General features: G+C 42.0%; 7 protein-coding genes and 1 long non-coding RNA gene across 16 annotated transcripts; 5 read left to right on the top strand and 3 right to left on the bottom strand.

Annotated features, from left to right (window-relative positions):
• Positions 1-59,909: 59,909 nt before the first annotated feature.
• Positions 59,910-90,536, top strand: LOC132568279 (arylsulfatase H-like). Its single transcript, XM_060233918.1, has 11 exons — positions 59,910-60,030; positions 68,920-68,981; positions 70,408-70,554; positions 71,087-71,208; positions 72,414-72,536; positions 73,946-74,369; positions 78,307-78,443; positions 79,310-79,444; positions 83,487-83,649; positions 84,753-84,874; positions 90,169-90,536. The coding sequence occupies exons 1-11, from the start codon at positions 60,019-60,021 to the stop codon at positions 90,528-90,530; spliced, it is 1,809 nt and encodes a 602-aa protein (XP_060089901.1). The 5' UTR covers positions 59,910-60,018; the 3' UTR covers positions 90,531-90,536.
• A 2,510-nt stretch (positions 90,537-93,046) lies between these two features.
• On the top strand, positions 93,047-117,398 carry LOC132568277 (arylsulfatase H-like). Its single transcript, XM_060233916.1, has 10 exons — positions 93,047-93,197; positions 100,468-100,617; positions 102,152-102,273; positions 105,511-105,633; positions 107,000-107,423; positions 107,507-107,643; positions 108,855-108,989; positions 111,750-111,912; positions 113,146-113,267; positions 115,965-117,398. Exons 1-10 carry the CDS (start codon positions 93,118-93,120, stop codon positions 116,339-116,341), a joined length of 1,833 nt encoding a protein of 610 aa, XP_060089899.1. The 5' UTR covers positions 93,047-93,117; the 3' UTR covers positions 116,342-117,398.
• A 2,567-nt stretch (positions 117,399-119,965) lies between these two features.
• On the top strand, positions 119,966-134,091 carry LOC132568278 (arylsulfatase H-like). The gene is made up of 10 exons (XM_060233917.1): positions 119,966-120,107; positions 121,885-122,025; positions 123,598-123,719; positions 124,595-124,717; positions 125,310-125,733; positions 126,705-126,841; positions 127,278-127,412; positions 128,955-129,117; positions 131,229-131,350; positions 133,665-134,091. The coding sequence occupies exons 1-10, from the start codon at positions 120,052-120,054 to the stop codon at positions 134,063-134,065; spliced, it is 1,824 nt and encodes a 607-aa protein (XP_060089900.1). The 5' UTR covers positions 119,966-120,051; the 3' UTR covers positions 134,066-134,091.
• Positions 134,092-138,728: 4,637 nt separating this feature from the next.
• Positions 138,729-154,276, bottom strand: GYG2 (glycogenin 2). Of its 2 annotated transcripts, none has more exons than XM_060233914.1 (11): positions 154,128-154,276; positions 153,303-153,547; positions 151,261-151,402; positions 149,151-149,325; positions 148,013-148,175; positions 143,595-143,721; positions 142,880-143,102; positions 141,873-142,007; positions 140,870-140,977; positions 140,269-140,316; positions 138,729-138,924 (listed from the first exon to the last, which is right to left on the bottom strand). In XM_060233914.1, the coding sequence occupies exons 2-11, from the start codon at positions 153,307-153,309 to the stop codon at positions 138,763-138,765; spliced, it is 1,290 nt and encodes a 429-aa protein (XP_060089897.1). In that variant the 5' UTR covers positions 153,310-153,547; positions 154,128-154,276; the 3' UTR covers positions 138,729-138,762. The 2 variants fall into 2 exon arrangements, with proteins under 2 accessions (XP_060089897.1, XP_060089898.1); XM_060233915.1 differs by having other exon boundaries at positions 140,870-140,974.
• A 5,393-nt stretch (positions 154,277-159,669) lies between these two features.
• Positions 159,670-177,549, bottom strand: LOC132568926 (uncharacterized). The gene is made up of 7 exons (XR_009555228.1): positions 177,447-177,549; positions 174,536-174,574; positions 169,839-169,904; positions 167,463-167,519; positions 165,523-165,561; positions 163,650-163,772; positions 159,670-159,941 (listed from the first exon to the last, which is right to left on the bottom strand). It is a non-coding gene; the product is annotated as an uncharacterized LOC132568926 (long non-coding RNA).
• A 23,693-nt stretch (positions 177,550-201,242) lies between these two features.
• Positions 201,243-215,445, bottom strand: CD99 (CD99 molecule (Xg blood group)). 3 transcript variants are annotated; one of them, XR_009555180.1, is made up of 7 exons: positions 215,396-215,445; positions 213,673-213,729; positions 211,397-211,420; positions 208,588-208,629; positions 207,010-207,117; positions 206,489-206,542; positions 201,243-204,177 (listed from the first exon to the last, which is right to left on the bottom strand). XR_009555180.1 is itself a non-coding variant. In XM_060233912.1 (5 exons), the coding sequence occupies exons 1-5, from the start codon at positions 211,446-211,448 to the stop codon at positions 204,149-204,151; spliced, it is 285 nt and encodes a 94-aa protein (XP_060089895.1). In that variant the 5' UTR covers positions 211,449-211,529; the 3' UTR covers positions 201,243-204,148. The 3 variants fall into 3 exon arrangements, 1 of the variants encoding a protein (XP_060089895.1); XR_009555181.1 differs by lacking the exon at positions 211,397-211,420; XM_060233912.1 differs by lacking the exons at positions 213,673-213,729; positions 215,396-215,445 and having other exon boundaries at positions 211,397-211,529.
• Positions 215,446-321,859: 106,414 nt separating this feature from the next.
• On the top strand, positions 321,860-562,793 carry DHRSX (dehydrogenase/reductase X-linked). Of its 5 annotated transcripts, none has more exons than XM_060233910.1 (7): positions 321,860-321,984; positions 422,347-422,454; positions 431,968-432,036; positions 483,873-483,974; positions 505,427-505,634; positions 525,070-525,277; positions 562,339-562,793. In XM_060233910.1, exons 2-7 carry the CDS (start codon positions 422,439-422,441, stop codon positions 562,525-562,527), a joined length of 792 nt encoding a protein of 263 aa, XP_060089893.1. In that variant the 5' UTR covers positions 321,860-321,984; positions 422,347-422,438; the 3' UTR covers positions 562,528-562,793. The 5 variants fall into 5 exon arrangements, with proteins under 5 accessions (XP_060089893.1, XP_060089894.1, XP_060089890.1 ...); XM_060233911.1 differs by lacking the exon at positions 321,860-321,984 and adding an exon at positions 372,945-373,093 and having other exon boundaries at positions 422,347-422,426; XM_060233907.1 differs by lacking the exon at positions 321,860-321,984 and adding an exon at positions 372,945-373,093.
• On the top strand, positions 321,885-387,036 carry ZBED1 (zinc finger BED-type containing 1). Of its 2 annotated transcripts, none has more exons than XM_060233905.1 (2): positions 321,885-321,984; positions 383,760-385,965. In XM_060233905.1, exon 2 carries the CDS (start codon positions 383,770-383,772, stop codon positions 385,894-385,896), a length of 2,127 nt encoding a protein of 708 aa, XP_060089888.1. In that variant the 5' UTR covers positions 321,885-321,984; positions 383,760-383,769; the 3' UTR covers positions 385,897-385,965. The 2 variants fall into 2 exon arrangements, with proteins under 2 accessions (XP_060089888.1, XP_060089889.1); XM_060233906.1 differs by lacking the exon at positions 321,885-321,984 and adding an exon at positions 372,945-373,093 and having other exon boundaries at positions 383,760-387,036.
• Positions 562,794-576,716: the final 13,923 nt, after the last annotated feature.

The raw sequence follows: 576,716 nt of genomic DNA, 5'->3' as shown, positions 1-576,716 counted from the left end.
ATCAATCAATCAATAAATAATAAATATGAAAACCATACCACATTAGAGACTAAACTAATTTGCAGAATCTCACATTTCTTTCAGTGGGTTTCCCCCCAAATGCCATATTTTTACTTCATTTATATAAAAACAGACCAGGCAGCTATCCATCTTATCAAACAGATTGCCATCCATAGATTAATATAGCACTTGAAATGTTTTAATTTTTATAATTTTATGTTTTAATGTACTTTTATATTTCATGCATATACATAAACATGTAAGCTGCCCTGAGCCTGCTCTGGCAGGGAGGGCAGGATATAACTTGAACAAAATAAATAAATAAATACTCCACTTTCCTCCCCCATAGGGATCCAAAATGTCTTGCAACATTCTCCCCTCCAGAGACTGGCTCAAGGTCAGCCAGCAAGCTAGTCCAACACTCTTAATCACTACACCATTCAAAAACAGTATCAAATGTTAGTAAATGAATGGACAAATATGAATAAATGCATGTGCAATAGCCTGAAACTCAGTCAAGCTCTCTCACAAAGTCAGCTGTTTTGTATCCTTCACATCTTTCGCATTAACCACAGGGAAGGAGGACTGGTATGACAATATATGATTCCTTCAGAAACTGGAGGTGATTCTGAATGTATGACATAAAGCTGAACTCCAATTTAGGCATGAATGTGAGAGCCTAAAATCACTGGCCATGACTACATTAACTGGATATAGGCACTTATACAGTAGAACGGGGCAGTTTCTCTTTCAATCAAAAATCCTCATGCTGCATTACAAGGATTTCCAAAAGCATTGTACATTATAGCACAATGCAGGAGGTAGCTAATAAAATGAAAGGGGGAAAAAAAATAACTACATAAGTGCAAACTATTGGCAAGAAGGGGAGAAATGATCAAATTGATTTATATCTATCCTGCAAGTATTAATAGCCTGGGCCAGACCAGAGGCATGAGCCCTGCAATTGTGTGTAAGAATCATTTACAGAACCTGCATGGAGAAAGGCAGCATACAAATCCCATGAAAAATGTCATAAATAAATCCCTCTAGGAGGATGTGGAGTGACCACCTGATAACATATTTAAATCCATGTGTATATAACTGAGGAATGTTAATGACCTGGATAGCCTGGGCTAGCCCTATCTTGGCAAATCTCAGATGCTAAGCAGGGTCAGTGCTGGCCAGTATTTGGATCAGAGACTTCTAGGAACACATGGAGGAGGCAATGGCAAACCACTTCCGGACATCTCTTGCCCTGAAAACCCAATGAGGGTTTTCATAAGTCAGCTGTGATACATAAAGCAGCAGCAGCAGCAGCTTAACAGCAGACAACAGCAAATGAACTCATGGGGGACTGATAACTTTTCCTAGGAGATGCTTATTCAGTAGTCTATATATACTCAGGCTATGCTCCTACATACACTTATCTGTTTCATTTGTGATCAATTTTCAATAATAGCTTTCAGTATCCATACGCCGAAATAACAATGACCATCATTAATACATGAATGCATTCTTCAGTCACGAGGAGTTATATCTTCTCCTTTTACCATCAATTGTTAGCTATAGTTAGCTGACATAAAAAAATATGCCAGATCCCAGACCACCTTTTGAGCAGCATCAAGATTTACTTGGCCCCTAAGATTGTGCTTTGCTTGTCAACAGCCAAATTTTCATAGCAGATGTGAAATGTTATTTAAAACTACAGGTATTTGCCAAAATGTACATTTGGCAGATATCTGCCCTTAGGGTTGCTGCAATGGAAATTTTCCTGAAGCAGCAGTTTGCTTTCCTACAATATGGATTTTCTCTTTTATACTTCTGATTTCCCATATGTTTTTATCTGGATAACATTCCAGTAAAAAATACAGTGCAGTGTTGGAGTCAGAAGGGAGCAAAATGTGTCATTTTTGTTACTGAGAAAAGTGAGACCATATTAGTTCAAAGCATAACATTATTTTGTTTATATGAAAATCATATCAAATGTCAGTTGACTTTCTTTATTCTTTAGCCAAAAACTCTCATTATTCAACTCAGGACATAATACCATAAGATCATAGTGCATGGAACAACTATTACCTCAGACTTTTGTAAGTCTAGCACTCTGAATCTGAAAACATTTGTTTCAAAGTCATTCATAGTCAATTCAATAAGATGGAAGAGGAGAAGGAGAGATCAGATTTATACCTCACCCTTCACTCAGAGTCTCAGAATGGTTTACAATCTCCTTTCCCTTCCTCTCCCCACAACAGACATTCTTCTGAGCTAGGTGAAACTAAGAGAGCTCTTTCCAGAACTGCTCTTGAGAGAACTGTAGCTTGCTCAAGGTCACCCAGCTGGCTGCATGTGGAGGAGTGGGAAATGAAACCCAGCTCTCCCACTAAATATAAAAACATGTAAAACTGAGAGCCATGTTGTACTGCATGATTATATGTCCTAAATCACTTTGTGTGGACTGGAAAGGACAGTCTTTCCCCTCCCATGCCCAGATAATAATCAGGTTGGACAAGTTTACCTGATGAGACTTCAGTGCATGATAGCTCATTGGATGGACTCTATGTCTATAGCATTCATAATATATTAGGTGTCTGCAAATGAATAAGGGTCAATTAATAGATCCCAATTTATAGGTTGTGTAAGGGGACTAGTACCAGACCACCTCACATGTCTCCTGAGAAACCTGTATAAGAAGCAACTGTTGGAACGGTATATGGAACAACTGATTGGTTTTGAATAGGAAAAGGAGTTTGACAAGGATGTATATTGTCACCCTACTTATTTAATTTATATGCAGAGTACATCATGCGAAATGCTGGCCTGGATGAAGCACAAGCTGGAATTAAGATTGCCGGGAAGAATATCAACAACCTCAGATATGCAGATGACCCCACTCTAATGGCAGAAAGTGAGGAGGACCTAAAGAACCTCTTGTTGAGGGTGAAAGAGGAGAGCACAAAAGTAGGCTTGAAACTCAACATAAAAAAAAATAAGATCATGGCATCCGGCCCCATCACACCTTGGCAAATAGAAAGGGAAGATATGGAAGTAGTGGCAGACTTCATTTGTCAGGGATCCAAGATCACTGCAGATGGTGACTGTAGCCATGAAATTAAAAGACACTTGCTCCTTGGGAGGACAGCTATGGCTAACCTGGGCAGTATAATAAAAAGTAGAGACATCACCCTGCCAACAAAAGTCCATATAGTCAAAGCGATGGTATTCCTAGTAATATATGGCTGTGAGAGCTGGACCATAAGGAAGAAGCGCAGAAGAATAGAAGCTTTTGAGATGTGGTGCTGGAGAAGACTCTTGAGAGTCCCTTGGACTGCAAGATCAAATCAATCAATCCTAAGGGAAATCAACCCAGACTGTTCCTTGGAAGGTCAGATGCTGAAGCTGAAGCTCAAATACTTTGGCCACCTAATGAGAAGGGAGCACTCCCTGGAGAAGATCCTGATGCTAGGAAAGACAGAAGGCAAAAGAAGAAGGGGACGACAAAAGATGAGATGGCTGGATAGCATTACTGATTTAACAAACATGAATTTGAGCAGACCGGAAGATGGTGGAAGACAAGAGGGCCTGGTGTGACTTTGTCCATGGGGTTGCAAAGAGTCAGACTCGACTGTGCGACTGAACAACAACAAGGGAACTAGAACAAACCTTGAGCATGAAGGTCCTTTATCAGTGAATATATAATGTCAATAACATGCTATAATGGGCCCATTCCCTGCCTCAGAGGCAATATTTTCCCTCTGTTTTTCTTTCCCTGAGCCACCCTAGTAATGTGTTGTCTTCTTTGCTGGAGAACTCTGGCAGTCCAACCCCTGTCACAGTACAATATCTTGGCTGTTGGCTCAGCCCAAGAACCTGAGAAAAGGATCAGGAGCCCATTTTAATCTAAACAACAAATGACACTCAAGGCATTTTGAAATTCAAAAATATCAAAATATTTTATTTAACTTAGAGGGAAAGGTCAGGAGAAATCAGGGGTTGAAATTTCTGAGGTAAAACCAGTACATACATAGATTTTAGTTCTTATGTTTTAGGCTAATGAGGGTTTCTTAAGCTATTCACAGTTACTTAAATCTTTATGTTGAGGGGCTTTTGTTCCAGTGTTTACTCTAATCAATTTATTTGTCTATTCTATGACTCTTTTGGTTTCCAGAAGACTTGTACATTCTTTCCTTCTCTTGAAACACCTGTTCTCATGTTGAGTTTTCAACTAACCATTAAGGCCTGCAAAGGTAGTTTCTAACTACACAAGACAAGGGATCTCTGCACTCTTCGGAGATAACTCCCTATTTGGCTGGGTAAGGAATTTTCTTCTTTCTCTAGAAGATCTATCCCCTTTCCTTGGCCTAACTGGGAGTCTCTGTCTAACTACCTATCCTTGCCAACTTTCCCCCAGTTCACCTGCTTGTGTTAAACTGTCCTGGGCTGAATTCTAAAACTGTCAGTACTCGACTCTTCTCAGCTAGGGTTGAATTCAGATTCAACTCAGTCAAGGCAGAAATCTGACTGACTCTCTCCTCAGTGTGCGGCTCTTAAGTCTCTCTCTGCTCAGCTGGTACTAACCAATCAGATCTCTTGGAACAACCTGTCACTCAAGGCTCTCTTGAATTAACCCTTCAACACAGGTTGTTGGCCCCTAAGATTGTACTTTGTTTGTCAACAGCCAAATTTTCATAGCAGATGTGAAATGTTATTCAAAACTACAGGTTTTAAACTTTCCCCCAGTTGCTTTCTCTTTCTCTCTCTCTCTCTGGACAAGACACCTGAGTTAGGGCAGAAAGCATTGCCCTCACTCTGATTTAGTCTCAGATATATCACATAACAAAAAAAATAATAATAACCCTTCAGTCTTTTACCTGCTTACATAGCACTTCTAAAATTTTAAAAGTGCTGTCCATTGCATATGCATACTCATTCCTTAACTATGACTACATACCATTTCCTTTTTGTGGTGGACAGATCATATGAGTGGGGCCTTGTCACATGGGAATTTTATGTCAAAGCTCTAGTAATATTTAAGGTTCTAAACATGGGCAGGAAAGATATATCATTTAATTCTCTGGAAGAACCTTTCCTTTGGAAAAGGGCTCCTTAGGCTGGAGGAAGGCTTCAAACTTCGCCGACTAGCATAGTGGATACAAGCCACTATATCTGCACCTAGCCTAAGGTTGCCAACTTCCAAGTAGGGGTTAGAATTCTCAGAGAATTATAACTGATCTCCAGACTACAGAAACTAGTTTATTTGGAGAAAATGGCCGCTTTGGAGAATGAGGTATTTGGTATAATATCCCTGCTGAGCTCCTTCCCCTTCCCAAACCCACCTCTCCAGACTCTACCCCAAAAATCTCCAGGAATTCTCCAACCCAGGATTGGCAGCCCTAACCCAATTTCTCTCACAAAATGTTAAAGGTCTAAAAGAAAATTGGGGTAGAAATAGAACAATTATTTCAGGATGAAAAGCTGCAAAGGAAGGTGAATCCTGTCACAAATTAAGCTGATAAAAATGGTAATAAGGAGTTTAAAAACCTATTTTGCAAACACACTGAAAATTCACCCTTGAAACTGGAACTGGAACTGGGGAGGAAAAATATACCTCATTACTTACTGTTTTTGCCCCAATCCCCTGTGATCCTAGCAGAAAGGGCAGGAATTGCGCTCCCGTTTTTCAGCTGTAATTTTTAACCCATAGAAGGTCATTCAGAAACATCCTGTTTTAGCTTTAGACATCATTATGAAGCCAAACAAAAGTGAAGGCAATGTTTCCTGGCCTCACCGGTTTGGCTGAGGACACCATGTACCCAGTGGGATCTGGTTATGTGATATATCTGAGACCAATTCAGAGTGAGGGCAATGCTTTCTGCCCTAACTCAGTCTTGTCCAGAGAGAGAGAGAGAGCAATGGCAATCAAAAGCAGTAAGAAGCCCCATCACTATCTTCTCTAAGTGGGACAAGCAATTCACTTCCATTTCCATAGTCTTCTGAACAACACAGAAAAGAAGAACCTTATTTTGCAACTTACAGACCTTTCAGCTCATCCTTAAAATCTAAATGAACTCTTGGACATGCGGTATGTAATGTGGTATGTAATTGCAAAATTGCGTGCAGATCAAACATCAGGTGCAATCCAGTTAATGGGCCAGTTAAGCATGAGTTCTTCTCCATTGAAATAATGAGGTTTAACTTTGGCTAGATTGTGCACATTATTTTCAATAACACTCCCTGCATAAGTAATAAAGCACTAGCACACCTGAAAGTACTTTATACAACATTCAGTTAACAATATTCCTAGTTGCTTAATTTTCTGCAGTATTACTTAGACTGAAGCCAAAGAGGTGGCTAAACCTCATTATGCATCTGGCCAGCCTCACTGGGTCAGTCCAAAAGCTGCTTTGTTTGGATCAGTTTCTGCAGTCCTGTTTTGCATTAGGCAAAGAAGTTTCTTCATTTGCATCTATTTACTGCTTTATTTAGTAATTCACTCCAATTGTTCTTGCTTTGTCTGTGGCTGCTCTCACAATAAAAATGGAAACTTACTACTTGCCATTCTAATATTAAGCAAAACTAACATTGTACATATTGTAGCAATTTAATGCTAATCCCAGGGCTAGTTATGTGAACTGATGTGTGACTAGTCAGCAGCTTATTCGGAGCCACGTTAATTTTTGTAAACACAGGTCAAGATAGCGATCAACTGGCTAACTTGTGTGGGTAATCAAACGTTATCATGCAATCTCAGTGCAATCCAAATCAGAGTTATATCCTTCTAAACTAACTGACTTCAACAGACGAAGACACATATAACTATGTCTAGGATTTTTCTGTCACTCTCCATTACGCTCTTTGTGTTCAGCTAGTTCAAAGTAGAATGAATAGGGAAGTTAGGTTTTCTACTCAAGGAACAGAATGGAGAATTCCCTTGGATATACTGGGGTCATTGAACTGTCCATAAAGTCCATGCTTGGGACAACAGCATTATGTAATGAGTAGTCATTTATACAGATGCAGGTGTCCTGGCAAGAAAGTGAGCTGGAAAGGACACACAGATAGGTGACAGAAGTGGTCAGGAGGAGGGGTTTACAACACTGAGCCCTGGCAACTGTACCACCTCAGGGTATGCTGATACCAGCCCTGAACTTACCCATCTTGGTTCACAAATTGGTTACAATGTGATAAACTGCTGTTTAAGAAATATAAGTCTAAACGTCTTTGGGGCACATGGTTCTTCCAAGCCATAATACTTCCAAGTGTTCAAAGTATTCCACATGCATCATCTTGGTAACCCTGAGCAATATTACTTTCCCCATATTGAAAGGATTACTGAAGCTATGGGTTGGGTCCAATCAACTTTTCCACAGATGAAAAAGGGGAGGAGAGCATCCCCTGTGATTATCCTGGGAATCATGGGAGCTGTATGGACAGAATGTTATGTGCAACAAGAACTTGAATCAGCAGAGGAATCAAGCAAGATGGAATTTTAAAAACTAACTGGGTCCAACCCATAAATCCTGATGCATCTTGAGCATTGTGAAGAACTGCATAAAAGTTAAGGATTATTATTTGTGCACATACAGTTAAAGGTGAACAATGGGTTCCAATGTGCACTCATGGTGACCTCCTTCTAGTGAACTAGATCAGCTAGCAGAGCAATATCTGTCGGGGGGGGGGGTCATAAAGTGTACTGTGAAAGCAAATTCTGATCTAAATCCAACAAGATCTTTGAATAATATTTCTGCAATTTAGAGCTATAGGAAAAAATGAAAAAGTTCCAAAAGGAAAGAAAGAGTATACATTACCTCAGCTATGGCTCACAGCCCTGGAGCAAACGAGTCATTCCTTGAGAGAATGGAGAGCTGAGAAAGGTAGAGCAAAGGTCTTCAAGCCACCTGCTTGCAGCATATTCATCAACTCAGGCACTGGGGTGTTGACCAGATGAAGCACAAGTCAATAGTCTCAGTTGGATAGAAGAAAAAGCATATGCTTAGCCTCTTGGCAGGACACAATATTTTTTTTAAAACAACATCCATTTCTAAATATTGCCCAGCCATGCATAGGCTTAAAGTTAACAGGATCCTCCAAAATAGTTTACATATTTTTCTTGGCGTTGGCTGTGATGTTCTATATATACACATATAATCAAATGCATCAGCGGTTCACATTTTGAAAAGACACATTTACTCCCTGTCCATATCCTATATACAAGTAAGGTCTGGTGTATTGTTTGAAAACTAAATCCAGGATTCTTGTTAATATTAATGCAAAGAATGGAACAGAAATCCACTAAAAATCTTCACAGTACAGGACTGAGAAGCGTTGGCTGTGGAAAACATTATGATTGGCTGGGTTAAATACACCTTGGCCCTTCCCAAGCAATCACTATCCTTTTTCAATGTGGTTTGCATACATTTACATATTGAGATCAGGGTGGGACGTAACAAGTAGGGTTGCAGAGGAGGGAGAAAAAGATAATTTGCCTTTCTAAATATATTTCCACTAATTGAACAAAGTTGAAAACAGGATCATCAAGATATCAGTAAGCAAGTATGACAGTGTGTTAGAGCCATGTGACAATATTGCAAATGTTACTGTGCAACTGCTGAATCTAACAACCAATTTGTGAATGCACAGACCCTGCTGCAGGCTTTCCAGGTCACTTATTGGAATCCACTTGGGCTTCATGTTGTCCTCAGAACTTCCCATTTCAGTGACTTATTTGTTGACACATTTATAAATTGACAAAAATAAAGTGAGACACAACATTTTTAGAGGCACCAGGCTGGATCACAGAATGAACCTTTTCTACCTCCCCTTTCGTACTACACCCTGCTGTGCTTTCTATTATGCAGATTTTTGGGAGGAGACTGACTCTAAGGAATAGACTACAGTACATCATTGGGTTCATGGGTTGTTTTAGAAAGGACAATTCAGAAAATTACGGAGCGTCTTCAGAGTTAGATGTTTATCCTAAAGGCTCTAGCTTCTCAAAAAATTGGTTGCCTCTGCTGAACTACATCTCCTTCAACAACATCTCTCCTAATTATTCCACTTACTCCAGCATGCTTTACCTTTAATTCTCATCACATATTTTCACACCTTTCTCTCTTAACTCTCTGACAAATACCCAGAGTTGTTTTGATTGCAACATGGGATGAGATATGTATTGTACTGTACTTTATTTTATGCTCTTTCATATCATCTTCATTTCTTTAATGTGTGTTTGTTTAATCATATGCATTCATTGTTATCCTTTTGTAGAACACTGAAAGTTAAAAACGTTTTGATTTCTTTGAACTCTGTATTCATCATCATCATCAGTGTTTAATATGGTCAAAGACCCATCAAGTAACAACAACAAACAACACATTCAGGAGTATACCACATACCCTGTAGTTGTGGACAGGTTTACATTGGGACCACACAACGTAGAATCCAGACAAGAATAAAAGAACATGAAAAACACTGCAGACTAGGCCAACCTGAAAAATCAGCAGTAATTGAATACAATCTAATTCAAACAGGATACATTGCCAATTTTGCACTCACCTTACACCGCCCTCACGTTTATCTTCTCAGTGGGGCTTCCTTCCCATTGCACACTTTCTGCCCCGGGGCTGCAGCAAGCATCAGCATTTTTTCACAGCAAACAAAACCAGTTTCTGTTTGCTGTGTGAAAATACCAACATTTGCTGCAGCCCCGGGGCAGATAGTGTGAAATCGGAAGGAAGCCGTGCTGAGATGACGAATGTGAAAGTGGCGTAAAGTTAGTGGAAAATCAGTCAGTATCTTATTCCAAGACACTGTAATGCTAACAACACATCCAATTACCATGTCAGATTACACAGGGAAGCCATTGAAATCCACAGACATAAACACAATTTCAACAGGAAATAGGAGAGTTTAAAAATGAATAGGGCATGGTTTCCAGTCCTGAAAAACACAAAATTGCTCTACAGCTTCCAACAGCACTACAGATGAGATTAGAATTCCAGCAGCCATTCCATATGTAAAGAACCCCCTCAGGAAAGCTCCATATACAAAAGAACCTCCTCAGGAAAGCTCCTCCATTAACGTCACAGCCTGGGAAATTCCTACAAGATAATGACTCAGCCCAACCCCAGCTTCCTAAGTAGATATAAATTCCCACCATTTCGTTTCTTTCCTCTCACTTTGACACAGAGAGAACTCTATCTTTCTGTGTTATACCTCTGAGGATGCTGGTCACAGCTGCTGGCAAAATGTCTGGTACTACTATGCCAAGACCACGGCCATACAGCCCAGAAAATCTACAATAACTAATTTCTGGCAGATCTTCAGATTATACTTTTGTTTATACTTATTACTTATAGAGGATGCTATAATTACTGTTTGACAGAGCAATCACTGAAGCAGTGGGAGCAAATATAAATGCAGTATCTGGACCACTTTCCGGAGAATAAAATGTCTTCCAAGGACACAGAAACTGGCAGGCACCAGTGTACACTTCTCAAAAAACAATCTTTTTAACTTCCATAGGGCTGTTTCCATAAATCACTCTTGTGATACAAAGCATGATGCCCAAAGGAAAGATGTGTCGAATCAGAAAGAGTGACTTGGCATACTTTTGCTTGATTTGGGAAAAATTAGGCATATACATTCTTCCTACATGACTACTGTACTTAAGGGAGTGACTTGCAAGTGTTGAATGAATGAATATAATGTGTGATTTTAAATCATGGAGGGGGCAAAATCCAAAACCCAGAGAAGTCAGCCCTAAAACTATAATTTTTCTAGACTTTGGTTTAAGTCCAATATTGTAAATTTCAATTGTATTTTGCATATGAAGGCTTTATACACTCACTATAGTCATGCTATGAAAAGAAAGTCCACAAAGGCCAGTAGGAGAGATTTGTGGGATTTGTGGCTTCCACATCTGAAGCTTGATACTGAAATTGTTGTAACAGATGAACTAAATCCTTCAAAGTAGAGCCAAAATGGAAATTTCAATAAACTGCTCTTGGAGAAAATAAGTTAATGGAATCCTTGTAAAACTGAATCAATGGCAGAATTTGTGTAGTATGTATTCCATTGGGACCATAGTATTAATTTAATGTTACGCCTTGACTCTCTATTTCTGTTTTATGAATAGATTTCTGCCACAGATCATAAAGGAGGCATCACAATAATTTTGCTACTGAAATTTGCAAACAGTAACCTTTGGATCAAGTATGGGGACTCTGAATTAAAAATATGCACTTAGGCATACTCAGCAACAATGCTCCCATGACAGAAACATCTGAAATGCCATACTGCAGTGCAAACTTCACCAAGTGTGTACCCAACAAATGCAAATGAACAGCAATTATTCAGTACTTCAGTAACTTCAGTACTTCAGTAACTTTCAGTTTCATGCTGCTGTCTGACTTACTTGCATTCTTTGACAAATTTAACTTGCTGACTATTGTCCAAGTCATAAAATTGGTGAAGCTGTTTTGTTTTTTCAAGTTTGCTGGGAAATTTCCTTCCAAAGCTGGAAGGAACTGATTTATCTTTTATTTTACTTGAAATCTGCATGAGCATAAATTCTAAAAAAGCATTTCACAAGGTGGCTCATCACGCTCTTCTGAGTACTATTTAATATATTTTTATGTCTTTTCTTCAGAGTTCTGCATGATGTTTCTTACAATTAAAATCACCACAATATTAAGAACAGGCCACTGGACATAAGTAGCATAAGAACTATCCAAGAAACAGTAATAACTGATTAAAAGTTAATAATATTAAAACCCTTATTAAAGACTTTGGGGACATGTGGCAATGTCAGTGCCATACAAGCCTCAAGGAGAAGGGCATTCCAAAGTCAAGGTGCCACCACAGAAAATGTCCTGTCTGTAGTTTCCACCAGTGTTCCCTCTAAACTGAGTTAGTGTGAGCTAGCTCAGAGTTTTTTTAGCCTCTGGCTCACAAATTTTTGTTTTAGCTCAGGAAGGATGGCCCCAGAGCAAACTAATTTATGAAGTAGTAGCTCACAACTTTAATGCCAGTAGCTCACAAAGCAGAATTTTTGCTCACAAGGTGCCACAGCTTAGAGAGACCATTGGTTGCCACCCACTCCATCTCTGAAGCCAGGGGCACAGAAAGCAGGGCTTGAAAGGCAGATCTTAACTGTTGGGCTAGAGAATATGGGAGGAGGTACCCTGGGCCCAAGCCATTTAGAGTTTCAAAGGTAAGAACCAGCAATTTGAATTGTGCATAGAAACAGTGCAGATCTTTCAGAACAGAGCTGATACAATCCCCGTAACCTGTCCCTGACAGTAGCTTGGTTGCTGCATTTTGGACCAAATGAGTTTTCTGAATTCTTTTCGAAGACAGCCAATCCAATCCATTTATTGGCATTTAAAAAGATACAGAATAGAACATATTTTCAGAAGAAAAATACAAGTATAAGATCTGTCAATAGACATCAAAGGGGAGAACTTGTCATTTGCTTCCTGATTATCATAACATTCAAAAGGTAATGTCACATTCTCAGGGTGCAGGCAGGCAAGAGTCCAAAGCCAGTCCAAGGCCAAAGTCCAGGAAGTCAAGCAGGAGCCAAGCACCAAGGCAGGATCACAAATCGGAATCAGAATGTCCAGAATGTCCAAAAGCCAAAAGGTCAGAGTGCCAAGGAAATCAAGCAGGTCAGGATCAGAAATCAGGAAGGAGTGTAGATGCAAGCCAGAAAATAGACGTTGCTTCCACAAGGTTACCAGGTCCTGGGTGGGAGCTATATGAGAGCCTCAATCAGCCTGCTCCCTGATTGGCAGTGACTCTGCTAGAACTCAGGGCTGAGAGATCTGAAGCATCGACATGCCTCATGTCTTCGCTTGGAAAGTTCTTTCTGGAGCCTGCTTCAAACTCTTGAGATGGGAGGAGGAGAGCTTGGAGGAGATTGATCATCAATAGCTGACACTGGTGCCTGGAGAACTGGCTGGCAACTCTTCCAGGTCTGTTAACCCTTCCAGATCCTCCTCATCAGGGCTCATGACACTATCCCCCCCCCCCCCGCAGGACCTCCCCACACAAATGGGCCAGGCTGGTCAGGGTAGGCTGTGTGGAACTACTGCACGAGGTCAGGGGCATGTAGGTTGTCCACAGGTTCCCATGAACAGTCCTTGGGGCCATAGCCTTCCCAGTCTACGAGGTAGTGGAGGTCCACCACAGTGGATTCGGGAGTCAAGGAGCTGGTGCACCTCGTATTGCTCCTTGCCATTGACCAGGACAGGAGGAGACGGCACTGGAGGTGGCAGTCGGATGGGATCCAGTGGTGTAGCAGGAGCAAGGAGGGACCAGTGGAAGACTGGGTGGATGCGGAGGGTGGCTGGCAGCTGTAGCCAGAAAGCAACGAGGTTGATTTGGTCCGTGATCAGTTAAGGCCCCACAAGCAAGGGTCCAGCTTGCAAGACCAGCCCGGCCGACGCAGGTAATGGGTGGAGAGCCAGATGTGGTCCCCAGACTTCAGTGAGGGCCCCACCTGTCGCTTTCAGTTGGTGGCTGCCTTGTAGACCTCTTTAGCCTGTTGGAGCTGCTCTCTGAGCAAGTCCTGGAGAGACCGGATTTCCTGCAAGTGCGCATCAGCAGCAGGGACTGCTGTAGGGGGCAGGACTGCAGGGAAGAAGCGAGGACGGTACCCATAGGTGGCAGCAAATGGGGTCTGTTGCGTGGACATGTGTACGGCATTGTTGTAGGCAAACTCTGCCAGGGGTAGCAAGGAGGCCCAGTCATCCTGCTGGTAGCTGGTGTAACAACACAAGTATTGTTCCAGCGTGGCATTGGTGCATTCGGTCTGCCCATCCGTTTGGGGATGGTACGCTGAGGACAAATGCACCTGGGTGCCAAAGCTGGAGTGCAGAATCAGGAGGTGAACTGGGGGCCTCAGTCTGACATCAAGTGTGCCAGGAGCCCGTGCAGGCGAAAGACGTGCTGGAGGTAGAGCTGAGCTGTTCCAGGAGCCGTGGGCAGCTTGGGACATGGAACAAAGTGAGCCATCTTGGTGAAGAGGTCCACCATCACCAGGATGCAAGTGTGCTCCTTGGACCTGGGGAGCTCAGTGATAAAGTCCAGGAAGATGGTGTTCCAGGGCCCTGCAGGCGTGGGTAGGGGATGCAAAAGCTCTGGGGGCTTGGCTGGTACATCCTTGGCCTGCCGGCAGACATCACAGGAACTGACATAGTGGGCCATGTCAGCACAGACACGAGGCCACCAGAACTCCCATGTGAGCAGGTACAAGGTCTTGGAAGCTTGCTGGATGACTTTGAGCCAGTCACTCTTTCTCAGGCTAACACATTGTGAGGATAAAGTGCAGGATGGGAGAATGTTGGAAGACACTTTGGGCCCCTATTGGGGAGGAAAGTGGGGTAAAAATGAAGTAATTTTTTTAAAAAAATGATTATGGCATTTTTGGAAAAGCCCACCCAAATAATTATTGAGGTTCTCTAATACAAATTAGTTTAAACTCTAATATGGTATACTTTTCCTGTCACATTAGAATCTCTCATGATTGTGAATCTTTATTAAAACCATATAATTAGATAATGCAATATAGTTTTATTATCATCATAAACTCACAACTACAGGACTTTCTGATATGATTAGAGAATCAACAGGTCTTCATCAGGGATTCTGATGAATCCTTGGTGTGCTTTTCCAGAATGGTCTTTTGTGTAAAAATATATGTCAGGGGGGAGGGGATTCCCAATCTTCCAGGTCTCCAGAGACTCGGGGAAATGGGTTTTAAAAATTTAGAGGAGGGGAGAGGAGAACTGTTCTCTATTTATTCCTTGGATTCTATTTCTCAGACTAGCACCAGTTAAACATTGTCACAGTGAATTCCCAGGAATAGACAGGGATCAAATTTTAAATGGGGTGGAACTAAAGGCACCCATTCATTCCCAGTGGTAACCCTAGTAATACATGTTACATGTAAAAGTTGTTTGTGTTAGAATGCTAGAGTCAGACGGTCTGCATATGTTGAGAATTTTATAAGGGCTGGGTCCATGCAGTGTTGCTAGTTCTAGACACATTTCAATTTCAATAAAATGTAAATTGAGACTGAGTTGCTTTAAATAAACAAAGGATTGCGGTAAAGATAAATCTTTTGTGACCAAGAATCTTTGTAAACTGTTTCCCTCTACTGCCTCTCCTTCAACATCGAAACAGAAATAGATTTAATAGTGAACGAGACTATTGTGTATTTTAAACTCTCTGTAGTTTTTATAAATAATATGTGTATTAACACTGGCTACAAAATGAAGTGTGAATCCAAAAGTAACCTCATGTGCATATATTTTTCCATGAGACAATGGTTCACTGTGGTTTTTAGCTGCCTGTACTGTAATTCCACAATTGTGTGTGTGTGTGTGTGTGTGTGCATGAACTTCTGTAGCAAATGAGCATATACAGAGATAGTTTTTGGATTAAATTACATACAGGGCAATCATTTTGTCACCTTCAAAAAAGAACTGTGCATTACAATCCTAAAATAATTCTTTTACTTTTTTGGTATATTTAATTCTCAACATGGCCAAATCTATGGATACTTAAATTCAGGGGAGGTTTTTTTGTAGAAAAAGCCCAGCAGGAACTTATTTGCATATTAGAACACCATCTCCGATGCAAAGCCAGCCAGAACTGTGTTCCTGTGCATTCCTGCTAAAAAAAACCCCTGCCCAGAATACTAATCCCCTAGGGAGGGCTGTAGCTCAATGATAAATCATCTGCTTAACATGTGTTTAAGCAGTGTCTCATGGTGCTATCCCATGGTAGTACTAGACAATGGAAACAACAGGGCATTTTCTTGTTGCAGGAGCTCCTTTGCATATTATGCCACACACCCCTGATGTAACCAATCCTCCTAGCACTTACAGTAGACACTGTACTAATTGTCCTGTAAACTCTTGAAGGATTAGCTACATCAGAGGAGTGTTGCCTAATATGCAAGGGAGTTCCTGCTACAATAAAAGTCCTGGCCAGCCTTCAATCCTTGGTTTTGGCCCATAAAAGCTAGGAGGGAGACCCCTTTCCAGGGCATTCTGCCCTTGCTCCCCTGCCTTCTGCCTAGAGGAAAGATTCACTCAGGGCTTGGCCCTGATCAGCAACCACCAGCAAATTACTACCATGCAATTTGTATGATTTACCTTACTGAATGACTTGATGCAGCACAACTAGCCTGGATCCTAGCCAGTAGCAGCCTCCACAAACCTGTGAGCCTTGCCTGGGTCTGGAAGCAGCCACCACACAACTTGAATGATTCACTACCCCATGACTTCTGCAACTTGGGTAGACTTTTCTCAGGGAATGGCTGACATGGGGGGAGGGAAAGCTGAAAGTTAGTGCAGTATAGTGGCTAGAGTGTAAGACTAGCATCTGTGAGACTGATTCAAATCCCTACTCTGCCATGAAAGCTTGCTGGGTGATCTTGGGCCACTCCCTCCCTCCGAGCCTAATCAGGATTATTGTAAGGATAAAGCAGAGAAGAAAATTATATGAGTAGAACTGTAGGATAAATCCCTGAGTTTCTAATAAAAGCCTGCCAGGTGCCTCCCGGAAGCACACAAGCCAAGCATGAAGATGATGACCTTTCCTTGTTGTTAGTTTAAGTTCTGATATTCAGAGCTACTGTCTTTGTGTATATATATATATATATATATCTCACAGGCACTGGAAGCCTGATCTATGGTGATATAAAGACCAATCCTGAACAGGTCTACTCAGAAGTAAATTCCATTTTATTTAATAGGGCTTACTTCCAGGACCATGATTTTTTATGATTGTATCCGAAGACTTATTCTACTCAAAGTTCTGTTATTTCCAGCAAGGGTTTTTTTGTCTTATTTCCTTTGCTCTGGCCTTATCATCATGTCTGTTCTGCTTACTTTTTCTGCTTATGACTAATCTTTTTCCTGCACAGCTGGATAATTTATTTTCTTGGAGTGACCTTTTGTTTGGGGATGTCCTTTCCATTGCCGATTCAGACTCACCCAACTCTCTCTCTCTGAGAGCATGAACATGCAACAAGTTATCTACCTGTACTTTTTCCTAACATATACTGTAAATGTCAAAAGACCTTTACAGGGGAGAACTTGATTTAAATCCCCACTCAGACATTAAGCCGATGATCTTTGTCCATTCCTTTTCATCCAGCTTAATTTACTTCAGAAAATAGTTATTATGAAAAAGTCTGGATGGTAAGAACAATGAATGCTGCCTTGAGAATGCTGGAGGAAAGACAAAAGAATGATCAGATAGATACTTCCATTTTATCTGAAAAATAAATATCCCTCATTCCAAATCTGTCATTCCAAAGCTGAAATCTATCATTGACATTAATTTGTGTAAACAGCAGGTCACCCAAGGCAAACATATATAGTTATTTTCTTGAAGAGTAGTTCAATATTATTGAATTACAGTACCAAAGACAAAAAATAACTGGGAAGGAAAGCTTGGGTGGCACTGTAACCATTTGCCACCTCCTTTGGTAGGATTGGCTCCAAGAAGCAACCCAATATTTCAGAGTATTTAAACTAACAAGGAAGTTGTGAGCATCTGGCATTAACTTATTTTCCAGGATAGAAGAAAACACAGGTTCTGCAGGCCAATATGTTTGACTGAAAACTCCCTGTCAAACATCTTTGGGGTTTTTTCTTCACCTCTTTCATTGTATACTTTGCATCAGCGTTCTTTCAAATGAAGGTCTCTGGAGGGAGGTTTGCTCCAGACTATCTTGAACTTTCTAATGCTATAGTAATACCTCTTCCAGAAAGGTGAGGAAGTGAAATGCAGAAGGAAAAAAACCCTGTAGATTATGTCTCCTAGCTGGAATGACCAATGAGAGGATGGCAAATTTTCTGTTTTGGTTTCACTTTCTGGCAGTTGATTTTGTTCTGTTGAAAAGTTGGAATGAAATGTGGATTGGGAAGAAATACTGACGTGGGACAGAGTTCTTTCTCTCCCTTTCTTACAGGGGAAGATCAGTAGACATCACAGAAGAATGCTGAGCCTCTCCTCTACCTAGGCTTCCCAACCCCCCCCCGCCCTGGCAGGGGACCCCCGAATTTGCAGCCTCCTCCCCCGCTCTCCAAAAATCCAGAAGCGGGGGGGGAGGGGGAGAGGACATGCGTGTAGGCATCATGTAGTTGTAGAGCTCCTGATCCATTTGTAAAATGTGTGCCTTTAAGGCTGTGCAGGAAACAGGAAGGGCTTCATTGGAAAGGGTCAGTAATAGTTTCCATGGAGAACGGCCCCTCCCTTTCTTTTGCTTTCGTTTTCACAGCAAGTAGAGTTCTGCAGGAAGAAGATCTAGTAAGTATTTGTGTGTGTGAGAGAGGGAGGGGGCAGGGGATTCCCTGGTTTGGAGGCCCTCCCCCCCTTTAGAAAGTGGGGGGGGGAGAGAAATGTCTACTGGGCACTCTATTATTCCCTATGGAGAACGATTCCCATAGGGAATAATAGGGAATTGATCCTTGGGTATTGGGGGCTCTGGGGGCTATTTTTTAGGTAGAGGCACCAAATTTTTAGTATAGCATCTGGTGCCTCTCCCCAAAATACCCCCCAAGTTTCAAAACGATTGGAACAGAGGGTCCAATTCTATGAGCCCCAAAAGATGGTGCCTTTATCTTTAATTATTTCCTATGGAAGAAAGGCATTTAAAAAGGTGTGCTGTCCCTTTAAATGTGACGGCCAGAACTCCCTTGGAGTTCAATTATGCTTGTCACACCCTTGTTCCTGGCTCCACCCCCAATGTCTCCTGGCTCCACTCCCAAAGTCTCCTGGCTCCGCCCCCAAAGTCCCCAGATTTTTCTTCAATTGGACTTGGCAACCCTACCTCTACCTACTTCACTTCCAGGGAATTAAGGACCTTCTACCACCTGCTGCTTCTCCACTGCTAGGGTCACAAAGGTCTAAGAGTGCTGAGGAACATCTAACCAGGCATACAATATGGCTTACAATATTACTCAAATGAGCATCCATATGAGGGAACTTATTCAAATGAGCACCCATATGAGGGTCCTTAATGCTAACAGCATAACTGCTTTACATCGATATTTATGATAGATAGTTTTAAACTATGGCAAACTACCTGTTTCAGCCATTGGCATTAGACAGTGGCAAGCCTCAAACACAGCAATTATGGACTGGGAGCAAAAAAGGTTTTATTAAAAGTTGAGCAGGATTGAGATTTGAATAGAAGGGAAGGATGCCTCCTTATTGCTCTCTTTCACACACAGATTCATTATACATGACATAGCATATGAACCTTGTTTATCTTAGCCTCCTCTTCAACCCCATCCTCCAGACGTTTGTTGTTGTTTTTTGCTAGAGATCCTAAGTGCACTCCTTGGAATTTGACATTACATGTGGTGGGATTTATTGCCAAGTAAATGGGTCCTGAATTATGATATAAGGCTGCAAAGGAAGATTTCCCTTTCCCACACACACATCCACTAAATTATAAAACTGTGGTTCTTTATTTAGACTTCTGTGACATCTACCTTGTTAATTCTGAAGTAAAAGACTCTGCTATTGTCTTCTCTCCAACAATTCCCATCCACATGAACTTGATTAACTTGAGGCCTCCCATCCAGTGCCTTGTGTTCATTCTACTTTTGCTGAATTTCATAACTGGGTGTTTTTATACAAGTATTCCCTGTACACATATCTGTGGGAATTCTTTATCTGCTATGCTAAAGCAAAGTTAACTTTTGTCTGAACCGTGGAAAGTAAGAAAGCTTGGATGTTGTTGAGACAGTTATAAATGTGCTGGAGCTTATTTTTCCAAGACTTCTCAGTGTTTAAAATTCCCTTCCTGGGTGGCTGGGATAACAATTAAAATGGTCAAGAAGGGAAGCTAAATCATGTTCCTCTCTATAATCTGCCAGCCGGCATCCGCTTTCTGACACAAAGGATTCTATTTTTCATTGTACTTCATAAAACATGAATAGTAATAAGGAAGATTGATTTAACTTTAGCAAAAAAAAAAAAAAAGCAAACATTCCTAACTTTTCTTTCTCAGGCATAGTGGGTTATTTTAGTAAAAATCAAGCTGAAGGGCTAAACACATTAATTAGGATGCAAATCTCATAAAACTCAAAAGGAAATGAATAACATAGAGCCACCAAACTAATATCTTATGGTCGTTTTACGGATCAACATTATAACTTGGAGGGTCTTTTCTACTTTTCCTCTTTGTCCTGGTGTGCTTCTCCAGTGTGGCCAATTTCCCTCTCCAGATCTACCCTGCAATCTTCAAGAAGGTAGATTTTCTATCCCCCCCCCCCCCATTTATTCCATACCATGGTAACAGGTAGTTTGCTAGAGAAAAGGTTTAAACTGTGTTTTTATTTACTTTCTGTAGCGCCTCTGTTTTTATTTACCTGATTTAACCTGGCACTCTTTCTGTTAATTCAATAACTGTATTCTCTTGTTTAAGAAGCATATTCCCTTTTATTTCTTTTGGGTGTTGGTCTGAATCTCGCTGGCATGATGACGTCACTGCGAGTGACATCGGAAGAGGAAACCTCCTGGGCAGGGGAACTCCCACCTGGCCCAGGAACTTGGCAGCCCTATCTGGAGATAAGTTGTAATTCTGGGAGATCTCCAGATCCTAACCGGAGGTTGGCAAGCCTATACCTGGAAGAATTAGTGTCCTGCCTCTCCCCAGATGGATGTAGAATAAGAGCCTGTTAGAAGCACTGGGGTTCATAGCTTCTTAATTTGAACTATTTTACACAATACAAAAGAGTAAGCAAACAGTCATCATTTAACTGAAAATAGCATGAAGATAATTGAACTTGAGAAGGCACTTCCTGCATTTTTCATTCTAGTACATGTTAGTGTTTATTTTCTACTAATTAGCACAACTGTGAGAGGGGGGAAGGAAAAGTTATAGTAACAAACAAGTTTGCAGTTTATGTTACACACTTGCTGGATGTTGATACTGGATCAGGGGTCGGGCTGTGTGTCTCCTAATTACATATATATATGTTCAGCTTGAATAAGCATCCTGGATATTAAATTGTTAGTAGTGAATCTGTTGAGTGCAATCAAGGGAACGATGAAAAGATTCAGAAGTCTAATGGCCATGAGAGAGAACACTGCAGATCATTTGTTAGAGATGTGGACAAAGAGAATGGAAATATGACTGTTGTCACCTATGTATAAATACAATAAGTGCTTATGATTTATAATCAGCTACGTCATTCACTTCTCCATTTCTGTTTTCAATTATTAGTTCTAAAGAATGGTAATTGCCATCTAATATTGTTCTGGCAGTGCTCAGCTAGGATTTTTTTCACATTTTCCATTGTAAAGATCTATTTTCAGAAGTTTACATCATCATTTAGTGGAAATAAAATCTTGAGGAGGAATAACATTTGCAACTCATTTTCTTAATCACAAACTATCACAATATCAATGGTTGGATGCATATTAACAATGCATTCTAAGCAAAGTTGCTGCCTTCTCAGTCCACAGAAGACAATGGGTTTTGAAGGGCCCATTCTCCAGATAAAACTATCAAGTAGTAGATGATATGAAAAAACCCTACCAGAGACCCTGGAAAGCTATTTCAGTATGAAAAGACAATACTGACCTTGATGGACCAGGGGTCTCATTCTATATAAGGCAGCTTCAAATGTCCATGTATGTTTAAACCATGGTCCCTACCCATAGCTATAGGCTGCTGGGATTAAAGTTGCTTTAAATCTATGCCAAATTAACTCTTCACAAAAGAAAACCTCTTGAAGTTTTATTCACCTTTTTATCCTTTTCACTGTCACTGAATCATCAATCTATGTGCCTTCTGTACCAGTCGTTATATCTAATTACTACTACTTCCTCTCATGGTTAAGCTAAACCCTGGGCAAATCAAGTCAATCTTTCCTGACTATGTGGACACTTTTTCTGTTACTATTTTTATCCAGACATATGTCTCATTGACTTCAGTTAAAAGATGGAAGAGGTGAAGCTGGATCTAGGTACAATGGAGAGGTGCCTGGGTGTTTTTGCCCTTTCTGTGGTAGCCCCACCAATGGCAGATGGAAGTTAACAGGAGAGGGATGTTCAGTAGAAGCTGGATACATGCAAGATGGAAGGTGTCTCACTTTTGAAGTAATCTCTGAAACCACCTCAAAGGATGGCAAAAGTGTTAATGAGAAACTATAAGTGTTTTCAAGTCATCCCAGTTTTATCCTTTGTTTTATAATGCTCTTGCTTATTCTTGTTATTGTTTTTAAATGTACTGTTGTATTTTATGAATGCTTTGTGGACTTGGAGGACTTGGATTGAAAAGTAAGATATAAATGTAAAAATAAAATCTGAAATCATGCCTATAATTATTAACAGTAGGTTTGATCAGTTATAGGAAATGTAGTGTAATTCAGGATCAATATAATCTGCAAGATCACTTAACATAATCATATTGTGTTGACAGAATTACACAGTAATTCCTATGCTTAAATCTAAAATATTTTTAAACCAAAAAAATGGTTAATGGTCCCAGTACAATGAAAAATGAACATTGCCAAGATTGATTTGGGGCTTTATATCTTCTTGAGTACAGTAGAGAATTGTGATAAACTGGGTAAAACTGAAAGCAGTCTTTCTCTGATGAATCCTAAATTGCTATAAAGTTGCAATGAAAGCACAGCTGAAATGCAAGATTGGACACTTTCAATTTTTACTCTTGTGACCTTCACAGAAACAAACACAAAGTGCAAGCCACAGAGACATTTCTACAAATCACTAATGAAAAATAATAACTCTCCTAGATTAAAGTGATATTAAACTATAGAAGTATTTCCTTTGCTGAACTGCCAGGAAAAAAATTACTGCTTAATGATGTCTGGGGAATTTATTACAAGAAACTATATAGGAAGACTAAAATCATTTAAAGACAGGCTAAGCAGCATGATGCAATGACTTTCTTGCCTAAGTAAGCTTCTAACTCTGGTCATAGGGGCAATGCATATTTCAAAATATTAGTGACAATGGTTTTTATGAATGATTAGTTTTTTTAAAAAAAATGAATGAGACAAAAGAGCACAACCATTACACCTTTTCCCCAATAAAGGAGGGAGGGAGTAAAGAAGCATGCTTTTGTTTAACAACCACAGAATGTAATGTTTGATACAAATATTCGGTGTGCTTGATGTCTGGAGGAGAAATTTGCATTTACTCCATCTTTTTGCCCTTTATTAGGGCCAACACATCTAACGGGGTAAAACATGCATGATAAAAAACATGCCTTAAAATAATTAAAACCAAACAAAAACATACCATCAAAACAATTTAAATCAAGGTGATACACACATAAAAAACATAAAAACAAAATTTAAAACAGGGCAGGAAGGAGGGAATCACAAAGGGAACACCAGATGAAACAAAAGAACGTCTTCTGGCTGAAGATGGCAACAGAAGTGGCTAGAAGGGGAGAGAGTTCCAGACTCTCACTGTCAAGACCAAGAAAGCCTTCCTGCCTAATCTCAAGAGGTTTCTACCCCTAATTTCAGAAGGTGCAGGCAACTCAAAGCAGGATCTCAGAAGATGATGGGAGTGGTTGGGTAGTTTTGTAAGGAAACAGGCAGTCCTTCAGGTACACTGGTCCAAGGACATATAGGGCTTTAAATATTGACACCAGCACCTTAAATTGTGCCCAGAAACAGATTGGAAGCTGGTATAGATGGCCCAAGATTACAGTTATATGGTTTACATTTTGTTTTTCTCTTCAGACTGCGGAATTGTTTTTACTTGCATCTCAGCCCACTCTTTGCCTCATCCACTTAGGTAACATATCTCCCTCTAAATGCCACTTTACTAAGTTGGCTCTAGCAATTATATTTTTCAGAGGTAATTTCTCTGAGCTATCACACTAGGCTGTGATCTCAAATGCTGTTGTTCCTGTTTCTTTTATCACACTCAGGAAATGGATCCCTTTCCTCCTCTTCCCATCTTGAAGGCAAAATATGTTGAAAATCTGATGAGGTGTTTTTAATTGAGTCCTCCGTATTTAAAAAGTTCTGCATTAGAATTGACTAGCATAGTGTCTCAGCAAAGCAGCAAAAACTCTTTCCCACTTTTAGCCATGCAATGAAGTTCTTGTTCCTTGTCCTACAGAGATAGTGGATAGTGGAACTCTGTTTTGCTAAATAGGAAACAGGAAAGTCACTTCTGAAGAGTCATGCAGAATCTCATTCATTTATTTACTTTATATATAGTCTACCTTGCTCACAGAGACTTGGGGTGTATTACATGGTATAAAATAAAGTAATCAAACAGCATGAGAGATTAGGGTTGCCAAGTCCAATTCAAGAAATATCTGGGAACTTTGGAGGTGAAGCCAAGAGACTTTGGGGGTGGAGCCAGGAGACACTGAGGGAGGAGCCAGAAACAAGGGTGTGACAAGCATAATTGAACTCCAAGCGAATTCTGGCCATCACATTTAAAGGGACAGCACACCTTTTTAAATGTCTTCCTTCCATAGGAAATAATGAAGGATAGGGGCACCTTCTTTTGGAGCTCATAGAATTGGACCCCCTGGTCCAATAATTTTGAAACTTGGGGGGTACTTTGGGAAGGTGCACTAGATACTATACTGAAAATTTGGTGCCTCTACCTCAAAAAACAGCTCACCCAGAGCCCCCGAAACCTCCAGATCAATTCCCCATTATACCCTATGAGAATCGATCTCCACATAGGAGATAATGAAGTTTCCCTCCCCCCCCCCCCCCGTTTCTGGCAACTCTGAAGCGGATTGGCCTCTCTACTCACCAGTTGCTGCCAACTTCTTCAAAGTCACACAGAGCAAACATCCCAAGAGGAAGCATTTCAATCGGAGACTGAAGCCTCCAGAGGTGGAAAGGGACATGGTCCTCTGGGGGTGGGGCTTCCCCCTGCCGGCCAGCTGACTGGGGGCGGGAAGGAGCCTGAGAAAGCGGAAGAACCCCGCTGGGACCTGGGGATTGGCAAACCTATGAGAGATCTAATAAGCAATGCAACAGGATTAGGCTTACAAAAATTTGAAACCGTGCATAAAATTATCAGAAATGGGAGATCTCCTAGGTTATGGCTGAAGTCTTGCTTTGTTATGAAGAATCAAAGTATCAAAGGTTTAAAAGTGTCTTCTCAAGTCCACCTAACTCCCCCCCCCCCAAAAAAAAAACCCTTTAAAGAAAAATTACCAGGCTGGGCGGATGACTGGCTCTTTCCAGGCCTTCCCCTGCATCCCTGCCTCACCCGGCTTTGCACCCAGCTTATATATATATACACACACACACACACACACACACATATATATATATCAGAAGTTGCCATAGGCCCCTTTCCCATACTGTGTCACATTCAGCCAGAATCATAAGAAATGTAGTTCCTCCAAGACTACCATGATGGGTAGACAATCATTCTTTTATTGAGGGCATTGGCTTGAAGGATTTTTGTTCTTTTGAGATATTAAAAACTCATTAGTCCATTTTTTCTGACTACCTTCAAGCATTACTCTTTAGAATCATGGACCATATGCATAGGGCACTGGTTTTCACTTCATCTGCATGTTAAACTTTACTTTTCTATTATAGAACCATTAGATGCATCATGTGCTTGCATTAAAAAGTAGTTCTAATCATTTCTTTAAACTATTCAGATTTTGTTGGAACATTTGTCTTTTCACAGTCCAGAACTATGGCATGGCTATTGGATTTGGCCTTACTGATCTTCATTGCTCAAATATCTGAGAAGAAGGATGCCATGAAGAGGCTGCATTTTGTTTATTACAGAGATCACAATGGGAAACCACCATAGTACTTGTCTGAGAAACAGAATAAGTTCATTTTGCAGTGGTGAGTTTTTGGCATGCTCACTAATTATAATTCTTCTAAACTTTTACTGTATTTGAAGTAATGGAATTTGGATTCCCTGAAGTTTTACTGGGACATGATCCAATACATGCAGATTCATTAACAGCAACTACACACCAGGGTAACTCAGGAGAATATGAATACATCTGGATTTCACATAGGGTTCAGCAAAAGGAAATACATAGTTAACTTCCTCACTGCCACCTTCTTTATGTCTGTCAAAGCACTAAAGAACACAATACAATTTGGAGAATGTAAAGTAGCACTGCACTATACTGTAGGCACATAGTATTAATAAATCCCATCTGGCTATGATCTAATGAGAACCACATTGAAAGCTCATTTTTTTTGTATGTGTCACATAATCATACTTGGGAAATCAACACTTTCAAGATAATTTATGCTGTTCTGTCAGTAACAATCTATATATATAATGGTCCCATCAACCAGTCTGACTTCAGTATGACAAAGTAAAAGTAGGTATAGAGTAGCCATCATAAACTGGAAACATTTTAGTATACATGAAAATACATCCTATTGAAGGCAATCAGCATATAGTATCTGGATTACATTTTAAGCATGGACACCCAGTCTTGTAGAGCTTTTGGAGAAGAATTTAATTAGTACGTAAATGGATGGCTTTGAAATAAAAATGGTGGAGATGAAATAATTTCTAAATTTACATTATCAAACCCATTATTACCAAATTCCACTGAAGTTTGGGTTTAGATTTTGAGTTGATTTGTCATCAGACTTTTTCCCTGGTGGCTGTCCAGTGACAGACCTCCCCTTTCCTTTGTGGAGGCAGAGGGTGTTGGGGAGACAAGTTTCCTTCAAGAAAGATTTGAAACATAAAGAAACTTAAAGATCATACTGGTGATGTCACTCAAAGCAATGAGTCTCCTATTACTTCTAGAGCCGTGTATGATAGAAGGAAATGCACACACAACCTGTACAAAGAATCACACTGTGTGCAGACAAGGAAGAATGTACATCTTGTAGTAGAGGAGATCTGTGTCTAACAATGAGATGTGAAATTGATCTTAATGATGGAAATATTGCCAGGAGTCACAGGAGGGACATGTGAGTTGGGAGAAGGCTGCCTGATCTTAGTTTGCTGCTTCTGCCACAGTAATGTCTTGAGGAGTGAAAAGGATGTTGCTTGTTTGTTGTGGCTTGTTTCCTCACAGTGGGAGTGGAAAAATTAACAAGAAACGATCTGTCTGCACATGGAGGGGGGGTGGGGTCCTCTTTTATATTCTTAGTGTATTTTAAATTCCATGAATGACTGTAAGATTCACCCCTTCCATAATACCTCACAAATTAATATTTTGCTTCCTGAAAAATTCCTTTCCAAATAGTGTCTGTGATACCTTTTGCTGTAAGTATGAATTATAATTATTTGTTTGTTTTATTTAAAACCTTTATTAGCTGCCTTTCTACCTTTTGGCACTCAAGGCAGCTTATAAAATAAATAAAACAGTTGTAACACACATAAAATCTCAGCTTATAAATATGCCAATAAATAAAAACTAAAATAGCCAAATGTAGTCCTCAATGTCTTTGATTGCTTACAGATGGGATCCAGGCACACCTCCCTATTATTGTGGGACAAGCCCTCTCTCTTGTACTCACCAAATGAGTGTCTTTGATTGATGGGACAGTCAGGTGGGCCTCTCCCTGTGATCTTAATTCCCAGGCAGGAACATATGGGAGGAGACGGTCCAATTCCAATGCATAAGTAGTGCTTTAAAGGACAAACCAACACCTTGAACTAGGCTTGGGAGCAGATAGCCAGTGTAACTGCTGTAGTATTGGGAATATATGCTCCTGATAGTTGGCTCCAGTCAGCAGTTCAGCTGCAGCATTCTGCACTAGATAGACAGTACCTTTATTGGCATAATAAAAAACAAAACAAAAAACCCTTAGAATAATATTTGAGATTGATATATAGCATTCTGCACTAACTGTAGCTTCTGAACATTCTTCCAAGGTAGCTGCAAGTAGAGCATATTGCAATAACCCAGTCTGGATGTAACTAAGGTGTGGTTCACTGTGGTTAGATCTGTCTGACCCAGGAATTAATGCAGTTAACACACCAGCAGAAACTGAGCAAAAGCTCTCTGAAACACCATAGCCACCTAGTTTTCCAAGGTGACTGCTATGTCAAGCAGCACTGCCAACCTGGCTTATCAAGGAAAGTATCACCAAGAATGGGAGCGATCTCGCATTCCTGGTCTGCCTTTTTACTAAACCAGAGAACTTCATTGAGATTAATTTTCAGTTTATTCACCCCCATCCAAACTATTACAGACTCCAAGAACTGGTTCAGAACATCAACAGCATCCTTGGAATCAGATGGAAAAGAAAGGTAGAGTTGGGTATCATCTGCATAATGAAGACACCTCAGACAATACCTTCTAAGGACCTCCCCCAGTGGCTTCATATAAACTTCTCCATATTTATTTTAGCGTAGGGCCAAACTAGACATGGTGACGGCATATCCACATGCAGAACTGAGTATGACACCAAATCCCTATAAAGTACTTCTGTGGAGATTTAAAGTACAGCAAAGATGAGCTAGAAGAGGGGATAACAGTGCTGCAGATGGATTTGTATGATTGCCCTTTTTTAAGCTGATGATAGAACATCAAGCTACATTTCCTGAGTGGTAAATGGCATTTTACACTGACCAATATAGGAGGATGAGCAGAATCAACATTCACATACCACATTTTGGTCTTCCTGTCTATGCTTGGTGGGGAAGGGCTTAACAGTAATTCCAGGTCTAATACTTTGCTCCTGCCCAGTGCTCGCAGCATGCTAGTTCATTTGGGGGCACAAGCTTTTCATCTTTGTTTTAAAACTGATCAGTCCAAGTCCACAATGGGTGTTTTTTTAATCTGCGTTCAAAGTTCTGGTTAACCAAGGAAGTGAATGTCCAGAAGTCTGGCACTCTTTCATGGAGAGAGACAGACTACATATACACTGTAAGCAGATCTAGTATGCAATTGTATTTGTTTCATTTTCTAATAATATGTGGTATTTCACCTGTCCATAGTCCTCTACCTAGGATATGTGCTTTTAATAAATTTTTAAACTAGTAAACTTATAAAACCTGATGTCTGGTCTACCAGGGAATTTTACTCACTCCCTATCCAGCTGCTTATGTCATATTCAAACCTCAAAAGAAAGAAGGTAAGGGGGAAGAAGAAAGTAAGCCTTGTTTCTTTCATGCATGCATGCACACTCAGCACAGGGGTACTCTTAGCCATGGGGCAACTGAAGGTGCTGCCTTGGGCCTCGGCCCTGCACATGGGGAGGGGCAAACCTCCCTGCAGCCAGCTGGCCCAGCCACTAACCTTGCTGAAGCTGTGGCCACGCCAATACTGGGATCCCCACCACCTTACAGGCAATCATGTTGCCTGAGACTCACCACTCTACATATTGTGTACAGTGGTACCACCCATGCTATGGCTGATTGCCAGCTGTTACTCTGAAGCTGCTGATGTTACTCCAGAGGCTTTGTGGTCATGGCAGCTACAGCTTCACTCAGGCAGTGGCTGAAGACAATCAGGGATGCAGCAGAAGGGGGGCACATAACCATGCCCTCATACTAGGGATTCTGGGATCCCATCTTCAAGATATGCCCAGGGCCCCAGAATCACTGAGACCACCCCAGCTCAACATATCTCTAACAGAGATTCTACATAATGACTTGGAGCAATCTGTCCAATATTATGACTTGTCTAAGAATATAGTCTGTCCAAATGTAAAACTACTCCAATATTGATATGCATAGCATCTCCCCGTGATTGAAACAACATCTATCCAAGTTCATAGCAGGTCTTTAGGTTGTGAATTCTTCACAATGGCCCACAGTGTTGGAACCCAAGACAGACACGGGGGGGGGGGGGGAGCTGGAATAAGTAGAAATTACACGGAGTTGTCATCTCTAGTATGAACCACTAACATCCGCCTGGACTTTTCTTGTCACTTGTTCATTCCTTCCCTTTCTTCCCCACTTACTTGTTAGTCTATGACATCTCCAATCCATCTGTCCCATGATGTCTGTTAGATGTAGACTTAAATCATATGCACGAAAACAATTGCTTTTATGCTCTGTACAGAGCCAAGCATACTGTTGATACTAAATAATATGCAAAGGTTACATATCAGTCTTACATACATTAGGCTACACCTTGAAGTGATCACTTGTCTTGTACAAAGAATGTTCTAATTCTGACTGAATATCATTGATGTTAACAGAGTGTTTTGAAGAATGGAGTATGAAAACTGATATCTCTCAATGGGCCAGCTTCTAATGATGAAGCAAGTAAGTAATGCTAGTTCTTCAGGCAGAAAAAATAAGACATTTTTTTTAAAAAGAAAAAAAAACATGCCGGTTATGAATATTTGAAATATATGAAGGTTCAACACCACTCCTATTTTAAATTCATTTAGACCAATTAGGCTGATCTGCACATTTGGAAATTAGTTTTCTTTTTGTTTAGTTCCAATCTCTTTCAGGAAAAATATTTTAGGGGGTTTGTGTACTTTGATTGTGGATTTCTTCTAATCCTAAAGCAATCCTGCATGTCATTAGCTTCACAATAGAATTGCTTATTAGAAAACATTAAGAATAGCTGACACCTTGATCCCAATGCTAATAGTTCGAAGTGCTTCTAGCAAAAAGGAAAAAGAAAAAAAGCACCTATTCCAAGGAAGGTATCATTTCCCCCTTACTTATTTCCATGTAGATAGATCCAAGTGGGCAGCCATGTTGGTCTGAAGCAGTTGAACAAAGCAGGAGTCAAGGTGCACCTTTAAGACCAACCAATTTTTATTTAGAACGCAAGCTTTCGTGTGCTCTTAAACTCGTTATTTCCATGTGTTGAGGGTCTCAGGTTACAACCAACTAATTGAAAACTGCTTACCCAATTATTTCACAGGGTAGTCCTTTTCTCTCCCTCTCAGCGTATCAGTCATCTGAATTAGTTCAGGTTTGTAATAAGGGTATAATTAAATCTTCCTTTTAGCAGCACACAAGCAAATTGCAGCTCAGTTGTGGTACCCTTCTATCAATTTTCTCCTTAAGGTCCTCAAAAGCTATTTATATTCTGAACCTGCTCAAGAGGCTTCACCATATTTACTTTTGGGGGAATAGAAAGGGAGACGTGGATAATGCAGAACAGCTTGCAAAATGACTTGGATAAAAACCGCTGTTTGTGTGAATTAAGATTGCAGTTCAGTTATGGAATTGTCATAGTTGTTATTAAGTACCATTCCATTCAGTCTTTGAAATGCAAAGCGGAAGGCATAGCTAGAAGCACAGCACAATTCAGATATAGCTTGGAAAAACCGTATAGAACCACCCAATGCCTTGCAAAGAAAAAAAAAGCCATCAGCCCAAGGCACATGTCCACATTGTGTACCTAGAAAGACTAGGCTCTACATTCACATCTCCATACTATGTCCTCTTTTAAGCACATTAACCATCTTGCTCAAAATGTGTCTCTTTTACATTTCCCTCATTTCAGATGTATAGGTGTAAGAGTAGGTATTTCCACCACTGTGTATTGCACATCACTGGTATAAATGGATCTTGAAGAGAATATTTAATCCTAGTTTCATCTATTCTATTAAAGGTATGACACAAAAACAGAAAAACCAAGTCTTAAATACATTTAAAGAAAATACATTTTATTGAATTCATTTAAGCCATCTGAATTAATATATATTCAGCAGCTTTGTGATTGTGGCCTCCCCGTCAACAGAATGCTTTTGAGTATGAAGAATGCATGCCACAGGTTCTCACAAATTAGCATACTATGCTACATGTGTTTATTATTTATAGCCTAGTTAAGATGTTACCACACATGGCATTACTTTTTCTATTTGAGCATATATAATGAATTCAGATTAGGTGGCTTGCTAGTATTAAATTGTCTTGCTGCCATGATTATTAAATTATGATTATTAAATTCCATTTCCATTGTGCAAGTGCTGTAGCTTGTTATTTAGTAAATTAACTGGTTTCAGTTTTCTAGTCTGTGTGTGTATGTGTAACACAAAAAGATATGCTGTATCATTTTGGAGCTTCCTCCCCAACGTGGTCACCTAGTGTTGCCAGGTCTGACTCAAGAAATATCTGGGGACTTTGAGGGTGGAGCCAGGAGCAAGGTTGTGACAAGCATGATTGAACTCCAAAGGGAGTTCTGGCCATCACATTTAAAGAGACCACATGCCTTTTAAATGCCTTCCCTCCATTTGGAAATAATTAAGGATAGGAGCACCTTCTTTGGGGGTTCATAGAATTGGGCCCCATGTTCCAATCTTTTTAAAACTGAGGGGTGGGGGTGTTTTGAGGGAAAGCACCAGATGCTATGCTGAAAATTTGGTGTTTCTACCTCAAAAAACAAACCCCTCCCAGAGCTGCTGATACCCACAGATCAATTCTCCATTATACCCTATGGAAACTGGTCTCCATAGGGTATAATGGAATGCTCAGCAGACATTTCCCTCCCCCCACCTGCTTTCTGATTACCCTGAAGTGGGGGAAGGCGCTCCAAACCAGGGGATCCCCTGCCCCCAACTGGGGATTGGCAACCCTAGCACTCTTTTCTAGAACTACAAAGTCATCTACCTTTACCTGGAGAGATTAAACTGCACTTATTTAATAATACATATATTTTCTTTTTTTCAACATGGAAATGCAAAACATCACTCAACAATCACAAGTGCAAAAAGGTCAGTGTGCATCAAGGGCATGAGCTTCATTTTCTCTCCCTTCCTCTCTTGCTGCCCAGCTGCAGATCAACTGGCCACTGAAAAGCCCTAGAGAGGGGGGAAGAAGCCAGAGGGACCATTCAACCATGCAGGTCAAAGGGAAGGATCTTGAATGCTCTTCTTGTTCAAGTATAGAGTATCTAGTTAGCAATGGACTCTTGGGATCGAGAAACATAGCTGTAGGTTACAGGATATCTAGGAAAACAGCCCCAGCTGATATCCCAGCAACTCTCCGTTATCCTAGATTACATACTACATGACATCATAGCGATGTACTATGATAACAGTGTTGTGTCACACATGAACAGTCAGTCTGGGCTGATGAATCCTTTAAAAACTTGTAAATAGTGCATCTCATTTGTTGCATGGGTTTCAGATTCTTGATTTTCCCCGTGAGGAGTAGATCATGGCACTGAGACAATGATACCCTTTCTTGAAGAGGTTTGGTGTTGTGTGTGTGTGTGTGTTAATGTATTTGTAGAATGCATCTTGCACAGGTTCAGCATATATTTACAAAAAGCTCGTTAACAAAGCATCCTCTGGGTATTACATTGTGGCATGGGAGCTTATGAAAAGTGTGTCCTTTCGCTTCTGAAACATGAGAAACAAGAGCATTGTGAGGAGTGTGCCAGTGTTTTAGCTTCTTCCCAAACCAACACAACCCCTTCCTCAGATGGAAGCAACTATGGTGTGGCAAGCAACTAAATTATAAGATTCTCATATGTGACCTGGACCTTCTGACATCTTTAGAGGAGCACAGAGAGGATGCCAGGAATATTTGCCCCCAAGTAAAGTCTAAAGCAGAGGTGTCAAATTCCTTTGTTATAAGGGCTGGGTCTGACATAAATGACACCTTGTCAGGCCAGGCTGGGCCATGTCAGGCTGGACCATGTGTGTACCTATTTAAGATTAGGTAGCAGAGATATAAACTTTATAAAGGACACAAACACAATTAAAGTTTTCTAAAAAAACCAAAATAAAACGTGCTTAAACATTAGTACTCATTGGTCTTAGAAGTGCTTTCTTGTATTTTTAACCATGGGATCCAGGAAACTGGGGAAAGGAAGCTCTGACTCTTTCTTTCCTTCCCCAGGGGAGAAGCCTCAGACAATAGAAAGAAGAGAAGCTTAGTTCAGTAGGTCTGCTGTGTGATGGAGAGAGCCCGGCAAAGCAAGCTCTGCTTCCCCCTTCCCTTCCTCTGTAGCTCCTGTGCAACTGAGCAACTGTGCAACTGAGCAAGCCTGGCAAAGCAAGCTGTGATGGAGAAGGAAGCAAGAGAAAGGGAGAGGGAAACAGATGACAGCCAGTTGCTTAGGGGCCTGATACGAGCCCTCCAGGGGACTGATTCGGCCCCCTTGCCACATGTTTAACATCCCTAGTCTAAAGGACTTTTCAGCCATGCTGAAACAGATTGTCTGTACTAATGTGCTAATAGTACAATATCTGTGCTTTGCAAATTACTCAAATTCAATTTTCAGCAAAGATTTTATAATAGGAGACTGATGTCATACTGTTTCCTGTTTCTATTTAATGAAGGTAACGTCATTCACTTGAGACTGAGAATTTATGCATTTCGCATTGTGAAGTTGGTATTTAGTATATTTTGATTTAATTTTAAATACACAATATAGTATTAGGGTTGCTTTAAAAATCTTATTTCTACTACCATAAATGTGTATTATATGTTGGAGCCTTTATTAAATTCCATTCTTTAGTTCATAGAGTTGGTATTTGAGACATGTTGTTTATGTCATGTCTGGTGGCCTTGTCTTGCTCCCCAACAACAGCAACACTACCTCCAGGAAAGAATCTGAAACCCACGCAACAAATGAGTTACACAACTAGCCATTTATTGTATATAAAAAATGAGCATCTGGAAATATCTCTAAATCCTTTTGTCAGTTTCAACACTAGCATTCCTTCCAGAATTAACAGAGAATGAATTATCAAGTGGCTAGTATATTTTTGTCCCACAGCCTATCATATGGGGTGATTTAGCAAAGGACAGCTCAATTTCATCCCACCTTCTGCAGGAAGTGAATAGAGCCATTTGGCACATAAATTAGCTGAGCTGGGAATTTAGTATTCCTTAATGAACTTTTTCCATGTTACACTACCAGAAAAATACACCAAGGAATCTAATAGCTTCATCATCGTTAGTGGGGTTGCAAAATATGGTATGTGCATTAGCTAAGGTCACTGATTAATTCCATCTCTACCTAAGGAGTCACAGCAGTCTGAGCCAAGTACAGTTGCAACATCAGTTGTTGCGTGCTAAGACCATATAATTTTGAGTGCTTTAGCCTTTTCCTTAAAGCACACATTTCAGACCAGATCTGCATAACTAGTTAACTATAAATTATTACTAAATTTTCATATAACTTCTATTGCTGATTTTAAACTTTGGGGAGAGACCACTGTTCAGTGTCAGAGCATCTGCTTTGCATGTACAAGGTTCCAGGTTCAGTCTCCAGCAACACCAGTTAAAAGGATCAGGTGGTAGGTGATCTGAAGGACATCAACCTGAGACCCTGGATAGTCATTGCCAGACAGAGCAAACAGTACTGACTTTCATGAGACACAATGGTCACTGAAAGCAAAATAGTCATAGCACTGATGTGGACAGAAAGGTATTGCTTGATTCAGAAGACAGATAGTTGGTGGTTTACAGTATAAGTGGGTTTCTGAATGTGGCAAAGGTGAGATTTGAAAAACATATAATCAACAGAGGCATTAATAAACGAAGTAGTTGATGTTCAAGAAGACAGTAACTTTCTATGCATTCAAGAGTCTGATCTTGTCAGAGAAGCAATTCTAGTCTCCAACCACATGTAACGCTATGGTGAGGTGTTGTTTAAAGCACAAAAAGGGTGCTAGAATCTTCACTCCTACCTGAAGCTCTTCCTGTTCACAATTATCTATCCCTCCAAGTGAGTCTGGCTAAGAGAACAGTGGAAGAGGGAGTGAGAAAGGGGCTAGAGAGTTCTCTACCTGATGTCCCTTTCCGCTTTAGATCACACATCACCCTGCACTTTGCTTATGGTTGCCTGTGTAGTCCTAAACAGTATTACACTCTTCTGAGCACTTATGGATTTAGAAGGGTGTAACTTTGCTTAGGCCTGTGCTTGTGCTATGATACAGGCCCTCATTTAAAGATACAGGCCAGCTGTCCTCATATGTAGCTGGCCCTTAGAAATACATTTCCACTTTCTGCTATGGGAATATGTGTCCCATAGAGGATATAGAATTGTATAACTTGTTTTTATTAAAAGTTGGGAAGTCACTTTCAGACCTCTGGAAAATCTTTTGCTTATAAGTGCCTCTAATGGATTTCATGTGTTCTCAGGTTCTGTTTTGCTATATTTTCCTGACTGCACCATAAAGAATTGTTTTGGGGCCAAATATATTGATTTAGAATTTTACTTTGGAAAAATTGCCTTCAAAGCTTGAGAACTACAATTAAGGTAATGGTAAAAAAAGCCACTTTTGCCAAATGCTTCCTTGGTTCAATCTGGGAATGAAAATATTTAATTCTCTTCCCTCCCCCATTTCTTCCAGAGTTTTTGAGTATTGCATTTAGGTTAGCCATCTTTCTTTCCAGTTTGTATATACCAGCCATTCTTTGCAGTTACAAGTTTTTCACTAGCAAAATGCTGTTAAAAAGTCACTACTATCTAAACAGTATATGAGGATAATTGTGGCACTGGAGGTTAATATTTATTAAATAAGTATCCGCAATTGAAAGCTTCTCCCATTAAAGTAACAGCATCTGCTCAGCTCAGGCTGCTTCTTAACTGCTTTTAGAAAGGGTATAATTTAAGCATTAAAGTCTTCTGATGTTGTGATGCATGAATAGGGAATTAATGGCAGATATATATTACTAACGATTTAGTAATTGCAAGTGGGAACCTACAAGGACTTGTGAGAGGCATCTTATTCCCCCCCCCCTCCACTATTGCCTCTTTCCCTCTCCTGAAAGCCCCCAAAGCCTCTCCCCTTTTTCTTCCTTTTCCCCTTCCTACCTAATAGCCAACCTACTTTTAGCTGCCCTTTTGTCTCCCGGTTTTTCTTTTCCCTCAGCCAATAGCCTCTACCTAGGGAAACAATGGCCCAGTTGTGTGGTGCTGACCACTGGACCAGGCCTATTTAGATGGTAGGTAACAAGAATTTGTGAGGGAGCACCACACTTTTCCTGGTATCCCCCTCTCCACAGTATTTCTTTTTGCCCTTCGCCTGTCAACTCTCATATCCCCTCCACTGACCCTGCCTTATTCTCACCTTCTTAGCCAGTCACCAACCTATCTTTTATCTGCCTCCCATCTTCAGCGATATTTATTTATTATTTATTTACACCTTATTTCTCCACAGTGGGAACAAAAGCAGCATATGTTATTCTGCTCCTTTCCTTTTTTCTCCTCACAACAACCCTGTGAGGTAAGGTTGTGACTGGCCCCAACAGTGAGCTTCCACAGCAAGATGGAGGCTTGAACCCTAGACTCTCAAGCCAGCCAGGTCTAGTTGAGTCATGCAAGTCCAGTGGTATCAAGCCACCCAGAGGTAGCTGCCAGGCCTACTGAGTAAATGTTGTTAACCTTTAAGGTGCCACCAGACTTCCATTTTGCTTAGCTATAATAGACTAGCATAGCTGCCCCACTGGAATTATTATGTCAAGGGGACTGAGTAACAAAACAAGCTGTGAGCACAAAATCCTTGGTTCATATATCGCCAGCTGTGAATTCATTCAGCAGCATTAGACACGCTACTGTCTCTGGTCACAACCCTCCATGGTGATAATGATACAATCCTACTTTACATGGCTGTTGTAAAAAAAAAAAATTACTGAGTTCCTGTATGTGAATTTTGGGGTAGAGGGAGATCCCTGAGGTAAAAGTGCCCTCTGGACTGCAAAACATCCAGTCCTTCACTCTGGCCTCTCATATAGATTCTTTAAACCCTAACCACTCACAAATACATTTTTCACTTGCTAATTGCTGTAGATCATACCGCTGTTAAAAGCATTGGTACAGAGGCAAGATGACAGTTGAAACGGAGCTCTCCCGTTGGTTGAGTGTGCACCAAATCAACCTTTGGCCTGTCAAACCAACAATCAAGAGTACTTGCATACCATTGGTTAAGTCCACTCCTATCTCCCACCCAAGTGGCTGTTGTTAGCCAGCCAAGCTGATTCTGTCAGTAAAAGGTACCAACTTTGGTTCTGGCAGTTTCTGGCTCTCCCTTATCTCCCATTGGCTGAGATGCTTGTCATACTCCTTTGCAGAGGAGAAAAAGAAAGCCTTCCCTCAACTGAGGCTTTCTGAGGGAGGGAGGGAGGAGGAGGGAAAGAGCCAGAGAAAGACTTCTCTTGATAGGCTGAGGGCTCCTCCTCTGGAAGGGAAACAGACAAAGAGACTCATTGATATCTCAGTAAGCCCAATCCTGACTAGAGCTGCCAGTTCCAGGTTGGTGGGAAATCCATGAAGCATTTCATCAGAAGCCATGGTAGCTAGCTGCCTCTTTCCTGTCACTCCCACCCTTCTACCCTTAGCCTCGGCTCTAGCCAGAGGCTGTTGCTAGCCAACCAAGGCTGCTTCTTTCAGTAAAGGGAGACACCTCAGGTGAATAGAGTGGTATACAGTCCATTCTCCAAAGCAGTTATTTTCTCCAGGATGGGGAGAGAGATCTGTTGTCTGTAGTTCAATTGTGAACCCAGGAGAACTTCAGGCTCCATTTGGAGGTTGGCTACCCTAACCCTGGCAGAATCCTCTGGGTGACTTGATGCCACATGACTGGCATGACTTAACTAGGCATGGCTGCTTGCTCCTGTTTAGCAAAAGCCCCCCTATGACATCCAGTGTGACTTAGCACTTGCCAACTCCAGGGTGGAAAATTCCTGAAGATTTGAGGAGTGGAGCCTGGAGAGGTTAGGGTTCGAGGAGGGGTAGGACCTCAGACAGGTAGACTCCACCCTCCAAATCAGCTATTTACCATTGATGAACCACTGTTGCCAATCTCCACGTGAGGCCTGGAGATCACTCAAAATTACAATTGCTCTCCACATGGCAGAGGTTATCTCTCCTCTGGGGGTGGGGAGTGAATGCCTTCACTTGGGTGGGTGGAAAGACAGCAAGCAACTCACTCAGTGCCTCTTTCTAGAGCCTGTTGTATTTTTCTTCACAATTGGCCTTATCCCTAGTATACTATAATTGTGTTGCTGTTTCTTCAATTGTCTATTTCTTTTTAAGTTCTGTTAAGTCAATGATATTTAATTTGATGGTTATTTAATATTGCTTATATTGCTCTGAGTTGCCAGCTGTGAAGGGATTCCTGTCCCTTTAATACTTTCCAGGTGGTGGTTGTTTACCTCCATGCTATGAAAAGCTTCAGTTGTCCATTTGCACACATTAAGCCTCTATTAAAAGGAAACACATTTTTCTCCATGCCCACTGATGACCTTAGATATGTGGTACATAAAAAAGAATTTATGAAATAACTAAAACGTTTAGCTGTTGTGTAGGTGGTTAAATTTGTTTGGAATGTCTGCAGGTTTTCAAATTTTGGAACCTTCACCATTATTACAGCTGCTAAAAGAGTTTGTAATGACAGATACTCCTCAGCTGTTTTTACATCTTCCTAAGCTCTCCCTAAAATGCAGAAAAGCAAAAAGCTTCAGTTAAACATAGTTCAACAACTGAGCTTTTTCATTCTCAGTTGATAAGGAGACCTTGGCTGTTTCTTTGTATGCTCCTTTGTAGTACTCATTCACAGAAACAAACCATTCTGTCAGAAATAAGTGAAGTCTTCTAGTTAACTTACAAGCTTTTCTACATGGTTCCCCCCCCTGTTGGTTCTGGCCTCATAGTGCTTCAGTTTATCCCCTGGTTTTCACATAAATTTTTCTGCCTTTAATTTTTGCTCTCCCCCCCCTCACCCCCGGTCATCAGTTCTTTGGAGGTCACTTTTACCCCAATCTTTTTTCTGGAAGCCAATCAGGTTATTGGCCTTTTTCCTAGTGCATAATTTTTATTTCCTTTTTTTTTCTTGCTCCCAGGAGAACTTCAGGCTGCATCTGGAGGTTGGCTACTCTAGGTGTGACAGAATCCTCTGGGTGATTTGATGCCATCTGACTGGCATGACTTAACTAGGCATGGCTGCTTGGTCCTGTTCAGGAGCAGCCCCCCTATGATAGCCACTGTGACCTCTCCCACCCACTTCTAACCCACTTTTCATTGTCAAACCACTCCCTCTCTTCCCCCCACACTGTAGATGACTGGTTTGGTTTATTTTAAGGCACTAAAATGTTGATATATTGATATAGTTTTGTGATGATAATTTAAGCAGGTTGTCTGAATTCTCAGCTTTTAAAAAATGTAAGCCCCTAATGCCTTTCCTTGTGGAGATATAAGGAAAAGGCATACCACCAATGATGGCAGCACCCTCTCTTAGAAATCTTCATTATAAGGCTGGCACAGAAGAAAATAAACTGACTCTATAACTGTGAAAATGCACAGGCAAAACAAGCATGTAGAAAAACCATGCTCACAGCGATTCTGCCAAGAAAATCAGGAGTGATTCAAGTGTGCAGAAAAGCCCTTTGTTTCACCATAGGCATTAACGCAACTGTCCATCTCAGTAGTCTCTCTATTTCTATGTCAAATAGAATTCACAAAGGCCAGCTAGCATTTGCATCTTCATTGGACTTTGTTACATATGTCTGGCTATCATATGTCAATCCTGACCTCTTACTCCTTCCAAAGACCTCAGGAGAGCACACATGTTTTCCCTCTCTCCTGTCTTACTCTCACAACAACAATGTGGTAGGTTAGGCTGAGAAAAAATGACTAGTCCAAAATCACCCAGTGAGTTTCCTAGCCAAGTGAAGATTTAAATGCAAGTCTCCCCAGATGGCTGGTGCTGGATAATGGTTAAAGCTTCAGACTAGCACTTGAGACAACTGGGTTCGAATTCCTCACTCCACAATAGAAGCCTGCCAGGATACCTTGGGCTTCTCACAATCTCTCAGCCTAACCTACTCTCATAAGGTTGTGGTTGTGTGGACTAACCGAAGGATAGGGGAATTATGTGAGAAGCCAGATATAAATAAAAATAAGCAGGTCTTTTTTGTAGCAGAAACTCCTTTGCATCTTAGGCCACACACCCCTGATGTAGCCAATCGTCCAAGAGCCTACAGGGCTCTTAGTACAGGGCCTACTGTAAGTTCCAGGAGGATTTACTACATCTGGGGGTGTGGCCTAATATGCAAAGAAGTTCCTGCTACAAAAAAGTCCTGAAAATAAGCATCATTAAGCACACTAACCACTATATTACCCTGCTTTCCTTGGGAGATCAAGCTTCTGATCCTACTTTCTACTGACTAGTGTTACCCAAATAAATTTTCTTGTTGCTTCCATAATTTCCCATTTGCAGCAGTTAATTACAGAATAATTTTAAGTATTTCTATGTATGAAGACATAATGGAACCAAAAGTGAGTGGGGAAACCTGGTCATACACCAGTATTTTAGTTGAATTTTCACCCTTTCCATTGGGGTTACCAGCTCCTGTACTGATCCCTCTAGCTATCCCTTTAAGAGCAACTTACTTTGCAGCCATTAAAAGGTGATACTGTATCTCTGGACCATAAGTATTACCTGCTGGTTTCTGCATATCAGGCCTCTGTAATGTCAAAGGTAAGTTTTTCTGGTTTTGTCCAGACCCTTTGGAAACCTCAGTTCCATCAGTCTGGTGTACGGCTCACTGAGCTGCATTTTCTTTTTTAATAAAATGTGGAATTTTAAGAAAAATGTTAACAAATTTTAATTTAAAAAAATTTGGGGGGGGATGGTGTTGTTACTGGGTCTTGGCAAGAATACTTTGGTACAACAATATGAAAAATCTGCAAATAAAAATAATAGTAGGACAGATATGTATACCATGAGGAACAACACCTCAGTAGTACACCTTCAGATAGCTGATAGAAATATTGTCTGTTTTCTAGCTTGCGTCACAAAATAATGAAAGTATACTTTCCTTTTCTCTGTCATTGGCTATGGTTGAGGTTGGTCTAGAGTAGGGTTGCAACCCTTCAAACAATTTCCTGGAAGTAGGCTCCATTGAATAAAACTGGATTTACTTCTGAGAAAGCCAGGTATCCTGAGTTTAGGACAGCTTTCTACATGTTGCCAGGATAATCAGACAGAAGTTTCTGCATGGTAATGTAGGCTGTTGATGTGCTATTCCTGAAGGAATTGTCTGGGTAGAGCACTGTGATTGGAAGAGAAGCTACTCTCAGTGCTGTGGTGCTGAGTTTGACAAATGCTGAAGTATATTTTTCCATTGCTTTAATGTGTTATAGCTGACTGCATACACAATATTCAGCAGTAGCTTCTTCCACTTGAACTAAAGGGATTGTAACAGCCATCTTAGCTGGGCCAGGGAATCTGGCTGTAAATGTTTACAGGATGTGGTCTTTTGAGGATCTGCCATCTTGCTTCTAAATCTACAGCTAGCCTATCTCAGCTCAGTACAACAATGGTAAAAATGCTAACTAGCCAAAGTGATGATAGAGCTTTAATAGGTGGGCTTGAATTAGTGGTTTCCTAGGTAAGGAAATTTCTGGAGATTTAGGGTGGAACCTGGAGATGATGGCATTTAGGGAAGGGAGGGCACTTAGTAGGGATGTTATGCCTTAGATTCCATCCTACAAAGTTGCCATTTTCTCTAAGGAAATTGATCTTTATAATCAGGAGATTTGTCATAATTCTGAGAGAACTCCAAGCCTGACCTGGTGAATGGCAACTCAACTTGGTTGTCACACCAAATTGAAAAAGATAGGTGAGATAAAGGGCTTTTGATGAGATGGAAGCTAGAAGGAGTGAGGTTGTTGGGTTCATGGTTGGCAAATGAAGTAGAAAAAATACACAACTTTAAACATGGATGTGTGGAACCATTGTGCTTATTTTGGCTTTACCTATATGAATAAACACACAGCAGTTCAAAGCAGAAGAAGAAAAGAAAGATAATTACTTATATGTATTCTCCATTATTCCACTTGAAACTCAGATACTATTAAACAATTATGTAAGCAAACTCAATCAAGATAATGGAATGCTATATGGCTTGCATGTAAAAAAAATGAACTAAAGCAGGCACTCTGTCTTCCTCTTTAGTTTGGTTCAAGTTACAGTATGGTGTCTCTTCACCATCTAGTGGTGACAATATTATAATGTAAAGTTTGTCTTTTCTGTGCAATAAAGCACCACAGCACAGTGCGCTTTCTTTTCATTGTATTACAGCTGAACCATTTTTTCTTTAAAACCTTCTTTCTTTTCTTTTTAAAAAGAATTTGGAAGATTCTCCATGATCTTTTTGCACTGTTTTAAGTAATCATTTTCTCTCTTTTAGTAATGTGTGTGTCTTTGTTTAATAGAAGTAGAGGCATTTTCTTCATGTCACCTGTGTGATCTAGTCAAACAGAGACCATGTAGCTAGTCCAGTTGTATCATGGTGCCACATAGCTAATCAACACTGCATGTGATGATACCATAGACAAAGCCAAAACTGAGTGAGGGCATGTTGCTTCCTTCTGTCTAACTGGAAGTGCAGGTTCATCCCATTTGGGCAGCAAATTATTGCTGAAATGAAAGTTGCACATGTTTTAGATGGTGAATGTTTTGTGAAAACATCCAGCCACCCACCCATTTTATCTCAGGCCTGATAAATATTTTAGAAGCTATGTTTCTCAAGATCCATTCTCTTTTATGAATGAATCAATAATATCCAACCTGGGTATTGTACTGGCTGATTTCTGTGCAGTCAAAAGGACATTTCTGGAAAAGAAAATTGGGCAGATGCTGTTTCTCTTATTGTTCAGCACTCCAATTAATTCAATAATTCAATATATGCAAAGTTCTTCATCCCATACCCTAAAAATATGCCAATGTCAAGCAGTTTCATATCTAATTAGCAGTCAGGAATAGCGACTGGCTCAATGGAGAGTAGAAGGAGAAGGAAATGGTAAAGAAACTGGATTTGTAATTGGGCAGCTATATGGTAGATCATCTACACTTCCCCCCCCCCCCACAAGCTGGGTACTCATTTTACCAACCTTGGAAGGATGGAAGGCTAAGGCAACCTTGAGCTGGCTACCTGAACCAGCTTCCGCTGGGTTCAAACTCAGGTTGTGAGCAGAGGGCTCTGGCTGCAGTACTGCAGCTTTACCACTCTGCGCTACTGGGGAAGGTAATGCCACTGGGGAAGGCAATGGCAAACCACCCCGTAAAAAGTCTGGTGTGAAAACCTTGTGAAAGCAACGTAACCCCAGAGTTGTTAATGACTGGTGCTTGCACAGGGGACTACCTTTACCTTTATGGTAGATCATGTATGTTACCCATACATTTGAACACAAATGAACCCATGAAACTCCCATATACAGAATGAGACCCATGGTCCATCAAAGTCAGTATTGTCTACTCAGACTGGCAGGAGCTCTCTAGGGTCTCAGTTTGAGGTTTTCACATCACCTCCTACATAAATAAATATAGCATGCCAGGGATAGAACCTGGAGATGCCAGGGATAGAACCTGGGAATTTCTGCATGCCAAGGAGATGCTCTGCCACTGAGCCACCGCCCCCTCCCATGTTGTATTCATGTACTCTGTATGTGAAAAGGAAACACCTGTTTTGCAACATGTATTTGTAATGCTATACAGACGGTGCAGATTTTTTTTTCCTTTCTAGAGCAGGCAACACCTGAACATTAACTTGGACAGGTCCAGTTCTGCCTCTCTCCGAGTGCAGCCAATGAGAGTTGACAGAATGTTAGAGGAAATCTGACAGTTGACAGAGCTGGAGGTGGGTGTGTAGGAGATGGGTTTGATTCTGTGAGTGAAAGAGCATGAGGCAGAAACTGGCTGAAAAGAAACTAATTTATAACTGAGGGTTGGAAGAATGAAGAGAGTTAGGGATCAAAAGTTCAAGTGTTGAGAAATATATCTGTGTGCCTATTGCACTCTAATTTATTTGAAGTTTTGAATGTCAGTTAACTCCTTTTTGTTCATCTCTTCTGACTGAATTTTCTACACATACAAACCAGTTAGGCCTTGATCTCTGTGTGTGTGTAGAACTGCTGAGATCCACCATAGCCCCCCAGACAAAGATTCCACTTGGACCCCTCTGTATGACCCTGATTCAAACCATAATATAATGACAAAACAAATTGTCTGTCTCCCTGTTACCATGAATCTACGAATCAGCCTGTCTATCCATCTTCTTAAATTTATATCTCACCTTTCTCCCCCGTCAGGACCCAAAGTAGCTTTTTCATTCTCCTCCCCTCCATTTTATCCTCACAACAGCCCTGTGAGGCAGGTTAGGCTGACAGCATGTGACTGGTCCAAGGTCACCTAGCAAGCTTCCACAGCAGAGTGAGGTTTTGAAACTGGGTTTCCCAGATCCTAGACCAACACTTGAACCATTATACCACACTGGCAGGCATAATTCATCAGAGAATAAAGCTAGGAGACTCAAAATTGGCCTCTAGCTTCATGATGGTTGTGGAAGTTGCAGGACCAAAAGCAGGCCTGTAGCCAGGGGGCTTGTGCAGGTCCTGCCCTGACTTCTGGCTGGGGCCCCCTGACTTGGGGACCCCAACCAGCCTTTGCTCCCATTACAGCCTCTGCTGCAATTTTCTCCCTCCCACAATCCAAATCATGAGGGAGAGGTTGCAAGAGCAGCTGCTGGCCTCCCCATGTGATTTAAAGGCCCTGCTGACCAGCTTCTGCCTGCATGATTTAAGAACCCCACTGACCAGCTTCTGCTGGCCCTCCTGGGCAATTTGGATTGCCAGTGAGGGTGGGGGCAGCCCTCATTCCCCTGGCTGGTGGCTGCTGTGGCCACCCTTCTCTTTGGAAGCGTTCCTTTCCCCGAGGTGCTTGGTGGGCAGGAGGTGTGGTGTGCAGGAGCCCAAGAAGCTGAAGCTAGTGTGCCTCCGCCCTCCAAGAAAGGAAGGCATTTTCCTGGCTGGTGGCTGCTGTGGTTGCCCTTCCCTTTGCTCCCTGCCTGAGTCACCCCCCACCCCATTCCCCCGGGTTTCACAGCCTCTCCTGTCTCCGCCTTTGATGAAAGGCAAAGGGGTCAGGAGTGGAAAAGGGATTTGATTGGCTGCTTAGCTGCCCAGTTTGAGGGAGGGGATCAGCTCCCTCAAAAGTTTGCAGCAGTGTTCTGAAGTCTGCCAGGTTGAAAGGGACAAAGAGGGTGAGAGAGGACAGGAAGAGGGGGGATCCTTTGGGATGGGCAAAAGGAGAAAGAGGCTAGGGAGGAAGGTGGAAGCTGGCTGTATTCTGGCAAAAACTACAATATATGTTATCTTCCCCTTTGCCAAACTTCTTCTAGCTTCAGTGGTACCTTTCTCCATCCTTCACCTCCCTCCTTCACCTCCTTCCCTCTTGTTTTTTTTCTATTCTCTGTGCCTTCCAAGTTGACTAGCTCTCTGCTGTTTGCTGCCGATATCCTAGACCCCTCCTTGGCTACCAGATCTTTTGCATCCCTCCTAGCTTCCTTTTCGCCAGCTCTCTTTTGTAAACAGGGATCCTTTTGCCTTTCCACCTTACTGGTGCCTAAGATTTTTTGTTTCTCTGTTGATGTGGCATTCAAATTTTTATTTGCCAAAGACTTTTGTTATTGTTGTTGTTGCAATCATGCAATAATCTGTCTCTGTGATGCGGCTAATTGTCAAGTCTTACCTTTCCCATATACTGCTGAGATGGACTGCCCCCTAAAAAAATTAAATGCCCCCTGAATAAAGAAATCTTGGCTTCAGGCCTGGCCAAAAGTAAAAGAGATTTCAAACAAACCACCAGACAAACCATCAACAACTTGTGCTATTGGCAAAGGAAGCTAAAGGTCTCTGTTTGTGGCAGGCATAATTCAGAAAATAATGCTACATGTTTGAAAACTGGCCACCAAACCCAGAATGATGATTGAAGTTGCAGTGCCAAAAAGGAAGGGAACTGGAATACCCTGGGCCAGGTTTTCTTCTGCTGCATAGAGAACCAGTTTGGTATAGTGCAGGGGTGTCAAACTCATTTGTTATGAGGGTTGGATCTGACATAAAAGAAACCTTGTTGGGCCGGGCCTTGTTTGGTTGGGCCGCGCCATATTGAGCCGGGACATGTGTGTGCCTATTTAAGATTAGGTAGCAGAGATATAAAAAACTGTAAACATGCTTAAAATGTTAGCACTCATTGGTCTTAAATGTGCTTTGTTTGTATATCTCCCATGAGATCCAGGAAACTGGGCAAAGGAAGCTCTGGCTCTTTCCTTCCTTTCCTAGGGACTTTGGCAAAGGGGGGGGGGGAGCCTCAGTCAATAGAAGGAAGAGAGGCTTGGCTGAGTAGCTCTGCTGTGATTGAGAGAGCAAGCCATTCCTCCCCAAGGGAGGAGTCTCAGTCAATGAAGAAAATAAAGGTTTTGTTCTGTAGCTCCTGTGCAATTGAGCAAGCCTTGCAAAGCAAGCTGTTATGCAGAAGGAAGCACAATATAGAGAAAAGGAAGTAGGTGACAGCCACTTGCTCAGGGGCCTTCCAGGGGCCTGATTCGGCCCCCAAACTGCATGTTTGACACCTGTGGTGTGCGGACTCTTATCTGGGAGAACCGGGTTTGATTCCCCACTCCTCCAATTGCACCTGCTGGCATGGCCTTGGGTCAGCCATAGTCTGGCAAAGATTGTCCTTGAAAGGGCAGCTGCTGTGAGAGTCCTCTCAGCCCCACCCACTTCACAGGGTATCTGTTGTGGGGGAGGGAGATAAAGGAGATTGTGAGCCCCTCTGAGTGGAGGTCGGAATATAAATCCAATGTCTTCTTCTTCATGATAGGCAACATATAATAAGAGACCTTTTAAGCAACCTGTCATGTGCCTGGAATGTTTGGATCCCCCAACCCACCATGGAAGGTTGCTGGGTGACTCAGCCAGACCTACCTCATATGGTTATTGTGAGGATAAAATAGATGACAGCAGAACAATGAAGTTTTGGGTTCTTACTGGGGAGAAAAACTGGATATAGTTTGTTATAAATCTGTAAGTCAGGAGGAAAGAGTGGGGACCTGTTGTGAAAAGGGTTAGGGCCATCAAAGAAATTTAGTGGTAATGGTAGTACACCTGTGACTGTTTAACCAACTTGCACCTCTGAGTCTCAGAGACCGGGTGGTACATTTGGGGGGGGGGGTCACACTTCTCCAAAATATCATTTCACACAAAATGATAATTAACCAGCGTAGACAATACTGTGGACAGATTATTTTTGCTGGTAGAAAGGAAATACAGCCATTGACACTTCCTGATATCAGATCTTAGACTGAGTCCTCCTTGTAATGGAATATCATTTGTCTGCAAGTGCTGCATGTGAGTAGAAGAGCATTTTCCATCCCTATGAAGAATATCCTTACCTGGCTTCTAAGCTGAACAATCAAAACATACCTGGATTTGGAGAGTGTACAACTTCTGACTGAGTATAATGTTTGCTTATACATTAAATGAAGCAGTTCTCAAAACGGCATTAACCATTGACTTCATGCATTAAAGGGTGGGATTTTTTTTGGGGGGGGGGATGTTGTTGTTACTGGGTCTTGGCAGGAATACTTTGGTCTAGCCCCAGTTCCACTGCATTGCCCAGATGGAAATAGATGGTTGCTGCCAGTCCTTCAGTTCTCTTAACTTTCATTGCTTCTATGCTCTTTGTTGTACCACAGGCAACTGATTTGAAACAGTGATTCTGGCAACACATAAAGGGCCAGGAGAAATAAGGAAGCTGCATCAATACTGTAAACAAAACTGAATTTGAAACCTGTGGCCATATTTTGGCCCTTCTTGCATTCCATCTCCTGACTTATTTAGTAAACAATAAAGGCAGTGCTTAGGCTATATATTATCTAGCAAAAGCTGAAACTGGAAAACATTGGCTGTGACCCATAAAAAGTTACTCACACAAATCCTATCACTCAAGTTAGCATAGACTACTAGCTAATGTCTTTTTAAAGCTGAGAATGGTTTATGGAAGGTCAAAGGTAGAAGCTTTTACTTCTTGGAATGTACCCTTGAGCAATAAGCACTACCTGAGTTGAAATAAGTAGTGGGTTTCAAAATACTTCATATTCTTTCTAAGAAAGCAGATCTATTTAATCCTCATTAGCAGAAGCCAAGAGAAGAAAAGGAACATGTCTACAGGGATGAGCCACTAAATCAATCCTAAAGAACTGACAGATAATTGGCCATGATATTTTAGTTGAGAGCTGAAAGAAATATTCTTCTTTTTTATGTGGTTAGAGAGTTAAGAGGCTCCTATAGTTTGCCCCCCAAGGTTGGAATGCAGAGACTGACAACATAAAGTTGGTAAAAATGGGCCTTTTATTGAACATAACCAAACTGTAACTAGCACGGCAAGGGTTACCAGAAACCGGACAAGCCCCAGGGTCATCCCATGACCCTTCCTTGTCCATGTATGAGCGAGCCACCCTGCCCCTGACATAAGCCACAGATTTGGATCATGGCAGGCCGGCCAGATCATCCTACCCCACACTGGCATAATCACCCAGGAAGAGCCAGTCTTGTGGGGAGGGATCACACAATCGGCATTCTGCGACATTGAGCTGTAGAGCCCATCTGCCGCTCCTGCCGATCACTTGCACCCAACTGGTGCAGTGCCCTGGGTCCTCCCCTGGGCTTCCGTAACCCCTTGCTCATTCTGCCAATGCAAATGCCAAGCCTCCGCTTAGGCATTAGCACCCCACCGGGCAGCCCAGAGCCACCCAAAGGCCCTGTCTAACCTCGCCCAAAAAGGCCCTGTTACCCACATCTGATAGATGCACTCCATCGGGTCTATAAAGCTCACCATAACCAACCTGAGTTGCTGGGTGCGGCAAGAAAATCCCCAGGCCACCCTCCATTGCTTTTTGAAGGGCTTGGTTAGCCTTCCTCCTGGCCCTTTCGATGCCAGCTGAGTCCCACGCCCCCCGCCAAACCTGCCTCGGCAAAATGGTGGACCACACTATGTGGACCCCGGGCCACCTCCTTGTGATGACCCACAGGTCGGCAACGGTCTGCAAAGAAAGGGCCTTTCCTTTCATCCACCCAAGGTCATTCCCACCCAAGTGTATGACCAAAATGTCAGGCGGAGCTCCCCTCCTCTCCTGAAACAAGAGAGGCAGTAGGCCGGGCCAACGGAGCCCACGGCAACCCTGCCACTCAATCGTGGCCCACTCACTGAGGCCCAATTGAGAACCAACTGACGACCTCCGAGCAAAGTGGGCTGCCCAGAACATAAAACTGTGCCCGCAGCCTCTCCTGACGAGCCGCCGAACCTGGAAGAAAAAACAGTCAACCAAGAACACACAGGCCTATCACGGCCAACCTTGTTAAGAAAAGGTTAACCAAGCCTACACTGGAGGAAGCAAAGAGCACATGTAGGAGCGGTAGGCCATAGAACACCATCTACCGACCTTCTGTATTTCAGGGCCTGGGTACCCCATAGCCACTGCAGTGGAGGCAGCCCCAATTCTGAATGCATGGGTACCAAATTTGACCCCCTTGAGCCCCAGCTTATCCAAAGCCCGAGCAGTTACCGTCCAAAATTGGAATTTGGTAAGTGGGGACCCATCACGATGACTGAATAACAGACCATCTGCTTCCCCCCTTATCAAAACATACCGCCGCAGCGCACTAACCGGGAACAACTCGGCCTCACTACATGGTCCGAGGATTACAGCTGCACCCTTGCCCGCTTGATCCATCTTGGACCATCTAACCCTGAGCACCACCTGCTCCCCTTTGAAAGTGATATCACTGGTCCTCAAGGTGCAATTAGACTGATCCTTACAGGACCGAGCCACCAGCTCACTAACTCTCAAGGCCCCAAGAAAGGCTGTTAGCACTGCTGCGTGGAACAAGGCAACTTCAAAGGGGGACAAACAGACCTTAGACCAGATCTGACCCAACCCCCTAAGCATGGCAGGAGAAATAGGCTGGCGGGAGTCGGCCCTAGACCCTCTTTCCTTGGACCAACCCTCCAGCATCTTCTTGACCCTAAAGTCGCCGGTGTTTTTAACCATTCTGCGGGCTTTACTCACAAAGGCGATTGCTGTCAGCTGCCCCCTTATGGACTTAACTGCCAAACCCCTCTCTTTTGGGTCGGCTTCTGGCGCCAGCTGGCAAAAATGTTCCATCTGTTGGCGAGACAGAGCGTCTGCCACACCATTACTAACCCCCGGAATTTGCCTAGCCATAAACAGCAAGTTCAATTGCAGGCAGCACAGTGTAAAGGCTCAAACCAGGTTCATTACTGGGGCAGATCTGGAGGACAATGAGTTAATCACCTGAACCACTGCCAAATTGTCACACCAAAAATGCATCCCATGGTTGACTAACTGCTCACCCCAGAGCCACAATGCTACCACAATAGGAAAAAATTCTAAGAACATTAAATCTCTGCGGAGCCGACCAGCCAACCATTCCCTGGGCCACCTTTCGGCGCACTAATGCCCCCTGAAAAACACGCCGAATCCGATGGAGCCAGCTGCATCAGAATTTATCTGGAGGTCAGCTTCAATATGCATGTCCTCCCTCCAAAAAGAGATCCCATTGAACGATTCCAAAAACCGTTCCCAGACTTTGAGGTCCCTGCGCAAACCCTTGGTTATCCTCATTCTGTAATGAGGTAAGCGGAGGGAGCCCATTGCATCGCATAGTCGCCTAAGGAATGCCCTCCCCGGGGTGACTACCCTACATGCAAAATTCAAATGCCCAACAAGCTTCTGTAGTTTGAGCAAAGACACCTTCCTCTGACCCTTAACTGCTGCAATTCGTGCCCTCAGGCTCAGGACCTTGTCCTCTGGAAGCCGTGATGCTTGCCTACAGGTGTCCAATTCGATGCCCAAAAATGTTAGAACTGAGGACGGGCTCTCAGTCTTTTCGTGCGCCATCGGGACCCCCAGTTCCCCCGCCAGCTGAACAAAGGCCTCCATTAATCTGGAGCATCGACCAGAGCCCACTGGGCCCATGAAAAGAAAGTTGTCCAGGTAATGAACCGTTTCAGTCAGCCCCAATTTAACCTGGAGCGCCCATTCCAAAAAGGAACTGAAACGCTCAAAGGCAGCGCAAGAAATTAAACAACCCATAGGCAGGGCCCGGTCCATAAAATATTTCCCATCAAACATAAACCCCAACAACTCAAAATCCATGGGGTGAACAGGTAATAGGCGAAATGCCGACTTAATGTTGCATTTTGCCATTTCAGCACCCAGACCGCACCCCCGCACCGCTTTGACCGCCTGGTCAAAGGAGGTGTAACGCACTGAACAGAGTTGGTCAGGGATGGCATCATTCACCGACCCCCCTTTAGGGTATGACAGGTGGTGAATAAGGCGAAACTCCCCGGGTGCCTTTTTTGGCACCACCCCTAGGGGGGACACTTTCAAGTTAGGCACCAGAGGTGCGTCGAAGGGGCTAATCACGCGCCCCTCCTAGCACTCCTTGCCAATTTTTTCCCGGACAACCTGTTCCATTCCTTTAACCGAACTCAGATTGGACGCCATACTAGGCACCCTGGTACCCTGAAACAGGATCCGGAACCCATGGGTAAAACCCTCCAGTAAATAGGTGCCATCCGCCACTAGAGGATACCCTTTCAATAACTCCCTAAGTGCTTTCACCCGAATGGAACTGGGACCCTTTATCAGGTTGTGAAAGGTTAGCCCCACCCCTGACTCACTTCGCACCACTTCAGTTCAGTTCAGTTCAGTTTGCTTTATTACGGTCCATGACCAAATACACAGCACAATGCAGGCCAACAACAACCACATAAAAATTGTAAAAATCAAGATGGACCTAAATAGGTAAAACGTAAGATATTTAAAAAATAAATGTGAAAATAAAATATAGGACATTAATATGAATAATGAGATATGACAAATAATACAGTAGTGGTCAAACATCTTCTAGCTTAATAAATATAGTACATATAACAAAAGGTTTTAAAATTATACATCTCCAGAAAAAATATTAGCTAGAATATACTGGTTAAAATTACAATCTGTTACCTCGACATTAACTTGTAAGAACCATAAAATGCAATTTGATTGCATGGGAACAAAATTTGGCAACTTTATGCATGGTCTCTGTATTTATATCAGTTTCAGTAGCATTTGTGATGGTATACAGAGTACTCAGGCATTTAAGAAAAGGTAAAATACAAGCTTGGAAATATTAAAAAAACAGTCAGTTTAGGACCCCTTCTTTACATAATCCTCACAAATTCTCCTAGCTGCCACCTAGCTACTGCTTCTGGTTTTGGCTTTTGTACAAGATGAAAATGCATGCGACCCCCCGCACAACAGGCACTCGTGCTTGAACTTACACGCTTTCCTTGAACAAACTCCTTGGGACGTAAACTCCCAACACAACAGTCAGGGTTGAAGCAACTGGCCTGCCATGGCATGGGCTCCAGGTGTGCTCAGCTATTTATGTACAATGTGACCGCTGTCGGCCTGATCACTCGCATTGGGTTTTGCCAGGGACATCAGCTGAAGCCAAAGCTGTTGGTTTATCTGGTTCCATGGAAGAGCTGGGTTAATAGCCGCCCTCATATGAAAGGCTTCGTCGTACTGCAACCACGCGGCACCCACAAAGTCAGTGTACGCCCAATAAATAATATCACAGTACTGAAATAGGGGTGCCGCCCCAAACGGCTGTGCCCGCGCTATAACCCCAGCATAAATCAGAAAACCAGGCAACCAGTTGGTCCAGGTCCTGTCCACCTTCCTGCGCTTCAATTTTACTTTCTCCTTCTCATCAAGATCATCCTTTTCCTTCTTCTCCAGCTCCCTATATAACAAACTGAATACATCCACGTATTCACCACGTAAAATTTTCTCATGAGTAGCAGGGTTCAAATGGTCCCCCAAAGGCATAGCAGTATCACCGAAGGGAATGGCCTGAAATGGAACTGACCCGTAAGGATTGGGCAAATAACCCCAGGTGGTCCACTGTCCACTGGGCCATCCCCCTAACTGATATGGCATCATCTGCCCTCCCATGGAAGGACCCCCGTAGCTGACTGCCCGGGCACACCCTGTGACGCCGCAGGTGCCATAATTCCCCCCTGGGGCAGGGGACAACCGGATAGGTCCCCTTGACCCATGCTCTGGTGCAACGGCCCGGGCACTGCCCAAGAAGGACCAGGTTGTGCAGGATGCGACCACTGCGTTCCCTGCCCCACCGAGGGGGAAACCCCGCCCACCAAGCCAACACCCTGAGGTGTTGTAGGGGGACCCCAGGGCCATGTTTGCACTTGTTGTGGCTGCCAATACTTACCCTCAATTCCAGGTGGCGCCACCACCACCACTACTGGTGCCAACTGTGCAGGCCGCTCATGCTCTACCAAATGCTCCGGCACTTCCACACCACCTTCCTCCTCCTCTTCAACATCAGGTTCCAACTCCGAGGGTTGCGCTCCAGACTGCTCGCCACCGCCTCCACTGTCCTGCAAAGCAGATAGCCGTGCAGGCACCTCCCATTCAAACGTAGTAGCACCAGACCGTCCAGTGACCCTAGACCTCCCAGTCCATCCTGAAGGCTGCCCTGCAGCACCCCTTTGTCATTCTAAGGCACCAAGCTTATCTATGATTGCCAGCCGCAATCGCTTTGCCTCCTCAGCACCGGCATCAGTGGGCGTTTTCCTTCCCCTCTTCCCAGGTGCCATGGCAAGCTGCTTCCCCTTGGAGTTACCCTGCCCTTTCTTAGGCCCCATAACTGATGAGGGTGTAGGGGGAGGGGGGAGTGGGAGGGAACACAAACACTCAGAGGAGGCTTCCCTCTCAACTGAGTGACCCTTCACTGGCACAATGGGAAGGGGGGGGGGTGAGAGAGCAAAGTAACCCCTCACTAATGTGCTGCTAGCCCTCTGCGCACCCCAACCAGCAAAATATGCCCAGCGTCCAACTGCTATCCGTCGCCCCCATAACGCCCCCGACCCCCAGACAAGCCTGAAGTCAACAGGGACCAGCTCCATTATCCGCCAACACAAGCCGCCGTCCGCCAAGCGCTCCAGACAGGCCCCGTCGATTCCCCGCATGCCGCTAATGAGGCACATGGCAGCCCACTGCTCCCAAGCGCTGCTTGAATCCATGCCACAAAAACCCGAGGCTCTCGGCCCTAGACGCTCTCAGCGCCGCAGAAGGAACCGGGCAGCCGAGAGCCACGAAAACAACTGCGTGGCTCAGGGTGGGGCCGGGACTCTGATAGTCCCAGCGCTCTGCCCTCTACTAAGTCCCGGATGCCCAGGAAAGAGCCAGCAGTCTCCTCCTCCTTCAAGGAGGCAACCGCAGCCTCCCTGCCTATGGCCACTGTTGCGGCACGGCGAGGTATGGGCCGAATTAGCATGATATATGTCTGGTGTAGTGGGTTTGATTTCTCACCCCTCAACATGTACCTGCTGATATGACCCTGAGTCAGTCACAAGTTCTCTCAGAGCTATTCTCTCAAGAGCAGCTATCGAAAGAGCTCTCTCAGCTCCACCTGCCTCACAGGGTGTCTGCTGTGAGGAGGGGAATGGAAAGGAGATTGTAAGCCACTCTGGGACGCTGAGTGAGGGGCTGGGTATAAATTCAATCTCTTCTTCTAAAGTTCTAGAGGCAGGCCCTGTTACTCTGCACTTTCAAATATAGCAAAAATGGCTGTCTGCGTAAATTGCGTAAATTGCCAGAGGCAGCAGACACATAACTTGTGTTTTTTGGCTGTGAAATTGCATATTCTATCCCCCAAAGTCTCTTCATAAATTAGGAACAAGCTGTGAAAGAGAGACATGGTCACATGCAGATTTGTGATGTAACTTTCACAGAAACATTCAGCAATGAAGTCCCAGACAAATGAACATAATCTTGACATATTCACTCTACAGGATTAGCTGAGTCAGTTGTATGTCTTTAGAGTTGCTTAGACACATTTTACAACCTCTTAAAACTTCCAAGAAGAACTCATAAATCCGTTGCAATATTCACACCTAGAGAAAGGACTTTGTTGTCACAAAAGCATAGCTACATACTACTAACAGGAAAATCCAACCAAGAATCTTTGATTATTATGGCTTGCAGGGAAAATGGTGGCATAAGTATCTCACAAGTATCTCAGAACGTTAAACACCATGGTACCTTCTAAGAAAGTAACTGGGATCTCTATATGTTCTTTTTATTATGATACCAAACAAAAACATCAACAAGGTTTTCCACTCTTTTGCACAGGCAGTAAAGAGGCTAAATGAAATAAGATTCCTTTTATAACATTTAAAAATTAAAATCACCACTAGAGGGTACAAGTCTCCTTTAAAAGATGAAATAGTGTACAAATAGCTGCGGAATTTATGTATCTTTGAGGCATATGTAAAGGTCAGAAAGTGACCTATTAATTTGATATAAATTATGGGTGGCTTTTGATAGTAATCTTATTTATATTATTTCAGTTTTGTCTTCAAATGAACATGTTACCAAAATTTGGGATGAAATATATATTAAGGCTGACTATCATGACTATTGTAGTATGTGGCAGATGTAAAGCATCTTGATTGCAATGCAGTGTCTGTGGGTTCTACTGTGCATTCTGTATACCCAGTACATTCCCTCATATTATGAGATCATGTGACTCTTTCTCATTTTTCACAGTGGCCAATAATACAGCAGAGAATCCCCTAGCGCTTGGCAATGTAGAAAATGGTGCTTGGCAGCTGCTTGTCAATTTCAGAAAATGGCTGGTCAGTTTCAGCAGTAGGTTTTCCCCTTCCTTTGCCTACATTCCTTTCTGTTCCCTTTCATTCAATTAACTAATGCTAAAATGCATGCACAAAATCTGAACCACAAGGATGTAAATGGAATGTCATTGCTGGTGCTACTGTGCAGCTATGATAGAGCAACTGTATAATTAAAAATATTTTGGACACTGTCACAAGTGTTGTTCCATATCAATTTAGAAAAGTATGAGTTTTTATTGTAGCAGAATAAATACACCAGAGGAAAAAGAATGGTGCGTAAGGCAGGCACAGAATCTGAAGTCAAGATTAAAGGCTTACTGCATTGAAAATCTGCAGTAAGATGTGCATGTGTAATAAGCCTTAGACTCTACATTGGATTTCCTGCTTGTAGCAGCTTACTAAGGGGAAGAGAACTAGCACAGAAGCCCACAGGGTGGATGCTGTGGGGCCAGGAAATAAAAGGGTGAGATGTGGGGAATTTAAGAAAGGAAGAGGACTGGGCTGGAGTATATACAGGAGAAGACAGGACTCTGGCAGAGTGTGACGGGACAGCTGATCAAGGTCCAAGACATGATAGGAATCAGGAATGAAGCAGCAATAGTTGGGAGCCTGGTAGAGACAGCTGGAGAGTCTCAGACTTTGGTGGTAGCAGAGAAGATGGAGTAAAATACACATCCTGGAAAGAAGCGAACAGGAAAACAGCCATCCTCCCAGAGAAAGCACCGGTCTCAAAGGAGGGGCTGCCAGAGGACTGATGGGGACTGGCAGTTGCAAACAGAGAGGCAACCTGGGTGAGAGACTTGGAGAAAATGGAACAGGAGCTGGCGAACAGACAAGCCAAGTAATTTGCACTGAAGTATCAGCAGCGGTTTACTTGACACTGGGGAGACACCTTGTGGTGAAAATAGAGTGTATAGAGTGACTGGAAATAACCTTCACCTCTGTCAACTTTCCTGTTTTTTTTAAACGGGTTTCATTGCAAAATCTCTGGGTGTTGACAGCTACTATTATTGCGAAAAGATTTTTACTTCAGCTTGAAAATCAGTTGCAGAACCATAATTAGCTGATTTTAAACCTGTAGAAAGAATATAAAATTCTGCCCCCTATACTTTCAGAGTAGTTATTTTGATTAAAAGGTAAATACATAAATAACAAAAATAATAGGACAATATTTATTCTAGTCGTCATATACTTTCTCTGCACCCCTCAGCATCACGTGCCTACAGCAAGTGCCACACTTGCCTTGCCCTTGTTACAGCTCTGATCAGTTACTTCAGGCACTACAGAAAAGTGGATGGATCTTTTCTTTTCTCAATCTTGCTGCAAAAGCAAAGGCAACATTTGCCCATCAATCAATGGAAGATAAATCCCAGCGTATTTGGAGACTTTCCCTAGATATTTATGAATAATAAAGAAACAGAAAACTACTACCATTGCTACTCTCTTTTCCCCCTAAGATTTCATAATCTAATGGGGGGGGGAATCTGAAAAGAAAGATCTTAGTTTTTTAAAATGTGCAACAACTATTTAAAAGTGTCTCAAAAGCCTTCTTCTAAAGGCCTGAAATTGAAGAGAATACAAACTAGTTTGTTTGGGTTTTTTAATAGTGTGAATTTTTTTCCAGTAATTTGCTAGGAGTGGAATTCTGGACAACCATGTCACTTTATTGCTAACACATTTTCTGAGCAAATGTGCTGACTACAACACCTCCTGGCCACAGCCACAGGGGCTCAAGGGTGCCTGGTGTACACAGCCCCCATGCAGCAACCCTGCCAAGCCCTCTGGATGCCAGAGGTCACCATGGCTCCAACAGCTGGGCCATGGGCAGGCATCCACAATAGTGGGCCATGGGAAGGCATCCATAGTACTTGTACCTGGCTAGGTGTGCCCAGAGGAAGCACTGTGTTCAATCTCTACTGGCAAGCAGACCACCCAGTAACACCCAAATGGGGGCATGTTGTGAAAGTGGTCCAGCAGTTATTGGAGGTTGACACCCATAAGGGGCTGGTGGTGTCCCCACACACCATGATGAGTTTCAAACATAGTGGGCAGGCCACCAGCAGGTCCATAATTCCCTGCCTGGGATGAGGGGGGAGAGGCCCCCCTACTGCCAGTGCAGCCACTGTGATACCTCTACCATCAGATGTGTGCCCATACATGCTGTTGCTCAAAATAGCTCCTAAGGTCCTGCCTAGCAGACATGTCTGGTAATAGCATAGCATCTTGTACACATTGGCCCCACGAAGGAGAAGTGAGAAACACTCCTGTGTGGTAATGTTGTGGAGCATGGAGCAAACTGCAAACAGCTTTGCCATTGCAAGAGGCTGCACAGATCTGCAGCCTCCTGTGTGGTGGAGGCATCAGAATCACATCTTCAACTAGTTGAATGGCCACTTGATAACCACGCATGTTCGTCAGTGGGCTTGGTTGTAGGCTGCATGGTCCAGCAGGTCATCTTCAGGATATGATATCAGCAAATAAGAAAGCAGGGTATATCCTCAGTCACCTGGAGAGAATTGCACATGAGGCACCAGGATGGTGTCTTCCGTTTATGCCTGCCAAGCCATGCCCACCATACTAACCCAGGAACTATCTATTGCCCTCTGGCCAGGCTGTCAACAGGTGATTGAAGCCAAACGCTGTAAACATCTGGGCATCATGGACAGTGCCTGGAAACTTGGCCACGAGGTCTGTAAAGATGCCATGGTGGTCACAATGAAGCCTAACACTCAGGCTTAAGAAGTGGTGGTGATTTCAGTATACCTACAACTCCTCCCAATGAGGGCTATGTGGGTGCAGTCAATTATTTATTATTTTGGGTTTCTATCCTACCCTCTTTGCAAGTGGACTCAGGATAGGTAATAACTGGTTGATTTCCTAAAAACAATTCTACAATTTAAAAAAAGCTAAAAGATGGTGGAATATAAATACAATCAAAATGTCACCCATGAGTTGAACAGATGAGTGGAGTCAGATGGAATTATATAATATCAGTGCTCCATATGGGCAATGGATGGATGCAGGCCTCATTTTGGGTAGGCGCTCACAGGGGCGGAGCTCCAGAACTTCTAAATTTTGTGCTCTTTCTTTCTTAACTCCCCCTCCCCCCAAAAAATACTTGCTTCTGGGTTACATTGTTTAAATTCCCATGAGAATTTTGCTGGACTCTATGAAAAATTTTAAAAAATGGGAAAATAACCAAAAGATATAAAGCAGACAGATGGAAATCTTCATCATGCCACTGTGGCCACATAGGCGAAAGTAATTTTAAAAGTATGATAGGAGTAAGGTTTTATTATGATTACTGTAATTCAAGAAGCATTTTAAGGAAGATGCTGAGTTAATATCATTTAATACACCTGGAGATGTCAGGGGTGTGTGGCACATGCAAATGAGTTATGCAAATTAAATGTGGTAATAAGTTCTGGCACCTCTTTTTCTTCAAAATGTCCACAGATGGATGGACTACGTTGGCAGGGAGGCCAGAAGACTGAGTCTCCACCACCTCAACCAAAGGCCTGGCAGAACAGCCCAATGGCCCAAAATCACAATCCTCTGTGGGGAAGCTTACATGCTCCTGAAGGTGAGCCAGTGAGAAAGAGGAGGAGATTGGCTTTATATCCCACCCTTCACTCAGAGTCTCAGAGCAGCCTACAATCTCTTTTCCGTTCCTCTCCCTACAGCAGACACCCTATGACAAAGTTGGGGCTGAGAGAGCTCTCGGAGAACTGCTCTTTCAAGAACTGTGACTATCCCAAGTTCACTTAGCAGGTGCATCTGAAGGAGTGGAGTATCAAACCTGGTTATCCAAGATTAGAGTCTGTACACTTAACCACTACACCAAACTGGCTCTCTGTGTAGGCAATGGCTAACCAAAGACTGTGGCACCTCGAGCACCTCTGTGATGATCCCCTGGAAGGATCTAATGGCCAGGAGCCTCAGGAAGAATAGGATTTTCTGCAAGATAGGGATGATACAGGAAGCAGGAGCTTGGCCTGGAGATCTGACCTGAGCTCCTTGCACAGGGCCTGGATGGAGGCTTTCTCTAGGTGAAACTAATTGAGGCAAGTGCTGTCTGACAGAGCATGCTGATGTGAGCCCTGTACTGGTGGGCACAGTGCCTCCTCCGCAGTTGCTGTGCCACCCAGATGTAGACCACTGGTAGCAAGTGAATATGGTGCACCCTGAGCATGGGAGCAAAAGGGGGCACCAACCCACCTGTGGCTGCCCAGGCCCTGCAGAAAAAGGGGACAGGGTTCACAAATGTAGCAGTCAGCCAGAGTCACAGTCCAGATGGAAATGTCCATTCTTAAACACTAGAATGATTTCTTTGGTCCTGCACTGGAGCATGTCCAAGCCAAAAGTGATCCTTACAAGCCATCAGTGAAGACGAATCTGCTGGGAGCAGAGGCCATCATGTGGGCAGTGATACCCCCTGTGATGGTGGAAGAACTATTTCCAGGAGCAGTCAGTCACTGACCATGGAAGAAGCTCTGTTTCCATTGCTCCGGACAGCAGTGAATATTGGGCTGAGTATAATGTCCAGTGAGCCATTCTTCTGGTTCCATATTTAATAAATTTATCGTTATTGGGGGCTCTATGTCACTTTGGGAAGCCTGAATTGGGTGGGAAATTCTACCCCCCCCCCAATCCCACCATATCTTTCCTACTCAAACTAAACATTATATAAGAAGTGTTTATTTTTTTGTAAATAAAGGAAATAGGACATTTTCAATGGCAACAACAAGTAATATGAGTTGATACACCAGGGGGAGAAAGATATTGAAATGGATAGTCACCAAAGAGGTCTAGGAAGTTCTGCCAAATATCATGGAGCTGTTCAGTATTTGTTATCTTGCTGGAATCTATTTCACCAAATGTTAAATAGTTCAGTAGGTTCCTTAAATGTAGCCTAGAAATATGTGCTAATATCTTTCCAGCAGGGTGAATACTAAGTATTGGCACAATAGTATGAAAAATCAGTCCACTACACACAAATTCAGCAGAAATAGTAATCAAGGAATATACAGTGTTGTTTCATGTTCCCTTAATTAGATTTTCTGCTGAAAAACATGCAGGTAACAGACATAAGAAGAAATGACATTTTTTAAAAAATTAACATCTGTGAGGAAAACAGGAAATTAGCCAGATAATCTGATCAACCCTTTTCAATGTGCCAAACTTCAAGAACAAATAAATGTTTCAGTACCTTGCGCTTTTTACTAATTACAGCCTTTTGATTTAAAAGTACTAGTTCTTTAGTGTTGCGTGACCACTCCATTATTGAATGGATTATCATGTGAGGCTACACAGTGTAACATTCACTGCTGAGTGGGTCAGAGGGACTATATCACTCTGTCTAACCTAACTCCCATCTGGGCCGTCTAACCTGACTCCCAATTAGTTTTCAGGCACTTGAAGGTGCTAGAATTTCCCTTTAAAGCTGCATATGGTTTGGGACCACCATTCTTGAAGGACTACCTAGTCCCTTATGAATGCATCTGACTATTATGATCATCTTCAGAGGCCCTGCTTTAGGTGCTCCTTCCTTTTCAGATTAGGCAGGTGGCAACCTTGGTCATGGCACCAAAACTCTGAAACTCTCTCCCCAGGGAGACTAACCTGTCTGCTTCTGTTGCCATTTTCTGCAGAGGGGTGAAGGCTTTTTTGTTTTGCTTGGCATTCCCCTCACCATATGTTTTGTTATTTTTATGTCATTGAAAATATTTTAGCTGTTTTAATAGTTGGGATTGTATTATGTATATTTTAATGTGTTAGCTACTTTGTTCGCCCTTGTCCTCGTGAAAATATGGGATATAACTTTGGTAACTAATTGTACAATAATCTTTCTTAGGAACATTACACATGGGCCATGGGCTTCTATGCTTCCTCTTTTCTTGATTCAGTGATCTGCTTTATGACTGATGCTGGGCAGCACTGTTTGAAGATGCACTTTGAAGGACTCTCATGAAGGAATCTGGTCAGGGTTAGATACTAAATGCATGGACCATGAATATCACCCAAAAAAATTAAAAATCTGTATATACAAGAAGCTCTTCTTTATCTAACTAACTTTTGCAGAAATTCTGCAAATGTTTCTTGATATATCCTTAATGGTAGGCATCAAGATAAAGAGGCAGCGTAGTTTCAAACACAAACACAGTTTAATAAGCCCAGTTCTTTCTCTGACTGGAGCTGTAGTGACAACTTCCTTTCTCCCTGTTCCTGCCCACACAAAGTCCCGGAGTGGACTTCAGCAGTCTAAAACACTGGCCCAGGTTAGAGGAAGAGAGTGATCAAAACACCACACTTCTGTTTTACGGAGATTGCTTTCTGTAGGAAAAAAGAGTGGCTTATAGGAAAGCTTCTGTAAATGGACTATTTTAGTAAGACTTGAGCCAGAGTGTTCTGTGTGCTCTTTCCAGGTGCCTGTTCCGCAGCCCTTAAATTATCTGAGCCAGGACTCTAATGAAAGACCTACTGTTCTCTAATTAGCCCCACATGTGCAGCTGAAGGCTAACACTGCGCTGATATAAAAGGGAGGTACACTGTGGGGAAAACTGTGTAGCAAAGCCAGCAGTGACAGCAGCAGAGAACAGCCAGAAAGGGTTTTTGATCAATTGTTTAGCTCTAAAGCTAAACTTTCTTCCTGAGGAAATTGCTCAGGAGTGCGCATGGGCAGAACAGTGAGATAACTTCCCCTCCAGCCTCCGGCAGAAATTGATGAGAGATGTTGAGTTACAGTAGAGGTTATGCTTTAACGGCAAGTTAGGAATGATCCTACTCAGAACACCAGTTCTTCTTTACATGCTGTTCAGACTCCACAAGGTCTCCACAAGGACTCCACAAGGTACAAATCATTTGCTGTTTCCAAATTTAGCAGCCGTCTTTGCAAAAAATCCAGAAACTTGTTGCAGACATTGAAAAGGAAATTGGTACACTGTGTTCAAAAGAACTGAACTCACTTCATGATAAAATCTCTTTGAGGAAAAACTTCCTATGTATAAAAAAAATCATACCTATATAGTATGTGTGCATAAGTAACACCAAGGCTGTAGCTAGGGTGGGGCCAGGGGATGTTCCACTCCAATTTGCACCACATAATCATTTTAATGAAGACATCTTTATGTGATCACTATTTTTTCTCTTTATGCTGCAAAGTGAAAGCAGCTGAGTCAGGTTGTCTGCTCCCTTACAGCAGATTGGGAGCTCCATGATTGGCTTCCAGAGCTGCCAATCAAGCTATGGACAACTGCTATGGGTGTTACTAGGGCTCTCAGAAGTCCACTCCAAGTGTCACCTAGGAATTGATTGGATCAGCGTCAGGCAGTCTTGCAAGCAAACTGCAAAAAGAAAACAAATTATATACTGCAAAAGAAATGCCTTTAATTTTTGGATCAGAGATGACACAATTCTATATCTCATTCTATAAAGAAAGCATGAATTGTAATTCATTTATTGGTTCTTGCCCATCCTTAATAACTGATAACAGGATTCAATTAAATGACAAAGGCTGAAGAATTTGTTTAGCTATTTCTACAGGCTGAAGATCATGCTTTTTTGTGTTCACCACTGCTGTGCTTTGTGCTTTTATCTGCCTTGAGAATTTATTCTTAGAAAAAGGGTGAGTTAATAATCTAATCTGTTGGCAAGCTGAACCACACCAATTGGCTTTCTAACACAATATCTTCTATTTTACTCTAGACAGTGACTAAAAACGGGAGGGATGGTGGATCAGTGGTAGAGCATCTGCTTGGTAAACAGAAGGTCCCAGGTTCACTCCCCGGCATCTCCAACTAAAAAGGGTCCAAACAAATAGCTGTGAAAAACCTCTGCTTGAGACCTTGGAGAGCCACTGTCAGTCTGAGTAGACAATACTGACTTTGATGGACCAAGAGTCTGATTCAGTAGAAGGCAGCTTCATATATTCTTATATGTTCATTTTGCTCAGGCAGCCCAATCCAGACATAAGTGGCAGTCGGCTGTGGATAGACTTTCTGAGGACTTCGGCACACTGCAGCGTGGGGAGGGGAGAGGCATAGCTTGCCATGAGGGAGACAGTTGCCATGGCAACACTGCTGGCATAGGCACAAAGGAGGCGGAGGCAGCCGGAGGAGAGGGCCAGCCCACCCCCCCCCATTGGCCAGTCCTGGCGCATGCGCTGCGGCTCATGACAGTCAAGGATGGGGAGAGGAGGCCCCAGAGAGGCTGATAGCCATCTCCAACCCACCCCCAAACAGAGAACGGAGCCAATGATGGGCAGACCATCACAGGCAAAGGAGAGACATCCCACCTACACAGGGAGGGAACAGGAGTGAGGCTGGGCATGCGTGCACAAGAAGCTTGGCTTGGTGGCAAGGCAGGGGTGGGGATGAGACAGGCCCACATGGGACCATGAAGAAGCCGTCAATCCCCTCACACCCTCCCGCTGTCAGAGACTCTGCCAATGGCAGGTAGACAAGCAGGAAGTAGCAAATGCAGGAGTTCGCTGTCATAGACAGCGGCTGGAATGTGTGTCTGGGAGTGAGCAGCCCAGCAGCAGACACCACCCCACCCAGAGACCCCCTGTGTTGCCTGATGCCCCCTGCCATGTGCACAAAACACCTCCCCCAGGGGCCACAGAATTCAGAATGCGAGTGCGAAGTCCACTTCATCAGCCCCCCCTTAGTGCCCTGTGCACAACATCCCTGTGGGGTCGGGTAGGCTGTCAGCCCAGGCAGGCTGAGGGGCGGCACTCCCCTCCCCTGTCCAGCCACATGTGGGGCAGCGTGGCGGCTCATAGACCATCCCCCCCAAACCAAATCTGCCCACCCTCCCAGGCATTCCATCAGAGAGGCCACTGATGGGGGGGGGGGGGTTGCCCAGGGAACCTGCAGCAGATGCCAAGCAGGAAAGACAACAGAGGGCACAACTCAGACTTTATTTTTCCGGAACAGAGTGCCACAATCTTCCTGGTGTGCACTGGGCAGTCTTGCCATGGGCGGGGCTCCATTCCGAGCAGCAGGCAGAAACAGCTGAGGAAGTGGGGGGGGCAGTGGAGTGACACATGCAGAAGCCTTTGTGTTGGAGTCCCACCTGCAAAATGGAGATAGAGATCAAGAGCACCTGCAGGGGCAGCGGCTGGAAGAGCAGGCTGCGTTTCAGCCGGGCGCTCTCTTAAAGGGACAGTCTCTGACCCAGCTCCCCACAATGGGGCAGCTGCCACACACACACACCCTGTGCCCTGCCAAGAGTTGGGAATGTGGCAGAGGGCAAACCAAGGGAAGGGAGCAGGTGGCAGCACAGGGGAGCGGGGTCAGCAAATGCCCCCTGCCGGAGCCCACTGCCTGGTTCAAGTGCCAGAGACGCTCGCACACCAAGTGGTCAAGAGCGAGGGGAAGGGGAGGCTGCGGGGGGACAGTGGAACTTACCCAGCCATGGGCAACAGTCCTGGCTCGCATGCAGAGCCTCCGCGAGTCCGGAACCTGTGGAGACCTGGAAACAAGAGCGGTTAGCTCCAGGGGAGAGACCTCACTTTCCCCCGCACAAGTCAAAGATACTGTCAAAGCAACCACGTGGTGTAAAACCTGTCACCACCATGCCTGCCTGTCCCTCACTCTAAGTCTGTATGGCCAGGAGCTTCCCGCCTCACGCTCCTCTCCCTAACAACTGAGTTGTGTGAGGCCAATGTGGAAGTATTTCTAAGAGGGGGGAGACTGCGATTGGGTGCTGGGGAAGGGGCTCATCAGCCTGAGGGGATTGGCGAGGCAATCATGCTGCTCCCTAAGGGGTTTGCGAGCTTCCACAGCGGCGGAGGTTACCTTTGTTTTTGGTTTCAATGAGTGCCTATGGAACACGCCGCTATTTTTGCCAGTGTAAAGTTGCACCTCTTGGGGGGGGGCGTGTCATGGGCCAAACTGCTCAGAAAGCTGTCTAAGCCTGGCCACGCCCCCAACTCCACCCCCTCCGCTGCCTGAACGCCATGCTCCGCCTCACTTCCACCCATGCTCAGGTGCAGCCGTCAGGTGCCACTGTCCTCGCCCACGTAACTCCCCCCGCTGTGGCGGCGCCGGTCGTACGTCAGTGCAAACCCTTCCTGCACCCATGTAGTGGCTTGTCTGCTCCCAAAAGACTTTCTACCCCCCCCCCCCTCTCTGGATTGTGCTGTTAATCATCCTATGCATGTTGTCAGTCACAGATAAGGAGCAACTTTTCATCATAAGGTTATATTTTGCTGGTGTCAAATTATCCTTTGGTTTCATCTGCATGGACTGAAATCAACATTTATGCATGTGGCTGTTCCATGTATAGCTTCTCTTGTTACATTTTTATTCTGCAATCCCTTATATTTCAACACTAATTTAAGTGAGGGTTTCACTTGAGCTAGTTTCAAAATCATTTCGCTTAGGTCTAAGATTACAGCTGGATAACAGCCAACAGGCTGAATCCTAGTGGAGTATCCCCCAGATGTCTATTCTGGAGCCTACAGAACACTTGAAAAGATCTGAAGTAGCAGAGAAGACCTTTAGGAAAGTACCGTTAGTTACATTAGGTGTCAGATTAGCAGATCAGTGGCATAAAACATCTTTATGTGGTCACTACTGTCATGAAAATGGGAAGCTGGGGATGTTTGCTAACTCCTTTACTGGATGACAGACTAATGTGTACCTCCTCACCCATTGGGAACACCTTCATCCCCTTTACTCCCTTCCCTTCTGTCCACCCTGTTCCTGTGACAGGATATGGTAATCCAATACCACTCCTTCAAGTGGATCCTTCACTTGATTCTTCCAGCAGTGCTTTCTTTATCATCAGGGGAGCATTGCCTGGAGTACTGACCAAGTTTGAGATGTTAAAAGCAAAAGGCACACAAAGTGATGAATAACTTGCATAAAAAAAACACTAGAGGGCTTGGATTGAAAAGTGAGTGCAAGGTGGTGGTAGTGCTCTGCATAGATATGCAGGGCACAGAACAGCTGGTTAGCTAAGATTGGAAGAGGAGCACAGCAGCAGCAGAAGCTGGTTTGGAATTCAAGCTGTGCATGGTTTCTGCAAAAGAACAGCAGCCAGTTTGACCAAATGTAATAAAACACACATGGGGCAAATGATTTAAAAGGAGCCTGGCAACAAAACAGCTTCAGAAATTCCCTAACACAGTTAAATTGAACTTGTCCCTAGTTCACTTACAATTTTTCCAATCCATCCATTGGACAGAACTGGCAGGGTTACAGATAACAGAGTCCAATAAATGTACACCTAAACTCCTTCCAAGGGGAAAAAAGGGTCTGCACCCTTTCAAGAGACTGGACTATGCTTTGCTGCTTGGATTAAGCCCATTCTAAAGCTTAAATTTTACTTGGAAATTTGGTGGTAGAGAGGGATTAAGATTTTCTCTTAAGGGTAGGAATCTCTGCTAAGCACATGCCTCCATGACAATGAGTTCAATGCAAAAGAGAATGCTCTGAGTGGTAAGAAGGTCATTCCATGAAGGAAAGGAGGCAGGGGCCCAGAAAAGCCAGAACATATCAGAGAAGAAAAAATCATAATGAATTGTTGGAACCTTGAGCTTCATTACAACTGGTCACATATGATTTGCAGAATTTCCTTTTTATTACTGTAAGTGAAAGGCAAGAGAATTACCTTGTTACATTAATAATTAAACCTGGAAATTCAGGAAAAGGTGTGTGAAATATCCCTAGTGGGAGCCACCCATAGATGATAATCTCTTCATGGACCTAGTCCTTGCATCTCCAGCTAGAGAGACCATCATGGACCTAGTCCTTGCATCTCCAGCTAGAGGGACCATCATGGACCTAGTCCTTGCATCTCCAGCTAGTAGACATTTCTGTAGAGTGACGGAGTCTAGAATTTTGAAACAGAATGAATGTACATTTTCCGAGAAATGTTATCGATATGCCCTTGTAATATTTTTTAAGCTTGGTTGTAAAACCATAGAGATCAGGAGCATTACTAGAATGTTGTATGGCATGGCAACTTTGGTTCTCTGTTCCTAGCTGGAACACTGACTCCACCCCTCCAGTTTTCCCCCTGCTATTCCATTGAGCGCCAGCAGGGGATAACAAATGTCAGCAGGGGGTTGCTGCTTCTATGGCAACCCTCCTTCATAAGTATAGAAGGATACGGTGGTGAAAGCAGCCATTTATAACATTCCATTAATTTACACCCCACCTTTTCCAAGCCATAATGTTATGCTGTCTGTGAAGAACTATTATCATCTGGATGCCAACTAGGACACTTTGTCCACCTTGCTGCAGCCATACCAGTTGTTTAGAAAAGAGCTACATTAAGGTAATATTAAAAGAAGCATAAACCTGCTTCCAGACAGATTCCATAATGTAGATTTGCATATCCAGCTTGCCATATACTTCCTTCCAATTAATATGGAAATATTTAACAGTGTAGCATGTTATTACTGGCTGCAGTTGTCTAGATCTTTACTAGTATTCTCTCTGCTTTCATTTTCCCCCTTCAGATTTCTTCCACAGCCACCTGGCCGTCCATGAAAGAAGGGATGTTGTACTTGCCTCATTATGGGTAAACAAGTTTTGCTAGAACCAGTCATTGTTTGTACTAACTTTATAACTATATTTCAGTGGTGAATGCAATGTAACAGAATAATTCAGTCTCAAGATCTGCAAGGTATGCAGGGGAGGGTTCCCCACCTTACTGTTTTCTACTCTCTCTCTTCCCAGCCATCTCTTTTACTTTCCCCTCCGTTTTCTACTCTGCCTGTTCCCAGCCCTTTCTCTAGCTTCCCACCCCCATTTCCCACTTTCTCTTCATCAGTTGGCTACCACTGTTTTCTTCCAACCTGCAGTCATGCTGGGGTTGCCTACACCCCAGCCCCAGTGCCTCAAGTGCTAAGCAATGCCACAGTGATGACTGCAATCATGGAAAATTTTGCAAGACTTCAGTTGACATTCTCCATTTGTGGGTGGCTAATCATCTATTTAAAAAAAAAATCTGGGATTTTACAGCAAACCTGGTAGTTACCCAAGATTAGTAAGAAAATTCCTCTATCTCTACATGGCCTCATTGTGTGGAATCTTTTAATGCTACCCTGGGAAAATTGTTTAAAATTAGCTATATTGATAAATAATGTACTTCTGCCCTAATTGAGTTTGTATGCCTGATTTTAACAATACTAAATATTAGTAGCTAATAATTCAGGTATCAACAAATATGTATAGAAACCAGTGAACCATTAGTGGACAGTGTTTAACAGATTTGTAAAAAAATAATAATGCAATGTCAACTAAACAGTTTATTATTTGTTCACTGAAGATATTTAGTGTATTATTAAAAGCAGGATGGAAGTTTTTTGTGAAAGGTGTTTCAAGGCAAACTGTTGTTAATGCACATACCCTTATTAACCTTCCAGTTTCCCTTTAGCATTCTTCACAACTCAAGTCTCTACTGGTTTGTAAACCTGAAGCCGAAAAAGCAGGTGGAGACTTCTGTAGGGAGAGGCACTGAGAAAAGTCTCCTAAAAAAGCCATGTTTATACACTCCAGGGTTCAGTTAATTTTGATGAAACATCATTTATAAATGCTATCGTGTTTTTTTTAACAGAAAGGTAGGATAGAATCTAAATATAAAATGAACATGCTTCTGTGTAATTGATGCTGGATTATAGACTAATTCAAATGTCATACAGCTGACATTTTGAGCCTGCTTGTTCCATTTTTTAGCCTATTCATTCCATTTTCATAAAATATGACATTTCTTACAGAACTGCATGATGAACTGAACAAATGTTCAAAAGCACTAAAATTGCTAATTAATGGTAGTGGTACAGAGCAGTAGTTAGAGTCTTCTCTCACCTTGGACAAAGACACTATCAGCTTCAGCACTGCCTAGGTGCTGGGGGACATGGTTACTCGTGTATTTAATGCTCATCCTTTTACTTTATGTTCACAATGAATATATAATAACAATGTACATTTCTTCTTCCTTGGAGCTCTCTGAGCTTATTTCTAGGTTTGTACCTGTTGCTAAAGTCATCTGGATTGCAAGCTTTGGTCAGCCAGAAACCCAATGTTGTCATCTTTATGGCTGATGATCTTGGCATTGGGGATATAGGCTGCTATGGAAATAATACTATCAGGTAAAAGTTAGCACCAAAATATGAAATATCAAGCAGGGAACTCAAATCCATCTTCTAAGTTGAATGTTGGCAAGAGAGAGGATATTGCTGGGGCTTTATATTTCCATTGACAGAATAGTTTGGAAACTTGCTAGGGATGTTGCCATTGGAAGACACATGAACCAGCAACTTTTCTGAAGCTAACCAGTTAGAGTCTGGTCTGTGTCTCATAGGGACGCCTATGGAGACCCTGCCATCACAAAAAAGGCCCTATTATCACCCATCTGAGAATCTGAATGAACACACAGTGGAGTGGACCTCCTAAGGAGAAATGACTGTGTTCTGTAGAATGTGTTGCAACTTTGAGTTCCTTGGTTGAAGCACCTAGGTAGAATACCTAATAATTAATATATAATAAAGGAAAATACATTTGCTGTACCTTTGCATTGTCACAAAAGGTTCTACAGGAACGAATATGGCACACCAAGAAATTCCTGAAGGAATTGCTTTCAAAGAATTCCATTGAGATTTGTTACATTTATGTTTTTCTTAGGACTCCTAATATTGATCAGCTGGCAAAAGAGGGAGTAAAACTTACCCACCACATTGCTGCAGCTCCACTTTGCACTCCAAGTCGAACAGCATTCCTGACCGGCAGATATCCCATTCGATCAGGTTTGCCATATTCTCATAGCCTGTTGTATGGCACAATATAATATTTATTTGTGATATTTTTTAAAAGTTAAAGTTACAATTAATACCAATACGGTCAAAATTTTAAAAAAATAATAATAAAAAGCAGTTTGGCCATAATGCAGCAGAACAAAAAGAAGCAAAATAAGAGTTCCAATAAAAACAGCAAAAGTCAGTAAAAACTTTAGAACTATAACAAGGTTTGAACAATTACTAAACGAATCCATGGGCAAATTAAAAAGTTTCTCATGTGGTACCTAAAACTGAACATTAGTTTGGTACTTCTGGGCCGCATTCCAATGGTGAGATACCACCACAAAAAAGGCCCTATCTCCTATTATCACCCACCTTAACTGAAAAACTGGATGAACACAGAGTAGGTCTCCTAAGGAGAAATGACTGGGTTTTGTTGAAGTTTGTAAATATTCCTTAAAGTGGATCGGATCCTGTATCAGTCATCCTGGAGAGCCAGTTTGGTGTAGTGGTTAAGTGTGCGGACTCTTATCTGGGAGAACCAGGTTTGATTCCCCACTCCTCCACTTGCACCTGCTAGCATGGCCTTGGCTCAGCCAGAGCTCTGGCAGAGGTTGTTCTTGAAAGGGCAGCTGCTGTGAGAGCCCTCTCCAGCCCCACCCACCTCACAGGGTGTCTGTTGTGGGGGAGGAAGGTAAAGGAGATTGTGAGCCGCTCTGAGACTCTTCGGAGTGGAGAGTGGGATATAAATCTAATATCTTCTTCTTCTATATCAGTTCCACTACTGGTGACACTTTCCCACAGTGCCAGGACACTTCCCCTCCCACCAAAGGCTCTTCCATCAGTGAGGGGAAGTCTCTTTCCTGGGAGAAAAATTTCACCTCTACTGAATGGATCCATGGGATCCAATCCATTATTATTCTACTACTAGATATTTTTATGTACAGAGTGGGTTAGGCTAGCTGATGACCAGAGTACTTTTTTCAATTTACTCTGATGACTGAGAATATTACAGTCTCATAAAAGTTACTAGTTTTTAAGAAGCACTTCTTCAGAAGACTTGTAAAAGATTGTCATGATATATGTCACAATCAGTTTAGGCTTTATATTTGTTGCCAGGTCTATCAATTAGGTGAGGTGATTTTAACCTGCTATTAAAATCTTAGTCAGTTGAACAGATTACGTTTAATGTACATGTACATTTTATATCCCAGGAATGGCTGACTTTGGTGGTATCCGTGTCCTTCAGTGGCTTGGTGGTTCAGGTGGCCTCCCTCTGAATGAAACTATCTTTACCAGGATATTGCAGAAGCAAGGCTATACCACTGGATTAATAGGTAGGCTGGATTATAGGTCACCTTCAGGAAAAATAAGGGTCCATAGCACTGGAAGCATCTCACTTGGCTGCACTGTATATTTCTTGTCAGTAATATTCCTTTGATCAAGTACGTTTCAGTGAATGTTTCTGAATATAAACTAGATGCTGATTTTCACCCTGGGAAAATACTGCTTTCAACTGCAGTTTTTTAAAGCTTTCAACTGCAGTTTTTAAAGCCCCCAAACTCATTAGGATTGATTGTTGAAAAAGCAGTCTTTTTTAAAATTTATTTCTCCCTATATAAAACAACCAGAATATGTATGATAAGATCACAGAACTTCAGAGCTATATATTTATGCTAGAGTATCAGGTTTCATTTTTTCTTTTTAAAAATTAATTTTATTTTACAAATAAACCAAGATATGTTTATGTTTAATTCGATTTATACCCCGCCCTCCCCATCGAGGCGGGCTCAGATACACAAAAATACATAAGATACACAAGAATACATAAGAAAGAATGCAATATACAAGAATAGACAATACCATCATCTTATTCCATTAAATAGTACAGATAAGAATTTACAATTAGTTAATAGTCATCATGCCTACAAACTATTTTAAACATAAAGTAGAACTACATGCTGAACATTATGAAAACTGTATGTCTGATTACAATAATAAACCAATGGCTACAATTATTTACTGTAGATATAGCAGGAGTTTGTAGATTGATTGATGTTACTATTTCCTATTCACTGTTTAAATGTCACCCTGTTTGGGCAGAAAGTCACAGGATCTTTTAGTTGCATGGAACCTAAGAGTTACAAAATTTGGCAGCCTTTTAATATATGGCCTCTGGTTGAGATTTGGAAGCAAGTATAGCTATTACCTAAGGGTTTTCTGCATGACGAATGTGAAAATAGGAACTATCCTTAGTAACTGTAGGTTTTAGTTTTAGAATAAAAGGAAACAATTCTGTGCAAAACAGGTACAGTTGGCTGCAGCTAGACTGGCTGCTGTATAATATAAACAGAAACAAAACAAAAGACAAAAAAAAAACCAAGGACAAAATGCAGCATTATTAACAACCTAGTCCCAACTAGTCCCAATGTATTTTGAAGAGAATGTTCTTCCTTGGAAGAAAGTAGTCTACATGGTTTGGGAGGGGGAGCTCTATTCAGACTGTATTCTGTCTCTATTCAATTTACTCCAGAATAAAAAATGGTAATAAATGGTGAAATGATTATATCATTCATACTGGTTCAAAGTTTTCATAGGTCCCTATAGTGATATAGATTGTTTATATTAATATTAATTTGTGTTCCTGTAGCAATGGGACTTTTTTAAAACCAGCAAGCCAATAAACTTGTTTTGCATCTATTAATTGGCAATGTTTTTACTTATTTTTTAAAAATATTGTCTTTAGGGAAGTGGCATCAAGGTGTGAACTGTGAACATCGTAATGATCACTGCCATCACCCCTTAAAGCATGGTTTTGATTATTTTTATGGGATGCCCTTTTCAATGATGGCTGACTGTCAAATAACTCAGCCCCCTGAGATGGCTGTGCCTTTGCGGATCAGACTCTGGTCATACACTCAGTGGACTGTCCTTGCTGTGCTGACTCTTATAGCAGCCAAAATGGCCAAGTTGGTACCTCTCAGCTGGAAAACAATCTTCCTTTTTGCTTTCTTTGGCCTCTTATTCTTCGTTTCCTGGTTCTCAAGCTATGGATTCATAAGATACTGGAACTGTGTTATGATGAGAAACTATGAAGTTACAGAGCAGCCAATGAAAGTGGAAAGAGCAACTTCTCTTATGCTGAGGGAGGCCATTTCCTTTATTGAAAGGTAAGAGGCATTTCCTTTACAATTCCATCAAATTATGTGACTGAGAGATGAAAGCACATACAGTGAATAAATGTTAAGTAGTCAATGAACTCAAAATAGCTATTTACAATAGAGGTAGGAGGAAAGGAAGCTGAGGAGACAGGTTTCTATGAGCTGTCTCTACTTCTTTTAAGTTTAAATGGTGGCTTAGACCTCCCCCACGATCCCTTTGGAGTGCTTCTGTTTCAGTAAAAAAATTAAGAATTGTATCATTTCAGAAACGAAGGTTGCCTGATCAACTGAATTCTGACTAAATTATTAATTAAATGTCTTCCTAACTGAAAAATTTGATTAAAATCACTTATCTGAGATTACCTTTTGAAACAACAAAGAGATTGACATATTATGATGATAATGGAAGAAATTTATTGGGTTTCTATAGTGTGGCATACAAACTTGGAGGCAGTTTACACTGCAGTTTTATTCAAAGTTACTCCAGTCTAACTCCAATAAAATTAATGACTTTGTACTAGAATACATCTGCATAGGCTTCCCAATCTCCCGCCAGAGACGAGGGACCACCTGGTTTGCGACCCCTTCCCCCACTCATCAAAAATCTAGAGGCGAGGGACAAAATAGTGGCCATTTTGTGATACTCTAGGATTAGTCTTTATAGAGACAAAGGCTAGAGCAGCATAGGCAGAGTCCTCCAGAGAGCCATGTGCGCTGTTGACTTGGTTCCCCCTAGGGTGTGCTGCTGCGTGGCTTTGATTTCCCCCATAGATTTCCCCTTGATTTCTGTGAGAGGCTGGCTGAGAGGTGGAGGGGGGGAAGAATGTGTGTGCCTGTTTGCGTGTGTGAGAGAGAGGCTGCCTGAAATTTGGGGTGGTGGGAGAAAAGAACATGTGCATCTGTTTGCCTGCCCATGTGTGAGAGAGGCTGCCTGAAAAGGGGGGGGGGATGAGAGAGAAAAGAATGTGTGTGTCTGTTTGCCTGCCTATGAGAGACAGAGGCTGAGAATGAGGTGAGGAGATGGAATGAAAAAGAAGGTGTGTATGTGTTTTATGTTCTGGGGCTGTCCAAGCTATTGCTGGTTCCTGGGGTTGTCCAGGAAGAGAAAGAAAAGAGGGGAAAGTAGAGCTGGAAGCAATCAGCAAGCAGCAGTAAATTCTGCCATGTTTGCCCAGCAGCTGAGCCTTGAGGTAGGTTGCCTGGCTGGCCTATTCTTCAGGAAAGGAAGAGGATTCCCCTGGCAATAAGAAAAGCCAAAGCTGAGTGTGCGTGAACTTAACCTGTTCTTGAGTAATTTTGCTGTGCTCATCAAAGGCTTAATTCCCCCACCCCATAAATTGAAAACAAAACATTGTGCTCCCTCCATTTCCTTTGCAGACTTGGGTTGAAAAAAAATAATAAGGACATGGGAAGGGCTGCTTAACAGTCCTTGACATCTCTAGTTAAAGGTGTTTGATAGAGACATCTTGATTGTTATTATTATTATCAATCAAAATACAGTTAGTATTACTTAGTGCACAGTTCTACTACAAGGAGAACAGTGTTGTTCCAGTTGTGCCCAGTTGCTCTGCTAAGACCCTAGAAGAAACCCAACTGGTCCACCAATTACATTGTTTTGCACAATGTTCTGTGGATGATAGGAGGACTGGACTGCTGGCTCCCATCATGTAGGGCTGCCAGCCTCCAGGTGGGTCCTGGAGATCTCCTGGAATTACAGTTGATCCCCAGATTACAGAGATCAGATTCTCTGGAGAAAATAGTGGCTTTGAACGGTGGACTCTGGCATTATACCTCACTGAGATCCCTGAAGAATTTCTCCAGGAATTTCCCAGCTGAAAGCTGACAACCTTGCCCCCATGTCTCTCTAGAGCAGGGGTCCTCAAACTTTTTAAATAGGGGGCCAGTTCACTGTCCCTCAGACTGTTGGAGGGCCGGACTGCCGTTACTGTACAAGGCCACGGGCCGTCAGTTCTCCGCCTTCTGGATCTCTCTCCCTTCCCCACACCACACACCCCGGCCTGGGAACTCACCTCACCTCGGTATCACTTCACACTATGTCTCCGCCGCCTCAGCCCAGTGCTGGAAGTGTGCGTTGCTAACGCGAGTTTAGGTCAAATGTCACTTCCGGTCTGATTTTGCCATAACCCAGCAGGCCACATAAATGTCCTCAGCGGGCCGCATCTGGCCCGCGGGCCGTAGTTTGAGGACCCCTGCTCTAGAGGCTTCTGATGTTTGCTTTCTTCTGTGCATAACAAAGGGTGGGTGGGTTCGCAGTTAATCTGTCAGGTAGGCTGTCTTCATCTTTTAGCTGGGGTGGTGATATAGAAAGATAATTAACCTTAAAATGTAAAAGGGTGCCTTGTGGTACCTTAAATTTTTATAGACGTTTTATGTAAGAGGTATACAAAGACAGAAAAGAAAAAGCAGGGCCAAGGAGCCATGAAGTGTGGGAAGTACAGGATGGACTATTGTTTTATAATGTTATAGTTCAATCTATAATGTCAACATTCAATCAAATGTTGTAATTGAAATGCTGCATTGTATCTTATATTCTAATACCAATGCCTAATAGCAGGGTGGGTGGGTGGAAGTGTATGAGTGCAAGGTGGTGTGGGGAGAAACATAAGAAGATGAAAAGGCTGCAGTGCATGAGTGGGAGGAAGGCAAATCATTGCTGGCTTGCTGTATCTCCTGGCACAGAAGTGGCCAAACTTCTTAATGTAAGAGCCACATAGAATAAATGTCAGATGTTTGAGAGCTGCAAGACAGGAAAGGAATGAAGAAGGAAAGACAAATAGATGGGGGGGCGGGACTCAGGAGATGGAAAGAAAGCAATTTTAAATACATTCTCCAAGCTGCTGGCTGGCTTGGCTTGAGAAGTGATTTAAAGAGACAAATGGGGCTAACGGGGCAGTGGAGGCTTCAAGAGGTGCACAATATGTGTGAAAGAGCCTCATGTGGCTTCTGAGCTGCAGTTTGGCCACTCCTGTCCTGGCAGATAAGTGTTAACACAAGGAAGCTATTGGCATGAGGAAGGGATTATTCCTTGGTTTATATGTCAACCTGTATTTCTGCTATAGTTCTCTCTTTAAAGAATACAAATGAATGACACATGTGAATGAAGTATAATTGCATTAACAATCTCAGGTATTTATTTTGGAAAATGTTAACAAATATAATGAAGTGATAGGTTTATAACTGTTAGCTATGGTTCATAGCTATTAGTCTCAGGTACAGGTTGCCAAACCACAAGACATAAGAAATTTTTTCTTTGTGTTCAGATAGGTGCATGGCTGTAACTTATCTGCCTGGGTTCGCCTTTGGAGGTGGCTTCTGAGGTAGCAGCTAGTATGATGCATTAGGGGTGCAAGCCTCCTAGTGGGACCTGGGGATCTCCTGGAATTACAGCTCATCTCCAGAATACAGAAGTCAGTTCCACTCGAGAAATTGATACCTTGGAGGGTGAACACTATGGTGTTGTAGCCCACTGAGGTCCTATCCTCCCAGGCTCCATCTCCATGTCTTCAAGAATATTCCAACCTTGAGCTGGCAACTCTACAACCCCCATCCATGACTTCAGAGAAAATTCAAGTTTGGGGGAGTGCCCTGAAAGTGACATCACAGGAGGGGGTGGGTTTGTGGTGCAGTGTGCTGGAAGTGACATCATTGGAAGGGGTGGACTTTGGGAAGTGATATCAATTGACTGTTGACCTGGAAGTAACATCACAGGATGTGACATCACTTTTGTTGTTAAATCCTTGCTCCTGGCTTCACCCCCAAAGTCCCAGATATTTTCTGAGTCAAACTTGGCAACCCTACCTCTGCATAGGATTTTATCATTCATTATCTAGTGTTATTAATAAAGATTCTGCACCATACATTGACAAGCATATCAAAGAATTATATCTAAATAATTTCATTTTACATGGGACTTTTTATTTTATAGAAACAAGCATGGGCCATTTTTCCTCTTCATTTCTTTCTTGCATGTTCACACACCACTGGTTACCACAGAAAATTTCACTGGAAAAAGCAACCATGGATTGTATGGTGATAATGTAGAAGAAATGGACTGGATGATAGGTAAATAACATTTTAACAAGATACACTTTTTACTGAAAGGCTGATGGATATTACTTGAAAGGTCAGTTTAAGGCTAGATTACATGTAAAATTATTCATGGCCTATCTGCTTCCATGTGGTGTTTTCCAGTACAGCCTTCCTCATAATGTCTAGTCCTTCTTTCTGATATCACAAACATAGTTTCTGCTCCACTGTTGATCCCAGTAGAATGTTTTGATTCTACTGAGAAACTGGGTTTTTTACAAGAACAAAACCTCCCTACAAATGCAAAACTAGCATGTTGGAGGAGCTGAAAAGGAGCAGGCTGAACTAGAATATATGGGTGCTTTCACATGGCAACTGTTTGCTAATGGATTTCACTATTCTTACACACTAAAAATCCAATTGCAAAGCACATTATTTAGTGTGTGTAAACACACTTTATTTCTCTGTTGAGCTAGTCTTTTTACTTTACATAATGGAGCATTTAAACTAACTTGCTCTGCTTGCAGCCAGAAATTGTATGATCTATTCTATATATACTACCTCATTCCGCTATATGCATTTGCAGAATGGTTGCTGTATGTTTGGAGAAACTTGGTTTCATTAAGGTTGTCACTAATCTGCTCTCTGAGTCTTCCTTAAATATGAAATAAGTAGCATTAACAGTGAGACAAAGTTGTTCTTCACAAGTGTCTTTGACTAGCTTTACAGAATAGCTATATTTGGAAGGACAGTTTTTAAAAACTTCAGCTGAGAAAAGTGGCTAGATGCACTAGCTCAACAATGCTATTCTGGTGCATTTAATTGTCCAGAATAATTCAAAATGTTACTTTTTTAACTTTCACATGATTAATTAGCATAACTACATTTCTATTAATCTACAGGAAGAATTCTGAATACTCTTGACAATCAAGGTTTGAAAAACAGCACTCTGACTTACTTCACCTCTGACCATGGTGGCCACTTAGAGGCTCAACAAGGAAATGCTCAGCTAGGTGGTTGGAATGGCATATACAAAGGTGAGGATTCTAATTTTCCACTCAAGTATATTTCCTAAAAATGTTTTCAGTGATCTGTTGTTTTCAGTAGCCTGTCTAATGTCATCTTATGCTGGATGTAATTTAAATATCTGGAACATCAAAAGTCAGGTTGATAAAAAGGAAGTGTTTGCAGTCCACAAAATTCTGACACATGCATAGTTTGTATGAAAGAATCCAAAGTAGGGTCTCCAAGTGAAAACAATCAAGTTGACCAGAGCAGGACAGATGAAAAGTTTCAGAGCAAATCAGCAGAATCTGTAGGAACAGCCAACATATTTCAGTCCACAGGCAGGGGTCATTGGCCCTGAAAATGGCTCCTGTCAAGCTCAAAGGGGGCCTCACTAGAGTTTCCAGCTCAAGGTTGGGAAATACCTGGAGATTTGGGAGGTGGAGTCTGGAGAGCGCAGGGTTTAGGGAGGGGAAGGAACTCAGCATGAAACAATGACATAGAGTCCACATCCCAGATCAGTTGCACAAACAGAAGATATCCGAGCCCCACCTGGAGGCTGGCAACCCTAGTTTTAGACACTTACCAGCAGAAACTCACAAGGAGTTGTGAGAGGCAATTCATTTTCCCCTTCCCATGATTTCCTATTTCCTGAAAGCTCTCATAGTCTCTCCCCATTTTTTTGCTTCCTTCTCTCTTTCTAAAGTTGCCAACTAGGCCTAAGCCTGGCCCCAATGAATCCTCCCTCAGAGGCCAAAATAAACCTGGAAAGAACCCTGCCATCCCCATAGGATTGCCAAATCCCTCTGGTGCTGTAGCAGGGGACTTTTCTCACGCACACTTCATTTATTTATTATTTATTTATTACTTCATATTTATATCCCGCCCTCTCCGCAAGCGGACTCAGGGCGGCTTACAATATCATAAAAACAATCAATTCCATAAAAACATATAAAACCATAATACATTTATAGGTTAAAAACTATTACGCTATCTCAGTCTAGTCTGGCGGTATTAGGTTCTGACTATGACCACCAGCTTCTGTAGGATGTCCGGTGGCAGCCCATTTTCAGTCAACCAGAAAAGCCTGCCTAAACAGTTCGGTCTTACAGGCCCTGCGGAACGCCGACAAATCCCGCAGGGCCCTTATAGCTTCTGGGAGGGTGTTCCAGAGTTCTGGTGCTGCCACCGAGAAGGCCCTAGATCTTGTTGCGGATAGCCTGGCTTCTTTTGGGCCAGGGGCGGACAGCAGATTTTTTGTCCCTGATCGCAGTGCTCTCTGGGGGATATATGGGGAAAGGCGGTCCCGTAGATAGGCAGGTCCCTGACCATAAAGGGCTTTAAAGGTTAATACCAACACCTTGAAGCGAACTCGGAACACAACAGGCAACTTACAGTACAGTGACATCACACAACTTCACACTTACAGTACAGTGACATCAACCAGAAGTGATGTCATCTTGCTGGAGACATTATAGGATTCGCGGTAAAAACTCTATGTAGTTTTACCATGAATCCTAAAGCATCCCTGGTGCAACATGCCCAGTGTGATGTCTCTTCTGAGTGACATCATCTTGCAGGGCACGTCACGTGATGATGGGGCCCTTTGGGGGCAGGGATTCCCCCCCAGTGGCCTGCTCCATCCTGGTGGGTTGGGGTTCCCCAAACCAGGGGCTCCCCTGCCCCGGCCGGAGCTTGGCAGCCCTACATCCCCTCTGCATTACATAAGAACACAAGAGAAGCCATGTTGGATCAGGCCAATGGCCCATCCAGTCCAACACTCTGTGCCACACAGTGGCCAAAAAACCCAGGTGCCATAAGGTGCATTTTTTTCTCACAGAAACCCATCCTGGAATACTGTGGTTGCTTAGCAGCAGTCACCAAGAAAATCAGTTGCTTGAAGCTACAGGTGCTCCTTTTCAGGTTTTTAAAACCCTCAGTATTTTTTTTTTAAAAAAAAATTAGATTTCATTTTTCTGCAAACCTGGGGCCTTTTCACAGCTCCAGTCATGAATGTAAGTGTTGTCAGACATAGCCAACTTTGCTATTAGTCTATAGATCAATATTTTGACTTTTTCACATCTTGTTTTTAGGGATCTCATGTGTCATATTTTAATTTTTATTTTATCTAGGGGCTTGGGCCTCTGTAGACTGCTGAAAGGTCCTGGCTATTTTGCTGTCTATGGCTGCAATCAGACACACTAAACATTGCACTTTCAATGCACTTTCCAAATGAATTTTGCCAGTTCACACAGTAAAATACAGTTAGAAAGTGCATTTAAGTTGAATTGAAAGTGCATTATTTAGTGTGTGTGACTGCAGCCTTGGACTGCTTTCCTACAGAGGTTTTGCTTTTGCTTGGCATTCATACTGGAGCATGAGTTTTGAGAGCATCTGGAAAATGTCTAATCCACCAGTGTTCAGATTTTCCTCTACTTTATTTCATTGTTTCTCAATCCTGGCTCAATACAGTCTTTTGAGAAAGAGCATGGTCAAAACAAGCAAATGTACTTTGTGGATGGACAGGTGTTTATTTTTCAGGTGCTTATTTTTCCCACTCACATTAGTGCTATTTTCCTTTCCTTGGACTTCTGTGTCCACAGTCCACCCTCCCCAACATCACTAGAAGGCATTTTCAGGCTTCTTTTTTTTTTAAAAAAGTATTTTCTAATAATGATGTAGCACTGCAGTTACTTTTTTTTATTTCACTGCAAAGGTGATTTCATGGGACTGAGGCAAAGAAGTGTGGAGAGAACTACTTTATGAATGTTCCATTGAGATTGCAAATGCCTCTGTATTAACAATGGCAATGAGCAGGCCCAGCGCTAGGGGTTATTGTGCCCCAGACTGAACCCCATGCCTCGCCCCCCCCCTCAGTGATATATTGAAGCGTGCAAAGTCTGGAAGGCAGCAGGTGTGGGGCGTGAGGAGAGGGGGTGCCTTGTGATGCCCCTATGCCAGGTGGCATCCTAGGTGGCTGCCTACTTGGCCTACTCCCAGGCGCTGGCCCTGGCAATGAGAGCTTCAAAGAGTCATCCCCTTGTGGAAGTATTCTAGTAGCACTAGAAATGTTAACTAAGGATGGGTAATATATCTATATCTGCATAGCCAATATACCCATGTTGTGAGAAAGTTACTATCTTTCCATATTTAACACATTTAACTGAAAAAGGTTCTAAATTCTTTCTTACAGAGTATTAATATAAGATCACACAAAATTCCACCTACTAGATAGGCCCAGTAAACCTCCTTATAAAAACACAAAACTGCAGAAGATATAAAAACAAAACCTTTATAGGTTATAAAGTTGGTCAGTTTATTCAAAGTGCTTCATCTCAGAGAAAAGACTCAAATCTTAATCATTAGTTAAAGACATATATACCTCTGTCACAGTATTCAATATGTCATACAGGTTATGTATTAAAATTTCATCTAGAAGCTTGCAGGAAACAAATTATCAACTTAGGTATAGAGCATGGTCTGTCACTCAGAATTTAGATGGCTAGAGGGTAAAGTATTCTTTAACTTTGCTCAGACATCCTTTAGCAGAATGTGTCTTGCAGTGCTCAGGAAATATCCACATACGCTTGAGCAAAAAAGTCTCAGTAATGTTTTCTGTGACCGGCACTTTTACAGATCAGTTAAGGGATATAATAGTAAATCTGTCAAAACTTTAACTAGCTGAAACATTAGTTTTAGAGGAATAGTCCTGTTTCATGTTATCTTTCCATAAATACCATGAATTAAGGAAAGCTTCCAGTTTTAGTTTCTTCATAATAACAATGTCTGCAAGTATGTATCTTTAGCATGCCATCCCCAGCTAGAGTAAACATGGATTACACAGACATTATTGTGTGCTTGACAGAAACTCCAAATTCAGTATATTATCATCACTTTCTGACAGATACTAGAAAATTCCGAATTTAGATCAAACTCAGGACAGCAGGTCAAGAAATCTCAGGCTTTAATATAAAATATGATATGAATTTATGTTAAAAGGATCTAGATCCTTCAACCATAACATTTTTGAGTTAAGAATATTTCTTGTTTCTGAACTGTATGATTTGGCTGCAGGAGGAAAAGCTATGGGAGGCTGGGAAGGAGGAATCCGTGTCCCTGGATTATTCAGATGGCCAGGAATGCTACCTGAAGGCACGGTTATTGATGAACCTACAAGCTTAATGGACATTTATCCCACACTAGTTCACCTGGCTGGTGGGACAGTACCACAGGACAGGTATAATATTTTTCTGCTTAGAACTTCATCAAAATTCAGGCAAAGGCTGAAGGTAAACACAGACATCAAAACCTGATTGGATCCGCATTTCCAACCACATATGTTGCATACAGTATTCTGGATGTGGTACTCTCAAGCTGTAATTCCATGTACTCTTTTTTTCAGTACAAGTCCCATTGAACTCATTGGGATTTACTTCTGAGGAGATGTATGCATAGGACTGGGCTAAATGAGACACTAAAATAGGCTTGGCTGCTCAGTCCCCCCTTGATTTTTGCTGAGATCCAAAATCCTATATGTACTCTTTGGTGTGTGTTTTCAGAGAACAGTAGATCTGAAACAAAATTGTTCTGCACAAGAATAATGAAACTTGTGTGGCTGGGTTGTTGGATTTCACAGAGAAAAAGAGGAGGACTTTTTTTGCAGATTTGCCTCCTCTTGCTGCAGACTTCTGACCTCCCCCTTCTCCCATGTAGCTGGAGTCCTTTTTCCCCAGCATTTCCTTAGGCATTTTGTGCTCCAGAAGGAAGGGAGAAGGGAGGAAATCCCTTCCAGTTGTGGATACCCAGAGCTACCACATCTACTGGGATTTATTGAACTGGGATAACTTATATGATAAGAGAATAACACTGCTGACAATCTACTGCCCCATAAATTCCCCAGGAGTCCCGTGGTGCAGAGTGGTGAGCTGCAGTACTGCAGTCCAAGCTCTGCTCATGACCTGAGTTCGATCCTGGCAGAAGCCGGCTCAAGGTTGACTCAGTCTTCCATCTTTTCAAGGTCAGTAAATGAGTGTCCAACTTGCTAAGGGTAAAGTGTAGATGACTAGGGAAGGCAACCGCAAACCACCCCATAACAAAAAGTCTGCCAAGAAAACATGGGTCAGTAATGACTCAGTGCTTAAACAAGGGATTCTACCTACCTACCAATTCCCCAAGGACCCCTATAGTGCTTTATTCTTAAAAATCTAAAATAATAAAGCCCTGTACACTTCAATTTGCTCTCAGCATATTACAAATGACAGTTTGTATATTAATTCAGAGTTCTGAATGCAGAACTAATCTGAAGATGTGATCTGACTGTCTTTCTCTTGGTTGCTTCAGGGTAATCGATGGTCGAAATCTGATCCCTTTGCTGCAGGGATCTGTGCAACGCTCAGAGCATGAATTCATGTTTCACTATTGTGGGGCGTATTTACATGCAGCACGGTGGCACCACAAGGAAAGTAAGTGTAAAGACTTTTCTCAAACAATCAATATCACTAAAATTTGGGGTAAAAACCACCACAACAAATTGATGGCTTCCCTGTCAAAATCCCAGTCTTCTCTGGATGTTGTAATGGTAGGGTTGCTAGCTTTGAGTTGAGAAATACCTGGAGGTTTGGAGGGTGGATCCTGAGGCCATTTTCTCTAGAGGAACCGATCTCTGTTGCCTGGAGTTTAATAGCAGGAGATCTCCAGCCACCACCTGGCTGGCAACCTATTATTATTATTATATTATTATTTATTACAACCTATTATAACTATTAAACTTGGACTAGGGAAATTTGAGTTACAAAAATCCTGGTTTCAGCCATGAAGAGCAACCTTGTATCTCTAATTTTCTCGTAAAGCTGTTGTCCACCCTGACTTTTTTCTTAAAAAAAAATGTGGATGGGATACCAATATCTGAAAGAATAAATAGACCTATAAAACAATTAATAGCGTTATACTGGAAAGGGAATAATCACTTCTAGATAGCATATTTCCATATCTGAAGACTGTTGATGTAGTGACTGATCTTGAGAAATCTTCAGTATTTGAAGTTCTGACTTACTTTCTGCTAATTCAGTTTACGTGTAGGTTTACAGTGGTGTCTGAGGGTTGGTATCATTCTGGTTGGGGGAGGCCAAGACACAGGCATATCTCCAAGGTATGCCAGTGTACCAGATAGTCAGCTTCCTGCATGCTTTTGCACCCCCCCTTTGCTGTAAATCACATGTTCAGCTGTATATGCATTGAGTATATGCATCGAGCCTTTGGTGCGAGCCAAAGGGCGAGAGCTAAAGGGCTCTTGGCCTGTGGCTCTTTGCCTGGGGGCTTCCTAAGGACCAGGAACCCAGATCCCTGATTTCCTTGTTCTCCCAATAAGGTAAGTTGACCTTCCAGAAGGGGAGCCACGTAAACAACAGCATTTAAAGAGGACTGTATATTTAATATATATATCATGAAGGCAGAATGCCAGCAGGGGGGTGGGGGCTTTCCAGTGTTTTGCACTGAGTGTCACATGTATGACTATCTGCCCACAGGACAGAAGTCTTGGGTGTGTGCTCGATGCAAGGAGCTCCTGGTCCTCAGGGAATGAGTTCGTACCCTTGAGGCCGAGGTGACTGCCCTGGAGAAGCAGAGACGGTCAGTTAGGCAATTGGGGAAGACTCTCGGGGGCGTATTAGATGAGCCCCACTCTGAATGTGGCAGCCCCCTTGCTGCCAGAGAGCGTGAGGGTCGAGAGGGAACAGGGCACCTTGCTGAGGATAAGGGGAATGCGCCCTCAGAAGGGACCTCTTCTTCGGTTGGTGAGCAGGTATCCTTTCGCGCCAAGGAACCATCCCTGGGCAGGGGGAGAGGGGGGGTCTTGGTAGTTGGTGATTCGATCCTTAGGCAAGTAGACAGCTGGGTGGCAAAACCGCGTATTGACCGTATGGTGACTTGCCTGCCTGGTGCGAAGGTAGCGGACATTACGCATGTAGTAGATAGGCTGATAGACAGTGCTGGGGAGGAGCCTGTGGTCATGGTGCATGTTGGCACCAACGATGTGGGGAAATGCAGTCATGAGGTCCTGGAGGAGAAATTTAGGCTGCTAGGTGGGAGACTTAAGGCCAGGACCTCCAAGGTGGCCTTCTCGGAAGTGCTACCTGTTCCACGTGCAGGGCAGGAGAGACAGGCGCAAATTAGAAGTCTCAATGTGTGGATGAGACGATGGTGTAAGGAGGAAGGGTTTAAGTTTGTTAGGCACTGGGATGCTTTCTGGAACAAGCCGGAGCTGTACAAAAGAGACGGTCTCCACTTGTCTCCGGATGGAACCAGGCTGCTGGCGCTTAAAATCAAAAAGGTGGCAGAGCAGTTTTTAAACTAAATCTTGGGGGAAAGCCGACAGGAGATGGAATGTCTCTGGTTCGGGAGGACTCGTCTCAAAGAGATAAAGGGTTGGCTTCTATTTTTCTACCGAGTAACGGATCAGAGTTGTCCACTGTGATGGTGACAAACAGTATGGACTGTCTGCTAGAGTCTCGAGGCGGCAGGAGAGAGGTGGCGGGCCTAGCTTGCTTGGGAAATTATAAATGTTTGTATGCAAATGCTAGAAGTGTCCGAAGTAAAATTGGTGAATTGGAATGTTTAGTGTTGGGAGAAAACATAGACATTGTGGGAATTTCAGAAACTTGGTGGAATGAGGAGAATCAGTGGGACACGGTGATTCCTGGATATAAGTTATATCGGAAGGATAGGGAGGGAAGGGTTGGAGGTGGGGTGGCTCTGTATGTCAGAGAGGATATACGGTCCAGTAAGACTGAGGTCAGAGAATTAGATTCCCTTTTAGAAATGCTTTGGGTTGAAATAGAGGGCCCAAAAGGAAATTTAACTATGGGAGTTTGTTATCGCCCACCAAATCAAAAGAGAGAGGACGATTATAATATGATGGAGGGATTAAAGATAGCGGCTAAACGTAAAAACTGTGTTGTAATAGGTGATTTTAACTACCCGCAGATTGATTGGGTCAATATGTGTTCTGGTCGAGAGAAAGAGATTGAGTTTCTTGATGCTCTCAATGACTGTGCTATGGAGCAGATGGTCTCAGAACCTACCAGGGGTGGGGCGATCCTGGATCTGGTCCTAAGTAATGCCCAAGACTTGGTGAGAGACGTAAAAGTGATTGCGCCGCTTGGGAACAGTGACCATAATGTTATTGATTTCACCATTTGTATAAATAGGGAGTTGCCCAAAAAGACCGCCACAACCACATTTAACTTTAAAAGGGGTAAATTCTCTGAGATGAGGAGGCATGTGAGGAGGAAACTGAAAGGAAAGGTAAATACGGTGAAAACCCTTGGGGAAGCTTGGAGACTATTTAAAACTATAATCCTAGAAGCTCAGATAAAATACATACCACAAGTTAGGAAAGGCACAAACAGGTATAAGAAGAGGCCAGCATGGTTAACAAACAAAGTAATGGAAGCTGTAAAAGGTAAGAAGGACTCCTTTAAGCGGTGGAAAACCAGTCCAAGTGAGATTAATAAAAGGGAACACAGGCAGTGGCAAATCAAATGCAAGACTGTGATCAGGCAGGCAAAAAGGGACTATGAGGAGCATATTGCAAAAAACATAAAGACCAACAATAAAACTTTCTTCAAATATATTAGAAGTAGGAAACCAGCCAGGGAAGCAGTGGGGCCCTTGGATGACCATGGGGTAAAAGGATTACTGAAGGAGGATGGGGAAATGGCTGAGAAGCTGAATGCATTTTTTGCCTCCGTCTTCACCGTGGAAGATGAGAAGTGTTTGCCCGCCCCAGAACCACTAATATTGGAAGGGGTGTTGAAAGACCTGAGTCAGATTGAGGTGACAAAAGAGGAGGTCCTACAACTAATAGACAAATTAAAAACTAATAAGTCACCGGGTCCGGATGGCATACATCCGAGAGTTCTGAAAGAACTCAAAGTTGAACTTGTGGATCTTCTAACAAAAATCTGTAATCTTTCATTGAAATCTGCCTCCGTTCCTGAGGACTGGAAGGTAGCAAATGTCACCCCCATCTTTAAAAAGGGTTCCAGAGGAGATCCGGGAAATTACAGGCCAGCCAGTCTGACTTCAATACTGGGAAAGTTGGTAGAAACCATTATCAAGGACAGAATGAGTAGGCACATTGATGAACACGGGTTATTGAGGAAGACTCAGCATGGGTTCTGCAAGGGAAGATCTTGCCTCACTAACCTGTTACATTTCTTTGAGGGGGTGAACAAACATGTGGACAAAGGAGACCCGATAGATGTTGTTTACCTTGACTTCCAGAAAGCTTTTGATAAAGTTCCTCATTAAAGGCTCCTTAGAAAGCTTGAGAGTCATGGAGTAAAAGGACAGGTCCTCTTGTGGATCAAAAACTGGCTGAGTAATAGGAAGCAGAGAGTGAGTATAAATGGGCAGTCTTCGCAGTGGAGGACGGTAAGCAGTGGGGTGCCGCAGGGCTCGGTACTGGGTCCCATCCTCTTTAACTTGTTCATAAATGATTTAGAGTTGGGAGTGAGCAGTGAAGTGGCCAAATTTGCGGATGACACTAAATTGTTCAGGGTGGTGAGAACCAGAGAGGATTGTGAGGAACTCCAAAGGGATCTGTTGAGGCTGGGTGAGTGGGCGTCAATGTGGCAGATGCGGTTCAATGTGGCCAAGTGCAAAGTAATGCACATTGGGGCCAAGAATCCCAGCTACAAATACAAGTTGATGGGGTGTAAACTGGCAGAGACAGACCAAGAGAGAGATCTTGGGGTCATGGTAGATAATTCACTGAAAATGTCAAGACAGTGTGCGTTTGCAATAAAAAAGGCCAACGCCATGCTGGGAATTATTAGGAAGGGAATTGAAAACAAATCAGCCAGTATCATAATGCCTCTGTATAAATCGATGGTGCGGTCTCATTTGGAGTACTGTGTGCAGTTCTGGTCGCCGCACCTCAAAAAGGATATTATAGCATTGGAGAAAGTTCAAAAAAGGGCAACTAAAATGATTAAAGGGCTGGAACACCTTCCCTATGAAGAAAGGTTGAAACGCTTAGGGCTCTTTAGCTTGGAGAAACGTCGACTGAGGGGTGACATGATAGAAGTTTACAAGATAATGCATGGGATGGAGAAAGTAGAGAAAGAAGTACTTTTCTCCCTTTCTCACAATACAAGAACTCGTGGGCATTCGATGAAATTGCTGAGCAGACAGGTTAAAACGGATAAAAGGAAGTACTTCTTCACCTAAAGGGTGATTAACATGTGGAATTCACTGCCACAGGTGGACTGGATGGGCCATTGGCCTGATCTAACATGGCTTCTCTTATGTTCTTATGAATATAAAGTTAGGATATAAAGTAAGAACTATTCAACTATGTATCTCAAAGATACCTGCCATCCCCAGTAAAAAAAACACAACAGAATTGAATCATGAATATGTAGAAAACCACAGAATAGATGTGCATAATGTTGGTTACTTCAGTGTTGTTCTGCAGCCTGTCTTAGGGAAAACTGTTGGCATAGCTGCATTCATAGAAGATAGAACTGTAGCTTTAAACATCTACTAGAATGTTGATAGGATCACTCACTAAATGGACTAAGCTGTTTTGTTCCTTCTCTTTAGTCAATTCCAGCAGGAGTGGGTCTACATGTTAAAAGTTTTGTGTTGCACATATAATGAAAAATGACAGCCCCAAAAACAAGATCTGCTTTCTTGCTATGCATAGCATCAAGCTTCAATTTGCATTTTAATCATATGAATTTTTTCTTGCCAGGTGGAAATGTTTGGAAAGCCCATTATGTGACACCAGTTTTTCAACCAGAAGGGGCTGGAGGTTGTTATGAACTCAGATTTTGCCCATGTTCTGGAGAAGGCGTAACTCACCATGATCCGCCTTTGCTGTTTGACCTCTCTCGAGACCCTTCAGAGACTATGCCTCTGTCACCAGACACTGAGCTACTGTTCTATGCTGTTCTCAGAAGAATAGACAAAGCTATAGATGACCATCGCAGGACACTCTCTCCTGTCCCACAGCAGCTCTCTGTATACAACCTTCTGTGGAAACCATGGCTGCAGCCATGCTGTGGGATGTTTCCATTCTGCTGGTGTGACAAAGAAAATGATGCTAACTTATAAAATGAACAGTTGTTTTTCGTGGTTAATTTATTACTTCAGGTAGTTTATGGAAGGAAAACTCCGCACCTCTAAAACATTAAAAAATATATATTTAGTTAGAATATATTACTGAACTAGTTGGTGTTCTCTATTCGATAGGGTAGGAGGCTTCAATGTGATTTGGGAATCCTGTCAGGCAGTGTCTTCCCCACTTAATTCTCTCATCATACCTGCCAAGACATCAGAACCAAGTAATATTATATGACATCAGGGTGCCAAATAAATTGTTGAAATATAAATAATAAATATGTTCCTCATGCTCCTCTACATTCTCTGCTGGAGGAGGTAAAAAGAACCAGTTCAGCCTATAGGAAGAATTTCACCCTTCTCAGCTATAGAATAGTTCTGTGGCAGTCCTGTGACCAAACGTATGCATTGTGTATTTGGGGGTATATCCGTTACCCAAACTAAATTCCAATGTTACAAAATGGCCTTCCTTTTTTATTTTTGTGGTGACAGAAGCCATTGTGGTTCACAGTAACCAAACATTGACAGCCTGAAAACATACTTTCACAAGAAGTCAAAAAGAATTGCTTTTTTTAAAAAATTGGGGGTATTTTTGTACTCCAAGAACATATCTCTTTATGCACCTTTAAGACCAACGAAGTTTTATTTAGAATGTAAACTTTCGTGTGCATGCACACTTCATCAGACGATGAAATGGGGTACAGTGAGCAGAGTTACTTATAGCTGGTAGGCAGTGGTTAAGCATGCAAAATAATACCAAGTTATTATGGCAAAATAGTACCAAGTTAGAATCTATTTTGCATGCTTAACCGCTGCCCACCAGCTATATGTAACTCTGTTCACTGTACCCCATTTCATTATCTAATGAAGTGTGCATGCACATGAAAGCTTACATTCTGAATAAAACTAAAGACCAGCAAGATTTCTAGTGTATAAGCGTTTGAGACTTATAATTTAGTGTAATACTAAAACATTTTTACAGGGTAAACCCTATTGAATAGATCTGATTAAGATTCTGAGTTTCAAATTCTGTTTGGATTGCTCTTGAGCTCCAACAACATGGTAGTTTGAAAGTTTTGCAACAGTTTATTCTTCCAACCTGCTTCCAGTCTTAGGATGCTGTGAACAGCTGAAATTACTAGCTGTCTAGCATAGGGTTGTTGCCCAAATCTGCGTTGGGAAATACCTGGAGATTTGGGGGTAGAACTGTGGAAAGTAGAGTTTAGGGAACTCAGCATTGTGTCCTTAATGCAAGGCATCAAAATAACAAGACATCACAATTTCAAACAGGAACACAGTTTAACAAGTCCAGTTTTTTCTCCATCTGGAGCTGCAGTGACAAGAACTTCTTTCTCCATCTTCCTACCCATATGAAGTCCTAGAGTGGCTCCCAGCAGTTTAAAACACCGGCCCAGTTTAAAGGAACAGGGTTATCAAAACACCACTCAGCTAGGATGAGATGCCATAGAACAGGGGTGGCCAAACTTGCTTAATGTAAGAGCCACATAAACAGATGTTTGAGAGCTGTAAGACATGAAAGCAGGAAGGAAAGAAACAAGCAAAACAAATAGATGGGGGAGGAGAGCTGGAAAGAAAGCAACTTTAAATGCATTCTTCAAGCTGCTGGTTTACTTGGCTTAGAGAAGTGATTTAAAGAGAGCAATACCTTCTCCAAGTCTGCTGATAGGGCAGTGGGGGCTTCAAGAGCCACTGTTTGACCACCCCTGCCATAGAATCTGCCCTCAAAAGCTGCCATTTCCTCCAGGGGAATTTATCTATTTACTCTAGAAATCAGTTGTAATTCTGGGAAAACTCTGCACCTCACTTGGAGGTTGGCATCCCTTTTCTACCATTCAGATTTTTGAAATATAAACTAAACAAAGATCATTGCTACTAGATCACTCATTTTTCATCAAGATTTCTATCCAGCCATTCATATTTACTCAGATTTTGGATCTGTCCAATATGGCCAATATTTTGTCCAATATGGCCAGTGTGTTTAACCAACACCCGTTAATAACATTAATTCATACTCAGCATGGGAGACAGATGAATTACTACTACATTTTTCTCCAAAGGGGAACTGTCATTGCTTCTATTCCAGTAGCCTTTGGTACAACCAGAGATCTTTTCTGTACTCTGCATGGTCTAACCTGTAGTGATTGTTCTAATTTAGTGACACATCCTTATCGGAACTTGAAGGATGGGAGTTTCTAGAGAATACCTGCTGGATAGGATGGAGGAGCTTCAGGAAATAGGACAGAGCAGTCATGGAAGCTAAGAGAACAGTACTCCCAGTCCCACCCCCTCCCCACCCCCGCAAACACCAACAGGCGACAATTACTATGTTCACTAGATACGGTTTCATAAAGCTTCCAATAGACCCTTGTTCCTTAGGGTAAATGACAGACTGTATCGTACACTTTTTCAAAAGATCCGACTTTTCCCTTACTCCCTTAGTGAAGGCTCGCGATTTTCGGGGAGGATTTGTTTGCAGGTTTTATATCGGCTTTGTTGTTGCCACTTTTAACTCTCAGCGCTTTGCGTCCCTTTCGGAGGGAGGACTGGGCCTGACTTTCCCATGGGGATCTTTCATCCCGGCAGCGCTTTCAACGTGGAGGAAGGAGCTTGCCTAGAGGGGGTCTTCCCTCAGTTTAAAAGGTGTGTAGTTCCATTGGATAGTGGACCTGTCGCTTTACGAAGTGCAGTTCCTTCTTGTCTGTCAGCAAAAGCGCTCGGCCCCTACTCTACCAGTCTTCCTACATAATATAAATTTGCAGTTGTTTTACTAAAGGGCTTTTTTTCTGGGGGCGGGGAGGGGGGGGGGAGGCGAGGTATTGTGTGCGCCAATCGATCTGCACACTTTCGTTCCTCTCGATTTATCCCCACCCCCTCAGAAATGCCGCCTTCTGAGTGGCTGAGCCTTTGCATCATAGTGCAGGAAGGGGAAACAAACGTGGTGAGAAAAGAAACCAGGAGTGTATCTCATGATAGGCATTAGGGATTCCTTTCTTTAATTTTTTTTAAAAATATAAAACCTTGAATTTACACAAACGGCTGCACTTGTCAGCTAAGGAAAATAGAGGAGAAATGTTAATTATTTCCAGCCCTGACCTAAAGAATGTAAAGTACAGTGAAAAACTTAACTGGCTTGTCTCTATAATGCATAAGGCTTCATTTGCTTAATTTTTGCATGACAAAAAAAAAAGTTGGGAGTGTTGGGAAAAGACTGATTTTTTAAAGCCAAGCAATAATATTATTTTCCACAGCTAGCAGGGCATATCTGCGAGGCAGACTTAAATTGTTCTCACAATTCTTCCTCCTCTCTAATGTAGTGTAATTCTGTGAGGTAGGCTGAGGACCTTTAACAGATAATTTTCAGGTCATGGTGTCTCAACAAAATAAAATTCTAGAGGTGTTAAATTGGCATAAAAACTGCTTTTGTTTCTTCATAGCCAGTGTGTTGTCAGATTACAACTGAGGAGACCTATGCCCTATTCAGCCATAAAGCTCATGCATGACATTTCACAGGACTCTAATGGGAATAAAAGTGAAGGGGAAATATATACGCCACTCTGAGCAACCTGGAAAAACAGCACAATCAAACTCTGATAAATTAAGAAAGGCCAGATGATTTTTTTTTTCCTTCAGGGAAAATATTTACAGTGACACTCAAATAAATAAATAAACTACACAGTTGTAAGAGCTATCCACAGTAATTATGAGTTTGGTAGTTTCTGTTTCTCTGTCTGCAGAATTAAAATTAATGAAAATATGTGAGATAGTTGGGGCTTTTGTGCCAGGATTACTGACGAAGGGATGCCAACCTCCAGCTGGGACTTGGGGATCCCCTGGAATTACAACTCATCTCTAGGCTACAGAGATTAGTTACCCTGGAGAAAATGGATGCTTTGAAGGGTGAACTCCATGGCATTGCACCCCATTGAGGTCCCTGTCCTCCCCAAACTCCACCCCCAAACCTCCCCTGGATCTATGTCCTACATCTGTTAAAAATGTTTCTTGAAGTTAATATATAGATGCTTGCATGAAAGAATGAATGTTACTTTCTACAGCTCATATACTTCAGCTGCTTCATACCCTTCCCTAAAGAGATTATTACCACACATTTGTTTCTAAATATGTAATCTTTATTGTTCCTGAGGTGACATGACAATGTTCTTCTCTTGGATGCATTTGTGTGTCAAGAGCTGCTTTTGAACTGCTATTAAAAAGAACTGCAAAGGGATTTGATATTAAGGATAGGGCTGCCAAATTTGATTCTTTAAAATGCTTCCCACCTTTTGGAGTCAGGGTAGAATCCTGTAGGTCAGGGCCAGTTACTCAGAGAATGAGGGAAGCCAAAAGGCCAGGTCACAGTGCAGCCAGTTCAGAAGCAGGCGAGTTAAAGGTGTGGAGCTTGGTAGAACCTGGAATTTCCTGACACGTCAGACTCTTGTACCAACCAGAAGTAGTTAACTATGCAACAGTAATGTGCAAGTTTCCATCAAAATATCTCATTGAATTGTACTAGTTTAGGCCCAGTTTCAAATCCCTAGTATGCTATGTAAACTCAACTGGATGACTTAATCCAGCCAGTCTCTCTTGGCTTAGTCTGCTTTGCAGACGTTGTTGGAAAGATAAAATGAAGGAGGGGATGATGATGATGTTGGGTTCCCAGTAGGAAAGAAAGTAAGATATAAATACCTAAATAAATAATACTACTGCTTCTTACACATACACAAACCATTTTTTTTCTGTGTAAGAGATTATTGCAAGCATATACTTACAAGAAATGAAAGGGCCACAGGGGTGCTGGGTTGGGAAAGCTAAGTCTGTTTACCATCCTTGTGGCCACTAAGAATCAATTTTGGGGGACAAAACAAGCATGTACAAAAGAGTCAAGCCCCATTTGAACCAAAATGGAACTAAACTGGTGGCGTGTAATATCAAAAAGGTCACAGAGTAGTTCTTAAACACCACTTAGGGAAAATCTGACAGGAGTTGAAGACATTTGAGGTGGCTCTTCCAAAGGTGATGATAAGGTAACTGTCCAAGGTAGATATGTGGGGGGGGGGCAAGTTTATTAATACTGTTTTAGTGAAAGGGCAGACTGAGATGGCTTCTGAGAAACAGGTAAACTGCGCTTTCACCGCCAACCTAAGGCAATGTTGCCCTTCAGGCTGAAAAATGCCCCTATCACATTTCAACATCTGATGAACTGTTTATTAAGGGGTTGAGGTTTGCTGTGGCTTTTTTTCTTTCTTTTATTTTGGCATTAAGTCACAACCGTCATATGGTGACCCCATAGGGTTTTCAAGGCAAGAGATGATCACAGGTCGTTTGCTACTGTGTGCCTCTGTGTCACAACCCGGGACTTCTTTGGTTGTCTCCCTTCCAAATACTAACCAGTGCTGACTCTACTTAGCTTCTGAGATCTTATGAGATCATCAATTAACTGGTAATGTAGGAGGATGGATTCCTAACTTGAGGTGATGGCATGAAGAAGAGGAACATGCTCTGTGGGGAGGGCGGGATATAAATCGAATAAATCGAATAAATAAATATATAAATATATACACACAGCCACACAATGTATATGTTAGTACAAATGAACCCAGGGCAGGTTTAAGAAAGCCAGTACAACTTTTTAAAACTTCTGAGTGATGCACTTTGTACTTCATCATTCAAAGATTCAGGTCAATTATTAACAGGTATTCTGCCACTAAAGCCAGCATGGTGCTTGGCAAACTATTAAACAGGGGGGGGGGGAGATTCAGAGAACTGTCAAAAAGGAGGGAATGCTGAAGGCTGCACTAGCTGTGTTTGTTCTTAACACCTAAGGGACTGGTAATGCTTAATGCTTTGGAGAGAGGAATCTCCAGAGAGATGAAGAATATGAGGCAAAGATTTGTTTCTGATTTTTTATGTAGGCTTCCTTTAAAATAGGTTAGCTGGACTTGTGGTTACTAGCTATGTGATTACTTGGCTTTTGTAAGGTTTAGGAGTATTTATCTCAAGAATGTATATGCTGTATAGGTGAACCATATCATGTTAATCCATTAAAATTAGAATTATCACTTGAATATGAATATTACTGAAGTTCAAAATAACAGCAAGTTATAATACTCTTCACTGGTTTGTGTTTCTGTTTATCATGGGATACGGTCACATGTCACATTAAAGCGGATGTGCAGTGCTCAGATTTGAACCGTTGCATATTGATTCGATGAGTCGAAATTGGACTACTGTAATGCCCTCTACATGGGGCTGCCCCTGTACCGAACCCGAAAACTGCAGCTAGTGCAGAACGCAGCAGCCAGGCTGCTAGTGGGACTACCTCGGTGGGAACATGTGCGGCCTAGGCTGCGGGAACTGCACTGGCTGCCAATTGTATACCGGGTTTGTTACAAGGTGCTGGTTATTACCTTTAAAGCCCTATATGGCCGAGGACCTGCCTACCTTAGGGACCGCCTCTCTCCATATGTTCCCCAGAGGGCACTGCGCTCCAGCTCACAAAATCTTTTGGAAATCCCTGGGCCTAAGGAGGCCAAATTAAAACAACCAGGGAGCAGGCCTTCTCCATAAAAGCACCCCAATGGTGGAATCAGCTGCCGGAAGAGGTGCGGGCCCTACGTGATCTCAATCAGTTCCGTAGGGCCTGCAAAACTGCCCTCTTCCAATTAGCCTTTTAAGATGGAACCAGAACTAATATTACGCTATCTTGGATAAACAGAGATTGTAGCACCATTGTATTGATTTTAGCTTAATTTTAATATTAATTTATATATTGTATTTATGCCGTTGTTTATTGATTTTATTATCTGTTTATTGTTATACCATGATATTCATGCTTTGTAAGCTGCCCTGAGCCTGCCTTGGCGGGGACGGCGGGGTATAAATAAAAACTTATTATTATTATTATTATTAATCAGACGAGCATCCAAGAATGAGACTTGTCCCGATCTCATCCTGTTGTTGAACGATCAGACATTGAATGCTATCACGCTCTTTTCTTGGAACATGTGCACAACCAACCAAGCAGTTCCAAAGTTGTCTCATTCAGTTGCTGAGCAATCAGACAGTGATTCCTGCCACAGGATTTTCATTGAACATGCACCCAACCATTGGAAGGTGGAAAACCAAACATTGCTTCAGGGGCCGGGGAGGGGGGGAAGTTCTGGAAATTAATGTTGCCTATTCAAACTAGGGGACTGCCAGGAACTACTTTCCTGGAACTGGGCAGTAACAAACAAGGATATCTGGAAATCCTCCACATTGAAAAAAGTTTTTTTTTTCCTGTTCTCCCGTGGATCCTGTGTTGATTGGAGAAGCAGAAGCCTCACCTCAGATTCCTGATGATCTGGTCATGTGCATGTCTGCTGGGCTTTTTAAAAAAAAAAAAAAGTGGGAGGGGCAGATGGCAGGTGCCAAACATCCCAAGGGGCAGTATCGCTCATGAGCTGTCCAAACAGGAATAACCCAAATGTGTGCCACTTCTGGCAAAAGGGGCCGGATTTTCTCCGGGGTCAAATAACGCTGACATCAAACCGGGGCAAGTCGGGATGCTAATGAGTTGCATTCAAAGGACAGATGTGGTTGTCTGGACATGCTCATAAAATCCGAACCATGGGTAAGACAGAACTAAAGGAGCATGTGACCGCACCCGTGGTCCTCCTAATGCCACTCCAAACATAACTTTCAAAAATCTTGGAGTGAGAGCAGGTACAGAGAAATGTGAGAGAAGGTATGAATCTTGTTTTCATTCCTTATTGCAGTATTCAAAGCCATTTTGTTGAGTTCTAGAAATATATTAGCATTTCTACTGGAGATCAAGCATATCTACATCTGAAGGATGTTTAGATGACTGAAATCTTGTAGAAAATATTCTACAAAGCCTGGCATCATAGTTCCTTGGAGTTAATTGCTATGTGTTCTCAGATACAGAAATGTTCTTCAAATGTCACTAAAGAGATGTGTGGTCAAACCTGATGACAGTAAATGTAAGGACCCAACTTCTTGGTAACATATGAAGTAGCCCTGAAAGTGTAGCTGCAAGTAGGCTATCTGGGTGTATTCCCTCGCAAAAAGGAGTCATACAAAGCTGCCTTTTGGCTCCTTTCCTTTTCAATGTTTATGTAAATATATATTGTTGAGGCTGCTTGAGTTCTAGGAATATATTAGCATTTCCACTGGAGATCAAGCTAAAGGATGTTTAAATGACTGAAATCTTGTAGAATATTAGTTCCTTGAAGTTTCTTGGAGTTAATTACTATGTGTAATTACTATGTGTTCTCAGATACAGAAATGTTCTTCAAATGTCACTAAAGAGATGTGTGGTTAAACCTGATGATGGTAAATGTAAGGACCCAAATTCTCTGTAACATAGGAAGCAGCTCTGAAAATTTAGCTGCAAGTAGGCTATCCGGGTGTATTCCCTCGCAAAAAGGAGTCAGACAAGGCTGCCTTTTGGCTCCTTTCATTTTCAATATATATGGAAACTCAATAATACAATGTCTACATGGACTGACGTATATGTCCCCAAATTTACGGGAGGGGAAAGTGTACAAATTATTATAAATGCAGATGATGCCATTCTTGTTTCACAAGCTAGAACTGGGTTACATCATGCTCTGATGGAGTTTATAAAACTATGTGATCAAGAATTGTTAACGATTAATTATCAAAGACAAAGATAATACACTTCAATATATAAGTAATATAATTGGAAAATTATCAGAATATCGAACAAGTAAAATCTTTTAAATATTTGGGAGTAACCTTTACATACAATGGTAGTCTAGCAGCACATATAACATCTATAATTAATACAGCAGAGAGAAGCACCAACAGTATTCTTAGATTCTTCAGAAACGAGGGTCTAGGTTTGGTACCGGCAGCTCTTAAGCTTTTTTCTCATAAAGTGCTGACCCAACTTACTTACGGGTTGCAAGTAATCTTAAATAATAACAATAATTACAGAGAATTAGAGAGAGTACAATCTAAATTTCTCAGAGCACTATTTAATGCACCAAAATGTACATTCAATGTAGTGTTAAGACAAAAGGCTGGGAAACTAAGATTGGAAGTGAAAATCTGGATGGTTTCAATTTATTATTAGCTAAGAATGCACCTGAAGCCTACAGGATTAATCACTTTGTTTTTAGCATCTACCCCTTACCTTGATTGGTCTATTAGAATAATGGACAGAGATCTATTGGATTATGCCCAGTTAATCTTCTGAAAATAAGCTAAATATTTGGTACACCAATGCTTGATTGACACTGAGGTTCAAACTGATGGAGCACTCTTACCCAACACGTTTAGCAATTTAAAATCTTAGTCTGGATTCACAGCAGTCCCATATTTATCTAATATCATGTAAGAAAAGTATAGATGGGCCTTTACTAGGATGTGTTTTGATACCTTCCCTTCTAATGTACTGCAAGGAAGGTTTCTTTGCTGGCCTATCCACCAAAGATGCTGCATATGCTCAGAAAAGGAAGTTGAAAAGAAGAGACAACAGTTAATATTTCCAGTACTCTTTAACATTTGGATAATTAGTTGAAATTTGTAGATGTGCTACTGAAATATTTATTGGAAGATTCTAAGAAGTCTGTAACTCAGGCAGTAGCAAAATATTGTTTTTTAGTCATTAATAAGTGGAAGTTTTTAACAAAGAAGAGATCTTAAATAGTGTTATTCTTAAAGTTTAGCATTGGTAGGTTTTGAATATGAGAATTTTTTTTATATAGTCAGAAACTGTGGTCTGTGACTACGAGATTTTGTATATTGTTATTGCTGGTCAATTGACCATAATAAAATTGAAATCGAAATTGATGATTGTGAACTAGCTGTAATCTTACATTCTAGACATGTTTTCTATAATCATCTTCAGAAAAATAAAACATTGTTTTGTTATCTTTCATTTCAGGCTCAGTCTAGCAACTTGGTTGTTTTTATGCATACTGCTTAATGCCTGTGGAATAAATGCAGTTCTGGGCTTGAAACCTAATATAGTTCTGATGTTGGCTGATGATCTTGGGATTGGAGATTTAGGCTGCTATGGTAACAATACTATCAGGTAAGGTGTTCTTCAGTTATCACATAGCATTTAAAGCAGCTAGTTGTTTTAGCAATACCAGACAAGTAATTTCCCAAACAGTTTTGGTCCACTATGAAACAGGGTTGCAACAAGATGAAGCCATGATGTATCATATCTCTCCTAGACTGATTCCAAAATTTATTGAGGAGGCAGCCATAGTTTAATGACAGAGCATGCACTTTACATTGAGAACGCCCCAGATACAGCCCCTGGCATCTCAGGGTGCTCAGGTAGTATGTTCTAGGAAAGACCCGTCTGCATGAGACCCTGGAGAGCAGCTGTCACTCACAATATATGGTAGTAGGATAGATGGACCAGTAGTATGGCCCAGTATTGGACTTTATGTGTATGTATTAATTCTTTGTCCAAATTTCATCCATCCCCACATCAGTGTCTGTTGTTTTAAGAAATGTTTCCCAAATCCTGGTTTTTCAAGACCAGTATTTACTAACTGAAATGTTGGGAATTTTTATATTACCAATACTAAAAACAGCTGAGGCATTCTTTAGAAGTTAGGCTATTTTAGGAGATCTCCTTGGAACTGGAGTCCTTATCACATATTCTGTTCTTTCTTCCAACTATGATCAGGTTCCCTTCCTTCTGGTTTAATAGAATCATTACCTGCTAGGGTTTCCATTTGCCTGCTTATGGTGGGACTCCACAAGCCAATTGTAGCCTTTGCCTGCCAAAGCTCAACTGGAAACTGGATCCAAAGCAATCATCCTGGGGAGATTTTTTTTAAAAAAGACTTCTTGTAGTTACAGAAAGTTCTGACTATAGAGTTCCTGATGATTCCTAGAGCTACCCAGAAGCAACAAGGATAGCTCTAACAATGTCCAGAAACTCTATGGTGATCTTATTCTATTATTAGAAGTATAGAGTCCTTATTTTTTTTAAAAAAAAAATTCTCCCAGGACTCTGTTCCCAACATATAATTCCAAATTTTCTTCTTCTCCCTCTGGTTGCCAGGCACTGGCAACCCTATTGCCTGCCTATTACCTTCTTCAGTCACTTCGTAGGACTGTCAGGATGTTGCATGTTGTTTCAACATCATTCATTATGAGACTTAAGAGAAAAACTCTAGGAAGCCTCACGTTCTTGAATCCTCATTTCCATGTCAAAAAGTCAAGCAAAGCAAGAAGCCATCTATTTAGATCCAATAAATGGGTCAATACTACTTGGTTTTCTGTTACTTTTTGTCAAGAAAACAATGTTCATTTGTAGGTAATTCTTAGGGTACTGTGATAAGACCCCTGCCTTAGACCTGAGATGTCAGTTTTGTGTTTCAAATGTGCACACATCGTTTCTGTCCATTAGAATGAACATGAGAGCCTATTTCTGTGTATTGACTTGCAGCTAATCTCTGGATTGAAGAATAAATCAGCAAATCTTGTTCTGGTGAAATCAAATGATTTACAACACTGTTTTCTTGTTATTTAAATGAAGTTTTCTGTTGCTGAGGTTGAACTGCTAATGTAATCATATTAAGGTATCATTTTTAAAAATATATTAGCACTCCTAATATTGACCGGCTGGCAAAGGAAGGAGTGAAACTTACTCAACACATTGCTGCAGCATCTCTCTGTACCCCAAGCAGAGCAGCTTTTCTGACTGGCAGGTACCCCATCAGATCAGGTCAGATATATTTTTTGAATGTACATTTTAATTAATATTTGAGTTTGAATGAGCAGCCAAACAAAAGAATAAATAGTCCCATAATGTTGGTCTTTGAAAAACTTTATATTAGTCTTCACTATGCTGAGCAGACTAGGACTTGATATCACAAAACAGTGCAAAATTCACCTTGAATATCAAAGTTTCTCTGGCTATGGAGTCAAATCACACTTCATCAGATACAAATAGGAATTAGTCTATCATCCATGATACTGAGGACAGAAGGTGGGAGGGCTGTTGCACAGGAGGCTGAGTTGGAACCAGGATGCAGAAGTACAATACAAAACATATCAGCTTGATAGAGCTGGTAGTGTTATGGGGAGGGGGATTTCTTTTTCTGAAATTCCCTTTCTTACCTGAAGTGAGGGGGAGTGAAGCCTCCTCCAGCTCTCTCTTCAAAGAACACGCAGATGCTGTCCGCCTTGAAGCTGGTATGGCCGATCCTCATTGCGGTGCACTCCTCTGATCGCGCAGGGAGGGCAGGCAGCAGAAGGGAAGGGAGGGGGCTGGCAGTGGCAGGAGGGAGAGGCAAATTTAGGGGTTTGTCTTGGGCACCGGGAGCAGGGGAGCCCAATTCAGCGCTTCACCTCCCGGCATCCTAGGCAAATGCTTCAGGGCAGGGCTTCTATTTCTCACAGAATATGTGTAGCCATAAAGAGGTATTGTAGGTAAGATGGTGGTTGTATGAGTGTCATGCTTATGTCCTTTTATAGCTGGCTTTGCCCCTCACTGCTTTCCCTTCTTTCTTGGTTTCTTTGTCTTTCCATTTCTTTGGTCTTAACCACTGTTTCATCTACACCCTTGTCCTGGCTTCCTTCCTATTTCAGTCTTACTCAGTTGTGGCCAGTTCAGTAAGTTGTCTACCAAAAGTGTCACTCTCAGCTTCTGTCTTTGCTATCTCTGCACTACCTTTCCTTCTCTTGCCTCCTGCTTCCTGCCTCTCTCTTTCCACTGGGAGCTAACCTTGCCCTATTATCCATCAGCAGTATTACTGGAACCCTCATTCTCTCTTCCCTCCTCTATCCTCTCCTATTCTGCTGTTGTGGGTCTCTGTGGCTATAACCAAATGTAGGGGTAAAGGGGAAGGGACTCTGCATCAGCAGCTACTCTTTCCAATCCCTGCCATGGTCTCAGATTTCTTTGCCAGTTTCCTTAGGCATGCTGAAAAGAATCGAAAGTTAGAATCTGCAATGGCTCTGATGTCACAAAAGTGTTGCTTTCCCTCCTCCCCCCCTCCATACACACACAATATTTCTTTGTATCAGGTTGGTGGGTCCCAAGTTGTGCAGTCTATTTTATATAAACAAATAATAATCAATGTGAAAGAATGGATTCACAAGCCATGTTCCCTTATTGTTCCAGGAGGTCAGAAAATCCTGTGGCTTTCCCAAATCTGTGTCCGGTGATACTGCCCCTTTCCCTTACTCTGAGGTAGTACCAAAGACAAACTGGGTTATAACTGCTGCCACCAGCAGCTATGAGAGTATCTCCTGTTAAATGGAGTTATACATCTAGCACTTGGTATCTGTGTAGCTGTTTAAAGGCGCCACCTAGTTGCTGTGCTTCCCACTTTGATCCTACAAACTAGCATGGGAATGATCTATCACAACTAAGGTTATTGTGCTCAAGGGATGGCAAGTTTATCCCTTTGCCACAGTTAGATAGCAAGACCAAATAGGTGTGGTGTGGTTTAGAGCATTCAAATTATAAGAAATTTAATAAACAAAAATAAAGAGTACACATTGTCTGTTCCAGCATTAGGCTGTACAAGAATACAGAGAAAAAGTTAAAAGGTGCAATCCCTGCAAATAGTACTTATCCTAAAAGATGCAAACCCTGCAAATGGTACTTATCCTAAATAATGTTTAACTAGGATAGGCTAGCACTTCTTGAAGTTAAAGCATTTGAAAGCTCAGCATTACCTCTTTTCTCAGAGTTGGGACTTCTCCCCTTGTTCCTGGCCACATGAACAAGATGGAATAAAAGCATAGATCTCTCATGGCTTGTGCCTCCCTGGTCAAAGAAGAGATAGATGGAAGATACCTTTTTCCCCTTGTTCTGAGAACTCTTTGGTAGTCCATTCATCTTGGGCTGTCATGAGCTTCCTGCCCTGAGGAAGAGAATACAATCTGGCCATTTGATTGTCCCAAGCCTCTGTCCCCCATGGGACACTCTAGCAAAGTGTGAAACAGTAGCCCTTTTGTTCTATTTCAGGCAGAGGCATTAACATCTGTAGCACTCAAATATTATGTGTGTGGGGCCTGATGACTCATTCCCTTGCTCACTCCCACTCCCTTTGCCAGCTTATGTGTTGGTACCCCAGGTTTCAGCTCGTAAACAGAGTACAGTCCCAATGGTTGACTTATTAAGGTGAATTCCAAGAGGGAAGCCATTATTCCACATCCAGTTTTATATATTTCGCTGTCTTGAAATACTGAACTGGTTTTCAGGGCAAGTTTAAAATGATACTAAAGCAATCATCCTGCAGTGTGAAAAAACCCTATTTTTCATGAACACTTGTTCATTGTGAAGATCAGAAAATATGCAGCAACTCACATGCTTTCTAACCAAGTCAGCTCTATAAAGCTATAGTTCATCTCATCCAGAGCTCAATGAATCAGTTCAATGAGGTGTGTTCACCAGTTCCAAACGTTGCAGAATAGAAGAGAATATATTACAAGCAAGGATTTCTGGACTTCCATTCCTTATCTTACATAGAGAATTCTTTCAAACTGACATTCATGAGGAAGCCCAGGATGGCCCCCTGGAAAGGTCAGAAAATCCAAACTCATGCAAGAAACCAGTGGCATATAGTACTCTTTACAGTCCACACCCTTGCTACATTCTTAGTGCCCCTGCCCAGGAATTCAGCAGGGAATGTTCCTTCGCCCCTTCATAGTTGTCCCATTGGGTATGCATAGCTTGCGACACTGTGTTTAAAGGAGTATCTAGCTTCTTGGTGAGTGAAATGAGCAATGGAGATGACAGTGGCAAGGGATGGCAGAGCCTGATGGATTCCCCCACTCAACCTACTGAGGCCATTGCCTCACATTATTTCATCATCACACCAACCAAGCAAGAATCTGTTGGATATGGGACTGAATTGGTGAGGCTGAGTAGTATGATAAGCTGTTGGCCCAAGAAGATGAACATGGACGCATGAAAAATGGTGTTGGGGTTTTACCCTTGTTGATGCAGGCATGGCTTCCAGCAATGCATATCGGGCTCTGCAGTGGAACGCTGGCTCAGGAGGACTCCCTGTCAATGAAACCACTTTCGCTCAGTTGTTGAAGCAGCAAGGTTACATTACAGGACTTGTAGGTATGTGGAAACATTTTGTCTTCCTCATGAGAGTCCATCTCGGTTAATTTCCAGAACTGTAGGTCTTTCACTTTTTATTCAGATGCTTGTTAAGTTTTACTAATATCTCATTTTATTAGTATCAGGATTCATGAAATGGGATGTCAGCGGGGCATCTTTGAAACAGAACGAAAATGCTATGGATGTTTGGCATGCTCTCTCATGTTAGAATTAAAAACTTACTCCCCTAGGGTGTGCCCCCTGACATTCCATTTCATAAACTTGAACCTCTCACATCCCATTTCATGAACTTGAATCTTGATAAAATGAGATATTTTGTCATTTCTAAAGTTGTACCACATTTGTACCAAAACTGTACATTTCTAAACTTGTACATGCAGCCCTACCACCCACTTAAAAGCAAAGGAAGGCCTTGGAAAATGACCTTAGTATGGGAGTAGATTGTCTTTCAGGTATGAGTTGCTTCTCTTACTACTATTACAGACAAAAGAAACTCATTCATGCATCCACACATAACTATCCTGTATAAATGATTAAATAGGCCCTGCCCTGTACTAATGGTTGGTTAATTTGTGAAATATTTGCACCAACAGACAAGTTCATATGTATTATAGGCATACCATTGGATCCTGTGATCTGTCTGTGGAAGGTGCTGCCAGTCACTGATTTTCCCTGCTTTCCCTTCCTTCCCAGCAATCATATCTGTTTCCCTGAAAGATTAAATTATTGGAAGTTGCAGGACATACATATGGGTTGAGAGCTTAAAGAAGGTGGAATTGCCTCCTCCTGCCTTTTCTGTGAATGGAGCTCCACTGATGAAAAAGGGAAAATGGAGTGACTTTGTCCCTTTTGCTTCCCCATTGCAACCTCCTGACCATGTGGCTGTTACTCAACATGGCTTCTGTGATGTTTTAGGAGCCTGGAAAAATTTCCCTAGTGTTGGAAATGGCTGATGATGGTGGGGAGGGACAGCCAGGAAGATCAATAATCCTTGCTTGGACCTTCTTAATCCTTGTGCTGGATCCAACTCACATTTTGCACCTGTGATCCTGTGTCTACCAAAAGCAAATGAAATGTTAAGACTTAATTTTTTGTAACAGACAAACTTAATAATTCAGCTTTCAAATTGCTATTTAAAAATTTATGAATAAGGTAATTAGGATTTATCTCCCACACAAGGAGCCCCATTGAAATAAGTCAAACCTGGCAAAGGAATCAGTTGCACAAATCCCATTTGTTTCTGTGGAATTTGTGTGGAAGGTATTCTTGGAAGGCTGTTGCCCAAATTTCTTAAAATGTCCCCCATGGAGGGAGGCGGGAAGAGGCTCAATAGTAGTAACGTTCTGTTTTCTGTTCTTATTTCCAGGGAAGTGGCATCAAGGTGTAAGCTGTGACTCTGTCAGCGATTACTGTCACCATCCCTTAAAACACAGTTTTGATTATTTTTATGGAATGCCTTTCACTCTCTTGAACGACTGTCAGGACAATAAGCCTCCTGAGCTGGATGCAGCCTTTCATGCTAAGCTGTGGTTCTATACTCAGCTCATTGCTCTTGCAGTGTTCACTGTTCTCACAGGAAAAATCACTGGGTTGATCTTTGTTCCTTGGAAAGTAACCCTCTGCTTTGCCTTGTTTGGATTCTTGTTCTTTGCTTCCTGGTACTCCAGTTATGGTTTTGTGAAGCTCTGGAATTGTATCATGATGCGAAACTACAACATTACTGAGCAACCAATGAAACTGGAAAGAACCACTTCTCTCATACTACAGGAAGCTGTGTCATTTATTCAGCAGTAAGTTACATGTTTCCTGAAATGGCAGCTGTAAAGGCCCTGGTATCTTCCTGATGCATTCATTCTGCTTTGTTTCTTTTCAGCAACAAGCAGGGACCATTTCTCCTCTTTATTTCTTTTTTGCACGTCCACACACCTCTGTTTACAATGAAAAGATTTCTCAGAAGGAGCAAGCATGGTTTATATGGAGACAATGTAGAAGAAATGGACTGGTTGGTGGGTAAGTGATTCTTCTTGGCACATTTTCCATTTTGGTGACGGGAAAAAAATCAAGGCTGCTTCAATATAGCTCTTTTTCTTACTTCGTCTTCCCTTGCAGGAAAAGGCAGTGGCTAGAGGACAGTTAATATACTAGAGACATAGTCCAGTGTGTGTACATTGACTTGTTTTTGTACCATGAGAGTTAATTAAATTTCTGAAAATAAGATCACCTAAGATGACGATTGTGATTCCTCTTCAGAGCTGTGGTCTGTTAGTTTTGTCTTGGGAGAACCAGAAACATATTTTTGAGGAGATGTGGGGATTACAAAAGTTACATTTGTGTTCAGCCATGCAGAATTATTCATTCTGCAGTCTAGATCTTGATACATTTATTCAGCTAGGATTGGCTGCATATCCAGAGGACAGTCATTAACTCCCTTTCAATACCAATTGTGGGCTCAGCTGAAATCCAACCTAATGCACATTGACAAAGGAAAGGAAACCAAGATTCCTAGTGACTATTTTCAGGAAACAGTATGGCGTAGTCCATAGTGCTGAACTTGAATCAGAAAGATTTGAGTTCATATCCAGGTCAGCAGTGAAGTTCACTTAGTAGCCTTAGGGACATCACTGTTTCTTGATCTAACCTACCCCACAGGATTGTCATGAGGGGTAAAAGAGCCAACACCAATATCTGTATTCCCTGAGCTCTTTGGAGAAAGTATGACCTGTCAGAGCCAAACTGTACCTTACTTTTTTCCCATGTGTTTTCATGTGTTCCAAAGAGAGTCCGAACAGGATTTAAATGGTGCTGCAAGGAGACTAAAGGCTCTTGCCTCCCTCCTCCCCTGCAGTTTTCTCATGTGAAAAATGCACAGGGGGAGTTATTTCTCTGCTCCATGTGCAGTACCTTTGCACACAGAGCAACAAAACTGGTGAAATAGTTCTCCCCAATACAGTTTTCATGTGAGAAAACTGCTTGGAGAAATCAGAATCCCTTTCTCCCCCCATGGTGCCATTCCAAGCCCTTTTAGGCTTTTCCTCCCTTTAATGAAAAGCAGTTCTTCACAGCTGCTGAGGAAACACATGAAAACACATGGGGAAATCAACATATAGTTTGGCTGTCAGCAAAATAGACATAAGCACTAAATTTCATTGCATTTATTCATCAGATTGCAATTTGTGTTGCCTTCCTAACTGATCTTTGGTTTTTCTTTTTTTAATGTGTAGGTCAGATTCTAAATGCAATTGATAAGGAAGGCCTGAGGAACAATACCTTTACTTACTTTGCCTCAGACCATGGAGGGCACCTGGAAGCTCAAGAAGGAACAATCCAGATAGGTGGCTGGAATGGCATATATAAAGGTAAGTAATGCATTAATAAAATCCATTTGTCTGCCTCCAGTGGGCAAGTTGCTCTCCAGGAAAGAATGAGAACAACTTCAAATGAACAGATAACATTCATGTCCCAGAACCTGTAAAAACCCTCCATATCCATGGCCATACCATACCATAGACCTTTATTGGCATTAATACAAGAATACAGTATACTTTAAAACCAACAGTGACACTATAGAATATAATAAAACCTTTAAAAACCAGCAAAAGTTAAATGACATAAAATAGCAGTAGGCTATGCATGAGTAAAAGCCTCTCTGATTTGGATCGCAACCTGTAAAAAGCAAGCAACGTGAGTAGTGACAAAGTTGTGTTTCCCGTGGAGTAAAAAACGAACCTTGGCATTGTCAGAAAGGCCTTGATGGTCAGAAAGCAGTGCATCTAGGTATCTTGCACGTGGACTGCTATAAAAAGGGCAGACCAAAAGAACATGAGGGACCGTTTCGATGACTCCTTGACTACAAGTGTATCATCTAAGATTGCGGGGGATTCTGTGGCATCTTCCGAAAAGGATGGCCGATGGTAATGCATTAAATCTAGCCAGCATGAATGCTCTTCTTTGGTGAGGATCAGTTAAAAAGAGGAAATAGGGAGCTAAAAGCCCAGGAATCTGGGATAAACCCAGATAGCTTGGGGAGCAAGTTTTCCGAGCTGCCTCAGTTAGACGTTGCAACTGGATATCTAGTAGTCTACGTTTGATGGATTGAAATATCGCAGAAGCAGAGGATAGATAAAATGCATCCAAGGAAACTCCTATGGATGTGATTTTCTTTTGGATCAGGGTCAACCATTTGGATGGCACTCAATGTATGCATATCACAGGACGCTCTAAAAGATATGGAGCACACCACAAGTATTATGCAGTACGCCACAGATGCACGTGCTGTACTTGTTAATGTTTTAACTCTTGAAGAGCACTTTGAAACTTTCCTTTGCTTTTAGAATGGAATGGAATTAAAACATAATCCAAAAACCAAGTGCAAACAGATGGTTTAGAATTAAACCAAGTGAATTCCATTAACAACACATTTTGGTGTGTGATGCAAATTAGCTGTAATATTAATATTATGCAAGAAACGTGTATAACCTGAACATATGCCTTGTTTCCTTTTCAAGAAACCTGGGGTTTTGGTTGCTTCCCTTTGGCTCAGAAAAAGAATTGGTTTTAGCCATATGTGGTTGCATAAAGCCAATAGTGACTTAAAAAATACATTTGACTGTCATGTACAGATACGTAAGCACACTTTTGATTACAGTCTTCTTGCCCAAATAGCATTGCATTCTATACTTTAAAAAAAAATAGTTTTAAAATAGTGAGCTCAGCTACCCCCTGAGACCTGATCATGTCGAACATGTACAGCCAATACAAATATTTTGCTTGTAAGTATAGTAGATATAGTCCTCACTTAATTTTAAAAAGAATATAAGAAGATAGAGGTCTCCATTTGAAAAGGTGCTGTCCAGCATATTTCTGGCATCAGTGAGAGAGGACAGAGTGGATTGGGGACTCATGGAACATTTTTATCAAAATGTGGATTCAGCTTGCTAAAAGTTTGAGAAATGCTATCTTATATAATTTCATTCTGCCCCTTCAAACTGGTTTGGCCAAGTGCCTTGATTTCAGATAAACAATTATTTCCATGATCAGAGATTTCTAAATGTTTTTTAGATCTGTTAGCATGAATTGTCTGTTAGCTACATATATCTGGGGAGAATTTTCCAGCACTAAACATGTTTATTATTTTCATATTCAACTTTTTCATTATTTAATCCACCAAATGTACTTGTGCAATTTATGCTGTAGAAGAAAAAAATATTTCTCAGCAGTTCACAATTGTAGGAGAAGCCACAAGTCAGTTTAATGATCTTATATTCTAATAGCCACCCATGGTCCTCATCTGTGAATAGCTAAATCCATGGATCAGATCCACGTGGAAGCTCAAGAGATTTTTCTGCACACTTGGGGAACACCCCCAAATGTGCAGAAATGATTTTTAAACATTAAAAATACACAAGGGGGGTTTAAATCCCCTGAAAAGTAAAAGTTTGTTCTCTGCATTTGTGCAGAGAATGCACCTACCTCCAGTGGTCTTTAGAGATGAGGAGTGGCTTTATCCCCAGCTGCGGCAATGGCTGTGCCAGGAAGCCACACTGGACCCAATGGCAGCAGCACAGCCCAGGAGCCCACCTCGACTGGTGATACAGCCTGGGAGTCTCTCTGGACCTGGTGGTGCAGCCTGGGAGCCCTGCTGGGCCTGGCAGTGGCAGCTGCACAGCCTGGGAGCCACCTGGGGCATATCTCCAACAGTGACACATCCTGGGGCATGCCTTTAACAGTGACACATCCTAGGAGTCATGCTGGATCTGTTGCCAGCAGCTTCATAGCTCATGCATCTGGGCAGCCACCAAGCCTGTCAAGAAAGTGGGGTGGAATCCCCCACAAGCATTGCTTGCTCACATACAGAGTGAGGGGGAGTCTTTGCTGGCCTAGTTGGAGCAGCTCTGGGTAAGCCAGAAGAGATTTCCCCCAAGCCACTGCTTTCTGCACAGGCAAGTTTCAGTGAGCTGGTGGGAGGGGGAGACTGTCAAACTGCAGAGAGTTGTGGCAGGGCAGAGGAGTCTTGGTGAATCTTTCAGTGAGAGAGTGGGTCTGCACACACACATCTCATGGGCCCATGCATGCCTATTTCTGCCAATGATCACAGGTGTATTATGTTTTCAATCTAGGGGGCAAAGGCATGGGAGGCTGGGAAGGTGGAATCCGTGTGCCGGGCATAGTGAGATGGCCTGGAATGCTCCCTGCCAATTCTGTTGTTGATGAACCAACCAGTCTGATGGATATTTACCCAACAGTGGCTCATTTGGCTGGAGGAGCTCTGCCACAGGACAGGTATAGAACCTAGATTCTTGCTTGTACCACCAGTTGGTAGTGGAAATGCATGAAGAGCTAATTATCATCACCCAAAATATACTTAGATAGTAATGCAGTGCTTCTATATTGAAGAATCCACTTCTGTTACTCTAGATTTTTAAAATCTCAAAATGTTTTGCTGTTACTCAATTCTTGTCAGGATTTGTAGTTTTCTTGTAATTTTGTGTTTGTTTTTTAGTAGATGTTGGTTGAAGGTCTCTGATTATGGAGGTGGGGCAGATGCTAGGGGGAGCTGATCCTTTCCAATATGCCACTTTTTATTGTACTGTCCAACTCAAGCTGCTATTTACTGAGAGATGGATGTATCAATCCAGTTATACTTTCCCCACCACCAGCACCGTGGGAGCAAATAGAAAGAGTTTAGGGTTTATATCTGGAAAACATAATACGGGGAAAGGGCTAAGTGTATCTACCATCCACATCTATTCCCTGAACAAATTAGTAGTGCACATGTGTGTATTGGGCTTCATACATTTTTTAAAACTAGATCAAAATTGAATCTCATGGTGTGGTTTGATCATCTGAGATTGTTGTTCATAAGTTAAACTTTTGCATCAACATTAAGTATTTATCTGTTGAATATGTATCCCACATGTCTTCCTTCATGGAACTCAAGAAGGTATAGAGAAGGGTTCCTGGGAAATCTCCCAGCCATAACATGTAAAAGGCATTCATGTTAGTTTCAGAGACCTCAGAGGACTATAAGAAAGTAGTTGTGATGCTGGGAGATTCATGAATAGCATTTTCTAGTCTGACACACAGAAATAAGGATTTGTTCAGGCCCAGACCCTGATTAGATTTGGGGCCTCAGAGTAGGTGGCGCATTAGGTGGAAGAAGGAATTTGACCTTTCCCTCAACATGGTTTTCCCATTAAAAATCAAATCTTTCTCCACTGCTGTTATTTCCCTTGGAAAGGAAAAGGGGAAAGAAAAGGTGCCATTTGGGTTGGTGATTATTCAATTGATGAAGCTGCATGGGAGGGATATGATTAAAAAAAAAAGGCTGCTTCCCGTTCTGCAGCCAATCAATATCCTCATCAACTGCAGCTCCCATTCAAAAGATGCTGGGAGGGACTATTCACAGATTTCCTAATCTCTCATTGGGGGGGGGGGGGGGGGGACAGTTTGCAAACTGCAATCTTTTTGAGTTAAAGCCCTTTCCTTGTTTAATTTCTTTCTCTTGCACTTCAGAATAATTGATGGAAGGAATCTCTTGCCTTTATTACAACACAAAGTCAGGCACTCAGAGCATGAGTTCATGTTTCATTACTGTGGATCGTACCTGCATGCAGTAAGGTGGCATCAGAAAGACAGTAAGTATGAAGAATCGCCCTAAGAATGGAAATTGTTCTGTATTTAAAAAGCTATCAGCCAGATCTCAATTACTCAGTTATCTTGATTTGTCAGTCTGTGTCAAGGTATCCAAGCCTGAACCCATTGGGTTTCCAGAGCTAGTGCACACAAGAAAACAATCCTTGTAAGGATATATGAAGTTTATTTAAATAATTTTCAGAAATAGTTCTATCTCTAGTCAACACACCACTCTAAAATCATACAACAAAAGAAAACAAGAAAAGCTAGTTTAACTATCTAACATTTGAAACCTGCATTAGGTGGCACAATCTTAAAGACTGTATCTTTTTGCTGTCCATTGCAATATAAGCATATCCAGGTCTTTAATTCATCAATACAAGCTACTTCCCTTCTCCAGGCTGTTAGCCCAATTATAGTTTTTGGCCACCTGGCATCAGGTGATGACAACAATCCAAACAGGGCATGTTCTTGCTGAAACCCTCTGGAAAGTTACCTCATCACTCCTGATTCCCCCCTCCCATCCAGTGGGCCGCAGGTTCTCATGAAGAACTAATTATCCCATTCCTAACTCTGGCCTTGAACTCTGGCCATCCAATTAGTAACACCTGCAAGATAGAATAAACCCATTACTATTCACATTAACCCTTGGGAGGAATCAGGGGTGCTTTGCCTCACAGTCTTACAAATGCAATTGTTGGACACTTCTCTTGTTTTCCCTTTTATTTTTTCTCTGCCTATAAATGGGATATATTCCAAAGGTCTTTCTGCCCTTCAAAGGCTTCCAGTTAGGGACCGCTTATTGCAATCCTGTTGTAGTGAACTTTATGGAATGCAACTCTGCATGTGTGGAACTGGTTTTACTTCCCCAGCTCTGCCAACGGGAGCGGGTGGGAGGAATTAATATAAGGATGACTTGCAAAAACAAAGATAAAGAATTCAGCATCTGAAGTTGGAGTGTGCAAATATAAATCCTCAGTTACACAATCTTGCTCTCAGAGTGGAAAGGGGGGTAGATTTCCAACAGGCCTTGATAAAATAGATTCAGTAATAAATGTAGAGTCTGCAGACTGTATGAGGATCAACCTCTGGCTTTTCAGTGGTGATTAGCCATGGATTTGCCAGAAGTAAAACCTCCTTTACATAAACTGTTTTTATGCAGAGAAGAATCCTCACCACCTTGTCAAGAGATAAAGTTAGGGTTGCTGGCTTGAGGTTGGGAAATATCTGAAGACTTTGAGGGTGAAGTCTTAGGAGGATGGGGACTTCAATGGAATATAATGTCAGAGTCTGCTTTCCAAAGCAACCATTTTTGCCAGCTGAACTGATCTTTGTCTCCTGGAGATCAGTTGTAATAGCGGGACAATTTCAGCCACCACTTGGAGGCTAGATGAAGACAAGAGAGTAGAGTACAGATCCTGCTAGAGCTCAAGGCTGCTGGTGCTGCTTTTGATCAAAGTTCATTAAAAAGTCTTCAGAGAATAAAAAGTCCTCCACTGCTTACTTGCTCTTGTTACTTATCTCATTTTATTGGTAAAGATGAGCTGTATGTTTAAAAACAGCTTTGAAGGAGCTCTGGAACAAGTGAGGCTCTGTACGTCTGTTAGCTAGGTAACCATCTTTTTCTCCATAACCCATTTTAATGCACTACCAATTTTAGACATATATTGTAGGTTCTCTAATACCTCACATGGCCACAGGTTCTGTCCATGAAACCGTAACACACTTTTTTCTTCTCATGCAAACTCAATAGCAGTTTAAGAACTTCCCTAATAGCCCCCTTTCTTGTAACATTTCAATGAACATTCAGATAATCGCATTCTTAATTTCTTGTCTGGGAATGAAATTCACACCACTTTGGCTGTTGCCAAATATCTTTTAGCTGCTCTTCAAAAAACAACAACAACCATTAATTCAGCATTAGGATAATCAAAAATTAAGCCTGTTGACATTTCAGTTTAATTTGTTAATTAAAATGAGTACACCTTCCTTTAAATCCAGGAATAATATTTTTTCTTGTACATTTTAACTTCTTGTCTAAAAGCCAATGGGGTATATAGACTTTTCAGAAATAAAGTTATAGAAATATCTGCAAATGTCAACGACTTTAAAAATGATGTAGTAACCATACGTATAACCATAACTTACTCTATGGGCGTTTTCGCACTGACCTTCTAGTGGTGCGACCACCCTCTTCACACCGGAGGATCTGCCCGGATTTCGCCCAAGAAGCGCCGGCGCACCCAAAAGAGCCGGCGACTTCCGTCGCGAAACCCGCTCAAACGGAAACCGCCAAGAAGCAGGAAAACGTTTGAGCGGGTTTCGCGACGGAAGTCGCCGGCTCTTTTGGGTGCGCCGGCGCTTCTTGTGTAAAATCCGGGCAGATCCTCCGGTGTGAAGAGGGTGGTCGCACCACTAGAAGGTCAGTGCGAAAACGCCCTATTTGTTTGGATGGGGGGACTATTAATCGCTTACTGTAGAAAGCAGAGGTATATGACAAAATTAGATCAAAGGGCAAGGAGGGACAGGCAGTGTGAGAACAATACATGATTGCCAAGACATTTAAAAAGCTGGAGTGGAGTGTTTTGGTTTTTGCAAAGAGTATAATTCAAATTCTTAGAAGTTAACAGTTCTTCAGCAAATGTGGCTGCATCCCACCATCTTCAGTATTTACTGAATCAGTCTTTTCTTTCCACCAGATGGCACTTTATGGAAAGCCCATTATGTAACACCCATATTCTCCTCAGAAACTTCAGGGGGCTGTTATGGAAGAGGAATTTGTCCATGTTTTGGAGAAGGTGTAACCTATCATGATCCGCCTTTGCTGTTTGATCTCTCTCGGGACCCTTCAGAGACTATGCCTCTGTCACCACACACTGAGCCGCTGTTCCATGCTGTTCTCAAGAGAATAGACAAAGCTGTGGATGAGCATCGGAAGACACTCACTCCTGTCCCACAGCAGCTCTCTATTTACAACATAATGTGGAAACCCTGGCTGCAGCCATGCTGTGGAACATTCCCATTCTGTTGGTGTGACAAAGAAAACAGTCCTCTAGATACATATACAGTGGATTAGCCAGCAAATTAGCAGAAATAAAAAAACAATTTCTGGCTACCATACATTTCCCACCTATGAATGTGAACAATTTTAATGTGCCATTCTGTGTCAAGGTTTTTTAAAAAAATTAATTCAAATATATGAAAAAGAGCATGTGCTGCTTTAATTTTGAAAAGGTTTTAGAAGCAGGAATGCTAGAAACATACAAACTTTAAAGAAGCACTTAAAATGGAACAAGTTAACTATAGTCTCATATTAGGGGCAAATGGGGAGTGGAGAAAAAGAGTTTAACCCTCTCCCCCCCACCCACCCTTAGCATCATGATTGAGGTTTGAATCTCTCATCCCTTTGGCTGCTTTAAACCATTTTAAAAATTGTGGGAACTCCTGTTCACAGCTTTACCACATCTGTTTAGCCTAGGTTGCCATCTTTAGGTTGGGAAATATCTGGAGATTTGAGGACAGTGCCTTGAGATGGTGGTGGGGAGGAGCTCAGTAAGCCCATGGCACTGTAGATTCTCTCTCCAATAATTGAATTTTGTTGTCTGAAGATCAATCATAACTCTTTGAGATCTCCAGACCCCAGCTGGAGGTTGGCAACTCTATTTCAGCATATGTACTCAGTTACAAAATTACAAGAGTCTTAGAAGGGTGTAATTTTGCTTAGGATGGTGCTATTAATTACATGTGCTAGGATTTAATTGGTATGATATACGAATGAACTAAACTTTCACTGGATTGTGGTAAAAATTCAAAATTAGCATGGCTTTTGGAGATCTGTATTTGTATCTATAGTCCTCATAACATTTGGCTATGGGGCTGTCAAGTGTTGATAATTATTGGTAGCAATGAAATTGCATAAAAATTAACTAACTTCTGCTTCTTACCGATTTTGCTAAATACAGTTGTCTGTAGCAGGAATTCAGCTGTGATTATATTACATTTCTATTGGAAAACATGAAGGGGATATCATGATGCTTTTCAGGTGTTTGGAAAAACAAATTATGCCATACAGCTGTTACATTTTGATTTATACTGAATGATACATAAATTAAATATATTACTTTTGTCAGAAATGTGACATCACTAACAATTCTTGTGTATTGCCCTTGGTCTTGTTGAGCTTGCAAACACTTGCTTCTGCCTTTTAGCATATAACTTGGAAATTGTCTGTATGAAACCTTTGTCCTTGTGTTGCTTTACTTGAAATCAGGCCTACAACAAATAACTTCCAGTTTAGAATGGTAATGTGAAAAGGGCCATGGCATTGAAAATGTTAAAGCTCAAACTCCAGAAGAGAGAGAGGCAGCATGCCCGCTGAAACATTAAACATATAAGATTGAGGCAAGTGCAGCAGGAAGAGGCAAGGCAGTGCAACCAAATTCCCACCCCCCCTCCTCAAAGTGGACTTCAAGAGATTGCCACGGTATGTTGATGGGGTTCACTAAGAACTGTTTCTGTGAACGTTGAAAAAGTTTCTGAAGAGCAGAACACACACACCCAACAGAATTTTTGCAAGTTTTATGACCTCAGGTTTATTGGCATTATTGGGCAAAGTGGAACCAAGTCAAATGAATGACTTTGACTAGTTCAAAACCAGAGCTTATATACCTTTTGACTTGTCACCAGCAATATGCAGACAAACTGCATGACAGATGGGAATGGAAGTGGATGAAACTTCAGGCTATTTCATTACTTCTGCATAGAGATTGCTGAAAAGGTGGCTAGTAGGAGCCAACCTCAAACTCTGAAAGCCATAATGAATTTGCTAGTGCTACAGAGACCTTGTCTAATGCCCTGCTGAGAACACTGAGGGAGAGGGTGAACTGAAAAAAACTCATAGGTGGTCAGTCTGGCGACAACTGCAGAAGTGAAAAGGAGAAGCAAAAGGGCCAGGAGACCTCGAAGAGCGCACATGGAGGAGATGCACAGCCAAGTGAAAGTTTGCAGTGTGAAACTTCCTGCCACTCAGTGCCTGCCAGCCACAAGCCTATCATCCCACCAAGAGAGTAAGAGACAGGACCTGTGTTAGCTGTGGAAAGGAGGGGCATCTTTGCAAGAACAGTCACACAAGAGCACCATGAGGAAGCAGGGCAGCTCAGCCAGGTTCCATTAAGAGAATTCTTCCCTGTTCCCGGGGTAGAAAAGAGGAGGAGAAAAGATGTGCTTTGTGAGTCTGCTGGAGGTAAGAAACTCTGGGGTTGAAGGGATACAGGTTTGACATTTCATCCATTTGTGGAAGTCTGGTGGGCCCTTCTGAATGAATATGTTCTTGTGGAACTCTTTGAAAGTCCAGTATATAAGACAAAGGATCCCAATTTCATATCACAGTGAGGAGGGCTTTGGGAGGTGTCCATCAAAAGCTTTCTTCCTTGTTTCTGTTGAGGAATGTCCTAGCAGCTGAGTGGATGTATCCAATTACTGCCACCCTTGTTCTGTCCTTGAAGGATCAGCCAGAATGCCTAAGATGTCCTGCTGAAAGCAGGGGAAAGAGTTGTGTCACTTTAAGGGAAGCAAAGCGGCAGCTGCAGGAGGGCCCTCAGGAAATGCTGGGTTGCTTCCTGACAAAGAGGTTTTGGCACCTCTTTGTCAGGAAGGGGGGGTACAAGATTTACTTTCTTCCTGATAACTGCTCAAAGGGCTCAGAAGCAAGAAGTAGTTGCCAAGTTTGCCACAATTTTTTCTGACAAGCCCAGAAAGACTGTACTTGTACAGCACATTATTTTGACAGGGTATCACCCACCCGTTGCTTCTGCACCATCCAAAGCCACTGGGAAGCAGACTGAGAGAAGAGAGAAATCAAGGAGATGCTGCAATTGGGGGTAAGTAAGCTGTCCTAAAACACCTGGACTATCCCAATAATACTGTATGATTTTGTTGCAATTACAGAAACCTGCACATTATTACTCAGGCAGATGGATGTCCTGTGCCTTGTGTGGATGAACTCTTAGATATGTGGGGAGGGCAAGTTTATTAATACTGTTTTAGTGAAAGGGCAGACTGAGATGGCTTCTGAGAAACAGGTAAACTGAGCTTTCACCGCCAACCTAAGACAATGTTGCCCTTCAGGCTGAAAAATGCCCCTATCACATTTCAACATCTGATGAACTGTTTGTTAAGGGGTTGAGGTTTGCTGTGGCTTTTTTCTTTCTTTTATTTTGGCATTAAGTCACAACCGTCATATGGTGACCCCATAGGGTTTTCAAGGCAAGAGATGATCACAGGTCGTTTGATACTGTGTGCCTCTGTGTCACAACCCGGGACTTCTTTGGTTGTCTCCCTTCCAAATACTAACTAGTGCTGACTCTAATTAGCTTCTGAGATCTTATGAGATCATCAATTAACTGATAATGTAGGAGGATGGATTCCTAACTTGAGGTGATGGCATGAAGAAGAGGAACATGCTTGGTGGGGAGGGCGGGATATAAATCAAATAAATAAATAAATCTATACACACAGCAACACAATGTATATGTTAGTACAAATGAACCCAGGGCAGGTTTAAGACAGCCAGTACAACTTTTTAAAACTTCTGAGTGATGCACTTTGTACTTCATCATTCAAAGATTCAGGTCAATTATTAACAGGTATTCTGCCACTAAAGCCAGCATGGTGCTTGGCAAACTATTAAACGGGGGGGGGGGGGGGAGATTCAGAGAACTGTCAAAAAGGAGGGAATGCTGAAGGCTGCACTTGCTGTGTTTGTTCTTAACACCTAAGGGACTGGTGATGCTTAATGCTTTGGAGAGAGGAATCTCCAGAGAGATGAAGAATATGTGGCAAAGGTTTGTTTCTGATTTTTTTATGTAGGCTTCCTTTAAAATAGGTTAGCTGGACTTGTGGTTACTAGCTATGTGATTACTTGGCTTTTGTAAGGTTTAGGAGTATTTATCTCAAGAATGTATATGCTGTATAGGTGAACCATATCATGTTAATCCATTAAAACTAGAATTATCAGTCAAAATTGTTTTATTTGATGGTGAATGTAAAAGAGTACATATGGTATTTTTTTTCTCATAAAAGTGTGTGGTGATGGCAGCACAGTGGGGATGTAGAAAGTAATGAGTTTTCAGGTTCCCCAGAACTCTTTGTCAGATTGGATGCTCACTGAAATATAATGTGCAAAAAATTATGGGGACCAACAGTAAGGAACACACAATACTAATATTACATCAAGTTTTTTGCCATTTCCTTCCTGGGCCCAGTTCAAAGTGCTAGCAGGGCTGCTAACAGCCTGAAGGTGGTGGGGCGGGGGGGGGGGAGGGAGTTCCTGCCTCTTTAACAGAGGCTTGGTGGGATGGTATTTACCAAGTGATGTTATTTACCTCTGTGTCATGAAAAATTTCAAAGTTAAGCCTCTGATAAAGAGGCAAGGCATTTTTTTCTTCCAGGTTTTTGGCAACTCCTAGTTCTGGCAGTGATCTCAAAAGCCCTATATGGCTTGGGACCAGGATCTTTGAAAGACCAGCTATGCCCCTAATGGCAGGTGTTCCTACTGAGCATACCTACATCAGTTGGCATCAGACTGCAGGAGTTCTTCAGCTTTGACACTCATGTTTTGGAACTCAGACTATCAGTGGCTCTCTAGGGTCTGAGTTCTTTCACATTGAGCTTTTTCACACAGCCTAAGTATTCCGGTATAGCAGCTGGCCAGTTACTGAACAGTAACGGGTTTCTGCTAGCATTTCAGACAGACCCGATTCAGTAACTGGCTGCTACCGGAATACTCTCACCTTTTCACACACTCCCGCGGCTGTCCCGGTAGTGAGGCGTGCCTGAGTCGTCACAAACAAAGAGCAGCTTCTTCCACTTTTCAACCCCTCCTCCCAGGTTGAAATCGCTATGGGGTGCTGTGTGAAATGTCCAGTATCTAACCCGGGAGCAGTTTTCGCGCCGTTTTTCGCCCACCGGCGCGCGCGATCTCCGGCTTTTTTTTGGGGGGAACGTCAGTTTAGATCGATATAGCGATATATCGCTATATCGACCTGTCAAAACAGCACCACCATAGGGATGGCTAGGCTCCGTTGAGATCCCTATGGTGGTGCTGTTTTGATAGGTCGATATAGCGATATATCGCTATATCGATCTAAACTGACATTCCCCCCCCCAAAAAAGCCGGAGATCGCGCGCGCCGGCGGGCGAAAAACGGCATGAAACCGGCTGGTGGAAGCGAGATAAGAGCGGAACAGTGTGAAATGGCTCGCTTCAATCACGCTTCAATCACGGAACCCTACCAGGGAAAAAAACATGTGTATGAAAACTCCCATCGCTGTCTCGGATTACTGCAAGCGGCACAATACCGACTCCCTTCCAGTTTCCACCGGTAAGTGTGAAAAGGCCCATTATCTGTTACCTGATCTTTTTAACTGGAGAAGTCAGGGATTGAACATGGGATCTTCTGTGTACCAAAACAGATGCTCTGCCACTAAGTCAGATCCTCTCTCCCCCTGACTAACTGGCCTTTGAAGAATCTGTGCATGTTTAATTATTTTCTGTCACAAATGCAGTTTAAAATCCATCCTGAGAAAATTCTATTTGGTAGTGTTGCTGTTCTTCATATAGATACACTCTGGCTGTTATGCTAGCATCCTTCTTATTTTTCCAAACCTGGGGACTGGACACATCAAAACCCAATATTTTGCTAATAATGGCAGATGACCTTGGCTATGGTGATTTGGGCTGCTTTGGTAATACCACAATTAGGTAAGTGTAACTTTGAAAGTAATTCAGTTCTGTCCCGTGTCCCCCAATCCACAAAGGAGAGAGCCAAAGAAATATATATAGGATATGTGCACACATTTTAATAGTACCACAGAACCACAGTAGAAAGTAAAGGTATTTATGAAGGAAGAAATGCAACCTAGAATTTATTTTTTTAAAATATATCTATCATCTATCTATCTATCTCTGCTTATATGGCTATTGCCTTAAGCAGACGTTAGAATCAAATATTATTTTAAAAGACTTTACTCAGTATCTCATTGACTGTTGAAAATCAAAGAAAACATTGAAATAAAATGTGCAGTGCAATTACTTAGTCTGAGAGCCAGTTTGGTGTAGCGAGAACCAGTTTGGTACAGTGGTTAAGAGCGGAGGACTCTAATCTGGAGAACCTAGTTTGATTCCTCACTTCTCCACATGCAGCTGCTGGGTGACCTTGGGTCAATCACAAGTCTCTCAGCTGTTCTCTCAAGAGCAATTCTTGAAGAGCTCTCTCAGCCCCATCTACCTCACAGGAAGAGGGAAGGAAGGAGATTGTAAGCTATTTTGAGACTCCAAGTGAAGGGTGAGGTATAAATCCAATCTCTTCTTTTTCTTCCTTTCTAAATAACTGTGGTAGTCCAAAGAATATGTTCTTGGTAGTAGAAAGTGCCTTTAAGTCACAACCAATTTATGGCAATCTGTAGAGTTTTCAAGGAAAGAGACATTCAGAGGTGGTCTGCCATTGCCTGCCTCTGTGCAGCAATCCTGGGCTTTTTAGATAGTCTCCCATCCAAGAATTAACCAGGGCTGAACCTGCTTAGCACTGAGATCTGATGAGAGCAAGCTAGCCCAGGCCAAATGTTTTCTTATATAAGGTTTAGAGAATCTCTTGCTTCATTCAGGTTTGTTTCATGTACAAATTAATTCTAGCCAATGGAAGTTTTAGAAACAATTAGCCATTAGTGTAAATTGTGCATGAGCAACTAAAAACAGTTAAACCTCTCATATAAAAAATCTTTTTGAATTTTACAACCTATTGGTAAAGGTAGTCCCTTGTGCAAGCATCAGTCGTTTTCGACTCTGGGTTGACGTTGCATCATGATGTTTTCTTGGCAGACTTTTTATGGAGTGGTTTGCCACTGCCTTCCTCCGTTAGTACCTATTGGTGCCAACTGGTAATCTTGCACCTGCTATAAGCTGATTCCTCAGACTGGGAAAGCGAGCCAATATTCTATTTATCTTTTTTAGCAAGTCACTCTTACATAATAATGCCCCAATGTTTCTATAAGAGGTGCAATTGTTAAATCAATTATTCATAATGAATTTTTAAAATTAAAATATAATATCTGTTTTGGTACCTACATGTTACAATGTTTTGCAGGACATTCATTCGTAGGTCTTCATAAGTCAGAAGCAACTTCATGGCACGTAACACGCATTCAGCCCTTTATATTGCCCCACAAATGAAGGAAGCTTTTTTATTGCTTTATCTTTTCTTAGTCAATGAGTAATCTGTAGACAGGATTCAATTGATGATGTTATCATAGTAAAATATCACTTTTTCATATCTAGGACTCCTAATATTGATCAACTAGCAAAGGAAGGAGTGAAACTTACTCAACATATTGCTGCAGCATCCCTCTGTACCCCAAGCAGAGCAGCTTTCTTGACTGGCAGATACCCCATCAGATCAGGTTGGCAATCTCTTTAGTGGATGACTGGTGCTCAGGAACCTGGAGGAAAATTTTGCCTTATAGTGGTGCGCTGAAGACAGTCATGAGCTCCTGCCTTCTGTGTGACAATGTACCTTTGGACCAGGGTATGGCTAGAGAGCATGCAATTCAACAGACTTGCTGCAGCTAAGCTGGTCTGAGTTTGATTAGTACCTGAGTAAGAGATCTCCTGAGAACATACGGGCTCCACTTGATGTTCTATAATCAAGGAAAGATGAAGTAATATAAATGTAATAAAATAAATGAAGAATGTATAACAGGCCCCGGCATGACAAAATAAGGCAAGTTCCTATGCCTCTTATGAAGGAACATAGGTCTCTATTGCCATCTAGCCTACTTATGCCACAAGTGTGTGAAGAATTTGCACAGACCACCATTCCAGTAGTCAGGCTGCAACTACACTGCCAGGGGATCATTGCCAGGGCCATTTACTGAGCAGCAACTGAAGAAGGCACATGGTAGACTTACGTAGGCCAAGCCAGAGATCTCAAGCAGTCAGTGAGATTTGAGATGTTATAATTCTTGCTTGCTTTGCTTGCTGGGATCATCAGTTCAGGCCACACCCACTAGACAATCTTCACAAATATCAAGTTACTGCTGACTTACGGCGAGTCAATAGGGTTTTCACGGCAAGAGACATTTAAAGGTGGTTTGCCATTGCCTGCCTCTGCATCCTGACCCTGGTATTCTTTGGAGGTCTTCCGTCCAAATACTAGCAAGAGCAGACGCTGCTTAGCTTCCAAGATCTGATGAGATGAGGCTATCTTCCCACATTCCTCTATCATAATGAACCTGGACAAGGATGGCAATGGGGCTTATTTTCCCCTCTCTTTCAGGTATGGCATCTAGCAATAAACAGCGTGTCCTTTATTGGACTGGTGGCTCAGGAGGGCTCCCCACCAATGAAACAACTTTCGCAAAGCTATTACAGCAGCAAGGCTATGTCACTGGCCTGATAGGTACAGTATATAGATCTGTTTAATTACTTTGCATTGACTGGTACATTTTCCAGATCTTGGGCTGTGACTTGAAGATTTGCAGTTTCAGACTCCAACTGAAGAATTACATCTGAGTGAGCACAAGGAAGCAAACTGTTTCCCAAGGGTCTAATTTGAACCTTCTCTCCCCATTCAAAGGTTTAAACCCCATTCAAAAGAAGCCTCTGGATGGCCATTGTGAGATAGGATAGTGGACTAAACGAATATTTGATCTGACCCAAATGGCTCTACTGAGATTATTTGTTTTTCTATTGGCTTCGGCTAAAGTATAAGAATTAATGGGGAGCAAGACTTGAGTAGCTACCCTGAATAATTTGCCTTAATTAAATGAAGCTTAATTATGCAACTGCATACTGGTGTCATGTTGCCATTAGAATACAGTTGGTAATCGGATTGGGAAGGACAGCCTCTTGATTATGTGCATTTCCATGGAAATGTGCTAAGCAGCACTGGTTTTCAGTATTTTACCAACATTGTGAATGGGCCTTTCATAACAGGAGGTAAAAGAAATACTTTGAGGCTGATGACTAACGATACATTTTTGTCTTTTCAGGAAAATGGCACCAGGGTTTGAACTGTGAAACCCGCAACGATCACTGCCGCCATCCTTTGAACCATGGCTTTGATTATTTCTATGGGACTCCTTTTACCCTTGTAAATGAATGTCACTCTAGGAAGAATCCTGAGGTTGGAGTAAAACAGCGAGCTACTTACTGGTTTTACACTGAGATAGTGGTGATTTTGGTGTTCACGCTTCTGCTGGGAAAAGTGACTGGTCTGTGCTCTGTAAAATGGAAAACAATTGCCTTCATCACATTGTGTGGCATTTTGTTTTTCTTCTGTTGGTTTGTCTGTTATGGATTTGTAAATTATTGGAATTGTATCATATTAAGAAATCATGTCATTCTTGAGCAACCAATGGATACAGAGAAGTCTGCTTCCAGGATACTGAAAGAGAGCATCTCTTTTATTGAACGGTAACCAATATTTTTTCCTCTTCCTTCATAATTCTGTTAGATTTCAGATGTGCATCCTTATTGGAAATTTCAAGTAAAGAAGTGCTTAGGATGAAATTCAACTTCCTTTTCATTTGTTACAAAGGGTCAAAGGGGTGCTTTTAAGATGCTGCAGGCAGGGTGCCCCAACCCTTCCCCCCGCTTACTACTATGAGGCCCAAGGGGTCCAATGGGCCATTGCCAATTGGCAGGAATACAGCCTGATGCCAGCCAGAGGCCAAAACCCTTAATGCAGCTCAGCTGACTGGCAGAGAGGAGAGCTGGAAGATAGGGCTTTGTCATTCATGCCCTTGTGGGCCAGTTGGCCAAAAGGAATGCATAGGCAAGACACAACAAGGGCCCAACCAAACAAAAGTGTGAAGACACAGGTTGGAAGCTAGTTGGCCAGGAGGGGATGAGGGGATGCCAACTGCAAGGAGGAATGAATTTAGGTCTCCCAGTGAGCTTCATTGAACAATGGAGATTTGAATCCTGTTCTTCTGGTTCTTAGTCTGATATTCTATTATGTTCTGGCAAACTCAATTTAGGGCTTTGTTATTCATAATCCAGACTTTAAACTACTACACTAGGAGGACGTGAGCTTTCTCTTACCAACGTGGCAGTGCTTAGTGTGAGCTCCCAGTTTTAGTCCAACCTTGCAAATGATTTGGCTGCTATGCACACCACTATGCATTCCCTTCTCCTTCTCCTCTTCTTGAATTTTATGGACTCAGCTTCAATAATTATTCCCTTCCACTAAGATGAAGGGAAAAGGAACCAATTTGATCTAATCCTACCAGTCAATGTAGTATATTTCCCATAATATTTGGTTCAGTGTTGGAGCATCATGATTAGATCTGTTTTCAACTATGAATCTTGTTCCATTTATAGATACTCTTTAATAGGGGAAAAAATTAAAGGTGTTCTCTCTGTTCTGTTTTTTTTGACCACAGAAACAAAAAAAGACCATTCCTCCTCTTTGTTTCCTTTTTGCATGTCCATACACCACTTGTCACCACAAAAATGTTTTGTGGGAAAAGCAGACATGGTTTATATGGAGACAATGTAGAGGAAATGGACTGGATGGTAGGTAAGTCATATTTTTAGCAATTCGACTTTCTGAAGGGATAACATAGTGACCTTCCTGGTACCTTTCTCCTTGTTGTAAATTGGTAGGAACTTGAATGTTGCTGTGTTCTTGTTCCTTGTCCAAAAATTTCTGATCATATTAAGAACACATGTGCATTACTACAGATATAGAATATTGTACAAGCCTTTTTCCTGATAATAGATTTTCTTATAAAAGACTCTTTTTTATTATTCATCCCATCAAGGTAAAGGACATATTTGGTTCATCCCATCAGGATAACTGATATCAGGAAATGGGAAATGAAAGTGAGGAACACTTGTGTATTCTATATCTGTAGTGATAAATTCATGCTCTTAATATGATCAAAAGAAACTTTACGGATGCAATTTCTGATTGGCTTTAAATGAATTCTTGGAACTTTTTCTTTCCTATACAGGAAAAATTCTTGCTGCTGTTGATGAAATGGGATTGAGGAATAACACTTTTACGTACTTCGCATCTGACCATGGAGGATTTTTGGAGGCAAGAGATGGAGATGTCCAGCTAGGTGGCTGGAATGGTATATACAAAGGTAAGATCTGCATGTGTACCTGCAGGACTTTGAGGGAAGGAGAAAAAAGTTACCCTGGACCTTAAACATTCTTAGATCTAACTTTTAATTAAAAATTGAATAGATTGGACACCTATGAAATTTTTCACCAGCATAGAACTTGAGTGTTAAAACACTACTGAATCTTGTTTCTATTGAAGTAGAATATGTACAACAAACTTCAGCATCTACAAGTATTATAATAGTGTGGAGATCCTCAGAGCCAAAGCCCAACATTATAAAGCTTCCCGGAACAGTAGTTCATAGGAGACTGTGAACCCACCTTATCAGATCTTGACCATTAGAAACCATTTTTGTAGCAAAGCCTATGTGTTTATTTGGATGTTATATGTCTTGGTGGCAAGACCCAGGAATTGGGAGTTCGGACTGACCAGTTACAATTTACTGAAAACCAGTTGCTGGTGGTACACTTGTCTGTAAGTCCATTTCTAGGATAATAAAGTGTGCGGTGGAAACAGAAAAGGTTATTTCATGATTCATGGGATAGTAGTATTCACAGAAGTAATGTTTAGGTTGTGGTGGTATAAAAAGTTGGTGTTCCACTATGGCAGTTGGTGTATAGTGAAAAAAAATAGGTTTATTTTATTTATATCCCGCCCTCCCCACCGAAGGCAGAATCCGGGTGGCTCACAGGTTAGGTTCTACATTATTTTCGTTATAACTGTAACAGTTACCTCAGAGTGAGAAAGGTGCATAACTTGGTCCTTTCAAGAGGAAAATAGTAAAAATATTTGTCAAAATGATGTGTGTGAATGACACTGAACAGCAGAAAATTGGTCATCTGCAATAAAATGACTTTGTATACTGTTTCATCTATGTATACCAACCTGTCTTATCGCGGACAAAATGAACTCTTTTCACTCAGTTCAAATAATACATCTTTTGTAAGCGGGGAGGCTTGTCTAATGTTGACTGCAGTTCTAACCTGGCTATAGTTATCCATGATGAGGTAATATCTAGGATAGATTATTGTAATGTTTTCTATGTGAGCCTGTATTTTTAAATACTGTGTTTTGAAAGTTCACATGAAAAAATATGCTGGCCAGATTGCTAATGTGCACCAACTTCCATAAACAGATTACCTCTGTGTTAAAAATTTTTCTTAGCTTCCAGTTTGTTTTCAGACTTTATTTGAAGTACCAAAGTTAACCTTCAATGCCTAAATGGCTGGACAGCTAAATGGCCCCACATGTGGCCCACATTCATTTATTTTAGATATTCACTTGAGACCCTCTTCATATTACCTCTGCCATCACAGTTGAGGCAGGTTAATGGATTTGTCTTCCTAGATATGTGTTCCTGACACCAACTTTCCTTACTTTCAAGTACCAAGTTAAATCTGACAGGACTTCTTATACATTTAATATTTAAGATCTTTTAAATTTTGTTTGCATTGCTGGGGGGGGGGGAGTTTGTCAGGGTGAGGCAAAAGATGAAGTAATGAATTTTAATTTTCTCTCAGCCTTTAATGACTTGTCTCTTCTATCATTTCTTTCATGATAGGGGGAAAGGGCATGGGAGGCTGGGAAGGAGGAATACGTGTGCCTGGGATAGTCAGATGGCCTGGAATGGTCCCTGCTGACACTGTTATTGATGAACCAACACATCTTATGGATATTTACCCCACAGTAGCTCACCTGGCTGGGGCATCATTGCCACAAGACAGGTACAGAATGCTGGTCTAAATTCAATTCAGGTTAAGAATGCCACATTTTTCAGTGAACTTGTTTGGCAGACAAACGTACTTTGTTCATCACTCACAATCAAACTGTGAGGTGATCAGGGATATGCTGGAATTTCACCAAGCAGCTCAAACAGCTGCTGTACACTAAGTTTGCTGCTGCCAGATAGTCACAACTGATAGGGGATTATCTTGGAGTTGGATTCTGACCTCAGCTACTTAGCAAAACAGCTATCCTTCAAAGTTGTCAAAGAGAAAGTAGAAAGAGCTCCTTGGACTTGAAGACCAAGCTTGGTATAGGAGAAAGAAAAGGGAATTCTGCTGGGCATCTGTTACACACACACACACCAATTTACATTTTTTTGTACTGAATTTTTTATTGAATTGAATTCTACGGCGAACATTAGCTCTAATTATTAAACACCTTTTTCCATCAATCTACTATAACATTCATCTGCATTTTACAATAGAAAACGTTCTGCAATTAATCCACATACAATTGTTATACCAATACTAACCAAGACTCATTTTATATTCTGAATCTTATTATCTTATATTGCCCATTAATTACCATTCAGTTCCCCCTATTTCATTTTATCCTAAACACCTTAATAACAATAATATCAACCTAATTACCTTCATATTCTAGATTAAACTTTCTTCCACTAACTATTATCACATTTTCCCCTTCTGTTTGCCTTCCAAGAAGTCAGCTTCACCTAGATAAAAAGGAAAAAAAAATACTATTTCTCAGCAAGTCTGCAAGGATATGGGTGATCAGAAGAACATGACTTCTATCTGATCAGCTGGGAGTTGACTCCTGATTCCCACCTCCCAAAACACCCTTTGATCAATGCAAAGCAAACTTTCCCTAGAAAGAGATCAGAAACCAGATTCCATTTAATGTCTCATCAACTGTTCCTATAGATGCATGCCAACAGGTTGCAAACAGCCCAATGGAAAGTGAGTTGAACTGGCAAATGTTTATGCATCCTTTATTAAGGCATTATTTGATTTCAGCAATGTACAATTTGAAAAAATAAATTCATACTATCATAACCTTATGTTTGGTTCAATGAAACTTTTCACTCCTCATACTCCTAAAACCATATTCAGTACTTCTGTCCTCAATACTGCAAGGATTTGACTAAGGAGAATGAAAATATTTCAAGTTTTTAAGAACATTTATTCATACTAAGTCAAAATAATGATAGTTGTCCATTCACAACTATAGGTTTGCAGATATAGTATCCAGATGTTTTGTGGGGTTGTGCATAATTTGTGGCTAGGTACAAACAAATCTTCATATTTAAAGTCATTACATGTTTAATTCATCAACTTCTTCATGTGAATACATTTTTGAGCATTTGAATACATGACATGGTTCTCTCTTCCTTCCATAAAAGGATACAGAAATCCTTATTTGTTGAGATACACATAAAGATCTCTTATAAACTTGGGGAATGGAGCATTCATTCTAGTCCATGCGTGCTATGCTTGCACATATATATATACGTTTAAAGGGGGAAGTTATTCAGATGGGAGTTCTACAAATATACTAAGGTATTGTATCCAGAATAGATCTGCTGATTGTGTAACTAAACACAAAATCCTGGCTGATGACTCATTAAATATGGGTCTTTCTTTCTTACAGTTGAAGTATGAAGTTTGACCAGGGGGAAAAATGTAATAAGGGCCCATTTTAATTATATAAACTGATTTTTAAACAATTTAACTGATGTGTTAAAGTGGTAAAGCAGCAGTACTGCAGTACTGTGGTCTGAACTCACGACCTGAGTTCAATTCCGGTGGAAGCTGGATTCAGGTAGCCAACCCAAGGTTGACTCAGCCTTCCATCCTTCTGAGGTCAGTAAAATGAGTACCCAGCTTGCTGGGGGGAAAGTGTAAAAGACTGGGGAAGGCAATGGCAAATCACCCCGTAAAAAGTCTGCCGTGAAAACGTTGTGAGAGCAACGTCACCCCAGAGTCAGAAACGACTGGTGCACAGGGGAACTTTTCTTTCCTCATTCTATCCTGAAACCTTGAGAACTATACTGATACTGACTTAATAAATGTTGTCATTTCCTTCACATTAGAGTAATTGATGGCCGGAACCTGCTACCATTGCTGCAGGGATCAGTGCAGCACTCAGAGCACAAGTTCATGTTTCACTATTGTGGATCCTATTTGCATGCAGTGCGATTGTACCAGAAGGAGAGTGAGTATAAAATATTTGTCTTTGTAGCAGATTGTTATATTTGAATAAAAAGAAACCATAGCTCAAAATTTGAAGCATTAAGCATGATTGGATTGATACCCATTTGAATTAAACTGACACCCATTGGTTTATTTCTTTGTTTAAAAGTTTGAGAATCTGCACTTCTTGCAGAAAAAAATCAGCAGGAACTCATTTGCATATTATGCCATGCCCCTATGACATCACCATTGTTTCACACAGGGTTTTTTTGTAGGAAAGAAGTCCAGCAGGAACTCATTTGCATACTAGGCCACCAAGACAGCCAGAACTGCGTTCCTGTGCATTCCTGCTAAAAAAAAAAAAAAAGCCCTGTGTCTACAGATTAAATCACTAACCCAGGTAACCCAGCTGTGTCCCTTAAACAGAGTGAGATGCAACATAATAGATAAAGATAGTAATAGGTTTGAATTGACCTATAAATGTACACATTTTTAAATTTCACTTCACTTTTCAGTAATACTGTTTTCCCTAGTTTCCATAACAAGGAAGTTGACTAGTGATGTTATGAAATTCACCACTAGAGGGCAGAATTACCTGTGGTTTTCTCCTCACAACTTGTATTTACTTTCCTCAACAGTGACTGTGTTTCAATTTTTTTAACAATAATAGAATTTCTAAGTGGTTATGATATCTGAAAAATGTTCCATTCAGAAGAACCAAAACATACAGACTAATAAAAGTCCAAAAAGAGTCATTTAATAAAGTTATACTAGGATTAATCAAAACAAAACTGTAAGCTTTTGAATTGCACAGAACTCCCCATCAGGCTGGATCATCAGGTTTGATCCTAGGTAACTGTAGAGCCTGTTAGCCTTCATGCCCCCAAATTAGTTCTAATACATAGCGAGATCACAAAGTTTTCAGCACCCAGCAACAATAAAATGAAAGTGATACCAGTTCTTTGATCCTGTACAAGCTGAATATCTGCTATTAAGAACTCAAGCATAGGAGTTTATGAATAAGTATGTGGATTTTGTGGAATTACAGTTAACAAAACTGGACAAATAAACGTATCATTGTGGGTTAGCAAAACCCTTCTTCAAACTAATTGTATGCCATGTATCCAACTAAATAAAACAGATTAATCGCAGTTGAACCAGTAACAGTGTGGCGCTGTTGCTCCAGTCAGAATATCAACTATGACTGATAGCTAGACTGCCTTACTAATCTTTCCCCTTCTTGGGTCTGAGCAACTAGCAAACAACTCACCCCCTTGCTGACGACTGTCCTCTTGAGGGTTATTTTTAGAGCCAAAGGCTTTGTGAAAGGAAGAATTGGAATTATATTACCCCCCCCCCCCAAAAAAAAGCATTTCTCCAAAGCAGCTGACTGTTTATCTTTACTGGCAAAAGCTGTATGCCAATAAAGGTTACAGAAGAAAACAGAAGCAGCTCAAAGCACATTTCCAGAAAAATGTTCCATTCAGAAGAACCAAAACATACAGACTAATAAAAGTCCAAAAAAGAGTCATTTAATAAAGTTATAATAGGATTAATCAAAACAAAACTGTAAGCTTTTGAATTGCACAGAACTCTCCATCAGGCTGGATGTCTTATACAAAACAGTCGGTGCGGGAAGATGATGTTTGGGGGCATTATGGAAATGCCTTTATGTGGACATATGGACATATGAAGCTGCCTTATACTGAATCAGACCCTTGGTCCATCAAAGTCAGTATAGTCTACTCAGACTGGCAGTGGCTTGCCAGGGTCTCAAGCTGAGGTTTTTCACACCTATTTGCCTGGACCCTTTTTTGGAAATGCCAGGGATTGAACCTGGGACCTACTGCTTACCAAGCAGATGCTCTACCACGGAGCCACCATCCCTTCCCAAACATTTAGTGAGTCTTACAATTTATTTATTAGACTTATATCTTGCCCTCCTCACCAGAACAGGCTCAGGACAGCTGTGTTAGAGATGCAATTGGGTCAGATGGTATTAGGTGCCAACAAGTTATAAAAGGTACCAAAAACTAGTGGGACAGGCCATTTGTTTGGCTTCACACTCTCCCTTTGAGACTATAAAAGCCAGCAGTTCAGCCTATGTTTCTCTAGCCCTGTGATATAGGTTCTTTGTAGGGCAAAGAGCAGAAACAAAACAGGAGTAGTCCTTACTTTAATAAAAGCAAAAATTAATTTAGTTGATGCACTATTGTGAACTAATTATATCCTAATGCCAGTAGTAGTAATAAAAAATAAGGTGGGGAAAGAAACTACTTTTGGGGGAAATTGAATTGTGTATTTTAATTTTTTAAAGGCTAGTTTCTTTCTCCTAGGTGGTGCTATCTGGAAAGCCCATTATGTGACTCCGAAATTTAATCCAGAGGGGACTGGAGCCTGTTATGGACAAAGGATGTGCCAGTGTTCTGAGGAGGCAGTAACCTACCACAACCCTCCTTTGCTTTTTGATCTCTTACGTGACCCTTCTGAAGTCAACCCTTTGTCACCAAATTCTGAGCCACTTTTTAACACAATTGTAAGTCAGATCAAAAAAGGGGTAGATAAGCATCGTAGGACACTCATTCCTGTCCCCGATCAATTTGGTGTGTATAATAATATGTGGAAACCATGGCTGCAGCCATGCTGTGGTACTTTCCCTCTCTGTTGGTGTAATAAAGGAAGTGGTGATGACCACATAAGAATTTTTAAAAATGGGTCACCAAGGAATCTTCTTTAATAAATGTTTTTAGTGTCTTACACTCAGTCTGTCCTGTCCTGGTTCATTTGAGAAGGAATTTGGTACTCAGGATGTTTGTTGATGAGGAGAATAAGAAAGGCTGTTTGAATAAAACTTTTTACGTTAATGAATTATGTTAACAGCATCAACAAACTGTGAGTTTTAATTAAGGGCATGACAAGAGCTTGAAGCTATTCTGATAAAGTTTAGAATATGGTTTGTTTCTGAAGATTTTTAAGATCATAGATTCATGTCTGGGGAAACACCACGCAGAACTGCCTCTGTAAAACTTCTCCACTTGGAATACAGACAAGCTTGGTGATGACATCAGGAACCTAATGATTGATTTATTCCCTATACAGCTAGTCCTAATCACAACATTCCAGACCCGCATGGTGTTTCTGTCTACACTGGCCTTTACCTAACCAGGACTAATAAAATCTGTGAAGTCAGCCTGGTTTGATGCTAATAATTAGAATGCAGGTGCTGCCATTCTACAAAACATTTCCCATGCTTCTGGCCTTACAGAACACAATGTTAGTTACCCTTTCTGCTATCATTGATACAATCACTGAAGTTTCCTGGAGGTTGCAAATGAAAAGGGGAACAGTGGACAATTCCCTCCCTGGGTGGCATCACACATGCTAAATAATTTCGTTTCAATCAGTTTCAGTGACTGCAAGTGGATTTTGCCATTTCACATACTAAAATTCAGTTGCAAAGTTCACTGCAAGTAAGTTTTTTAGTATGTGTGAAAGTGCCGTATGTCAGTAAACAAACCTTTTCATATAGTTTGTACGGCATGCTTTGAATTTGGTAGAAAAATTCCAGACGCAGTTTGACTTTCCCTATTCAAGAATCTTGCACAAGTTTACCTGCATAACAAAAATAGCTGTTTCACCAGTGGAAGCAGATCTTTGAACCCCTAGCCCTGACTTCCAGGCAGGGGGGATGCGGGGTTTTGAATACATAGATCACAGACTAGCAACTGAATTGTGTGCACTGAATCCCAGTTCATGTTACTAGAGCTCAAATGTCCATATCTGCTGAAGCCACAAACCCCAGCTCTGTTTTTTGTAACAAAACTATCTCAGTCTGAGAACTTGCATTTAAGTGCGGATGATGGAACTAAAGCAGCTTAACTCCATGTACACTGCAAGTTGGCTGGTATATCTAAAGTAAATGACCAGTTTTCCACGTGAAAGGCAGAATAAGCAGAGTTGAGCCCCTGAGAAATTGCAATATTCACCATCTTGAATGGCTACCCTTTCTACAGAAATCAATGTAAAGTGCTGAAAGAGAGCATCCAGGCATAATTGACAAGCTTGCTCAATGGATAAAGTGCCTGGTTTAATCAGGTGAACATAATCCATTCAGTGATGTGCAGGCCCATCCTTGAATGAGACATGTTGATAATTCATGCCTCTTTGAAATGATAGTGGATTGTATCCTATTTATAGATTTTTCAAAAATCCTTTCATCACTTTACTTGGCTTTACCCTACATATTTAATTTGCCTACCACTCAATGAAACACCATTAAAAAACACTCCTTCCTTTGTCTTTATTAACCACATTCAGTTATGGAACCTCCTCTGATACAATATTTCCCACTGAACAAACCCAATTCTTCCCCTAAATGGTAAACACTGAAGAGTAGTAGCAGCAATATATATATGTATGTATGTATAAACATGTATTCTTTATATCTAATGAATGTTTGCATCCACTTCATATTCAATATTGTACCCACAGAAGAAAATTATCTTCTAAAGCAGACTGGAGTATGACTCATACTTCGTCCAAGTTGTTGTGAGAGTGAACAGAAGGCAAAAATTGCAAAGCACCTTGTACAGCAAGAAGACCTAATATCATACTACTATATTTTAGACGCTCCATAGATCATTGGGCATGACAGCACAATCCACTAAGTAATCAGTGTTTAGGATCTCAGAATGATTCCTTAGAAAATCCAAACATGCATTCTTCTGCATCTTTCCAAGTCAAAGCCAAAGTACATAAAACCAGCTATAGACACCACACACAAACTCCAATAAAATTAATGGCGTAAAATAGGCAGATGTAGAAATCATGAATATAAAAAAATTTATTTGAACCATTTTATAACAGGAACACACAGAACATCCCATTATTTGCTATGTTTCAAGTATTTACAAAACTATTACTTATTCATGCAGGATTATAATAAGAATAGATAGAAAATGCAGATATTGACAGTGAGCACGTCCTCTTGCAGCTTGCAAAACTAAATACGTATCAGCAGCTATGTAAGGAATCCCTTTCTAAGAAGCAGTGGGGGGATCACAATTTGACCTTTCCACTTATGAAACATTCACAGTAACAAAAAGGATATGCATTTCAGTAGAAATTAACTTAATGCACCCCCAGTTAAGCAAAGGGTAAAATGTATGTCTTGTTTTGGCAATGGTCTCAAATTGCCTTCACAGATATATATATGTTATACATTCCTGTTTTTCAATGGATTATTTACAAATGAAATTGCTCATAAGAATTACCCTGGGAGGGGGAAATAACCCAGAGCCATATACCAATGGGAATTATATGCTGTTCAATGTTCTCTCAATAAGCTGTATCTCTCACATTACCATCAACCGTTTTAAGGATTTATTACAGTAATAAGTGTGTTTATATAGTATTTGTTAACTGGGTAAAAATGTGCAATGCGAAAAAAAAATTTGTTTCAAAGCTGTCACTATTTTTTTTTTAAAAAAAGGTTGTATCATCTATGTTTTTAGTTATGTATACAACTAGATATGCAATTTAAAACAAACAGTGCTCATCTTACTACATTTACTAACAATTGGGTGTCTTTTCATAACTTCCCCCAAAGTACTGGGGTTTGTCTACTATGTGAATTGGTATGACCAAAAGGATCAGGTGTCTGCCTATCTTGTACCTTTCATAACAAAGTTTCACAGCAATTTACAAAATGATATTAAGAACTATATTAGTACCCAAGGCTGTTTGTTTCAATGAGCTAGAGGCTCCAGTCCCTTGTACTATAATTTAGCAAGTCCTAAATAAAAATGATTTGGATTTTGCCTTTAAAAAAACCAAAAAGGGTTCATTGTTATGAGCCCATTCTATGAAGGAGGGAGGAGAGCAACTTTCCTTAAAAGCAAAACTATGGAGATGACCCAGAACCCGCATATGGATTATTCCTGTAGGCTCTTACACTATTCTCCAAAGGCTAAATGGAAAAGGGACATGGCAAGTCCTTGACTCAATATTTATTTTATCATGTTTTATCTTTCATTCCAGGCGGGTTAAATAATAGAACAAATTAAAACACATCAATCTAATCACATCAATCACAGAGCCAGTTCGGTGTAGTGGTTAAGAGTGGAGGACTCTAATCTGGAGAACCAGGTTTGATTCCCCACTCCTCCACATGCAGCTGCTGGATGAGCTTGGGTCAGTCACAGTTCTCAGAGCTATCCTCTCAAGAGCAGTACTCAAAGAGCTCTCTCAGCCCCACCTACCTCACAAGGTGTCTGTTATGAGGAGAGGAAGAGAAGAAGATTGAAAACTGCTGTAAGACTCTGAGTAAAGTCTTGAATCCAATCTCTTCTTCTAATTCACATCACCATTAAAACACCAAAGGCTTGTCCAAAAAGTTTCATTGTCCAGAAGAATCACAATATACATTTATCTAAAAATGTCCTCCTATAGAGGACTTGCAGAATACTGCCTGTGACAAAGCCCTCTGTTCCAGAAGATCGGGGCCAAAACAGAAACAACACTTTGCCCAGAATGTCTGAACATGGCAAATGAAGCGTACTCCTTAGAGACTAGTGAGAGGACCTAAATTTTGGATTACAGATACAGGGAGAAGTCATGAAGGTTTTGAAGGCAACAACCAGGCACATAAGTAGCCAGTAAAGCCTTTTTTAAAACCAGTTTAACGTGCATATGGCACCCAGCACCTACTAATAGGCAAACAGCTACATTTTGCATCGTTTCTTAGTTTTCTTCAAGAGCAGTCTCATATTTGGTGTAAAGCAATTTTCCATAGAATGATTTCAGATGAAGGTGAAAGAACATTTGATGAGGCACTGCAAGTTAGTGTAAAAAGGATCTTTGTATTTAAAAATGCATAGGTAATACATAATGCTCTATAAGAGAAAGTATGATATTGGTTTCTTAACGTGGACCCTCTATAGAAAATAAGTTGGTCCAAGGTGAAACAACTTTAGCCCCACATTGAGCAGAATGCAAAGCAAAATGAATACAGGTTGAGTTGGAAGCATTGTTTGACAGAAAGATTAGTTCCTGATGACACCTGAGTTGCATCTAGAAGGGTCAAGATTCATAATCTGCCATCATGAGTTAAAAGGCTCCAAAGTAGAGAGCCTGGGTCAGATCCTACCTGCAACCCTAGAAAGCTGATGATAGTTAGGGAAGATAGCGTTTGGAAGGATGAACCAATAGTCTGATTCAGTAAAAGGCAGCTTAATAAACCTACTGCATTTCATTCTCTAGGACAATGCATTGCCACAATATAGATGCACATATCAAATACAACTATTTTTGAAGTGGGTTTTTTTTCCCCATACCACTTCCTTCTCCTCAAAACAACCAGGGTGTTACCCAAGAGATTTTACATACATGAGAGATGTAAACAGTGATTTTGCTGTAGAAGTACAAAAGCAAGATTTATAATAAAAAGGAATCCAACTTTTTTTGAATGTTTTCAAAGGCATCTTTTCCCAGATAGTCAATGTGGCCTTCCTCCCACTTTCTTCGTTGATCTTCTGCACTTGGTCGTTCTGGTTCTGGTTTAATAGAAAGGTCTGAAACAGAGCCAGTAATCTCTTCCTATAAAAATTAACAAAAAAGGGAGGCTCAGAAGCTCAGCTTGTATTACTTTAATTGATGTACTAACCAAGCTAGAAAGCCAGTTTCTATATTTTAATAACACAAGCACTGAATTTTCAGTTCTCTGAACAACTTGCATGTACGTATTACAAAGAAGAGGACTGTAGCATAGGAAGGTAAATGCATGAATTAAGTGCCTTATGGGAAAGTAATTAAGCCATAATTTTGGTTCCAGACTTCAAAATATCTCACTAACATTACAATCCTGGTCATACCTTATTGAACATGAGAAGGGCCCTGCTGGATCAGACCAATAGTCCATCTAGTCCAGCATCCTGTTTCACACAGTTGGCCAACAACAGGGCATAGAGTCCGAGGCCTACCTTTGATGTTGCCTCCTGGCTCTGAGGTTTATAGGATTAGTGCCTTTGAATTCCCTTAGTCACCATAGCTAGTAGCCATTGATAGACTTAACCTCTATGAATCTATCTAATCGCCTTTTAAAGCTGGACATTATTATATCATCTGGCAGCAAATTCCACATTTTAATCATTCTCTGTGTTAAGTAGTATTTCTTTCTATCCATCCTGAACCTACTTCCCATCAGTTTCATTGAATGCCCTAAACTTCTAGTATTTTGGGAGAGGGAGAAAAGTTCTCTTTGTCAACTCTCTCCATGCCATGCATAATTTTATAAACCTCTATCATGACCTCCTAGTTGTCTCTTTTCTGAATGGAAAAGCCCAAACGTTTCAGCTTTTCTTCATAGGGAAGGTGCCCCAACCATCTTGGTTGCCCTCCTCTGTATTTTTTCCAGCTCTACAATGTCCTTTTAGAGTCATGGTGACCAGAACTGTACGCAGTATTCCAAATGAGGTTGCACCATAGATCTATATTGGGGCATTACAATATCAGTCATTTTATTCTCAATCCCTTTCCTTATCCTCAACAGAGTTTCTTTTTCACCGCTGCAGCACACTGGGTTGACACTTTCATTCAGCAACTCCAAGATCTTTTTCCCTCTCGGTCTCATCAAGTTCAGACACCATTAGCCTATACTTGAAGTGGGGATTTTTGAAGTTGGGATTTTTTTTGGAATTGTATCTCAGAGAGATCATATCATATTAATATATCTAATTAAACATGGCCAAATATGTGTATACTTAAATCTTTCTTATCTCAAAGAACCTCGATTGAAATGCTTTCTTCTCTTCTGATGTCACATGTGAGAGGAGGAGTTTTGCAAATTCCAAACTATAATATTTGCAAGGGAGGGGTTGCCTTGCAGTTTTGCATCCCAAAAATCAAGACTGCTCCATCCTAAAAGAAGGTAATTTCTCTTACCTGGGCATTCTCTTTTTCACAGGTGCCAAAGTAGAATGTCCCACCCATCTACAAAAAAGGAAAAATATAATGAGGTGTCTCTCAATAGAAAATAGAGAAATCAGAAAGGCTATGTTAATTGGGGGGACTACAGTTATGGAGATGACTTCTATTTTCTTGAGCAGAAGCTGTATAACCTTAACCCAGTTCCAATTTGTTAGTCTTCCCCTTTAGGGCAAGGTTTGTATCCTGTCTCAGGCTCATCAAGTCCTTACGGTAGAATAAGCTGTCTGCCAAGGAACCAGACTCAATGTCCATGGACCTTGAAGCAACCCCTTCCTTTTGGTGCCACCTGCAAGATGATACTGCCAGCAAACAAGAGCAGGTACTTTGCCTATATCTAAAACTGTTTCATGTCAGCATCAATGAGGCTGGGAATTTACAAAACATAGATGTCATATCCTCATCATTCTGAAAATGGAACAAAATGAACAGACTGTTGTTATATAATTGATATTTAAAAAAAATATGAGTCAATATAGATTATATTTTTTAAAACAGCTCCAGATTAAATGCAGATAAACACTGGGACTAAAAGTTTCTCAGAATGAAGTATGCTTACTCTTTCTACAGTGTGCTGAAGGACAGGCTGGACAGCTGGCAGTGTGGATGACTGGCTGGGTTCAGCAACTGTGATATCATGACTGCCCTCCACTTTTTGTATAAGCTGCTGAAAAATAAAGCCACAGTTTTAAGTCTGGTTACTAATTTATCTTATTCCATATTCTGGTAAGAAGGAGAGATGATCAGTTTTTGCTTTTAACGCAAATTAAAGCCTCCAATTGCTAAGCACATAAGCTTTTGATGTGTTTTACTTCAAGGTTAAAATAGCCTTCAGATTTCAGTTGAAATTCACCTAATTGATCTAGATGTTACAATAGATAAGAGTACTGTGACTATGCCATGATTTCAGGTTAAGTACACTTGGGGCTCCAGATAAAGGATCCTTTAAAATATGTTTAGCAACTGAGAGGGGACACCTTTCAAAGTGGATTTCTATAGAAACACATGCCTATGTGATCAAAAGAACATGCTTTTGTATGAATGTGTGTAATTAGGATTAGACAGCATGCGAATGGATGATGTCCACTACTCTCTAGACAGGAGACACTAATTTCAAGGCCTTGGGATGGCTTTGGACAAGAGAACACACAAAGCCTTTCACCAGGCTTCTGCATTTGGTCAACAGTCCACAGATATGTCTATTTCCCCAAGGAAGATGCAGGTTCTCTGGATAATATGGTGTATCCTTGTAAGATGTTCACTCAGTCCTAGTCTCCCTCTTAGCCAAAGCCACCCAATTTTAACACAAAGTATTTTTAGTGAGATATTACATCAGTCCTAATTCAATAGCATTTCTTTGGTAGGGGAATTCAATATTTTATTTACTAGATTTTTAAAAGCAGATATTTGCATATGAGGTACGGTTGAAGACAAGTGGACAAAGCTTTTGATTAACCCAATTTGTAGTCTCCAAATACAGAGTAATGTAACTTTTGAAAGATTTCTAATTCATGCTTCCATTCCCAATTAGCAGAAAGAGTGAAATAAAATTAAAAACTTACATCATTGGCAGAGAATTCATTACTTAAATCTACAATAGTTTCTATTACATTTTCTGTATTCACTGATGTAGGTAAAAGACAGCTAGAGACAAGAGATCCTTCTTCAAATTCAGTTTGATTTTCACTCAAGTCCAGCTAACAAAAAATAATAGGTGTTGTATCAGCAAAAATACTTTTTTTTTTAACTAGAGATCACATTTTATTTCAAATTGCAAACACTTTATTCTGGCAGATTTTACTGTATATGCACATGTACTCCCAAACACAACTCTAGAAAAAATGCTATTTGTGGAAGACTACTTAGGCTAGAATGTGACCAGGAAACACATCTGAGCTCTAGCCCCATCTGAAGCTATGGTGTGTTGATAGGCATGTTGTATCTGAAGAAGTGTGCATGCACACATAAGCTTATACCTTGAATAAAACTTTGTTGGTCTCAGGGCTTTTCTTGTAGCAGGAACTCCATTGCATATTAAGCCACACACCCCTGATGTAGCTTGCAGGGCTCTTAGTACAGGGCCTACTGTAAACTCCAGGAGGACTGGCTACATCAGGGGGATGTGGCCTAATATGCAAAGGAGTTCCTGCTACAAAAAAAGCCCTGGTTGATCTTAAAGGTGTCGCTGGACTCAAACCTTGTTCTGCTGCTTCAGACCAACATGGATACCTGAATCTCTCTGCAAAATAGTGAGTACCGCTGAAATACATATGGTTCTATTCTTTGTTAATCCACAGCAATATTTGAGATGTAACCTAACAAACTAATCACTGCAGATGATAAATTCACACTACATTCCTATGTGGTATCTGTACACTTTAACAGTCCCTATGCTATTTTCCAAATAAAAACCTAATAATTATGTATCATGTACTTAAAACACTAGATGCTGTATATGGACATTACTGCCTGCACTGACTAGACTTACAGCTTAATCAGCCACAATGCATGAAGATCACAGACTATGGAAGGGAACAAAAACTAAAGCTTTTTCAAAACATCGTATTACCTCTTCTTTCTGGAGCTCTGATTCATGCGATTCCTGAATTTTTTCCAATAAGGGTAATATACTGGAACTATGTATTTCCCACCAAAGTTCAAGAAAAGAACGCTGACTTTCAGATACTGATGTCGAGCCATCCTCTGTAACAGTTTTTGTCTGAAGATTGTAATTGTAGCTCCATGGCTTTGCTGATCCCGAGAAATGGACTACCTTCGCATCTTTGCCAAAACTGTGATGAGAATACAAGTTTTTTTTTTTAAAAAAAGGTTATTTTAGGCTTATATTAAGTACCATTTTAAAATGCTGAGCAGCCTGACTAACACAGCTTAACCCGGGCTCATCAGAGTTTAGAAGCTAAGCAGGGTCTGCCGGGGTTAGTATTTGGAATGGGAGATTACCAAGGAGACCAGGATGGTTTTTCAGAGGAAGCCAATTGCAAATTACCTCTGCTAATCTCTTGCCTTTAAAACCCACAGGGACTTGACGGCACTGAATTAATTATTATTAAAATGCTGATGCAAAATGTTTAATCCATGCTATGGCATCATGAAAAGTCATTAGCGTCAGGGCATGATCTAACCAATGCATGTAGGGCAGAGCACAAAGTGTCATCCAGGGGATGGAAAGGTCATGCCCACTTTGTTAACTATGCATGCTTGCGCCACCTGGATTGCAGCCGTAGACTAATGCAACCACTCACCCAGTGTGTTTCTATACTTACAATCGGAACGCAGGGGCATATGTGTAGAGTGCATTGCTGCTCAGGTTATAGAGAAATGGCAAGTGTTTGCTAATATCCATTATCGCCCAGTCGCTGAAAAATCTGTTTAACAGTCCCTGATCGCCTCCTAAAGAATTGAAAGCAAAAGTGTGCAAACTGTAACACAGGCTAAAGTTAATTATTCAAAGTTATATTTATTCATCATGATGGATCAACAAACCTGCCTCAAAGTTCCCACCTGGAGAAGATGCAAGTTTCAAAACTGAGGCCAAAGATCTCTGCTATCTCATAAACAACTTACAACAACAACAAAACATTTTGTATGACCATCTTTTCTTTACCTCCCTTCCTCCCTTCTTCTACCTGAGTGAACACATGGTTGGCCCTATACTAAGTCAGACTATTAGTCTATCAGGTTCACTATAGCATACTCTGACTGGCAGTGGCTCTCTAAGGTCTCAGGTACAGGGATCTTTTACATCATCTGCGACCTGATCCTTTTAACTGCTGAGGACTGAACACAAGACTTTCAGTGTGCAGAATAAGCGCTCTACCCTGTGCCATGGCAGCATTTTGAAAAAGTCACACGGAGATACCCTGGGAAGCACAATGCTCATGTACATTGCAGCTGTGATTGTATCACACCGCGCCACGACCCCACACGTCCATACCAGCTCCACTAAACTGAATAAAAAATCACAGAATCATAGAATCACAAAGTTGGAAGGGACCATACAGACCATCCAGTCCAACCCCCGCTCCATGCAGAATCAGCCTAAAGCATCTCTGACAAATAATCATCCAGCTGCATTTTGAAGACTGCCAATGAAGAGCAACTCACCACCTTCCTAGGCAGTTGGTTCCACCTTTGAACTACTCTGACCATTAAAAATATTTTCCTAATATCCAGCCAGTACTTTTTGACTTGTATAAAGGATTCCATCTAGCTCAAAGGGTGAGAAACAAGGCCATGAATGTACAATCTACTCCAAAGAGTTTTCCCCAGGAAACTTCACATACAAATTAAGCACCTTTTGCCACTTGGCCGCTGGCAAAAAACTAGCAAGGAGGTGAAGCAGTGCATGCAAGCCAGAGTGTAGGGCCCCTGATAGGACTTCAGGTGTGTGCATGATACACCTTGACAAATTCACAATCTACTCAGCGTGACAGCTGTAAGCAGTTTAGAGCTATACATTGCAGTACAACCATGTCAGGTAACAGGGTTCATAGCCCCATCCAGATATATTGCATGGTCTAAAACTCATACCAAACTATGAGCATTTTCACACTGATTGTATATAGTATAGATGGTTGTAAGCAGTATGTTAATTTCAAACAAGAACTTTTCAAACAAAATTTACCAAAATAAATACCTTCCATTTATTTGGAGAATTTTTTTTCTCACTAATAATAATAATAATAATAATAAATTTTATTTATATCCCGCCCTCCCCGCCTAGGCAGGCTCAGGGCGGCTGACAAGAGTTCGATAAAATTATACAATATAAAATATACAATATAAGGTAATTTAAAACAACATTTAAGTTATACATTGATTTAAAACAACAATCTAAAACCAGTTCCAAATGTCTGGATCATTCCATAGTTTAAACGGCGGTGATCTTCCTGATGTTATCTGTACACTTGTATTATGGCAGGGGTCACTAGATAAATAGTTGGTAATTAAACAGCCATCCTATCAAGTTCTACAAACGCCTGCTTGAAAAGGATGGTCTTACAGGCCCTGCGGAATTGGTCCAAATTCCGCAGGGCCCGTACCTCCTCCGGAAGTTGATTCCAAAGGCACGGGGCTATAACAGAGAAGGCCCGTGCCCGTGTACTCTGTAATTTCGCCTCCTTTGGCCCAGGGATAGTCAGCGTGTTCTTCCCTGCCGACCTCAGTGCTCTTTGGGGCTCATATGGGGAGAGACGGTCCCTCAGGTAGGCAGGTCCTCGGCCATATAGGGCTTTAAAGGTAATAACCAGCACTTTGTATCGGACCCGGTATGTAACTGGCAGCCAGTGCAGTTCACGCAGCCCCGGCTGTATATGCTCCCATTTCGGGAGTCCCAATAACAGCCTGGCCGCTGCGTTCTGCACTAGCTGCAGCTTCCGGGTTCGACACAAAGGCAGCCCCATGTAGAGGGCATTGCAGTAGTCTAGTCTTGAGGTGACCGTCGCATGGATCACTGTTGCCAGGTCCCGGCGCTCCAGGAAAGGAGCCAGCTGCCTTGCCCGCTTCAGGTGGAAGAATGCCGACTTGGCAGTGGCCGCTACCTGGGCCTCCATTGATAGTGAAGGCTCCAGTAGGACTCCCAGGCTCTTGACCCGGCCCGCCGCCTTCAACGGCGCACCGTCAAAAACCGGGAGAGGTATTTCCCTTCCCAGAGCGCCGCGCCCCACGCAAAGGACCTCTGTCTTCGTCGGGTTCAGCTTCAACCCACTCAGCCTAAGCCAAGTTGCCACGGCCTGCAGTGCCCGGTCTAAGTTCACTGGAACGCAGTCAGGCCGGCCATCCATTAGCAGATAGAGCTGGGTGTCATCCGCATATTGATGACAGCCCAGTCCAAAACTCCGGGCAATCTGGGCAAGGGGGCGCATGTAGATGTTAAATAACATCGGGGAGAGAACTGCTCCCTGAGGCACCCCACAATCTAGTGTGCGCCTCCGGGAAAGCTCACCCCCGATTGCCACCCTTTGTCCCCGACCTTTGAGGAAGGAGGAGAGCCATTGTAAGGCCAGCCCCCTGACCCCTATGTCGGCGAGGCGGCGGGTCAGTAGCCGGTGGTCGACCGTGTCGAACGCTGCCGACAGGTCTAACAGCATCAGCACCGCCACGCCTCCTCGATCCAGTTGCCGGTGGAGGTCATCTGCCAAGGCGACCAGCACTGTCTCCGTCCCGTGGCCCGGGCGAAAGCCGGACTGGCAAGGGTCTAGGACGGAAGCGTCATCCAGAAAACCCTGTAGTTGCAGCGCCACTGCCCTCTCAATAATTTTACCTAAAAACGGTAAATTAGAAACCGGTCGGTAATTTGCCAATTCGGCCGGATCTGCTGTGCATTTTTTCAAGAGGGGGCGGACCAAAGCCTCTTTCAGAGGTGATGGGAAACGCCCCTCCGAGAGGGATCTATTTATTATGTCCCGTAAAGGACATCTAAGCTCCCTCTGGCAAGCTTTAATCAACCAGGAGGGGCAAGGGTCTAAATCGCAAGTTGTTGGGCGCGCAACAGAGAGAATTCCATCGACTTCCTCCAGGCTGAGCGGGTCAAACCGACCCAACTCCAAACCCGAAGACAGGCGCGGAGCCTCAAGTTCCCGTACTGCATCCAATGTGATAGGCAGGTCTTGGCGGAGCGACGTGATTTTATCTGCAAAATATTTCGCAAAAGCCTCACAGCCAATCTCTAATTCCCTAACATTTGGTTTGCCTTGAGGCAATGTAGTAAGATCTCCAATTATTCTAAATAATTGTGCCGGGCGCGAATCTGCAGATGCAATCTTGGCTGCAAAGTAATCTTTCTTTGCAGCCTTGACTGCCATCTCATAAGACTTCATAAACGTTCTATAAGATGTTCTCGTCGCTTCGTCCCGAGTATGCCGCCACTGCCTCTCTAGTCGTCTGAGCCCCTGTTTCAGCCGGCGTAGCTCCAGGGTATACCATGGGGCCAGCCTCCTGCGAGGGCGCAGAGGACGTCGAGGTGCGATCTCGTCGATGGCCCTGGTCAGCCGGCCTTGCCAGGCCTCCACCAGGTCATCGAGGGAATCGCCAGGGGGCCAGGGATCCCCTAGTGCCATTTGGAACCGTTCCGGGTCCATCAGGCTCCGGGGGCGAGCCAAAATAGGCTCTCCGCCCATACAGGTCTAAATACACAAAGATGGCAAGCTAGGTTGTATTTCAACAAACAATAGATGTCTTTCTATATTTAGAATGAGATGCATCAAAACGAGAGCAGGAGTAAAAAATATTCAAGAAAAATGAAAGAACATGTTTAAGCATCTGTTGAATCTCCCACTAATGCAAGATTATTCCAGGGTTTGGGGACACCTGGCAGGATGCTGCCAATGGGTGATGGAAGCAACTCCCCACTTCATGGGATCTGAACTTGGCTCCAGAAAGGCAACACCTCCCATGGAAGACATTTTGTGGGGGCACCTGTTCCCAAAATTCCAAAAGTGCACTCAGGTTCAGTAAGATTGGAAGGCCCTGTACTAATCTTTGAAAGGACAACAGTGGAGCTGTACACATAAGCTACCATTGAAAAGCAGCTAATTGTTTCATTTTTGTACAGCCTAGCTCCACATCAGTATCTGGGGGAAATTTTCTTACGGTATTGTCAATATTCCAAAGTTGACATCCCCCCAAAGCACTCCACAACACAAGCCTTACTTAAACAAGAAGCAGGTCTGATAAAACTTACCATCAAAGCTACCGCACTCATTTGCAAACTGCAGGAGGAGGCCAAAGGTTTTTAAAGAAGGACGGAAAACAAAGACACCACTGTTAAAGCAGTCTGGCCAGCCAGAATCAGGAGCAGCTGACAGTTCTTCCCGATCAAACAGCTCATCAACATTGCACAGTACCTATGGTGGACATGAGAAATTTGATTTACAAGACTCAGATCTGAATGATCCAGGCTAGCCTGATCTCATCAGAAGCTAAGCAGGACTGGCTCTGGTTAATACTTGGATGGGAGAGCACCACAGACATTTCGGGTTGGTATGCAAAGGCAAGCAACGACAAACCCACCTCTGAACATCTCTTGCTTTAAAAACCCCACAAGATTGAAGAAGAAGAAGAATTGTGGATTTATACCCCACCTTTTTTGAGCAGACTTCAGAGGATGGTAGAAGACAGGAGGGCCTGGCATGACTTTGTTCATGGGGTCGTAGAGTCAGACTCGACTGTGCGACTGAACAACAAACCCCACCCTTCTCTCTGAATCAGAGATTCAGAGCGGCTTACAATCTCCTTTATCTTCTCTCCCCACAACAGACATCCTGTGAGGTGAGTGGGGCTAAGAGGGTACTCACAGCAGCTGCCCTTTCAAGGACAACCTTTGTGATAGCTATGGCTAATCCAAGGCCATTCTAGCAGGTGCAAGTGGAGGAGTGGGGAATCAAACCCGGTTCACCCAGATTAGAGTCCACACACTTGACCACTACACCAAACTGGCCATAAGTCAACTACAATGATGGCACTTTCCACCAAGGAGGACATGAGATATCTGTACTGTGGGGGTGCATTTTCATCGAAGCTGCACATCAACCATTGAATTTTTACTTCTTTCTGTCTCAGTTACAGAATCAGAACATTCTTTGGATGAGCATTTCTACAGCTGCTGTACTATACTCTGCAGTTTATGGTTAAAATTTGTCCCTGTGGCAGTGGGGGGGAGGTTTATTCATGAAGGTGTGCAGATGTGCATAACATGAGTGCTGGGAATGATGCATGAAGTGACTTCCCCAACTTTACCATAAGTCTCATGACAATCAACAAACAAAACCTGGAACATTTTACAAAAATTGATCAAAGCTTTCTGGCATCACTGTTCTTACCAAAGTGTCTGCATCCATAAAGACACATTTGTTATATTGAGTAAGTGTCCAACAATGAAGCTTGGTAAAGGTTACACCCAGTTCTGGCCTATTCAAGAGAACCAAGCGCACTGTGTCTTTGCTATCGATTTCGTCCACATCAACCACAGTGTCAAATACATTGCTGAGGACAGCTCTGGAAAAACACAAGATTGAGAGCCTTTAGAGTCCTTCTTTTCTCATTAACAAAGTTTCTATTATTTAAAAATTTTAGCCACTGGAATCAGTAATAAGTGTCATTCATTTGAAAGGTTTAGAAAAAGCACGAGGGAAACAAACACTGAGAAAAGCTTGATTTCCTCAGAGAGACCACTTCCAATATGCATTGATAATCTACAAAACTGATCATCCATCATGAGAATTTCTGAGATCCATTTAACTTCAAATAGTCTATTCAACAGTGACAGTACTTTGGGGATGTTAACTTTGGAATACTGACACTGGTAGAGCAGAGGTCCATCGGTGGCTATTAGCCACAGGGTATTGATGACTGGGGAAGGCAATGGCAAGGAAAAGGAAAGGTCCTCTGTGCAAGCACCAGTCGTTTCCAACTCTGGGGTGACGTTGCTTTCACGTTTTCATGGCAGACTTTTTACGGGGTGGTTTGCCATTGCCTTCACCAGTCATCTACACTTTCCCCCCAGCAAGCTGGGTATTCATTTTACCGACCTTGGAAAGATGGAAGGCTGAGTCAACCTGGAGCTGGCTACCTGAACCAGCTTCCGCTGGGATCAAACTCAGGTCGTCAGCAGAGCTTAGAACTACAGTACTGCAGCTTTAACACTCTGCACCCTGTAAAAAGTCTGCCGTGAAAACGTCGTGAGAGCAACGTCACCCCAGAGTCAAAAACGACTGGTGCTTGCACAGGGGACTACCTTACCTTTTTATTGATGGAACTTTCTGTTTGGGGCAGTGATGCTCTGTATTCTTGATGTTTGGGTAGGGGCAACAGTGTCCTGGCCCCACTAATGGATCTCTTGATGGGACCTATTTTGTTTTGTTTGCCACTGTGTGACACAGAGTGCTGGACTAGATGGGCCATTAGCCTGATCCAACACAGATTCTCTTATGCTAAGATGGAGGATGTTATAGGGATTGTTCTGTGGTAGGAGAAGCCTGACATATGAGAAGAACAGCCAACCCTGCTCAACCAGAAGAAAGGTTTGTCTAGTGCAGCATTCTGTTTCCAACAGCAGTCAATCAGATGCCCATGGTAGCATGAATACCCTGTGCCAATGTTAGCCCCTGGTATTCAGAGGAATACTCTGTCATATCAATCATCTTTTTTCTAAACTAAAATACTTTAGGTTGCATTTAGATATTGTGCCAAACTAAAGTGTTCAATCAAGCTCTGTACATGAGATGAAGAAGGCACAAACACAGTAAACAAGTTGGTGGCAAGAGGCCTGCAACCCTCTATTTAAATTGAATATGTCACTGCACCTGAATGAAATCTGGGGGTTAAAACAAATGAGTTGCTGGGAACTCTAAAGAAAGGGAGATTCAGACCTCCCTTATGTCTCATGTTCCCCTCTGAATGTCTCTAGAGACCTTCCGTCTGCTCCGATGAGATAAACCCATAGGAACTTCTTGGCTTGAGCAAACTATCATTCTGAAGCAAGAGGTTAGGATGGGAATCACAGGGAGCAAGCTAAAGAGGGAATATCCAAAACCTATAGTATGGAAGGTTAGGCATGTTTATTTGAACAAACCCTATACTTAAAAATAAGAATTTGGAACTCACTGCTGAGATTCAAACCCTTTCCAATGTTATTCTGCAGTTAATGCAGCTATGAAGTTATACTGGCCTCTGCTCAGTTCTATCACACAAGAAGTGGTTACAAATACAGGGTCATAACAAGTAGGATACTTTTTAAGAGAGTTAAAACAAGCTTGCTACAAGGAAAAAATAATCCAGTCAGCCACGTGCTATTTAATTACCATGACTAGCTGGGAATCACAATATCAATTCAATATGCTGTAAACCGTTATTTTGCAATCATGTAATTGCATAATTCCCATTTCTACTTCATTGCTCTCATGTTAATTGCATTTGGGAATCTGTTTTTACCTCATTACTCTGGAGACTTGGGGTGTGATTAGTATTGCCAGCATTCTGGATGTCCTGTGGCTCCTCAAGGACTGCCCAAGAACCAGAGCTCCATGGCAGTAAGCATCATTAGTACCAAGGGTCACAAAGGCCTGGTCAGTCACTGCAAGCAAACATCCAGAACAATTACTTAAATGCAATGCAAAGAGGGTTAGCTGGGCAGCTTGTTACTTAATCTTGCTAGACAGGCAGGCTGCACTTTCAGTTAAGAGCCTGTGGACTCCCATAAGAAGTTCTTTTGCTTCTTAAAATCCCCGAAGAAGGACCAAGTTTGATACTGTGGGATCTACCAAAAGTGAAATGGTAGGATCCTCAAACAGCAGATGTGTATGAATGCAGATAGTCACCAGGAGTTGGTCTCACTAGTTGAACTCATTTGTTGTGAGGGTCGGATCTGATAAATGAGACCCTTATCAGGCCAGGCCGTGTGTGTCATAAAATGTAATGCCAGGTAGCAGAGATATAAACTTTATAAAGGACACAAACACAATTAAATATTTTTTAAAAAACTTAAAATAAAATATGCTTAAAACATTAGCACTCGTTGGTCTTAAAGGTGCTTTCTTTGTATCTTCCCATAGGATCTAGGGAACTAAGCAAAGGAAACTCTGGTTCATTCCTTCCTTCCCCAGGGGACCAGGAGAGGGAGGAGCCTCAACCAATAGAAGGAAGAGAGGCTTGGCTCAGTAGTTCTACTGTGCTGGCACAGCCTGGCAAGAGAGAGCCTGGCAAATTAAGTTCTCCCTCCCCCCCCTTCCTCCCCAAGAAAGGAGCCTCTGCCAATGGAAAAAATGCTCTGTAGCTCCTGTGTGATTCAGCAAGCCTGGCAAAGCGAGCTGTGATGCAGAAGAAAACAAGAGAGAGGGAGAAGGAAGCAGTCAACAGCCAGTTGCTCAGGGGCCTGATAGGAGCCCTCTAAGGCCTGATTTGGCCCTCAGGCCACATGTTTGACACCCCTGCATAGAGAAACAGTAGTATGAGCTAATTCTTACTAAAACAAACCAACTGTCTCTGTCTATAATTCAGTACCATAGTAATAGTGTTACTTTTTGATAATATGTCCCAAGATCCTGGGCCTGGTACAGCAGTGGAGACATTACAGCCAATGCCAAGCCAATCACCTCTCCAAGCAAGTCTTAGGTCTGAAAGGAATTATCTACAGATGGGGGATGTATATGTATGTAAAGTGCCATCAAGTCACAGCCCACTTCTGGCAACCCCATAGGGTTTTCAAGGCAAGAACTGTTCAGGGGTGGTTTGCCACCGCCTGCCTCTGCATTGTGACCCTGACTTCCTTGGTGGTGTTTCATCCAAATACTAATCAGGGTCAACCATGCCTAGCTTCCAGGATATGACAAGATGGGTTACCTTGGACTATCCAGATCAGGGCCTATAGATGGTACCATACACCAAACAGAATGCAGAAAATATAAAGAAACTTTATCAATGTCTGCTTAAGATGTAACGCAAGCCTAAGGACTTTTCAAAAACCACATTTGGTGGATCCATGAAAATGTTAAAGTTTACTGGAGAAGAGTAATTTCTTTCATTCAGTTAATTACATGGTACATAACTTCTCTGGACCCACTGGTAGTACCTGTCCTGAAATAAGAGATAAGAAAGGAGCCCAAGCTTTTAGTTATGGTAACATTTGCTTCTGCAAAAATAGTCTTGAACAGATTTGGGAAGCAGATACACAAATTCCATCCTGAATGGGAAAGGAAATAATAGAATGCTATCATAATTCATAAAATGGTTCTGGCATCTCTTTTGAGTTTTATCAAAACAAAATCCTTGTAAGTGGCAAAAATAAACCACAGGCACTAAAAAAATGAAAGAAAGAACCCATGCTCAGGCTTTGTTTTTAACAAGTAATATGCATACATCCCACCTGCTGAACTGCCCTCAGTATAATAAAAATTACACCTTGCAAATAAAGTTTTCTACAGATAAAAAAATTAAAAAGAACAGAAGGAGGAGAGGGGGAGAAAAACCTCACTTACCAGGCATCTTTTATGCTGCAACAGAGAGAGGAGTTAGTGTTGAAAAGGGGGAGGGAGAAATTCCTCCAGTGCTCCAGACTTGTTTCTAATAGGCCTGACTGAGTCAACAAATCAACAGATGGGATTTGCCTCTTTCTTTCTTACAGAAGGGGGTAGGCGAATTATACTGCACACATTCTCCTGATTGAAGGCTGGCCAGCTCATCTACAAGTCACTTTGGTCAACACTTCCCTGAGGGGGTTAGGCTGTAGGAAGAAACAAAAAAGATACCTGATATTCTTCATGCCCCAACACCTTTTACTTTAAAATAAATGGGGGAGGGGATCCTAACAATTCCATGTAAAGCCTTTACTAAACAAAGCATGTGTGTTAACACGCACACGCCCCTTCCAGCCATCCCCTTTCACCAGCAAATGGGGTCCAACAAGTAGTTTCATGTTCCCTTCCTCAGATTCCCTAACAAACCATTAACCATTTCATCGCGCCCGCTGCTTTTGCGTCTGTCGAATCCGGCACTGCTCGCTAACATATTTGCAAAAGAAAAGGCAGACAGGCTGCCAGTGGAACACAAGCTACAAGCGACATGGACGCTTTACAGTCTAAGTCAGCATCGATCCAACGGTTCAGGCATATTAATGACGAATTGCAATAATAGTGCCCAACGCATTGTTTTTCTTTCGGGGTTGCATCACCCCCTTCCTCTAGTTATGCTTCGCGTATTTCTGACCCTTGTCAGCCCTGCAATGCAGCTTCCACTGCGAGGGAAACAGGACCTATTTTCCCACTTGTTTCCCACCGCCATACACCCCACCCCCCAACACACACCTTTACAAAGCATGCAAGTCCCTTATGAGGGCAGCCGCGCTCGGAAAGCCACGCCGAGCAGCGCCCTCCATAGGTCCTCTGTCCACCCTTGATGCTCCATACGCAGCTCAACCACAGACCTGCTTCTACAGAGCTGCCGCCAGCAGCCCACAGGGCTAAAGTCAACCTTGGAGGCGCTAGTGCAGAGACGGCGAGGCTCCCCGCTCATTGGCCCGGACGCGGACCCTCCTTCGCCCGCTCTCGCTGCAAGAGCGCCAACGGCGGTAGAGACGCCCTTACGTGCCATTCGCTGGAGGTTGGCTGCTTTCTTGCGTGGAGAAAGGCAGTTTGGACGACAGCTAATCCTCGTAGCACACATTATAGGAGGAAGAAGTATGCTCCGATCAACAATAAGAGGCACTTGCTTAACTTCATTCCTACCACATGGTGTTAAAGGAGGCATCCGCAATGGCGGGGAAGTTTGAACCTATACGGTGGCAATTTATAAGTCCTCCTTTCTCACGACCAAAAGGCATTCATGTAACTTCCAGAACTGAGTCCCAACCTGGTAGAGCCCTGAGCCCTGCTTCATTTTAAAACGGTGGAATATATGGAAGCGCTTCATTCTGCTGAATTGTCACGGGCAAGTGGCTGCTTTAGTTGAAATCTCCCATCCCTTTTGTATCCACGATCAACTTTTTAGGCATACGCTTCTGTTGCATTACTTCGCCCCTCCCAAGTGTTCTGTTGAGTTTTAATTGTTTCACTTTTCCCCTAGTTTTCTCCGTTTAAGGCCAGAATGTTTGAACAATTCAAATGCTAACATCAAAGGTACTAAATTAAAAGATTCTGGGGGGAGGGTGGACTAGGGGAAAGTAGATGCAAAGACAAGACCGTAAAACAAAAATAAGTTGGCTGTAGCTGGACAGCAATTTACAACTCACAATTTACAGCAACCATGACTGCTTTACCAGTTTGGTGAGTTTGTACAATGGGCCATTGGCCTTGCTTCACTTTAAACCCTGGCCCTTAACATTTAAACCATTACCACTCACTGAGTATGCAATATTATCAAATGTCCCTCAAGATACATAAAAAATTAGGACATAAAACAGTATGTCAGCTAAAACAACTTTATTTATATAGGTATTTTTATTATACACGTATATCATAAAAGACCTCAGGTATACATTTGATGAAACCCTTGTTGCCTGATGGCCATCAGCCAGGTCTTGATGGCAATTTACTGTAAAGGCCTGAAGGAAGAATCAAGGACTTTATCTTCAGGGCGGGCTTTGCTGTTGAAAACCCCACTCTTTTGTGGCTGTCAGAAGCTATTGAGTGGGAGAAGAGGCTAGTAGAATCTCTGAGGGCCCCCTCCAAAGTTTGAAGTGCCTCCCAAGATTTGCAGCTTGCACTCTGAGGGAGACATATGATCCTTTCAAGAAACACTGCTCTTAGAGCAAAAATCAGGTGTGGTATTCCAGTAGTTATTATTGCATTGTTTTGTTTTTGTACCTCCCACCTCCAAATAGCATGTGATCACAGGACAGTGATATTTAGGTTTTGCTTCCTATGGATATGAGAGCAACTGAGCTTTTGAAATATTTGCTTTATTTTTAAAACATTTTTTCCTTTATTAAGTGTTCCAGAAGATATTACAAATAAAAAAAACTTTTACAGACAGTAGATAGGTATATATATAGCTTCAAGTTTCGATTTTAAAAACAAAAGTAACGTAAGACATTCAGTTGACCATCATTAGAAGGTAGCATTTGATTGTACATCGAATTCGTAGGAATTATGTCTAAAGCTTTATTTGTCAAGATTTTCTGAGAAAGACACTGCCTTACAAGGTTATTCACCTTCAGGCAACTTCATCTCCTACCATCTGTTTTTCTTTGTGTTCCCAACTGCTCTTTCTTCAGTCTCTCTCACACTTACACACATTTCCATTCTCGCAGTTTAGGGTGGGAGTTACTTTCTCAAAGCTCTGGTAGGTCCTTGAGCACAACAGTAATCTGTAGACTGTCATCTGATAGCTAACTCCCATTGAGAATACATCAGCCCTGTTCAATAACAGTAATACAAAGCACTATTGGTCGTTCTTTTATGTTGAATAATTTTCATGTTACAGGCATATATGTACAGCTGAAAATGTGATACAAACCACACATGTATCCAGGTACTGGTCCCGTTTCATTTGTGAGGTAAACATGCAGTGGCTCTTACAAACAGATGTATGTACATTCACTGTAGCACATGAACAAGGCTATATACAGTAGTAAAGAAATATTAGCATGTTGGGCTCTGGTTTTCACCTGGTGTCTCTAAACTATAGTGACAGACTCATTTGCACTCATCAGGCAGCAAATTTGCAACACTATATTTATCCCAAAGGCAAAGAAATGTAATTATACATAGCTCCAATACTACAGAAAACATAAGCATCTTTGTCATCTAAATCATAGATAAGTAAGAGAAGACACTGGGTGATTCCATGGCGATTAGGTTGCCGGTTGGTTCAGTTATGCTTACAGCTGAGGTTCCAAATAGCATAGGCTACTGTGGTTTCCCCCCACTATTCTTAATATGTTATTATTATATTATTAATATATAATATATTACCTATAGTTTCTTTTCATACAAGATGCAGATTGCATCTGCTGTCTGGGGCTGTGGTGATGCTGCAATGATTCTTCACCCCTCTGGAATGCCACAATACTACAAGCCTGTTTTTATTGCAGGGGGGCAGGGTCATAGCGGTACTTCAGAAAAACTCAATGCTAGAAGACACACATACCTATATACTACTGTACATGGTTATGTGTGTGTCAACCTGCACCAGAAAAGTGAAATTTGTGTTTTGTATTGTTGCACTTGGAAGAGCAATTCTAAGACTTCCCCTCTAAAACCTTGTATCGTGTTAGTGTCAACGTGAAAACAAGAAATTACTGGTGGGGGTGGGAAGGCAAGCTCACTGTAAAAATGCCCATAGGGAGGTGTTCCTTTCATTCAAGCATAAGGCCTTTCATATACCCATGAAAATCAGCAGCCCAACAGTACCATACCTGAAAAGATGGGGGGCCCCTCCCCACACCAATATAAAAACAAGCAGGGTTTTCAGTTGGAAAAACCATGTGAAGTATAATTCATGAGTAGAAGACAGTGTTATGGGGGGAGGAAGGAGACAACTTGGAGGGGCTGAAATGGGGGGAAATGTGAGATTGTCCTAGGGTGGCCAGATCGTCCCGGTTGCCCGGGAAAGTCCCGATTCTGGCCCCAAATTCCCGCCTCCCGGGCTGAATATACCGGGACCATTAGAGGTCCCGGTTTAGCCAGCCAGAGAGCCGGCGGGCCGCGCGGGCAGGGAAGGCGGCGAGTGAGGGAGGGAGCGTCCCTGCGCGTGTGCATGGCGATTGGCGGCGGTGTGGTGGGCTCTGCGCATGCGCGGGGACGCTCCCTCCCTCACTCACCGCCTTCCCCGCCCGTCGGGCGGCCCTCCCCGGCCTCCCCGTCCCTGTGGCATCAGTCCCATCGTTGTGGGACCCAGGGGGCCGGCGCAGCGGCCCGCTGAAGCAGCCTGTCGGTCACTTCCGGGATCCTGTCCTGCATCTCGACCTGTGTTATTAGTGACAGGCTGCTCGAAGCACTCTATAACCCCTCTTAAGAACAGCAGTCTAGCTCACTTCCCCCGAGCCCTGCCGCCATAAGCCTCAAGGGGGCTCATTTTGCGGCATCTCCCGGCAGGAGGGTGGCACCCGCACGGGACACATATCAAATGAAAGAGGGGGAGCAGGGCTATCAGAAACAACCGGCGGAGGGAGTCGGGAGACCACCCCACTGGGAGATCCACACCCCGAAAGTGATGAAGGTGGCGCAGATAGAGCCAACAGAGCAAACAGGACAAAATAAATAGGCTGCATTATGCAGCACAGTCTCACTGGAATCTCACTGGAATCTGACTGGCTTCTCAGCGTGGAACCCGTTCTCTCTAGTCTTCTCACTTTGAAAAAAGTAAAAAAAAGAGTTTTATTTAACTTTATTTCCCCCTTTCCCTCTCTATAAATAATCTTGGTGTTTCCGGCGGTGATATTTGGGGGATCTTTGGGGACGTCACAGGAAGTGCTGTGAAGTCACTTCCTGTTTCCAGCAGTGGCATTTGGGGGAAATGATGTCATTTGGGGGAAAATGATGTCACAGGAAGTGACGTCACTTCCTGTTTCCGGCAGGTGGCGCGGGGGAAATGATGTCACAGGAAGTTATGTCACTTCCTGTTTCCGGCGGTGGCATGACATCACCGGAAGTGATGTCACCGTAAGTGACGTCACTTCCTGTTTCCGGCACACACGTTCCTTCCCCCCTCAAGGTGTCCCTGGCTGGCCTGCAGATATTATGGCCACCCATCATTGTCCACTCTGTGAAAGGTGGCTAAAGGAGGGGGGAAAGTCCATCAATCTCTTTTCAGCGTTCTTTTAATATACAATATATTAATTTATTCAAATACTTTCCCTTGATACAAAAGTATTCACTTGGCACAATTATGTGGATGCAATTTATAAAAGAAAGGAAAGTAGCTACAAGAGTTTATCTTCCCCATACATTTACAAATATATACAACAAATGAACTATCAGCTATAATGACAATTTATTACTTATTCAAGTCCTTTAAAGAGCTAAACTTTCATAAAAGGAGACACATTAAAGCTGGGAAATGTTTGTGCTTCATATGTAAGAGGAAAATCTGTATAAATCACAGTGGGTTGGATTCAACCAGCTTTTTTCAAGCTTGCTGAGTATTCCTTGCTACAACCCCTGCCCACATGGTTTGTGTCCATGCAGGTTCCATGATCCCCAGCTTAACTTTTCTGAGTCATCAATGGAGATTCTTTCACCTGTTTTCACCAGTGAAAAAACTGGTTGGATCCAAGCCACTGTATTCCTGTCCTACTTTTAAAAAACAATGGCCCTAATCCAAAGATCTTCCCATGTGGTAGCAAGAATTATTTTTACCTCATCGCCAAGAAAACAGTTGTACAATCACATGGGAAAAGATATGAGCAGCATCTCAGAGCTAGAAACATGGGGCTGTTCATGGAGTGTCTCAGTTGTTAGAACTGGGGTGTTTTTTTAAAAATATATAGTACAACATAATTTGTTCATAGAAGGCTGAATCCAGAAAGTGATCTTTATATGAGCCTATAGTTACCTATTTCCCTAGATTACTTGGAGTCATTTCCTAGAAATCAGTTTCCATGGAATTTATATTTTAGTGTAATGAATATGGACTTATAGGGCTACATATGTTTTTAAAAATGTTTGATAAAATATAAATAATTCAATTAAATAATAATGTTTGAATGGACAGAAGTGTACTGTATGCAATGCATTTCATATAGCTACAAAGACTAAGATTCTCTTGGAGAGTAATCACAGGGCTTTTTTGAGCATGAACACAGTTCCAGCTGGCTTGGCGTCAGGGGTGTGGCCTAATATGCAATTGAGTTCCTGCTGGGCTTTTTCTTTTAAAAACCCTGAGTAATCATGACCTACAGGCTGCACAAAAATATCAATAGATACAAACTAAGTAAGCAAATTCAGTTTACCCATACATAAACAGAATACATAAGATTAAACAGATCTTGAATCTGAAACATTCTGTGTTATGCTAATGGAGAACTCCTTCAACACTATGTATGATTAATTGGTTTGGTTTTGAAAGGCTTATTGTTTTTCAAGTTGCACCCAAGGAACATTTCATATCGCACAAAATATAACATACACCATTAGAATCTGGGTCTCTTTCTTGCCTTATAGTTTAGGCAGCTGTTTCACCTAAAATGAAAGACGGTATGTCAAATTAGAAGCTAGAAATGCATGATTAAAAATGAGACATATATAATTCATTCCCGAGCCACATCTCCCCAGTGTGTTGCAGTTGGAAAATCCCATATTCAAATCAGAGCCTAGTTGCTCATAAGAAACCATGAATTTGTGCACTGCACACATCATTTGCTGAAGCTTTGCTGGTGAATTCTGTAAACTGCAAGCCCTTGTATACTTGGGAATATATAATTGGGAGTCTGGAGGAGAAGCAGCAGTCCGAGAATGTCCACATGTGTTTAGGGATGCGTATCTAGCAGCTACACCCTCGGACAGCCCTAAACAGAAGTATATACTCTTCAGTGGATTTAGAAGGATGCAACTGCTCCGGTGTGATTCAGGTGGGTAGCTGGGTTGGTCTGTGTGTACACACACTTCTTCAGATATGTATCTGAAGAAGTGCACATACACAAAAGCTTATATCCCAAATAAAACTTTGTTGGTTTTAAAGCTGCCACTGGGCTCACACTTTGTTCTTCTGCTCAAGCGTGATACTTGTTATGAGATACCACAGGAATCATCAGTGTAGTCTCACAAACATGATTATGAATGTAAATTAAGAATATGCTCTAACTAGCTAGATTTAGAACCAGTGTTCCCTCTAAGCTGAGTTAGCGTGAGCTAGCTCACAGATTTTTAGCCTCCAGCTTACACATTTTTGTCTTTGCTCAGGAAGGATGACCCCAGAGCACAATTTTTTATACATTGGCTCACAACTTTAATGCCAATAGCTCACAACTTTAATACCAGTGGCTCACAAAATAGAATTTTTGCTCACAAGACTCTGCAGCTTAGAGGGAACATAGTTTAGAACTGGTTTTTTTATCAGTATCCCTCCCTCATGCATACATTAAAATATACAAATAGACAAACTTCTTGTCAAAGGACATTGCTACAAAACCATACTTGGCAAGATCCAAAGAACTGAAGGTGAGGCTTCACTTAGAATGGATCTTTCTTGCCTCACCTAAAAAGCTTCTTTAAGTGGAGACCCACAGATACATTCCCTTTACACAATTAAAAATCCCTTCCTCTTGTACAAAGACATCTGTGGACCCAATACTCAGTCTAAAATATTTAAAGGGTGATATTGATAACTTAGTTAATGCTAACAGTAACAACTCCACCAGTTTTGTTCAATGTAAAGAAGGCTGAATGTAGAGTGTAAGAATGCAGAGTGGAAATGTTGCCTTGATACATAATGGAAAATATCAGCATTTCTGTTTTGCTTGCCCTAAACTTTTATGGAAAAATTCTTCCTTATCCATTCTTCAGCTAAGAATAATGTAGGAATGAGAATTAGATCACCTATTTTCTGACAGAATTACATTCTTCCCCAATCATTAGGAGATGGGAACTTAAAGAAGCTGATGGGCAGTAGGTTCAGGAGAACAGAAAGAAGTAGTAGTTCACTGAAAGAGCAATTAATTTATGGAATTCTGTCATGAGATGTGGTGGTTGCTAGTTTACATGACTTTAAAAGGGGGTAAATTAGATCTGTGAATCACCATTATCCATGATGTCAAAATGCAATTCAAAGACAGTGTTCCTTTTAATAGCAACTGCTGAGGGGCAACAACTGGAGAGGCTTTGGTCTTTATGTCCTGCTTGTGGGTTTTGCATATGCAAAAGAACAATGGCAGCACAATATATGGAATACAAAAATATCAAAAATATTGTGCAAAACTCACTCTTGAATAGTTTGTACAAAATTAAGTATATTATATTATGTCATATAATGAACAGCATACAAAAGTAAGCATACATTCAATCATTCAGAAATTAAAGCCAAACAAGAGTCTCAAGTACAGTATTTCAGGGAGGACCCCTCAAAGTCTCTTAATTTTCCAGAGTGCTTAGATTCAATAATAAAGTTCCACAGGAGTCCCTCCGTTGCTTGTTGGCTTCCGAAGGAAAAATTCTTGCCTTCACGCAAACACCGGCTTTGATTGCGTTCCGCTGCTCCTGCAGCTTCCTCGTAAGCCAACTGAAAATTCCAGCCAAGTTCTCTCTCAAACGCCCATTTCAGTATCTTCAAGCCACTAATTAAGATATTGAAATAGGCGTTTGAGAGAGAACTTGGCTGGAATTTTCAGTTGGCTTATGAGGAAGCTGCAAAAGCAGCGGAACGCAATCAAAGCCGGTGTTTGCATGAAGGCAAGAATTTTTCCTTCGGAAGCCTACAAGCAACAGAGGGACTCCTGTGGAACTTTATTATTGAGTCTTAGTACTCTATTTGGAAAATTAGGAGACTTTGAGGGGTCCTCCCTGAAATACTGTACTTGAGACTCTTGTTTGGCTTTAATAATAATAATAAATTTATTTTTATATCCTGCCCTCCCCCGCCAAAGGCAGGCTCAGGGCAGCTCACAGGACATTTAATTTCTGAATGTATGAATGTATGCTTACTTTTGTATGCTGTTCATTATGTGACATAATATAATATACTTAATTTTGTACAAACTATTCAAGAGTGTGTTTTGCACAATATTTTTTATATTTTTGTGGGTTTTGCATAGGCAACTGATTGTTGTCAGTGTTATCTGGGATAACATCAGACCCCCACCCCACCTCTTCTTGGCACTTCATGTTGTCATGCCTGGAATCTACAAGGCCCAGGGGAACCAGGAAAACATTCTGTAAAGGTCCAAGTGTCAACTAGCTGATCAATGGCAGCTGCCCATGTAACAGTCAGCCAGTTACATGTGGCCATTTACTCTGGAAGCAGGGAAGAGGAACAGAAGGGGGTAGATTGCTTCAGCAGGTTCTATCATGGGTTTTGCTTTTGGACAGAAAGGAGGCCATTCGGCATGATCCAGGCCTTTCTAAGGACTTTAAAAGGCTTTTTTGGGGGGGGAGGGGGAGGCTGAGGAAGAGGTGCAAGCTTTAGCTCCCTCCCAGCTCAGAAAGGAATAAACTAAGGGAGATGAGGTGGAGTAGACTGGTGCTTAACTCCCATCCCTCTCTGAGGCTAAGAGGGTTCAAGGCCTCAAAAACAACAGTTGTAGCTGGGGACCTGACAGTTAATCATCATGGTGGACTAAATGGACCCCTGGTCTGATCCTCCAGGATTTTTTTTTTTTAAGGTTAGCTGCCAGGAAGAATAATAGGGTTGTCAAGTCCTCTTCATCCCCCAGCGGAGGACAATCGTGCACGTGCTGCGCACTGTGAGCCAAAATGATGTCACTCGGAGTGATGTCATCAAAATGACAGTGCCCATGCAGGGCTGCTCTAGGCGTTTCCGGGAAAACTCTATGGTTTTCCTGGACACTAGCCATTTGTGAGGTTAAAACTCTATGATGCCTATTGTACCATAGAGTTTTACCTTCCAAATGTCTAGAACATCTGGGAAAACCATAGAGTTTTCCCAGAAACGCCTAGAGTGACCCCGCACAGGCACTGCCATTTTGATGACATCACTTCCGGGTGACATTGCGCCAGTGACTCAGGGAGGTTCCCCCCACCAGCCCAACTGGGGGGTTGGCAGCCCTAAAGAATAAATAGTACTAAACTAAGTTGACTGAGTCAGTTAGTCAGGACAGGGTCATCTCATAACAACCCAATTTTGAAATTTAATTGTGGAGTGCTTCATCCATAATATTCAAGCTTAGTTTTAGTACACTACAGGAAATAATTAATAATTGTTTTAGTCCATCTTACCTCTTGGTTTAAAACAGTATCTCTTCTTCTTGTAAGCATTATAGGCAACTAGTCCCCCAACCGCACACACCACAAGTATAGACACAACAGGGGATGTTATCTGAGCTGTCTTAGTAGCATCAGCTATAGAGGGAAATAACACATTTTCTTTAGATGTAACAGAGGCCTACTCAGTTTTAGTAGATAGAAAGTGCAGATACACGGAAGACCAATTTTTCTAATGTTGTGCATTTAAAAACAAAGAAAATAATAATACTGTAGATCTGCATGGTCTATCAAGAAACATCTAAAACTTTTTTCAAGATCTCCATTGATCCATACACAATTGCATTAATTAAATCACATTATAAAAATAAATGTAAAATGTAGTCATCCTTAAGCAAACATTAAAATATAAATAAATTATATTTCTTATAAATTTAGATTATGTAAAGGTAATGTATACAGAGGTACAAGATAAAAATTCTCACTTTCACCTTTCGTTTAAAATTATCAGCCAAATATCTTACAATAACAATTAGGAATAATGGGTTGGATCCAAGGACTTCTTTCTGCTGAGGATGTCTTTCTGAATCACAGGAATATATGAAAGGTAGTCATTGGATCCAAACGCATTATCAATACTTCTGCAAGTGTACACAGTAATTACAGGTAAATAACATTAAATGAATGTAATGTAGTCATTACAGTTCAGATTTTCAAAAATCTATCCCAGTCTATCACAGTTTGGGGGTATTTTGTGATTTTTAAAAAAGAAGTTTTAGATCATGTGACAGGAGAAGGGGCAAAATTATGACTTCTCCAGTGTTGAGGCTAGGACCATGGGCAGCGGAAAACACAAGCCAAGCTCCAGGAGGAGGCAATAGAGAGGAACAAGGCAAGGGTCACAGCCATCGAGGAATAATCTTTGCCAATCTCATTGTGGTGTCCTGATACGCTTTGCTTACATGCAGAGAGAGGTAAGAGGCATGCCCCCCTTGTTCTCTACATAGCAAGTTCTTCCAAAAATGCAGCAAAAATGGCATATCTGCAGAGGCTCAATGGTTGCAACCCTCAGTTTTAACTCCACTCAGAATTGGTTGAATGCTTTTGTGTTTGCTTCATCATACTTTCACTACACCATTGAACAAAATGCCAAAGTTTTCCACATGACCCCTTAGTCATATTTTGCCCACTACCACTAGTGAAAAATATTAACATATTGCAAGATACCAGTATGGTATAATGGTTAGAATTTGGGGCAATCACATACTCTCAACTAACCTATCTGACAGGATTGCTGTGAGAATAACATGGAGGAGAGAACTATGTAAGCCACTTTGGATCCCAATTGAGGAGAAAGGCAGGGCACAAATGAATTAAATTAATTTAAATGTTAATTGGCTTGAGAGTGATAGCATTATATTCATGAGAAGGGACATATCAGCCAGGACAGGAGCTAGAAGAATGCTGGCTGGGATGCATCTCTGAGTGAAGGGGGAAAAAAACCACAGACTGATTCCCGACTAGCCTTGTCCCAGTCTCACGCTCCTCTTCTCTGCAGGGCTTCCTTCTAATTTTGCACAAGCTGCCCCAGGACTGCAACTTGCTCCATCTCTTTTGCTTGGCAAGTAAAATTCTCTAAAAACTGGTTTCTGCTTGCTGCGTGAAAGAGGTGGAATGAGTTGCAACCCCAGGGCACCTTGTGCAAAATCAGAAAGAAGCCCCGCAGGGATGAGGAGCGTGAGACCGGGACAAGGTTAGTGGGGAATTGGTCTCAGTCTGTGCAAGCACATTAAACACAGCATATATAGTACTGGAAATTATATAAATTGAATGATTTTTCTCTTCACTGTTCTAGTGACTGTTAGCATGAAACCATACCCAGCCTTACCAGTATGTCCTCCATTAGCTGAACTGTATTCATTCCCATCTGGGATAGAGGCAATGATGGAATTTTAGGGAAAAGAAAAGTTTTAAAAAGTTAATTTTACTAATCAAAGAACAACCAAGGTTATGTGAACACATTTTGAAACGCCTAACTCAAGGTTCCCCCATCTGAGCTCATTACAAGCAAACCCTGCAGTGATACCCTGGGAATTCATCTGGGACCCAACTAGCAGCAGCCAGGCTCCAGGAGGTGATGCCCATTGCTTTCCATGCCACTGATGATCAGGTGCACCCTGCAAAGTGCTGGCCAGCCCTTATTATGCCACTGCAAGAAGCTGCTTAGGTTACATGGCCAGAGAACTAGTCCCACTGCTTCCCCAGTCTTCCCCAGCAGTTTAACCTTGCAGAGAAGGTAGTGAGTGGCAGAGATGGCTGGCTGGCAGGCAGCATAACACTTCATCTGTAGGGCGCAATATATGGCTACCGAAATGCATGAGAATTTTAATTTCCAACTTTTCTGGTTTAGAGTTGTTGTTGGAATGCAAACTGCAGACACTTCCTGGATGAAACATCCACCCTTGATCTGTCCGATTCTGGCATCGGACTTGGCTTTGGGACTGAAACAGCACAGCTGATGATCTCTGGATAAGAGCAATTGTCACCATTGATATTGTTCTCTCTGTAGAGTAGCATGTGATAGGGTCGACCATGATATTGGGAGGGATCAACTGTAATCAGCATTTGAAATAAAAGGGACAGAACTCCTTGATTCTGTTCTTTTCTAGTTGACAGGAAGCAAAGAGTTCATATATGAGAGGCAGAATGAGCTAGTTAGAAATAGACCTGTCAGGTGCCACAAAAGTACATTTTATCCACAATGCTTTTTAATTTTTATATCAAACCTTTGGCTGAGATTGTCTGGAGATTCAGATAATATATGGATGATCCCAGTTTTGCATTTCACTCCCTAAGCCTACAGAAGCAGCCATGAGTCACTGTTTTGAAGCCATATTCAAGCAGCTGAGAGAGAGCAAACCAAATCTTAATCCAGGCAAGACAAGAAGGCTGTATGTTTGACTGGTATTGATTTGCCAGCCTTCCATGGGGTTAAGCTTTCTTCAGTAAATCGAGTTAAGAGCTTGGAGGCGTCCTTGCTGATGGATAAAGAGCTTGCTGCTGTTTCTAGCTTGCCTTCTTTCAATTAAATTTCAAGCTTCCCCCTTATTTAGACTCTGCACATTTAGTCATGCCGATCCACACTCTGCATCCTCCACAATGAACTGCCATAATACCCTCTATGTGGGACTGCTTTGAAGAGGTTTCAGAAGCTTCAAGAGTTACAAAATGCTGCAGTGAGACTCCTGTCTGGTTTCAGCTGCTTGGAACATATAATGCCATCAGTTCAGCATTGTGATTCACAGGAGTGGTTTGTTTTCATACCACAACCAACTCAGAACCACTTTGCAGGTTAACAGTTTTCTGCTACAAATAACTCACAAGTTATTTCTGCTAATACTTTTGTAATGTGGTTCAGTCATCTATCACTTGTAAGAAAAATACAGGAATTCTCAGCTGCTGTCACATTCTTGGCATACTTGTGTCTTTCTTTAGACGACATTAACGCAAGCATTTTGCCATTCAAAACCACAACATGTACAATAGTCGGAACAAATTCAAACCCACAACATGTACAATAGTCTGAACAAATATTGTACAGCATGTACAATAGGGGAGTTCATGTCAAATCATCATTACCACTAAATTTATTCCATAATAAGTTTTAATTGTGTTCTTACAGTTTTTGAATTAGAAACAACAGTTCTGCGTACGTTCACAGAGCTGTGAAGAGCAGGAGCAACCCCTTTCCATCATGCCCTAGCTAATTTGCCATGCTGTAAAATGGACTGTAAACAGAAAGAAAAATTTTAGATGGCTATACATCACCTGGGGCTCTTGGAGGTAGAGGTTTCCCATCATTAAGATCCAGGTCGCTAAAACTACCTAGAAAGGTACAATCAAGGTATTAGCCTATCTTTCCAAGAAATGTCCCTTCAGCTATTTTGACAGTCTTCAGAAACTGTCTTAATAGTAATGGTCTTAGGGCTAGTCCTAGTATATTGCCCAAAATTATCTCTGCTTATCTACAAAAAAAGTTATCTATCTTTGGCTACAAAGTATTCAGGTGAAATCCTCTGGAATGTTAATATTCAAAGCAGTCAAACAAAAAAAAAATGGTATCTGATCCCTCCCAACGGAGAGTTAATGCTGTCAAGAACAAAATCCATTATTTAAAAGATTTCTATCTCAATGCAAAGCACAGGAATTACTTGCACTTTTACTTTATGGCGGTGTTCACAGTTGCTCCGGGCTGCAAAACAGCATTCTAAGTAAACAATGGCGTTAAAGGAAGGATTCAAAGAAAGGCATCCCCAAAAAAGGCAGAGCTAGATGGGAGAAACTGTGACCCAGGATGGCCTGTCACTGGGGCCTTCCTACTCTGAAACCAATCAGGCTTTGGTAATTGTCCATCCTTTGACACTCCCAACTAGGCTTTGTAAAGAAGTTCAGCATCTGCTATGGGGTGTATTATGCTCAGTGAGGCTTTATGGAGGCCACTCTATACCTCTGAATTCCCTGTTGCTCAGTAGTATTACCACAAAGGCAGGTTAACTCTTTGAGGCTATGACTAACTGGTTCAGAACAGCCATTTGATTTCAGCAGCCCAAGTGCATGTGTTTGTGTGTACAATAGAGAAAGTTCCCTTCTTTACCCCAGGTTAGAGAGCCAGGCATCGATCATCTCCTGCAAGACAACTGCCTCCTTGTCCTCAACCTTTCCTATATGTGAAATATCATGAGCTAAGATTCTGACCAATGGTGGGGGTGAGTGATTAGGCTAAGGAAGCCTTTTCAGGCTAATGTCATTTTTAAATGTTTACTCAGAAGCATGCACAGATATAGACAAAATGAAGAGAACAGAAAAAGAGAAATGCAGAACTCAAATAAGAAGATAAAAGAAGAGTTTAGGATAACGGCTGTGGCTCAGTGGTAGAGCATCTGCTTCTCATGTAGAAGGTCCTAGGTTCAGTCCCTGGCACAACCAGTAAAAAGGATCAGGTAGGTAGGGGATGTGAGAAATTTCTGAGACCTTGGGCAGCCACTGACAGTCAAAGTAGATAATCCTGACTTTGATGGACCAGTGGCCTGATTCAGCATAAAGTCAGTTCCATGTGTTCAGGTATACTTTTGCTATCCTCACAATTTCTACCCAATTCAAAACTTATAAGGATTCTCTGGATTTTTATCCATCCCCTGCCAGGCGGCTCAAGCATTCCAAGATTTGTATTAGAAAGCTGACAGAAGCCTCCTCCTGGCCACTGTTTATTTTAGGGGTTCCATGAGAAGGCACCCTCCTTTTCTTGTGCTGCAATGTATCCTCCAGGGAACTGGTTTTGCCCTCCCACCCTGCCAGCAGTTGGCAACCCTGCCACCAGTTTCCAATATGCTATTGCATTGTGAGGGGACCAACATTTTTTTTTCTCTATGGGATTTCTTTCCTCTCTTGTTTGGGACTGGGACAAGAATGTACGGAGCAACATCTTTGTCGCAGGCTGCAGTTTGAATGCAGTCTACAGGGCTGCCTCTTATCTCTGGCTGTTTCTCCACTCCGTGCTGGCTGCTTGCCTGTCTGTGCCCAGCATGGATTTCCTTTCGTATGAGGACATGCAGGCAGCATGCTATTTGTGTGAAAGAGGTTTGTGCTATTCAGGAGGAAGAAGAGGAGGCCTTCACCTGGGTGGGCCAGAAGCATGTGTGCATTCTCTGCCCCCCTTCAGGATATATGTGCTAAGTATAGGAGCAGTTGGATTCCTCCTGGGATTATAACTGTTTTTCATTGTAGAAGTCCTCTCATGTGCAGCAATGGCCCCCTCAATGCCAAGGGAGTGGAATGTCTTCCATTTCCAACTCCTGTACCATATTCCATGTGTGGGCAGTGCTGGAGGGGCATGCCATGTAGCCTAGCTGTATACCTGGCTGCCATTCACAGGGACATCAGTGGTACACTGTGACATCATAGGGGCAGTGTTGGTATGTGCAATTAGGTGATGGGTATTTTCTGCTGGGGAATGAGCACAGGATGCTGACCAGTGCCACAAAGAAACACTCACATAGCCTCCCTACCAGCACCAGGTCCTTAGGCTGGGGCTGCCCATCACCATGTTAAATGCCTGTCAGACTGAAAACAGTTTGCCCCTGAAAACTTAAGAATGACATAATCAAATACCTAATACTTTAAAAAAATGTCAGAAACTGTTCTTACCAGAATCACCGTGGCTTCCTGGTCGTGATGGAGGACGTGGATATGGCTGAGGTTTTGGGTGATCATCTATAGTACAGCAGGTAAGTAAATACAGAGAACAATTGCATTTTATGATAAGTACATATTTTATTTCCTTTGCTAGCAACATTTAGAAAGAGTTAGAAAGAAAGAGCCATATTAGAAAGAGTTAGAAAGAAAGAGTCAAAATGCATAAGCAGAATCTTAACAAAAAACGGGTCTTTTTTAAAGTAAACAAATAGTTTGAATCCCCTAGGGCCAGGGGGAGGGTTAACAATCCCCAGTTTGGGGCAAGGAATCCTCTGGTTTGCAGGCCCTCCCCCCACTTTAGGGTTATCAGAAAGTGGGGGTGGGGTTTGAATGTCCATGGGGCACTCCATTATACCTATGGAGACTGGTCCCCATAGGGTATAATGGAGAATTGATCTGTAGGTATCTGGGGCTCTGGAAGAGCTGTTTTTTTTTAGGTAGGCACCAATTTTTCAGCATAGTATCTGGTGCCTGTCCTGAACCACTTCCCCCCAAACCAAGTTTCGAAAAGACTTGACCAGGGGTTCCAATTCTATGAGCCCCAAAAGGTGCCCCCATCCTCCATTATTTCCAATGGAGGGAAAGCATTTAAATGGAGCACAGTATTGTTAAATGTGATGGCCATAACACCCTTTGGATTTCAATTGTGCTTGTCACAACCTTGCTCCTGACTCCCCCAAAGTCCCCAGATATTTCCTGAGTGACACCTGTGAACCCTAGCCAGGGGCCACATCTCCATGGAGAAGTATGATCTTTTCTCCAGAAAGGAGGCAACACTTGAACTTCAATGTCTTGGTTCCTTTATATTGCCAACTCCTGAGATCAATTGTAACCTTGTGGTCCTCACCTCCATTTATTTACATCTCACCTCCACCTCCAGATCCTTAAGCTCCTGACCTGGCCACTGCACCCTTCCTACAGGGTTAAGCATATTTGCCTAGGTCTGGCATGCTAAATCCCTCCTGGTTGCTCCTACACTTGAGTGACCCCTTCCTCTCAAGTAGGCCTTTATACCAGAGGGTCCTTGCTTCACAGGAAGGTAGTACTAGTGGGTCTCCTTTTTAATTGCTCTTCCTTTGTTGTTGCTACTTCACCTGGCTCTCTTCCCCACCCTGACACAGGGTTGCTGCCCTCCCTGAGGGCCAGGCCCTGCTCTCTCCCGCTTCTTCCACAGATATAAAGAGCCCCGGACTGGGACAATAAGTTATTTTAAAATAAATGCCTTATTCTTCAAGTTGAAGTACGTGTGTGATATTATAAAACCAAGAAACGTTCATACTCTAATTACTTTTTAAAGTTTGGTGCACTGAGTCAATAAAAAATAATAAATTTGTTGGCGTTATGTTGTTGCTTGTTTGTGTGCTATAAATAACATTAAATAAAAATGCTATGAAGCCACCCTTTGCAGCACCCAGCTTCCATGAAATATTTTAAACCCTGGCATGACCCAGGAATGACCTTTGAAAATGGATCACAGAGAGGCTAAAGCTATGTTTCAGCCTGTGGATCACAAACCTGGAGAATTTGAATTAGATCTGGTGTGGATTGTGGTGCCTGTTTACTAATTAATACTGAACTTCCTAGTTTTCTCAACCATTGTATCTTATTCTAGCAAGTTAAACCAGGCAGCAAAAGATCCTATGCAATAAACAAGTTTTTGTAGTACAGGAGCAAAGGCAGGAAACTTAAACAACAACAACAAAAAAAGCATTTACAAGAGAACTCATAAAACAGAAACATTCCATGCGATCCAATGAAATATGGGCCTGCTTATGAAAATAATGCCTTGTGTTTGTAGATGCGTGCAGATAATGTAGTTCAAAGCAAGACAGGCAACTCTCATGTTACAGTACGACAAGGATCATTCTCTTCTTTGATAATAAAGCATGACCTCTTGCCCGCATGGCTCCTCACCAGCTCTACTGAATGCAAGAAATAAGAAGTTAGGACAGTTGAATGCCATATCTCACTAGGGAGAACACCAGCAGATGATTTTTTATTTGTATACTGAATTACCAAGACAATCCTAAATCCATTTAATTCAATTTTAAACTCTGTTTAAGATTGCCATGGTACATGGCTGAGGAAAGGATGCAGGGCTGCCAGGTCTGTGTCAGAAAATGCCTGGAAACTTTGGGGATCGGGGAGAAGGCAGAGTTTGGGGAGGGGAGAGACCTCAGCGTGGTGCAATGCCATAGAGTCCACCCTTTCTAGCAGCCATTTTCTCAAGGGGAACTGATCTTTGCCAGCTGGAGATCAGCTGGGAAAGCGGGTGATCTCCAGGCCCCACATGGAGCCTGGAAACCCTAAAAGACTGCCCCAACTCCATCCCATAGGGTACAGTAAAGCATGACAAACAAGCAAGACAGATGAATTTTGGAAGCAAATCACAAGGTCCCATTTAAGGAAAGAATTCACACGCAATACTAATATCACACTGTAGTGTAGTAAAGGATTTCTGTATAGTTATAAATAGAAATACCCTTGTTGTGGTTAAAAACATGTCTTGCATAGTTTCTTGACTGAGCATGCCTCCCAAATTACCTTTTCATTAAAAGGATTGTTCCTGACTCCAGATAAGATTGTGATTTTTTTTCCTGAATTTCCCTGACAAAAAATTAAGTAATTGCAGCCTTATTGCTGAACACATTCTCTTTTAACTTTCCAGCATGATTATTTAATTTAGATATTTCTAGAAACAAAAACCTAGTTTAGAAGCACAGCTTCCTCCTGTGTATATTTGAATGCTATTCCCCCTTGACCCTCATTTGTCACAATTTGGCCAGGGTTTACATTGTATTATTTGCTGACTGACTGGAGAAGGCGGCTTTTGCTACAGTAAATACATTGTGTTTGGCAAAGATAAGATTAAGAGGACAGCAAAAAGAGTAAAAGATAGAAAGGGACTAACTAATTAAAGCCAGAGACTGCAGCCCAAATGGAACATCTCCTCCCAAAGGCAAATGAAGTCAATGCTTTTCAGGAAGACATTGAGGGGGAGATAGTTTTATAAGTTGCAGTCTTCCTGTTTTTCTGTTGCTGCTAGTACACTAAAGATGTTTTCAAAATGAAGCCATCTTGTTAATATTTTTAGCCTGATTTATAGTGGGTTTCATGAATGTTAACTTTAACTTGTTTTCATTGTTTATTTATTCAGGCGCATTCTGAGCAACGCAAGCCATATTTCATACGTGGTATCGATTGTTCCTGCTGTCATTTTCCATCTCTTGAAAAGTCAGGCACCCTCAAAGAATGGGCAGGAAGGGACTGAAACTATAAAAATTTCTGACAGTCCCTCCTGTATGAATGGAAATGCCTTCTTCTGGAACAAAGGCAAGCAGCTCCAACTTGCTGGCATTTTTCATACTGCCAATTGCCTCAGAAGTCAGTTACCAGGGAAAAGATATTTCATATCAATAAAAATAAAATAATTATGCTATGAAGCATGTTCATAGAGCACATACCATGATGACATCATATGGAAATGATGTCATCATGTCGCTGATGTCAGGAGTGATGTCAGGAGTATCAACTCCCTCCCCTATGGTGACATGTTGACATCACTTCTGGGGTGTTGTCATTACGTTGCATTTGGAGCATTTGTGGGATGGGTTTGAGAGCATTTTAGAGCCAGTTTGGTGTAGTGGTTAAGTGTGCGAACACTTGCCTGGGACAACCGGGTTTGATTCCCCACTCCTCCACTTGCACCTGCTGGAATGGCCTTGGGTCAGCCATAGCTCTGACAGAGGTTGTCCTTGAAAGGGCAGCTGCTGTGAGAGTCCTCTCAGCCCCACCCACCTCACAGGGTGTCTGTTGTGGGGGAGGGAAATAAAGGAGATTGTGAGCCCCTCTGAGACTCTGAGGTTCGGAGTGGAGGGCGGGATATAAATCCAATATCATCTTCTTCTTCTCCCCGCCCCCACTGGCCACCTGACTGGTGGCAAGAAGGGTCCCACAAAAACAGGGAAGCCTCCGCCTAGACCAGGGACCTGGCAACCCTAGGGAATATATGTGTGTTTAGATTTTTCTGCAAACCTAGGGCTTTTTCCATGTTTGTAGAAAGATCTGTCCACAGCTTTGGTATTCAGATTTAAATATCGGCAGATGGGGCTACATTAAGAAGTAGATACGTTGATATAATTTTAATAGGTTGAAAAGCTCATCTTTTCTTGCCTTTCTCCGGTATCCTTCCTACCAACAGAAGGGGAGAGAATATGTTGTCACCCAGTTCTGCCTCTTAACTGTAGCTCCCTTTTCTACATGTCTTCATGTAATATCAATTTAATATCAATAGGGGAGGGTAATCACAATGGGCTGCTATGGAAGTTGTACCTAAGGAAGATCTGTTGTGATATGGTAGTGTTGCTTGCAGTTCACAGCATCCAGCCCATAAATCTGAATGTGGGGTGCCATATTTTTAGGACTACAGAAGTATGAATATGTCGGGATATTTTTCTATCATCGCCTAATACAGATTGATCTTTCCTTCTGAAATGCAGGTTGATTGCATTTTTATCCAGTAATTTTTATTTCACTTAGTTTATCATAAATCAAATATGCATTATTGTTTTAAATCTGAGTTCACTGGTTTAAGATTAGGGTTGAAAAAAGGAGGAAGAAGTGATGCCAAACACTTAAAACATGCTTACCATTACCACCAAGGGCATCTCCTAAATCGAAATAATCATCTAAAAGAAATCAAAGTGGGTAAACATTATAAACATAGATAAAACGAGTTAACAAAAAATGCAAGTAAATTTCTGCAAGAGTCAACATGAATAATTTGGAACCAACAGTGCAATCCTAAACAGAATTACAGTCTTCTAAACTCATTGACTTCAGTGGGTCCAGGAGAGTAATCTGCTTCAGATTGCATGATAAGTATAGCTGTCATACTAATTGTAAAATGCCCAGTGTAAATCTTGCCATTTCATTTATTACAAACTGAAAAATTATCCATAGCACCAGTGTCCAATGACAAATGTTCAGTGTTTCTGAAGAGATGTAATCCCATTGCTAACTAGTGCTAAGCATTTCTCTAGTGAAATATTAAATACAGGTTTCATTTTTAAAACATTATTCTAACAGAAAGCATACTTTATTCACCAACAGGCTTAATATTTCTGCTGCTTTCAAAAACAAAAGTAGTTAAATTTGGCCATTAAACACTGTACTAATAATTTTTAAAAACTATAAAGAATTTACCATTTAATGGGTTGGATCCTGCCAGACAGATCCATGATGATTTTTTCCTTATTCCCTCCTTCTGTGGCATCCCTCCTAATTCTGCCTCATGTGATCCTTGGGGGTCCCCAATCCCCCAGGAACCGCATATTGGGGGGATTTGGGGATGCAGAAGGAGGAAGGATGTGAGCAGGGCTTTTTTGTGGGACAAGCCCAGGAGGAATTCATTTGCATATTAGGCCACACCCTGACACCGTCAGTCGGAACTGTGTCCTGTGCATTCCTGGATGTGAGGAAGCCATGTTCCATGGGTGAAAATCTGACTGCTTGCTGTAAATTGTGATGGGAACCTAAAGTTGGTGAATTTACAAAGTTGGTGAATTTACAAGCCCCCCAGCACCCCACACGACCTTCCCTCTAGCTGTTCTCTCTCTCTGACACCCTCCCCTCTCCCCTGGTGGTTCCAGACTTCTAAAATTCTAATACATTGGTTACTGAATGTCTCATTTTTTGTGATCAGTCTTGAGTCCCTTGAGGAAGGTGGATTATAAAGTAAATAAAATGCATAGACTCCAGCTTGGGAGATTTGGGGGTACAGTGAAGGAAGGCAGAATTTGAGGGAGCTCAGCAGGGACATAATACCAGAGTACATTCCTCCAATGCTGCCATTTTCTCCAGAGAAACTCATCCTTGTAGTCTGAAGATCAGTCAGAACGCTGGGAAAATTCCAGGCTCCATCTTGAAGTCAATAGACTTAGGGCTAAGCTACACAATAAGAGTAGTCTCTGGATTCACTGTTTTGATCAGATTTGCACATTAGTTCCAAAAATGTCAATCTAAAAGCCTCAGAAGTAGATTTTGTTGACAACAGGTGACATGTTTTCCTGAGCCTAAAGAACCTCCAGTGGAAAGTTATTTGCATAAATTTGGAGCTGCACGTGGAGCACTCCAAGCACTCTAATGCGAATACCTTCCCACTAGGTTAATTAGGCTCAGAAAATAGCTGGAGAAGAGCAGGAACCCTCATCTCCACCCACACTGCTTGTCGTCAGCAAATTCAACTTCTAAGGTTTTTAAAGTTACATTCTTGGAGCTGACATGTGACTCTAACGCCAGAGACAACTCATAAACATATCATGTAATTTAGCCCTTAGACAGATGTAACTGTGTTTGGGATTGCACTGTTAGGGGATCAGTGATTTTAGAAGCTCAGATAGTTGCTGCATCAATTTTGGTGCATATTTCTCCCAATACCTCCATCTTGAGGCAAAGACAAGCTTCTGTTCTCCCTTTCTTGGTACCAGACAACCAGTAAGTTTCCCCCACCCCCCCATGGCTACAATGTAGCCAGGGACCAGGACTGCAACTAAACACATCATACTTGCTAAGAATAATAATAGCTTCAGAAGGGAATACAGCCTGGTCTGGAGCCTAGATTCTGAGTCATTAATTAGGGCTTCTCAACAATCAACTGGAGAGCACTTACCCACAAAAGAATCCTGCCATATTAGCACTCTATGATAGAAAGGACTAAATCCACATTAACATCTATTTGTAAAACTGATTGTAAGTCTGTTATGGGGAGGGCGGAGTATGAGTTCAAACAACATAATAAATAAATAATAAAAGGTTATAGGTTCAGATTGACCTAATTTAGACAGCTCTAAACTTCACAGCAAAACCCTAGTCCAGTGAGGTTGTTGGAGTTAACAACTCAGCATGTCTTGATATTGAGGGGTGCTGCTGCACAGAGTTGGGGTGACAGCACTTCCAGGTATTCATCAGAAGTGATGTTGCACCATTGTCTCACCATCATCCCTTCCATCCCCACCTCCTCTCTTTCCTATTGTTATAATTACAGAATCATAGAGTTGGAAGGGACCTTCAGAACCATCTAATCCATCCCCCTGCATAATGTAGGAAACTCAAAAATACCTCCCCTCCACACACACCAGTGACACGTGCTCCACACCTAGAAGATGGCGCAACCCCCCCCCCCCCCACCAGCCTTCCAGGATTCCTGGCAAAACTGGCCTGGAGAAAAATTGCTACCTGACCCCCAAAGAGGCAAGCAGCATTTCCCTAGGTGCATAAGAAAGGGCCACAATAACCAAGCACTGATGAATCCTTATACATCTTTAAAATGATGTTTTAATGTATCTTAGTGTAGATAGCCAATTGATACATTAAGAAACATTTTAAAAATCTTAATAGCATTTCTCTAACACAGTTCGTACAATCCTACAAATTTGCTAAAAGGTGAAAATGCTGGCTACTGAAATAACGGATAAAGCAAATTGATAAGAAGAAACAAAATTTTCAAAATCATCAGACTGAAGATCATTGAAGATAATAACAATGGAAAGAAATTCATACCTCTGTTTCCATGGCCTCCTGGTTGTGGTCTCAGAGTTGGATATAGAGGCTTAGGGCGATTCCCTATAAAGGATATATATTTCCAGATATTTACTCTCATCAGAAAGAAAGAAAGAAATTTATATCATCCTACTCAGGATCACTATGGAAGTGACCTTCTGACTCAGATATGGCAAACACATAATAAAGTTACAAACATGTTTATGTTAGCCAAAAATGTCCTTATAATTTGGCAGGCTGGGGAGGATGTCAACAAAAAACTACTGGGTCAGAGAGAAACAATATTATTTCTGTTAGTATAAAACACAGTTCCCCAGTGTGGCCCCAATAAGTGCCATCAGGAGCTTTTTTGTAGAAAAAGGCCAGCAGGATTTGTTATTGGCTGTCCTCATTTAAATACAGCTGTTTTCTATGGTTACAATAGTAGCTACAGCCACTCAAACATCCTGAGGACTCATAAACACATGGGGCTTTCCTCAGGGGCATAGCTAGAAAATTTGGGTGGTAGGGTTCTGGGTCCTGTGGAGCAGGGGAGCTGAGGGGAGGGGGGAGAGAGAGAGAGGCAAGTTGGAAGCTGCTGACAGAACATCTCCCCCACCTGCAGCCAGCAGAAGAGGAAGAGAACTCGGCTTCAAGGGGATAGAAGGCTGCTCTTTGATCCTCCCAAACCCACCCCCGTGACTCTACTGGCTTCCTCATCTACATGAGTTGGGGGGGGAATCAACTCTCTCTCTCTCCTGCATTTTGCAATTTTATTTTATTTTTTGCAGTTTTTTAATTTACATTTTTCAAAACCTATTTATTTTTTGGTCTGGAAAAAATAAAATGAGACCGAAACTTTTCTGACTGTGCCCAGGGTCATTTTGGAAACCTCATGTGCATCTTACATTTTAAAAATATTTTTTGTAATTTTTAAAAAAAAAATTCTGCAAGGGCAGCACTCATCTGTGGAGGGCATTGCCCCCAAATCCCCCACTGTGACCATGGGCCTGGCACTCCCTAGTCAAAGTGGGATTCCCCCTTCTGACCTGGCCAACTGTTGCCATGAAATTCTTTTACAAAACAAAGAGGGAGCTTTGTTCTAGAGTACAGAGAGCTGTGTTGTTGCACAAGGGGATATGAGTGTTCATAAGTAGAAGCCCACCCTCTTCTTCTCCAAGCCTGATGTTCATCCTGTAGTTTTCATGCTTTTAACCAATACTAGTAATATTGACAGATGAATTTTGTTGTTGTTCAGTCGCACAGTCGAGTCTGACTCTTTGCGACCCCTATGGACAAAGTCATGCTAGGCCCTCCTGTCTTCCACCATCCTCCGAAGTCTGCTTAAATTCGTGTTTGTTACATCAGTAACGTTGTTCAGCCATCTCATCTTTTGCTGTCCCCTTCTTCTTTTGTCTTCTGACTTTCCCAGCATCAAGATCTTCTCCAGTGAGTGCTCCCTTCTCATTTGGTGACCAAAGTATTTGAGCTTCAGCTTCAGCATCTGACCTTCCAAGGAACAGTCTGGATTGATTTCCCTTAGGACTGACTGATTGGATCTTCCAAGGGACTCTCAACATTCTTCTCCAGCACTACATCTCAAAAGCATCTATTCTTCTGCGTTCAGCCTTCCTTATGGTCCAGCCCTCACACCCATATATTACTACTGGAAATACCATTGCTTTGACTATATGGGCTTTTGTTGGCAGAGTGATGTCTCTACTTTTTATTATACTGCCCAAGTTCGCCATAGCTGTCCTCCCATGGAGCAAACGTCTTTTAATTTCAAGGCTACAGTCACCATCTGCAGTGATCTTGGATCCCAGAAATGTGAAGTCTGTCACTACTTCTATGTCTTCCCCTTCTATTTGCCAAGGTTGAGTTTCAAGCCTACTTTTGTGCTCTCCTCTTTCACCCTTAACAATTCACCCTTCTTTAGGTCTTCCTCACTTTGTGCCATTAGAGTGGTATCATCTGCATAACTGAGGTTGTTGATGATTTTCCCAGCAATCTTAATTCCGGCTTCTGCTTCATCCAAACCAGCATTCCGCATGATGTACTCTGAATATAAATTAAATAAGCAGGGTGACAATATACATCCTTGTCGAGCTCCTTTTCCTATTCTAAACCAATCAGTTGTTCCATATTCCGTTCTGACAGGTTTCTCAGGAGACGTGAGGTGGTCTGGTACTCCCATCTCTTTAAGGACTTGCCACAGTTTGTTGTGATCCACACAATCAAAGGCTTTAGCATAGTCAATGAAACAGAAATAGACGTTTTTCTGTTACTCCCATGCTTTCTCCATAATCCAGCGAATGTTGGCAATTTGATCTCTAGTTCCTCTACCTCTCCAAAACCCAGCTTGAACTTCTGGTAGTTCCCAATCTACATACTGCTGAAGCCTAGCTTGTAGGATCTGTACTGATATAGATGAATAGGCAGACTCTAATTAAGGCAGCTTTACATGTTCAGAGTCTGCCATGCAATTCTTTTGCAAAGCAAGATGGGAGTATTGCATTTGGCTCCACCTTCAGTGGCAGCTGTTCTGGAGGGCAATGCACACCAGTCCCTCTCAAAATTTTAGAGGTGCCCTCAAGCTCAAAAAAGGTTTGGGGATATTAAAAGTATAAGGCTTGCTAGGTAAGCAGGGAGACCAAAGGTTAACATATTGGAGCCTTCAAGTCCTGCCAGGTGTGTTGCTCTTGGGAAGGGACTAAGATCCAAATCTTTTTATTTGCTTTGGCAAGGTTGCCTAAGTATATCATTATACTGTTGGATGCTGTATGCTCTTTTCCCACATATATTTGTTTTATTATTTGATTTTTAGGTATTTTTTACATTTGTGAGATGTCTTGAGTGTTTGGAAAGACAGCATAGAAATGTTTTAATAATTAAATTTGAGAGATACATCATTCATGCCTTATTGGTATTCTAATACTGATACATACACAATTATTATTTGCTCTGTTTCCCTTAATTAGTTCAGATCTCTCCATTCATGCCATGTGTCTCTCTCACCTTCAGGCTAACCAGATGTCTACATATTTATGTATTGCCTACACATACAAAGTAAAATTTGGGACATCTGGCAGTTCTGAAATTGGCACAGGTATGTGATTCCACTGCCAACCACCCAGCTAAAGAGCAGCTGCTTCTTTTATGGCTAGGTGCCCAAATGTTTCACCTGTGGAGTTGTTGTTTTTTTTAAACAAAAGGGGATTTCTCATATGCTCCTATGGAAAAGGAGCAAAATATATAGCACCACTGCTTCTGAGGTCTCAGTTCCCAGTGGGAGTTGATAAAATTGTCTCCTTCATAGCTCTTATCAGTAATGTATTCTTTGTGACCTTTTCCAGAATTCTGTATCTCATGAGCCAGAATAAGTACAGCTTATGTTGGAGATAAGCAAAACGGGCACTTCAAAGTCAATATCTAAATTCATTACAAAATGGAAAATTTGGAAAGCCCAAAATAAAAATATGGAATTGATACTCCATTACCAAAAATACCAGTACTGTCCAAAGACTATTGAGAAGTTCCAGTTGCAGGTTTGGAACTTGTATGAATGGATGTGGCTTCATTCACTATGACATGTACAAAGTAAGAGTCCACTAGCACCTAGGGTTGCCAGGTCCAATTCAAGGAATATCTGGGGACTTTGGGGGTGGAGCCAGGAGACATTGGGGGTGGGGTCAGAAGCAAGGTTGTAGCAAGCATAATTGAACTCCAAAGGGAGTTGTAGCCGTCATATTTAAAAGAACTGCACACCTTTAAAATGCCTTCCCTCCTTTGGAAATTATGAAGGATATGGGCACCTTCTTTGGGGGCTCATAAAATTGGACCCCCTGGTCCAATCTTTTTGAAACTTGGGGGTGTTTTGAGGAGAGGCACTGGATGCTATGCTGAAAATCTGATGCTTCTGCCCAAAAAGAACAGCCCCCGAAGCCCCAGATACCCAGATCAATTCTCTATTATACCCTATGGGAATTGGTCTCCATGGAGAATAATGGAGTGCCCAGCAGACATCGCCTCCCGTGCTTTCTAATGACCCTGAAGCAGGGGGGGGGCCTCCAAACCAGGGGATCCCCTGCCCCCACCCCCCAAACCAGGGGATCCCTGCCCCCACCTTGGCAACCCTACTAGCACCTTTAAGACCAACAAAGTTTTTTTTTTTTAAGATATAAGCTTTGGTGTGTTACACACACACTTCTTCAGATATAATGAAATGGGAGAAAAGCATTCAAATTTACAGACAAAGTTTAATCTATATGACATGTACATTTACTTAGACAACTGAGATGTGGTTCTCACCTCCCGGTGGCTTTCTAGTAGCAGGGGGCTTCTTAGTAACTGAGTGAGAAAAATCAGAATTAGTACATCTTTCAGTTGTTATCTGGCCCATTTTTATCCTGCTCTGTCTTCATGAGGTACATGGTTCTTCTCTATTCCACTCGATCCTCACAACAACTCTGTGAGGCATGTTAGGTAAAGAGAGTGACTGACAGAAGCTCATCCAATGAATTTCCATGGCAGTGTGGGAAACCAGGATCTTCCAGGGTTTTTTTTTAAGAAGTTTTAAAAAGGAAGTACTTCTTTCATATTGACTAGTTATTATATTTCCCACTCTTACTAGTTAAAATAATGCCTTTCCCCTCCTTTAAAGTACCAAGAACTCAATGAGCCTCATGAGTTTGTATTTTGGTAACAAGAGGCATTTTGTTAGGCATTTTTTTTAAAATTCATAAGCCATTAATGTTGAATAACCCTGGAGTCAACAAGGATTAAGTTCCATAACATTTAGGATAATGTTAAAAGAGTTCATGGTTTCATATCCAAATTAATGCACATGCATATTCTGGAGACAGAACACTGAATTTTAGTGAATTTTAAAAAGTTGCTGCACATGAGTGCTTTTCAAAAGAAGAAACCATGAGAAATAGCATGTGCATGTTATGGTGTTTGGTCCTACTTGAAATTTGGTCCCACTTGAAACAATGATGTTGCTCTGGTTTTGCTTCAAAACCATAGAGTTTGCCCAGAAACTAGAGCATCAGCACACAAGGTCCCTGACATGATGATGTCACCTGGAAGAGACATCATTGCATCAGGGACATTGTGCAATGATGTCACTGTTTGGGGTGGGGTTTCCCCTGCCAGTCAGCTGGCTGGTGGTGGTTCAAACCCCCCAAAAGCAGAAGAACCCCTGCTGGGACCTGAGGACTGGCAACCTATGCTGTACATTTGTTCAAGTTTTTATTTGCTTAAAACATAACTCATCAGTATTCACTAAACGAATTCACAGAATAAATCAATATTTACATCTGTATCCAAAGGTTTCACTGAATTGCTGTGGTTGCTTCTCCAGTTATACATACCTGTATCCAGAGCATCTGCCAAGTCAAAGTCTTGGCCTATAACAAGAACATAAACATCACATCAGGGGTTATAAATACCATTTGCTTTAACTCCTTTGTTAGTCTTCAGGGTATTATTGTATATTTTATACTTTCCACATGGAAGTTCAGTAGAAATTTCTTGCATGTTCCACATTGGTAGCTGTAGTGTTTAGAGAGTTGCTACATCAAGTGCCACCAGAGGTCGTTTTGTAGAAAAATAGGTGGTGACACTCATTAGCATAACTCATTAGCATATGCCATCCCTCCCCCCACCAGCCAAAAGCAACCTGACCAAGAAAGGAGAGCCCCGGGCAAGCAAGGCCTGCTTGGGCTAGCTAGGGATCCCGTCAGCCCAAGCAGGCCTCGCTCACCTGGGGCTCTCCTTGGCCACCCTCCCCACAGTCAAAAGGCCAGCAAGCCACCCGCCACCCAAAATCACATAAGAAGTGGAGAAATGGTACTGTGGGCTTCTCCAGGGGTTAATGAGGGCTGCTGGGGTTGTGGCAAAATTCCTGGTGGCTGACTGGCTGCCCACTCTCCTAATCCAGGGATTGTTATGCAGCTGCACCTACTATTCAATGGACAAGGTAGGTGGGGAGGAGGAGGGGGAACCCTCAGAAAGGTTCAGGAGCTGTGCTCTTGTGAACTCCTGCTGAATTCAAGTCCTGAGTGCCACCACAATATGAACTTATTACTACAAGTCACCTCACTGCTACAAGATGGAGGATAGAGAGCTTCCATGTGAAGTTGTACTGTGTATTCCTAAGCAACGTTCCATCCTTCTAAATCCAGTGAAGTCAATATGCTCAGAAAGGTGTAACTCTGGTTAGGATTGCATTGTAAATCTTTCAAGAAAGTACAATTGGGATAGAACACTTTTTGTGCATAGTGAGAGCAGCATGTTTATTAGCCCTGATAGATGCTAGGATGCAAGCTTTTAATGAATAAAGCTTCACTAGAAATTTTCTCATCACAATACCCAACACTGTGTTAGGATATATGCTATATTTGAGTCAGTTGGGTCACTTGACTGTAAACTGAAATAGAACTGTAAACTGTAAACTTGACTGTAAACTGAAATAGATTTATTAATCTTATTCATAAAACCACCCTAACATAGTCAATAAGTATGACTCTTGAAACATGTGATGCAGCCACTAGAGTGTAGAAGCCAACTAGAGTACACTTCTTAAGTAAATTCTCAAAGCAAGGTTATGGAATTGTTGACAAGTATTTTTATTTGCAGTATAACCAATACATTTTTCATAGTGTCATTAGGAACACATAATTTGTTTTTGCAGTCCTGACTTTCTCCATCAATATATTGTTTGCTCCTATAAAATCTGGCTCCCAACCTTAAACAAGTTACAAATTTCAAGCTGGAATGTGAATTACTTGCCATAACTTATTTCCCCATGCTACATGATAAATCTCTCTTGAAACTAAGGCAGTATTCATTAAGCTGTTGGTGACATGGAAAGACAGAAGGCAAAAGAAGAAAGGGATGGCAAAAGATGAGATGGCTGGACTGTGTTACTGATGTAACTAACACGAATCTGAGCAGACTTCAGAGGATGGTGGAAGACAAGAGGGTCTGGTGTGACCTGGTCCATGGGGATGCAAAGAATCGGACTCAACTGTGCGACTGAACAACAAGAAGCCATGGACTGTGGATCTGATGGTCAATGAAGACAAAGTTAAAAAACCCATTGGGTGTGCCCAAGACCTTGGGAATACATAAAGTAGTCTTTTGAATCCTATCTATAATGTTTCTGATTACTTACCACATGGATCATTGTCATCATGCTCTGAGCTTCCTAGATCTTCTCCTCATTTCTAGTTGTTTTAAAGGAGCATAGATGTTCACATGAAGTCAGGAATCCATATAAGAAATGTTTGTATACATTATGATAGAGAACGGGGATCACAAACCACAGGAAAGCTATATTTAGCTGCTTTTCCATGGCCAGGGTAATTGTGTCCTAGGGCTGCCAACCTCCTGGTAGTGGCTTGAGATCTCTTAGGATTACAACTGATATCCAGGCAACAGAGTTCAGTTCACCTGAAGAAAATGACCACTTTGGAAAGCGGACTCTATGGTTTTATACCTCATAGAAGTCCCTTTCCTCTTCAAACCCACCTTTCTTAGACTCCATTCCCAAAATCTCCAGGTACTTCTCAACCAGGAGCTGGCAAGCCTAATCCTGGCTCTTTGATAAACATTTATTTTTGCAGATTTTTGTGACAGAAGCAGGATCTGGAAGTTTTTTTTTCCCCTGAACAAAGTACAATTTGTATTTTTACCCTTCAAATTTATCGTTATTTCTGTTGTGGGGAATGAAGTACATAATACTGAAAATGAAAATGTGAGGTGGTAAGTTTGGGTCTGGGTAGTCTTGAGCAAACTAGTATCTTTAACCTTAACCCATCTCAAAAGATTGGTGTGATAATTAATTATATAATACACAAAAACATGTTTTCCTTCTCCCTAGAACATAAGAGCAATCATGATCATGCTAGAGTTCCTTTTTTACATATTAGTCAAACAGACGCTCTGAGGCAACCTACAAGGAGGGCATGGAGGCCAAAGCTACTGTTGTTGTTTCCTCCACCATTTCAGAGGCAGCTGGCAAGCCACTGGTCTCTATAACATTTATAGGCCCTCTAAGAGAATCTAGTGCTGGATTAGATTATCATGGCCCGGGCACAGGCATACTTTGCGCACACATGAAGAAATTACAAGGGGGGGGGGGAATGGGCACATGTCAGGATTCTGCCATTGGTGGCAGAACCCATGCACCAGCCCTGTTGGCAACTGTGATCCATGCTACAGCCACCTCAAAATTGGACTACTGTAATGCCCTCTACTGTAATGCCCTCTACACCTCAAAATTGGACTACTGTAATGCCCTCTACATGGGATTGCCTTTGTCCCAAATCAGGAAACTGCAGCTAGTGCAGAATGTGGCAGCCAGGCTGTTATTGGGGCTCTCCATGTTGGAGGTCAAACAGCCTGGGATGTGGACACTGTGTTACACCTCAAATAACCTTTTATTGGGGAATATTAATGTTTCTTAGCTCAAAATGGTAGGCCTACGAGAGGTGAGGTGAGCAGGATCTGTCTGTGTCTACGGAGATAGACCACTGAAAATCCTTTGGTTAATAATGGATTTTATTATGGCATAGGGTTTCAAATAGTTATATCCCAATCAAACAATTTCAAAAATACAAGAGAAATACAAGAGTTTAGCTGATTAAGCATGGATGGGGGAAGGTGATAAATACCTATATCTTGCAGGGCAGGCTCAGTCAGAGGAAATGCAAGGCCTCTGGAGAGAGATTTCTCTTGAGAAGAAGGGGGGTGAGGGTAGGAAGGGGTGGGAGGAAGGTGAGGATGAAGGGATTCCCTTTTTCCTTCTTTTTCTCTCTCGACCCTTTGCTCTCTGGACCCTAAACCTGACAAGTGGGGTTGCCTGTTTTCTAGGGTAAATTACATCACATCAAGCAATTAAACTACCCAATGAGGGGCCAGAGTGTCACACCAATGAAAAATCAGAGTGTCATATGTGTAATATCCAATCAGAGATCATTTGTATCATAGATCCATACCCCAACATAGGAATTTTAATTACACTGGCCAAATGACTTTATGGCCCTGTTTTCCCCAAAACTGATTCCTTTGAAGCTTCCAAAAAGTGATAGATTTCTCCCTTAGTGTCAGACATAGATGGGTATCCATCAAGTGGTCAGGGGATTGGTTGATTTTGATGGCCTTAGCAATTAATTAAAGAAAAACAGAAACTTTGTTAAAAGTCAAAATTGTGAGATCAGTTTGCAGTTATACCACACATTCACAACAAGATGAGCACCTAACCTTTAACCTTTGTGTTTCTGCTGTCTTGCTCTGAAGAATAACAGACAAGCCATTTATTTGTGTTGGAGGTTTCCTGGTAATTCTTATTTCTTTATGCTTTGATAACAGGACTTTAAAGGTTGCCAAAAGAGTGAAGGAATTTTTATAGCTCTGCCCACTAGTCTCTCTGGGCCTGGAACTCTTCATTCCCAGGAGCAGAAAGATGGATGCTTCTCAACCTTTCAGCCGGCTGTCCTGTTGTTCCAGCTTGTGAACCAGAATCACACCACAGCCTGCCTTGGGCTAAGAAGGAACTGGATTTTTCTCCCTTATGTGCAAGAGAGACCATTCCAATTCAAATGGGCATTGCTGTGTCATATTAATTTACATTGCAATATCACATTCCAAGGGTGCATGGTTTGGGAATAAGTACAGGGGTGTCCTCCTGGATATCAACTGCACTGGCTGCCGGTGATATACTGGATTTGCTACAAGGTGCTAGTTATTACCTTTAAAGTCCTATATGGCCAAGGACCTGCCTATTTTAGGGACCGTTTCCCCACGTGTTCCCCAGAGGGTACTTAGGTCAGGAACACAAAACTTACTATCAATCTCTGGACTGAGGGAGGCAAGAATGAAAACGAGATAGAGCCTTCTCAATGGCTATCCCTTAGTGGTGGAGCCACCTGGCTGAGGAGGTCAGAGCTTTGTGGGACCTTGCCCAGTTCCACAAGGCTTGCAAGATGATACTATTTCAGCTAGCATTTAACTGAAATGATGACCACCATCAAGATACTAGATCTAAATGGATGCTTAAAATCACTGACCGCCATCTCTAAACTGTATTGAAATTAGCACCAAATTATTTTAAATTGTTTTAATCCAATGTTTTAATGTGAATGTTTTGTTATTCTATGTACTGTGAGCTGCCCTGAGCCTGCTTTGGCAGGGAGGGCGGGATATAAATCCAATAAATATAATATAAACAGATACTCACAGATACTTACTTACAGGTGCTGGTTATTACCTTTAAAGTCCTATATGACCTAGGACCTGCCTACCTTAGGGACCATCTCTCCTCACATGTTCTCCAGAGGGTACTTAGATCGGGATCACAAAATCTATTAGTAATCCCCAGGCCAAAGGAGGCCCGATTGGAAACAACCAGAGACAGGGCCTTCTCAAATGTAGCCCTCTGCTGGTGGAACCAACAGCCAGATGAAATGGGGGCCTTGCAAAACCTTGTGCAGTTCCTCAGGGCCTGCAAGACTGTCCTCTTCCGGCTGGCATTCAATCGACTCGGCACCGGTATTTAAGAGAAGTGGAAGAAGGCCATCGCCACCAGAATAGCACCAACTCAGTATTCTGTTTTCACTGTTTTAATAATTGAATATCTATTTTATTATTGAATGTGTAATTTTAATACTTATTAATTTAATTGTTTGTGGGATTTTATGTTGTGAGCTGCCCTGAGCTTGATAAATGCATTGGTAATTGTTCTTCAAAACATGGTTCTGTCTATCCAGGGGTCGTTTTATAGAAAAATAGGTGGTGGAGCTCATTAGCATATGTCACCGCCCCCCCAACCAGCCAAAAGCAACCGATGCAAGAAAGAAGAGCCCCCAGCGAGTGAGGCCTGCTTAGGCTGATTAGAGATCCAGCCAGCCCAAGCAGGCCTTGCTCACCTGGGGCTCTCCTTGGCTGCCACCCCCCCCCCCCACAGTCAAAAGGTCAGCAAGCCACCCACCACCCGAAATCACATAAGAAGTGGAGAAAAGGTGGTGTGGGCTTCTCCAGGGGTTAATGAGGGCTGCTGGGGGTGTGGCAAAACTTCTGGTGGCTGGCTGGCTGCCTGCTCTCCTAATCCAGGGATTGTTAAGCAGTTGCACCTACTATTCAATGGACAAAGTAGGTGAGGGGCATCAGAAAGGTTCAGGAGCTGCGCTCTTATGAGGGCCTGCTGAATTCAAGATATCTATCTATCTCTGCTCATACAGCTATCTCCTTGAACAGAAATTAAAAATTTAAAAAGGAAAGGTCTTACTTTATGTTATTTCCCTGGTATTTAATTATTGCTCCTATAAACTGTGCCATCAAAATGGTGACAAGATCATTTGTGGCAAAACATGGTTAATGATCACTGCCCAAGAACAGGCAAGATGCTATCTTTGCACATTTTCCCAGGGTCAGGGGATAGGATATCCTGTCACAGTGGGTCTCCCAGATGCTAGATGATACTCTGACCACTACAGTGTATGAATTCTCAGCTTTCTCTCCTTCCTTCCCCAGCAGCCTTTCCCTGTGAAAAAACTACCCAAGTTCCCAAAATCATGTAGTAGCTAGTATTTCAGGTGAGTTGTGGGTGGCTGCAGTCAGGCCCAGCCAAGTCTTGCAGGTAGTATTGTGAGAAAAAGACCCCTAATTTCAGAACATCGTAGTCACCCGTTTGGTTGCCAGGGTGCCTGGAGACTCAACTCACACACATCTGCCAGGAGAATGTGGGTTTTGTCTACCAGAATATAAGGGACTTATGTGAGTACTAACAGCTACAACGTTGCAGCAGCACTCTGTATCTCTGGAAGAGTGCTAACCAGGAAGACAGATGGATTTCCAGCTGCTCCGTGCGTGCACCATCTCGGCCACTGCAGCGGAAGAAGTTGCGCCGCCAGGAACTGTCCGGGCAAGCGGATTCCAGCCTTGACCATAGAATCCATATTGGTAGGCTAACATCACCAGCAACTATCTTCCTGCAGTGCCAGACTCCATTACAGCGAAGCGGGAGGCTCACGTACTCAACAGATGTCACCTCTGCATAAGACAATCAAACTTATCTTAGGCGTGGATTTTGTCAGACTGCCTAAGCCTTTGTCCAACAGAACCCAAGACAAAGGATGGTGACAGTAGAGGAATGAAGAAGAGGAAGAACATCTTCATCCAGAGCCAAGTGTCTTTGTATAGATCGGGTGTTACCTTAGGTAGCAATTTGGCCATCTATTGTCACCTTTTAGATAAGTTTTGATAGCCTTTTAACCACTTCCACCCCAATAATTTCACCCATTCTTTTCCTTAATGGTCATCCTGGAGCCTCTCCCTTTGGCCCACTGTTACCTGGAAGTCCAATCAGGTAACCAGGGCCAGGTCTGCTCATTGGCGATGTATGGGCATCCAATCAGGTGCCCCAATAAACTGGCTATTGGCTACCACATAAGTCCGGCCCTTATGGTCATTGCGGAGCCTCTCCTTTTTCTGAGGTCATGTACCAGCTGACCACCTGTCATCTGCCCCTGTACCTCCTACCCCCTAAGGGCTCAAGGTAGTCCTTATAACCACAGTCCCAACTCCCCACAGGAGTGCATCTAGCAGTACCCCATTCCTGCTGTTTAGATACATCCCCAATTCTTGGTCAGTTGAGGGTCCCCTTCCCCATAGTCCTTGTTTGTCGCCATTGGAGCCTTCCTTGAAGACTACGATCTGTAATTATCACCCTGTTTGTCCATCCTTATGTTACCTCTATGCATTTCTCTCTATTTTTATTAGGTCTGTATGTATGCTATATGAGTCTATTATCTTGTATGTGTGTGTTCTATGTTTTTCTGTAATAAAATCATAATTGTTTTACTTAATTACTGTCCTTGGTAAATTTAGCAATAATTTCTGGAAGTGGAATCCTGTATACATAGATTCTAGATCCTTTTTAAGCCAAAGGTGCCCACTTGTCAATTCCCCAACCTCTTCTGAGGGCATTTTGGCTTACAATATGGAGGCTACTACTAGGCCCAGTTAAATTGTGCAATATCAAGTTGTCTAGTAGCTACCATTATATCTGGGTGAGGCATACAAATTCCATGGTAGCAAGTTGCCAGTGGTTGCTGGTAAGGGTTGATGTGTTCTCCATCTAGGGCAGGGAGCAGGAGTAGACTGGGAGATCAAAATAGCCCTGGAAAGGACCCCCCATGACCACTTTTTACTGACAGAAACCAAGCATTGCAGGCTGGCTATATGGTTGCCTTGCAACCCTGCTCCCCAATGGCCATTAAGCTCTCCTTTCTTAAAGATACAGGCACTGCTTCAAGTATTTGAGAAGGGGGTTAACCTCCACAATGTACTTAAAAAAAAAAAAAAGATTTCTGATCTTTCTGTGAACCTGGGGCTTTCATCAGGCTCATAGAAAGATCTGTCTTGTCTGTTTGTGGTTCCAGTCTCTGGATGAAAGTATCCACAGAAGGGGCCATGTTGAGAATTGTATTGATGATTTAAATTATTTTCTAAAGTAGAATTGTCCTGGAAATCTGGTATGGTGAGGTTGCTTTTTTAATGGCACTGGAAGGAAAAGCTTCCAGGTACATGCATACATATTTAAAGGTAAACCAGAAACTGGTAAGCCAGTTTTAGTGGATGTGTCAGGCAGGCCCACTTAAGTTCTCCTGTCATTTTTCCTCAAAGTACCTCTCCAATAAGCATTTCTGTAACGTACTCAATCAGGAGACGCGAGTCGGGCAACATTCTTTATTAGGAGCACGTTGCAAGAGAGCGAACATGCGGGCCGGGTCCCGCTTATGTACAACCCCCGGTACAGCCTACTGGGCTGGTCAGGCCAATCCTGACCTGTTTAAACTTCCCACCACAGCTGGTGATTGGCGGGGGACTACCCGCTCCACGCTGGAAGCGCCTGGGACCGCCCAGTCGCCTCTGCGCATGGCGCGTGTTGCTGGCAATACACTACAATTTCCATTTTAAATGACAGGTTGTTCTATGCACTGCCATTTTTCAGTGGGTGCTGATAACTCCCCCAATAACCCACACATCTTTTGAAGAGTGTTTATATGAACTGTCCTTCTTGTTTATATGAACTGTTCTGTGCCAACTTTAACAAGAAAAGCAGGATGCACGAGCAACACCATAAGAAATTATATCTCTGGTAGCAGAGCTGACCAGCACCAATAGTGGGTATCCCCTCATATGGCTGTTACAGTGTGGATAAATCATTTCAGTTTCAAGCACTAAATTTGGTGACCACCCTATAAATTCAGTAGTGAGCAGAATTTTCTCTTCATTGCTGAACTGGTGGGCGTATACGGGGTCTCCCGCAAAGAAACCCCTGGCCGCGTCTCGGACCTCTGGGTTCTCGCGGATGTCTGACGCCCTGTCAGGGTGTAGTCTGTCCAGTCGGGTTATGAGCTTGCACCCCATGAGGAGCTCCGCCGGACTAACCCCTGAGTCCGGGTTGGGGGTGACCCGGTTATCGAAAAGGAACGCTGCTAACCGGTGGTCCCGTTCGCCTTGAAGCCAAAAATAGAAGCGGAACTAGACTGCCTCACAGCCCAAGGGGTCCTGGAGCCAGTGGACTACGCCACCTGGGAAACCCCCATTGTAACCCCAATCAAGCCAAACGGGGAGGTGTGGATCTGTGCCGACTACAAGTGCACAATAAACAAGGCACTGCAGGACAATCCCTACCCAGTGCTGGTGGTGAGCCACGTCCTGGCCGCCCTAGCGGGGTCCAAAATCTTCGGGAAGCTGGACCTGGCACAGGCCTACCAGCAGCTCCCAGTGGACGCCAAGACGGCAGAGGCCCAAACCATTGTGACACACAGGGGGGCCTTCCGGGTGAGGAGGCTACAGTTCGGGGTTAGCGTCGCTCCGGGGATTTTCCAGAGTATAATGGACGCTTTCCTTAAAGGGATCCCTGGAGTGCAGCTGTTTTTCGACGACGTTTTAATCGCCGCCCCGGGCCCCGAAGAATTCGGCAACCGCTTAAGAGAGGTGCTCCGCCGGTTCCAGACAGCGGGGCTCAAGGTCAAAAGGGAGAAATGCTTGCTGGGGGTCCCACGAGTGGAGTTCCTGGGCTTCGCCGTAGACGCTGCGGGAATCCACCCAACGGAAGAAAAGAATCGAGCTATCGTGCAGGCCCTGGCTCCCACCTGCAAAGCGGAGCTACAAAGCTTCTTGGGGGTGTTGAACTTTTATCATTCATTCCTCCCCCACAAAGCAGCCCTAGCAGAGCCCCTTCACCGGCTGCTAGACAAAAAAGCCCCGTGGGTTTGGGGGAAAAGACAAGCCGCCGCGTTTCAGGCGGTCAAGGACGTCCTGGTGTCCAATGCGGTGCTCCACCATTTTGACGAGGGCCTCCCCGTCATCTTGGCGTGCGATGCGTCGCCCTACGGGGTGGGGGCAGTCCTGGGGCATCAGCTCCCGGACGGGAGGGAGGTTCGGTAGCATACTACTCCCGCACACTGACCCCCGCCGAGCGCAATTACGCGTAGAAAGACAAGGAGGCTCTGGCGATCGTGGCGGGGGTCCGCAAGTTCCACGAATATCTGTACGGCCGGAGGTTCACGATTGCCATGGACCACAAGCCCCTCCTAGGTCTACTGGCCCCAGACCGACAAACCCCCCAAATTCTCTCACAGCGCGTGTTGAGGTGGAACCAATTTCTCAACTCTTACACGTACACACTGGTTCACCGGGCCAGCAAGGCCATGGGCCACGCGGACGCGCTCAGCCGTCTGCCGCTTCCAGAAACGGGCCTGGACCCCGCCCCCGCACACCAGGTCATGCTAATGGAGAGCCTCCCGGAGCAGCCCCTCCACGCTGCGGAGGTCGCCAAGGCTACCCAGAAACACAAAACACTGGCACGGGTACTCGACTGGGTGGTGAGGGGCTGGCCGGAAGGGAACATGGGGGACGAATTCAAGCCGTATAAGACCAGGAGGTGCCTATTATGGGGAAGTAGGGTGGTGGTCCCGCCCCCGCTGCAAAGGCGTGTTCTGGAATCCCTACACGAGACCCATCCCGGCATAGTCCGAATGAAGGTGTTAGCCAGGAGCTACGTCTGGTGGCTGGGGATGGACAGGGAGATCGAGAACTGGGTCTGTAGGTGCCAGATGTGCCAGGAAATGCGGCCCGAGCCTCCCAGCGCCCCCGCCACACAGTGGGAGTCCACCAGGAAACCCTGGTCGAGACTCCACATCGACTTCGCTGGGCCATTCCAGGGGCAGATCTTCATGATCATCGTGGACACCTACACCAAATGGCTAGAGGTCATCCCCGTAGGGTCCACCTCGTCCGCCGCCGCGATCCGTGCGCTGCGCAGGGTCTTATTCTCACATGGTATCCCGGACACTATAGTCTCAGATAACGGGACCGCATTCACCTCGGCGGACTTCCAGGCATTCCTCCGCCGATATCTGATTAGGCACATAAGGTCTGCCCCCTTCCACCCGGCCACAAACGGGCAGGCGGAGCGGATGGTCCGCACAACCAAAGAGGCATTAAGCCGAATCGTGCAAGGCGACTGGGACCACCGGTTAGCAGCGTTCCTTTTCGATAACCGGGTCACCCCCAACCCGGCCTCAGGGGTTAGTCCAGCGGAGCTCCTCATGGGGCGCAAGCTCATAACCCGACTGGACAGACTACACCCCGACAGGGCGTCAGACATCCGCGAGAACCCAGAGGTCCGAGACGCGGCCAGGGGTTTCTTTGCGGGAGACCCCGTATACGCCCGGAACTACGCGAGGGGGCCCGAGTGGGTGCCGGGCCAAGTGTTACGAGTAACGGGGTCCCACCAATACGATATCTCAACCAAGGGGGGCCAAGTATTACGGCGGCACATAGACCAGTTACGCCGCCGCACGCTACCGGAGGAGCCTGCGGACACAGAAGAAGCAAGTTCCGGGGAGGAGCCCACGAGGGGCCAACCAGAGGACGTGGGCCCAACACTGGTTACGCCGACGCAGGAAGCGCCGGGACCAACAGAGCCTGAGAGACCCGCAAAACCAGACCCACAGTCGCCGGCAGCGCCACGGCCCACCGACGCACCAGCAGCGGAAGCCGCGCCGCCCCCACCGAACCTCCCCAGGCGGTCCACCAGGGAGCGCCAACCTCCCGCATATCTCAAGGACTATGTTCATTAACCAGGGGGGAGGGGTGTAGTGTATCGCCAGCAACACGCGCCATGCGCAGAGGCGACTGGGCGGTCCCAGGCGCCTCCAGCGCGGAGCGCGTAGTCCCCCGCCAATCACCAGCTGTGGCGGGAAGTTTAACAGGTCAGGATTGGCCTGACCTGTTAAACTTCCCGCCACAGCTGGTGATTGGCGGGGGACTACGCGCTCCGCGCTGGAGGCGCCTGGGACCGCCCAGTCGCCTCTGCACATGGCGCATGTTGCTGGCGATACACTACAATTTCCATTTTAAATGACAGGTTGTTCTATGCACTGCCATTTTTCAGTGGGTGCTGATAACTCCCCCAATGACCCACACATCTTTTGAAGAGTGTTTATATGAACTGTCCTTCTTGTTTATATGAACTGTTCTGTGCCAACTTTAACAAGAAAAGCAGGATGCACGAGCAACACCATAAGAAATTATATCTCTGGTAGCAGAGCTGACCAGCACCAATAGTGGGTATCCCCTCATATGGCTGTTACAGTGTGGATAAATCATTTCAGTTTCAAGCACTAAATTTGGTGACCACCCTATAAATTCAGTAGTGAGCAGAATTTTCTCTTCATTGCTGAACTGGTGCCTCACACTTCAAAGAACTAGGACATGAACAGCTCTTAGAGCTAATATGATACATGACTCAGAGACTTTGTGACTAGAAACAAAGGATCTGGCATGCATCCCTCAAGCATTGTTAAGTGTTTGTCAAGGAATGGTTTGAACAGAATATTTTCAGATGGAAACTGTAGTGGAGTTGTCGGGATCTGGGAAAAATCTAGGTAGAGGATACCTGACATTTTTTGCATCATAATGTTACCCACACTGAAATGGAGTTTGAATTAAAGTTGTGGTGACAGGAATTAAAGACAATGATGGATATTCCAAGGCTATTCCAATGAACATTCCAATGATGGTTTGAAGCTATGATATTTAGTTTCTTAGATAAACTTGTCTCCATAGATTTTTAACTGAATTTAACAGCCCAAAAGATTCCCCCCCCCCAAAAAAAGATTCTTTTTTCTAGTTATAATAAGAAAACATGTGATTCTATCAAGCTTGGCAGTTTCTCATATAACAAATCAAGAATCACTAAAAGACTGACAATGTAGCCTAAATAAGAGGGCTTATTCAAGTTTGATAATCCTCACCGTCTCATTAAAACTGGTATGTGGAATTTCTTGTTTGGGAAAACATACTGGGAGTTGTCTCTTTATCTTTGAGGCACCTAATTTCCACATACATAAGCAGTCTTGTATATATGGAGCAGTGTGTTTTATATCTGCTATGTTCCTTGCAAAAGTTACACACACAAATGTATACTGGCAGTATTTTACTACTGGTTTCCATTAAAAATTAGTAGAATTTCATCTTGGTGAATAGTAGAACTTCATTTTGGTTTCTTTATGTAAATGGATGTTTGTTTTACCATTTTACTTTTAAAAGAAACAAACACATTAAGATTCCTTTTTTATCTAATGAAAAAGTAACAGTTATTTGGTTTAATTGTGTGTGGTTAGTTTTAGCCAAGTAAAAAAAAGTTTATGTAAGAATGACCAAAATCCACAGAAAAATGTTTAAAGTTCTTGACAAAGCTGTGTAAATAAAGTATCCAGATGTATGGAAAGCAATTCAGAGACCAGTGGAATGCATACAGCACCCTTGGCAGGCTAGAGTAGACACCCAAGTTTCCTTTTGCTTCTATATCGGGTAATAATAGAACAGCTGCACTTATGCCTGGAACTAGGCGTCCCAAATCCCCCGCTTTTCCTGGTGACCCCCGATTTGATGCCTTCTTCTCCCGCTAGCAAAAAATCTGGAAAGCGGGAGGGAATGGCGGCCCTTCCCACCCAGCCCCGATCTCAGCACCTTTTCCTTGCCCTGCCCTTCCCACCCAGTCCCGATCGCAGCAGCCTTTCTTCAGTTTTCCCAGGCTGCTTCCGGTCCCAATCAGCTGGCTGGCGGCGGAGGGGGGAGAGAGGGAGCCCTGCCTGCAAAGGACCATGTGCCTTTGCACCTCCAGAGGCTTGACTTGAAAGGCTTCTATTTAAAATGGTGTGTCTGTGTGTGTTTCTGTGAAGAAGCTGGCAGCAAATGGTGAGTTGAGAGGCTGATCCGCTGCTTCAGACTGGCCAGAAGGGGGGGGGGGGGGAGAGGGAAACGTCTTCATTATTTCCTATGTGATCGATTCTCATAGGGTATAATGGGGAATTGTTCTGGAGGTTTCAGGGGCTCTGGGGGAGCTGTTTTTTGAGGTAGAGGCACCAAATTTTCAATATAGTATCTAGTGCCTCTTCCCAAAGTACCCCCCAAGTTTCAAAACGATTGGACCAGGGGGTCCAATTCTATGAGCCCCAAAAGAAGGTGCCCCTATCCTTCATTATTTCCTATGGAAGAAAGACATTTAAAAAGGTGTGCTGTCCCTTTAAATGTGATGGCCAGAACTCTCTTGGAGTTCAATTATGCTTGTCACACCCTTGTTCCTGGCTCCGCCCCCAGTGTCTCCTGGCCCCACCCCCAAAGTCTCCTGGCTCCACCCCCAAAGTCCCCAGATATTTCTTGAATTGGACTTGGCAACCCTACCTGGAACTTACTTTCCTGGACAGCCTCCTTTTCTTAGAACTCCAATCTTTGTTAAACAACAATCTGATTAAAACCCACCATATTCTTTTAATTCACCTGAATTGTATTGTTTTGTTTTAAAATTCTAGTTGACCGCCCCCCCCCCCACCCGCCCTTTATAAGTCTGTTCACAAGGTGGCTTACAACTTTCAATAAGGCTAGAGTTGCTATGTGGAGAAGGCAATGGCAAACTGCCTCTTGCCTGGAACCTGTGCCTGGACCCTGAGGTCACCATGACTCAATTGCAACGCCGCCCTGAGCCACTTGTGGGAAGGGCGGGATATAAATTCTAAATAAAATAAATAAATAAACGCAAAGGCACCTTCTTTTTCAACTGGTTTTATGATCTGTGTTTATAATGTTCTGTTTTTAATTCTTAGTAGCGCTGGTGGCCCTGATTGGATGGAAAAGTAGAACCGAAATCTAGTAAATAAGTAGTAATAAATGCCAAGATTAGACCTGGAATGCATGAACAACAGAATATCTCTGACCATGAACAGAGTGCATTTCAGTACTAACAACAGTCTGATCACAAATCTCTAGACCTGGAGAGCAAGGCATTGTATAAAATTTGAGCCAGCCACCTTTCATTTTTTTTTTCATTTTAGAACTAAAACTTTGAAAATAGGAACACCATTTATAAATAACCATTACAATAAGAACCATTATAATAAGATCAGCCCCACAGCCCAACCTGAACAGTATTTAATAGCTTCTTACCTGACACATGGAGCAGAAAACAACCTGTATACAAAAGGGCCACTGTTAATTTCACCATGATCTTGTCTTCCACTCCCTCAGAGACTTTGTCTGAGAAAGGTTTTAAAGCACTGCTGGTTCTTTCCAAGAGTTAATTAAAAAAAAAGACTAAGCAAATAACAATATAATTTCCAATTCAGCCATGTGCTATTTCCCTTCTGCATTTGTCTGAAACATCCGTATAATTCGAACAAAAAAAGATTTGGAGGAGAAAAGTCAAAATCCAGACACAAATTAATTGAGTCAGACTTCTGTCTCCGTCATAACACCCACCCATCCACAGACTCCTTGTTAACCTATCAGCAAGAGGCATGTAGGTTAAGGAAAGGGGAAGGGAAAACTGCTTGTATCACAGCCAGTAAAAAAAACACTAACACTTCTCCCTGCTCACCTCCCTTCCCACAGAGAAGACACTCAGCCCTTCAAACTAATTCTCATATGACTACCAAGGTAAGCTGGGTGTGGCATAAACTTGCTTCACATTAATCCACAACAGCTTTTCTCCACCCCTGTGATGTAAAGCTACTTGAGAGCTATCATCCACATCTTTACTGGTTGGAAACTAAGGAGTCCTTGTGGAGATGACTGTTCTTATTAGCTTTCCTGTCTGTAAGGCAGAGAAAAGACAGAATGGATGCATGAACTTTGTAAACACTACCTGTCAACATGGACAAAACTTGTCCTCAATAGAGAGTTATAGTGAACACAGTACATTTTTTTAATAAAAAAATCCACTTAATTCAAATCCTTGTAAAAATCAACTTTTCTCTAGTTCAGTAGGTTACTGTATTAACACGCAACCTCATTAATCAATGGTAACTTTTAAAATAGAAGGTCTGAAAACACTGCCATCTAGAGAAAGTTGATTTTTGTGCAGAGTTCCTGTGAGCCACTACATCACAAAAGGGAGAAGTATTCCCCTGAGCAAGCAGAGGCAGTGTCTGCTAAGGGGTGGCTTTCAGCTTGAACTGATGAAGCTTCTGAATTCTAAACACCCTGTTAAGAGTGGATGAAATTGCTCCTGTGAGGGGGGAAAGTCTACATTCTGAAGTGAGCCCTTTTCCTCCCAGCACCTTGTGGCATCCAACTGGAACATAAGAGAAGCCATGTTGGATCAGGCCAATGGCCCATCCAGTCCAACACTCTGAATCACACAGTGACATATATATATATATATATATATATATATATATATATATATATATATATATATATATATATATATATATACACACACACACACACACACACACAGACACACACACACAGACACACACACTGTGGCTAATAGCCACTGATGGACCTCTGCTTCATATTTTTATCCAATCCCCTCTTGAAGCTGGCTATGCTTGTAGCCACCACCACCTCCTGTGGCAGTGAAGTCCACATGTTAATCACCCTTTGGATAAAGAAGTACTTCCTTTTATCCGTTTTAACCTGACTGCTCAGCAATTTCATTGAATGCCCACAAGTTCTTGAATTGTGAGAAAGGGAGAAAAGGACTTCTTTCTCCATCCCATGCATAATCTTGTAAACCTCTATCATGCCAACCCGCAGTCGATGTTTCTCCAAGCTAAACAGCCCCAAGCGTTTTAACATTTCTTCATAGGGAAAGTGTTCCAAACCTTTAATCATAATAGTTGCCCTTTTTTGGACTTTTTCCAACGCTATAATATACTTTTTGAGGTGCAGTGACCAGAATTGCACTCCAAATGAGACCACACCATCGATTTATACAGGGACATTATGATACTGGCTGATTTGTTTTCAGTTCCCTTCCTAATAATTCCCAGCATGGTGTTGGCCTTTTTTATTGCAATCACACACTGTCTTGACATTTTCAGTGAATGGAAAACAAGTACAGCCCCAGGACTGCTGAGGGAGAAAGGCTTCAACTGTGTTAATTTGTAGAACAAAACTGGAGACTAGCTAAGTTTTCCAGGGTGTAGGACTTGGTGAATTAAAGCTCACTTTGTCAGATATGAGGAAGAAACACATTCACAAAACAGATCAGAAACTCCAGTGGGGACATGTCTACCTGGACCCTGATGGAGAAACAAGCCTGACCCAGCAAACACTGAAGATGTGGATGAGAATTACCTTGTGTAGAATGTGAGGTGCTTCTTCAGCATGAGCAATTGGATCATGTAACACATTTATTCTGTTTGATGAACATGTTTTGTACAGTGGTATTCTCCTGTCATTGTGGTGTTCTTTCTTAAGGATTATACATATTCAGCATTGCATATTCTTCTATAAACTCAACTGGTTCAGAATTCCTTTCTCCATTTTTTGGGTTCTCTCCTGTCCACTGTTTTCATGGCCCAATTTTACACTTATTATATTGATTTTATGTTGTAGTATAGCATCGGAACACAAACTGGGATGGTAAACTGAATTGCAATGTATAATGATAAATCATTGTGAGATTAGAGTCCATGTTAGCATGGAAAATTCCAAAATCATGGTATGTTGAAAATCCAAGAAATTGTATTGAATGTAAAGTTTTAGAAGTTTACTGTTGTTTGTTTTTGTGACAAATACATTAACCATGGGTCAAGCTATATTCTTCTGTTGTGTGTGATAAATGCACTCTTCATATAACAAATATGGTTGGCATGATATAGCATAGAGTCTATGATAAGCTGGTACATCTTTCCTTTTGCATTTCTTGTTTTCCTCCCCTTGCTGTATGCTCTGGAACACTTTTGCTTTTAGTTATGATAAGTCAATATCTACACTGGGGAACTGATTAAGTGTATGTAGACGGGTGGCTTTCTTATCTTTGTGTGCTTCAGCTGCCACTGGAACTGTATATATTGCTTTTAAAATCCTTCTCTTGAATTTCTTCAATACAGCTTTCTTTTGGTTTATGGTGTGTGTTGCTGAAGAGTTTTCTGAACCAAACCTCATTTAAACTTGGTAACACTACCACAGAGAATCTTGTTTCAGGGTCGTGGGTTCAGATAAGGAAACAAAGTTCTCAGACCAAAGCAGGTCAGCCTTGATAGTATCCTAAGAATTTTAAGCTTGGTTTTTGTTTAGGTGTGTTGAACTTGCATTCCCAGCCATAAAATCACATAGTAGGCAGTGTTTAATGAATCCACAGAAACCACTAAAAAAAACAACCCACCACATATGTAACTCAAAAACTTCTGACTGCACTCCAAATCTGTTTCCTAACACATCCAGTCCAGATTATCTATACTTGAATAACCCTACTAAAACATGCAGACAAACAAAATAAGGTGTTTTTTAAATTGGTTTATTTTAAAAAAGAAAATCACAATTCTTTCTTGATTACCAGTTCTCAGAGGTTATTGATTCATAACTCCAATTGAAAGTTTAATAACCCAAACAGCTATTAATCTATAAATTGTTTTAGCACATAACACTATACAAGAAATACCAGTGGGAAGAGTGTAGACAATGTTTGTGATTCACTTAGAGCCTGATATCTCAACCAAATGCAGATTTATGGAAAAGTAAATCACACTGAGTGTGTGCATATATGATCATCTTCCAAGGAATGCAGGATGGCATTCATGATCACCTTCCCCCATTATATCTTCACACCAGCCCTATGTACTGTGAGAATGAGAGACTGGCCTAAAATCATCCAGTCACTAATAACTGAATAGGCATTCAAGCTTTTTCTTCCTAGTTGTAATCCAACAGACTAACCACTATAGCTCTCTCTTAAGAGAGCTTATTCCATATAGGACCAAAGCAAATTCTAAGCATGCCTAATAGGAAATATGTCACACTGATTTCATAGCCACTTACGCACAGATTTCTTATTGCAACTGATGAAGTGTGAGTGATTGTGTTTTGGATTACTTAATAAGGTCATGGCAACATCTCCAGAATCAAGGGCACTCAAGTATTCAGTAAAAAAAAAACTTAAGGCATTGCTCTTGGTTTACAAAATGAAATTTACAATTAAAAATAAAACATTGCCACTAAATAAAAACTCTTTGCAATCATCTAGCCTGTAAACTTTGCTTCGAACTAAAATGCTATTAGTGAAGTCACAACAGCACAATCCTATGCACCATTATTCTTAGTCTATGAAATTAATGTCTGAATAGCTATGCATAGGACTGCACTATATGACATATATTTGGAGGGATACGTAAGTACTACCCCGGTTTATAGTGTAATTGCAAAGTGGTATTTGGTTTACTGTACTGATGAGTTACTGGATATGGTGAAATGATTCATTTGTCACATTGATTTCCTACCTTTTAATAGCAAATTGTCACCCCATTTTGGTTTACTCCAATGCACATACAGAAATTCTTAAATCATTGTCTGTGCTAGAATTTGTCCAATTTGCATTGCTTAGCTAAGGCTACATTTCAGACCATAAAAGCAGGCATACTTTTAAGCAAGATTTCATCCAATGTAAACAGACTTTTATTATTACTCTCAGTTACCATCTCAAGGTATTCTGAAAAAGGAAGAGGAGACTTATACCCCACCCTTCACTTGGAGTCTCAGAGCAGCTTACATTTCCTTTCCCATCTTCTTCCCACAACAAGACACCTTGTGAGGTAGGTGGGCCTGAGAGAGCTCTTTTGGGAACTGATCTTAAGAGAACAGCCGTGAGAGAACTGTGACTGACCCAAGGTCAGAAGGTATGAGGAATCAAACCTGGTTCTCCCATATTAGAGTCCACACTCTTAACCTCTACACCAAACTGGCTCTACACAAAACAAAGTATACCAAACAAACTAATGTGGAGCACTCACTCACTCTGTTCTGGTCAGTTGTTTGCTAGTAATCATTTGTATTAGATAGCACTACATGATGAATTATTTAAGGCACCTGCAAATGGGCACAAAAAGCTCTGTTACTGGAACTATATATATTTGGAACGAATAGCTAATAAAACTAATAAGTCATGAGACTATCAAATTTTGGGGAAAATACAAAAGAGTTGGCATATCACAGGTCACTTATGAATAATTCAAAGGCACACCCCACAGCACAGACACAAGATATTCCAATGAAAAATTACATTCACTGAAGGAATTTTGATATTCCAACATGATACAGCCTTAGGTGTAGTAGATGTGTAGAGGTACAAGTCTTCCAATTTATTTTTAATTAGCCAGTATAGACAGTTGGATAAGGCAAAGGAAAACCATCTTTATAGGGCAGAAATATTCATTCTCAATTATTATCTTTGCATTCTAATTGTAACAAATACCAGACAAGATTATTTTTTTAAAATTTCACAGTGACAAATATTAAGGCAATGTGTAATTAGTATCTCCATTTCCTGTGTATTAGACTGGAAGACAAACATCCATGGCAGAAAGGGTTTTACTGACTTCCTGAGGAGCAAATACCTCAGTTTAGAAGCCCACTTCCAACATTCTATCAGCTTCTAGTGTGATCAAAAAACAGAACCTAGGCTGTGGCCATCCAAAACTGGGTTGATTCCCAATAAATGGGGTTTCTCAGGGCCACTAGGATAAGGAAAAGGTTAATTTTTTATTCCCAAATGACATTTCCAAGCATATTTTTACCAATGGAGATAAGTATAGCAAGACACTTGAGGACCCAGACATGACAGAGAGCACATGAGTTTGTCAGGCTTGACAGAGGAGTAGTACTTTACCATGGGTGCAATGTGGGTCTGTGCATGGTGCTTGCAGACGCATAATGCATCAGTAAGGAATCCTTGCAACATACAGAGTGCAATCCAATGTAGGTTACTCCAGCCTAATCTCACTGAAGTAGACTGGAATAACTCCACATGGGATTGCATTCACTAGACCTCTCCTCAATGACTTTTGCCTGTCAGATGATGGGTGTTCTGCAAGCAGAAAAATCAAAAGACAAAAATTATGTCACCTTCAACATTCTTACAACAAAATCAGAGATGAGACTTCTGACAAAAGCCAACTATTCCAACAAAAATGTTTTAAAAGCCAATCATCAGCAACAACATTGCTTCAGTTTGCCACAGATGACACAAGTAGTTTGATTTGCTAGAGCATCCTGCTCCCTCTCAAAGACATTTCAGCACAATTATTTTAAGTCTCCTTTACAGCTCCAAGTTTTGGTGTTGGCACTATGTGGTACTGGTCAGGGGAACATGCACATTTTCTATCCAGTTTTGCTGGTCTTTCCTTTAAATTCCATTATGATTTCTGCAAAAGAGTGCGTTGAACTAAAGAAAGAAAAAGAGTTTATTAAATATATGGTCAGTTGATATAAGTACCATTAAATATACTGTCCATTGATATAAATACCATTAGAGGCATCAGAAGCATAGAAGCTACAATTAAAATTCCTTATAACCTGACTTTAAACATGTTTATTCAAGTTCTGTTGAGTTCAGTGGAACCTATCTCTCAGTATGCTTGCGGGGAGGGGTTTAGAATCTATTGCCCTAGATGTCTAAAATTCCTTTTGCCCTCTTCCCAGAGTATCAGCTAGCTAACTGGGACTAGATGAAGGTATTTGCCCTGAGGGGAAGCACCTACAGGAGATGAGATGATAGAGTTCATGGGTATATTGCTTAATTGGCTTTTAAGCAAAGTTATCCCCAATGGGTAGGATTCCATTTGATTCTATGCAAAGAAGTGCAACTTCCCACCTCCACCTGTCTGCTGCAGCCCAAATGCTTCTCCCAGGTGACCCCAAGAGCAGCTTGAGAGAAGCCTTTAAAAAATTGTTATGGGTGTGTGTGTGGAAACTGCACATGGATTCTGTAAAATGTAACCTGCTGACTTGAAGTCCATTGACATCTTAAAATCTCAGCTCTGTCTAGGATTGCTTTACTGAATCCTAATAATCCTGAACACAAGAATTTTTAGGGGCTAACACTGCCATACACTGTGGCAATGGAACAAACTGAGAAAAACCTCTTTCACCATCATTGTGAGCATAAATAAAAAGGATAACTTTTTGCATCATTCTGTCTTTTACAGCAAGCTTCTTTGTTCCATACAATACTATGTGAAACAAGTTAATCTTTCCTGCCTTGAGTTTCTTTTATACAGCCTCAGCTCTGTCCAAATTCTGTTAACATTTCCCTTGTGCAAATTCTGACTAAGCTTTGTTTTACTGGTCTAATTCAAGATCCAACAATGAGGGGGCTGCTGCTGTCAGACTTCCAGCACATTCCAGTACAATGACAAACAACTAACTACAGCTAATACAATTTTTTTCCAGTCAAGCTTTGATTGCTCCAGCCCTGTAATCTTTATCCATCATATACATTCATATTCTACAATCACCATAATTATTCAATAAATGTATTGTTTAAGGGTTTTTAATGAATTACTGCTTGCTTAGGCTTTGCCATTTTGATCATGAATCAGCATATAAAAGAACAAATGAAACTGAAAAAAATTCAGTTACCTAATTTTTACTGTGCATTATATATGCCCAAAGCTTATTCATGCATAAATACATACGAACATATGAAGCTGCCTTATACTGAATCAAATCTTTGGTCCATCAAAGTCAGTATTGTCTTCTCAGACTGGCAGCAGCTCTCCAGGGTTTCAAGCTGAGGTTTTTCACACCTATTTGCCTGGACCCTTTTTTGGAGATGCCAGGGATTGAACCTGGGACCTTCTGCTTCCCAAGCAGATGCTCTACCACTGAGCCACCATCCCTCCCTTAAGGCATGTATGCATTCCCCACCAAATGGACTCCTTTTGATATCAAGACATTTTTCAAAAGGGTAAGAGCTCCTTGAAGGTTTATATATTTTGATTTGGCTATTAGCTTTTGATGGTATTTACTCTGATTTGCTTCTGAGTAATTTTACGTAGTTTTCATTGCTGGTGATATTACTGATACTAATTTTATGCAGTAAAACACTTTGGAAGCACTGAAGAAAATAAGATTCAAATTTTAATAAATAAGAATAGGTGCTTTATTTCCTCCTCACAGAGCACTTTCATAGCAGTCTCCTCTCCTTATAAAGCACCCATACAAAAGCACTGCAGTGTAAAGGATTCATTCTTAGATGGGTGGAGAAACAACTATGTAATGTATGGTTAAGAGGAGAAAACAGAAGTGGTAGCAAAAACATCTACACTTATCAATGAACTCCAGTGGCATGAGTGGAAGATGAAATACGTAGATAAAGTTTTACCTCAACTCAGTCATGCCTCTGATTGAAGCTACTTCATTTTTTTCTTCATAAAGACTAATAATTGCAATGACTTTTGTGGGAGAAAGTAAATTAAATCTATTATTGAGATAGTTACTTTCCTAGCATTAAATATTTAGTATTGATTCTACTTTCCTCAAAATGTTCTATCAAGAGATAATAAAATTGTTAGTACATTTAATAAATACTGGAGATACTTAATGGCCTGAAGGCACATAATGAAATTCTACTGCTGAGGTTAAGCAGGATACCATTATGGAACACTTTGTAGAAACCTAATCTTGATTCTTCCTTTAGAAAATCATAAGCAATCAAAATTAAGTTTTGCATTTGTATGAAGAGTCTTCCTTACCAGGTGGCTCAGCATGTGCTCCCTGCTGGCTTTCCATATTAACATTCTCTTGATCTGCAGACATAAACAGAGTTAAGACACCAACCATATATATGTGCGTGTGTCATGGATGCATACATGCACAGTAAAAAAAAAGACAAAGGTAGTCCCCTGTGCAATTACCAGTCGTTTCCAACTCTGTAAACCTAAAGTTAGGTTAGAAATGCAGTGTTTAGGACGAGACTATTCTATGGAGGATTTCCTTTTCTTAATTGTCACACAGGGAGGGAAGGTGGCATGGCATAGGCTGATCTCATCAGATTGCAGAAGATAAGCAGGGTCAGTACTTGGGTGGACGACCCCAGGGAGGCAATGGCAAACCACATCTGCTTCTTGCTTGCCTTAAAAGCCCCTCGCTGGTGTCACCATCTGTTAGTTGTAACCTGACAGCACTTACATACTTGTTACAAAACAGCTGGGTTAATCAAGGCTTTATGGGAAACATTTCAAGGTAAGAGCAACAAAACGAGGAATAAACTCACCACTTGCTTTGAAGCAGAGCTTTTTCTTCTGGTAAGCTATGAAGCTTGACACAGCCCCAACCACTGCCACGAGTACTGAGCTAATAATGCCAGCTAGCATTCCACCGTCTGTGAAAACAACATTCCTCCATTGGAAAGCAGATCTGACCTAATATTAATTCAAGTTCAACTTGCACAAATCATGTAGAAATTTAGGAGTTAAGTCTCAGGAACAACTAATATATATGCCAAGCCAGTGCATATTTGAATCATCAGTACATTACACTCCGTTCAAGAGATTTTACTCTCACGTGCGTTGCCTTCGATTGCTATGTTAGATATAATTGCTATGTTAGATATTTATTTCCACTGGAAGACAAGGTTAGGCATATTTATTGTCTCCAGAAACAGATTACTTTCATAATTTATAAATACCACAAAATTGGAAACAATATTTTTGCATAGCCCATCTCTGTTTAAGCTCTCTTAAAGAGACAGCAGTGCATCAAACTCCATCCATGCATCCCCATGGGAAAAAGGCAACACCAAGCACATTAAGTATAATTCACCAGCATGCTTATTGTGGGAATGGCTGTAAGGCATCCAGGCTGTTCCAGGGACTTTGTAAAAAAAAAAAAAAAAGGATTCTATCTTTGAATACTCTAGTGTAGTGTTTGCAGGGTATCAAACCCCACCCAGGATGTATGACTAAAACATGGAGGGTCCTGTATCTGCTGCAAGCATTATATATGGTAGGATCCAGAGAGTGGACACTGGGAAGTGAAACTGGCAGCAGGAGGCTATTATCCCTCCTCCCCCCAAACCCACCGCCCCGAATATAACAGTTGATTTATTAATCCAAATAAAAACAAGGTTACAAGAAAAAGGAGAAATCCCGAATCATACAGAAGAGTAAACAGTTATCTTACATACAGAGGTACATACTGCCTTACAAGGAAGAATAGAGGAATTATTCCTGTATCACTAAAAGTAGCAATGATCTATTAATTTATACATTCAGTTTATATTTCAACAATACTATTAGATTGATGCACATTTAATGGAATAGACAGATAGCTTGGTTTTTAGTAGGAGATAAAAGAAAGAGTGTTTGAAGAACCAGAAAGATTAGTTATCTATGCTTTCCACTTATTCATTACATTCTGTGAAGTGGGAGTTCTTTCATAATGTGTGATCCAGTCAGTAATTTTATCTAACACAAAATAATCCCAAACTTTTAGGTATCACTGATGCATCATATTGGTCTTTTCAATTCATAGCCAAAATGCATGTCTGGAATGAGGCTTACAAACCACTGCATGTACAGTATGACAATATGCACAGAACAAAGCTGCACAAGAACAGATGTTCTTTCAGGCAACAGGGTAGAATACAGATGATCATTAGCAGTTAGAAAGCTGCCACTTAGCAAGCTGGTCATCTCATACTCCTACCAAATAGTGAAGATTTCACAAAGGATCATGTGCTTATGTGCACTAATAATATGCAGCATAATATCTGATCAAACAGTTTCTGTAGCCATCCAAGTTTACAATCAATTAGGACTTAAAATACCCTTATAAAAACATACATGCTTACCTTTAGCGCTTTCACCAGTGGTGGAATCTCCACCATGTCCACCTGTGAGAACAGTTCTGTTAGAACATATTTCTTGCATAACAAAATCCCATTCTTTTCTGCATTCCTCAGGAAAAGAAAGAATAACTCTTGGCCAGTGTTAGAAAGAGTAGCAGTAGTAGCGTTGCCAATCCCCAGTTGGGCGCAGGGGATCCCCTGATTTGGAGGCCCTTCTCCTACTTCATGGTTTTTAGAAAGTGGTGGAGGGATGTCTGCTGGGCACTCCATTATATTCTATGAAGACCGGTCCCCACAGGGTATGATGAATTGATCTGTGGGTATCTGGGGCTTGAAAGGGCTGTTTTTTGAGAAAGATGCACCAAATTTTCAGCATAGTATCTGGTGCTTCTCCTCCAACGCCCCTCCCAAGTTTCAAACAAGATTGGACCAGAGGGTCCAATTCTATGAGCCCCAGAAGAAGGTTTCCCCATCTTCCATTATTTCCAGTGGAGGGAAAGGCATTTAAAAGGAGTACGGTCCCTTTAAATGTGATGGCCAAAACTCCCTTTGGAGTTCAATTGTCCTTGTAACAACCTTGTTCCTGACTCCATTCCCAAAGTCCCCAGATATTTCCTGAATTGGACATGGCAACCTAAAGCCATATTGCTTGTGAAAAGAACCATCCACAGGCTCAGGGCTTTCACCAAGCTGCATCTTTCCTACAAAGCCTTTAAGGGACTTTATATAATACTCAGTTTTTGCTCAGTCTCCAAATAGCAACTGAAAACAAACTGTACAATAACTTTCATAAAACTGACTGGTGCTTTCCCCCCCATTACTCATAACCTATCATTTATCCAATGGAATATTAAGTTATTGGGAAAAAGTAATACCTCTGCAGTACTCTTTTCCCATTTTTTCTCACTTTCAATTTTAGAGAGCCAAATATTGTAGTATTAAAATGCTGAGTGTAAATAGTTACGTACTGGAAATATTACTCAAGTGCAGTTATATTGACACATTTACACTAGTATAAAATCTACTGAGATCCATGCATGGTGCTTTCTTCTGGAAACCTGCTCTAGTGGATTTTAGCTGGGCTGGAATTAGTAGAAGTCTTCTTCAGGGACCACCCCACAGACTATGAAATCTCTCTGCACCTCCAGGAAGTGAAATTAGAGCTATCAGTACAAATGTATTTGCTGCTATTGGACAATCTTAGGATAATTTAAAATAATTTAATATTGTAATTTGTTAAGAATCTTGAGGACCCATTGCGTGGAAAGATGCTTCATTTTAAACCAATCAATAACCAATCCCTAGTACACAACCACCAGACCATATAGCAACAGTTATTCAGTATAATATAGCAAAACAGAATGCTCAACTAATGTTGTGCAGAATTTTAAAAATTATGCCAGCATTTTACAGAAAATGAGTCAAAAAGCTGCTGATGTAATCTTTCAAGTTATTGCAATTCAGAAGCAACTTCGTTTACTGCATTAATTTGGAACAATTTATGACCCAGAGTAAAACAAACACACTATACATATTAAACAAATGAAGAGAGGGGAATAAGGCTTTAGTAAATATTTGTAGGTATAAGCTTTTCTAAAAATTAATACATTTCTAAAAGTCTTTGTTATTAAGCAAACTGATGTGCATGTATTGTAACATTTTTTTTCTGAAGAGGTTTATATTTTTCACAAATACAGTCACCAAACATAATGCGGTATGCTGCTGACTAACTATGCCAACAAGCAGGCCTCAGATTCAGTGGCTCACAGAAGCACAGCTCCTGAACCTTTCTGAGAGTTCTACCTCCTCCTCCTGAGAATTCCACCTCCTTGTCCATTGAATAGTATGTGCAGCTGTATAACAATCCCTGGATGAGCTCCATCACCTATTTTTCAACAAAAAGACCTTTGCCAACAAGAATGTAGCTTAGACCAAAAAGAAAAGGGGTTGTTTTATTTTGGCTTATTTCATATGAAGCAGTTTTGATATGGTATGATCAATGACTCTTAATAGTTCACAAGAAATGCCCTGATATAACTTGATTATGTGATGGTGTCTCCACAGGGAGACTCCTTCAGGACATTTAACCAAAAGGAATCTAGAACACAGATTGGCTCTTTCCATTGCTTGTGCTCCTTTCAGGACTTTCTGGAATGGTTGCTTATTATTACTCTAAAGTCTACGTCATAGTTTTCCTGGCCTCAGTACATACCTGAAAAAGCAGGAAGATGGCAACGTCCAGTACTAGTCTATGCTCTTTACAGTGCATCCTAAACAGAAGTAAATCCCACTGAGTTCAATGGGATCCACTCCCAAGTATTCTTAGGATTGCAACCTTAGCATTTGAACAGGTTGTACTCAAAAGCTTTATGTCGTGCATAGTTGAAAGGCAATAAGCCAACATAAACTCAGTTCACTTTTAGAGCACTGAAGGGTCTCACAGGATATCATATAACCCCATAACAAGGATTTTTAAAGAAAAGAAGAGACAGAAACATATGAAGAACTGTACCTAGTAAAACACCACTGTCTTAGTGACAAGTCCATACAAAGAAATAATACAAAGGTACACCCAAACTGAAGATTCAGCAGTAACTAATTCAATTAGCTTTGGCCAGAACTCACATACCTCACATTATGATCCCACCTATACTGAAGTTTTAAACAGCACCATAAAATGTATTTTAATTGTTATTTTATTGTTTTAAATTATAATCATAAATTGTTTTTCATTGATTGTTGGCTGCCCTGAGCCCACTTGTGGAGAGGGTGGGATAGAAAAGTAATAAATAAATAAACAATAAATAAATACCTGCAGACGGGTTAGAAGCACGGCCTACATTAAGAAACAAAAAGTGGTGCATAACTATGTTCAAAGCAGAACAGCCACTAAATTATCACTTAGAAAACACAAGATAATTGATTAGTCAATTAGTCAGTTACACATAAGCATCAAGCCATTCTAGCTTTTCAGGGTTGCCAACCTCCAGGTGGCAGCTGGAGTTCTGGGATTACAACTGATCTCCAGGTGATAAATCAGTTTACTTGGAGAAAATGGCAACTTTGGAATGTAAACTCTATGGCATTATACCCCATTGAAGTCCCCCACAAACCCCACCCTCCCCAGTCTCCAGCTCCAAAATCTCCAGGTATTTTCTCATCTGGAGCTGGCAACCCTATTTTTTATACTTAAAAAAAAATACATATAGAATAGCATTTTAAAAAACCCCTGCCAGATGCAGCCTGATACATGTATCTTGCATAACCAGCCCAAAGTTAAAAGTGAAAAAATCATCAAGCTATTTATCACGCACAATTCCATTAGAAGCACTGGGGAAAATAACATCCAAGAAAAATCATCATGAGGATTTCCATGCACCATACAGATAGTTCTGTTTCCTTCAGATTTGAGCACCAGAACCACCCCAGTGTTGGCATGCACACACACATACCCCAGCAAGTGCATAACTCTCATTTTCAAACACATGATCAACACAGTTAAGTTATTAAAGGGAATAAATATTAAATATCTTTAGAGCTGGCCACAGTCAATAGCACTTTTGATCTGACAATAAAGCCTCAAGGAAGAAAGGAGAAATGCTATGTATAGAAAGAAAAAAGACACAAACATCTCTTAAGAGTGTGATAGCTTGGCAGGTATTTTCCTAACCTACTGAAAACATTGCAGTCAGTAGTACATTCTTCAACTATGCGTCCAAAAGATTCAAGGGAAAGTACTGTGACCAGCTGGTTCTACTGAGATTACCTGGCTCAAAGGGCAAACACAAAATGCTCACAAATCAGAACTCCAGTTTCCAATCTATTTATTACACAAGCTGGGCAAGGGAGAGCTTGCTGGCAGCAGCTGAATTCTATCTGGAGCAAGTTCTTCTTACTGTCAGTACTATAAAGCTTGGGTGACCAGAGGTGCAAAGCTAGAGGGCAAGAGCCAAAGGCTGTCTAGATATCTGTGAAACAGCAATATTACGGACTTGTGGGCTCTTGGCCCATGACTCGCATATGATGCCCTTGGGTGAAATCAGCTATGGAAACTCAAACTGCCCAAGGTATTGAAGAAGGTTGGTTTGTTTATGTATATTGTAGGTAAGTAACTTTAGGCCCCTTTAGGGAGAAAAGTAGGAAGTATGTAGCTTGTGAGAAATAAAACTTAACAGTGAAATAGTTAATCTTCCACAGGGGTATGGTTTGGTGAAGAAAATTAATCAAATCCTTAAGAGGATGCTAAAAAAATGTTCTGTTGGTTCCTGGAAAATAGGGATAGGTTGTTGTGCTTTGCTTAGTATAAAGGGCCTCAATTTACAACAGTGTTTTCTTCCTGAATGTTCATTCATTGCAACGGAAAAACTATAAAACAAAAGATTTATAGAGTTCAGGGAATATGGAGGAATATAAATATTTTAAATAAACAAAGAGAGAATGTAAAGGAAGCCCACAATAAACAGGCCGAACAGCTATCGCTTGAAAGGGTACATGTTTACTGCCTTCCTTTGAGGACAGACTGTTTGCAGAGTAGCAGAGGCTGTATGAGGTTTCATGATAAATAGCCTAGAAAAGATAAAATTGTCAGAAGGAAATGATATATCAACCAGCTAAAATCTGGGGTGGACAAATAATGCAGATGTGAACTCAGAACATTTTAGAAGAAATGAGATACATGACTAGGAGGAATATTTTGGGAATCTGTGACCATAAAACAACATAATTTTCTGGCCAAATTTAAAATAATCTCTATACAAGGAAATGTGAGAAAAATATTTAACTTGTATACAGGGTATCTTGTACTCTTTCCTAAATTATCTTATGAGGCCTCTGAATATCTTAAATCTGAAGTAAATGCAAAAGTAGAAATACAACTGAACCATCAGCAAGTTCACCAGTAGTGACTATTCCAGCTGAAATAATAACAAAATGAGTTTTAAACCTCCCTCAATTTGTAGCCATTGCTGTAACTATGTACTACTCAGAAGTTTCACAGATCACAATTTCGTTTAGGCTATTCCTTAAATGAATACTCCCTGGAAAAGAAAAAGCTACAAATAAAGGAAAGAAAGTTTGTCAATAACTTACCTCCTGGCTTTTGTGGAGGCAGTGTCCCATCAATTAAGTCACTGTCACTGAATCCCCCTATAAAAACATTTTTGCAAACAAAGAATTTAAAATTAAGAAAACTATAAGTTTTTGTCATTTATTTCTGTTTTAAGTTTTTCAACAGAGTTCTTTCCATCTTTCCAAAAAGCTTTAATTATAATCCTATCTATTAGCAAATAAATTTTATTGAAGTCAATAGGACTTGCTCCAAATAAGTTTCAGATTCAGTTGGAAAAATCTGTTGCATGAACTACCAAAACATTTTCTATGGTTGGGGAAACAGCTATATCAGTGCAATTTCACAAACACCTTGGTATCCTGCCACCATGAACAAATTTCTGGAGAACTGCATGGGCGCATGGCAGGCACCCCAACCCTGTGCACACCACACTGCCCGTGGTGCCCCCTCCCTGCCACACTTGCCCTTGTTGCCACCTGCCTCTCCACCACCCTCCTCTGCCTCACCGCCTACCAGGAGTGCTGTGGGCAAGCAGTGGTGGGGAAGAGACTGAGCGGGGGCAGCAGGGCAGTGGGTGCACTCAGCATGGCAGTGCAGTGGTAGGTGTGCTCGAAGCCTCTCTGCTTGGAGGCACCTGGAGCCTCTAAGGCTTTCGTGGCAAGGGAGGGCAGGCTCTGAGTGCATGTGCCACCCTGCCGCTCCCACTCAGCCTTCCCGGGACTGTGCTTCTGCTGGAAGGCTGAGCAGGAGCAGTGGGCTGGCACATGTGCTTGGAGGTGCTCAGAGCCTGCCCTCCCTTGTCATGCCATCACTGCACTTGCCCTTACCACTGCCCACCTCTCCACCACCCTCCTCTGCCTCACAGTCCAGCCTGGCCAGGAGTGCTGTGGGCAGGCAATGGGGAAGGGGCTGAGCGGGGGTGGTGGGGCGAGCACAGGCAGGAGGATGGGGCCCTGGTCTAGCTTTGCCTGCAGGTGGGGAGGGGAGGAAGGGTGTGGGAGGCAGATGCCTAGCCTAGGGTGTGCCAAAAACCCTAATGTCAGTTTATTTCTTCCTTTGGAAGGGGTTAACAGATTGCAAATAGTTTCAAGTCTCTTTGCCAAACAATTATATTGGATTACTTATGATCGGGAATGATAACAGTAAAAACGTACACGTTCTGAGGCAAACAACACGTATCAGCCAAGCTTAGAGTCTTATTGTAACTTTTGAAAGGTTAGACCTCTTTATTTGCTTTTCAGGAGATACACTTTCCCACGGTTCTTAGGATTGCGAGACTCCAGGTAGTGGCTGGTGATCTCCTGGGATTACAAACGATCTTCAAACAGCTGAAACCAGTTAACCTGATAAAAACAGTCACTTTGAAGGATGGACTTTATGGCATTATACCCCACTGAAGTCCTTTTCCTCCCCAAATCCTGCCTCTTCAGCTCCATCCCCAAAATATCTAGGTATTTGCCAACCCAGAGCAAGCAACCCTATCCCTAGGTAGGACTCCTATTGATTTTTAAACAGACACCTTTAATGAATCTCTTCACCAACTTAAAAATACTAAATTTTAAGTATCAGACTTTCTCAGTAACCCCATCAGTAGTTTGCTTCCTCAGAAGCCAGACTCTGCAAGCTAGGGTTTCATAAACCTAACTGAAAAAAGACTTTTATAAAAATTGCATTTAGATTAAAGGAAAACCATGATCCATACTGTCAGATAAGGATTCCAGAAGTTCTTCTAGACACTCTTACCTCCAGAGTCACCATGACCTCCAGGCTGCTGAGGTTGACTGGGTTCATCTATAGACAAATAGTGATAAGAACAAACTTCAGAAGGTATTAAAAGCAGAAACAAGGTCTATGAATGTAGGCATGCTACCAGAGCTGGACTCTCTACTTTGCCTGTCTTCTTCCTAAACTCTTCCTAAAACTTCCTAAACACAGATTGTTCTGATTTATCAAGTGGGATATAACATCCTATAACTAGCAACCAACATTTGTTAAATTATTTTTTTAAAGGGATCCAGAGGACCAAGATACAGACTTACACACACAAACACAATGTTATTCGGTCAGTTTCTTATTCAGCAATGTTCATAAAAGTTTCCCTCTTGAATCTAATAGCTTGGGGTTTGGGCAAAGGGATCTGTTCAGCAGACAACTGTCAAAAATTATTTTTTAAAATAATATCATGATACAAAACTCCAACATGTACAAATACTTAAATACTAGTCCAGTCTGAATTTATCAAAATGTTTTTAAATATGTACACAAAATAATCTTCCCTGGGCTGAACTGCATGTTTATTTCTGAATATCAACTCCAACATGTGAGAATTATCTCATGTTAAAAAAACACTGGGGCTATTTTGGAAATCACTGTTATACAGAAGTGAGCTCAAGCATCATCTCCCATTATACAAAGAACATCTTCATGGGAATCCAGAATTTCTGCATTTAAATTGCTGTGCATATTGACAACAACAGCACCAAAAAAAAAGCAGCAAACAGATTACAAGCAGGCATGTATACACATAGATTCAAATTTGCACTAAAAGATCTGTATGTTAAAAGAGGGAACCAGAGAAAGAGTGCACACGATCATCTCTAGGTCCCATGCGTGCCATGTGCATAATTTATATGCCCTGGCTGTGAGTGAATCAACCAACAAGTAAGTAGGAGAGAACTATGCATTTTCTGAAGGAGTAAAAATAAGACAAATGTTGATTTGAAGAGACAAAGTGTAACAAAGTGAGAGAAGTATAAATAGATAAACATGACCATTATGAACAAGGTGTTTACAGATGGTATTGCAAGAAATAGGACTGAGAACTGGGGATGATGTGAAAACATCTTCAAGAGGAATTGCAAGATGCAGGGTACCGTATGTCTGAAAGCACTGTGCACATATTGTTACTGTTTCTGTGCATTTATTGCTATGTTCCTATATGTATCAAATACTGCCATAAACTTCCAAGCTTAATTCTATCCTTAAAATTTCTACTGAGATTAGACTGGGAACAAGCTGTGACACAACATGAAAAAGATTGAAACTGCAGCTTGTATTCATTTGTTTAATGAGAACCAGGTCAGTAATGTATTGTTTGGCATAATTTTTTTTTACAGTAAATGGTTTAGGGGTGCGGGGGGAGGAAGTCTGAACACCTCCCCTTATGAAATCAACGTCTGGTCTAAGAGAGATTCCACAGAGAATCAACTATGTGGGGAGAGTCTCCAGATTAAAAGCAAGGTAAGCAACTTCCATGTCACTTTCAGTGCCAATGTCACCTATTATAATAATAACATTAAAAAAAAAAAAACACTGTCAATGCCAGACCTGGAGCACAAGAAGGGCTCTAGGTGATTACCCCTTCCTGGAGGGAGTAACAGAAAACAGAAATGGTGATTCTCATTATGTTTTTACATAAAATCTTCACTCAAATTGCACTTTTTAGACATCTTTTTTTGTCAATCAGGTTGTTAAAAGTTAAAACCCAAAGTTCGGCTGCATTTTACAAAACTTCTGGAATCTTCTTGTACTTACCCTCACCTCCAACGGCATCCTCTAAGTTAAATTCATCATCTAAGAGGGAGGACAAAACACATGTTGTTATTTTTTTTCCAGAAACAGTCTGTAGAATGACTCAACCTCACAAATATCCCACGCAAAGTGGGGAAAACAAAGAAATCTGCAAACACATCAGAGAAGCTGCCAGTGAAGGGGGGGGGGGAACGACTGTCAGATCTACTAATAAACATGAGCCTTGTATGAACTAACGTATTTACTAGTTTGTTAAATATATAATGGCAGTGTAATCCCCCAAAGCAGTCATCATATGGACAATTTATTAAAGTTATTATTAGATTATTTTGAAAAACGCTATGCCATTTCAAACAGTTGAATCAAAGGGAGCTGTTTGTAGAATCTTGTAATCAACCATACACAATTATAAATGTTTCAGTAGCATTTAAACCTACATAAAATATATTTACTTGAGATTTGTATCTGTCCTTGTGAATGAAGTACAAGCTGAGTTGCAATACTAACAGGAACCACATAATTATATCAAAATAGTTTTAAATATTAAACTGCACACACATCTGATAATCCCCCCTCAGAAATACTATTTCTTTATCCATTGGAAGGGTGAATATTATTTTTAAACTGCACATATTGCCCTCATGTAATCATATATTTGTATATAACTTTTCCTGAGCATATTAATCAAGAAGTCTGACTAATTACTATTTGTAGGACAAATGGTTATTACTCACCAGATGCTGGCTTTTTGGGCCCTGTAGCTGGCTTCTTTGTAGGTGTAGGTTCTGAACAAATTAAAACATTCTGTACTTAACATGTGAAACAGTAAGTTATCATAGGGGGAGAAATGAGAACTGATTTTATGATTTGCCCAGTTATGTGATAGTTTTATAGTATTATCACTGAACTACTGTTTTCTAGACTGAAGCAAAGCAGAAGATAACTCAGGGTTGCCAACCTTCAGGTGGCTATAAAACACAATGTAATACCATGTAATAATAAATATTATATTCAACCACCAATTTATGTCTACCTTTATCCCTTATAATGCTAAGATAAATCCAATTTCTCATCAAATGCCAGAATTTTGTTGCATGATTTGTTGCATGGAGGAGTGGTTCCACATCAATTATCAGAGAACCAATGAAGACGAGCTTTTAAAACATGCCGTTTCAACCTAGGAAGAATGCTGTCACCATCACAAAAGCTAGATGGCTGTAACAGAAGCTAGACAGCTCTGCTGCAAGAGTGGGTGACTATTACTTGTGGATTTGAGAAGTTTGTTACTTAAGTGTCATTATACTGGGCATTATAATCTGTAGTGATTTCAGTGAACTTTTTAGTTGCTTATAGTGTTTGCATTTGTCAGCAAGTATATTTGTGAAAATTTTGAAACTCAGTGTTTCTTGGATGAGAAATTGGATTTTTGTATATCTTAGCATTAAATTGGTTGTTGAATATTTATCGTTACATGGTGTTACATTGTGTTTCATAACTTTCTACACCATTATTTCCCATGTTTGCTACAACCTCCAGGTAGTAACTGGAGATCTCCTGCTATTACAACTGATCTCCAGGTGACAGAGATCAGTTTACCGGGATAAAATGACCACTTTAGAAGGTGGCCTATATGGCATCATACCTCACTGAAGTCCCTTGTCTTCCCAAACCCCACACTCCTCAGGCTCCATGTTCAAAATCTTCAAATATTTCCCAAACTGGAGCTGCCAAGATAACTGCATGCAAGTCTTGCAAAACACCAGATGTGAACTAATAATAATTTGAACTAGGCACTGAAATCGTAAGCACTGCTTTGAACTAGGCACTGCCCAAGTAGACTTACAGTTTAAATCTTCTAGCTGTGCTTGATTTATCAGAGCTCCACAAATAGCAGCTTTGCCAACAAGCAAAAGCAGGGAATAACTATCTAGTTTAGAATTTCAAGCAATTCTACCTTACGACCACTCAGAAATCAACCAACCTTTTTTTTTTCTCCTTTTGTAAGAATTTAAGGATACACAATTTGTGACTGATCTGGAACTGCCGACTGGCTGTAGCTTTGTTGAAGCTAAGGGCCTAACTATGTGATACTCTTTTGAGTTTGTCCTTGGGTTCTGTCAAATTGACATGCTCTAGGAGTTCCCACTTGAAGCTTAACCAATTCAGACTGGAACAGGAGCTGGTGGGAAAAGGAGCTTAAAACTCCCCACCATTACCCACCCCCCCACACACACACTTTCCTGACCTGAAAAGGCGCTGGGAAGCCACTATTTGCCCTGTTGGGGAAACTTAGGAGTAGTCCATAGGTATATTCAAATTTCCCCAAAAGAGTAAACAGAAACTCCCATATTGAAAACAACATGGGATTGGGCAGGGATATTTAAGCCTTCTTGCCCCATGGTCTCAATCTGAAATCAGCCCCCATATGCTTGAAAACCCAAGCCCCAATCAGGAACTTTCAACGCATATCTGTCTGAAAGGCCTGGGGACCTAGGAAGTATACTGTAAAGTTATGCCCTCAGTTTAGAAGGTGTGCAATGTCTGGACCAGAGATCACCCAAGAACCTCAAGCCACTCAGAGCCACTCTGAGCGATCTAAAAACAAAGCAAAGATGCTTAAACTTACACAGGGCTGTATTCCAGCACAGTAAATAATTTGACCTCTGACCTTGGAACAGGGACCTCAATGCTGTATCAGAAACTGATTTTGAATCTCCTGAAATTTCCAAACACAGCTGGTCAGAGGCACTGCTATATTTGAAAAATTAAGCATTGTGTCCTTGCGTTCACATAATTAGTTCCATGGTCTTTGGATTTTAGTGTATAATGCTAAACAGGTCTATCAATCACAGACTACACTATTCTGGTATTCATTTGCTGACATAATATCTCCTCCAATCAAGAAGTATGTCACAGGGTTTCAGGAACCACAGAAATTCCCACCCACTCTACGGAACCCCACCCTTTTTCACATTTCAGAACTTATTTATGTCACCTATCTTGCTCCAAATTCTTCTGCCCCCAAATTATGGCAGTAGATTAATCTAAAGATGTTCCACCTTGATAATTCATTCTGAAACTACATAGGACTATGTTAGTTGAGCAAAATGTAACTGTTTAATTCAGAATTAAATGCTCTTTATAATACAGTAATAGCATTATTACAAACCCTACAAATATTCAAAAACATTCCATATGGCTTTTGTTGCTTACCAGATTCAAGTGCATCTCCCAAGTCAAAATCTTGCCCTGTTCAATAAAAAAAAAGTTTATTGTTTTGTTTCTGAATTATAATTGCTGTTCTAGCTGCCTTGAACCATGACAAAAAGCTGAGTATAAATGTTTTAATTAATAAATAAAATCCAATAATATAGAACAGGTGCTGAGCTGATGTAATGTAGTTTAAAGTAACTTACAGAGCTTTCCAAATTACAGTACAAGTTCCACCCCACCAGGATTGCCAACCAGTTGCAGCCTCAGTTGATGGCATTATGCCGCTTCTGAAGAAAACCTGGACGTGACATCAGTGTGTTCTAGAAATCACCGGAACCGCTTATGTTTTTCACCAGAAATGACATAATGTCCTTAGGCTGATGGCTCCTTTTAAAGACTTCCCCCCCACACACACACACACACACTGCCAGAGCAGTGACAGGAAAACTGAAGCAGGAGATCCGCATCTTTGAAGGGAACCTGGCAGTCATACGCACCCTATTGTAATAGCATTACATGTGCTGCTTTTAGTTTCCATTCAACTATAGGGTTTGCAGAACTTGATTTAGAATCTCAATTAAGAAGAACCTATGGTTCATATCAAGGCTTTTTTGGTAGAAAAAGCCCAGCAGGAACTCATTTGCATATTAGCCCACACATCCCTGATGCCACCATTGTTTCACATAGGGCTTTTTTGTAGAAAACAGGACCGGATCTACATGTTTTTTTGAGGGGGGGGATTAAAAAATAGGCGCCCCCTTATAGGCCATTCTATCTTATGGTCCCATAGAATACAATGGACTCCATACCCAATTTGGCACCCCCCACCTCCAATGGTGCCCAGTGCAAGCACCCCCCTCTACCCCCCCCCCCAGCTCCAGCCCTGGTAGAAAAAGCTCCACATAAATTCATTTGCATATTATGCCACACCCCCTGACACCAAGCCAGCTGGAACTGCATTCCTGTGCGTCCCTGCTCCAAAAAAACCCTGGTTCATATTAAACCATCTAGCTGGAAACTCTACACAGTTGCTAGCTTTCCATTTGCAACAAGCTATAATGTGAAAGGCAGAATTAAAGATATCAATGCTGGAAGACTGTAACTATATGCAGCACTATCTGAATGACCTTGGGACGGTCATACTCTCCCAAAATAACGTATCTCACATACTTGTAGTAAGGATAAAACTGAGGACAAAAGAATACTTCCATGTTTTGTGAACTGTAAATATATGGGATGTAGCAGATATGTCAATAGCTAGTTGCTTACTTAGCTTATGGGAAGGAAAAAATCACCTTCAGGCAACAAAACAGAAATTTTATTTATTTATTTATTTTTGCAAATCAGAAAACAAGGATTTCTATTGCTCATACAATTCATGTGCCATACATGAATATTCTAAGCATATAAGTAGACTAGGAAAAAATTCTGTACATCAAAAACTTTAAGGAAGTCATCTCACTGTGGCCCATTAAATGGAACAGGAAGAAAGCTTACCTCCTCCCCCTTCCCCTCTGCTCCTTTGTGCTGCAATACTACCCATTATCGGGCACCTGTAATGCCTTGTCACCTAAGAGCTCCTTAAACAAAACTCCAGGATATCTTAAGTAGGCCTTTCATTACAAGGGAGATATCATGATGTAACAGCCATCAACACTGCAACCAGGCTTCATCAGGCATGGGCACCATCCATGACAAAGGATGCCTAGAGCAACAGGGAAACCCACGTGACTGGGAGAAACAACAAGGGAAAAGCCCACAATGTCTTATTTTGCTCGTAGGCCTCCTGGAGATATCTTTTATAGCTGTAGACAAAACCCATTGGGTTTGGGGAAGGCAAATGTGATGCTTATGCCCAATACATCATAGGCTTTGAAGCTGATATACATTTGTTGTATCATCTCTGGAAACTACTTGACAGAGAGTTAGACATTAGCAAGTTTTAAAGTGGAAGGGCCACAGTATGACTCATGTGACAGCGACAGACAGCCTGCAACAGAATTAGTCATCTCATACTGTGGGCATCATTCTTTCCAATGAAGCAAAAACTCTGACAGGATGTTTATTCACATTGCCAAGCAGCCCTTTATAATTAGCTCTACAGCAGGATACCATGAAGCAAGACAGACTTAACACTGTGTGGCAGTTCCTCGGATTAATGTATTGTGTACAATTGTTCCAGTTTAAATATCTGTTCTATGCAGAGATGGATTCTCCAATCCAGAAGAAATCCTTCAAAGCACGTTCTAAAATGTACAACATCTAAAACAGGCTTCACTAGAATGAACTGGGGTGGCAAAGGTTCTAAACGTAAGAGAAACTAATGAACATCATGTGCCACCATCATTATTTTCTCATCTCATACTGAATGCTAGGCCTCTGCTATACAGCCATTCTTTCTTTCTATTGCCAACTCCTTTTTCTTTCTTGATGGTCCACATTACAGAATTTATTAAGTGTACATCCTCCTAGTGGGAGCACAACTTTTATTCTTTCCTATGCCATGTTCAGCCACTCTCCATTTGTCCCATTTCTTATTTTGCCTTGACTAACTACCTCAACACTTAATCCCTGGAGACTATTTACTATTGCTACCTTTTTGTCCTCCAGAGCACAGCACAGATACAAAAGCAGACTATCTTTGAGGCTTGCTTGTTTTACACTACTTCAGGTACCCCTCAAACTAAAACATCACTTTCATCTTCACCTGCTTTTATTGTCAGCTTCTAGACTGGGAGCTGTTTTATGAGTATCATTTTCAGCTGCTGAGTTGTATCATGCTGTTTATATTCCTTGTTTAATTGTTATACTGTTGTTTTTTTTATGATTCGACTGTATTGTTTCACTTACAAAGTAGGGTTGCCTACTCCAGGTTCAGTAATACCTGGAGACTTGTGAGTGGAGCCTAAGGAGGATAGGTTTAGGGGAGGGGAAACCTCAGCAGTGTACAGTACCATACAGTCCACCTTCCGAAGCTGCCATTTGCTTCAGGAAAGGTGGAATAAATGTTTTAATTAATAAATAATAAACTATCACTGGAAATCAGTTGTAATTCCAGTGGCTATCCAGCTTTTATCTGGAGTTTGGCAACCTTGCAAAAAAGTTACAAGTTCCCCTGAAATCTAATCAAATGAATGTGACTATTTAGGATATATAGCCAGCTTTATGGGGCATGTTTAAACCAAGCCAACTTTATTTGCTGATATTCTGATAATTTTTGTGTAAACCAATGGTTTCTAGAATGTGTTATTCAGAACATGGTAATTATACATAAATAATTATACACTCCTAATCCACTGTGATACAACTCATCAAGACATACTCTGGATTACAAAAAAAAAATTAATAAAGCCAAATACCCATGGCATACAACCCCTTTCCTGGTTTTGGCATGCACGAATGAAAAACTGGAAGGCCATTTTAACAGCAAGTGAATGTTCTAATCAATTAATGACAGGACAAGAAAATAACACTAGAACTGCATTTCTGCCTTCTTACACTTTATAATGCATGTGTGATTTCAGGCAGAAGAATGGGAACTCTGGTTCCTAAGCAAACTCACACATTCTACAAATAAACAGATTTCAGAAAGTTGCATCTTGTCTCTGTGTTAGAGAAAATACAAGATTCAGGCAGAGATTATTCACAGTGATACAGCGTTGGTTAGAGTGTCCAAGCATGACAAAGTGTTGGCTAGAGTGTCCAATTAGAATCTGAAGAAGAAAAAGAAAAGAGATCCGATTTATACCCCACCCTTCACTTGGAGTCTCAGAGTGGCTTACAATCTCCTTTTCCTCCTCCCCACAACACATACCTTGTAAGGTAGGTGGGGCTGAGAGAGCTCTCACAGACACTGCTCTTGAGAGAATAGCTTAGACAGAGTTATGACTGTTCCAAGGTCATTCCAGCAGTTACAGGTGGAGAAGTGAGGAATCAAACTCTGTTCTCCCAGAAAACTGGCTGAATGATCCAGGTTCAAATCCCCACTCTGCCATACAAGTTCAACAGATGACCTTGGGCGACTGACAGATTCTCAGCCTATCCTACTTCACAGGCCCATTGTGAGGATAAAATGAGGGAAAGGAGAACAATGTAAGATACTTTGGGGTCCCCATTAGAGAGAAAGGTAGAGTATAGATAAGTAAATAAAATTTCCATCCTCTTGGAAATTGCCTTCTATGTCAAATATAAACTGAAATTATATTCTGACATCCACTAGAAGCTTTCCAAAGAACCGTTTGGAAACAAATGTGGTTGTCATGTACAAATCAACACTCTGGATACTAGTAATGGGTTCAAGACTTCTGCAGTTCTAAGAAGCCCCGTTAATACTGAAGAGCGCATTGCAGTGACTTGCTTGATCTCCAATCAAAATTAATAGGAGAGAAGCAAAAACACCAAAGCTAGAATGAATGGACAAACTGAAATGCTTCCTTCTCCTCTGAAACATAATGAATTACTATGAAGTGGTAGGCTGGTCCTTTATATTAAAATCTAAAAGAAGGTGCATTTTTATCACTTCTATAATTAGTAAAAAAGAACATTTCCCCTCCCTGCAAGAACATTTTCTCATTTGTCTCTTATCTACAGTTAGAAACCATTCTATAAAATCATCATTGTTTTCTTACCATTATTATCCATTTCCTTTCACACCATTGCAATTGCAAATTGACACCAAATGGCATAATAATGGAACTGTGTAAAAATTGTTTTAGAATAGCACAAGCCAATCCGTGGAAGACTCAGGATAGGAATTCATATTCTGCTGTGAGCTTTTACAGGGAAGAGTTGGCAGACAGGCAGAGAGTTGACAGTCTGAAGTGCTTAACTCTTCCCATCTCTGCAAACACCGCTTTATAGAGCTTTAAAAAAACCCAAACAAATCCCTCCTCAGTTAAACTCCAAAATAGAAAGCAAAAGTAACTATGGAGACAGCCATAAGAGAGACAGGGGCATATGCAGGAAAGATGCAAGTTAAGAGTTAATTAACACATCTATACTCTAACATTATTGTGCGACTACCCATCCCTCCCCTGCATTGTTTTGGCACTGTTTGGGGAATGCTGGGTTCAGGTGGCCGGTTTGGGGTTGACTCAGCCTTCTATCTTTCCGAGGTCGGTAAAATGAGTACCCAGCTTGCTGGGGGAAAAGTGTAGATGACTGTGGAAGGCAATGGCAAACCACCCCGTAAAAAGTCTGCTGTGAAAACGTGAAAGCAACGTCAGCCCAGAGTCAGAAACGACTGGTGGTAGCACAGGGGACTACCTTTACCTTTTTTAAAAAAATGTAGTTCTGACTTCATAGATAGATTATTTCAAAGTTTACAGAAGCAAATCACAGAGCCAACTGCATTCTTTAAGAAACACTCAGCAATTAAGAATGATGCCAATTTTCTTCAAATCACTATAATTTGGAAAGTTCTTTTATACTAGAACTGTGCTCATCAGCTGAAAATCAAACTGATCACAAAATTAAATTTGCAGATTTTAATCCAATGTCAGATTCACTCCATTCACATTACTATCTTGCTCCTCTTTCTTTAAAACAACTAGAAACTGTACACAGTGTTGTTACAAATAAGGCAAACAGGACAGAACAGGCTTCTTGTCTACAGCTCAAACTCTACTGAGACATTTAAAATGTAGCAAGTTCCTGGTGGCTCTCTTTTATTCATTTATTTACTGTGTTTATATACCACTTTCCCTAAAATAACCACAAAAGGTTTCCAAATCAATATTTGTTGTTTTTGCCATCAAATCACAGCTGACATGGCGACCTTGTAGGGCTTTCAAGGCAAGAGATATTCGGAGATGGTTTGCAACTGCCTGCCTCCACATCATGACCCAGATATTCCTTGGTGGTCTTCCACTGAAACACTAGCCAGAGCTGACCCTACTCAGCTTCCAAGATGAGAAGAGCCTGGGTTATCCAAGGCAGGGCCCAAACCAATATACAATATTTGATAATAAAAAAAAAAAATCTTAAGAACTAATAAAAGTACATTGTAACAACCAAATTCAGCCAAAACCCCTTTCTGCCTTATTTCCCCCCCTAAAATACAGAAAAGATTATTCTAGGGTTGCCAGGTCCTTACCTTTCACTGGCGGGGGAGTGGGGGGATGGCGGGACAGAGTTCTCCAGGAGTGGAGAAGCAGGACGATGTCACCATGCATGATGCCTCCAACATTGCATTGATTATGCCATTGTGCTGGGGATATCATGCAGCGACACTCTGGTTTTTGAGCAAACTCTGTGGTAAAATTGGGCTCAAAACCCAGAGTGCTACCATGCAACGTCCCAAAATGATGATGTCACTCACTTCCATGTGATGTCATTAAGTTGGGGGCATTGAGCAGGGTGGTGGTTGTTGGGGCCAGGGCTTCCCCGTCAGCTATCTGGCTGGCTGGATGCAGGCAGGAGACTGCAAAATCAGGGGATTTCCTGTTCCCACCTGGGGATTGGAAACTCTAGATGATCCAGTCCCAAGTCATCTGGCAGCCCATTCCATGAGATGGAGCACCCACAAAAAACATTCTTGCCCAGGCTGAGACTGTCCTGTCCCTTCTTAAAAGTGAGACCAGAAAACTGGCACTGGTGGGATGATCAAAACAAGCTGCCCAGACTCAAGTGAGGAGAGGGAAGTGTTCAGGAATACTGGAGTTGTTTCCCACTAGCAAATCAAGAGAAAACCAGGGGAGTGGGGGAGATATATAAGAAATCTGTCAAAGAAGTTGATGTTTGGTTCAGACCAAAGCCCAGAGCCACCCTCATCTTTGAAGGCTTCTGATCCTTTACAGCCTCATTGACTGGCGACAAAACCAGGGCAAAGATGGAACAGGCAAATATGAGACAGCTAATTAGCAGGGACAGCTCAGTAGAAGCTGGCCCCTTAAAAACTATATAGAATACAATCCGAGAGAGGTCACTATAATGGATAACACAACAAAAAATACAAGCTAGTGACCAATTTACTAAGAAATATATAGAAACCAGTTCAAATGTCCAAAACATGTACATTCAAGTCCCAAAGCATTGTATAACATTTTCTTTTGTTAGTGGTCCCAGGCCCGATGAAGACTGGAAAGAAACAAGTACTTCATTGATTGGCTTGTCACCACACTACTTTGGGACTTGAATGTACATGTTTTGGACATTTGAACTGGTTTCTATATATATTTTTAGTAAATTGGTCACTAGCTTATATTTTTTGTTGTGTTACCCTTAAAAACTATGGCAGGAGGAGCTGCAATGAAGAACACCTGCAGAGAAATGGCAGGGTTGGGTGAGAACCAAGGGCACAGCCAGGATCTCCTTGATTTTTTCTGGGGCTAGGATTCCTCATCAGGAAACATAGGATCATTTAGGCTGGCATGACCCAGAAGGGGGCTGTTCGAGCAGGCCAGAGGAGGAGGAAGCAAATACTCCAGAGGCTGCGAAGGAGATGTCCTAGCCAGGAGAGCTGGAGGAACAATCCCCTCTCTTCTTCATTTTAATATCTAGCTGAGATCCTTCTGCTTCACAGCAGACATACCGGTGGGGCAGCTTCTGGGGAAAGCCCTCCACCATGATGTTGGAAATAGTACATTACAGTCAGCATAGCAGTCTTTCCCAAAATTGTTGGAATGAGATGCAGTTGCATCAGAAGCGCTTCATTCTGAAAAATGGACTGAGATCCCCATTGGGCAATAATATGTGAGGTCTACTGTGACCTGTGCAATTGTAAAAGCTTGTTCTCAACTTGACTCTGTAGATCAAATCTATGTTGGCTTCATTGCTCAACACTTTCTTCCGTCTATAATCCTTACTGGTTGCCTTTTCTGCCCTTCAAAAGTGGAGGACACATTATAGGGGCAAGAAAATTCTTTGATTGAGGCAGGTGGGTTATTTGCCATTCACATAGTCCTATGCAGCCGCTGTGGCCGGACCTGCCTGTCCCACATTGGTCTTGTCAGCCACCAGCGAGCCTGCAGCAAACGTGGACTACTGCACCCTTCTTAAATCTTCGTTCGCGAAGCCAAGCCGAGAGAGAGAGAGTCCTATGCACAAAAGCAAATAAAAATGCGTTTTTTGCAGCAAAACATCTTTAGGGTTGCTGGCAAAAATCCAAGGATTTTTAAAGAATAGTCAGCAAACATCTGTCATGCATTTCCCAATAGCTTGTCTTCTTAAAAGAACAATGTTAGACCCTATGGTCTTTTGACGAAGTTCATGTGGTAATCAGGAACTACATTAAAGACAACGGCACAGTTGTTGACTGATGCTCACAGTGGCTTGAAGCTGTATATATAGCTCCCTCTATTTCTATTCAGTTACTTCTATTCTATTATTCTATTCAGTCCAAGCTCTGCTCACTACCTGAGTTCCATCCCAGCAGAAGCTGGGGTTCAGGTAGTCGGCTCAAGGTTGACTCAGCTTTCTAGCCTTCCGAGGTCAGTAAAATGAGTACCCAGCTTGCTGGAGGTAAAGTGTAGCTGACTGGGAAAGGCAATGGCAAACCACCCTGTGAAAAGTCTGCCATGAAAATGTCATGATGAGGTGTCACCCCAGAGTCGGAAATGACTGGTGCTTGCACAGGAGACTATCTTTATCTTTTTACTTTTATTCAGACAGTTTTAGAATGTTCTCTCCAGAATATATCATTTTGGACAGCAAGCCACCATGCACCATATCCCCCCTTTATTTAGGGGCTTATTACCACTCCCTATCACCATTACTCTTTGTTGTGAGTGTGCATGACATAGGCCACAAAGATACAGCCTCATGTCATGCACCCTGTCATCTGAGTTATGGGTGTTTTGGTTTGGGCATGGTTGTTATTTGGCTGTGCACTTACTCAGCATTCTAAGCTACACCAGTGCTTGAGGACAAGGCAGTTGATTCTTCTTCTTGGAGAGGCCCTGTGGAATTTATTTGCACATTGCCAGGTTTTTTAATAGTGTAATGATGCTCCAGGCCCTCACCTAGATGGTCCAAGCTAAGCAATTGGCCCTGGTTAGTATTTGGATGGGAAACCACTAAGGAAGTCCAGGGTTGCTACACATGGGGTGCATTCAGATGTACCATTAGTGGCGACACAGCTCTGTCTTGCTGACAGATTAAATATGTTCGTCCAGACATCCACATCTGGCAATCGCGCATCATCCGAGGTCATCCTGGCTTGCTCTGAAGCAATGCTGCGCTAATTTGATACTGTAGAATGTCTGGCTCTTTTTCACAGAAGCGGCACACAATCGGTTTTTTCCTGTTTAGACAGTTCATGCGCAATACTGCTCCTTGGGATGTTTATCACTCCTTACCTATACTTTTTTTAAAAAAGCCCCAGCAGAAATGCACATGGCCAGAACATCCGGGAATCTAAAGTGACGCTTCTGCTTCTTCGATCAACACAGGATCGGAGGGGCGGGGGGACATTATCCCACTATTCAGAACAGGAAAAGAAATATTTTTTTCAATGTGGAGGATTTCCAGATATCACTGTTACTTCTAATTTCCAGGAAAGTAGTTCCTGGCAGTCCCCTGGTTTGAATCGGCAACGTTAATTCCTGGAACTTCCCCCCTCCCCCCCCTCTCTGAAGCAACATTTGATTTCACACCTCCCAACAATCGGGTGCATGTTCAATGGACCCCCGCCCCCAGGAATCACATCACGCACGCTCCAAGAAAAGAGTGTGATAATATTGGAACACTCAACAACAGGATGAGTCGCATTCTTGGATGCTCGTCTGATCGGCCCCACGTCGAATCAATATTCAGCAGTTCAAATTTGAGCACTACATGCCCGCTTTTAATGTGACATGTGACCGCACCCAGAGGCAGGCAATGACAATCCAACTCTGAAACATCCCTTGCTCTGAAAACCCCATGGAATTGCCATATAATGATCTGAAAGCACATTCAGGACTGGAGAGCTTAGGAACATTTGACATGTGACATCTCCCTGACAGTACCAAGTTCCATTCTAGCTTAGTAAGTTATACTAGCATGATGTCAGCAGGATACTGGATGGAATTGTTAGCTTTCTAAAAGCAAAACTGCTGCTATACCGAATATCACAGAGAAAGAGTTGCAAACTGCTGCACTCTATGCTACCTACACACACACACACACACACACACACACACACACTAGGGGTGCCAAACTTTCTTAACATAAGAGCCACATAGAATAAACATCAGATGTTTGAGAGCCACAAGATATGAATAAATATTACACACTTTATTAAAACTCTTAAACAAAAACCGGGGATAACAATCCCCATAAAACCAGCGTAGGGAAAGATTGAGGTTGTTGTTTTTTTGCACCAGTGGAAGAAGGAAACACACATGTACCATATAAACCATAGGCCACAGTTTGTATCATTATGTATCTCTCTTTGCCTTGACACCAAGGTTAGTAAATTCAGCTCCTACAAGAGCTATGAAACTAAGAGGAAACTCTGTGCTGCCCTTTTTATTTCTGTCCCCCCCACCTTCCGGTGGAACAGGCTAACCGGGGAGGGCAGGGGGGGGCACCTGAGAAAAGATGTGGTGTTATCACAGGTGAATCAAGAGACTTCACCAATGCTTTTGCAGCTGCCCAGCGCCTAGTGGGAGACTAGTTAGCCTGCTTATTTTTAAAGCCCAGTGCAGGAGGGAGATGCAGCATTCCCCTGCACTCAGCAGGCACACAAACCTGTCAAGGGACAACAGTGCTTGGCCATTCACAGCCCCTGGCTACCAGGCCTGAATCAGCCAGCCAAGGGAGGAAGGAAAACATCTTCTATCACTGCTGCAGCTCACTCAGCTAGGCCGCAGGGCCTGCCATTGGCCATCCTGGTGCGCCTCACAGAGGAGGGGCGAGGGCAGCCATCACCTTCCCCCGGTTCCTCCACTATTGTCTCTTGCTGAGCCAAGGGCTCCCCCTCTCATATTCCTTCCCTCACTAACCACTCCTGATCTTATTGTCCTTCTTGGCAATGGCTGTATTTGGATCACTCCATTCATCCAGCAAGGAAGGGCAGGAATCCCAAGTGTGTGTCCAGCTGGACTCATCAGTGCGACCAGCAGTTTCACTTCTCTACATGCTCACTTTTCTCCCTCAGCTCTTGTGCTCTCTTTCCCCTTCTAGGTCTCCAGGTGACTTCTGTGGTAGAGGAGCAGAGCTTGTAAATCTGCCTAGTTCCCCCTCCTTCCCTGTTTCACACATGGTGGAAATAGTCGCCTACCTAAGAGTCAGCATTCAGAGGCTGACTGAGGTCCTGATGCTTTGCCCACTTATACTTGAGGGTAAACCTGCATTAAGTTCCTTCTCAGCCTCCGGGAGCCACACAATATGTGCAAAAGAGCCGCATGTGGCTCCCAAGCTGCAGTTTGGCCACCCCTTACATATATCTTAGCTTATTCTATCAAAAGAGTAGGAAACACATAACTTGGAAATACAAAACAAATGTTGTAATGAACAATAGAGGAGCCAAGGTAGAGCATCTACTTGATATGCAGAAGGCCCCAGATTAAATCCCTGGCATCTGCAGTTATAAGGATGTGGCAGTAGGTGATGTGCAAGACCTCTGCCTGAGACCTTAGAAAGTCACTGACAGTCTGAGTAGACAGTACTGATTTTGATGGACCAAGGGTCTGATTTAGTATAAGGCTGTTCATGTGTGTTTATATTTCTGTCCTAATATGCAATTTCATATAGTTAGAGTAGAACTAGTGGCATATATAGGTACAAAAATGGAAACATTTCAACAGGAATTTAGCAGCATTTTAAGGTGCTAACAAAATTAACTGCACTATAAACTTTTGTAAGTGTTAATCCAAAGCAGCTAAATTTATATTCAGAGTTCAAGCCAAGGGGACACCAATGTAAAACAAGAGGCAAAGAGTAATCAATCCATTCAGAGTGAGTGAGAATAATTTCCAACTGTTGACAGATGGGCAGGATACGGTTAACATACAATCTAATTAACAACAGTCCTACTAGGATGAAGAAATTGTTGGATCACTTTACTTGTGTGGGTTCCTGGGAGAATCCACAAGAAAGATGTCCATCAACTGTTTCAAAAGTGATATCTCTAAGGCACAGGGTTGGTTCTTGACAAACCTCAGCATGTGCTCTACTGATGAAAAACAAAACTGTGATCCTTAAAATTACATCAGATGAGAATAATGGAACTACAGCCCCTTCCTGGCTAGAAGAACCACGTGCAGTATTTCACCACCAGATAGAAGATAAAGAGTAAAACACTCTTAGTTAGGTTTGGATTTCTATGCTTTCACAACATTCACTTAGTCTTATTTTCCAGCCTCATGCCTAGTGGGGATTTGCCTGCAGCCAAAAAAGGCAATGACACTATGGCAATCTGCAGATCTGTAATTGTTACTAAGTATTTCCTACATTCCAGCTGTTAAGTTGCAACTTCATGAATGAATATGTACATAACAGCAAGGCAGCATCTGATGGAATTATGTTGCTGGTGCTTGTTTATATATAGTCTTGAGCATGTTGTATGATTAACTTGTTCCCTACATACGTTTGCTCACTAGTAAATTTCACTGTATTCTGTGGAAAATAAACGTGCACAGAATTTCAGTCTTAGATTATAAACAGTGATCTCCAGCACTGCGACAAATTCCATAATATCCAACTGATACAATTTCATCTCAAAAAGTAATTTCCTCCATGTATTCCCCACCTTTGGCCCAACCTACACAAAGGATTGGGATCATATGCCATCAAGTACCGTATTTTTCACTCCATAAGACGCACCTGAGCATAAGACGCACCTAGTTTTTAGAGCCGTTTGTGTGAATTTAGAGGCATTTGTGTGAATTTTTTGCAGTATTCACTCCTTAAGACGCACACACTTTTCCCTCCACTTTTTTGGGGGGGAAAAGTGAGTCTTATGGTGCAAAAAATACTGTAAATTAAAGTCAGTCCCACATACTATGAGCTAAAGGGGCACGAACAATAACCCCAGTAATATACAGATAGAGAAGCAGCAAAACAAGCAATTCCCTGTCCTGGCAAACTTGCAACATATGTAGGTTTTATCATCCTAAAGGGTCAAAGGCTCTTATATCTGCTTGGAAAGGAAGTTCCAAACCAACCAGAGAGCTTTTCAGAGGGCACTGAAAAGGGGCTCACCAGATGACTTTAGTCCATGGAGGAGGTTCATAAGGAAAAAAGGTCATCAGAATCTCAGCAGCAGCAACATAATTAATACAGAACTGTGCTTCTTCAAGTGCCCTATCATTACATGAAACCTGAAATCTCCACATAAATACTTGCCTGCCAAATACTTTCTGCATGCCATCCTTCTAGTAGTAGTGCAGTCCTAAACACAGTTTCATCCACTGAAGTTATCAGTCTCCGAAAGGTGTAATTTTGCTTACAAGTAATTTTTGACTTCACTTTCAGACACCCCAGGTTAACCATTTATTTGCTCAAGGATAAATTTGTTTAGTAGCACTGAGTCTCTCTACCCCCTCCTCCAGCAATATATTTTATTCTATTTTCCTAGTTTCTGGGTTGTTGGGGTTTTTTTGCATACTAATGGATATATTTTAATTGTGGAAACTCTCTGATTTCATGCTCTGATATTGCTAACAGTGCTATTGTAACCCCCCTAGAAGCATATGATTGAGGAATAAATATTCCAAATATATAATTATACCGCATAGTTATTTTGATTTTCCAAGCTGCCACTTGATAAGTGTTCCTCTAGAAATAGAACAATTACAAAAACCATAACAACAAGAATACAAATGAAACAGCAATTATTTAAAAACCCCATTAAAGTCATCATTTTAAAACTCGAATTAGGACTGCCAATAAATAAAAAACAATCAGGTGACTATAGTCCTAAATGAAACAGTATTCAACTCTCTTTTGAAGATCAACAGTGGGGGGATCTGGTGCACTTCCTTGCAATCTTAATTTCCATGCAGGAATGTATGGGGGGGGGGGGAGGGAGAGAAAGTCTTCAGTCCAAAGTCATTTAGGGTTTTAAAGAAACTTTAAAGAGCAACACCTTGAACTGGGCTCAGAACTAGATCGATAACCAGTGCAATTGTGGTAATACTGGGGTCACCTGCTTGCAGTAGCAGGCCCTGACCAGCCGTCTAACTGTAGCATTCTACACTAGCTGCAGCTCCTTAACACTCTTCAGGGGAGCTCCAAGTAGAGCGTGCTGCAATAGTTCCGTCTAGATGTAGCTAAAGCATGGATCACTGTAACTACATCTGCCTGAACCAGAAACTCCAAACCACTGCAGCCACCTGTTTTTCAAAAGTGACTGCTGTGCCAAGCAAATTCCCAAGCTATGAACCTGGCTTTTCAAGAGGAGTATAACCCCATGCAAGACAGAAGAGACCTTGAATCCCTGGTCAGCCTTTCTGTTCACTCACAGAACTGCTATCTTTCAGGATTAAATTTCAGTTTGTTCACCCTCATTCAGTTCATCACTGGCTTGAAGCACCAATTCAGAACATCTACTACATCCTCAGAATTAGCTGCAAAGCAAAGGTAGAACTGGATATCATCTGCATACTGGTGACTCCATAAACCATACCTCACAATGATCTCTCCCAGCAGTGTCATATAAATATTAAATAGAATGGGGTATAAGATCTAACCCTGTGGAATGGCCATATGGCAGAGCAGGAATCCCCTACCTTCTGAAACCGACCCCCAGACAGGACAAACCAATGCAACACAGTGTGTCTCAGTCCCAGCGCTGGGAGGTGTTTCGGTAGGATAGTATGTTCAGTAGTATCAAGGCCCACTGAGAGATCTAGCAGAACTAGCAGGGTCACATTCCTCCTGTCTACTTCTCAACAGAGCTCATCAAGCAAGATGACCAAAACTGTTCCAAATCCTGGCATGAAGCCAGACTGAAATGGGTCCAGAGAAATCAGTCTTCCTTGTTGGCACTGAAGTATTATGTACATTAATAACAAAGTTCCACTGAGATCACTTACTCAATATAGCATGTAGCACCTAGACATTAGCCCTAAGTGGCTGTATGTATGTAAGCCTATTTGAAACAGTTTATTGCATTTTTATTTATTGACCTTAAAACAAATATTCCAATATTTTATTTTTACTTTATTTATATCCCTCTTTTCTTCCAAATGGAGTGTCTTACATAATTCTTTTTCACTTTATTCTCACAACAGCCCTGTGAGGAAGGTTAGGTTGAAAATATCTCATTGGCCCTAAACCACCCACTGAGCTTCCACGGCAGAGTCTGGATTTCAATCCGAGTTTACCAGATATAGTCCAATGCTCTAGCCACTACACAGCTCTGAGGGTGACAGTGTAAGTTTATGTATCATACACAAAAAGTGCAAGGAAAGCAATTTAGAAAAGTTCTAGACAATGATCCTAAACATATTACATGGATATAGCCTCTATGGAAATCTAAGCTTATTTCCAAGTAGATTTGTTTAGAAAGTGCAGAGTCAGGAATAGGCCACAATTACACTAGGCAATCAATTTTCTAAAAATCTGCACTGATAAGAAAATAAATTTCAGTTCTAAAAGAAATACTCTTTCAAACTATTTTGAATGTAAAGGTGTGCAGTTGTTGCTTAACACAGAAGTTTGTGCCAGAGTGTCAAAGCGGTATTCAAGAAATTTTCCCTCCTTGTTATGCTAAACTATTTTCAAGAATAATACACATGAAGTATAGTCTCCTTTAACATGTTCATGGCTGCTTTTGTACCAAGGATTTCCTGCATTTCTGTTACCAAACCAGTGTTTTTCATGTTTCTGTATGACACTGTCCTATATTTGCACAGAGATAGTTAGCAGCAGTCCATTCCTTCCACATTAAAAAAACTGCTTTATTCTAAACTTGTTTTAAACAGTAACTTGATTATTTCCTAGGCAGGATGCTATCAGCACAAACAGTGTAATTGAAAGATTTCAGGAAAGGTGAGTCAGTTACTTTGTTCCCTTCCAGCAGAAATTAGCATAACAGAAAAGAATTGCCTGCCTTTTAGACAAAGGGGAGGAGATCTCTGAAGTCTTTGTAAATATGAGTGTGGGTTTTTTCCCCCTGCCTAGCATTATTCATGCTCATGGGTTTCTTTTCTTTTTTTCTTTCTTTTTTTAAAGGAAGGGATTACCCAGAGCTCAGTCTGTTTTTTAGGGAAGTGACTGCCAGAAGTGCCTACAAATATGTAAAGGTTTTTATATTAAAAATGTTTTTAAAAGTATTGAATTCTTTCTGTGCAATATAACCCAAGCTTCTAAAAAAAAATAATAAGTTTAAATACGGTGGGCAGAGAATCCTTAGTGTCACATGAGAACACAGTTCGAAGGGGAATCCTCAACACACTTCAAGATGCAATATGAAAACCATGGCTTAAAATGAAGAGAAAACATATTCCCACCCTGGGCTCAGGAATCTCCACTGTAAAAATGAATTGCACCACAAAGACAGAAAACCACTTCGGTGGAGGATATGCTATGGTTTCACAAATGAATAAGCACCACCGAAAAGTCATGTCATACCAAAAGTCAATTCTATTTAATCACTCCGTTGTCTGCTTTCATTGATTATTAACTTTCATTGATGTACTGGTACTTACTGTGGCCAGAGTAACAGAAATAACAAACTCTAACTTCTAAATAAAACCTGGTTTGTCTACTTCTTGGTTATCTGTATCCTCCCTATAATGCTAGGTCTATGGCAATGAGTCTTTAAGGGAGTGCCTCTCAACAAACTGTGGTTTGTGAATTCAGAAATCACAAAAAACCACAATTATTACAAACTGAGCAAAGCCCATCTTATTTGAACTGCCTACATTTTGACATCACAGCTGAACAACCAGCAGTTAGAAACTCCGGTTTTCACGATTTCTGAATGCAGCTGGTGTGTTTAAAAGTGAACAGAAAATTATTCTAAGCCAGTATTCAAACCTTTAACAGCATGTACAGAATCTAAACACAAAATGCAGTCTTTCTTCCTTTTCTCTCTCTTCAGCAAGGTTCTCTCATTGTGGGCCCTAAAAGTGATTCAAATTGATGGTTTTAATGCTGAAAACACAAGGGCTGGCTACTCTGAGTGAGAGGAACAGCCAGATACAACCACGATGAAGAGGTCATAGAATCAGACTAGGGTCCGGGAGACTCAGGCTGAAATCCTCACTCTGCTATGAAATCTTGCTGGGTGACCTTGGGCCAGTCACACTCTCTCATAGGGTTGTCATAAGGATAAAATAGAGAAAAAAGGAATGTGTTAATAGCTTTGGTTTCCCTTGGGGGAGAAATAAATGAAGCAGATAAGATATAACTTGCTGTAAACAACTTCTCCCCACAAATATGAGAGGGCTAGTCATGTTTTCCCCCTAAAGAAATTCTACTTCCAGATAGTAAGGGGTCAATGTCTGTATGCTGCAATAAACAAAGTGCTCATGTCTATTGTTACCCACCCATGGTTCTGTGTAATTCTTTGTGCTAAACTGTATACATATTTTCCCTAAAGAAGATTATTCAGTGCAGGAAAAATATTATGCCTTGAGCATTTTCCACATCCAAGAAGGGTGGAATGTCAGCATCATGTGGATGGTCCCACCTACTCACAGTCATAATGTATTTCTTCCAAATCAGGAACACATCATATATAAGAAATAATGTATTTCTTCCTCTCTGAAGGAATCAAATAGCCTAGTACTGTACTAGCAGTTCCAAAACCAACAGCCATAAAAATCCTCCCCCTACAAAGCCTGTGTCTGCCACTTTTAAAGCAAGAAGGCAAGTAAGCTGAATGCAGACTTTCAAGAGTTTGATCAATGGTTTGGTCTCATCCACCGCCCCCTTGAAAAGTGAAAGGATCAAAGAAGGTAGGTCTAGCACAAAACATATGAACCTTTCCACTGATTCATACCTAGGTTTCCTAGGGCCAAACTAGGAATTACTAGAACAGGGGTTGCCAAACTTGCTTAACATAAGAGCAACATAGAAACATCAGATGTTTGAGAATCACAAGGCATGAACATCGGATGTTTGAGAGCTGCGGGGGGGGGGGGGAGGGAGGAAGGAAGGAACTTTAAATGCATTCTCCAAGCTACCAGCTGGCTTGGCTTAGAGAGGTGATTTAAAGAGACAAATGCCTTCTTCAAGTCAGCTTACAGGGTGATGAGAACTTCTAGAGCCACAAAATATCTGAAAGAGCCACATGTGGCTCCTGAGCTGTAGTTTGACCACCACTGTTCTAGAAAGACCTATAACCAGGATCGCACATTTTTTTAAAAAAAGGAAAAAGCAGCCAAAGTGGCGGAGCTAGTTCATACTGGACTTTTTCCTCCATGCCATTTCCAGCACATCCTTTTTAGCTATGCAAGTGAAAAATATCTGGGAAGTATAACTGACGTCAAACAAACAGTCCAGAGTAAATGTGTATCTCTGCTCTTCCCCAGTGCCATCCCTGCCCCCACCTTCTTTTTGTCATTTTACAAACCACTGGAGATCCTAATAATGGATTTATCAAGTCAGGTCGGTTTGAGCCTAATTCAGTGGGACACTAAAGGGAAAGGAAGAACAGCTGTCAATAGGGGGCTAGCCACCAAGAAGGCTTATCTTTTTAGATCTATCTCCAAATCAAAATATTTTAGCAACTTTTGAAATCTGAAGTGAACTGCATCACAAGCATTCACAAGGGCATAGATCTTGGCAAGAGACCAAACAATGGCTATCATCCACCCCAAATTCCATTGTTAAAGAGAACATACTTTTCCCACATCTCATCAAATCATTTTGATCAGTACTGCTCATGTGCATGAACCAACAAGTGTAGTAAAGCCTGCAGTTTAAACTACGGCATGGAAGGGGATTAGTGATTTGATGTAGGCCTCCCAGAAGACAGAGGGGAAAAGTGAATGTGCACTTATTCCTTAACTGCTATGGACCATCCTTGGTAGATACTATATAGATCAGGCCCTTAGCCAGGATTTTAAAAGTTGGCGGGCTTGTTAAAAAGTTGGGAGGCACTTAGTGGCTCCCCTCCCCTGTCCGCTGCCACCATGAGTCAGGGCACATGACTTGGGAACGCCTGACCTTCCCTTCCACCACGTGAGGACCCTTTAAATGGCATGTGAGAGGCAGCAGCTGCTCCCGGGTACCTCTTCCATGCATTTTAAATCATGGGGGAGAGAGGAGGCAGCCCCCAACCTCTCAGCTTTCCCCTCTGCAGTAGTGACAAGGGGGGAGAGGGGAAGAGGGAAGGGGGGGTGTGGCACCTGAATGGAAGTCTGGGGGTAGGGCCCCCACAGGGCCTCCTGTAGCTACAGGTCTGATGTAGATGGACTGCACTTTTCCTAAGAATGTCTAAGCATTAAGTGCTATAGTACAAGATTGAATGAATTAACAGAATGTAGTCTTCTCCAGGAAATCAAGAAAGGGAGAACAATGCCTGCTTATTTCTTCTAGAAATTTCCACCTTATGTTACAATTCTCATAGCCCAAACCTATTGAGTACAATAGAGCTGAGGTCCAAGGACTGTCCATAGGCCTGCACTTATTTATTTATTACCAGCTGGAGTTGGCTTCTTCTCAGTGACCTCCCATCAGGAGGCCTTCCCTTCCAACGCTGTGATGCTTTCGATACAACCCCAGGATTACTTTCAACTATGGCCTGTTTGCAATCTAGGTCCACAACATCTGGAGAAGAGAATACCTTCGAGCACGTGCAAAGCGCCTTCCACTTCCAGCTCGCCCTTCACTGCCAAAGAAGGCCTCGGAGCGCCAAGGGTGTGGCAAGCAGGCTGGGCCCGATCCCCAGCATCCCTCCTCTACAGGATGCATCCCCGACGGCTGCCAACTAGCTTTCCCTTCCTCCAGGGCGTCCCTCTCCCTACTCCTTTGTTCTGGAGCCCGGGTGCAGAGACTGCAGTGCCCACGGCAGATTCTCCCAGAGACCGCAACTGGCCCTTCCAGGCGGTGCCCAAAGCGTGGGATGGGCGGAGTCCGAGAGAAGAAGCCGCCCGGGATCGTCTCCTCTTACCTCTGCAGTGGGCCGCCAGCAGCACAAAAGCCAAGCAGGCAAAAAGGGCGAGTCGCTGCATGGTCCCGTGTGGTCTTCAGTGGAGCGGTGCTCGTCCCAAAGGCCGAGCTGCACTTCGCAAGGCTCTTCTCGCAGAAACTCCTGCAGCCGATCCTTGGGACCCTCTGCGCGCCTTTTCTTTTCCTTTTAACCCCTTGACGGAAAGCGGCAGCAGCAGCCAGCAACTCCTCCCCTCCCTTTCGCCTCGCTCGCGAAGGGAACCCTGCAAAACAAAGTTGGAAGCCCGCCGCAGCCAAAAGTGGGCTACAGCTGAACGCGCTCCAGCCTTAGAGACCAGCCTGCTCGAGGCGGGCAGCCAATCCTGAGAGGGCGCTGGACTCGAGTAGCCAATGAACGGCGGCTAGTAGAATTTCAGTTCTTGCCCACCCTGATGACAGAGGTGGAAAGCGGTTGAGTCATGCCTCGAAGTAACAGGACACCCGGCGGCGGCGGGCTCGGGTGTGGCGGAGCTCGGCTTCGCGGAGTTTAAGGGCAGGAGAGACAGAAAAAAGACTCATCCTAAAGTTACAAAAGACGGCTGCAGATTGTGTGCAATGCCCTACGTATGGGATTGTCTGCTTGTTTTTTTCCCGAGGGGAAGGCCACTGCTGTCTCTTGTTTTGGATACAAGGCGGGGAGAAATTTTATTCTGTGGGGCTGCGAATCCGTGAACTCTCAAAACCGAGTGAAGGGGATTTAAAAGCTCGTTTTGAAATTTTGACAAGAGAGCTCGTGATCATAAAGAACTTCAAAGTGAACAATCAGCTCATTTGTATATGAGATCGAATCTGTACAGTTGTGGAAGTCTTAATGTGATCTAGACTGCCAAAAGAAGTGTATTGTGGTGTGATACCTGGATTGACCAAGAGCTATCCTGGGTCGTTTCCCCTGAAGCCTAAGAAGGCACTGGTTCCAGTTTCAGACCCAGATAATATAAGAAGCAGGGTCCATGAGGAACTAATGTTGTGATACTCAACTAGAACCCCAAAATCTTGAGAATGACATGAAAAGACATCAGTGTATTGTGAATACAGAGTACTCTCTTGTATCAACTGGTGAAGATGGTTTTATAGATAAAAGATCTTAGTAGCAGAATTTAAGAATGTATGATTTGTTAATTTTACATATTATGTAACTTTGTCATTGTATAATAATTAGGAGGTAGATTATAATTTATTGATCTAAATTATAATTTGGAGATAGTGCTTTATATTTAAAACAGAGCTGCCAGTGCAGTCCTAAACTGTTTTCAGAATTCATTGAAGTCAATAGGTTTGGAAGGGTTTAACCATAGAGGGGTTGTGGGGGGGGGGGGTTGTTTGTTTTTGCAAATCTCAGAGTGCCCTCATGACATTATGACATTATTTCTGGTTTTCACTGGAAATAATGTCTCATACCAGAGTGATGCCAGAGTGCCTGTGCTCACCCCCCAAATGCTGCCTGGGGTTCCAGGTTGTGTCCTGGCAATCAAAACTCTGTCTAGGATTGCACTATGGTTTTTTGTGGACTTACCCTAAGAATTTATGGCCTTGTTTTTTTCTACAGCAAGGCTTTGAGACTGCTACATATTTGAGCTGCTCTTCATATTGAAGTTGTTTTGAGCTTCTGGTAACGGTTATCTCCCAAGTCAGATCAGAGCCAGTGTGGTGTAGTGGAGAGAACTGGATTTGATTCCCCACTCTTCCACATGCACCTGCTGAGTGACCTTGAATCAGTCACAAGTTCTCACAGAACTGTTCCTCTCAGGAACAGTTTCTATCAGAGCTCTCTCAGTTCCACCTACCTCACAGGGTGTCTGTTGTGGCAAGGGGAAGGAGATTGTAAGCCATTCTGAGACTCCTTCAGGTAGTGAAGGGCAGGGTATAAATCCAATCTCTTATTCCTTATCCGTGGACCCAGAAATATACCATGAAGAATTCTTGTGATGGCATAAATACTTCTACCTTTCACAGACTTAAGACTTTTGGCTCTTAATTTTGTTGTAGCAGGCTGTTCCTCTGGAATTAGTACATTCAGCAACTATTGCAGTATTTGAGGCATAAGTTTACAATGGATGCTGGCGATGGAAGTAAAAAGAAAATGTTATCATCAAGAGCAGCATGATGCTGGATAATCCCTAGCAGTTGTAAATAACTCAGGAGTCACCCTTTAGTGCATTCTTTTTGGTAGTATATGAACTTCCACACCTATTTCCAATGAGATTCCAATGCCAGAAGTACAGGAGTGAAGCAGTTGCTTTGGCGTAGGTTAGCTTGTCAGGGTGATTGATGAAGCTTTGGAAAGTGATGCTTCAGCCAATGAGCTCTCTTTGGAACAGACTGATGCTGCAGCAGTGAACATCCAGCAATAGACAACAGAATACCCTTTGTCTGCATCAGCAAAGTTGATTGCAGAATATTTTTGCTATATTTTCTGACATTGTATATGTTTGTAGAAGCTTTTCAGAGACATTGTATATCTTTATCAGGATCATCTCATATTTGCAGACAGTTCTTTGCTGAATCCAGGACACTGTAGCACAGCCAAAAGTTGCTGGCTGCTTACAATGTGCTTTCTTTTTCTTGTCACTTTGTCAGTTTACAATGGGAAGAAAAATCAGTAATTTCACCAGTATAATCTAATGGCCATATTGTACCATGACTTTGCCTATTGTTTATTTTTGACATTTTCCTATCTATATTTCTCGCAAGTGTCCCCATGATCATGTCATGTACAGTCCCTGTCAAAACCTTGTTAGTTTCAGAACCAAGAAACATTACTGTCAATGTTCTGATTAATTCTATAAATAGTTGTGAGTTTCTTATGCAGTGTAAATTGTTCTGGTACACATGAGATGCTAAGTCTTGCACTTAGACTTGGATCAGGTTGAATGCGGGCAGATGATATCTATAAATTGGCACCAAGTTCAACCATTTTTATATTACAGTGCAACTTTATCCCACCCTTCCTCCAGGCAGTTCAGGACGCCTCTTCCATTCAGTTCTTACAGTTCTTTAGGTTATATTGACAGAATGTACAACTGGCCCAAAATCATCCCATGAGCACTGTGGTTTAGTAGGGATTTGAACTTGGGTTTCCCTAGACCTAATCAGGCACTCTAACTTCTAGACCACATTGATATCTCACACAGCTATGCCCTTTATGCAGCAGTTACTGGTACTGATTATCCCTATTCTGAGGAATCAGAGTGGGGTTGAACCCCCCACTAAAATTAATCATACAGAACCAGTTGATTTGTGTGCAATATTCAGCAACATATATTGCTTATTTAATCTCTGTGTAAATACTATGCTGTGGAAAGAATGTACACGAACTGGCAGTCCCTCATAAAACTGCAGAGTCCAGAACTGTTGAATGTTTAAAAAGTGATCAGCAAAACCTTCTGCATCTTATGTAGTCAGTGTCTTGAACCTGTGAACCTCTTGGTACTAGATCTGTGATGACATTGATGCCAACAAGTAATCATATTGTTATGGTACAAAATGTTTTATATTATTTTACTTGGCTACATTTGATGAATTCAACAAAGTGTTTTGTTTGGCAGGCATATGCCCTGTTAAAATCAAAATAATCTATTGTTGAAACTCAGCAACTTCAGATACTATCAAATTACACACTTACAAAACTTTGGAGGGATTAACAGTAGGATCCACTGGGAAAAAAACAGGAAGACACTCAAGGAATATCAGTGTTTCAGATGAAATAATTCCAAACAGAAAGTACCACCATTATTCTGAGCTGGAAAAGCATTTCCTTCAGAACCAAATAAGAGTTTAGAACATGATCTTTCATCTATGATGCTGAATTCAAATGTATGGCTTAAATGTGTTTCAAGAAACAATTAAAAAAAAAGTGTAAATTCCATCTGGGCAGGGACTGCTGCAATAATTTTTTAATCATCAGTCATTCAGTCAAAAAGTAAAGCTAATATTTAAGAAAGTATGAGAAACCAGTCATGTCAGTGAATAGCATGCACCCCAAACATGTATTTCCAGATTCTCTAAGGGTATGGAAAGGAGAAAATCAGTTAATACGAGTGCAGATGTGTGTGAAATATTTTTACCCCATTACAGCACTCACTGAATCAGGTCAGGAATTAGAGTGCCCCAGGGAAACAATGGAGTTGACAGTGTTTCTTCAGGATAGGGTTGGAATTGATGCCATCCAACCAGTTCTATTAAATAGGAGGATTACTGAGTCTTACAGTCTTTCCATAGGTAATGCTGTCCTACAACTGTTCATATTCTGCTGTTAAATTCAGTGTGCTAGCCACTTACATAATTCTTAGCAGGCCTCAGATTCAATGGGAGCTCACAGGAGCGCAGCTCCTGAAGCTTTCTGAGAGTTCCACCTCCTTGTCCATTTAATAGTATTGCAGCTTCATAACAATCCCTGGATGAGCTCTACCACCTATTTTTCTGCAAAACGACCCCCGATTCTTAGCATTTGAAAGATGCACACATATCTAGAAAATAACAAGAGTCCAATAGCATTTTAAAGACTAACAAAATTTGTGGCAGTTTTGACCAGTTCCTCACTAGCCTTTGTCTCAGTCTCGTGCTCTTGTTTTCCCCAGTTGTTCTGCCCAATTCTGCACACGTTGCCATGGGGCTGCAACTTGCCCCACTTTCCCCCCAAATTTCCCCCATGGCTTCAGGATCCTGGTTTGGGAATAAGTCCCCCAGAGTTTAGCCTGCAATTTTATGCACACATTTTTAGGTGTAACCCTTGTCAAAATTATTATTTACAAGTCATATACTTGTCTATTTTCTGAGTAAGCACACATAGGATTGGATTGAAATTGGGATTAGGAAACAATTTTCCCCAGGCCAGTTTGGCCAGGAATCCTGGACAGTTTTTTGCCATCTTCTGGGCATGGAGTAGGGGGTCACTGGGGGTATAGAGGGGAGTATTTGTAAATTTCCTGCATTGTGCAGGGGGTTTGACTAGAAGGCCCTGGAGATCCCTTCCAGCTCTATGATTTTATGATTCTTTGAACAGTTTATTTTTATTTGTCCTTTCACTATAATCGTGTTCTTTATTTTGATGCATCTACAATTCTTTTCTTTTTGCCCCTTGTCTCTTAGTATCTCCTCTACTTATGGTTTATTCTCTGTTTCTAGGGTTGCCAACAGCCTGGAATAAAAATACCCTTTTAATTGAATGGTAATATGATGTTATTTACTACCATGCCATGAAAAGCTTCAGGCCTCCTTTTCCAGATGTCTCTATTAAAGAGACAGAGCATTTTTTCTTCAGCTGCTGGCATCCTATCTGTTCCTTTCAGTGGATTGTTCTTCTTTGTTGATAACATCAAATTCTTTGAGTTTCTTCTATTCTTTCCTGGACAGACAGAAAGAACAAAGACCTTTTAGGTGATATTGACAAAAACTGAGGGATCCTTGGAATGTAGTTGCTGTCTTTGGACAGATTTGACCTTCAAGTACTCCAACAAAAAACTGTAGCCAGCACGTGGTGCTTGAGGTAAAGTATAAACAGCACCACCCTCCTCAAATCCTTTCCACTGGAGAAAACAGCACGGGGATGGGATGGAAGCACCTTCTTCTTCCTTGCAGCACAGTCAGGTCATGCTGAGTGAGTGTTTTTTAAGGTGAGCCCCTCCCCCCCCCCAAAGTACATGTGACTTTGAGATGAGTCAGGGATCCCAAACCTTCTCCTTCCTTGCAGCATGTCAGGTCATGCTGAGTGACTTAGTGTTTTTTTAAGGTAAGCCCCCCCCCCCCCCGCTTGAGTACATGCGACTGTGAGATGAGTCAGGGATCCTGAACCTGGCTAATGTCACGTGCATGTGTCCTCAGTCCTGTAACACATCTCACTGGTAGGGAAGTGCACTTTTCTTTGTTAGATACTAATTTGGTAAGCACACTGCTGAAAGGATTGTAAAGTGAGTAAGCAGTCAACAGCAGGAAAACATCTGTGAATGTATGAATTACACAGAAAGTCAAGATGTGTCTGGAGTACAGCCATACCCTGGGAAAGGGAAAACAGAGGTAGAGCCGGTAGGTTGAGCTTCCTGATACATTCTGTGTTCACTCATCAAGAGAGTGAAAGATGGAGTGAATTTTCTACTTTACGGCTACCAAGCATTCAATATCCTGGTGAGTAACCCCCTTCCAAAAACCTATAACTATGGCCAAGACTGCTTGATAAAAAAATTAATCTGGCTGAACAGTATGTGAATAGCTAGCCCTAACTAAGTTTATAGGACTTCCCATGGATCAGTGTGTGATCAGCTGTCAGGTACTCATATAGAAATGAGCAGTACTATAGCTGTTTAGCCTCCTATCCTGTTTCCTGTATAGATCGTCTCATTCACCCTTCTCCCTTATACGGTCACAGCACAGACCTGTTGTTCTGTAGGAGACAATGTCCTAAGAGGAAAGATTCCAGAGCCATGTTTCTCTGTAGTCTGCAAAAAACTAGCTGAACAACAACACTGGGGTGCCACATCTAAACTGCTAGACAACTCAGGTTATTTTTTCTCACAATGCTAGGATTGCCAGCTCTCTCAGTCAAGGCAGGGATCCCCACTGCCACATCCTGCATCCCTCTGCCAATCAGCTGGCCGGTGGGGGGGGGGCGATTTACCAGGAGAGTTTACGAGGCTCAGGCTATATCACTAGTGACATAGCAATGTCACTTTCAGCATGCAGCAGAAGTAATGCCATCACATCAGTGATGTCCTCACGATGGTAAGTACCTCCCCATCCCTTGATGTTTGCCAGGAAGACCTGGCAACCCTGCACACTGCTTCCTGAACTTCTATGAAAGAAGCCCATGAAAGGTGATAATGAGAAATCTGTGAGTAGATTGTCATCACCTTTTGAAGCCCTTTTTACTTGTTACATTTCTTGTGCTCCGGTCCTGTGTACTGGGAGAGCAGGCCTGCAGTCATCTCTGTAGATTCAGTCACTGTTTTGCCTGAAAAGAAAACACATGTATTATGCCACTTCAGTACATGTGAACACATATTCTCCACTCCCCCCCCCCCAGTCTGGTTTTTGGGTAGTGCATGTTAAGTAACTGGCCTTTTTCTCGCTATCTCTTGGCCTTTCAAACATTGGGTCAGGCTTTTAGGCCTAGTAAGTTACAGAAGACCCCTCTCTGAAAACTAACATGTTGACTTGCAGTTTAGAGAGAGAAATAAAGAGTGAAATGGACAAGGTGCAAATGAGATCACGAGAGCTTGAAAGCTGAGAAGAAGAGGGAGTTTTGCATGGCCATTCCATCCCATTAGCACAAGGAACCGTGGGTGGGGATGAGTGTGCACTTGACTATGGACACTTACTACCTGCGGAAGAACATGGTTATATATCGTAGCAACACACCTGATCAGCCAAGCAGGATTAGGCCAGCTGCTGGCAGTCTTGCTTTAAGTAGAACATTTTCTAGTTTGTACCTTTGAATCACTCTTTTGACTAAGTTGGGCTTTGTGTAGCCAGAATGCCTGCCTCCTGGGCTTTAGACTTTGAAACTTTACCTGAACTCTGTATTTCAGTCTGGCCAGGTAACATCTGCGTCAGAGGACCAAATAGGGTTGCCAATCCCCAGGTGGGGGCAGGGTATCCGCTGGTTTGGAGGCCCTCCCCCCACTTCAGGGTCATCAGAAAGCGGGGGCGGGGAGAATGCCTGCTGGGCACTCCATTATTCCCTATGGAAACCGATTCCCATAGGGCATAATTGATAATTGATCTATGGGAATCTGGGGCTCCGGGGGAGCGGGTTTTTTTAGATAGAGGCACCTAATTTTCAGCATAGCATCCAGTGCCTCTCCCCAAAATACCCTCCAAATTTCAAAAGAATTGGACCAGAGGGTCCAATTTTATGAGCCCCAAAAGAAGGTGCCTCTATCCTTCATTATTTCCCATGGAGGGAAGGCATTTAAAAGGTGTGCAGTCCCTTTAAATGTGATGGCCAGAACTCCCTTTGGAGTTCAATTATACTTGTCACAACCTTGCACCTGGCTCCACCCCAGATATTTCTTGAATTGGACTTGGTAACCCTAGGACCAAAGCCTGTATCTTATTTAGATGTTATTTCCTTTCCTTTCCTGTCTTGCACTACTATCTTATTTGTATACTTTTTGCATATTTCTGCTAATAACCTTTATTAATTATAATTCTATGGTGTTATTTAGGCTTAGGAGCTTCAGTGTAAACCCAGTACCTTGGCTAACATTGACTACAGATACCCAAATAATTGTTTTTAGAACTCAACTGGCAAATATCTTACCTTATAGGGCTGACTTCTTGCTTAACACTTTATAGGGATAAAGACTTGGTCTCTCAGTCTCTTACAATTAATTGCCAATTTACAGTTTGTTGCCAAAGCATTTTGTGATAAAGAATGCTCTTAACCTAAATGTAACAGAAAAATCAAGCAAGAAAACCAGGAGTGATTACAAATGACTTGAGCACCTCCTAACAAGTCGCCATGTCCTTTTTTGTACCATATTACCTATAAATATGTTGATGATTGACAAGGATCAATAACAAGGATAAATGACAACGATGTGATCCTCAGATACATCTAGAATTACTCAAACCAAGTGAGTCATCACAGCTTAACTCTAACCTGAGCTGGTATGTTCTTACTAACTTTTGTGCTGAGATGCAGGGAGAACACACCGCTGTTCATCTGATACATATTTCCAGTTCCATTCTGCTTCACCAGTCTCTCAAAGAATGATAGCCTCTGTTTTCCTCTTCTGGACAATGCATTCATATAGATGGAAAATCTACAGTTGATATGGGAACCCATAGGAACATCTCTTTTTGTTGTAGTACAAGGCAGATACTGACACATAATGCTGGTACAAATGCTTTGAAACATTCTTCTGTCAGTGGAGGAGGGTGATGGTATGGTACAAACTACATTCCACTAAACTTAGCTGGCAACAGATAACCACAGTAAAAGCACACCTGCCAGATAAAAGGTTGTGAAACTCTTACATTATGCTAACATTTGTTGGGGGGAATAAATGTCATGTCTGCTCCTGAAACTGGAGAATGTCAGATTCTGTGCATGAGCAGCATCGTAATATTTTCAAACATATGCTTCAGCTCAGGTAGAAATTGGCTAAAACATCTACCAGGATAAGTGAAATATTTATTGATGGCATGTCTTTTCAGCAGGTCTGAAAGAGGTTAAACATGGAGGCCCTCTAAATTAAATACTTTCTAAGATACAAGGATCCAGTGGCAGGCATATAAAGTAACAACTGGTCTTCAAGATGCTACTGGCTTCCTGTTTTATTGTGCTGTGGCTGTCCATCTGGAATAATCAGTAAGATATGTTTATGTGCCTGGCAAGTATCACTTATCTTGATAACAGTGATGTATAAATGACTATATAACATTGCCTGGGCCTAAAAGGGGAGGAAAACTACCCTTAGAAATCTAATAATTTTGGTGTTGGGATAGTTTTTTAACCTCAGCTGTTGTGTCTGGTGTTCATCCTGGGAAGTACAGCACAGCGCACCTGTGGGCAGGGCCTGGAACGGAAGGGATGAACGCAGCCTGCCTATGACGATCAGCGATGGGAAGTTTAACCAGCCACAATTGGACCTGACTAGGAAGAAGGTTGTTCCAGGAAATGTATATAACAGGGGACCCGCCATGTCTTTGTGATATACTTGCTAATAAAACATGTTGCCATCTGAACGTCTCCGACTTCAGTACATTACACTGGCGATGAAGGTGGGATTCCAGTAAGCAGAGAGCAGCCTACAGCACACTGAGCTCTAGTGCTTCCACAGTCGAGGCCATGGCTACTGCTCCCAGACAAACCCTACTGGCATTCGACGTCACCGGGCCCAACTTATGGGAATCATGGGTGGACCAAATCAACTACTATATAGAGCGAAGACTGCCCATTTATGCTCACTCTCTGCTTCCTATTAATCAGCCAGTTTTTGATCCACAAGAGGACCTGTCCTTTTACTCCATGACTCTTGAGCTTACTAAGGAGCCTTTGATGAGGAACTTTATCAAAAGCTTTCTGGAAGTCAAGGTAAACAACATCTATTGAGTCCACATGCTTGTTCACCCCCTCAAAGAACTTTAACATGTTAGTGAGGCAAGATCTTCCCTCCCATGCTGAGTCTTCCTCAATAACTTGTGCTTATCAATGTGCCTACTCATTCTGTTCTTGATAATGGTTTCTACCAACTTTCCCGGTATAGAAGTCATACTGACTGGCCTGTAATTTCCCGGATCTCCTCTGGAACTCTTTTTAAAGATGGGGGTGACATTTGCTACCTTACAGTCCTCAGGAATGGAGGCAGATTTCAATGAAAGATTGGATATTTTTGTCACGAGATCCACAAGTTCAACTTTGAGTTCTTTCAGAACTCTTGGATGTATGCCATCCAGACCAGTTTTTAGTTTTTAATTTGTCTATCAGTTGTAGGACCTCCTCTCTTGTCACCTCAATCTGACTCAGGTCTTTCAACACCCCTTCCAAAATTAGTGGTTCTGGAGCGGGCAAACACTTCTCGTCTTCCACAGTGAAGACGGAGGCAAAAAATGCATTCAGCTTCTCAGCCATTTCCGTATCCTCCTTCAGTAATCCGTTGACCCCTTGGTCATCCAAGGGCCCCACTGCCTCTCTGGCTGGTTTCCTGCTTCTAATATATTTGAAGAAATTTTTATTGTTGGTCTTTATGTTTTTTGCAATATGCTCCTCATAGTCCCTTTTTGCATGCCTGATCACAGTCTTGCATTTGATTTGCCACAGCCTGTGTTCCTTTTTATTAATCTCACTTGGACTAGCTTTCCACTGCTTAAAGGAGTCCTTCTTACCTTTTACAGCTTCCATTACTTTGTTTGTTAACCATACAGGCCTTTTCTTATGCCTGTTTGTGCCTTTCCTAACTTGTGGTATATATTTTATCTGAGCTTCTAGGATTGTAGTTTTAAATAGCCTCCAAGCTTCCCCAAGGGTTTTGACTGTATTTACCTTTCCTTTCAGTTTCCTCTTCACATGTTTCCTCATCTCAGAGAATTTACCCCTTTTAAAGTTAAATGTGGTTGTGCTGGTCTTTTGGGGCAACTCCCTATTTATACAAATGGTGAAATCAATAATGTTATGGTCACTGCTCCCAAGCGGTGCGATCACTTTTACATCTCTCACCAAGTCTTGGACATTACTTAGGACCAAATCCAGGATCGCCCCACCCCTGGTAGGTTCTAAGACCATCGGCTCCATAGCACAGTCATTGAGAGCATCTAGAAACGCAGTCTCTTTCTCTCGACCTGAACACATATTGATCCAATCAATCTGCGGGTAGTTAAAATCACCTATTACGACACAGTTGTTACGTTTAGCCACTATCTTTAATCCTTCCATCATATTATAATTGTCCTCTATGTTTTGATTTGGTGGGCGATAACAAACTCCCATAGCTAAATTTCCTTTTGGGCCCTCTATTTCAACCCAAAGAATTTCTAGAAGGGAATCTAATTCTCTGACCTCAGTCTTACTGGACTGTATACCCTCTCTGACATACAGAGCCACCCCACCTCCAACCCTTTCCTCCCTATCCTTCCGATATAACTTATATCCAGGAATCACCGTGTCCCACTGATTCTCCTCATTCCACCAAGTTTCTGAAATTCCCACAATGTCTATTATTTCCCCCAGCATTAAACATTCCAACTCACCAGTTTTACTTTGAACACTTCTTGCATTTGTATACAAACATCTATAATTTTCCAGGCAAGCTAGGCCCGCAACCTTCCTCCTGCTTCCTCAAGACTTTGACAGACACTCCATACTGTTTGTCACCATCTCAGTGGACAACTCTGAAAAGTAACAGCTAACCTTTCATCTCTTTGAGATGAGTCCTCCCGAACTAGAGACATTTAATCTCCTGTCGGCTTTCCCCCAAGATCTAGTTTAAAAACTGCTCTGCCACCTTTTTGATTTTAAGCGCCAGCAGCTTGGTTCCATCTGGGGACAAGTGGAGACCATCTCTTTTGTACAGCTCCTGCTTGTTCCAGAAAGCATCCCAGTACCTAACAAACTTAAACCCTTCCTCCCTACACCATCATCTCATCCACACATTGAGACTTCTAATTTGTGCCTGCCTCTCCAGCCCTGCACGTGGAACAGGTAGCACTTCTGAGGCTACCTTGGAGGTCCTGGCCTTAAGTCTCCTGCCTAGCAGCCTGAATTTTTCCTCCAGGACCTCACAACTGCATTTCCCCACATCGTTGGTGCTAACATGCACCACAACCACTGGCTCCTCCTCAGCACTGTCTATCAGCCTATCTACAACACACGTAATGTCTGCTACCTTCGCACCAGGCAGGCAAGTCACCATATGGTCAGTACGCGGTTTTGCCACCCAGATGTCTACTTGCCTAAGGAGCGAATCACCAACTACCAAGACCCCCCCCCCTTTCTCTGCCCAGGGATGGTTCCTGGGTGCAAAAGAATACCCGCTCACCAACTGAAGAAGAGGTCCCTACTGAGGGCACATTCCCCTTATCCTCAGCCCGGAGCCCTGTTCCCTCTCGACCCTCATGCTCCTTGGCAGCAACGGGGCTACCACGTTCAGAGTGGGGCTCATCTAATACGTCCCCAAGAGTCTTCTCCGAGTGCCTGACTGTCTCTACTTCTCCATGTCAGTCACCTCGGCCTCAAGGGTACAAACTTGTTCCCTGAGGACCAGGAGCTCCTTGCATCAAGCACACACCCAAGACTTCTGTCCTGTGGGCAGATAGTCATACATGTGACGCTCAGTGCAAAACACTGGAAAGCCCCCCCCCCCCCCCCCGCTGGCATTCTACCTTCATGATAGCTTTTTTCAAAAATATACAGTCCCCTTTTAAATCCTGTTTGCTTATGTGGCTCTCCTTCTGGAGGGTCTACTTACCTTATTGGGAACACAAGGAAAATAGGGATCTGGGTTCCTGGTCCTTACAGAGCCCCCAGGCTAAGAGCTACAGGCCAAGAGCCCTGTAGCTGTCGCCCTTCGGCTCGCTCCAAAGTCTTGCGCCTCTGGCAAGGCGCAGCTTAATAATGCAAAGAGGGTGGGGAACACAGCCACTCCTAATCAATCAGCAACAATCATCTCTAGCCCACTCAAACTAAACAAACAGCAGTTCCCCAGCAACCACAAACTTAGAATTTTCAACTATCACACAGTCACACAAACTTAGACATTCTCAGCAACTTCCCCAGCTGCTTAGAAAGCCAAACCTCACCCTTGTAGCACTTCTTCTCTGCTCTCTCTCAGAGCTCTCTGAAATGTCAGCTAGTTGCCCTGGACAGCCAATAAATAGGGCATTGAGGATGAGGCCTTCCCCTTATGTTGTCCCTCCCTGGGCACTGGTATTCAGATGTTTATGCATCGCAGCACACTTATGTATTCTATTTGTGACTGTGTGGTCATGCCTACATAGTCATGCCTACTTAAGATCTCTAGAGATCTAAACCAGCAAACAAACAATTTGGGAACTAACAAAGAATAGCTTAAATAAATGTAATAATTCATGGAACACCTTTTTAAAAAAAGAAAAATCAGTTGTAATAATGATGGTCCTTCAAATTTACAACCCCCCCCCAAACATTCTGCTCAACTAACTTCTGTTCAGACTACTATGGACATGATCCAATCAATACTTTCTTACTACTCTGTCTCAGTCTTCAAGAATGGTATGATCAGTTTTTCCTCCCAGTATTGTAGTCCCTCATTCTATTTGTTTTTCCTCCTTTTGTGCTGTGGTATGTTCCCTATGTAGCTAGTTAGTCTAGTTAGTCTGCGCTCTACGCAGTTTCCTAATGTATGGGTGTTTAGATATATATCATAATAAAGTGCCAAAGTCAGAGATGTGACCAGTTTTATATGATGGTTTGTGACATGGCAAGAAGTTGTCTGTAAATGGGAAAATTCTAGCATTTAGTAGTGCCCTGCTAAGCAGAGAGTCTCAATCTAATAAAGTCAATAGGCTAAAAGGTTGTAACTCCGGCATTCTCCATCTTTTCGGTTTCCACGGTTTTCGGTTTCGGGGGGGGGGGTGGTTGTGCATGTGCTGAAGTGTTGTCCAGGTCAGGGCTCAAGTGGGCTTTCTCTTGATTAACTCAATGATGGCCAAACTTGCTTAATGTAAGAGCAGCATAACATAAGACCTTATGCTCAAGTAAGGATGTGTGAAGGGGTGCTTCCAGGATGAGCCTGCCCTAGTCTCCAGCCTGTGTACCCTTTCTTGGATGAGAGGCTCCATGAAAGCCCCCACCTCACTTTGCTCTATCTAGCCGTTTTTGCATGGAGTGGTGACTGACCTCCCAAGAGAAACTCTGCATTTATGCACACAAACATGCACCCCTCTGGATGGGTCTTTGGCCAAACAAGATTTTTTCATGCTTCCACGAGAGCCAAGGGCCTCCAGGCTTTTGATGCAGGATAGTCCCACTGAACACTTTGAAATCTGCTGCTGCCAAACATACATAAGATACATCAGGCTGCAGAGGAAATAATTGGGCAATGATTAGTTGCTGGTATCAGGCCTCCAAATGGGACTGACTATTTGTTTCAGCACAGGTCTCCCATGCACATTTCAGTGCTGGCATGCACATTTTTTTTAAAAAGTTCACCAGCCAAACATGTTGTTTCTGGGAAAGAGGTGGGAAAAAGTGTTCAGATTCCAAGCAAGAGGCTACCTTGTGAATTCATTCTGCAATTTGGGGAGGGGAAGTATGGGAAAAATTCCCCATAGACCAATTCCCCACTAGGCTTGTTCTGGTGTCAAAACTCTCCCCCCCCCCCCGACACTTTGGCCCGATTTCACACAAGCTGACGTGGGGCTGCGACTTGCTTTACCTCTTTTCCGCGGCAAGCAAGATCCTCTGAAAACTGGTTTCTGCTTGCCATGGGAAAGAGGTAGGTCAAGTCGCTGCAGCGTAGTGGCTTGAACAAGTCTCGTAGGAAATCAAACCTAGATTAGGAAAGAACAGGGGGGAAATAAGGGAAGATCAGGACAGCATTCTGCATAGGATAACACTGTGAATTGAATATATGTATATACAATGTGTGTATAGTCTTTCTAATATATTTTGGAGTTTTCAGTTTCCTAATACAGAAAAGCTGATTCAAATCTAAGCTGAAACTATGACTTCTAATCAACAAGCATTCATCAGCATCTAGTGGATAAACAAAAACACAACATCAGGTTCTGGGAATCGTTTACTAACTTGATAAATGTGTTTGTTGGCCAACATTCCTTATTTACTCTTGTGGGCACAAAAAACATTTTCACTGGTTTCCATTCACTTCCTGCCAAACCTGTTGCCCTTGGCCCATTAGCTGTCTGTGATTTTTTTCAGACTGTTGCCGTTATTGTTAGATTTTTACTTAGCAAAAACTCTAAGGGGGCAGGGTTAGTGTAGTTTAGGTCTTGCAATGCTGCTTAGCAAAAGAATAGAAGAGCAGCAGGAAATGATTAATTGCCCTGGGGAAAAAAACTCTAACCAAACCCTTAACGCTGTGAGACTGGCTTTCAGAAAATCTGTTGTGTTTCTGTGTTTTGTTTTTAGGTTCCTAGGAGAGCGCTTTTTTAAAAAGAAACAAAGCTCCTTTGAATTTAGTAATAATTACTTCTATTATAGATATATAAAGTATATCTTCAAGCAAATTCATCAAGCTGGTATTTTCCCTCTCTCACAGGGTACAATTTGATGGTTCCCAGCATTCCAGACCTGTTTGTTTGTTTATAAAACACACTAGAGTTATCAAATCGGCATCCTTGTTCTTTCCAAGTGGAGAAGATGAATGACTTGAGCTGTGGAGGTCCAAGTTGCAAATTCCCCCCACCCCTTTCTGAAAGTAGAAAAAAAATGCTAGACACCATTTCAGGACACGTTTTGCACTCATCTGAAGTATGGGAGATCATACAATCAATCAGCCATGGTTTAGGATTAATCATAATATTCTTAAGGTTTTGCTTGTTATTATTTCTGTTAGTAATAGAATTTCAAGCTTAATTCTCCAGCAGGTCACTGGGTTGAATCCCATGGAAAATTTTCACTGATAGAAGGGGGCATTTTCACAAACTCCCCCTCCCATTACAGACCTCCAACTCCAATTTTATATTGTTCCTGAGGGTCCCAATGTCCCCTAAACCCAGCTCTTTATTGGCTTTAGCAGGAGAGGGGGAGCAACTGAATTCCTGCTCCCTATCAGCTGAGATTTCCCATCACTAGAATGAAAAGTTATTAAATGGACAGGATTTATACCTTTGACTACTGAACAGTTAGACGCATGTATGTTATAAAAACCCTTGACTCGGAATATCTACAGACACTGATAAATTAGGGGTCCCCTCCTAGCCCCGGAAGGCAGCCAGTCAGGCCCGAAGCTAGCCAGGGGGCCCACGGGGCCTGGCCTCCTGACAGTGTTGGGCACCCTTACCCCTGGACTGCCTTTCTCCCTCCTGCATGATTTAAATTGTATGGGAGGGGCACCCAGGAGCAGCTGCTCTCCTTCCCATGCCATTTAAAGGGTCCACAAATCAGATGATTTGGTACAGTCCAAATCATGTGGGAGGGGCGACAGAAGCAGTCACCAGCCTCCTGCATGATTTAAATGGGCCCCTTCCCCCCGTGGCCCCTAGCTAAGGGCCTGCAGCCAGTACCTTTCAGTTGGACGAGTCAGTTGTGAGGGCCAAATAGAGTTGCCAGCCTCCAGGTGGGGCCTGGAGATCCACTTTTACAAATGATCTCTAGCTGGCAGAGATCAGCTCCCCTGGAGAAAATGGCTGCTTTGAAGGGTGGACTCTATGGCATTGCACTTCTCCCCTCCTCAAACCCTGCCATCTCCTGGATCCACCCCCAAAGTCTCCAGATATTTTCCAATACAGACCTGGCAACCCTAGGGCCAAACAGCATAATTATATGCAACAACAGACAAAGATACTGATACCTTTGTAAAATAAAGAAGTTACTTTTCTGTGGAGAATGATTCATTCTTTCTGTCTGCTGTTCTTATGTTGCTGTTCCCCTCCACCCATCACAGGGCTACAGACATATTTGCAAATATAAACACACATTTGCAGTAGAATAGCAGCTTAGGAAGGAAGCAATTGCAGATGTGTATTTATTTTCATATGGGATGGGACCATCCCCATAGAATTTGAAGAATTGGGGGGCCTTGATTTTTTTCAGGGGACACATAGTGGCCCCAACCTTCATGACCTTCTCTCCTACCACCGCTGGGGAGGAAAGCTAACAACTCGCTGCCATACAGCCTCCCCCCCTCCCCACAGTTGCCCCAAGGTGATCCCTTCCACCCCTCTTCCAGCAGCTCTGGTGGGGAGCCACTCAGAGATTTAGATACATGCTGCACAGTCTCCTGCCCTTATCTGTAGCATGATCCAGCTAGGCAACCCAGTGGGACAAGGGGGGTGGGTGGAAGGCGCCACCAAGTCGCAGCTGACTTCTGGGGCTACAATACCTCCAATTTGGATTTCTTCCTGTTGGAGGGCGAGCTGAGGCTGCCCAAGTGCAGCTCCCACCCTCGCTTGGGTGGCCAGCAAGACCAGGTCAGAAAACCCCTGCAGGCGAACATCACCTCTCCACTGATCCCCAGCACTGGACTGCAGCCGGGACCTCCACTTGTGTGCGCCAGCCTACCCTACCCTGCCCTGTCTGGCAGAGAAAGTTGCAATGGAGTCATTCACCCCCTACCCCCACTGCCCCACTTGAGGGCCAGAACAGCCTCTTCTTGCAGGTGCCCAGCCCTCTAGCCCAACGTCAGCCCAAGACAGAGCTTAACTTTCAGTCCTGGGTGCTGAAAGTGCCCCGTTGTTTCTGCTTGCTGAGGGGTCAGAGATTTCTTCCAGCCCCTAAGCAAGCAGAAGCAACTCGGATCTTAACTTTCAGTCCTGGGTGCTGAAAGTGCATCGTTGTTTCTGCTTGATGAGGGGTCAGAGATTTCTTTCAGTCCCTAAGCAAGCAGAAGCAACAAGGAGCTTAACTTTCAGTCCTGGGCGCTCAAAGTGCCCCATTGTTTCAGCTTGCTGAGGGGTCAGAGATTTCTTCCAGCCCCTAAGCAAGCAGAAACAACAGGAAGCTTAACTTTCAGTCCTGGGCTCTGAAAGTTTCCCGTTGTTTCTGCTTGCTGAGGGGTCAGAGATTTCTTCCAGCCCCTAAGCAAGCAGAAGCAACAGGGAGCTTAACTTTCAGTCCTGGGCTCCAAAAGTGCCCCATTGTTTCTGCTTGTTGAGGGGTCAGAGATTTCTTCCAGCTCGTAAACATGCAGAAGCAACTTGAAGCTTAACTTTCAGTCCTGGGGACTGAAAGTGCCCCCTTGTTTCTGCTTGCTGAGGGGTCAGAGATTCCTTCCAGCCTCTAAGCAAGCAGAAGCAAGGTGGAGCTTAACTTTCAGTTCTGGGCACCTGTTGTTTCTGCCTCCTGAGGGGTCAGAGAATTCTTCCAGCCCTTAAGCAAGCAGAAGCAACTTGTATGATCACGTCCCCTAAGCAAGCAGAAGCAATGGTGTATGATGATGGCAGAATGGAGAAGGATGCAGCCAAGGCACTGGAGGCTGGTTGGGGGCCCCAAGTCAGGGGGGCCTGCCTAGCAGTCAGGGGGCTGTGCCCCCACAAGCCCCCTCGTAGCTATGGGCCTGGATGGGACTACTTGGTTTTCATTTGTTAGGGGGTTTTTTCTTGGTGCATATATTTTCAGAAACCAAACATGTGTTTCATACATCTGCTGCAAAGACAAAATCTGAAACAAGTGAGAAATTCTCAGAACTCTAATCATATAATGCCATTACTATGTTGTTATAGTTGATGAAGTAAAGGACAGCTAAAATGTGTTTGACTTCTCAGTAAAGGACAGCTAAAATGTATTTAAACATTTGCCTAAAACCCATATTCCACTCAATTTTTGAAATAAATTATTTCATTTCTCAACCTTTTACAACAGATTTTTTAAAAATACTCTGAAAGAAATCCATTTTCCTATCATCATCATTTTATTTATATCCTAGGTCTTCATTTTATTCCTATCATTTTATTTCCTATCATCCTCATTTTATTTTTCCTAGGTCTTCATCTCTATAATCAAAATCAGAGGCAAGCTTGACTTCACTTTGGCTTGTTTACCCTGAAAGCGGGTGAGAATGTGGCCTTACATTCATATGTCACATTTTTAAAATGTATACACTGCTTTTCTCCTGAATGGGAACCCAAAGCATCTTAATACCTTTTTTTCCCTTTCTCCATTTTATTCTTGCAACAAACTTAAAATAGCAGTTATATTAGCAGAAAGAGCAGTTGATCTGAGGTCAGCCAAAGAGTTTCCATGGCAAAGTGGGGATTCAACTTTGTCCTGTGCCTCATGATGACACTCTCTAACTACTACACCATGCTCACTCTGTTTATTCATGCTGGACACAAAGCTGGCACTTTAAACTTTACGTTAGAATCCCAGTTTGTGGTGAAGAAGCAAATGTCAGGTTGCCCAAGCATCCACATTTGGATGTCATGGCAAATTGGAGTTAGAATGGATATTTCTGAACAAGTAATCCCCCCCCCCCTTTGTGCGTGTGTGTGTGTGTGTGTGTCTGCATCTGGTGACTTCTGGTTACTGACCCCTACTGGGGGCCTGGAGGATATTCAGACAGGTGGCTGAATAAAGCCTGCCTTTGTCCTCCTGATTACTGGTATTCCAAGGAGCTCTGCCATCCAAGTACTTGCCAGAGTCAATCCTGCTTAGCTTCCAAGATCTGATGAGATCAGCTTGCCTGGGGTATCCAGGTCAGGGATGAACCAGGAAATCTTTAATTGTTCTTTCAACATGAGGAGAGGAGGGACTGCATAAGCACATCAACAATCCAGGCAGGGCTGGTCCAAGGATCTTGAGCACCCAAGACCAGGGAGCCAAAGCCCTGCTGTGGTATGAGAGATGAGAAACCATGCCTACCTTCCTCACCCTGTCCCTCCATACCATGGACAGGTACTAAGATGGTATTTAGTCTCTCCACTGAGCTACATCAAGAAGGTGTGCTGCTGCCTGACAACTTTGTTCCCCAGTGGTGGAGCATAGCAGTGCCCATGCTCCTCTCTCCACATGGTGCTGCAGGAAGGGGAAGGAAGGAGGAAGAAAGCTAGGCTACACCCCAGGCCAGGTCCACCCCACTGAAGGGACAGAAGGGGGGAACAGGATCTCCATTGGCTGTCTTGCAGTCCTGGGGCACTTCCCTGAGTAGACCCCAATCTTATGGGTGAAGAGGAGGGGAGCTGGGCAGGGGGTGGTTGGGCTGGTTGCGCCCCCACTCTGGCATGCCTGAAACAAGGTTTTTGCCCATCATGAACAAGCCTTGGGGGAGGATCAATAACTAAGGGAATGGATGACCTCCCTGAAGTTATGACATTCCCACATGTCTAGAACCTTCAGTGCCTTTAGCATCTTCTGAGCCTGCTTTACAGTCTAGAAGTAGCAGACATCTATTTATCGATCGGTTGGCCTCCCCCCACTGCTCTGCACTACTGTACTGTGATGCTGTATTTCAGTACTATTTTGTGCTATACCACCTTGCTGTCATGTAATCTTGCTGAATCATCTTGCTGCACTTTTATGAATGTTGTAATTGGTTTTATTATGATTTTATTGTGATTTTATTTCTATTTGCTATCCTCTGCTCTGAGCCCCCAATGGTGGAATGGGTGGAATATAAATAAATAAATAACAACAACAACAACTTTGGATTTGATCAAAGCTCTAAAGCAGATAAGGCTACATAGCTATATCTCCCATTTCCACTTACACACAGATCTTCTGTGAGCCATGGACTCCTTAGAGCCAGATGGAATTTAACAAAACTGTAATCAATATTGCTGCATAAAAATACAAGAAAGATGGCAGAGCAATCTTTACCATGAAACAGGCCAGAGTGACTCAGCTCTAGAGTGTTTCTAAATCAACCAAGGAAACAAAAAGACAAAGATTATTTCCTGTCTTCTATTCCAACACTTAGCGTTTTACTAAAATCACAACAATGTCAAATTTAAGGTATAGAGTTTTTCAATAACCAAAGCACAACACAGAATGTTCTGAAGCCAGTAACTTGTCATTAGTTTTTCTTGCTATGCTCCTCCCCCCCCCCCCCTAAAAAACAACATCGATGTAGCAAAGCATGAAAGGTCTGCTGACTGTAACTGCCAGGCTTTTCAGCTAGAAGGAGAATACAGAGCAATGCCTGATGACCTTTTCTATACACATTACCCTATGCCAGTGATGGCGAACCTTTTAGAGACCGAGTGCCAAACTGCAACCCAAAACCCACTTATTTATCGCAAAGTGCCAACACAGCAATTTAACCTAAATACTGAGGTTTTAGTTTAGAAATAACAACTCATAGTGAAATTAACAAACTGAAAGAACGTTTGGTCTGGATAGCATTTGCTTAGGAAATCAACAAAACAGTAACATGTCAGAATGGGAGAATGATGGTGAGAGTGTCATAAGGCAATAAATGATGGCTGTTCATTGCTCTGTTGCTTGCAAGTCTGGGTTAAACTGAGAACATGCCTTTCCCAGAGGTGTTCCTGTCCACCTAATTTACTTTTGAACATGTAACATACATTATAAACATAATTCTAGTTTGTCATTAGGAAAAAAGAATACATTAAAATATAGTGTGTTCAGTAGGAGCTGGTGGTTAGGGTATCCAAATCATATCTGGGAAGTCCTGATTCATATGTCTACTCTGCCCTAGCAGCTTGCTGGGAAATCTTGGACCAGTAATATACTCTGAGTTAACCCGCCTCATACGCTTGTTGTGAGGATAAAAGAGAAGGGGAGAGTGTTTCAAAACACTTCAGTGTCCTTTTGGGAAGGAAGGTAGGGGATACATGATGTTAGTTAATAAATTAAGTTGATGAAAGGAAACAACTGATTTATATGGCTAAATCTGAGTCCAGCAGCACCATAGAGAACAAGATTTTTAAGAGTCATAACTCCTTTTATCTAATCGAGGAAGCTCTAATGCTGGAAAGGTTGTACTCCCTCCCCCAAATCATGTTGGTCTCTAAGGTGCTCCTGGGCTTGAATCTAGTTGTTCTATTATTAACTAGAAAAGTCTGATGTGAGAAAGGAGGGCCAGTTTGGTGTAGAGGTTAGGTGCTTGGACTCTTATCTGGGAGAACCAGGTTTGATTCCCCACTCCTCCAGTTTCAGCTGCTAGAATGGCCTTGGGTCAGCTATAGCTATCACAGAGCTGTCCTTAAAAGGGCAGCTTCTGGGACAGCTTCTCTTAGCCCCACCTACCTCACAGGGTGTCTGTTGTGGGGGAGGAAGATTGTGAGCTGCTCTGAGACCCTGAGAATCAGAGTGAAGGACGAGATATAAATCCAATATCTTTTTCTTTCGTTAAACCTGTGCATGTGTAGAGAGTAGGTGCCACAGTGCTCACTGTAGATTATTTCCGAGAAACCATGGAAAGTAAGCCCAATGAAGAAAGGCTAAGGGACTTGGGGATATTCAGTTTGGAGAAGAGGCAATTGAGGGTGAGACATGATTGCTCTTTTGAAGTATTAGAAGGGCTGCCACTTAGAGGAACAGCAGGAGCTGTTCCTGCTGGCAGCAAAGGAGAAGACTGGCATAGGAAAAACTTTCTAACAGTAAGAGTTGTTCAACAGTGCAATCGACCCCTTCACTGGCAGTCGTTAAGCAGTGGCTGGACAAACACTTGTCAGGGATGCTCTGGAAAACCAGAACAGCAGTGCAACAGTTCAAAAGCAGCTTATCAACAATTTGCCTTACGGTCCCTATAGCTTGAAAGAGCTCTGCTCATATACTGCTATCAGAAGCATCGTATTTGAAAGCAAGAACGCCTGCAGTTCCTCCCTTTCCACTCCTAAACCAAAGGCGATCCCAGCCACTGTTTCTGCCAGATTAGTGGGATCCAACATTTCCTGTAATAAACCCACATCCCTTCAAAAAACATGCTTGATTCAAGGTCCTGATCTCTCCTTCCCCCCCCTCCTCCCCCCCCCTCCACCCCATGCTCTTTTCTTCTCTTCGGCTTGGACCATGCCACAACAGTTTTGAAATATGAAACACAACCAGGTCTTAGCCAAATGAAAATGTGAAGCTGCCTTATACCTATCTCTCTAGTGCAGGGGTGGCCAAACTGTGGCTTGGGAGCCACATGTGGCTCTTTCACATGCATTGTGTGGCTCTTGAAGCCCCCACCAGAGAAGGCATTTGTCTTTTTAAACCACTTCTTCAAGCCATGCCAGTCAGTTTAAAGTTCAAGTTGCTTTCTTTCCACCTCTCTCTCTCTCCCCCCCACCTATTTTCTTTCCTTCCTTCTTTCAGACATCTGTCGTTCATGTCTGGTGGCTCTCACACATCTGACATTTATTCTGTGTGGCTCTTATGTTAAGCAAGTTTGGCCATCCCTGCCCTAGTGGGTTCCATCTAACCCCCTCCCTAAAACTGTAGGAACACCTGCAAGGAATTTTCCTGTGTGTTGTGCTTGGGGACTGTATTGTGGTTGCACCCACCCCCCATGTCAGAATTCCAAAGGAGCTCAAAAAGGTTGGAGTGCCCTGTTGTCTCTTTGAAGGAAGCCCAGTTAGGGTTGGCAGGTTTGGGTTGGGAAATACCTGGAGATTTGGGGGAAGGAGCCTGAGTTTGGGGAGAGGAGGAGCTTCAATGAGATATGACTCCAGAGCATCGTACATGGGGGGTGGGGGCAGGGAGCGAGCGTGCCCACAGAGAGGGTTCCGAGTGCCACCTCTGACACCCATGCCATAGGTTCACCACCACTGCCCTATGCAGTAGTGATAAGCAGTAACAATCATTACTGAAACAACTCTAGAATTAACTTATCTTTTGCACACAATTACTATCCAACGCCAGATAAAAGTTCATAAAGAAAAATACAGATAGCGTACATTCCTGGAACATCAACTACCAAGTTTGAATAGCAAACACAACCACAACTATACAGAACACTCCAGAGGGCTGATCTGACATTTTTAATCCATTTACTTCAGTGTGGCAACCAGCCTTCCTTGATTTTCAAAATCATATGAATTTGATTATCAACTCATGGCTCTCATTTTCATTTGTTATTTTTAAATAATATTATATGTAGGTATTTAGCAGGAAATGACATCAGCATGTATTTGGGAAGGGAGAGCTGTAATTCTTCATGATGAAACACCTTTGTGTTCAATGCTGGACAGATTCCATTGGAGAGCAAATGTTTTCTGTGGCAAATTTGAGGCACAATATTGGGGTATGCTTTTTGTTGAAACTCATCCCTTAAAATACACAACAGAAGTAACAAGCAGTGCCATACTAAGCAGATCTACTCAGAATCCTACTAAAGTCTATTCAATGGGGGCAGAGCCAGTTTAAGACATGCTGAATCCCTAAACAATGTCACCTTTAAAAGGCCTCTTTGCATTACCAAAATAATGGTAATTTAGCAAATTACAGTAACTCTTTTGTTTAGATGCCCCTAATAATCTGAGGCTTTATGCTATAGTTTACTTAGTTTGGGCAAAATCCAACTCTGGATGGGGCTTACTCTCAGGAAATTATTATTAGGATGTCAATGGAAGTGTCTCAGTGCATAGAAAACCCCACATGTTAATAGTTTGTTTGTAAATTCAGCCTCTCACAATTTTAAATCAACCACACCTTCTGTATTCATTACATATGCATACAGAGTCAAGTCACAGCTGAATTTATGGTGACCCCAGCAAGGGGCTTTCAACGCAGTGAGAAGCAGAGGCAGTCTGTCATGGCCTTCCTCTGCAGAGAATCTTTGGTGGTGCCCAGGTTTCCCAGGTCCAGTTCAAGAAATATCTGTGGACTTTGGGGTGGGCCAGGAGACACTGGGCGGGGGGGGGGGGGGGAGCCGGGAGCAAGGTTCTGACAATCATAATTGAACTCCAAATGGAACACACACACATTTTTTTCTCTGGGACATTGTCCATGGCTGGTACTAAGAAGCCTTGTCTTATGATGTCCAAAAAGTGTAAAACATCAGATAGGCAGGAGCTGAATTAAGCTTTTAAAAAACCTGCGCCAATCTTTTTGATGCCATACCCTCTAGATTTTAAACACATTACTTGGAATATAGTTCTATCTGTGTCATGATACTCATGCTTTGAATGAAGTTTTTGTGTAATACCCTGGCCCTTGGCCCATAAGATCTTTTTGTGTATTTCTGAAACAGAGGATTTCTGCTTGCATAAAAGGAAAAGGAGTATTTTTAGGAAGAAAAACACAGTGACTGCCAGTTGGTTTTGTCTGACTCAAATCATCAGTGGCAAATATTCATACTTCCTTCCTCCATCTAAAAGACATTAGCAATGCAATTTGACTGCGGCTGTGCTGCTGCACTAATCTGAAGTATCTCAACACTGACAGAAAGCAGTTTTAAAGCAACAGTTCAAAGGAGCATTTTAACATATAATGAATGCTTGGTAAGCTTATATAATATATGCAAAGATATGATAAAATGATAAAAACAAACAATAATGCATGAAACATTGTGGAAAATGGTTGCCAATTTCTCACTCCCAAAGCAGAACTACTTAATTATTTCCCACTTGTGCCATGGCATCTGATGTCCCAAGTATTTGTGATCTTTCCCTTACTAAATCTGTGACCTTTCTCTCACACTAAATGGATTCCAGTAATTTGGTGTTTTCATGTGTGTGTGTGTCTTAGGGTTGCCAAGTCCAATTCAAGAAATATCTGGGGACTTTGGGGGTGGAGCCAGGAGACATCGGGGCGGAGCCAGGAACAAGAGTGTGACAAGCATAATTGAACTCCAAGGGAGTTCTGGCCATCACATTTAAAGGGACTGCACACCTTTTTAAATGTCTTCCTTCCACAGGAAATAATGAAGGATAGGGGCACCTTCTTTTGGGGCTCATAGAGTTGGACCCCATGGTCCAATCGTTTTGAAACCTGGCGGATACTTTGGAGAGAGTCACTAGATACTATACTGAAAATTTGGTGCCTCTACCTCAAAAAATAGCGCTCCCAGAGCCCTCAAAACCTCCAGATCAATTCCCCATTATACCCTATGAGAATTGATCTCCACATAGAGAATAATGAAGTACTCAGCAGACTTCCCCCCCACCCCCATTTCTGGCAACACTGAAGGGGGATCGGCCTCTCTACTCACGAGTTGCTGCCAACTTTTTCAAAGTAACACAGACACCCCATCCCAAGAGGAAGCCTTTCAATCAGCGACTGAAGCCTCCGGAGGTAGAAACGCACATGGTCCTCTGGGGGCGGAGCTCCCCCCCCTCCGCCGGCCAGACTCCCCGAGGAGACACCTATAGCAGCCAGAGAGGATGCAAGGACTACGAGTCCCAGCATGCACCTCGTGAAGGGAGGCCGCGCCGTTCCCCCCCCCTCCTGCTTCCACGTTCTTGGAAATCGGGGGGAAAGGCTCCTAATCCAGGGGTCCCCCGGCAGGGCAGGGGGGTTGGGAACCCTAGTGTGTCTTAGCATATGTGCATAGTATGTGATCTGGGGGCATATACATTAATCAAATGTCAAAAACACAAAATATATTTTTGGATGGTGACCTCGGCCCATCCACTCTTAACCTAATTTTCCTCACAGGGTTGTTGTGATCATAAAATGGAGAAGAATGATGTGAGCTGCTTTATGAAGAAAGGTGGGGTATAAATGAAGTAAATAAATGATAAATAAAGCTAAGTAGCTGCCTCGACCAGGGCCAGGGCCTTTTCAGTCCTGGCCTCAACCTGGTGGAAAACTCCCCAAGGAGATGCAGGCCCTACCGGATTTACTGCTATCCTGGACGGCCTGTAAAACGGAGCTGTTCCACCAGGCTTTTGGCTGAGGCAGGTGGGCCCCCTCACACCAGCTAATTGGACTCCCTGCACTGACCGCATCCTGGGTTTCAGTCTGTGAAGGATGTACATATCTGTACACTGACACTGCCTTATTTTATTTCATGTTAATGGTTTTAACTGTTTAAATTTAATTGTCTTGTGATGTGATTTTGACGGTTTTATTGTGTTGTAATCTGCCCTGAGCCCAACCTGGAAAAGGGCAGACTAGAAATCAGCAAAAATAAATAAATAAATAAATAAAAAGGGGAGAAAGAGGAAATAGTGTTGTAAAGGTGGTACAATGTGAAATGAGGTGCCCCCCCCAAAAAAATCCTCGCTAAGACTGAAACTGATTCCTCACCCACATTTGCTCCTCCCTTGCACTTCTCCTTGCATCGGCTCAAGCCATCAATTCCCCACCAGTTGCTCTACAGTGCTTCTTGCTTCAGGGCTCCTTCTCATTCCCTTCGCAGCAACCAAATTTTTTTAAAAAACAGCATCTTGTTGCTGCGATGGGAATGGGAAGGAGCCACAATGCAAGAAGTGCCTGAGGAGCAACTAGTGGGGAATCCATAGCTTGAGCTGGCACAGGGAGGAGGAGGAGGAGGAGGAGAAGAAGAAGAAGAAGAAGAAGATGATATTGGATTTATATCCCGCCCTCCACTCCGAAGAAGAAGAAGAAGAAGAAGAAGATATTGGATTTATATCCCGCCCTCCACTCCGAAGAGTCTCAGAGTGGCTCACAATCTCCTTTACCTTCCTCCCCCACAACAGACACCCTGTGAGGTGGGTGGGGCTGGAGAGGGCTCTCACAGCAGCTGCCCTTTCAAGGACAACCTCTGCCAGAGCTATGGCTGACCCAAGGCCATGCTAGCAGGTGCAAGTGGAGGAGTGGGGAATCAAACCCGGTTCTCCCAGATAAGAGTCCGCACACTTAACCACTACACCAAACCGGAGGGAGGCGGAGCAAATGCTGGTGAGGAATCAGTCTGAAACATCTCAAATGTATATTATCTATTAGCTTTTGTGGTCATATGTATATTAACTATTAACTTTTTATGGTTCTCATTTGAGCTAATCCAAATCACTGGGTGTGTTCACACATACTAAATAATACAGTTTGCAACTGGAGTTTTACTGTGTAAGAATGGCAAAATCCACTTGCAAACAGTCACCAAGTGAAAGCACCTACTGTCACACAGAAACTGAAATAAACTAGTAAGTAAGTAAGTAAGTAAGTAAATTTATTTTTGTATCCCGCCCTCCCCCGCCAAGGCGGGCTCAGGGCGGCTCACAAGTGAACTAGTGAGTTCAGCCAGCTCTGAATCAACCAAGAACACTTTATTGCAAGAAGAAACAGTTACAGAGGAACAGATAGGGCTGCCAACCCCCCCCCCCCCCAGTCTGGGCGGGGAATCTCCTGCCTGGGAGGTTCTCAACCCACCAGCCCACATTCGTCGCTGGCACGATGACATCATCCAGAAGTGACATCATCAAAATGGTGGCACCCATGAGGGGCTGCTATAGGCATTTCCGGAAAAATTCTGGTTTTCCTGGACGCTCTAGACATTTGGGAGGTAAGACTCTATGGTACAATAAGTACGATAGAGTTTTAACCTCCCAAATGGCTAGAGCATCCAGGAAAACCATAGAATCTTCCCAGAAGCGCCTAGAGCAGCCCCGCATGGGTGCTGCCATTTTGTCGCGTGGCGTGCATTGCATGCCTGAATGTCCCCTACTGGGGGATGAAGAGGACTTGGCAACCCTAGGAACAGAAGCAAAACTGCAACTATATATAATCTGGCCATGGTTAACCATGCCCCCCCAAGCAGGCAACAGTTACTCCTATTGGCTCACTTCAGAATCCCTCATTTGCATCTCTTTGTTTGCATCCTTCATTTGCATCTCCTGATTGGCCAGTTCTTCCAGGCTTCAGGATCCTGGTTTGCAAGGAATGCCTGTCTCAAGCCCAGGCAACAGGAACCCAGTGAGATGCAATAAATAACAGAAACAAGTGTGTGTGTTTTTAAATTTTCTCTACTTTCTTTCTTTGTCCTGTGCATTTTTCTTCTTTTTGTGGAGTTAGGAGAGAAATGGGATATGTAATGGTATAGCATAGTACAGCCCAATTGTGTCAGGACTCGGAAGTTAGGCAGGGTTGGTACTTGGTAGGAGACCGCCAAGGACGACTGCAGAGGAAGTCAATGGCAAATCACCTCTGCTGAATAACTTGCCTTAAAAGCCACTTGCTGGGGTTGCTGTGAATCAGCTGCAACTTGACAGCATTTCACATACACACAAGGAGAAAAATGAGGCATTGACGCTCAGGCACAGATATGTGTCATGTTCACAGAGGAATGCTTTTCAGAGCAGGTAGCTTGATCTTCAACTTTTAGTAAATATTAATGATGCATTAATGTTCCCACTATCTTACATCACAACAACAAATAAGGTATAATTATTTTACAGCTGTACTAGGTGTCAAATTCCTCAGGCCTGTTTGTGAGCAAAGAACAGGGATTTTAGTTCACAATGGGATTTTCCTTGACAGATGTGCATAGTTGTCAAATGCTGCTGTATCCATGCTGCTAGAATCATGAACAAATAAGGCCAAATGAAGATATTTCAGAGGTTATATGCTTATTAAATGGTTGAGTCAGTTTTAAAGCAGATGGCTGAGACATCAATAATACTGAACATGTCCTCTAGGCAGGCAGACTTGGTTGCAGTTTACAATAGTTGATGCTGAATTAAAAAGGCAAAGTGATTATGCTTGAAATTGACAAGGGTTGTGAGGCACACAATCTATTTCAAACATGGTCTAATTCAGGGATTTTTTTTGTAGGAGGAACTCCTTTGCATATTAGGCCACACATCCCTGATGTAGCCAATCCTCTAAGAGTTTACAGGGCTCTTAGTACAGGGCCTACTGTAAGCTTCAGGAGGATTGGCTCACCAGGGGGGTGGGGCCTAATATGCAAAGGAGCTCCTGCTATATATAAAAAAGCCCTGTTAGGTCTACTTCCCAATGCATAGGACATGGCAAGGAGAATCCTAACATACCAGGAGAGCCAAATGCACCAGGCTATGACAATTCAAGAATTTCTGTTCCTTTTATACTCGCTTTTTAGTGACCCAGTCCCCATGTGCAGGAACAGGAATACATTCTGTAAGGAGCAGGATTAACTCTGTGTACTACAGGTTGGTGAAATAACTATCATACACAAACACGCACATCCACATCCACATCCACACGTGAGTAAGGAACCAGTAAGGACTTGCAAGGGGGACAAGCTTTTCGCCTTGTCCTGTTTCCCTTTTCCCTTTTCACCTTCCAGCCAACCTATCTTTATCTGCCCTTATGCCTTCACTTTCCCCCCTTCCTCCCCCTAGTACTCTCTCCTGGCTGAGTTGTGTGGTACCAGTAGGGTTGCCAGTCTCCTGACGATCTCTCACTTTTACAACTGATCTCCAGCTGGCAGAGATCAGCTCCCCTGGAGAAAATGGCTGCTTTGAAGGGTGGGCTCTGTGGCATTGTACCATGCTGAGGTGACCTTGGAGCTGGGTGACCTTGGACTAATCAGTCTCTCCCAGTCTAATCTACATCACAGTGTTGTGGTGATGTTCAAATTGATGACAGGAGAAGCATAAATGGTACCCTGGAATTCTTATAGGAAGGGTGGGATGAAAAGAGAGAAAAACTCACTTCTACATATACATTCATGGATTTCTGATCAAGTACATATTTTATCAATTGGCATTTCATAAATGGGTGGCCTTTATGAAGATGTCAGAAACTTGATATTTCAAGAGGACCTGAGAATGAAATTTAAGTATTTTCCTCACATTTGACAGTAAGAGTAATAAAATGCCATATATTCATTGGCTGACATTATCTTTTCAAGACAGGCTTTTTCAAGAAAGTTACAGGGTTTCCTGGTCTCCTCCTCCAGGGTACTTAACTAATCTTTAATCTTTTTTTCCTGATAGTATTTTTTGTTTGTTGGTGAGATCTATATATGCCATTTGAGGGGGGAAATTAACCTGTGAATGACAGGGAATGTCAAAAAGAAAGTAGTACTGGCCAAATACATTAAGATGTGGGTTAGATTCATCTGCCAAGTGAGTCTATCTAGAAAGGAGAACTTTTATGCATACTAGCCCACTGAAATCCCATTAAAATCAGTGTGATGTAATACTCATATCTTCAGCAAGAGCTTGAGTCTAAGGAAGAATTAAAGTACACATTACAGGTACTGGCATTCTCTAAATAAACATTTTAAATGACAACATTCAGTGACAGAAATGAAAGCCATTACAACTCAGTTGTAATGAAGCAAGCAGCAACATTGTGCCAAATTATTATTATTTTTGAAAACACAGCCACTGGGGCTAAAACAAATGCAAATACTGAATGACCAGATGTAATGGACCAGCAGTTGATCGAGCAAATTTAAAGTCCATATGAAACATTATGCAATATATTATCCCAAGCTGCCAACAGTCAGTCCTTCAGGAACCATTCATGATCCTTGGGGCACAAGTGGTATTTTACTCAATAATATGCTAGAGCATTTCTGTACCGTATCCAAGCTCTCTCTCTCTCATTCCTGAAGCTGAACGTAGTTACATAATAAGCTGTAATATTTACAGTCTGTTGACTTTAGTGCAAAATGGATTTTGTACTATTTAAATGCACAAAAACAACAAGACCACCCAACCCCAGAGACACTCGGTAAGCATTGCTTAAGTACGCACATGCACATGCTCTCAGGCTCTGACAGTGCAATCCTAAACACAGTTATACGTTTCTAAGTCTACTGAAATCAATGGACTTAAAAGGCTTAACTCTGATCAAGATTGATTTATTGTAATTCCTTATTTGCCACTTTCTTCCTTATGGAGCTCAAGATCGCATCTGATATAATAAAAATACATGAGAACATAAAAATACACCTCAGATAGGATTGCACTGTCAGATATTTTTCAGGCATGATACACACATGCTGCTAGAGACTGTGGCTAGGCCATGTTTGCATGAAGATCCTATTTGCATAAGCATGGGTAATAAGAACAATACACCTGACACCCTAGTACAGGGGTATTGAACTCATTTGTTATGAGGGCCAAATCTTACATAAATGAGACCTTGTTGGGCCATGCCGGTTGGACCAAGCCATAACTATATATTTAAGATTAGGCAGCAGAGATATAAATTTTATAAAGAACAAACACAAATATTTTTTAAAAAACTTAAAACATTAGCACTCATTGGTTTTAAAGATGCTTTCTTTGTATTACTCCCATGGGATCCAGGCAAAGGAAACACTGGTTCTTTCCTTCCTTCCCCAGACGACTGGGGGGGAGGGACCTCAGCCAATAGAAGGAAGAGAGGCTTGACTCAGCCACTCTGCTGTGCAACTGAGAGAGCCTGGCAAAGCAAGCTCTCCCTCCCTGCCTTCCTTCCCAAGGAGGAGCCTCAGCCAATAGAGAAAATAGAGGTTTTGCTCTGTAACTACTGTGCAATTAAGCAAGCCTTGCAAAGCAAGCTAAGAAGGTCAGAGCACCTGCTCCGGCTGCAACGCCACTGAGGATGTTCTCCGCAGCTGAGAACGAAACGTCTGGAAGGAAAACTTTCTCCAGTAGAACACGGCACTTGAGCCCGAAAGATTCTACAAATCCTAGTGATAATTATGTTTTACACATAGCTTGCTTTGCCATGTCAGTCTGACAGAAATCATTTGTAGTCATACTAACAGAATAGCAGTGTGGTTTAAAAGACTTAGATAAACTGCTTGTGTATTCTTATCCTATAATACATTATTAGCAGGGGGAAAGAGGTGCCAGAACTCTCAACAGGGAAATGAAGGAGAAAAAGATGGATGGAAGGAGAAACACATAGGTTCCTCTCAAAAACTTTTATTTTTTTTTGAGAATTTCGTTTCCACTAAGAGGTTCCAGAACTCCATTCCACCACATTCCCCCCCGGGGGGGGGGGCTGTCTCTCATTCTTTGGAGCCAATTGGCCAGATCTGTATACTTAGCTATATCACCCTCTAGTGTTCCATGCATTAAAAAGCAAACAGAAATCTCTTAAATCTAGTTATGTAAAATGATAGCAATTCCTATAGAGTTTCAGAGACATTTCTTGAAATGCCAGGCATTCTCAGAATAATGTCCCTGGTTAGGTCAAGATAAGCAGATGAATTTATGACTTTGGGAAACACTCAACACCAGGTGTAAGATTTTGGGGAATCTTGAACAAGGACTCCCCAAGTTACTTATTTCCTTAATCTGGTAGAGGAAGGAAATGTAAACTGTGTGGTTAGAGTACTGCTCCCAGCTATGTGAGGTGTGGTTTCTTGTTTGTCCTCTTTATTTTTTTGCTGCTGTTCCTGTGACTGACTGAAAGATTCACTTTGCCTTCAAAAAGATAGCCCCCTTTGTGGGACTTAAACCCAGTGTCCCAGTTTGCTACACAAATGTCTTTTTCCAGAGAGCTAGTGGTGAGATGACATGACTGCTTTCAATGACTATACAACTGTGTGTCCTCTAGTTGCTGCCCTCATGCCTTGATCCCTCTTGCCTGGTCCCTCTAGGCATCTAGCCTCCATTCCTGTCCCATGATCTGAGCCTTTAAGTGGCTTCAGGTCTTGGATTTTGCCTCTGAGCTGCAAAGGAATGTGGTGTCAGAACTTGTATCTGTTATGTATGCTGAGCTTGGTGATGTTAGCCTAACTGACTCCATATTGTAACTGCCTACTAATCCCATGTCCTTGTAGCTAGGCCTACTAACTAAAGGCTTTGCATTTCAAACAAACTGTAACCACTGAAGGGTGACAGATAGCCTCTGGAAAACATCTGCAGGTGTCCTTTGAAGTTAGCCGACCAGAGCATCACAGCAGGGCTCCTTCCTCCTCCCTGGAGATAAGGGACCCTGGGAACAGACAACTGTCTCCTAGAGTGTGAGAAATGGTTTTATTGTTTCTGTTACAACCGCATAAAAAATGTATCAATAGCTGAGCCCGTTATCAGAGTCAACTTGTGCCTTCCCTGAACACTGTTCTCAAATAAACGTCTTATACTTTTGCAACAAAGTAATGAGTTTCGTTTGAAGTTCCTCAAGTTCTGACATGTGGATGTTGTGTTTAGAATAGCCATGTTTTCTTCCTTGTGTGGGCACTGGGCAAAAAAGGAACTTAGTTGCAGGAGGAAATCCAAGACACATCTGTGGAGCTTCATGGTGTGTGTTGCTTCCAGGGCTCCTCCCACTTGAATCACTAGCCTCCTTACAGGAGGTGATGTGCTGTCATTGTTAACATCCTTTGTTTTGTTCTCTGTGTTGTGGTAGCAGCAGGCTACCTCAGGAAGTCTGTATCTCTGCCTGTTTTAGGGGCATTGTTTTTTTTTGTAAACACAATTTTATTGATAACATATGGTAACCATATCCATTAATACCTTCTTTTTATCTATCCCATATGCTATTTTCTAGTCCCCCCTCCCCCCGTTACTTGACTCCCACCGAAGTTATATACTTAAAATACTAACATTTAAAGGTACCCTTAAACCATAAGAACCTATATTCATATTCTACTTTTTTCTAGTATTATCATTATCAAAAAATTGTCCAATATCCTTTTATATTCCATTCTTCTTCTACATAACATCTAAATTTTTTCCACTCCTTTTCATACACTTCCAAATCAGTCTCTTAAGATTCTTGTTAGTTTGTCCATCTCACTCCATGTTATAACTTTTACAATCCAATCCCATTTTTCTGGTATTTTTTCTTGCTTCCATAACTGCGCATACAATGTCCTAGCCGCTGAAAGCAAGTACCAGATCAAAGTTCTACTTTTGGGAATTTTTCCATTTGTAATCCCAATAAAAAAGTCTCTGCTACTTTCTTGAATTCATATCCCAAGATCTTTGAAATTTCTTGTTGAATCATCTGCCAATACTTTTTCGTTCTTTCACAAGTCCACCACATATGGTTAAAAGAGCCTTCATGTCTTCTACATTTCCAACATCTGTCTGGCATCTTTTTATTGATAAGAGTAAAAGGAAAAATACCAAACACATTGGAAAGAAGCTATCTTTGGAAGAATCTCTACTTTTTTAGTTATGAGGCCCAAATCCTTAATACCCCATAACATGTCAATTCTGGAAGAAGTATTATGTCTTGCTGGAAAAAAAGTATAGTCTCTTACTTCAGGGTTAATTTTTCTCCAAATATTTTCCAAATTTTCTTGTTTAACCAGTTCAAAAAACGATTTTGGCAATTTCCCTTCCTTATTATTACTTTTTTGGCCAGATCTATTTTATTCTGTATTGTTCCATTAAAATCTCCCATCATCAAGATCTGGTCATAAGCCACTTCATCCAACTGTCTGATAATGTCTTTTTAAAAAGCATCTTTTGCACCATTTGGTGCATACAGTCCTAATAACAACGTTTTCCCCCATTAATCATTATCTCTACTGCTATATATCTTCCATCTTTATCTTTAAATACCAATTTTGGCTCTAATTGCTGGTGAATTTAGTCCATTTACATTCTAAGATAATAATTTGTAATCCATCATGGTGCAAAGTCTTTATTTTGTTCGTAAAAACTAGACAACTCATGTGCATTTGTGATTGTAATCCTCCTTCCATGTAGCTCAAAACTCAAGCCTTCAGGTATTATCCATCTATATCTTATTTCATTAGTATGCAATTTCTCTGTCAGTTTCTTGTACGTTTTCCTATCATTTATCACTTGTCTTGGCAACTCTTTCATTATTCTGACTCTGCTCCCTCCTACTATCAGAGTCTTTTGGAAATTTTTATTCAAAATTTTCCCTGCCATGTCTTTTGACATAAATTTTATAACTATATCTCTTGGCAAATTTTTGCTTTTGGCATATGATGAGTTAACTCTGTACATGTTATCATACATATTTCTAGTCCCTTCAGGATCTTCCTCCAAAAAGTCAGCAATTATTTTCATCATATATTCCTTTAAGTCAGTTTCCTCCCCTTCAGGTACTCCTCTCAGACGAACTTGAGTTACCATCATTCTGCAGTCATATATTGTCTTCTCTTGAAGCTTTAGCAAGGTGGAATCATATACTTTAACCTTCTCCTCTACATCCTGGACTTTTTTTGTGACCACCACCACATCATTTTTAAAATCTTCCACTTCCTTTTTAAGATCTCCAATATCTTTTTAAAGTTCTTTTTTACAGGCTGTTAACATCTTGTCAACTCCTTTCATTTTTCTAGCTTCCATCGCTTCTAATAGGTCTTGCATTTTTTCCAAAGAGAGAGCTCTTGCACGTGTTGTTTTTGACTCTGACATCAAAGAAAGCCTACGAAACGTCTCAAATGTCTCAAAATCAAAATCCAAACAGCAGATTCAATAACTTAGAACTTGCCCTTTTAAATAAGCCTAATTTCGCCATTCTACGACCTTCCTGAGCTTAGATATTAATTTTTAAAAGTTTTATTTTTTTCAAAATGGCGATCGCAATTTCTCTATAGTAAAAAATCCTAGAGTAGGCCTTCTTGTTCGTCCCTCTTATCTTGTTACTTCCTGCTTTGCTAGGCAGCAAATCCCATTCTCAATGGTATCCAAATCTCACAGTCTTTGTTAGTTTCACTTCCCTTGTTACTTCCTGCTTTGCTAGGCGCCAAGTCTCGTCCTCAATGTTATCCAAGTGTCACGATCTTTGACGTACTTCCTGCGTTGATTGTAGAGAATGCAGAGCTGTGACGCTGATGCTTTCGTCGATGACCACAGGTATTTCAAACAAATAGTTCTTTCCCAATTTTTGGCATTGTCCTTATTTTAACGAAGTCCAAAGTTCAATCTTTCTTTTCTTTGTCTTCCCCTCTTTCTAGATCACTCCTTCCCACCTTCCAAAATTATTTAGTTTGCCTTTAAAAAGTCCCGGAGCGAAAGATTGTAATCAGTTACCTCTGCACTGATATCCAGCTTAGCTTCGGTCTCTTCAAATATCAGATGTCCCCAAAGAGCTTAGGACCTTGTCAAGCTTATGCCAATAGAATGGCTCTATAAGCCTCTGTAGATGATGAAAAACACCACTCTTCTCTGGCGGTTCCTCAAAGCCTCTAAAGAACCCCCAACAGAGCTCCCTATCAGCCAAGGTTAACCTCCTCTGAGTTTCTGTGCGTATCCTGGACAAATCTCTAACTGAGAAATGTAGGCAGAAGGCCAAAGAAAGCCTTTTCCTACCCTGAACTGACCCCGTTCAGAGGACTGGTCAGCTCAGCACCATTCTCAAGCCAGAAGCCCTATCTTAGGGGCATTGTTGACATCACTGTGCCATTATTGGTGATCTGTACCTTGGCATGAGAGCTTTTATTTTTCTTTCCTATGCAGAGCAGGCATAGAATATCAACTAATAGCATTAGAACAAAGTTAGTATCCAATGGCTCCTCTAAGACCAAATTTTTAAAAAAAATCAGGTTGTAAGCTTTCATGTCAGACAATGAAATGGAATACAGTGAATGGTGCTACATATAAACAGTGAGAAGTGAATAAGCATGCAAAATAGTGAAATTGTTCTTAACAGATTAAAAGGATAAAAGTTTGGTCTGGATATCATCTTCATGGGATCAGTTGTTTGGGAAAATAGCAAAGACAATAAACATGTCAGAATTGGAGAATGATGGTGAGAGTCCACCGTCACAAGACAATAAATTTAGAGTGTCAGCTGCTCTATCTTTCCTCATGGGTTAAACTGACAATATCTTTCTCTTAGAGGTGTTTCTGTCTACCTAATTACATTTTAACATATAGCATAGCATTATAAACACTATTCCAGCTTGCCAATACAAAAAAGAATACATAGGAATACAGTGGATATATAATTCTATTTGGTGAAAATGGGCTTAGCATATGTCATGAGAGGAGTTTGTTCCAAGTGTTGTAATAAATTGTAATTCAGCAGTTTCTCTTTCTATTCTGTTTTTGAAGTTTCTTTGTAATAAAATAGAACTTTGAGGTCTCCAGTGCTTTTTTTTTAAATCAGGAACCCACAGCAATGCAGTTCCGGCTGGCCTGCCATCAGGGGGTGTGGCCTAATATGCAAATCAGTTTCTGCTGGGCTTTTTCTACCAAAAAACCTCTGGAGGTCACCCATTGAGTGTCCTGGTCTTTGAACTGGGTTGTTAGTGTACTGTACACTGTATGGAACATGGTTTTGAACATGCATATGTGGCATGTTGTTATGGTAGTGTGTCAGACTAAGATCTGCCTGAATCCCTACTCTGCCATGAAAGCTTGCTGAGTGACCTTGGCCCAGTCATTCAACTTAATCCAACTCATAGTATTGTAGTATAAAAGAGATGGGTGCAGAATGAGGTTGTAAGCTACTTTGAGTTCCCACTGGGAGGAAACATGGGATCTAAATAAATATAAATGCATCCTTTTCTGCATTGAATTAAAATGGTGACTATATATATATTAGAAGGATTGCATGTAGTGTGCATTCCCATAATGGGAACACAAACTCCCAATTATGCACAGTGGAAACCCCAAATCTCAATGTCTGAAAGGAGCCATAATCAGGAAAATATCTGAATATGTGCTCCTCCTCTATTTTATCTTTACAGTAACACTATGAGGTATTAATGTGAAAAGATCTTTTGAATGCTAATTTATCACACCTATTCACGTGGCATTTCATGAAAAGCAGCTTTCATGCTTTGTAAAACCCAAAGTATCACCCTTAAATTACATCTGATTTAAAGATTGCAGGCTTCTTAACCAATTTCCTAATGAAAATAATGTATGTTCAAAGTAGAATGCATGATCTAATTTTTAACTCCACAGTTCTGACATTGAAATCCATCTCAAGAAATAATTTGACTCCAGTTTACTAATAGACATCACAGGAGGCATCAAACTGATGATTTTATTTCTATATAATTAGCACACAGTGTAATGGAATAAAGACTTTCTAGCTTGCTCATGCAAGAAATAGTCATTTTCTAGCAGCGTTACTTGACCCTGAGCTCATGAAACAAATTCTACCACTCAATTCTAACAAAGTTTGAAAAACAACTTTTTAAAGAGCTCACTAGAGTATGGAAGCAGAATTAGGCACTTTCTCACAGCTTTCAAGTGAAATAGCTATCTGCTACATTGTTCTCTAACCAAGAACTATCAGTTTATAATTTTGCTTGGGCAAACTATACTCTTTGTATTTACTAGATGCCTTAACTGATTGGCTTGAACACAGTAACATTCTGGGCCAGGAACAGATACGGTTCAGGAGGGGTAGTTCATCCTTGGACCATTTTCTAGTTTTATATTGTCTGATAGACCCTTTGCATATAATCTATTGATCCAAAAGGGGGGGGGGGTGATACCATCCCTGTAACAAGAGTCTGGGAAAAAGCTGCAAAACACTGTGACTGATAAAAGGCTGCTATGGCTCATGCAGCAACTTCATGCAGACCTTACAGTTCATGTCTACTGTGGCATGGTGGTGAACTGAATGAACCATTTAACCTTGATAAAGTGGTTAGTCAGGGCTGCCTTTTGGACCCATTTTTGTTCAATATGTTATTTCTTTCAACTTCCTTTAATGACTTTTGTCATTCAGTTTGGCCAATTGCAGTACTCCAGTTCTGCTTTATACTGATGATACTGCTCTGCTATCTTGGATGAGAGCTGGTCTGCAGAGATCATTAAAAAAAATTTCTCAGACTATGGTATTAAGGAAGGTCTGTAATTAAACTATCAGAAAACTAAAGTTTTCTCAATTTTTTAAAAAGGAATTCTCTGATGTTCAGATGAACTCTAAATGGGGAAGAAATCCAGCAAGTGAAAGTTCTTCGGAATATAGTCTTCATTTCCTCATCCTCTTTTTTACCCTCAAAGGCTTTCTCAGTAGCTGCACTTCCACTAAATGAAAGTGAAATTTGTCATACCCCCACAAGTCCCTTGCCATGGCTTTATTAAGGGACACACACACATTCACAAAACAGCCAAAATAAACACAGTTTGCAAGCCCACACTTCTCACTGGGACAATTTAGTCATAGGAGTTGTTGAATGTAACAGTCTGCTGTGTTTCAAACAACTTCTTCAGACTAATGCAGGAAAACAAAAGTAAGGAACAAAGCAGTCTAGGGCAGAATTGTCAAGCATGCAGCCCAGGGGCTGAATCAGGCCATGAGAGGACTACTATCAGGCCCCCGAACAACTGGCATTGTCTGCTTCCTTCTCCTTCCCTCTTGCTTCCTTCTGCATTACAGCTTGCTTTGCCAGACTTGCTCAATCTTATTATATGAATTTTGTGCTTCCATTTGAAATGGATAATTGAGAGGATCCTATTTTATCTGCAATCAAGATATGCTAACATTGAAGGCTTCCAACAGGATTGTATATTGATTTATGGGAGTGGATAAACTTGCAAAGGAATTGGATGTTGTAAACCCTTCTGAATTTATTTAGATTTGTTTATTGGAGTAAAAGTGTTTGTAATTTTCTCAACAAGAGTATTGTTCAATTTTCATAGTAATTTAAGTCACATTTTTTATTTTCATTGCTCAATCACACAGCAGAGCTACGGAGCCAAGCCTCTCTTTCCTGTTGGCTGAGGATCCTCCCCCTCTTGGCCTCTTGGGAAAAGAAGGAAAGAGCCTTAAGCTTCCTTTGTCCAGTTTCCTGGATCATACGGGAGAGATACAAAAAAAAGCACCACTGATCAACAAGTGCTAATGTTTTAAGCACGTTTTATTTTAAGTTTTAAAAAAATCTTTAATTGTGTTTATGTCCTTTATAAAGTTTATATCTCTGCTACCTGGCATTACATTTTATGACACACATGGCCTGGTCTGATAAGGTCTCATTTATGTCAGATCCAGTCCTCATGACAAATGAGTTTGACACCCCTGGTCTAGGGAGTAGCGTTTTCCTCCATCCCATAATCAGGTTCTAGCTTACTCTTCACTATCTGTTTTACTATGCAAATGAATGCAAAACAAAAGAAGGGACTGGGCTCTCTTTCTTTCTCTCAACTTCACACATGCACTGAGAAGAGACATGTGGCTCTGCCTGCTCACCTCACCCCCATCCAGCTTTCCCCCTACTGAGATAAAGGCACACACACCTTCCAAAACACAAGCAGTTTCCAAGTATCTACTATCCCTGTTGAAATTTAAAGGCACATGGTGGCTGTTGGGACAGGTCTTCCCCCTGCAAGCCAACTAGCTGGCAGTGGGGAGAAGCCTGCAAAACTGGGGGATCCTCCACCCAGATTTGGGACCTTACAAGTTTACTTCTGATGGAAACAAGCATTAGGGGAAGTGTAGGAATGGGAATGCCAGAATATATCGGGGAGGAGTGGGGTATAAGGGACTGGATGGAGGGGTACAGAAGGGTAGGGTTGAAGTGTATATAATAAGGTGTGTGGTGGAAAGTGCACTTGGAAAGCCATGGGAGAAGAGGAGAAATATAACTGTTGGGGTGAGGAAAGGTGTAGAGTGTTTGTGATTGGGGAGTGGCATGCAAGAACAAGGGTATAGTTGGAGGCTAAGGCAAAACAGAAGTCTTGAGTGACCTTAAAGACTTAATGAGATTTTGTTGCATCATTTTTATTTTCTAGGCATTTGCACCATGTTTTTCTTCCTCAAATGGGAACCCAAAGCAATGTACAAGTATCATTTTGGGATGTGACTCAAAACCACATCATTTGGGATGTGGCTCAGAATTTCCATAGGCTCAACTTAGGGTGGACTTAGGGTCTGGATGACTCAAATTTAGATCCCTGGTTGTGCCATTGGATCCATTTTAAATTACAAACAAATGATCAAAGCAATCTAGTGGTATGTTTGACTCAAGAGAAAATATGCATGTGACCAAGATAAGTTCAGTTGCTAGTTGCCTGTTTTGCAAACGTTAGATCACCCCCAGAACAGACAGACGGACATTCTTGGTATCAGAAGTATTGGGGAATGCTTAGTGCAGGCTGTCAGCCTTCCCATCCAGTATATTTATCTTCTCTAAAGTTTGTTTTTAAGCTTTTCTCACCGTTTATTTAAACTTTGAATTCTGTTCCGATAGAGAAGGGGCAGCCATTTCATGATGACACAAGGGGCAGCTAATCTGCCTTGTACAAATGTGGATTTTGCTCCAGAAAGATAAATTCCGCTAAAGCTGGGCCTCTTCAACACAAGGCTGTACTTGTCTCAGATAAGTGATGAGTACACTTTTACAACAGGCTCACTGCTGAAATTAAGGACATCCTTATGCATTCTTACACTTAAATATGGGGAAAATGGCATTTGCAAAACAAATTTATTTTGAGGACAGAATAAGGCAATGACAACAAAGGACTGTGATGAGACAAACTGAAAACCACTTGCAATGACGTGTGTCAGAATCTCCAAATGGGGATTTTATTTAATATATATTTAAATATTCTGCTTCTCTCTCCATGGAGATCCAAAACAGCTTACAACACTATCTCCTCCATTTTGTCCTCCAAGTGGCTTGAACAAACTAAAACTTAGAGAGTGTATCACTGACCCAAGATCACCCAGCAAGCTTCCATGGCAGTATGGAGATCCAAACCTGAGCATTCTAGATGCTCATTTGACACTCTAGTCCATGGGTGACCAAACTGTGGCTCAGGAGCCACGTGTGACTCTTTTGCTCTCAAAGCTCCCACAGCCCTATTGGCCAGCTTGAAGAAGGCCTTTCTCTCTTTAAATCACTTCTCCAAGTCAAGCCAGCCAGCAGCTTGGAGAATGCATGTAAAGTTAATGTTGCTTTCTTTCTACCTCTCCCTCCCTCATCTATCTACCCATCTTCCTTCCTTCCTTCCTTCCTTCCTTCCTTCCTTCCTTCCTTCCTTCCTTCCTTCCTTCCTTCCTTCCTTCCTTCCTTCCTTCCTTCCTTCCTTCCTTCCTTCCTTCCTTCTTTCCTTCCTTCCTTCCTTCCTTCCTTGTAGATCTCAAACATCTGGCATTGTCTTGTGGTTCTTAAACATCTGATGTCTATTCTATGTGGCTCATATTTTAAGCAAGTTTGACCACCCCATGCTCTAGCCGCTACAACCACACAGGCATTATTTCAGAATGCTTGTTTTTTTATTTATTTTTTATTTATTCGAGATTTATATCCCGCCCTTCCCACGAATGGCTCAGGGCGGCTTCCAACAATTAATCAAACATAAAATTTAAACAATTTCAAGTATAAAACAATTAAATATTTAAACAGTTAAAACATTAAAAACAGAATATTTCAATTTCCTATAAACAGATGGCTGGCCAGTTACATCGAGTTGTCGTCCTAGCTAAGTATAGGCTAGCCGGAAGAGGGTCGTCTTAACAGGCCCTGCGGAACTGCGCCAAGTCCCGCAGGGCCCTCACCTCTTCTGGCAGCTGATTCCACCATACGGGGGCCATAATGGAGAAAGCCCTTTCTCTGGTGGCTTTCAAACGGGCTTCTTTTGGCCCGGGGATAGTGAGGAGATTTTGTGTTCCTGACCTCAGTGCTCTCTGGGGAACATGAGGGGAGAGACGGTCCTTCAGGTAGGCAAGTCCCAGGCCATATAGGGCTTTAAAGGTAATAACCAGCACCTTGTACCGGACTCGGTATATCACTGGAAGCCAGTGCAGAGTCCGGAGACCCGGCCGGATGTGTCCCCACTTTGGGAGACCCAATAGCAGCCGGGCCGCGGCATTCTGCACCAGCTGCAGTTTCCGGGTCCGAGACAAGGGCAGCCCCATGTAGAGGGCATTGCAGTAGTCCAACCTCGAGGTGACCGTAGCATGGATCACTGTTGCTAGGTCGTCGCGCTCCAGAAAGGGGGCCAGCTGCCTTGCCCGCCTAAGATGAAAAAATGCGGACTTGGCAGCGGCTGCTATCTGAGCCTCCATCTTTAAGGAAGGCTCCAATAGCACCCCCAAACTCTTGACCCTGTCCGCCGCCATCAGCGGTGCACCATCAAAAGCCGGCAGGGGGATCCCCCTCCCTGGGCCGCGGCGACCCAAGCAAAGGACCTCTGTCTTCGTAGGATTTAGCTTCAGCCCGCTCAGTCTGAGCCACTCAGCCACGGCCCGTAATGCCTGGTCAAGATTTTCCGGGGCGCAGACAGGCTGGCCATCCATCAGTAGATAGAGCAGACTGCATGAGTTAATGTTCCATCATTTAAACACTGTTATCCTTGCATCAGTCCATTACTTACTCTTTCTTCTGACGTGCTTGTTTTTTTGTGTGCAGAAAGTCCCCCCCCCCCCCCTTACATGAAGGACATTCAAACATGTCCTCATCTGCACTCTAAAGGGGTACACTCCTAAGTAGATATACCACTTGGTTTTATTTGATGCCTGATTCAACTCTTAGTCACAGTGATGACTATATGAATGAATCACTGTATGAATGAATGATCAAGTGTGCTTGGCAGAAAGTGTTGGAGGTGGAAGCATTAGCAGCAGGGGTTGCCAGCCAGAGCCTTTTGGGAGCCCACTGTTATGGAAGGAGACCAACAGAGAGAAGACGCTTGCAAACGCAGGTGCATGGTCTATAAGGACCAGAGTACTCATTAGATGAGTTACATTCCCAATGAATTGAGACGCAAAGGTACAGCTTCAAGCTCCCTGGCTTTATATCCTGGCAGAGAGCCACTGTTCCTTACAGCCTGTGTCCTTTAAAGCACACGTCACATTGGTGATTCCTTCAGCTTAAACAGATAATTCTCCTCACCCTAGGAGTAAGTTATGTACTAAAGCCCTGCCAAGAATCTCACGTTACACATAATTGTGTCTACAAAATCATGATGAACTGAGGACACTCTTTGTTAATTTGACAAAGCATAGCCTTCCCCCTTTTAAAAACAATACTCAAAGCTTTTTTCCTCATAAGCCATTTTTGCCAAGTGATTCATTAGGACACAGTTTTCTGGATCCTTTTGCATACCACTATCTATCCTATGCCACCACTGATGTCTGATTTAAAGAACATTATTCCTGGTTCAATCTCTACATGGATGAATGAGGAAATGTTTTATACATTTTTTTACACGGGCATAAAGAGCCTGGAGTAACTTTCCTCTGGTATTCAGAGGGTCAGAGCCTGATCTGCTTAGCCTCAGTAGTAGAGATTTAGTCTGTGTTTACTTATCAGAGTAGGGACATCTTCATCAGGCAACAATAAATGCTGTTATAATTTTACTGTCAGCATGTTTTCATATCCAACAGTTACAGTCATGTAACTGTAAGACAGCAGTTGTAAAGATAGTTATGTGGAAATAAGATCCATTGAATTCTGTGAAATATCCTTCAGAGTAAATACACAGGATTGGACTGGAAGTACTATGCATATTAGAAGTAACTCTTGTTGACCAAAATGGGACTTACTTCTGGGTAGGATAGACCAGGGTGCAAAGTTTGATTTCTGATTCTGAAGGTTGTTTATATTGCAAATTAAGCATGCATTCCTGGCCCTGCCTAAATTAAAGGGTATCTTATTTAAATAAGCTTGTCTCTCATTGTCTCTCATTATGAGGAATGGATTTTTTTTAAACCAGAGGAAATTTTGAGAAACCACCACAGCATTTCCATTCACTTGAACCTTTCTCTAGAAGACCTGCCAAAATCAGGCAGATTCTTGAGAGCAGGTGGCATTGTATATCCTCCCACAGGTCTTACACTGGAGGGAAGGCCTTCCCCATTGTTCTTCACATCTCTCTGTCCCGACCCTGCTCCTTCTTTCCTGAGGAGCAAGATCAAGCCTCAGCCCATTTCCCTTTGCCTTATGAAGGGCTCAGGTCATCCCGCAGCAAGCCCTTTTGCAGGTTCCACCATTCTAAAACTCTCATGGATCGGAACACTTCCAGTGGGAAGCTGCTGTGCTTCCCACATACCAGCTTTCTTCCTTTCCTCACTCAGCCTCAAGGCTGCCTCCCAGCTCATTCTCAGGCAGTGGGCTGTTAAAAGGACAATTCCAGTCAAGCAACTGAGCAGTAGGCTTGGCCTTCAAGGAGCCGCATATGCTGCTGCTTTGGTATATGGATGATGCTGAGGGTGGGTCCCTTCAAAATTGGGAAGCCCAGGGGTTCCTCAGGTCCCCAACACTTTCCAAGATGTTTCCCCTCTGTTTTTCTCAGAGATGAATATGGGGTTTGTTCCCCACCTCCTTTTCCACACTTTATTCTAAGTATGTTTGCTGTCCCAGCAATACTGGATTATCTCCTTTATTCATAGGTCAATCTAAATTTAGAGCCATTAATCCAGAAATTAATAAATTAATCCAGAAATTAATAATAATTATTGTTCAAGGAAACATGGTGCATCATGTTGCTATAAAGAGTCAAGAATGGGAAGTAATCTGATGGAGATTGATAATAATACATAATTGCAGGAAGAATGCTTTTGTATGAATTATAGTACTCGGTCCCCTATTACCTCTTATTAAAGATATTTAGAGGCATTTTTTATCTGAGCTGAGATTCATGAGATATCTTTTGTTTTACTGTCCATTCACAAAAACAGTTACTTTCAATCTATATGGAATATTTATTTTGCCATGCTTCATTTCATAAAAGTATTGTATGCGTACAGAGAAACATTTGCAGTCTATAGGAACATCATTAGGGGTTCTAAAATGTCCATGATTATATAAAACTACTCCCACCATTTATACAGGATTCACACAGCCCACTGCTTTCGCCTTAAAACACAGACTGGGATCTGAGAAGGGACCTGGGTTCATGCAAAGGCCATATTGTAGTCCATGGTGCAATTCTGCATAGAATTCCCAAGAGTGCAAGGGGAGGTGATTTTTTACCAATTGTCCTCTTGCAAGAGTTGTGACTCCCCTTAAACCATCCCTGGTAGTTCCCCATCTGCCAGCAGCAGCATTTTGGGAAGGGGTTTGAAGCTGATATGGGAGGAAAATGATGAAAATCTCCCCTCTTCGTGAGCTTGTGGACATTCTAAGTAGGATCCAAACCTATGTGTGGAACACAATTTTTGTTGTTGAATCAGCAGATCTATATACAGATCAGAAAATGGTTTTGTAACATTCCTCAGTTTCATCATGGAAATGTAGTGTTCATGAAAAAAAGTCCAGAGGCTTACAGAACGAATTACATAGTTCATGACTATGTCTGTGAAATGGTTAGAAAATTGTCCATTATTTAAAAACTCTGTATGCAATTATGTTATTTGGTAGCCATCAGGGCCGGTGCCAGGCTGGCACCCTAGGCTGGGAGGGTGGGGGTCGCCTCCTCCTTCCTGGGCGATTTAAAGGCCCCGCCAATCAGCTGATTGGTGGGATCTTTCCTGGGAGTGGGAAGGGCAGTGGCTGCAACTGGGCACCCTCCCATGTGATTTAAATCACTCAAGAGGGAGGAGGCAGCCCACATCCTCCCTAGTGACTGCCTAAGGTCACCTAATGGGCACACCAGCCCTGGTAACCATTAAAGTATCTTCTAGTGGTAACATTATGGAGAAGCATTTGGGAGGCTCATATGAGAAAAGACATTTGTTTCTTATTGTTGGGACAGTATTGTTGTTAATTTACTTATTTACTGTAATGGCATCTATTTCCTTCCTGGTCAAAACTCTGCTTCAGTTGATTTACAAAAGTCTTGAGCTTTTGGGAGAAAGTGGGGGATTCAATCCTGTAAAGATAAATCAGACAGATACATATTTTGAACAGCTGTGGTATTACACTGGTTAGGGTATGTGACTAGGATCCAAGAAACAAAACTCCACTCTGTCATTTAGCTTTTTGGGTTTACTTGGGACTGTATTACAGGGTTGCTGTGAAGATGTAAAAGAAGGACCATGTATGTCAGTAATCCTGAGTAGTTTGGTAGAAGGGCATTATAAAAGTATAATTAGACAAGATGGTCTCCATAGCTTTAATCACAGTCAGTTTGGAGCATGACCCTCCAGAAGCTCTTAACAAACCTGAGGACTCATAAAGGGGGGGAGGATTTTTTGATAGCATATAAATTATTACAGTGAGTTGAAGTCAAGCCTGCATGTACATGACTATAAAGAGCTCGCCCGTGTGATTATATTTCACCTTTAGTTGCAGTTTGATTGAAATATGTGGTGGCCTTTTTCTGGAAGCTGTACATTTGTCATAAAAGGGGTGGGTGGGTTTGCAAAGTCTTCTGAAGGTAAAATCGCATATATGCGCTAAATCAAGAAGCTGTTATACAAATAGAGCTCTTTCTCATGCCTGTAGGAAACAGGCTTCTGTGCCATGAGGGCATGGACATGCCTGCTATTGAGAATTTAGTTCTGGACCATTTACCGCTCATAGCACCATCATGGCCCCCACCGAATAAAAATGCAAAACAACCTCCTGAAGGTCTTGTACTCTATAAATGAGTGATATGCCCATAAATTGGTTTCCTGGCTTCAAAACAGTGTCTGAGAGGGGTTTTTTTTGGGGGGGGGGGAGAACAATAGCAACCTAATAACTCAGACTTCAGCCTATCTACATGGAAGCAGTGCAAATGAAATCAATGGTATTGACTTCCTTCATGTAATGGGCTTCACGAGAGAACAGCCTCAATCCATATTCTTGTTATTATGGTGATGTGGTCACCCCTTGAAACCTCCACATGGGTTGGAGTTTGTATGAAGCAGCTACCCATGCAAGTATAGCAATATTGAGTATACCAGCACTTAAACAAGATGGCTTTCACTGGTGTGATTGAAATTGCACATGGCGGGAAGCCACTCTCACACAAAGGGAATGGTGTCCACGTGCCTCCATTGTGAAATAGCAGCCATGCTGTTTTTGTAATGTATGAATCAGGCCTCAGCTCTGAGGTCTGATTCATACAATACAATAACAGCATGGTTGCTGTTTCTAAATGGAACCATGTGGACACCATTCCCTCTGAGTAGTCACCTGCATCAGTGGCTTCCAACCATGTGCATTTCCAAACAGTTTTTTACAATGTCATCTTTGGATCTTTCAGCCTTTCCATCTGAGAGCTTTACATCCTTAGGGAATTTCATTTAAATAATGAAGCACATGGATATGGCCATCTAATTTACACTTTCTCTTTCATGTTTTGGAAATGTGTGATCACATTATGAATCCACAGAGTCATTAAAAATCAAAAACATGAAGACGTAACACCTAAATATTACCTGTAGTCAGATTGATACTGTTTGAAGAATCTGATTTGGCTGTTGAAAAGAGGTGAGGACTTAGATGTCACATTTGAATTCATTCTTTAAATGTAATGTTCAAAGTGGGGAATCATGACTTCTAGCTGGACTGAAACACAGGTTTTCACCTTGAAGATGACCTCTACAATACACAAATTTGGAATTTCTAATCAGATTTAATTAATGAGCTGCAGGGTTGTCATGGGAAATTCAGCTGTGTAACAGTGATGCACATAGGTGTTGTGATAGATGTCAGTTGCCATACCAGTGCTGCATCTTTCTGCAGGTCACCAGTTAATTTACAGGGAGATTAATGGGTGATATTTAGAAGCAAGCAATTTCCAATTCTGCAAACCCTCTTTCTTGTTCAGTACCCAATTTGGTTTTGATTCAGTTTAGTACTCAGATCTGACAACAGATAAGATTCATATATGGAGACCAGGTCTGCCATTATGGCATCCATATATAGCAGGACACCTCCCAGCTCAAATCCCCCATTCCCTGCTGCCGTTTAGCAAGTCAGAAATAGCCAGGAACCATGGGGGAAGTGCAAACAGAAACTTAAATTTAAGAATTTAAGAGAGAATGCATTTATTGGCTTACAAAGTAATTACTTTGCATTGCAGAGTTTTCTTGGATTCTGTTTGCCATTTAGCAAGTCAGCAGGGGGAAATGGGGGAGACCATCTCAATAATCTGCAATGTCACTTCTGGCACAAAACGGGAAGGTACATCATCATGTCAGGGCAGTTGAATCCTAGAACATTGTCCCAATCCAGTGACATCAATTCTGGTTTTGTGGCAGGTGTAATGACACGTGTTGGCACAATTTTGAATAACTTATCCCTGTCTCACAAATTCTCCTGCCATGCTGCTAGGTAGCCCTGGCTCTTCTGTCTGTCCTTTTGCAACCCCCATGCTCCCTTTCCCTCCCTCTCCACCTCATCCCACTGTCATCTCCCACCTCTCTTCTGCTTTCCTCAGCTCCACTCCTTTAACTCTGGGTCTAGGTAATAGAGTTTTCGGTATGAATTCATGTTGCTGCAGCAACCCAAAATAGCACCCCTGTGGTGTCTGTGCAGGAGCTTTTTCCAGTCCCTTGGGTTCAGTAACCCCATTTTTAATTTTGTACAAACTTATTCTGTGGGTTTCTGAACTGCATAGTGGGTTCACCCATCACTGTTATATATGGGTGTGCAGGTAGGCATATATAAGGTCCTGCCATAAAAACTATAAATAAAAATGAGTACTGTGCTGTGTATAAGCAACAAGCCTTAGTGGGGGTATTCCTATTAATCCCGTTAGGTGGAGCTGTTAGATAAGACTCAAGCAATGGAAATAACCACATGCTCTAGAAAAATACTGCATTAGATAGTGTTTTCCTTATGATGCATTAACTTCATGTTCTCTGAAAAGCTTGATTGTATTTAGCTCTTTTCTTTCCTGCAGCCTGTTTTGCTACCTATTTTTCATTCACTTCATGTAAAGTTTAAGCTTGAGCCATGTAACAATTCTCCTTACATGTGAAGAAGTGGGCTCACAAAACCTTATGTGAGAACAACAGTTTTAAATCTTTAAGGCACTTCATGATTCCTGTTTATGCTATTTTATTTTTTGCTGCAATCTACTAACACAGCGACCCCTCTGGAATTTTTATCATACAACAAAGATGTCACTGTGAGAGACTGATAGACATTTCTAGATAGATAAGCTCAGGAAAAGCAGACAGATTCTCATAAAAAATTCAGAAGCAAAAAAGAGAAGTCAGAACATCCCTTGGCAAAGAAGGATTATACAAACATGCCATGAAGTTATTAGAGCTGTTTATAACAGGCTGATCAAAAGTTATTTTTTAAAAAATCTGTGGTTAACTTCTGCAGTGAAACAATTTAAGTAATGATTTATTACTCAGAAGATAGTTTTAGCACAACATTGGAATCAGATGCCTAATTATCACAGGAAACTGTGGTTTATGCTGTCACATAATAAACAAATTTGAAAGACCCAAGGGTCTTTCTCAGATTCCCCAAACCAGGGGATCCCCTGACCCCAAATGGAGATTCCCAGAGGGAAGGGAATCACGGGGCTGAATCCATCCCAGGCCCATACTTAGTAATCTATATTAAATTATTTCAATATGAATAACAAGGTGACTCAGCCAATGAGATGAATTTGCCAGTTAGACCAGCCACTCGACAGCTGTATCAGGAGCAGCAAACACTCCGCTTCTGCCTCCCAGCCTTCGCCTCGTGCTCGGGGAGCGGAGAGCTTGGACAAGCTCCTCCTGTCCTGCCCGGCACGGGGCCTTCTGGAGCGTTGGTTTTCGTGCTGCAGCAAGCAGCGGCAGCAATCCCTTGGCTGAGCTTCAGAGGAAGGGGCTGTAGCTCAGTGGTGGTGGTTTCCTGGTGGCTGCAGCTGCTTTTGAGCGTGGAGATATGGCGAGCACCCGGTTTTCAGCCACATGGAGGTGGTGGGAATGCTTTTTGGCATAGCAGTTTGCTGCTGGTTGGGTTCTTTAGCTCAGCCAGCATTTTTTCTCTGCCTTTTCCCAGGGGTTGTTCCCCCTCTGTAGCTGGGAATATCAGATCTAGCTTTGGGGCCCTCTTCAGCCCCCCCCCCCCATTCTATTGTTGGGGTGGTCTGCACTGTTGCTGGGCAGGGCGGTGGCCATTTTCACTGCTTATTACTCCCCTGTTGCTGGGCGAGGCAGCGGCCATTTTCACTGCTTATTACTTCGCTGTTGCTGTATAGGGCGGTGACCATTTTCTCTGCTTATTACTTCCCTGTTGCTGGGCAGGGCGGTGGCCATTTTCTTTGCTTATTACTTTCCTGTTGCTAGGCAGGCCAGCGGCCATTTTTTGTTAATCTCTGATTAGAGCCACCCCACCCCTCCACTGTTTTTTGCAGGCTAGATAACTGGCTCGCTAGCCATGCCTAAGGGGCAAGGAAAATCAAAGGGCAAGAGCCCTGCACCAAAATCCCAGCCTTGCCAGCCAGTTTGTTATAAGCGCCCAGCGCCTCAGCCTATGTCATCTGAGGATGAGGATGACTCCTTTGAGCAGTCTGTATTAGCTAGGTTGGCTGCTTTGGAGGGTGCAAGCCCCATATCAGAGGTTGGGGGTAAGAAGGGCATTTCATCCAAAGCTGTCAAGGCTGCTGATAGAAAACGGTTGCAAGAAGAGATTCTTAACCACTTGTCTTCTCTTGAGAGCAGGTCTGGCCCTGTTGAGATGCATGGAGCGTCACCTCTCTCGGTGGAAGTTCCTGATGTGGACGCCCGGCAAGGTGTGCAGTTTGGTAGGGGCAAGTCTGTACAATGCATTAATATAGCTTGGCCATGGGGGCCATGGGGGCAGTCAGATACATTTGGGCCTGTGGCCAATAGCCAGTCTGCAGTGTTTATTAATCCTCAGCCTTAGGCTTGGGGTTTTAATTCGGCTAACCCTCCAGCATCTTGGGGTGGCCTGCCTGGCCAGTTTCCTGGACTATCTTCGGCCTCTTGCAGTTTCCTTATCCCTGGGGCCCATCTTACTCTTCGGTGCCTGTTGTCATGCCTGCACCAGACCCAGCCCTTGCTAACCCAGAGCAGGAGCCACCTGAAACTGATCAGGCCACACCAGGCCCTAGCTCATCCCCTCCTGAAACTGATCAGGCCACACCGGGCCCTAGTGCATCACCTCCTGAATCCCTGCCACCTGTGAGCCGGCTCCGTGAAAGGAGACGGCAGGAGTTCAAAGACAGACGGAAAGAAGCACGCATGCGTGGGAGGAGAGATCTAAGCCCGGAGTACTAACGAGTTAACAAGCCAGCACAGTATATCTGTAGTCCTGGCCTTAGGGCAAACTGTGCTGGCAACGAACGATCCTCCTCGGATGTGACCACGCCCTGCACCCTCTTGCCTGCTGAGAGAACCCGTTTGCTCCTGACCCGGCTTGAATCTTGGACTTGGAACTGGACTCTGCTTTTGCTCTGTGGACTGGCTTAGGTACTTTGAATATATTTGGCTTGCTTCCTCTGGCTTTTGACCCACTGCATTCCTGTGATGACGCGCCCTGCTTCTCCCTTCGGCTGGACTGATTTATGGTAGGGACTAATTAGGACTGCTAGATAACGCTTGTGCTGCTCCTTGAAAGCACCGTAGCCGGCTGCCAGCATCCTGGCCGATTGCCAGGGCAACAGCAGCCGCCCGTCTCTACCTGAAGGTCTGGGTCGTGACACCTGCTAAGGCCTTACCTTTTGGTGATCTGGCTCTTCCCTTAGGGATCACTAGTTGCCAGCCACCAAGGATAAAATATTAAAGGGTGAATTTGTGGACCTTTTTTATCTGTGCTACAGGGAGCTTGAGAAAAAGGATAAGGAGGACCTTGATGACAGGGAAAAGGAGAAAATCAAACCGCGTAAAGTTGATAGGACCTGGGTAAATTAGGTGCCCGGTTTCATTATTTACGCCCAGAATAATTTCCAGGTCTCATCCATGGAGGGCCATTTCCTTTTTCCAGTATTTTGATATCATATACAAGAGCTACACCAGCTTTAGTGGCCCTGCCTGGCTTCAGTACGACGAGGAATTCAGGATGAGGGCCGCCTTGAACCCATCCCTTCAATGGGATCAAATTCAGCCACAGTTGTGACTGCAGGTTATGTCTCCAGCGAGACCTAATCTCGGAGATAGGTCAGACAGCTGCCATGTTGTGCAGTGCACAGCCGCTGCTCCTGGTTCCCGCGGTACTGTGGGGCAGGTGGTTCAACCCTGCTTGCTCTGCTGGGAGTTTTGGTCTCAGGGGGTGTGTGGAAGGAAAAACTGCCCATTTAAGCACGAGTGCCCTCTGTGCAGAGGGTCTCACTTCTTTAGGAATTGTTCCCGGGGTAAACCTAGGAGGGGGCTGCGCAGGCAGGGCTCTGGTGGGACAAATAAGCCTTTTGGAAAAGGGCCCCAGCCCAATAAGGGTGACAGTGCTTGAGGCCTGGCTAAGTAATTATCCTAAGGTTGAGGATAGAGTTTACTTATTCAGCAGTTTTAAGTTCGGTATCAGAATTCCTTGTCAGGAACCCAGAAGGCTGTTTATGGCCAATAACCTGAAGTCAGTTACGGGTATGGAGCATGTAACGTACTCAAAGCGGAGACGGGAGTAGGGCAACATGGTTTATTGGAGCACGTTGCAAGAGGGGGAACACGCGGGCCGGGCCCCGCTTATATACAATCCCGGGTACAGCCTACTGGGTTGGTCGGGCCAATCCTGCCCAGTTGAACTTCCCGCCACCGCTGGAGATGGGCGGGGACTGGCGCCCGGCGCTGGGGCTCCTGGGACTGCCCAGTTGCCCCCCACGCCTGGTCGCATGACATTTCTTGATACACTACACCCCTCCCCCCCTGGTTAATGTACAAAGTCCTGTAAGTATGCGGGGGGCCGGCGCTCCCGAGTGGACCGTCTGGGGGGTCCTGGTGGCGGCGGCGCGGCCGCCGGGGATGGTGCCTCGGTGGGTCCTGGAGTGGACGGGGGCGGCCCGTCCGGTTCTGCGGATCCCTCGGGCTCGGTCGGTTCCGGTACCTCTGGCGCCCGCATCACGGATGTTGGGATCGCGTCCTCTAGGCGGTCTCCGTTTGGCTCCTCGCTGGATATAGCCTCGTCCGTGTCTGTGGGGGCCTCCGGAAGGGTGTGGCGCCTCAACTGGTCAATGTGCCGCCGTAGTACCTGGCCCCCCTCCGTTGATATGTCGTAGTGGCGGGACCCGGTTACCCTCAGTACCCGCCCCGCCACCCAATCGGGGCCCCTTGCATAGTTTCGGGCGAAAACTGGGTCGCCCGCGAAGAAGCCCCGGGCGGCGTCACGGACTTCGGGGCTCCCGCGGGTGTCTGAAGCTCGGTCGGGATGCAGCCTGTCCAGCCTGGTTATAAGTTTGCGTCCCATGAGGAGCTCAGCCGGGCTGACTCCTGTGACCGGGTTAGGGGTGATCCGATTATCGAAGAGGAACGCGGCCAGCCTGTGGTCCCAGTCCCCCTGTACAATTCGGCCGAGGGCCTCCTTTGTTGTGCGGACCATCCGCTCCGCCTGGCCGTTGGTGGCCGGATGGAAGGGAGCCGACCTTATGTGCCTGATCAGATATCTTTGCAGGAACGCCTGGAAGTCGGCTGAGGTGAAGGCGGCCCCGTTATCAGAGACTATGGTGTCCGGGATGCCATGTGTGCATAGGACCCTGCGCAGAGCTCTGATCGCGGCTGTGGACGAGGTGGACCCTACGGGGATGACCTCCAGCCATTTGGTGTAGGAGTCCACCATTATGATGAAGGTTTGCCCCTGGAATGGGCCCGCAAAGTCGATATGGAGTCTCGACCATGGTTTCCGGGTGGACTCCCACCTAGTGACGGGGGCGCTGGGCGGCTCGGGCCGTGATTCCTGGCAGGTCTGGCACCCGCGGACCCAGCCCTCGATCTCCCCGTCCATTCCCGGCCACCAGACGTAGCTCCTGGCCAGAGCCTTCATTCGCACTATGCCGGGATGAGTCTCGTGTAGGGATTCTAGAACACGCCTTTGGAGCGGGGGTGGAATCACTACCCTACTGCCCCATAGTATGCAGCCCTTGTGTGCGGCTAATTCCTCCCTCCTCGCCTTGTAAGGCTTGAATTCTTCCCCCATGTTTCCCTCTGGCCACCCCCTCACCACCCAGTCGAGCACCCGTGCCAGTGTCTTGTGTTTCTGGGTGGCCTTGGCCACCTCCGTTGCGTGGAGGGGCGGCTCCGGGAGGCTCTCTATCATCATGACCTGGTGTGCGGGTGCAGGGTCCGGACCCGTCTCCGGAAGCGGCAAACGGCTAAGCGCATCCGCGTGTCCCATAGCCTTGCCGGCCCTATGAACCAGTGTGTACGTGTATGAGTTGAGGAATTGGTTCCACCTCAACACGCGCTGTGAGAGTATTTGGGGGGTTTGTCGGTCTGGGGCCAGTAGACCTAAGAGGGGCTTGTGGTCCGTGGCAATGGTGAACCTTCTCCCATATAGATACTCATGTAACTTTCGGACCCCTGCCACGATTGCCAGGGCCTCTTTATCTATCTGCGCGTAGTTGCGCTCGGCTGAAGTGAGCGTGCGGGAGTAATATGCGACCGGTACCTCCCTCCCGTCCGGAAGCTGGTGCCCCAGGACTGCTCCCACCCCATACGGCGACGCATCGCAGGCCAGGATGACGGGGAGGGCCTCGTCAAAATGGTGGAGCACCGCATTGGACACCAGGACGTCCTTGACCGCCTGAAACGCCGCGGCCTGTCGTTTGCCCCAAACCCAAGGGGCTTTTTTGTCCAGCAGCCGGTGAAGGGGCTCCGCCAGGGCTGCCTTGTGGGGGAGGAAGGAGTGGTAAAAGTTGAGCACCCCCAAGAAGCTTTGGAGCTCCGCTTTACAAGTGGGAGCCGGGGCTTGCACGATGGCTCGGGTCTTTTCTTCCGTGGGGTGGATTCCTGCTGCGTCTACGGCGAACCCCAGAAACTCCACCCGTGGAACCCCCAGCAAGCATTTCTCTCTCTTGACCTTGAGCCCCGCTGCCTGGAACCGGCGGAGCACCTCTCGAAGGCGGTTGCCGAATTCTTCGGGGTCCGGAGCGGCGACTAAAACGTCGTCGAAAAACGGCTGGACTCCTGGGATCCCTTTAAGGAGAGCGTCCATTAGGCTCTGGAAAATCCCCGGAGCGACGCTAACCCCAAACTGAAGCCTCTTTACCCGGAAAGCCCCCCTGTGGGTCACGATCGTTTGGGCCTCCGCCGTCTTATTGTCTACTGGGAGCTGCTGGTAGGCCTGGGCCAGGTCTAGCTTCCCAAATATCCTAGCCCCCGCTAAAGCGGCCAGGACATGGCTCACCACCGGCACTGGATAGGGGTTGTCCTGTAGTGCCTTGTTTATGGTGCATTTATAATCGGCACAGATCCGCACCTCCCCGTTTGGCTTGATGGGGGTAACGATGGGGGGTTTCCCAGGTGGCGTAGTCCACCGGCTCGAGGACGCCTTGTGCCGTGAGGCGGTCTAGCTCTGCCTCAATCTTAGGTTTCAAGGCGAACGGAACCCTCCTGGCCTTGAGCCGAATCGGTCTGACCGTGGGGTCTAGGGGCAGGGAGATGGGCGGCCCCCGGTAGCTCCCTAGGGACCCATTGAATACCTCGGGGAATTCCTTGCAAATCTCCCCGAACCCCCGGGGCGTTACGGTCTGGCCCACCCCCTCCACGCGGATTCCCAGGGGTTTGAACCAGGCCAGACCTAGCAGGGTGGCCAGCTGGCGCTTAACCACCAGGATGTCCAGCGGGCCGTGGAAGGACCCCCGCTCGACTTGTACCCGCGCCCACCCCGCAATTTGCACCAGGTTCTTCTGGAAGTCCCGGAGTATGAAGTCTGCCGGCCGAAGTTGCAGCCGCTGGCGGGGACACAGTTCTCTTAGGGTTTCTTCCGCAATGAGGGAAATGGAGGACCCTGAGTCCACCTCCATTTGGCAGGGGTTCCCCTCTATAAGGACCGCCACTTTGATTTTATCGGGGGAATCGTGGGGCAAGTTCAGTACCTGTAGGGACGTAGAGTCTACCGCGTGGGACTCCGCGGACTCGTGGTACGTGGTCGGCTTCCTGCGGTTGGGCTTGGCTCGGCAAGCCCTGGCAATGTGGCCGGTCTTTCCGCAGCTCCTGCAGTCCCAGGTCCGGTACTGGCAGTCTCTCCGCTCGTGGGGGCCGCCGCAGCTGGCGCACTTGGTGGCCGGGGCTCTCTCCGACGCTGGTGGTCGGTCGGTCGCTCGGGGGCGTTGGGTCACTCTGTTGGGTGGCCCGGCTGGGCGGCGTAGCTGATGGGCTTCCTCCTCCTCGGGGCCGTCGTGGTCCAGCTCTCCGTGGTGGGCAGCTTCCATCTTGGCCCGGGGAAACGTTCGTGCGGTTCGTTCCCATGCCACTGCTTCGCTGAAGGCGGCCTGGAGGGTAAGCTCTTCTTTGGCGAAGAGCTTCTGCTGGAGCCTCTCGTCGCGGAGGCCCCACGTGAATCTGTCCGCCAGGGCTTCCTCCAGTTGGGGAAGGTTGCAGTTCCTGGCGAGTTTGCGGAGGGCCGCCAGGTAGTCCGCGGCGGACGCGCCCGCGATCTGGTCCCGTTTGTGGAACAGGAACCTGCGAGCCACCCGCGAAGGCTGTGGTGAGAAGTGTCCCGTGAGGAGTCGGATGATCTCGTCGTAGGATTTCTCTGCCAGACGGGCGGGTGCCGAGAGACCCTTGGCAATCTCGAACGTGGCAGGCCCGCAGACGCTCATGAGAACGTCCCTCTTTGCTCCGGCGTCAGTGATCTTGTTGGCCCGGAGGTAGAACTCGACCCGCTCCGCGTAGGACTCCCATCCCTCTGGATTGGTTGGGTCGAAGGGCTCGAGGTAGCCGGTGATTCCGCCTTGGTTGGCCATGATGGCGGCGGCAGTCGCTTGTTGCCCAGATCTCCGTCGTAGCCGCTGAGGCTAGTATCCCACCTTCGTCGCCAGTGTAACGTACTCAAAGCGGAGACGGGAGTAGGGCAACATGGTTTATTGGAGCACGTTGCAAGAGGGGGAACACGCGGGCCGGGCCCCGCTTATATACAATCCCGGGTACAGCCTACTGGGTTGGTCGGGCCAATCCTGCCCAGTTGAACTTCCCGCCACCGCTGGAGATGGGCGGGGACTGGCGCCCGGCGCTGGGGCTCCTGGGACTGCCCAGTTGCCCCCCACGCCTGGTCGCATGACATTTCTTGATACACTACAGAGCATATAGTTCTACAAAAAATAGCGAAAGAATTGACTGAAGGCAGGGTGATTGGTCCATTTCCTGCACCTCCTGTGAGTTCTCTGCGGGTCTCTCCTTTGGGCATTGTGCCTAAAAAGACCCCAGGGGAGTTTAGATTGATCCACCATTTATCTTACCTTTGTGGGGAGTCGGTAAACGATGCCATACCCAAGGTATTGTGTGCCATGTGGTACACATCTTTTGATGCAGCTTTTCACATGGTGAGGCACTGTGGGGTGCGTGCTGAGTTGGCGAAATGCGATATAAAGTCTGCCTTTCGCCTTCTCCCTGTTCATCCTATGGATTTTGAATTGCTTGGTTTCCAATTTGATGGGCAGTTTTACATGGATAGGGCCTTGCCCATGGGATGTTCTGTTTCTTGTGCTCCGTTTGAGTGCTTTAGCTCTTTTTTAGAAAGGGATGTGTGCTGTAGAGCTGATTTAAGCAATGTGGTGCATTACCTTGATGACTTTTTGTTTGCCGGCCCCTTGGGCTCTGGCAGAGTGCCCACTTGCTGGTGGCCTTTACAGAGCAGTCTGAGGAGTTGGGTGTCCCCCTAACCCATGAGAAGACAGAGGGCCCTACCCAGCAATTGACATTCTTAGGTGTTGAATTAGATTCCTTGCACCAAACCTCTCACCTCCCAGGAGAAAAAATGTTGAGGCTCCAGGGGTTGGTTGCCCAGTTTTTGTTGCGGCGGAAGGCAAATTTGAAGGAGTTGCAGCAGTTAGTGGGACACCTAAACTTTGTTTGTAAAGTGGTCGCTCCTGACCATTCTTTCTTGAGGAGGTTATGTAATGCAATGGCTGGTCTACACCAGCCGCATCACAGAATTAGGATTTCCGGATGCATACGGGAGGACCTCTTCTTGTGGGAGGAGTTTTTGACCTCATTTAATGGTGTCTCCTTTTGGAGGGAGGATTTCAGGTTGGAAGCTGAGCTTCAAATTACATCCAATGATGCAGGGTCCTTGGGTTTTGGCATCTATTTTTGTGGACACTGGTGCGCGGAGGACTGGTCTATGGAATGGGTGGACCAGGGACTTGACCTTCTTAGAGTTCTTCCTGATCTTTGTGGCCGTTTGGTTGTGGAGAAATGAGTTGGCAGACCACACAGTCCACTTTTGGTGTAACAATTTAACTGTGGTGGATGTCATCAGTTCCCTCACTTCTAAATCACCCAGGGTTATGAGGTTAGTTCGAGCTTTCACACTGCAATGCCTGCAGTGGAATATTTCATTTTTTTGCCAGGCATGTGCCTGGGGTGGATAATGGGGTGGTTGACGCTCTCTCTTGCAAACAGATGCAGAGGTTTCGTCAGCTCACCCCAGACACAGATCTTCTTCCTACAAGGATGCCCCTGGAGATCTGGACAATTGGCGAGTCGAGGCCGGCAGAGCAATAAGTATCGATATTGCTCCTAGCACTAGAAAATCATACACAAGGGCAGTGAGCCAGTTTGAGAAGTTTAGGAGCACTGTAGGTTACAGCATGGAATGGCCTCTTCCAGTGGAGCATTTACTCCACTATTGAGTATCATTGCAGCACAGGGGCCTGGCAGTTCGATCCATTTGGGGCTGGTTATCTGCTTTAGTTTTTGCCAGTAAAGCCATGGGGTTACAGAAACTAACTAGTGATTTCTGCATTCGGAAGATGCTCAAAGGGTGGGCCAGAGAGGCCAGGGTTAGGTCAGATGCAAGGCAGCCAATTTCACTTTTAATTCTTAGGGGTTTACGGTGAGTCTGGGGCCAGGTGTGTTGGTCGAAGTATGAAACACTTCTATTTCATGCGGCCTCCCTGGTGGTATTTTTTGGGGCTCTCTGGGTGAGTGAGCTGGTAGCTCAGTCCAGAGGGATGTTTCTGGAAGGGCCTTATTGGCCCAAGACAATCGCATTGCTGATGGAGCGACATATATTACAGTACATCATTCTAAGACTGACCAGTTGCAGTGGGGGGACACTATTAGTTCTGAGAGGGAACTGTGTCCTGTAGCAGCTTTAACGTGCTATCTAGCTGCCCACAGTTCTGGGGCTGTTCTGTTGTTCTGGCATGGGGATGGTAATCCCCTGATGAAGCATCAGTTTTGGTCTCTGACTGTCAAAGCTCTCGCCAGGCTTGGCCTGGCAGGGGTTAAGTTTGGCACTCATTCTTTTCGCATAGGGGCGGCTTCTACGGCGGCGGCTCTGAGGTACTCTCCACCATCCATTCAGAAGCTTGGTAGGTGGCGTTCCTTGGCCTATAAAGGCTATGTCCGCCCTCTGGTGCTGCAGTAACTGGCATCAGGTTATTGAAGGTGTGGTTATTCACTGTTTTCTTCTTTTCTCAGGTGCTGTTGTCCATGCGGAGAGATGACGCGTCCTCATATGCAGGCACAGCTTCGTGTTCTGGGCTGCCCATAGGGCCAGGAGGACTTCAGCCGGGTCACAGCTGGGGCTCAGCAAGTGGGCTACCATAGAGTGGCGTGGACGGCGGGGTCTCCATTGGTTGGGCCTGTTCCCCTTGCTTTTTGAAAATGTTCATGTTTTGCCACCAAGTTGTGGTGATACACTTGGAAGGAAATGATCTAGGCTTGCTCAAGGGTAAAGCCCTTGTGCTGCAGGCCAAGGATGACTTTCAAGTCATTGTTGGCCTCAGGTTTTGATTGTGTGGTCGGCCATGATCCCGTGCCAGGTATGGCGTGGGGCATGGAATCCACAGGCAATTGAGAGAGCTCACCGCAAAGCCAATTTAGAAATTAAAAAATCCCTTGAGGGGGGGTTGGGCCACTTTCTCCCTCATCCTGGGATCCGTGCTGATTGCACAGATTTATATAGGATTGATAGCGTCCATCTTTCTGATAAGGGAAACAACGGGTTTTTTTATAACAAAACTTGGGCTTCGGGGAGTGGTAGGCGTTTAGTGGGTGCAGCTGCCTAAGCAGAGGCATGGTCTCGCGGTGGTTGGGGTTTTTGCCTAACTTCCATTATGCAGCTCGGTGAGCACCAATAGCACCCCAGTTTTGAGGCATGGGGTCTAGCTAAATCATTCCTGGGCCATGCAGACTAGTTGAGTGATGAAGATCTTGGGGTCGTGGTAGGTAACTCACTGAAAATGTCAAGACAGTGTGCGACTGCAATAAAAAAGGCCAACAACATGCTGGGAATTATTAGGAAGGGAACTGAAAACAAATCAGCCAGTATCATAATGCCCCTGTATAAATTGATGGTGCGGTCTCATTTGGAATACTGTGTGCAATTCTGGTTGCCGCGCCTCAAAAAGGATATTATAGCACTGGAAAAAGTCCAGAAAAGGGCAACTAGAATGATTAAAGGGTTGGAAGACTTTCCCTATGAAGAAAGGTTAAAACGCTTGGGGCTCTTTAGCTTGGAGAAACGTCGACTGTGGAGTGACATGATAGAGGTTTACAAGATAATGCATGGGATGGAGAAAGTAGAGAAAGAAGTCCTTTTCACCCTTTCTCACAATACAAGAACTCGTGGGCATTCGATGAAATTGCTGAGCAGACAGGTTAAAACGGATAAAAAGAAGTACTTCTTCACCCAAAGGGTGATTAACATGTGGAATTCACTGCCACAGGAGGTGGTGGCGGCTACAAGCATTGACAGCTTTAAGAGTGGTTTAGATAAAAATATGGAGCAGAGGTCCATCAGTGGGTATTAGCCACAGTGTGTGTATATATATGTGTGTGTGTCTGTGTGTGTATACACGCACACACACACACACACACATATATATATATATATACACACACACACTGTGGCCCTTAGTTACCCAAACCCATGTGTCCATCTCTTCCTTCCATCTTTGGGGGCAATGCGGCTCCCAACCAGAGGCAGGCTGCACAGCCTTGTCTCTGGGGGCCGTTTTGCCTCTTTGTAAGGAGGAGGAGCAAGCAGGGCATTATGGGAGATTTGGGCAGAGCAGGCACGCCTTAACAACTGTCTCCACTTCTGCCTCCCAGCCTTCGCCTCGTTCTCGGCCCACCCTCCTGCCCTTGAGGCAGTGTGGGCAATTGCTGGTTGCTCTTAATTTATAGGGGACCGGGTAGGAATTTTTTCATCTCTTCCTGTTTGGCTGTTGGAAGTGGTGTTTTTTGCCTACCTCACACTGCTTGTAGAAAGGATTGTGGAATTGGCTAGGGTGCGACTGGTTTAAGTAGGCTGGTCACTTTCAGGTGGGCTGGGTTTTTTGCCTAACTTCTGTTATGCAGCTCAGTGAGCACCAATAGCACCCCAGTTTTGAGGCAAGGGGGTTAGCTAAATCATTCCTGTCCTGTGCGGACTAGTTGAGTTATGAAGTGGACTGCCTCAGATTAGCATGGATTGATCCACCCTTCAGCTATGCGGATGGGGTCTGGAACTCCTGGGCATAACTTTTGCTAGGCCTGCCGGGTATGAGCCATGCATTTCGGCTATACCTAGGGGTGGGGTGGCTCACCCGTCATGCGGCATGGGAGGGGTATTTTGTCCCCTGGCCCTGCCATGCTGCCTGTTATGTTTATAGCCCTTTTTGTTAATTTACTAATAAAGAAAGTGGTCCTTAGTTACCCAAACCCTTGTGTCCGTCTCTTCCTTCCGTCTGTGGGGGCAAACAATGTTTGACTTGACAAGAAACTACAAAAAGTCCTGGTCTCTTGACAAAACGTTCCCCCAGATAAGTCCTGAAAATAATTAACTTGTTCTAGAGCTTTATAATTCTTTGTTAACTTTACTGAGGGTCCTTATCTGGGACGTAAACTTTAGGGTGGGAGGGGGGAGTGTGACTCATGCCCTCACTGGGTTTTCCTAATGTGGGGTCAATGCCCCTTTGACTGCCAGGCCTTCAGTATTTCCTGGTGGAAGCAATCCCCTCCCAAGGCTGCCAGGCAATATCATGAAGCTGTTCAGGCTGTCAAGTTATCAAGGTCAGTCCGTTCGTTTTGTCTTTGTACCAATTTAGCACGTTCATAGAAACCATAGGGCTGAGTTTGTTTGTTTTAGTTATATGAGATTGGTCTCCATAGGTTATAATGGAGTGTCCAGCAGACATTTCCCTCCCCCTTCCCCTGCTTTCTTATAACCCTGAAGGGGAGAGTGCCTCCAACCAGGGGATCCCCTGCCCCCAACTGGAGATTAGCAATCCTACCAACATCCTCCAGCCCTGATTCAGCAGGTGAACCTCAGTTGGACATTCCCAGCCAAAAGTATCACCTACACCCTTAGAGTACTGCAGATGAAAGCTGAGAACATGCAACAGACAAGACAGCAAAGTGCATGCCTCCTGGCCTGATGCCAGTTGTTTGTTGATAAAGATGAGTTGTTACAGTATTGCTTCTAAGTAACTGGTTGCAAGCATCACCCTTAGGGTGAGCTAGATAATTAGTCCCATGGTCTCTGGCTGACAGGATAGTAATGCTACTGGTGGCAGTGATACCCTGAGGTGAGAGCCTTTTTTGTTGTTTTGTCTTGCCCAACCTGTTCTCTTAAATAGGACTTTGGCTTAAAGGTCCTTTCACACACTTTATCACCTGATGTGGCCATATGTGTGTGTTTGAACAAGTAAATTAATGGATAAGAGTTATTATGCTAATCACCTGCAAGTAAGATAATCTGAACATGCATTTCACAGGTCATTAAGTGAAGACTGTACAAAACTCTTTAGCAAAGTATGGTAATAGGGGCTGGGGTACTCTTTTGGACTTCTAAATCAAGCACAATTTATTCTAGAAATGATTAATGAAACTTACAGCTAAGGATGTTTATATTCATCGCTATACAATTTATCTATGTATAACTATAGGCCTTTCCAGATCAATTATCCCCAATTATCCTACAGTGCAATAAATGTAATGTTATTATTGAGTTGCTGTGAGAAATTACAAGATCTTTTTCTCAGCTAGTGTACCTGTTGCAAGGAAGCTGTATTGTCACTATATTTCGTACAAAATAACTGCACAAACATTTTATTGCAAAAATAAATAAAGGTGTGCACATATTTGGTGGAATATTTCAACAATGGTTCCTAGAAGATGTTATACCTTATTTAGAGGGAGTGACTAATTTAATTTAATTTAATCACTTTGATTATGAGAAGAGCCTATTAGCCTTACCTTTGCTTTATGCAAATGTAACACTTTCATAATAGACTATTTTCGGCAGAGCTTAGTCTCTCTGGATTTAATTTAGCTTGGGTGAGAAAAATCTGATTGCTTCATGACCATTGGCGCAGGATGTTTGGAAATGCTTTTATTTTCATTTTGAATAGGATGAGACTTGCTCCAGTTTTGCAACAATGCCTTTTGTAATCATGAAGATTTTTTCCAACAGTGTCCTTGCTCCATTTTTAGTTCTATCATTCTCCTCCCCTGCTTTGCACTCATAGTAAACACACTTTAACTTACAGGTTGCTGTGAATAACTTATACATTGCAGGTAGATCCATTCTCTTGTTTTGCCTTCAGTGCTTAGTTTTTATATGACAACAAACTGATTCTGGCTTTTGCCTATCTGTCTGAATGCCCTCCTTACCAAATATTCCAATTGCTACAGGTGAAGCTTTCAGCAAAATAATGTTAAATAACCAGTGCATCTTATAGATTCAGGTGGGTAGCTATGTTGGTCTGAAGCAGCAGAACAAAGTTCAAGTCCAATGGCACCTTGTAATGTAAGGGTCATGTAAATTACTATTACCTCAGTGCTCCAGTTTGGTGCCAATTTGGTGTAGTGGTTAAGTGTGCGGACTCACATCTGGGAGGACTGGGTTGGATTCCCCACATCTCCACTTGTACCTGCTGGAATGGCCTTGAGTCAGCCATAGCTCTCACAAGAGTTTCCCTTGAAATGGCGGCTTCTGGGACAGCTCTCTCAGGCCCACTCCCTTCACAGGGTGTCTGTTGTGGGGGAAGAAGATAAAGGAGATTGTGAGCCACTCTCTGATTCAGAGAGAAGGGCGGGGTATAAATATGCAGTCTTCTTCCAATGTCATTTCCAGTAAATTACCATTATCATAGAGTTTCAGTGGAATCCTAGAGCATGTCATTTCCAAGTTAGCACTGGAAGTAATGTTGCACCTTTGGAGCAATAGTAATTTCCCCTCCATTTTCCCACCATCACTTTACCAAGAGGCAGCAGGGATTTGGGCTTTCAGGCTGGAGGTCTCCTACCAGAGTGAAAGACTTGGCAGCCCTAGTATGTCCCAACCTCAAACTGCATCTCCTGATATACTCTTGCATGCCAGTTATACTCCTCTCCAACAGTGTTCTCCTTGCAGTGTCCTCTTTAGTTCTCACTGTATAGGAAGGGAATTACCTGAAAGTAATTTTGGGGTCACTCAGCTGGCGTGCCTTGTCCAAAGTCAAGTGTGCTCCAGAGCTGATGTATGCTTTTCACTGCATTTTTCTTGGAGCATCAGCCAGGTCAGAAGCAATGTATCTGCTTTTGACTTGACTGGGTCCCAGATTAAGTTAATGAGCAACTTGATCCCCAGCTTTGGCCTTGACTATTGCCATTGACAGCAGCAGGACTGATACCGAACCACTTCTAAATTGGGTGCTGGGCAGTCGCAAGCAATGGAAAAGCTAACCAGTTGTTCCTTAAACAAGGCTGTAACAGATATGGGGGTTGGGCTCTTTAAAAACAACCTTTGGCGAAGTCATTTTTTGAACAGAGAAACTGTGAGAAGGAAATTTGTCACTTCCTTATTGCAAATCATGTCCCCTGAAGCATTTCCACCTATGTAAGGTTCAAAATGCATATTTAGGAAGGCAAGACATTTGAAGGAGGAGGGTATTAGAGAGGGCACAGTTTGAAGTGGGGGAAATTATGGACACAGTCTCCCTTCCTATTGCTTTTGCATTCAGAACAGCTTCTTTTCCAAAACTGCTTTTTAAAAAACATTTCAAGCCTCTAATGAGCTTTACAGCGCTCTCTTTTCTGGCCTTGTTGTCCTCAACTTTCTGCCTGGGCTGGCTAGGCACTTCTTCTGGCCTTAAACTGTTGATGCTGTCTCTCACAAAGAAGTCTGATTACTTTCAGCAGCTTACCTCCAATGCTGACCAGTTTCATTCCTTCCCTTTCACGTATATCAGACTAAACTAGAGGTAGATACCGGGATCATGTTTGGGAGCACAAGACCTAGATGTGGTTATTAAGGGTACATTCAGGCCAGCATCGTTTGTCACATTTAATGTCATATTGGTTGAAGACTTCTGCAAGAAAGAAAATAGAGCAGGGACAAGAACGGGTTATAGGATACAGTATAGACTGCTCCCTAGCCACATGATGCAAATTATTATGGACCCCGCCCCCCCTCAAAAAAAACACTTACTAGTGTGTTGTCCCCCAAAATAGACTTTACAAATGGAGAAGATAAAGCATACCTATATCTACTATTTACCTGAATGCAGAATGGTTGTACCTTATAGCTTACACAGGAATCCTGTATGATTTTGCAGGTGGTAGGGATTTGCTAGTATCACTGGTTAGCCAGCCTTCTGTAACTTACTTGTGCACATACAGCTTCCAAGAGTGAAGTGGCAGCTCCTTGGGGCTTTTTCAGCATAGGAAAACAGTGTAGGAGGGGGGTGCCTGTGCTCCATCTCTCCCAGTGTTGTGGTTCTGATCAAATCAGACCCATGCACACCTGGGAAGCACTGGACTTCAGAACATTCCTCTTCACTGGACCCAAGGACATTCCTGAGGAAAATGTATATAGGCACTATATTATAAACAAGAATGAATGTGTTTGTGTTCTAGGAATTGTGTGTTAAGTAAGTCCTGTGTGGTAGCTGGAAGCATGTAGATATATGTAGTGGTCAGTGGCTTTTTCAATAAGTTGGCATTTATATAACCACCACATAGTTGCACTGTGGTGCTCAGAAATAAATCTTCTATGTAGCCTAGTTCACACAAAGGTGAATAGTGAGGTAAAAGCTATGCAAGTACAGGTGATTTTCTCAGTTATTTCCTTGGTTCCTGCTACCTTGATTTATTCTCTAAGCTAACAAAAAGTAACTTTCCGCTAAATTAGTATCATTTTATAAAAGAGTACAGATCAACAGATTAACTCTTCTATTTTTGTAAAATATTGATCTGTCCCTGTTCTTCCTTAACTTCTCTGTTCTGATAAGGGCTTTTAAATTTTGCATGTCTTTCTAATGGTTTCCTTTCTAATGGCTGATTTATTGTGAATTAGACCAACTTTGATCAATAAGCTTTACATATTAACCAGTATTCTCTGTTGTTTCAGCCTGCTACATGTACCCCATATGGCTCTGGCAGCATTTTATTAATTTAATTTCTCATGTGAGTGAGCTACTCAGATTATATAGGCACACTCTTGAGAAGGTGGTCACTTGCTTAGTAAAGGATTGAAGTCAGTCACTTTTATAGGAAAGGACGCTATCCTTCCTTTGGGTTTTATTCTATTAGGTTTTCTTTTCTTTTTTTGCTCCTCACCCAATTCCACTCAAGCATTAACTCCCATCTATAACTAGTTCCATCAAGGACAACTGTTCTTTTGAGGCCTGTCTACACTATCAGTATCTCTAATTCTCAGCATAGCCCCATCAATTGCTCAGTTTAGGCCATGGACAGAAAAGACAGATCTTCTACAAAGTTGAGAAAAGAACCATTTGCAAAAAAAAAAAAAATCTATTTATCTATCTGTCTGTCTGTCTGTCCTCCTTCCATTCCATCCATCCATCCATCCATCCATTTTGGGAGATTAGCTAGATTTGCCATTCCCTAGTTGGGGGCAGGGGATCCCCTGGTTTTGTGGGCTCCAGCTGGCCAGCAGGATGAAATCAGCCCCCAAAACAACATTGCACAATGTTCCTACATCACCTGGAAGTAGCATGGGCATGCCGGGGGTGATGTTCCAATTTTTGGGCAAATCTCTATGGTTTGAGAGTGATTTTACCATAGAGTTTTGCCCAAAAACCAGAGTGCTGCCTCCAACATGCCTACGTCACTTCTGGGTGATGAAGGCACGGCATGTGACATCACTTTTCCGTGATGTCAACGCATTGGGGGCAACACTTCCAGCTCAAAGAACATATAGATCTACTCTGCAAGTTCTTTCAAGATCCCTGCTTCGAAATGTACATTTGTTTTATACATTTCTGCCAAAGAATCTTGTGAAGAATTCTTTAGTAAGTATGCATAACCTCATCACAATTTCTTCAGGAGAGGAAATAATTGTAAAACAGTTCAAGTCTGTAGTTAGTTATTCCCTTTAGAATTATTTTAGACTAGGAATAAGGCCCGTTGAAGAGAGTAATACAATGGGCTCTAAAAAGAGCCGCTGTCTTCCCACTCACACACACCTCAATGGGAGCTGATATCTGCCATCTGGAGAGCAGTTGCAATTCTGAGTGATCTCAAGCCCTCACCTGGAGATTGTGCAACCAAATAGAGAATCATGGCAGAGAGAGATTGGAGAAAAACCAAAGGTTTCCGTGGAAGCCAGCCTCAAAAAATGAAAACCACTTACAACTCAATAAGCAAATATACAAAAATTATTTTCATGTACTCTCCATTAAACAACACTCATATAAATATGCCCTGAATAGAACAAATAACAAAAGGAGGAACACAGTCTTATCCATTTAAAGTCAAAGTCAATGTCCATTCTTAAGTATATAGTCCTCCATACTAACAGGAACCCTTGGTGCCGCTTGCCTCCTGAGGAGTCCAACAATGTCTTCCTTTATCCAAAAATTGATTTTAATAACATGGCAACACAGCAATGAGATCGTACTTGTTATTCCGTTATTTCACTCTAAGCTTTGTCTAACTGCAATAATTAATCCAGAGCATAGCATGATTCCAATGTTCACACACATCCAAGTTACAATTTACAATTTGCAGCTAGACAAAGCTTGGAGTTAAACGAGGAAATAACAAGTATGATCTTGTTGCTGTGTTACTAAAATCAATTTTTGAATAAAGGAAGATATCGTTGGACTCCTCAGAAGGCAAGCGGCACCAAGGATTCCTGTTAGTGTGGAGGACTATATACTTAAGAACAGACATCGACTTGGACTTTAAATGGATAAGATTGTGTTCCTCCTTTTCTCACTTGTTATTTTTTCTGTTCAGGATATATTTATATGAGTGTTGTTTAATGGAGAGTAGATGAAAATAATTTTTTGTATATTTGCTTATTAAGTTATAAGTAGTTTTCATTTTTTGAGGCTGGTTTTCATGGAAACCTTTGGGTTTTTTCCAATCACTCGCCTGGAGATTGGCAACACTGGTTCCCTAGGAGAAAATGGGTGGTTTGGAGGGTGCAGTGTATGGCATTATACCTATCTGAGGTCCCACCCTTCCTCAAACCTCACCCTCTTCAGGCCCCACCCCTTAAATCTCCAGGAATTTTGTAACCTCTTTCCCTTTATCTGCTCCTCTGATTTCAGCTTTCCACCACCTCCCCGCAGCCTTCACCAAAGGAACAGACAGACTATCTCCACAGTGGTGGGAACCAAAGCAGCTTACATTATTAGTGCTTGCGGGAGGGGGCAAAGTGGAAGGGCTTCTAGCCCCACTTGTGAACCTCCTGATAGCACTTGGGGGGGGGGGGGTTGGGCACTGTGTGACACAGGGTGTTGAACTGGATGGGCCATTGGCCTGATCCAACATGGCTTCTCTTATGTTCTTATGTTCATTCTCCTCTCCTCCCTTTGATCTGAACAACAACTCTGTGAGGCAAGTTAAGCTGAGTATCTGTGACTGATCCGAAATCACCCAATCAACTTCCACAGCAAGAACCTGGGTCTGGCAGACCCCACTCTGAAGTCCTAACTCCTATGCCTTCCTCAGACTCCACACAGAATCTCCAGGAATTTCACACCAACCTGGAACTGGCAGCCATAGTTAGGACTGGCTCCAATGAGTTCTGCCTCAGAGGCCTTTAGTGATACCTTTCAGCACAGGACTTCAATCGTTTCTGTCTCTTGCTTTCCCTCCCTATCTCTCTCTCTCTCTGCATCTGGCCTGTTGGTACAGGACACCTCCCCATCTCTGTATCCCTTCTAGAGGAGGATAGGGAGGAGTCCTCAGCCAATCAAAGAATGCCTTCCCTCCTTCAGCCAATCATGAGAAGGCTTTCACTATAGCTGTTTCCGTCCTCCTCCATCCCTCAGCTGGTTGAGAGAAGGCTTTTTTCCTCTCCTCTGCAAAGCAGAGCAATAGGCAGTTTAGCCAATGGGAGAGTAGGAAAGCCATAAACTGCCAGAACCAAGGTTGGTTGCCTCTGTGCCGAACCCGGAAGCTGCAGCTGGTGCAGAACGCAGCGGCTAGACTGTTGCTGGGACTCCCTAAATGGGAGCACATACAGCCTGGGCTGCGCGAACTGCACTGGCTGCCAGTTACATACCGGGTTCGTTACAAAGTGCTGGTCATTACCTTTAAAGCCCTATATGGTCGAGGACCTGTCTACCTTAGGGACCGTCTCTCCTCATATGAACCCCAGAGAGCACTGAGGTCAGCCGGGAAAAACCTGCTGACTATCCCCGGACCGAGAGAGGTGAAGCTGCAAAGCACCCGTAACCGGGCCTTCTCCTCTATAGCCCCGAGCCTATGGAACCAACTTCCAGAGGAAATGCAGGCCCTGCGGGACCTAGAACAGTTCCGCAGGGCCTGCAAGACCTTCCTCTTCAGACTGGCCTTCCCTGATGAAAATGGAAATTGCGAAGGAAACCGCCATCAGAAAAAGTAAACATAGCACTAGCACTTTTAAAAAAAATTAACTAATTTAATTTTAAAGCTTAACCAGATTTTAACTAAATGCTGATAATGTTTAATGTAGTTTTATTTACTTGTATAATTCAACTCTGAATCATGTTGTTAGCCACCCTGAGCCTGCTCCGGCGGGGAGGGCGGGATACAAATAAAAATTTGTTGTTGTTGTTGTTGTTGTTTGACAGACAGAAGCAGTTTGGCTGGCTAGCAATAGCCACTTGGGTGGGAGAGAAGGGTGGAGTCTACCAATGAGTTCTCCCTCAAAGGCCAAAATAGGACTTAAAAGGGCCTCCCCCACCCCCTTTTACTGAGAGAACCAAGCTTGGTTGCTTTTTACTGAGAGAAGCAATGTTAGTTGCCTAGCAGCAGCCACTGCCTAACAGTATCTTCAGAGGGCCAATCCTTGCCTGTCCTGGGGCCAGCAGTGGATGGGGGAGAACAGAGTCAGCCAATGAGATACAAAAGCATTTGATTGATGGTTTGATGGCCCAAAGGTTGATGCACCACAGTCCTACCCAGTCCTAACCAATGATGGAGTTTATATATATATATATATACTTTTGCTTTCCCTCCCTATCTCTCACTCTCTCTGCATCTGGCCTGTTGGTACAGGGCACCATGATGATGATGATGGGCACCATGATGATGATGATGATGATGATATTGGATTTATATCCCGCCCTGCACTCCAAATCTCAGAGTGGCTCACAATCTCCTTTATCTTCTTCCTATATATATATATAGGATACTACCTCTATTATTATGCTTGTTTCATTGGATTCATAGAAGGGAGTATCACTATTATTTGTATGCATGTGAGCTTCTCATGAACTAAATCTAAAAGTACAGATAGACTAAACAAAGCTTCAAACAGTGAAATCATATGCAGACTTATTCCTGTCTAAGCCTATGGAAACAAATGGGTTTAGAGTGGAGTAACTCTGTAAAGAATTGTACTGTAAAGACTTTGGGGGAAAGTATACTGTGCCAGTACTTCTGAACCAGTGATCACCCTACTGCAATACTGACTATCTTTGAAGGTGCTGCTGTTTCCATAACAACTTTAAAAGCTACTTCCTCCATTTAAAAGCTATCCCCACTCCACAGACAACATAATATGACAGAAGTCTTATAGAAATCCTTAATTATGCAGTAAAAGAAAAAGAACATTTTTTTAAAAAAAATCTTTTAAAGCTACTAAAAATCATAAAAGAGATAGTGATTGATTAAAATTTATACCAGTTGCTATCCTAGACAGAACTCACATAAAAGCAGGTAGGGGATTCACTCCACACCCAGGTGCCATATTTGCTGGGAATAATATAGTGCAGTTGGTTAATATATGAAAAAATAGCTATATTGCCTGCATGTATTAAACAAGCCATAGATTATAATTTGTTCTGAAACACAACTACATAGAGAGATAACAGCATAGCTCAAGGATGAGGCCATGGGTCAATAACAGCCAATCTACTTTGTCTGCAGAAGGTCCCTGGATCAATCCCTGTTAGAAGGTGATATGAAAGATCTATTCCTGAGAACCACCAACTGATGAGTCCTCCCTCAATGGCCAAAACTGCCCTGGAAAAGGCCCTATCTCTGGTTTTTACTGATAGAAACCAAGACTTGAAAAGCAGTGATGTGGTTGCCTAGAAATGTCCAATGGAGGGCATTCATTTCTTAAAGCTGCAGAAATAGCTTGTATTATTTGTGGGGTTAACTCTAGGTTTGCCAGGTCCATTTGAGATGCTGGTGAGGGGGTAGGTCTCCCAGATGCTAATCTGAAACTCTTAACCACCATACCACTCTGACTTTCATATCTGCTATCAAACAGTAGCAAGCAGATAGGTTTGTCTGCAGAAGGTCCCTGGATCAATCCCTGTTAGAAGGTGATATGAAAGATCTATTCCTGGGAACCACCAGGCCTGGTTGAGTTATGCAAGTTGGGTGGTAGCAGTTTACTCAGCAGACTGCTGCTGGGCCTGGCCACGATGAGTCCTCCTTCAAAGGCTGAAAGAGCCCTGCTAACTTTGGGTTGCCAGCTTCCAGGAAGAGCCTGCAGATTACAACTGATCTCCAGACTCCCTCAATGGTCATAACAGCCCTGGAAAAAGCCCTTTCTCTTCCTTTAGTAATAGAAACCAATACTTGAAGAGTGTTGTGGTTGCCTAGCAATGTCCGCTGCAGAAAATAGCTGTTTTGGAGTGGCAGGCCCCACTGGATTCCATAGTATCACATTCCTACTGAGCTCCATCTCTCCAGGCTCTACCTTAACTCTCCAGCAATTTCCCAACCCACAGTTGGCAACTTGATGCCACCTCCATCCTCCTTTTATTGATAGACATCAAAAGTTGAAGGCTGGCAACACTGTTGTGGTTGCCTAGCAAGAGCCACTGAGGTAATTTGTTTCTTAAAGTTACAGGTGCTGTTTCTATATGGGGGGTTAACTTCTTAATCTTTATTTTTGTAACTTAAATGTCACATTTTTCTGCAAACCTGTGGTTTTCCTCAGATTTATAAAAAGCTCTATCTTTGCTGTCCATAGCCCTAATCTCTAGATTTAAGTATGCACAGCTGGGACCACATTAATAATCAAATATATTGATGGATGATGTCACCATTCCCAACATGTATCCATATAATTCTGGGGGTGGGGAGAGAATGGCATGCAGTTGACAGACTGCACTAGCAGAATGTGAAACATTCTACTGAAAACTTCTGTTTTACAACTTTGATGAATGGACTCTCATAAGTCCAATTGAAGTTATTAAAATGCCATGCATTGAAATAATTGCTGTAGCCTGGCAAGTGACTGTGTATTAAAAAAATCTGAAATGTATTTTATTTCAGCCAATAGCTGTGTTATCTAGAAGAACCATTACTAAGCCAGAGGCCTAAGATTCATGCCCTTAATGCTTGGCTGTCACAAGTTGCAGTGTATTTGCAGCCTTCTTGTTCTTCCTCATGCAAAGATGCGGTAAGAAGCCTCTGGCAAGGTAGGAATGATGGTTTTAGTCCAATAGTTACAGGTGCTGTGCGCAGAACACATGAGAATTAATGTACCATCTGTGCTCACTGCATGCCAGTTAAAACAATTTTTCCCATCTCACTTAACATTCCTAAGTAATTCTCATTTTCAGACACGCAAGACTATAGCCTGAGAGCCATCGCTATACATTGGATTGTATGATCATTAATGACAAAGACGTAGTTGTCATTGTTACACGTTATATTTGCATTTATTATCGAAGCCAAATCAAGGAAAACTTCATAGCTCAGGAAGAAAAAGAACTATGAAAACAGCTGAATAGAACAGACAGAACAAAGTTTGATTCCAGTGGCACCTTTAAAACCAACAGTTTTATTCAAGTTATAAGCTTTCGTGTGCAAGCACACCTTCTCAGAAAATTTCCTCAACATTACATATAGGGGGTGGGGGATGGGGTTGGTTGTTTCTGAGGAAGTGGCTAAAAAGGCAAATTCAATTTTAGGCTGTATCAACAGAAGTATAGTGTCCAGATCATGTGAAGAAATGGTTTCACTTTACTCTGCTCTTGTTAGAAGGTCAGACCAGAACCAATGGATTGAAATTCAATCACAAATGTTTTTGGCTGAACATTAGGAAGAATTTCCTGACAGTTAGAGTGGTTCCTCAGTAGAACAGGCTTCTTGGGAGGTGGTGGACTCTCCTCCCTTGGAGGTTTTAAAACAAAGGCTAGATAGCATCTGACAGCAATGCTCATTCTGTGAATAAGATAGATCATGAGAAGGAGGGCAGGAAGGGTTGCATCAGTACTTAGTTCTTGTGGCCCTTTCAAACATGCTCAGGGAAATGCTGATTGCACTTCAGAGTCAGCAATTTTTCTCCAGGCCAGTTTTGCAAGGGATCCTGGAGGTTTTTGCCATTTTCTGGGCATGGAGCAAGCATCACTGGCAGTGTTCCCTCTAAGCTGAGTTAGTATGAGCTAGCACACAGATTTTTAGCCTCCAGTTCACAAATTTTTGTCTTAGCTCAGGAAGGATGATCTCAGAGCACAATAATTTATGCAGTAACTCAAAACTTTAATGCCAGTAGTTCACAAAGTAGAATTTTTGCTCACAAGACTCTGCAGTTTAGAGGGAACATTGGTCACTGGGAATGTATGTGTGTATGGGAGGTGTTTGTGAAACTCCTACATTGTGTAGGGGGTTGGACTAGATGGCCCTGGAGTTCCCTTCCAACTCTATGATTCTATGAAAGCCTATACCTTGAATAAAACTTTGTTGGTCTTAAAGGTGCCACTGGATTCAAACTTTGTTCTACTGCTTCAGACCAATACAGCTACCCCACTTGACTCTAGAAAAGACAGAATCAAGATCCAGCTGGAAAAAAAAATGTATACTAAATTCTCTGAATCCAGCCTTTGAGTCTGTTTTTAAACAACACTGGAGCATGTAGACAAGGGGAAGTGCCCTGTTTTCCCACCCCAACCATTTTCTTCCTGTACTGTACTCAGTGATTTGATGCATACTTTGTACTGATCAAGTTCTGACATGGGATGTCAGTTGAGCTAGAGAAATAAATTCTAAAAGAACTGGAATGCAGCAAGGTAAGGCCACAGAAGGCTGAGTGTTTAGCTCCTCTCATCAATACACCATTTTTGTTTACACCCTCCCTCCTCAAAACAAACAAACAAAAACCCTCCTCCTCCTTGAAGATCTTGGGAAAGATGGGAAAACCCTGCTTAGATGTCATGTTTCTTTATACTGGCTCTATAAGAGAGAATTGAAATTGGCAATAAAATCTGGGTGGTTCCTTTTACCTGCCTGATGTTCAAGAGAGGATTGCTTGAGAGACAGGTAGAATATCTGAGAAACACATCTCAGTTGGGTTGTGTGGGGAAGATTATACCAATAGCCCATTGAAACCAATCAAAATTAATACAGGATTTATTCCCTAATATGACTCACTCTAATTCTGACATAAACAATCAACAATTTTAAAATTACATATGAACCAAATCAGGATATGACTGTTTTACATATGTCTAATGGCCACCTGCATCTATAACTCTGTGTGTGTGTGTAAACACTAGTTGTTTCTGACTCTGGGGTGACATCACATCATGACGTTTTCATGGCATACTTTTTAATGGGGTGGTTTGCCATTGCCTTCCCCAATCATCTACACTTAACCCCCAGCAAGCTGGGTATTCATTCTACCAACCTTGGAAGGATGGAAGGCTGAGTTAACCTTGAGCTGGCTACCTGAACCCAGCTTCTGCCAGGATCACACTTAGGTTGTGAGCAGAGTTTGGACTGCAGTACTGCAGCTTACCACTCTGTGCCATGGCAATCCTCTGTGTGTGTGTATGTGTGTATATATATACACATATACATACACACACACAACTATATACATTTATGTTTTAACTATAGTGCCCATTAACACTTTCAATCTGGCTTTAGGCATGCTTTGGAGACTGAGTTAGCATTGATTGCTGTGGGCGGAGTCCCCAACATTGGCAACCCTCTACCAGTCTTGGTCTCAGTCCCTTGTCTCTAATATGGCCCCTTACCCAGGCTCAGTGCTTTTGTACTATCTAAGGCTAGCTAAAAGTAAAACAAGCAATACTAAACTCATGCAACAATGTAAACTTTATTTGTAAATAAACTTAACCTTTAACACAGGACAGAATTTCGGGGCGGGCAGCCCTCTGGTGCCCAGCCGATTCAACAAAACGCTTATGCAGTAGCCCTTCTATCAAAGCTATACTAGTAATAAAGTGAGAGACAAAGTAACAGGAATTCCCACACACACACACATAAACACACACACATGAGAATTCTCGGACCGTGGACAGACAATAGGAGATAGAGTAACCCTCTCTGCTGATCTGACCAAGCGGTCCTGATTCTCTGAAAAGCACAGCTTATATAGGTTGAACATCAAAGGATCTGAAGAGCCTGTTACATGTGTAAATTCTGCTGGCCATTGCTTGCTTTGGTAACAACAGGTCCATCCTGACAAACCACTTGTTCCCATACCTTCAGTTATTTACATGTTTACAGGTTCAGGCCATTTGGTAACATAAATACTTTAAATTCTTGCATTTCAGAGGGATGCCTCAATGTTACTGTTTTATTACTCTTAGATGTCATTCCTTATCTTTTCCTGGGAACAGAGAATTACACACAACTTTTGGCAACTGCAGTTAGTGAGAGATCAGAGAGCTGCAAAGCATTTTGGGAGTTTGGTTCACTTAAAGTTGGTCTGATACATTCATAGTATATAAAGCATAAGAATTCACTTTTTAGGACCCAAATCCAAAATGCTCATAACAGTTGCTCTAATGGATGATCTCATGTATAAATGGATAGGAGCAAAGCCTTATTGTTAATCCTTCTTGATTTACGTGCAGCTTTTGATTATTGTGCGTGTGTACACATCTACTTCATTTATACCCTAGGAAGCTTTCATGGCAGAGTGGGGATTTGAAGCAAAGTCTCCAAGATCCTTGTCTAACACTCCAGCCACACTGGGTCTATTGGTACTAGTACAGCCCATGCCATCTTGCTATGGCACCTTGGGAAGGGCATGGGGGTATCTGCTGTACAATGATTTGGATCTTTTCAATCATATCAAAGACTTTGTATTGGAGATGTGGAATCATCTGGATGGAAACATAAATGTGAAGTCTGTCAAGACTTAGTTATTTCACATTTGAGTAAAACTGCTAAATTTAAATTACTTCATTTATGCTCCTGTCTTTCTACCCAGTGCAACCCAAAGTGGCTTGTGTCATTTTTTTCACCTCTGTTTTATGGCAAGTTTTCATGGCAGAGTGGGGATTTCAACCTGTATCTTTGAGATGCTAGTCCAAGTCTCCAACCACTACATCACAGTGGCTAATGAGTTCATCCATATCTTCAGTGCTGGGTGTTGTCAACACACTGATAATAGTCAGCTATATATGTCATGAAATAGGTCTCCAGAGTGCCCATTTGGTCCTGAAGCAATGCATAGATATGGTCAAGTGACTGGAACAAACTGATTGCAGACAAATCAGATGTGATGCTCTAGTGGGGTTAAGACAGATTTTTCATGTTTGGATCTTTGGTGGATCAGATTAAGAGTTTACAAGTAGTGTAGGCTCAACCTCATTGATGTAAAACAGTGCTTTCTTTTGAATGACGTTTGAGTCCATTGGCACCTTTAAGGCCAACAAAGTTTAATTTGGGGTGTAAACTTTTGTATGCATGCATACATCATCAGATACTTCCTTTTGTTTGCATTTAATCTATAAATTATTCTTTCTGGACTCAGTTGACATGGCCATATTGACCCATGCTTCTGTAAATATGAAACTCGATTACTGTAATGTATTCCATATGGGACTGTCTTTGAAGACAACTCAGAAGATATGATTAGTGCTAAAAGTGGCTTCTGATGCTTTTCCAGGATTTAGTAGCTCTCTTCTTATCATTCCAGTTCTAAAACCGTTGCATGCCTGCTCAGTTCAAGGTGTCAGTACCTGAGAAGCTCTTCCTGGCCAGGAGCAACTGCCTTTTCATACATATGAACATACGAAGCTGCCTTATACTGAATCAGACCCCTGGTCCATCAAAGTCAGTATTGTCTTCTCAGACTGGCAGCGGCTCTCCAGGGTCTCTAGGTGAGGATTTTCACACCAATTTACCTGGACCCTTTTTTGGAGATGCCGGGGATTGAACCTGGGACCTTCTGCTTCCCAAGCAGATGCTCTACCACTGAGCCACCGTCCCTCCCCTACATTTTCCTACATGAATCCATACACCATTTTCATTCCTTGCAACAGTTCTTCATCTAACTGTTCCCTTATTATGTAGCACACACTTCTGCTACAACAGTACCATTCCATTTCAATCCTCTTGTATTTGTACAATGCACATGTGATACAGGTCTGTGAGTCTGAGGCAGTTTTATCCATGCCAACACTGATCTTTGTTTTGAGGCTTTTGTGCCATGTGGCCAGATGTTTCATCAGTGTGCCACATAATAACAGCTGTGATACAGAAAAAATATAAGGTGCTCTGTATAGTTGCCATGAGGACATCCATTTGCCATAATGATGGTGGTGTAAGGGCTGATTTGCTCTGGCATGTACATCTGTCTTTCAATAGGTCATCACTCAAGGAATGTCAGTTTAAGTACAAACAGTGCCTCCTTTGAAAAGGACTGCTTTTGACATCGGGTCTGATGACACAAAAGCTATGTGATATTTGATCTCTGGTGGGTGTTTCACGCAGGACAAGTGATCCCTCCACGCTGCAGTCAGGGCGATGCAAGGACCCCGCATGGGTGACCTCACCTTGAATCCTTCCTTACACATGAATTCCAGGCAGTGGCAGCTTTCCGGGACAAATTAATGGGGAGTCAAGAGGGACATGCTGTCTGAGCATGTTCTCATTTGTGATCTGTGCTTGTCCCACTCTTTTAAGCATATCATTTCTCTTTTGCTCTTGGCGTGGGGGGGGGGGGCAAAACGGTGGCTATCTGCGGCCATCTACGACGACGTTGGGTTTTAATGAAATCGAAGCTAAATGGAGATGTTAGTTAAGCATGAGAAGTCTGTGTGCGCGCGCGCAAGGGTTGTTTTTTTTTTTTTTTTACAACCCAGCTATCATCCCACCCCCATCTCCCCATCCCCTGCAATTACAATCAAAGCGCGCGCGCGCGTGCACACACACGCAGACACACACTGCCAGCCGAGGTTTCCCCGCTGCATTGACGGCTTGAGGGGGAAGAGGGACTAGACAAGGCGCGAGGGGCTGGTGGCTGAGCGGGAAGGAGGCGGGAAGGAGAAGAGCAGGGCTCTGTTGGGTGGAATACTAATCAGGCAGGTTCCCCTTCTGCAGCGAACCAGCCGGCTGCCTCCGCTGCAGAAGCGCTCCCAGACGCACTTTGACAAGCTCGCCCACCGCCAGGCGCAGCAGCCGAGGGGAAGCACCTCCGTGGAGGCAGAAGGAGCTCCTCCAGGAACTCCCACGCGCGCGCCCTCCTTCCCCTTCCCGACCGTCGCGCGCGCCTTTGCTCTCCCGCCGTTGCCCTTTCATGGCTCGCCGCACAGCCCTGCTCAGGAGCCTGCCTTGCCCCACCTGTCACCACCTGCCGGCTGCTGCCGCCCAACTTCGAAGGCGCTAGCTCCGCGGCTCCCTGGTGCGTCTCCTCAGTCAGGCTGTGAAGAGGAGGCGAGCGGCAGACAGAGGGCGACCCTCTTTCCATCCTGGGGAGTCCCAGCGGCGCGCGGCGCCCATGGCAGCCTTATTGGGCAGGCTAACTTCTCGCTGCCTGCTCCCGCCGCTTCCCAGCCGAGCGCGTCTCTTCCTCTTGCCCGCAGCTGGGCACTGGCAGCCGCAGCAGCAGCAGCAGGGTCGAGGGAGCGACGGCTTGTGAAACCCCCGCCGGCCAGCCTCTTCTCGGGGTGCCCTGACGGCGGGAGGGAGCCCGGCCACTCTCTCGGCGCCCTCTGCTTGTCAACTTGGCACGAGCCAATGCAGCTGCAGCCCACATTTTAGCCGGGCTGTTCAGACAGCCGGGGAGTTGGGTTTACTTTGCTTGGGGGGGGGGGGGGGCTGTCTCTGCGCGCCCAGTGCCTTTGCGGGAGACCCTCGGGGATCCAGCCCCGGCTTCCCGCGCGTTGCCTTCATTGCCAACTAGTCTCCTTCGGCGGCGGCGGCGGCTCTCCCTTGGTGTCATGCAGTCCCTCATTTCTCCTGTGACCAAGGCGATACTGGTGGCTTTGTTCATCTTCGCCATCCTCCTCATCCTCTATGTGATTCTGTGGTACATCTGCCGAGATGTGGATTGCGACCATGGGATCTGATGTGGGATGCTGGGCAAAGGCTTAAAGGACGCTGCCTTGTTGCCATCTAGACCTGTAAGGACCGACAAGAAAGGGGGAAAGGAGGGGGAGCGCAAAAGGAAGGAGGAGGAGGGGGAAAAACAGAATGGCAAGAAATCTTCTGGAACCCCTCGAGGAAAACTACCATCCGAGCTAACCCGAGATTGACCTTCAGAGATCAGGGTGACCCGGTGAGTCTCTCCATGTCTTGTTTACAAACGGGGAAGGGGACAGAGCCAAAAGTTCTTAGTTTGGCTCAACAATGAATGTGCAAGCAGCAGCATCCAACCCCCCCCCTCCCCCCTAACGATTACAATATTGGTATGTCTATTTCCCCGGAAAGTGCTGCAGTGCCAGAATGTTTTGACTGTCTTGCACAGCTGTTCCGTACGGAGCTACTGTAACAGTCGTAGTTGTTGGTGTGAAAAGGGGGAGAGATGGATCTTTTCCTCTCCTAGGGTGGCCCAGTATGTTTTCTTTATGGTTTTAAATCTGGAGAACATGAAAGGTAGCCACCCTTGGCTGCTTACAGGGCTGTATCCTGGGTTCTCTTTTATTAAACGGGACTGTTGCGAGCTTAAAGTCAGGTGAAAGTAGATAATACACAAAATGAAAATCCTTAGTTGTATCTCTCCCCCACCCATGTACTTTTAAAATGTCTTGGATCTGTGCCCTGTTTGAAAGAGTGTGAGGCTGCCTGCTACCAAGGACTGTTAAGTTGCCTTTGCAGATCTCAAATTGGTATGCAGGAGATAACTGCACTGCTAAACAGAACATAAAGGTAAGCCCTTGTGACACACTTTGCTAATTCAAAGGGTGTAAAAATCAAGAATTAGGCATAATATATGTACTATTCCAAGGGCCACAAAACATTGTTTATTGGGGTAAACATTGCTTCTGATAGGTTTTGTCCTGCACAAATTTGCAATTTTAAATGCCCTTTGAAGTTTCTGAGTTTTCCCCGTGGATGCCTGTGTGATCAAGATGTTTGAAATAATGTGGGGAAGGAAGAGAAAAACATGCTACATTCATTACTGATGGACACTAGCTAAGATTTTGTATTTAAAACAAAATACCCTTGCCCAGGCTATGCTGATATTAGGTGCAACTCTGTTCTATTCAAAAGTGTGGGAGTTTTGACATTGAATTCAGTGGGAAGTGGATTGCATCCACAGAGTTTTCAGCTGCAGAGTCAGTGAATGTGTTGCTATATCATAAGTACTGTTAATGCTACAAGAAACTCATCTTGCAGGACTATATTGCAAGACAGACTATGGACATCTGATTATGGCAGTATATCATTTTGACCTACCTTGTTCTCGTTTCATATAAAATAATGAGGAAGGAACATGACCTTCAAAATAACCAGATGGAAATGGTCAAAATGATGTCTTTCTGAAAGGGAGAGGGATCTCTCCTGACAATATTATTTCTGTAACTGACAGGATTTAGGAATGAGAACACAGACCACAGGATGTATATCCCTGAACTGGTATATATGCTGTGTTTGAGAGAAACTATTTCTGTCTCACACAGCATATACCAGTGAAGAGAAATGCTTGCTTTGGGGGCAAGAGGCAGAACAATTTTGCTTTAAATTCCCCTAGGATATCCACATAGTCAAAATGCAGTTCTGTCATTTGAAATGACATTTCATTGCATTGCCTCAAGGTGACTTCTTGCCCCTGAGCCTTGTTTATATGGTCTGGAAAGGAAAAATAACAAACAAGACATCCTTTTGAAGTGATCTCCCATTTGGTTTCCCTTTGCTCACATTACACCTCAAAGATCTCCTGGTCTGCCTTACTGATCGGTCTTACGCCTCTTACCAACTGTAATGTGATTAGAGGCAGAGTCATCAGTGCTTATACGCTTGACAATTACATTGCTAAATCCATTTGTTTACCTTTCCCTTCTTCCCAGCTGAAATGCCTGGTCCTCAAGATTGTGAACAAGTAAAAGGTCACAAGCAGATGCCTATAACAACTAGCCCATCTTTACTGAAAACTAATTCCTAGTTGTAGACTGCTCTACAGAGTACGTATGACTCCCTCCAAAAGGCAACAATCTTCAGCAAGGAAAACCCAGTTTATGAGATCTCTCAGACATTATGCTCATTTCATAACAAATCAAGACACGGTCCACTGGGAACTTTTCCTACATGATCCTGCAGACCTCATTTATTTTGAAATGAGCAGGAGTTACAGAAGAGTATGGTAGTTCTCTTGTGCAGTTCCTGTTCATTTCAATCAGCACTGTGTTAGATAACTTCCCAGTGGATTGCATCTTTGGAGGTTAAACCCACTGTGGATTATAACAGGGCTGAGAAGATGACACTTTTACATTGCCATTCTAAGGACACTTTTTGGGGGAGTAAGCCACATTGCCCTGTGAATAGTCCTGATAAGGATTCTGAGGAGACCTGTTTAGGATTGCACTGTTAACATCACATCTTATTTGCAGACACAATTAAAATGTATCATATCTCATACCCTGTGAAATGTTGTTTCTAATATTCAGCTTGCATATCTATTATTTCTTCAATAAAAAGATAACATTCTTTAACAAAATAAAGTCATGGTAAGAATAAAAGACCTTCATTACACCCTGCAACTGTATGTATTTCCACTTTGCAAATACATACTGTTGACACTCTATAAAGAAAGAACAGGCATTTACTAATTAAAATGGCTGTGCAACATTTAACACCTAACTCCTTAGCCTTTAATTGTAAGTAATTCCTTGTGAAGATAAATGGGACCTCTCAGCAACTTGCAGTCTATGTCAGTTAGATTACAGTGCAATCCTAGGCGTATCTACTTTGATGTGAGCCCCACTATGTCCGTTGGTGCTTACTTCCAACTAAGCATGAATAGGACTGCACCCATTCTTAATTTATGAGTAAACAAGCATACATCTAAATGTTGAACTTATTTTTTCACTCCAATTTTGCTGTGTACAATTTTAATCTTATGTCCCTTACAATTATTCACAACTTTTAAAAGCTCTAATAAGACGTGGAAGCATCTTTCAGGTGAAGTGTTTCTTTACTCTTTATTTACTCCAATGCGAGACTAGGTTTTGGTGGTATCTCACTGCATGTTTGCTTAGACTATTACAGCTGTTGCTGTAAGGCTACTCAGCAGCATAACTCTTAGGAACAATCATGTTTTGCATTTCAGCCTCTATTCCTCTGATGAATCCAATGCATGGTTATAGGATGGGGGAGACTTGTCTTAGCAGTAGTATGTGCGAAAAGAGTCTAGGGGTCTTAGTGAATAATACGCTGAACATAAGTCAACAGTGTGATGTGGTGGCTAAAAAGGCAAAGGCAATTTTGGGCTGTATCAACAGAAGTATAGTGTCCAGATCACATGATGTGATGGTATCACTTTACTCTGCTCTGGTAAGACCTCACCTGGAGTATTGTGTTCAATTGGACACCACATTTTAAGAAGGATATAGACAAGCTGGAATGGGTCCAGAGGAGAGCGACGAATATGGTGAGGGGTCTGGAGACCAAGTCCTATGAGGAAAGGTTGAAGGAGCTGGGGATGTTTAGCCTGGAGAGGAGGCAGCTGAGAGGTGATATGATCACCATCTTCAAGTACTTGAAAGGCTGTCATATAGAGCAGTGGTTCCTAACCTTTTTGGCTCTGGGGACTGGCCCCAGGGCTGGCAGGGTGGGAGCACCCAATTCGGCCTCCCCTGCCCCCCCCCAGCATTTCTTTCTTTGCTCCCCATTTAGCCTCGCAGCCCCCCTGCACAGCCTCGCAGCCTCCTCCTCCCGTTTCCCTCCCCCCATTTCCTCCTCCTTCACCCCCCCACAGCCTTGCCACCTGCTCCTCCCCCATTATCCTCCCCCCGTTTTCTCCTCTCTCCTTCACTGCCCCATGCAGCCTCGTTGCTTCCTCCCTCCTTTGCTACCGCCCCCCACACAGCCTTGCCACTGTCTCCTCCCCCCGTTTTCACCATTTTAAGGCCTGGAAAGGGGCTGTGAAGGACCTCCCAGGCTGACCTCCCCCCCAATCAGCAGCAGCAGCAGCAAGCGTCTTGCCTCCTTCCCTTCCCAACCTTAAAATGGTGAAAATGAGGGGAAAGAAGAGGCGCCGTGAAGGGTGGGGGCAGCGGTGCGGCTGCAATGGGGGGTGGGGTGGTGAGGCTGCGTGGCCCATTTCAAACAGGTCATGGCCTGGTACCGGTCCCCAGCCCAGAGGTTTAGGACCCCTGATATAGAGGATGGTATGGAATTGTTTTCTGTGGCCCCAGAAGGTAGGACCAGAACCAATGGGTTGAGATTAAAACAAGAGTTTCCAGCTCAACATTAGGAAGAAGTTCCTGACAGTGATTCCTCAGTGGAACAGGCTTCCTCGGGAGGTGGTGGGCTTGGAGGTTTTTAAACAGAGGCTAGATGGCCATCTGACAGCAATGAAGATCCTGTGAATTTAGAGGGAGGTATTTGTGAGTTTCCTGCATTGTGCAGGGTGATGGACTAGATGATCCTGGAGGTCCCTTCCAACTCTATGATTCTATGAATGTTCTCATGGATGCCTACAAAGCAATTTTTGTACTCATCTCTTATTAAACTTATACTATGTTAGCATATATGCAAATGTTATTTGAGGAGAAAAATAGATCACTTGTGTTTTTTTTTCGTTTTCTGTTCATCTTCCAGAAATATAGTTATCAAAAACCTTTTGCAGTGGGTAATACTAAATCCTTTTTGACTAAGACTTAATTTACAGTGCAAGAAGAAAATGAAAAGGTGCTACAGATTTAATGAAGGTGTTCTTTGGTAACTTTTTTTTTATTTCTTACACTGTGATATAGCAGAATAACGCTATAATCCTAAATGGAGTTACACCTTTAAATCCATTGAAGTCAATGGTCTAGAAATGTTTTGATTCTACTTAGAACTGCACTGGAAGGATGTTCCTTTGACAAGGAGGACATGAGTTCAAGAATGACTTGGTTTGGGGATACCATGAAGTTCATTGGGTAACTTTAGGCCAGTCTCTGATTCTCTGTTGAATATATCTGTTTGGACTGCAGAGAGAAAAACTAAGATAACTCCTGTGTACATTACACTGAGGCAAAAGAAGAGTGAGATAAAGTACATTAGTGATGAATAATGATGTGCCTTGTTGCCCCAATAAACCATTGGTTATCAGTTTTAATTTTTAATAAGATTGCCAGAATTTTTATAGGATTGCCAACTCCTGAACTGCAGCATTTTGTATAGTCTTAGCCACTACATGTGTAAAGTTTATGTGTGCTGGTTATCCTGTTATGGTGCTGCAACAAGTGAAAAAGCTGTACCTGTTGAATTTGTTTGTATTACACAGTGATAAATAGCAAAGGACTAAAAGTGTTGGCAAACATACTCTTCTATAGTTAGTGTGCTGTTATACGAACTCGAAATGTAGAGAAAACTAATAATGCACTGAGAAGCAGTGTTGAGCTTTAAAGGTAATTCAAAAAGCCTTTCTTTTCTATTTTGCTAAGTATATGCAGCTGTAGTCATGGGATTATATGTTTATCTCCTCTGAAAATCTAAAGTCATCACACTTGGAAAATGTAATGAGGCCTTTGAAATGTTAAGCATTTTAATGTGCCTTTTTCATGTATTTATAGTGCTGCTGAGCCCTACTACTTTGGGTAGTGTTCATCATATACTGATTAAGGTAATGAAGAGTCACAGATAGTTTTGCTGTGTAAATATCAGAATATCAGTTGATTTTAACGGAGCAGAACTGCAGTCTCCAAGGAGCACATTGTATTTTCATTTCATTTGTTTTGTTAATAAACAGGTAGATGTATTTGAGGATCACAACTGGGATGATAAGGGAAAACAGCAAAATGTTTATGTCTTCTTGAAATGTTTAAAGGCTCAAAGCCACATTAAATGCTTTTGTTTTCATCTGATCTCTGCCACACACCGAATGGGGAAATGTCACAAATGGTGAACTATAATTTTCATATGGTTGTTTGCCAGAGAGCTTTCTTTCTTTTGATTACTGAAAAACTTTTTACAAAATATCATTTCTGACATTTTAGAATGGAATTGCTTTTATTAGTCTTCAGCCCTTTCAGTATTTTTGTAGGCACATGTTAATAGCTATTAATTTCTACCAGTTATGAAAAGTTACAGAATATAGAGGCTGGCTTGTTGGAAAGTACAGTTTCAAGGGGGTGATTCCATATTAGTTTACACTGCTATAATCCTGGGTCTATCTATGTGAGAAGTCATTGAATCAGATTGATTATGATACTTCTGGCACTTTGGAAGACTTTAGAAAGATTTTGGAAGCCTTACAGCAAACCGAATAATGAATGGGTTTGAAAAGTATGAAAGTATATACATATACTATACAATATGTATATTATATAATGATTTTAAAAATAAATTTTACATTATATATATTTTCATCTTGATTATAGATTTGTTCAGGACTTTCTTTGTAGAAAAAGCGCAGCAGAAACTCATTTGCAAATTAGACCACATCCCCTGACATCACCATTTTTTCACACAGGGCTTTTTTGTAGGAAAAGCTGAACAGGAACTAATTTGCATATTAGGCCATACCCCTGACACCAAGCCAGCCGGAACTGCGTTCTTGTGTGTTCCTGCTCAAAAAAAGCCCTGGATTTTCTGCACATGTAGTGCTCATGCTGGAAAAGTAGTGTCAACGGACTAGCAAAACTGTTAGTGATCCAACCCATTTAAAAGCGACGCGCATCCCCGCTTTCAAGAACAAGGTCATGGTGGGTGTGCAAGGTCTCTCGTGGAGAAGGGAGGAGACGCTGGATCTGCTCGATAGTGCAGATAGCGGGCATCACTGAGCCTGCGCTAATGCAGATTGATGTTTCATGAAACGAGGTCCGGTAGAGCACTCTGATCGACCAGGGACAGGACCCACATGGGATAGAGGGGGAGCCTGGCTGTTGTCTGATTGGGAAATTGATTGTGTGGATTATAATAGAGGCACGTTGCAGATGGATTTAATAGTGAGTGTGACTGCACCCAGTGTTACCCATCTGAATCTTTCCTTTGACTTTTCATTCAGGTTTATTTCTGCCCTTCCTATGCCTCACATAGCACTATATACAAATGATCTGAACCAGCAAGGGACATGAGCATGTGCAAACTGCCTTCCATGTGCATACCCAGTGCAAATGCAGATTCAGGCCTGGATATTCATCTTAATCTTCATTGCAGTACTTATCCAAGCCTTACTGAGTGAAATGAAGGGAGATAATTCTCACCTAGGGTCATCAGTTACACATGGTAAATTGTCTTAAAATGTTTATTCTTTACAGTTACTTTTTAACACAGAGAGTGATTAAAATGTGGAATTCGCTGCTAGAAGATATAGTGATGGCCATCAGAATGAACAACTTTAAAAGGGAATTAAATAGACTTATGAAGGATCAGTGGCTGCTAGTCATGGTGACTGAGGGAAACCTCCATATTCAAAAGCACTAAAAACCTCTGGATCCCAGAACCAGGAGGCAACATGAGGCCTCAGCCTCTATGCCCTGTTATTGGCCATCCAGAAGAATTGGTTAGCTATTGTGCGAGCTGGACTTGATGGACCATTGGGCTGATTCAGCAGTGCACTTCTTACATTGTTATTTCTATGGCTACAGTATAGCACTGGGGTCAAGATCTGTTCATACCTAGATGATGATGATGATGAATTAAATTTATGGATCGCTAATGCCAGGCTCTAGGCGATGTACAACAAGAAAATACACACAAAATTAGTAAAACCAGTTGATTAAAACAAGTTTCAACTCAATTAACATTCTTTGTAACATGCTACAGTTCAGCTTTCTAGGCATTGGGTGCAGTCCCCCCCCCCTCGTTATATAGAGTTTCAAAATTTAGTAATACATAATTTCCTTCCATTTATAATTTTGTATGATTTTGGAATACTGTTAAAATACACACTGACCTGGATAGCCCAGGGTAGTCTGATATATTCACATTTTAGAAGCTAAGCAGGGCTGTCCTCCTTAGATGGATATGAGACCACTGAGAAAGTCTGGGGTTGTTACACAAAGGTGGGCAAAAGTAAACCACTTCTGAACATCTAGTGCCTTGAAAAACCTATGAGGTTGCTGAAAGTGGGCTGTGTCTAGATGGCACTTCCCACAAGCTCCATTAAAATATGATAAGGTGTTAAATATGATTATATAATGATGATTTAAATTACATACACACGTATTTCTGCTTTAACATGTGAACCAATTCTCAGGGGTCGTTTTGTAGAAAAATAGGTGGTGGAGCTCATCCAGGGATTGTTATGCAATGCAGCTGCACCCGCTGTTCAATGGACAAGGTGAGAAGGAGGAGGTGGAACTCTCAGAAAGGTTCAGGAGCTGCGCTCTTGTGAGCTTCCGCTGAATCTGAGGCCTGCCAATTCTACTCTTTAGAGGGAATGTATATTACCAGAAAATAAAAGTCAAAGCTACTATTAGTGAAGTCATTTGGCACTTGCAAAATAATCTCGGTTAAAAAAAAAAGATCACTATGAATGCTAACAGGATTAATATGTACAGAATATGAAAGGGGGAAAAAAGCTATTGTTAACCTTGAAACCATCACACAGCCCTACACTTGCAATATATTTCTTGTATTACATATGTGTGTATATGAGGGAGACAACATGCATACTCTCATGTATGTCTATGAACTTCCTGGTTTGAGATCTAAGAAAGTATCAAGAGCTTCATTTCCATATGACTGGTATGTAGCAAGATTATCTTGAATGGGAGAGAAATCCTGGTTTGCTTCTTCAGGAAGCCTGTAATGATTTTAGGGTTATAGATGCAAAGAGCATTAGAAAACACTAGTAGAACAGAGAAAAGGTCACTTCTCAAGATGGCATCTTTCTCTCCATTCAATTTTTGATCCAGATAGCATCATGTCTGTAAAGTAGGGTTGCCAGCTCTGGGCTGGGAAATTCTTGGAGATTTGGGGAGTAGATCCTGTGGAAGGTGTGGTTTGTGAGGGAACAGATTCAGCAGGGTATATTGACATAGAGTCCACCCTTCAAAGCTGCATTTTTTCTGGGGTCCTCTGGAGATCAGTTGTAATTCAAGGAGATCTCCAGCTGCCCCATGTAGCTTGGCAACCTTACTGGAAAGGCTTTTAACTTTCTGTACAACATAGTACAATCCCTAGCTAATGTCTATGAACCCCAGACTATAGACTCAGAGACTGAAATGATTACAGTAGAGAGAATGTATGTATGTCTATCTGTGGTGTTTATCTCCCCAAAGGAACAACTGGATGCACTGTTTCAGGTATCCAGTCCTAACCAATCAAATGGTGCACATCAGTATCACAAATATCCTGTACAGCAAACATGTATGAGGTAAACTGAATTTTGTTTAACTTTTCACAGCTTTACCGCCCTGTATTGGGCTCTTAACATTTATGAGTATGAGTTTCCTAAGAGGTTACTGGTGGGTAAACTAACAGTTGAGCAGAACCACCCTGACTCAAAGCTTGGAACGGAAATATAACCATACATTACTTTTCCTTGCCTGCACATCAGAATTTTGCTGAGAGATGCTGCTTATAAACTCTCTTCTTCTATGCTGTTCCTTATGCAAGTTCTGCTGATGATGCTCAATGCCAAGGAAGTCCCCCAACAGAGAATCTTGGACTGGTTAACCCAGAGTGTTTGGCTTTGTCAGCCTCCCCCCACACCCACAGATGCCTCAGGGTGGTTGCTGATTGAATTAGGTTGCAGTTTCTACCCTCATCAGTTCTCTCAAGTCTTTATCACACCTGTCTTACAGCCTTCTGTAGAACTTCTAATTCAACATTAAAGCAACACAGGTTTGGGGGGGGGTATGAGTAGGGAAAATACCATATTCTACTGAACTGTTTTGGAATAGCTTATCTAAGGGACATAAGAAATAGCTGAATCATCTATAGACTTTCCTTGCTCTATTAAGGACAGATATTTTGGATGTTGATTCATATAGATTTTTCAAATAATAAATTGGACATGTTTATTAATTGCCTTTGGTATGAGGAGCAGCCTCAGGGATCTTTCTTGCACTGTGCAAAGTACTCCTTAGACTGATATAAACCCACTGCAGACATAATTCTGAACATACGGTTCATTCTCCATTCCTTTATAGGTCATTCCACTTGACAAATATATTTGAGAAATGGATTGACTATACCTACTATAGTCATTGTAAGGTCTCCATTAATTATGATCTTAAGGGAAAATAAATTGACACAATTAACTAACTTGTTGAACAGAATTCTTTTTAAAAACCCTCTCTTTTAAATTAATGCACTTAGGAAGATAACAAGTTATCACTGCCACCCTTATGAGATATCTATATAGAACAGGGATTAAAACTAAGTTGACAATCAGTCTCTGCATTAATGACTTGTTTTTACTTCATACAGTAATACTATTCTATTAGGCCTAGTGGGGATTTCAGCTAAGTGGGAGGTTAATAGAAACATGGTATCAGTGCAGATAAAATACGATGCTGTGAGCATACAGAAAGCCACTTGCTGGCTTAACTTTATAGCAACTGAAGCCAATGTTGAATAATGTGCATTTACCCACTGATTGCTACAGGCTATCTCAAGTCTGCATCACCCAGCGAACTGCTGAGATTAGAAGACAGATGGAATTGTGAAGTAGTGGCTATACTGCCCTTCTTTTAAGTCATAAAGAAGTTGTTCCCTCTATTGCTAGGTACTCCAAGATACAAAGGACTGTGAACTTAATGGTGAAATTGAACAAGGAGATACAGTCAGCAGTAAAATGGCCAACACTTCCAGACTATACAAGACCAATGTTTCCTCTGAACTGTGAACAAAAATTCTACTTTGTGAGATACTGGCATTAAAGTTGTGAGTTACTAGTATTAAAGTTGTGAGCTACTACATAAATTAGTTTGCTCTAAGGCCATTTTTCCTGAGCTGAGACAAAAATATGTGAGCTGGTGGCTAAAAAATTGTGAGCTAGCTCACACTAACAGCTTAGAGGGAACACTGTATAAGACGTGCACTTATTTAAATTACTTGCTGTATCAGTGAGCAGGGGTGCAAAAACTGACTCTGTTGTACTTGATCATGACATGACAGGTCAAATAAAAGTATTTTGGATGTTATAAGATTGGGCAACTGTCTATAAGATAAAGTCTGCTTAGCTTTGTTATGAACCGAGCCAAAAAGTTCCACAAGGAGATGGCTTTCAGAGGTGGTAAAATATTTTTAAATGGCTTTGTAACCATCACAAAACATTCAGTCATCAGCTATCACATGCTCTTTTTCTAAAAGGATCAAGCACTACTTCGGGAGTGTTGCAATAAATTGACATGAAACTTCATTACTTGAGGGTAGAATTGCACATGTTTTTCTATATAAGTCAGTGTAGGTTTCCAAAGCTTTTTTGCTCTCTCAAAATGGTAGGGCAGATAGATTTCCCATAGGAAGTTGGATTTTAAATTAATTTCAGATGAAACAGCATAGGAATCTTAATTTTTAATAAATTTATATTGTGCTTTTCTTTCCAGTGGGGGGCTGAAATCAGCTTACACCATCATTGTCCCTCCTCCATTTTATCCTCAGAACAAGACCTTGTGATGTAGTTTATACTGGGGGGTGGAGGAGCTGGCCCATGACAGTGAGGATTAGAACCTGGGTCTTCCAGATTCTAATCTGGTACACTAACCACTACACTATGCTGTTTATCAGGGAATTTTAGGATGAAAAATCTTCAGATTTACATTTGCAGAAAGAATGTAACAATCAGTCAGCAATAAAACTATTACCTGTAGAAATTAGTGAAGGCCTGGAATGCAACAGGTTCAGAACATACCTAGCTACTTTTGCCACCTCTCTAGTTCCACCTTCAGAAATAGCCAATTTCTAAACCTTTTTTTTTCCATTTTATTTTCAGACATATTCGGAAATGTGGTGGACAGCAAACTCACCAGTTAGTTCATTGTCTTAATTAGAATACCATAGTCCTATGTCCTAAGAAGTATGCAATTGAAAAGGTAGCACTGTGCTTAGTTTCACCTCCTATGGAATCCATTTTGTGTTTGGCTTCTCCTCTTGTAAAAGTCATTTTGGAGTGGTACTACTACCACTTGCTCTCAAAATTCTAAAGGTATCATCAGGCTCAATAAAGTTGGAGACACCTGTACTAGAGACAGCACCAGGTTGTTAGAAGACAATGGGACTGCTGATCCAGACCTATTGACCTGAATAAGAACTGTGGCTGTGTTTGAATCTTGCATGTCCCCATCTGCAAAATCCTTTGCCCCCTGCAAAGCCCAAATATGCACTGGACCCAATGAGTAAACAATAGCTAGCAGATTTACTCATGGACCATAACATACTAAACCTTCTGAAAATATACAAAACTTATGTTTTTGGAATAATTCTTCAAGTTGCTGCTGCTAGAATAATGAAAAACAAATCTGAAACATGCCAGTATTAGTATCTTTTACTCAATTTCTTGGAATCATAATTAGATTAAATTAGGAAAATTATGTCTCAACCATAGAACAAAATTTGTCTGATCTTTTTATTTCACATAACATTTCTCTTACACTCTAAATTAGCTAGCTGGATAGTTTGACTGCTAGGCAAGTTTGTGAAAATGCTAAACTTGAATATTGGCTCTACAAAATTATTGAAAATGTTCTATTTACAGGTTACATTATACAGACTTGCAAATGTTATTTTTCTGAATTTGCTAGATTATACTTCCGATAGACCATTCTGAACATAAAATTAACTTGAGACTGAGTTATGTACGTCTGCTAGTGGATGTAAAAGAGATGCATTTATTTAAGTTTAGATAACCTACACTACAAATTGAGGTCAAGATCCAGCCAAACATTAAGCACTTTGAAATCCCATTCATTTCATTGAAAAAGAGTAAAGCACAAGCTTATCCCATTTATAATGATGGCCATAGCAGTGCTTAACACTAACTGGAATACGTGCTGACATTTTGAATATGGAAAGAGACCTTCTATGAATAATTGTTGGGTAACTTATATTCAGATGCAGACTTGGTCACAGGAAGATGACAGAGTGATTATTCATTCTTGTTTGTTTTAGTGATAATCTGAATGATTCAAGAGGCATTGCTCTGAGCATAGGAACTGGGCACAATCCCCCATTTTAAAATGAAATAGCATCATTGATATTCTTTGCACATATGATTATATAACTACTACTGCCATGATAAATTCACAGGGAAATTGTTACTGCATATTCTTCTGCTAAAATTGCTGTCCGTTATGTGGTATATTTTCAGAAAAATATGCATGACTGAAAAGTATACTCTCATCTTGATGCTGAATGCTTGCTGTGACAAATGCGTATCCTCTTTATTTACTGGTATATCATCTTTCATTGCTATAACATAAGAAGTTTCATTAACAAAACAGTTGCTATTAAACATTTTAAATATTTATTTACTAGAACAGAAAGTCTTATGAAAGATACTTTTAGTCCAGGACTCTCATGGTACCTTTGAAGATATTCATATTTGCATTTGCTGATACGAACTAGCACTCAGCATTGGGTTTCACTGGGATGTTTGGACAATGCTGCTACCTCTTACAGCTCAGAACATTGCTTCTCAATCTAGATTAGGTAGAATATATGTAAAACTAAATAGTAAATAATAATAAACATGGGATTGTAAATTATGTACACATCTATATAATGTCTTCTCTGTAATGCAGTCCCCGGAAAGGGGTAAGAGTTTAGTTTCAGAAACAAACTATACTAAAATAGTTTAAAAAAAAAAAAAAACAACAACACCTGGAGCTAAGTGCATAACTCTGGCAGCGGATCTGCTGTACACTGTGTAGAGTGACCAACTTCCAGGTGGTGGATGGAGATCTCCCATTATTACAATTGATCTCTAGGTTGGCCTTGGTTGGTACTTGGATGGGAGACCATCAAGGAAGTCCACGGTTGCTACACAGGGACAGGTAATGGCAAACCACCTCTGAACAACTCTTTCCCTGAGAACCCTATGGGGTTGCCATGAGTTGGCTGTGACTTGATAGCAGTTTACTCAGACATGCAAGATCACCCCTAATGGGAGAAAAGCAGATGGGATTTTTTTTTTTGGAGGTAAAGCAGGGAAAGGGTTTGAACATAACTCAACCCAGCACCGCCCCCCCTCCCATCATTTACAGAAATTTAGCACAAGTTAACTTGGGTCATGCCGCCTTAAATGTCTCCATCATAGACATTTTAAATCAAAGTATATTTTTCATTGGAAATATTTTTTAAAACCCTGTATCCCCATCAATGTTCCCTCCAAGCTGAGTTATTGTGAGCTAGCTCACAGTTTTTTTAGCATCCAGCTCACACATTTTTGCCTTGGCTCAGGAAAAATTACCCCAGAGCAAACCAATTTATGCAGTAGCTCACAACTTTAATACCAATAGCTCACAAAGTAGAATTTTTATTCACAGGACTCCACAGCTTAGAGAGAGTATTGATCCATATATATAATTTCTCCCCCCTGTCCAATGGGTTTGGGATTTGGCTGTACAATGAGATGGACAACTAACTCACAGCTAATAACGTTAGGGTGGGGTGACTTCACGGCTTTCTTTGTAGCAGGAACTCTTTTGCATATTAGGCCACATACCCCTGATGTAGCCAATTCTCAAAGAGCTTACAGGGCTCTTAGTACAGGGCCTACTGTAAGCTCCAGGAGGATTGGCTACATTAGGGGTTTGTGGCCTGATATGCAAAAGAATTCCTGCTACAAAGGAAGCCCTGGGTGACCCAAATTCAAATCCACGTTCAGAGTTTATGGGCTACATCTAGGACAAGTTACTAACTCTCAGCCTAAGTTCACTCATATAGTTTCAAAGCTATAGGTAATAAGAATTATAAATCATTTTGTATGGTAAAAATTGCTACAGAAATTATTATTAATATCATATAACCTTGTCATGCAATTACCTGTATTAAGACCTTTTTGCTCTCAAGGGACAGACGACTGATTTGAATTTTTAATAGAAACTCATGTGTTGAATGTATTATTAAAATTTGAAAACCAGAAATGTTTGACAGTATCTGTGACCTTGCATTTTTTAGTATTTACATGGAAACAACAGATGGTAGTTCTGAATGCTTAGAATTGCATGAATGAGCATGGTTAGAATGGATGAAATGCTAATAAATTTTAAAAATCTACACATATATAGAAGGTTGCTACTATTTTATAAAGAAATACACTTCAATAATGGTGGGACCAGATAGCCCATTTTAGTCTATTCTCAGTTATAGAACCAGTTTTTCAAAGTAGAACTCAGACCTAGGCTGACCTAGCTAGATATTCCCTTTTTTTAGAATCCACCCAGCTCTGTTACCATGATGTAGAAGCTAATGGAGAAAGGTAGAGTGTGGGATAGTCACAGTACCTGAACAGTTTAACTTCGAACGACCTAGCCATTCATTCTACATGATATTCCATTGGCTCATTGTGTATCCTCCTTCCATCGCATGGAGGGAGCTGACACTGCTCTCCCTGGTAGTTTTGTAGCTGGGCATTTACAAGGTCTCTAAAGACAGTCCATTCCTTTCAGGCCTCATAGTTGTTTTTTACTTAATGATCCTAACATGCTTTGATGAGAAAGATGCCTGCTAAGAAGTGTTCAGCCAAGCTTAAGGAACCTGTGACTATGTGGAATGCTATCTGGGACTCCCAGTGAAGATTAGACCATGTAGAACAAGAATGAAAGCTTTTGAAAAGCAGGCAGCATCCTGAGATTGGCATGTGTGGACTAGGGATGTGCATTCGGTTCGGCCGAGCCGTATATACAGCCCAATCACCACTGATTCGGCTGTATTCGGAATCAGCTGTAGCCGATTCCCATTGCCGCCTATTATGCGGCAGCCAAATACGGCTCGCCGTATGCTTCCGAATAGCTATTCGGAAGTATACGGCTGTCAAAGCAAAAGGCGGGAATGGCTTCTGCAGCCTCAAAGGAGCTGCTTTCCCGCCTTTAGTGGCCTCTTCCCGCCTCTTCCATAGCCTCCCTGGGATTAGGGAGGGGGGGAGGGGAAAGAGGAGCCCCAGCAACCAATCCAAAGCATGCATTTGCAAAATGCATTGCAAATGCATGCTTTGCAGGGCTTTTGTGTAGCTGATGGCCCAGCCATCAGCTACATTGTTGTTATTTTGATCTCTTGCTTAAGGAGTCTTCCTGCTGGACTCCTCCATTGCTGTGTTGGTGTGTGGCTTGGTGTGTGTGAGAGAAATTGTGCTGCTGCTGGTGGCTGGCCCTTGGCTTCAGCCTGCTGCTGCCTGCTGCTCTCTCACTCAGCCTTACTTACCTGGACTCAGAGAAGACAAGGTAAGACAGTTTTGGGGTTCTTGTTTTAGTTTTTGTTGGTAAAAGGACTAGAGTCCCTTTACTTGTCCAGATTTGGGTGGGTGAGTACTGGGTGGGTACTGGTAGGGTAGCCTATTTGGGGTTGGGGTTAGGTTCTGCTGGGGGTGGGGGCCGGGGGTGGGGGGGTTTGCTAATTTGCCCATATCTTAATTTAGTGAGAGGACTTTTAAAAGTGCAGTGTCCTTTTACTTCTCCTGATTTGGGTGGCTTGGATTTCTTGGGGTTAGGGTGAAGGGGTTTTTTTTGGAAGGGGGGGGGGGGCGGGAAAAGTTCCTGTATTGTTAAAAGTTGAGTTTTTTACTGTTTCAGTGTTTGATTTGTTGCTGCTGTGTTGTGTTGCTGCTGTGTTACTTTTCTCTTCAGGTTATTGGGGGGGGGGGGGTGTTGTTGACTGATTTGGCCTGAGCTTTCTTGTTGGTGAAAAGGCCACTTTTTTAACACTTGGCCTTTTGTGATTCTGCTGGTTTTGTTTTGGTTTTTTAAAATTACCTCTGGTTGGTGTGGGGGTTGGCGAGGGTGTGTGTGGGCTGGGTCACTTTCTTGTTTTTATAGAGTACATTGTGTGTTCTGTGGCAGGGAAGCTGGCACCTGGGTGAGAGACCCAGAACCAGCAGGTTTGTTGTGGTTGGCCAGCTCTCCCCGTGTTGTTTGGGGCAGGGCTGGAGAGCTGGCATCTGTAGATTGTGTGTTCTGTGGCAGGGAAGCTGGAACCTGGGTGAGAGACCCAGAAACAGCAGGCTTTTTATTGTTGGCCAGCTCTCCCCGTGTTGTTTGGGGCAGGGCTGGAGAGCTGGCATCTGGGTATGCTTCAGCCAGGTCTGCAGAGCAGACCTTGAGCAGATTGTGTTTTGTGTGGCAGTGACGTTGGCAACTGGGTTTATATTGTTTCCAGGCCTGCAGGGTTCATAGAGTAGATAGAGGGATGTAGTGCATTTGGGTCCTATAGAGATTCTCTGATGTGGTTAGGTTTGGCTTTGGGTGCCCCAGGAATTGGACCCCTTGGTCCAATTTTTTTTTGCCTTGTGGGTTTTGTGTGGGACAGTGCCCTGAAGCTGCACAGCAGTTTGGGGGGCTCTCCTCAAAACCCCCTGCTCCCCAGAGCCACTTTTCCCACGACAATTACAGTGAGGAAGTGGCTAATTGGGCTTTCCCCATCATTGTTAGCAATGGGCCTTTTGGGGAGCCTAAAGACAGGGACCCCCTGGCCCAATCTTTTTGGGACTTGGGGGGGTTGGAGGGGAGAGTCCCCTGCAGGTCCCCTGAAAATTTGGGGGCTCTCCCTTAAACCCCCTGCCCCCCAGTAGCCTCTAATTATGCCCTATGTTGTCATTGATTTCAATGGCCCATAGGGTATAATGATGGAATAGGGGCACCCTCTTTGGGTGCTCCTGGAATGGGATCCCCTGGCCCAATCTTTTTGGGACTTGGGGGGGGGGGGTTTGGAGGGGAGAGTCCCCTGCAGGTCCCCTGAAAATTTGGGGGCTCTCCCTCAAACCCCATCCCTTCCAGGCGGCTTCAATTATACCCTATTTGCCATTGATTTCAATGGCCCATAGGGTATAATAGGGCCGTATATTCGGAAATAGCCGCGCATTACCGTATATGTGGCTATTCCGAATACGGTATTCAGTAGTACACGGGGAATCCGAATTTTTTTTCCCCGTGTACTTCCGAATCCGTGTAATTCCGAATTTTTTTTTTTTTGCACATCCCTAGTGTGGACACCATAAAGCCACAGAAGTCCTGAAGTCCATTTGGCTTCTCCCATCATGGAAAGATCAGAAGCCGCCCTGAGCCATTCGTGGGAAGGGCGGGATATAAATCCCGAATAAATAAAATAAATAAATAAGAACAAAGTTTAGCAAAGGCTAAGCTACTATATAATATTCAACGATTTTAAGACAAGACAATTAAAAAGGTAAAAATTGGTTGTGTGAGTTCAAGGAGGTTGATTTGATCTGATCTAACAAGGAAAGTAGGCATGCAACATTTTCTAACCCAGCCCTGACCATGTAGTGGCTCTTTTGCTGTCCCTCTTTCCCCTTCCACTTCAGGCAAAATGGAAACTACAGCTATTACTTGACACCTGGATCATGTCAGGCAATAGGTACAGGAGTGTTGTGATGTGTGCATAGCTGTAGTTTTAGAGCCTGGGATTAAGAGAGTCTCCACTTTGCTTGCTATTGGCTTTGTGTGTGAAAGTCAGAAAAAGAGAGCAAGCAAACCTCAGTCAGGTCATTGAGTTTCATTGTAGACTGCGGTTGTTACCCCTGACGGTTGGCCATTATGCAGAAGTGTTTTAATGTTGATTTTAATGTTGATTTCAACCTAGCTTTCCTATTGAATATTGTTGTAAGCAGCCCTGAGCCCTGCTGACAGGGAACAGGCGGCCACTAAATCCAACAAAATAAACAAAATTTGTTTCCTTTTTCACCATAGCTTTCTTTGTAAGGTAGACACTATGGATTAAGCAAAGACTGATGTTTAAAGAGCTAAGTGGGAGGGACACCTCTGATTCTCAAAGGAGAGATATTCTTAACAGACTGAGAGGACAGCAGCACCCATACAAGTCATCAAGGCTTTTTCTTGTAGCAAGAACTCCTTTGCATATTAGGCCACACTTCACTAATGTAGCCAATCCTTCAAGAGCTTGCAGGGCTTTTAGTAAAGGGCCTACCGTAAGCTCCAGGAGGATTGGCTACAGCAGGAGGGTGTGGCCTAATATGCAAAGGAGTTCTTGCTACAAGAAAAAGCCCTGATGACTTGTATGGGTGCTATGAAAAAAAGCCCTGCAGATCATATGGAGAGTATTAAAAGCTATGATTTACTGGCTGGCTAATGGGAACACTGTCAAATAACCTATACTTGACACTGTTTCCTAAACTGGGTACTCATGTTCATGGACAAATCTAGCAATTATTATCACATTTTCACCCTCCCTTTCAAGGAACGTGGGGCAATGTACATGGTTCTCACTTTCTCCATTTTATCCTACTCTGCTGGAGAATGACTGGACTGACACTGCCCACTGAGTTTCTTGGCAAGTGGGGAGCTAAACCCAAATCTTCTTGGTTCTAGTCTGACATTCTAACCATGCTGCCTCAAGATTGCCAGTTTATCTGGCACAAGATCAATAAATGTATGCTTGTTTTTTATTGTGACCCTGTGTAAGTAGTGGTGATTGCTTGCTCTCACTTTTCTTTCCTGTCCCAGCCACAATTATCTGGAAGTGCAATAATTCTAGCCAACTCTAGGAGTCAGTGTAGGTACCATCTCTTTATGTGTTCTTATGAAACAAGGTGGAATGTCTTTTATTCTGGAACTGTGGTCAGATATTGGAATGTCAGAATGTAAAAGAAAAAGGTAGAAAAGTATCTTCATGAAGGAGGAAAAGGGAGGACCTTATGAGTTGGACAACTGTCAACTAAATATTGACAATCACATTCAAATACTATTTCAATCATTATTTATTGCAGATTAAGGTTGTTCCCTAACTCCATCTTTTAGGAATATTTTCATAGCATTGTTAATTTGCATAGTTCACTTTGGTCCCAGAAACTTTAGTTTTTCTACTTTTATAAGGCTGGACATTTTTCACTGGTCTATTTTACTTTCTTAGTAATAGTTTATATTACTAGATCCAAATAGGCAGCTGTGTTGGTCTGAAGTAGTAGAAAAAAATAGGAGTCAATTGTACCTTTAAGACCAACTTAGTTTTATTCAGAATGTAAGCTTTCATGTGCATGCACACTTCATACAAGGAATGAGGTACAGTAAAGAGCCACATATGGTGGGGCTTGGAATGCCAAGTGGTACAAAGTTAAAAACCAACAGCAGAATAGCAAAATTAACAAATTCAGAAAACCTTTGATCTGGGTTGAATTAGCATGGGAAACCATAAAACAGTAACATGTCAGAATGTGAGAATGCCTATTAATTATTCTATCACTGTTTATATCACTGATAGCCTTTGGTTATTTATTTAACTTATTTAACCTATGTCTATATTTGCCTTTCTCTCAGACATTTTAGGATGGGGGATGGGGAGGAGGAGTAATGAAAAATGATATAAAAGTTTAGTAAAACAACACATTAAAAACAATTTATGCCCTGATCATCAGATATGCCTCCCTTTGCCCAGGCAGAGAGTGCCCACCAAACTTTCCAGAACAGATTTGTTTTGCATCTTTGCCAGAGGGCTTCTAGCGTCCTGGCCCCACTGATGGACCTCCTGAAGGCACCTGGTTTTTTTGGTAACTGTGTGACACAGAGTGTTGGACTGGATGGGCCATCGGCCTGATCCAACATGGCTTCTCTTATGTTCTTAGTAGAAATCACTTCCTGACTTCTTATGGGAAGCTGCTCTGGAGGCATGGGATAGCTACTGAATAAAAATCTTGCACCCAGACCATGGAAAAACATACCACAGACAATGAAGTAAGTGTAGGGTTGCCAATCCCCAGGTGGGGGCAGGGGATCCCCTGGTTTAGAGGCCCTCCCCCCGCTTTAGGGTCATCAGAAAGCAAGGGGAGGGAAATGTCTGCTGGGAACTCTTTTATTCCCTATGGAAACTTATTCCCATAGGAAATAATGGAGAATTGATCTGCGGGTATCTGTGGCTCTGGGAGGGCTAGTTTGAGGTAGAAGCACCACATTTTCATTATAGCATCCGGTGCCTCTCCCCAAAATACCTCCCAAGTTTCAAAGGGATTGGACCAGAGGGTTCAATTCTATGAGCCCCAAAAGAAGGTGCCCCTATCCTTCATTATTTCCTATGGAAGGAAGGCATTTTAAAAGGTATGCGGTCACTTTAAATGTGATGGCCAGAATTCCCTTTGGAGTTCAATTATGCATGTCACACATATGCATGGCTCCACCCCCTAAAGTCTCCTGGCTCCACCCCCAAAGTCTCCAGATTCTTCTTGAATTGGACTTGGCAACCCTAAGTAAATGGTAACAGTTGGTGGGAAGAGCAGAGCCTCTGCATAGTAACATAGTAAAGTATGTGAGCAAAATATCATTTAATGGTGAGCATCAACACCTTGAATCATAAATGATTTAGAGTTGGGAGTGAGCAGTGAAGTGGCCAAGTTTGCGGATGACACTAAATTGTTCAGGGTGGTGAGAACTAGAGAGGATTGTGAGGAACTCCAAAGGGATCTGTTGAGGCTGGGTGAGTGGGCGTCAACGTGGCAGATGCGGTTCAATGTGGCCAAGTGCAAAGTAATGCACATTGGGGCTAAGAATCCCAGCTACAAATACAAGTTGATGGAGTGTGAACTGGCAGAGACTGATCAAGAGAGAGATCTTGGGGTCATGATAGATAACTCACTGAAAGTGTCAAGACAGTGTGCGTTTGCAATAAAAAAGGCCAATGCCATGCTGGGAATTATTAGGAAGGGAATTGAAAACAAATCAGCCAGTATCATAATGCCCCTGTATAAATCGATGGTGCGGTCTCATTTGGAGTACTGTGTGCAGTTCTGGTTGCCGCACCTCAAAAAGGATATTATAGCTTTAGAGAAGGTGCAGAGAAGGGCAACTAGAATGATTAAAGGGCTGGAGCACTTTCCCTATGAAGAAAGGTTGAAACGCTTGGGACTCTTTAGCTTGGAGAAACGTCGACTGCGGGGTGACATGATAGAGGTTTACAAGATAATGCATGGAATGGAGAAAGTAGAGAAAGAAGTACTTTTCTCCCTTTCTCACAATACAAGAACTCGTGGGCATTTGATGAAATTGCTGAGCAGACAGGTTAAGACGGATAAAAGGAAGTACTTCTTCACCCAAAGGGTGATTAACATGTGGAATTCACTGCCACAGGAGGTGGTGGCGGCCACAAGTATAGCCACCTTCAAGAGGGGTTTAGATAAAAATATGGAGCACAGGTCCATCAGTGGCTATTAGCCACAGTGTATGTGTGTATATAACATTTTTTGCCACTGTGTGACACAGAGTGTTGGACTGGATGGGCCGTTGGCCTGATCCAACATGGCTTCTCTTATGTTCTTATGTTCTTATGAATTAAACCCAGAAACTAATTGGTAGCCAATGAAGAGTCCATAGAATAGGACTGGCATGGTCACATTAGCTAGTCGCAGATAAAGGATGAGCCACCACATACGGCACCAGCTCCTGTTTCCCAGTCGTCAAGGGCAGTCTTACGTAGACTCTTTTACAGTAATGTAGTGTCTAAGCTACTGAAACATGGATCAGCATGGCCAGATCAATGTCTGCAAACATGGAGTCAAACTTCCTCACTAGATTTAGCTGGGAAAAAAGCATTTTTTGTTGTCATGGACACCTGGTGCTCCAAAAGGAGGCCAAGACTCAGCAAGACCCCTAAGGCTTAATAGAGTCTTTCTATGAAAGTTGCACACCATTAATAGTATGAAGAACAATTTTGTATAAAGCAGCAGGCCTTCAAGACAGTATCACCTCCTGCACCTGAACACTGCTTTCAGACCCTGTGACTGGATAGACAGCAGCAGCTGGTGGTTTATTCAGAGAAATATGTCATCAGTGTGCTGAAAAAGTTTTACTCCAGACTGAGGATATTCTGATTAAGGTGCCTTACACAGATATTACAGAGCTTTGTGGCATCCCTCTGATTCAGCACCTTTCATTGCAAGTTTTTGTTAGAAAGACCAGAACCATCTCAACAGTATTCTACCAGAACCACCTCACCTTGCAGGTGCTTCAGCATTATTACTATCCAACAAATATTCAGAATGTTATTTTCCCCCAAGCCACAAGTGGAAAATTAGGATATAGAAACAGCACTCTGTACTAGGCAACTTTATTTATAAAGGTATATTTATGATATAGCCATGAAAGACACAGATATCAAGGGTCTATTATTGTGCCTGATGTAACTCCTTAACTGGTTTGATATGTGCTAAAATAGTTATGTGCTAAAATAGCTGTCAATGTCTGTACATAGTCACTTTCACAACAGCAAACTGCAGAATTGTCAAGTGTGTGTGTGGAGGGGGGGAACTATAGAAATCAACATGGTCTAGGACTTTCCAGTTTAAAAAACTTTATTTTATGAGATAGAAAAAGTAGATAAAGAGAGCTTTTACTCCATCTGCCATAATATAAACACCTGGGAGCACCCAATGAAGTTGATAGGTAGTAGGCTCAGGACAGACAAAAAGACATACTCCTCTATTCATTAATCAAATTGGGGGATTCAGTGCCAGTGGATGTAGCGATGGCTATGAATATAGACAGTTTAAGAGGGAATTAAACAAAGGGTTGTCAGATCTGACTCAGGAAATATCTGGGAACTTTGGGGGTGGAGCTGGGACTTTCCCAACAGCAGTGCAGTCCCCCTAAATACAGTCTTCATTCGCTCAGCCTCTTTTTTCCCCCTGACCCTGACAGCTGTACTTCCACTAAATGAAAGTGAAATGTGTCATACCCCCACAAGTCCCCTTGTCAGGCTCTGGAAGCATTTCCAACCATGGTTTTTTAAAGGGCCATGCACAAACACTCACAAAGCAGCCAAAATAAACAGAGTTTGCAACCCCACACTTTTGTGATCTCACTGGGGCAATTTACTCACATGAGTTGCTGAATGTAACAATCTGCTGTATTTCAACCAGCTTCTTCAGACAGGAAGGGAGAGCAGCCTAGGAGGTGGGGTTTTCCTCCAGCCCATAATCAGGTTCTGGCTCTTTCCTATCCATTTTACTATAGGAACAACTTTTGAAGCAAATGCAAAACAGAGGGACTCTGCTCTCTGCCTTTTTCAAAACTTCACCCATTCAAGGATCTGCCTGCTCACTTCATCCCCTACTTTCCTGCTGCTGAGATTTAAAGACACACACACATTCCAAAACACAGACAATTGCAAACATTTTCTAACACTTAAAGGGACAGCACACCTTTTTAAATGTCTTCCTTCTATAGGAAATAATGAAGGATAGGGGCACCTTCTTTTGGGGCTCATAGAATTGGACCCCTTGGTTCAATCATTTTGAAACATGGGGACTACTTTGGGGAGAGGCACTAGATACTATACTGAAAATTTGGTGACTCTACCTCAAAAAACAGCTCCCCCAGAGCCCCCGAAACTTCCAGATCAATTCCCCATTATACCCAATGAGAATCGATCTCCACATAGGGAATAATGAAGTGCTCAGCAGATCTTTCCCTCCCCCCTACTCCCTCCCCCCCGTTCCTGGCGAGTGAAGCAGGGGATTGGCCTCTCTACTCATGAGTTGCTGCCAACTTCTTTACAGCAACACAGACACACCATCCCAAGAGGAAGCCTTTCAATCGGAGACTGAAGGCTCCGGAGGTGCAAAGGCACATGGTCCCCTGGGGGCGGGGCTTCTCCCCCTCCCCGCCGGCCAGCTGACTGGGGGTGGGAAGGAGCCTGGGAAAGTGGAAGAATTCCCGCTGGGACCTGGGGATTGGCAAGCCTAAGGGTAACTGGTTGGCTGCTTTGTGAAACAGGATTCTGAACTATATGGACCATTGGTATGATCCAGCAAGGCCAACCCTAGATTAACCATTAAGTAAAATAAGCACTTGTTTAGGGCATCAAAAGAAGGGGGGCACCATAGAGGTGTGTGGGGGGAGGTTGCTTATATTGTTTGCTGATATTTATTGTTAAATAATTTTTTTTAAAAAGTTTATATTTTATATAGTTATGGAATCTAGCCTAGCAGATAGTCTGGATGAAAACTGAGTTTTTAATCTCTTATTTCACTTATTGAATCTTAATGTCTTGTTAGTTAGGCAATGGAAGCAGCACCATTGTTCTTAGGGCTGTGTTTAGGGCAACAGCTAGCCTTAATCCGGGCCCAAGCAACACTCTTCTTAAGTCTACAAGTGCTGTAGAATAAATTAGTAGCAGATTAAGTTGCACTACACAACTTCAAACTGCAGATGAGGGATACCACAATTTTAATGTTCATATCTATATCTGTAGTCCATTCTACCACCTCATTCTGCTGCAAGTGTAAACACATCCTCAGGGTACAGTTTATGTACAGCTGTTAAGGCAAAATACCCATGCTTTATATAAAATAATGAAAGAGAAATGTATGTTTATGTCTTACCAGCAGTCAGCATGTCAGTAGCTAATTTTTATATGCAATCATGAATAGGCCTTAGCTTCAAGTGGCGGAAGAGTCTTCCAGCTAGAAGTTCAGCTTGTGAACTGAATTGACTCTGGCATCCTCAGGAAGCAGCAGCTGACCTGTATGTGTGGGGGTTGCCTAGCAATCCCACACTGCTGTGCAGAAACTTGAAATGGGTTAGAATGATTTACAGAAGGAGAGAATGAAATGCTAATTTTCTACAGAAGAGGCTGGTGTCTGTTCAGATTAGAAACAATTTACTCCACAACCTTTTTTTCAAGGGTGGGGGAAACCTGGCACTTTATAACACACTAGAATAAAAATAATCTGTACAAAGTAAAGACTGTGTTATTTTCTCTTTTTTAATTTTTTTAAAGCAGCAATATGTACGTAGAATTTCTTATTTTACAAAGCCTTACAAAGACATATTCTGTTTTGCCAAATGATGAGTAAAATATATCAAGCCCTTCTTCCTTGTGTTCTCTGTAAACTAGATGCAGATACATAAGGGAGGGGGGAAATACTTTCATACTAATCAAATATATTTCATGATCATATTGATGCACCTTCCGCCTGACAAACAGTGATCAATGGGATTGTGTAGTGAATGTTCAAAGCAAATTTAGTGGCCAGACTGTTTAATAATATAAGAAGTCATTCTCTCATGCAACAAACGGGAATTTGGACTGAGGAGACGTGTTAAAGGCCCTGCTCAGAGATCATTATCATCAAAATACTTAATTCTCGACAAGGTCAAATCTATGGGGATTGAAGCCCTTGACATATGAGGCAGATCTTTCTACAAACCTGAGAAAAGCTCCAGGTTTGCAGAATAATCTAAAAGCTTTTTTTTTTTTTTTATGCACTGAGAAATTGTGGCTTCGACTCCTGCCCAAAATGACAGAAACAGTGCTGGTAGCTTCAAGAAATAAATATCTAGAGAACCACAACAGTATTGACAGTCTCCCACAACAGTATTGATCGTTTCCCACATATCTTCTGAAAATAAGCATAAACCAGGAGGTGAGGGCAGGACTTTTCTATATTAAAAAGAATTTATGAACCACATATTACACAATCCTAATACAAGCATCAACTTAGTTGATGCTAAGTGATTTATTGACAAAATCGTAGGTTTTTTTTAAACTGAGATGCTTAGTAGCCACCACAACAACCATGGGACTGTCCCAGAACTTTCAGGTACCTATGAATACATCATGTCATATGCTTGATTCTCTGGGGACAGGATACACGTTTTAGTAATGGGGGAATTTTTCACTTTGCCCTTGTGATGTATTGACCATTATTTGATGAGATTTAGACCCATGGACACTTGGGTGAGGGGACAACTGGGATAGTTCATCCCAGGAGGCTGATCCTGATGTCTCTTGGGGGTTTTCTGGTCAGTAAGGTTGGACCTCTTGCTTTTGACATCTCATCTTCTGTGGCTAGGTCAGAGTGAGAGAGTCTTACAAATATATGTTTTCATTTAAGTAAAATGGTTTTCTTAAAGGCTTCTGATTGAGAAGATCTTTGTAAAACAAATATGAGCTCATATGAAAAGGCAGAATTCAGCCTTTGAAACCCACTGGAAAAAGTGGGATATATGGACACTTAACATTGGCCAGATTCACATAACTTTACAGAATTTGCAGTATTTCCTTACAATCCTATGAAGCAGTGAAGAAGCAGTTTGTACGGCTGGGAATAAAGGTTTGGATGTCAGAATAAGATCACAATTAGCCTGCAGCTGTAGCTGCCTTTGTTGTTGGCTTCAGTTTGTTCTCAGTGATTCACATATTACTGGTTTCCCCTGGTTTGCTTGTCTACAGATTAGATAGATGCTATTTGGCTTGGAAGTTTTTCATGTTCCATTTGGGCTTTAATTCTAAGCATACTTAGCAAGAAGTAACAGTCACATTTAAATCAATAAGGTTTACTGCTGAATAAAGATGCTTATGCTTGGCTTGCAAGTCGCTATGACAGAAAGAAATTTTACAAGCTTGATACAGCAGTTCAGTCATCTATCCTTGGCAGCCATCCCCATCAGCTGCAGCACATGGGTCCCTTATTTTTATCCTTAACATTCTCTTCTTGAATTATTTGCATGCTTTTAATGTGGTACATAATTAGCAAAATACAAAGAAAAGGACTCCAGAAAACAACTAGAAAGCCACAAATTTTGACTGGCCTTGGTAGCTGCCAAAAGTCACACAGATAAGAACCCTCTTTGTCCCCACCCTCAAGTCAGTGAAAAGAGTATAAATGGCTCCAAAGCCCAGTACAACAGTGAGGATGAATCCCTGTTCTTCCGAATCCATGCTGTGTTTGGCACATTGGAATATAGGTCTAATTTATTTGTTGACCACCTAAAACAAATGAAGTTTAACTTATTGCTACATGTAAAAATAATCACTCACATACCAATTAAGGTCTCTCTTACAGCATGAAAACCACTAAGGATATGTGCAGTTTGGGGGACCTAATGAGAGACAAAGAACTGAATCTCTGTGGCAGCTATGCAGATATCTCAGAGTGCAGAAACACAAAATAACTAGATGGGGAGCCAAGGGGATAGGTGCTAAGTGTGAACATTATCCAGTGCAGTGATCAGCAATAGGATTTGGAGGTTATTAAGGGAAAATTGTTGAAACCATCAGGCCATTCCACAGCAGCAATAAAAAAGGCAAACAAGATAATAGGCTACAGAGGAAGAGACAGCATACAGAGGGAAGCAGTTATATGATGTGAGCAGGAACGCTGGGGAGAACACTTTTTCTCCCCTAAACACTCCAGTGGGAAGCTAAATTTACTCTGCTCTAGAGGCTATCATGGAATCATATACTGAGCTCAATAAATGTGCTAATTTACATATAATCAACATGTGTAACATTTGTTGGCATCCAGTAGATGTTAGGCTACAGTTTTGAAAATATTGTAGTTCTGGAATCAATACTAAGCTGTCTATCCTTCTATATTTTATATGATGTTTAACAGCCAGGGCACAATCTGTAACACTGATGGACTGAACGAAGGCCAACTTTAAAACAGTTGCATATTTCAACTTGACATGAACATAGGGTTCCCAACTCAATGTTGGAAAATATGTGGAGACTTTGGGGGTGGACCTGGGAGAGACCAAGGCTTAGGAGGGGAGGGGCCTCAACATGGTACAATGCCACAGAGTCCACTCCTCAAAGCAGCCATTTTCTCCAGGGGACATGATCTCTGCCAGCTGGAGATCAGTTGTAAAAGTGGGAGATCTCTAGGCCCCCCTGGAGGCTGGCAATCCTACAAATACTTGCTGTTCTTAACCTCATGAACAACAATCCTGACACAGGTCTTAAATACGACCTGTGATCTAGTATCAGCCAATATAAAAGCAGCAAATCTTTTCCAGTTCACCTGCAGCAAACCCCATCATCTTCGGTAGCTCATACAAAGTATTCAATTCAAACATGGGACTTCCAGTGCTCTTCTGCATCACAGAGAGGGGAACCACTGTCTTCCTACCTCCTCAAGGCTTGGCAGGAGGTGGAGTTACAATGAGGATGGGGAGTTGTCTTCCTGTTTCCCCATTGCATAGACTGGTAGTGGTAGCTTGGGTGGCTGAAATCACTTGACCAGTCCTCTCTGAGACTGATCATTGTTATTGTTCTGCACTCTGCAGTCAGGTTTCCTCAAAGTAGTACCAGGCCCTCAGCCCTGGAGCTGGAGCACAAAGCTTGCATCTAGTAGACTTGTTGATCCAGCAAGGCAGTTCTCCCCAACCTCAGTTTAAGCAGGCTGGAAGCTAATTGGGCTCTGGCCTTTCTTGGTCACTGACCTTGGTTCTTCTTCTGAAGACACTGAGTCATGGGGCTGGCCAGAGCACGTCATGACAGTTGTCACTGAACAATTCAGTCAAAGTGGCACCTGGCAGAGTTGTTGGGGTCCAGCTCTATTAGCTTCTGGCCACTAGTGGGCCTCCATGGCAGTGGCCCAGATGGATCCAGAGAAAGTTAAATGGCTAGTGGCTCCTGGTTGCCCCATACATAGAAATCTGCAGTAGCACCCCTGAATTGAAGTTATGTATTTTGTTTAAAGTAATCCAGTAATCTTTAAATACATGCATTGGTATGCATGTGATAAACTAGTGAGATGATTCTGCAGAAATAAGCAGTGATAATATGCAAAATTTACTTCCCAGCATGGGTAAATCTTTATGCCCATAAATCAAAACAGGTTATTACAGAGCTCTCAAGGCACTAAAAATCCTGGGTAGCAACAGAAGATAATTAAAGGGTGAAGGCTTCAAAATTAATTGCAAGGTCTCTTTTTCCCTGAAGTGTCAATTTTTTTTTTTGTAAAACTAAGCAGTGTTGGAAAAAAAAAACACATGGAAAATGTTTCAGTGGATACAGTAAGTGAGCAGAGTATGTAGTCCCTCAATAGATTCTGAAAGTACTTCTTTTACTACATAGCTGTCAGATCTTCTCCGAATAATTCTGAAATATTAAATAAATAAAATATTAAATTAAATAAAACAGCAGTTTACCTCCATTTGGATTTTTTATGCATATTCTTATCAGTCACCACACAAAATGGCTTGGCATGCTAAATGACAGTTAAGTTCAATTTTTAGTACAAACTATCATACATCGATGCAGTTTCACTGCTGGAGCAGATTTTCACTTATATTACCATTTCGTCAAGAGTACGTATAAACATTGATTTTGCTATAGATAATAGTTTGTCTTCACATTTTAAAAGTAGCAGGTTGAAGTTCTCTGCCTTGGTCAATGTACAGGGCATCTTAAATCCAGGGCTTTTTTTAGAGCAGGAATGCACAGGAATGCAGTTCTGGCTGGCTTGGTGTCAAGGAGTTTGGCCTAGTATGTAGATGAGTTCCTGTTGGGCTTTTTCTACAAAGAGCCAGTTTGGTGTAGTGGTTAAGTGCGTGGACTCTTATCTGGGAGAACTAGGTTTGATTCCCCACTCCTCCACTTGCACCTGCTGGAATGGCCTTGGGTTAGCCATAGCTATCGCCGAGGTTGTCCTTGAAAGGGCAGCTGCTGTGAGAGCCCTCTCAGCCCCACCCACCTCACAGGGTGTCTGTTGCGGGGGGAGAAGATAAAGGAGATTGTAAACCGCTCTGAGTCTCTGTTTCAGAGAGAAGGGCAGGGTATAAATCTGCAATTCTTCTTCTTCTACAGAAAAGCCCTGTGTGAAACAATGGTGACATCAGGGTGTATGGCCTAATATGCGAATGTGTTCCTGCTGGACTTTTTCTACCAAAAAAGCCCTGCTTAAATCAATTAAGTAATGAACTATTGTGTGGAATCAAAATAACCTTGTCTGCTGTTTCATCGTGTTTTCTTTCTCACTTTGTGCAATGCGTCGTCCAGCAAATGTTTTTATATCTATATTGTTTTCAAGTTCAATTGCCCAAACAAATTTAAATCACATTACATCACGGAATACTGTTTAAGTGTACTAGAGTTAGATCTCAGTACTCCTATTTATACTAGCAATTTTCAGCTGCTTCATAGAGAAGGCAAAGCAAATCTAAAGGGGATATAAACAGTAGCTTTTCTGTATGCAGAGGAAACTATAAGAAATAATAGAAAAAGAGATTTGAAAAGCAAAACAGTATTTAAATAAAAGTGAGGTAGAACGCAATAATGGAGGCAAGGCACATTACTAAATTGTTGAGTAAAATATTATTACTTTATTTTGAAGCATACACCATGTGTGTAGCACAAGCTAACAAGTTTTTATGTGGTGATGCTTTGGACTGTTGCATTTTATTGGCTTTTGTCTGCAATACTTGTGCCTTAGCGTGTATTTGCACCTTATTCCCTTCTCCTTCCATGGTTCCCATGCAGAAATGAATTTTGCAACGATTAGGTTGTCACTGAATTGTATAACTCCACTTACTACTCCCTGTATTTTTTATACTTCTACCTAGGCTTCCCAAATCCCCCGCCTTGCCTGGGGACCCCCGATTTGGAGCCTTCTCCCCCCGCTAGCCAAAAATCTGGAAAGCGGGGGGGGGGGATGGCGGCCCTTCCCACCCAGCCCCGATCTCAGCAGCTTCTCCTTGCCCTGCCCTTCCCACCCAGCCCCGATCGCAGCAGCCTTTCTTCAGTTTTCCCAGGCTGATTCCGGCCCCAATCAGCTGGCTGGCGGGAGGGGGGGAGAGAGAGGGAGCCCCACCCGCAAAGGACCATGTGCCTTTGCACCTCCAGAGGCTTGACTTCAATTTAGGATGGTGTGTCTGTGAAGAAGCTGGCAGCAAATGGTGAGTAGAGAGGCTGATCCGCTGCTTCAGACTGGCCAGAACGGGGGTGGGGGGAGAGAGAGGGAAATGTCTTCATTATTCCCTGTGATCGATTCTCATAGGGTATAATGGGGAATTGTTCAGGAGGTTTCGGGGGCTCTGGGGGAGCTGTTTTTTGAGGTAGAGGCACCAGATTTTCCATATAGTATCTAGTGCCTCTCCCCAAAGTACCCCCCAAGTTTCAAAACGATTGGACCAGGGGGTCCAATTCTATGAGCCCCAAAAGAAGCTGCCCCTATCCTTCATTATTTCCTATGGAAGGAAGACATTTAAAAAGGTGTGCTGTCCCTTTAAATGTGATGGCCAGAACTCTCTTGAAGTTCAATTCTGCTTGTCACACCCTTGTTCCTGGCTCCGTCCCCAGTGTCTCCTGGCTCCACCCCCCAAAGTTTCCTGGCTCCACCCCCAAAGTCCCCAGATATTTCTTGAATTGGACTTGGCAACCCTACTTCTACCACTCTAGCACAAAGTGTGCACATCTGTATAGCAATTTTGATTGTTTCATTATGCATTTCTCCCTCATTTATAATTTGCTGGGATTAAATATTGCAATTTTGTCAGATATTGAGTTACATTTTGAAACTTGGATTAAGAAGCCTTGAGGTTGTTTTTTTTTTAAAAAATTTAAATTCTTTTATTAATTCCAAACAAAACAGTGTATACCAGCCAATAACAAAACATTAATAGTGAAAAACAAAGCAAAGCAACCATAATGTTGGCTTTTCATTCATCCTTAAAGAGGTTTGTCTGAGGATTTTATCAAGACCAAAAAAACTAATAAAGATATGCAAACAATTAATTGTCTTTCTCTTCTTTTTGTTCTTTCTCTTTTAACCCTCCTTTCTAGTTTCTATATACAAAATATACAACCTTATATTCTTTATACCTTATATTCTATAATGGACTATTGATCACTTCTTTTGCTTCATACCACTTATAAAATTTAACCCATTTTCTACTAGCTTCAGTTTTGGACTCTCCTTTTAACATATTCGAGAGTATATCCAATTCGGCAGCATTAAAAATTTTATCAACCACTTCATTCATTTCAGGGCAGTTCCTTTGTCGCCAATATTTGGCAAAGACTATCCTTGCCGCAGTAAGGATATATACCGTCATATATTCATCCTCAGGAGGTACAACTTTCCTAACAAATGATAGCAACATCACCTCCAGTTTAAACTGCAAGTCTAATGATAGTATTGCCTTTAATGTGTCATATACTCTTTTCCAAAAGTTTTTAGAGACCTTACAGTTCCACCAAATGTGGTAAAAGGAACCTATTACCAAACCACATTTCCAACATAAGGGTGAAATAGATTGGTTAATTTTGGATAATTGCAGGGGGGTGATATACCATCTGTGGTAAAGCTTAAAAATTTTTTCTCTGTAATTAATCGGTTTAATAATCTTATAATTCAATCTCCAAAAATTAGACCATTGTTCCAAATCAATATTTTTTTGCAGGTTTTGGGACCATTTTATCGTTGACTCTTTCACCGTTTCGTCTTCCAGTTTAATTTGTATAATATAGTTATATACTTTCTTGATTACTTTATCCTCGTCTATAAGTAGAAGCTTATCAAAATCAAAATTACTTTTTGTAAATCCTTTCGACTTATCTATATTATATTTGGCTATTATCTGATTCATCGTCCACCAATCAAATTTTATCCCCCTAGATTCAAGATCCTCCTTCTTTCTTAGATTGTCTTTCTCATCTAGCAAATCCTAATACCTAGCCGTCCTATTAGGGTTCCATAACTGTGGCAGGATTGAGGCTTCTTCAGGGGATAGCCATCTCGGTGTCTTATTATAAATTATTTTTCTAATTTTCAACCAGACATCATAGATGGTTTTGCGAATTAAATGGTTCTTAAAATAATTCTGTCCCTTGTGAACATACCATAGATTCGCGTGCCACCCGGCCTGTAAGTCAAAACCTTCTAAAGCTAATATTCGAGTATTCCCTAAAGAAATCCAATCTTTCAACCAAAGTGTAACACAGGCAAAATAATATGTTTCCCAATCCAGGAGGCCTAGTCCACCCTTATCCTTTTTATCTTTTAGAATTTTCCATTTTACCCTAGGTCTCTTGCCTTGCCAGATAAAAACTTTGATTAATTGATCTAATTTAGCAAAGAAGGATTTCTTAGTCACAAAGTTAATCATTTGAAACAGAAACATGACTTTGGGTAAAATAGCCATTTTAACCAGTGCGATTCTACCCATAAAAGAAAGTTTCATATTAGCCCATTTTTTAAAAGAGGAGTCAATCTCTTTTAAAAGAGGAACAAAATTATTATCATATAGGTTACTGCATCTGTTTGACATAGTAATCCCCAAATACTTTACTTTCTCTTCGCAACTGAACCCTGTTCTGCTTTCAAGTTCTTTAACCTCTTGTGGAGAGATGTTTTTAGTAAGCATTTTAGATTTCAACTTATTTATTCTTAATCCAGCAACATGGCCGTAATCAGCCAATTCTTTTAAAATCTCCTCCACAGATTCTACATTGTTTTGAGATATCAAAACCATATCGTCAGCATAGGATAGAACCTTATAAGATTCATCTTTAATTTTTAATCCTTTAATTTTACTATTACTTCTTATGGCAGTATTTAAAATCTCTAGTGCTAAAATAAAAAGTAACGGCGAGAGTGGACATCCTTGCCTCGTACCTTTACAGATTTTTATCTCCTCTGTTAATGCGCCATTAATAATAATTTTAGCTACCTGGTCCCTATAAAGAGCCTGTATATTTTTGACAAAGACATCTCCAAAATCCATTGCTTTTAACAAACGAAACATAAATTCCCAATTTAAATTATCGAATGCTTTTTCAGCATCGATGAAAAATAAAGCGATTTGTTTTTCCCTATGTACTTCATAATATTCCAATATATTGGATAAAATCCTGATATTGGTCCTCATGTATCTCTTTGGGAGAAAACCTGCTTGATCTGGATGGATTAAGGTTCTTAGAATCTTCTTTAATCTGTTAGCTAAGATTGTAGTGTATATCTTGTAATCTACATTTAATAATGAGATCGGCCGATAATTCCTAATATCATCTAAATCTTTTGTAGTTTTTGGGATGAGGACTACATTTGCACTTCTCCACAAATCCGGGATCCTGAGTGAAGTCCAGATCTCATCAATTAAGTTTTTAAACTGCGTTATAATAATTTCTTTAAAGGAGATATAATATTCCGCGGGCAGACCGTCGGAGCCCGCCGCTTTACTCCTCTTTAATTTAGCCCAAGCTTCTTCTATTTCAAATATCGTGAACGGGCTGTTTAGAATATTCTTCTGTTCTTCAGTTAGATTCTGCAATACCTTATTTTTTAAATAGGTATCTTGTTTGTCACTATTCACCTCAGTCCCACTATATAAGTGAAAATAGAAATCCCAAATTATTCTTTTCATGTCTTCTAAAGACGCTTTTGGATTACCATCTTTGTCTTTTAAAACCTTTATTATTTTTCTTTCTCGTTCTTTTCTTATCTTATAAGCTAACCATTTACCAGGCTTATTGGCATTTTCAAAAAATTGAAGTTTAGCATATCGAACCTTTTTCTCCATCTCTTCCAAAAATATTAGGTGAATCTTATGTTGTAGTATCTTTATTTCTGATTTAATTTCTTGTAGTGATGGTTTCTCTTTTGATTGTTTCTCCTTCTGTTTAAATATTTCAGTTAAGTTTGTTAGAGCTTTATTCTCCTCCCGTCTTTTAAAAGCATTAAAACTAATCGCTAAACCTCTCATATACGCTTTACTTGTCTCCCAAAGAATCCTATAAGATGTCTCTTTCTGTGTATTTAATTGGAAAAACAAATTCATCTTCTTCTTACCATATTTGATAAATTGTTTGTCTTCCAAAAGCTTAGCGTTTATCCTCCACCCTGATCTTTCCTTAACATCTTTCATAGAAAATACGATAGGGTTGTGATCAGCTACTGTACTTGGTAGAATTTCTATATCCTCGATTAATTTCGTTAGTCCTGCCGTCACCCATACCATATTAATACGGGACCATGAATTATGTCTGCTTGAAAAAAACGTAAAGTCTCTTTTGTTTGGGTTCACAGTTCGCCAAAGGTCAACAAAAGTAAATTCATCCACCATCCTAAAAAACACCTCTGGTAGTATATTACTTCCAGACCTCTTCGATCCTTTTTTAGGATTTCTAGAACTTCTATCTAAGTCAGGGCACATTACCGCATTGAAGTCACCTAGTAAACAAATCTTATCGTAATTGTGAGAACTAATCTTCGCATATAAATCCTTATAAAATTTATTCTGATTAACATTGGGTGCATAAATATTAACCAACAAAAATTTTAATGATTCTTTAATTATTTCAATCCCTTGAATCCTTGCATCAACTGTTTGGAAGATCAATTTGGCTTGTAGGTCTTCCCTGACATAAGTCACTAGGCCCCTTTTTTTCTTTTCCACCTCAGATGTTATAAACGCTTTCCCTAATTTTTTGTTATATAATAACGATTCATCCTTCCTTTTCATGTGTGTCTCCTGTAAACATACAATATCAACATTTAATTTCCTTAATTGAAGGGAGACACGCTTTCTTTTTTGTGGAGAGTTCAGGCCGTTGACATTTAGAGATAATATTTTTAATTGATTCACCATTTGTGGGATTTAATAACCTCTAAGTTCCCCTTAAAATTTTTCTTTTTCCTCTGTGCCCTTGTCTCTCTCTGTAGTCTCTCTTCACCCTGTCTGCCTTCACCCTCCCCTAGTTCATTTGAGAATAGAAGATCTACTAACTCTGATGAATCGGTTTGCCTCTCTTTAACCAAATCTTCTTTGGAATTCCTTCTATCCGGTTTCTTTGACCATGTCCTAGTTTGGTTACTAATAAATTCTTCTGCTTTCACCTGTGAATCAATCTTATATCTTATCCCTACATAGGTAAACAACAACCCCTCCGGGATCAGCCATCTATACATTATGCCCCGTTCTTGTAGCATCATAGCCAAGTTCATATAAGTTTTCCTCTTATGTCTTATTGTCCAAGGAATCTCTCTCATAACTTTGATCTTAATACCTTTAAGCATGAGTGGATGATCCCTTAATTCTCGCCAGACTAGCTCCTTAATAGACCTTCGCACAAATTTTATATGCACTTCCCTAGGAAGATCATTCTTTTTCGCAAATTGCGTTCCAACTCTGTGTATAAAGTCAATCTCCCTTTCTATGTCTTCTTTATCCATCTTTATTACATCCCTCAAAGCCTCTGCTATAGTTTCCACTAAGTTCTCACTTTTATCCTCGGGAATATTTAGAAATCTAAGGATATAATCCGCTTGTCCCATTTCTAATTTTGCCATTTTAGTATCATATTCCTCTTGCTTTATCACAATTTCTTCTATTCTGTCGTCTGTGAGTCTAAGCTTTTCCTCTATCGATTTCGTAATGTTCATAACCTCAGCAATATCTCTCTTTGTATCTTTACACTTATCATCAAGAGCTTCCAACTTAGATGCTAGTCCCTCTATTTGATTACTCAATGTCGTTTGAGCCTGTTTTAGAGCTTCTAGAAAAGTTTGTTGGATCTCCTTAAGAGAGTCTTGTGAAATTGTTGCACCAACTGACTTTGATTGCCCTGGAGAGAACTTAGTTTTTGCTTGTTGTGACATTTTAATTATTATTTATGCTATATTATATTTTCCTTATTATTAATGGTACGTTAAATCAGTTTAGTATTAAGTTTGGATTAAAGAGAAAAGACAAAAACGACAAAAAAAATACCCCCCGTAGAGACAAAGTTCACGTAGAGACAAAGTTCACGTTAACCTTTCAAAAGCCCACAAGAGTCTATTCTGTCATCTGTCATCAGTTCCTTATGATAATCTTGCAGCATTCAGCGTTTCAAAGTTTAATAGATGATCGTTGTTTATAACTCACACAGACCAAATATAAGTTAAGCAGATATGAGTTGAGCAGGTAGGAGCTGAGTATCAAGCAAAGACCACTATAGCTCTTCTTCCACATCGAGCATCTACTTCTGGCCCTTCTTCATCCTCTTCTGACACAGCCCAATTGAAAAACTCCAAATTAACCGTCTGGTCAAAATCCAACACAAAGTATCCACCTCTCCTCCGCCTCCTCCTCGGCGTCCCAGAGACCACACCCGGCAAAAGCAACACTGAGGGCAGCACGCCGAAGGCAGCACGCCAAGTGTCTCCGCGCCCCCCGCAGCAAGCGAAACGGCCAAAAGTTCCTCCACGCCGTGCAGAGAAGGAAAACAAAGAGAAGGAAGAAACGAAAAGCCAGACCACGTAGTGAGTCCACCGTATCTTCAATTTCTCCACCAAACCGCCTTCCCCCAGACACCTCCTGTGTTCCGGAGGTCGGAGCTGAGTCGCCCTGAGGCGCCGCTTGGCTTCGGGACAGGGGAAAAAGGGCGATGCCTTCGGAGATAAACTCCTTCTGGCACTTTCCCTCGCCCCCTCGGTGTACTAGCCTCCTTCAACAGGAGGTCTGTACGGACCCGCAAGTCCCCCCTTGAAGCCTAAGTTCGGCTCGTCTCGGCAGAGCTCACCGAAACGCCGCCGCTTCGCTCCGCCACAAACCGGAAACCCCCCAGTACTGCAAGAAGCCTTGAGGTTGGACCTGGCCAATCATTTTTGCAAATGGGGAAAACCTGTTCTCGCTTCACCCTAGCATGATTTTCAGGGTAAAAACCCCCCCAAACGGCACTTACATACCTTCTTATGCATTCTTGATTAAGATAATACAAGTCCATCATGGTTCAAGTTAACAGAAGTTTCAAATGCGCACTGATCTGTTGATTGGGCTGTGTGTGTTCTATGATTCCAAGCAAACATGCAACTGGGTATAGAACTCAGAATCCTCATAATACAAACCAAACTAGTTCTACAGGCCTCATGGCTGGAAAGAAAGTTTTGAACTGGGTTATGACCACCAGTTACAATCTCCTAAACAGAGAATACATTTCAGTAGGATTTCTAGAAGGCACAGAAGAGTTTTCCATTGTCTGTGTTCTTGGGCCTCTCCACCCCTAGCAGAAACAAAATCAGTCCTACAAAATTAGGAAATATTAGATGGTTTAATTTGCATAATTTATTACAGCATCAAACTTTTCTAGGCACTAAATTTTGGAATTTTGCTTTGTTTTTCTTATCCCTAGCTAGGATTATGTTTCTTAAGCATTTATTCATGACTAATTCAGTGCAACTATTCTGAGGTTTTAGGGAATAGTCACTGTATACGATAGGGAAAGAATATTCTGGGTGCTTGGGTAGGGTTACCAACTCTGGGTTGGGAAACACTTGGAGATTTATTTTCTTTTTCTTTTTGGTGGTGGTGGGGGAGGTGAAGCCTGAGAAGGCAGGGTTTGGAGAGGAGTGGAATTTCAATGGGGTATAATATTATAAAGTCCAACTTCCAAAGCAGCCATTTTCTGCATGTAAACTGATCAGCTGTAATATCAACAGATTACCTGTAATACCTGGAGGTTGGCAACCCTACATTTGGGTTTTATTTTGCCATATAGGGTTATCAACCTTGGGAGGGTGGAGGCTGGATAGGGTTGCCAAGTCCAATTCAAGAAATATCTGGGGACTTTGGGGGTGGAGCCAGGAGACTTTGGGGTGGAGACAGGAGACATTAGGGGTAGAGCCAAGATCAAGGCTGTGACAAGCATAATTGAACTCCAAAGGAAGTTCTGGCCATCACATTTAAAGGGACGGCACACCTTTTCAATTCCTTCCCTCCATGGGAAATATTGAAGGATAGGGGCACCTTCTTTTGGTCCAATCTTTTTGAAACTTGGGGGGTATTTTGGGGAGAGGCACTAGATGCTATACTGAAAATTTGGTGCCTCTACCCCAAAAAACAGCCCCCCCCCCCGAGCCCCACATACCTGCAGATCAATTCTCCATGATTTTCTATGGGAATAAATCTCCATAGGGAATAATAGAGTTTCCAGCAGACATTTCCCTCCCCTCCCCCCACTTTCTGATGACCCTGAAGCAGGGGGAGGGTATCCAAACCGGGGGATCCCCTGCCCCCACCTGGGGATTGGCAATCCTAAGGCTGGAGCACTTCTGGGATAACAACTAAACTCTCCAGTTGGGGACAGGGGATCACCTGGTTTGGAGGCTCTCCCTCCACTTCAGGGTTTATTTAGGACTGAACATATGAAGCTGCCTTATACTGAATCAGACCTTTGGTCCATCCAAGTCAGTATTGTCTTCTCAGACTGGCAGCGGCTCTCCAGGGTCTCAAGCTGAGGTTTTTCACACCTATTTGCCTGGACCCTTTTTTGGAGATGCCGGGGATTGAACCTGGGACCTTCTGCTTCCCAAGCAGATGCTCTACCACTGAGCCACCGTCCCTCACCTGGTTTGGAGGCCCTCCCTCCACTTCAGGGTTATCAGAAAGTGTGGGGGGGGTTTGAATGTCTGCTGGGCACTCCATTACACCCTACAGAGATATGAGCCCCCAAAGAAGGTGCCCCATTCTCCATTATTTCCAATGAAGGGAATGCATTTAAAAGGAGCACTGTCCTTTTAATGTGATGGCCAGAATTCCCTTTGGAGTTCAGTCATTCTTGTCACAACCTTGCTCCTGGCTCCACTTCCAAAGTGTCCTGGCTCCACCTCCAAAGTCCTGAGTTAGATCAGCAACCTTAGTCTACAGAGATCAGTTCCTCATCCAACACAAACCTGTGAATACTCTTGTCTCTTCCTGGCATTCAAACAGAAAGTGGCTAGATTCATTCTATTTTATAGGTCTGATTCTGAGTAGGAAGAAATGGAGGCTTTAAAGAGACAGTACATTGGTTCCTCAGGCCTTTGATAGCCTTACAATTTCTCCATCCAAAAGAATGCCTGATCAATCATTTTTTTCTTCTTCTCTCTCCTCCCTGGAAAAGACTGACAGATCTGATTAATGGAAAATCTTGTGGATCTGTGGACCAGTCAGGGATTCAGATGGAGCCATAAGTCCTGATTCCTGATTGTCAAATGAACTAATATACTAATGTGGATGGGTCTGGTTTAAATAAAGTTGCCAATCCCCAGATGGGGGCAGGAGATCCCCTGGTTTGGAGGCCCTCCCCTTGTTTTAGGGTCATCAGAAAGTAGGGTTGCCAAGTCCAATTCAAGAAATAGCTGGGGACTTTGGGGGTGGAGCCAGGAGACTTTGGGGGTGAAGTCAGGAGACATTAGGGGTGGAGCCAAGATCAAGGCTGTGACAAGCATAACTGAACTCCAAAGGGAGTTCTGGCCATCACATTTAAAGGGACGGTACACCTTTTCAATTCCTTCCTTCCATAGGAAATAATGAAGGATGGGGCACCTTCTTTTGGGGCTCATAGAATTGGACCCCATGGTCCAATCTTTTTGAAACTTGAGGGGTATTTTGGGGAGAGGCACTAGATGCTATACTGAAAATTTGGTGCCTCTACCCCCCAAAATGCCCCCCCAGAGCCCCAGATACCCGCAGATTTCCAGTGGAGGGAAGGCATTTAAAAGGTGTGCATACCTTTAAATGTGATGCCCGGAACTCCCTTGAGTTCAATTATACTTGTCACAAGCTTGCTCCTGACTCCACTCTCAATGTCTTCTGGTTCCATTCTCAAAGTCACTAGATATTTCTTGACTTGGACTTGGCAACTCTAGGTTTAAAGCAGGTAAAAAAGCTGTGCTGTTAGCTGATAGTCTGCACCGTCTGGGGAAGAAAGTAAGGAGGCTGGCCAGCCAGGGGCTTTCATACAGCAGGCCTGAGTTAGTGGGACTGCCCCATTTGTCAAAAGACCAGCCTCCACTGACTGTTGCTTGCTATCTCAAACTAGGGTTGAAAGAGATGAAAGAGAGTGTAATAATAATAATAATAATAATAATACAAGAGATGAAAGGAAGTGTAATAATAATCTAAAATTCTAAATAGATATGTTGTTAAAACATTATTTAAATGTACAATTATAGACTGTTTATAAAGGGCACTTTTCAAAAAAAGAAATATTTTAGTTCACATTGATTCAAGCACAAATAATTATATTTAAACCTGGATAATTCTCATCTGGAGATTTTTCTTTAAAAAATGCAAAAATTACTCCTTTGTAATTTTATAAAAGGGGCTTTTGATCTGAGTTAAGCTTCTTTACAAGGCATTTTTTATCTAAATACCAGTGCAAAATATTATTTTTAACATCCAGAGTTCATTTCAGAACATATTGATTTGAGTTGCATTGTGTAGGTTGTTGAGCATGGTGTGTCACTAAGGCTCCTTAGTAAGCTCAGTCATGGAGTAAAAGGACAGGTCCTCTTGTGGATCAAAAACTGGCTAATTATTAGGAAGCAGAGAGTGAGTATAAATGGGCAATCTTTGCTGTGGAGGACGGTAAGCAGTGGGGTGCCGCAGGGCTCAGCACTAGGTCCCATGTAGGGATGTGCATTCGGTTCGGCCGAACCGTATATACAGCCGAATCACCACTGATTCGGCTGTATACGGAATCAGCTGTAGCCGATTCCCATTGAGGCCAGTTATGCGGCAGCTGAATACGGCTCGCCGTATACTGCCGACTAGCTATTCGAAAGTATACGGCTGTCAATGGAAAAGGCAGGAAAGTAGCTTCTGCAGCCTCAGGGGAGCTGCTTGCCTACTTTCCCACCTTTAGTAGCCTCTTCCCGCCTCTCCCATAGCCTCCGTGGGATCAGGGAGGGGGGGAGGGGGAAGAGGAGCCCCAGCAGCCAATCCAAAGCATGCATTTGCAAAATGCATTGCAAATGCATGCTTTGCAGGGCTGTTGTGTAGCTGACATTGTTGTTATTTTGATCTTTTGCTTACTTGGGTATCCAAGTAAGCACTGTTGTCTGGCCAATCAGAGAGCAGTGCTATTTTTTGAAATTGCTCTCTGTAGGGCCAGAGAACCTTTTTAAGGAGTCTTCCTGGCTGGATTCCTCCATTGCTGCTGTGTTGGTGTATGTGGGTTGGTGTGAGAGATTGTGCTGCTGCTGGCTGGCCCTTGGCTTCAGCTGCTGCCTGCTGCTCTCTCACTCAGCCTTACCAGACTTCCCTGGAGTAGAGAAGACAAGGTAAGACAGTTTTGGGGTTGTTTTTGTTGGTAAAAGGACTAGAGTCCCTTTACTTGCCCAGATTTGGGTGGGTGAGTACTGGGTGGGTAGCCTATTTGGGGTTGGGGTTAGGTTCTGCTGGGGGTGGGGGCCTGGGGTGGGGGGGGGGTTTGCTAATTTGCCCATATCTTAATTTAGTGAGAGGACTTTTAAAAGTGCAGTGTCCTTTTACTTCTCCTGATTTGAGTGGCTTGGATTTCTTGGGGTTAGGGTGAAGGGTTTTTTTTGGGGGGGGGGGGCTTGGCAAAGTTCCTGTATTGTTAAAAGTTGAGTTTTTTACTATTTTAAAAGTATTCAGTGTTTGATTTGTTGCTGCTGTGTTGTGCTGCTGCTGTTACTCTTCTCTTCTGGTTCTTGTGTGTGGGGGATGCTGTTTGGCCTAATTTCCATTGTTTAAAAGGCCACTTTTGTCCCCCTTTTCCTGGTTCAGGTTTTTTTTTTGGGGGGGGGGTGTTGTTGACATTTGGCCTGAGCTTTCTTGTTGGTGAAAAGGCCACTTTTTTCACTTGGCCTTTTGTGATTCTGCTGGTTTTGTTTTGGTTTTTTTTAATTACCTCTGGTTGGTGTGGGGGTTGGCGAGGGTGTGTGTGGGCTGTGTGTGCTGGGTCAGTTTCTTGTTTTTATAGAGTGTGTGTTCTGTGGCAGGGAAGTTGGTACCTGGGTGAGAGACCCAGAACCAACAGGGTTGTTGTGGTTGGCCAGCTCTCCCCATGTTGTTTGGGGCAGGGCTGGAGAGCTGGCATCTGTAGATTGTGTGTTCTGTGGCAGGGAAGCTGGCACCTGGGTGAGAGACCCAGAACCAGCAGGCTTGTTGTGGTTGGCCAGCTCTCCCCGTGTTGTTTGGGGCAGGGCTGGAGAGCTGGCATCTGGGTTTGCTGCAGCCAGGTCTGCAGAGCAGACCTTGAGGCAATTGTGTTTTCTGTGGCAGTGATGTTGGCAACTGAGTTTATATTGGTTCCAGGCCTGCAGGGTTCATAGAGTTGATAGAGGGATGTAGTGCATTTGGGTCCTATAGAGATTCTCTGGTGTGAAGTTAGGTTTGGCTTTGGGTGCCCCAGGAATTGGACCCCCTGGTCCAATTTTTTTTTTTTTTTTGGCCTTGTGGGTTTTGTGTGGGACAGTGCCCTGAAGCTGCACAGCAGTTTGGGAGGCTCTCCTCAAAACCCCCTGCTCCCCAGAGCCACTATTCCCACGACAATTACAATGAGGAAGTGGCTAATTGGGCTTTCCCCATCATTATTGGCAATGGGCCTTTTGGGGAGCCCAAAGACAGGGACCCCCTGGCCCAATCTTTTTGGGACTTGGGGGTTTTGTAGGGGAGAGTCCCCTGCGGGTTCCCTGCAGTTTTAGGGGCTCTCCCTCAACCCCCCTGCCCCCCAGTAGCCTCTAACTATGTCCTATGTTGCCATAGATGTCAATGGCCCATAGGGTATAATAATGGAATAGGGGCACCCTCTTTGGGTGCCCCTGGAATGGGATCCCCTGGCCCAATCTTTTTGGAACTTGCGGGGGGGGGGTTGGAGGGGAGAGTCCCCTGCAGGTCCCCTGCAAATTTGGGGGCTCTCCCTCAAACCCCCTCCCCTCCATGCGGCTTCAAATATACCCTATTTGCCATTGATTTCAATGGCCCATAGGGTATAATAGGTCCGTATATTCGGAAATAGCCGCACATCTACCGTATATGCGGCTATTCCGAATGCGGTATTCAGGAGTATATGGGAATTCCGAATTCCCCCCCCTCCCCGTATACTTCCGAATCCGTGTAATACCGATTTTTTTTTTGCACATCCCTATGCTCTTTAACTTGTTCATAAATGATTTGGAGTTGGGAGTAAGCAGTGAAGTGGCCAAGTTTGCAGATGGCACTAAATTGTTCAGGGTGGTGAGAACCAGAGAGGATTGTGAGGCACTCCAAAGGGATCTGTTGAGGCTGGGTGAGTGGGCGTCAACGTGGCAGATGAGGTTCAGTGTGGCCAAGTGCAAAGTAATGCACATTGGGGCCAAAAATCCCAGCTACAAATACAAGTTGATGGGGTGTGAACTGGCAGAGACTGACCAAGAGAGAGATCTTGGGGTCATGGTAGATAACTCACTGAAAATGTCAAGACAGTGTGCGATTGCAATAAAAAAGGCCAATGCCATGCTGGGAATTATTAGGAAGGGAATTGATAACAAATCAGCCAGTATCATAATGCCCCTGTATAAATCGATGGTGTGGTCTCATTTGGAATATTGTGTAAAATTCTGGTCACCGCACCTCAAAAAGGATATTATAGTATTGGAAAAAGTCCAGAAAAGGGCAACTAGAATGATTAAAGGTTTGGAACACTTTCCCTATGAAGAAAGGTTAAAACGCTTGGGGCTCTTTAGCTTGGAGAAATGTCGACTGCGGGGTGACATGATAGAGGTTTACAAGATTGTGCATGGGATGGAGAAGGTAGAGAAAGGAGTGCTTTTCTCCCTTTTTCACAATACAAGAACTCATGGGTATTCAATGAAATTGCTGAGCAGTCGGGTTAAAACGGATAAAAGGAAGTACTTCTTCACCCAAAGGGTGATTAACATGTGGAATTCACTGCCACAAGAGGTGGTGGCAGCTACAAGCATAGCCAGCTTCAAGAGGGGGTTAGATAAAAATATGGAGCAGAGGTCCATCAGTGGCTATTAGCCTGATCCAACATGGCTTCTCTTATATTCTTATATAATCTACCAAGCGTAGAAGGTATCCTTATGTAGCCTGTGCTATGATCAGATCAACAAGATGTCCACAAGAGTAAACACCATTTGTGCTACTCTAGCACTCAGAGCAATCCAATAAATAAGAAAAATGCAGAAATTGTGACAGATCCAATAAATTCAACTGCAGTAGATTGGTAAAGTGGAACACTTCAGTATACAGAAGTTCCAAACCTGATTTTGATGGATTACACTACTTCTAATCTACTGATTTGCCACTATGTGATTACATTTAAATTCTGCACCCTATCTTCAAATAATGTTTCAGATCAACTGAGCCACCACTAAGATTAGAACATAGGTAATTTAATCATTTGTTAACTCTACAGCTGCTACTGACCTGTAACAGCGGACAGTCAATTCATGGATAGCAATATGCCTATATAATATGCCAGTTTCTTACAGGGTGACAGCATATGGCGCCCACTGTTTCCAACACGGTGCTGCTTTCGGTGCTCACCGTGCAAGAGACAAAATTGCCTCTTGCAATGAGGGAGCTGGCAGCACCTGCTTGGAAAGAGCGGGCACCGGACCTTCCTGCCCTACAAGAAGCAAAATTGCCTCTCGCAAGACAGAAGCCAGCAGCTCTGTTCTTTTCAAGAGGGGCCCCAGAGTTTGTGGTTGCTGGGGAACTGCTGTCAGTTTGGTTTGAGTGGGCTGAAGGTGATTAAAGGTGATGGTTGCTGATTGATTAGGAGTGGCTGTGTTCCCCACCCTCTTTGCATTATTAAGCTGCACCTTGCCAGAGGTGCGAGCCTTTGGCATGAGCCAAAGGGCGAGAGCTAAAGGGCTCTTGGCCTGTAGCTCTTTGCCTGGGGGCTGTGTAAGGACCAGGAACCCAGATCCCTATTTTCCTTGTGTTCCCAATAAGGTAAGTTGACTCTCCAGAAGGGGAGCCACATAAACACAACAGGATTTAAAAAGGGACTGTATATTTTAAAAAAGCTATCATGAAGGTAGAATGCCAGCAGTGGGATGAGGGCTTTCCAGTGTTTTGCACTGAGTGTCACATGTATGACTATCTGCCCATAGGACAGAAGTCTTGGTTGTGTGCTCGATGCAAGGAGCTCCTGGTCCTCAAGGAACGAGTTCGTACCCTTGAGGCTGAGGTGACTGACCTGGAAAAGCAGAGACAGTCAGTTAGGCACTTGGAGAAGACTCTTGGGGACATATTAGATGAGCCTCGCTCTGAACGTGGCAGCCCTGTTGCTGCCAGGGAGCATGAGGGTTGAGAGGGAACAGGGCACCGTGCTGAGGATAAGGGGAATGTGCCCTCAGAAGGGACCTTTTCTTCAAGTGGTGAGCGGGTATCCTTTCACGCCAAGAAACCATCCCTGGGCAGGGAGAGAGGGGGGGTCTTGGTTGTTGGTGATTCGATCCTTAGGCAAGTAGACAGCTGGGTGGCACCACGTACTGACCGTATGGTGACTTGCCTGCCTGGTGCAAAGGTAGCGGACATTACGCGTGTAGTAGATAGGCTGATAGACAGTGCTGGGGAGGAGCCAATGGTCGTGGTGCATGTTGGCACAAACAATGTGGGGAAATGCAGTCGTGAGGTCCTGGAGGAAAAATTTAGGCTGCTAGGCAGGAGACTTAACGCTAGGACCTCCAAGGTAGCCTTCTCAGAAGTGCTACCTGTTCCACGTGCAGGGCTGGAGAGACAGGCACAAATTAGAAGTCTCAATGTATGGATGAGACGATAGTGTAGGGACGAAGAGTTTAAGTTTGTTAGGCACTGGGATGCTTTCTGGAAAAAGCGGGAGCTGTACAAAAGAGATGGTCTCCACTTGTCCCCAGATGGAACCAGGCTGCTGGCGCTTAAAATCAAAAAGGTGGCAGAGCAGTTTTTAAACTAGATCTTGGGGAAAAGCCGACAGGAGATTAAATGTCTCTAGTTCGGGAGGACTCATCTCAAAGAGATGAAAGGTTAGCTGTTACTTTTCAGTGTTGTCCACTGAGATGGTGACAAACAGTGGAGTGTCTGTCAAAGTCTCGAGGAAGCAGGAGGAAGGTTGCAGGCCTAGCTTGCCTGGAAAACTATAGATGTTTGTATACAAATGCAAGAAGTGTTCAAAGTAAAACTGGTGAGTTGGAATGTTTAATGTTGGGGAAAATAATAGACATTGTGGGAATTTCAGAAACTTGGTGGAATGAGGAGAATCAGTGGGACACGGTGATTCCTGGATATAAGTTATATAGGAAGGATAGGGAGGGAAGGGTTGGAGGTGGGGTGGCTCTGTATGTCAGAGAGGGTATACAGTCCAGTAAGACTGAGGTCAGAGAATTAGATTCCCTTCTAGAAATTTTTTGGGTTGAAATAGAGGGCCCAAAAGGAAATTTAACTATGGGAGTTTGTTATCGCCCACCAAATTAAAACATAGAGGACAATTATAATATGATGGAAGGATTAAAGATAGTGGCTAAACGTAACAACTGTGTCGTAATAGGTGATTTTAACTACCCGCAGATTGATTGGGTCAATATGTGTTCAGGTCGAGAGAAAGAGACTGCGTTTCTAGATGCTCTCAATGACTGTGCTATGGAGCAGATGGTCTTAGAACCTACCAGGGGTGGGGCGATCCTGGATTTGGTCCTAAGTAATGCCCAAGACTTGGTGAGAGATGTAAAAGTGATCACACCGCTTGGGAGCAATGACCATAACGTTATTGATTTCACCATTTGTATAAACAGAGAGTTGCCCCAAAAGACCAGCACAACCATGTTTAACTTTAAAAGGGCTAAATTCTCTGAGTTGAGGAGGCATGTGAAGAGGAAACAAAGGAAAGGTAAATACAGTCAAAACCCTTGGGGAAGCTTGGAGGCTATTTAAAACTACAATCCTAGAATCCGATGAAATATATACCACAAGTTAGGAAAGGCACAAATAGGTATAAGAAAAGGCCTGCATGGTTAACAAACAAAGTAATGGAAGCTGTAAAAGGTAAGAAGAACTCCTTTAAGCGGTGGAAAGCTCATCCAAGTGAGATTAATAAAACAGAACACAGGCTGTGGCAAATCAAATGCAAGACTGTGATCAGGCATGCAAAAAGGGACTATGAGGAGCATATTGCAAAAAACATAAAGACCAACAATAAAAATTTCTCCTAGTATATTAGAAGCAGGAAACTAGCCAGGAAGGCAGTGGGGCCCTTGGATGACCAAGGGGTAAAAGGATTACTGAAGGAGGATAGGGAAATGGCTGAGAAGCTGAATGCATTTTTTGCCTCCGTCTTCACTGTGGAAAATGAGAAGTGTTTGCCTGCTCCAGAACCACTTATTTTGGAAGGGGTGTTGAAAGACCTGAGTCAGATTGAGGTGACAAGAGAGGAGGTCCTACAACTGCTTGACAAATTAAAAACTAATAAGTCACCAGGTCTGGATGGCATACATCCAAGAGTTCTGAAAGAACTCAAAGTTGAACTTGTGGATCTCCCGACAAAAATATGTAATCTGTCATTGAAATCTACCTCCATTCCTGAGGACTGGAAGGTAGCAAATGTCACCCCTATCTTTAAAAAGGGTTTCAGAGGAGATCCGGGAAATTACAGGCCAGTCAGTCTGACTTCAATACCGGGAAAGTTGGTAGAAACCATTATCAAGGACAGAATGAGTAGGCACATTGATGAACACAAGTTATTGAGGAAGACTCAGCATGGGTTCTGTAAGGGAAGAGCTTGCCTCACTAACCTGTTACATTTCTTTGAGGGGGTGAACAAACATGTGGACAAAGGAGACCCAATAGATGTTCCAGAAAGCTTTTGATAAAGTTCCTCATCAAAAGATCCTTAGTAAGCTCGAGAGTCATGGAGTAAAAGGACAGGTCCTCTTGTGGTTCAAAAACTGGCTAATTATTAGGAAGCAGAGAGTGAGTATAAATGGGCAGTCTTTGCTGTGGAGGACAGTAAGCAGTGGGGTGCTGCAAGTCTCAGTACTGGGTCCCATGCTCTTTAACTTGTTCATAAGTGATTTAGAGTTGGGAGTGAGCAGTGAAGTGGCCAAGTTTGCAGATGACACTAAATTGTTCAGGGTGTGAGAACCAGAGAGGATTGTGAGGCACTCCAAAGGGATCTGTTGAGGCTGGGTGAGTGGGCGTCAACATGGCAGATGAGGTTCAGTGTGGCCAAGTGCAAAGTAATGCACATTGGGGCCAAAAATCCCAGCTACCAATACAAGTTGATGGGGTGTGAACTGGCAGAGACTGACCAAGAGAGAGATCTTGGGGTTGTGGTATATAACTCACTGAAAATGTCAAGACAGTGTGCAATTGCAATAAAAAAGGCCAACGGCATGCTGGAAATTATTAGGGAGGGAATTGATAACAAATCAGCCAGTATCATAATGCCTCTGTATACATCGATGGTGCGGTCTCATTTGGAGTACTGTGTACAATTCTGGTCACCGCACCTCAAAAAGGATATAGCATTGGAAAAAGTCCAGAAAAGGGCAACTAGAGTGATTAAAGGTTTGGAACACTTTCCCTATGAAGAAAGGTTAAAACACTTGGGGCTCTTTAGCTCGGAGAAACCTCAACTGCGGGGTGAGATTATAGAAGTTTATGCATGGGATGGAGAAAGTAGAGAAAGGAGTACTTTTCTCCCTTTCTCACAATACAAAAACTCGTGGGCATTCAATGAAATTGCTGAGCAGTCAGGTTAAAACGGATAGTAGGAAGTACTTCTTCACCCAAAGGGTTATTAACATGTGGAATTCACTGCCACAGGAGGTGGTGCCGGCTACAAGCATACAAGCTGCCACCAAGAGGGGTTAGATAAAAATATGGAGCAGAGGTCCATCAGTGGCTATAATTTTTTTGGCCACTGTGTGATACAGTGTTGGACTGGATGGGCCATTGGCCTGATCCAACATGGCTTCTCTTATGTTCTTTTGACTGTTGGGGGCCGGGATCCCCTGCCGCCGGCTAGCTGACTGGCGCTGGGAGAAACCTTAAAAACCAGGGAACCCCCGCTGGCATCTGGGGACTGGCATCCAGTCGGACTTGGAGTAAACAAACAAGATAGCGTATACTGGCAGGAAGAGGCAGCTAGAAGCTTTAGTGCCGGCGTGTCATTAATTATCGGGATTTCGTTCTGTAGCTCCAACGATATGCAATGCAAGTCTACTTCAACACGTTGTCAAAGCTAGTCTAAGAGGAACTGGCAAAGGGGGGGGGGGACACACCCTGAGCACCTTTTGCTCCGAGCCCGCGAAGCGAATTGTGCACATGCCCAGAAAAAAGCAGGAGGGCCGCACAGCAAAGGAGGAGGCAGCAGAGGCGGGCACTTTCTCTTTTCGCTTCCGCTGGGTGTGGCCGCACATCGCTGAGCTCCGAGGCGTCTAGCTCTGGAGGCGTGGCCATCCTAGTGTTGGGGGCTGAGGCCAAGGCTCTTTCTCCGCGCCCAGGAAGAGGGCGAGGAGGCGGCGGCGGTGGCGGCGGCGGCAGCGGCAAGAGAACCACAGCGCTGCGAGGCAGCCATGTCGCTATTGTCTCTGTTTCTGCCTGCTCTGCGAGTCTATTGTATCGCCTTCCACGTCGTGCTGCATCAGTTGCTCCGCCGCCTTCGCCCGGGCTGCCCTTTCAAGCCAGGTTAGTGGGTTTCGCGCCATACTCTGTCCTTCGGGGCTGCGGAAACTGGGCAAATCTTTGCTTAGTGCCGAACGAAACTTGGGTGCGTTGCGGTGCCTCGCCACCCGGTGAGAGTTCATCGCGTGATCTGTAGAAGAAAAATAAAAAGCGGCTGTCAAGACTCTGACCTCCCCCCCACCCTCTTTACAGCTGGGGTTGGCAAGTGTTGCCGGCATTCCATCCAGTAGAGATGATTTAAAATGCTGTTGTGCCACTCAGTCTGACTACTCTCGTCAAAGAAGGCGGGGTGAGCAAAACATGCCCGTGCTTTTCACTTTGCCTAGTAAACTACCCAGAAGGGACTTCTCATCCTTGGGCCTTATATTGCAGAGCAAAGGCAAAGCTAGATGGGTAGAAACTGCCCTACAGGCGCTGCCCACTTGGTCTCCCAAATGCTTTCCGATCCATATCAAACGGGCTCACGCCCCCTTTCCAGCCTGCAGCTCCGGGGCAAGACTAGAGTTCGGTGGCAGTAACTGCAGCTGCTTTCCCTAGGTTCCTCTCTGAACTGCTGCTAGTTCACTGTCATCGGTACGTGGACCTCCTGGGCACATCTGATGCTAAAACGGGTTTACGCAGTGGTCTCCTAAATCATGCCTAGTGCTTACTAAATAGCCCGTGTCTCATGTATGCAAAAAAGGTAGTTGACATCCCTTGACTTTTATTGTACTTTAGATGTAAATCTGAAAGGGTCTTATTGCTAATCAAGGTTTTTAGCCCTAGTTCACGTTCTGGAGGAGGAGTCCATGCCTTCCTTGGTACTAACACATAGGCTTCCTCTGCATGATTTAGGTACAGCTGTCGCTGGATTGTCCATGCTTACTCTTTAATGCTCAACCGAAAGTGGCTGACATATACTGTAACCTACCTAGCATTGAAAAGATTTGCAGGGTTTCTTCCTATCACCATGCAAATTAGCAGTACTTTCTTACTGAAATTCAAACTGAAATTAAAGTTTCTTGGTTATGAAAATGTGGTCTAAAGTAGATGAAATAAACAGTTAATGTTATCTGTCTGCTGTTACCCCCCCCCCCCCCGCTTGCTGTTTCTATTGCTTACAGGGGGTCTGTTTCAACGGGTGAAACTGCAACTCTTTTTGGATGCCCTTTGACATGAAAAGTAGCATGTTAGCAAGGGGAGCTGAATCCTCCTTTGCTTAATTTAATCAGTGCTGTTGCTGCAGGCAGTTTACTCACAGAATGATGGCAGGGTTTTGATCCTCAGGCTTGGTGGGAGAAAAGTACCTTGGTGATCAACATCGGAAGAATGGAGCCTTTCTTAAACATTGCACCCATTTTAATTCTTTAACAACCCACTTGAAGTATGAATGTGGTGGGCATGTGAACAACACACCAAGATAATCTAGCCTGTACTTGAAATACCCCATGCTCGCCTTTTTAATATTATTTTATGAGTAAGGAACTTTATGGATTTGGCTGCTGGTTAGAGGAAGGGTTACAGTGCCTTTCCCTATGTGTGGTAGATCCACATATTAGAAGAATTACTTGTTCTTCCTGACTGTCAACATCTTGAGCAGTATTTGGGCCTGGCATCTTGATCTAAACAACTATTTGGAAATAGGTCCTCAGGAAAGTTTCCAAACCAATATTTGTTTGACCTTCTTGTGTGACAGTTCTACTGTTCTACTATTCTTGAATGATTTTATAGTAGTAAATATTTAATACACATATTCAGAAATGTAGTGTTCTGAGACATCTTGAAATCAGGGAATGGCCATTTTATCAGTTTGAGAAAAAATGGATATTGGAGAAAATCAGAAATAAATGCAAAATTTACCGTATTTTTCGCTCCATAAGACGCACCTGAGCATAAGACGCAGCTAGTTTTTAGAGCCGTTTGTGTGAATTTAGAGGCATTTGTGTGAATTTTTTGCAGTATTCGCTCCTTAAGACGCACACACTTTTCCCTCCACTTTTTTGGGGGGGAAAAGTGAGTCTTATGGTGCAAAAAATACTGTAACCTAAACATATTGCAATGCTTTGAGATCTTTAAATGTAGCTTGTATAACTGGATAGTGCTGTTTATATAAGCAGCTAATAGAAAGAAACACAATACTCCAAGCTAGTTAAACTCTTCTTAATTTTTGCCAGCTGTAAAAATAAAATAAAATAGGCTGTAGAAATCATGAAGTTAGCATTAAACAAGAGTGGCAGTTATATGAGTCCACTTTCAGAGAAATGCTGTAAATAAGTACATTTCATGATGGTACTGAACAGTGTATCAGTAGGTGTCGTTGTAAACAAAATTGCCTATCTTGAACCTCTGTGTTTACTGCCCTGTGTTCCAGTAACTAATATCACAGAAATATAAATGTAATTCAAGTTTGTTTCTTCATTCTAGATCTCTCATTCTTCTGATTCTAAAGTTTTACTGTATATTCCTGCTTTGTACATAGTTGTCTGAATTAATTTTTAAAATGCATGTTTTTTAGCATGTACTTCCCTTGACTTTCAGCTTCCTTCCTTTCAATATTGTACAGTATTGCAACCTTTTCTAAAAATTCTTCTCCTCTTAAAATAATTAATATTTCATAGACTTTTATTTTGCAAACAGTCTTTCATCAGAACTCTCATAAAAAGGATCAGAAAGATAAGAAATATATTCAACTACTATTCTGAGCATCAAAATAAAGTAAGAGTCTTTAAAAAAATCATTCTTATTAAAAGGGTGGGTTTATTTTATGGCAACTGGAATTGGACTCATGCTAAAACCTTACCTAGAGAATATGTTGGGAGTTTCCAGTATTTCTAAAAGGCTCTTTCCAGGTGTATGGCTGCACTCATAGGTTTTGGGTATATGGCAGAGCCTAACACCTCAAAGGTCTCAATCCCAAACAAGCTCCCTCATATATGATAAGAGGTTTTTTTTTAAAAAAAAAAATGGTGGGAATTCTTGGCATGTTGTTTCTAGTATCTTTTAAGTATTCTTTCTAGCATCTATGAGAGCAGACAGGAGATTTTCTGAAACTGCAGTGTGGATCAGGCAGTGCTGATGCCATTCCATGTCGCTTTAGTAAGCAGTGATACTTCATTTTGTTCAGTTTGCAATGGTTCTAAAGGATATACTGTGCGTATTTCCTTCTAAGTGAGGAGTATGAAAAAAAAGACTATAGAGTAAAACCATATTGATTTCTCTATTTCTTTGTCCCACAAAGAGGTTTTATAGAAGATATTTCCATTTCTTCTAAGTATGCTTTGGATTGAAACTGCCGCTTCAGTGGTGCTGGTGGCAGCGCTGAAGAGTTTAATTACAAAATTTCACAGTGTACGTAAAATTTCATAAAGTGCTGAAATCAAACCTGTATGTCTGGGGGAATTTATTCTGTATTAACATTCCTGCTATGATGCAGTTTGGTTAACTTGTTTCATGTCAGGCTTAGACTTACGTACATTTTTCTAGAAGAAAGCAGCTGCTTACCCTATAAAGGGACATGGATGCCACATCTTCTGTTGTACAGAGACTAAAATGTACCCATATGACTGGATCCCTAGAACTTGCTTTCAGTTTAGATAATTTAGTACAGGAAGGCCAAACTGCGGCTCAGGAGCCACATGTGGCTCTTTCACATATATTGTATGGCTGTTGAAGCCTCCAAGTGCCTTGTTGGCCAGCTTGAAGAATGCATTTAAAATTGCTTTCTTTCCACCTCTTCTTCTCTTCCCTCTCCTTTCTTGCTCTCCCTCCCTCAAACATCTGATGTTCATTCTAAGTGGTTCTTACGTTAAGCAAGTTTTGCCACTCCTGCTTTAGTATATGGAGTGTTTGCCCTCTAATAGTGGGAGGAATTATCTGTAGGAATTAAATTCTCATAACCTATATGGAGAGTTTCAGCTGTAAAGTTCTTGCATCAGGTTGGTTGAGTTATATTTTAAACTGTTCTTGTTGGACCATCTTAATTTTTAAAAACATAAATGAGGGCACTCTTCTCTTTGACCGTGCATTAAGTCTTTGCAAATTTAATGTGTATTCATATCTTATTTTGATTTCTGTGGTTATTCTACATTAGCCTGTTGTTTAAGAAATTCCAGAGTTTCCTTCTTACCTTGAAGTTTTCCCCCAGTATGTATCAATAGGAATTATATCACTTATAAAGCTGCTACATTGGATGTGAAACATGTGCATGTATTTTATAGTGAAGACTCTTGAGGGGAAGACATCTGTAAGTGGCTTTGTTGCCGGTTGTTACAAGATTCTGACTCCATACAATTTTCAGATAACATGCTTATTTTTTTACTATTCCAGATCTGAAGGTCAAGGGTCAGAAATGTATCTACATTATAGCACAGTACTTACAGCAGGAAGTATATAGTGGGATAGGCCTGTTCAGCATAAAGGATATCTGGGTAGTTCCAGATGCCTGTTACCTGTGACTTTTTCTATCTCTGGGATTGTATGTGGCCCATAAAGTGATAAGGGTGGAATGTTTGTGTATGTTTTGTATTACCTCATGAGATTGTCCAGAAGCCAGTAGTATCTTTCATCTGTGGTCCAGGGAGGAAAGTGGATGGTGGCAGGGCAAATGGGACATCAGCAAGTTTCTTCTTTTCCCCATTGCTTAACTAACCAACTGGAGAACAGAAGGACAGAGACAACATTAATTTGTTATAGCTAAAGTTATACAGGTACAAAACGGAAGATGGGTGACTACAGAGCACATCTTAATTCTGAACTAAGGGTTTTTTTCTAGCCAGTTTGTTACACTACTGTGGATTCTACACTCTTGTTAAGTACCAAAGCCTGTCAGCTATTATATTGGTCTCCTTTCTCTTGCTTCCAGGATTCTCTGTATTCCAAGATACACTCTCTAGCTGAATTATAATGTCTAATCATCCTTGAAACACCTTGACATGGACTGAAATGAAGGCACTTAAAAACAAAGAAGATGCTGATATGAGTCTTCTTAATATGGATCTGTTCAAACTAGCGTATATTGCATAATGCATCATAATATTTTCTCTTGTCAGCTTTGCTTAGAAGCTGTGAGAAAACATGAGGGGTCTATTAAACTGTTGCACCTTTGGAAATGATATAGCAGAACGATATTAGTCAATAATTTCTGTTGACATGTTTTCAAGCACAGATATTAATCAGCAAAGAACCATTTTTAAGCAATGGCGTTCAGGCAAGAGTGGCAGTCTCTAGTTCAGCAGCAAATATAATTGCAATTTTGTATATGTAGAGTTAAAGGCAACAGGAAGATCCAATTTGAGATGAATTAATTCAATGAAGGAAGTTGTGGCCCTCAGTTGCAAGACCTGCGCAAAGCTGTTAAGGATAGGGCATTTTTGAGGTTATTATTAAATACAGTCACTATAAGCTGGAAGTGACTTGATGGCATGTAACACACATATATGTAAAGGGTTTCAAACAACCTGTTAGAATAGTTACTTTGCATTAAGAAATTATTATTGGCTTCTTTTCATTGCTAGCCTTGAATATCCAATGAAAAACAAAGATTGCATTAATGTAGTTGGGTTTCAAGAACATAGCTGGAGTGGAGGGGCTGTGAAGGTGGTGGCAGCAGCACAGGTTTAAATGGCATAGGAAAATGGTGGGAATTGAACAGGTGCCAAAGTTGTGCAGAACCAGTGATAAGCAGGAAAATTCTGAGGGGCAGTGAAGTGGCTTCTGACCAGATTCTGTTCAGTTGAGGGGCCTTCAGTTTTTTACCCTCATTTCTGAAGTAAATGTGTTGCTGCTGGATGAATAAAGAGCCCGTTTGTAGACTCTCATAGTTCACATGCTCAAATAAAGCTGCTTTATTATTTTATTTATTGTTATTTTATTTATTATTATTTTATTTATTATTATTTTATTTATTATTATTTATCTATTGTTATTATTTTATTTATTTATGTTATTATTTATTTATGTTATTATTTTATTTATTTATGTTATTATTTTATTTATTTATTGTTATTTTATTTATTGTTATTTTATTCAGTTTCTATCCTGTCCTTCCTGCGGACTCAGGGCAGGTTACAGCATAAAACTTCATAGAACAAACCACATATAAGTACAATAAATTGAATCTAAAATTATATCAATTAAAACCAGTAAAACAATATTGAGATGGTCTCATGATTACCCTGGGTCTGCTCAGATATTTCATAAATATGGTTGATCCCTGTCCGCTCGGCCTTGAAGGTTAAAACCAGCACCTTGAAATGGATCTGGAACTCTGTTGGCAGCCAATTCAGGCTGTGCAGGACAGGCTGAATAAGTCACATGTTTCCCAAAGTCTACTCTCTAGACAGGAACACAAAGATGAGCTACCCAGCCACAAGAACAGTAATCCAAAGGAACTGTGCACCAACACTGTACATAAAATCCAAATTATTAGATTACCACAAACAAATTGATGTACATTACAATTCTGTAAGGTATACCCTCTGGCAGCAAGCTTTCCAGGGTCTTAGGCAGAAATCTTCAACATTACCTACTACCAGAGTGTATGCCTAAGATAGTGGTGTAGTGGTTAGAGTGTTAGATTGGAACTTGGGAGATCCAGACTCATGTTCTCATTCTGCCTGCTATGAAGCTTGCTGAATGGTCCTAGTTTATCACATGGTTGCTCAGATGTATTGTACCCTGAATTCATTGGAAAAGTCTATTAGATCGACAGTCCAAATGCAAGCAGTATATAAGTAGACTCTTGTTATTAGTTAATGATTCTAAGTGTAAACAGTTACTAGCTTCTTTCTTAGGATGCATTCTTAGGAACATAAGAACATAAGAGAAGCCATGTTGGATCAGGCCAGTGGCCCTTCCAGTCCAACACTCTGTGTCACACAGTGGCCCAAAAAACTAGGTACCATCAAGAGGTCCATCAGTGGTGCTAGGACACTAGAAGCCTTCCCACTGTTGCTCCCCCCGCCAGCACCAACAAATGGCCCTGTTCTGTTTCTTATACATACCACACTTGCAAATTGCATTCATCTTCTAATGACACCAGGCATCTTCCTACATGGAATCTGGCAAGTATAATGCTTGTAAAATAGGATCAGACTGTTGACAGAAGAGTCTGAGGTTCTGTGGACTGGAAGTCAGCTTCTCTAATCATGCAGGCATCTGAAATGCTAGTCGGCACTGCTCCTGTTAATGAGTAAAAAAATTAAAAAGGGTACCAGGTACCCTGTGTTAAGTGTGCTTATGCTTTGTTTTAAGTGTGGTGTGATTTTGGCAGTCCCTGTTAGTAATCTGCAGATTAATGGCTTGATTTGTCAGTAGCAGGCTTGTCTCATCTACCATCATTAAATATAAGGCTGTCAAGTAGAGAAGAAAGCTGAGTTTCTTGTGGTGGGCAAGTTAGATTGGATGGCTTCCTCTATGTTTTCTCTTTTCCTCAGACAGTTGTAAGTGATTTTTGAAGTCTCTGTGTTTGTGGGGTTAAGAGTGTGGAAAGTCTTGCCATCCTCAATAGTAAATGTTAGAGGGATTTTTTGGTTCCTCTACAAGAATACTATTTTTTAAAACTGTTTCTTGTCTGATTTTTTTGTTTCCCTTGTCTAAACCCCAATTAAATTTGTTTCATAGTCAGCAGTACTTAATATTAGTGAGAACTGTGACTTTCGTTGTTCCTTTCGAAGTGCCAAAGTATGCTGTAAGAAAGAAATAGGCCCCAAAACCCTCATGTATTGCTGCAAATTTTGATGATGAAATTTCTTGTACATAAATTCAGTAACTGAATAATATTGGTTCAGAGAATGGCATAGGCTGCAGTCATAAAAAAGCACATGTGAACATATGATGTTGCCTTGTACTCTGTTATTAAGGTGAGTACTGACCACATCAAGGTCAGTATTGTCTAATCTGACTAGTAGCAGCTTTCCTTTTTTCTGGATGCAGTAGAGATTGATGGATGGGAGAGAATGTACAGCAAGAGAATTCTTTAAAAGATTATGCTTTAGTTGCTCACATGTTTGAATCAATAGCCCATTTTAAATACCCCCTCCCCCCAAAAAATATACACAGGCTCTAGTAGGCCAGTCTGGCTACTCCCATTATTGTCCCCCACAGTGGTGCTATAGTCTGCACAAATATTAGTTGTTGGCCTCAGAAAGATGGCGTGGAGGGAGGAGATTGACAATCAACTCTCAGTTTACAAAAGCTTATCTACCACTTCCCCTAGAAGTAATTCTTACAACAGGTGGTCATGAAAGTATTCATCTACAAACCAGCTAGACGAGTCCAGTAGCATATTAAAGACCAAGAAGATTTTCAGGATGTAAGCTTCTGAGAGAGCCAAAGCTCCCTTTGCCAGGTACCCTAAGAGCTCTGACTCAAGAAAGCTTATACTCTGAAAATCTTGTAGGGCCCTAAGGTAATACTGAGCTTGAATCCAGCTGTTATAGTGCAGACCAACATGGCTACCTTCTGAAACTACAGACAAGAGGCTAAACATTTTCAGGAGGCTACAAATGTACTTTCATGTTGAACATTGTTTTTCCTTCCTGTGGACATGATGGCTGAGAACAGACGAGCATTCTGGGGCGGCTTGGAGGCGTCCCGAATGGGGACGGCTCAAAAAGAGCCATCCTGGAGTCTCCACAGGGCCTCTGGTGAAGCGGCCCCATCCCATCCCAGCGGCCTGGAGGATGGGATGAGTGCGGGATGGGGAGAGGCAGCAGATGTTGCCATCTGCAGGGATTTTTTTGGGCCGACTTCAGAGGCGTCTCTGAGTCGGCCCGAAGTGTCGGTCTGTAATCAGCTGATAAGCCCTTTTCTTAAGCTGGAGCCATGGAGTAGAGCAAGAGATAGTCCGTGTGGTTCCTGTGAAGCTCTCTGTTGAAGCTCTCAGCTATATGAGTGTTCCTGACCTCACATTCTACTTCATTCTTCCAAATACTGCTCAGAGCACCTTGACTTGTCCATTTCCCATGATTGGAGAAGGGGTGGGATTGAAGTGGTAATGAAGCTTGGCTGGCTTCCAAGAACAACCAGAATTCTCACACTCATTAACATTGAGCTGTTCTCCTCAGTGGAATAACTTCCTTGAGCAAAAGGGATCAGCATGAATTAAAACTGATGGTTTGTTTCTAGTTTTCTTTGTAGTGCTGTGTAGTATTACATTGAATCAAGTCTTTGTCTGCAAGTTGAATTCATGCTTTGACAGACTGCAATTTTAAAAGCCTTAAAGTGCTGTGTAAACAGAAAGGACTGTGAAGAGTTAATTCTTCAGAGAGCCTTGAGTGACAGGCTGTTCCAAGAGATATGATTGGTTAGCATCATCTGAGCAAATAAAGACTTCTGAACTGGATGCTGAGGAGGATTCAGTCTGATTTCAGAATTAGTTGATAAAGATCAAGAATTGGGGGAAAGTTGGCAGGGAAGTTTGGGAAGTGGGCAGACATTCCCATTTGGGCCAAGGAAAGGCAATTCTTCTAGAGAGAAGAAAATTCCTTACCTGCAGAGCCTATAAGGCAGAGATGTTCCAGGCCTTTGGTTGAGGACAGCCGTAGTTTGTCATAGGCTGGCACCTCTCCTTTCCCACTCCCCACTCCACGCTTTGTAATTTCTCTCCCCCCTCCCTCCCTATGATGCTCTGATAGTCCTAACTGAACAAAAAACTCATGGGACACCATCTGGAACATTTTGAAAAACTTTTAATTTTATTTATTGTATTAGTTTTAAATTTGTATATTTCTTTTATGATACATTTGATGTACATTGTCCAGAGTCTGCTGTGAGCCAGGATGGAACAATTAACTTATTATTATTAAATTATTATTAATTATTATTATTATTAAATAATAATACTACCACCCGCTCAAATAGGGGAGTTAGCTCTGAAGAGTACAGAGATCCTTTGTCTGGTGTGGTTAGAAACTGTGTTTGGAGACCTTAAGAGTCAGTTAAAAACTCAAGATGAGTACTGGTGTTTCAAGAGAAGGGATTTGGGTACTGTAAAGTGTGTACCAGCCTTTTGGAAACCAAAAGAGTCAAAGAATACTCAAAGAAAGTGTGCTGGAGTGTTTGGGAAAACAGTGAAACAAAAGCCTCTCAGCATAAAGATTTTAAGTAACTGAATAGCTTAAGAAGCTCTCATTAGCTTGAAATATAAGAACTAAAGTCTATGCATGTACAGGTTTTACCTCTGAGTTATTTATAGTGAATTATCACAGAAATGTTATCCTGGATTTCACCAGACTTTTTCCCTCTGTGGTGAATATAATTTGGAGTATAAAAACTTATTGAGTGCCATTTAAGTTGTATAAGGTAAAGGGGGCTCCCATTCGTTACCTCAGGTTCGGCAGAGCAAACAGCCAAAATATCATACTGTGACAAGGTAGGACAGCCAGATTTCTTCAGGAAAGAAGAAAACAGGCAACTAGGGCAGCTCAGTCTCAAAAGGGAAAGGAAAATGGAGGGAAAATCTTGTCTCTGATGGAGGGAAGTAGACCGGGGGGTGGGGTGGGCATCATACATACATACCTGTACAATGCTGTCATGTTGTCCCACTTTACAAAGGGGTTATGGGGCTACTCTCAAAACACATTAATATATTAAAAATAAGGTAGGTTGTGTTTATTCACAGAAGCACTGACTTCACATAGGTGACAGACTTGTGCTTTCTCATTTTATGTTTATCTGCTGCCTTTATCAGGTACTCATTAATGAGTGAAGAGTCAAAAGATTGGGACAGTGGCCAAGAAGCAATGGAGAATAAAAGTTTGGAAACTTCACCATCAGACCTAAAGTTAGTGGCCCATCCAAGAGCAAAGAGTAAAGTCTGGAAATACTTTGGCTTTGATACCAATGCAGAAGGATGTATATTACAGTGGAAGAAAATTTACTGCCGTATTTGCATGGCGCAGATTGCCTATTCAGGAAATACGTCCAACCTCTCTTATCATCTTGAAAAGAATCATCCTGATGAATTCTGTGAATTTGTGAAAAGTAACACTGAGCAAATGCGGGAGGCCTTTGCAACTGCATTTTTAAAACTCAAGCCAGAATCATCTCAGCAGGTTGTTCAGGAGACCTTAATTATGAAGACAAGTCACAACTATGAGAACAAAAAGCATCAGGAACTGACGTCTGCCGTGATCAGTCTAATATGTGAGGGCTTATATCCTCCTTCTATTGTAGATGAACCCACATTCAGGAATCTTTTGAGGACTGCTGACCCCCGATATGAACTTCCTTGCAGGAAGTATTTCTGCACAAAAGCGATTCCTGAAAAATACAACGCTGTTAGGGATATTGTGCTAAAAGAACTTACTGATATCCTGTGGTGTGGCATATCCACTGATATGTGGAGAAGTGAAAACCAGAATAGATCCTACGTAACACTGTCAGTTCATTTTCTCAGCAATGGCTCATCTAACTGCCTGTCTGCTAATTCCAGGTGTTTAAAAACATTTGAAGTGCCAGAAGAAAACACTGCAGAGACTATTACGCGAGTCCTTTATGAAATATTCATTGAATGGGGAATAAATACAAAAGTTTTTGGTGCAACGACAGACTATGGGAAAGACATAACAAAAGCTTGCGCTCTTCTGGACATTCTAGTGCAGATGCCTTGCTTGGGGAAGACTTTTAATGCAGGGATTCAGCAAGCTTTTCAGCTTCCTAAACTGTCTAGTCTCCTGTCCAGATGTTGTAAACTGGTAGAATATTTTCAGCAATCTGCGGTAGCCATGTACATGTTGAGTGAGAAGCAGAAGCAGCAAAACAGTATGCACTGCATGCTTGTGAGCGATCGTATTTCCTGGTGGGGTAGCACACTTGCTATGTTGCAACGTCTTAAAGAGCAACAGTTCACTATTGCTTCTGTCCTTGTGGAGGACAGCAACAATCACCATCTCATGTTGGAAGCCAGTGAATGGAATACAATTGAAGGCTTGGTGGAGCTACTCCAGCCATTCAAGCAGGTTGCTGAGATGCTGTCTGCTTCCAAATATCCAACCATAAGTATGGTGAAACCCCTCCTGCACATGCTGCTAAATACGACATTAAGTATCAAAGAAAATGACTTGAAAGAAATTAGCATGGCCAAGGAAGTGATTGCTAAAGAATTAGCTACAACATACCAGCATACACCTGAGATAGATATGTTTCTTAATGTTGCAACTTTCTTGGACCCGAGATACAAGAAATTACCCTTTCTTTCTGTGTTTGAAAGGCAGCAGGTTGAAAACAGAGTAGTAGAGGAAGCAAAAAGTGTGCTAGAAAAAGTGAAAGAGAACACATTTAGGCCTGAAGAACAGTTCTTTGCAGTTTCTGAAGAGCCACCATTGAAAAAAGTGGCAGTTGCTTCTCCGCCTCCCCCTACCAGTGCTATTAATAATATGCTTGCAGAAATCTTCTGCCAGACAGGGGGTGTTGAAGACCAAGAGGAGTGGCATGCACAAATAATTGAAGAACTGAGCAATTTCAAGTCCCAAAAAGTGCTTGGGCTAAATGAGGATCCACTAAAGTGGTGGTCTGACAGACTAGCTTTATTTCCTGTTTTACCAAAGGTACTTCAGAAGTACTGGTGCATTGTGGCCTCAAGAGTTTTCCCTGAGCGCCTTTTTGGCTCTTCTGCCAATGTTGTTAGTGCTAAGAGGAACAGGTTGGCTCCAGCTCATGTAGATGAGCAGATCTTTTTGTATGAGAATTCTCGAAATGGGTCTGAGGCAGAACCGGAAGAAGAAGATGAAGGGGAGTGGGGCTTGGAACAGGAGCAAAGTATTAATTTAAGTGACACAGCAAATATAAACAATTTCTTCAACATGCGAGATAGTAGCTTCATATAATTTGAATATATCTGGTACTTTTTAAGCATTAGAGAGTGCATTTGTCTTAAATTATCAAATTTAATTTCTCATGATAATAATGTAAATAGTGAATGATGTCACATAGCTTTTGTCATAAGTATATATAATATGTGTGTGAGTGTGTGTATAAATAATGTATGACTCCTGTCGTAAGTCATTGCTGTGACCTTTGAGTCCAAAACAATGAGACAGGCTTGCAAATTAATTCTCATGAAACTCTGGCTCAGTTTCTGCTGTCTTTGGTAGGAAACAGAAGTTAAATAATTGAAGTCAAAGGGTAACTTGTAAGCAATTTATGCAGCACTTTTTACCTTATTGAGGGATTCCCTGAATGAAGACTTAATGGATTGTTCTAACTTGCTTGTAAAGCTATCTGAAGTAGAACTTTTAAGTCTTAAAAGCTTTGTTTTAAAAATTTGTTCTCACAATGCGTCAAATCATCAGGAATTATTAATTTTAATGGATTGCTTTACATGTAGCATTCCCTGGTAGATTAATTTTTGTGTTGGAAGCCATATGTGCCTATGCTTTCTCTCTGTCTCTCTCTTTCTTTTTGTCCTGGTGGATATGGTAGATTCCTGATACATGCTGTTGAGGTTCTGTGCGTCAGGTAACTGAAAGTAAAATGAACATGTGAATTCACTGCACTAACACATTTAAGCTGGGCTGTAAATCAGGGCTCTTTTTCTAGCAGGAGCACCTCTGCATATTAGGGCACATCCCCCTGATGTAGCCAATCCTCCAAGAGCTTAGAGGGCTCTTAGTACAGGGCCTACTGTAAGCTCCAGGAGGATTGACTACATCAGGGGGAGTGGCCTAATGTGCAGAGGAACTCCTGCTAGAAAAAGAGCCCTGGCTGTAGTAATAGCTTCTACACTGCAAATTGTGATTTTCTTTTTGTGTGTTAAAGGATATAACACCTGTACAAATATTTAAGATTGAGCAAAGACCCGATTCTTGAGCACAGACCCCAGTGTGGGGCCGCCAAGAGTCACCATGGGTCCATGAACAAAGATTCCATCTGGGCCCTCCCATATAACCCTGATCTAAACCAAATATCATAACAAAACAAATCACTTTGCTTGCTCTTACCATGAATAAAAGAATCGACCTATGTTTTATTTATTTATTTACTTTGTTTATATTCCACCTTTCTACCCGAAGTGGATTACATCATTTTATCCTCACAACCAGGCTCTTTTTTGTAGCAGGAACTCCTTTGCATATTAGGCCACACATCTCTGATATAGCCAGTCCTCCTTGAGTTTACAGTAGGTCCAGTATTAAGAGCCCTGTAAGGTCTTGGAGAATTGGCTATATCAGGGGTGTGGTGGCTTAATGTGCAAAGGAGTTCCTGCTCCAAAAAAACCCCTACTCACAACAATTCTGTGAGGTAGGTTAGGTGGAGAGAGTGTGATTGGCCCAAGGTCACCCAGCAGTGGGGATTTGAACCTGGATTTCCTAGATCCTAGTCCAGCACTTTAACCACTACACTACAATGGGCAGGCATAACAAAAGTCAAAATTGTCTACCAGCTTCAGGATGATTGTAAGAATTCCATGGCCAAAATTGATAGGTATGGGAAAATTCTAGCCTGTGTGAGACAAAACTACCACTACACCATATTGTGTGACAGGCATTGCAACTGAAGCAAAGGGTCCCTTTGCAGGCAAATTTAGAAAATAATGAAAACTGGCCACTAACCCCAGAACAATGATAGAAGTTACAGTGTCAAAAATAAAGTGAACTGGGACACTCTGAACCAGATTATCTTCATGACAGAAAACATGTAATAAGAGAGCTTTTAAACAATTTGTCATGGGTCTCTCAGATCTGCAGCCTGCCATGGAATGTTGCTGGGTGACACACTCCCAGCCCAGATCTACCTCACAAGGCTGTTGTTGTGAGGTTAAAATGGAGAACAGGAGAACAATGCAGCTTTGGGTCCTCATTGGGGAGAAAGACATGGTGTGGTATTTGTTATAAATCTAATTTTAATGATATTAAAAATTACATCATTTGTCATTTAGCAAAGTAGTCTTTACAAAGAGTGATTAGATCTTCCACCAGTACAATAATGATTAACATTCCAGTGGCTAAACTCAGAGTGGTAACTTCCTCATGCATAACCACTAAAACTGATTAGTATTCTATTACCATGCTATGGAAAGGGTAAAGGAGGGGGGGAAGCATCCTTTTGCTACTTTGTTAGATCATGGGGAAATATTAACTCTTCTTATCCCTTCTGTTCATAATATTAACTGTACTACTATATGGTATAATGCTAGTATATCTTATAATGCTATACTACTCTTAAGTACATTTTGTTGCTAAGCAGAATAGGGATGAGAAGATCTTGAGACCAAGAAATGAAAATAAGAGGGGAAGGGCACAGAAAAATTAGATGGAGGAAGATAGAAATTAATGAGAAAAGTGTGGGAAGGAGGGAGAGGTTAAGGAAAAGAGAGGGAATGGTTGTTTTATCTTGCTGCAACACCCGTAACTACTGCTTTGCAAGATCTGGTTGAGCTGGGTTCAGGTCCAGCTGACGGGCTCTCTGAATTTTGTCCCCCCAGTCCCCCTCTGTTGGTGGCCCTGTGTTTAGTGTACTTTTGGCAAGACCTAGTATATTATACAATGGCTGTAATGCAGCATGGGCTTGAACAGGCTTAAAGCTGCTTGAACTAGTGATCCCAGTTGGCTTAAGTGTGCTCAGCTTTGCGTGGTCTTTATTCTGTTATCCATTTAAGAATAGGTAAATGGAAGTTTGAATGTTCTAGTTAAGTCTATTTTGTACTTTTTCCTAAGGGGCATTGTGAAACTGAAGTAAATTTCACTTCAAAAATTGACTTTTGTTAACTTCTCTCCTCTTACCACCACCCTGCAAATTGATGAATGTTTAGTTCCTGTGAGGTCTGCACATGAAAATGCCCTCTTTCACACTGAAATTTGGAAGGATTTTTAGGTTCCTTGGAGTTTCCTTTCACCTCTAGCATAGTTCTTTCCCTGACTAAACACTGATATCTTTTTTTAAAATTAGCAGTCTGAATAGTCCAGTTTAGTCATAAGAACTTGGAAGCTAAATAGAGTCAGCCATGATTAATTTTTGGATGGAAAATCACCAAGGAAGATTGCGGTTGGTACATGGAGAGAGGCAACAGCAAAGCACCTCTGCTCTTCTCTTGCTTGTAATGCTCCATAGATTAGGCTGTCATGAGTTGGTTGTGACTCAGTCATGTTCTTCTGTTTTTGTGACTGTATTCATGCTTGAGACAAAAGATGCCTCTATCACTGTATTAATGGCTGAGGCAAAAGTTGGCCATTTCCTAGAAGTCTTCAGAAGCTTTTTAGAAGCCTGAGAACTTCAACATAGCTCTTAAACTTTCAATTCATTGTAGACTGACACACTTAAGCATGCTCTTCTGAGCAGTTGTTTCAGTTCAACAAAGCCTTAAGATATCATCAGTTCTGTTCTTATTGAGAGAAGTAATGATATGCTCCCGTTTTTAAATATTCCTCATTAATTATTCATTCTTGAGGCTGTTATCAAGATTCTCCATAGCTTCTGATGGTAGTTTCTAAATGTGAACCTCCATGTTCAGTAATATATTCTACATGGAATATGATCAATACAGATCCAAAACATTTGCTCATAATGAATCCTGTGTAAAAAATGTCTACTTCCATTTATGTGATTGCTGACACAATGCAAATTTTCTTGTATAGCAACCATATTCACTGCCACAGGAGGTGGTGGCGGCTATAAGCATAGACAGCTTCAAGAGGGGGTTAGATAAAAATATGGAGCAGAGGTCCATCAGTGGCTATTAGCCACAGTGTGTATATGTGTGTGTGTATATATATATATATATTGGCCTGATCCAACATGGCTTCTCTTATGTTCTTATGTTCATATAAAATGCAAATCATTAGAATTTGTGGGACAAGGCTGGTGAATATTGTTTTAGTTATAGAGGTTTTAGTTATAGCTGGATAAAGGAACATGTTTGTAATTGTGTTTGATCTGTACTTATTTTTTCCAGTAGTTCAATAATAAGCAGCTAAAGATTCTTAGAAAGTGCATGATGAAACAGTGGTATTAATCTGAATAAGGATGCAGGTTCATGAATATCAAATATATTTGATCTCAAGCTGAAATGTTAAAACACAAAGGCTTTTGTTGTCGTAGTTCATTGCAACTAGATACCCAGCTTTTGTTTCTTAGATGTTCCTACAACTATATTATACAATGACTGGAATATTATAAAATGATTGACTCTCTCATTTCCATATCCTGTTTTCTAGCCCAGCTACAAAAATCCTCAGATCTGCCGCTGAACAGCAGATGTCGCCTTTCACTTTGTTAATTTCCTTTGCAGAAGACACTAGGTTTCTCCTTAACACAGGAAGGTACCTTAACTGACCCTTAAGCCCTTCTATCCCATACTGACTTACAGCTCTCCAAGGCCTTGGGGCAAAGGTAGTGGTTCTCAAATTGTGGGTCAGGGCCAAAAAATGGATCATTATGTTCTCTTTCTCTCAGGTTCTGAGGCCAGGTGGGAGAAGGAGGAACAGGGAGAGTTAGGAATGGAAGAAGGATCGGGGTGGGGGTTCAGTAGTAAATTTGGTTTGCCTGTGCAAAATATGTGTTTGTTGTTGTTGTTCAGTTGCACATTCGAGTCCGACTCTTTGCGACCCCATGGACAAAGTCACGCCAGGCCCTCCTGTCTTCCACCATCCTCTGAAGTCTGCTCAAATTTGTGTTTGTTACATCGGTAACACTGTCCAGCCATCTCATATTTTGCTGTCCCCTTCTTCTTTTGCCTTCTGTCTTTCCTAGCATCAGGATCTTCTCCAGGGAGTGCTCCCTTCTCATTTGTATTTAAGCTTCAGCTTCAGCATCTGACCTTCCAGGGAACAGTCTGGGTTGATCTCCCTTAGGACTGACTGATTAGATCTTCTTGCAGTGCAAGGGACTCTCAAGAGTCTTCTCCAGCACCACATCTCAAAAGCATCTATTCTTCTGTGCTCAGCCTTCCTTATGGTCCAGCTCTCACAGCCATACATTACTACTGGGAATACCATCGCTTTGACTATACAGACTTTTGTTGGCAGGGTGATGCCTCTACTTTTTATTATACTGCCCAAGTTTGCCTTATCTGTCCTCCCAAGGAGCAAACGTATTTTAATTTCATGGCTACAGTCACCATCTGCAGTGATCTTGGATCCCAGAAATGTGAAGTCTGTCACTACTTCCATGTCTTCCCCTTCTATTTGCCAAGGTGTGATGGGGCCAGATGCCATGATCTTAGTTTTTTTGATGTTGAGTTTCAAGCCTACTTTTGTGCTTTCTTCTTTCACCCTCAACAAGAGGTTCTTTAGGTCCTCCTCACTTTCTGCCATTAGAGTAGTGTCATCTGCATATCTGAGGTTGTTGATGTTTTTCCTGGCAATCTTAATTCCGGCTTGTGTTTCATCCAGGCCAGCATTCCGCATGATGTACTCTGCATATAAATTAAATAAGCACGGTGACAATATACATCCTTGTTGAACTCCTTTTCCCATTCTAAACCAATCAGTTGTTCCATTTCCCGTTCTGACAGTTGCTTCTTGACCCTTATACAGGTTTCTCAGGAGACATGTGAGGTGGTCTGGTACTCCCATCTCTTTAAGGACTTGCCACAGGTTGTTGTGATCCACACAATCAAAGGCTTTAGCATAGTCAATAAAGCAGAAATAGACGTTTTTCTGATACTCCCATGCTTTCTCCATAATCCTTTGAATGTAGGCAATTTGATCTCTAGTTCCTCTACCTCTCTGAAACCCAGCTTGAACTTCTGGTAGTTCCCGATCGACATACTGCTGAAGCCTAGCTTATAGGATCTTTAACATGACCTTGCTGGCATGTGAAATGAGTGCAATGGTGCGATAGTTTTAACATTCCTTGACATTACCCTTCTTTGGGATTGGAATATAAACTGATCTTTTCCAATCTTGTGGCCACTGTTGTATTTTCCAAATTTGTTGACATAATGTGTGCATCACTTTAACAGCATCATCTTTTAGTACTTTGAATAGCTCAACTGGGATACCATCATCTCCGCTCGCTTTGTTGTTAGTAATGTTTTCTAAAGCCCATTTGACTTCACACTCCAGGATGTCCAGCTCAAGGTCATTGATTTCACTGTCATGGTTGTCCGGGACACTGAAATCCTTCTTGTATAATTCTTCTGTGTATTCTTGCCACCTCCTCCTGATCTCTTCTGCTTCTGTTAGGTCCCTACCATTTTTGTCTATCATGGCCATCTTTGCACGAAACGTTCCCTTGATTTCTCTAATTTTCTTGAATAGATCTCTTGTCCTTCCCATTCTATTATTTTCCTCTATTGATTTACATTGTTCCTTCAGGAAGGTCTCCTTATCTCTCCTTGCTGTTCTCTGGAAATCTGCATTCAGTTGGGTGAATTTTTCCTTTTCACCTTTGCCTTTTGCTTTCCTTCTTTCATCAACTATTTGTAAAGCCTCATCAGACAGCCACTTGGCTTTCTTGCATTTCTTTTTCTTTGGGATGGTGTTGATTGCTGCCTTTTGTACAATGTCACGAACCTCCGTCCATAGTTCTTCAGGCACTCTTATCAACTCTGGTTCCTTAAACCTATTCTTCACCTCCACTGTATATTCATAAGGGATGTGATCAAGGTGAAACCTGAATGGCCTAATGGCTTCCCCAGTTTTCTTCAGTTTAAGCCTGAATTTTGTGATGAGTAGCTCATGATCTGAGCCGCAGTCAGCCCCAAGTCTTGTTTTTGCTGACTGTAAGGAGCTTCTCCATCTTTGACTACAGGGTATATAATCAATCTGATTTCTGTGTTGCCCATCAGGTGATGTCCACGTGTAGAGTCGCCTTTTAGGTTGTTGGAAGAGGGTGTTCGCTATGACCAGCTTGTTCTCTTGACAAAACTCTATTAGCCTTTGCCCGGCTTCATTTTGTAACCATGAAATACAACCTGTTGCTCAGGAGCAAACCCACCCACCCAATACTAAACTTGAAAAATGAAATAAAAACTTGTTTAGTGTTATATGATGTGACAATGTTGTTTCTTTATGCTGAGGAGGGAAGAAATGTGTAGTTACTTTGCAAGTAGGTCTTGAAAGGGCAGCGAGTTTTGAAATTTATCTCACTTCAGAAAATTCAAGAACCACTGGTCTAAGGTTTTGTTCCACCTTGCCTGGAGATAATTTAAGTGATCATGCTAGAGACTGAATTAGGGACATTCTGCATGCTTATTATGTACTCTCACACTGAGCTGTTGCTCCATCTCCCAGTTGTTTTTCCAAAGCTGTGAACTATCCACAGATAATCGTACTTCCAGTGCCTGTTTATACTGTCTTCCTGTTCTTTAGCTTTTTCTCTTTAGCTGTTCAGCTTTGTCCCACCCCCTTCCTCAAACTTGCTCAAAGGTTTCTTTTCTGTCTCTTTAAGCCTGCCCGCCTGACCAGACTAGACTACTGTATTAACATTTCACTTCATTCAGTTCTGTTTAAAATCTGGTATTTATTGGAAGAAGGGATATGAAGGTAATCTAATTGTGACTTCACAACATGAAGAGTCATAAAGTAGGGATAAAATGAATGAAAGCGTGAAACTGTGTTTCACAACATGTCAACCAAATGCAGTGAGATAATCAATTTTAAGTTAATGCCACCTTGTTATGCCTCTGGGAAGAAGAGGGTTTTTTTTTGCATGCATGCATACAAGAACCTTAAAGGATAGTTTACTGTAAAGTTTTTGTGCGTATAAGGAAAGATTGATCACTCAAGTGGGGGTTAAAACTCCCACGAGAGTTGTTCTTGGCAAAACACAAAGCTCTGCTGTTGTGTACCTTTCCTTGATTTTTGTCAAGCTTTTAAGAGAATTGCAAGCTGTGAATCTCCTTTCTTATTTATTTTCTCTGGTTTTGACTCTCAAAATACCTCCTTCCCCACTGCCTGTCATCTTTCTCCTCTTTAAAATGGAAATTGCCCATGACAAAACCTCATATTTTTCCTAGATACATGTTTCTTGGTGCTATTGCAAGGTATATATGGTTGGACATGTCTTAATGTTGGTCTTTTCTGTTGTGTATTACTTTATTTAATGTTTTAAGCTTGGATTATTTAATAAATCAACAAAAATTGTGTTTATAATTCTTCTCTCTTAAGCTTTATTCCCACTAATAAGTTGACCGATTCCATGTTCATACTGTAATATTGTAAGAAGCTACCTTGCAGAATCAAGGCCATACACACAAGCTGTGTTGGTACCAGGCAATTTTGCATGGAGTTTCTGCTGCTGCTTGGCCTCTTTTCTACATTGGTTTTCCCCAGACCAGGGGTGGCCAAACTTGCTTAATGTAAGAGCTACATAGAATGAATATCAGATGTTTGAGAGCTGCAAGGCAGGAGAAGTGATTTAAAGGGACAAATGCCTTCTTCAAGCCTGCCAAGGGAGCAGAGGAGGCTTTGAGAGCCACACAGTATGTATGAAAGAGTGACATGAGGCTCCTGAGCCACAGTTAGGTCACCCCTGCTACAGACAGTGTCATTTACTAGTTGATTTCACCCCAACTTCTCAGACTATATTGCACATTTTTTTAATGCATCACTCTTGGGGAATGTGTACATTTTGATGCAGTTTTAAAGGTTCTGAAAACAGCCATCAACTTTTGCAGTCTGATTTCTAGCGCCCCCTCCCCCTGTTTATTAAGCTGCCCTCATTTTTCCTTTCTTGGTGGTGTTAGTGTTTTAAAGCCTTCCTATACTTGCAACACTGCTTACTAATAAGATTTTGTTTATTTTACTAACATACCATTGCAACATCTTACAAACTCAGCATTCTCTTACGCATTTCCTCACACCTCCTTTTCCCCTCTGTGCAGTTGCCATTTCTCATGGCAGAGTCCCCCCCCCCCCGCCCCGAAAAAAAAAAAGCCTTGTGACATATGGACGTTTTGCTATAGCAGGTAGCTGGTCAGACAAAGGGAAATTAATTGCAAAGCAGAATTGTGGTGGAGACTCTGCTCCACAGCTGCCTCTTTCACTCACACGAAAACAACAGTTCCTGATTTATCTGAGGGACCAGAGACCTCTGGAGTGGCTGGAAAGGGTAAAACAGAGGGCATGGGGGGGCTTTCATATATCCAGTAATTAGGAACTTGGAAAATGAGTCAGGATGGGGAGGTTGTGAGTGAAAAAGATGTGTCCCCATTCCTTTAATTGGAGTCCCAGCTTGGTTTGTTTGTTTAAAAGCAGGGACTGGGATGTTTAAAAATGCAACCTCATGTCTTGAAAAAGTCTTGCCCTGCGGACATCACATTGTGTTATCCTGATGTGTTGATACACAGAAAGAGAGGGCACATTTCTGCCTCTGAGGTGACAAAAATTCTAATAACAGAAATACAACCCTTCACTGGCTCCAACACGGAAAGGAACACCCGGCCTGACAACTTAGAAACAACAGAGAAAAGAGGAACGCTGCCATTTTGGAAGCAACATTTGAAAGCTCTTCAACAGGCAGTGTGGTGGCAGCAGAGAAAATACAAAGCAAGCGTTCATTGCAGATATGATCCCCATTTTCTAAAGGGGAACAGATTTGAAGTCTGACTTGTTGCAATGTCTGGATTTAATCCTGCCCCTCCATTATTTCACTTGTAATGACAGAGTGATTTATTTGTGCAGCCTTTTTCCAAGCTAGATGCAGAATGGTTCTGCTCCCATGGGTCAGCAGACTGCTTCTGCATTTTTTGGCTTGCTTTGCTTTTATATGGGGAAAAAAAGAGAATAAACTGAAAGTACCTTCTCCTGCTCCATAACTAAACTGTCCTGGATCTAAGTCTATTGCAGCTCCATGGAGCACAGCTGCAATTTAGGAGTCTTATGTTAATCCTCTCCCCACCTTGTCAAAACCCAGTTCAGATGATGAAGTCTGGAGACATTAGTGGTCCCTGTGGGACCACTTCCAGCCAACGATAGCCTTTGCTGTATGTTCCCATATCAAAATGTGCCTGTGCGCTTATGTGTTTTATGTTTTGGAAGAGTCCAAAGGGTTGTGAAACTAGTTTGTAAGAGTCTGCATAAAATCTGTTAAGACATTTAGTGAGGTGAAATCAAGCTTTAGTAAAAAATCAGTGGATTGGTAAAGAAGGATTTTGTTTGCCATATTCAAATCTAAAGTGCAAGATAAAAGACTAGGGAAATGTTCCTGTGTCATACAAAACTTCTGTCCTGACAGGAAGTAATTCAGGGTACTGGAAACTGTAACAAGCAAACCACTCCAGAAACTGTTTATTATTTTATTCTCTCAGAGTTATTTTCCCTCTTAAAGCTATTCCGGTGATATCTGTTGTTCAGCATTGAAAAGCAATACATGCTTGAGCAATCTGTGATAAGGTGTTACAGGAAATAATACTTTTGGAGAACACGGTAGGTGTGTGACTGTATTTGATTCAGATAAAACCGAATTACATTTTAGTTTTTATTGGTTATAAACATGAGTTAAAAACCTGCTTTTACTCTTGAAGCTCTAGTGAATTAGGGCCTATTATATGGTGTGTTACCATTCTCTGTGGGGGTTTGTTTATACATTCAAGAGGCATTGCGGAAATAAAATTGAATGGAAGAATGACCACAAATAAGATTAAGGGCACTTGAAGCCGGTCTCTCTTTCATTGAGGTAAATAAGTGAACAGTAGCACAGCTGGGATGCTTGGTGGTTTGTGGAGTGGAACAGCTCCACTGATCTACAGACACCACTCTGGCCCTCCAAGACATCAAGGCATCCAACAACCATCCTGAATAGCTGCCTGGCAATGCACCACTCACCTGACAATGTGGTTTTCTCTTCCTTCCCCTATTATGCTGCCGCCAACTGGTTGTTTTAGAATTAACTTCTGAGATGACCAATACTCCCAGGTTCATTTCCCATGTTACTGTTCTAAGGCACCACCTTGGACCTGCAGCTCCTGATACCCAGTAAGTGGTTTCATGAAGATGGCTTATGGCACTTCCTCACCCCTGGGGAAATAGTGATTTAGCAACAACCATTCTCCCATCCCCTGGTGCCCATTTTAAATACCATGTTTGGGTGGTGGGTCTGTGTGATACAGAGAACAATCACTAGCATTCAAAATAATAAAGAATTTATTAAAAGTAAAAAAATCTGTATACATACTCTATACAACAAGAGTTTGAACAAGGATTACCAAAAAGGTATAACCATGCATTTCCCCTGTTCTTTACTATACACATGCCCTAACTGATAATATTTTAAGTCATGCTCTTTAACTTAGGTGTTACAGGGTTCTAAATGCTTTCCATTACCTTGGAGTCTTTGTCCAGGCAAGCAACCCTTTCCTGCTCCACATGACAATTGTGTCAATCAAGATGGGACTCGTGTGAGAGATCCTTCAGATATATTTAGCCTGAATGGACCTACCAAAATGGACACTTCTTCCTCCATGCTAAGGGATTGCATTTCTTATTTTTCCCTATACCCATGTGGGGTCAAAGGATCCTTTACTGAAATTTCCAGGAAGATACAATCTAGCCTGCTGCACCTCCAGGTCTATGTGTCCCTTCTAGGTGTCAGATTATGACCAAGGTGGAGCTGACCACTGAATTGTCTGTGGGCTTTACCACATCTAGACTTAACTGCTGAGTTTCTTGGAAGTCAATTCACAAACTGCAATTGGTTTAGGTATCATTCTTCCACACTTCTGCTATTCCTCTGTATTTTCATAATTCTGAATTCAATCTACTGATTTCATTTATTATTTGGACTTTTAAGCTGCCCTTCCCTGCAAGTGAGCTCAGGGCATCCTACATCAAAATAAAATACAACAATATTAAGTTGTTAGGTCAACATTGAAAACAGTGCAATTCAGTAAAAAGCAAACCCAAGGTTGTGAGTAATTTGGATAGAAATAAAGCAGCCCCCAAAACCTCTACTGGGCAGATAAGGGGGGGGGGATGGACCAAAAAGTGCCAGACTATTTGCTGTCCCATTGCTGTCCCCAACCAAAGGCCTGGCAGAACAGCTTTGCCTTACAGGTCCTGTGGAAAGGTAGTAAATACTCATGTGTCTTAACTAGGGAGGTGCTGTTGTCCTCAGTGATGTCATTGGTGGCATCTCAGTACCGCCTTTTATTTTTATTGCATATTATATTGCATATCAATATAATGACTGCATTTTAAAGGGATTAAAATACTGATATATTGATAATTCACTGAAATTATGGGTCAATCAAGTTCTCTGAATCCCCTGCTTTCATTAAAAAAGAAAAATTAGTCTCTTTCTTCATCCTTGTAGAGATATGCCTTCTTCCTTATATCTTTACCAGGAAAGGAACTACAGACTTGTTAATACCCTCTCCCCCCAAAAAAATCCTTGGAATTCAAAGAAACTTCTTAATCTATCATTACAGAAGTAAATTGATATATTGGTATTTTAGTGACACTGTTTTTTTAAAAAAAATATCACTTGAGAAAGCAGGGGAGAAGTGGGAGTGGTTTGATGATGACAATACTTCAGTCATTGAAAGTGTTTGGGAGTGGGTGTGCAAAGAAACCTGAGAGAAACATTATACATGAAAAAGGTATCTCAAAATGGCTTCCAGAAAAAAGAGTGGGGTAAAAGTGGTCTAAAAACAAATGGAAACAACTACAACAAATCTCGAAAAGTAAAAGTATACAAATGTGCGCACACATCAAGGGATAAACGAAAGCAGTATTGGGGGGGACTGGTATGCAGAAAAGCCCTCTGGCCAAAGCCTTGTTGGATGGTACTTCAGCAGTTCTTGGGGAGATGTTGACTTCCTCCTTCCTGTTGACTTCTGTCAGGAGGGAAAAATGATTTAAACTTGAAGGTGGATGTCGTGTCAGGCCCAAACCTTGAAATAAATAAATACCGGTAAATATTTCTCCACAGATGGACTTCCTTGTAAAGTGAAAATACAGGTTGGCATAAGAACATAAGAGAAGCCATGTTGGATCAGGCCAACGGCCCATCCAGTCCAACACTCTGTGTCACATAGTGGCAAAAAAAATTATATATACACACACACAGTGGCTAATAGCCACTGATGGACCTGTGCTCCATATTTTTATCTAAACCCCTCTTGAAGGTGGCTATACTTGTGGCTGCCACCAGCTCCTGTGGCAATGAATTCCACATGTTAATCACCCTTTGGGTGAAGAAGTACTTCCTTTTATCCATTTTAACCTGGCTGCTCAGCAATTTCATCGAATGCCCACGAGTTCTTGTATCCTTGTATACTTTTTCCATCCCATGCATTATCTTGTAAACCTCTATCATGTCACCCCGCAGTTGACGTTTCTCCAAGCTAAAGAGTCCCAAGCGTTTCAACCTTTCTTCATAGGGAAAGTGCTCCAGCCCTTTAATCATTCTAGTTGCCCTTCTCTGGACTTTCTCCAATGCTATAATATCCTTTTTGAGGTGTGGCGACCAGAACTGCACACAGTACTCCAAATGAGACCGCACCATCGATTTATACAGGGGCATTATGATACTGGCTGATTTGTTTTCAATTCCCTTCCTAATAATTCCCAGCATGGCATTGGCCTTTTTTATTGCAAACGCACGCTGTCTTGACATTTTCAGTGAGTTATCTACCACGACCCCAAGATCTCTCTCTTGGCCAGTCTCTGCCAGTTCACACCCCATCAACTTGTATTTGTAGCTGAGATTCTTGGCCCCAATGTGCATTACTTTGCACTTGGCCACATTGAACCGCATCTGCCACACTGACGCCCACTCACCCAGCCTCAACAGATCCCTTTGGAGTTCCTCACAATCCTCTCTGGTTCTCACCACCCTGAACAATTTAGTGTCATCCGCAAACTTGGCCACTTCACTGCTCATTCCCAACTCTAAATCATTTATGAACAAGTTAAAGAGCATGGGACCCAGTACCGAGCCCTGCGGCACCCCACTGCTTACCATCCTCCACTGTGAAGACTGCCCATTTATACTCACTCTCTGCTTCCTATTACTCAGCCAGTTTTTGATCCACAAGAGGACCTGTCCTTTTACTCCATGACTCTCAAGCTTTCTAAGGAGCCTTTGATGAGGAACTTTATCAAAAGCTTTCTGGAAGTCAAGGTAAACAACATCTATCGGGTCTCCTTTGTCCACATGTTTGTTCACCCCCTCAAAGAAATGTAACAGGTTAGTGAGGCAAGATCTTCCCTTGCAGAACCCATGCTGAGTCTTCCTCAATAACCCGTGTTCATCAATGTGCCTACTCATTCTGTCCTTGATAATGGTTTCTACCAACTTTCCCGGTATTGAAGTCAGACTGACTGGCCTGTAATTTCCCAGATCTCCTCTGGAACCCTTTTTAAAGATGGGGGTGACATTTGCTACCTTCCAGTCCTCAGGAACAGAGGCAGATTTCAATGAAAGATTACAGATTTTTGTTAGAAGATCCACAAGTTCAACTTTGATTTCTTTCAGAACTCTCGGATGTATGCCATCCGGACCCGGTGACTTATTAGTTTTTAATTTGTCTATCAGTTGTAGGACCTCCTCTTTTGTCACCTCAATCTGACTCAGGTCTTTCAATACCCCTTCCAAAATTAGTGGTTCTGGGGCGGGCAAAAAGTTCTCGTCTTCCACAGTGAAGACGGAGGCAAAAAATGCATTCAGCTTCTCAGCCATTTCCCTATCCTCCTTCAGTAATCCTTTTACCCCATGGTTATCCAAGAGCCCCACTGCCTCCCTGGCTGGTTTCCTACTTCTAATATATTTGAAGAAATTTTTATTGTTGGTCTTTATGTTTTTTGCAATATGCTCCTCATAGTCCCTTTTTGCCTGCCTGATCACAGTCTTGCATTTGATTTGCCACAGCCTATGTTCCCTTTTACTAATTTCACTTGGACTGGTTTTCCACTGCTTAAAGGAGTCCTTCTTACCTTTTACAGCTTCCATTACTTTGTTTGTTAACCATGCAGGCCTTTTCTTATGCCTGTTTGTGCCTTTCCTAATTTGTGGTATGTATTTTATCTGAGCTTCTAGGATTATAGTTTTAAATAGTGTCCAAGCTTCCCCAAGGGTTTTGACCATATGTACCTTTCCTTTCAGTTTCCTCCTCACATGCCTCCTCATCTCAGTGTATTTACCCCTTTTAAAGTTAAACGTGGTTGTGGCGGTCTTTTTGGACAACTCCCTATTTATACAAATGGTGAAATCAATAACGTTATGGTCACTGCTCCCAAGTGGCGCAATCACTTTTACATCTCTCACCAAGTCTTGGGCATTACTTAGGACCAAATCCAGGATTGCCCCACCCCTGGTAGGTTCTGAGAACATCTGTTCCATAGCACAGTCATTGAGAGCATCAAGAAACTCAATCTCTTTCTCTCGACCAGAAAACATATTGACCCAATCAATCTGCGGGTAGTTAAAATCACCTATTACGACACAGTTTTTACGTTTAGACGCTATCTTTAAGCTTTCCATCATATTATAATCGTCCTCTCTCTTTTGATTTGGTGAGTGATAACGAACTCCCATAGTTAAATTTCCTTTGGGCCCTCTATTTCAACCCAAAGCATTTCTAAAAGTAAATCTAATTCTCTGACCTCAGTCTTACTGGACCGTATATCCTCTCTGACATACAGACCCACCCCACCTCCAACCCTTCCCTCCCTATCCTTCCGATATAGCTTATATCCAGGAATCACCGTGTCCCACACTTTAATGTTTGTGCTTTTTGTTATAGGTTGAAGTAAACAGGTGAAGTTTTAGCTAACACATAAGTGGTGGGTGACTTTAGCTTCTTATACATACAGCTTGAGTCTGTACTTCACACAGTGCCTTGATATAAAAACTGATGAAAGTTCTGAATGTACATGATCAAAGATAGCAGGAGGTTGTGTCTAAAACCTATGGAATTCCTTGTTTAAATAGACAAATAGTTTGGGGAGCAATTGGGATAAGAAAATTGGAAGCTAGATTATGTATGCAGAAAATATCATATGGAAATTAATGTTCCTTGCAAAGTGACTGGATCCAGTGAACCATAAATGTAGAATGTTTATGGAATATGTGTCATCCTTTCCAGTTCCCCATATAGCTATGTCTACAAATCCAGGGTTTCCTCAAGAAACATTTGTTGAAACGTTCTTCTTATTCTGGGATGACCCATTGCTTCGAATGAATTTGTTTTAGACTGTGGGCCCAAGTTCAGAAGTAGAGATACAATGAGGTATGACAGGAATCCCTGGTGTGGTGCCTGTTGGTACAGTGGTGCTCTCTGACAATTTTCCCGTGTTTAGAAATTGGGTGGGTGGGACTAATTTGATATTGAAGGTCTAATTGGCTGTGCATATTTATTTTAAAAAGTTGGTTTAGTAGCAGCCTCAACACAAGGATCTTCTCTGTGTGACTGAAGATAAGCTGTGTATGCACAATATATTTAAAACAGTTGCTCATTCTAAAAGGCATCCTGTTAAACAGACTTATACCTGAAATGCTGAAGAGTTAGTTATGCATGATCTCACTCTCTGACATGTTGTGGTTGGTGTGGTCTCCTGTGGCAGCCATTTTGTATTTGTACCCACTACTTTGTGTCAGAATACAGAAAGCTGCTGCAGGTTTAATAAGAGTGGGGACACCTGATGTAAGGCAACATGAGATCTGTTTAATTTATGCATATATTTGCTCCACTTTTCCATATGATGGCTGTGCTTAGGTACCAAGATGGAATCATTTTTCTTTTTAATTCACAATCTGTTAGCTTATCCCTTTCCCTAGGCATCTTTGCTGTATTTGATATCTTAAAACAGCTCTTCTCCCTTTTAAACAAATGGTAGCTTCTGATGAACTGTATCTTGAATCATTTTTTCACTTCTTTGAGTATTGAAAATAATTAGAGAATCACTTATAGTGATTGTCCAATTCAGAAGTGAAATGATTGCCTTACCTTCAAGGTTCAAGGCATCCAGCAATTTCCAATCACTTTATCAGCAACCATCCAAAATCATGTGATGCATTTTTTAAAAAATGCCGCAAGCCTCTCTGAAGGCCCTGCTCGATAATTCAACATGTGTGGATGGCTACGAGTGTTGACGGCATAGCCCTTTGCCTATGTTCAAAGGCCTTTTCCTTATTACTTCACTGTCTTTGAAGACTCAGACCTTGTGAAATCTGGCAAAAAATAAGCTATGCTTTTAGGGTCCCTTCACATGCAAACTGTAATCTTTTGAAAAAAATTTAGTTACGAACTGGAGCTAGTCTGCATATGCAGGTGGAAGGTGGGAATTCTGGTAGACTGGATTGTACCATGCCTTTTGAACACTCCTCACAAGTGGGTAGCCATGTTGGTCTGAAGCAGTAGAACATAGAGTCCAATGGCACCTTAATGTTGGTCTTTAAGATGCCATTGGAATCTATGTTTACTCTCCTCACAAATTATTTCCTGCAGATAGAAAACAACATATTGGAAGCCTGCTGTCGTAATTTTCTGCTTGCAAGGAGCTTTGAAATACTGGGCAGTATTCAAAAATGCAGTCCTCTTATCAGTTATCTGAAGTGGTTCAGTTTGTTCTTCCACATCATTCTAGGTTCTCGTGGAACAATACACAAATTGTTGTTAAAACTTGTTTACCAAATAGCAGAAATATTTGTTAAACTCTGTTGTTCAGCCCCCCCCCTCCCCCGTAAAGCATAGAAGCGTGGTCCAATCTTCTTTTTGGAGCATGGACAAGGACACATGAGATTTTGCCACAATGCAGTTAATAAATGGTACAAGATTCCCTTGTCTTAATTGTCTGCACTTCATTTTTCTTAATTGGTGTGATAGAGGCTTAGTGTGACAATTGCTGGAGACCGCGTGAAAATACCTGAATAGGAATGAATGGTAGAAGCCTGCTGTTTCAAATAGGCATGGTAATTCACAGGGGATAGGGCTTTCAGCAGCTATTAGATGTGATTGCTAAAATTGAACCTTTTATCAGAGACTGGGGACGAACAGTAGGGGATGGCTATTTACAGCTTGTCCTGCTTACAAGCATCCAGGCATATAATGAAACTGATAGAGGTGAGGCATGGGTCTAGATGGTCTGATCCAGCAAGGCAATTCTAATCATTGGTTGTCAGCTAGAAGTGCCCGCTTCTCTTTTTTTCTCTAGGAAGTGGGAGTACATCCGCTCCTCCTGAAGGCATCTGCCTGAGCACACCTGGCTGGGGGCCTCTGGCTGACTTGGATGCTTCTGGGAGGAAAGGGAGTGCAAAACATGTGGACAGTACAGCCTGGGTTTGAACTGCAGTTTTTCTTCTCTGATTGTTGTGAAGAAGCTCAAACAAGTTTCTTAGATCCAGCCAACTGGATAAAGTCACGCACTGCTGCATTTGTATGTGTCTGTATTTGTATGCAACAATGCCTCTTCTTTTTCCAGTTTGTAGTCTACTGTCGTACCTCTGCTCCTGAAGAGAAAACAGATCAGTCTTGTAGCTTCAATTTGTTATAGACAGGCTGACCATTTTTTAAAAAACAATTATATTGGTAACATATGGTAATAAATCTATAACTTACATCTTTTAAAAAAACTTTTTATCTACCCCATATATTACTTTCTACCCACCCCTCTCCCCTTTACTTGACCCCCACTGGTGTTATTTACTTAAAATGCAAATATTTAAACTTAACTATTAAAACAAAAATTTATATTCTTCTTCTTTTTAAAACTTAATCATTATCAAAGATTGTCCAATGTCCTTTTATTTCCCACTCTTCTTCTACATATCTTCTAAACTTTTTCCATTCCGTCTTAAAAACTTCCAAATCATAGTCCCTTAATATTCTTGTTAATTTGTCCATTTCACTCCATGTCATAACTTTTATAATCCAATCTCATTTCTCTGGTATTTTTTCTTGCTTCCACAACTGCGCATACAGTGTGCTAGCGGCTGAGAGCAAGTACCAGATTAAAGTTCTATCTTCTTTTGGAAATTTTTCCATTTGTAGTCCCAACAGAAAAGTCTCTGCAACTTTGTTAAACTCATATCCCAAGATCTTAGAAATCTCTTGCTGAATCATCTGCCAAAACATTTTAGCTCTTTCACAAGTCCACTACATATGGTAGAAAGAACCTTCATGCTTTTTACATTTCCAACATCTGTCTGGCATCTTATTATTCATCTTTGCCAATTTTTTAGGAGTTATATACCATCTATACATCATCTTAAAACAGTTTTCTTTAATACTTTGACATGTTGAAAGTTTCATAGAGTTCTTCCACAAATATTCCCAAGTTTCCATCTGTATTTCTTTATTTACATTAATTGCCCATTTAATCATTTGTGATTTCACTACTTCATCTTCTGTAGACCATTGTAGAAATAATTTATATACTTTTGAAATTAATTTATCATTGTCTCCAAGCAGAACTTTTTCCAATTCTGTTTGCTCTTTCCTTATTCCTTCAGTTTTAATATCATTCTCCACCAAGCTCTTTATTTGTTGCATTTGAAACCAGTCATATTTATGATTCAACTCTTCAGCAGTTTTCAGTTCTATTTTGCCACTTTGTATTTTTAATAATTGATTATATGACAACCACTTTTCTTTGCCTATCTCGGACGTTATTTTTATTACTTCAGCTGGCACTATCCATAACGGTCTTCTCTCATCTCCATATTTCTTGTATTTAATCCATGTATTTTGCAAATTATTTCTTATATAATGGTGAGAAAAAAACCCGTCCACCTTCTTTTTTCCATAATACAAATACGCGTGCCAGCCAAATTTATTTCCATGACCTTCCAACACTAAAAGTTTTTTGTTTAACAACGTTATCCATTCGTTCATCCACACTAAACAAACTGCTTCCTGATATAATTTTAAATTCGGCAGGTGAAACCCACCTCTTTCTTTTGCATCTGTCAAAATTTTCATTTTAATCCTTGGTTTCTTCCCAGCCCACACAAATTCTGAGATTTCCCTTCGCCATTTATCAAATTGTTTGCCATCCTTCACAATAGGAATAGTTTGAAACAAATACGTTATTCTTGGTAAGATATTCATTTTGATTGCAGCTATTCTACCCAACAATGCCAAATTAAGCTTATTCCATTTTAACATGTCTTCATCCATTTTGCACCATAACTTCTCATAATTATTTTTAAACAGATCAATATTCTTCATTGTTATCTCCACCCCTAGGTATTTTACCTTAGAGGTGACTTCACAACCCATTAGTCTCTGTAATTCTTGTTGCTTGTTCATCCGCATTTTTTACACAGAATTTTTTATTTTTCTCTATTAATACAAAGTTCTGCCAACTCCCCATACTCTTTTATTTTAGCTAGCAGCAAAGGTGTAACTTGTATGGGGTTTTCATTTATAAACATTATATCATCAGCAAAAGCTTTATATTTGTAAGTAAATCCTTTTATTCTTAATTCTTCCACTTCTCTTTCTTCTTGGATCTGCATCAATAATATTTCAAGAGGCATTATAAACAACAATGGTGAAAGCGGACAGCCTTGTCTAGTACCTTTGCTAATTTTCATATCTTCTGTAAGATCTGTGTTTATACACAACCTTGCACTTTGTTCAGAATATATTGATTTTATCATTCTTATAAAGTTTTCACCCAGCTCCATTTTTTCCATTGCTGCAAACATAAAGTCCCAATTTAAATTATCAAATGCTTTCTCTGCATCTGCAAATAATAATGCTACTTATTTTTTCTGGATGTCTTTCATAATATTCTACAATATTTACAACAGTTCTAATATTGTCTCTTATTTGTCTTTTGGGAAGAAACCCTGCTTGATCTTCCTTTATAAAGTTTATCAAATGCTGTTTAAGCCATTCTGCCAAGATTCTTGTAAATATTTTATAGTCATTATTTAATAGCGAAATTGGTCTGTAATTTTTTACGTTCGTGACATCTCTATCTTCCTTAGGTATCAACAAAATAACAGCTTCTTTCCATGTGTTTGGTACTTTTCCTTTTATTCTATCATATTCATCAACTTCTGCAATTTTGGTATTAACTCATCTTTAAAAGTTTTAAAATATTTAGCTGTATATCCATCAGGCTCAGGTGCTTTTCCATTCTTCATTGTGTTAATTGCTGCTTTAGTTTCTATTTTTTTCAATTGGGTCATGCAAAACTTTTCTGCATATTTTCAGTTAAGGGCTCTATTTTTATCTTTTGTAAATACTCATCCATCTTCTCTTTCTTTGTTTTAACACCATTAAATAATTTGGCATAGTACTTAAAAATTCTCTTTTTATTCCCTCTTGAGTAACCACTTCTCTTCCATGTACCACAATTTTGTTAATAACTATTTTCTCTCTTTTTCTTCAATTGCCAAGCCAAATGCTTTCCCGGTTTATTTGCTCCCTCAAAGGATTTCTGCTGAAGTCTTTTCAAACTCCATTCCACTTCTTTATTTAACAAATGTCTCAGTTGAGTTTGTAATATTGTAATTTCCCTTAAAATTTTCTTTTTCCCTGGCCTTTTTCTCAACTCCCCTTCCTTTTTCTTTATTTCATTTTGAATGTCCAACAACTGTTTTTCTTTTACTCTCTTATCTTTATTATTCAAAGTAATCAACATTCCTCTCATTACTGCTTTATAGGCATCCCAGACAGTCTGAAAGTTAATATTCTCTTTGCCATTCACTTGGAAAAAAGCTTTAGTTTCATTTTCTAGGTATGTCACTGTTTCTTTATTCTGTAGCAAATCTTCATTCAATCTCCATCTTCTCACCTTCTTGGACAATTTTGTAAGCCACATTATTTGGTTATGATCAGCACCAATTTTAGGTAAAATCTCTATTTTCCTTGTTATAAGACCTAAATCTTTAGTTCCCGACAACATATCAATTCTAGAAAAAGTTTTGTGTCTTGCAGAAAAGAAAGTATAGTCCTGAACTTCAGGGTTAAATTTCCTCCATATATCTTCCAAATTTTCTTGTTTAACCAGTTCAAAAAAAGACTTTGGGAATTTTCCTTCTTTACTATTTTTTTTCCCCCTCTCGACCTGTCCAATGAGTTCTTAACTGTTCCATTAAAATCTCCCATTATCAAAACTTGGTCATAGGTCAATTCATCAAGCTGTTGTATAATGTTTTTTTTTTTTTTTTAAATCCTTTGCACCATTAGGCGCATAAAGTCCCAATAACAACGTTTTTTTCCCATCTAATATTGTCTCTACTGCTACAAATCTTCCATCTTTAAATACTAATTTTGGCTCCAATTCTTGTTTAATATAAAAAACCACTCCCCTTTTCTTCTGTTCAGCCAATGAAAAAAACTCCACTCCCAATTGTTTGTTCCATAAAAATTTATAATCCTTTTGTTTGATATGCACTTCTTGCAAACAAATTATATTACAGTTTTGTTTCTTAATCCAATGAAATGTTGCCCTTTTTTGTGGTGAATTTAGTCCATTTACATTCTAAGACAATAATTTGTAATCCATCATGGTGCAAATTTTTATTTTCTTCAAAAAATCTACGCATATCCTGTGCATTTGTAATTGCGATTCTTTTCCCCTGGAGTTCAAAGCTCAAGCATTCAGGTATTATCCATCTGAACCTCATTCCATTGTCTCTCAGTTTTTCTGTCAACTTTTTATATGTTCTATCATTTATCACTTGCCTTGGCAGCTCCTTCATGATTCTCACTCTACTACCTCCCCCTATCAACGTCTTTTCAAAGTTTTTACTCATGATCCTTCCCACCATTTCCTTTGTCATATATCTTATGACAACATCTCTTGGTAAGTTATTTTTCTTGGCATAAAATGAGTTCACTCCTTTCTGAGATCTTCCATATCCTTTTTAATCTCTGCAATCATTTTTTCCCGATTCATTTATCATCCCTCTCACCCCTTTCATCATTCTGGCCTCCATTGCCTCCAATTGGTCCTGCATTTGGAGTTAACTCCAATAATTTTTAGTGTCCCAAATTCTTTAAAAACATTGTTTTTATTTTGACCTCTCAGCAATGGGCACCGATGTTTCTCAATGGTAGTAAATTCCTAGAGTAGGTTTTCCTTCCGCTACTTCCTGCTTTTGTTGTCACAAAGTCTCATTCACACTGGTAAGGAGATCTCATGATAGTTGACGTACTTCCTGTCTTGCTTGAATGTGCTGCAGGTGCTGCAGGTCTGTGACGAAGGTGCTCTTTTTTCAAAACCGCAAGTAAACTAAACAATAAATTCCTTTCCACTTTTTAACACTGTCTTTTATATTTATATATTTTATATTTATAAAGTCCAAATTTCACCTCTTCCTCCCCTCTTCTTCCAGACTTTCTAGATTTTCCTTTCCCACCTTTTAAATTTATTCCATTAAGCTGTAAATAGTTCCAGAATGAAAGATAGTAATTTGTACCTTCTCTTCCAATTATCCAAGTTCCCACCGGTCTTGCAAAGCTTTAGATGTTTAGCAATGTCCAAGAAGATTGGGATCCTGTCGAGCTTATGTCAAATAAATGACTCTGAAAACTTCTGCAGATGATAAAAATGCAACTCTTCCCGGAGACCCCTCAAAGCCTCAAAGGAGCCCCCCCCCGGGACTCCCTTTTAGCCAAGGTAAATCTCCTCAAAGTTTCCTGTGCATGTCTTGGACTAATCTCTGACTGAGAAAAGTAGGCAGTAGGCATTAAATTGCCTTCAACTACCCCGAACAGAAGTTCCCAGCCTGCTCCTGTTATGAGAAGCAGCTCAGCTCGACATTTTCCTCCCCCGGAAGTCCAGACAGGCTGACCATTTTTGAATGGGCCAAGAAAACATTCAGGTAGTAGTATAATTGCTCCAGCTTACTAATACCTATTCAGTTGAAATAAATTATGATGGTTAGATTTGGTCATCATCTGTAATTTTTCTGATATTTGTCATTTGTTACAAGGACCAGTAACAACAAGTCTCAGCCAGATTCACTGAAGTATTTTCTATCAATATTTCACTGACAAAGTGTAATTTTACCCCGTTCTTCTTGCTGCAGATCCCCACACCTTACTCTTTTTTGTCTGCAGTGATGCCCCTGCTCCCTATAGTACCCTTTTATAAGTTACAGAGAGATTTTGGGTGAAAAAAGAACAGGGGAATTCATTTCTGCCAGTACAGTGTACATAGGATATACCTCTACAGTAGGGGGGTGCGCTTGGTATAAACGGAGCCCAAAAATACACCATTTTCTCAGTCAGTCATTGAAGGGGCTAGTGATTTGACTATCTGAAAATGGCTGCCCCCCAAACTATTTGGAATTTTTTGCGGCTGCTGGATAGCTGAAGTTCTGGGTGAAATGGCCACTTCAAGAAGGCTTTTAAAGCCCATTAAATGCCTTCAGAGTTCACTTGCAGCTTGCAAAAAGGAATTGAAAGAGTATGTGATCCTTTTAAATGCTTTCCCTTCTCTTTTGGAAACAATGGAGGATGGGGGTGGCTCTGTTGGGCAGTCCAGGTTAAAGTGGGCTGCTCAGCTGAGCATGCAGAGAACTCTCCTTGAAGGGTTGGCTCTGTTGGGCATTCTGGTCTAAACCACCCATCAGAGTTCCACTGAGCCTGTGTGGCGAAGCCTTGGCTGGGGCTTGGTTTCTGCTGAGCTGCAAACAGGAACCAGCCTAGAATTGCACTTTTCAAGCCATCCAGTGGGAAAAAGGCATTTAAAGGAAACTTCCTTTAAGTGCCTTTTGCAAGCTGTGCTATGACTGAACTCCAAAGTGGCAAGTTCACCAGGAAGGAGTTCATGTGTGGCGTGGCTTGTGAAAGGCATTTAGAAAGAGTTGCCTTTATATGCCTTCCCCCTCCTTTGGAAACAATGGAGGATGGGGGCACCTTCTGGGGCCTTTAGAATTGGTCCCTCTGATCTAATCTTTTTGAAACTTGGAAGAGTTTTTAGGATAGGCACCAGCAGCTATGCTGCAAATTTGGTGCATCTTTCTCAACAACAGAGTGCCAGATATCCCTGGATTGATTCTCCATTATAGCCGATAGGGCCCATTGACTATAATGGTCTCCATAGGGAATAATAGAGCTGAAAAAAATTGACAATCCCAAATATTTCCCAATAGCATACCAATATTGGGATTCAGGAATACTGGAAAATACAAATATTTATCAGGTTCAATATACCGGAACCTGAAAAATACCATATTTTTTTTTTTGCATACCCCTACTCTTTAGTGATAATTTCTACTAAGAGAAGTTTAGATTATAAATTTGAGGCCTGATGTGATCTAGAATCTAATCTGACTTAGTTTTCCTATTATTTTATCTTGATATAAACTTCTGCAGGAGCCTCTGTGCTAGGTATGAGGGGTACAACTTTAGTATAAAAATAGGGAAATAAATATTTCTCCATTGTGAAACTTATCCTACTATTGTGAATGTTATTGAGAGGGGACTGAGGAATCCTCTCTATATGTTATAGTTAAAGAAGACTGCATTATTTAAGTAATGGGGATTTATAAAGAATTTTCTGGGGTTTACTGAAAGATGAACTAAAACAGGCCTGAGCCAGACATGTTTTCAGTCTTCAGCATTTGTTGTTTTAATTTTCTAATTATTGCTACCACAAAACCTTATCTTATCCTCATCATAGTCTGATAATTTTATGATACCTAGAAAAAAATGCTGTAGTAGATAAATTATCTATAATAATAATAATAATAATAATTTTTATTTATATCCCGCCCTCCCCGCCGAAGCAGGCTCAGGGCGGCTAACAGGACATGGTATATACCATGATATTATATAAAACAATTGTAAAATACAGTTAATAAATACATTAAAACAATTACATAAAATTTAAAACTGCAATAAATTAAGGTGCTCTATTCAATAAATATATTCCGATGGCTAGATGTCGCATTCAGGGTTCCTTATAAGCTTGACAGCACTTTCCACCACCAGGGATTGGCTGCTGTTGTAACGAAGTATGTATGCAGACATCTCTCTGTGTTTGTGGGATACAAGCTTTAGTTCCTTGATTTTTGTGGGGATGGTCACCTCATCATCCTCAGCCTTGGAAAGTGTCCTTCTGCCATAATTGCTGTCTTCTTCTCTCTTCTCTGAGTCTGCTCCTCCATCGTGATTCTCGCTGACTGAAGCTGGGCGGGAGAACTTAGATGGAGCACGCTTTCTTTTCCGGGTAGTTTTCACTTCATCCATAGCTGTTTCAGTTTCATCTTCATCGGCAGCAGCTGAGTCTGATAATAATTGCCCCCCCATTCGGAATAAAGAGACAGACAACAATATGGGATAAAGGACCACTTTATTTAATTAACGGCAATGGGAAAAAACATGGGGCCAGGATGAGCCAGGGGCCACAACCCAGACCACCTCCTCAACCTGAAAACAGGGCGAGCCCTGGGCCCAGGAGTGAGCCAACCCAACGGCTCAAACCCGGCCGGCCAGGCACTAGATCCAGCTCACTGAGCTCCACCCTCACCCGAGCCGTGCAGCCTGGGCTGTGGACCACTCCCTAGTGACTGGATCACCAGGCTCCCTGGAGCCAACCTTGCGCCATGCAGCTTAGGTCCCCCAGGGAGGCCGTATACCCCAAAGGTGCGTTGCCATGTGAGCTCACCAAATACCCCAAAAGAACATGTTCCCAACGGCAAAACCGCCACAGACAGCGCCAAGCCTCAGCTTAGGCAACTGTCCCCCCACTAACAAGAACATGTTCCAGCCCATGCCTCAAGTCGGCCAAAAAGGCGTTGTTGCCCTTTATCGACACGTGAACACCATCAGGACTGTACAAATCCGTACACTTGGCCCTGATGGCTGGGTGTGGCACGTAAACTCCGAGCCCTGCCTCCATGACTATACATAAGGCTCTATTGGCCTTCCTTCTGGCCCGCTCCAAGCCCTCTGGGTCCCAAGCTGCCCGCCACACCCGGCGCGGCAACATGGCCGACCACAAGACGAGGACGCCTGGCCATCTTCGCTTAATCAGGGTGATGTCATCCCGGGCCTGAATTGATAGGGCCTTACCCTTCATTAGGCCCAAATCATTCTCCCCCAGGTGAATCACCAAGATGTGCGGCAGCGGGCCCCTCCTCTCCTTAAACAAAAGCGAGAGGAGTCCCAACCACTTCATGCTCCGCCGGCCCTGCCACTCAATTGTGGCCTGCTCGCTCAGGCTCAACTGAGATCCTCCCGGCATCCGATGTGCCTGATGTGCTGCCCAGAAAACAATACTGTGGCCGCAAATAAGGATCCTCCTCCTCTTCGGGCCAGCCACAGCACCTAAGAAAGAAATAATAAATTCATAACAATTAATAACCATAACCATAGCACAATAGAAGAAACCACACTGTATCATCTTACGAAACCAGAGACCGAATATAGGTCCGAAAGACCCGGGACTTCCAACGGCCCACTCGGCGAATGACATCACCTTCATAGCCCATAGCCGCAGCCGTAGACACTGCGCCTATGCGAAAAGAGTGAGTGCCAAACCTCGCGCCCCCGAGTCCCAACTCTTCCAGGGCCTGGGTGGTGACTGCCCAAAACTGGAACTTGGAAAGAGGGGAGGAGTCTTCATGGCGGAATAACAGGCCCTGAGCCGTTCCCTGCATTTCCAAATATAGCGCCAAGGCCCGCACCGGGCACAACTCCTCCTCTAAACAGGGGCCCAGCGTAATCACACAACCCTTCTGCTTTTGGTCGGTTTTAGACCGTCGGACTTGAATGACCGCCTGCCCTTTTTTGAGCATAACGTCACCCACCCTCAGGGCCCTGTCTCAAACATCAGTGCGAGAATCTGCAACCAGCTCCGATACCCGCAACGCCCCCAAAAACGCTGTCAACGCTGCGGCGTGAAATAAAACCTGCTCGTAACTTGATACGCAAACTGAAGCCCAGGTGGAGTGGAGTCCCCGCAAAATAGAGGGCGAAATTGGGAGCCTGCTATCGACCTGGCGGCCTGTCTCCTGGGACCACCCCTCCAACATTTTGGAAATCCGGAAGTCCTTGGTGCCCTCTGAATACCCTTGGGACCTGCTGGTAAAAGCCAACCCGGAGAGGTGACCCTTAATGTACTTCACGGAAAGACCGCGATCCCTCTGCCAAATGCAAAATTGGAGCAAATGCTCGACCGGGACAGGACAGGCCTCCTCCAGCCTGGCGCCTGCTCTGAACAACGAAAATTGCCTTGCCGCCCAGTCATGTGACCTCCTCGTACTGGGTGCAATTGCAAATTGGATGGCCCAGCTCACTTCCTCCTTCCAATTCGCCACAGCTCTGCCGGCATGGGCACTGGACAACTGTCGGCCTCTGGGGCGAGCTGCCGGAACCGCTCCATCTGTTGGCGAGACAGAGCGTCTGCCACACCGTTACTAGAGCCCGGTACATGCCGGGCGGCAAACAGCACATTCAGTTCTTGGCAGCGTAACGTAAAACGCCTAACCAAACTCATAACTGGGGGAGATCTGGAAGTGAGATTATTGACAACATAGACAACCGCCATATTGTCGCACCAAAAGTGCACCGTATGATTGGCCAAAGAGCTCCCCCAAATAAAAACTGCAACCACAATAGGGAAGAACTCCAAAAATGCCAAGTTATGAATCAAATCAGAGCTCCGCCACTCGGCTGGCCAAGGTTCAGCACACCACTGCCCCCGGAAATACACACCAAACCCGGTGGAGCCCACCGCATCCGAGACAATCTGCAGTTCAGCTTCCAACAGCATAACCTCCTGCCAAAAAGATGTCCCATTGAAATGCTGAAAAAAATTCTCCCACACCTCTAAGTCGTCCCACATGCGCCTAGTTACCCGAGTAACATGGTGAGGCAAGTGCAATGCAGTCATGCCGTCACAAAATTGCCTCAGAAACGCCCTGCCGGGCACCACCACCTTACATGCAAAGTTCAGGTGGCCAACTGGCTGTTGGAGCTCAAGCAACGAAACTTTCTTCCTTCCCTTCATTACAGCCACCTTTTTGCGCAAGCTACGCAACTTATCCTGCGGCAACCGTGAAGACTGCTGTACAGTATCAAGCTCTATACCTAAAAAAGTCAACACGGTCGAGGGGCCCTCCATCTTTTCCACTGCCAACGGCATGCCCAGCTCGGCCGCCAACCATTCAAAAGACCTGAGCAGATAAGCGCATTGGCCAGAACCCGCGGGGCCAGTGAATAGGAAGTCATCAAGGTAATGCGCCGTATCTCGCATCCCTGTCCTGAACTGCAACGCCCACTCAAGAAACGTACTAAACCGCTCGAAGGCAGAACAAGACACCGAACACCCCATAGGGAGGGCCCAGTCCATATAAAAACTGCCTCCGAAACAAAAACCCAACAACTCGAAATCGTCCGGATGCATGGGCAGCAACCTGAAGGCCGACTTAATGTCGCATTTAGCGAGCTCTGCGCCTACCCCTCAGTGGCGAACTATTCGCACTGCCCGGTCAAAAGAGGTGTACCTAACCGAACACAACTCACCTGGAATGGTATCATTAACTGACTGGCCCCTTGGGTATGATAAATGATGTATCAGCCGGTACTCACCCTTAGCCTTTTTTGGTACCACCCCAAGAGGGGAGACCCTCAAATTAGGAACAGGTGGTTCTGGAAAGGGACCCAAAACGCAGCCATCTGCGCATTCCTTCCTAATTTCACCTTGTACTACGTGCTCTAATCCTTTAACCAACTTTAAGTTGGAACACAAAAAGGGTGTTCGAGGACCCTGGTAAGGAATCCGGAACCCAAACGTAAAACCATGTAACAAATATCGCCTATCATCCAAAAGCGGATAATTTAGCAACAGCTTACTGAGAACCGCCGTTCTGATGGGGCTGGGGCCCTTTTCCAGGTTGTTGATTGGGCCCTCCCGGCCTCTTGAAGCCCCCTTTCGGCTTTGACCTGTTACATGCAGTAAAAGCATGGGGTCCCTCGCATACCGGACATTCATGCCTATATTTACAGGCTTTCCTGGCGCATGCCCCTTGGGAGGTAAACTCCCAGCAAAGCAGCCGAGGTTGAACCGGCTGCCCCGCAGGCGCACGGGTAACGGCAGGATGAGTCGTTTTTTGGACGATGTGACCACTGTCCGATCTGTCGCCCATATTAGGCTTCGCAGGAGCCATCAGTTGCAACCAGAGCTGTTGGCTGATTTGATCCCACGGCAACCCGGGATTAACCGCCGCCCTCATGCGGAACGCCTCATAATACTGGAGCCACGCTCCGCCCACGAAATCACTATAGGTGCGATAAATAATATCGCAATACTGGAAAAGCGGGGCGGCCCTCCAAGGCTGGGCCCTCTCAGTTACCCCCGCATAAATCAAAAACCCTGGCGACCAGTTCGACCTAGACCGGTCAACGTTCCTCCTCTTAAGCTTTTCTTTGTCCTTCTCGTCCATCTCCTCTTTTGGTTTCTTCTCTAGCTCCCGGTATAGCAAGCTGAATACGTCGACGTATTCGCCCCTCAAGATCTTTTCTCTAGTTGCAACGATAAGGTGGTCGCCCAATGGCATAGCCGAGTCGCCAAAAGGGATGGCGTGAAAAGGAACCGAAGCATACGAAAAAGAAGGGTGTGTTGGAAACCCCAGCCCCCCCCCACACTGTTGTGTGGACCAAGATGAAGTAGACGGAGTAGCTAACTGGCCTCCCCAAGGAAGGACGCCCCCGGCTATGGGGCTCGACACACCACCCGCTCCGCCAAACTGTCCCGCTGCAAGCGGCGAAGATGACCAAGAAGACCCCGTGCCTACTTGCCCAGGTGAGGGAGACAAGAAAGGTGACCACCCCAACGGTGGCTGCTGACTCAGGGAGGGTCCTCCGGCTGTATACGCGAAGCCCAACCCCTGCGAAGGCAATGATGTACCCACCCCGGGTCCTATGACCAGGCCCCACGGACCCCACGGCCAACCCGTCCCCTGAGGCTGAGCCAGCCACCTACCGTCTTGCTCAAGCGGAACCACTGCAACCTCCTCGGGCTCCCGTCCATGATCCTCCTCTGGAGCGACCTGATCCGGTGCGTCGCCATCATTGCCGCCCTGTAAGGCAGATAAACGAGCGAGAACCTCCCTCTGAAAAGCGATGGTTGCCGCCCTACCACTCCCAGTAAGACCTGACATGCGCTGAGAAGGACCGGCAACACCTGTTTGCCCTTCCAAAGCCACCAAGCTTTCAAGAATCGCTTGGCGAGTGCTGGCATCGTCCCACTCCTCCGCCAGGGGCTCCACTGGACAGAGTCTCTTTGTTGGTTTCTTAGCCGGCTGCTTTCCCTTTGAAGGGCCCTGTCCCTTTTTAGGCCCCATGGCAACTAATAGAACCCCCCTACTCAAAACCACAACCCAGACCGCGTGGGCTAAGGGGAAGTCCGTGCGTCACCACATGCCCCGCAGATGCCCTGCCTTTGCCCTATCCCAACTGCCCTAATGGGCAGCACTCAAGGGTGCTAACGAGAAGCCTTGCCTTGCGCCTATCCCACCTACCCCAGTGGGCAACACTCAAAAGCCAATGAGCAGCAAGACTTGAATGAGCAGAGATTGGGGGGGGGATGGCTAACCAGCCTGCCGCAGGACGCTGGGCTACTTACCCAGTAACCTCACCAGCCAGCCACTGAATGCCCCAAGCACCCTGCCCCCAGTAGCTAAAATATAAAACAGAGCATGGGAGGGCAACACATTCACCACCCCAAATGGCCCCCAGCTCACCCCGCAACTCACACCCCCACCGAAACCAAAGCAGCAATTGGGGGGACGAAAAAGGGCGGGAAGGATCTGCCGCTGCAAAGGCCGCCCTGTAAAAGCGCCTGCACAAGGCACGGCACAGAGAGAAAGGGCGGGAAGGATCTGCCGCTGCAAAGGCCGTCCTGTAAAAGCGCCTGCACAAGGCACGGCACAGAGAGAAAGGGCGGGAAGGATCTGCCGCTGCAAAGGCCGCCCTGCAGAAACGCCTGCCCAGGCCCGCACAGTAAAAAGGGCGGGAAAGATCTGCCTCCGCCGAGGCCGCCCAGTAGAACGCCTGCACAAGGCTACGGTGCAGGGCCCACCACAGCCGCCTCAAAAAGAGCGGGCCGGAGCACCCTCTGCTGTGGCAGTCCTTGCCTGACTCAATGGCCCCTTCCCCTCCCACTGGGTCCCAACTGGCACAAGGAGATAAAGGAGGCCCCCGAAGGCACACAGCCAAATACTCCCTGTCCAGCCGCAGAGCCCCGTCGACGGCCCGCCGTTCAGCCAGGCGTCTGAAGCCGCAAAAACGTCCCACGCTCTCCCCGCCTTCAGCCGCCTCAGAAGCGCTAGACGCTCCTCCAGCCGACCGCAAACGACGACCAACGAAGGCCACAGCACCGCACAGCCTCGCCTGCTCATGGCCGCTTCGATACACTCCTCAGCCGACAAGCCCTGGTGCATTGAACTGCGCCACAGGGGGACGGGCCAGCCTATATAAGGCTGCCCGCTCCCAGGCAGACCAGGGCGAACCCACTGTCTCCCATCCAGCAGGGGAGGCAATGGGCGGCCCCCAGCCTAAGGCGGCCGATGGGCCGCTCGGCTGGGTGGTGCCGAATAATAATAAATTTTATTTATATCCCACCCTCCCCGCCGAAGCAGGCTCAGGGTGGCTAACAGGACATGGTATATACCATGATATTATATAAAACAATTGTAAAATACAGTTAATAAATACATTAAAACAATTACATAAAATTTAAAACTACAATAAATTAAGGTGCTCTATTCAATAAATATATTCCGATGGCTAGATGTTGCATTCAGGGTTCCTTATAAGCTTGACAGCACTTTCCACCACCAGGGACTGGCCGCTATGTATGCAGACATCTCTCTCTGTTTGTGGGATACAAGCTTTAGTTCCTTGATTTTTGTGGGGGTGGTCACCTCATCATCCTCAGCCTCGGAAAGTGTCCTTCTGCCATACTTGCTGTCTTCTTCTCTCTTCTCTGAGTCTGCTCCTCCATCGTGATTCTCGCTGACTGAAGCTGGGCGGGAGAACTTAGATGGAGCACGCTTTCTTTTCCGGGTAGTTTTCACTTCATCCATAGCTGTTTCAGTTTCATCTTCATCGGCAGCAGCTGAGTCTGATCCTGGCTATGTTCACAAAAAAAAAACACCAGGTTGTAGGGTGTATGATTTCTCATAGTTCTGCTGTTTCTTTACAAAGCTGCATTTAATTGAATATTGGAGCCCCTATAGAATAGAGATAGTTCAGAAATGATTTCATCCATAACCATTGAATGGTGTAAAATTTTTATATAAAAACAAGCAATGGTAAGACCTTCATGTGCATTTCCTTTCATGTCATACAACAAAACACTGATGCAGAATGACACCAGCTTTGGAGAGGATCAAGACAGCTTTTTCAGTAAGTCTTGGCCAATCTCCTCCTTGTTACAGCCCCCAGTTTGCATGGCTTTTGTCCATGCAGGTTCAGTGAGCCAAAGGGGATTAATTCCTCCCTTTTCCATCAGTGAAGAAACTAGTTGGATCTAGCTTTGTTCTTCAATTAAGAAGTACTGAGAGAAGCTGCAATAAAATCACTCTGAAAATACTAGGCAACACAGTGGAAGTTTTAGGTAACCTGGCACCTGGGATAAGCCCTGATTTAAAATGTACATAATTCACAGTTCAAGAAAAGCATAGTGATTTCCTTGCTTGTTTCAAAGAGTGTTTCCTTAAATATTGCTAATTGGGAAATATTTTGGAAGTTTCAGAGTAAAAAGCAGCAATGAGTAATGGTGTTTTTCCTCTCTGCTTATGGCATGCAATGGTCTGGATAGTGTTGTTCACGTGATGGAATAATGTGTGAAAGGTTGACATTGAGGCCTTTTGTTCCATTCCAGTGCTTTCTGGTTCTTGAGAACAGTTTGGTAAGGTCAGGGTTTTAAGAGTGAGGGCCTGGATGTAAAGTTAAAGCTTGTGTTTAAATATTCAGCATCCAGTCTCTGAAGTGCACTCTAAAATCTGAACAATGCGAGCAGCAATAGAAGAGCTGAAAGATGAATAAAAATAATATGAAGAGTGGAGTTTTATACCCTGCTTTTCTCTACCCTGAGGAATCTCAAAGCAGCTTAAAATCACCTTCCCTTCCTTGTGAGGTGGTGAGGCTGAGAGAGTTCTGAGGAAACTGTGACTTCCAGGACAAGGACATCCAGTGGGCTTCATGTGGCAGAGTGGGGAATCAAACCTAGTTCTCCAGTTCTAGTCTGCCACTCTTTAACGACTACACCATGCTGGCTCACAGAGGCTCCTTTAACTGTGTGTGCTTGAAGCTGTTTGAGGAGGATTTGTTCTGTATGTTTGCTTGTTGTGCTCCCCCCCCCATGTGTCATGACTGCCAGCAGCCCTGTGCCACCGCTTTGTGTCTCTGATCTTTTGTGCTGTCCTCCAACGTAGCCATTTTAGCCATTGTTTCAGGGTAGCAAGGGCTGCTCTAGTTGACAGCACAAAGATGCCTTCCAGCTGTTTTCCCCCGCCTTGTTTCATCTTTGCCTTCAAAGGCTATATTGCTTTATGCTGTATGCACCTGCTTGTTCAATGAGATCAATTTTTCCCCATGAGTTGCAATCCAGAATGTTAAAGCAAGTAGTAATGCCAATAAAATATGTGTGTTCCCCCATCCCAACTTGTGCATTGTGTTTTTGTTTACAATGTATTTTCTGTAAAATATTACAAAACCTAAATATATCTTGACTTCCTATGAGAATTAAATAAATGTACTGGGCTTTTTTCTTCTTAGCCATCAGTTTTACACAATAAATTGATTTGATAAGCCTAATGCATTGGGTTATAAAATCAGCTCAGGGTGGGCTAAATTCTTGCTTTTGAATTCAGTAAGCAGAATGAATAGCTGTTTTTTAATATCATGTTTTTAATTGTCAGCCTCTTTAAGCAGGACTATATATTCTAAATAAATAAATGAAATTGGCTGCTTCTTCTCAGGATCAGTAAAGTATAGTCCATAAAAAGGCTTTAAATAAATTGTCTAGCTTTTTCACAAGCCAGTAAGTCAAGGGTCCCCTGTGTTAAACCTGTTGAACCTATGGGCCCTTGAGTGTTGACAACATATAGAGGGGCACTATAAGAAAATAGCTGTCATAGGGTGGGGAGGTGACTATTTACAGCATCCGTGACTTGGGACCTTGGTCTGGTCTCAGAACATTGGAAGGTTCAGCACAATGTTAGGATGTTCCAAGCCAAATGTTAGCATTCTCCGGTAACAGAGGCATATGTTTCCAAATTATTTCAGTCTCAGACACTGTTAGTGTGTTCTGTGGTCTTCTGAAGCACTTCCTACTCTAATGGAATTGAGGGAAAAGTCATGGTGTCCATGAGCACCATTTTGGGGAACTGCAGCAATTGGTGGACTGCCTCACACAGCACAGGAGATTACCCCAGGTGATGTCTCAACCAGGTAGAAGTTTTCATGTATAAACCCAAGTTATATATAATACTGCAACAGATACAGTTCAAATAATTTAACAATTTATTCTCAAATCAGTTTGTTCTTTCAAATTATTCCCTTTGGTATAGTCATAATAAAAAGTGAAATTGCAAAATTTGATTATCATACAAAGGAACTATTCTTATACACTCACGATTGTACACTATGGCCTTAATCTGCAACCATAAATGGAGGCTAACTTTGGCTAAAAGGAATGAGATTCATTAGTTGTCATTAACTTCTTTCACTGGTTTTGGTGGGACTTGGTCATGACTACTGTTTGCTGGATAGAAATAAGTTTTAAGGTGTGAATAATAGATTTTTACATTCAATTTAACTGAGCTTACAACTAAAGGATTTGTTTATGTGGATAGGGCTGGGTGGATGGGTTCTTTGGTAAGTGTATGATCCATGGCTTGAGTTCCGGTGAATACTTCAGTTATCAGTTTGGGCACTTTATTCTGCTCTTTCTTCAAGAACCTCATAATATCATCATGAAGAGCTCAAGAAAGGTTAAAGTTATACTGTCCTCCCAGTACTATAAACTAGAGGCAATATTGGAACAGATAGCAATCATAAAAAGCCTGAGAGGCCAGTATCAGAGTATGTATGGTTATTTTATTATCACAACAATCTTGTGAGGAAGACTGACCCACTTGTTTGATTTAATCTCTTAGTGTAATTTTGAATTTAGTTCTTGCACATTCAAACCATCCTCCAGCTTTAATGTTTCAGGGCTGTTTTATAGTTATACATGTAGCTGGGTAGAGGTTGCACACACCAGAGTTACAATATGTCTCACAAGCTGGATGGAAGTACTAATAGGTGCAAATCCAGTTGCCACATAAAGTGTTAGGTGATTCTCAGCAATCCTTGTTATTGATGAGTAATGCTGAGTCTTGATAGACTCTCAGGCTTTACTGTTTGTCTCCAGAGTTGCGAGTGGTAAAATAGATCTTGAACTAAATTCCTTTTTCCTCCTTTTTTCACATAGTTTATCCTCAGCAAAATGGGAATGTTGCCATAGTGACTGGAGGTACAAAAGGAATTGGTTACCATTCTGTGAAGTGTCTGGTGAGACTCGGCATGCACGTTATAATAGGTACTGTTGTTATTTTATTGATGAATTTCTATGAATTTATTTTTATTTTGTTTAATTTAAGTATTTAGTGTTTGCTAGCCTTCCTCAGAGGAAGTCGGAGTCATGTTTTAATTTCACAACCTTCCTCTCAAATAGGTTAGTTAGACTAAGAGGTGGATTTATTCTAGACTACTCAATAGACTACACACACACACCACTCAAGTCCTGGTCAACAAACAAGAGGCAGAAAGCTGCAGTGTGAAGAACAGAATACTGTTTCCCTGTGCACATATGCAAATCTTGTATGTGCAATTAGCTTTATGAAACAGACAGCTACATAGATGGAAGACTCTTAACACAACTTGATTTTCCTGATGTGAAACGCTTGCAATAGCTGCTTGTGCAAGGAGGAAACAACTGTACTTTTTGGTGGCTAAATTGTTGACAGGTGTAAAGGGTTGAACTGCCTTATTTAAAACAACACAGCTTGAACTCCTTGATTATTTCTAAACTGTGATGGAATTTATTTCCACTGTTAATGAAGTATATTACATTTTAGGAGGTAACAAGACCAGATGACACAATGGCAAGATTCATATACAGAGACAAATCAGAGTTTGTCATGATACTAACAAGCAGCTGGGAGAATTCTCAGACTTTCATACTTCTTCCTCTTCCCTCCCGTGCATCTGGAAAATTAAGTACTTCCAGAACAAACCAAAGTATATTGTTTTGGTCTGCATCCCAAACAATGTTTTGTTGTCTGTCCTTCATAACAGAGTTCCATTGTGGTATACTAGCCAAAGTGTTGAACAAGGCTCTGAGAGAACCAGGCTTGAGTCACCAGTTCCTCATTGTGTTGCCTATGTGGTTCTCTGGTTGGAGCTGAGTTTTGTATCATGGCTTCCTAGAAAGCTTCCCAAGTGGTTCCTCAGACCTATCATGTTATATTGCTGGTGCATGGAATATTTGTTGATATCTTATCTAGGTCTCTTATTACATTAGGATTTTTCTTCAGTTTATTTTCAAACTACTTATTTTTCAGTATTGAGCTCTAATTGTAATTTTATCTTTCTCAGTGTCCTCTTTTCCAAACTTGTTTTAGAAAGAGTGCAGTCCAAGCATGCTGTAAAGCCATCTGGATGAAATATGTGCATTACCTTGCTCTATAAAGGTCCCGCCCACACTGGTGTCATTTCCTTGTTGTCAGCTACTCACAGTTGGAATTTTCCCCTCTGTACCATGGATTTCCCTGGCTTTTCCCATCTTGTCAAATCATGTAAGCTAAGCAGGGTTGGCCCAGGCAAGCATTGGATGGGATTCCCCCAAGGAGTACCAAGATCATGAAATAGACACAGAATGGCAAGCCACCTCAGAACATCTCTTGCCTTGAAAACCCTATGAGATTGCCAAAGTCAGCTGTGACTTGATGGTACTTTCTGCCACACCATGGGAATGCTTCTATTTTTTAAAAATGGTAATTGCTATAGTAATTACAAATTTTCTAAAAAGAACTCTCAGAAAGCCCTCTAGTGGTGCTGTGGGGAGGCACAGAAAGTGCCAGCCAGAAGAAAGTGTGCTGAAAGCTCTGTGTGGAAGTTGTGATGCAAATACACATTTCTCTGCATTTGCAGTGGCCATGGAAAAAGTGACAAGAGTACTTGCTCTGTGGGAGCAGCCCAAGTGACATGGAATCTTCCAAAGTGCAGCTTTTGCAGAATGGTAGAGCTCCAGTATATGAAAACAACAGTCTTGTGGTTCAGCCAGCTTGCCTACCAGCACTGTGCCTCCTTAGATTTTGTAGGCACAATTGTGGACATTGGAAATTTTGAGTAGAGCAATAGCTTCTAGTTTTCTTGCAAGCCCTGCTAAATATAGAAGAAAATTAAAAATATAAATTCAGTGTCTGTTGCTGTTTTAACTTTCAGTTAAAAACTTAGCTGAGTCAGATAGGAGAATTTCAAAATGCTTGTCAAATTGTCATTCATCTGAATTGTAGTGTTCTTGTTCTGTAAAAGCACAGATATGCACACTGAAAAAATGCCTGGCCTGTCATCATGTCTATTTTAGTTACTTTATCAGTAGTCACAACATTCTCTGGCATTGTCATTTGGGTAAACAGAGTTCCTCTTATTTTTCCTTCCAGGTAATATTAAGCTTGACAGGCTGTATCATCTGATAGACAATGCAGTGGTTTCCATGCCTTCTAAATGTTCAGATATAACATCCTGATCTTTTTTGTGGTCTCTGTGCATCCGTGGGAGAAAGCATGCCTGCGCTGACCTGATTGGTACTTAACAAGCCAAGGCTTTTTGCACTCAGCTGCAATGGACATGCGCAAGAACCCCACCACACATGCTCACAGAGTGGGCGCGGACATCCCATCAGTTCTCTTCTGACTGCTGCGCTGATCAGTTGATCTCCTCACTCCGGCCGGTACTTTTATCTACTTCCCCCTTTCAAATAGCCACTTATAATCCTATAATCCTGCCTCTCATGTTATCTCAAAAGCAAATAATAACAAACAAAGTGAGATGGAGAAAAGTCAAAAACTTTACTCTCCTCAGCCTTTCGGATCCCCCCCCCCTTTCCTTCCCTGTTACGGAAAGGCAGTGGAGGCGGGCTCCGACTCAAGTGCTGGAGTCAAATTTCCCCTCCTCCTGATTGATTTCCTCTGCCCTGCCTGCCCAGAGAGACTCGCAACATAGATCTTCAGTAATCCGACTAACGAGGAAAAAGCCAGCAACATGGCTGTTCAAGCTGCTTGAATCGTCTCCCTCACTGCAGATACGATTGGCAAGAGATGCTCAGGAGTATCACAATGCTCTACAATCTGGGTCTGTCTCCAGGTTCTATGCCATCCAGGACACAGCCTAGAACAAACGACAATCCTAGCACCAACCATCTGAACTCTCCTGGAAGCAGGGTTCTGCCTCAGTACTAACCAACACCTTTTCTCTCTTACCTGAGAGAATGTAGTGCAGCTGCACCGGCTAACTGCCGGTTGAAGGCTTATATTAACACTAACTGTCCTCCTGGCAGAAGTCCAGTTATTCCTAATCAGGGACCAAGCTCTTCTACCCTTCCAAGTTTCCACCTTCCCTTTCAGTACTTCATGGTATCGAAAACAGGACAGGGAGGCCTCTGCCTCATCAGGATCCACAGAGCACTAGATGAAGTCCCTCTAGTACAATTTTAGCAGGACTGCCCTGCATGATACACTTCTGCCAACTAATGTGAAGTAGGGATTGGCACCCCTAATTTACTTAGTGTGTAGTCCCACTACATTTCAGTTGGATCACTTAACTTCCATTGGCCACTTAAAATCTCCATGCATCCCTCTCAAACTATAATGCTCCTTGCAGCCTGCTCTACTTCCTAGGTTTAACCACACTCCTGTAACTGTTGGTTGCTAACTCCAAATGGATCCTCATTTGCAATGCTCAGTCCATTTTGACCTATTCCAACACAAAGAAAAATGAAGGAAGGAAGGAAGGAAGGAAGGAAGGAAGGAAGGAAGGAAGGAAGGAAGGAAGGAAGGAAGGAAGGAAGGAAGGAAGGAAGAAATCCTTTAAACATGGTCCAGTCCATAGGGACAACTATGAATGCTAGTTCATAGCACATCATATGGGGAGTGCAGAACTTTCTCTTTTGCGCATGTGCTTCAAACATGGTAAGAACATGCAGTTCTCCATGTCAATCCTCTCTGGCCTCAACCACTTGGTCCGGGTGCTTACCAGCCTCCTCATGCATGTCCTACATTTCTGGAGTTCTGATGCCTCAGAACTCTCTGACTCTTCAGGGACCTCCTGTTGCTCCACCTCTCCCTACTGCCCAGAGTCCTAACCATGGGATTGGTGCATAATGGGAACTCTTTCTGTTTTTAGGGACATCTCTCCAACTCCCTATCCTTCCCTTTGGATCATTACAAACCAGTCTCTGGTTCTGGAAGATGCACATGCATGATCCCATCTCAAACTTACCAGCCCTGACCTGGATAGCCCAGGCAAACCTGATTTCGTCGGATCTTGGGAGCTAAGCAGGGCCAATCCTGTCAAGTTCTTGGATGGGAGACCTCCTTGGAATACCAGGAACAGGAGGCAGGGGCAGGCTGTATCAAGCCACTTATAACCTCCCGACCATGCCAACTACCACATCATTTTCTGGGAATGCTGACAATAAGATCCACTACACACTTCCTTCAGCTATCACTTGCAGAGAGGTCTGTCTTCACCCTTGCATAAATGCTTCATCCCTCATCCCTCATCTTATAACTGTCACAGATGGGCTATTGCCAGGATGCTTGTACCCTAGTACTGGGAATATGGACAGACGGTATAGACTTTCACTCTTCCCACAGGTCATCCACCCACTTGGGGACCTGAACATACAGGCGATTTCTTGAAGCTGCAGGGCGGCATCCCCTCATGTTGAGAGGTTTTTTCTCCACCCTCCATTATGCCTCTGGGGTCACTCCCAATCGACAGCATCTGAGTAAGATTGGAAACATCAGCAATTCTACCCCAGAGCAGGAGTGGATACCAGATCTTGTCTCCTCTCCTGCGATGCAGCCAATACCTCTACATGTTCTCATGTGCACCTTGAAGTTCCAGGGTAGCCAACAAAATCCTAAGTCATGCCCTCACTGCTCTAGGGCATCACTATGATGGCTTTGCCATCACTACTTTCCTCTTCTGCGTCGTATCGCCCCAGAGACTCCCCATACTTTTCTTACAAATATGGAACATCCTATTATCTCTAACTTCTTAGCATCATTGTGGGCTGCAGCCTCAACTCCTCTTGGGTTGGAACAGGCCTCCCGGCCGCCTTGGCACACTGTACCTCCATTGATGGGTACCGGTCATCCTCACCCTCTTCTATTACTCACTTCCTAAAGGCCTTCTCGGCTTTCATCTTTATGCCAAATGACCACTCCGCCTTCGCATCTGCCTTTCTCTTATCAATCCTGCCATGGAACCTCTCCAAACCACTGGCTACTGGTTCCATTCATTTCTTGTCATGGGGAGCAGCGTTATTGATGGCTGTCTCTCTCACTGGTTGGATAACTGGACTACTGACTCGATGTTGTTTTCATGATGAGAATATGAAACCCTTTGTTTTCATGATGAGAATATACTTCTTCCTCACTCTCCAGCAGTATTCTTTCTCTTGGAAATAGAGTCTGAGTTCCCTTTGTAACTCTGACATCTCTCTTTCAAACCTTCTCTTCGTAGATGGGCAGATAAAGAAAGTCTCCTTTCTTTGGATATCAAAAGGGTCCTCCTCTTGTGTTCTTCATTCAGCTCTAGAAACAATACTAACTTGTTCTTCTCTACTGTTTCCTCCAAGCTAAACTGTAAGATCTCAGAGACTTCCCTGAGGCCTAACAGGACATCCTGAGCCCTACTGTCCCTTATCATGGGTTGCCTCTTGACCTGCCTTGAGGTCACTCAACTAGGGCCTTAGCCATGTCTCTGCTACACCAGGTGATCCACAGAGATCTACACAAGAGATCTGCAGAGCTACAATCTAGGCCAGTCAGCATACTGCTATGCCTCTACTGTCTATCTACACTTGTGTTATTTCTAGCAGGCAATGTGCTTCTGCTGTCTGCTGTGTCTGAATGACCTCCAGCACCCTCCTCCAGACATAGACCTAGCTTGCTAATCTCCCATGGGTGTGATGCACAGAGACTATGAAGAAGATAAACAGGTTGCTTACCTGTAACTGATGATCTTTGAGTGGTCATCTGTGCAGGGCCGGCTCACCCACTAGGCAAACTAGGTGTTTGCCTAGGGTGCCGGGAAGGTGGAAGCACCAAATTGGGCTCCCCACCCCCTCCCGGTGCCCCTGGCAAGCACCTAGTTTGCCTGCCTCCTCCCCCGCCAGCCACTACCACCGGCCGCTGCTGCCTGTCACTCCATTTTTTCTTCCCTTCGCCTCCCCCCCTGCACCTCCTCCTCCTCCCTCCCGACCCTTCCCCACAACACTTGGTTTTCAGTGTCAGAACCGGCTTTACCACTGCGTTCCAGCTCTCTAAAGCCCCCCTCCTCTTGCCTGATCACTGAGTTGCTGGGCAGAACCACACCGCGGGGCTGGGCCACACTCAGTCTGTCCCGAGCAGTGTCCTGAAAGGGTGCCTTGGCTGCTGCTGAATCCTTTCCCAGCCAGGAAGTGGGGAGGGGAGGAGTCAGTGGCAGCCGAGGTGCCCTTTCAGGATGCTGCTTGGGACAGACTGAGTGCAGCCCAGCCCCGTGGAGCTGTTTTGCCCAGTGACCCAGTGATTGGGTGAGAGGAGGGGGGCTTTAGAGAGCTGGAACATGGTGGTAAACCTGGTTCTGGCATTGAAATCCATGATGTGGGGAAGGGTCAGGAGGGAGGAGGAGGCGTGGGGGGGAGGGAGGAGGCTTGGGGGGGAGCACAGAGTCACGGCGGGGGAGGCGGGGGGGCACTTTGGGGGGGCGCTAGGCAGTGAGTCTGCCTAGGGTGCCATGGGGCATTGAGCCGCCCTTGCATCTGTGCATTCACACCACCCGCCCAGCTTCCCCACTGCTGTCAGTCCTTCGGCACTCTTTAGGGTCATACAGCGGCCAGAAGTAATTGACGGGATGTCCGCATCCACTCTGTGAACATGCGTGGTGGGGTTCTTGCGCAAGCCACTGGAGCTGAGTGTGAAAATCCTTGGCTTGTTAAGTACCGATTGGGTCAGCACAGGCATGCTTTCTCCCGTGGGTGTGAATGCACAGATGACCACTCGAAGATCATCAGTTACAGGTAAGCAACCTATTTTTGTGTCTGCAGTTTGGAAGATAAAATGTTATGTTTATGTTTCTTACTACAGTAAAACTAGTAGGGATTGTAACATTTCATCTGCATCCATTGATGCATGTGACTATAGTAAAATGTTCTTGGCAGGGTTCTGAGCTACAAATAGTTATCACTATTACATTATAAAGGGCAGACCAGACTGATAGTAATATTGGGCAGTTTCCACTGAAATCCTTTGCCAGATGGCTGAAAAGGTCCTTTTTTAGCCCATGGCTGGCTCATTGGCAATTTCATCAGTGGCTGATAGTACTTGCTGCAAACTACCTTTCTGTGGCTGCCTCCTTCAATTCATGCAGGGAGAGCGACAGCAGTGGATAGCATTGCTACTCTTACAGGGGCAGTTCTGTGAACTGGCAGTGGGCTGTGGCTGTAGTGTACCCTGACCAAATGCCCTTTTGCCTATTGGGAGAGCAAGCCTGTTGGTGACGATACAATTTGCATTTTTTCAAAGGTTCATTGTCGCTCTAGCATGGGAAGGCATTGTAAAGTAACACCAACAGTGCAGTTCAGAATTTTTAGCAATATTATTTCTTTAAAACTGTACCCATATGGAAGCCTTTCTGTTATGAATGAATAACACAAATTGTTAATATACAATATGTTGCCCAAATTAAATGAACATATCAGATGTTCAACAGAGTGTTGGAGGCATTAATAAAGATGCTAGTTGTGGAGCATGTAGTGGAGAAGGAGCTGAAATGTGAAAAACCTTGCGGGGGTTGCTACAACATTTCCTGTTTTCTCCAACAAAACTATATCCAGAACTATAGCATGTTGGACTTAAATTCCCTGCTGTAGAAAATTACTTAGGCTAAGAAAGTGAGGAGACTTGATCTCATGCCTGTAGCTTCTTTTAAGGAGAACTCCACAGATCTGGCATTTCCACTGGAGGGTTAGTTTGTTGACACTGCATCTATTTCTAGAGATTAGGATCAAGCTGGATATTTGCACTGTGCAATTCTGGATGATCTCTATAGGAAAAAACACACACTGTGAGGGAGTTTATTCTTTTGGTTTTAGTGGTAAAAGAAAAAAGGCATCCATTGAGCTATGCAAATATAATTGAAGCACTCATCTAGTATATTCATTGGCATGCTAATATTCATGTCACAGGTTTGCAGGCAATAACCACTTCCATATTCATAATTAAATATTATAAGGCCACCCAGTTGAAGTGGATGTACAAGATGGCTTGAGAAAAAAGTAGGCAAGACAGTTGTTGTTGCAACTATTAAAACATTAGCAAGTTATACATTTCTGCCAGAAAACAATACATGTAAAATGAGAGCTTCCATTTTGTCTTTTTGCATACTTAGTATTGTTGCAAAATGGTCAGGATCAAAGAGATAATATTTAAACCTGTTGCAAGAGTAGACCCGAGGGATGTAAACAGGCTCAGACAGTCAACTCATGAATGATAGATGAGTCAGCCTGTGTGAACCTAAAGCTTGCACTATTTCCTTAAAAGCCAACTAAGAGCCATATTGTGTGAATCTAAAGCCTGCACTATTGCCTTAGAAGCCAATTAAGGGTCATATTTAGCCATGCTTTGCACAAAGAATCATACTTGAATAAGGAGATATATTGATTAAGCTTTGATACATTTTATTAAAACCTGCATTTTTCTTAAGCAAATCTCTAAGTAGGGAAAAGGTCAGAGCCACAGAGTATTGAGCATACAAAAGGAAGCTCCCTAGGTACATTCCAAGGAAGTTGGGATTGGGTCAGCCAAAGAAGAAAAAGCAAATGTCATCAGCCTGAGCACTCCCAGAATAAGATCCATGTTTCCAGAGCACTCTGACCTGGCTATATTCATCCTTGGACAGAAGAGAGTTTACAGAACGTATAAAAATAATTTTTGTTCCAGAAGGCAAATTACTAGAAAGACACCTTTTAACCATGTAACTCGGGGGGACATAGCTCAATGGGATTGTGGCAGTTATGAGGTCATGATTAATTAGCCAATTAAGAATTAATTGTACCACATTGGACATGCTATCAAAACTGTATATAATCTCTTGTAATGGACCTGATCCTTTGAGAAACACTGATAAACACTTTGGAACAGTGAGATCTGTAGGTATGCATATGTGTTTTGTCTTGGTTTAAGCCAATCCTCAGTTCTGCTTTCAAGGATCCTGTGGCCCGTGCAGTTTCCTGACTGATTGGACTGGGGAAACATTCTGGCTTACATTTTATGTGTGCTTTACAATTTATATCGCATGAAGACATGGCTGTGTGAGGCAGTCTCATCATGCAATGTCTGTAAGATTTTGTTAACTTGGGTCTGTTAGCAAATATGATGGTGAGGGTGGTGGATCTTTCATTTATCTTCTGAGCCAGTGGGTTCCTATCCTAACATTTTGAGGTTTAAATCTCTGCTCCTAAATTATGTATATCAAGGTAGGTAGCAATTTAGTGATCAAGATATTTCTGTCTTGAGCAGGTATACCAAATATTATTGCAATACATTGATGTTTGGTCAATTGGCCAATAATACACCTTTCTCTGTTAAGCGAACTAGTCTGCCGTTTGTTGTTAAGGGACATCCGTCCTTTCCTATCTTCTTTTTATATCAGCTATTTTTCATTCACCTCATTAATTAATCTAATTGCTTGGCTGTGGATATTTGTAGAAATGAATGTCAAGCTATGTTAGTATCCTGAAATACTTGCAATTGATATTATTGTTTCATTTTATTTGTAGCTGGCAACAGTGAAAGTGAAGGCCAAGAAACTGTGATGAAAATAAAAGAAGAAACTTTGAATGCAAAAGGTATTTATTTGTGTTAAAAAAATCAGATTTGTATTTTTTTCTTGAATTAAATATTTAAATGTTCCAGTCCAGAGTGTATATACATACCAACATTGTTCAAAAACCTACTACTTTTGATCTGAAGTAGGTGGAGCAGAAAAAGTGATGGCTTGCTACATATAACATTGAGGTGCTCAGTATGTTAGGAATGTGTGGTGTGTTGGGGAAATCAGCAGAGAAGCATACTAGGGCTCATGTGTTGTCTAATCTCTATCCCATCTAAAATATGGTAGAAAGACTCCTTTTCACCTTGATAATGTGTAATGCCAGATTTTAATCGATAAAACATGCTACATAATCATCTGGTGTCAGATAAAGTATACCTAGAGCATATATGACCAAGATGTGGCTGGATGATGGTGATATGTGATTCTAAAATAACTCTGGCTTGGTTTGGGTTCTTCATACATTGTGATTAAGCTTCTGAACGGAACGTGTTTCAGAGGTCTGATAAGGACATTAAATGTGCTAAGTCAGACTATTATCTACTGATGAAATGGGGAGTTGCTATTCTTCTGTATGCTTGCAGGAATGGCAAGCAGATTGAAATGGTCTGGCCTCAGAGACTGATGGTTCCACTTAGTTTCTGGAATGTTCTGAGGGATTTTGAGAATCTGAGCAGCAGCTCCACTGGAGTGTTGATAGGAACCTGGATTGCTAAGCTTCTTGAGGCTTCTGTGAGTTGTTCATCAGTGTCCTTTGAAAGGAAACTCAGTTTTATAGTTTACTATTAAGCAATGGGAATTAAAAAGGCTAGAAGATACCTGGAACGTTATTGTAATATAACTTGGGCTGAATCTAACAGAGAAGATTAGCATTTATATTAGCCTATGAGGTAGTAAATGACAGAGTCAAAGGTGTTCTACTTTCTGCTGTCATTACTTCATGTTGAATACAACAATTTAATTTGGTGGTTGATAACTCTGAATGTGGTGTTCCAGAATGGATATTGCCTATGATAATTGTAAATGATTCTTTGTTGATAAAATCTTTCAGGTCTTCCCTCAACATGTTATTGTACAGTTAAACTTGCTGGATATCAAAGAAATAAATGGAAATTTTGTGTCATATAGTTTTCTCCATGTAGAAGTCTAATTTGATCATGCATAAGCATGGTGTTGAGTTTTGTAACGGCTCATCCTATAGATTCTTTAGGTCTTACTGTGTTTAGCTTCTAACACTTTTGATGGTATTTAAAATAATTTTGTGATTAATCAATTCTGTGATGATTTATTCCATGGGAAATATTGAAGAAGTTAAGGAATTACTGTTCTACTTCTGGTTTTGTTTGTTTCCTAAAACCTTTTATTGGAAATTTTACTTTGAGTAAGAATTTCACCCAGGATTGAATAATACTATAACTCTTTTAGTGAGTCATATAACTGTTCTAAGGTTGTTTAAAAGATTTTGTAAACTCAATAAATTTTTTTGTTTTTATCAGCTCGACCATAATTTATTATTTGTTTCATTTATAAAGGTGTCTAAACTATATTGGACATTATATTGTAATAAAATGAATAGGTTTTAGCCCACATGTTCTTGATCTGAAAAATCATGAAACGAAAAAGGAAGTTTAATTTGTGTGTGCATGTATGTTGCGTGTCATTGAGTTATGTCTGATTTACAACTCCCCAGTGAATTAATGACTTCCAAAATGGCTCATTAACAGCCTTGCTCAGGTCTTACAAACTGAAGACCATGGCTTTCTTTATTGGGTCAATCCATCACATTTTGGATCTTCCTCTTTTCATATGGCCTTCAACTTTTCTCTGCATTATTGTCTTTTCCAGTGAGTACAATAGGGTCAATTTAGTCATTTTTGATTGAAAATTCATGTTCGATTTGATCTAGAACTCACTTGTTTGTCTTTTTGGTGACCTACACGCTTATACTATGAATAAAACTTTGCAGTTCTTAAATTTGCCACGATAGAAACTTTGTTCTGCAGCTTCAGATACCAGCATATTATCAGAAGGATTACAGCATATATAAAGATTTAAAAAATAAGCAGTAACACTGCAATGAAATGCTAAATACATAAATAAATATAAGTTTTTGCTATATTAATTATGCAGTGTTGTTCATAATAATTAATTACAAAAGTATATAAACTACTCAACATCTAAGAATGATAACAGCAAAAGTGACAGTCATTTTAATTACAATGAATATGAAAAGAATCTTCAAATATAAGGTAAATCCAAAATGTCATAAATCAAAATAATCCAGAAAAATCACACAAGAAATCCCTGGTAATGGCTATCTTGTTTTGGTCACCTTCTTCAGTGAACTAGAAGACAATGTACAATGTAGTTTTGCCATACAGATACAGTTTATGAACAATAAAAATTTATTAAATGTGTTAGTCATTCTTACTCAACTTAAATAGAGTATGTTTCATGATTTATGTAGTAACTAGGAATAAGGCCTGTTTCAGCAGGCTGTAGGAAAAAAGCTCTGGGCAAGTGCCCCCCCTTGCTGTCTTTCTACCCACCCAAGTTAAGATATTCAGCCCCCCCCCCACCTCAAGGGGAACTGATTGTTGCTATCTGGAAAGTAGTTGCAATTCTGAATAATCTCCAGTTGTCACCTGGAGATTAGCAACAGTGGTCCCCAAGAAGGAACTAGGTGGTTTAGAGCAGGGGTCTCCAACCCCCAGGCCATGGACCGGTACCGGTCTGTGACCTCTTAGCAACCGGGCTGCAGTGAGGCAGAGACCTTTGCCTACTCCTCATTTAAAGACCCCATAGGGAGCAGAGACGAGATGTGGGTGTAGGGACAGCCTGAGGCAGAAAAACCCCCAGAACCCCCACCCCCACTGGTCCGTGGAAAAATTGTCTTCCACGAAACCGCTCCTTGGTGCCCAAAAAATTGGGGACCACTGGCTTAGAGGATACAGTGTATGGCATCGCACCTGTCTGAGGTCCTCCTTAAATCCTACCTTATCCAGACTCCACCCCTTAAATCTCCAGGAATTTCCTAACCTTGAGTTGGTAACCCTATCTCCTTCCCTTTATCTGCCCCTCTGACTTTGGCTTTCCATTGCCTCCCCCCTCCCTGCAGCCTCCACTTAGGGAAAGGACATTCTCTCTCCACAGTGGGGGAGACCAAAGCAGCTTACATCATTCTCCTTTCCCCTCTTTGATCAGAACAACAATCCTGTGAGGCAGGTTAGGCTGAAAGTCTGTGACTGGTCTGAGATCACCCAGTCAGCTTCCACAACAAGAATCTGAGTCTGGGTCTCTGAAGCCCTAACTCCTATGCCCTCCTCAAATTCCATCACAGATTCTCCAGGATTTTCCCACCAACCTGGATCTGGCAGCCGTAGTTATGACTGGTCCCAATGAGTTCTCCTTCAGAGGCCTTGAATGATACCTTTCAGACCAACATTCTCCCTCTGATAACATTGTTGGTCTTAAGCACAGGATTTTAGTCTCTCTGTGTCTCGCTTTGCCTCCATCTCTCTCTCTATGTATCTGGTCTGTTTCCTCAGGATGCCATTTTCCCTCCTGTCTCTGTTTCCCTTCCAGAGGAGGATAGGGAGGAGTTGTCAGTCAATCGAGAGAAAGCCTTCCCTCCTCCCTCCCTCAGCCAATTGTGAGATGGCTTTCTCTATTACTGTTTTTCTCCTCTGATCCTCTGCCAGTTGAGGGAAGGATTTCTTTCTCTCCTGTGCAAAGCAGAGTGACAGGTGGCTTAGCCAATGGGAAAGTACAGAGAGCCATAAACTGCTAGAACCAAGGTTGGTTGCCTTTGACTAACAGAAGCACAGTCAACCAATGAACTCTTTCTCAAAGGCCAAAATAGGATTCGAAAGGGGCTTTCGCCACTGCCTTTTACCAAGCTTGGTTGCTTTTTACTGAGAGAAACAATGTTAGTTGCCTAGTAGGAACCACTACCTAGCAGTTTTTTCAGAGGCCCAATCCTCGTCTGTCCTGGGGCCAGCAGTGGGTGGGGGAGAACAGTCACTTGATTGATGGTTTGACGGGCCAAAGGTTGCTGCACCACAGTCTCTATCAATGAAGGAGCTCAGATTTGCCAAGATGCTTCTTGTGAAGGTCAATATGTAGAAGTGTAGGAAAAAGAAGACTGATCTATTGAGTTGAGAATAGAGATTATACCGAGACACAGAAATAAACCAGAAAGCAAAACATTACAATAATTGCAATGGATTAGAATGAGAGTCTGAGCAAAAGTTGTAGTAGAATTGGTAGATAAATGATGGTAAATTTTATGAACATATAAAACTGCCTTCATTATGTCTGATTTCATTGCAGTATTGTCTGCTTTGACAGCTGTTGTCTGGGAGTTCATACAGAGAAAAGGCATCCACTTGCACCTGTAATTCTTCAACAGTTGAGTTTAGGTATTGAATGTAGGATCTTTTGTATACATAGCATATACCCTGATACTGAGCTATATTGATGTCAGTAAAAAATAAAGAATAGAAAGATTGAGGATATTGCCTATGCTCTTAACTTGCTAAGAAGATGGAGAAGTGGTATTGCCAACTGAGTGAGAATGTGAACTGAGAGTTGAACTGGAGTCTCAATAAGTTATAATTACGTAGACAATATATCCTCTAGATACTGAGGGTTTTTTTTTAAAAAAACCCATCAGATGTAAACACTTATATGAAAACTGGAAATATTTGTAAGTATATGAAACAAGAGAAGGAACAGAAATCTCAAGCTGGTTATCTTCCGTAACACTGTAGCAAAAGAGATAATTTTGTCAAGAAGTTTAAGGAGTGTCATGAAATGGGCCAAATGAAAGGGTATGAAGACTGAGCTGAAATGGGCCAAAAATAAAGCCTAGGGAACTTCACTAAAAGCAGAGAAATGAGAAGAGAAATATTCAAAACTTGAAAAAAATATTTCAAACATAAAATTAGGAAAAAAATGTTGCCATCAAATTTGAAAAGAGTGAAGAGAACTAAAATGGAGAATGTCAAATGATATAGAATAGTGAAATCAGGGAAAATAAGAATAGAAGTTTGAGAAGAATATCCAGTATCAGAAAGATAAATTTTGCAACCAGAGGAAGAGAAGTAATAATGGTTTTTGCACACAGTTGTATTGATAACTATTATTGGGATAAACCTAATGAAAGAGCAGATGCAGTAGTAGAACAAAGAATTGAAAGTAGCAAGCATTGGGGACAAGAACTAGAATGCTAAAGACTTGAGAAAAGATTGCAAAGCAGAAAATAAATTGGTTAAACAGAAAGAAAGCATGCATTAATAATAAGTGAAATCAGGCAAGGAGTGGGATATCTGCCAAGATATTCAGTAACTCTGGCTCAAGAATTAGATTAGCATTCAAGGAGAGGTGATCAAGACGAGGAGGGATGAGCCAAACTAAATGAATAGCAACAGGAAAAAGGAGTGTAAAATAAGGAAAAGTGCTGAATAAAAGAGGTGATTGCAACACAGTGTAAAAATTTTGAAGGAAGACATGAGGGGGAAAGCCAAGAATTCATCAGTATCTAAGGAATGAAGATCTTAAGGAGGTTTGGAATCTTAGGGAGTAGCAAAGTGATATAGAAGAGATTAAAGAGAACAGCGTAAGGGAACGGATCATAACAAAAACCAAAGCATTGTGAAACAATGACGCTAGTCTCTAAAATGTGACCAGCACAATAAGTTGGAATATTGGGAAGAGCTTCTGCAGATTGATTGAGGCTGAGTGATGAAACGCTGAACAGAAGACTATGTGGATAAATATGAATATTTAAAATCAACAAGAAATAGAGAAGACAGTGAAGACAAACATATGCCACCAGAATTCAAGCATAAAAAAAAAACAAGAAGAACCTGTTGATTCTATTCAGAAGAATAAATCATCCATAAATAAAATTTAACCAGTAATAAAACCATTTTATTTATGGATGATTTATTCTTCTGAATAAGAGAGCCCTGTGGTGCAGAATGGTAAGCTGTAGTACTGCATTCCAGGTTCTGCTCACGACCTGAGTTCGATCCCAGTGAAAGCTGGGTTCAGGTAGCTGGCTCAAGGTTGATTCAGCCTTCCATCCTTCTGAGGTTGGTAAAATGAGTACCCAGCTTGCTGGGGGGAAAAGTGTAGATGACTGGGGAAGGCAGACCACCCCATTTTTTTTTTAAAGTCTGCTGTAAAAATGGCTTGATGCAACATCACCCCAGTGTTGGAAACGACTGGTGCTTGCACAGGGGACTACTTTTACCTTTATGAACAATAAACAGCATATATTAGAAAGAATGACAAGGGGGGAAAATGCAGTTTGAAATTAGCAGGAAAATATGTCCAATCCCATCAGCATGTCCAACAGGAGGAGAAACTTGGGAAGGTTTTTGAAATGATAATGAAGTTTCGGCTGGGGACATCCAAATAAATGTCTGAGGAAAAGGATTCATGCTGATTTGTTAGCTGTAGAATGACAGTATGGCAGATCAAGTGAGGCAAAGAATTGACAAGAAACATGAACTAAATTAAGATGATGACAAAGATGTGTAAGATGGCTGACACTGAGAACAAAATTGCCATTTCCAGAAGCAAAACAGAGATTAAAAAAAATAAATGTTATATAAAAAAGTGGCAAAGCTTGAAACCTTGACAAGGTAACGAGAAACTGCAGAGCAAACAGAGCCAGTCTTAATCCCAGGAATTAAGCAAGAATAGAGTGAAACACTTTGCAATCTGGCTGGCAAGTACCAGCTAGTAAAGCACTTTCTCTCCTCTGATGGTGGGTAAATATTAATGGCCTTGACCTACATTAAATGTAGTTTCTTATTTCAGGTAGTCCATGTAAAAGAATGAATTGTTTAAAGCATGGCACAAGTGAAAACGCTAATAATCAAAGAATCTAGTAGGCCTTCCATAAATAAGGTCATTTTCTGCAAAGATAGGGTTACCAACCTCCAGGTGGTGGCTGGAGATCTCTTGCTATTACTGTTGCCATCTGGAAATCAATTTATCTGGAGAAAATGGTCACTTTGGAAGGTGAACTCTATGGCATTATACTTCATTGGAGTCTCTCCTGTCCCCAAACCTCACCTTCCCCAGGCTCCCACCTCCAAAAATCTCCCAAGTATTTCCAAACCTGGAGCTGCCAACCCTTAAAATTACTTCGTAAAAAATTGATACTAGCCATAGCGATATCAATCAATATCCATTGTTTCACATATTGGGAAAGGTGGGCTAGCTTTTGTGATAGAACAGCAAAGGATGACTTCCCTAACAGTAAACCTATCTAAGTTAATCTTCAAAATAACTTTGGAAGGTGTAGTTGTTTAGTTTATTTACTTCGTTTTTGCTTCACCTTTTTCCCTAATAGGGACCCAAAATGGCTTATATCATTTTCCTGTGTTCCAGTTTATTTTCAAAGCTACTCTGTGAGGTACATTAGGCTGAATATGTGTGACAGGCCTGACAGCAAGCTTTTCATGGCAGACTGGGTATTCGAACATGGCTCTCATTCACCCACGGAGCTGTGTAGGTTGACTTTTCCTTCTTTCCCCATGTTAGCCACCTCCTGTGGTTTCCACTGGAATCTTCTCTCCTTGTACCCTCTGCTTCCAGTCCTTCCCATTTCATTATTGCCATTGTTGCTATTGTAGCCAAGCTCAACAGCAAATACATGACACCTCTCTCTCTCAGATTTGAGCGTCACTGAGACAGACTGAGACAGACTTGAGACAGCCAAGCTCAACAGCAAATACATGACACCTCTCTCTCTCTCTCAGATTTGAGCGTCACTGAGACAGACAGCTGTTTTAGTTCCAGGAACTGTTTCTTTGATTAGATACAGCGGCAGGTATGGCAGTAGAAGCAATGAAGTAGAAGGGAAGTGTGTGCAAAGGCCACAAGAGGGGTAATTAGGTAAATAGTAAATTGCATAGCTTGTATTGGATATTTGCACAGGTTTTTACTTTCTACTGAAATAAGTGACACTCTGTTCACACCTGCTTTTTCTGTAAGAGCCTGCAGATCATAAATTAGAACAGTAGTGGGAATAGCACAGGCGATATATTATCCTTTGATTGTGTAAAGACACAGTATGTATTCATAATTAGATTTTAGCTTGGGAACTGGAAATACAAGATTACTTAGATTTTGTTTCTTTTAAGCTAAAAGGATTTGTCTGTTATTTTTTGTTCCTACTTTCTTCTAAGGAACTACGGACAACATACATAATTCTCTCCTCTTCCATTTTATCCTCACAGAAACACTGTGAGGTGAGATAGAACCGGGACTTCTTTGTAGAAAAATGATCAGGAGCTCATTTGCCTATTAGGCCACATCCCCTGACATCAACATTGTTTCTAAAGATCAGGAAAATCTGGTCAGTGACACTCTAATCTTCATGAATGTGGGGATATGAACTCAGCTCTTCTTGGTCTTAGTAGTCTGCCACTCTAACCACTATACTTCTTTAGTTCTTGGATTGTGCATTAAGAAAAGCTGTGATGAGAGGCAAAGGAGACATGTTGTTTCCATGCACTGGGAAGATGTTTTCAAACAGTGAGAAAAGAATATTCCATATACAATGAATACAAAATATTTGCACTTTTAAGATAGTGTTATGACAAACCAAAAGGAACTAAAACATCAATGTGACAGTAAGCAAACCCTAGTCAAGTTCTCATGAAATCTTTTAAAAATAACTTGTTTAGACATATTTTAAGCAAGTGCTTTCTAAATATATTTGTACAGAAGGCTGGAAAAGGATGAGGGGGGAAAACTTGAAGAATTTTTCTACCATTCTCTTTCAGCTTAAGCTACAGTCAGGAGATCTGAGCCCCCTGTGACCCTATTGTGTCAATCATCTGCTTGGCCCCACAAGGAATCCTTCTACCATGGCTTTATCCATAATCACAGTACTTTCCTTTTCAGGTAACATTGTGCTAATATCCCTTGAGTAGTGACCTTTTCCCCCAAGGAGGTAACAGGAGTAATGCCTTTTCCATTGTCCCATGGCCTTTATTGGCCTCTTCCTTACAGGATTGTATAAAAGGTCAATTCCATATTGTGACCATTCACTATAAACCAGTCAGTTCTGTTCTGGCATTAGCTGCATATGGAATTACGATGGAGATCAATACACCAGTAAATACTGTGCTGTTGAAATCATTCATCTTACTTTTCCCATCCATAGTTCTGTTTTGAACAAGACTACCACCTTCTTCCTGTTCACTAATCTTAGTGGAAAGAGCAAGCTACTGTGTGCTATTATGTCAAGGCACAATATCCCTGCTTCCGCATCCACACACTGCTATTAAGTAGTCAATCTACTCATCCTGAATCCAGTTCTCAGGGAGCAGCATGCCACCTACCCCTAAACACTGCTTCTCGGTTTCAGCTAAGTGTGGCTAGAAGCTTTTAAGCTCTGTCTCTTAGATTTAGATATTTCCTTTGGAATCCGCACACTGAGCAATGGGCCTCTTAATGGTTGTGTAGTGCCAATGGATTTTTTAAAAAATGTGATTACAGCTGCTGTTGCTGTACTACTTGGGGGTAACAGGCCAGGAATGAACAGGAAGCCTCAACTGAAATATGAACACAAACACAATCTGTGACACCATTTGCTTTACTTGCATAATAGGAAAAAATGCATCAGATCAGCCCCTGAGAACGATGAGAACAGGAGAACGATGAGAGAATGATGGATTGTAATAAGTATCGTCTAGAACCACTGTGTATAGTTGGCAACTCTGCCATGATCTGAAATCATCATAAGGCACCTCTGTTCAACACCAAGATATTATTGCTAGAATTGAGCTAGTCCTTAAACTCTGGAAGATTGTCCAGCTAAAGCTACCAAGGAGTAAAAGTGAGTGAAGCAGAGCCACTCCTGGCCTGAAGGCATCAAGCCTGTTAGCAAACATGTATAGGGCTTTAAGCCTAGGGTGAAACACTGTGTGGTTCTGATTTCATAAAGCTTCACTAGGTTGTTTGTGATGGGCCAGAGCTGTGTCGCAGGCATGGAACACTCGTCTGTAAGCCTGTTTGTCAGAAGCTGGATAGTTATAATGCAGAATAGAACATCTATTGATTGATTTATTGCTTCTAAGTTGTAATGCTGCGATTCACATGATATTTAGAAACATTTAAAGTTGTCATACTGTCAGGCCCATGAAACTGCTGTTATTTGAACCTGAGGCATGATATGTATTTTCACTGTTTGTAGATGGTTGAAATTTGTTCACTTAATTCTTTGAGGTCCTATGCTGCAGATTTATATAGCCAAAGACTGATATGCTGTTTTCCCCCCAAAGCAGTCATCCCCACCTCACGATGAATTTAACGCTGTCTCCTGGAGATTAGTTGTAATCCCAGGAGATGTCCATCTACCTCCTGGAAACTGGCACCCATATTGAGAACACTTTTTTAAAACCACTGTTTGGCTGGGTCCAGACCAGCATTTTGAGCCGGCACATGGATGGGATGCACCGCAAAAACACAAGTGGGACAGCCCAAGGATGGAAGCGGGACAGGAGGTGGATGCATGCATTTGGTTGTGCATTTTTGTTCCGCCTACATCCCATCTGTGTGCCAGCTCAAAATGCCTGTCTGAACCCTGCCTTTTAGTTATAAATCCCATGAACATTATAGTGCTTGTACTGTTTGTGTTTGGAACAAGGGGTGCTGGAACTCTCAAGAGGGACATGAAGGAGAAACACATGGGTGCCCCTCATGGACTTTTAAACATTTTTTAAGAATGTTGTTTCCAGAAAAAGGTTCTGGAAATAGTTAGAAAAGTATGGGTGTGACTTATACTGTGACCCAGAATGTGCTACTCTTGTGTCTAAACAATGCTATTTGGCCAATGATTTTGCTATGTTGCCAGATTTCATAGCACCATTTATAGTGGGGATAATGAAGCCTGCTGGTACTAAGCAGTTCATTTGGGAGAGGAAATAACCAGGGAGGGCTTTCAAATATCTCAAGGACATTGACTGGCTGCTTCAGGGGAAGGAATGGTATGCCAGTCCAGACTGAAATCTCTATATTTGAGGAACTCTGGGTATAAGTGCAGAACTGCCCACATTTTTGCAAAGGCAGAATTGTGTGGGTCACAACAAACTTGAGTTATAATTGGAGGAAGTTGTTTTATAGAAATATAAATAGTTGTGTTGATTTTTAGAATCCACTTTGCAAATTAAAATTGTTGGGTAATGTAATGCAGGCATTCATAAACTCATTTCTAATTCCATAATTTACAAAGCTTTGTGATTCTTTACACATGAATGCAATCAGGCCCTTGATATCCTGCTTGTTGCATATGACTAAACTGTTTTGAACTTTACAAAATAATGATTAGAAGGGTCTTTGTTCTTATCCAGCAAGGCAGTTCCTGTATTCTTATGTTAATGATGGCTGCCCAAATGTATCTTCTTTATGAAAAGTTCTCTTTTATCCTACTCTGTGCTGCCTAGAAATTCTGATAAAATACAGCCAAATTAAATTCAAGTTCCATTTTATTGTTAAATATATTGAAATTATAGCTGCCAAGCTGGCATTTTAATGAAATAATTCCTTAATGTGGTATGATGAAACTAGCTGAGATCTCATTGATATTTGTAAATAACAATTAGCATTTCCCCCTTTTATTTTATATTTTTATAATAAGCATTTCTCCTTTTTCTCTGACCAAAATTTTATGTGCTCCAATTCATTGTTCCATTACCTAGCTTTGCTTTGTCCTTCTGGCATGCCTTTCTATTTTGTCTAATCTATACAGCTATTACTAGCCTGATTGTTCCACCATTTGTCTGTCCAACTGGATGTTTTATAGGAATAATCTATAAATTTTGCAACAACTCTCCTTTTGATTCAAAGTAGATTTGACCTACAGAGCCAGACTAGCCAAGGGTGACATAATTTAGAGCAGGGGTGTCAAATTACCGGCCCGTGGGCCAGAACTGGTTCACCCAAGGCTTTAATCAAGCCCTCTGGGCTCATTTCTCCCCCCTCTCTTTCCTGTACTTACCTTTTGAAGCTCTGAGGCTGCTGAAGTTCTCTGCTCTTTCTGCCTTGTCTGGCTGCAGCATGAAGCAAAGCTGCAAAGAAAATGTGGAATGAATTTTCCATTAAGGTCTCTGTGCCCAGATAGATAGGGCCTAGAGACCTTTATGGAAAATCATTCCACATTTTCTTTGCAACTTTGTCTGTGCTGCTTCAGCATTCCTGTAGCCCAGCTGAAGCTCATGCTTCCAGGAGTTGTGTCCTTGTAAATGAAGGGATGATGCTTCGAGTCAGCTTGTCTCTGCTCAATGGACTTGGGAACCGGTGCCTAGTGAGTACTCTAACTTGAGAACCCACAGCCAAAGAGGGATATTACACTGGAGAGCCGTTGCCAATCTGAGTAGACCTGAGGGGGTGGGGAGAGAAGCTTGCAATGCCATTTCATTGCTTCCCAGACTCAGAGCATTTTATATTTTTAGTTTCTGCTGTGATCCTTGTGCTTTTTCTTGATTTTTTTTTTTAAAATTGCATGGCTAAATCCCACGGTTCTCCCATCTTTCCTTTTTAAACAAAATATTGCAAGAGTTTTAAGCATGTTTGTATTATAAATTAAAACATAATGTTTTTTAATTCTGTTTGTGTCGTTTTTGACGTTTATATCTCTGCTACCTCACATTACATTTTATGACACACCTGACCCAGCCCCACAAAGCCCCATTTGTGTCAGAGCTGGCCCTCCTAACAAATGAGTTTGACACCCCTGATTTAGAGGAATGTATTCATCACGATTTCATTTTTATTCTGTTGATTCTCAGCTGCATGGGAAAGAAGCTTTGGCTTCAATCTAGCAGAGGGTTTCCCTTGTCCTTCAAGAGCAGCATTTGGAAAGACATTTTCAACCATGCCTTGGGAAGGATGAGAAATTTATGATCTAGGGGAAGGCATTTTTAGCCTGTGAAAAACACTCAGCTGTATCCAAGCCTATGGAATTGGCGCACTCCTCAGCCCTTCAATATGTGTACCCTGAAGTGTTAGGCATTGTCTATATGTGCTTGGTTCAATGCAGGTTGAATTGAGCTATCTTTGGAGGAGCCTACAGTAATTCATAATCATGTTTGAGACAACCCTCAGTCCTAAAGCAGGGAGCATCTCCTATCAAAGAATAAATTATATAATTATATATATATATATTTCCTCCTAAGTCATTAAAACAGAGCTTATGCTGTGAACTGTGTCTCGGGCAAACAAATATAGTATTTATTCATGAGATTTAAATCAGTTTCTTCTTGTTCCATCTTTAGTGAGTAGTGAACAAATGATTGTCTTGCTTTCTCACACAATTTTATGAGGAAGAAATTAGATTTATACTCCACCCTTCACTCAAAAGTCTCAGAGTGGCTTACAGTCTCCTTTCCCTTCCTCTCCCCATAACCGACACCCTGGGAGGTAGGTGAGACTGAGAGAGCTGTTTTGAGAACTGCTCTTAATAAGCTTTATCACCACAAGGATACTATGAGACTATTTTGATTCTTAAATTCATCTCCTTTTGTGTATATCCGCTTAATGTACAAAGAATGATAATAAAGGATAGACATTGGAAGAGAAATCAAACTATAATTCTAGTCTGTGTTGTTAGCACTGTAGCGCGTGGATGAACATTCATCTCCATCTGTTGTTTGGGCACTAAGAAACTAAATCCTTTTTAAAGAATCATTTAATGGTGATGCATTTAGGGAAGCACATTTAGGGATGACTTGTTCTTAAGTGAAGAATGGAATTTTCTAGAATTGTAGGAAGTGAATCGTGTATTAAGATTCCATTTTAAGCTTTATTTTTGAGGAATTTCTCTTAATTCATATCCCTGCTCCCCCTTCCCCACCGGAGAATACTGGGGAAGTAATGAGAAAGGTGAGAACAGCAGCCTGAGACTTTCTCCTTGTATCTCACTGGGAACAATGTTAAGAGGCAAATATATTCTAAACAGATCTTGCTTACCGGGCATCAGTTAATGTTTCTGATATTTTAGGCATGTACTCCGTTGTATTTATGTAGAATAGGAGACCAGGTGTAAGGAAATGCCCATAATTTCCAGAACATCGTAGTCACCCATCTAGTTGCCAGAGTGCCTGGAGACAGAGCTCTCACACATCTGCCAGAAGGACGTGGGTTTGTCTACCAGAATGGAAAGGACTTATGAATACTAACAGCCACAACGCTAAAGCGGCACTCCGTGTCCCTGAGAGAGAGCACCAGCAAGGAGAACGGATGGTTTCCTGTCGCGTCGGGCGAACGCCATCTCTATCTTGGAGCGGAAGAAAGCGTGCCATTAGGGCTATCCAGGCCATGCGGTTTTCAGCCTAGACCATAGAATCCACTTTGGGAGGCTAATACCAGCTATCTTCCAGCAGTACCAAGACTCCATTTCAGCACAGCAGGACACACATGTACGCAACAGATGTTACCCACCCATGGAACCATCAAGCTTATCCAGGCGTGGATCCTGCCGGACCACCTAAGCCTTTGTCTAACGGAACTCAAGACAAAGACTGGTAGCAAGAAGAACACAGAAGAGGAAGACCATCTTCAGCCAGAGCCAAGCTCCTTTGTGTAAACCGGGTGTTACCTAGGCAATAATTTGGCCATTTATTGTCACCCTTTTTAGATAAGTTTAATAATTTTAAGCACCCCTCCACCCAGTAATTTCTACCATTCTTCTCCCCAACTGTGATTTTGGAGCCTCCCCCCCTTGGCCCATAGTCACCTACACAGCCAATCAGGTAACCCGGGCCCAAACTTGTTCATTGGTCAATTATGGGTACCCAATTAGGTACCACCAATCAACTTGCTAGTGGCTTATGCAGAAGTCCAGCCCTTATGGTCACTGCAGAGCCTCCCCTCTCTCCTCCCTCGTACCTCCCATCCCCTGAAGGTCTAAGGTAGTCTATTTAACCTCTGACCCAGCTCCCCACATGTGTGAATCTAGCAGTACCTTATTCCCGCTGTCTAGATCCATCCCTGATTCTTGGGCAGTTGAGGGTCCCATTTCCCCCATCCTCTTTCGTTGCCATTGGAGCCTTCCTTGAAGACTACGATAGGTAATTATCACCCTGTTTGTCTACCCATGTGTTGCCTCTATCTCTCTCTCTATTTTTCTTAGGACTGTATGTATGATTTTATGAGTATTTTATTTTGTATGTAAGCCTATATTTTCTGGAATAAATTTTAATTGTTTTACTTAGAGTCCCTAATATTTTTAAGCATTAATTTCTGGACGTGGAATCCTGTATACACAGGTAAAAGATCCTAATTAAGCCAGGTGCCCACCTGACAATTCCCCATCCTTGTTTTGAGGGCATTTTGGCTTACACAGGGAGTGGAGTCATGGTCAGCAGCAATGGTATGATGTCACTTCTTGGGGAAACCTAGAAGGGATGTCTCACTTCTCTAGAAATCACTAAAAATGTCAAAACCATAGAGTTTTTGATGATTCCTAGATAAGACTGATGGGCCTTTTGAATTTTCCCGAGAAGTGACAAGTCATTGACTCAGTGGCCATTTTAAAAACCTTTGTCCCACTGTTGCTAAGAGAAGTGGTGGAATAAAAAAGCTGGAGGCATGGAATCCTCAACCCTCCACTGGTTGCAATGTAAGGAGTTTGCCCCTCCTCCAGCCAAGACCCGCTTGGTCAGTGATATCCTCTTATTTTGGACTTAGTTAATAGGCAACCCCTTTTAGAGCCTAAGTGCCAGGGAATCTGGAATTTAAGGAGTCTAATAAATGTTAACCTCTGTGGTTAAGTTTTAGTCCAAATTTGCGAGAGGGTATTGTTAACCGAGCCTCTGGGAACACCCCTTAGAGAAAGAGAAACAACAGACTCAGGAGTCCTTAAATACATGGCCATTTATTCAGAAGGACTTGCTAGTACATAGTTCTAAGATCAGAATCCAATTACAATTCAGGAATTTTCATGAAACAGTTACAAGGAATACATCGCTATAAATCTAAGGTCCTATAATGTCTTGCCTATTGTCTTTAGCAATCCATTCTGAACATAACAACTCTGGCCATTTTCTAAGCCTAGAACACATTCATCTACCAGGAATACAACTTTACATGAATGAGTAAGCTGCTCTTATACTACTGGAAGCTTAAGATCCCTTTCCTGACTTAAACAGACAAGGTGAGATAGAAAACATGATTAAGTACCAGAAAATAATAATCCAATGTGACTAATATTTGGCATAATTCCCTATTTTTCTTTAATCACCTTTTCATCAATCCCCTCATTCTATGGAATATCTCTACAATCATTTCCTTAATAATGAACATCCTTGTATGACTAAAATAACTTTTATATTAATTCTATATGGTTTATACATCTGTTTTTAATTCTTATATAGATCTGAGACTTGCTGTGTGTGTTTTCAACAGGAACCATGCTATGAACTTTACCATTCAGACAACTTCTAGCCACCGAGCCAACTCTCTCCTCTCTTCTTCTATCCAGAAAGGGACTTTTCAACCCAAGCTAATTTGGCCTACTGCCCTTCCTCTGGTCTCTTCTCAGTATGTATATTCAAGTTAAAGAGTTTCAATGTGACTTATTCCTTTTCCCAGCAGCACTATCAGGGCATCTAATTAAGAGTCTTAAGTCCCTTAAAAGAGATGTTATTCCTTTTTACCTGCTAATTCCCATCATCAAGCTTCCCCCCTCCTGTCTTCACAAGACAAGTTTAAAAATGTTTCTGGCATTCGGTCCCATGACAGATCAGTACTTCTGCAGGTTTACTCTAGCTCTGTGTACAAGTCTTGGTTACCTTTTAACAGGGTTCATGATGACCCAATAGAGATTTCTGTCTCTTCCTGAAAATCAGGTCTGAACTGAGACACACCAGCTTGACATACAGGCCCACCAGAATGAAGGATCAGAAATGCATATGTCTTTTTACAGCAATATAGGCATGGCTAACATAAAGGCACCTGGGTACAGCCATGAAGGCCCAGGAAAGAGGTGCTGGTGTGCTGGCATCACAAACTGATTTACTGCAAGCTGTCCCAGTTCATGTGTCTTAATAACAATAAGACTCCATGTCATTCTTAATGACAAAATACTTGAAAACAGTGGAATATCGTAGTGTACCCCCAGAGGTGTCTGGCCAGGAAGTTGCTATTTCATTAACAGCACTTGGTTCTTCTTTGTTCATTTTTTTTTACTCAAGAAAGGCACTCAAGTCATTAATTTATGCTCTGTCCTACTTCAGAAGCTACCTTGACTTACCCAAACTTTTGTGTCCATGCAGATCTGGCTCACTTCATCTTATAGTATGTTAATCATGTTGCCTCACCAAAGCAATTTGTGCCTGTGCAGATTTTGCTCACAGTTGTAATCAAGGTATTTTTTCCCATTGTTCCTGGCCAAAATTTGATAGCAGTTACCTTCAAACTGCCTAGTCAAATTCATGCTTCATATCTTGGACCAATCAGGTTCCTGGGATAGTGGGTTCCCCATGAAAAGACCATCCCAATTCAGTAGAAAGTGTGCCAAGTTTCTCATTATCTGAATACTCCTCCACAGACCTCAAGCCCAGGATTTCAGGCTATATGTCCTATCCCTGGAACTTCTCAATTTCCTTCTTTTCCTTTTCATCAGGTTCACCCTTTTCTTGGTGTGAGTGTGTGATTACTTAAGGAATTATTCTCAGGTGCTTAGTGTAGATTCTTTATATTTTCACTTTAACCTGGAAAAAAATTTTTTGCATACAATTAATCTGTCAGTTGATACCAAAGCAAGGCCAAGAAATCTAGTCCCTTATTAATGGGTGGATAAGAAGTGGTCATATTTAGGAATAAATATCCCAAAGGAAATTAAGGCTTTAATAAAATTCAACTATGATGAGTTGCTGAAGGAAGTTCAAGAATTATTAGTTAAATGGAACAGAATCAACCTTTCTTGGCATGAAAGAATCATGAGTATCAAATGTGTTATTCTTTCTAAGTTCTTATATTTTTTCTGGGCTATTCCAATATACCCCTCAGTGGGGAGGGTAGGATATAAATCAAATAAAGTATAAGTAGAAATAGAAATATCAGAAAAAAAAATTGAATAAATGGCAACAAATCTTAAATTGATTTATTTGAAATAATGCTAGGCCTAGGATAAAATTTTCAACAATGTATAGACCCATCAAGAAGAGGGGGGGAGGTATCAATACCCAATCTAAGAATCTACTGTTATGCAGCTAATCTTGCCCAAACAGTTAAAATGATTAGGACAAATCCAGTAGAAGCTTGGTTCAGTATTGAACAAGAGTATGTTTTCCCCTTCTCTTTGACAGGAACTTTTTGGTCTAATATCAGAGGAGATCACATTCTATACCATCAAATCCCTTCCAGGAAAATTCATTAAGAATATGGGATAAGCTAAGGAAGTGGATTGCGCCAGGTATTTTTCTAGTAGGTAGCTTTTTCAACCAAGATTGGTTCCCACAATTCATTAAGGCAACTCCAGCCATCCGTGAGGGATTAAGGGGTTGGATAGAATTGGGGAGTGGATTTAAGGGAACAATATATTACTAAGGAACAAGCAGAAAAGAAATTAGGAGCTAATATCAATTGGTATAAATACCTACAAGTTTAGAATATGGTCCACTCTCTTCAGAGGAAAGAAACCGTTAGATATGAATTGCTGCCATTTGAGGTCCTGCTTAAAGAGAAGGGCATTGGCAAGAAAGGTTTGCTTTCTAAAATATATAATTATTTAATTGACTCTCTTCATTCATAACCACCCTCTTATATTAAACAGAATTTAATGCTACTTCAGAGGCTAGAGGAAAGCGATTGGAAAATGATCTGGAACTCCCTTTCCATTAAGGCTAAAAGCATCGGTATTCACCTCCAATTTTTAAAAATGAATTCACTTTAGTATTTAAACCCTGTCACGATGAGTAAAATTTCTAGGGTCTCAAGTCCAGATTGTTGGAGGAATTGTAAAATTAAAGGCTCCCCTTATCATATGTGGTGGGAATGTCCAACAGTTAAATTTTTGGAATAAAGTGGTAGAGCAAATAAAACTTATATTCAATCTAACAATTCCAGTAGATTTTAAACTTCTTTTATATCTTAGGTAATGCAAATAGTTGTTGTTTTTAAGTGGTGAATACAAATTTGATACATGTCTGGAATGGCTCATTAATTCCTTTGGGGGGAAATCTCTGGATTTGATTATGAATATTACAGTATATGCATTGCTGATGTCAGGATTAATGTGTTAGGTTAAAAAAAAAAATCTCCCTGTTGTATTTTTACCTAAACTACATATTTTATGTGAACATTTTTTTTTAAAAAAAAAAAGAACTTCTGCATGCTGAATTTAATTTCTTGTTTTGAAAGATCCATTTGGAGAGCAGGCTGACTGGTTTCTCTATAGGGAACATATGGTGGTAGTGGGAGGAAATGCGTGCATACAGCAATTACTTTGAACTTTAGATATACTGTTGGAATTTCAATGAGAGATTGTGCCTATTTGAAGTAGTGCATGTAATACTGAACATATTGCTGAACATATTCTTGAGGTGAGAAATATTAATTTTGAATTGAAAAGCTCTGTTAAGTGTATATCTCTTTAATGGCTCAGTCCCATCTGTGCATCTCTTGTATACAATCTTAATAATTGAGTTAATATACTCACAAAGACTTCAACATTACTGTAAACAACTTGGTTGTTTCTGGGCACTCTCCAGTCAAAGTTATCATATGAAATTCTATTGAAAGCAACAGAACTGTAACCATGTGCAACTTGCAGTGATATCCTAAGTATTAGGCTGCAATCACACACACACTAAATAATGCGCTTTCAATCCACTTTCCAACTGCATTTTGCAAGTTCACCCCATAAAATCCAGTTGCAAACTGCATTGGAAGTGTATTATTTAGTGTCTGTGATAGGAGCCTTGGTCTGCTTAACAGTAACAAAGCAGAGTAACTGCTTAAGATGGCAATTTAAGTTTCATTCGTTTCAAACAAATGACAGGGTCCACCGGTCCAACTTGTAAATGCTGCTACTATTTTAAAGCCTAATGAGGCAATTAAAAATGTGAGAGTCTTATCCTGATCAGGCCCAGAGCATGGCAGGATTAGTTGCTGTTTTTTGCCTTACACCCTTTGAAGTGCTGAAACAGTCATGGAGTAGGGAGGTAACACTAATTACTACTTGTAACCCTCTTTAAGCAAGGTGGGGTATGGATGAAATAACCTCTTCTTCTATAGGATTGGGCTTTCTTTAACAGTCAGTTTTCCTTTCAGTCAACCCCTCCCATTCCCCGGTATCACAGACATTTCTTGTTCTCCACATACTGTTTCCATTTTGATGTAGCTGATAGATGAAAGAATAAATTCAGTTCTGTTTTCTGTGCCTTTTAACAGTATCATAGATGGAACTGCAATACTAGTCATTCAGTGTGCTTTAGGTTGCATTAGCCTGGTCTCAAGATGTCCAACACAGGTCTAACCTCTCCTTGACCATCTGAAATTTGTTTTCAACGAAATTCAGGCTCAGTATTGTAAAGCAGCACATTAAACACTGTGTGAAGGGAACTTTTTTTTTTTTTTTTTAAAGAAGCATTCCATATTGTTGATCATCCTAAAATGTTATGTCTGGTAATAATATATGTCAAGCACAAACAACACTTTATAGGCCATTGATTATTAGCCACTGAAGATGGCTAAATGCTCTTGAGGAAAGATGAGGTGAAGAATCTTTTTATTCTGCACATATCCACACTGTTTCATGTGAGGTAATATGTAGTTGAGAGTAATAAAGTGAAGGTCTTGATTCTCTACCCTGCTAGTTTCGCTTCTCTCTCCTTCTGCTTCCTTCTTCTGAGTCACTCCCTGTAGCTGTTCCTGCACTCTCTTCCTTTGTGTACTTAAGTTGTCCCCCTATCTACTTTCCTGATTCATTTAGTTCCACATACATTGTTGCACATACTATAAATTTAAGTGGATTTTTATACCGGTCTGTCACAGCTTCTGCCAGAGAACCCCGAGAACTCAAGGAAACATATCCCTTTTAAAACACTCTAGATGCCCTGAAAAATGAGAGTGCACAGGATTCCTTGAGAAAAAGGAATACCTATTAAAACAAATTGTCTGTGGTACTGAAATTATTGCATAGTAGCAGTTCTGTGGATGTTACCAGTTTTATAAGGATATTGAAAGTAATCTGTAGAAAGTGATCTATCATATTCTCATCTCCCCTTTTCCAGTACTGTAATGATAATTAGACTGGGTTCTATAAAAACTGTATATGTTATATTCTCTAAGGGGAAAGCAACTTCAAACATGAATTAGTAGTTGCTGCATAATGCATATCTTTTAGCAAATTGATGAAATTGTAGTCCTCAGTCTGAAATTTTAATTCAGATTGCTGCTCATCTTCTAACATCTAATTATTTTTGTCATTTTTGTTGTCTCAAAGATGATAACAGTACGAACCTATCCATTGGATTTGGGATGAAAACAAAAAAACCTCCACAAGTTTTAAAGCATGCCCTATGAATTTGAAGTATAAGATGTTGCTTTCTTGTGCATTAGTTTTTACGTGAATTTTGTGATGTTACAAATACTGTAAGAACATAAGAGAAGCCATGTTGAATCCGGCCATTTGTCCCAAAATGTTTCTTAATAACTCCTTCCCTCAAATGGCTTTTAGAGTCCTACTTTAAAGTATGCTGTTTTAAACAACAGAGGACTTGCAAATGTAACACTAGCCTTTTCTTGAATCTTGATCACTAAGGAAAAGCTGCATCTTCTTGTTGAACAAGGACAGAACTTTCCTGTAGAGCTCATGGAAACTTCTCTCATTTTTGCAAGTCTGTTTTCATGCTGTTGTTTTTACTCCTTTCTGCTGCCTGCAAAGCTCCTGCTAGTTCTTTGTTATATTTTCTGTTGGTAGATTTCCAGACATTTTGTCTCTCACCACTGTCTGGCAAGTTGTGCTGGCAAAATGTTTTCAACAGCCAAGTTTGCAACAGACTGTTATTGGGCAGGGAAATTGGATTATTCTGGCAACAAATCCAAGACAGACAGAAAATATGGTGTAGCAAAGATTTGTTCACGTTTCCCCACACTTGATGGAAGATTCCAATTGCAATAGTATATTGAGGAGGATAAGGTGATATTTAGGGCTATAAAGATAAGGAGTGGGAACTACTGCAAAAAGTGGTCAGTTGTGGAGGCACCAAGTTGTAATATGTATGCTGTTGCCATAGTATTTCTTGACTGTAAGCCCTTGCTCAATTGCTTCTTCCCATACTCATCAAATGTGGCACTTGGTTCGTTACAGTAAGCTGAAACAGTCCTATAGAATTAATTTGCAAAATGTATACTCTGGGTTGAATTTCTGGTAACCAGCTTGGTTTCCAGCATGTTAATTTGCCTAGGGTTAAAATAGTAGTTCTCAAATGTGTTATTAAAATCTGTAATCCAAAGCATACTGAACTATAAGCAGCTTTTAAAAAATACCAGGAGAATTTATTTTCACAGGAATATATTTCTTTGGAGGAAAGTACAGCTTTCTGGTTGAAGAATAATAATACTGTAATGTAGCAAATGATGAGCCTAACTAAAACTTGACAGACTGCTTTAAATCCCGAATCAGCAACAAAACTCTAGATAACCTTGAGCCAATCTTACCATATGTAAAAGCGGCTGTAGGCTAAGACCACGTTTGTAAATCTGGGTGGTGATTTCCTCTGACTAAATATTTGTTGCATATTGAAGTGACTACAAATTCTATTACATACATTCTATTGAATTCACTACAAATTATTAATCTTGAAGTTGCAAGACCTGGTGAAGACTTAAGAAATGGGGTGCTGGATTGATACCCCCTCCCCCGGGTTGTCTTGTCTACTTCTCTACAGAGCTATATTCTACAGAGAGCAAGGTATTTCAAAACTTTGAACATTTTGCTTGCATTGTAAAACTGGGTGTTTATTAGTTACTTGAAACATTGTAGTGCTGTGTTTAGTAACCATTGTGACAAATATTGTATAACACAAAATTTATTAATAGAATAAATTTAGTGGAATACTATATAATTTTTTTAATTTATTCACAGTGCTGTAGTTGTTTAGCCATTATACATGGTGGTCCTTTGTTGTTAGTTTATAAAAGTACAGAAGGAAGGAATATGTCTTTCAGTATCTGTTTATGGCTTACTTTCATCCATTTGTTATTAAGTTTTTCTTAAACTCCTTATGAAATGTTTTATATCCATAGTTGCAAAAGGATTGCTGATAGGCTTCTCCTAGTTTCGCAGTCTAAGACAATTAGAATGCATTGCTACAGAGTTGCCAAACTGTTGAATAAGTTAATGGGGTCACCCAGTCAGATGGTTAATTTTCAGAAGTGTTAAACATAAAATGAACTACATGTTACTACAATGCAGTGAATATTTAATAAAAATATTGTTTTTATTAGTTGGGTTATACTTCCTGTTTTTAGTACAAAGCTTTTACGTAATTGAGTTTTGATGTCCCTATCTGTAGACATCATTTGAAGAACATTTGCTGAAAATCATAGATATTAGGGAAATGCGATCTCACCCAGTTTTATGGGGCAAGGGTGGATCTATAATTATTATGGGGACCAGCCCATGGGAGGAGAAGAAAAGGACACACCATGCTGGGAAGAGTCAAGCCACAACTTTTTTGATTACAGGTTTATCAGGTCTTGTTGCAGTATAGGCTGGGGGTCATGTTTGGCCCCCACATTCCCTCAAGAAGATCCTCCTTTTTTGGTCATACAGGGAGCCTATCTGGGAGGGGGGAATTCCTGAATGTACCTCACACCTCTTGCCTCTTCCTTTTCAATATGAGCCATAGATCAGAGGGAAGCCTGCAGACTCCTGGTCCACTGCCCTACCCATTTCATTATGGGCTGACCCTGGGGGGTAGGCTGCAGGAAGCTGCTTAAGAGCTACCGTCTGACAATGAATTCAGGGCTGGCTCACCCACTAGGCAAACTAGGCAGTTGCCTAGGGTGGCGGGAGGATGGGGGTGCCAAATTGGGCTTCCCACCCCCTCCCGGTGCCCCTGGCAAGCACCTAGTTTGTGTGCTTCCTCCCCCGCCGGCCGCTACCACTGCTGGCTGCTGCTGCTCCATTTTTCTTCCCTTTGCCTACCCCACCCCCCATGGCTCCGCACCTCCCTCCTTCCCCCCTGCCGCCTCCTCCCTCCTAACCCTTCTCCACGCCACCTGGTTTTCAATGGCAGAACTAGCTCTACCACCACATTCCAGCTCTCTAACCCCCCCCCCCCCGCTCGCCTGATCACTGGGTTGGCGGGCAAAACCATGCCGTGGGGCTGCACCGCACTCAGTCTGTCATCAGGCTGAAAGGGCGCCTTGGCTGCTGCTGACTCCGAGGCACCCTTTCAGGACACTGCCTGATGACAGACTGAGCGCAGTGCAGCCCCACGGCATGGTTTTGCCTGCTGACTCCGTGATTGGGCAAGCGGAGGGAGGCTTTAGAGAGCCGGAACGCGGCGATAAAGCCAGCATTGAAAACCAGGTGGCGTGGGGAAGGGTCGAGAGGGAGGAGGTGGCAAGGGGGGAGGCGCAGAGGAAGCACGGAGCTGCGGGGGTAGGCATGGGGGGCGCCAGGCAGCGAGTCTGCCTGGGGCACCATGGGGCGTTGGGCTGCCCCTGAATGAATGCTCAGCCCATCTGCCCAGGATCGGCTTTGCTTCCCTCACCCCACACAGGCACAACCAATCTTTCTTTAAAATCACTTATTCTTTATAATTTCATGCTCACACACTTACCTGTTTACACTTACGTGTTTCACATTCATGATAGTGTTGTTTGTGAACTTTATAAACAAAGTGTTGCAGAGTATTTAAAGCAATGATTGCTCTTCACATGCACCTTCTTCATTGGCTGCCTGGTATCTGCAAGGTTCTGTACTTTTCTTCTCCTATTGGCTAACTTACTAAATGTCTCAAAATGTTCATGGATAGGACTGAGAGTTGATCATATGTGAAATTTTATTGATCTTTTAGGGAAATAGGAATAGAAGAGGCTGTAGATTAAATTGGATGGGAACAAAATAAGAAGGAATGCATTGTTGATTTTACATATTGATTTTGCTAATTACAGTTCCCCAGTATATTTAAATATGAAGCTTTATATAAACTTTTTCTCTGTGAAATTTCTCTTCAGCTGATCTCATTCTTTTGGTTTTCCTGAACATATTCCCATTTTTCCTATAAAAGATCCAGGAAGTGACAGAAGTCAGTGTCTCATAATGTCTCCATGAATCATTCTTCAGTTTCATGCATCAGGTGAAGGGCATCCTAGACATGGAAATTTTACAAGGTATCACAGTCAATATTTCTATTCCTCACAGTTCTGTGGAAAGTTATTCTTTATAGGCACTTAAGGATAGTTTTAGACAGATCCTTTTCATCTTTCATTTAATGATATCAAGAAGCCATGTCATATTTAAGAGAATGGAATTAGAAAAAAATAATGACTATTCTAATAAATGTAGCTTATGTCCAACCCATTTCAAAATTAACCATCTTTAAACATCAAACCTCACAAAATATGAAAGTTCTACACTGGTCTTAATTGGTATTGAGGAATCAACATATGCTGAACCAACATCTAAGTTGTTCAACTAACCACACTCCTTGCAAGATACCTCTGATACCAACTTTTAGCAGCACCAAAGACTTCATTTAACTTGTCTGGTAGGGTCTTAAAATGTAGCTTCCAACAAATTTCCTTTTTCCCTTGGTTGTTAATAATGCTTTGGTATCAGACCTTTTAAAGCACATGGTGTGTTTTACAACTTTTTCTTATAGTTATACAATTATACTTTGGCTGTCAGATTTTTTTTTTGAGCCCCAGTTGTCTTATCAGGTCAGATTTTGCCAGGTTCAAGCTCTACAGGATTTTTCCCAGCTTTGTTTCTTAGACACCTACATAGTTTTGCTTCAACTCCAGATATTTTATCCTTGAACCATGATTTGGTCACGCCTTTGGCTTTTATAATTCCTGAAATATTTAACCATTGAAATGATGCCTGTAGTTTTAGTCACCCTTTTAAAACAAAACAACTTGAAGCATTGGTCCAGTTAGAAGGAAGCATGGTTTCATGATTGCCTCAAGGGTCATGCAATCAGAATTCAGTCAAGCTTGTTTCTCCTGGAAAAAAAAGAAAGAACTGGATGCTCATTGGCTCAGTTCAGTTTTGAAATTTGTATATCTGTCCAATAAAAGGGTGTAGCTGCTGATTCCTAGGAGGCTCATTGCTCAGGGTGTTTTTATATTTTAGCACCTACTGTTTCTCCAGCTATACCAGCTAAGACCATTTGAAAATTACGTCTGTATCTGTGGTTTAACATTGCTGGTGTGGGTGAAACTAAAGAATGGTTTCAGAATATCAGAGCAGTTGATATTCTAAATTTGACAATTCAAGCAATGGTTTTGGAGGATCATTTGGTTCCATTTTATCTCCTTTTCTATCAGCATCAACAAGTGTTTTTCTCAGGGTTTACAGTAGGCTCCGTACTGAGAGCCCTGTAAGCTCTTGGAGGATTGGCTACATCAAAGGTGTGTGGCCTAATATGCAAAGGAGTTCCTGCTACAAAAAAAGCCTTAGTTTTCCTCTCAGAACTGTGGACCTGTGGGTGATTTTGGTTTTGGCAACATTTTTGAAAGTGCGCTAATAAAGATGTGTGCATCTTCGAAAACTTACGTTTTACTTATGGGGATGGATCATGAGACTAATTTATTGGTTTGTGAAGGTATACAGAGTCATATTCCCAATCCTGTCCTTTTCTTCTCTCCTGTGGTGCCTAAAATTAGCAGGGTATATAGTGAAAGAGTGGGTTGCTCTCAAATGAGCTGGGAGAAAAATATTAATGAAGAAGAATGGAATAGCCCATGGCTAGAGTTAACCATAGCCACTGTGGTGAGTTCAGTATCTCCTTGCTAGTACAGCATTTGATATGAAATTCATTAGCATTCACGTTCACAAATAGAAATTGTTAACTTCCAATCTAATTTTTTAAAAAATTCAGTCTATGTATGTGTGCACGTGTTTAATTTCCTTTCCTGCTCCTCCACACAGCACTACTTTAATTCTCCACATTTAGAAAATACCTGCTTATGTAGAAAGAAGTGGTGGCTACTGTTGGAGACTGTGCCAATCCAAAACCAGTGCTTGGTCATCTTTGACGCTGCAGGCACTGGGGATGGGTGGGAAAGGTGCTAAGGAGGCCTTCCCTTTGATTGCTAGCTATGTGGATTTTTTATTTCCTTTCCTCTGGTAAAGAGAAGAATTTTCACTTTAAACTGGCATTATTAAGGGTTAGCTAGTTTTTGTTTGTTTGTTTGGTGAGCAAAATTAAATGTGTCTGTAATATGGCTATGGCACATTAGCAAAGAGTGTGCCACAGACTCTCAACATCTGTTATAAAGATTTTTGTTTTGTCTGATTTGAGCTTTAAATAGCTGTTTGTTGCAAAGGGCAAAAGCAGGAGCAGAGTTGTTTGGTAAGGAAAAGGAGGCTACAGTTGTTCCCAAAATATGGAAAGAAAATACTTGTGATTGCTTACTGTCTCCTTCACGACTCGCAGAACATCTTAACAGGGCATTGCTGTCAGGAGGTTTGCAGTCATTCTGGTTCATCTAATTCTGGAAAGGTTGCTTTGGAACAGAAGCAAAGTCTTGGGTACTCTTGAAAGTCGGCTTTAGAAATAGGCAGGGTAGATGTACTTTATGAGACAAAAAGGCTTCTAAAGGCGGAAAATTATATATTTCATCCAAAGTACTGCAGTTTTTAAACTATGCATGCCTGGTTTGGTATATAAACCACTCTATTAAGACAAATTCTGTTCTGCTAGCTCCATTATAATCCATCTGAAGTTATTAAATTAGACTCATCTATAGAAAAAAGGTATTCAGGAAAGATACTGGATAGTATAGGGTTTGGAAAGTGGTTTGTTTTATTAGCTTACAGTGATTCTTACATTTTTTCTTCTTTAATTTCTTCTTTAATTCTGCCATTCATATGAATATACTCCTTGGGCTGGAATGGAAGGCCAAGCAAGGGAGAGAAACTGAACAGAGAAAAAAATCAGATAGTTGAAACAGTTTGTGTGTGCAGAGCTTCTTTTGTCAAAACCTTGTTTGTACTCTTGCAAATGTCAATATGAAAATTTCAGAATTTCTCAGGTTGCTAGGGTTGGCTGTGACTGCCTGTTGATAGTATACCCCAACATACCAAATATTTATTTTGCTAATTAATGTGAAGAACTGCCCATGCTAAGTATCACCAGTGATTAGTCATGCCAATGAAAAATTGTATAAATCTGTTCCCTTCCAATGTATTTCTCTATTTGAATTATCTGGTATCCTCTGGAAGGCAAATAATTTAACCTAAATATCTCAAATTTCCCAGGAAAGTTAGGAATCTAACCACTAACATATACATTAAAAAGAATACAAATACGTTGACTTACTTTTGTTTTCATACTAGTGAAATATTGTAATATAAGCACTGAAGACATAGTATCTCTATCTGCCAGGAATGCTGTAGTTGCATATTCCTACATTAAACAAAAGATGGATTATAATCCTTCCAACCTGCCAACTCTAGCATTCCATGACTGATTCCCGAAATCTCTTATAGTGGTGTTATTTAACTGGTGCCCAGTGACAGTGGCAAGTATTAGGATTCAGTCTTTACGTTAAGAATATCATGACTATGCTGGCCATGTTTTCTTGGCAATAAAAGCCAATATGTGAGAGCTGAGATTTTTAAAAAGTTGCCCTAGGCTGCCCCTAGTTATTTTGTTTCACTCTTTTGATTTGTTTCTTCCTTCAGACACAGAACTGCTGGGCACTGTGGTCTGATTCTTGTTTTCAGAACATAATATGCTGTTTAAAACAAATCCAACAATTTTCATTTACAGCAACAGAAAAAAATAAACAATCTTTTTGGGAAGTATATCCAAGCTCATAGGGAAAAACAGAAACAAACAAAGATGTAACCACACCTTAACAGCAGTTGAATACACATTCTTTTACTTTGGGAGGGATAGGGGAAATAATGTACCTCTTTATGCATAATCTATCACCTACTTTCTTTGAATGAACATTGTGTGCTTATCAAATGTATAAAATTAACACTACAAGAAGTCATAACCAACCCAGCTAGAATACTGCTCATTTTATCTTAAAGATAAAGCAAATATGTTGTGCTGTTTAGAACTCTTTCCTGGATTAAATTACTTTGCATGTGTTCCAAATCTGATTTGGTTGGATAATTTTTTTATCTGCTTCTTATCATTTTGTTTGAATACACTGCACTGAGAAAAAGTATATATGCTGCCCTGCCAGAGACCTGCTTGGGGCAACTTACAAGTAAAAACAAATACAATAACAATACAATAAAATCATAACAATGAAAACATAAGACATCAGAAATGAAACAAACCATAAAAATAAACTAGTGGTATAAAAACAGCATAAACAACTCCAGTAGCCTAAAATAATAGTCATGGAGCAATTAAAATGGTGTTGGTGGTGTTTCTTATTTAATAAGACTTCATTGCTATTCTCCTTGTGTGTGAGAGAGAAAGTGTGAATTTAGGGTATTTCAGTGACCAGTTTTTAAAAAAAATGAAGATGTAGACAGCTGTTCCACTTAACCTGGTACAAATACGATTAGTCAGAGATTAGCCTGCAGAAGGGAATATCTAGCAGCAGGATGCTGCATCTTTCCACATGGAGGGCTAACTATTTCTGTCATCTATAACATGCATTCAAGATGCGTCTGACCAAGGGAGCTTGCTGGTCTCTGAGGTGCTACTAGACTGAGGTCTACTGCAACAAGGCTTCCCTCTGAGAGCCAGCTTTCTTACAAAAGAAGGAACCTGCTCACTGCGGCATATATTATCAGAGTTTGATGTGGCATGCTTTTCCCAAGTCAATAACTGAGGATATTTCACAAATAATGCTACAATACAACACTGCATTAGTAGCTTTTAAAAATATTAGTTAGTGTGACATGTAATAGAAATTGAATTATAGACACTAGAAGTTTGGCTTTTGAATCTGAGCAGTATACTAAGCATTTGATTTCATGAGCAGCAATAAGGTACACATTTTGTGGCAGTAAAAATTAAAATATAAAATAAAAAGATCACAATATTAGGCACTGATTTCATGTGGAACGAGAGATTGTGCAGCCATCATGAGCTGTGCAGCTATATGGTTTTCAGCCCTCCTGATGGAAGCCATTATAAGGGCTAACAGCACCAGTGATGGTCTTCCTGTACCTTCGGACGCCATGAGAGCGAAGCGGGATCCCCATGTACTCGGTGTGCAATCCAGAAATCTTCATAAAGCAATTAAGCTTATCTTGGTGTGCATCCTGCCAGACATTCCAAGTTATACAAAAGACTGTGCCAGCTGAGATGGGAAGAAGACAATGACCAAATTCAACCCAGAGACCAACACCATTGTGTAGGTTGGGTGTCACTTTAGATAACAGTTTGGCCTTATATTGTCACTGTAGATAACTTTGTTTAGCGTAGGTAATCACCTAATCTCCTGTTACTTTCCAAACGTTACCATAGAGCCTCCCCCTTTTCTGAGGTCACATACCACACGCCCCAGCATCATAACCCACCTGACCTGGTGTCAGTGCTCATCTGACATCTACCCTCTGAGGACACAGGGTAGTCCTTAAAAGGTCTAACCCATGACTTCTCAGGTGTGCATCTGACCTACCCTGCTATATAGATTCACCCCCTAAGCCTGATCAGTTTCAGGCCCCCAATAGTAAGATACGCTGGCCGTGTCTTGCTCCCCCTTCCCTTTTTCGTCGCTACTGGAGCTTCACCTGATGACTTCGATAGGTAAAATATTCCCTTGTCTGTGTTATCCCTATATGTGACCCCTATCAATTTATTTTTCCTAGAACTGTATGAATGCCGAATGAATTTATTTTCTTGTATGTTTGACTGATTTTCCCAATCAAATCAAATTAAATTTTACACCAAGATCTTCTTCATTATTTTAAGGGAAATTCTGGAGGTTATCTCCTGTATGCATAGATTCTGTATCTCGCTGAGCCATAGTTGCCCACCACTTAAATTCCCCAACCTCTCTTCGAAGGCAATTTGGCTTTCAGAGATCCCTCCCCAGGCTCCTCTCCCAAATCTACAGGAATTTTTCCAACATAGAGTTGGTAACCCTAGATCCAAGGCAGCTAACGATGATAAAATCACTGAAAAACAGAAACAATACAAATAATTAAAAGCAAAGCTATAATGACACCACCAACAGTAATAACTGTCAATGCACCAATTCAGAAAGAGCATCAGCTAACAAAACAACTCTCTGAATCTCTAAATCATCAATACATACCAAAAGCCCCCATTAAAAGCTAAATTTCTTCCCCCTTTGAAAATCTGTCAAAATTGAACCTGTGCTCAGATCCTCTAGAAGTAGGGTTGCCAGCCTCCAGGTGAGACCTGGAGAACTGCCAGAATTACAGCTGATCTCCAGAATGGAGAAAATTGCTGCATGGGACTCGTCATTAGATGCTTCTAAAGTCCCTCTCCTTTCCAAGGCTGCACTCCCAAATATCCATGAATTTTCCAACCCTGATCTGGCAACCCAGGCTAGAAGGCTGTTCTAAAGGGGCAGTGTAGCCACTATAAGTCTCTGCCTGTTCAGCAGCAGATCTCACTTTCACAGAGAAGAGCAACTAAAACATGTTGCTGAACCAAGTGAAGATTCAGGTGATGTCCCATTGGGAAAGACCCCTCCCTTTATTCTTCTGTGTCCCCCCCACCCCCAGCCTCTTTCCTTCTCATTTGTACCCTGGCTGGGGAGTTAAGCATACTTAATAGAAAGTAAAATGTTAATATGGTCACAATGTGCCTTTTGGAACTTAGCATTCCATTGCTTTTATAGATTCTCTTATTTTTATGCAGGATGGAGTTTGTTAGAATTGTTATCTCTTGTACTAACGATGCTGCATATAGTTGAAAGACTAATTTTTAAATCAGTTGCAGTTCTCTCACTCAAGTTATGGAATGACTACTGTTGTAACTGTTATATATACAAATATATGCAAGCCTGCTATGTTATAGGAAGTTTTAGCTTGTCTTTTCCAATTGTTATGTGCAATTTATACACTGCTATACCCATAACCAAGTTTTAAGTATGTTGGGTTTGAGTGCAATTAAGAACTTAATGAATTTATCTGTTTATAAGTTTATGTTTCTTATTCTTTCAAGGTACAGAATTTTACCCTTTTTAGTCTGCTGCTTTACCCATATTTATGAAATGCATTTTGGGGGATTTTTTAATTTCATTACATTCTTAGATTCATGGCCGACTTAATGAATTTCATTACTCTTAATTGTAGCGGGATTAATAATAAAATCAAAACAAGGTGAATTCATTCATATCTAATTAACCAATCAGCTGATATCGTTTTTTTACAGGAGACCCATTTGAAGAATAATATTAACATGCTTCATCAATCATGTAGGTTTCCTCAGGTTTATGTGTCCTGTGACTCATCTCATGCCCGGGGTGTGGCCATCCTTTTTTCCAGAAGAACTGGATTCCATTGTCAGGCTTGTGATCAAGACCCACATGGCAGATATTTATTCTTGAAACGTCTCTTAAATGGAACTCAGCTAACTTTGGCCACTATTTATGCTCCTAACTCAGGACAATTGGGCTTCATTACTGATGTCTTATAAAAATTTATGATTTTCCAAGATGGGCCAGTAATTCTTGGTTCTGATTTTAACATGGTTATAGATAAAGGTTTAGACAAAACTGTTCATGCCACTTCAAATCTTGCTCATTCTAAGACCATAATAAATTCACTGATTCAAAAAAATTACTTGAAAACTTAAATTTGATTGATGTTTGGAGATCTTGTAATCCCAATACCCAGGATTATATTTACTACTCATCCCAATTTCGTATTTACACAAGAATTGTCTATATTCTAGCTTCTTCTTCGTTAATCTCAAAATTTGATAATATAAACATTCTTCCATGTCAATGGTCAGATCATTCTCCAGTTTTCTGTAAGTTTCATCTAATTGAAAAGAAAAATTCGGACTTCATGTGGAGACTTAACAACCCTTTATTAAGATTGTATCAAAAGTATTAAGTGAACAAATTCATGAGTACTTCAAATATAAGCAGACTTCTCATGTACATTTAAATGTTATATGGGATGCCTTTAAGGTGGTTCTTCGGGGCAAGATTTATTTCTATCTCTTCAGCCTATAAGAGAAAAAAGAATAAGCTAGCTCAAGAAATAATGACTAATATTAAGGAATTAGAAACTCTTCATTAAAAGACATGTTAAAAATTTACAAGAAATTACAAGGAGAAAGAAGCTTGAAGCCCTGGAAACAAAAAAAAAATCAGCGTCAACTCTTATTCTTGAAACAAAAATACTGGTACAGAAATCCAAAATCAATTCAACTTTTGGCATGGAAGGTTCATAAGAAGTCAGTGGAACTTGGGGTTCATAGTATCAAAGATTCTTCAGGTACTTTACATAATTCCTCAGATCAAATTCTAAAATCTTTTACTCATTACTATTCTAAACTTTATTCTTCCAGAGACCCACCTTCAGAACTAATTGAACATTTCTTTAACTCTCATAAACTTCCTTTTACTTTGTCTGATGCCCATCAGCAGTTTCTAGACCGCCCTATTGATTCTGAGGAATTAGAAGCAGTTATAAAATCACTTAAAACTAATAAGTCCCTTGGCTTAGCTGGCTTCACAAATCAATTCTATAAACTTTTTTTTGCTTCTCTCTCCCCAGTCTTGATAGATGTCTACAATACTGCTTTAAGCACAGGTATGATTCCTGATTCTTGGAAGAGAGCCAAAATTATAGTGTTATTAAAGAAAGACAGAGACCCAACTGACCATAAGTCGTATAGACTGATCTCTTTGCTCAACTCTGATTAAAAAATTTTTACTGCTATTTTGTCATCTAGATTGGGTAAAATCATTGGTGATTATATAAATTTGGACCAAACAGGTTTTATACCTAATCGGGACATGACAGACAATATAAGGAAGACATTAGATATAATTCACTATTCTAAGCAATTTAATCTTGAAGATACATGTATTCTGTTGCTAGATGTCGAGAAGGCATTTGACACGGTGGAACCTTCATATATTCTTTCTTTATTACAAAATATGCAGTTTGGAGAGAAGTTTAGAAATATTATTAAATCTTTATGTTCTACTCCATTTGCATATGTTTATATTAGTGGAATGCTTTCGAAAGACTTTAGGTTGAGTAGGGTCACTCAGCAGGGTTGTCCCTTATCTCCATTAATTTTTGCCCTTGCAGTGGAGCCTCTGGCTAACATAATTAGAACAGACCCAGGAAATCCTGGTATTATTACTTGTGGTCGTCAGTTTAAAATTAGCCTTTTTGCAGATGATATGGTCTTGTATGTTTCAAATCCACAATCTTCCCTTTCAGTGATATTTAAACATCTGAATACTTCTGCTATTATAGCAGACTTGCAAATTAACCATTCAAAATCTTCATTATATCCTATCAATTTATTTTCAAAATTGGTCTCTTATATTAAATCCCATTATATTTTCTCATAGATCAGCTCTAGGTGGAGATATTTAGGAGTGAATGTTCCACTACAATTTAAGGACCTAATTTCTACTAACCATTCATTGGTCAGTTCAACGATAAATGAATTACTACATCAATGGAACAAACAGTTTTTTACCTTATTAGAATGAATAACTATCATTAAAGCATTTAATGAAAGTTAATTTTTTATATGAGCAATTCCTATATTTCTTCCAAATGAATTACTAACAAAATGACAAAAAGCTTTAAATAAATTTATCTGGTGTTTCCATAAACCATGTATTGGGTTTTGGTCTTTAAGAATGCCAGTGGACTCAGGTGGGCTAGCTGTACCAGATGTTAAAATATACTATGATTCCATTATAATATCTAATGTTGTGAAACAGTATAAGGATTCATATAGGGCAGATTGGAAGTATATTGAAAATTTGTATTATTCCCCTCATTCTTTTAAAGGCCCGCCATTCAATATGGCCCACCATTCAATATCAACATCCTAAAATGAAACTTAGTTTATTTCCAGAGGCTACTCTAAAGGTTTGGAGAAGGCATCATGAAGTTCTTGCCTTTCCCACTTCACTCTTAACAACCTTTACTGGCCAAAAGTGGTTCCCTGCAGCTTTTTCAGCTTCTGTTTTCTGAACTTGGCGACAGAATGATGTTATAAAGTTTGCTGTTGTAACAAAGAAGGGGGTTCTCCTGGAAAAAACAAAATTAGAAAAAGAACATTCTATGGTGTTGCCTTGATTTGAGTACCTCCAGTTACAACATTTATTGTATATGCACAAATTTGTATTTCCTGTACGTATATTACTCTCTGATTTTGAAAAAAAATATTATATTTTGATGTAATACCTATCAAAGGATTAATCAAGAGAATTTATAATATTCTGACATGTCCAAAAATTCCTTTGTTTCATAATTATCAAAATGCTTGGCATAAGGATCTAGGTGTATATCTGAAGGAGAATAGGGTCGTATTTGGAATACTGCTATATACACATCACCTGCTTTTAATATTAGGCTCCAAACATATAAGGTGATTTCTAGATGGTACCTAACCCCTGCTCAACTCTCACAATCCCTGACCTGCCCCCACATTGTTGGAAAGGGCAACCTTTTTTCATGCTTGGTGGTCTTGCCCTGTGATTACCATTTTTTGGAAACAGGTGATTAAGGAAATTTTCAAGATCACAGGTGTTAAGATTCCATTTTCTCCAAGTTTTATTCTTCTAAATCTGTGGGAATCTGGTTCTGCCTCAAAACAAGATAGTTTATAATAAATTTACTTACAGCAGCTAAAGCAGTCATCGCTTGTAAATGGAAAGATGTGCAGTCTCCCGATATTCAGGCTTGGTATCTCAAATTTTGGGATTATTTTACTATTGATAAGATCACTGATGAGGTGCAGTCACATGCTTTAAAACCTCAGTATAAGTTTGTAATGGAAAAGTGATCACCTTTTTTAAGAATTCATTTTGCTAATTATTTAACTTAGATTTTTGTGTGTGTGTGTGTGGAATGTGTGGAATTTAAGTTGTATTATATTTTGAAGCTTTATGATTTTATGTAAACAGTTTGAATTTTCAATAAAGAAAATTTTGAATTAAAAAAAAAGAAAGCAGAAAACCTTTCTATCACGTTAATATTTCCCAAGAATCTATCAAAAGGAAAGGGTGATATTTATAGTTGACATGCATTTTGATCTGTATTAGAGGTTTAGTTTCAGTTTATTTTACATGCTGCATGCTCCATTGAATAAATTACTATGAGGCGACATCCACTGGTTTAGAACACTTTAAAAGGGGATAAGACAGATTCATATTGGTGGAAATGTCCTTGAGTGGCCATTATCTATCATGACCTAATAGAACTTCCATGTTCAGGTACAGTGTACTCACGAATTCCAGATGGGGAGTCAGCTTTTTCCTTTTTGGGGGGGGGGCACGGATGGCTATTGCCTTCATTCCCTGCTGTTTGGATTCCCAGATACATCTGGCTGGCTAGCATGGATAATAAGACACTGGACTTGAGAAACTTCTGTTGTATTCCAGCAAGCCTACTATTTTATTCTTATGAGAGGAACAAGGCATATGTTTATCCTATCCTCATTTTTACAGAAAAGTTTAAAAGAGCCAATTTGGTTTAGTGGTTAAGTGCGCAGACTCTTATCTGAGCGAACAAGGGTTGCTTTCCCACTCCTTCACATGTACCTACTGGAATGGCCTTGGGTCAGCCATAGCTCTTGCAGAGCTGACTTGAAAAGGCAGCTTCTGTGAGAGCTCTCTCAGCCCTACCTACCTCACAGGTTTTTTGTTGTGGGGGAGAAAGGTAAAGGAGATTGTGAGCCACTCTGAGATAGAGAGTGAAGGGTAGGATATAAATCCAATATCTATCTATCTATCAATCTGTCCGTCTATCTATCATATATCAATCTTCTTCTTCTTCTCATAATCCATTGATCTCACTGCTTCCTCTTCTTTCTGTGTTGGAAGAAAGGAAACTGCAGGGTTTTTTTAACTTTGAGGGAAAGGCATTCTGTGCATGCACAGAAGTATTTTTTTTCCCCCTCCAGAACTTAGCCTGTGCTGAAAATGGACTCAGGCTACATCCTAGTGAGATCTTTGCACAAACCGATTTTACTGGGAAAGACAAATTCTAGAGGAGTAGCTGTGTTAGTCTGTTATGACAAAGCCAAAGGAAATCTTGTGCTGCCATTAAAAAAAATGTAGTTCAGCTTTCATGGTTAAAAGCTATTTCATCAGATGTGTGAAGTGAATTCTCAGTTTACAGATATTGCTACAGACATGGGGGAAAAGTTGCTAGTAAGCAAGAAAGGCTGTCATAATTCCCATTAAAGTGCACACTGTGAAGCTATAAGATCTTGTAATTAATTAACATTATATGTTAATTTTTTTAAAAAAAAATTCATATGCAGCAGAAAACTGGGGATAAGTCCATTCAAATGAGACTTCTAAGGATTACTCCCAAAAGATCTTTGATCTACTAAGGATCTATACCTTCAAAATGATCAGAAGCGCTGAATGGGCCACTAAGGAAATTATTTCCAGGGTAATTTTAGTTGGTCAATCTGCCCCCGCTCTTCTGTTTCTTTTTTCCCTTCTGTAGGGAGACAGCAACAGGAGGAGAGGAGGGGGTGGAGTGGATTGGAAAGAGAGAGAGCATTGAACTCCTTGGATTTTAGCATCCAGCAACTAGAATTACTTCTCTGAAGTTTGTGTAGGTGCAGGAAGACAACATCAGCTGGAGACTTGGCTCACCTGCCTCCACTCTCCATATAATGAGACCAGCTTCTCACATTTTCCTTCACCCATTAAGCATCCTGTGAGTTTGCTTTTTGTTGTTGCTGCTAGTTAGAAATATTTTAAAAATCTTTTTGCAGTTTAGTACTGTTTGAGGGAGAAGAGCCCCGTGGCACAGAGTGGTAAAGCTGCAGTACTGCAGTCTGAGCTCTCTGCTCACGACCTGAGTTTGATCCCAGCAGAAGCTGGGTTCAGGTAGCCGGCTCGAGGTTGACTCAGCCTTCCATCCTTCCGAGGTCGGTAAAATGATTACCCAGCTTGCTGGGGGGACAGTATAGATGACTGGGGAAGGCAGTGGCAAACCACCCTATAAAAAGTCTGCCGTGAACATCATGATGCGGCGTCACCCCAGAGTTGGAAACAACTGGTGCTTGCACAGGGCACTGCCTTTACTGTTTGAGGGAGGCTGGTGTCTTCCTTAATTCAAAGGGGTTTGAATTTGGGTGCAGACTCAAGAAAAGCATATTACTATAGTCAAGCTTCATGGTGGATCAGCATAGCCAGCTATGCATCCCCCAGAAAAGGAGAAAGCTTTCAGAAAGCTCTCAGCTAAATGTTCTTTAAAAGCTTCCTAGCAATTGTTAAATTAATTAGAGCAGGGTCTATAATTCCAGACAACAATAATTCCTCTCTAATTAGAGCAGGGTCTAAAAGAACCCACAGATCTTAAACTGATTTTAACAGGTCTTAATTCTTGGTCAGAGAAATAAATATGGAAATGTGACCCTCTAAAGAGCAGAGGTGCTTGCAACCATCTTGAAGTCCCAACCTCATGGTCATGAGTCCACTTGGGTTGTCAACTCTGGGTTTGGAAAAAGCTGGAGATTTGAGGAGTGGAGCCTGGGGATGGTGGGGATTGGGGACGGGAGGGTTCTCAGCAGGGTATGTTTACAGGGTATGCCATTTTCTCCAGGAGAACCATAATATCTGTAGCCTGGAGATCAGTTGTAATTCTGTGAGATCTCCAGACCCATCTGGGAATCCTATAACTTTCACTTTTTGATTGCAGATTGCAGATACACAGAAATAATGGGGCAGCAGCTCATCACTGTACAGTTATTCCTAATGGGTGGGGAGCCTAGCTGTGGTGAAAGTGATCCCTCAATTAATGCAAGGGTTTATTAGATTTAATACAGTAACTGCAAATGAGGAGCTTCTTGAAAAAATGAAGTTTGCATGGGTCAGTAAAAGAAAGTAATCCTCTGTTATCCTCTGGCTATCCTCTGGAGAGCCAGTTTGGTGTAGTGGTTAAGTGTGCAGACTCTTATCTGGGAGAACCGGGTTTGATTCCCCACTCCTCCACCTGCACCTGCTGGCATGGCCTTGGGTCAGCCATAGCTCTGGCATAGGTTGTCCTTGAAAGGGCAGCTGCTGTGAGAGCCCTCTCAGCCCCACCCACCTCACAGGGTGTTTGTTGTGGGGGAGGAAGGTAAAGGAGATTGTGAGCCGCTCTGAGACTCTTCGGAGTGGAGGGCGGGATATAAATCCAATATCTTCTTCTTCTTCTTCTTGTTATAAGTAATGAAAAATAAGTAATTTCAAGAGTGATGAGAGGTTAAACCTTTCCTATGGATGGATTCTATTTTCTTGCTGAAATCACAGTGTTATCATGTGACTTTTAAACCAAGTATACTGGAATCACTTCAGGTTATGCTAAGTAACTGTAAACTAGATTTTCACACACACCATACTCTGCTTAATCTAGAATTTTGAATAATAGATTATCAGTGTTTAATGCTTTCTTTCCACTTCCTTCAAAGATAGGTGAATTTATGTTTTTCTTTTCCTGCTTATGCATACAACCCTTATCTGTAACAGGAACTGTTTCTGTTTCTCCCTCTTCCCCGATGTGAATTCCATCACTTCATTCAGACAAGCATGATGCCTTCCTCCAGTCTCCCTCCTCCATTCTTGGTTTGGAGCAAGGCTAAATGGAGAAGTAGGATATATACCATTGACTGAAAGTGGCTCCGTTTTACTTCATCATTAACCATCAATTTTATTGTCAGGCAAAGTGGTAAATATTGATGGAATCCACTAAGAACACTGTATTGCTTTTTGTCTGTAGCATTTCATGTTACCCACCAAAAGCACAGCACTTGGAGCGAAGTCAACATTTAAATCTCAAAGGCATTGAAACAATCCTAACAAAGCAGCGTATAAAACATAAACCCACAATCTAGTAACACTGAGCAGAATAGGATGCCAAAACAGATGGCAAGAGTGACAACTTGTGCCATGCCAGAACTGCTGGAAGGGCACTGATCAGAAATCTGAGCTTTATTTCTCAGAATTTGCCATCTTGTCAAAATGTGTCTCTCTAGAACAGATATTCTTTCCCCAAATGTCATAATGCCTCCAGCACATACTCACCGGTGCCTATGAAGGACAACTCTGTTGATTTCATGTTAGAAATGACTTAACACTGAGAAATTAGAGGATAATTGAAAATGAACTAGCTAGTTATCCTTTAAAAAATTGTGCACAGCAAACACTGCATTATTCTCAGTAATGTCCTAGAGAATGTCCTCAGTAATGTTTCCATACTAGAGAATTGCACTTGATATAGAAAAAGTAGAATACATGGGCGAATTGCTTGTAAATAAAGTGGAAAGTTATTTCTTCATTTACAAGCTCAATATAGTGTTGTGGTTGTAGCATTGAACTAGGATGACTTCAGATCAAATACCTGCTCAGCCATGAATTAGTCTCTTTTTCTCAACAAGGAAGATTGGGGTTGTTTTGCAGCAGAGGAAAAATGGCAAGCCACTTTTGCTCCTCTCTTGTCTGGAACACCCTGTGGATGGGGTAACCATGAATCAGTTATGATTTGATGTGATTTTAAACATAACCTATACTCACAGACTTCTTGTGAAGTTGAAATAGAGAGGAGAGAACCAGTACAACTACCCCAAGCTCTGTGTAGGGAAGGTGTGACAAAAAAGGCCTTATATATAACTCTTCATAGGCATAAGTATGGTAACTTTTTGCTGTTACCTCTTGTATAGTCCAGTGTTTCCTTGATTTGAAGATGTTTGAGCCTTGTTCACGCACAAACTACTGTTACCTGAGCCTGTACTGTAAAAACTGAAGTTGATGCCATCTTTAGTATATTTTGATCCATTAGCCCATGCTTTAGGGGTCATAGCTTATTTAACATCTTGCAACTCTTCTGGTAGAAATATAGTAAAATATTAGATCAAGGATTGAGCATTTTGCTCTGACTTGTGTTGCAGTGTTTCTGCAGAAAGTGGGCTAAAATGTGACTGCTTCTGAGGATTCCTTCTATAATAATGTGGTGCTTTAGTAGCAAGTTGAAGATGCTGGTTATTAAAGGCACTATGCTCTGTCTTATAGTCATGCATACAAAAGGTTGATGATGTACAGTGAAGGAGGCTGAATGGAGGGCTGAAATTTAATGTTTACTGTCATTTTTACCAGTGATTTAAACTAAATGTGAACTAAGAAGACTCTCTCTCTCTCTCTCTCTCTCTCTCTCTCTCTCTCTCTCTCTCTCTCTCTCTCTCTATATATATATATATATATATATATAGAGAGAGAGAGAGAGAGAGAGAGAGAGATTTGGCACCTGGATATATATATATATATATATATATATATATATATATATATATATATATATATATATATATATATATATATATATACACATACACACACACACACACACACGCCCACATACATACATAAATCTGATCTTCCTCCTGTTTAAAGCTAATTTTCCTCTGATTTCCTCCTCCTTTCCCCAGTCCCACTAACATCCTCTAAATGTATTCTTGAAATTTTAGAAGCTCCATATAGTTTTAACCTGAAGACTTGGTTTTTAAGCTTGGTATTTTTGAATGTAAATTCTGTATTGTGTTTTTTCATAATGTGCTTTTATATTGTAATGGCCAATGGCCATGTACAATAAACCATTATTCACTACCATCCTTGAAAAAGCTGTCTTTCAGTTCTGTTTAGTGTTGGGAAAAAAATAAATGCACTTGAAATTCTATTAGCATCTGCAATTAGGTGTAGGTGTTTTTTCTAGGATTGGTGGCAACCTCAGTTTCTCACTTTTCCTTTGAAACTCTCAAATAGTTCTGAAGAAATTGTCTTGATCTGTGAGTAGTTTCCTTAAATTTAACATTGCCATGGCACTCTGATATGAATAAGCTCTGATGGTTGCATTTACATCAGAGCTGTACAACTGTCAAGTGTAGGAGCTCTAATGATGAATGTTTCCTGTTTAAAACAGGAGCATTAAAGTGTGGGGCAACATCATGCAGAGCAGGTGATTCTTGTGAGGTTTCATGAGCCGCTAAACAAACATAAGGCAGCTGTCATCTTGGCTTCCACTGTGTCCATTGTGGGGTAACAGTTTCTTACATATTATGGTTTTTTTCCCTCTTCCCTTCCCTTTCCTCTCCTCTCTGCTCTATGGCTGTGGAATTATTTGTGGTTCTGAAGCCTTTTGTGCCTTTGCTTTGCAAGGCATAGTGAAAGCATCTTCTTATTTCAAGAAGCCAATGTTTTCATGTATCAGGAAAAATGCCAAATGTGCCAGGATGCTTGCTCTGTTGATGCTCTGAAGCCCTGACAAGGATTGTCTTGCAGGTTGGGTGTCACTCACAGTGTCTTCCCCTCCCTCAGTATCTCTGTATGAGTGCTAAGTGCAAAACCTCTTGCTTCCCCATCCCCTACAGGCCTAAAGGTCTGATGCTTGTAAACAGCACAAGTGGCTGCTACACACAAGAGCAGTATGTTGCTCAACCCTGTGTATTCAACACCTCCTTTCTGTGCTTCTGCTTTTACAGGTGCAGCAGGTGGTGACTTGAGATGGGACATTTTCCATGGTAGCATCTTGTCTTTGGAACTCCCTCCCTCTTGGCGCTCATCTGGTGCTTGCTTACTTTCTTTTTGATGCTAGGCTAAAATACACCTTTTTACTTCGGTTTTTAATTAGGCAACATCACCCCAGAGTCGAAAAAATGACTAGTGCTTGCACAGGGGACTACCTTTCCCCCCCTTTTTTTAATTATTAGCTTTTTTAATTGTCTGCTTCTGTTTTCTGGATAGGTTTCATGCTGCTTGTGTTTTGATGGCTTGTGTTTTAATACTGTGATTTTTAATTATAAGCACAACTGTGAAGAGGCAGCACAGAAATATCCTAAATAAATGGCATAACATAAATCAGCTCATGTAACTAACATGTCTGTGCAGTATGTGAGAAATATGGGCTGGTGTCACACTGTGAAACTGACATGATTTTATCCCATTGCGAAAAAAGCTGCTTCAGTATGAACTGTTCCTAGGCTATCAGACAGCCGCTGCTGAAATGGCAGGATCCCAGCAGCGATCAGTGGTTGTCATTCACACTTCTAGCCCAGCTCAAACATGGACCGCTGCGGAACGGGTTGTCTTTTTTAAAAAGGCCCAGTGTGTGCGCTCAATCAGAGAAGCACACAAGCACACCTCAGAGAGGTGTTAGGGGGGAAGAAAACCTGACCATGCCAGAAACTGCTTGGAACAATCACACAGCTCTTCTGTTTATGAGTCACCCCAAGGCATTCAGACAGCAGCCGATTATTATCTGATTTGGGGGGATGCTACCAAGAAAATCCATGTAGCTTTTTGATGTGGATAGGAGGTGTCTGGAGACAGGGTGAGTATGGGTGCAGCTCGAAGGGGAGATGTGCTCATGTGATCATGCACTTTTAATCTGAATGGGAGATGGGGCTAGCTCGGACCAGATCTTCTGTGTGAAACCACCCATGGGGTCACAGACATATTCTTTTTTAAGGGTATATGAGAGCTGAGAGCCAGTTTGTTGTAGTGGTTAAGTGCACTGACTCTTATCTGGGAGAATCAGGTTTGATTCCCCACTCCTCTACATGCAACTGCTGGAGTGATCTTGGGTCAATCATAATTCTCTCACAGCTGTTCTGCTTGAGAGCAGTTCTTGGAGAGCTATCTTAGTCCCACCTACTTCACAGGGTGTCTGTTGTGGGGAGGGGAAGGGAAAAGAGATTGTAAGCCGCTCTAAGATTCCTTTGGGTAGAGAAGGGAGGGATATAAATCCAATCTCCTCCTTTCTTCCTCCTTCTGTCAGAAGCACCTGCTTGTCCTGTTGTTATGGATAGTTTCATATTGATCTTGCCTGTGAATAATGACAGGTCCTTGGGAGTGTGAAGGCCTACTAGTGCCCTGGAACTGTGCCCATCCTGACTTTTATAATAATCTTGGGAAAAGCCATTGAAGCCATTGATGAAAATCATTATTTCCTCTTTGACTAGGGGGGGGGCCTCTGAAAGAGATCATCATTAAACATTTGTTTGAAAGCTAGAGATGGAGTGGGCAAGTATAAGTCACTCTCCAGTTTACCTTTGCTGGGAAAGTGTTAGAGTCTGTGGTTGGTGGAGCAGCTCTAGAGGTTCTTGGATAACACTTCTGGCCATGACACATTTCAGTTTAGTTACAGGCCTGGGGTTGGAACTGCTTTTGGAACTGAAATGGCTTCAATTGTACTGGTGGATGATCTTCATTAAAAGTTGAATGAAGGACAGTTGTCTGTGTTGAAACTGATGGAATTATTTGCAGCTTTTGAGACAGTTGACTACTCTATTCTTATCCATTGGTTGGAATATGGAGTCCTGTGCTACAGGATTGATCAGATACCACAGAAAAACATCATCTGCTAGATGGGTTCAACTCATGCTCTCTTTCCTTCTTTTTCTAAATAGATAGATAGATATGAGGCTGCTGAATGAGTTGTCTTGAGCTTTCGGGTTGGGTGATCAATATGTAGTTAGCCCCTAGCTCTATATTTCATTATCATATAGCCTCCTGATGTGTCAGTCTAAGTTCTGAACTAGTGCTTTGAGGCCATGGTCAAATGGCAAAGGCAGAAGGAGCTGAACCTGCTTCTAGACAAGTTCAAAGTAATTGTGTTCAGGAAGGCTGATACGGTAGAGTATGGATTGAGTGGAGTTGGCTTTTGCAAAGCAGGTTAAAAGCCTGGGGGAGTGGACTCATAGACCCAAACTTGCTATTTGAAAAGTAGGTTGGCACAGTGGCCAGGAGTACCTTCCATGACCTGCATCAGGTTTGTCAGTTCTCTTAGACTCAGCCATTTTGGCCATGCTGATACATGCTTTTGTAACCTTGTAGTTAGACTACTATAACATACTCTGTTTTTTGTTGTTGTTGAAAACAACCCCAAAACTGCAGCTGGTCCAGAATGAATCTGGCTGATGGTTCTTGGGGACATATTTTGCTCATTTTAAAAGAGCTACATTAACTATCAATTTGTTTACAGTTTCAATTCAAGATGCTATTTTATGACCTTTAAAGCCTTCTGTGATAGACAGAAAATGGTTAATGCTATGACCTGGTCTGAGAACTTTGAACAGCAGGAGATTCAAATGGAATTCTTAAGTTGAGAGTCAGTTAAGGAGTAACAGTTAAGAATTGACAGTTGACTGGGAAAAACCGGCTAAGGGAATGAGAGAATCAATTCAGGCCTGAGAGAAATACGTCCTAGAAGAGGGGGGAGGAGAGTGATTCCTATCCCGCCTACGGGAAATTTCTCCAGAAATAAGGATGTGATCCTTAGCCTGCAGATAAGGAAGGGAACTGTAGCTTGTGTGAATTCACCTTCACCAATTTAAGCATCTGTGAGACAAAGTAGCTTAGGCTTGTATGTTTAAGCAGAGACTGCCAAGGAAATTCTCTCCTCAAGTTTTAGAGGCCGGTCTGAATAACAGAAACAGTTACTTGTTTGTGACAAATTATCTGGCATTTAATTGTATACAAAGTTACTTTGTTCCTGTTGTTTGTTCACTTCATAAATCCAATACCTGATTCCATTTTTCCATAATGTTCAATAAAACAAATTGTTAGTTTTGAACTATCATCAGCCTCTCATGTGTCATTCTCAAACCAGGACAACAAGAAGGATTTTTGTCTCTCCTCTCAGTTCCCTAAGCTGGGTCAACATCTAACAGTATTCCACTGGGTGGGACAGCCAGAGAACTAAGAAGAAAAACAAAGAAGAGTTGCTCAGCGAAGAACATGATACAGGGAAACTTTGAGAGAGAATGAAATCAGGGCTTTTTTTGTAGTAGGAACTCCTTTGCATATTAGGCCACACAACCCTGATGTAGCCAGTCCTCCAAGAGCTTACAGTAGGCTCTGTAATGAGAGCCTTTTAAGATCTTGAAGGCTACTTAAGAGGGTGTGGCCTTATATGCAAAGTAGTTCCTGCTACAAAAATAGCCCTGGAAATCATTATACCTCCACAACCTGGAAACCACATTTTTGAGAGACTGTTACTACCCATACGTTCCTGTGCACCACTTGGGTTTCAGGCTGCCACCTGCTGTCTGTTTTATTACTTAGGATGGACCATCGTATCAGCTGGAGCTTGAACCTTCATCATGGTTCTCACATTGTGGATGGGATCTCTGAAGAGATGAGGGGAGTTCCCTTGTTGGAGGTTTTTAGAAAGTAATGCAAATCTTGCTAGTTTGGCCAGAATTTTGAGGTTCTGAATGGGAAGTAAAGATGAAGTTATTTTAAGGTAGAGATTAAGTTATTTGAGGGAGTTATTTGTGTTTAATCTTTAATGTTTTTATTATTATTTGTAAGCTATCTTCCTCCAAGAAGAAAGGGAGATTATGAATGAATTAATTTTCATTACAGTCATTTGACCATCCATTACATAAAAATGGTAACATTCTTATTTATACCATAAAAACACACACACACAGAATAGACTGAGTTCAAATTCAAATTTGAACCTAATTAAAATGCAGTTTCTATAGCCTCAATATCAACACACAAAATCTAGCAACTTGATAGATGATTTTAGGATTCATATCAGACAAAAGGTATCCTAACCTGGCTTTATTTGGAGCCAGTTTGATGTAGTGGTTAAGTGTGTGGACTTTTATCTGGGAGAGCCGGGTTTGATTCCCCATTCCTCCACTTGCAGCTGCTGAAATGGCCTTGGGTTAGCCATAGCTATCGCAGGAGTTGTCCTTGAAAGGGCAGCTGCTGTGAGAGCCCTCTCAGCCCCACCCACCTCACAGGGTATCTGTTGTGGGGGGGGAAGATATAGGAGATTTTAAGCTGCTCTGAGTCTCTGATTCAGAGAGAAGGGCGGGGTATAAATCTGCAGTCTTCTTCTTTATTTATGATGCCAGGAATCCTACCCAACAAGGGAGTAATAATTTCCAAAAGGGCCACATTATAGTATGTACAACTAAAGAACATGTGCTCCAGGGACTCCCCTTAGACAGCATGTACAAAGCCTTTCTGAATAGGGGTTTTTCTTGAACCTGCCTTCCAGAACTGCAGAGGGGCATGTAAAACTCCTTGCCAGAAAGGCAGGATATAAATATTTAATGCAATAAATGAATGAATGATAAAGTGGCCTTTTTCATACACTGGCTGTGCTCTTGACTTCATGTACACACAGAACTCATGTTGACAATTTCCACATAGTTTATTTGCCCTAGGGTGCAATGTGGTGCTTTAATAGTGCATCTCCAGGAGTTTCCCCAGCTTTTCTTCAATTTTTCCCAACCCTGCTTTGCTATTGAATTTTGGGATAGAATACAGCCAAGTATGAATTTCTGCCATGTGGGTAGGAAAATTTGGATTTTCCTGGTACCACATTCCTTGCCTTGTTCCTGTTATGACTATTTCTTCTCTTCACCACTGAGTGCTTTTAAAAAAACAATCAGCAATTGAATATCATTATAAATATCTATATCAGGTTATCTGAATTCACAGGTTTGGTTTTTTTTAAAGTTAAGCCTCTATCTCAGGCCACTGTCTCAGTTTATTGTGAAAATATGAGAGGAAAGGAATATTTCCACACTGAAAGGATTAAGAACTTACTTTTAAAATATTGTTATAATATTTAATTGCTAATTTAAAAAACTCCCTGAAAGGTCTCTGGTGGCTTAGAAAATTGATGATAGGACTGGGGCAGGGAAACTATGGGGTAGTGTGCCATGTGGAAGCACCATTGCCTCTGCACTATATCAGCAGCTGCAGCAGAAATGAGAAAACTATAAAAACCTCTCCTTTTTGGAAAATATAGTCATCAACCCACAGAGCACTTTTCATGTCATTGCCAACAACAGAATACTTTGAGACTTCAGTACACTGCTTTTGTATTGTGACTTGGGTAAACTGCTGATAAGCCCTCATGTCCCAAAGGATTTTAAGGCTCTCTAAAGTTAAGACAGTGGTCTTCTGTAAGGTACAATTACTGTGTCTTCAGCCTTGTTACTCCCTTATCACCATGGGAGCATAACAGAGTACTGCAAAACTGCAAGACATAGGAAGAATGAGAGAAGGGTAATATGGGAAGGTAACATATGGAACCAACATATAGAAGAACTGCAGATGCTGGATCTTGTTTTGGTTCCATTTAAAGGTATAGGTGAGTACCTTGCAGATATCCTTGCATGTCGCCCTGTAAACATGAAGTTAACAAATGTATTGGCAGTATCAGGTTTCTTCCCATGAAAAATGTTCTGTGGCACTGACACATATCCTATGGGATATGTTAACATAGTGATGCTGTTGCAGCAAGACTTCCCGGTCTGCTTGTCCTTATATAATCCTTCCAACTTTGTTGCTGGGTTCAAGGTCATAAAGGGTTTTAAAAGGTCACAATCAGCATCTTGAGCTGAATTTGGAAACTATCCCCATTCCTTACTGGGAACAGATAGATTCAAAACCATTGTCTTTGGGTGAAGATCTGGAATTCTCCTCAGAATCCCACACATTCTCAATAATGAATTGCTGTGGATCGACTCCAAAAATTGCAACATGGTGGGGTGGAGTAGTTGTGAGAGTCTATATCTTTTGTGCCTTCCTACTCACAGTGACTGTCAATGTCAATTGCATTGCTCTTATGAAATGTGTTGCCTAGGTAAGAATGACAAAGAGCATTATCAACAGGGAGAAAAGAAATACAGGTGTATTTGTTGCTGCATGGATTAATGTCTGTAAAAGGCTTGACTCTGAATGGAATTGATTTTAAAACAGAGGATAATTTAGCAGCATGTACTACTACAGTTTCCATTTTTAGATACCATTTTCTGTTCTTCTTAAGAATTTCCTCCCCTTCTGAAAGTTTTAGACCCACATAGCAAAGCAGAGGACAGAGTTGATTTAAAAAACCCATTATGCTAACCAAGTTGAAGCACAAGCAGTTGCCATTGTTAGTAATAATGAGGACATGAATGATTTGAAGACTAATCGGTGAGTAAACTGAAACTATTAGGCATGAAGTTAGACTAAGTGATTATATTGCAATTAGTGCTACAAGGGAGAGGTATTGCATTTGTTTGTGTTGTTTCTCCCGTTTGCTTTCTTTACGCAGAACAATTTATGCGCTCAAAAAGTATTTTCTCATCAAGTTTGATAATAAGAAGTACAAGCTATTCTGCCTGTTTCATTATATCTGCAATAACCATTAGACTTGATCACAACTCTTAAGTGTGTTTGCTTAGAAGCAAGTCCCACTGAAGTCACTGTTGTGATTCAGCCATGCCATTAACTTTGTTTATTTCAATGGAGAGAGTTACTCACACAGGTCCCCACCCCCACAATTACAAGGCTAAAAGCTGCTCTTAATTTATCTGAACTGGGTTCTGTGTTGCCGTGAAGAAGCTTTGGGAGGCATGAGTGAAGTTTTCACATATTTTAATCCTTATAATAAAAAATGAGTGTAAAATAGGCAATAAGATATTGATTGATCCAAAGCCATCCCAGTAAACTTTATGGCTAAATAGAATTTGAATGAAATATCCCTTGTCGACTGTGCCACGAAATATTATTTATTTTATTTGTTTATAACACTGACTTTGTTATAAGTCTCAATGGGCCTCTCCCCATTGAGGACCCAAAACAACTTGCATTGTTCTTTGCTTTTCCATCTCCCTCCCCCCCACCCTGCATAGTCCTGTTAGATGAGCAGTTAAGATTTTCTGTAATGATATTATAGATACCACAAAATCTTACCCAACACTCATATTTCTGAGCTAAATATTTCTGACTCAACAATTCTGTTGATCAGCAATTAATCATTTAGTCCAGAGGTGTCAAACATGCAGCCTGGGGGCCGAATCAGGCCCCCCGAGGGCTCCTATCAGGCCCCCCAGCAACAGGCTGTTATCTGCTTCCTTCTCCCTCTCTCTTGCTTCCTTCTGTGTAACAGCTTGCTTTGCAAGGCTTGCCCAATCGCTCAGGAGCTATCAAGCCAAGCCTCCATTTTGTCCATTGACTGAGGCTTGTTCCTTGGTGGGGGAAGGAGAGCTTACTTTATCAGTCTCTCAATTGCACAGCAGAACTACTGAGCCAAGCCTCTCTTCCTTCTGTTAGCTAAGGATCCTGGCCCCCTGGGGAAGGAAGGAAAGATCTTCCTTTGGCCAGTTCCCTGGATTCCATGGAAAAAATACAAAGAAAGCACCTTTAAGACCAACAAGTACTGATTTAAGCACATTTTAAGGATTTTTTTTTTAAAAAAAATCTTTAATTGTGTTTGTGTCCTTTATAAAGGTTATATCTCTGCTACCTAATCTTAAATAGGTACACACATGGCCCAGTCCAACAAGGTCTCATTTATGTCCGATCTGGCCCTTATAACAAATGAGTTTGACACCCACGATTAGTCTTTCCAAAATAGTGTATAGACGTGTAATGTTTATCAGTCTGTTTATTCACAAACATGTTTTTACTTACATGGGGAAGGTGAGTTATTCTGCTTATTTTTATGCTGGTATCTGAGGCCAACAGGAAACATTTCTAAACCATTCTACTGCATCCCTCTCTCCCTATTTTGAATTCCAGTCTTTGCAGTCCCACTTTTAAAAATACATTGAACTCTTGTTGCATTACATTTTTGTCCTTTGCTGTTATGGCCGTTTAACATTGCATATTTTCCATGTTCTTCCTACTATAATAGTTCTGAGTATGTGTGTTTATTTACATACTCTTTATACAAATTTGCTAAATTTGGTTTCATGAAACAAAGGAACAACTTCATATGCAGTTCATACATTTTAAAATAAATTGGCAGATAATAGGTTGCCGCGAAGGAGCTTTGGGAGGCATGAGTGGAGTTTTCACGTATTTTAATCCTTATAATAAAATGAGTATAAAATAGGCAATAAGATATTGATTGATCCAAAGCCATGAAATGAAGGAACGACTTCATATGCAGTTCATACATTTTAAAATAAATTGGCAGATAATAGGTTCAACTAATCACCATTAATTAAGCCCTCCCCCACAACTGCCAACAAGGCACAGAAGAAGAGTTGGTTTTCTACTCTGCTCTTCACTACCCAAAGGAGTCTTGGAGCGGCTTACAGTCACCTTTCCTTCCTCTCCCCACAGCAGACACCCTGTAAAGTAGATGAGGCTGAAAGAGCTGTGACTGACCCAAGGTCAACCAACTGGCTTCATTAGATGAATGGGGAATCAAATCCGGATTTCCAGATAAGAGTCTGCTGTTCTTAACCTCTACACCATGCTGGCTCTCATTGATCTCTGCACTTCCATAGTAAGACAGTTGTCTCAAATTGTGAGCATACAGCCCCTTAAAACAGAGCAAACACTAACAGATTATGCATATGTGCCATGAACTGTGCCAGCTTGCTATACAGTATTCTTAAATGAAGGTATGCAACACTGTTTTTCTGCGCATAGACCTGATATAAGGCTACAGGCTGTGGATTCTATAATTGTGAATCATTTTGTTTTTCTTTCAATGGATTTGATACTGGTTTCTTTTTCCTCTTTCAGTGGAGTTTTTATACTGTGATTTGGCTTCCATGAAGTCCATACATCAATTTGTTCACACATTTAAAGCGAAAAATTGCCCTCTCCATGTCCTGATTAATAATGGTGAGTTTTCTTGAAAGGTACTTACTTTGTGAACTTCCACATACTGTTTGTACTCTTGTTTCATGCTTCCCCCCCTCTTTTCTTCAAACCAAAGGATGCAATCTGTTTTTCTTACAGAGAGTACATAATAGCAATAGGGTATAATAGGGTATAGTAGCAATGTGAAAATGAAAGTGATGGTAAGAGCACAGAAGATTTGTGGATGTTCTCTCCCCTCATTGGTGGATCTGTATAATATGGGATGTAAAAGGAAGATACAAATGATCTTAAAGGACCCTTCACATCCGGGCCACTGGCTATTTGAGATCTTACCATTGGGCAGACGATATAGAGTGTTGAAAGCTAAGACAAATAGATTTAAGGGCAGCTTCTATCCAAGTGCTGTGGTTAGGCTAAATGCAGGGCTATGAATGGTTATTTGTTTTAGATGTAGGCTAAATGTAGGGTTATGAATGGTTATTTGTTTTAGATGTATTTAAATGGTTTATGTATATGTGTTTTTTTCTTTAGTGTTGATGTGTTGGTATGTTTGTGGAAGAGCACTTCATTTCGTTGCTCTCATTTTCCTTTTTTGAGAACAATGACAATAAATTTATCTATCTATCTAAAGTCAGCGTTGAAAATTATACTATCTATTGGTATGAGAGCTGATATTGAAATTCATAGGAAAGTAACTGAATTTTTTGACCTAAGGCAGGCAAAAGCATTTAATGTAGTGCTTCCAGCCATATATTGTAGCAGTTAAATAACGAAGCCCACACATTGCTTGGTATGAAACAAGGTATTTTACTTTGATATCAAAGCAGAATTTAGTCGGCATAAGCCCCCAAATGACTAAACTAAAGTTCTCCTCATGCAAGCAGTTTTTATTCCACCCCCAAAACAAGCAGCCAAGCCTTATCTACTCCAACATGTCCCACCTTCCTGTAATTTTCCACTCCACTGTCTCCATGTCTTATCAGTTTAGCAGAAGCTTTCTCAGAGGGGCCTCTCTGTTATCAATACACATTTGTGACTCACACCCATTTGGGCTGTCTGGTTTTAACAGTTACAGCTGCTTCAAATATTGCATCAGACATTCTCTTCTGAAGGCACAAAAACCATATTTTCATTTTTTTATTATTATTATTATAGGGTTATTCATTAATTATTCAGGGGTCCCTCTTCAATATCTTAATGGTTGTGAACTAACTGTTGTAATTTTGGGAAACCTTGATCATGTGAATAAGGTTCTAAGCAGAGATATATCGAAATAAAATTTGAATTTCCTTTAAATGTCGCCCAATGTCACCCAAAATGGATGAAAATTGTTGGGCCAGATGGGGTGAAGCTAAAGGCTGGAAAAAAGATACAGACATCTGCTTTTCTATTCATTATGTTTAGATAATCCAAAAGATCAGAAGATTGACTGAGCATTTAATTTAAAAAAAAATATCCCCACAATAAACTGACTGGCAGAGCACACAGTTGGAATTTGAAATAAAGGTCAGATCTGGCATTCCTAGACTTTCATAAGAACATAAGAGAAGCCATGTTGGATCAGGCCAATGGCCCATCCAGTACAACACTGTGTCACACAGTGGCCAAAAAAAACAAGTGCCATCAGGAGGTCCACCAGTGGGGCTAGAAGCCCTTCCACTTTGCCCCCCCCCCAAGCACCAAGAATACAGAGCATCACTGCCCCAGACAGTTCCAGTAATATATTGTGGCTAATAGCCACTGATGGACCTCTGCTCCATATTTTTATCCAATCCCCTCTTGAAGCTGACTATGTTTGTAGCCGCCACCACCTCCTGTGGCAGTGAATTCCACATGTTAATCACCCTTTGGGTGAAGAAGTACTTCCTTTTATCCGTTTTAACCCGACTGCTCAGCAATTTCATTGAATGCCCATGAGTTCTTGTATTGTGAGAAAAGTACTTCTTTCTCTACTTTCTCCATCCCAGGCATAATCTTGTAAACCTCTATCATGTCACCCCACAGTTGACATTTCTCCAAGCTAAAGAGCCCCAAGCGTTTTAACCTTTCTTCATAGGGAAAGTGTTCCAAACCTTTAATCATTCTAGTTACCCTTTTCTAGACTTTTTCCAATGCTATATCTTTTTTAAGGTGCGGTGACCAGAATGCTACACAGTATTCCAAATGAGACCGCACCATCAATTTATACAGGGGCATTATGATATTGACTGATTTATTTTCAATTCCCTTCCTAATAATTCCCAGCGTGGCGTTGGCCTTTTTTATTGCAATCGCACACTGTCTTTTCAGTGAGTTATCTACCACAACCTCAAGATCTCTCTCTTAGTCAGTCTCTGCCAGTTCACAACCCATCAACTTGTATATGTAGCTGGGATTCTTGGGCCCCAATGTGCATTTCGTTTTGCTTCAAGGCATTAGTGTTGTATAAAATGCTCATGCACAATGGCTAATTTTCAAAGTGAATAGCAAACAAATGCAGAGCAATTTATTAATCAGTATTCTAGAAAATGTGCTTTCTTCTGCTATTAAAGGCAAAAACACATTGGATTATTCTAGCCGCTTAACAATTGTTTCCACCATAGTTAAGCAGCTTCTACATAGCAAGGATTCTCCATGTTGCTTCCACATGAAGAGGCATACACAGTTGTTGCATCTACTTTGGATATTTCTAATAAGGTAAAACTAGGGTTGCCAGTTCCAGGTTGGAAAATACCTAAAGGTTTTGGAGTGGAGCCCAAGGAGGGTGTGGTTTCAGGAGGTGAGGGACTTCAATAAGGTACAATGCTGTGGAGTCCGTCTTCCAAAGCAGCCATTTTCTCCAGATAAACTGATCTCTGTCGTCTGGAGAACTGTTATAATCCCAAGAGATCACCAGCCGCCACCTGAAGATTGGCAGCCCTTGTTGATACCCAACATATGTTTTAATGGAATTGGTTGATAACATCTCAGAAGAAAATTATTTCAGATTTGATAATCAGTTCTGCTGTCAAACAAGAGATGGTGGCTATAGGGAATCCTTTTGTCACTAGTTTAGTCAATTATGTATGACTTCCCTAGAAGACTTCATAGGGTTGCTAGGCCTCATTGTCGGTGTTGCACAGGAAATGATGTCATCATGGCAGTGATGTCCAGGCAACGATGATATTTGGGCAAAAACTATGGTAAAACTGGTTTCTACCATAGAGATTTTGCTGAAATATCAGATCATGACCTGAACTTCATTGGTGTGATGATGTCACTTCCTGTGTCATGCCATCAGTGAGGCCTTTTGTCCTGGTGAGTCCCCTCTTTAGCCAGCTGATCAGAGGCTGGATGTAGGGCATGGCAGTGTTCTGAATGTTGGGTTTGTCATCTGGCAACAGAGTCTGTAGAAGAAGGATGCAGAATCTACCCTTTCTTGCTTTTGGGTGAAAGTCAGCTGAGGAGAGAACAAACACTGTCAGTTTCCCTTTTACCTTGAAGCATGCTGGGGCACATTATGTGTTGATCCCACAGGCTCTCAGCCCTCAGAGTCATTCCTCTTCTACATCCACCAGGTACTTTCCATCACCTGCTTTAGTTCACAGATATTTTGATACTATAATTGAATTGGTATTTCAAGCAGACAGTGCCTTTCAGAGTGTCAGAATTAATATATAATTATATGAATTGCCTGTGTCCAGATATACAGTAGACCTGCTTCCGTGTATTCTACTAGCAGATAGAATTGCTAAACAAGATCTGCATTGACACATGCTGTACAGATTATTCATAAATTCTCTTGCCACTGCCTTACTCTTTCTGTTGATGTCTGTTTAATCAAAGGCTTTTGAAATCAAGCTCGCTAAGCTAAATTAGTAAATTGCATATAAATGACAGTCCTATCAAAACAGAGATGGCTTTTTGGTTGGATTTTTTTTTTAAGTGATACCAACATTCTGTGTGTTGCTAATTCTTTTTTCAAAACCCACTGTCATATATGTTCATGAAGACTTGGGGAAATTAGGAACCCCAAAGCATTTCCTAATGAAATGTACTGAGTATTTTGGTCATATAGATTTCCTATTAAAAATCATACGAGTAATTTGTAGAGTGGGTGGAAAATGGAAATTCAGCCTGTTCTTAGTAACAAGTATTTATGCTAGTTACTGCATCAGGAAAATAGAATTGCTTTGTTGTTGTAGCTTATCCCTTAAGGGCTAGTGAGTACAGTTGATGACATGTATGGATATCAATAATGTACAACTTCTTAGCACCTATTGAATGCTGTGTACTTAATTTAAGAAGGAGATTTCTTTGTAGCTTTCCTTTCAGTACCTGGGGAAGCTGATAAAATGCTATGAAGAAACTTTATACATTGGGAAACAAAATATTGTTTGTACATTTGCATGTTTTCTGAGATAAAAAACTACTGGTTGTAACAATTAAAATTGTAGCATTTCATTGGAGTGGGGCTATCAGTTGGTTATTTTTCAGTCAGTACTTCCAAAAATGAAAGAAATGGTAGTCAAAACCGTTATGCAAAAATTAACAGTTAGAGGACTACAGAATTCATATTGTAGGTGTGTGACTGGTGTCCCTTTTGGGAACATCTGACAACTCTCGATTTAGGGCAACTATGCATTGTAGTCGTTAACTTATGAGAGCAGGCCCATGTTTGGCCAATGGAAAAGGAGCATAACATGATCAAAGGATTCTCTCCTTTTTCAGTTGAACAAAAGACTGACTAGGTCTTGTGGACAGCTACCAAAGCACAGTTGCCCTAAGTTGAGAGTTGTCAGATTTCCCCTATGATGGACCCCCATTGCCCCCCCCCCAGACGGAAGGAAGAGATGGACACAAGGGTTTGGGTAACTAAAGGGCCACTTTCTTTCCTTATTACATTAACACAAGGGCTATAATATAACAGGCAGCATGGCAGGGCCAGGGGACGAAATACCCCTCCCCTGCCGCTTGATGGGCAAGCCATCCTGCCCCTAGGTATCGCCAAAATACATGGCTTGTACCTGGGCGGCCTAGCAAAGGTTATGCCCTGGAGTTCCAACGCCCAGCCGCACGGCTAATGGATGAATCAATCCATGCAAACCCAAGGCAATCCGCTTCATCACTCAACCATCCTGCACGGTCTAGGAATGATTTAGCGAGACCCCTTGCCCTAAAACTGGGCCGCTACAGGTGCTCACCGAGCTGCATAACGAAAGTTTAGGCCAAAACCCAGCCAACCTAAAAAGTGACCGACCTATTTAACCAGCCACACCCCAGCCAATTCCACAATCCCTTCTACAAGCAGTGTGAGGTATGCGAAAAACTCCACTTCCTACAGCCAAAACAGAAGTGGCGAAAAAAATCCTACTTGGTCCCCCAAAACTGAGAGCAACCAGCAGTCGCCCACACTGCATCAAGGGTGGGAGGGAGGGCCGAGCACAAGGCGAAGAATGAGAGGAGGGCGTGCCTGCTCTGCTCCCACCTCTGATGATGCCCTGCCCGCTCCTCCTCCTTGCAAGGAGGCAAAACGGCCCCCAGACGCAAGGCTGTGCAGCATGCCTCTGGATGGGAGCCGCATTGCCCCCCCCAGACGGAAGGAAGAGACGGACACAAGGGTTTGGGTAACTAAAGGGCCACTTTCTTTATTTATTACACTAACACAAGGGCTATAACATAACAGGCAGCACGGCCAGGAGATGAAATACCCCTCCCTTGCCACATGACGGGCGAGCCACCCTGCCCCTAGGTATCACCAAAATACATGGCTCGTACCCTGGTGGCCTAGCAAAAGTTATGCCCTGGAGTTCCAAGGCTAACAGGCGAATCAATCCATGTTTAGGCCAAAACCCAGCCACTACGAGGCCAAGCCTCTCCTTAGAAAGCTGCGCCCACTAAACACACAACACTTCCTTAAGCCCAAGTTTTAAGTCCTCTAAAAAGGCATCATTACCCTTGTCTGAAAGATGTACGCCATTGCTCCTGTACAAATCCGCGCAATCAGCCCAGATCCCAGGGTGAGGAAGAAAGTGACCCAACCCCCCCCCTCTCGAAGGCTCTTTTAAGTTCTAAATTGGCTTTGTGGTGAGCTTTCTCAATCACCCGTGGGTCCCAAGCCGCACGCCATACCCGGCGTGGGATCATGGCTGACCACACGATCAAAGCCTGTGGCCAACGCCTCTTGATGACTCTAAAGTCATCTTTGGCCTGCAACACAAGGGCTTTTCCCTTGAGCAGGCCTAAATCATTACCACCCAGATGTATCACCACAACATGTGGTGGCAACACGTGCACATCTTCACACAAGAGGGGCAATGGGCCTGACTAATGGAGACCCTGCCGTCCACGCCATTCAGTGGTGGCCCACTTGCTGAGCCCCAGCTGTGACCTGGCCGAAGTCCTTCTCGCCCGATGGGCAGCCCAAAACACAAAGCTGTGTCCACATATGAGGACGTGTCATCTCTCTCCACGGACCACAGCACCTGAGAAAAGAAGAAATGATGAATAACATAGCCCCCTAATAACGTGATGCCAATTACTGCAGTGCAAGAGGGCGAACATAACCCTTATAGGCTGAGGAATGCCACCTACCAAGCTTCTGAATGGAAGGTTGGAAGTACCCCAGGAACAACAGGCCAGCACCCAAACCACGAGCAACCATGCATCGCTTTAAAGCCGTTACGAGACAGATCTCGACATCAGAACAGGAACCCAAACTAATAGTATCCCCCCGTTGCAGTTGATCGGTCTTGGAACGACGAACTGTAACATATACAGATCCGCCAGCCAGACGAATGTCTTAGGCCATCAAGGCCCCTACCCCACAACGCCTTACCATCTGCACCGCTTGGTCAAAAGATGTGTACCGCACAGTACACAAATTTTCTGGTATGGCGTCATTCACCAATTCCCCATGGGGGTAAGATAAATGATGAATCAATCTGAACTCACCTGGGCCTTTTTAGGCACCAGGCCCAACTGGGAGACCCTCAAGGTACCCACAAGGGGTGCGAAAAATGGGCCAATCACCCTACCCTCAGCTAATTCCTTCCCAATCTTCTGACGAACTATGTGCTCCATCTCTATAACCAACTTCAAATTATTGGCCATAAGCGGCTTTCTGGGGCCCTGAAAAGAAATTCTAAACCCAAACTTAAAACTATTTAAAAAATAAAGCTGATCTTCATCCCTTGGATAATCATGGAGCAATGCCTCAAGCACTGTCGCCCTTATTGGGCTGGGACCCTTTACCAAATGGCTTATCTGCGCCGCCCGGGCCCTGCTTGTGCTATCCCCGTCTAATCTACCCCTGGAACAATTCGTGAAGGAATGAGACCCCCCGGAAAGAGGGCACTCATGTTTATATGGGCAGTTCTTTTTACCATACACCCCCTGGGACCCAAACTCCCAACAAAGCAGGCAGGGTTGAACCACCTGCCCCGCACTGCTGCAGGCACCAGAAGCAGTGGCTGTGCGCTGAACAACATGTCCACTGTCTGACCTATCACCCAGGTTAGGTCGTGCTGGAGCCACAGCTGTGGCTGCAGCCACAGCTGTGGCTGAATCTGATCCCATTGAAGGGCCGGGTTCAAAGCCACCCTCAATCTGAACTCTTCATCATATTGAAGCCAGGCCGGGGAGACAAATGATTAAGGATTTCTTCCTGGAAGCACTTTTTAGCAGTCCGCTTGTCTGCCTTGAAAATCAGGCCCATTAAACGCAATACGACCGGCTGCCTACTACTCGACCCCTCCAAAGCTGCTATTCTGGCTAACACAGACTGCTCGAAAGTGCCATCCTCCTCATCAGATGATGAAGGCAAAGGTGCTGACCGCTTAGGAACAAGCCGCTGCAGTCTCGGTGCAGGGCACTTGCCCTTGGATTTGCCTGTCCCTTAGGCATGATAATGTGCCCAATAACAATGACCAGCCCGTCTACTGCCCTCACTGATGTGCCCCCCGCCTTACCGGAGGCAGGTGATGAATGTTAAAGCTATCCTCAAAATGGCCGCCTATCCACAAAATGGCCTCTCTTCTCCCTGGCAACAGGGAAGAAGAATAAAAAGGCTGTCCTTGAAATGGCCACCTCGAGCTATCCACAAAATGGCCACTCTTCTGCCCAGCAACAAGGAGGAAGAATCGAACCGCTCCAATAAAATGGCTATCCAATTAAACCCATGATTAGCTAAGGCCTCCTTCAAACTGCACTGTCTGGAAGAACAGCCCCATACACTGTGAAGTAACCATGAACTCCCCCAGAAGATTATATAAACGGAGGGGGTGGGGTGGGGGAGTTGGTTCCTCAGCTGGCTTAACAGAGGGAAAAAAGGAGGGGGGACCGAACAGCACCCTCAAAAGGGGGAGAGGCACCGCAAGATACCCTAACACAAAAACACCGACTGCGCGAAAACGCCACGGCCAGCGGCAAACCGCCGTGTCAAAGACGCTCCCGAAGATGCTCCTGACACGATGAAACTCCTCCTGAAGACCACTGCGGCTCTCTACAAGCAGCCGCGGCAAAGTCCTACGTGCCAACCACCGCGGTGCAAAAAGTCGTGGTAACTGGCAACAGGCCTCGTGCAGGGAAAGAGTACACATGCTGCGCTCTGCCTTCCCTGAGCACAAGGCGAAGAATGAGAGGAGGGAGCGGAGCCTGTCTCTAGGGCATGCCTGCTCTGCCCCCACCTCTGATGATACTCTGCCCGCTCCTCCGCCTTGCGAGGAGGCAAAACGGCCCCCAGACGCAAGGCTGTGCAGCCTGCCTCTGGATGGGAGCCGCATTGCTCCCCCACTATGAAGCAAATTTTGCTGCCAAAAGTTTTGTTTCCTGCTGTGACTGAGCAGCCCCAGCCCCAAGTAGTGTGTTAATACTTGTGTTTTTGAAAACCTGTTGTCCCATCCTGTCACACAGAATGTAATTTGACTTTTAGTCCAGCCCAGGAACTTGTTGGGGAAAACAGGAGCACTCTTGAAATGGCATTTGAGACAATATTGCATTCAAATAGAAATCTTAAGTTTATTTAACAGGCAGGAGATGAATAGGTGTAGTCAGGGGCTGGAAAAGCTGAGGTAATGCTTGTTGGCATTTCAAAGTACATTTCTTTAAACAGACAAAATAGTGATCTTGAAGCTTGTTTGTATATATACTAGGCTCTTTTACTTAGCGTTTTAGTTACAGCAATAGCGTTTCTTCAGAGAGTTTCCTATGACAATGCAGTTTTACAGAAGTTGGCCTCTTTCTTTGAGCACCTAACTCACTCCTTTCTTAAAATTACAGTTTATTTTTATCTCTGGGGTTGTCTAAAACTGGTTTCCCTTCACATCGGACCTGACGTCCTCCTCAAAGCCAAACCTCCAGAGAAACTGAGCAGGAAATAATCCGCTCCACAGAAGATTATAACCCTCTTCCTTTTGGTTTCAGCATTCTACCCAGTCACTCTCACTAAATCACCACTCCAGTTCTGTTGGGCTGAAACTTAGAGGCTTTTCACACTTACCAAAGGAAACCAGAAGGGAATCGGTATTGTGTGGACCTGGAGTAATCTGGGACAGGAATGGGAGTTCCAAGCACATGATTTTCTTTCCGGTAGGGTTCCATATCTGAAGTGAGCCATTTCACACTGTTCTGCTTTTATCTTGCTTCTGGGAGCACTGGCCGTTTTCTCCTGGCATGCGATCTCTGCAATTTTTGGGGGGAACGTTGGGCTAAGAGCACTATAGCACTATAACAACATATCAAAACAGTGCAACAGCACCACCATTGGGATCCCTAGGCTCCATTGAGATGCCTTGGATCGCTGCTGTTGACACTTGGTAACAAGTACCCCATTGGATACACAGTTCAAGTGGGAGAGCAGAACACCAGGCATTGGTCTACTAACTGTTGTTAACCCTTCCATGCCCACATGGGAGTCAGAAGAATGTGATTAATATCTAGGTGAGTCTGAGGCACATAAATTGGCGGGGGGGGGCTGTTGCCACCTGACATTTATACCTGCTGCAGCTTGGCACAAGTCTCTTTCCAGCCAATAGCCTGTAGGCATGGATGCGTGCACAGCAGAGTGAGTTGGCAACATCTGTCTCACCAATCACTGCTGGTATGATCTCCTACCCAAACCTGCTGCCCTATGGGCAACTTCTCTCCAGGTGTATCCAATGGGGTACTTGTTACCAAGTGTCAACAGCAGCGATCTCAGGCATCTCAGGGGAGCCCAGACATCCCAATGGTGCTGCTGTTGCACTGTTTTGATACTTCGTTATAGAGCTATAGTGCTCTTAGCCTGAAGTCCCCCCCCAAAAATTGTGGAGATTGTGTCCCGGCCGGCAAAAAAAGGCGTGAAAACAGCTGATGCTCCTGGAATCGCTATGGGGCATCTCATACAGTATGCCATAGGAATTTCAACCTGGAAGGAGGGGTTGAAAACTGAAGGAAGCTGCTCTTTGTTAATAATGACTCAGACATGCCTCAATGCCAGGACAGCTACAGAACTGTGTGAAAAGGTAACAGTATTCTGGTAGCAACCAGTTACTGAATCAGGTCTGTCTGAAATAGCAGCAGAAACCCATTACTGTTCAGTAACTGACCAGCTGCCATACCAGAATACTTAGGCTATGTGAAAAAGACCTTAAACTCTGAATTTTGTTAATGAATTCTTCCTTAAGATAGGAATGCTACAGTTATGGCAAAGGAGTCTTTTTTATTCACGCTAAGGTGAAACCTGTCTGACTTTTCCTATGAGACTTACTGACTCCAAACTCTGTCAGAAACCATTTGACTGCCTTCAGAAGGTTTCCAATTGACAGAACGTCTGGAATGGAATGAACTGAACTGCCCTCTCTTCAGGATTTGACTGTTCATTTAGTTTTTTTCAACTGGCACTGGCTAGTCACAGGAGAAGCCTGTCATTCTGCCTCTCCATTCCAGTGGAGTGTTAATCCTTCACCTCCCATATCTCTGATTCTGCTGCATCAGGAACCTGGTTTTTAAGTGCAGTCTATTATATCTCCAAAAGGGACAGTTGTGATGTGGGGTCCTCCTCTTCCTGCTAAGCTGTAGTGTGGGATCCTCCTCTTCCTACTAAGCTTTATCTAAACTAATTTGTGCCCAGTTCCCCTAAGAAAAAAATTAGTTGTAACTGAGCAAACAACAATCACATTGCCACTCAATCAGTTTGTTAAATAGTAGGTTCGATGCATGAGGAGACTTAGGCTGATTCCACATTAGCCTTTGCTCCGGCTCCAGCGCTGTGTTTCCCCTGGGGCAGATGTTGGTTTCTGCATATCTTGACCCGGGGAGGCAGTTTGACCTGCCTCCAAAGTGGTGTCGCCTCGCATTTAGGAGATTGGCAAAATGCGAGAAGTTTATTTTCGATGCGGTTTCAGGGCTCGAAATTTATGTGCAGAACTCACACCAATGCGCTGTCAAACTTCTCGCATCAGTAGAACACACCCACATAACTCCACGCCCATGATTCCGCCCAGTTATTTCATCATACTTACTTAATTTTACTCCCTTTGAAAATTATCCAATATTTTCCTGAAATAGAGTAATTTATTTAAACAAATAATGTTTTGCATTACAACACGAAAAATATATAACGATGTAATGCGATTTTCTTTTACTGAATACATCCCTTCCTTCCACCCGCGCCCATTCTTTATGGTATTCCACGTGATTTTGATAATGTGTCATTGCATTGTGATTACTTTCCTCCCCTCTCCGATAAAAATCACTCCTGACTATTATAATTTTTTTTCCAAATAAGATCGTTACAACGCAACTAAACAAATAGGGATCTTACACAAACTACTTACCACCTTTATCGACCCCCCCCCCCCGTATGACCTCAAACAGGAATGGGAATTTGATTATGTTTATAGGTTTATATTTTTGATAGGCTGGGGAAACTTTCTCCCTTAACCCCTCTACATAAATCTCCCCCCTCCCACCTTCATGCATCTGTTTGTAATTTGTTATAGGTTTTAATGGAAAACTGTGTGCTTAACATTCAGCGTGTATGGATAAAAATGGTGGATTGCCAACTCAGATTTTCCGGGGCTTAGATGACCTGCCAATGGCAGGGCGAAAGGAAAACGTGACTTTGCCAGTATTATGCCTCTGGCATTACGTTGTAACGCAAACAAAGACGATCGCATTGTAACACGAACATACATGCATGTTAAAAAAAAGGGGAAATGTATGAGGGAGGGGGAAATTGCTACGATTGTGGGGGAAACTCTGGGAGCAGCAGTAATGCGGAATCAGAACACACAGAACAGATTGGGAATTGAATCCAGAAGAAATCCTCTAGTGCGGAATCGGGAAATCACACCAGCATGGAATAACCTCGGAGCGAAAGGGAGGCAAACACCAAATCCGGAATCATCCCCAGTTGCAGTTGATCACAGCTCTTTATTAGTGATTACAGCCCTCTACATGGGGCTGCCCCTGTGCCGGACCCGGAAATTGCAGCTGGTGCAGAATGCCGCGGCCCAAGGTGGGGGCACATCCGGCCGGGCCTTCGGGCTCTGCACTGGCTTCCAATAACATACCGAGTCCGGTACAAGGTGCTGGTCATTACCTTTAAAGCCCTATATGGCCTGGGACCTGCCTACCTGAAGGACCGTCTCTCCCCACACGTTCCCCAGAGAGTACTGAGGTCTGGGACTCAAAACCTTCTCACCATCCCCGGGCCCAAGGAAGTCCGTCTCAAGACAACCAGAGACAGGGCCTTTTCTACAATGGCCCCCACATGGTGGAACTAGCTGCCGGAAGAGGTGAGGGCCCTGCGGGATCTTACTCAGTTCCGCAGGGCCTGTAAGACAACCCTCTTCCGGTTAGCTTATGCCGACTAGATAAATGTAGCTTATCAGATTTTAGTGAAATATACTGGATAGTTTTAATGTTAAGATTTTAAGGTTTTTAGGTTTTTTTAAATGTTTTGACTTTAAATGTATTAACTTTGTACCTTGTTTATTGTTTTGTCGTTGTTGTGAGCCGCCCTGAGCCACTTTCTGGGAAGGGCGGGATATAAATTATAGAATAAATAAATAAATAAATAAATAAAATAATAGGCAGACTAAGACTACTGTACTGGGCTAATGGGACCAACTTTATGCACTCCAAAGTTCCCGCACTAGAACTCATTGGGTCATTTGAACCAGCAGGGGACTGATGATTGGTCCGGGGAAGCAGAGATTTGGATCCTGCTTCCCATTGGTCCCATGGCCCAAGCTCAGTCCTTTAGGCTCCAATGAGCCAGGCTGGAACTAACAACCTACATCAAACATAGAGTCACACATGCACAACACAGTTGTAATGTGCTTCCACTTAATCTTGCTGTTCATATTTTGGTCATAAAGACTGATCCTAAAGGAGCAGATTACATGAGCTCTGTAGTGCTCTACTAGATTTATTTTGTTATGCCTGGCTAGTTCATTTCCAGCATCAAAAGCAAAAGCAATAAATATGGGTTTCAGGGAAGGCACATCTTCATTTCAACTTTCTAGCTGAATTTCTGTTCAAGTGCTATGTACTATATAGTGCAGAAATATGTTCTGCATAGTGTATTCTTCCAAAGGCAAAAGCTACTCTGGTAAAGTTATTACAACTGTAAAGCCTCTAACCTGCTGAAGCTCTGGAGCTGGTTTCTCCCACACCATAAGATTTTTTTTTCTTTCCCACTATGTAAGAACACCTAATTGGTGCTGGGCAGTTGAAATAGACAGCATGTGTTCACAAGGGCTGCTTCCACTCTGAAGATATCACACATTTCAGCCACTTAGTTGGCTTTTTTTTTATTTCAGCCACTCAACTGGTATTTCCACATGATGATCGTCTCTGTTTCTGTGCAGCCCATTAACAATCTGTTCTTTACAACCAAAAAATCTCCTTTATTTGAAACCTGTAAAAACAGTATTTTGTGAGCAGAATGCTATTGCTGCAAGCAGTTTTTTGAGTCTAAATGGGAAACAGTGCAATTGCAGTACTAGACTTTTTTTTGTTGATGACTGCAAGGGGCTAGTCTCTGACAACAACTCACATAAAACAGAAGGAAATGACTTCCCTTTTGGACAGAAGGGAGAGGATCATTGGAGGCTCTGCAAATACAGGGAGCTTTTAAAAAAATGTTGTTAAAGGTATTGTGTTATTTGTATCCAGTGTTAGCATGTTTTAGTTTTAAAAATAGAAATCACCTACTGCTAGACTTGTTTTTAATTTATAGGAAGAGGGAGTATTTGAGGTTTATGCAAACTTTTTAAAAATGGAATTGTGTTATTCTATGTAGCACTGCATGTTCTTAAAAAAAATTAAACAAGGTCAATAGAGAATCCTACCTGAATAGCAGCTTGAATAGCCCAGACTAGCCCAAGCCTGGAATTTAGGCAGGGCTGGCCATGGATAGTACTTAGCTGGGAATCCACCAAGAAAGACTAGTGTTGCTCCACAGAGAAAGGTAGTAGTCAGGGCTTTTTTTTTTTAGTAGGAACACAGTTCCATCTGGCTTGGTGTCAGGGATTTGTGGCCTAATATGCAAATGAGTTCCTGCTGGGCTTTTTCTACCCCAAAAGCCCTGGTAGTAGTAAACCACTTCTGCTCATCTCTTGCCTTGAAAACTCAATGAGGGATCACTATAAATCGGTTGTGATTTGATAGCACAGTTATTATTAAGAGAGTCCTCAAAATCATGGTGGAACACAGAAGAGGTGGGGAACTTTAATACACATAAGGGGAGAAAAGGAAACCACCACAAAAAGTGAGAGATAACATATTGCCTTGGACTGTCTGGAATTGCCTTTGCAAGGGTGATTGCATGCAGAATTACATAAGCATCCAGATTATACTGGAGAATCATCCTAGTCTGGAAGCAGCTGAGAATAAATAGATTAATACTGAAAAAATACTTGATACGATGCAATGTCAAAATATATAGAAGACAACCAAGAATCAAAAATGTACCTTAGCATTTGATTCTCATTCTCTCCCATTTATATTTCTTTTTTTTTCCTTCCACATCTTTCTTTATCTTTCTTTTCATAAGAATATGAAACTTCAAGACTTAATATCCTTGGTATTCTGTGCTTAAATTATAATGGGCTTTATTTTACCATTGCACTTTTCTCCCTTTCTCACAATAGAAGAACTTATGGACACTCAATGAAATTGCTGAGCAGTCAGATTAGAATGGATTGAAGAAAGTACTTCTTCCTTCACTTCAAAGGGTGATTAACACAGAGAATTCACTGCCACAGGAGGTGGTGGTGGCTACAAGCATAGACAGCTGCAAGAGGGAGGTTGATAAACATATGGAGCCGAGGTCCATCAGTGGCTATTAGCCACAGTGTATTGATGGAACTCTCTGTCTGGGGCACTGATGCTCTGTATTCTTGGTGCTTGGGGGGAGCAACAGTGGGAGGGCTTCTAGTGTCCTGGCCCCACTGATGGACCTCCTGATGGCACCTAGGATTTTTTGGCCACTGTGTGACACAGAGTGTTGGAATGGATGGGCCATTGGCCTGATCCAACATGGCTTCTCTTAAGTTCTTATGTTCACTTAACAAAGTTTGAAGCCTTCCTGAAGACACCTCTAAAAAGGCACCCTAAAAATAACCATCCTAAAAGTCTTCTTCCAATTTAAGTGGCTCTTCCTCCAACAAAACAGTTACTGGAGTTTGCAGAACACGCCAGGTATTTATTTGTATGTTATGGAGTACACAGGTTGGATCTAAGGATGCCACTCTGTGTCCTGTTGTAACAAATGTGAATTGCAAGTTATCCTCCATTCTTATTTGCACAGCTGATTAAGGTTGTGATGGCAGTCCATGTGAGAAGGAGGGGTTTGGATTAGGGTTCCCTTTATACCATTTTCTGACCTGAAAGCAGTGTAGTATAATGGTTAGAGTTCTGGGAGACCTGGATTTAAATCCCCACTCTTCTATGAAAACTTGCTAAATTACCTAGTCTAGTCACATTCTCAGCATAAGCATCTCAAAGGGTTGTTGTGAGGATAAAATGAAAGAGAAGAGAATAATGTAAACTGCTTTGGTTCTCTGTTAGGGAGAAAGGTAAATAAAACAGTTCTATGGTGGTACCATTTGGCCTGATTGGGAAGCTCACATATATAGTCATATAGAAATACAGAATGTATCCATTTTGATCTCTCACATAATATGTAACCATTAAAAACATTATCTAAATCTAATTATTTTCAGCTGGGAACCAAAAGGACTCAACCATACGGCTGGGGAGGACACGGGGGAGACTTTCACACACACACCAGGGTCGCCTGAGCTGTGTGGGGGCCCGCCTGGGTTCTGGACAGCACTAGAGCACTTTAAAAACTACACCTTAAGACCGCACCTGAAGATCGCACTTTAAGAACATTCTACGAACAGCCGCACTTTAAGAACATTCTCCACTTTAATAGAAGGAAAACATCTTGCACTTTAAGCACCACAGCGCTCTTATCTAATAACATTTTAACCTTTTCCTACTCACCAATATGAACATGGAATTGTATTTCTAGCTACTAAATTGATTGTGATGAAATTGTTATTAGTTAATTAATTGGATTATTAGTTAATTGTTTGACTTCTGATGAACTTTATATTTTTTTGGCAAATTAATTGAAGGAGGGTATTGATTGGTAGGGTTTTACCTATTAAGGAGCTATTGAATAAATCAAGAAATTTTTTAGCTAATCAATTAGAGGGGAGATTGTATGGTTGGGATTTTAAATTAATTTAACTATTAGATTAAATTATTAATAAGCTAGCCAAATCAGATTGGCGAGGGAGGGGAGGGGTTGGGAGTTTAACATCTGAAATAAGGTGGTGAGTGAGGACATATCCACATTGGTTGAGGCTATAATGGAGAACAGTGAGGATGCCCGACTTGGGGATTCCAGTGCTCCTGGGGAGGGGAAGGTATGATAGTGGGAGCAGACAGAATTATAAAAAAAGGAGTTGGAGACAAAATAGTGCTCAGCCCCCTTTTAGTCTGCGTCCCATCCTGACGGTGACAGGTAGAGGGGTCAAGCGGAATTGCTCGCCTCCATCATTGGTGTTATGTAATGCCAGATCCATAAATAATAAGACCTCAATCCTTAGGGAGTTCCTGCTTAAGCAGGATGTGGACCTGGCTTGTGTGACCAAGACCTGGGTGTGAGATGGGGAGACTGTAGCTCTCTCCCAGATGGCTCCTCCAGGATACTCGGTCTTTAACCAATCACGGACTAGTGGACGGGGGGGGAGGGGTGGCACTATTCATATGAGAGAATTACTCCTTCTGGGCTCTCCCAACCGCAACGATCAATGGTATAGAATGTGCCAGTCTGGCATGGGATGTGGGTGATCTGGCTGATGTACTGTCTGCCTAATGCACCGGACAGCGCCTTACTATCCCTGATGGAGGCCGTAACAGACTGGGCATTGGAGTACCCAAGGCCTGGGTGATTTCAGTGTCCATGCCGATGATGCGACCTCCAGTCAGGCGATGGACCTAGTGTCATCCATGGCGACACTGGAAATCTCCCAATTTGTTACAACACCCACTCACCAGGCGGGGCACATGTTAGATTTGGTCTTTGTGGCCAGGGATTTGGTGGATGGTATTACTGCAGAGGCAGTACCATGGTCGGACCACTTTGCTCTCAAGGCTCGTGTGGATGCTCCACCCCAAGCCAATTTGGTTGGAGAGCCTATTTTGGCTTGCCCGAGCAGTCTGATGGACCCTGAGCACTTCCAAATGGCTCTGCGGGATCCCTGGCAATTCCCTTGATGATCTGGTTAAGTCTTGGCATGGCCGACTATCCAGGGCCATCAACGAGATTGCACCTCGATGCCCTCTGCGCCCTCGTATTAAGCTGGCTCCGTGGTAAACCCTGGAGCTGCGACAGCTGAAACAAGGGCTCAGACAGTTAGAGAGGCAATGGCGTACTTGAGACAAAGCAACTTGAACATCTTATAGAGAGTTTATGAGGTCCTATGAGATGGCAGTCAAAGCCACAAAGAAGAATTACTTTGCGGCCAAGATTGCGTCTACAAATTCACACCCAACACAATTGTTTAGGATAATTTGGAATCTTACAACACTGCCTCAAGGCAGGCCAAATGTCAGGGAATTAGAGATTGGCTGTGAGGCTTTTGCGAAATTTTTTGCAGATAAAATCGCGTCGCTCTGCCACGACCTTCCCGCCACACTGGATACAGTACAAGAACTCGAGGCTCCGTGCCTGTCTTCTGGTTCAGTTTTGGATCACTTCAACACACTTAGCTTGGAGGAAGTTGACAGAATCCTCTCTACTGTACGCCCAACAACTTGCGATTTGGACCCATGTCCCTCCTGGCTAATTAAATCTTGCCAGAGGGAACTTAGATGTCCTATATGGGACATTGTAAATAGATCCCTCTTAGAGGGGCGTTTTCCAACACTTCTTAAAGAGGCTGTGGTCCGCCCTCTCTTGAAAAAGGTGTCATCAGATCTGGCCGAATTGGCACATTATCGGCCGGTCTTGAATTTACCATTTTTGGGTAAAATCATTGAGAGGGCAGTAGCGCTACAGTTGCAGAGTTTTCTGGATGATGCTTCCGTCTTAGATCCTCACCAGTCCAGCTTTCGCCCGAGTCATGGGATGGAGACAGTCCTAGTCACCCTGGTGGATGACCTCCAGAGGCATCTGGATCAAGGTGGCGTGGCAGTACTGATGTTGTTAGATCCATTGGCTGCGTTTGATATAGTCGACCATCGGTTGCTGATCCACCACGCCGACGCAGGGATTCGGGGGTTGGCCTTGCAATGCCTTTCCTCTTTCCTTGATGGTCGGGAACAAAGGGTGGTGATTGGGGGAGAACTGTCCCAGAGGCACTCGCTAGATTGTGGGGTCCCACAGGGGGCAGTGCTCTCTCCAATGTTGTTTAACATCTACATGCGCCCCCTTGCCCAGATTGCCTGGAGGTATGGGCTTGGGTGTCATCAATATGCTGATGACACCCAGTTCTATCTACTAATAGATGGCCAGCCTGACTGTGCCCCAAAAAATCTGGACCTGGCGCTGCAAGCCATGGCAGGTTGGCTCTGGCTGAGTAGGTTGAAGTTGAATCCAACGAAGACAGAGGTCCTTTGCCTGAGTTGTGGCAATCTGGGAAGGGAAATTCCCCTTCCAGTTTTTGACAGTGTGCCATTGAAAGTGGCACACAAGGTCAAGAGCTTGGGGGTACTACTGGAGCCTTCCTTGTTAATGGAGGCCCAGATAGCAGCCACTGCTAAATCTGCTTTTTTTCACCCTAGGCGGGCGAGGCAGCTGGTTCCCTTCCTAGAGCATGATGACTTGCCAACAGTGATCCATGCAGCGGTCACCTCGAGATTGGATTACTGTAATGCCTTCTACATGGGGCTGTCCTTGTGCCGAACCTGGAAACAGCAGCTAGTGCAGAATGCAGCAGCCAGGCTGTTACTAGGGCTCCCGAAGTGGGGGTACATACAGCCAAGGCTGTGCGAACTGCACTGGCTGCCGATTGTATACCAGATTTGTTACAAAGTGCTGGTTATTACCATTAAAGCCCTATATGGCTGAGGACCTGCCTACCTTAGGAACCATCTCTTCCCATATGTGCCCTAGAGAGTACTGAGATCAGGAGCACAAAATCTTTTGACAATTCCTGGGCCGAAGGAGGCCAAATTGAAGACAACAAGAGAAAGGGCCTTTTCGATCGCTGCTCCACACTGGTGGAACCAACTACCAGATGAGGTGTGGGCCATGCGGAGCCTTGCTCAATTCCGTAGGGCCTGCAAGACTACTTTCTTTCAGCTGGCCTTCTCTTAATGTGGATCCTAGCCTATTATATCCGGACATCATAAATTACAAGAGGAGAACATCTAGAATATAGCACCTGAAAATGTTAGAATCTAATTAAATTGATGGTTTTAATTATAATGTTTTTAATGTAATAGCAAATATGGTGAACTGTATATTGTAGGATATAATGTTTTATTATTGTAACCTGTTTTTATGCCATATTTTGTGAGCCGCCCTGAGCCTGCTGCGGCGGGGAGGACGGGATATAAATAAAATATTATTATTATTATTAAACCATTTTAAACTTGTTGATGCTGTTCTCCAGTTTGTTTCTATACAATTTTATTTTGCACAGTCAATAGATTTATAATTTTGGAGAGTTTAAAATTATTTTAAAATTTTTATTAAAATATAATAGATTTATAATTTTTGAGAACTCTTATGGACAATGTGTTTGGGATTTTAAACCATCAATTATTGACATACGGAGAAAGTCACCGTTGAAAACTGATTATGCCATCAGAAACTTTGCCATAGTGCTTCACTTTGATTTAATGAATCTCTTCCTCTCAGTAACCCTGGCAAGACAGACATAGAAAACTGTTGTACCACAATATTAGCAGAAATAGAATCCAAACCTTGGCAGCCAGAGCAGAATCATTCTCCACTTGTTTTATCCATATGTTATATATCTGTATCTATAGCTATAGATATATAAAGGCTAAATTAGAGAAAAGCGGCTCTTGTGTTGCTCAGTGTGTTGTTTAGATCTCTTAAATGCCTTTGCATGTTAACTCCTGTATTTGCAGCCTAGTCCTGAGTCCAGTATGTATTGGCTGGAGCCATGTCATCTGGATCTGCTGGGATGCTGCGCAAGCAAGCATTGTGGTTTATAGAATTGAGCTGTTGATTTTGTTTATCTATCAAAATATCCCATAATTTGAAAGTTAGATTTTTAGTGTAGAGCTGGACTGCAACACTCTGTATATTTCTGCAACAGTTGTAAACCCTAGCCTGTACTTGGGAATTAGATAAAAAGTGGCCTAGATTTTCTGGGTACAAAACAACCTGGCTTTTGATGTACTTTGCCACCTGTGAAAACCAGGTCATTTTATTTTAAAAGGAATCCAATCACAATGCACTAACTTGTCTCACTAAATGCACTAAAAGGAATTCAATCACAATGCACTAACTTGTCTCACAACTTTCTTCTTGAAAAGTATGTTTAAGATCACAGGCACAATATGTTTGTGGGAAAGGAGCCAGTTAAAACACTCATCGATGAGGAAAACAAGATTTTTTTCTCATTTCCCAAAGTGTTTCCATTTTAAGCAGGCTACTAAGTGGGAGTGCCCAGGGGAACAAAATTCTGGGAGCTGTGTTCACCAAGGCTCCATGGTGTTTGGACTCAGTCTGGGTGCACAGGTTTGTCTGTGGTGCACAAGTTTTGTCTGTGGTCCAGTGGTGGGTCTCAGTGGCATTGCTCATAGCTGTAGGGGGGACTGCTTTTTTTTTTTTACCCCTATGATCAGTCTGGATCCAAGTAATCTGGATCATGATCAATGCATAGAAACTGAAATTTTGCTTTCGCTTAACCCAGATTAAGGTTGTAGTGTGCAAAACATTACCTTCTGCTGCCAGGGAAAAAGACAAATTGAGAGCCATGCACCTCTGTCAGGCACCTATTCACCATAAACTTTCTGTTTGAATTCCTCAGCTGCAGTGATGCTGGTGCCTGAAAGGAAAACGGAGGATGGGTTTGAAGAGCACTTTGGCATTAACTATTTGGGACACTTCTTGTTGACTAATCTGCTCTTGGAAACACTGAAGCAATCAGGAACCCACAACCACAATGCTAGAATTGTCACTCTCTCATCAGCCACCCATTATGTAGGCGAATTGCATCTTAATGACCTACAAAGCAGGTATGAAAAATATTGTACCATTCTAACTGGATTGCTGTATGTATACAAAAACAGAAACTGGTATTCTAAAGCTTACTTTACAGAACAAATGAATAGTATGTATATAGTATTTTCTGTTTTCAAAATGCTTCTAACTCATTTGTGGTAGTGCATATCTGTCTAAATACTCCAATCTCATTTATTCCCCTCTTGTATTGCGTCTTATTCTCCATGGCCATATAAATAGATTAATTCACATGCCAGTTTTATCCTTATCATCCTTAAGATATGTTATGCAGCTGAATGTAGTTGAAAGTGTCAGCTATATTAAATTAATAAAATAGATTTGTTTTACTTGACTTTTTTGAAGAAAGACTTTTAAAAAGTTAATGACTTCCAGAAAGCTTTTGATAAAGTTCCTCATCAAAGGCTCCTTAGTAAGCTCGAGAGTCATGGAGTAAAAGGACAGGTCCTCTTGTGGATCAAAAACTGGCTAATTAATAGGAAGCAGAGAGTGAGTATAAATGGGCAGTCTTCGTAGTAGAGTACGGTAAGCAGTGGGGTGCCGCAGGGCTCAGTACTGGGTCCCATGCTCTTTAACTTTTTCGTAAATGATTTGGAGCTGGGAGTAAGCAGTGAAGTGGCCAAATTTGCAGATGACACTAAATTATTCAGGGTGGTGAGAACCAGAGAGGATTGTGAGGCACTCCAAAGGGATCTGCTGAGGCTGGGTGAGTGGGTGTCAACATGGCAGATGAGGTTCAATGTGGCCAAGTGCAAAGTAATGCACATTGGGACCAAGAATCCCAGCTACAAATACAAGTTGATGGGGTGTGAACTGGCAGAGAATGACTAAGAGAGATCTTGAGGTCGTTGTAGATAACTCACTGAAAATGTTAAGACAATGTGCGATTGCAATTAAAAAAGGCCAATGCCATGCTGGCAATTATTAGGAAAGGAATTGAAAACAAATCAGCCAGTATCATAATGCCCCTGTATAAATCGATGGTGCGGTCTCATTTGGAATACTGTGTACAATTCTGTTCACCGCACCTCAAAAAGGATATTATAGCATTGGAAAAAGTCCAGAAAATGGCAACTAGAATGATTCATTTCCTTATGAAGAAAGGTTAAAACGCTTGGGGCTCTTTAGCTTGGAGAAACGTCGCCTGCAGGATGACATGATAGAGGTTTACAAGATTATGCATGGGATGGAGAAAGTAGAGAAAGAAGTGCTTTTCTCCCTTTCTCACAATACAAGAACTCGTTGGCATTCAATGAAATTGCTGAGCAGTCAGGTTAAAACGGATAGAAGGAAGTACTTCTTCACCCAAAGGGTGATTAACATGTGGAATTCACTGCCACAGGAGGTGGTGGCGGCTACAAGCATAGCCAGCTTCATGAGGGGGTTAGATAAAAATATGGAGCAAAGGTCCATCAGTGGCTATTAGCCACAATATGTGTGTGTGTGTGTGTGTGTGTGTATTTGGCTACTGTGCGACACAGAGTGTTGGACTGGGTGGGCCATTGGCCTGATCCAACATGGCTTCTCTTATGTTCTTATGACTTCAGTGTTTCCAGGTAATGGGGGAGATTTTGCTGGGTGCAAATTTCATCCCCCCCCTTATCATTGATTTTAGAACTGATTTTAGGTCAAAGCATAAAACACTCTGATTGGATCCTACCAGCTTTTCTACACGATCACGCCCAGTTCTCCTCTTCCTTGAAACTTGCCATCTCACTTGGATGTTATCCCATGATAGCTCTAAAAAAAAAAATCTGAAGGGACATCTCTCCCCTGTTTTGTACTGGAAAAGCTGGTAGAACTTCTCTGCTTGCATTGTACTAACATGGGTTTTAAGTGTTTCCACAGTCCAGCACTTCTCCACTGGCTTTCTCATTAGCTGTGTGCAGACTGCCTTGCCAGCAGGCAATCACTGCAGTATGACCTGGCTCTCATTTAACTTCTTCCTTCATCCACCTGTCTGCTTTTCAATCAGTAAATTATTTTACTCCTATTGTTTTCTCTACCCCATCTCTACAGCTGAGTCATCATTCTGCTCTGACTTTGGGCAATTTCCCACACAGCTTACCGAGGAGTGAAGTCCTGCTCGGATTTCCCACCAACTGCTCCGCTGATTCATGAAATGCCGGATCTTTTGCATTGCTAACGTAAACTAGGGTTTTAGTGATTTCCATTTGAGACGCAAAAGGTCCGGCACTTCCTGAATCTGTGGAGCAGTTGGTGGAAAATCCGAGCAGACACTGTGCAGTGAGGAGGGACTTCGCTCCTCGGTAAGCTATGTGGGAAATCGCCCTTAGTTTAGCCCTTTTTTCAGCATTGCCAGGATTGTGCACTTGCATCATGCAATATAGAAATTGGCACTGGCTGCAGAAATCTAGCATCTTGTTAAAATGGAACTGTTCCTTTTAAAGAGAAGTTTCTCATTTTTATGTTTGGAGAAAGTGGCTCGAGTAATGCCTTCTTAAATCTTAGGTGCAAGAAGGGACTGGATACCCAGTTGCAGTAGAATGGGGTATCAATTCCATATATTCCTCTCCTGCCTCATTTCTAGCAAAAGGAGGATAAATTATGCAGTTCATCAGAAAATATATGCCTGTCTGTGCAAGTTAAATTCAGACCGATTTCCCACTCACCTTACACCGTTCGCACGTTCCTCTTCTCAACAGGGCTTCCTTCCAATTTCACGGTCTGCCCCGGGGCTGCAAGTAATGTTGGCATTTTCACATGGCAAACAGAAACTGGTTTTTAAAGGTTTCTGTTTGCTGCACAAAAACACCAACGTTACTTGTACCTCTGGGGCAGATAGTGTGAAATTGGAAGGAACCCCACTGAAAAGAGGAATGTGAGAGCGGCGTAATGTGAGTGAGAAATCGGTGTCAGGTTTTCTTGGTTAGAATCTGGATTATTCTAATGCAGAATATTCATAGGATTTAAAAGATACGGTATCCATAGTTCAGTTCATTTCCTAGGATTACAGTAACTGCTTATCTTAGTTCACTGTGCCATGATTGAACAAAATTTGAGTGCATTGGCACCTTTAAAACCAACAAGGTTTTTTTTAAGGTATGAGCTTTCATTTATATGCACACTTCCTTGAATAAACCTTTGTTGGTCTTAATTGTGCCCTGGACTCAAAATTTGCTCTACTGCTTCAAATTAACACAGCTGCCCACTTGGATCTGTGATGTGTTTTGCTCAATGCTTTGTGGATTAAATATCTCACACGTTCATTCTGACTTGGACTCTACATTAGCATACTGCCACTCTTGTATCTCTTGCCCGTTCTGGGTGCTTAAATCTGCCTGGGAGGGTGGGGAGAGGCTGGTGGACTGAATCTGGGAGAAAGAAAACATCTCCGTTAGAGAGCTAGTGGTCACCTCTGTCTTGAAAATGACAGTGATGCATCCACTCCTAAACAAATCTACACTGGAACTAGGAGCACTGGATATCTACTTGCCCAGTCTCAAATGTCTACTTGCCCAGTCTCCTTGAGCAAGGTGAACAAATGATAGCTGTGTGGTTTCAGGCCTAGTTATAGGGCTGAAATGGCCTTGGTTACCCTAATGCAGCGGGTTATCCCGTTAATTCTTCTGGATCTTTCAGTGGCTTTCAGTACTATCAGTTATGGTATGGGGACTGCCTCTCAGAATTGGGACTGTGAGGTATCATTTCAAAGTGGTTTTTTCCAACTTCAAAGGTAAGTTTCAGAGAGTGGTGCTGGGAGACTGGTGATCAGCCCATTGGCCTCTGGTCTGTAGGGTCCTGTAAGATTCTATCTTGTCCTCCATGCTTGTAATATCTGTGTGAAGCTGCTCGAAGAGGTCATCTGGAGAATAAAAAGACCTTTACCTGCTGTTGGAAGATGGCAGCAGAAGAGGACAGATGAGTTCCCCTGACAAGGCAGTTCTGGAGTTTTTGTGCTGTGATTGAGAAGGCTCTCTCCTGGGTTGCCACCTGCCTAAACTCAGAAGGCAGGGGCACCTGAAGCCAGGCCTCTGAAGATGACCTTGAATTGTGCTTGGAAACTGATTCTGAGCCAATGTAGATAGGCCAGGACTGGAATGATATGGTCCCTACGATCCATGTATGACATACTCAAATCAATGTCTTGGCTGCAACATTCTGTACACATTGAAATTTCTGAACACTTTTCAAGGGCAGGCCATGTAGCACACATGCTGAAATCCTGTTAATGGCTGATATGTATGGAGAGGTATAAATGACCTCTTTATATTCATATCACTTATCCTTTTCCAATAAAATTGCTTGAAGTGGTAATTTTATGCCACTAAATAATCGATTGAGAGGACCATAATACTCAACATGATTTGTAGCTTTTTTCTTGAGCTATGCTGGGGAATTAGAATGATTCAATGATTAAATGAATGTAAATGAGACCTTATGAGAATTTATAAAGTAGAAACCTAGTTTTGTGGCATAGATTTCTATAAGAGCCTGAGCCCAAAAGTGTATAGTGTGGGGCATGAGAACTCAGTTACAATTCAGCAGCATGACTCTGCTACAAATGTCTGTGTTGTGTTTATTTGGTGACTGGCACTTTACGTATGCTAGGAGTTGGTCTTTGATTACTTACTTGTTTTCATATTTCATCTGAATGGGAACCTTATTTGTAAGATTATCACCTATTATATACTCTTCACCAAATGTAATTTCTGTTGTCCTGTTTCTTCCTATGATTAGTGTAGATGTTTTTAAACTGCACATTTCTAGATACATTTCACATGCCCAGAATATTACATGCCTAGAGTATTTGAAGCTGCATCAAGGAGAAAACTGTGATTTCTCTTAGACCCAGAAAGTATCAGATTCTTTTGATCAGTATCTAAAGAAGTTCTTCAGGTTTTCCAAAGAGCATGGGGACAGCTGTTGGGATTTCTACTTTCCCCCTTTTTTTCTTTGAACAACAGACATGAATCTCCAGAAGCAAATTGCTTTTGAAAGTCTGCAGATATAAAACCAATTTGCACTTTGGCCTGGGGGATGGCCTGCTCTTAAAGTCCAAAGCCCAGTTGGCAGCATAAAATTCTTGGGAAACCTTATCCCTATGCATAAATAGGCCATGAACAGATTTCATTTAGAGATGACATTTTACATCCTCCCATCTCACTATGTTTCAGGTCACATGATTATCTACTAGGAGCCCTGTTCTATTTATCCAGTTTGAAGATGATCCAGAAGATGACACACACACCCCAAATAGGTTACACGCAAATCAGATGACTCTGAATTTAAGATAATAATGCTGTCCTCTCTCTGCCACATTAACAAGCTTCTGCAGTCTAGCTGCCAAGACAAAAAATACCTAATATTCAGGTTCCATGTCAGGCCACTCTAGTGGGCTATACTGCCATTCACATGGACATGCCAGGCCACTCTAGTGGGCTAAACTGCCATACACAGGGACATAAGGAAGAAGAAACACAGGTGGGTCAGACTAGGAGAACCTTAAAGAAACCTCTGGCATGGTGGACATTTTCCTCAAACCTAGCAAAGGATGTGAGTTTCCTTCAGCCACACCATTTAGTACTGACAACCAACTCCAGGAGAAGAGATTGGGGAGCTCATTGTCTGGGGTAGAAAGCTCAAGGCAAGTTGGGTCCAGATAAGTTAACCCACAGCTTTACTGGAACTACAGGCAATCAGACTTTCACTCATGTCATTTCATGATCTCCTGTTAGGCAAAAGTGTCTTGGTATGCACCAAGGATGTGATTGCCAAGGCACATGTAAGGGGACATGAGGTCAAGGTCCTTGTTCAAGCAGTCTGAGCTTCTGTGGAAAAAAAATCTAAACATCAGAGTGGAGCATCTGGAAAGGCTCATCTGGTCTGGAATCAGGTTGGTTGAGCAGAAAAGATCTCGACCCTGGAGAATGGAGTCTGAATTGAAGTGTGTTCTGGCAGGTGAAGGCTCAGTTTGGAGTCCCAGTCATGGACTTACTAGCATCTCCAGTTGGATGGCTGCAGAGCTCTATAGACCTATCTGGACAGGACAAAGGATTTTAGGCTTACAGACTCATCTCTTACAGCAATCCAATACTGGGCAAGAAGATTTCAAAGGCCATGGTTGTTTTTTAGGTCAGGATGTGTATCAGTGAGGCATATGAGGCTCTGGGGCTGCCTGCTCCCAAGTATATTACAGCATATTCCACCTGAGCTGCTGTGTCCTCTGCAGCTTTTTCTACAAGGGCACCAGTAGAAGAAATGGGCAAAGCTGCTGTGTGGTCTACTTTCTCGATCTTTGTGAAGCGCTGTAAAATAGATCAGTGACAATCTGAGGAAGAAGTCTTTAACAGAAGGGTGTTGCAGTAGGTTTTGGATCCTTAACTGTTTATTGCGCCACTCAGGGATACATCTTGGGTGTATAAGCAGTCTGGATGACTTCCCTCATTGCAGGAGAACAAACATTGGAACCTACCTGAAGGTTACTTTTCTTTAGAGGGGCAAAGCCATCCATTTTCCTACCATACCAAAAAGAAGGAAGGAAAGACGGAAGGAAGGAAGGAAGGCGCAAGGGAGGAACACAAAGATAGAGCTGGGCTATACTATGACTGGAGGGTCAGCCTTGACCAAGCCAATAGAGACTCATAAAAATTTATATAGCCCTGCTTAGAGCTGGAAGAGATATGACCTAATCCTGTCTAGATGACCTCACCTGACTGAAGATGAAAAATCTTCAGAATAAGTTCCAATGTTTCATTCCCCTCCGTGCCTTTTTCCTGCACCATGCAGTCTGAAATCATTTTGGTCCTTGTCAGTGAAACTTGAAATAGCATCTTAGTTTCATTTTTATAAGCAAAAACCTTAATGGTATTTCATCAATGGATGGGTTTTAGTGTGGAGCCATTTGATAAATTCTGCCTTTCCTCAGTCCCCCACTGTGCTTCACAGAAATTGCATGTGCCTAAGAGGGAACATAATACAGTTGTGATCATGCAGGTACATTCTGAATAGAATTTCTCAAAATGAACAGCTCTCCCTGCCAATTTGAAGGTCTGGCAATTACTTCAAGAGGAGCCCTGTAATTTGTACATGATGCCTTCATATATCTGAAATCATATTAATCTCTTTATAGGAAAAACAAAAAAAGCAAAAACTCCTTTAAGGTTCAAATAAATAAATAAAAATTGTAAACACCTTAGGTCGGGAGGGCACTTGGACCAAATAGGTGACTATATTTTTGGAAGGTGAATTGGATAAGAGCAGTGAGTGAATTGAGTGAATGTCTATTGGCCAATTTGCTTATTTAGTGACTGTCAAAACATTGTAGTTGTATTTACTGCTGGTGCATAATAACATCAATAAAGCAACCATGGAATGGCCATTACTGTACTGTGTTCTTTTTATTTCCCTCTTCTGTCTTCTACATATTTTCTACCCCATAACATTTGGTAGACGTTAAATTGCATTTGAACAAAGAGCTATAAATGATTCCAACCCACAAAGGATTCAAGTCTAATCAGTAGTTGCATCCTTAACTGACATTTCTCCCTCTAAAATATTTGTTTTGTGCTATCACAAAAACAGAATGATAGCTGCAAGAAGTCCTGGATGATTTTACTTTAAAATATTTTTAAGTAAACAAGACACACTTAGGCTGAATGAGTCCCTGCAGTACTTTTTAAAGTTTCAGAAGCTTTCTTTGTTTCTTTCTAGCCTTGTTTGAACATTTCTGGATCTTGGAAAATGCAAATAGTGAACGTTAGGACGCTGCATTTTCTGCTGAACTGAATGGGTTTTTTCTTTGCCATGTCAATTTTGTGGGAATTTTTTGGTGTGTAAAACAATTTTATTAATTTGCAATATATTGTTATAATATTCAAGAAATAAAAAGAATCAATACCAATTATATATCAATACATTACACTTTCCCCCCCCCTCCTCCTCTCCCCCCTTTTTATGACCCCCGCCGGTGTTTACTTAAATTGATAAAAATACAAGATAATTTTATCAAACCAAGAATCTTCATATTAAAACCTTATCACAATAAAAAAAGAAAAGAATAAGCATAAGAAAAATCAAACCCTATATGTTCATCTTCATTTCTTTATAATATAAAAAAAATAGTTCTTAGCAAGATTTAGTCCATTATTCCACAAAACGTCAGCTATTATCAAAAATCACTAAATGTCCCTTTACCTTCCAGTATTTTCCAGCATATTTTTGGAATTTCTCCCATTCCTTTCTAAACTTCTCCAAGTCATAATCTTTTAAGATTCTTGTTAGTTGGTCCATTTCACTCCAAGACAGAACTTTTAAAATCCATTCCCATTTTTATAGTATTTTATCCTGCTTCCATAACTGCATATATAATGTCCTTGCAGCTGAAAGCAGATACCACACCATCGTTCTATCTTGTTTCGGAAAGCTTTCCATTTGTAATCCCAACAGAAAAGAGTCTGGAGACCTCTTAATGTCATAACCTAAAAATTTTGACATTTCTTTCTGAATCATTTGCCAAAATTGTCTTGCCTTTTCACAAGTCCACCACATATGATAGAAAGATCCTTCATGTTTTTTACATTTCCAACATCTATCTGACACCTGATTATTCATTTTTGCCAGTTTTTTTGGTGTCATATACCATCTATATAGCATTTTAAAGCAATTTTCTTTAATATTGTAACATGTCAATATCTTCATAGAGTTCTTCCATAAATATCCCCACGATTCCATTTGTATTTCTTTATTAAAATTGATTGCCCATTTTATCATTTGAGATTTAACTACTTCATCTTCTGTAGACCATTTCAATAATAATTTATAAGTTCTTGAAACCCAACTTTTCATTTTCGCCCAACAGCCTTTTTTCCGATTCTGTTTGCGCCTGTCTTATACCTTCATTTTTAATGTCCTGTTCCACCAAACTCTTAATTTGTTGCAGTTGAAACCAATTATATCTATACTATAATTCTTCAGCCGGTTTTAGTTCCACCTTTCCTCCTTGTATTTTTAATAATTGTTTAAACATTAGCCACATCCCTTCATCAGTTTCTGAAGATAATTGCTAAGGTACTTAGCAAATTTTTCTAATATAATGATGTGAGAAAAAACCATCCATCTTATTTTTCCCATAATACATATATGCATGCCAACCAAAAATATTTCCATGTCCTTCTAAAACCAACAATTTCATATTTAATAACGCCATCCATTCCTTAATCCACACAAAATATATTGCATCATGATACAATTTAGATCCGGCAACTGGAAACATCCCCTTTCTTTTGCATCGGTTAAGATTTTCATTTTGATTCTTGGTTTTTTTCCGGCTCATACAAATTTTGAAACTTTTCTTTGCCATTTACTAAATTGTTTATTGTCCTTCACGATTGGAATTGTTTGAAAAAGGAACATAATTCTTGGTAGAACATTCATTTTAATTGCAGCAATTCTGCCCAGCATAGACAGGTTCAATTTATTCCATTTTATCAGATCGCCATCAATTTTACACCAGAGCTTTTCATAGTTATTCTTATATGTCTATATTCTTCATAGTAATTTCCACACCTAAATACTTTAAAAGTAACCTCACACTCTGTTGCACTCTGTAGTTTTTCCTGATGACTTTGTCATATTTTTACACAGAATTTTCGATTTTTCTTTATTTATATAGAAGCCTGCCAATTCTCCATATTCTTGTATCTTATGAAGCAGCAGTGGTGTTACAAATAAGGGATTTTCATTGATAAACATTACATTATCAGCAAATGCTCTGTATTTGTAAGAAAAACCTTTTAATTTCAGTCCCTCTATTTCCTTATCTTCTTGTATTTGCATAAGCAAAATTTCTAGAGTCATTATAAATATCAGTGGAGACAGAGGGCAACCTTGTCTTGTTCCTTTACTAATTACCATTTTTTCTGTCAAAGTCTTGCTTGTTGTCCAGTATATATTGCCTTAACCATTCTTACTAAATCTTCTCCCAATCCCATTTTCTCCATCACGGGAAACATAAAACCCCAGTTCAGATTATTAAAAGCCTTTTCTGAATCCATAAAAAAATAATACCACTTCTTTTTCAGGGTGCTTCTCATAATATTCAGCAATATCTATAACAGTTCTGACATTATCTCTAATTGTCTCCTGGGAAGAAATCCCACTTGCTAATCTTTAATAACGTTATTCAAATGCTGTTTGAGTCGTTCTGCTAGCACCCTAACATATATTTTATAGTCATTATTCAGTAATGAAATTGGTCTGTAATTTTTTACATTAGTGGTGTCTCTATCTTCTTTCGGTATCAACGAAATTACTGCTTCCTTCCATTTATTTGGTATTTTCCATTCAATTCTTATAATATTCATCAATTTCTGAAGTTTTGGTACTAACATCTCTGCGAGGACTTTATAAAATTTTGCTGTAAAACCGTCTGGACCAGTGCCTTTCCCAATTTCATTGAATTAATTGCCGCTTCAATTTCTATTTTTTCAATTGGTTCATTTAAAACCTTTTCCATATTATCTGTTAAGGGATTTACTTGGATTTTCTGCAAATATATGTCTATTTTACTTTTTTCCACCTTTTGGCCTTGGAATAACTTGGCATAATATTTGTAAAATTCCCTTTTAATTCCTGCTTCATCAACAATTTCCTTACCACCCACTATAATGTTATTAATAAATTTATTTTCTCTTTTTTTTCGTTTGCCAGGCCAAATACGTTCCAGACTTATTTGCTCCTTCAAATGATTTCTGTTGTAGTCTTTTAAGGTTCCATTCTACCTCTTCATTTAACAAATGACTCAATTGGTTCTGTAATATCGTAATCTCCCTTATCATTTTCTTTTCCCCCGGTCTCTTTTTAAGTTCCTTTTCTTTTTCTTGCATTCTCTTTTTGAATGTCCAACAATTGTTTCTCTTGAGACCTTTTATTTTTATTGTTCAATGTAATTAAGATACCTCTCATTATTGCCTTATATGCATCCCACAGAGTTTGAAATTGAATGTCCTCTTTTTCATTTATTTGGAAGAAAGTTTTTTTTTTTTAGATAGATTTTTTAGATATTGGATTTATATCCCGCCCTCCACTCCGAAGAGTCTCAGAGCGGCTCACAATCTCCTTTACCTTCCTCCCCCACAACAGACACCCTGTGAGGTGGGTGGGGCTGGAGAGGGCTCTCACAGCAGCTGCCCTTTCAAGGACAACCTCTGTCAGAGCTATGGCTGACCCAAGGCCATGCTAGCAGGTGAAAGTGGAGGAGTGGGGAATCAAACCCGGTTCTCCCAGATAAGAGTCCGCACACTTAACCACTACACCAAACTGGCTCTCCTTTTAGTTTCTTTTTTCTAGAGACACCACTGTGTCGTGTTTCTGTAGCAAATCTTCATTTATCCTTCCCTTTCTAGTCTTTTTCACAAATTTTGCAGACCACATTAATGGATTGTGGTCTGCCCCAATTTTGGGAAGAATCTCTCTCTTTTTTTGTCATAACTGTGGAACCGACTCCCCGAGGAGGTGCGGGCCCTGCGGAACCTTGAGCAGTTCCGCAGGGCCTGCAAGACCGTCCTTTTTAAACTGGCACATCCGGACTGTTAGGAAGATCAAGAATTAAGGAGCCGCCAATGCGGTCGGAAGATTCACACCGCAGAATAATTATATCATTGAACTGGTTTTTAATGTTAGTAGTTTCATTGTTGATGTTTTATATTGTTGGATTTAAATGTTTTTATAATATCACTGTATGTTTTGTAATACGCTGTTAGCCGCCCTGAGCCCGCTAAGGTGGGGAGGGCGGGATAGAAATAAAATCTATTATTATTATTATTATTATAAGTCCAAGATCTTTTGTAGTCCATAGCATATCAATTCTTGAGAAAGAGTTGTGCCTTGCTGAAAAAAAAGTATAATCATGCACCCTAGGATTAAATTCCCTCCATACATCCTCCAAACTTTCTTGTTTCACTAATTCAAAAAATGACTTTGGTAATTTCCCTTCCTTTTTTCTTTTCCCAGATCTATCCAAAGTATTTTTAACTGTTCCATTGAAGTTTCCCATTACCATTATTTGATCATACGTCACTTGGTCTAATTGTTTCAAAATATCTTTAAAGAAGGTATCTTTTGCTCCATTTGGGGCATACAGTCCCAATAATGTCTTTTTGTCATTCATCATCACTTCCACTGCTAAGTATCTTCCATCATTATCCTTAAAAATCAATTTGGGATCCAATTCTTGTTTGATATAAAAAATCACTCCCCTTTTTTTCTCCTTAGACAACAAATGAAATTCCATACTCAATTGTTTATTCCATAAAAATTTGTAATCCAGTTGTTTGATATGTACTTCTTGTAAACAAATTATACTACATTGTTGATTTTTAATTCAATGAAATGTAGCCTTTCTTTTTTGCGGTGAATTTAGTCCACTTACATTCCAAGATATTAATTTGTAATCCATAGTGATTCTTCTTTTATGTTCTTCAAAATCAAATTTGTTTTTTAAGGTTAGTTTTTTAAAGAATGCTGTATGGGTTATATGCCCAAATATGTACCCAAAGTTCCAAACTGATGGTCATTCCCAGATATTTATGCCAGCTAAACAGTTCAGTATAAAGTTACAGATTTGGGAGATTCTCTTGCAGCAGGAAAGCACTGTGTGAAACACTTCATTGATCTGTGGACCACTAGTCATTTTTCAATCATATCAGGTTCAGTCTGGGCAATTGCCTTTAATACTTCTTCCAGAGGGCAAATGTTGATAGCTGTGATTTCTTCTAGTGGGTGAAGTATACATTAGGTAGAGAAAGAAGTACTTTTGTCCCTTTCTCACAATGCAAGAACTTGTGGACATTCAATGAAATTACTGATGAGCAGTCAGGTTAGAACTGATAAAAGGAAGTACTTCTTCACCCAAAGGGTGATTAACACATGGGATTCACTGCCACAAAAGGTGGTGGTGGCTACAAGCATAGACAGCTTCAAGAGGGGATTGGATAAGCATATGGAGCAGAGGTTCATAAGTGGCTACTAGCCACAGTGTATTGTTGGAATTCTCTGTCCGGGGCTGTGATGCTCTGTATTCTTGGTGCTTGGGGGGAGGTGACAAGGAAGGGATTCCAGCTCCACTTGTGGACCTCCTGATGACACTTGAGGTTTTTTTAGCCACTGTTGTGACACAGAGTGTTGGACTGGAAGAGCCTGATCCAGCATGGCTTCTCTTATGCTCTTATGTTCTTAAGTGATAAAATCCTACATATTGTAGCTTTCTGCTAGAGATAATGCAAAAACGTTCACAGACATAATGCAACTAAAACCTACAGGCCCCAGTTGAAGAGATTTCTCATCAGTTTGGACCGCGGCTAGGCAATGGTTCTAAACAAAAGGCATGAATACTTAAGAAGCATTTTTTTGGATTTGCTTCTTTCTTACAAAGTAAAGCAGAGGCATGTATCAAACTTTTGTTACAAGCCAAGTTACAAAGTGTTGAATCAACTTATTTCAGCGCATAGTTCTCTCTGTGTACTTTATTCCTAATGTACTACTGTGCTTCCTAGACCGATTAGCGCCTTGGAGTTAGGGGAAGGAAATGTCAGTTTTTGATGAGTAAAATATACAAGTGCCAGCCAAGAACACCTGACAACTCGCAACAGTGAGGTTAATTATAGCTGTCAGTTGTGAACTCCGTACAATCATTTGTCTCTGAAGCATGAGCTCAGACAAGGCTGATGGGGGTGGGAAGGCCTCCAGGAACTTAGAAGTGACATCAAGTGGCTACTTGGTGTATTATTCTGACCTCATGTCAATCAATCTGTGTCATTCTCCCCTTCAGGTATGCATGTTTGTCAGTAGTGGAAAAAACAGATAGAAGAGCTTAGTACAAAATGAACCATAACAAAGGCATCAAGCTTGGTAGGCTTGTGTTGTACTCTCCTTTGCATAGTTGTAGTACATGCCATCTTGTGCTCAGCAAAGCATGAGTGTGCAGTATCTAGAATGCAACATAAGATGCTGCAGCAGCTGAAACAAGGAGATTCATTATGTTCTGTGATGTTCTGGAAGAAGAAACAGTCTTTAAAATGTGAGACAGCTGGCTATCCTGATTGTGTATATGCTCTTCTTTGACTGCTGAGGACAGAAGTAGTTTTGATCAAGATGATTGTGGGATGGGTTAATCTCTGCTGTGTCATCTCCAACAATCTACCCATATAGCTCCTGAACAGCTACTGATGCTTAATTGAGAGAGAGATGGCTGCCGTATGTCATCCTCATCTGTTCTAGGAGGCTTTCCTGTCAGTTTTAAAGTGTGAGGAAGACAGGCTGTGATTACTCAGCGAAGAAGAGGTACTTTTGCATCTCATTGATACTTTTGATACATATTCAAGAACTCTCTTCTGGCACTGAAAGTCCTAGACTAATCCTTGAAAAACTTCCTAGGCTAATCCTTGAAAAACCCTGACACTAAGTAAGCCCTGGCAGCCACAAATCTATATACATGGTCCAAAAGTACATTTCAGACAAAATCCAAAATGCATCAAGGATCAGTGCTGAAGGCATTCTTGACAGTTCCTCTCCAGCTTTGGAATGCAAACCCCTTCTAAAAATGGTTCTAACTGTTCTTTAGTACTTTCTGTTTGTGTCTACATGTAATTTTGGTGGAGTAGTTTAAGTCTGTTATTCTGCAGACACTTGGTAAGCTTAGCTTCCTTCCTTCCTTCCTTCCTTCCTTCCTTCCTTCCTTCCTTCCTTCCTTCCTTCCTTCCTTCCTTCCTTCCTTCCTTCCTTCCTTCCTTCCTTCCTTCCTTCCTTCCTTCCTTCCTTCCTTCCTTCCTTCCTTCCTTCCTTCCTTCCTTCCTTCCTCCCTCCCTCCCTCCCTCCCTCCCTCCCTTCCTTCCTTCCTTCCTTCCTTCCTTCCTTCCTTCCTTCCTTCCTTCCTTCCTTCCTTCCTTCCTTCCTTCCTTCCTTCCTCACTGTGGACTGCTATGTCCTATCTGTGGATGAGTGGATGGCCTTTGGTTCTCCTCTGTGTGGTGGCTTTGGGATAAATAAAAGTGACTTGGTTAGGAATAAAACCAAAGAGACAATGTGATCTTTCTGAACTTGAGAATAGAAAAACCCAGACCAAAATCTACAGCCTCAGCCTTGCAGATCACTGGTTGATACTGGACCAGTAATGATATTTGTTGACACTTCCTTACAAAATTGTAGTGAAGACAATATGTATGTGTGTGCCTCCATAAAAGGTATGATAGGGTGTGGTACTATTGTATTTATGTACTTCATTTATACCTTGCCTCTCTCCAGCAGAATACAAAATGACTCTCCTGCATATTTTTCTGCCATCCATTTTATCTTCACAACTCTGTGAGGTGGATTAGACTGACAGTGTGTGACTGGTCAAGGCTTCCATGACAGAGTGGGAATTCAATTGGGTATCCAAATCATAGTCCAACACTCCAACCCAGCATCACACTGGCTCTCATCATATGAAACATACAGATACTGTAATAATTTGGTTTCAAAATGCACAGAACTTGTGTTAACTGGATGCATAGGTCACTTGTATATCTGACTGGGCCTTCATCCAGGATGTTGTCAGTAATCCCTAAGGCCTCTGAGTTTAGTGTAGACTGGGCAGCTATGTAAAGAGAAATGTGGCTTTCTATCACCAAAGAAAATTTTGAACAGTGGAAGTTGGACATCTTTGTATGTACAAGTGGGAGCCTGCAAGACTCACAGGGGGGATACTTTCTCCCTCCACCCCCCCCCCCCACTCTCTCACAGAGCTCCAAGAAGGGCTGCATGGCAGCTTTCTGTGGCTCACCTACAGCAGAGTCTCAACAAGCCAGCAGAGTCTCTCCCCTCCTCCCCCATGGCTTGCCCAGTCCAGGTGAGCTGCAGAGAACAGGAACAGCATAGTCTTTCCTCCCAGGCTGCACTGTCAGGCCCAGCAGCTCCCGGGCTGCTGTGCCACTAGTAGGCCCAACATGGCTTCTGGCCTGCCATGCCAACAGAGGTAGATGGCACTTTTTTATTTGGGAGGGAATTTAACATACATAAGAACATAAGAGAAGCCATGTTGGATCAGGCCAATGGCCCATCCAGTCCAACACTCTGTATCACACAGTGGCCAATATATATGTGTGTGTGTGTGTGTGTGTGTGTATACACACACACACACACACACACACACACACACTGTGGCTAATAGCCACTGATGGACCTCTGCTCCATATTTTTATCCAATCCCCTCTTGAAGCTGGTTATGCTTGTAGACTCTGCCACCTCCTGTGGCAGTGAATTCCACATGTTAATCACCCCACAATCTTTTTTTTAAAGTTAGATCTTTCTGCAAAGTTGGAGAAAGCCCCAAGTTTGCTAAAAGATTGTTTAGCTTCCACAGGCCATGACCCACAGATTTAACAATCCACAGATGGTTGTTGCACAAAATAAACTGAAACTCAGTCCAGACGAGGCTGAGGTGTGGTTGATCAGTGATGAAAATGCAAAGTCAGCTTATCCTGAAGGGGGTATTCATCCCAAAAAAGCAGGTTCATAGCTTGGGAGCACTACTGGGTTGGAGATTCATTTTTGCTTCATGACATGTAGTGCCCTTTATCAGCTCCAACTTATTTGCCTGCTACAACTATTAATTGAAAAGTGTGATCTGGCCATGCTTTGGTCACAGATTACTGTTAATGTGCTGTATGTAAAGCTGCTTTTGAAAATCATTTGGAAGCTTTGGTTGGTCCAAACTGTGGCAGCCAGGCTATTGTCAGGTGTTGGTCATGGGGATTATATCACCCTTGTACTGAAAGAATCTGCCTTTACCCATCTGTTTCCAGGCACTATAAAAAGTGCTGCCTCTTACCTTTAAGGATCTAAGTAGCTTGGGGCCGGGGTACCTGCTTGACCTTCTCTGTGCATACTGTCCAGCCCACCAGGTAAGATTTGCTTCTCAAGCCCTGCTCTTGGTACCTCTGCCTTCAGAGGTGAGGCAGGTAGCAACTAGAGACAGAGCATTTTCTGTAGTGCCACGTTGTTTCTGGAATGCCCTCTCTCTTGAGGTTTGCCTGCCACTTACTTCTCCTTTTAGGTACCAGGCCAAAACACATCCTTTCACTCAGGCTGTTAATTAAGGGTTTTATCACACTAGCTTTTTAGTGGTCTTTCTCTGTTTTATGGATCATTTTATGCTGCCCTATGATTTACTTTTAATGGCTTGTTTTAATATTGTGATATTGTTTTGACTGCCACCTCAAGCAGGACTCTGAAGAGGGGGCATATAAATATCCTAAATGAATAAATAAAATTGTTATACAGCTTCAGTTTTTTTTCATGGTACTCCTTCCTGCTGTAGGGGTTTGGTATTCTTGAGACCAGGTCATTGCCTGCTGGCCCACTGAGGGCTGGCAGGAGTAAACTTTTTTTTAAATGGTGTAACAACAAAATGAACCTCTAGGATTTGGGCAAAACTTTCTGGTTTTACTGTCAATTTTTCCAAAGTCCTAGAGTGTCACCTCAACATCATGTCAGCAATATGATGTCATTTCTGGTATTCATCATAAATGACATTGTGCCAATAGCACAGCATCATTTCCCCCATTTCCACTCTCCCAACCCTCCCACTAGTTGCCAGCCATCAGCTGGCAATCCTAATTGGTACTAAATCAGTCAGCCTACGGGAAGCACTTTTCTGGGTGCAACTGAAGAGTCACATATGATAAAACAGAAAGAGAGAGAAAAGAAAAATCACTTGCTTTCTGCTTCCCTATAGAAAGGGAAGCAGAAAGCAAGTGACTGAATGACTTGCTTTTAAAATTTCATATGTTTTGGATTATTTTCTTAATCCAAAGAGATTGTAGACCTGATTTTTTTTTACCAACTGTGATCATTTGTATGTATCTTTTCACTATGGCTATAAATATTTTGGGCATTTATGAAATATGCTGATATTCTTCATTGAAGTAGAAAGGAATACTGCTGGTGTTTAAGTGATTTCAGTGACACTGTAATTGAACATGCACTCAGCAATCTTGTTTTGTAGTCTGGTGTTCTACCGCAACTATGATTAAGTGTATACTGAATGCTAAAAATGTATATTAAGTCTAAGTGGAGAAATAAGCAGGAGCATCACATTAAGTGACAACTCACCTAGCTTACCCCTCCCCCCTGGGTGTAATAAATTCTGCAGGCTTAAGGACAGTTTCCAAGTAGTAGGCTCCCATTGAATTACAAGGGGCTTACTTCTGAGCAGGCCTGCTTCAGCTTCCCGCAAAATGTATGTTAAATTATCCTCAGCTTTACCATTGTGTATTGTAAACTTTCTTTGGATGGAATGCAAGGAAGTAATTGCAAGACAATGGTTGTGATGTGTTCTTGAAAATGACTTTTGGAAATCCTAATTGAATAATAATAATCACTTCCTGGCAAGCTAAACACTACCATGAATGGAAACCCCATAAATTTCTGTCAGTGCGTGGGAAGTTCTTCGGGTTTGAGGAACCTGATAAGTTCAGCCCCAGCTGCAGTTCTAAGAAGACAAACTTCAACAAAGCTGTTTCAACAGATATATTTGGGTTTGGGCAAAAGAGTAGTTAGAGTCAGTCCAATAGTCAGTTTACAGGTAATCAGTCCAGCCAAGTCAACAGTACAGAATCACAATCCAATAGAGCAGTCCACACATACCAGTCCATACATCAATATCTTTATCCAGTCCGACAGAGTAACAGTCTTGATCCAAATTATCTCTCCACTCCTCCACACCGTTCTCCTTTCTCATTAACCCACAGGAGACAGAGAGTTTGGCCTCTGTTGTTATAGTGCAGCTAGCCAATCATATTCCTTGATCACTTAACTAGCTGCACATGTTACTCACATGCATTTCATTAACTTGTATAGTTGGAGTTACATAACTTTGACTCAGCATTTTGGCTCCTTAAAGTGCCCAATGCTGTCAATTTCTAAGAGACCGAGATGAGCAGAAAAAGTCACATGAACTTTCACTTAAATCTATTTACTCTGAAGGGTGTGAAAAAGCTGTTCACTTCTTATTTCTTAGGTTTGACTTCTCCATATTATACAAATCAAATTTTCTTTTTTAAAGCAAAGCTGATAGTTGTTGCAGTCCTGTCTTGTGAGAAATGTGGAGCAGGGACTGACTTTATGTAACATAAAGTCTACATGAGGCTTCTGTAAGTCACACAACACTGAATATTAAGGCATGAGGAGTAGGGTATTCTGAACTTCATATTGTCACACTCCAAGTAAATCTTTTACCAGTGGTAGTAGTGTTTACATTTTCCAAAAATCACTCAACGAATCTACCAGAATCATCACTTTTGCAACCAAAGTGTTAAACCCATCCTGGAGCCCCACTAGAAGTTTTGTTGCTTTGTTCCTGCCCTCCCCTATTCAATGTATGCAACTAAACACTATATCTAAATCTCCTTTCTTTTTTTCTCTTCCATCTAGTTGCTTGTATTCACCTCATGGAGCCTACGCTCAAAGCAAACTTGCCCTTGTATTGTTCAGCTATTGGCTGCATCATCTCCTGACAGTTGAAGGGAGCCATGTGACTGTTAATGTTGTAGATCCTGGAGTAGTGAATACTGACCTGTATCGACATATCAGTTGGCCAGCAAAACTGGCAAAGTGGATGACGGGCTGGCTCCTTCTAAAGGTATTTGGGGATATTGTAATGATTTTGCTCTACAGTGATGAATTCTGTGCATGGCTTGATACAGTCTAGCACTGACAGCACTTTACAGACTTTTTGTCTATTTATTGTGCTAGCAACAAACTTGAAACAGAAGCACTTCTGCCCCAAGAATGCTTATCTGTCCTAGGGATCGCCAGCTGGCTGCCTACAAACCACAGCTGGTCACCAACTGGTTCCATCCTAATTCCTGCCAGTCAGAGGTGATGCTTGCTCATTGCTACTATCTTGTCTGGCAGTACTTCATCCATGTGTCTGGCATCATTTTGAAGCTGGTTGACCAGCTGTCACTCAGCCTTTCCAAGAGTAAAGTCCCTTGGGACACTTTTTCCTTCAGCACTGGACAGATCAAAAGGTGACCCATCTAGCCACCATACCTCACAACACTAAATAATAGCATGTCCCAGAAATTCTTGCATTGGTGCAGATGTTCTGGCATATATTCTGTTTTTGTACAGAGATGATTGTTCAGCCCAGGTGCTTTGTGGGGAAAGTGGTGATACCATGGCCAGGAATATCTAGCTCTTGAGCAGCTTAACTGGGATGAATGTGAAGAATTTGGCTATGCCTAATATACAAAAGCTGGTTAGCGCAAAGAATTCTGTTTACCCATCAGTACCCTGTATTGCTTCTCCATTTCTTATTCTTACACTAATTTTGTGTATTTTAGAGTTCTGATAAATAACTTTCAGATCTTCTTCGTGGTCTCTGTGCATCACACCGATGGGATAAGGCACCATCTCGATCAGTAAACTTCAAAGCTGCGGATTTCCGCGCCAACGTCCCAGCACGCATGCCCAGAAGCCCCACTGCGCATGCTTACTGGGATGGAAGCAGACATCCCACCAGTTCTCTTCTGACTGCCGCACTGATCAGTCGATCTTTCTTCGCTTTAGTCGGTGGACTTTGTTATTCTTAGTATTTAGTTAAAAAAAAAAATCTTTAGAAAGTATAGTTGTAGTTAATTTAGTGTATATAGTATTAGTTAGTATAGATAGTTGTTAGTGTTCGGGGGAGCGCGGGGCTGAACGAACTTTCCCGCTCTTTCCGAACTCTCCCCCTTCCCCAAACCGTCGTTTCCTACTGTTCTCGTATGGAAAGACGTTGGGGATTTTTCCGAAGGTGCTCCAAGTGTGGGAGTAAAATCGCCCCACCAGATGGACATTCCTTGTGCCTTGGAGAGCTGCATAGAACGGACTCTTGCGTGCATTGCGCTAGGTTCTCCAAACAAACAAAGAAGAACAGAGCGGCACATCTTGCAGCAGCCCTCATGGAGCAAGCGCTCTACCCGTGGAAGATGCCTTCAGAACGGGCAGAGCAACCTGTCGCACCCGCTGACCCATCGACATCGAAATCGCTCAATACTGAGCGTTCCCTTTCCGATGCCGATCGCCCTAACAAGCGCCCGGGCTCGGCTATCCTGTCGGAGTCCTCTACGCCTGCAAAGAGGCACAAGGAGGATAAGGGAGTGCATGCAGAGAAGAAGAAGAAGGTTAAGAGATCGGAGAAGTTGAAACCTAGCAAATCCGTCCCTCCGCCTTCTCCGCCTTCGCCATCAGACCCGACAGCACCAATCGTTCCACCGCTGAAGCTCTTCACTTCGCCGGGTCAAAATCCTCATGGGAGAAACCAGCGTCCACGCCTGCCTCATCTCGCAGGCTGGACCACAGTCTAGTCTAGTGCAGATTTCCTCTACACTCACTCCAAACCAAATTCAGTGGTTGTATCTTCATCCTCCAAAGCGAAGAAGACACACTCCACTCCAGTTGACAAGGAAGGAAAGAAGTTAGACGGCATTGGAAGGAAACTATACTCTACAGGCTCCTTGGGGCTCAAAATTGCTAACTACTCTGCGTGCATGAGTAAGTATCAATATGCCCTCTGGGATCAGGTTACCAATATTTTACCTAACTTACCGGAACAGAGCAGAAATGCTCTCAGGTAGATTTAGAAAGAAGGAATGACCTTGGCTAAGCAACAGATCAACTCAGCCAAACACTCTGGTGACACCTCTGCTAAGATTTTAACAACAGCCATCACTTTGCGGCGCCACTCTTGGTTATGCTCCACAGCTTTGCAGCCAGACACCCAGGCTTACATTGAAGATCTTCCATTTGATTGTAATGGCCTCTTCAGCGCCAATACTGATTCGGTATTGCAGGAGATGGATAAGAGTATTAGAACATCCAGAAATTTGGGAGTCTCCACACCTCGCTCTCAAAACAAAAAACAATGGCCTAGGCCATGGAAGAAACCTTATGCGAAATCTCCACCGGATCAACCTTGGCGACCTAAAGTGTCATCAACCTTTTCCAAGCCATCCTACATGGCTAAACCCAAATACTCGCCTTCGGCATCCCAATCCTCCCATCAGAAAGGCCCTAAACAACCTAAACAGGGACTTTGCCTCCTGTCTGCCCTCCCTTCCCGCCGTTTGTCTTTGGACCATACCCGCCTGTTTCCCTTTTTTTGGACTTGGTCCCAAATAACGTCAGACCAGTGGGTCCTGCCCATAGTCCGGCTGGGCTATGTGATCGAATTCCATCAGACTCCATCCACTCCTACATTTATCTCCACCAGCCCCTCAATCACCTTAAGAGAAGAAGTTCAATCCCTTCTTCTCAAACAAGCCTTCGAACGGGTTCCTCCAAATCAAAGAGGGCTCGGTTTCTACTCTCGATACTTCACGGTCCCAAAGTGAGATGGCAGTCTTCGTCCCATCATGGACCTTCGAGCCTTGAATTTGTTCATAACATACCACAAATTCAGAATGACCTCACTACCCAATATTCTCCCTCTTCTCAATCACGGAGACTGGATGGCCACGCTGAATTTACAAGACGCGTACTTTCATATCTCCTTCCCATAGAAAGTACTTCAGATTTACTATAGGAGTGGACCACTTCCAGTACCGATCTTTTCCGTTTGGCCTGTCCACAACCCCCAGGGTGTTCACCAAGACTATGGTAGTCATTGCGGCCCATCTGAGACTGTTCCTCAAGCATTTCAGGTGCAACCTAGATTCTCCATCTCTTCTACTAACCATCCCTCCAGAGGTTCTATCATCTCTCACATGGTGGGAACAGAGGCATCATCTGATGGAAGGTGCCCATTTCCACAAACCATCCCCGTCAGTCACAATAACATCGGATGCGTCCCTGTGGGGATGGGGGGCACACATGAACAGTCTTTACATAGGGGACAGGTGGCCCAGTCATCATGCACACCACCACATCAACTTCTTGGAACTGTTGGCGATCTTTCATGCTGTCCAGTCCTTCCAGACGTTACTTCGGGGCAGGACGGTAGCCATTATGACAGACAACACTACACCAATGTCATACATAAACAGGCAAGGGGGCACAGTCTCCCGCAGACTCTGTATGCTTGCTCTGGACATTTGGGAGATGTGCAGACAGATGAGTGTGTTGTTGGTGGCGACACATCTTCCTGGGGACCTGAACGTATGTGCAAACTTTCTCAGTCACGGGGGAGCTTCGCTCTGCGAATTGGTGCTCAATTGGGATTTTCTCCAACCTGTCTTCCTTCGTTGGGGGACTCTGATACTAGATGTGTTCGCAACACGGGAAAACAGGAAATGCAAACTCTTTCGCTGCAGAAGCGGGGCGGATCCCCTTTCCTTGGGGGACGGCCTTCTAGTTCCGTGGAATCATTATCGGGTGTACATGTTTCCGCCCATCCCTCTAATTACCTGGGTGGTTCAGAAGATCTTGCGGGAAAGACCTGTGGGCATTCTTGTGATTCCCTGGTGGCCCAGACAACATTGGTTCTCCCTGGTTCTGCGTCTTGCAGACGGAGTGTATCACCATTTTCCTCAGGTCTCAAATCTTCTTCTGACTCACCAAGGGTGTGTAGTTCATCACGATGTTCTGCATCTGAAGTTAACAGCGTGGCGCCTGCAGTGAATCAACTGTCAGACAGAGTGAAATTCATCTTGTTGAATAGTAGAAAACCCTCTACGCGCAATTCATACGCATGTAAATGGGCAAAGTTCATTCAGTTTGCTTCCATTCGCTCCTTAGATCTGTTTGTTTCTGGCTTGCCTGCGATCTTTGACTTTCTTCTTTCCCTTTTGGATAAGGGATTATCAGTTTCCTCATTACGTGTTTATTTGGCTACTATCTCCGCTAATCACTCACAGATCAATGGACACTCGGTCTTCACGCACTCTGATACTAAGAGATTCCTTAAAGGTGTTTCTAGACTGTATTCTACTGTGAAACACCCTACCCCATCCTGGGACTTGCCCTTGGTGCTTCAGGCGCTATCGGGAAAGCCCTTTGAACCAATGGCCACGTGCCCTCTTCATTTGCTAGCATGGAAGACTGCATTCCTGGTGGCCATTACATCCACAAGGAGAGTAGGTGAACTTGCAGCTCTTAGATGCGACGCCCCGTACTTGTGCTTCATGAATGAAATGTAGTGCTTTGCCCAGATATCACTTTTCTACCAAAGGTAATTTCCTCCTTTCACCTGAACACCGAGATATACTTACCAGTTTTCTTTCCCAATCCGGCTACTGAATCCGAGCGTCGACTTCATTCTTTAGATGTGAAACGGGCGTTGTCTTTCTATCTCCATCACATGAATCCTTCGCGTAGGGACTCTAGACTTTTTGTCTCCTATGCCACAGCTTCCTTGGGGCAGCGTATTTCGGCCCAAAGACTTTCTAAATGGATAACAGAAACTATTAAACTGTGTTATCTACTAAGGAAGAAACCCTTACTGGGTCCCATACGAGCCCACTCCACTAGAGCTATGGTGACTTCAGCAGCCTTTATGAGGGGTGTCCCACTCCGGGACATTTGCAAGGCTGCCACCTGGTCTTCACCGCATACATTTGTCAATCATTATGCGCTGGACCTGTGCCGACGCCAGGACTCGTCTATGGGCCGTGCTGTTTTACAGTCTGTTTCCTGCTGATGGACCGTTGCACCCTCCTTCAGGTAGGCTCTGGCTTGTTAATCTCCCATCAGTGTCATGCACAGAGACTACGAAGAAGATAAACAGGTTGCTTACCTGTAACTGATGATCTTTGAGTGGTCATCTGTGCAGTCACACTACCCGCTCTGCTGCCGGTCCTTCTTTAGGATTCTGCAGCGGTCAGAAGGAATTGGCGGGATGTCCGCTCCCATCCCAGTGAGCATGCGCAGTGGGGCTTCTGGGCATGCGCGCTGGGACGTCGACGCAGAAATCTGCAGCTTTGAAGTTTACCGATCGAGATTGGCGCTGGCGCTTTATCCCATCAGTGTGACTGCACAGATGACCACTCGAAGATCATCAGTTGCAGGTAAGCAACCTGTTTTTTGTCAGTCTGATGTGTGTAATGATTTTCTACCTTCTTATAGAGGAGAGAAATGAGTGGAAGACTTTCCTGAATATGTCTGACTTAATAGCCCAGATTCACTTTTTGCATAGAAAATTCCTGGCAAGCTGATTTTTACTATAGGCCTTTTAAGATGACATTTAGCTCTGTATTCAGTGGTAAGCAAGTGGAAAGAAGTGTGTGTACCTTGCTTCTCTCGCTACCGAGCTTGCTGCCTCTTTCTGATGACAACAGGCTTCCATATGGTGGCATAGTATTTAGATTTGTCCAGATCTGTCCACTAGGCATAGGTTTCATGTATTGTTGACTTCCAGAATTAAATCTGGAAATCAGTTGAGTGTATGAAATTTACTTGAGTTACTTTTGAGAAGGCTGAACTATTGCACTACCAAGTGGATGCCTATTAGTATGTGTAGTCAGACAGATAGGTTAGGTGAACAAGGAGGTAAAGCTCATTCCACTCTTTCCAACTGCTAAAAATATTTTTTGTTTAGAAACATGAGCTCAATGGTACTGCCAATGTATTTCCTGACACCTCATTTCTTGGGTTAAAAATTCAAAGGATCTTGAATGTGGCAGCACCTACCATCCCTTCTCAGAATTTCAAAAGTGCCTGCAGACTGGATAAACTTGGGAGACTCTTGTAACTTTAACTGGGTCCACATATACTAGATATTGTACAAACATTAAGCAGTCAGCACCTGAAAATCTAGAAAATAAATGATTACAATCATGCAGCATCCAATGACATGCAGATTCTGCCTTTGGGAATACAGGAATAGATATTCTGGCCATCCATGCAAATAACAGATGTGAGACACTAAAAAACTCATTAAACTGTAACTTCTCATTAGGACCTGTTAAGTAGTGGTCATAATGCTAGACCTGAGAAATCCAGGTTTATATCCTCATTAAAAGCTTGTTGGGTGAGTTTGTGCCTGCCACACTGCCTCAGCCTATCTTGCAGGAATTAATGAGGGAGGAGAAGCAAGCTATGTATGCTACTTTGAACTCCTAAGACAAAAGATAAAATAAAAATGCATAAATAGGACCTGGGGATTTTCTGGTACAATAAATTGCTATGCTGGGGTTATATTCCTGGTTTTACACAAAACTGCAGAAACGAAAGGGAAAATGTTTCTGTCCTTCAGCCTTTTATGTTAGAGTTAACCCAAATAAATCTGTACTGCACTCAAAGCTTCTTTTTCAAGCAAAAAACAAGTAGTTTTAAATTTGGGTCTTGATTATTGTGCACAGCTGGCTGTTTTCATTCAAACTTTGATATGGATATAGTTCTAATCTCGTGAAGTACATTGTAATCTGTAACAGTGGGCATAAAAACAAATTATGAATGCTGTAAAATCACGCATGATAGCACTCTTTAAAGTACAGCTTTTGATCTCCAGTTTGCTTATTACTTCAAAAAAAATATACATAGTGATAAATATAAAAAGAAACCACATCTAAAAAAAAATCCTCAGTTTATTTTTAAAAAGAATCCATTTTTATTACTTAAGACAATGTTCCTTTGTTTTTTGTTCTGTGGTTTAATTTCAGAGTGTTTTCTTCTTCTTTTCATTTTGCCTCCCCTACTAACATTAATTTTTTTTGGAAAATTGAACACGTAATTCTTTTAACTACTTCATATGCCATTCTGCTTCGCCTGTGCGTCAGAGTAGACAACTGGCCTTATCAAAGGAGTGAACCAAGTACTAAAAGCCGTCACAGTGGTAGCCCCTGTCTCCCTCCTTTTTTTCCCTTTTTCTTTGAAAAAGCAGTCTAGCTCAGATTTTTAAACTTACCGTCATATTTTTTCCTTCATTTTCAAGAGTTCCAAAAGTATGGAAAACCCTCACTTTGTCTGTAGGTAGCTACAAGGGTCTGTGACTTCAACGGGGTGGGGGGATGTATATACCATCTCTTTGGAGACCTACCTGAGGTAGCGCACAAGTAAAATAATATGTGAATATAATGAAAAGTCTGGAGCTATGAAAGTAGAACTGTTTGGAAATTTTCTCTCCAGGATTCTGTAGCTCTCAGTGGGTTGAGCAGACTAATTTCCCTGTCCTTCTTTTCTTTCTCTTAGTTGAATCTTAACTGCCCACAATATTCTGTACTTCCTGGGGCATACTCAATTTGTGTCAGGTTTGCTTGTTTTCTTTTTGGGGTATTCTATGAAGTCATGTGTAAGCCTGGAATGTTCCCTGAGTATGACAAGCTGTCTGTTATGGGGAGAGGAGAATTACTGTTACAGCCTTTCACTCCTAACCCCTCATCCACTCTGTTTCCCCACTCTCGGGGGAAGGGGGCAGCTTGGTGTGTTATGGTTTTTAAAAGTTAATTCATTTTGGCTTTTAACCTGGAGAAAGCGTCAGTAGTTGCCACCACCAGAAGAATCTCTTTTTTTTGTTTGGGTTCAATCAGTATTAGGCTCATATAGCTTCTGGTCAGCCGCTGTGTTCCTCTGAGGCCGCTTGCGGAGAAGGCAGGATAAAAGTCTAAAGTAATAAATAAATAAATAAAATAATAAGAACATAATCTCAAACATGTGTATGCTTGCATGAGTGAAGACTTTTCCCTGCCTCCCCTCCCCCTTTCAGCACCTCTTGTAAAATAAGTAGAACTGGTTAGTGACCAAACCATCAACTTATGGATGAGTTTTCCTCATGAGTTCTTTCCTCAAAACCAGTCCTTAGATTTTAAGGGTTTTGTTTTTTTAAGTATACATACTAGAAAACACAGATATTTAGGGACAATCTATATAGACAGGTGGAATAATAATAATTCTTGTAAAGCAAAACATTTGCTTACAATGTATAAGTCAGTGATGCATACTCAGTGGCTAAGGAATCACATGTGACTCTTTGGTATCTCACCTTTGACTTTTATGAGCACTATTCACCAACATGGCATCTGCAGCACATTTCAAGAAATTGGGAAAGACCCTCTCACAGTGTCATGATGTCAGGAGGCTGACAGCTGATTATTACCTTGAAGCAGCTGCCACACAAGGTATAGTAAGCTGTGAGCTTCCCTGAAGTTCAGGCATCACACCAAGCATGGAAGTACATGTGGCTCTTTTGGTTGATGGTAGGTGTAAATGTAGTTCTCTGTGAACCACTGAATGAGTATCACATGTCTAAGCATCCATTTCCCAAGGAATGGTTTCAAGCTGCAACACCTTGTTAAAAGCTTACTGAGGATTGTCCAAGAATATTTATCTTGCTAAGTGTGCCTTGCACATACCTTGCTGTGAACAAAAAACTTCACCACAAGCTGCCATATTTATAGAATTTTCCTCCGATTTGAGTTCCTTTTTTGGGGCCTGTCAGAACTTGGGGTGCAAGTTCATAGTTCCCTCATAAAAGACTTTTGACAATTAATACAAAAGTGTAGATTAGGGGCTGTTGCCATCCCCACCAGATGTAGTTTTCCATGATCACTTGAACGGGCTGGGTGGTGAGAGGAGAAGACTGGGAACACTTTCAGTGCCAGTGACAGGATGAACAAATCGTTGTGTTTGGTAAGCTGATTCTACTCCTCTCCTCCATCCATCAGAATACTGACAACCTTTGTCTGGGAATGTAGTTTGGCATTTTATTGACCACCTCTTAACAAATAAGCTTTTTATAAAATCATATTAACCTAGCCAGTCTATTACTGGTTCAGTTTCCTGCTAAAGTGATCTCAGGCACTGAAGCTGGAGGAGATTGTTGCTTTAAAACACACAGGAATACACAAATGAAGATGCTTTCTACTGAATCAGATCATTGGTCCATCAGAGTCAGTATTATCTACTCAGACTGATAATGGCTCTCCAGGGTCTCAGCCTCACATCATGTACTGCCTGGTCAAGTGGAGATGCTGGGAACTGCACCTGTGACCTTCTGTATGCCAAGCAGATGCTCTGCCACTGAGCCACAGCCTCTCCTCTAAACCTTAGCAAGCTGTGTGAGATTGACATTTGACTGATTAATTATAAGGCAAGTTCATACAACTGGGACAAGTGAACACAAAGCATAGCAGATTTTTGTTGGGTGTTCTTGCTTACGGGGAAAAATACGCAGGATCTGAAGATTAATGAACATGTCATACAGTGTGGATCTGCGAATAGCTACCTCATGTATTTACAGTGGTGGATTATATAAAAACCTGCCATGTTAACAAGATGTTAGGCAAAGTATGTCTAGGATATCAGTTCCTCTTCATATTTATCCCTGTGATTCTTTCAAGTATGCTTCTGATCTGGTCTGCAATGCAAGTAAATTTGCAACTTAAGCAAATATTCCACATAAGAACAATACAAGAGGAAGTTTTAGAAACTGACAGCTTAATTTACAGCAAATCTTTACTTCTTACTGTATTTACAACACAAGTCATAAATAGCAAACCCTCATCCCACTGGAGGAGAACCTAAAAGTTAGTTATCATGTAACTTAACAACAGCTGCCAAAAATTTCAGCACATACTGAGTAGTTTGTTTGTCTCTAGCAGCCAGGATGATTTTGCCTTTGAAGAAAGAGAGTTCTGACTAAATAATGGTGAGATCAGTTCAGCTGTTAGTTCTGAGAATTTAGGACAATCAAGGAAGATGTGGTCTCCAGAGTCAGTTTTGTTGCTGCCACATTTGCAGAGGCTATCTGAAAATGGAATTCCACTGAATCTTCCTGGCATCACTGCTGAAGGTAGGGCATTCATACTCACTAACTTAAAAGCCCTTCTATAGTTTGGAATAGTTAGGGGGACTAGAGCACACCGGGCGGCACATTAGAGTGTTGCCGCACCGTTGCTTTCCCCCTGCACTACACTTGGAAGCCTCCAAAGAGTAGTTTTTAAAAGGCATCCATAGAAAGAGCCACCCCCCTCAGTCGACCCCTCTGGAAAGGGGAGGCTAAAGTCATCTTCACCATCGCCAGGAAAATGCACCACACCCACCCCCTTTTGCTGCGGGTCGCTTCTTCTCTGGGAATCAGGCTTCCCAACTCCCTTCTCCCCCTCCCTAGTGGGAATTAGAGCTTGCTTCCCCCGCTCTCCAGAAGGAAGAGAAAGGTGGGCAGCAGATCCTCGCCAGTCCCCCAGCCTGGGAGGTGGAGGGGGCATCATTGGGTCAGTCGCTTCAAATCAGGCCCACTGGGGGCCCCTCCCTTACCTGCACAGATCTGGGCCAAGATGCTCTCCAGACTGAGGCTGCCCTCCCCGTCGGGGGCGCAGGGCTGGTGGTAGCTGTGTGCCTTCTTGCTCTTCACCAGGAAGGAGCATGCATGGGGAGAGGCTGCTGCAGCTGAGGCACCAGCTTCACTCCATTCCTGCCGCCGCCATCCAGGCTGCTTCGGAGCACCCAGCCTGGCGAATCCCTTTAAAGCCCCAGGCCGGCTGGCAAGGATCTGCAGAGAGGTTGGACGAGCCATTGGTTAGGGACCAGCCACTTTCAGGTTGAAAGCAGCCAAGAGATGTCTTCATGGAAAGGCGTTGCTTGGCTGCTTTCAACCTTTAAAACAGCCTTTAAAACACTGTGCTCTTGAACACCGGGCACGTTGTTTCTGCTTGTTGAGGGGCTGGAAGATTTTTCCAACCCCTCAGCAAGCAGAAACAAGGTAGCACTTTCAGTCCCAGGTGCTTGAGAGTGCCCGGGACTGAAAGTTAAGCCCCGCATTATTTCTGCTTGCTGAGGGGCCGGAAGATTTCTCCAATCCCTCCGGAAGCAGAAACTATGCCCCCGAAGAGCCAGCATCCTAGGCAGCTGCTGAATGCTGCCTAATGGATGCGCCAGCTCTGAGTCTATCTCTGTCACTTATGTGGTGGTCCAGCTTAACTAGCCCAAGGAAGCTTGATTCTAGATTTGATTTTAATATCCTCAATTTTAGGTTAAAATTTTCTTTCCCAGGCTTTTGCTTCCAGGGACATCTCCCCAATTTCAGCTCTCAGAGCTATTCCAGATACACACTGAGACTGATTCCACATTAGCCTTTGTCCCGGTCTCGTTCTTGGCTCTCAAGTTTGTATGAGGCAGGGAGCAAGCAGCCCCACTCCAAAGATGCCAGTGTAGAATCTGGGAATGCCTTGAAGAGCCCCGCACAGAAGGGAGATAAATGCTAAATGCAGAATCAGTTCGAGAAACTCCTAAGATGTTGTGTAGGAATCTTAGTAGTAGTTTATCAATGTTGACGATTATTGCTTTAATCCAAACCCTGGTAGCATATGTTATCAACATGACAACTCTAGTGATGAATACATTTACAGCAAATCAGTAGGTGATCTTTAGTAATGCCTCACAGATTTACTGAGCTATACATTTGCCTATTGATGTAAATGCATGTTGGAATACTAAATTAACGAGGCTGTTGGATCATAGTGTATATTTCCACGGTCAAAAAACAACAACATTGTACTGAACTAAGACATAGAACTCATAGTTCTGAATCTGGAAGCACTTCAGTGATCTCTGATTCCTAGGGTTGCCAATCCCCAGGTGGGGGCAGGGAATCCCCCAGTTTGGAGGCCCTCCCCCCCACTTTAGAGTCATCAGGAAGCGGGGAGGGGAGGAGGGAAATGTCTGCTGGGCACCCCATTATTCCATATGGGGACCGATTCCCATAGGGTATAATGGAAAATTAATCCACGGGTATCTGGAGCTCCAGAGGGGCTGTTTTTTGAGGTAGAGGCACCAAATGTTCAGGCTAGCATCCAGTGCCTCTCCCCAAAGTACCCCCCAAGTTTCAAAAAGATTGGACCAGGGGGTCCAGTTCTGTGAGCCCCCCAAGAAGGTGCCCATATCCTTCATTATTTCCAATGGAGGGAAGGCATTTGAAAGGTGTGCAGTCCCTTTAACTGTAATGGCCAGAACTCCCTTTGGACTTCAATCATGCTTGTCACAACTTGCTCCTGGCTCCACCCCCAAACTCCCCAGATATTTCTTGAATTGGACTTGGCAACCCTATTGATTCCCCTTCCTAATGCTGCCAGCATCCTTTAGGGCTTTCCCTCATACCTGTGATGGTATGTCTATGAATCATGACCTGAGATTCTTACCTTATCAAGTCTCTAAGATAGGCAAGTAAATTTGTGTTCTTCTAGTAAATTACTACTGCATTAAAGACTGATTTGTATCTCTCCTTTTAAAAGAGAGAGAGAGAGAGAGAGAGAGAGAGAGAGGTGTGGTAAGAATAACTCACGTGTCATTAGGTACATGCTTATCTGTCTTTATGCCACTATGAAATTAATGGTCTGAAGATATGCAAAATTTTGTTGTCCAAGCTAGCCCAATTTTGTCAGATCACAGAAGCTAAGCAGGGTCAACCATCTTCAGTATTTGGATGGCAGAGTACCAGGGTCACTATGCTAAGGCAGGCAACTGCAAACCACCTCTGGATGTCTCTTGATGATGATGAAATGAAAACCCTGCAGGGTCATTATGTCAACTGCAATTTGACAGCCAAAAATATATATATATTAGAGCTAGGATATTTATGTTTGGGGCAGTATTATGAATTCTTTGTCTTGTGGTTCAGTTTCCCACATGTTCCATTATCTTCTCTGACCAAGGCTTTGACTAACTGTTTCAATTAATATGTGGATCTTGTGCTCTTTCAAGTCCACAGCTTTTGCCCCACTCCAGTGTTTTACTACAAAAAAAAGGACATAACTAATTTTGGACCCCATTCAAGTGTGTTCCCCACTACTTCTGCCACTGTGTTTACATCACCATCTCTTAGATAACTTCTAACACTATTTCGCTTTTACTACAGTTTGGAAGCCAGCATTAATGGCAGTACACTCATGTAAGAACATAAGTATATAAGAGAAGCCAAGCTGGATCAGGCCTGTGGCCCATCCATTCCAGCACTTTGTCACACAGTGACCAAAAAAATCCAAAAACAAACCAGGTGCCATCAGGAGGTCAACCAGTGGTGGCAGGACACTAGAAGCCCTCCCACTGTTGCCACCCCAAGCACCAAGAATACAGAGTATCACTGCCCTAGACAAAGAGTTCCATCTATATCCTGTGGCTAATAGCCACTGATGGACCTCTGCTCCAAATGTTTATCCAATCCCCTCTTGAAACCATCTATGCATGTAGCTGCCACCACCTCCTGTGGCAGTGAATTCTATATGTTAATCACTCTTTGGGTGTAGAAGTACTTCCGTTTATCTATTCTAACCCAGCTGCTTAGCAATTTCATAGAGTGTCCACGAGTTCTTGTATTGTGAGAAAGGGAGAAAAGTACTTCTTCCTCTGCCTTCTCTATCCCATGCATAATCTGGTAAATCTCTATAATGTCACCCCTCAGTCGGCCTTTCTCCAAACTAAAGAGCCCCAAGCACTTTAACTGTTCCTCATAGGGAAAGTGTTCCAACCCTAGTTGCCCTTTTCTGGACTTTTTCCAATGCTATAATATCTTTTTTGAGTGTGGTGACCAGAATTGTACACAGTACTCCAAATGAAACCACACCATCGTCTAACTTCAAGACTAGGCATAGGCTGTTCTTTACCAAGAGCCACTATCCTGGTCATGTTGAATTTTTGTAGGCTGTCACTCCTGTATGTTTCAAGCCATGTTCCTTGCAGAGACTATTCAAAACTTTTAGTCACCACACACAAAGAGTAAATTTTGGCATACATGCATCTATTATACTGAAGAATGACAAAGCTTTGAGAATTTTGGCAGGTTACAAAATGCTCTCACGTCTACCTACTATTTGTCACTGTCAGTACAACACAAGCTGTGGAGAAGAATCCTAGCAATTATCCCTCAGTTTCAAATCAAAAGAAAGGGCAGGAACCATGGCATTGGTGACAAGCAACTGACTAGCTTTCATTCTACCATCTCCTACTCTCCCCCCACTTTCCTAAGGGTTCCTTAATGATAGAAACAATAGTTCTAGAAATTGAAACAGGACGATAGCCTTTTCATAAAGGGACAGGCTAGACATTATGGGGTAGGTGCATGAATATTATTTACATGTCTGCCCCCATCATAAAATATAGGCTATAAAGAAGAATATATTATTTAATTGAACAAGATCAGGGGAGAGACTAGTCTCCCTTGCTTAGTCATTATGCTCTGTGTTATCAGTGAACCAGGATGAAGGTGAATGGTGATTAACCTATTTGAACACATACCAACACATTGTTTTGAAAATCTACTTCTTATTTACATTATGCCCAGTGCACACTTATTTTACTGCCCCATCCATCTATCCTCTTCTGTAAATAAAGAACAAATAAGTAGAGACATAATGTTCAAGCAGTGCATGGAGAAATAAGTAGAATTAGCATATTCACTCTATCTATAGTAACAGAATGAGTTTGTAACTGGGGTGGAGCAACAACCATTCCAAAATATTACAAAACCACAATCAAAATACCACAATCAAAATGTGTAGCACTTTGGTACACATTTAAGAGAGCAAATTTTTCATGTAATAAACTGGCTTGCTATATTTGCTCTACATATATAATTCTACAGCTCAAGGGAATAACATTTCCACATAATCTAATTAACATTGCAAGTATTTGTTTCAGAAACACAGCACTATTGAATTATGGGCTACAAATCTGTGAGAAATACAAATATGTAATTTCAAAGATCTAATATACAGTCATGTTAGATATTTGGAAAGATATAACACACATGTCTCTTATAGTAAGTTTAATAACTTCTAGTATTTAGTTGACTGTAAATGACTTTGCAAAACTGAAATGTGTTTTTAACTTCTGTATGGAGAATACTTTCACTGTAAGAAGGAATTGTACTGGCATTGTATTTTATAACAAGATTAAAGATACAAAGTTTCTTAACAAATAATTTTCTTAAACAAAAAGAAAAAATCAGTGAATATCACCAGAATACGTAAATTTTTACGAACATAGTAAAAGGAGCACATATTATTCTGATTTTTTAAAAAAAGGTAAAGGTAGTCCCCTGTGCAAACACCAGTTGTTTCCAGCTCTGGGGTGATGTTGCATCATGACGTTTTCATGGCAGACTTTTTACGGGGTGGTTTGCCATTGCCTTCCCCAGTCATCTACATTTCCCCCCCCAGCAAGCAGGTACTCATTTTACTGACCTCAAAAGGATGGAAAGCTGAGTCAACCTTGAGCCAGCTACCTGAACCCAGCTTCCACCAAGATCAAACTCAGGTCGTGAGCAGAGAGTTTGGACTGCAATACTTCAGCTTTACCACTCTGTGCCATGGGGCTCATTAATCTGGTTAACAACATGTTCATACTAAAACAATGAAAAGTACTTTTGATCTCTGAACTTAAAACCCAACCCAAAGCAAATAACTAAATATTTCTAATTTCTGTTTATTTGGATTTCCTATTATTATAATTTGTTTGGTACATTTTTTTTAATCCCACCTGTGAAGACTTGAATGGGATCTATATAAAAACTAACGAAATCTGGGGTAGCATGCTATGGATTTTATTAGGAGGCATCTCTGGTGATCCTTAACCAACCAAGAAGATTTATAACGTTCTTTTTGGTGCAAGTATGCAGGTCCTTGTCATAAGTAAGCTGTCTTCTGTGAGGTAACTTGAGACTTCCTTCCCTTCTTATCATTCTGTAAAATATGTCACCACCCCAAAATCACGCAAGAGTCCTGAGGTTTTTTTTTTTTTTTAAACTTTTTCATAGGAAAAGTAGGGTTGCCAGGTCTGTGTTGGAAAATACTTGGAGATTTGAGCGGGCAGGGTTTGGGGAAGGGATGGGCCTCAGCATTTATTTATTTATTTATTTTATGATTTATATCCCGCCCTTCCCAACAAGTGGCTCAGGGCGGCTACAATAGCATGGTACAATACCATAGAGCCCACCCTTTAAAGTAGCCATTTTCTCCAGGGGAGCTGATCTCTGCCAGCTAGAGATGAGCTGTAAAAGCAGGGGATCTCCAGGCAACCCTAGGGCTTAGAGCAGCAAGGCTTGAAAAATATGTAATTTGAAGCTTCTGCTGGGTACAAGATATTGAAACAGTTGTGCATAAAACAGAGTATATTGAGGATATACGCTCCAACTTTTTAAAATGTAATAACTTTGCACTCTGTTTATTGTTTTATCGTTTGTTGTGAGCCGCCCTGAGCCATTTTATGGGAAGGGCGGGATATAAGTCATAGAATAAATAAATAAAATAAATAAATAGTGAGAAAATAACAGCCGTCTGCACTTTGAGAGGATACTATGAATCACTGGATCCAGCATTACTGAATCCAACCAAGTTCAGAACTACCAGAGTATATTAGAATTAGACCACAACCTTGTCAGTTGCCTTCTCTCAACTTCAAAAGACTGAGTGATATAGAATCATTGAGAGAATATCTCCTGGACACCACACTTAACCATACTGCTTTCCCTGAAGTCAGACTTCTGAAATAAATGCTGTCTCCTGAGAATAAGGTTTCCCTAACCTACCTCACCGGCATGGAAACCTTGTCGGAAAGAATGGCAGTTTAACTGCTTTTTGTTCCAGTTTCCCCTTCTATCTTCTCTCAAGTTTCTAAGGGACCTGATTAGCTGTTACAGACTTACTGAACATTTCAACCGGGATTTAAAGGGAACTAGTAGTTGGCAGAAAAGGGCAGAACTGTCCATCATACCACCCTTCTTCTAATTAGTTCAGAGTGGTCTCCCTATCTTCGTTTTACCATATCTTAAATTCCTATTTCGAACTAATCATACAGAGATCCTTCTACTCGGTTTAAAATTCAGTTTATTTAACTAGCACTAAACATTAAGTCATTCAGTTCCTATCTTAAATAGTACAAATGATTGTTCATGCAGTTTCTTTGTTCTGGGATTGCAGTTTTCTTTGTGATAGGGTGGACATTTTGATGCAACAAACACAAGATGAATAAAGCTGTGTGAGGATTGTTGAATTACACCTATCAAACATTACTTCATATGGCTTGACATTACTTAGTAAACAAGATCCTCTTTTTCCTCTAATATACTCACTGTGGGCTTTGATGGTTGCTTCAGATTGCAAATATTTTTTTGTTCATGGAGATATAAGAAAGTATAGCAGTAAGAAAGAATGTGAGATGAACTAGATAAAAAGGTCAATGAAATTCTTATTTTGATCAGTGTCTGGGATACATCATGTAGCATACCTCAAATCTAGCCTTCAATGAAGCATCGGGATCCAACCCTTCACTCCGAAAAACTTGGTTTCTGAATTGATAACAACACAAAACAGTTGACAACATTATATAATTGAATTCCAAGTTTAAAATATTAAACATAAAGCTACGGATTAGACATAAAACAACAGAACAAAAAAATTAAAGTACAGTGCACAATACATAAAGGCCATTTCTGTGGATGGAAGAATTTGTTCTCGCAGAGCCCAACTTCCTCACCTCCCCCTCCTGGTGCAATTCAGAATGCTTCTCAAAGCGCTGCAGTATTTAGGACTACGGTGGGAGGGAAGTTACATACCATTGCTGGAAATCTTTTTGTCCTCAGAAATGCTTCAAAGGATCCACCCACAAATGAGCAATTGAGGCAGCATAGATTGGTTTTTATTTGTTTGCTTGTTTGTTTATACGTACTTTGGATGTATTAATTGCCCAATCCCTGTATACACAAGGCTCTGGGAAACATACATCAGTAAAAGAATACACAAATAGATTTATAATTACTAATTAAACTACAATAAAATACAACATCATGGATTCAAAGATTTTCCCAAGGTGGCATTAATAACCTATAATCAGTTCTGGACTGCGATGCCACCTCACAAGTAGGGCAAGGAGAGGGGAGAGAGTAAGTGGGGTGGGGGGAGGAAGGTGCCAGTCATGTTGTTACCAGTCGCTGCCCTTAACCAAAAGCCTGGTAGGATATCTCTGCCTTGCGGGCTCTGCAGAATTGCATTAAGAGAATGATCTTAAGCAGGTCTGCTCTGAATTCTGCTAAGGTCTATTCAATGGGCTTACTCCCAGGAAAGTAATTTTAGGATTGTACTGTAAATCCTGCAGGGCCCTGATGTTGTCTGGCAGAGTGTTCCACCAGGTCAGAGCCAGGGCCAAAAAAGCCCTGACTTCAGTTGAAGACAGCTGGATATATTTTAAGTGTAGTTATATATTATATAAATAATACAAAGACAAGGCAATCCTAAACAAATTTAGAAGGGTGTAATTCTTTTTAGGATTGCACTACAGAATATTGATTGATTCTCTAACAATGTTAGAGCTACATAAAAGTGAATATGGAACAGTGTTTTTTAACTGGAAGAAAACTTGTTTGTTACAACGGCTCAATAATTTTTTTGAGTATAACAACCAGTTTTTTACTCAAAATGGAACAGCTTCTCATTAAATGCAGTTATCTGTCATGACAAGGAGGAAATGGAAGGGTTAACAGACCTGGAAAAGTTGCCAACTAGTTCCTCAGCTGAACAAACAGCAGCTGGCCCATCAATCACTCTCCAGGCACCAGTGTCAGCTGCTGATCAATCTCCTCCAAGCTCTCCTCCTCCCATCTTAAGAGTTCGAAGCAGGCTCCGGAAAGAACTTTCAGAGCGAAACATGAGGCATGTCGATGCTTCAGATCTCTCAGCTCTGAGTTCTAGCAGAGTCACTGCTACCCAGGGAGCAGGCTGATTGAGACTCCCATATAGCTCCCACCCAGGACCTGGTAACCTTGTGGAAGCAACAAGCCTATTCTCTGGCTTGCATCCATGCTCCTTCCTGATCCTGACCTTTTGGCTTTTGGACATTGACTTCTGATTCCGGTTTGTGATTCTGCATTGGTGACCAGGCTCCTGCTTGACTTCCTGGTCTTTGACCTTGGACTGGCTTTGGATTCCTGCCTGCACCCTAAGAATGTGACGTTCTCATTGATTAGTCTCAAAGGCACTTCCATGTAGCAGCAGCCCAGCTAGGTGGGGAAATACATAATCTATGGGTGTCTGAATCAACTGTAACAGCAATAATTAAAAACAGTAAAGTTGGCAAGGATCTCAGCCTTGTGAAGAGGCTCTAATGATTTCTGTTTTAATTAAATAGCCATGTGATATTCCAAAGTGAGAACATGGTGGCTCTCCTGTGGAGCTCAGCACTCTGAGTAGTTGCCATTGTTTAGCACTTCACCTGAAAGCAATGTAGTAATTAACTGTTAGCACAGTGTTTGTTTACCCAGTCTCCCCAGCCATCTGTCAGGCAAAAGTGCTGCAAAGAGGTACCCATTGAACCTTGTCCAGTATCCTGTGTCAGTCTTTGTCAGGGTTTGCCATTGCAGGTACTGTGCATGGAGTCTGGCACATTATTTGCCCCAAAGAAAATATATTTATTCAGATTCTCCATTGATTGGCAAGCACCTAGCTTTGAATAGTTTTCCTGAAACCCCAATTTATGCCAGCAGGTAGCTATCCATTTTCTCTTTTACAGATTCTTTGGCACCCAGAGAAATGGATTTAATCACTGTATATAGGTAGTTCTAATTTATTTATTACATTTATACCTTGCTTTATTACCATGGAACTATATATATAATCTTTATGTAGGATTCCTAGGCAGTTACTGAGGCAGGTATAGGATAGATCCAGATGTGTTCAGCTCCTGCAAGGTTGCTGCATTATGTGTGTTTGAGCCAGGCCATGGGATTTGTGGTTGAAATCAAAGTATATCATACCTTTCTATCCAAAAAGAGAGAGTCCAGTAGAACCTAATGGTAGGGTATGAGCTTTTGTGATTCACTGCTCACTTCTTAAAGAGGTGGGCAGTGACTCATGATATCTCATAGCCTGCCACAAATTTTGTTAGTCTTTAAGGTGCTATTGGACTGTGTCTCTTTTCTACTGCTACAGACAAACACTGCTACCCATCTTGATCTAAACCAGTACAAGTGAGTTTTCACTGATGGTTGCATATCCACTGTCAGGGTTCTGGCTTCAGCCTTTCCAAGCTACAAGTCATCATCCTTCAGCTTCTATTGAACCTTACTTCCTCTCCCAGAGGTTCCATTCCCTTACTTCCATGCCCCAAACCCTGCACATTACTCAGCTGCACATTAAAAAGCCCTCAAGATTGTTGGGGAGGAACATTAAGACTTCATCGCATTCATGGATTGGTTTCTTCTGTGCTTCAGAGGCTTACACCAACTCTTTTCTGTTTGTGACAGCACTGCTGTTTTGTATCCATTGAGCTGCTGTTTGCTTTGCTGTAAAAATCACCTTACTTACAGGATTACACCTGAATTCCACCCAATAGTGACTCCCTGGAGCTGTTTGAGGATGCAGAAACTGTTGGATATTGAAATCCTGCATGCAAGAAGATCTGGGAGGGAAAGGGTTAAGAAAATTTTCTCACTCAGGTACACTTGCGGTTGGCCTCAGCCTCTCATTAGTTAGATACTGAGATTCTTTGGCAGCTGCATGTTTTCTCTTTTATATTGGACTTTTCTTCTGTCTTACATGGGCCTTGGAGCTGTAGCAAGTTAACCTATTTTTGAAATCAGGCTGTTTACATCTAGTCAAATGTACCTACATGATATGTCATGTAAGATGTGCTTCTATTTTTTTAAAGTAAAATTTCTTTCTTTTGTTAGGAGTTGGATCATCTTTGTAATTTGTTTGAACAGCATTTTCTCCTTAACCTGGAAACATGGAGGATCAGGGATACTGGGGAAAGCTTTTGTGCTTCTAAGGCTTTTTTTTTTTTACATTTAACCCAATAAAAAACTTCAAGGGAGTAGAGGCTGAAGCCCCTTCTCCTTGCCTGATGTAGTTGCAAACAAAAAAGAGCTCATATGTGTCTATGAGGGACAAAACTCCCATGGAACATGAGGTGCAAAGTCCTCTTATTGTTCCCCTACAAGCACAAGGACTTTTTAATATATAGCTGGACCCTCAGAAGAATTAGAGAAAAAGAAGACCCTCATTATCCTGTCCTCTGACTGCACAGTATTTTATTTGAATTCTAATAAATTAGAGCAATTAATTAAAGATAGTTTGACAATAATAACGAATAGCTGGGGAGGGGAGGGGGAGGCTACAATGTAGATGAGGAAAATGGTGCAGGAGGACTCCAGGTGGGGTCAGGAGATATCCTGAGATTACAGATGATCTCCAGATAATAGAGATCAATTCTCCTGGAGAAAATGGTTGCTTTGGAGGGTGGGCATTATAATCTGCAGGGGTTCCTCCCCAGGTTTCTTCCTCCAACACACCACATCTCCAAGAATTTCTCAAGACAGAGTTGGCAGCCTAAAATTTATATCCCCACCAACATCACTGTGAAGAGGGAACCATATGGAGATCCAATTGTGATCCCATGCATAATGTGTTGTTTTGCCCCTAGGGCCACTTATAAACCGATCTCCCAGTGAAGCTAGTGACCTTCCCTCATGTACAATGACCAAATAATAGTTTTCCCAGAATCCTGAAGAATCCTTTTGACCCTAAGCTTACCCAGAGTCCCTTAGACTGGCCATTTGATCTCTATCATTTTTCATGGACAGTTGTTTCACTGATCTTTGACAGTCACCCATCACTATACTTAAGTTTGCATCTCTGTCCACTGCTAATTCAAGAGTTTTCCTGGTTCTTCATATGTGCCTCCTTGTCCTAGTGAGAAGGCCAGGAAGCTTATCCTTGAGGAGGAAAGCTGATCTTTTTTTTGGTGGTGAGCTGGGATAAATTCCTGGATGATTAGTATTGGGGGGGGGGAGGCAGAGAAGTATGCAGCAAAGGGAGTCACATGAGGGATAAAATGTAATTTATGCACAAATGCTGAGTGCTGCTGTAGAAATGACTTTCATTTGTAATCCCAGGTACTCTAAGCAGGATCATGCAAAGCTCAGACATTTGCTCCCTTCACAAGAGTAGGTTTGAAAGCTGTATCATGGAATGTATACGGATTAGGTAGTAGAGATCTTAAAGCAAGAGGTAAGCTTCAGCTTTGATGTCTGAAATCACAGTATGCTTTATGCTACTATGCATGCCTCTGAAGTGGGAAATATTTTATAGAATGTATGTGAATTCTTAAAATTTAATGGCTTCATTTTTAACTAAGCAAAGAATATCAAACTAGAAAACAAAAAACATGTAAATATTGAACTAAAATAAGTACCAGACACCATACATCTTTTGAAGTAACTCTTAAGAAACCTCAAAGCCCATATTAAGTAAGCTGCAGTTCTCTTTTGTTAGACTTCAGTGTTATAAAACAACTATGGGCGCTCTCAACTTGGTTTTTAGTCCTGTCCCTCTCCCGTTGGAGCTCAAACGTCTTAAAATCTTTCCTCCATTCTCAGCTGATTTTATTGTTTCAAGCAAGAGCTAATGCATTGCTTTCATGAAATGATGGGAACCCAAGTTTAGCAAGGGGGAAATAATTAAAGCAATTTATCTCCCAGAGTGATGCCAACTGTTTTAGTTTGAATAAAAATTAACTTCATTTTCTTTCTCCCCATCTGTGTTCCAGGCCTAAGGCTTTACAGAGTTCACAGTCTTAATCCTCTTAGTGAACACAGATTTAAGAACTGAAAGGTCAGCCCCCTTTCATTCATTCATTAAGGATATTATACGATTAGAGAAAAAGCAAATATTTATTTAAAGTTTTGTTTTCAAAGGTGCTGATCAGGCTATGACCCCCCCCCCCCCTCGTGTGCACAAACACACACACTAATTCTTGTTATATGTCCACTTTCCTAGTGGCTTTAGAGAGGTATTACGAAGCCACAAAGAGGGTATAGAATAGTTTAGTTTAGAAATTACTTTATGGAGTAGGGTAGGGCAGGTCAATATCGGCAGCAAAAGATAAGAAAGTGCACAGGTGATATCCCTGTTATCTCAATTAACACCAGTCTTAATGAGATCATAAAAAGCAGCATATATTTGTCCTTCCCTATTTCTTAAAATCTGTGTGAAACTGCTGGGAGAGCTCACCAGAGGTTGAAGTAAAGTGCCACCATAGGTGGGCAACACCCTCCTCCTCTATTTTCTCTAACAGTTTTGGTGGGTAGGACTGTGGAAGCCCCTATACAATGCCTGGAGAAGGCAGTGGGATGGATGAGGGCCAATAAACTGAAGCTTTGTTGACAAGATTGAGGTGCTGTTGGTTAGTAACAAAGCAGATTGAAGTGTTGGGCTGTCCTGAAGCCACTGATTACAATATTAGATATATAGTATCTGTGTACTACACTGTTAAAAATAATATTTTTTTCTCATTTAGAAAACATTACAGTGAGATGCATAAATGAGTGACTAGCCCAAGATGAAATAGTGAATCCATGGCTTGAGAATTCTTAGGGAGAAATCTTAGTATACATGGATGCTTCTCCCTCATCAGTAAACAAGTGCAATGTTTTCTCCCCCTATACACTTAGAAATAAGGAACAAGATACATCTGAGCATAGTCTTTCCTTTTCCTCTAAACCTGTAACCTTTTCCCTCCCCATACATTTGCAATTATGAATAGTGATTTATTTAGGAAATTGATTTTCCACCCCTTTGCAATTAAAGGCAGCTTGTAATAATCAGTGTGGTTTATATCTTTCACACAGACAAAAGATGCAGCTCTTTTCTCTGTCTTGAAACTGATTGCCGAATCAGTCATTGCAACCATCAAATACCAGAGACGTGCAATTACACACATACACACACACACACACGTTATCTGTAGCATCTGCTTTACATCCCAACTGGATGGAAAGCAGATTTCAGGAACTGCACTTTTACCCAAGAATCTTTCCTACCAGGTGAAGGCAGATAAGAGTGTGTGTTCCAGTTTTACAGGTAACAAAAATAAAGTTGGATGAATTTTTGGGCAAAAATGTGTGCTGAAGCATGTAGAAAGATGCAGTTAGCATGAACTTTGGGGAGAGAAGAAGCTACAGCTGTTTAAATAAGGATCAAGAACTCCCTCTGCAAGCCACTGATCCTGCAGTAGTTGGTTAAAATCCTGTGTAAAGAAAAAACCCAGCACTACAAATGTCTTCTGTTGTCAGATCCATTAGACTTCTGTGTTTGTAAAGCTTTGATACCGGTTTTGTATCACCTCATCCTTTCTAACTACAAAGTTTTATTCAAGGTATAATATAAGCTTTTGTGTGCATGAATATACAATGAAATGGATGTTAGCAGTCCATACATAAAGGAAGAGGATGGAGAGCAAATTGGCATACAACATAATAAACTCTTTAGGAGATTCAATGACCAAACAGGAATAATGAGCTTAATTTACAGGGTTATCATTTGTTTGGATTAATTCTGGGGGTAAACATAGTAAAGAAAATAAATATGTCAAAATTGGAGATTGATGGGCAAATGTATCCCTCAGTGTGTGGAATCCGTAGAGTAATTAACTAAGACCCTGCCCACCCATCTCCTCTCAAGCCGAGCCAACCTAACAGCATCTTCTTTGAAGTGGGGCAGTTGGCTATGTAGAGTTATCTTCCCTGTTGGTTGTTGTAAATTTTTCGGGCTGTGTGCCCATGGTCTTGGTTTAAAAAAAAGCTGTAATGAGAAGCACAAACTACCTGCATGCCAGAAAGAGCTACTTCAGGAAGGAAGCAATTTGGGATGCAGAATTAATAAGGCAGGAAGAAAAAGCTTAACCATTTCCCAATTCCCATTTTCCTGCTCCAACAACACCCAGTACCTTTTTTCTTCCATAGAGTTTCAATTACATGAGAAAAAGCCACAGTGCCATCCTTAGCAGAGTTACACCATTACAAGACTATTGAAGTCAATGGATTTAAAAGGGTATAATTTTGCTTGGGATGGTGTTATTAAAGTGAGCAAACCATACATGGCACAGAGATAAAAAGGTCTAAGTGCTGCTCTCTATCAGTACTCTGTGCTAAACTCATCTTTACAAAATCGGCTTTTAAAAAAAATCAGTGACGGAACATTGTTACATCAGTTAGCTGCAATTTAAGTAGTGACTTTTTCCATTTGTGAATGTTTTTATTGTTCATTTTGAGGTGCATGTTATCAATTGTCTTAAAGTCTCCTTAGTTGCAAAAGCAATTTATCCGTTGGTTGTCAGATGAGTTGCCATTGGAGTTGCCAGCTCTAGGTGGAGAGATTGGGAGGGGAAACCTGGAGAGGGCATGGTTTGGGAACAAATGCAGCAGGGCACAAGGCCATGAAGTCCTTTCCGAGTGGCCATTTTCTCCAGAGGAACTGATCGTCTGGAGAGCAATTGTAATAGCAGGAGGATCTCCAGGCCTCACCTGGAGGTTTCACCGTATCAACAGCTAAGTATACAAAATAAAGTTTTTACTGCAATTCTTGTGTTTGGATTCTCACAAGAAAAAATTAATTTTCAAATACAAATTTCACACTCAAATACAAAATTCCACCAAGGTTAAAAATACAATTTCTACAGCCTTTTACAGACTTTACCTGGATGTGTCTAATCACACATATATATGGAGTACTCAATAGAAAAGCTGTCTCTCTTTCTCTCTCTCTCTCGGCTTGACTTCGCGAACGAAGATTTAAGAAAGGTGCAGTAGTCCACGTCTGCTGCAGGCTCGCTGGTGGCTGACAAGACCAATGCGGGACAGGCAGGTCCGGCCACAGTGGCTGCAGGGAAAAGTCTGATTTGGGGTTGGTGCTGTAGCAGTGCGATTCTTCCTCAATCTCCTTTTGTCCTCAAGACCAGCTATGCGTGCGTTCTCAAAGGAAGAGACAGCCTGGTGGATGGTGTGCCTCCATGCTTTGGGATCTGAGGCTAGGTCAGACCACTGGTGATGGTTTATGCAACAGGTACCAAGGGATTTCTTCAAGGAGTCCTTGTACCTCTTCTTTGGTGCCCCTCTATTTCTATGGCCGGTGGAAAGTTTGCCATATAGGGCAACCTTGGGAAGGCGGTGGTTTTCCATCCTGGAGATATGCCCTGCCCAGCGCAGCTGCGTCTTCAACAGCAATGCCTCGATGCTTGTAACCTCCGCTCGCTTGAGGACTTCAGTGTTGGTCACAAAGTCACTCCAGTAGATGTTGAGGATGGTGCGAAGGCAGCGCTGATGAAAGCGCTCAAGGAGTTGCAGGTGATGACGGTATAAAACCCATGATTCGGAGCCGTAGATGAGGGTTGTCATCACAACCGCTTTGTAAACATTGATCTTTGTGCCTTTTTTCAGATGCTTGTTGCTCCACACCCTTTTATGCAGTCAGCCAAATGCACGGTTTGCCTTTGCCAGTCTATTGTCAATCTCCTTGTCGATCTTGGCGTCTGAGGAGATGATGCACCCGAGGTAGCTGAACTGCTGGACTGTCTTCAAAACTGATTCACCCACAGTGATGCAGGGAGGGTGATAATCTTTCTGGGGTGCAGGCTGGTGGAGAACTTCTGTCTTCTTCAGACTAACTTCTAGGCCGAATAGCTTGGTAGCCTCTGCAAAGCAGGACGTCATATGCTGCAGAGCTGATACCGAGTGGGAGACAAGTGCAGCATCATCAGCAAACAGTAGCTCTCGGATAAGTTTTTCCATTGTCTTGGAGTGATCCTTTAGTCGCCTCAGGTTGAACAGGCTGCCATCGGTGCGATAGCGGATGTAGACACCATCGTCATCATCTAGATCTACTGCATCTCTTTGAAGCATCATGCTAAAGATCGTAAAGAGAGTTGCTTTACACCTGTGCCTATTGGGAAGGGCTCCGAGAGATCGTTGCAGTGTCTAACTTGGCCTCGCTGGTCTTCATGTAGCTGGATGACCATACTGAGGAACCTTGGGGGACATCCTAGACGTTCCAAGATTTGCCACAGGCCGTTCCTGCTAACGGTATCGAAAGCTTTGGTAAGGTCGACAAAAGTCACATATAGACCCTTGTTCTGTTCCCTGCATTTCTCTTGGAGCTGCCTGAGAACAAATACCATGTCGGTGATGCTCCTGTTAGCTCTGAAGGCACACTGGCTCTCTGGGAGGAGTTCTTCTGCAATGGTGGGCACCAGTCTGTTCAGGAGTATTCTAGCAAGGATTTTGCCTGCGATGGAGAGCAGGGTTATCCCCCGGTAGTTGGAGCAATCTGACTTTTCCCCTTTGTTCTTATGTAGAGTAATGATGATTGTATCGTGAAAGTCCTGTGGTAGTTTGCCTTGTTCCCAGCAGGTGACAAGTACTTTGTGAAGTGTGCTATGTAGTACTATGCCCCCATGCTTCCAGATCTCTGGTGGGATTCCATCAACTCCCGCTGCCTTGCCACTTTTCAGTTGCTTGATGGCTTTAACAGTCTCTTCTAGGGTGGGGATCTCATCCAACTCTGTTTTCACTGGTTGAAGTGGGGTGAGGTGGATTGCTGAATCTTGAACTACGCGATTGGCACTGAAAAGAACCTGAAAATACTCCGACCACCGGTTCAGTATGGATGCCTTGTCTGTGAGGAGCACTTGGCCGTCTGCACTATGCAAGGGACTCTGAGTCTGATATGATGGACCATATACTGCCTTCAGGGCTTCGTAGAACCCTCTTAAATCACCAGTGTCTGCACACAGCTGGGTTCTCTCTGCAAGCTTGGTCCACTACTCATTCTGAATGTTTCGAAGCTTGCGCTGGAGGTTGCTACATACAGCGCGAAAGGTTGCTTTTTTCCCGGGACAGGAGGGCTGAGCAAGATGTGCTTGGTAGGCAGATCTCTTTTTCACCAGTAATTCTTGGATCTCTTGATTGTTCTCGTCAAACCAGTCGTTGTTCTTCCTTGTGGAGAACCCGAGGACTTCTTCAGAGGTCAACAGGATGGTAGTTTTTAGGTGTTCCCAGAGTGCTTCTGGAGAAGGATTTGTGATGCAACTGGGGTCCTCAATTCTTGTCTGGAGTTTTGCCTGGAAGGCAGCTTTAACTTCGGCTGGCTGAAGGCTGCCAACCTGAAACTTCCTCCGGAGGATACCGCCTCTCCTGGGTGTAGATTTAAAGTGAAGACGGAGATTGCAGCGTACAAGACGATAATCCATATGACATTCTGCACTGGGCATTACTCGGGTGTGTAAGACATCTCGAAGGTCTCTCTGGCGCACCAGAATGTAGTCAATAAGGTGCCAATGCTTGGACTGTGGGTGCATCCAGGTTGTCTTCAGACTGTTCTTCTGCTGGAAGATAGCTTGGCCAGACGTCTGTTTTATATGTAATTGGAATGTTTACTGGTTTTTAAGGTTTTAACTGTTTTAAATGTTTAATTGTTTATATATTTAAAATTGTCTAATTTTTATGTTTGACCAATTTCTGGAAGCCGCCCTGAGCCACTTGTGGGAAGGGCGGGATATAAATCACGAATAAATAAAAATAAATAAATAAGTGTTGGTGATGGTGTGCAGAATTCTAGCAGGAGGCACCCGTTATCATTACAGTTGCCACTGCCGTGTTTGCCAAGTACTCCTTTCCAGGCTTCCGAGTCTTTACCTACTCTGGCATTGAAGTCGCCAAGGATGATCACCTTGTCCTCTGTAGGGGTCTTCCGTACGAGGTAGCATAGATCAGCCTAGAACTTGTACTTTTCTGCAGAATCTGCTTGAAGGGTTGGGGCATACACACTGAAGAGTGTTGCATGCTGCTTGTTTTGAAGTGGGAGGCACATGGACATGATGCGATCTGAGTGACCTGTTGGCAGGTTTTCAAGTTTGAAGGCAATGGAATTCCTGACCATGAAGCCAACGCCAGAAAGGCGGCTCTCAGCCTTTGACTTACCCGACCAGTAGAGGGTATAGCCAGCACCGTGTTCTTGAAGACTACCTTCCTCAGGGAAACGGACCTCACTGAGAGCTGCTGTGTCGATATTCAACCTGAGAAGTTTGTGGACAACTAGAGCAGAGTGTCGTTCAGGGCGACCACTGTCTACTGTGTCAAGCATGGTTCTGATGATCCAACATGCAAGCTTTAGTCTTTGCACACTTTGTGAAGCAGGTGCATGCCTTTTCTTTGTTGTTATTTTTCGACCGCAAGTAAGGATGCCCGTTGACCGCAGCTAGCCAACTGGGGGCGGGGGGGAGGAGACGAGCTTTATTTAGGCCACCTTTTCTAGGCCCCTCTCCATACGGAGCAAGCAGTGCTGTCCCTAAATAAGGCTGCTTGGTCATTCAGGGTGCTGCCGAAAAATGCTTTCATCTCCGGGTCAGCATCAGGCGACCAATACCCTGAACCGCCGACATGCAGGATCGGGACTGCGGCTTCCAGTGGCATCTTCCACCTGCCGTTTCGCTCCTTGCCCATCGCTGTAGGACTTGGTATGTTGTGGGTTGTGGATGTGGATACCCTTCAGGCCTGCACAGAGGAATTTTTAGGTGAAGCGCAGTGTGCGCAGTACTGGCTCCACCCTTTCACCATGGGGTCATCTGCCATGGCCCAGTAAGCCGAGATGCCGGCAGCGAGTCCTCCAGGTGGTAGATGTTACATTAACGAGCTCTCTCTGCCCAGCCTTGATGTTAGAGTTTTCCTTCTCTTTTGGCTGGCGAGGTTGGTGAGCCCAGCCTGCCCATCCGGTTATACCGCCGGACATACGGTCGCACCATGATGTGGCAAACTCTGTGAAAACGGGGGGGGACCAGCGAGAAGGTGTTGCCACGGATGCAGTAATGTAGGAGAGGCCATTGCAGTGACCATCTGCCAGGCATAGCCAGATAGTGACCATGCAGCGTTCACCACACAGGGAAAGGAGAGGCGATGTATTGCGCGTGCACTTTCCCGGGGGGGGGCAGGACACCCGGAGGGAGCCCACCACCACCACCCCAGAAAAGCTGTAGAAGTTGCATTTTACCCTTGGTGGATGGTGGCATTTTTTAATTGAGTGTTAAATTCGTATTTGAGAGGAAAAAATATTTTTGGGAGACTCCAAACACAAGAATTCCAGTAAAAACTTTATTTTGTATATTTAGCTGTTGACTTGGCGAGACACTTTCATTTTCAGATTTTCAGTTTATTTCCTAATGGTCCCACTTAGTTCTATACTCACCTGGAAGCTGGCAATCTAGCTGCCTTTTAAAGACATAAAAGTATATCAACTACTTTGGTTTGTTGGACTAATTACATAGTTATGTGGTTCCCAGATGAGGTAAATGATCTATACAATTACTAGAAAATTCTAAAGATTCTCCAGCACTTAATTATGTAGCCATGCCTGTGATTTTGTTACAATACTTCAAACTAATGTATTTAATAAAGTAAAAGAATTGTGATTGTGGAAGGGATTTTTGCTTCCTCTTCCCCTAAAGGCAGTTGTAAGAGCTGAAATGTTATTTCAGGATCCTTGGAGAACTGGCAAAAATTATCCCACTATCACTACTTGTGCGCAGGCTCTTCCATTATTCATACAAGAGGTGAAAAGATGATCTCTGTTGATTTTTCCCTTCAGGCTGAGGTCCCTTGAACTGCATCCCATGTTCCCAAGGGTACTTGACCCCAGGGCACAGCTGTGAGAATTATAGTGACCAAAACAATTTAGTGGAAAGCCAAAAGGTTAATTTGTGCTTTGTATGATATGATATGAGCTGTACAACTATTTTTGGGCACCTACTTTTTCATTTAAAAATTATGAGTACTTATTCTTTATTCACTGAGGGAAGACTAAAGGAAAAGTTTTATTGGGAGAAAATAAGGTTCTTGTTCATCCCCCCTCCCCCCCGGTCTTCTTTCATGTTTGTTGCAGTTGTTCATCTCATAGGCATGGAATGATACAACAGCTGCAGAATTGCGGTTACTAGCAAAGGATGACTTTCTCTGTGATCAAATGTTAAACTTCAGTAGAGTTCTAAACACAGTTCTAACAACAAAAGACGTGTGATATTTACCCAGGGAGTTTATGAATCTCAAGTCATGGATGAATGGGGAAACTAGCACTTTATAAGATGTGAAAATAGTAAAGGAACTAATTGCTAGTCAGTCTGTTGATTGGATTCAGTAATGAGACAACGGTGAGCATATTCCATTAGGAAGAAAATTTTCTGCCAAGTTTCAAAGACATAAAAAGGAGTTGAATGAGAGGGCAACTGTGCCTCTGTATATCGGATTTAATGTGCTGTTATTTTTAATGAAATATATCTACAGATGTTTCTCTTTTTTTGTATGTGTATATATGTGTGTGTGTGTTTTTGTGCATACCTGGATGTTATGGCAGCCTCTGGTGACTACTGCAGGCCTGGAAGATATTCAGGGAGGTGGCTGAATAAAGCCTACTTCTGCCCTCCTGCTCTAATATTCCAAGGTCTCCCATCCAAGTACTTGCCAGAGTTGACCCTGCTTAGCTTCTGAGATCTGATGAGATTAGGCTTGTCTGGGCTATCCTGCTCAGGGCCATCTATAGATATTTCTGATGCAGGAATAACTTCTATGTGTGCCTAATTATTTCAGTTCCCAATTAATATGATAGTCCCATAAATGCCACTGGATCCCAATATGGCTTCCAAAGCGGGGGGTGGGCTTAGAATAATTTTTCCTTCCTTTCAAATGCAGATCAAATTTTGCCTGAATACATAAAGGCTCAGAGTTTTCTATTTTAAGTGTCATGAACTCAAGAGTAATCTGTGTGATCAGAGATACTGTAAATCAGGGTCATCAAACTAATTTGATATGTGACATAAATGAGACCTTGTTAGGCCAAGCCATGTTGAGCTGGTCGATATGTGTACCTATTTAAGATTAGGTAGCAGATATATAAACTCTGTAAAGGACACAGACCAACACAAAGATTTTTTTTTAAAAAAAAACCCTTAAACATGCTTAAAACATTAGCACTTGTTGGTCTCAAAGGTGCTTTCTTTGTATCTTTCCCATGGGATCCAGGGAACTGGGGAAAGGAAGCTCTGGCTCTTTCCGTCCTTCCCCAGGGAACGAGGATGGGGAGGATCCTCAGCCAATAGAAGGAAGAGAGGCTTGGCTCAGTAGCTTTGCTGAGCAACTGAAATAGCCTGGTAAAGCAAGCTCTCCTTCCTCCCCAAGGGAGGAGCCTCAGCCAATGGAGAAAATGGAGACTGCTCTGTAGCTCCTGTGCAATTGAGCATGACTGGCAAAGCAAGCAGTTATGCAAAAGGAAGTGAGAGAGAGAGAGAAGGAAACAGATGACAACTAATTGCTCAGGGGCTTGATAGGAGCCCTCCAAGGGCCTATTTCGGCCCCTGGGCCACATGTTTGACACCCCATGCACTAGAGGATATTATAAAGGTTCAGAGTTTGTGTCACAATTCAATTTAGATACCAGAGTTATTGTAGAATCCATGCCAGACATGTGAGAGGCACTGTCATGTCCTTTTAACTGGCATCAGGCTAGGACAGGTTGTAGGTAGAGATTTTGTCAGTGTGTACTTGCAGAGTGTCAGACTACTTTAAAGAGGTTGAAAGGCAGTTATTCTTCAGAGATGACCATATCAATTATAAACATTTCATGTTGCTTTCCTCATTTCATGTTGCTTCAGTGTTCTTGGATAAATCACCCTGAGTATGGGACGGAAATTGTACTGGTGGACCTGGTAGATGATTGCACCTTGAGATTTACAAGGCTGATTCACTCAATGACTCTTGGAAAAGTGAATTTTCCTGCTGGTAATTGGTACTTTTGTGCTCTCAAAATAGGTAGGAATCCTAGTGGAGTTCCTGGACAAAATGTCCCTTTTCACCTACAAAGGCCAGGCTTGCATTTCTCAAATAATGCCCTGTTTGCTGGTTACACTCAGTGAACAGTGCCCTGTTTGAAATCCTGTTCTCTAAGGAGATCCAGGTGGTGAGAAATGGGAAGCAGAGCATTTTCTTCAATAGCACCAGGCTTCTGGAATGAGCTTCTAGAGAAGGTGCATCAGTGTTTATAAGCACTGTTAGGTTTAGCTAGTTAAGCAAATATTTGGGCATTTAGTTACCTTTTTTATGGTTTGGCATGTGAATTGTGCTTTATGACAATTTAGTATTTCTTTTTCCAGTTCTATCCTCCTTTTTGGTTGATGAGGAGTTTTAAAAGCAGAATGTGCTGCTATTGATTTATTCCTTGGAGTAAGTTCTATGTGTCCAAGCATTTTCTATTTTGCCTGATGAAATGAGTTGTTGATGGATATTGTTGTTTTTAACAAAACACATGAATAGTGAGAAACAAGATAATACAGTAAGGAGAGGAAGATCTAAATCCTGGGGTTTTTTTCCCCAAACCCAATGAATGTTTCTGTAATATGTACTCGAATCTGTAAAATTTGAGACAAACGGTATTGCATAAATACAAATTGTTACTTTCATTTGGTTTTGCCTCTGACATGTACTAGATTTCTTTTTGGCATAATGCCACTTTGATGATAAATCTCCATGCCAAATGACATTCTCTAGTTTACTTTACTATGAAGAAGAGATGGGATTTATACCCCACCCTTCAGTACCTGAAGGAGTCTCAAAGTGGCTTACAACCTCCCTTCCTTTCCCCTCACCACAATAGTTGCTCTCTTAGGTAGGTGGGGCTGAGAGAGCTCCGACAGACACTGCTCTTGAGCAGAACAGCTTCTAACATAGTTATGACTGACCCAAGGTCATTCCAGCAGTTGCATGTGGAGAGGAGTGGGGAATCAAATCTTGTTCTCCCAGATAAGAGTCCATGCACTTACCACTACACCAAACTGGCTCTATGCTGACCTGACCCCACCGTTTTCATTTGCTGCCACCTGGTCATCGTAGTCTCTAGCTCATACTGTTTTACTGAATGTAATGCATTTAGAATAAGAGTTTAAAACTCCTCTCTTCATGCTGCAAAATGAAAGCAATCTGCTCCCATAGAGCAAAACTGGAGCTCTGTAGTTGGTTCCCAGAGCTGCTGATCACATTTTTATATGGACAACTGCTTTGGTTGTTTCCAGGGCTCTCCACAAGTGCAATCCCAGCATTGCCTAGGAATTGATTGAATTGGTGCCAGGCTGTCTGGAGGATGAACCACAAAAATTAACCACCCAAGCCTCCACAGGAAAAATGTGGTTCGTTTGGGGTTTGGGAATGATGTGACCAAATAGATTGGCCCAGTTCATGCTCAAATTGCAGTTCATTTTTTTGTTTGTACTCATCCCTAATACGGACTTTAAAGCTCTTGGACCAAACCCACTGGCAGTGAGGAAGCCCCATTTCCCAACATCCTTGTAGGCATCCTGTGATCTTATCTCTATCCGTGTTTAAAACTACAGCAAAATGCCAGAGGCTGACATTTACACAGAGATTAGTGATTTGAAAACATCATTGTTGATTTAGCTAGTATGGATTACCTAAACAAGCCTAATATTCAGCAATGGCTGAAAATCTATCATATCACACAATCCTTTTAAGGATATGATAAATATTACCACTTATAAAAATGTGATAGTTCACCAGTGGATGAATAAGTACTAACTGAATATTACTATTAAAGCAGGGGTCCCCAACCTGCTTGTGTGCACCTTTGAAATTCTGACACAGGGCAGTGGGCACAATCACAAAATGGCTGCCACAGGCAGTGGAGTGAAACACAAAATGGCTATTGCAGGAGGAGAGACAGCCACAGAATGTCAGGGAGCAAAGTTATATATAACTTTAACTGCTGAACGCAGTTGGAGTCCAGTGGAACCTTTAAGACAAACAAAGCTTTATTTGGACTCAAACTTTGCTGTAGTACTAAATCTTCAATATTTCAGGCAGAAGCTCTGTTTAACATGATGGTTTTTAATTGTACAACCAATCTGTACCCTCCCATTTTCTAAAAGCACTTTGCAGGCTCCAGGAAAGCTGTTAGTGGGCACCGCAGTACTGTTAGGGACAGCAGCACTACAGTATCATAGGTCAATTATGCTTAAAGTTGTGTTGCAACAATAATCCTATCAAAGTTATTTATTTTCTTTTTAAAATCAAAAATTAAAAGACCCCCACAAATGATCTTTTTTTTCCTTCTTAATTTGTTAAAAGAAGAGGTCACCTTAATGTGAATATTTCTTTTCTTTTCTTTTCTTTTCTTTTCTTTTCCTTTCTTTTCATTTATTTACTGCTACTTTTGTTTTTTTCCCTCTTTTTGATGAAGTGGAATGAGCAATGTCATCTTCTGTGTTATTTTTTATCATACGTTTTTGTTCTGGCTGCTTGAAAATGTAGACAACAATTCATTTCCTGTGCAGTTTGTAGGAGGCAGGCAAAGTGGAGACTGTTACTGTGAAAGGACACAGATCATGAGGAGACTGTATCATCCACATTTTTTCTTTTTTGTGACCATAAAAAATTTCACTTGGGGAAGGAAGATAGTTTGTATGCTGGTATAAATAATTACTCAGTATTTTAGGGGAAGGCTTTTAAATACTGTGTTAAAGCTTTGACTTTTAAACCAGTTTAATTTCTATGGTTTTCACCCATAGCACCTCTAGGTATTATAGAAGAGATTTGTGTGTGCATGCTCATGATAATCATTCAGAAACAAAGACACTTACATAATGGTAGTCAGAAGGACGCAGAAGGGGACGTGGCTGTGATATATGTTTGTAGTATAGACAATTTCTTTATATAGAAAAGGAAATTACAAAGGCTTTGTTTGGCCACATAGGGCATCAAAACTGTGTCAGCAAAGTGGTTTCTAGGCAACACATAGTTCCCTGCCTTCCATTGCACTCCATCTCACGCAAAATTACAGAGGGAAGCAATAGGGGCAAGCTGAAAGCAAAGATGAGGTACAATGCCTGTATCTGTTTCATATTTTAGAACACAGCACAGGCAGGTACAGCTGACCTTCAGGACTGTTCTTCTCAATACGCTTTTCGGTGTGATTCTCATGTGGAATTAGACTAGTGAAATTATTACAGGCTTTGAAAATGGTCCATTGTTCATAGAACAATGAACCCTTAGACATATATAGCAAGTCTCAAGAGGGGGGAAATCTGGCATGTTACCACTGTTTAGATTCAGTGGTGTTCACGCACTCTCTCTCTCTCTCAAGCTTTCCTACTTTTTGACATTCTTGGACTTTTGTTGGATTAGCTGCAAAATGTTGCCAAATATCTCTACCGATAACCTCAAGCGCAGCGCTTTAAATTAGAAATTGCCAAGTTCCCACCACTCTCCTTGGACTGAAGTTTGATAAACCCCATAAATCCAGAAGAGATCAATTCAAATACTGATTTAAAAAAGTGTACAGATGGCTCAGCAGAAAGATAAAGGCTGTTTTCCCACTTACCTTACCCTGGAGCGACATCCCTCTTCACCGCGCTGCGTCTGCACGGATTTCGCACACACTGCTGCGCAGCACCAGGAAGAGCCGCGTAGTCCCGGGGCTTTTGCGTCGCAAATGTAAACTGCTTTTTGGCGGTTTACATTTGCGACGCAAAAGCCCCGGGACTACGTGGCTCTTCCTGGTGCTGCGCAGCAGTTTGTGCGAAATCCGCACAGACGCAGCGTGGTGAAGAGGGACGTCGCTCCGGGGTAAGGTAAGTGGGAAAACGGCCAAAGACAAAGCTCAGATCCATTAACTTTCTCCATCCAATTCAATGTGGTGCCCTGTTATGTTCTTCCTCTTGTGTTCAACAGGGTTTAATATCAGGATGCGTTCATATGTGGGTTTAAAGTTTGCGCTTCACATGATCAGTCTATTTCTCTGGTTAAGCTGTAGCCAGACAGGTTTCTTGGCAGAAAGAAAAACTTCATTTCAAATTCTTTTTATCCTCCCCCTACACCCCAGCTGAATCTCAATGTGTGTTTCTCAATGCACCTTGTTCTCAAATACCTCTTCTACATGCTGTTATTTTGCTTTGGTTTTGTTTGTTTTTTTAAATCCACAGACACCAGAAGAGGGTGCATCCACGTCAATCTATGCAGCAGTTTCATCAGAGCTGGAAGGAGTTGGCAGTTGTTATCTCTATAATGAGCAAAGGACAAAATCTCTTGATCTCTCCTATGATGAGGAGCTGCAGAGAAGACTCTGGACAGAAAGCTGCAAGCTTGTTGGGATTCCTGATACGATCTCGTAGAGACAGGTCTCAAAAAAAAGCCATGGCTTGCTGCATGAATGCAACGCGTCTCACTGGCCTGTACCATGCAGCATCACCCATATTTCCGGAATTCACTGTTCACTCACACAGGCAAATACGAACTCTGTTTAAACTACCAGACTGGTGGTAATGGTGGGCAAGCTATCTCCAACCAGAATTGTGTGTATGGTGGTTTTGAACTTAACCATCCATTTTGTAATCATAATGTTTCAGTCTGTGATTAAAAAAGAATATCTTTAACCATATGTAGAATTAAGGGTTTTCTTTAATATGAAAAGGAATTGTCCCTTAAAGCTAAAAAATATTCAACTCAGAGAATATTCAACTCAACTCTGCTGAATAAGATAACAATTAATCCTCTTCCCAGCAGATCATATACCTTTTTATTTGAACATCATCAGTCTCTAATAATAAATAAATGGGGGAGGGACTTCCTGAGCATGTAGGCCTGGATCCAGAGAACTGTTTTAAGTATGCTCAAAATCTTGGGTATCACCAGTGAACTTCATAAGCTGGACCCTACAGCTGTATAAGCAGGAAAGGCTTGTGCAAAAGTATCTTTCCCACTTCCCCTTTCAGCTGTCCCCTCTCCGATTTCTTCTGATGATTGGGGACAAAGATCCATTCAACACTGAGAGTTGCACTGAAGAGGGAGAATCTGACAAAATCAATCTTGAGCAAACACAGCAACCTGGGATTGCTGCAGTTGTGCAAGGACTGGTAGAAGATTACCCCCCCCCCCTGCCCCCTATACTTCCACCTCACTACAGTTCAAAGGCCATGCTGCCGTTTGTCCTTGGGCTGCTGATGGAAGAGGGAGGTGGTGAAGGTTATGTTTCAGGAATTGCCCATGCAACTGAATGTTTACATTGCCCCCCCCCCCCCCATTTGAATAATGAAACCTATCCCTATTCTTCCCAGATAATATTGTGTGAGAGAGAGCACCTATATATGGGGTGGGTGGTTTTCAATCCCATCCATATAACAGCTCCTGCTTTTTCCAAATGAAATCTTAATTTAGAGCAGCTGAAATCTGTTCCAACCATGTCAGTTATTTGTCTACTGTTACATTAGGATATGTGTTTGTTGAAGTAATGTTTTTTAGAACAGTGGAAGATCTGGATTGGTTGTGAAGATTTTCTGGACATTTTTATGACAGATCAGTTTTAGCTATGAATATGACATATCCAGTTACTTTAAAAGGTATGTGATACATATAAAGGTGAGCCATCAGAGACTGCTAAATTTTGTCTCCCTCTGTGTGTGTGTGAGTGAGAGAGAGAGAGAGAGAGAGAGAGAGAGAGTGTTTGCATACGGGTTTGTAGAGTCTTTCGGGATCAAGTGCCGTGTTCTACTGGAGAAAGTTTTCCTTCCAGACGTTTCGTTCTCAGCTGCGGAGAACATCCTCAGTGGCGTTGTTTATTTATTTATTTATTTATTACTTTGCATTTATATCCCGCCCTCTCCGCAAGCGGACTCAGGGCGGCTTACAGTATCATAAAAACAATCATTCCATAAAACATATAAAACCATAATACATTTATCAGTTTAAAACTATTACGCTATCTCGATCCAGTTGCAGCCGGCGTCACTCAATGCACAGCAGCCAAGAAGGTCTGAGCGCCTGCTCCGGCTGCAACGCCACTGAGGATGTTCTCCGCAGCTGAGAACGAAACGTATGGAAGGAAAACTTTCTCCAGTAGAACACGGCACTTGATCCCGAAAGACTCTACAAACCCTAATGATGTTACCAGCCGTGAAAACCTGAAATCTTTGTTTGCATATGGATTGGATTGGATTTCAAATGCATGGATGCATATGTATGGATTTTAAATGCAATGACAGACACAAAAACAGCTCTCAGTATAGAGATGAATGAGGATTTGTCTCTTCAGGCAACGTGCAGGTGTTAGTCACAGCAACCCAATCCAGAACTTCTCTAACCTGTTCTTGTCTCCTTTCTTGGATTAAGTGTTTTGTTTGTTTCATAGCTCTTGGAAAACCCGAAATAACCTGAGCTGCCAGAATTAGATACCCAACAAAGAACAGAACATACAACGTTAATGGTTGTATTTACTCTGAGATGGGAGAGAATATTGCAGAAAGATGAAAGACCGAACCACACCATTTTTTTCAAGGGGCAGAGGTCCACATTGCTGGCTCTGAATCTTCTTGCCATACCTCCTTGCACAGTTAGCTTGCCTTGTCCATAGCTGTTAAATTATATTTTTAAGTTACAAATAAGTGGAAGCACACCATAGGTTTGACAGCTTACTTTGTCAGTCTGGATGTACTTGCTAAATAATGACACAGTTATATCTCCTTCAGACCAAGCAGAAGGTATCGGTACACTTTCCTATGCCACTCTTCTTGAGTACAACTGGAATTTCTGCTCTCTGTTGAATACATCAGAATGTGTATTACGCTATCAAGAAATGTTTCGGGGGTTTCCGGTTCCGGCGGGGCGGTGCGGCAGCGTTCCGAGCGAGCTCCTCGGGACGATTCGCGAATTCAGCCTGTTTGGGGGGCCTTTGGGTCCGCACAACCTCCAGTCGAGGGAGGTAAAGTGCGCTGAGAGAGCAAGGGGAATAGTGGGGAGCTCCTTAGAGTACTCCCCAAGTGTTCACCCTTTGTCTAATGCACCACGGCTGAAGGCGTCTTCGGACGAAACAGCCCCAGCCACCGGTTTTTTGAGGTGGGCTGTGGTCGGCGGTGGCGGAGATATAAGTGGAGAAGAAGACACTTTGTTGCTATTGTTTATTTGCTCTCCTCCTCTTCTGGTTTGCGTCTTAAGGATCCTTCTCCCCGGTCGGGGGGGGGAGAGAACGAGTCGGCGTCGTAGCAGGACGACCGGAAAGAAGAGGACTGTTTGTTTCTTTTCTTTTTTTTTTTGGCTTTTTTTTTCTTCCTTTTCCCTTTCATGTGGAAGTGGGCAGTATGAAGGGGGTCTTCAAAGACAATTAATTCGAGGCGGAGTCTGAGGCATTTGTTGCAGTTTCTTCTGAGAAGGTGCCGGTGACGAAAAGGTTAATTCAAAGTGCTAGCGGGCGCTCCGACGCGCTGACGTTGCTGGCCGTACTGACGTTTCTGAGGGCTGGCTGCGCAGTGCTTCCGGGTGGCTTGCCCAGAGAAGACTTAAGCGTGACGGATTCCCGAGGCGCGCTGTTGCCGGGAGAACAGGAAGTGAGCCGTCGCAATAGAAGTCCCGGCAAGATAAGTATTGAACTGAACTGAACGGACTGGTTGGCAGTGTTCACCTTATCCTGGACATCTGCTGGGACTCAGATAAGAGTGGACAGTGAGACTTGATCGGTCTAATTGTGGGACATCAACTGGCAATTGGCAAAGAATATTTCTTGTTCACCTGTATCTATACTGGATGTTATAGGTTGGAGACTGAGACTGAGACTTTTACCATCAGCGATCTAAGGTTTACTGTCTACTGAGCTATATTCTACTTTAGTGGAGGTCTGAGACATTGGGCAGCCTGTGGTCTAGCAGTTTTCTGATTCACGTTTCCAACGCATATTTTTTTATACCATTGTATTACTGTGCTATTGTTTTTTTTTGAGCTGCATAAGTAGAGTCAATTTCTTTGTATAGCTGGTCAAATTCTGAATCTGCCCTGATTGAGGTATAGCCTCTGATTAAGTTCTGTTTTTGCTTTCTTTTTTTTTTTTTTTTCTTTTCGTGGCTGGGTTAAATAGCCTAATAATTTAATCAACTAAGATTGATCTGCTGTTTAGTATAATGTCTCAGCCAGTGAAAACAAAATTTTCGCCAGGGCAGCCAAAGGCTGTAGGTGCCGCTTTATCACAAGAGGCGGTGAAAGATATTCAATCCAATTTTTTAGATGCTTTAAATCAATTGAAGCAGGATTTAACCAAACAGATGGAGGGGGTCGTAAACAAAATGGAAAGTCTTGATGACAAATTTAGTGAGACTAAGAAGGATATAACTGAGGTGGTTAAATTGACTAAATCAATTGAGGGTAAGCTCAGACTAATGGAAGGCAAAATGGAGGAAATAGAAGTTAATCAGGGAAAATCTGAGGCGAAACTTATTCAAATGGAAATGGCCCAAGCCGAGTACGTACTCAGGTTTCTAAATATACCGGAGGAGAAGAATGAAAATCTGGTTAAATTAATGGGTGAAGCTTTAGCTGACCCGTTGATGATGGATAAGACTGAAGTTGAGAAGGAAATTGACTCGGTATATAGAGTTAATACCACCTACGCCAGAAAGAATGGGGTCAATCGAGAGGTCCATCTAAGGTTCTCCCGTAAGATGATTAAGGAGAGGGTTTGGAGGGAGACAAGAGACCAGCAGTTGATTATTAAGGGGGTCAAAATAAAGATAATGAAGGAAATACCCTGGTCGGTTAGAAGGAGGAGAAAAGAATATTTGCAACTGGCCCTTGCCTTGCAAGAAAAAGGGATTATGTACAGATGGCTGGTTCCTGAGGGGTTGTTGTTTACGTATCTAAATAATAGGGTTAAGATAGACTCAATTGCTAAATTGGAGGAATTTTTTAAATCACATAGAGGTAATTGGCAAAAAGGGAAAACAAGGGCCAAAATTCCAACGGTTTTGAGAGGCAACTAGACCAAGTTGATCCATCAAAAGAACTTCAGTTACTAGATTTTGAAGAGCAGGAGGAAGGAGAGGTTTATCAATCCGAGGAAATTAAAAGGGAGACCAGGTTACAGGAAAAAAAAGAGACTCCAATAGACCAGGGGTGAAATTAATATGGCGAACAGATTAAAAATCATCTCGGTAAACGTCAACGGTCTTAACTCGCCACAGAAAAGGAACAGAATTTTTTTACAGTTAAAGAAATTTAAGGCAGATATCATATGCCTACAAGAGACCCACATGCGGAAGAAAGATGGAATGCTCTTGCATAATAACAGACTTGGCAAAGCGTTTATTACATCGGAGGTTGATAAGAGAAAGAGAGGGGTGGTGACATATGTTAGAGAGGGGATACAGGCAGAATTGATTTTTGAAGGCAAAGAGGCAAGAATGCACGGAATTGAAATAATAAAGGACTCAAAAAAGTTCCTTCTGGTTAATGTTTACGCGCCCAATGACAATCAAAGACTGTTTTATAAAGATCTACACTCTAGGGTTTCCAATGCGGATTATGAAAATATTTGTATTATAGGTGACCTAAATGCTGTTGAAAACCCAGAGTTAGATAGAAGTTCTAAAAATGACAAAAGGAAATCTAAAGTTAAAAGTAGTAACATTCTCCCTGAAACTTTTCTGAGATTAGTTGATGAATTTGCCTTAGTGGACGTTTGGCGTACTCTTAACCCTAATACAAGAGATGATACCTATTTCTCAAATCGACATGCTTCCTGGTCCAGGATTGACTCGAGCTGGATATCATTGGGATTAATGAAAGCGGTGCAAGAAGCGGAAATTCTCCCCTCAACAATTGCTGATCATTCACCTATTATGTTTTCATTAAGTACTTCTAAAAGGAAGTCAGGATGGAGAATGAATCTAAGTCTGATGAGGGATAAAGGATTTATCCGGTTTATAGAAGAGGAAATGAAGAATTTCTTTTTGATAAATACGCAGAGTGATGTATCTTACTCAACTATCTGGGAAACCAGCAAAGCCTTTTTTAGGGGATTGGTCATTAGTTATAATGCAAAAAAGTGGAGGGAAGATAGCAGTAACTTGGCGAAATGGTCTGATTTAATTAAAACCAAGGAAACACTCTTGAAAATAAATCCCACATTAAAGGAATTGAGGTCGGAGATTAGGAACCTCCAACATAAAGTTCATTTAATGTTTTTAGACCAGGTAGAAAGAAAGATAGCTTATTCTAAAGCATACTTTTATGAGAATGCTAACAAACCTGGCAAGTGGCTTGCGTACAAAGTCAGGAAGGAAAGAGAGAAGAAAATGATTAAAACTTTAAAGGACAAGAAGGGGCAGAACATCTCGGCTCTGGATGAAATGAAACTAATAGTTCAGGAGTTTTACAAGAATTTATATAAAAAAGAGGAAAGGCATAAGTCTGAACAACAAGATTATCTTTTGAATAAGGTGCGGACATTACTAACAAACGAACAGAAAGAAACTTTAACTGCTCCAATTACGATGTTCGAAATTGTAGAAGCCTGGAAGAAAATTAAAAGTAACAAGGCACCCGGACCAGATGGTATTCCTCCTGAATATTATATAGCTTTTAAAGAGAATCTATTAGATCCATTCAAAAATTTAGTAGAGGAGGTCTGGTGTTCGGCAAAAATTCCAGAGTCTTGGCGGTATAGTAACATAGTTCTTATCCCAAAACCTGGAAAAGATCTCGACAATATAGGAAATTATCGCCCTATATCCTTATTAAATATAGATTATAAAATATTTACGACAATCTTGGCAAGTAGACTTAAACAGGTTCTGAGGGAGATTATACATCCTGATCAAACTGGATTTTTACCAAGAAGACATATGCAAACAAATATCAGGATGTTATCTAATTTTTTGGAATATGCTGAGTTTAACAGGGATAAACAATTAGCTTTTTTATTTCTTGATGCGGAAAAAGCTTTTGATAATTTAGACTGGAATTTTATGTTGGAACTTTTAGAAAAGACTAATTTCGGGGATAAGTTTGTAAACAATATACGGGCAATATATGACAAGCAATATGCCAAGATAATTGTTAACGGAGACTTAACAGAAGAAATCCATCTTACTAAGGGCACGAGACAGGGTTGTCCTCTATCCCCTCTGCTGTTCATTTTTTCTCTTGAAGTACTAATTGATTCAATTAGGTTAGATACCAATGTTGAGGGCTTAAGAGTCAAAGAGGAAAGCTATAAAATTTTAGCCTATGCAGACGACATGGTTCTCGTGTTGCAAAATCCTTTGGAGTCAACAGAGAAGGTTTTAAACCATTTGGACGAATACGGGAAAGTTGCCGGCCTAAAAATAAACAAAAATAAGTCAAAATTGCTGACCAAGAATATGACAGCACAGGCCATTGCTGATCTTGAAAGAATTTCAGGATTTAAAAGGGAGAAGAAAATAAAGTATTTAGGTATAGTCGTCTCAGACAAGTGCAGTGCTATTTATGAAAACAATTATGTCCCCTTATTAAAAGAAATTGAGACTTTAATCAAAAGCTGGGCTAATTTGAGACTTTCATTCATGGGTAGAGTGTCATTACTCAAAATGAATATTCTCCCCAAAGTTTTATTTTTGTCTCAAATGGTCAACTTTGCTATGAAGGACTCTTTCCTTAAGAAATTAAATCAATTGGCCAAAAATTATGTTTGGCAGGGGAAGAAACCCCGAATTGGTTGGAAAATATTAGCTGATAAAAAAGAGAATGGTGGCCTTGGGTTACCCGACTTCGAGATTTATCATACTGCTTGCTCAGTCTGGTGGTTGAAAGACTGGGTAAAGTTATTAGATTCTCGTGTGTTAGCAATAGAAGGTGCCGACTTACAAGCTGGCTGGCACGCAAACTTGTGGTATATACAGAAACCTCAAAATTATTTTAAAAATCATTTAATTCGTCAATCTTTACTCCAAACCTGGGTGAAAATAAAAAAGAAAATTTATGAGAAAACGCCCAGGTGGATATCTCCAATGGAGGCATCAATCCGGCCACAACTGTGGTCTTCAGGAAAGTCTTTAAGATACTCAGATTTACTAGATGAGAACAACAAAATTAGGAAGAAGGTAGATCTTGAGCAAAGAGGGTTCTCCCCGGATTGGTGGACAATGACTCAAATTCTGGCAAAATATAATAATGATAAAATTGTTGGGTTTACGAAGACAAACTTTGATTTCGATATGTTAATTACCGCAAAGACCGGAAAAACGATTAAGAAAGTTTACAATTACTTATTACAATTAAAATTGGAGGATGAAATGGTCAAAAACGTAATGGTAAAATGGTCAATGAACTTAAAGGGTAATATAACGTTGGAACAATGGGAGATGTTATGGAGGAATAACTATAAGATTATAAAACCTGTCAACTACCGTGAAAATTTTTTTAAACTCTTCCACAGGTGGCATATCACACCCGTGATAATAAATAAAATTAATCATGAATTCCCACCCAATTGCTGGAAATGTGGAGTAAAGATAGGGACCTATTATCACCTATGGTGGACATGTAAGGTGTCCAAAAAATATTGGAAAGGTATTCATAAGACATTGATTGATATATTGAAGGTTAACTTTCCGCTCAAACCGGAGTGTATGTTATTATCACTAGTCAGAGGGACGGTCCCCCGAGAGGATGAATTTATTGCAGTCTATATTATAACGGCGGCCAGAATATTACTGGCCCAAAACTGGAAATCCAAAGCCCCCCCAAAGAGGGAAGAACTAATTTATAAAATTATGCAGTTGGCTGAAACGGACATATTGGCTAATACAATACAAGGGAAATTGAAGGAGGATGCAATAAAAAGATGGGAAAAAGTATATTTATGGTTAGGGACAAACTAAAGATAAGTTAGGAAAACCGAAGTAGTATCACATGTATTTAATAATGTCAGTATTACTAAAATTAATGTTGACTTTCTATGAAAAGGATCGCAATAAGTTCAGTTTTGGGACTCTGATGCCACAGTCACACCCTAAACGGGAAAAAGGACTGTTGTTATAGGATGATGTTAATCCTATATTTTTTTTTGTATGTGGGTTGAATTATGTTGTCCAAGATTTGGTGTTGTTAAATGAGGTTTGTTTATGTAATTTCTATTTTCTGTTTTGTTAGCATGGTTTAGGTATTATTGATTAGTATATATGTTTTGTATGGATGAATAAAAGAAATATAGTTTAAAAAAAAAAAAAAGAATGTGTATTACCATGGACTTATTGCCAATGGCATATTCTAATGCAAGAAGCACTGTGGACTAAAACTTAAACTCAAAAAGCAGTGTGAAACCATCTCTTAATCCACCAAACATCTGTTTTAGTAAATGTTGTGTTGCAGCCCTTTTGATCACTGGAAGTTTAAGGCCAAGACCCTTGCACTAACAAATGCCTACCACCTGATTTAAACTGTTCTAAGCAGCACATTCTGTGGACAGCACTCCTCTTTGTATATGGATGTTGGTCTGCACCCTTGACTGTCAGTTTTGGTCCTCTGCTTAGGAGTAATTACCAGTTTTTGCTTCCTGGGTCTTCTGGCACTATTGGCCCCTTGGTTTCTAGGTGCTAATACTTAATCATGTCTTGCTTGTCATGGATGCTAAGCATATTGTTTTCAATGGAATAAACAGCTAGATTTTTCTAGCTAAAGGGACAACTTTAAGGGAACGTCATCACAAAACGAAGAGTAATCCCAGAGTGCAAAACAGCACAGTATATAAAACTTTGCAATGTGGAATAAAGTAAGGTAAGTGCAAGTTTTGTTATAACTCTAACCCACTATCCTAAATCTTTCATAGTCATTTGGCAGATGTATTTTAGCAACACCATATTATAGATTCCAGGGGCAATCACTTCTCATTTTGCCTTTTTCTTTACCTATCTGTTGTTACATTTTATAGTAACCAATCCCCCAGCATCCTGTGCCAGCAGATGCATTTTCTTTCACTTTCCTCCGTCTCATTCTGCAGCAGCCATTCACAACTCACCATCACTGTAGTTTGTTTCCTCTTTCAGGTTCTATTCCTGCTCATGGAAATGATTGCCTTGTCTTCTGCCATGGCTGTTCAGGAAACATAGTGTAACTTAAAGCCAAATCAGGGTCATGGCTCAGTAGTAGAGGTAGAACATCTGCTTTGCATGCAGTTAGTTTAAGGACCCTAGCATCTCCAGTTAAAGAGATCAGGTGGCAGGTGATACAAAAGACAGCTGCTGCCAATTAAAGTAGGCAATACTGATTTTGACAGAACAGTGATCTGGCTCAATGTAAGGTAGCTTCATGTGTCCAGTAATTTTTAGATGTAATAGACCCCCTACTAGACAGTATTTATATAGTCTGCTACATAAGAAGTCCGTATCTTAGGAAGAAGACTCTGTTAGATCCCTACTCAACAAGCTAGATCTCCACATGCAGCATATTTTTACCATGGCCAAACATTTGAATATTGGGTCCCTTGCCTCAGTTCCGAAGTGACATTGTTCAGCTTGTACCAGATGAAATTTCTGAATATGTAGTCCATCAGCCACCAACTTACAGAAGCTTCACCAAGTGAAAAACTTAGTTACTCACTCTCTAACAGTAGCAAGTAGTAAGCTGGAACAATTTTTGGCTGAGAATTGTCTACTATTCCCAGCCAAAATATACTTGAATAGCTGTGAAAGTTTACTGAAAATCAGATTCTATTGGCCTGATTGTCATACCTCCCTTTCGTAAGCTAGAATTAAATAAAGCTGTTTGAGCATGGCTTTCATCTGAATATCTGAAATCTCACATAAACTGGAATTAGTATGGTTCCATAATAACAACTGATGACTTACATCATAAACACCCTTCACCCTTAAGAAAGATCAGTGATCCAGAACTTCTGAACCACAGAATCTCATTTTCTTGCTATGTACATTTCTTTTGTGTTTTGTATGACACACATTAACACACCTTCTGCTAAAGCTACATGAGAGGATGTCTCAGTTGGATAAGCCACACTCAAACAGCTTTATGCTAATCTGTTTCATGGCAATGCTTTGTCTCCAACCTTATGCCTCATATCACGCTACAAAGAAAAATTATTTAGCTCCTTCAGTGTTCAATACAATTTCAGAGAATTTTCTTTGAGTTGTGACCGCAAGTTTGTTTCTAAATTCATAGAACATTATTTGAGTCACTCCTGCAAGTCACTTAACACATTGCAAGTTAGCAGGTCTATGGGTACCTTTCACATACTTGTAAACTGTGAGGCAGGTCTAAGTCTTCACTACAACACATGTACAAACAAGAAGAGTTAATGCTGGTCTCAGATTCCTGCAGCATTTAGTGATATAAACCTGAATAGCCACTGTATGTAGTAATACAGTAGATACATGCAATGTGTACACTAAATTTGAACAGATTTGTTTATAATACTTAGTCTTTAAATATATGACACATTTATAAGCTATATGGGAAATGAACCCTCTGGAAACTACTTGGGAAACTAGTTGGAAAAATTCTGTTGTTTCACTGAACTCTTCAAAGGCAAAATTCCAAATATGTATCAAGTATGTGATTTCACTTTGCCAACCAAATAATAGGTTTTGTAATACAACCTTTTTGTTTAAATCCTTTTAGGCTGAATGTAAAAGTCCCCCATCAGAACTCAGGTCCATTCTAATATTTAAAATATTTATATTCCAATGCCTGAAAAGAAAACACTAGTAGCAAAATTTTCTGATATGTTTCAGACCTTCGTTTTCTAGACTGTTTTCACCTTGAAGGTTCTCTCATTTTTCTGGTTCTTGAATAAAACTTGTACATCCACAATATCATCACTTCTTAAATACAAACATTTCAGAGACTGCACTTAAAACAATGTAGAGTCTTGTAGCACCTTACAAGCCAATATATTTATTATAGCATTATTTACTGTATTATAACCAGCTCTAGTGGGGGGAAGGTTCTTCTTAAACAGAAGATGGCAAAGCACATAGAAAGTAATGAACCAAAATGAAATATAAATCAGTAAAAGGCAGAACAATGAGATCATCACCTGGTAGCTGAATGTTCACCTAGCATCTTCTCTATGTACATTAAAAAGGGAGGATTTTACAGTCATTCAGTCACTATGAAGGCAGAGGGAACATAAGAGGGGGCTCCTCTAGAAGATTTCATTATCTGGAAGGTTTGCACCAGACCAGCACCATGAGGTGCTGGGGCCAATCACAAAATGTTTGGAGGCTGCAATTTAAATAAACAGCTGTTTCTGAATGGGAGCCTGCTTCAGAAATAAAGGTTATGCTTCCTAGGTTCTTCTGAAATCCCCCCTGATCTAAGACTGGAAAGGCAGGACTATTTGTTTGGCGGGAGAGAAGCTTTGTTTAAGAACCAAAATAGCACCAGGACACCCATCAATGGCTGCCCTTGGGTGTCATGCTGGGAGACTCTGGTGGACAGCTTCAACTAGCAAAGCAAGATGACTAATGTACAGGTACATCCTTGGAAGTATAACTCCTTTTAGTAGTAAGCTCACCCCCTTCAATTGATAGTATCATAACTGCATATAAATTCAAACTCTTCAGATTCAAGCTGGCATCTCTGTTTGAACCATGGGTTCACTCTGCTGTATTTGGCATTATGGGGACAGTTGTACTTATCAACAGAATCTCAGTTTGACTATACATGCTACCATTGCTTATGTTTAAGCCAATTATTGCCCAAACAATCTGCCCCAATTTCATACTGTATTTTAACCATGCTAGCAGTTACTAGGTGATACAATGGATAGCCTTAAATATGTGCATTTGGCTCATTTTCTCTGTTTGGTGCTTCCTATCATGCAGAAAAGTACAAGAGCAGGGTAGCATATCTAATTTTCAGTAATGTAGCACCATCTGGAAGCAGCCACAGGACTGCTTCGACTATCATGGTAGATTGGAGCCGTATTGGTAAAAATAGATGTGGCATATCCCTTTACACGTGTGCCCCTTTGCATGGTTAGGGAATGCAGAGTGGTGAAAAGAAGCTGCACAAGCAAATCAGTCCTACATAAGCAATACACTATGCAAGACAAAACAATGAGACAAGTATGAAATGGGAGTTAGAGACCTAGATCTAGGAAGTCTGTGTGCAAATACAGCTCTGGTTTGGATTTACAGTGGCACTTTATCAGTTTTAGCTGTCTGTTCTCCAAAATGGGACTGGGACTACACAAGTAGTAGTGACCTGGGGCAGCTGCCTTAATTTTAATTAATGTTGCACCAGATAACCCTCTGGATTGAACACATCATAGTGTTGTGCCACATGCAATATGAATTATGAGGTCCTTTGAAAACTGAAAGTGCAGTACCGTTAGATATGATAAATTGAAGAATCCTGAAAGATTTTTCTGAGATACATATGAAGAGGCAAAACATCCAGCTAGGGCTAGTGAGTGAGGAGAACAAAATACCTGTCATCCTGGCAGGGGAACCAAGATGTTGGGCATGCCACATGATTTGCTTTATGGCTTGTGATTTGCTTCTGTGTGATATGAAAAGAGATGCGTTGGAAGAAGTATATACCAGAGGTCTCCTGATAGTTCTTGGCAGTAGGCACAATTGTTGGGATGTATTGATGTGTAAGTATTATTCAGAGCTTGTTGTCAAAGCAGTTTCTTTATAAGATCTAAGTAACAAATTCTGGTTTGTGCATAAATCTTATTTGTCTGCTGCTTTCCTCCTCTCCCACCTCCCAGTAGAAAGGGCAAACTCTCTATTCAAGCAACTGCAAGTGATCGTATTTCTCAACAAGTATGATTTGTGAATCCAGGTATTACAACAAACCAGCTACAAATACTGTGTGCTAATTTCCTTTTCCCCCTTTTCCTTTTTTCCTTATTGTTTTTATTTATTTTAGCTTATATTTCCTTGAATACCAATAAGGTAACACTTTTCTGTTTTTTCCCTAAAACCTTCCCACAAAGCTCAACTTTTCAAAATTGGCTTATCCCTTAATATTCATCCACAAGTTTCATGCTGCCTAAATATTTGCAGCTTTGTTAAGTCCCATTCATTCCTTGCTTCTCCTGAATATCCTTCCCTTCCTTCTACTGTTTTCCCCCCATAGATAAAATAAAGATTGTCAGCTAATTGAGGGAAGCAACATTTTACACTTAAGAAACTCTGTGTAACATTGGGACAGAGATGATACAGTCAAATGGATGAGTAAGCAGACCTACATCACCACTTTCTGATGCCTTCTCTACACAAGCAGCTGAATGAGGTGGTACATTTCCAAGGCAAAAAAAAAAAAGCTGACATGTGAAACAGAAAGGTTCTAGCTCAGCCCCTTACTTGCTGTACTAGTTTTCTACTTGAATAAATTTTTTCACAAAGAAGTTTGAAAAATGTAATTCCTTCAGTTTGCAGTGATACATTCTAGTTTGCCTCCTCATTCTGCTGTATGTCTAGATCAGAGGTATCAAACTCAATTGTTACGAGGGATGGATCTGACATAAATGGGATCTTGTTGGGCCAGACCATATGTGTCATTAGCACTCCTGTAATATTTTGGTTATTTAACA

The sequence above is a fragment of the Heteronotia binoei genome, chromosome 3, assembly GCF_032191835.1.
Source record: "Heteronotia binoei isolate CCM8104 ecotype False Entrance Well chromosome 3, APGP_CSIRO_Hbin_v1, whole genome shotgun sequence".
In the NCBI taxonomy this organism is placed as follows: domain Eukaryota; kingdom Metazoa; phylum Chordata; class Lepidosauria; order Squamata; family Gekkonidae; genus Heteronotia; species Heteronotia binoei.
The sequence above is the reverse complement of the archived record's forward strand: the minus strand, read 5'-3'. Positions and strand labels throughout refer to the sequence as shown.

Excerpts from the sequence above, each read along its gene's own strand:
- LOC132568279 (XM_060233918.1), top strand. Across the intron at positions 68,982-70,407 it reads TTGTACTTGCCTCATTATGG|CTCTCTGAGCTTATTTCTAG; the intron begins GTAAACAAGTTT and ends TCTTCCTTGGAG. Across the intron at positions 84,875-90,168 it reads ACGGTGGCACCACAAGGAAA|GTGGAAATGTTTGGAAAGCC; the intron begins GTAAGTGTAAAG and ends TTTTCTTGCCAG.
- LOC132568277 (XM_060233916.1), top strand. The coding sequence starts at position 93,118 with ATGGGGATCTTTCATCCCGGCAGCGCTTTCAACGTGGAGGAAGGAGCT. Across the intron at positions 102,274-105,510 it reads CAGGTACCCCATCAGATCAG|GCATGGCTTCCAGCAATGCA; the intron begins GTCAGATATATT and ends TTGTTGATGCAG. Across the intron at positions 108,990-111,749 it reads CTGGAATGGCATATATAAAG|GGGGCAAAGGCATGGGAGGC; the intron begins GTAAGTAATGCA and ends TTTTCAATCTAG.
- LOC132568278 (XM_060233917.1), top strand. The coding sequence starts at position 120,052 with ATGCTTAATGCTTTGGAGAGAGGAATCTCCAGAGAGATGAAGAATATG. Across the intron at positions 120,108-121,884 it reads ATGAAGAATATGTGGCAAAG|ATACACTCTGGCTGTTATGC; the intron begins GTTTGTTTCTGA and ends TTCTTCATATAG. Across the intron at positions 122,026-123,597 it reads TTTGGTAATACCACAATTAG|GACTCCTAATATTGATCAAC; the intron begins GTAAGTGTAACT and ends TTTCATATCTAG.
- GYG2 (XM_060233914.1), bottom strand. Across the intron at positions 143,722-148,012 it reads TGAGTGCGGTAGCTTTGATG|GAGGCGATCAGGGACTGTTA; the intron begins GTAAGTTTTATC and ends TCAATTCTTTAG. Across the intron at positions 140,978-141,872 it reads ATGAATTCTCTGCCAATGAT|CAGCTTATACAAAAAGTGGA; the intron begins GTAAGTTTTTAA and ends TTTATTTTTCAG.
- CD99 (XM_060233912.1), bottom strand. The coding sequence starts at position 211,448 with ATGCACCACTTTTTGTTTCTTAATGTAGGCCGTGCTTCTAACCCGTCT. Across the intron at positions 206,543-207,009 it reads GCTCTGCTTCAAAGCAAGTG|ATCAAGAGAATGTTAATATG; the intron begins GTGAGTTTATTC and ends TTATGTCTGCAG. Across the intron at positions 204,178-206,488 it reads AGCACATGCTGAGCCACCTG|TTCAACGCACTCTTTTGCAG; the intron begins GTAAGGAAGACT and ends TTCTTTCTTTAG.
- DHRSX (XM_060233907.1), top strand. The coding sequence starts at position 372,982 with ATGTCGCTATTGTCTCTGTTTCTGCCTGCTCTGCGAGTCTATTGTATC. Across the intron at positions 422,455-431,967 it reads CGGCATGCACGTTATAATAG|CTGGCAACAGTGAAAGTGAA; the intron begins GTACTGTTGTTA and ends TTTTATTTGTAG. Across the intron at positions 483,975-505,426 it reads CCATGTCCTGATTAATAATG|CTGCAGTGATGCTGGTGCCT; the intron begins GTGAGTTTTCTT and ends TGAATTCCTCAG.
- ZBED1 (XM_060233906.1), top strand. The coding sequence starts at position 383,770 with ATGAGTGAAGAGTCAAAAGATTGGGACAGTGGCCAAGAAGCAATGGAG.